This window comes from Neofelis nebulosa, chromosome 9, assembly GCF_028018385.1.
Source record: "Neofelis nebulosa isolate mNeoNeb1 chromosome 9, mNeoNeb1.pri, whole genome shotgun sequence".
NCBI classification, from domain to species: domain Eukaryota; kingdom Metazoa; phylum Chordata; class Mammalia; order Carnivora; family Felidae; genus Neofelis; species Neofelis nebulosa.
The window spans coordinates 18450653-18929101 of NC_080790.1; the positions used below are offsets into that span (position 1 = coordinate 18450653).

A 478449-nucleotide genomic window follows, 5' to 3' on the forward strand; every position below is an offset into this window, starting at 1 on the left:
AAGAACAAGGTGGAACCCTGAGGGAGAACTTTCCCCTAGTCAGGTGTTCCTAAAAGATGTATTGATTCCACCCCAAAAAGGAATTGAAAGTTAAACCGGACCGAAAATTGCATAGTGACTAGAGTTACTTATATGTACTCAGGCTTAGGATAGCTCATTGATAAACTCTACCTAGTTCTTAGTTAATAGCATGAGCGTCCTCAGCCATGTTGTGGTCCTGATCCAGCTTGAGTTGAAGAACTGGTTTGGGAATTTTTATGGATAAATGATCTAAGTCAGGAAACCCAACCAGTAACTGGAGTCACAATAACAAAGCCCCAGTAGGCAGATCTGGTCAACTTAGTTCTCTCCCAGAAGAGGGTCTGAAGAAGGCCCAATCCTGACCAAAATGTCTGGGTTCTTATTACACTGGTCCCAGATCTGAAAAGGGAATGGATATTCCAAGAGAAACCTTACCCCAGCTGTTTTCAGGGTAAGTTAACAAAGGACATTTACTCCCAGGAGATCAGTGGAATGTCTTCAGGTCCCTGGCCCCATGGTTTCTCAGATTTTATGCCCTACCAGGCCTTCCCACCTCCCTGCACCCTCGCTGGTCTTAGAGGACTTAGACCAGTCCTGCCCAACAGAAAAAGAATGCAAACCACATATAATTTTAGCTCTTCTAGCAGTCACACTTTAAAAAGTAAAACAGGCAAAACTAATTTTAATAGTATGTTTTGTTTAACTCCAAATATTCAAGCTATTATCATTGCAACATGTAATCACCACAAAAACCTATTAATAAATGAGACAATTCCCATTCTTTCTCCTGTGCTAAGTCTTTCAATCTCGTGTGTATACTTTACACATATAGCATGCTTCAATTTGGACTAGCCCCATATCATACGGGCAACCACCATATGTGGCTCCCAGCCTCCCTTTCGAACAGGCTGAATGATCTCCTTTAAAGTTCTCCAGGGAGAACTCAGTCAGTTAAACGTCTGGCTTCTGCTCAGGTCAGGATCTCACAGTTCATGGCTTCAAGCCCCGCGTCAGGCTCTGTACGGACAGCTCAGAGCCTGAAGCCTGCTTCCGATTCCATGTTTCCCTCTCTCTGCCCCTTCCCTGCTCTCTCTCTCTCTCTCAAAAATAAACATTAAAAAAAAATGTTTTAAAGTTCTCCATACCCAGCTGGGACGTCCTAGATGAGAACCGAGGCGAAGGCCAGTGTGCCTCACCAGTGAGTCCGGAATGGCCAGAGGAAGCCGGCCCCTGTGCTTGCAGGAGCCCACTGGACAGTCGATTCCGACTCTGCCAGGGCCCAGAGAGTCAGACCTCACTTCTCACCTAGGACCTACTAGCTGAGCTGCCTTTCTGAGTCCCGATGAAACAGTTAAATTCGTTTTTAAAATGATGGAGAGGATGTCTTATTTCTTCATGTGAATTAGGAAAGACTATTTTTAAAATCAAAGAAAAATCTTTAGGGAGAAGCAGCTTCCTCACCAATGACCTACGCATGCACTTTGCACTTACGAGCACTGGCCTCCGGAAGGAAAGCTCATCACATCTCAGGAAGGTGAGTGTCGAGCCCTCTTGCAGCCAACTAGCCATCCACAGGTCGTGGGAGAGCCGCCGGAGAGCAAGGAGATTAAAGCAGGTTCCTAGAGGGGTAAGTGGGGAAACGTGCTTGAGACATTTCTTTGAAAATCGAATCCGGGGTGGACAGGGAGCTCAGAACCTCCTGTACCCACAAGCAGTGACTAGATAATGCACGAAATGACTTAGTGGCCCTGGGATCTCCTCACAGGGCTCAGCAATGCCACCCTTGGCACCTCTGCCTGAAACATAAGGCAGGACAGCCCAGGAGGAGACAGTCATTGCCACACAGAGTAAAGAAAGCACCTAGATGCAGGTTCTAAATAAGGAAAGTCCAGAAAAGAAGACAGAAGGGCGGACAGTGATGGGCAGATGTCCCCTGGTGCCCTCTCAGTGCCAAGCCCAGTGCTCAGGGCTAGGCCTGCAAGAGAAGACATGGGGTTGAGGCAGCAAGTCAGACACAATCCTCTCTTTGGGACTTTTTGGGCCTCTCAAGGCAGGCTGCTAGCCACCGTCTGCCTGACCTCACCACCCATCTCCATGAGGCCAGGAGCCTCTACTAAATGACACAGCCCTGACCTAGCGGAGGGCTGAGCAAACCCTAGGCTTACCAATCGATCCACTTAATCACATGGTCAACAGATGCGTATTAAATACCAAAGTCCCCATCAGTTCCTTTAAAAGATCATTCACTCCCCCAAATAACTGTGTTTTAATTATTGTTTGGGATCCTAAATCTGTAACCCTTCTTTCCCCTTACCCCACTTTTCACTACCTGGGTTGCTAAGCATTTGGGTCATGAACAAAGCTATAGGCACACAGGGGAACGAACTCCTGGAGAGCCGTTGGCCAAGATTTCTGAGCTGTGACACACAAGCTGGGTCTTAAATGTTGGGTGGGAGTTTGCCATGCAGAAAAATGAGAGAGGAACGTCCTAGGCAGAAGATGGCAATAGTTGTAGAGCAAGGGAGTTGAAAGAGGCATCAGAAGGAAGTAATCCAATTGTAAAGACCTTGCATGCTGCCCTAGGCCAGCCCAGGGGACGGACAAACCCTGAGGGTCCCTGGCTTCTTCAGGCTTTTGGGGCACATGGCAGAGTTGGGATGCATTTTTGTCTCCTCCATAATTTCACGTGCAAACATCCAATTCCACCTGACATTTCTTTTTCTAAATAGACACAAAAACAATCCCCAAATTTGACATGCCCAGAGCTTCCTAATATCCCCAAGTCTGTAAGCTCTTACAAACAACAGAAGTGACTTCAACATTTCCCACCAACGCAGCTGTAGAACTTTTAATGTTTACAATCCTGTGTCACCCTGGGTCTGAGATGCTCTTCCAATTAAACCCTGGTTACACTTCTCTTTCCAAGTGCGAGAGAATCCAATTAAAGTTAATGAAAGCAATCAGTCTGCACGTCTCGGGGTGTTCTGCCCCATTTGCAAATACAGGTAATAATACCACTGACCTCATGGAGGGAAAGGAGGCACCATCGTTCTCTGCAAATGAGCCAGACCTGAGCCAACCAGGGAAACCTGGAATTAGAAGGTGGCCCTATTTGGCTTTCCCACAAAGCTCAGGATCTCATTAAGCATTAACTGTGGGAATCTGTCCTTTCAGAAGCTTCAGACTCACTTGGTGGCCATACAGCTGGAGTTTAGCAGTGCCTCCTATAAGCTCACAACACTGGGACACCCCACACTTACTGTTAAGAAGCCATTCACTGCATTACTCTTGATTGTCTATCCATGAGGCAGCTCTTGATCCCAAAGAATGATACCATTAGAGCACCAAAAGCCCCTGAGGTTGAATTTGGCAAATCCTCCGAGTTCACCTGTCATTCTCCAGCCCTTGGTGCTAACTCCGAGAATACCAGACGGACCTCCTGGGTCTCAGCTCAGAGGGTCAGCATAGGACCCTTCAGAAAGCATCAATGTGGCCCAACTCCCCATGCCAGGGAAGCAATGGGGACACACTTTCAGACATGGTTGCCATGAGCATTATTTGTCACCATTCATCCACAAGGGGGCCAGTCCTCCCCCTGCCACTCTTTCTGCCCAATTCAATTGAAAAACCACACACCCATCTCCCAGAGAGAGTGAGCTGTTCCTCACTGTTCTGTATTTATTTTGAAGAGTGACTCACTGGACAGTCATCTCTTGGCAGAATCATGCAATTTTGACCTCAAAGTGATTGTCCCATGGTTTTTGTTTCCTCAGATCACTGCCCTGAGATGTGAGGCTCTGACCCTGGCGCCAGCTGACACCAGTAAATGAGCCCATCCCTATTCTCGGGGAGCTTCAGCTCTGGCTGGGGAAACAAAGCCAATACTTGTGAGCAGTTGGAAAACTGAACAAGGCAGTAAATAATTAAGTGCTACTCAATTACATAATTGATTAATTATAACTAATTGCTACTTAAATGAACTGCTCTAGCCCACATTGATCTTCCTCAGCTCTGACCTCATGGTCTGAACCACTCACTCTGGCACTTCCACATTGTCCAGAACATTCCTCCCATGCCCTCACGGATAAGTCTCTCCTCTCATGACTGGGAGTGTCCCCAAGGCCAGGACCAGGTCTTTTCAAGCTAAGGACAGGCCTTGGTTTCTTCCTCCTCCTTCCCCCAGAGCAGAATCAGCCCATTGAAGCATAAGGCTCTTTGCTTAATGAACACTTGCTGATTAATGTCAAAAATATAAACCAATGTTCACGAAACCCAGCTTCACATGCCTGTGAGTATAAGTGAGGGTCATCATCAGGGCACCTGGGTGGTGCAGTCAGTTAAGCGTCTGATTTCAGCTCAGGTCATGATCTCACTGTTCGTGGGTTGGAGCCCTGTGTCAAGCTCTGTGCTGACAGCTCAGAGCCTGGAGCCTGCTTCAGATTCTGTGTCACCCTCTCTCTCTGTCTCTCCCCAACTCCTGTTCTCTCTCTCTCTCTCTCTCTCAAAAATAAATAAACCAAAAAAAACAAAAAACAAAAAAACCCCAAAACCCTAGGGTCATCATCAATTTTACCTCATTACCTTAGCCCCCTTAGCATGTCCTTAGATACGGCCCATGTGTTTTTCTACTGTTGTTCTTCTAGTCTGTCTTGTTAAGCCACCAAGATGGTGCCCCTATGTCATAATCATGAGTCAGGCCACACTGTCCTGCCAGGATACATCCTTCAGCCACCACTCTGACTACTTATGCACATCCTTCCTTCCCTTATATGTTGTATGATGGATAACATGAAGGAAGGGCAAGCCAGGGAGTTGCCCACCTACCTCTTTCTGCCTCTACTTCCTTCCAGCTCCAGGTCCCTCACTAGGCTCTGAGCAACTTGAGGATTCTTTACTCTTCACTGGGTTCCCATTGCAAGGGACTGTGGTGTCAGCTCCACCTGCCATAACAAAGTACCACAGCCTGGGGGGGCTCACACAACAGCAATTTATGTTCTCATAGTTCTGGAGGCTGAAAGTCTAAGATCAGGATGTCGGCAGAGTTGCTTTCTTCTGAGGCCTTCTTCCTTGGCTTGTAGTTGGCCATCTTGTTGCTGTATCTTCACGTTGGTTTTCCCTCTGTGTGTCTGTCCTAATCTCCTTTTCTTGTGAGGACACCAGTGGGGTGCCTGGGTGGCTCAGTCAGTTGAGCATGGGGCTCTTGATCTCAGCTCAAGTCATGATCTCATGGTTCATGGGTTTAAGCCCAGCAGTGGGCTCCATGCTGACAGCATGGACAGAGTCTGCTTGGAATCCACTCTCTCCCTCTCTCTCTGCCCCCTCCCCCCCCCCACTAGCTTGCTCTCTCTCTCAAAATAAATAAATAAACTTTAAGTGATATTGAATTAGGGCCCACCCCTATGAACTCATTTTACCTTAATTACCTCTTTAAATATTTGATCTCCAAATACTCACTTAGCTCATACTCTGAGCTATTGGAGATTAACACTTCAACATATGAATGGGGGGGGGGTGGTACACAATTCAGCCCATAACAACTGCTAATTGTTGAAGTGCTTAATAAATGCTGTGGGTTTGGGGCATCCAGGTGGCTCAGTCAGTTAAGCATCTGACTTCTGCTCAGGTCATGGTCTCCCCCCTCCCCACCCCCCATCTGTGAGTTCGAGCCCCACATCAGGCTCTGTGCTAACAGCTCAGAACCTGGAGCCTGCTTCGGATTCTGTGTCCCTCTCTCTCTCTGCCCCTCCCTGGCTTGTGCTCTCTCTCTCTCTCTCTCTCTCTCTCTCTCTCTCTCTCAATAATAAACACTAAAAACATTTTTTTTTAAATGTTGTGGGTTTGGTGGAATTGGGGGGGGGGGGGTGAATACAGAAGGACAGATGGCTAGACAGAAAAAGAAAGTGACTGCTAAACAGGTATTTGCTGGGGACAGATCTGGGAACAATGGGCTGGGAAAGCCTGGCCCCTTTCTCCTCCCCAACAGCCTCTCCTCCCTGGAAGCACCTACCTGATAACTCCCCTGCTCCGTGCGCAGCCCCAGGACAGAGACACAGTGTTGGGAAAAGGCTGGAAGCAGTGAGGAGGGATGTGACCCCAAGGTGAACATGTGCCAGAGGGGGGCGGGTGTCCAGCTCTCTTTGGGGGACAGTGAAGACAGCACGGGCCCATGGTTTCCCATGTGTCACTCGGCAATTCTAACTCGACACTGAAATGAAGACTTTGTAAATAACTAACATCTAAAAGGGAGACAAAGCCCTGGAATCAGGGCCTTTTTCTCTTCGTGTTCAGCAGAATCCTTACTGCTGTAGCACAGGAGCTGTACTCCCAGCGGCGGGAGAGGCTGGTAATTACAGTGGGGCCGGAGAGCGCTCAGGGTCAGCAAAACAAAGAGGAGGAAATTGCCTGCACAGATTGGCTCAAATATCAGGTTCAACGAAGAAGAAAACACAATTTGTTCATTTGGAAGGTGACTCTGGTGACGTGAATGCCCTACACCTTGTTGGAATTCAGGGGGAAACAGGGCAGCAACCCAGGGGAGGAGAGGCAGTGTACTGCTTTTGGACCCAGAAACGATTCTGTGGGCCAGGCAAGTGGACCACAGAAGAGATCTCTTGCTGCATTTATGAGTTCAGAGTCCCTGCTCCACAAGTCAGCAGGTCTCTGAGGACTCAAAGCCTTTCTCTAGGGGCAGCATCCTTGGGCATGCTGGGCCTGACCTCCCACAGGCATGAACAAGGGACAGGACCCTTGGATGCAGAGCTGGGGGTGTTCCTAGGGAGGCTCCTTCTCATCAGCAAAGTGGGATGCAGGTGTTAGCTCACAGCTATGTCTGCATCTGTCAACCACCCCAGGACTCTCTTGCAAGTGTGCATTTCCTCCTCCACACAGTGGGACACTGTAAACTTGCAGGAACCCAAAACAGGAAACCAAGAGGGCCCTGAGCACTGTGGACTGTCATCACACTAGGTGGCTTCTGGGTCAGGACACCACCCAATTAGTTCACTCAAGACAGTTGAGGCTTACAAGACAGTTGAGGCTGTGGTCCCAGCATAATCATGAACATCCAAAGTGTCCGTATTGGAGTACTAAGTGAAATAGATACCCTAATTCTCTGGGTACAACAGGTCACAGTCCCACCTCCCCATGCCACTTAGCCACAACACCTCTGAGAGGTCCAAGCTCTGCTTGGAAAAGGCACTCCAGATCATGGGCCTCGACATGGTGCAAGGGGCCTGGCCTCTAAGGAATTACAAATATAGGGCCAACTAGAAGATCAACGTGAGTGTGGGACATCACTCAGCCCCAATTTGTTGTTCAACCAATGGCTCACACTGACCACATTTTGCCATTGTCTCCATGGTCTGTGAGCCCATGAACTCACCAGGCCCCAACCCCAGGCAGGGCTGCTGAATTCCTTGAGAGGAGACCCTCCCCACTCACTCCTCATGCTCCCAAGCACCCTTGCAACAAAGCCCTATCCTCAAACGTAATCCAGACATGCCCCTGCCTCTATATCCTATCTGGGCTAAGACTTAACAGATCCACCTCCAGATAGGAAATGAATAGCTATTTCCAAATTATAACTGGGGTTCCTGTCATCACTGGGGGCTGGCATGAGTAGAAAATAGGAAATGGTTTGTGGATGAAGGGACTAAAGTTGGAACTTAAGGAATAGCGAGGCCTTGATCTGTGAGAAGGGTAAACATGATAGCAGGGAGAGGGGAAAGTGGGGAACCTGGCCAGAGAGACCCCAGGTAATGGGATCTGAGGCCAGGCCCGACCGCATCCCTGAGGAACCCAGGCCACGGCAAGCTCGCTCATAAACTCCCACAGATGATGCCAGCTGCACTATTCCATTTAATGACACTGCCCAGCATTTAATAGACTCTTAAACATAATGCTGCTATTGTGAACAATGCTTCGTTGTCACTAATTAAGTCCCTGAAAATTAAAATAAAAAGCAAAGACTGACCTGCTCACCATCATTCAGTGAAACAGAATGGCTTCATAATCTTTACAAAATAAAACACGGGACATGTTAAGTCACTTCCCGGGAGTTTACAACCAGCCTGGTCAACTAATGGGTTTGTGGGCTCTGCAGACCCAGGGAGGCCCGTGGAATACGCTCCCAGCATCCTTCACGCATTGCGTGACTTCACGGTTTACATTGCTTCCTTTTGCACAGGAACTGTGTGTTTTGGCCTTTAAAATACTGATTTTTATTCTAAATCTAGTTGTGTTTGTGAAAGGGTGCTCAGCAGCATAAGAATGAAGTTTGCTAAAGACACTGTTTCTTTAGACCACCTGGAGAAAGCACTAAGAAGTGGGTAATACCTACCACTTTAGAAATAGAATGAAAACGTAAAGGATTTTTTTTAATCCTGGCAGCTATTTAAAAGATAAACAGTAAATACAAGTGGAATTATACCAACTAACCATATTACTAGCAGTCAATTGCTGTAGAATAAACATTCTTATTTCCAGGGCGTTCTAATATATTCAAAGACATGGAGAATGGCACCAGAAGAATTTATCACTGACATTTGCTAAATTAGATATTCCCGAGTTTGCCTATATGGATGACAACATTTTTAGCACTTCAAGGTCCTTGCAAGAAAAAGTCTCTATAAAAATTCAGGACGGTATTGTTATTATCAACACTTTAAAATTGACTGTGATTGTTATAGCAGTTTTAAAATCAAAGAGACCTAAAAAGAAGGGGAATATTATATGTGTATTCTATACTTGAATTTTTATACATGAGATTTAAAACATAGTATAGTGATGTTTATTTCAGATAAATTCATTTTTACTAAAGACATTTCTTCCAGTGCCAAAGTCAATGCGAAGACCCACCAGCCACACAATATCCCTCAGCAACCTGCCAATTAACCAGGGCACCATGTTTGACAGTTTGGTTCTCAACCTGTTCAACCGTACATTCCATTTTGGCTGCTGTCCTAATTAATGACTAATCTATAAAACAGGGAAAATAATACATACCTCATACAAGCCACATGCATAATTACAATGATTGAATCAGATCACATGTGGTATCAGGCACGGTAAGTGCTTCATAAATGTTTGAATTTTATGTTTCTCTTTATTTTTCCTTGACATTCTGTAAATGTTTATGGTCTTTACTCTTCTGTTTCCAAAGCTTTTTAGAAATAAATAACAAAATTAAGATTTTTTTGTATGATAATGTCTCCTAGTGTGGACATTTTCCAAAAGCTACTGAAGTGGTTCAGAGGTCTGAACTACCACTTGGAGGCTACTGGCCTCCGGTGCCCACCCCACAACAGCTCAGGACCAAACTCCCACTATCTCTGTGGCCCATCCCTGTGCCAGAGGACAATCAGTTAAAGTCTAGAAATGGACTGAATTGCAGTTTTTAAACTATTTTACTAGAAATGAATTTGTACTCCTGCATCATTTTTGTTTCTTTCTCTACTTTGGATTCTCAATATTCCACTGTAGGAACATTCTCGAAATTATGATGGATTCCCCAGCCTCCCCTCAGCAGCATATGTGGGCTTCCTGGTTATCTGTTCCCCAATCTTTCTCTCCCATTCCTCCCCTAATGACCCATCAGCTGGGCTTATCCCCTGCTAAGTCTGTTTACTAAAACTATGTAATATGTTTTTGAAATTACTGAAAACCTCCACAATTCACAAAAAAGTAAATTGCTTAGGGCAAGAGTTACAACTTGCATTTGTTTAAAATCTTCTATAGATGCTGCCATAGTTGGTTCTCAACTAATCATCTTTGAATAGAACTTAATCTGTTTTTGTTTTTGTTTTGTTTTTTCTAATGCAATGCTGCCAACAGATAGTAACAATACTGTGATCTGGGATCCAGGTAGTTTGTTGGTGCCTCGAATCAAGCTTACTTTCTGAAAGATGAGCCTTATGTAGACCATCTCAGCTCCAGCCACAGCTGTCCCTTCCATAGTGCCATATGCAAGCATGAGCCTGGGGCAGGGGGTATGTCACTCCAGCCAATGACATAATCTTCCAACAGTCAAAGATAGCTGTTAAGAAGGGCACACTGGGGTGCTTAGGTGGCTCAGTCAGAGAAGCATCCAACTCCAGCTCAGGTCATGATCTCATGGCTCCAGGTGTTCAAGCCCCATGTCAGGCTCTGTGCTGACAGCTCAGAGCCTGGAGACTGCAGATTCTGTGTCTCCCTCTCTCTGCCCCTCCCCTGCTCATGCTCTGTCTCTCTCTCTCAAAAATAAATAAACATTAAAAAAAAATATTTTAAAAAAAGAAGGGCACACTGAAATTTGTAAACCTAAAATAAAGCTTAAATAAAAACTAAACTTGTTTTTTTTTTTTTGAGAGAGAGAGAGTGCACAAGAAGGAGAGAGGGGAAGAGGGAGAGAGAGAAAGAGACAGAGACAGAGACAGAGAGAGAAGAGAAAACCTTAAGCAGGCTCCACACTCAGCATGGAATCATGACCTTAGCTGATATCAAGAGTTGGAGGTTCAATTGACTGAGCCACTCAGGCACCCCGTTGTTCTTTTCTTTTAACCTTGTTCTTATTTGAAGTTTTATCCCCCAAATTTTTATTGTATTTATACTTCCCATATATATTTGTGTGTGTGTGTGTGTGTGTGTGTGTGTGTATACATATATACATACTAACTGATATTACCCAACACTTTATGGGTACATGGAATCAGCTTATATATCACTTTTTAATGTAACATTCAATATGAGGCACATGGGGCACCTGGGTGGGTCAGTCAGTTAAGCATCCGACTTCAGCTCGGGTCATGATCTCATGGTTTGTGAGTTTGAGCCCCGCATTGGGCTCTGTGCTGTCAGCCCAGAACCTGGAGCCTGCTTCAGATTCTGTGTCTCCTTCTCTCTCTACCCCTCCTCCACTTGTGCTCTGTCTCTCAAAAATAAATAAATGTAAAAAAATTAAAAAAAAAAAAACTATGAGGCACAAACCTGGCCTTATGAAACATGTCACACTGCAGCCGTATCTATCAAAGCCCCATTCAGCTACCATAGCAGGACACCTGGGAATCTGAATCATCAGTTAATGTTCTGGTCTGTGGGTAATTCCCAACCACAATTTACCTTTAACCAGTGCCATAATTTCTTCGACTTTCTTCAGCAGAGGACCCACAATGCATAAAAATAAAGTACTTCATCCTGGTTTTTCTCCTCTAGGGTATGTCTTTATGTGAGGAGACATTATATGCGCAGACCCATGAAAAGTGCCAGGATTAGATTTCTGTGATCGTTTTATGGGTTGAGGCCACATATGCATCCTGAGAGGCCAAACTTTCTCCCGGCAGAAACCTGGGCCCTGGCTGTGTTTATCACAGTGGGTTCTTGTCTTCGACCTCTTCCGTCTTTCATGCTGTGATACTGTCCCACCTGCCAACCAGGCAAGGAATAGGAAATATTCCGTATGCTGTGGGCACCAGCTCCAGAGTGTACCTTTGTAACTTTCATTTATAAACCAGACCTTCCAATAAAAAAGAAACCACAAATTCCAGAAACCTCACCACACGATCATCTCTCTGTAATTTTAACTCTAAGTTATGGCCATTATACTAAAGTAACATGCAATTCATCATAATGAAAAATCAGAATAGGAGAACCAAATATCTCAATTAAGTTTTGTGCATCATACATTATGCCTTGAAGTGCATTTGGAGATCCCCCCAGTCAACCCTCTCATTTTACAAATGAGGACACTAAGGCATGAGACACCAGCCAAGAGTCCCACTCAGTAAGACCTTTACACCTCAGTCCTGCTCTCCAGACACTTCATCACGAGGCCTTCCACCCCACCCTGATGCCAATCACCCCTCCCTGATGCCAATCACCCACTTAATCAAAGCTCTGATGTGCCAAAGTGATTTTTCAAACCTGAGTCTGCCTTCTGTTTTGCCCAACTAACTTCCCACCTCCCTTGATGAGCATACATATGTTAGAATTCTATGGCATTGAGAGTTTTATAAATGAATGGCTTTGTTAGATCCTTCCAAATAGATGCTGGCAAAATAACCATGTGTAACCCTCTATATTGTGCAGCCCTCTGCATTTTACAAAACACTTATATCACTTGATCAAGTAAACAAAATTTTTTTTGTTTAAGGGAGAGAAGAATGGAAAAGACAGAAAGAGTTGAATAACAGCCGGTCCATCAGGAAAAAAAAGAGAAAGAGAGAGATTCAAAACCTGTGGGTGGGACTCAATGAAAACAACACACACATACACGCGCACACACACACACACACACACACACGCACACACACACACAGGAACTGGGTAGCTGAAAAGCCTCCAGTCATTTCCCCATCATGGTCTCACTTTTGAGGAGCCCACGCCTGAGAATATGTCTGAAATAGAAATCACCTGAACTGTCCTCCAGGTACTGACCTCAGACCCATCAGAACCCCCCATGCTGGAGTTTGCAAATCAAGTTCCTGAGGACCCTGCAACACTCCTGGGGGTCTGGCCAGGCAGGGGTGTGTGTTTAGGTAAACAGTGGAGACTCTGATCACAAAAGCTGGAATCCAAGGAGAGGTCTGTTCTGGCCACAAGCCAGATACAGCCTCTTCTTTAAAAAAAAAATTTTAATGTTTATTTTTGACAGAGAGAGAGAGAGAGAGAGAGAGAGAGAGAGAGAGAGAGAGAGAAAGCATGAACATGGGAGGGGCAGAGAAAGAAGGAGACACAGAATCCGAAGCAGGCTCCAGGCTCTGAGCTGTCAGCACACAGCCCGACATGAGGCTCTAACTCACAAACCACGAGATCATGACCTGAGCCAAAGTCAGACATTTAACTGACTGAGCCACCCAGGCACCCCCAGATATAGCCTCTTCTGACACAAATGGATGGGTCCCTCACTCAGAGCACATTAGAGTTCATGTATCCAAAGGTCAAGGTATCTTTTTGTCATTTATGAGGAAAATGTTTATAATGTCAGGGAAAATTGTGACATACAAACTCCCACTATCTAATCACATCAAATTTACATTTCTCCATAATCTCTGGTCTTCCTTATCCACATACACACACGTGTTTTATAGAAGAGTCTAAGTAAAATTATATATCCTTCTTTCTCATGGTATTATTAACTGATTTGTGTTTTTTCCAAATTTCTACAGTTTCCGTGTCATAATGGTCTTGGTTTTTATCATCTTCATAATTTAAGGGGGGAAGAACTGAGATGATCCCTGGATTTATAAATAAAAGGAACATTAGGTGTAAAGCTAATAAGTTGGGTTCACCAGGGAAGAGCTAAGCCAGCCACAGAGGGAAGCCAGGATCTGAGAAGCTAGAGATGACCAGTATGACCAACGTAGCCTCAGGGAGCCAGGGCTATCAAACAACAGCTCAAAGATCGAGAATGTGTGTCTAGCAATACCTGAGAAAGAGGCCCAGCACTGGGGACAGAGACATTTGGTCACCCCTCCTTGAGCTGGGAGTGGTTCATCAGACTCCACCAGGACCCTTGGCTCTAACTCTTTGGTCACCAAGCAGTTTGAGGTGACAACCCATCCTTCAGAAATTCTGTCCAGAGATGGGACTGCCCTGGGTGATGAGCTGAAGAATGCTAGTCTTCACCTAGGAGTCCGCCATGGTAAATGCATGATCTGGTCCCCACTTACACACCAGGCTCACACCGGCATGGTTAGCACATTCATCTCTGAAGGGATGGATCTGGCCACCTCTGTAAAAGCACATGGAACTGAACAGTAGTGACCACATCAAGCTGAGTGACATCAATAAGGCCCTGAGCAAGGGCGAGATGGCATCCCCCGAGGGCTTGGCCTTTTCTCTGTATATAATATATGACACTTCGAGGAGTCATGAAATCAGGATATGGCTACTGTTCTCTTGGACTGGTCAGCTTGCCTCTTCACACACAGCTTTATGCTCTTCTAAATATGACGGACATAAATACCCTTGTACCTTTTGTATTTAAGGGAGTATGAGGATAAATGAAGATTATATTCCCATATCTCAAGGGGGCTTTGCCCGCAAAGCTAAAAAATTCCAGAGTGATGATTCACAGTGTCAGAAGAATCCAGAAGGGAAAACAGAGTTTTCGTTTTTGTCTCAGGGACTCAAACTCTGACACATGGAAGCCATTGAGTTCCATGGGCAGTGTCTATGGTGCCATGGTCTGGCACCACCATCCACACCTGGAATGTTATCCAGCTGAGCTCCTATGTACTACCCCCAGCCTTCAGACAGGGCTGTACTTAACACACAAGGAAGCTTGAGCTGCTCCAGACCCAGATGATGGCATTGTCCCTCTCATCTTCAAACCTCCGTCTGCAATTAAATTTAGACTTGAATTATATATTTCTCCTTCCCTCCAAATAACATTGTCATCCGCAATATGAAATTAGATTGAGGTGAGAGGAATGATTGCTGAGTTGTTTGAATTTTGATCATTAGACTCCAAGAAGAAATGGTAACTCAACTAACTCTTCATCAAAAGTACTATATTTCATTCCAGACAGACTATACCAGAATAAAATGTTCTTGGGCACATTTTTATGGTACATATTCTTAAAACACTGTAAAATTCAAATTTTCTGAAGTATATTTCACCTTTTAATAAGATTAAAACTAATATGGCTGATTGTCTCAAGAAAAAAAGTCATTCTTTTATATATCGGAGGCCAGCAGCCCATGACCAACCTGTCAAAGGTGACCTGTATGGGGATTCGGAGACATGCCAGGGAACTCACACTGCATCGATTTTCCTGACTTGACTCTCAGCATTACTAAGGACTTTGGCTTAGGCTCATTGCTCTGGCTCTTTTTCCTCCTGGCTAACTCACAGAGAATCCCTGAGGACCAAGTCTGTCCACAACTCCCTTGGCTGCAGCCTGAACCATGTATGCTCTGGCCTAAGGCGTGGTTTGGACTGCATGTGCCTCCAATGTAACACATCCAAAAGGGAATGCATCATCTGCACTGTCCCTTCTGCACACGCACACATAACACGTGCACAGCACAAACACATTATGCAACACATACCCACACACTCCTCTTCCTATATTCAATATCCCCACGAATGGTCTCACTATGCTCCTAGGTGCTTGAGCCAAATGTGGAGAATTCTAGACTCCTCCCCCTTCTGTTCCCCAATAGCCATGAACTGTAAGCACTGTCTGTGCTAACCCCTGTAAACCTTATTCTCTACCCCATGGCAAGAGTTCTATTGCAGTATCAGGAGATGCTATAATTACGGGAAAGAGATTCCACAACACCTTAAAATTTTGAGCCATTGAGCAATTATCATGTGTACTATGCTGGGCACTACAGGAAAATTCCTGACTCAAGTAGTTCACAGCCTGCTTAAACATGTGTTGCCTAACCATGATAAAAACAGAGAAGGAAGCAGTGTCATGATAAAGCGACAACCAACTATAATCAACCACCAAATGACTTCCCCCGAGGGGCATAGACTGATGGGGCAGAGTTATCAGGAAGGGCCTTCTAGAAGAAGCAGGAATTTGAGCTGAGCCACCAAGAAAGAGCAGAACTTGAACCTGTGAATTGGTAGGAAGAGTGAGGCAAATTCTTGAGAGCCAGAACCATGGGCTACACAGGGACAGAGGAGAGTTGACTCCATGTTGGAGGTGCCAAGAAATGGGAGAAAACAGGATGAATCAAAATAAGGAGGTAGATGCTTCTGAGCATGGGTCTTGGCAGTTGCGAAGATCAGGAGGATAAAGCAGAAGCTGAAGTTCCCGAAGAAAGGTGAATGAGTGGGGGCATCTTCCCCTTGTTGAGTTCGGAAAAGGCAAAGTAAGTGAGTAGCCAGTTAAACTAGGATTGGAATCAAAACTATTGCCTCTGACTAAAGCCACCTCCTTGGTTGAGGACCCAGTATCTTGTTTTGTCTGCTGCCAGCCTGCCCAGTCTACCAGGGTGAGTGTCAAGGGCATGCAATACTTTTCCCAACCATAGGCCAACTTCTCCCAGGATCCATAAAAGCGTCCACTCAGGGCTCTAAAGTCTATAACCTCCAAGGTCAATGTGTACAACATGGACATATTTGGGGTTAACAGTGAAGAGTTCAGAGTTCAGGAAGAAATTGCCAATAGGAAAACCCTTTATTCATTAACAGGAGGAAAGGGTGCCTCACACAGCCCAAGGAAGCAAAGACCTGAGCCGCACATCCCTTCAGGCTTGGAAACCAACTAAACAGGCCCAGGGCATTCAAATTAGTTCCCAACAGTAGCAGAGGGAAATTAAGAATTCACTTCCTGGGGCCTGGAGGGAGTGAGCCAGTAATAGAGGCCATGCTTATTTTTCAAAAGCAGGTGTTTTCCAACCCACTGGGCAGATAATCCAAGAGGAAGTACTGATGGCCTCCAGGGTCATGCATGCACCTCCAAGCCAAAGAGAAAGCAGCCAAAGGCAGCCAGAGCAAGAGGCTGAAATAAGACAAAAGGAGGGTGGCATGGGGGAGCTCAGACTTGAAATTAGGGTTTCATGATTTTTCCCCTCAGCCTTTGACAACACAGATAGAACCATGGCTGGCACTTGGGATACCTGTATTTTAATCCCTGCTCCGCTCCTTGCTAGTTGTAGTATTCATTGGTCGTCTACCCAATACAGGCTTCAGTACACTTCATTGTAAAACAGAGATTGCCCCCACCCAATCACCACCACTGCAGAAGATTGCTAAAGAATAGAATGAGCCAACAGCCAAGAAAGCAGTTTTTCACTGTGTGGTCCTATGCTCACACAAGGGTGTGTTCTCATTTTGATTGCTCACCATGGACCCAGGCTAGAGAACGGGACAGCTGATCTGGCAGAGTGTGACGCCCTCAAGGAGTTTGTAACCAGACTTGGAAGAGAGGTACATCATCCAGAGACAATCATTCGACTCATTAAATGGTCCCTTCCAGGAACTATGTGTTGCAGAAAAATGGCGGTAGGTGTTAATGAGAGAAGATACTCCCAAAGAGCTTAAACAGGAGCTGGGCTACAAAGATGGAGTAAATTTTGGAAAGATGGAGAAGATGAGAGTGGAAAAGGAAAGGGAGCCTACAAGCATTAGAAACGTAGGCCAAAAGCCCAGCTTTTAGAACTCATTCCTGGCTAATGGGCATGGAAGCATCAAGCTGCCATCTTTTTTATTTATTTAATTTTCTCTATGAGTAAAGTCCAAGAATCTGAAAAAAAAAATATTTTTAAGGTGAGCTCTATGCCCAACATGAGACTTGAACTCATGGCCCTGAGATCAAGAGTTGCATGCTCCACCAACTGAGCAAGCCAGGCGCCCCTGAAAATCTGAAAATTCTAATGAAGGGAAAAAAATTAAAGTTACATATGATTTCATCACTTGGGATAACTGGTATTATTTTATTACATATCTTTAAAGTCTTTTTCAGGTATTCTCCTACAAGATCATCTTTAAGTGACTGCATAAATTCTATTCCAGAAATGTAAAACAGTTAACTCATTCCACTCTTGTTGGGATTTTAAGATTTTTTTTTTTGTTTATTTATTTTGAGAGAGGGGGAGAGACAGAATACTAAGAATACAATGCAGGGCTCGAGCGCACGGCTGTGAGACCACGACCCCACCCGACATCAAGACTCGGACCCTTAACCAACTGAGCCACCCAGGCATCCCTTTAAGATATTTCCAAATCACATATACAATATTTCAAAGTTTGTGATTGGGAATGTGGATTCTAAAGAATGTCTGGATTCAAACTCTGTCTCCATTGTTCATGATCTGGGTTACCTGGGGTAAATTCACCCAAGTGATTAAACTCGTTTCCTATTCTTAAAAACTGGGACCAAAATAGTACCCAGAACATTGAGTTGAAAAAATTGTGGCAAAAGTCACATAATACAGGGGCACCTGGGTGGCTTAGTTGGTTAAGCGTCCGACTTTGGCTCAGGTCATAATCTCGAGGTTCACGTGGTTGAGCCCCCTGTCAGGCTCTGTGCTGACAGCTCAGAGCCTGGAGCCTGCTTCGGATTCTGTGTCTCCCCCTCTCTCTACCCCTCCCTCGCTCACTCTCTCTCTCTCTCTAAAGAATAAATAAACAATAAAATAAACAATACTACTCAGCTATTTTTTTAAATGAGCTACAGATCCATGTAATAACATGGATAAATCTCAAAACAATTACACTGAATGAAAGAAGTCAGACAAAACGGAGGGTACATATAGTATGGCTCCACTTGTACAAAATTCTAGGAAATATAATTTGTAATGACTGAGAGAAGATTGGTGGATGCCTGGACATGAAGGGGCAGGAGGAAACTTTTGGGGGGGTATTGAGTGTGTTCAGTATCATGACTGTTGTGATGGTTTCATTAGTATACATACGTCAGATGTTATCAAATTGTACACTTTAGTGACATCATGCACAGTGTAATGGGTACGGTTTCCTGTGTTAATTATAACTCAATAAAGTTGTAAGCAATATATATATTTTTTAATTTGTGCTAAAATAAATCACCACCACAGGGCACCTGAGTGGCTCAGTCAGTTAAGTATCTGACTTTGGTTCAGGTCATTATCTCATGGTCTATGAGTTTGAGCCCCACGTCAGGCCCTGTGCTGACAGTTCAGAGCCTGGAGCCTGTTTCAGATTCTGTGTCTCCCTCTCTCTCTTCCTCTCCCCTGCTCACTCTCTCTCTCTCTCTCAAAAATAAACATTAAAAAAATTTTTAAATAAATCACCACCAGGAATGGCATGCCTTTCTTTTGTCTCCTCCCTCACTAACACTGAGTATTCCTTTATTTTAAACAGTTTTACCAAACTGATAAACACAATTAAAAGTATCTATCACTTTAGGGGCGCCTGGGTGGCGCAGTCGGTTAAGCGTCCGACTTCAGCCAGGTCACGATCTCGCGGTCCGTGAGTTCGAGCCCCGCGTCAGGCTCTGGGCTGATGGCCCAGAGCCTGGAGCCTGTTTCCGATTCTGTGTCTCCCTCTCTCTCTGCCCCTCCCCCGTTCATGCTCTGTCTCTCTCTGTCCCAAAAATAAATAAAAAACATTGAAAAAAAAAAAATTAAAAAAAAAAAAAGTATCTATCACTTTAAATTATGTCTGTAATTACAAATAAATTATAAAATATTCACTTATCTGTGTGTGTTTGCAGTTCTTTTTTATGAATTATAGTTTATATGCTTTGCTCATATTTTTGGTGTGTTTATCTTTTTTCCTTATTTCTTTCTCATTGTGATTATGTCAAGTATGTCTCTAGAGTTTTCTCACACAAATACGTATATATTTTATTTATTTTTTTTATGTTTTATTTATTCTTGAGAGAGAGACAGAGGATGAGTGAGGGAGGGGCAGAGTGAGAGAGGGACACAGAATCTGAAGAAGGCTCCAGGCTCTGAGCTGCCAGCACAGAGCCTGACACGGGGTTTGAACTCATGAGCCGTGAGATCATGACCTGAGCCGAAGTCGGACGCCCAACCGACTGAGCCACCCAGGTGCCCAATACATATGCATTTTAAAAACAAAAGTAGAATCATCCTTTACATCCTATTTTGTAATCTATGTTTTATACCAACATAATATGATTATCTATCCATGTCGATAAATGTGAAGCTACATTGTAGTTGTAATGGCTAGAACAGCAATTCCTAATGCTGCTCCTTAAATCATATTTCAGTTTCAGAAAATGGAATAAGGCTCTCCCTCATTTCAAAGGGAGTTGAGACTAACTTAACAAATTACTTTTTTTTTTTTTTTTGCTACAGCATCACAGAAACTACGGCAGATTCTTCAGTGAATGACAACTGAGAGTCCTCCTCACCCTGAAAGGAATTTGTATGAAACTGACCTTTGCTAACTTTTTTTACAGTTTTCCTAGAACGGTGCTGATAATGAAATTTTGAGCCCGCCACTCTTCACTTGACCAATTATGAAGAGATCAATTTGTCCCCATTAGCCTCCACTTCATTAGTACCCAAAATGAGGTCCACTCTAGTAAACAGTGAACAACGACCTTTGGCTCAACTAGAGATGTCTCTTTGTCAAGGTCTTAAGAGGAGTAAATCAGCAGCCCTTCCTTAAAGTTCAAAAGGAAATACTTTGATTAAAATTAAAAAGCTTTTCCTCTTAAAGGTCAGGAAAAAAATTGGTGATGTCCTGTGAGAAATACAATTATTATTCAATGCAATGCACATTGCTATGACATTGGGGTTGAGAATTTAAAAGTGACAGTTTAGGAATGAAAAGTTATGGTTTATCCAGTAACAGTAATCTAGCTGCTTGCAAGTTACCTCTGAGTGACACTTAACATCCAGGTTCCAACATCCAATGGGCTGAAAGACTTTGTCAAATTGGGATCAGTGGAATCTTACTTGAAAGTCATCATTCCATTCCCTTTTGGACTGTGCTTCAAACAAGTCAACCATATAAATGAGGAAGTATTCAGTCTGAAGGTCAGACTGACTGACTGACCATGCTGGCTGAGATTTTTGTTTTGAAACCACTAGTCAGAAACAAAGCATCATTTTTGAAAGGAGAAAACCAGCAAGTGGGTTGGAGTCACCAGTTCATGGCAGTCTGGGCATTTCAAAAGGCTTTTCTTCCCCCCTGATGATCAGAAAGGCACTGAGCGTTCAGCAAACACTGGTGCCTCCCCGGAGCCCTACATAATTCTGGGCACTGTCAAGAATGTGAAATTAAGCACACGTGTCTCCATCATCACCTAAGTGGATGAAGAGACAGATCTGTAAACACCTCACTTCCTGACAAGGCCAATGGGGTTGGATGCAACCAGAAAGAAACAAGTTTGGAAAAGAAACCAGTGACCGAGTCTGGCTGGATATGGGACAAGGCTCTTTGCAAGAGATGGCATTTCCACCTGAGGAGAGAAAGAAACATGACAATCCAAGCCTACCCATCTTACTACCTTTGGGTGCATAAAACCAGTGCTGGAAATACCTTTTGTGAAGGAGATTTTAAAATCTCAATGATCTTTAAACTAAACTGAAGGGGGAAAAGTGCATTTCAAGCAGCTAGGCTAACAAGCACTTTTTCCATAAAAGTGATAAAAGCAATTACACCTTAACAGAAAAGCTCTCTGTCTATGGATGTTTCTTCTTCCAACTTAACACTTTATCAAGCCCCATACAAATATTAGATGCTTCCAATAAACTAGGAACATACAGCTCATTTGAGAGTGAAAGGAATCTTCTGCGCAACATGAACTACTGAGAGGAAAAGCGCCGAGCAGCTGGACACCCTTCAGAGCAGGAGCCAAGGTGAGTGGGCAGGTGGGATACAGAGTCGCACTCTAGAAACAGAGCAGCACTCTAGAGAGGTTCCCCACCCTGGATGACAAGCACAGGCACAACACAGAAATCAGGGCCCCAGAGGTTAAGACTGGAGATGTGACACTAACAGGCTGTGGGGAACTCAGGCAGGCCGGTAGATTCAACCACCCAACACATGGGTGCAGTGAGTGTGGCCAGAAAGACCCCTCTGGTCCCCACATAGTGGCCTAAGGTCTGCAAACCCAGGGAAGAGTTCGAGATTACAGAATTAGAAACCCAGCTTGGGAGAGAAAGCTTGGTGGTCAATTTCAGATCCTTTTCTGGGCTCCAAGTTTAGTATGAAGGAGGACAGAACACGATATGAGGGACAGAAGAAAGTCTGGCAACCTCACAGGGAGGCTGTTGCTGCTGGAAAGCTGGCTTTAGTGCTTGAGCTGATTCCTTGAGTCGGGTGTTGGCGCGTGCCCATGCAGATCTGGCAATGCCTGGGCCAAATCTTGTTACTCTGAACTGTCTGCAAGGCCTCCCTATTGGAGGCCCTAGAGTTCACAATGCAAGACACAGGCGGAGAGCTGGCGCCTGTGTACTTAGGATAACTACATTAAAATAATTGCAAGATAATAGATACCTTCCAATCACAGTAATAGAACAAAGGATAACTGGTATCCCCAAAGTAGAGACACAACAAGTGATACAAAACAAATTCAAGATATAATAAGAAAAAAAAAAACCTTTCCGTAAATGAAGAAGTGAATCAACATAATTGAAAGACGATTCCAAGTAGACTCCGTTGTAGGAAATTTGAGACAGAATGAGCACTACCAAGATCAATCCTGGTAAATTACTGAACATAAAAAAAAAAATTGAGAGAATTCCTTAGGCATTTGAGAAGAAGAAACAAAAAAAAATTACTTAAAAGACTAGTGAATAAGGCTAGCCTCATAACTCTTTATAGCAACATTAAAATACGGGGGGAAAACATGGAAAAATATATGTGAGTTTCTAAAGGGAAAAAGTGTGATCCAAAAATTGTAGGCTCAACAAGGTGTTGTTTGAGTATAAAGGTGTCAGACATGCATTCACAGATTTGCAGGAACTCAGGAAATACAGCACTCATTTGTCCCTTAAGTAAAAAATCTTGATGACAAAATCTAGCCGTTTGAGAACAAATAGAATTATGGTCAAAGGACCTGTAATGAGCACTGAACCCCCACATATAAAGGGAAGGTAAATAGTTTTTATATATGTCTGCATATGTATATACAGCTTCACAAATTGGAGAAGTGCTATAAGGGGAATAGATAATATGAGGTATATGGTTAATGATGGCTATCTCTGAAGGCAGAGGCAGTCAAAGGAGAAAGGGAGAGGCAATTTTACTTTTTTTCTCCCATACTCTTAATTGAGGTGTAATTTTCATGTAACAAAATGCATAAATTTTAAGTACACAGTTTGACTAATTTGCACAATTTCTGGCAGAGTTGCAGAATTGCTATCTTATTTTTTCCTTAAATATTTCTAGGTTTCACCATGAAGCCATTTGGACCTACAGTTTATTTGTGGGAATTTCTTTTATCTACAAATTCACGTTTTTTAAATATATTTTTCAGATTATCTGTTTCTTTTGGAATAAACGTTGGTAGTTTGTGTCTTTTGAGGAGTCTGTCCATTTTATCCAAACTGTCAAACTTACGGGCACAAAATGGTTCATAATATTCCTTTATTTATTGTGAAGTTTGTAAAAGCTTATTGGGAGGGCAAATTTCATCTGTCACGCAACGTCCTTCTAGCTGGACTTAGAATAACATTGACATGAGACAGATCAAAAGGAGAAAATCTAATTTAATAGTATAGTGCAGGGAACCCACACAGTCAGGCAGTTAGGCAACAGGCAGCTTACACGGGCTAAGGAGAGGGGTAGGGTCTGAGGATTCAAAAGGAAGACACTTACTACCAGGAAGATGAAAGGATTATGTTTGGAAAACAAAGTTTGCTCTGTTATACAGATAAGTTTCTTAGGAAGAGAGGAACCTATGTGAATAGTTCTCTTCCTGGTACAAGGAAGCAGTTAAGGGGGAGGTGAAGAGATTTTCCTAAATCTCCTGGGTTTTGATTGCTTTTAACTCAAAATAATGTTCATCCCAAAGTGGCCCATCTTGGGGCAGCCTACCATTGGCCTCTGTAATCTTTATGATTTCCTCTCTCATTTCTGATATTGGCAATTTGTATTTTTTTTCTTTTTTTTCTGTTATATATGTTTTGAGGTTTGTCAATTTCATTGACCTTCTCAAAGGGACCATATTTTAGTTTCACTGATTATGCTAATTTTTGTTTTTTCTATTTTACTGGTTTCTGCTCTTCATAATTTCCTTCCTTATACTTACTTTGTGTTTCATTTTTTCCTTTTCTAATTTCTAAGGTGGAAGGTTAGGTCAGGTATCAGCAAATCTTTTTCATAAAGGGGCAGAGAGTATTTTAGGCTTTGAGACTCATATGATCCCTGTTGCAACTCATCAACTCTATTGTTAGAGCACAAAAGCAGCCATAGACAATGCATACGTGAATGAACCTGGCTGTGTTTCAGTAAAACCTTATTTACAAAAATAGACAGTGGTTCAATTTTACACATCTGCCATAGTTTGACAATTCTCAGTTCACATACATCAATTTGAGACTTTTTATCTTTTCTAATATAGGCAGTGCTATAAATTTCCCTCTAAGTACTGTTTTACATGCATCCCACAAATTTTGAGCTGTCATATTTTCATTTTCATTGGAAAATGGAGAAAATTTTGGTAATTGACAATGAATCTGATCTTTACTATTGGCAATCACCACCACCTCTGTGGGCCCAAAGTTAATCCCTACTGTGTTGTTACTAACTGAATGCAGGCCAGGCATGGTAACTTCTACCACTGATATCAAAGCTTATCTACCCTCCCTTCTCTGGACCCTTCCTAGGAGGTAGTGTCGTTTTCCACATTTTTCAAATCCACCAAAACCCCAGGCACCTTTCCAGTCTCCCTTCTCCAATTATGTCTCCTCCACACCTTCAATAAAATAACTTGATCCCTAGGACCAACAATCCCCCATTAGCGAAAAATATTGCAAGTTTACTTATCTCTGAAGATGGTAGATGCGGGAAGGGACCGTATTCATTTAGGTCCCTGAGAAGGGAACATCAAAAGGAGATTAAACATACAAGAGATTGGTTGAAAGAGGGAGCAGGAGAATGAAGGGAGCATCCCCAGATTGTGATGCAGCTCTGACAATTCCAGAAGGAAAGAGGAAAGGAGAGACGATTCAGGGAGGAAGAACCTTGGACTGCAGCACAGTTTTAAGAAAGATTCAGCCAGGTTATTGGAAGTGCTCCAGCCAAATTCATCTGCCATGGTTAGTTGTTGACTGGGAGAAGCCTTCAGGGAGTATGACTTTAATGTTAATGCAGTGGAGGAGCCCATAAAGACCTTAGAAAGAACTTCCAAACTGTCCACAGCATATGAATTCTATCTCCTGTTAGTAAAGGAAGCAGATGGAAAAAAGCAGATTCCTTTATTACTTGTTGGTTTATAGCTGCTGCAATCACCAAGAAGCAGAGTTCATTCCTCTCACCATGAGTCACCAGTGCCAATGGAAGCACACACCATTGAAAGACGTTCCACACCCCAACCATGCTTGCCTTCTGTAGCAATGACACCTGTCAAAACAATACCTGACAGACACAACTTGCCTGTTTATGAACCGCATGAACCACAGAAAAATACGCCTGCTCCCATAAAACAGTCCAATGTTATTATAAAGGCCACTACATGTACTTCTTGGCACTGTGTCAGCAGAATGTGCCTACAATAGTGTGTGCTGAATTTCTTGACTGATGCCCAGTGTAAGAGCCATGGAAGCATTAGAGGATGTGACCAATGAGGTGATGGGTGAGCATAAATTCTGGGCCTGCTTACATGGGAACTCAGATTGGGTGAAAATAAAGCAGATTCAGCTCAATGGACCTTTCAGTCTTCACTGGGGATCAGTGAATCCATAGTAGCAGAGACTAAACCAGCCAGAACACAGGCAACCTTACACAACTTCTTCAGAAGCAGTTTCTCATACACTATAGCAAACCTCCTAGAGACCCACAGATAAAATGCCTCATTGGGTAAACTGAGGCAAAGGAGTAAAACCATAACCAAGCACCATTCTCTCAATACCTCCTCCCCTTCACGAGTAAGCTATGGGGCCACATCGTTGCCCCTTTCAGCAGAACTGTTAGTATCTAGATGCAGCCTCCCATGATCACTGAGGACCTAATAGGTCTTTGTGTCTGGTAATAAACTCTGCCCCTTGATCATTCAAATGCCTCAAAATCAGCTTTCGATCTTTGAAGGCTCTGTAGTTTCCCATCTGTTGCCTGAAGCTGGACTCTCTGAAAGTGAAGGGTGAGGCAATACCTGTTTGCACAGATCAGCCCAGGGCTCTGACCAGCTCCCGGCAGAGGCAAGAGTATAAAACGGAATAAACATTTCCCAGGGACTTTTACCAATGGTATACCTGGGAGGCACTTTAACAAATCACTGGAACCTGCAGAACTGACAGCATGCTATTTTAAAGACTATTTTCCTGTTTATTTAATTCTTTTATTTATGCATCATATGCCTACTGAGGTCCTGCTCTGTGCAAAGCCTCTACCAGTCCTCTGGGATGCAAGGATGAACAAAGAGCTATTTCAATAGTTCAAGGATCTGCTTGGACTTGGGTTAGAGTCATGGAAGATGAAAGGAAGGGATATGGGTGGATTCAAGAGATATTTAAGAAGACTGAGATCCAGTCATCCATGAGCACCTACTGTGTGCCAAGCATAGGGCATTTGTCTTCAGCAAACTACATTCTGCAGGGCTATATGCAACATGAAAATGCAGGCCACTTGTGCCCAAGCAGGAAAGGCTATTCCGTCTTCCTCACTCTCTCCACCTCTCTAGACTATTCTGGAAATGCTCAGCAAGGCTAAGGGAGGGCCTGAAGCCAACACTGTATACAGGAGGAGAACTGCATCTCCTAGAACAGGCTTGCCTTAGGGGTACTCACGGGACAAATGCTGTCCATCACAGGGGCCCACCCTGTGACTCAGCACCACACCCTTTCCCGGGTCCCCACTGGGGACAGAGGGTGGTGGATGTTGCTGGGTCAAGGCAGGGAAGCCAGCAGCTGAGACACTGTCTGCAGGATGTAGTAGAAGGGTGCCCCCCCCACCCTGTGCATGTTCCGTTTATTCCACTGGACTTCACTTACAAAACACAAGTTTAAAGATAATATTACTAAGACTTTCAAGTTGGCTGACACAGAACATTAAACCTCGAGTGCAGGGCTCTTCTGAGCACAGGGCCTTCTACAGCTGCACTGTCCACACACCCACGAAGCCAGGCCCAGAGCCAGCCACTGTGTTAGGCCCTGTGATACAAGAATGAGTCAGATGCAATCCCCAGCCCACCGCTGTGACAGAGCAGAGAACTACAAGACACTTTGGGAACTTAAGGGAGATTTGACAGAGGAGGTGAGGTCTAACTGAAGTATACACTGTAATTGGCTGCTGGAGGAAAGGGGAAATGGAAGGGGGGAAGCTCCCAGCAGAAGGAGCAGCAAGAGCAAAGGTCTAGAAATGAAGCAAAGAGAAAGAAGAGAAAGCAGGTACTTCTGGGGATCTACAGCTGTAACCAAATGAAGAGTAACCAAAATTAAGGGGGAGTAGGGAAAAATGAGACTGGAGAGGGAGTTATAAAGGGCCATGAAAAAGGCCCTCAGGATTTTCAAAAAATTATCCTAAAGGTCAGGGGGGAGCCCTAAAAACTTTCAAGTTGAGAAGTGATCGAGTTCTACTTGTGCTTCAGAAGTCAGGTTCTGGAGAGTACATTGGAGCAGCCTAACTGTAGGAGCGAGAAGCTTAGCTTTGGGCTGGGCCCACGATGCCAGACATGGACACAGTCCAGAAGTAAGTCATGCTAGTCTGCTAGTGAAACTGAGGAGGAGATATATCAATGTAGTATGACCTGAGAAGTTCGCACAGGAGTAAGCAGTGCCATGAAAGCAAAAGCGAAGCACCACAAGTTGGAAGGTCAGGAAGGCATACCTAACCTGCCTCGTGAGAAATGAGCAAATGTTTGCAGGTAAATGGGAGGAGGGTGGGGATAAAGTGGTTTCAGGTAGAGGAAAGGGTCGAGGTGTGGGGATAAGTGTATGCTGTCTTCCAGGGAGCAGCCATTCCACGTGGCTGGAGTGAGGAGTGGAAAGCACCACTGGCCAAAGATGAGGATGGGCAAATGTGCAACTGTCAGAAGCAATGATTTAGGAGATTGGTCTCTGTGCTAAAGATAATAGGAAGCCAAAGACTGAAGCAAATCTCACCCCAGAAGGGCCACTTTGTCAAATGCACAGAAGTGGGATTGCCATTGGGCCAGACTGGATACAAGGAGCCCAGCCGGGAAATGGGTACAATAGTGCAGGTCAAACATCCTGGTAGCCTGAATGAGGAATGTGGCAGTGGGGCTGGGAAGGTATTAAGAGGGTGGCATTGTAGAATCTGGTGGAAAACTGAATAGGTGAGAATCAAGAGAAGGAGGTCACAGAGGATGTCCACATTTTTGGAGACTGTGTGGATAATGGTGACATTCCCTGAGCTAGGAACCACAGGAGAGAAGCACATGGGAGGTGAGGAAAGGAAAAGCTAGTCTTTTCTGTGTTCTGCTCATTAGACATCTAGGTGGGATGCTTGATAGACATGAGATATACAGATCAGGCATCAGGTGAGGATTCTGGGCGTGGCTATGAGGTTGAGTGTTTTCTGCATATCCATGGTGTCCATAGGAGAGTGTGAGTCCTTTCCAGCCATTCTAACCCCCATCAGAGGAACAGCAGCCTCTCTGGGTGAGAAGCGCCATGACCCCTGGTTTCAAGCAGGTACTGGTATCACAGAGCTGAGGGGAGGTTGGACTGCAAGGGCTCAAAATCTCTTCAGTTGAATCTCTAATTCATCAGCCTTTCCCACCTTCTAACATTTATTTTCCTTTACACATCATCAGAAATTTCAATTCAACTTCAGAGTCAGATCCTCTAACACGATGACATCAAAACTACACTTCCTTAAGGACTGTTGCTGTCTCATGCTATCTTCCAAGATCCTCCTCCTCCTCTGGGGGAGCCCTACCTTCTCATGGCACTTTCCTCTTCTTTGTACCCCAAAACTCTGATCTTCCAGCTGCTACCTCCCATCCCCACTAGCCTGCCTGCCCTCCTTTCTGCCTATCCTGGTAATTCCCATCATATATCTCTGTGACTGATGAACAGGGAGTTAATCAGAGTGCAGTCAACTGTACCCTCGAATCATGGACTCATTTTGAGTTGTCTTAATTGAACCATCTCCCTGGAAAGATGAACTGCAGATAACAATCGGGAAGGCTTGTGCAAAGGGTAAAGAGATGGGTCTCCTAAAACTAATATATGTCAAAGTCAGATGACAAGAACCTTAAGTTCACCTAAAATCATTCAGCCCGCCAATCATCACTCAGCAAATGTTTACTTTTGCCCCACACCCTGTTGGGATCTCTAGGAATTCAGGTTTCTGGCTATCTCTGCCCTCAAGCTATTTTTCTGTCTTTGCCTATCTTGAAGACTTGAAAGTTTGAAGACTTTAGGGAAGGATGAGCTTGGAGGTGACTTTTTTGTGACACCAAAGACAGTGATGGGCTGAAAATGTCACCCTGGTATGAAAAGCCTCTCAATGCAGGTTAGCTTCCCCTACTAAAAAGAAGCAAAGGAGGTTGCAGTAGACCCCATCTAGTCATTTTCCAGTTTCTCATGCTTTGCCAGACAGAGCTACATTTCCCAGCCTGCCTTGCAATTGGGTGCATGAGAGTTCTAGCCACTCAATTTCACCAGTGCCAGGTACATTCAGGCCAACGCTCCCCCACATAAGGCACAGCTGGAAAAGGTGTGACCTGCCCAGAGAGTACTTCAAAGAGCAACATCTTTCTCTCACTGGCAAAATCCATGTCTGGGTGAAACCAAGCTCTGCAAAGTCCATTCCCACTGTTTCAAGGAGCAAATGAGCCTATTCTACCTCCCAGATAAAAGAAAATTTACAAAGCAGAGTCTGCAGACAGTAGAGCCAGGGTACATCTTAGTCTTGTTCAGAGTCTCTGATGATTCAAAATCAGAAGGGACACGGGCACCTGGGTGACTCAGTCAGTTAAGTGTCCAACTTTGGCTCCGGTCATAATCTCACGTTCGTGAGTTCGAGCCCCACGTCGGGCTCTGTGCTGACAGTCCGGAGCCTGGAGCCTGCTTCAGATTCTGTGTCTCCCTCTCTCTCTGCCCCTCCCCAGCTCACACTCTGCCTGTCCCTGTGTCTGTCTGTCTGTCTCTCTCTCTCTCTCAAAGATAAATAAAATACATTTACAAAATTATTTTTTAAAAAATCAGAGGGGACAGAGGCAAATTCAACTAAAACTAAATTCTGGCCAGTATTTGCACTCAGAAGGAATAACAGGTGAAGGCAATCAGGTTCTGTTTATCTTCCCATCGCAAGGAAAAATCATTGGTTACCTTCAGCAAGGCTTTGTATCACCATTCTAGATGCCAGTCCCAGAGAATACTAATTTGGCTTGGGCCCCTGCTATGAAATGCAACCCAGCTGATATTCAAACATGCATAAACATTGTCATTTGCTAATAGTGGCTAATGGCTTTAATCATAGAATAAAACAAATCAATAATTAACCTTAGCAGTAGAAGTGCAACTTGGATGCAAAAATAATGAATTCACTAATGGTTCTTGCTGCCATTAGTACATATATGTCAGGGTAAATATGCAGAAACATGCCCATTTCCAAGTAGCTAATCTATTCATAAATTATCAGATTATGACTCCAATTTGGACATGAAGGAGGGCAATAAGTAATACCAAGGTATCTCTAATTTATTAAGAAAACAATAAGCTTACATTGAAACCACTTATTTACCACTGCTACTCACATTATATGTTGGGTCCGTGCCAGAAGCAGGTGGCAGAGAGCAGCAAAGTGACCTCTCTGGCTCAGGGAGCCCATGTCCCAGCTGGGTAGGTAACTACAGCAGTGTGATAAAGGCTCTGACAGAGGGCTGCATGCTGGCAGATGCCTGGCAAAGCCTGGAGAAGGTAGTGATTATAAGAATGACAACTGAGTTACATCTTGAAAGATGAGTGGAGGTTGCCAGATTGACAAAAAGTGAAAGGTCAAAAAATAAAAATAAATAAAAGGAACAGAGCTTCTCTAAGACACTGCAAGTATATCCATGTGGCTACAAAATTAAGGACTTAGAAGGGCACACTGGGTGCTGGAGGGGAAGTTAATAGCAAGCCTGATCACAGAGGCTCTGGGGTATCTTGCTAGGGTTTTTAGGTTGTTGTTGTTGTTTTTCCTAATAGTCAATGAGAGCCACAAAAACCTGATCTATAAGTAATTAGAAATAAGATGTACAAGCACTGAGAATTTTATTCATACGCCTTTTATAGATAGTAGAAATAGGCTTTATTTGAGGAAATGTATGTTTATCTTGTTTGTCTCAAATCATAAGCAGTTTCCCTAAAGGCTCAAATGATTGAACAATTCTCAGGATTTAGAAGTGCTGAGCTGGACAACCCCTATGATAAATGCAGAGATTTCTACCCAAAGGCTAGCCTGGACTTGGATCACATTCAGTTTTATTTACATCTGACTATGATTTGTTTTGTGGTGTTTTGTTTTTAACATAAGATTTGAATAAATCCAAGATCTTTTAAGATAATCTGGCACACTATCTCTCCCTTTTATGAAGGATGATATGGCAGCTATCTTTGTTTACCTACCCAGAGGCCAATCCCCCCTTCTTTCATGCTGGGAGAGCCCTGATTTTGTTGCTGTGTCTACTCCTCCCTCTTCTGACTGGGGTAAATGCTGATTGGCAAAAGCCAATAATGTAGATGGTGCTCTCCTTGCCAGTGATTGGCCCATGACCAAATTCTGGGCCATGATATGTAATATGGGATCTGCTGGGGTGTCTGGGGAAAGTTTTTCTCTCTGATAAAAAGGACTATTCCCTCTCTTGTTCTGTCTCAGTAATTATTAGGAGGCTATCAGTTATTGTAAAGGGAAGCAGCCTGACGACAAAGCAGCCTAAAGATAGCAAAGCAAAACCATGAAAAAAGGTTGAATCTTCCACAATGCAGAGGAGTTACTGAAATGAACCAACTTGAATCCATTCTACCTCCAGGCTTCTTATCTGAGATAATAAATTTTCTTCTCCTTTAGGCCAGTGACCCAGAGCATCCCTGCTACCAAAGGTAGCCTGCAGCAGGCCTAGCTCAGCTAGTATACACCAATGCCCTCATCTTAGTCGTCATGACTGGCACTCATCCTGACAAGTCAGAGCCTGTGCTGATGAATATGTCGTTCACCCTATCTGGGGGACCTGCCAAAATCACATCAAGAGAAAAGAGATTCTTCACATACAAGGGATTCCCAACAAGATTATGGGAGATTTCTCAGCAGAAAACTTGTGGGCCAGGCAGGAGAGGGTAGGGATAATACATCAAAAATATTAAAAGAAGAAAACTATCAACTAAGAACATTACACCCAGCAGGGCTGTCCTTCAGAAATAAAGGATGATAAACTTTCCCAAACAAACAAAAGCTAAGAAATTCATCATCACTACACCTGACTTAAAACAAATGCTAAAGAGATTTCTTCAAGCTGAAAGGAAAGGATGCTAATTAACAATGTGAAAACCTATGAATACGTAAAACTCACCAGTAAAGCTAAATATGTAATCAGAGTCAGACTCCTAATATTACAATGGTGGTGTGTAAATCACTTTCAATGCAAGTTTAAAGTTAAAAAACAAATGTATTAAAAATAGCTACAATAATTTGTTATTGGGTATACAACATAAAAAAAGATGTCAATTATAACATTAATAAACTAAAATGCAAGAAGAAAAGATATAGTTTCTATACGCTATCAAAGTTGTTATCAGCTTAAAATAGGATGTTTTAACTGTAAGATATTTTTTACAGCTCATGTAAACACAAAGGAAAAACCTACAGAAGATATGCAAAAAAAATGATATAAAGGAATCAAAGCGTACCACTATAAAAGTCTTCAAATCACAGACGAAGACCTCAAGAAAGAAAGAAACAAAGGAACAACAAACCTGTGAGAAAGCAATTAACAAAGTAGCAACAGTAAGCTGTTACTTATCAATAGTTACTTTAAATATAAACAGATTAAATTCTCCAATCAAAAGACATAATATCAAAATGGGTTTTTAAAAAAGACCCAATGAGGAGGAGAGGGAAGATGGCGGCGTAGGAGGATGCTGGGCTCACCACGCGTCCTGCTGATCACTTAGATTCCACCTACACCTGCCTAAATAACCCAGAAGACCGCCAGAGGATTAGCAGAACGGAGTCTCCGGAGCCAAGCGCAGACGAGAGGCCCACGGAAGAGGGTAGGAAGGGCGGCTAGGTGGTGCACGCTCCACGGACTGGCGGGAGGGAGCCGGGGCAGAGGGGCAGCCTGCCGGCCAAGCAGAGCCCCTGAGTCTGGCTGGCAAAAGCGGAGGGGCCGGGCAGAGTGTGTTCCGACAGCAAGCGCGACTTAGCGTCTGGGAGGTCATAAGTTAACAGCTCTGCTCAGAAAGCGGGAATGCTGGAGGACAAAGGGAGGGAGAGCTGCTGAGCCCCCGGACAACAGAGCTCAATTTGGTGGGGAACAAAGGCGCTCGCCAGCGCCATCTCCCTCGCCCATCCCCCAGCCAAAATCCCAAAGGGAACCAGTTCCTGCCAGGGAACTTGCTCACTCGGCGCAAACACCCAACTCTGTGCTTCTGCGGAGCCAAACCTCCGGCAGCGGATCTGACTCCCTCCCGCTGCCACAGGGCCCCTCCTGAAGTGGATCACCTAAGGAGAAGCGAGCTAAGCCTGCCCCTCCTGCCCCCGTGCACCTTGCCTACCCACCCCAGCTAATACGCCAGATCCCCAGCACCACAAGCCTGGCAGTGTGCAAGTAGCCCAGATGGGCCACGCCACCCCACAGTGAATCCCGCCCCTAGGAGAGGGGAAGAGAAGGCACACACCAGTCTGCCTGTGGCCCCAGCGGCGGGCTGGGGGCAGACATCAGGTTGGACTGCAGCCCCGCCCACCAACTCCAGTTATACACCACAGAACAGGGGAAGTGCCCTGCAGGTCCTCACCACTCCAGGGACTATCCAAAATGACCAAACGGAAGAATTCCCCTCAGAAGAATCTCCAGGAAATAACAACAGCTAATGAACTGATCAAAAAGATTTAAATAATATAACAGAAAGTGAATTTAGAATAATAGTCTTAAAATTAATCGCTGGGCTTGAAAACAGTATAGAGGACAGCAGAGAATCTCTTGCTACAGAGATCAAGGGACTAAGGAACAGTCACGAGGAGCTGAAAAGCGCTTTAAATGAAATGCAAAACAAAATGGAAACGATGACAGCTCGGATTGAAGAGGCAGAGGAGAGAATAGGTGAACTAGAAGATAAAGTTATGGAAAAAGAGGAAGCTGAGAGAAAGAGAGATTAAAAAATCCAGGAGTATGAGGGGAAAATTAGAGAACTAAGTGATACACTAAAAAGAAATAATATACGCATAATTGGTATCCCAGAGGAGGAAGAGAGAGGGAAAGGTGCTGAAGGGGTACTTGAAGAAATTATAGCTGAGAACTTCCCTGAACTGCGGAAGGAAAAGGCATTGAAATCCAAGAGGCACAGAGAACTCCCTTCAGACGTAACTTGAATCGATCTTCTGCACGACATATCATAGTGAAACTGGCAAAATACAAGGATAAAGAGAAAATTCTGAAAGCAGCAAGGGATAAACGTGCCCTCACATATAAAGGGAGACCTATAAGACTCGTGACTGATCTCTCTTTTGAAACTTGGCAGGCCAGAAAGGATTGGCACGATATCTTCAGTGTGCTAAACAGAAAAAATATGCAGCCAAGAATCCTTTATCCAGCAAGTCTGTCATTTAGAATAGGAGAGATAAAGGTCTTCCCAAACAAACAAAAACTGAAGGAATTTGTCACCACGAAACCAGCCCTACAAGAGATCCTAAGGGGGATCCTGTGAGACAAAGTACCAGAGACATCACTACAAGCATAAAACATACAGACATCAAATGACTCTAAACCCGTATCTTTCTATAATAACAATGAATGTAAATGGATTAAATGCGCTAACCAAAAGACATAGGCTATCAGAATGGATAAAAAAAACAAGACCCATCTATTTGCTGTCTACAAGAGACTCATTTTAGATCTGAGGACACCTTTAGATTGAGAGTGAGGGGATGGAGAACTATTTATCATGCTACTGGAAGCCAAAAGAAAGCTGGAGTAGCCATACTTATATCAGACAAACTAGACTTTAAATTAAAGGCTGTAACAAGAGATGAAGAAGGGCATTATACAATAATTACAGGGTCTATCCATCAGGAAGAGCTAACAATTATAAATGTCTACGCGCCGAACACCGGAGCCCCCAAATATATAAAACAATTACTCATAAACATAAGCAACCTTATTGATAAGAATGTGGTCATTGCAGGGGACTTTAACACCCCACTTACAGAAATGGATAGATCATCTAGACACACGGTCAATAAAGAAACAAGGGCCCTGAATGATACATTGGATCAGATGGACTTGACAGATATATTTAGAACTCTGCATCCCAAAGCAACAGAATATACTTTCTTCTCGAGTGCACATGGAACATTCTCCAAGATAGATCATATACTGGGTCACAAAACAGCCCTTCATAAGTTTACAAGAATTGAAATTATACCATGCATACTTTCAGACCACAATGCTATGAAGCTTGAAATCAACCACAGGAAAAAGTCTGGAAAACCTCCAAAAGCATGGAGGTTAAAGAACACCCTACTAACAAATGAGTGGGTCAACCAGGCAATTAGAGAAGAAATTGAAAAATATATGGAAACAAACGAAAATGAAAATACAACAATCCAAACGCTTTGGGATGCAGCGAAGGCAGTCCTGAGAGGAAAATACATAGCAATCCAGGCCTATCTCAAGAAACAAGAAAAATCCCAAATACAAAATCTAACAGCACACCTAAAGGAAATAGAAGCAGAACAGCAAAGGCAGCCTAAACCCAGCAGAAGAAGATAAATAATAAAGATCAGAGCAGAAATAAACAATATAGAATGTAAAAAAACTGTAGAGCAGATCAACGAAACCAAGAGTTGGTTTTTTGAAAAAATAAACAAAATTGACAAACCTTTAGCCAGGCTTCTCAAAAAGAAAAGGGAGATGACCCAAATAGATAAAATCATGAATGAAAATGGAATTATTACAACCAATCCCTCAGAGATACAAACAATTATCAGGGAATACTATGAAAAATTATATGCCAACTTGGGGCGCCTGGGTGGCTCAGTTGGTTGAGTGGCCGGCTTCCGCTCAGGTCCTGATCTCACGGTCCATGAGGTCGAGCCCCATGTCAGGCTCTGTGCTGGCAGCTCGGAGCCTGGAGCCTGCTTTGGCTTCTCTGTCTCCCTCTCTCTCTCTGCTCCTCCCCTGCTTGTGCTCTGTCTCTCTCTGTCTCTCAAAAATAAATAAATGTTTAAAAAAAAAAAAGAAAGAAAGAAAAATTATATGCCAACAAATTGGACAACCTGGAAGAAATGGACAAATTCCTAAACACCCACACTCTTCCAAAACTCAATCAGGAGGAAATAGAAAGCTTGAACAGACCCATAACCAGCGAAGAAATTGAATCAGTTATCAAAAATCTCCCAACAAATAAGAGTCCAGGACCAGATGGCTTCCCAGGGGAGTTCTACCAGACGTTTAAAGCAGAGATAATACCTATCCTTCTCAAGCTATTCCAAGAAATAGAAAGGGAAGGAAAACTTCCAGACTCATTCTATGAAGCCAGTATTACTTTGATTCCTAAACCAGACAGAGACCCAGTAAAAAAAAGAGAACTACAGGCCAATATCCCTGATGAATATGGATGCAAAAATTCTCAATAAGATACTAGCAAATCGAATTCAACAGCATATAAAAAGAATTATTCACCATGATCAAGTGGGATTCATTCCTGGGATGCAGGGCTGGTTCAACATTCGCAAATCGATCAACGTGATACATCACATTAACAAAAAAAAAGAGAAGAACCATATGATCCTGTCAATCGATGCAGAAAAGGCCTTTGACAAAATCCAGCACCCTTTCTTAATAAAAACCTTGAGAAAGTCGGGATAGAAGGAACATACTTACACATCATAAAAGCCATTTATGAAAAGCCCACAGCTAACATCATCTTCAACGGGGAAAAACTGAGAGCTTTTCCCCTGAGATCAGGAACACGACAGGGATGCCCACTCTCACCGCTGTTGTTTAACATAGTGCTGGAAGTTCTAGCATCAGCAATCAGACAACAAAAGGAAATCAAAGGCATCAAAATTGGCAAAGATGAAGTCAAGCTTTCGCGTTTTGCAGATGACATGATATTATACATGGAAAATCCAATAGACTCCACCAGAAGTCTGCTAGAACTGATACATGAATTCAGCAAAGTTGCAGGATACAAAATCAATGTACAGAAATCAGTTGCATTCTTATACACTAACAATGAAGCAACAGAAAGACAAATAAAGAAACTGATCCCATTCACAATTGCACCAAGAAGCATAAAATATCTAGGAATAAATCTAACCAAAGATGTAAAAGATCTGTATGCTGAAAACTATAGAAAGCTTATGAAGGTAATTGAAGAAGATTTAAAGAAATGGAAAGACATTCCCTGCTCATGGATTGGAAGAATAAATATTGTCAAAATGTCAATACTACCCAAAGCTATCTATACATTCAATGCAATCCCAATCAAAATTGCACCAGCATTCTTCTCGAAACTGGAACAAGCAATCCTAAAATTCATATGGAACCACAAAAGGCCCTGAATAGCCAACGTAATTTTGAAGAAGAAGACCAAAGCAGGAGGCATCACAATCCCAGACTTTAGCCTCTACTACAAAGCTGTCATCATCAAGACAGCATGGTATTGGCACAAAAACAGACACATAGACCAATGGAATAGAATAGAAACCCCAGAACTAGACCCACAAACATATGGCCAACTCATCTTTGACAAAGCAGGAAAGAACATCCAATGGAAAAAAGACAGTCTCTTTAACAAATGGTGCTGGGAGAACTGGACAGCAACATGCAGAAGGTTGAAACTAGACCACTTTCTCACACCATTCACAAAAATAAACTCAAAATGGATAAAGAACCTGAATGTGAGACAGGAAACCATCAAAACCTTAGAGGAGAAAGCAGGAAAAGACCTCTCTGACCTCAGCCGTAGCAATCTCTTACTCGACACATCCCCAAAGGCAAGGGAATTAAAAGCAAAAGTGAATTACTGGGACCTTATGAAGATAAAAAGCTTCTGCACAGCAAAGGAAACAACCAACAAAACTAAAAGGCAACCAACGGAATGGGAAAAGATATTTACAAATGACATATCGGACAAAGGGCTAGTATCCAAAATCTATAAAGAGCTCACCAAACTCCACACCTGAAATAGGAACCCTCTTGCACTGTTGGTGGGAATGCAAATTGGTGCAGCCGCTCTGGAAAGCAGTGTGGAGGTTCCTCAGAAAATTAAAAATAGACCTACCCTATGACCCAGCAATAGCACTGCTAGGAATTTATCCAAGGGATATAGGAGTACTGATGCATAGGGGCACTTGTACCCCAATGTTTATAGCAGCACTCTCAACAATAGCCAAATTATGGAAAGAGCCTAAATGTCCATCAACTGATGAATGGATAAAGAAATTGTGGTTTATATACACAATGGAATACTATGTGGCAATGAGAAAGAATGAAATATGGCCTTTTGTAGCAACGTGGATGGAACTGGAGAGTGTGATGCTAAGTGAAATAAGCCATACAGAGGAAGACAGATACCATATGGTTTCACTCTTATGTGGATCCTGAGAAACTTAACAGAAACCCATGGGGGAGGGGAAGGAAAAAAAAAAAAAGAGGTTAGAGTGGGAGAGAGCCAAAGCATAAGAGACTGTTAAAAACTGAGAACAAACTGAGGGTTGATGGGGGGAGGGAGGGAGAGGAGGGTGGGTGATGGGTATTGAGGAGGGCACCTTTTGGGATGAGCACTGGGTGTTGTATGGAAACCAATTTGACAATAAATTTCATATATTAAATTAATTAATTAATTAATTAAAAAAAGACCCAATGATGTAGTTCCTATAACAGACTCATTTTTAGCTTTAAGGACACACAGGCTAAAAATAAGGGACAGAAAAAGATATTATATTATAAGTAAATGGTAACAACAACAACAAAAAGCAAGGTAGCTATACTTACAGCAGACAAAATAGACTTTAAGCTAAAAATGGTCATAAGAGAGAAAGAAGTTCATTGCATAATGATAAAGGGGAAAATTCATCAAGAAATTACAGCAGTTGTAAATATTTATGTTCCTAATATCAGAATACCTAAATATTTAAAGCAAATGCTAACAGAACTAAAAGAAATAAACAACAATACAGTAACAATAGGGGATTTTAATGTCCCCCATGCAATAATGGATAGATCGTCCATACAGAAAATTAATAAGGTAATAGAGGATTTGAACAACAATATAGACCAAATAGACTTAACAGACACATACAGAACATTCCATCCAATAGCAGCAGAAAACACATTCTTCACAAGTGCACACAGAACATTATCCAGAAGGTATCATGTGCTTTAAGTTACAAAACAAGTCTCAACGAATTCAAGAAGATAGAAATTATCTCCAGGATCTTTTCTGAACATAACAGCATGAAACTAGAAATCAATAACAGAAGGAAAATTGGGAAATTCACAAGCAATGGACATGAAACAACACACTCATGAAAAACTAGCAGATAAAAAAAGAAATCAAAAGGGAAATCAGGAAATATCATGAGATAAATTAAAATGGAAATACAACATACCAAAACTTATGGGATGTAGCAACGGCAATTCTAAGAGGAAAGTCCATAGCTATAAATGCCCACATTAAGAAAAAAGAAATATCTCAAATAAACAACCTAATGTTATACCTCAAGGAACTTTAAAAAGAAAAACAAACTAAGCTCAAAGTTAGCAGAACGAAATAATAAAGATTAGAGCAGAAATAAATCAAATAAAGAACCGAAAACCAATAGAAAAGATCAACACAACTAAGACTTGATTTTTTGAAAGGGTAAACAAAATTGACAAACCTTTATCTAGGCTAACCAAGAAAAAGAAAGTAGGGGCTCAAGTAAATAAAACTGTAAATGAATGACAAGTCATTATAACTAATACCACGGAAATACAAAGGATCATAAGAGACTATTATGAACAATTATATGCCAACAAATTAGACAACCAAGAAGAAATGGATAAATTCCCTGAAACATACAATTTAGCAAGACTAAGTCATGAAGAAATGTAAAATCTCAACAAACTAATAATAAGTAATGAGATTGAACCCATAATCAAAAATCTCCCAACAAGCACAAGTTCAGGACCAGATGATTTCACTGGTCAATTCTACTAAATATTTAAGGAAAACTTGGGGCACCTGGGTGGCTCAGTTGGTTAAGCATTCAACTTTGGCTCAGGTCATGATCTCACAGTTCATGAGTTTGAGCCCTGTGTCAGGCTCTGTGTGGATAGCTCAGAGCCCGGAACCTGCTTTGGATGCTGTGTCTCCCTCTCTCTCTTCCTTTCTCTCTCTCTCTCTCTCTCTCTCTCTCTCTCTCTCTCTCTCTCTCTCTCAAAAATAAATAAACATTTAAAAAGTAAAGAAAAATTAATGCCAATCCTTCTCAAAATCTTTCAAAAAACTGAAAAGGGAGAAATACTCCCAAACTCACTTTACAAGGCCACCATTACTCTGACAACAAAGCTTGATGAGGATATTACAAGAAAAGAAAACTTTAGGTCACTATGCTTGAAGAATATAGATGTGAAAATTCTCAACAAAATACTAGCAAACTGAATTCAGTGTAATGGAATATTATTCAACCGTAAAAAAGTAGGAAAGTCTACCATTGACAACAGTAGCGATGGATCTTAAGAGCATTACACTAAGTGAAATAAGTTAGACAAAGAAAGATAAATACTAGATGATCTCACTTCTAGAGGAAATCTTTAAAAAGCTACCTTATGGAAACAGAAAGTTGATTGGTGTGGCCAAAAGTTAGGAGATGGGGAAAATGGGGAGATGTTGGCCAATGGTAATCTTACTTCCAATGGTAAGATAAATAAGTTCTGGGAATCTAATATATAGCATGATAAATATAGTTAACAATACTATATACTTGAAATTTGTTAGTAGCAACTTACCACAAAAATGGTGGGAGTGGGGGTACAGGTGTGTCAATTAACCTTATATTGTGGTAATCTCTTCAAAAAATATACATATATCAAATCATCATATTTTATACCATAAACTTATACAAAGTCATATGCCAGTTATATTTCAATAAAGCTGGTTGGTGTGTGTGGAGAAAGTGGTTGGAACCAAATCCCAGAAAGCCTAGAATGAGAATACAAAATTTAACTGTATTTGGAAAACACGGAATGCCATTCCAATTTGCAGATCTCCCATGGTTTCCTTGGAGCTGACAGATGACACTTTTGGACTCAATTGTCAGCTCTGGCCCCGACACCCTCTACAAGATGTGACTTGTCATACTGATACTTCTACTCTGTGTCCAATCCAGTGGAACCTAAGGTCTGGTCTGTGTCAGCACCTTATCTCTGCCTCATCTCAGGAGAGGGCAGGAAGATAGGGAGGAAGGTCCTTAGAATCACTGAGAGCCCATAGAGATTGTACACCTAACAGGACAACTGAGAAATGTAGGAGGCCAAAGGGAAAATAACTTGCCCAGGGCCACTCCAGGATAAAAACCAGAACCAGAACTGAAGCCTTCCAATCTCCAGGCCAGGGCTTTGTTCCAAAAGAGTGCTGGTTTTACAAACCTGGTCTTGCAAAATAGCCACCACAATCCTCATGTCATCTACCTCTCGAGGGTCCCATGAGTGTCTACCCATGTATCTATGTGTGTGCATGCACATGCAGGAGAAAGGCATGATGGAAGTAATGAGGGGCGCCTGGGTGGCTCAGTTGGTTAAGCGTCCCACTTCTGCTCAGGTCATGATCTCGCAGTTCGTGGGTTCGAGCCCCACGTCAGGCTCTGTACTGACCACACGGAGCCTGGAGCCTGCTTCAGATTCTGTGTCTCCCTCTCTCTCTACCCCTCCCTCATTCACAGTCTGTCTGTCTGTCTCTCTCTCTCTCTCTCAAAAGTAAATAAACATTAAAAAAAAAGTAATGAGGATTTTCAAAGGACATTTATAGGGACATAGCACAACCATCTCTCCAGCCTGGCAATTTCCCACCTACTCAGAAAGATCATTCATGGGAAGAACTGGAAATATTATAGCCCACTTCTGGGCATAGGGACAACAAAGCCATTCCTACTGAAAAACCAAATAAACAAACAAACAAAAAATAAAACCTCAACTCAAAAGGCAGGTTCCAAAAGTCCTTTCTTTCCTCCTGCAGGTTGTGTCTTTTGTCCCACCACCACCCCACCCCCTAGCACTACCCCAGTGGCCAGTCAGGCAAGGACCAGTGTTTAACAGCTAGCAAGCTAAGGTGAAAATCTGTCATGCCCTTTTCTCCAGTGCCTATGCACTTATTTAAAAGTCATTTCATTAAATTTAAAGCCCCAAGACACTTGTAACTATAATGAAAATCAAAGTCACTTAGGAACCTAAAGTGGAAATGGCTAGAACCTGGTTTGGAGTAAGGTACAAGGATGGGAAGTGGTTACCAAAGCTCAGGTCACTGCCAGTTTGCCCTGGTCATCCCTGCCAGGTGTAGCTGGAAATAAGGACACAAGTCTTTCCATAAGAACCATAGCTTGCAGGCCATCAGCTCACCATGCAGTGAGAGGCACAAATGACAAGGGCTAATTGGACAGTGACAGCCAGCCACTGCTCAGTCTCAGAATTGTGCCTCTCCCTGAACAAGTATTCAGTGTGCGGAGTGTGACCCCTCTCCCCCCAGTTGACTGTAAGTTTCTTAAGCCCACAGGCAGGGAAGGATTCCTCTCTGGGCCCCACTCAGGCCCTGCAGAAGCTTTACCCAGTGCTCAAGACACACAGTTTGCCATGCTTGCTTCATTCCCAGCCATACTTCCTCCTCCTTCCTGTGAACCCAGAGGCTTTGCTTGTGATACCTTTGTCCTGCTGGGATATCACTTTGCTGTATGTACATCTTATCTTAAGTCCAAACCCCTAAAAAATAAGTTAGCCATCCTTACCACTCGCAGATTGCTATACTGGAACATAGAAGCCCCAGACAAATGAATGAACAAAAGAAGCTTTTGTCTAAATTGGGGCTCTGCTTTCTATGCAGTGGTCTTACCAGGCCACCCTTGAGTGTCTTTCATAAGTGGGTATCCAATGAGTGTTTGTCTATTGAAACATTTGCCCAGTCCTTTCTTTCAGAAAGCCACCAGACTGATCACTGTGATCCCCCTGCTCCTAGCCACATAGTCTGCCTAGGAAAATCCAGGACAGGGAAGAGCAAAGCCAGTTAGAGGGCCCCTTGTCTGTAGGAGTCACTGTTTGTCTTTCCAACTGTAAGGAAAGGGAAGAAGTAATGTCTGGTCAGTTCTAAACTAACGTTAGGCAATCAAATTCAGGGGGCCTGTTGTAAGGTCAGAAGTCAGCAAAGCCACATTTCCAAACAAAGTTGGAATACATCTGAAGAAGCAGTGCTTTAAAATCTCAAAAGACGAAAATAGCTGAAGAATGATGTTTGAGGAATTCAGATTTAACTCAGCAAGTGACAGTTCAGCAAGAGGAGCTGTGAGCTGGGCAGTGAGACAAGCTGATGAGCTCATCCTCAGGCCTCCCACAATCTGACCCAACCTACTGCGGGTAAGAGAGGTGGAGGCCCATATTGGCTTCTTAAAAGGTGGAGAGAAATGGATGTGACTCGGCTGACCCCAGGGTCTGGAGCAAAGGCTTACTTGGACATTTAATGCCGCTGGTTCTGGATAAGATGTGGTTTTGAGACAGGGGTGGTGGAGAGGAAGCCAAAAACGAAGGATAGAAATGCAATTTGTAAAATCCTTGAATTGTGATAAAAATCCAATACAGTTGAAATTTCATCCGTTCTAGGAACCATCCCCAGAGTGGAGGAGAAGGGTCTGGGTTTTATCGTATCAAAAAGTCAGCAATAAAGGACTGTCCTGGAGGCAGGGCAGAGCCAAGCTGACATTGCAGCCCAAGATGCATTCCATTTAAGGGCCAGGATTTTAAAGAATGTGCTTTTCAGCCTCTCCCATAAGCTCACACAGGCAGCTGAGGCAGAAGGAGCTGTGTGAGCAACGAGATGTGTTTTTTCTCTTTACCCATAGATGCCTTTCAAGGCATGCTCCCTGACTCCTCCCTCCTGGCACCTACCCCAGACAGAGTGGGCTTGGCTGGAGGGTTGGGAAGGGAACACACTCGGGAAAGGGGAAGAAAAAATGTTTTCAAGTCTAGCTATGCAGTGGACTCGCTGAGTGTCATCTGGTCAGGTTTATGAGTGTGTAAGTCAAGGGGAGAATGCTGTCCTGATCAAAAATCCACAAGTCTGCCCTCTGAAGTGTAAAAAGCTCAAGCCTGAATATTGCTGAAGGTGGCCCGGCACGCATTCATTCATTCACTCATTCATTTATTTAACACATACTTCTCGAAAGCCTTCTCTTTACCCAAATCCATGCAAAGGAAATAGTGTCAGCCCTGAAGCCATGCCTCAAATGATCACAAAGCAACCACTTGTCATGGTTTTCTGGTCATGGGTTACAGTGCTTTGTTAAGTTCTGCTATGGTCTATTCCTGGAGTAAAAGGAGGAGACTGGGTATTGGGAAGACTTGGGAAGACCATGGCCTTATTTTAGTTCTCTCAGCCAATCAATCAATAAATAGAAGTTGAACATTGCCTGTGGGTCTATAAATCAGAATATATTTCTGGTTAAACTGGAAATACGGCATATGAGATTTCACTTTGCAGACATGTGTAACAGGGATGTCCTATTCCAGGATACTGATGATCAAAAAGCCAAAGTCATTTCATACCTTCTGGACACAATAGAATCTTCAGAATAAGTTTATTGGGAAACATTTATTTTTATTGCTGAGTTAAAACTGAACTTTTTCATTATAACAATAGGGGTCCTTTTGCTCTGAGCTTTACAATATTCAGCCACTGAGATGAAAAAAAATCTTCAGGTAATTTGACAAGTGATTTCTGCATTGGTACCAAAATCACATATAAGACCAAAGTCTAAGAAAAGCATTGCAACTAATCAGAATGTCTCAGAAGCTCTTATTCTACAGAAGTATGAAGGACAATGTCCAAAGCATACACATGTTTCCAGTCTCCAAATAAGCTCATAAACATCATTTGCATTTTTTAGAATAATAACAGTTGATATCAATAGCGCTTCTCACACAAAGTTATATGGCTTTTGAGGCAGAAGCTATATAGGTTTTGGCCTTTGCCAAAAGAATTTTGGATACTAAAAGGCACAAACCATGCCTATGAACACATGCATTCACACACATGTAACCAATGTCAATTCTTTGTGAGAACTCTAAGAGTGGCAGAAATTCACAGTATTGGAAATAATATCCAATGCTCTTTGCCTTCAGATAAGTCCCCATCCAAACCAGGCATCAGTCATATTTCCTAAACTATAATGTGAAGATGTTAATAAGTGTGAGATATTAATAGGTGTTAAGATATTAAAATATTAACAGGTGTTCTGCCACAGAAAGGTGGAGTGGCCAACTAAGTTTGGAAAAATGGTAGATTAAACCAAATAAGCTGGCATTCTGTTTGTTGTTTGTTTTTATTGCTGATCAGGAAGGAGCTTTAATGCATCCACACACACTGTGAATTCAAGATAGGAACAGAGTATGATCCATTTTCTAAACTTAATTAACCACATTACCCTTTTGTCAGGGGATACCAGTCTTCTGCGGGAATACTTCTACAGAGGACAATTATCTCTGACTTGGTCATAAATATCTTAAGAATCATCTTGGCCCTGTGGAATTTCCTTTGACCCATCCACATAAAGACAATCTCTCCTCTGTTCCCCCACAGTAGTCTCAATAGAACACAAAGAATCCCAAATATTTTCCTATTTTACATATACCTTATATATTTATATACCCAAAGTTAAATATCCATATATGTAATCTCCTTCAAGGTACAAATTATACATTACTCATCCACGTGTCCTCAAAGTTTGGTCCATGGCTATTACTATTAATCATAGAACCTATGAATGAATGAATGAATGAATGAATGAATGAATGTTACTACTTAAAAATAACTTACTTTACTGAAGTTTCAGGAATATCAGTTTCTTTATTTAAACCACCTCATCTGATATATGGTTAATACTGATCAATTCATTTCTGTTGTAACTGTCATCTGTGACTCAATATACAGATGTGCTCTGAAATAGTCTTTATCAGGTTCTATGCAGCCAAATAATCTTCCTCCTTGTAGTACTCCAAGCCAGCCTTCCCTCCTGTTCCGACTTTCCACTGCTTCCTGTCATACACCCTCCCTCTCAGACAAACAACAAGACTCCACCTTCTCTAAATGTGGCTGGCATTTCCCTGTCCCTGAGCATTTCCTGCCCCATTCTTTCCATCCTCCGTCTTTTGGCAACTGTTCACCCAAAGTCTACTAAAGCCTGGGCATTGCACCAGGCACTGGGTTACAAGGATGAATAGATAGGGTTGCTGCTCTCAAGGACATCACAATGGCCACATACACATGGGGCATGCTGTGACAGAGGTCAGTATGGGCTACTATGTCAGCACAGCAAGGATACTGGAGCAGGATTTCCTGAGAAGGAGCTGTTTAAGCTGGATCATTACTTGAGTTCCATATTACTAGTGAGTACAGCTACCTATCCTCAAAGGCAAGAATCTAGGCTCTGCCCTTTCTCTTCTACTTCCCATTTCTATGTAATAAACATACAGGACTTGGCCACCGAGAACATCAGGCATCCTCATCCATGCATCGAACTGGATGAGTTATACCTAAGACTGTTCCACATATAAGAGCTATCTGAGATTAGAGAAGAAGGAAATTGGAAGGAAGTAGAAAGCAGCTTACCAGGGCAGCCCTCATGGTGTTGGTGTTGGCATCTTACAATTGTTGTCAAACAAGATGGAAGTTACAGCATTGTCACTGTCCACACATGAGCACACTTGGTTGTTGTCCTGGTGGCAAGGTTACATAATTACAAACCTTGGTCTTTTAATCAACGAACCATTTAAGGATCATTTGAAGAAAAAAATAAATGAGTCCTGGATTCATACCTTCCTGTATGATGAAGAAAGCACCAGTTCTAGAACTTGTAAATGTGTGTCAGGGTCTGGGAAGAAACCCCCAGATCAATGGTGCAGTGCTGTGGGAAGAAATGCTTGTGTTCACTAGTCTTAATTTCACAGAGAGAGGCATTGCCTAGAGAACCATAGACACCAGCAACTCTAAATCAGAGAGCCAATCGGCAGAGCCCACCTTGTGAAGACAATTTAAGAATATTACAACCAACATATTTTGCTTGTATTTTCATTTTAATGTATGCACAAGTATCTAAACAAATCTTAAAGAGCTCTTTCAATAAGGGTAAAATTACAATTCTAAGATATAAAGCATTGTGGTCACAGTTTAATTGGCAGTACTTTTTTCCTCAGAGGTACATAAAATAATGGTGCATCTTAAAATCAATAGTGTCTTAGATGCTATGAAATATGGAGGCTACTTGCTTACCCAGTTAACCCACGGAATCCTAACTGTAATTAAGTTTTCTCTTTATGTATCGCTCCAGTTGAGTTGAAAGCTCCTCCAGTCCATTAGCTATCCACCTGAGCTCCAGAAATATGTCAGTGCTCTTTGTGTTCTCTGGAAGAGAACAGCAAAATGTGAAAAACTTTAATATTTAATACTGGCCTGTTATCCTCATTTCTGGTTTCAGGAATTAGATGGGAATGACTTCATTGCTCTGCAGGCAACTGTATTGATGGAATGGGCCTCACTCTGTGCAACAGATGTGCTCCCAGAGAATATGTGCTTAATTTAGATTTTTAAAAATTCAATTGTGCTCCCACAGAAAATCAGTTTGCTTAAGACATCACACACACACACACACACACACACACACACACACACACACAGGCATACACACACACACACACACACACACACAGGCACACATACACAATTTCACTTGAGAATCCTACAAACAAGGATCATAAGACTAGTTGGGAGCAGAGCCCAGGTCTGCATGCTGAGTTTCCTGACTCTGGTGGCCACCCCCACTCTTTTGAAGGATAATTATCTCTTTAGATTTATAAACCCAGAGAAATTGAAAACTCTTTCCACGTTACCTCTTAAACATGGGGCAACATGGTGTCACTAACAAGTATGTAATTCATGTATCTACAAGCCTTTGCTATAGGCTTTTGTGTCAAGAAATAGGAAAGTAAAAACGAGATCCTCAGCCTCGAGGAGGGGATTGCAATTGATGGGATTTTCAAAACGAGAAAATGGTCCAGGTCTAAGGAAATGGTGTTCAGTCACAGTATCCTAAGAGTGTTCACTGGAAGGATTTTCTCCTCCTGTCATTCTGAAATCTTAATGGGTTTGAATTGATTCACTGAGCCATGGCACTGAAAGGGAAGAGAAATGTCAAGGCTCCGTGTTTCTAGTCATGCATTGGGGGGGCCAGAGCAAAACGCACTTCAGAACTTCTAGGTTTGAATGCATTTCCACCATGAAAAATAAATCATTGCTCAAGCCTTTCCAAGCACCTGTAACGTTCCTTCTTGTCCTGGGTCCCTCTCCATGCAGCAGAAGGTGGAGCCTACCTGGTCCCCACTTTCAGGGAGATGACTGTAGGGATGTGGAGGTCATCCCCACACCTAAAGATAAGGGAAAGCCACCTAAGCAGATTTACTATTCCAAGGGGCCTGGGCTGTGGTTGCCATGGAAACAATGTGTCTGATACCATCACACCACAGGCTACGAACACCTTTACTGGGTAGTGGGTAGATGGAGAAAATTGCCAAAGGAATGTACCCAGAGGCCAGTAGGGGTAATAGTGCATCCAGCACACCCTGCAGAAAGCAATAACACCTCCTTACAGCAGTTCAGACCAGCACCTGGAGGTTGTAGGAGACACCTAACTGGAAACGTTCTGCTTCTGGCTGGTATGGCCTGGGTGCTCCCTCACTTCACTACACAAATTGCCACTAGTCTGGAGGCCTCTCTGATTGCCTCTGGGGCTCTCTGTTCAAACTAGGGAAGAACTATAAGCAGGGAATCAGAGAAGAGGGTAGAGGAGGATATCAATAGCATGAGGTGTTACATCACTGAGAATGCACAACAACCCAAAGGAAAATACAAAATGGTGTCATTATCTATTCTAGAATTGAGGTCAATGGACCATCAATTAAATTATGTATGTTAATACAAAGCCAGGTGAGGGCACTCTTCCTATACATCCTTACATACTGTTCTAAGATATTTCCTTCTTTTTCTTTATGCAAGTTTTTATCTAAATAACCACAAGGACCTCAGTGTAGGGAGGAAAACACACCCTGAAGGAGAGGAGAGATGCTAGTGATTTAGTGGGGTAGAGACCACATGTGTGTGGGTGGTTGGGGTGTGGAAACAGTGAGGCATTCTTCCAAGGACTGGGGACATGAGCCTGAGTTCCCACCAATTAAAAAAGATGTCACTTTCCCATCTGCCCCAGAACAGCTGTTGAGCTCACACTGCTGAGCAGTGCTGCTCAAAAACCACCTTCCCAACAAGAGTAGAGAAGTGCAGGCAGAGGGGCAGAACACCAGGCACAAAGAGGTCTAAGCCCCACTCCTTCCCCAAGGAGGAGCTTGTTTAAGCTAGAGTTTCAAGTAGTCCACCCCACTGAGAGCTCTGCTCTAGACTCATCCCTGAACCATACAGATCTCTGAGCCAGAGACATCCCATGTCAATGCTAGCAGAGGAGAACGTGGGGGTCATCACTCACATTTCTGATTTACAGATTACCTGAGGACTGTCCCAAAGCTGGAGAGCTGAGTTCTATTAACTGGTTCCTTGGTCTGAGGCCAAACTATCAGGCACCACTTCCTTCTAACATGTTGGATTTTCCAACATAGAATTATTTATTCATGAAGTTCCTTAGACCTGAATACTATTCAAGCTTATTCATTTTCTTACCTCCCCTAATAATCTATCATTGGAACTATACATTTGATTCCCAATTATAAACTAAGACTTACATCCAGGGCCCTGATATTGTCTTAGAAATGCAGAGTTGAACCCAAAACAAAGCCAATAAAGAAGGCATCTAAAATTCATTGGCACCACCATGCAGTTTGAGTCTTATTTAAAACAACTATTCATTTTAATGACTGTTCAAGTTTATTTTCATAAAAATGTGTTTTACATAAGCCCCAAAGTTTCATATACAATTAATTCCCTTCACAAAGAAGCTGTGTTTCAAATCCAGAATGGTCATGCTGGTCTCCATGACGGTAGGGCTTGTTTCTTTCAAGTTGTAGTTGCCTTTTTAACACTGTAATTAAGCTTGAGGGAAAAAAATCATAATGCAAACCAAATAAATCCTGCCCTTCATACAATTATGTATGGTATGTGGTGAGGAAAAAAAATGATCTAGGCTTTGTTCATCTTAAAATACACTTGGCAGCCACTTCACTTAATAAGCTCCTTTTTCTTTCTGAGAACAAGGAAGTCATGAAGTCCAAGCAATAATGGAGGAACGCTGGCACCCCCAGAGGGAAAGGACAACATCCTACAGCAGAGACCTGCAAACAGGGCTTGGAATGCTACTCTGATCCATCTCCTTCATGATAATTCTATCTCTCTGGATCTTGCTTTCTTTATTGTTTCTGCCTTTGGTGGACCCTAAAATTTACACGATGAGACAAAGCCCAACAGCAAGAAGGTGCAAACCTTGTTCTCCTGCAGTACCCCACAGTCCTCACGGAGTACCAGCCCTCCTGCTGGGTCCAATCTCTCTGACCCTGCCACTCCCTGATCACATAGGACCTGGCATGAGAGGCTGTCCCACTGGACCTCACAGTGTTCTCTCACTGGGGCTTGTACTCCACACACACATAAGCTTCCTCTGAGTCTGCCTTGACTAGTTCCAATCATAAGTGAGCTGCCACCTTTTCTTCTTCCCCTTATGTGTTCATAGGCTGGGGAGCACTGGGAGCACTTCCTCACTGTGGCTGAGGAAGCCACAAAATGGGGCAACCCAGATCTATCCACTTATTCCACCCTCTATCCACTCAGATCTATCCACTTATTCCACCCTCAGTGCTGGCAATCAGAACTTCCAACCTGGACTATTTCAAAGCTTTCCAAGATCCCTACTGTCTTCAAATTCTGTTTCCTCCAACCCAAAGAGCATTGCAATGGGTGTGAATGTTCTAAACAGCCATCCAACTACATCATGCTTCCTGCTCAGCAACCTTCATCAACACTGGGGATCAAAGTGTGGGCAGACCCTCACACTGACTTTCAAGAGTCTGGGTCCCATCTCTTCTTTTAAGTTAGTGTTTCCAACCGCTTCCTTTCTGTACAGTATTCGAGACACACTGGACTACTTACTGATCTCTGCCATCCTTTGATGGCCTCCATGCCTTTGCTGATTTTTTTTTTCTACTTAGAAGGTCAAGACTACCTGTTTAAATCCTACTAGCCATTCAAGGCTTGGTTCCTTACCACCTCCACCCCATTAAGAACTTTCTTCTTCTCCACACGAGCCCCATAAAAGCCTCATGTAGCTCACTGAGAGCTCTTACTTTGTTTCAACAACAAGCAACCAATGCTCCATGCCCCACCTTGCATGTTGGCCCTCTATGAGGATGTCTTACTCAGCATACAGTCCAAATGCTCCTGGAGGGCAGAAGCCACATCCAATCAATCTATTCCTCCTGCTGGGTAAAGTAGCTTGCATTTAATAGACAATTAAATATATATTTGTTGACAGAATAACTGAATGAGACACTTCCCCAGAGTTTTGTTTTATAAAGAAGTTTAGAGGGAGAAGTAAATTTGCATACTATGTTCTGAATTTTGTCTGACACCTTATCACATCAAGATAGGTAGCAATCCTATAAGTCTCAGATTAGATGTCACTTCCTACATTAGGTGAAGTTAGGTTCCTCCTATGTACCATCACACACACTCACACACATGTGCATGCACACACACACACATACACACACACTTGCTCTGAGTGCTGGTACAGGACAGAGGAGGTGGGGAGGTACATTTCCACTCCTGGTTTTTTACTCCATTGGAGGTGAGCTTCCACCAGCATCATACTCCTGGCCTCTCTCTCCACCCCTCATTCACCCATGCTGAGTTTATACTGATTCTTACAAAGGGGAAGAAGGAACCATGACCTAGTTACTTAGGCGCAAGTTCCCTGCAGGAAGCACATCCCATGCCTGCCTGCTCATCCCCTGGGGCTTTCATTGGGATGCAGACTCTCCTGCTGCAAATGGGAGCCTTGGCCTGACCCAGACTTCCGGGACTAATGGACCAGCTGAACAAACCAAGATTCAGTGTCAGGCAGCCCATTTGCCTAAAGGTGTAAGCTATATTCTCTAATAACAGCTTCCTGTGAATCTCAGTGCTGACTTGATTTGCCATCTGCCTTACCCCTTCATCTTGTATCTTGGTTGGCTCAGATCTTGAGTGAGGAAGAGGAGAGTTATCCATTGGACCTTTTAAAACACCAACTTTGTCTTACAATAATTTCTTATTTATCATCAGTGTTCGCTGTGGACCCTCAGCTACGCGAGGACTGGCTCTTCTCTCCTGTTCAACATGTCCAGGGTACCCAGCCATAACCAGTGTGTGTTGAATGCTAAACTCTAGTGGTTAATTTAAAAAAGTTATTATTGACACTATTGAGAAAAATTAGAAGAAAGAGGGAAAGAAAACAGGGACAGAAGGAAGAGGAAAGGGAAGGAGTTCTACAAGAAAGAGACTGGCAAGGAAGAGAAGGCAGGAGGAAAAAAGGGCGTGATGAAAAAGGAAGGATGGAAAGAAGGAAGGGAGGAGGGAGGAAGGGAAGCAAAGAGTAGGAATCAAGGGGGGAACATGGAAAGAGAGACAAGGATAAGCCAAATGGGGGATAAAAAGATAGTTCCAGGGGCGCCTGGGTGGCGCAGTCGGTTAAGCGTCCGACTTCAGCCAGGTCACGATCTCGCGGTCTGTGAGTTTGAGCCCCGCGTCAGGCTCTGGGCTGATGGCTCGGAGCCTGGAGCCTGTTTCCGATTCTGTGTCTCCCTCTCTCTCTGCCCCTCCCCCGTTCATGCTCTGTCTCTCTCTGTCCCAAAAATAAATAAAAAACGTTGAAAAAAAAAATTAAAAAAAAAAAAAAGATAGTTCCAGAACCGGTGCCCTGCAAGCACAGCCAGAGAACCACTGGAATCACAGCAGGTGCCTGCCTCTCTCTGCCCTCCCCTCTTCCCAGCCTCTCAGGGCTTCTGGTCCCACCCACTCCCAACTTCCAGCCATAAAAGGAGCACACACTTCCCAGCCTTTCTCTCCATGAGCTGCTGGGAGGAGGAAATGGAATGGATACAGATGAACACACCTGGCAAGGAGGAGGCAGCACCAAGGGGAGGCCTTATTACTGCTCTAAGGTGGCCACAGGACCCCCAACACTGCCTAAGCAGGCCCCCTCCCCAGAAGCTCAGAGAATGGCCTCTGATAGGCAAATACCACAGGCTCCTCCCACTGCACCCCCCAGCCCCACTCCCACTGCCCTCCCCCTGCCTTCCACCCCTTGCTGCTCAGTTCTCATTATCCTTCTGCTAATCGAGTACAGCTGGGCACTTGATCAAAGCTATTGGTTCTGTAACTCACCCAAACGCATCACAAGCGGAGACTTTTATGACCGTCCCTGGGTATATATCTCTGTGATATATCTCCTCTGTGAGCGTGCTCCGGCTGCCCCTGGAGTCTAGACACATCTCATTTCAAAGGATGTTTGAGAAAAGGAACCTGAGGCCTCTAATAGGTCTTCCTTCCTGCACACCACCCCCTTTCACCCAACGGCCAAAGAGGCACAAACATTTCTCAGAAAATAAGCAGGAAAATTAAGGTTAATCATTTTGTATTTATCTGATCTATAGATGAACTAGTATCACCAGGCAGCACTCATAACTGAATACTTCCTGGGACCCCCAAACAGTGGAGATTTTACAAAGAAATTCTGCTCTATTCATAAGAAACATGTCCTGTTTATACCCAAGTTATGTCACCCACAAAATGACCTTTCAATATTTACACATTCAATGCACATTGATGATGATGATTAACACTGTGTTGTTGTTGTTGTTGTTATTAAAACCTTAAGTTTTCCTCTCTGAGCCTTGGGTAACTTGAATGACACTCCCTATTAGTCTGCTGAGCTGTCATAAAAAGTCCCACAGACCGTGTGGCTTCCACAACACAAATTTAGTTTCTCACAGCCATAGAGTCTGAATGTCTGACATCAAGGTATCAGCAGGCTTGGTTTCTTCTAAGGCCTGTCTCCTTGGCTGGTAGATGGTTGTCTGCCATCTGGGTTGTCTATTCAGACAACCCAGGGTCTTCACATGGTCTTTCCTCTGTGTGTGTCTGAGTCCCAATCTCCTCTTATAAGGACATCAGTCATAGAGGAGTAGGGCTGCCCTAATGACTTCATTTTAACTGTCTCCGAAAAGACCCTGTCTCCAAGTACAGTGACATTCTGAGGTACCGGGGGCTAGGACATCAACATATGAATGGTGGAGGGGGGAATAAAATTCAACCCATAACACATTCTGTCCCAAATTCTCTCCTCAAGCCAGACCATAGTAGTCAAGAGAACAAAGTAAAGACCCAATTCCCAACCTCTACTAAGAACAGGGAAATTGTTAGCGAGCACCCCCAACTTGGGAGCACCCCCAACTGACAGACCCTTCAGGGCAACCTGACTGGAACCAACTCTCCACCCTGTTATTAAGCTGTCCAGTTCTGAGGTACTGAGAAGGGATTGATAGGTGCCACCAGAGATGATAGCTCAGCTTTCCAGGGGGTGTGATGCAATGTGTTAGATCTTCATCTCCCCCCACCAAAGGAAAAGTAAACCCTGGCGGAAATGGCTGTAGTCAGTTAGTTAACTTCCCTGAACCTTGGTCTCTTCATCTGTAAGTTGAAGAGAGAATTGGATCTACTTCATTTAACCATATGAAGATTAAATGAGAATATCTACCTTTTACTTAACACAGTGTCTGGCACACAGTAAGTGCTCAAAACACACTAGCCAGAGTGACAGTGGTGGCAGTGGTGGGAATCAGGGGGCATATTTTATCATCTCCCAGATCTGCTCTAGTGTCCCCGCTTCCCCAGCCTTGGCTGTGCTCTTAACTTCCTTCCCTTACCAACAGATGCCTCTTTCCTCTTCTCTGCCATCCCTCAAAGGCCAGCTCTGGCCCCACCGTCTCCCAGATGGTTTTCTAGAACTCTTTAGCATGCACAAGCTCTTTGCCTCTGGACTTCAACAGCTCAAGCCAACAGTGTTTCCTTTGGCCTTAAGCCCCATCTTGTGCTGCTGACCTGTGTGTTCTTCCTAGCTACCATGGAAGCCACTCAGGTATGAGGACTCCACAGCTCACCTCTTAATAGTGTCCTCAGGGTTGTCTCTCCAACACACCCTACATTTGCAGTCCTCTGTGTCTTTGCTCACATGATGCCTGCCCCTAGGGCACCTTTTGCTACAATGCAACCCACTCCACAAGCCTGGCTAAGGCCTTCCTCGATGTCCTGCATGTAAAGGGAGCTCTTTGGCCTCTGTGCACCCATGGCAACAAACACATGAATTTTACATCCCTTTGTAATCTTTGCTGCCTTCCACTGAATGCCTACTATGTGCCAGGCACTGCATCAGGGGCTTCACCCACATTGGTTCCACATACTATAAATTCATTGACCCCCTATATTCCACAAGTGAGAGAACCAAGATGCCAGGTGAAGTGACTTCTCTCAGTCATGTAGAAAGGAAGGAAAAGAAGTTGTGACTTTCTACATCTGGCTGCAAACACAGATCTTTTATACCACACCAATGATTCTCAAAGGAGTTGAATGAAGCCATAAATTGTGTGGGGTCATATAATGGAATAGTACCCAGCAGTGAAAAAAAGAATATACTACCACTCATGCACCATGAGGCATGAGCAAAGGAACCAGACACAAATCCTAAATGTATGATTGTATTTACGTGAAGTTCAGGAAAAAGCAAAACTCATCTACATTGATAGAAATTAGAATAGTAGTTACTTCTGGGTGACTGGGGGGTGGTGATTCACTTGGAAGGGGCATGAGGGAGACTTTTGGAGGCTGGAAAGACTCCCTATATATCTGGGTGCTATTCATACCAGTGCATATGTATGTAAAAATTCATATACTATATACTATATATGCATGTTACACCTCAATAAAAAATTTTAAAAAACATCTCAGGGAGGACATGTGTAGTTTTTAAAATATATTCAATATTATAATTTCGTATTTGGAAACCAAAAAAAAAAAAACCTACTCTTGCTTTTGAAACACAAAGTTTAAAGGAATTTTCAAGATTTATGTTTCTCCACAGGAGACATATGTTGAAAAGACTGAGCACACTGCACCACACTGTTCACATTCTGCCTCAGATCCTTGTGTACCTCTGGCTCCCCCACTAGACTCAGGGCATCCTTGACGGAAGGCACCATCTTGGTACAGTGACAGCAAACAGCACAGGGACTGCCGGGTGTACAGGAAAGGTTTAGTGAGCGAGTGTTGAATGGGTCCCAGAAACTGACTGGCTGGCCATCCCTGCCTCCTGGAACCCACAACATGCCGAAGCATCAAAGAATTCAGGCCCACGACCGTGCTTCCCAGTCCCGTCCATCATTCAGACACATTTAGCAATTCAGAAAAAAAAGAAAAGAAAACATCTGCTGTGGAAGGTCTTGCTCTGAACAAGGGTGGCTGTTCAGCAGGCCTGGCAGGGCGCTGAGCTGCTGAGGGTCTGACTCCACCCCACTAATCATATAAAATTTCCCCAGCCAATGCCTCTGCCCCCTGTGGGCAGTTTGCTCTGCATGCAGACTCCGGGCACAGAGAAGCTGCTGGAAGTTGCTCTTGCAGGCAATGGCATTTGCTGTTCTTAGAACAAAGCCTTTAATTTGTATGTCAAGAAGCTTAGTGTATTTCACACTGTCGTCCTCATCATGAACTCCCAGGGGAGGAGGGTGAGCATGAACCTTCTTGTATTGAGTGCCTGGCATGTCAAGTCCCCAGTGCAGGTCCTAGCACAGGGTGGGCACATTCAGGTAAGTTCATTTCCTCCTTCCTTGGGAGTTCATGATGAGAAGGACAGTATTCAGCATTGTCAGCCAAGCAAGACGTAGATTTTTCTCGAGAACCCACCCTATGCAATAGGGGTTGTCAAGAAAATGAAGTGTCTTTGGTGGCTGATACTGCCAAACCCCTTGATTAGCTGGGCCATGCTGAGCCCTGGAGAGAAAAATGCAGAAGCTACTTTGCTCTCTTTTAATGTGGCAAAGTGTAAGTCTGTGACACCTTCCTGCAGTCTTTGCTCTGTATCAGATCTCACAAAAGTTCCTGGAAAGTTCCTGCCCAGCTGTCAACTTTGAATTACAAGCAGATGACAAGGCATCCTCAGGTTCAGTGAGGCCCTGGACCCTACAGGCTCTTGCCTTTATCACAAAAATACATCCTCATCTTTGTCAGATTCTGGAACACTCTCAAGATTCCACTCACTGCTTTTGTGTCACTCCTTTGGATAAAGTTGAGAAACTCTAGAAACTGATTATAGGCTTATGAATGTCTAGCCTCTTGGTCATTCTTAATTAGAACCAGGTGGGCAGATTAATTGGCAGGTCCTCTGAATACCACAAGAAGAACCAAATGCAGTCAAATTATCAAGCAATAGAAATAAAGGGAGATAACAGACAAGGAGGTCCTGTCTGGAGTGGCTCCAGAGACTGGCAGAGTAGAACATCTCTTAGAGACATTCTAGTCCATTCCTTGCTCCTTCATGTTTATAGATGCCCCCAAAGAAGGGTACTAGCCAAACTCATCCTCCCAGATACCCCAAAGTGGGAGTGGACCTTGGAGTGGGTCATGTCTTCCTAGGTACCAAAGTCAGGGGTCTTCTCTCTTGCAATGAAGCCATAGTGTTGTTCTCCCAATTAAGTCCCTCACTCCTTCTCTGCTACCCAAGTTTGCAGAATGAGTTATGTGGGCCCTCCACAGGTGAGAGCTGAGTGGGGAGCCCAGCACGAGGCCACTTCTTCCCTCAAGCTCACAGATATTCTACAGAAGTTATCCCATCTGCCGTAAAACCGTAAGGCCATCCAACTAGCAGCTCTCATAATTCTTGGCAATACTTTTCATACGGATGTAAATAAAAATCCCTTTTACATTCATTTATTACCTTTAGGGGGTGCATCTCTAATTATGAGATACACTGAAGATCACAGGGGTAAATTTAGGCAAGTTTTCTGCCCTTGGAATTTCTTAGTCTGGTAGAAGAAACTTATGTTTAATAACAATACAAGGTAGGTGGTGAGAACTATCCCCAGAAAGGGCCCAGGACTCTATGGAGACATAGTTGAAAGACTCAGAAAAAGAGAAACATAGAGTAGGAGAGATGTGTGTTGGGCCTTGAAAGAGAGATCTCTGGATAGATGAGGAAAATAGGAAAATGGGAAGGAACTAGCCTGCCAAGGTGAGAGGGCTCAGGATCAAAACGGGGGAGATGAGAATATATAGGGCACGTTCAGAAAGCAGTAAGTCGATTAATCTCACTAGCCAGAGTAAGTGACAAGGAGAAATGGGAGATAAGACCATTTAAGAAGTGGTCTAATTTAAGAAAAGTCTAAAACTCAGAGGACCTTAATGCCATTTTGGATGCTTAGACTTTTTTCATTAGGCAAAAAGAAGTTATTGAAGAACATGATTAGGGTCAAGGACAGCATGGGGGATTCGGAGTAGCTTGAGTGAACTTTGCCTTCAGAAGAAAGATCTGAAAGTTTAAGAATCAAAGGCAGAAAATGCAGAATCACCATATCAGAGGAAGAAAACTTCTGCTCCCTTTCAAGCTTTCCACAATCCCTATTCACCAACTTTCCCTTCTCTCTTCATATATTCAGATTCCCCCTCTCTTTTGGTTTGTTCTTCACAGAGCACAAAGTGCCAAGTCTATCTCTTACATTTAGAAAATTAAATGTGTACAAACTGCTCCACACACCCTTTTTCTCACAGGCAAGCATCATAAGATGATAGTAAACCTCCTAAAATAGATGAATCTGTGCACACTCCACTTTTAAAACCACAAGGTATTTACAAGATGATCCATTAAGGAGTGGAAATAAAATACAGTACTAGAATCTCAACCTTTATTTATCTAAAAATATGCAAGTAAAATCATGTTTTACTAACCCAGTAGAACTGTGCTGTAATTCAATAGGAAGAGTCAAAAAAATCAATCATATAAAATTCAGGGTAATGTTCTTGGAAGGTTAACAATGGCTGAAAAGAATATCAGCAAATGTCTTAACAGACCCAATAGAAGCAGAAGACAATAGAATATTATTTTTAAAAAACTGAGTAAAAAGTAACTGTCCACTTGGATTTCTATACCTTGCTAAGTTATCACTGAAGAATAAGAGTAAAAGAAACAAAAACAAACAAAACACCTTACCAATAACAGACTTTTGCTGAAAGAATAATTTTCTTCCTCCAAATATAAAGGATGAAAATTAGGGAAATGGAAACAGAAGTCAGAGAAGTGGGAAGTAAGATGAAATGGGGAAATGAATAAACATGTCCATAAGTGTAATAATAACAATATAAATAATAAAAATTAAGATTAATTTGAGGACTATAAAAACAAAGATGGAACCAAAAATACTGGATAAAGGAAATTTATAATAAGGAAAGTTATAATCCCAGTTAAAATTTTATGATGTTTTTGTATTTTTCAGGAGGATGACTGAGCTATTGATTAACTTTGATGTTAGGTAAAGTGTACATGAAATTGTTTGAAGTGACCATTGGAAAAACAGGAAAAGAATATATAACTTCCAAATAAGTAGAAAGGATAAGGAATAATAAAGAAAGTGCTACCTATCCAAAGAAGGCAAGAAAGAAGAGGAGAAATAAATGCAAAGAAAAAAATAGAATACATCCAAATATATCAGTAATGACAAGAAATGAGATGGATGAGATTCAAGCCATTGAAGCCCAGATTGCCAGACTGGATAGAAAAAACGAAACCTAGTTATATGCTATTTACAAGAAACACGCTCAAAAACAAAAGATAGCTATTGTATGTAAGAAGATGGAAAAATGATATACCAGATAAATACCAACCAAAAGAAGTCTGACAAAATGGAATTTCAGGGGAAAGCATTATTGGAGACAAAGATGTTCACAACCCAGTAATACAAAGAATGATATCCCAGGAAGATATCATAATTCCAACATTGTTGACACCTGAGAATACAGTTGCAAAATATATGAAGATTGACAAAACTACCACGTGAAGTTGACAAATCAGCAATGACCATGGGAAATTTTAGCACTTCTCTAGATAATTAATACATTAAAGAGAACAAAAATTACCAAAGATACAGAAAATCTGAACAACATAATTAAAAGCATGATCTAATGGACATCTATAGAGAGAGTTCTCTGGGCACATCCTCTGCCTCTCCCACTCACTCTTCAACCAACTTCTTCCACTCCTAACACTCTTCTCAGTCAACAGCCGTATGACCTCCCAGTTACCAAATTCTTATTATTCTGCTTTTAAAACTATTGATTCCTGAGGCGCCTGGGTGGCTCAGCTGGTTAAACATCCAACTCTTGATTTCAGTTCAGGTCATGCTCTCATGATTTGTGAGATCAAGCCCGTGTCAGGCTCTGCACTGACAGCATTGAGCCTGCTTGAGATTCTCTCTCTCTCTCTCTCTCTCTCTCTCTCTCTCTCTCAATAAATAAACAAACTTTAAAAAACTATTGGTTCCTCTCTTCTTGAAACTCTCTGATAACCACACTTCCAAGACCCTAGATTCCTGTTACTTCTAACTCTCTTTCTGTTTAGTCATCACTGTTTTTGTGTGTTCAGCTTCACCTCCTGGTCTTCTCCAAGGTTCTGTCCTCGTCTCTTTTCATCCCATTCCGTAAGACCTCCCTAACAAACTATTTCATGCTATGGATTTATGTCAGAAATGTAAGTTTAGGAGTCAAGGGTTTAGTTCAGAAGCCAGCAAAGATGCAAGTGCAGCCCACAGGCTCCCTCAGAGAGCCCCCTGGTGAATGCCAGGGCTTGGGGGTATATGGGGGTTAGGAGGCCTGACATGGTGACAGTCTCCCCTCTAAATTCAGAGCAGGGTCAATGTATGTTTCATTCACCTTTACACCTAGCTCAGAGCCTAGCCTGTGGCCAATATTTGATAAATTTGTTACTTGATTGAGCACATACTGTGTTTCGCATGTTCTTTGGAGAGCTCCAGAAATAGTCTGTTGAGGGCTGGAAAGTTATCATCAATCTCTGAGCTTCCTCAAGGGCTCAGACTCAGGCCAGGAGCTATAGCCCAAACAATAGCCAAGATTCTGGTCAGAGGTCAGTCGAAGCCACCTCCAGGGAAGCCGCTCCTTAGAACTACTCTTCCTGCTTTGGAAAAACCAGAGCACTGCCTTAAATCTATTGTCTCCCTGCTATTCCTCCCTGACCCTCTTTTTCTCTCTCCCCATTACAGAAACTTCCCTCCCTACACCATCTACACAGCTGCGAAGATGCCCACAGTCCCTGAGAGAGACAGGACATGGGCACCCTTTGCATCAATGACTGTGGACCAGGGAATGCAGTCTTCTGGCAAAGCAAAGTGGCCATTTTCACAGACATTTCATAAGCACATAAGCCAAACCCCAAGCTGCTAAAAAATCGGTCTCCTGTCCTTCCACATTCCTGCGGCAATAGAAGTTCATTTTCTCATCATATACTGTAAATTACAGGCTGAAAAGGTGGGTCACGTCTGACTTCAGCCTATAAATAGCTGATCTTCCTTTGCTTCCTCAGAAGGGCCATTCTCAACAGTGGCTTAGCTCAATGCATCCCCAGCAGAGGGACAAAAAGGCAAGAACAGAAATCAAATCTCCTTCTCGTGAGCCCAGGGTCAGAACCCAGAGTTTTTCATGCCTCTGAACCAGAGAAGACCCTGCCCAGTGCACATATATTTTTCTATGAGGCAACATCTAGGTAAACCCAGTCTCTTCATCTCTCTTACACACCCCTTCTGCAAATAGCTCCCAGCGCTGCCCAGAATCTTGTAAAATAAAAATCAAAGCTAAGCAAATAATTTAAGGCTCATGTTTAAACCTTTCCCAGGTCTCTGAATTCATTGCCTCTTAAACTGAAAATGACTTTGCCACAGGCTCCTGAAGCCAGTCGAGGACGACAGCAGCCTCCCACCTCACACCAGAGGTATTTTGCTTGGTAAGTGGAACTTCTCACGGGGCATGTGGAAGGCAGTTTTTAACCAATCCACAATAGTATTTATCACCAGCTACATGCCTGACATAAAACAGATGCAAAAGTGAATAACAAATATGAGTTATGTCCTCAAGGAGCACAGAGTCAGGTTGGATCGGCATAACACACTCTGTGAAACAACAGGGAAACAGAAGAAAATTGGGATTAAGTCTTCAGTCCAGTGGAACAGAAGGAGAGCATGACAGGCATGCATGGAAAACAGTCTGTGAGGACTGAAGGCTCCGTGGTAGATGTGGGAACAGAGCTCTGGAGACAGAGATAAAGGGAAACAACCTAGAACCAGGAAAACAGCATGAGCAAAGGCAAGAAAGCAAAATAAAATCATGTTTAAGGAGATGTGTCACATGTAGAAAAAGGCATTGTCAGCATTGTGGACTGAATTGTGTCCCCCCACTTAAATTCATATGCTGAAATTCTAGCACCTCAGAATGTTGGCTGTATTTGGAGATAAGGCCTATAAAAAAGGTGATTAAGGTTGAATGAAGTCATATGAGTGGACTGTAATCCAATATGACTGATGTCTTCATAAGAAGAGGAGATGAGGACATAGCAAGGCACAGACAGACAACCACGTGAGGACACACAGGGAAAGCAGCTGTCTACAAGCTAAGGAGAGGGGCCTCAGAAGGAACCAACTTTGTCAACCCCTTGACCTTATTCCAGCCTCCAGAAGGGTGAGAAAATACATTTCTGTTGTGTGAGACTCCAGGCTGGAGTACTTTGTTATGGCAGCCCTAGCAAACTAATATAGTCAGGTTCTCTTGGAAAGAACTCTCTGGAAGCAGCTGGAGACTATTCCAAGAGTCCAGGCACAAGGCAGAAACTGTGAGAATGGATGTCAGAGAATTAGAACGTAATATAGACCGGTCTTGGCCACTGGCTGCATGCAGGGAAAAAGGAGGGACTGGAGTTTAGGATGTCTTGGAAACGTGAGGAAGAAGGATTCCAGGGAAACAGACTGCCATCTCAATTCCCAGGGCGACCTCCACAGAAACCTGGTGCCCTCTCCCTGCCCCTTCCCAATCCTCAGTGCCTGTGCAGCAGGAGACCCCTTTAGTCTACAGAATGTGCCCAGCGCTCTTGAGCTTGGAACATCTTAGGAGAAAAAACCCTAAATCATAACTTAGCACCTGCTCCAGCACTTCTCTGCCCAGCTCTTAGTAGGAGCCAGGTAGGTAGTCCGAGGAGAAATCCCTCATGGGAAACCAGTCATTAAGAGACTCTGGGAAGCAAAGTGTCGGTCTCGTCCTCCAATCACTAGGGATCCTGGATTCCTCAATCACTCAGTTCCAAGAATCCCAGCCACAGTCACTGACAACTTCAAATCCCAGACACTATAGCTCATGCTGGAACAGGGGAGTCAAGAAATGTACACTGTGACTTCTTGAGGGGAGGTGGCACCTGGGACATCCCTCACCTCCCAAGACACCTGAGCTTGGACTAACGATGGCACACGCTCACACTGTGCAGGCACTAAGTGCTTTTCAGACATCAACATAACTAATTATCCAAATGACCTCATGGTGTGCCAACTATATCCCCCAGTGTAGCTGGGGACCTACCAAAAGGGCTACAGTGAAAAAGAAAATCTCATGGTTGATTTGGACATGGGGCAGCTGAGGATCTCCCTCACTGATGGTTGTACAACCACTGTGGAAAACTGACCAGCATATCTACTAAAGCAGAACATACACATACCTTATGACCCAGCCATTCCATTCCTAGTTATGTGCCCGACAAGAAATGTGTGCATGTGTGCACCAGAAGACATGTACCATAGCAACACTATGGTACTGGCACCTTCCCGTAAATGGGAATTATTAAATAATTAAATGGAAATGAATAATTACAATCACATACAACAATAAGGAAGAATCTCACAAACATGATGCTGAGAAGAAAACTAAACACAAAAGACCACCTATTGTATAATTATATCTCTGTAAAGTTCACAGACAGGCACAACTAGTTAACCTACGGGGTTAGAAGTGAGGTTTGTGGTTATCCTTGGGGCGGGGAATAATATACCTTCTCCTGCTCTGAGGAGGCATGAGGGAGGATTTTGAGGTGCTGAAGACATGCTGGGTACTGGTTTTACAGGCGTGTTCACTCTGTGAAAATCCAATCAGCCATACCCTTGTATTTGTGCACATTTCTATATGTATATCATATTTCAATAAAATTTTTTAAAAACTAAAACCCCAGATGGTATGAAAATGACTCTCTGTAATGGTGAAAACAAGGCACAGAGGATCCAATTTTCCCAAGGCCAGATAGCCAGCACAGGTCAGACTTGAACCCAAGCAGTCTGGCTCTTGAGTCTAGACATAAAGACAATTCTGCGCCTCCTCTTAAGAGAAGAGGGTGTCTTAGCACATGTCCTGCCTTGACTGTCTTGTTCAAGCCCTGTAGAATCTTAAGCACAGTGCTTGGTACTTACAGAGTATCCAGTCTAATGTTTAAAGGGGTCTAAAGGGGTTTCCACAAGCCACAGCATGACTACTATGTAGGAGCCAGACCATAAGGACAGATTACTAAAGATAACTGTATAATGATCATGAACATTAAAAATGGTTCTTTAGACCTGGAAGCCATTCCTCACCCCATTCCATCCCTAAAGACCTGATGGAATGAACAAGCTGAAGCCTGGGTTGCCTCTGGGTTGAATACTTTTGTCAATAGTTGATGATGGACCCTCCTTCCAGGGGTTCTGGAAAACCTATTTCATCCTGGCATTTAGAAAGACATCTCTAGACCTCAGGGGCCAACTCACAGGTCAGGAGGCTGCTTGAAAGATTCAGAACATAGAATATGAGATGTAAAACCAGTAGAAATAAAATTGGACAGTCTTTTCTCTAGAGAAAGGCTGGTGCCTGACTTCAGTCCACGCACTCACACACTCAATCACTGAACAAGCAAGCAGCGTCATGCCCCAGTATATAAAGGTGAAAAAGACACAGCCCACACCTGCCATAGGCTCCCAGTGGTGTAGAGGAATCAGACGTATAAAACAGTGAACCTAACCTCTGTAAGCCTCAGTTGTGACCTCATAGCATGGCTGTGGGAGTTAAATAAGATAAGGCAGAAAAGATTGTCACATAGCAAGCACTTTATCAACCATTATTGTTATTTACAATAGCATGTTGCAGAAGTATTTGTGGGTTTCAGTGAGGATTCAAAGGAGAAAGTGGCCAGTTGAATCAGTGAAAGGTGATCAAGGAAAGCTTCACAGATGTGGCACTCCAGCAGTCCACTTCTTAGTGGGCATTTCAAGGGGACCATTCTGCCTGACTTTCCCCCTCCTCTTCCCTACCCGCTCCAGGCCTCACATGTGCTCATCCTACGAGAAACCAGGGAAACCAGGTCCAAGGATATTCAGGACACCCCAGGCACACAGTCAAGGTTCCAGCCTTAATACGCAGTTTTTCAGTGGGTGCTGGTGTCCCCTGACTTCACTGCCCACTGTCAACTTGCTCTACTCATGTCTCCACGCAGGACCTCATGGCCACCTCCCACTCAGCTCAGGGATCTCCTCTTCTTCTGTGAGGACTGTGACTTTGATTTCTGCTGAGAGGCTGATACTGACCACCCCACGCCCTGAGAGCCCACCTCTGCCTCCACACGCCCCCCATTCACCCCTTCACAGGACCTCACTCCTCACTCGCAGGGTCTCCAAGGCCTGGGGCTGGCTTCTCAGAAGCTTCCCCATGACCCCACAAGTCTTTTTTTTTTTTTAACGTTTATTTATTTTTGAGATAGAGAGAGACAGAGCATGAACAGGGGAAGGGCAGAGAGAGAGGGAGACACAGAATCTGAAACAGGCTCCAGGCTCTGAGCGGTCAGCACAGAGCCGACGCGGGGCTCAAACTCACGGACTGTGAGATCATGACCTGAGCCGAAGTCGGACGCTTAACCGACCAAGCCACCCAGGCGCCCCAACAAGTCTTCATACATGGACATAGCCCGGAGCCTAAGCAGAGCATCTGAGAAGCCTGTCTCCCCACTCCCAATATCCCAGAGAAGAAAAAAGTAGTGCCTGTCAGAAACGTGATAGAACTGTCAAAAGTACATCAAAACAGCTATATACATTGTGATCTCTAAGTCACAGCTCCATTTGTTCTGTGACAGTGTAAAAATAACAAAATTTCCATCAAGATGGAAAATAAAAACGAGAAATCACTTCAACGGTACTTGAAAACAACGTCTAAACAAAAGTCCCACTTTTTCTCCCTGGCAATCTCTCAGTAGTGGCCTCAGTCACGTCTCTCTTCCTCCCAGTCTCCCTCCTTCTCAGCTCAGGCCATTCTTCCTCCTCCACCTGGCCCTTTTCCCCCCACAGGTAGCAAGCAAGAGACAGCAACCATCTGGATCTGAGGACAGTGCCCCAGAGTCGCCCCCACCTCATCTCTGCCAGTGCGAGTTCACAAGATACCAACCCAGGAAGACACCCAGACCCTACAACCATCAGACTGTCATATTCAGGTTGGCCTGAATGAAGACTGTCGGTGAGAGTACTCTTCCAGAAGCCACCAAGAGAAAATTCCCCAGAATTGGGCACTCCACTGTTGGTGCTCATATCTGATACAGCATTGATCATCCCAGGCTGTCTGTTCTCCAGTTAAGACCCATGATTCTTCATCTCTCCTTCCCCTATATCCAGCCCAATGTCTACCCCGGAGGAAAAAGGAGCTCAAGAAATACTTACTGAATGACTGAACAAATGAATAAAAGCTGGCATTAATGCGTGAGTAAATGAAATGGTGATTATAATATTTGTTTGTAACTAATACTTATCTGTATCAAAATAATGCACATACATGATCTGAATAAAACTCACATAGAACTAACACTTGAAAGGGAGACAGCAATTTCCTTCTGCATCTCCCTACATCCACCAGTCCTGATTCAAGAGACTACACCGCCATCTTTTTTACCTGATTTTTCCTGATATGTACCTTCATCTATCTTGATTTGCCAGTCTGTAAAAAGGGAAGGGAAAAGACGCCATGTGACATTTACAGCAAACTCTCATAGGAGAAATCCCAACATCATCCCCTGGTGTTCTGGAGCAAGACTATGCCATCTGCAGCAGGAGAGTATATGCCACTCAAAAACTAGTTTCTGGAGTGACAATGGACCCAGCAGAGACCAGAAATCTGCTCCTGCTGCTGCCAGAAGACCATGTAGCCAGAACCACCCACCATAAACTGGATCCTGTCAGATCCTCCAAGTCCTAAGGTCATATGAGCCCAGCAGCAATCCACAGTAAGATCTAAGTGGTACATCTGGATCTGGGAAGGGCACAAACAGAGCCACAGGCACGAGGAAGCTGCAGGAGCAAATGGCCCGAACGCCTGTCACCCACTACTGTTGCACCGGCACCTCTCCTTCAGCCCACACCCATGGCTACAGGAGGAGACGCTTATAACCTTTGGATGGAAGCAGGAGAAGACTGAGCTCTGTTTACAGATGGGTCAGCTTCATGTGTGGTCGCCAACCCAAAATGGACGGCTACTGTGCTCTACCTTCACTCGGGGTCATCCTCACCCAGAACCCACCTAACCCCCTCTCTCAGGCTCCACACGTTTAGATGGTAGGGAATTCGGGAAAATATCTTTTTTAAATGTGGTAAGATACATATAACATTTACCATTTTAACTACTTTCAATTGTACAGTTCAAAGGGATTGAGGCCATTCACCTAATTGTGGAATCATCACCACTGTCCATCTCCAGAACTTTTTCATCTTCCCCAGCTGAAACCCTACACCCAATTAACACTAACTCTCCATTTCTCCCTTCCCCCACCCCTGGCAACCACCAGGCTACTTTCTGTCTCTGTGAATATGACTACTGTAAATACCTCCTATAAGTGGTATCATACAATATTTTTATGACTGGCTTATTTCAGTTAGCAAAACATCTTCAAGGCTCATCCATGCTATGTCATGTGTCAGAATATCCCTCCTTTTTAAGGCTGAATAACATTGCATCGCATGTATATACCTCATCTTGTTTATCTATTCATCTGTAATGGATATGTAGGTCACTTCCTCCTTTTAGCCATCATGAATAATACTGCTATGAACATGCGTGTACAAATATCTGTTTGAGTCACTGTTTTCATTTCTTTGGGGCATATACCCGGAAGTAGAATTGCTGTATCATGTGGTAATTCTATTTTTAATTTTTTGAGGAACTTTCATACTATTTTCCATAAAGGCTACACCATTTTACATTCCCACCAGTACATAAGGATTCCAATTCTCCACATCCTCACCAACACTTGTGTATATTGTGTATATATATATATATATATGTGTGTGTGTGTGTGTGTATAATATATATAATATATGTATATATATAATATATGTATATATATATATATATATATATATATATATATATATATCACTGTGGTTTTTATTTTCATTTCCCTAATGATTTCCCTAGTGATAGGGAGCATCTTTTCATGTGCTTATTGGCTAAGTATCCTTTTCATTACCAGAAGGACACAAGTTCACCAAATAATGACCAAATGGCCCCATTTCCACTTCAGCACACTCTGTGCAGACAGCCATGATGCACTCATCTTGGAAAGAAACAGGGAGGTATTTAAGGGAGGTGGAGGAAATCTTAACCCCACATGTGCTACAGGCAAACCAAGCCCAGCAAATCATTAGAACCTATCTCTACATCCTCATGGTTGTGAGGCCACCTCAGCTGGCTCAAAATGGTGTTAGTCTGTGAAAGATCAATTTCTCATGATGAAAAAAAACAAAACTGAGGTCAGAAGAGAGGCATGAACAAAGGCTTATATGCAACAGCTGTTGTGTCTCCTTCCCACTCCAGTCAAAAGCAGCCCTCTACCTTTCTCCCAGAAGCTCAGCACAAAATGGGGATTCTCCCACTCCATCATATCCAACACGCAATAATCACTTCCACAGCCAGTAGATTCCATTTGTGACGTGTATCATGCCTCCTTCCTGTCCCCTCAGGCTTGTCCCCTCTCCCCACAGCACATTTGGAGGGATACCATTAGAATTCCAAAGCAGAAACTGGCTCAGTGCTCACTAATCTCATTTCCCCTGCCTAGACCCATGGGAAGACCACATTTTCCAGGCTTCCTTACAGTTACACTGGGGCCAGGTGATATGGGTTGTGGGTAGAAATTATATATAGGATTTTCAATCTCGGCCATGAAACTCCCAAACAATTGCCCACACTCTTCTTCCCCTCAGCTTCAACAGTGGAGGCAGTGTATTGAAAAAGCAACACGACAAAGTGGAAGAAGTCCCTTTTACCTTCATCACTGCCTGAGGCAAAGCTGCCAGAAAAGCCCCTCAATGCACATCAGACAGTGATGTGAGTGAGAAATTACCTTTTTTAGGTCAGCCCACTGAGAGTTGAGGGTGGTGCTCATTTCCACAACATAACACAGTCTATCCTGACAGATACAGATCTTTCCATCTTACCTGGATAAAGCGAGTCCCTGACCAAAATTCCCACCCAGCAGACTTTCGACATTGGCTGGTTCAACTAAGTAGGACTCCACGAACATATGATGTTCTACCACAAAGCTATATTTCACTAAATATCTTCCTGACCTAACTATAAAATGTGAACATGGAAAGTTCAACTCATAGAAACAGAAAATAGAACAGTGGTTGCTAGGCGTTGGGGGGGGCAGGAAATAAGGGGAGATGTCAGTCAAAGGGGGTAAAACTTTCAGAGGAGCCTGGGTGGCTCAATCGGTTAAGTATCCAACTCTTGATTTCGGCTGTGGTCATGATCTCACAGTTCGTGAGATCCAGTGTCAGGCTGTGTGCTGACAGTATGGAGCCTGCTTGGGATTCTCTCCCTCCCTCTCTCTCTCTGCCCCTCCCCACCTCTCTCTCTCTCTCTTTCAAAAGAAATAAACTTAAAAAAAATTTTTTTTTAAGCGTACAAACTTTCAGTTATAAGATGACTAAGTTCTGGGGATCTAATGTACAGTCTGGTGACTACAGATAAAAATACTGTATTATATATTTGACATTTGTTGAGAGAGTAGATCTTTTCTCACCACATATACACACACATACACACAGTAACTATGTGAGGTGATGGGTGTGTTAATTAATTTAATTATGGTAATCATTTCACAATGTATATGTATATATCATGTTGTACACCTCCAATATATACAATTTACCAAAAAGTAGACCACAATAACCACAGAATATAAGTGTTTTATGTTCAGTGGCATTTTACTGATTGAACTGGACACACTCACATATTTACCTAGAAAACAATTCTGATACAGCTGTGTACTACATAGAAAATGTGCACCACCTGACTTCACTATACCAATGGTGGCCACAACCTGTCCCCTTATGAATGTGCTTCCCCAACTGACATTAAAATCAACCCAGGGGCGCCTGGGTGGCTCAGTTGGTTAAGCATCTGACTTTGGCTCAGGTCATGATCTCACCCAGTTCATGGGTTCGAGCCCCGTGCCGGGCTCTGTGCTGACAGCTCAGAGCCTGGAGCCTGTTTCAGATTCTGTGTCTCCCTCTCTCTCTGCCCCTCCCCTGTTTGCCCTCTGTCTCTGTCTCAAGAATAAATAAACATTTAAAAAAATTAAAATCAATCCATCCCCATGGAAATGCAAACAGTTAGAACCAGGCCTCCATGAACTGCTCACATTCAGAGTCTGTCTCCATTCATTTCCAGAATGCAACAGCTTAGCTATAGTGTTAAATTAATGACACACTTTGTAAGCAGAAAAGATCAATTGAAAAATTACTCATAATTTGTGACAAATAATCAAATGAAATTCATCACAAAAAATGCCAAGAACATTTGAAAGACCATGACAAGCTCAGAAACTTGGGTTCAGATGGAGGAGCCACGAGAGGGAGAGGTGAGTGTGGTCTAGAGTGGCCAGAGAAGATGGTGACACAGAGAAGGTGGACTTTGCAAAACAAGTGGTGTGCCACAGTAACAAAAATATAAAGTACGTGCTGTCCCCCTTGTGATGGGGCAGCACGTGGTAAAGCTATAGATCTCAGACACTGGAAAGTTGTAAACCCACATTATGCAACGGCAAAACACAACTATCACTAAGCTTATGGCTTTAAGGGAAATAGTTGGAAAGAGCCAGAACATTACTATGTGCTGGTTGCTCCTCCCCACATTTAACAAGGGATAACAAAAAGATATGAGCTGAGGAAAAATATTGGCTGCTTTGCAAACAAAAAATTAAAAGAAATAGAAGTCAGAAATCAGAACGCACCTGCTATACCCCAAATAGTAAAAGATAAGACTGAGACGTACTTGGGGTGCCTGTGTGGCTCAGTCGGTTAAGTGTCTGACTCTTGGTTTTGGCTCAGGTCGTGATCCCCCAGAGTTGTGAGATGGAACCCTACTTTGGGCTCCATGCTGACAGCACAGAGCCAATTGGGGGTGCTCTCTCTCTCTCTCTCTGCTCCTCCCCAGCTCTCTCTCTCTCTCTCTCTGCTCCTCCCCAGCCCTCTCTCTTTCTCTCTCTCTCTCTCTCAAAATAAATAAATAAACTTAAGGAAAAAAGATTGAAACAAACTTTAGGTCACCAAGTTCCATTAAAATTTCTCAGTTAAGCAAGAAAACTCAATCCTGCAGCATAGAATAAATTAAGGATGCCACTGTCCCACCCACGCCTATTGTTTTGGATGGTCTCAAGGTAGCTGCCATCATGCTGAGAGACAAAAGAATGAAAAAAAATAAGCAAATAAATAAGGCTGGCTTAACAATTATATCTAGCAAGGAACTTTGGGTGAAGTTATGGGCATATGAAACCATAAATAAGCAAGAAGATCAGAAGCCTGTTAAATTTTTGACAAAATTATATTACCAAGAACACTACACTACTGGCCTTAAAAAGTGAGGGGGGGGGGGCTGTGATTATTAAGGAATCCTCAAGCCCCTTCAACTTGTACCAGGAAGAAGCAAGCAAGGAGGGAACCCTCCCCAGTGCCCATCAGCTGTGTTCAGATACAGGGTGATGGGCAGAAAGAAACCTTCCAGAGAATAGAGCGGGGCCATGGGAAGAGTGGACAAGAGAGTTCCTCCCTGAGAGCAGAGTCAGGGCTCATCAAGGGACCTCCCCACAGCTGGCCAGGACTTTCCACAATGGACGGATGTCCACTGGTCTCCACTCCCCACTCTTGTGAACCGTAAAGTTTGCTGTGCAAATGCTGCCTCTGCTCCACTGTTTACACTGGGTGGGGAGGAGGAGGGGCAGATTGCCTGTCTTGGTTCACTGGTTACTAGATCACAATAAGCCTCAGGCAGGCCTAATTGTTCAAATTCCAGAAATTGAACTGGATGCATAGGGAGAGGTGAAGGTGGTCCTAGGGTGAAAAGGGTGTGCACAGACTTCAGGCATCCAAGGGGCAGACTGTGGCAGGGAAAACTAGTTGTCCGTCAAGTTATGCAGCCCCTTCTATGCTGTCAAGTCAGGGACTTCGTTTTCCAGCTCATCCCTTGCATTTAAATATGTCCCCACTCTTTCCAAAGGAATGTGCATAAAAGAGATGTATACCACTCTTAGGCTGGGGGTTTTCAGAAGTGGGTATTTTCATCTCCTCCCTCCCTTTCCCCTTCTGACAGCTGGAAACAGAAGACTCTGAGGCCCCCAGCAATGGTGGAGCGTAAAGACGGAAAATGTCTGGATTCCTGCACTACCGTTTGGAGAAACATCGCCTGCCCACTGGGAGCACCCAAAGTGGACTGTTACATGAGAGAGAAATAAACCTTTACTGTGTTACTAAGGCTTTATTATGTTGAGCCATTGCAGTTGGGACAGTATATGTGAAGAGCTAGAGTTACCCTAACTAAAATGTTAACACACTGTTTGAAGCAGCACTCTAATTTTCGTGTTTATGGCATACTTTCAAATATTAGAATTTTTGCCAGTACACTTGAAGGGACTACATTCCACGCAAATTGTCACACTATTCATTTCAGCACAGTGTCGCTGCATGACTAGATCAATTTACTTGCCCTTCTACATATAAAGGAGACAAAGCACTTATGTTTTGCAATGAACACGTGATCACTCTATGGCACAGATGTGTCATGATGCGATCACTCTGGCAACATATTTTACCATCTGTAAGCGGTGTCACAACACAATATTCCATTCTTGGCCCCACCAGAGTGGGTTACTACAAGTTAATTTTATACCGTGTTCATTGTACTGGCTGCTTGTCTGTAAGGGTTCACAATTCCCTCTCTAGTGTACCAAGGCACACTGATTGAGAACCACTGGCTCAAAGGTTAGAAATACCCAAGCACAACATATTTGAGCCCAAGTATCTCCCATGAGTTTCTCCAAGTCCAGGGAGACAGGGTCTCAAAGAGGAATTTCATCCAGAGTACCTCTAGCTTTCACTTGTATTGGGAGGTATTTCTGTCAAGGTCAACTTTGACATTATGGCTCAAGGTCAAGAGGGACTAAAATTTTTGTTTCTATTTCAAAGTGTTCAGTGTCTTTGGGGTGGAGGAGGGAGAATTCACTGCTATGCTCACAGCCGATATGAAATAGACAGTAGCCTGGTAGTATAAGTGCAAAATTAGCAAGCATTAAAGATGAGTAAAGAATAACTAAATGTAAAAATAACTAATATGCATAGTAAAGTAGAATCAAACCATCCACACAATTCACTACCCAGCTTAAGATGACTTCAGTTTTCCTGGAGACTTGCTCCGAAGTAAAAGTTATTCAAATCAGGAACTTTCTGAAAGACTCAACTCTTGAATGGAAAACATCAAATGGCAGTTTATGGCCCAAGACTCTTTAAACCCCTCTCCTCAAACTCCTTACTCTGGTGTATTCACCAATCCTAACCTATTAAATCATGATTCTTACCTCGCCCTAACCAAGCTTCCGCACTGAAAGATCCATCTTAAGCTAGACTTGAAATTTTTATTAAATATTCCAGCTATGCTCTTCCCCCAGCAAGATGCAACTAACACTGATTCAGCTGGCATTGTCTTGTCATGGGAAGCAATAAACTCAGCTCTGCTTATCTACAGGCTGTGCTGGTGATATTTTGGGATCCAGCATTTGGCAACCCAAACATAGGTCCATCGTGGTCATGTTTCTATAACTAACTCACTGGATATCTATGGGCAGGTGTCTTAATCATTCTGCTCATTCATAATAAATCTAGAAGTGCTAAATAAATACATCCCCCTTAGTTATTCCAGACAAGGCTAAGCATGATCTGCTGTGGCCTGAGGCAAAAATTAAATAAGCAAATAACCCATCAACAACACAGGCATTTGTATCAGAGACCAATCACTAAACCCTTTGAGGATTCTTGTAAACATCATTACAAGACAGACACATGCATCCACTCAGGGCAATTAGGAAACAAAAGTCATTTAAACAGAGAAAGAGTCAAAATTGGGAAGAGGTTTGGAGAAAAGGAAATAAAAAAAAAAGAATTATATTAGGATGAGAAATCTAGAGTATTAGAGCTAGACCAGAAGCAGTTTTTCAACAGCTTTATAAACTGTGCAATCATTTTTCTTCCCCATGGCCAACATACTGAAGCTAATGGTAAAAGCATTAATTTATCATGAGATTTTAAAGATCTCTCTTGTCAGTAATGAAATAAGCACGTGATAGGGTAGCCAGACAGTTATTGTTTATAGGAAGGTTATTATAATAATTAAGATTAATAGCAATTACTTGTGTTTGTGGATTTTTTTTCCTTGGGAAATAACTATAGCCATATTAAATAACTAATTAACATATCTCCATGTCAGGCTACGCATGCATGGATTCACAAGGCCCCCCTTCTTCTCCAGTGTGCCATAACAAAGTAAATAAACAACTAAGCACTGTACAAAAACGAGCTCCCATTTTGAAAGGAAACTTCAGAATTGAACCCGTCACTGGACTGTGGTCAGGGCCTAAAATGGAATCGAGGCTTTCTTCTGGTCACATGCTTTAGGACCTGTTGAGCCCACTGACAGCTGACACAACATAGATTCTGGACCTCACTGACTTTTTGTGTGTTTCTGGTCTGTATAGAAATAAATATATATATCTGGAGTGTTATATATTTTATATAATAACTTGAATAATTTTATCTTCATGCAAAATGGGATTTTTTTTTATTCAGTCACAACACTATAAGAGAAATCTTAAAGCGTTAAGTATTAAAGCCTTAAAGCTATTTTTATTGAACGTTTTCCAGAGCAGCATGAAAATGGATAGGAATGTTTCCTCATATTAGAACCTTTTTTTTTTTTTAATGGATGGGCCTTGCCATTTACACAGCTCGGTGCTGCAGGGGGAGGAGGGGTCATGGAAGTCACCATCCTTACCTAGAAAAGGCAGTCGCTCTCTCCAGGAAACATTTGAGGTCATGTGGCTGGTGTCTTTATGAGGGACAAAGGGGAGGGCAGGGCCACGCATGAGACAGCCGCCTGCCTGGTGCCTGTTGTTGAACAGAAGCAAAACGTGCTGGTAAATGAAGAAAGATGTGGCAGACCTGGGGAGAGGAAACACCTGCTCCCTCCCAAATGGACCCCCGCCCAGCTGAAGCCCCTCGGCTGAATTAGGACCACAGGCCAGAGAAGCACTCAGGCCAAGGGCTGGGCTGTGTCTAAAGGACAGAGACAAACTGGATAGTGAAAATAGACCGGTGTGATCCAGGACAAACGCTGCCCCTCCCTCCCTGGCCATTCAACTTGCCCCCAGGCACCTCCTTTCTAGTTTCACTGCTTCTTACATACCCACACCCCCCCCCACACACACACACATGCATGCTCAGACACACCAACACACACACACGCACACTCACACAATGCACGCGGATACATGCTCACACACCAGTATGCTCACACTCTCACATCGACGCACACACACTCAGCCATCAACTACAAATGTGCACAGACTTCCATTTCTCCCTGTCCCCTCACTTTCAAACTGGTAAATTATATTCATCCTGCAGTAAATGTGTGTTCCTGTGGATGGGAGGAGCAGGGGAGGGAGGCAAGATGAGAAGAAAATAAAAAGTATTTATTGAGCCAGCTCAGAGAGAGTCTCAGTGCTTGGGCTCTGGGCTCAAATAAGATGACCAAGACCCAGCCCCTGATCTTCCAGAAGCCACATCGATTCTGCTGTAAGGGAATCACCTGCTTAGTAAAACAACAGCTAGCACTTTGCAAGTTCTGAGCTGAGGAAGGATCTTGGGAGGGGGCTGGGGAGAGAGACCCACTGCCAGCTCTGCCTGCCTCGGGGAAGCTTCACCCTGCATGCACACCAACCAGCCCAGGAGCTTCTGGCATCCCTGGAGCAGCACACATCCCCTTGGCCTCCCTAAGTTCAACTGAAATGACTCATTCACAAAGTCGCTACTGCACACTGAGAGAATGAAGCCAGTGAACATGGAGGGAGAGAGGGGGAAGTGTCAGGGCACAAAGTTCACACACCCAGGAATCCAACCCATGCCGGCCAACTGCCTCCCAGGGAAAAACGGTCACTCTGAGAGCCACCTAGGGGTCATTCCCTTTGAGGGTCTTGCCTCATAGAATAACCCCCATTCAGGGTGAGACCCATCCCCTATATTCAGGGTATATAGGCTAGTTCCCTGAAGGGCCACAATGGCACAGAGCCTTAGCCCACACCCACCCTGGAGAAATGAGGACTACGTGTGCCCCCATCTGAAACACAGCAAAAGGAAGGTCATGGAGATCACAGGGCTGGGGGGCGGGGGCGGGCAGCAGCTGACATTTGAACCAGTTTGGGGCCCAAGAAGGATTTCTACAGGTGGAGATCAAAAGGAGGGATGGCATGTAAGGGACATATAAAGACTGTGAACAGAGGGATGGAGGTAGAAATGCAGAGGATGTTAACAAGTTTCAGGATCCAAGCAGAAGGGGGAAGTACAAGCATCTGGACAGAAGGCAGGAGGAGCAGGGGTGGGGCAGCTTCTGAAGCCAGAGGAAGTCTGTCATATAACTAAGTACCGAGCCCTCCAGGGTGGTTCTCAGATGCAGATGCCACACCCCTGCTGTTGTAGCTGTGACAGTGGGTAAGGTCATCAGAGAGAGAGTGCAGATGCAGGACAGGAACCAGGGGACAGGACCCTGGAACACTAAGGGATGGGCCAGGGTAGGGGGACGGTGAGCAGGTGAATAAGGAGTCTGAGCTGCAGAGGTAGGAGGAAACACAGCAGTGGAGGAGCTCAGAGACTAGGGAGGGAGAAAGCTCAGCGAGAATGTCACCTGGACATAGCTGGTTCTGGTGTCCCCCTCTAACCCATCCTCCAATCTGCTGTCACATTAATCCTCGAAAATGCAGTTGGGACCACGACATCTGCTTGCTGAGCTTGCCTCAAAAGACTCTCCACTTAGATGGGCTTTAACGTTCTCTGTGAACTGGTTCTTGCAAAAGTCTCCACCCTCACCCTGTAATTCCTCCTCTTAACCTTAAAAAATAAACTACCAGTTAGTTTACCAGCAAAAATGGGTTTATTTGGAAATAGCGAAGAATTGCAACCCAAGACAAGCAAACTATGGCAAAAACCACAGACGAGTCTGCCCAACAAAGGACAGGAGCATTCTTTTATAGGGGCAGGGGCTTGGCAGAACTGTTACAAACAAAAATCCTCTTGGAGTAACTGGGAGTTCAAAGCATAGTGGCTTCTTATTGGCTGGGTTGTGACAGTCTCTCATTGGCTAGCCTTTGCTGAGGGAGGGGGAAGCCTTTATACTACCTGCTGGGATAGTAAAGTCATATCTAAAGTAGTGTGGACTTTCAAGGTCCCTCTCTTCCTGTTGGATTTGCAATTGAGGTCAAGTGATAGGGTGTGAGAGCTCCCCCTGCCAAACATCCAGACTGCACTTCAGTGAAGATTCCCTTTATTAATTTTTGCACACCCACAGAGAAACCCTGCTCCAGCTAGATCATATCCTCACCATTGCCCCTTTCGTCTCATCATTTTTAAAAAATTTTTTTAATGTTCATTTATTTTTGAGAGAGAGACAGAATGTGAGTGGGGGAGGGGCAGAGAGAGAGGGAGACACAGAATCTGTAGTAGGCTCCAGGCTCTGAGCTGTCGACACAGAGCCTGACACAGGGCTCCAACCCACAAACTGCGAGATCATGACCTGAGCCAAAGTCGAACACTTAACCGAGTGAGCCACCCAGGCACCCCATCTTCTTACCATTTTTTATGCATGCTGTTCCACCTTCTAGAAGACTTTTCCTGCCTTGACTATCTTGCCTGCTAGAGAAGTGATTGAACGTGCTCCCTAAGTCTGTTTCATAACGTCAACTATAAATCACCTGGCTGCTTGCTACGACGTGTACCTGAAACCAGTCTTTCCTCCAATCACCGAGAATAGATATTGGCCAGCTGATTGTCTATAGCCATGATATGCAATAGCACACCCTCCTGGACATCTAGAAATGTGTATGTGGGAGTTCACATCCTACAGCTTGGAGAATCTGCATGTTCAACTAAAGCCCCGGAACGGTGGTCCCCCAGCGGCTCGAAAATCCTGTTGGTTTCTGTCTGGTTCTTCACTGTCTTTCCGGTAGAAGAAGGCTACTGGCACATACAGGGGGGCTCTGGCTACCTCCTGGAGAAATCAGAGCACTCCCATAGAGCTCTTGGCGATCTCCCGAAGTGAGGCCCAGTCTCAGAATTAATAAAATGCAAGTATGACTGTGTTGCTCTCGGCTCTGACACAGGCTGGGAATCCTTATCAAACAAACACCAGCCTGGGAGGAGAGGTCACTGTGGATATTCCAGCGCTAACATTCAAACGTTAATAACTTTACCGCGTAGATTAATTTTAAATGTCAGCCAGCGTGGCTGTGTAAAGCTAAGGCGCTCGGGAAAAACGTACATTCTCGGGCTTCCTGACAGCAGCAGCACAGGCCGTGTTTGATCACTAGCGGGGTGGGCAGGATCAGAGGAGAAGAGGGTGTTTCTCTAACAGTCGCTGCCCCTGCAATGCAAACATGACAAATAAACGGCATCGGAACGTGTCGGCTGCCTAGTTTCTCAAGCAGGAAAATGGCCGGACTGACAGTAATGAGATTTCACACAGAACCACAAGGCTGTGTGAGGGCCGAGACCTTGCGCAGGATGCCAGGTGCCCCAGCCCAGACAAATGTGTGCACGTTGGTTAAGAGCCCCTGCAAAATAGCATTTGTAGGAAAGGCGACGGTGATGCACGGCCCATGGGTCCCACACCAGGCAGGAGGCAGAGCTGGGCCCCGCTGCCCGGAAGAGGTCTGGAAGGCCCCAGGAGCCCCAGCCGGGGAAAAGGCTTGAAAGGAAAAGAGAGGCGAGGCAGAGGCTGCCGGAGGAGCACGGAGGAAGGAACAGATGCCGTGCACAAAACCCACCCAGGGCTGCCAGGCTTGCAATTAAAAATTCACATATTTTGGACTGAAATTCTCATATTTTAAGAGAACTTGGGCAAAATCCTCCTCCCATCAATATTAGCAATGCAAAACCGGCAGTCAAGACAGACCCAAATTATCATCCATTTTGCAAAAAGGATGAAAATTGTATAGCGCGGAGTCCAAAATTCTTCAGCGAAAACAATCATTAGAGCGCACCTGGCAGCCCTTGGTCCCGCCCCCACCTCCAGGCTCCAAGGGACACAGGACAAGAGTACCCACCCTCTCCCCACAGAGCCCCGGGCTGCAGATCTGGGACTGTCACAGCGGCCACCAGTCACCAGGGGCTCTCGGGATTCTCTTTGTTTGAAAGGCCACCCGTATTTGGATAAGTGTGCACACTGAATTCGGGGGGCACTAAGCAAGACACAGCGAAAGGGCAAAGGTATAAGGCATGCCAGGAATGCGGGCACAAACACTGTCCCAGGCAGGATGCACCTGGATTGGGCTCCTGGTGTGCAAGCCAACAAGTGGGGTAAGAGAGAGGGAAAGAGAGGGCCCTCATGGAAAACTGTAGGCTCCCAGAATTCAAAGTGAAACCCCCAATGAGCAAAGTCTGGCATAGGGCTGAGCACACATGACAGCCAGTGAGTCTCTGGTGAAAATCTTTGAGGTCCTACCTCCAAAAACTAATGGCAAATGTATCTTGTTGCCTTCTTCTCCGTTGCCTCCAGAGTGATCTTCCACAACTACCGATCTCTTTAGGTCAAGTGGTCACCACTGCAAATGAGACCAACTTTCAGCTCCAGCCAGGCTTCCTGGGGGCTGGTCCAAAGCAGCAGCCACTGCTGGGCAGGCTAGGATACAGAAGGTAGGGAGGAAAGAAGCATGATGGGGAGGAAGTGGTCTCACCAAATAATATATGTGTTTCTACATGTAAATATTATATTTATTAAAGGTCTGTCAATGCAAGTGTAATAAAAATGTAAATGGATGCTGAATTCCAGCAGCACATTGCAAGGGCTAGCGGGAGCCTCAGTTACAGTGCCCAGGATGGGACGGACCTTCGCGATGCTTGCGGAAGCTGATGCAGAAGCAGGGCTCCCAAAGAGTAGCTGAAGAGGCAAGATTGTACAGGGCTTCCAAGGGGGTCTCTAAACATCTTAGGTTCAGACCCGCCTATGGCTTTCTAGCAGTGAGAACTTAGGCAAATCACTTAATCTCTCTGACCTTCAGTGTCCTCACCCCGATAAAATCATAGTATGTACTTCTTAGGTTTGTGGTGAGATTTCAGTGAGGTGATTCACACAATGCATTTAGACCACTGCCCCATGACTCAATAAAGTTCTTTATCATTTTTAGAATTAGGAGACTAAGACCAAGGAGGAGGAAAATCTCATCCAAGGTCACACAGGGAGCTGGTGGCAAAGCTAGAACCACAACTCTGGTCCCCAGATTCTCCCTCCTGACTCCTTCTCCCTTGCTGCAGAGTCTGCAACAGAAACATTACATCAGGAGCCAGAAGACAATAAACCTAATTGGGCCATTAGGACCAGTCACTTCCCTCTACATCGAGCCTTGGGGATGTTACAAGTGATCAATATAATAAATAATGTTGCATAGTCTGGGGCACCTCTCAAGGGAGCATCTTGGAAACCAAGAAGAGAAAAAGATTGAGATCATAGCAAGAGATTCAGAAAGAAAGCAAGACCTCTGAGCACTACTGAGTTTTCCCCTTACCTACCTTGCCTTGCTCTGTTCCAGACACAGTGGGAGGAGGGTCGGGGGAGGAAATGCCAAAGGCCAACAGGTAACCCAGGTGCTTCAGGTCTTGTAGTTCCACGTTTTCATTACCCAATGTACACCTTCCAGTCATGCCACCAATGCACAGACACAGTTCACAGGTAATGATGGCAAGGCTTTAGTGATCTCAGCCACAACCAAAGGCTTCCTTCTCTGAAAGGAGAACCTTAAATTCCTGAGGATATTTCACAGTGCCCAGCCACACCTTCAGTGGCAGCCCTCAACCTCAAGGGCATTCACAGGCTCACCAACATTCAGAAACATGCAGACACATCTGTGCTGGATAAATGTTTCTCTAGTTTCCTAGAATAACTTTGGATTCAAAGGGCATCATTTTGACTTACAAAACCAGGTTGGAGGAAGAAAGGTGTCCTCTGGGAATCCCTAGAAAATCAGTAGGAGCTAACCAACATACCAGAAAATCTGAGATTTCCACACATTTCCCTGGACTTCACTGCAAGCCATGGCCATGACCTAAGGGCACATAGTAAAGGTTCTGAGAAGCTGGGGTCACAGATCCACAAATATCCCCAGTGGACACACAGTCCAGATATTATTGGAAGTAAAATGGTTGAACTGGAACCCTTTGTGTGTTTCATGCTTATGAAGATCTTCACTGGCGTACACGAGAACTTGATATCACAACTATGTCTGCCCAAGGAAGAATATATTGTAAGCTTGGACCTCAATCAGAATGTGGGGTCATTCATCCAGTGAGCACAGAGCATTTAGGTAGGTGTGAGGCATTGCAATATCGAGCCAACAGGCAGACAAGCCACTGTCTGGTACCAAAGAGGGCAGGTCACGGCCATGTGCAGAGGAGACTCAAGGGATGCACAGCTCCTCAGCAATATAACAACAAAGATTTAGTTCATAAAGGACCTCTGAGAAAGTGCAGAAGCAGGGACAGAAAATTTTCTCCAGGTCAAAACCCTGAAATCCAGAGCTGATCGGATGAGAACAGCACAAAACACTCAGGAGGAATGAAGAATGTTAACTAGACCAGAGCAGAGGTTCTTACCTAAGAGAGAAGGAATTGGAATTAGAATTAGTAACCAGACCCAATGTATTATCATTTGTTGTATTAATCATGCTTGTATTTCCTGTCTGGTAACCATTTCTAGATCCTTCCATTACACTCTTCTTGACTCATCTCTATTAATATCTTCATTGAAAGAACTCCTCCACATACTGCTGTTGACAAACATGTGACTTAGGTGAGCCCTGACATCCCTTCAGCATACTGTTCCCAGACAAGCAAAGCCAGGGATGGACCTCCTTAGAGAAAGATAGTTAAGTGAGGGCTCTCTGTCTGAGAGCCCTCCACCACCCACTCACAGGAGCCTGCTGACACATCTATGAGAGAGGATCCCTGCAGACTGAAATCCTCTCCCACATCTTCTCTTGGCTCCCTGCCCCTCCATAGAGTGCCTACTCCCCATGACCACGTGTCTCTGAAATCTCCAGGCCATACCTACTGGAGTAAACGAAGACCTCCCAGGGAAGGGACAAGCCAGGAAGCGAGGAACAAAAGGCAGATCTTTGAAGTGCTGAGTTTCCTTTGTTATTCCCCAGAATATATATATATATATATATATATATGTATATATATACGTGTGTATATATATATATATACACACATATATATACACGTGTGTATATATATATACATATATATACACACATATATATACACGTGTGTATATATATATACATATATATACACACATATATATACACGTGTGTGTATATATATATACACACGTATATATACACATATATATATATATACACATGTGTATATATACGTGTGTGTATATATATATATACACGTGTGTGTATATATATATATACACACGTATATATACACATATATATATATATACACATGTGTATATATATGTGTGTATATATATATACACGTGTGTGTATATATATATATGTGTGTATACACACACACACACACACACACACACACACACACACAAAACAAAACAAAAAACACCTCATCCCTCTGAAATACCATCTCCCCAAAGCACCAGGCAGAGAAGGTCTAGGGCATTTGGTTTCCATGTCTGAGCCAGTCTGTGCCCGTGTGAGTTCCCATCTGAGTTTTTGTTCATACTGTTCTGCCCTGACTGTGGGACCTGTCTGTGCACCGTTTCCATGCCCCAACCTGTGCCCTGGTCTGTGCCTTTCTGCCTTTCTGCTTCACATCTCTGGGTCTGAGCCAGAACTATCCAAGACTGACCAAATCTGTGATCCTTCCCATGACTTTCCAGGTCCAGAGCTGTGTCTGTACCTAATTATTGTCTGCTCCTAAAATTATAATTGATTATACATGTGGTAATTTCTGATTGTAACTGTCTTGGTCAATGTCTCCCACCATTGTGATTATACCTATCTATGGGGGTGATATTCAGAATATTTAATTACTGGTCCAGAACCAGCCAATGAGAACAGATGCCCACCGTGAACAGCATGGCTATACCGAGGCATTCCAGCTGGTCTGTACATAGTTTATTGAGCAGTCTCAATTCGGTGACATAAAATCCTGAAACTGCTGAATTTTTTTTCCATTGCTGCCTTCAACCATGCTCTGTCAAAATCCTTCCCTGTCATTTAATGACATCTCAAGCAGATCTCACTGGTCTCTGGTCACTCTCAGTTATTGGAAGTCTAGTCCAGCCGATAGGGTATACCTGATTTCAACCCAGAGCAGGCAGGCTGCCTGGTGGGGAGAGGGGCACTGACCTGTCTCTCTCAGCTCTCTTCTGGAAATAGAAGTCAGGGAGGGAGGTGGGAGAGATGTCAGATGTCCTCCACCATGACTGGTCACCTGTGGCAGTGAAGAGGTATCCCTGATCTTGCCCCGGCTCCATCTGGCTTCATTGGCTACTGGTTGTGGCTTTATTGCACGTTGGGTAGATGGTGCCCATGGCTTCCTTGGAGCTCCCTTTGGTGCCGTCAGCAGCCCACAGCCCAACTCCTCTTCGGGGCCATCACTGAGCCACACAGCAGCCACATGGGCAGCCCCCGGGGCCTCTGTATTCTAATCCCCCGTGCTCCTGCCCAGAGAGTCACAGGAGTCACTGTGGCCTCTTTTCCTGTCATCAGAAGACCCAAGGCAACAGCCTCCTGTTCTCAGCCCTTCCTTTTAGGCCCTGACTTTAGAAATCTCCACAAGACAAGCAAGCACCAACCCCTACAGCCAGGTAGACCCTGAAACCCCAAGGGTCATGGTCAAACTCTCCCTTGATCTCTCTCACTCCCTCTGCAGCCCTGACCATGGGGGACCAAGACACCAGCACCCCCAAGCCACCCTATGGAGACCTCTCTCAGGGCTCTGGGGGAAGCAGTGGGCAGAAATGAAGCCTGCTTGCCATGAAACCTGCACTACGGTCAACTTGAACAAGCCCCCCTTCTCCCTAACTGGCTCTGTTTATGGAAAAGGAAGCTGGAGACAGGGTTAGGTGAGGCTGTTGGCTGCCAGGATCACAGTTTGCTGGAGAGATACCTGGCCCCCATTGTTCTTTAGAATGTGGGGTCCTCAGCCCCTCTTCCTTAGCTTTGGGCTGAGGTGACAGTACAGGGCAACAGAGAAAACCCTGTTCCCCACCCAGTTCCCTACTACAGTCTTCATCTACTCCTCGGCCTGTATCAGTTCTAATCGTTGTGTCTGTTGCCTGTTGCTGTTCCAGGCTCTCTGTGACCAGGCATCTGGGATTCTGTCTCTTTCTCCATGTCACATGTTTATGACTATGTCTGTCTCTCTGACGAGGGACTCTGTGCCTGCAACCATGGGGGTATCTGCGACCATGTTTCTGTGACAGCTTTTCTGTGCCCTGGCCTGCACCTAGCCTTACTGGGAGGCTCTGCCTCTGAGGTACCTTCTGGGGTCTGTGACTCAGTCTCTGAACCTATGTCTTGTACTTTACACAAACAATATCTCTGTTTCTGGGCTCAGACAGCTGTGACTCTCAGTATTCATATCTATCGTGTCCTTTGCCATGTCATCTCTGTGCTGTGCTGTGCTGTGGCAGTGGCCAACCTCCAAGGCTGGGTGGTTTTCTAGAAGGAAAGGCCTGGAGCAGAACAGTGTGGGAGGCCTGTCTATGGCAGGACTGACCCCATTCCCCCCACATTAGATGTTTAGGGATCTAATACAGTTCTCTCTCCTCAACTACCTTTTCAATCTCCTCCACCCCCTCCACCATCTCCCCAACCCAAAGCAACCCAGCCAAGGGTTGGTTCCCAACCAAGGGAACATGGCTGCCATGTGTGGGTGCATGTGTCTGCATGTAATATGTAGACATATGTGTATATATAGAGGCACATGTTTATTGGGCGACCTTCCCATAGGTTCTGAGCAGGCAAGGGTCCTGTCAGTGCCCCTTTGGAACCCATTGCATGTGCACATCTTGAAGGTGCTCTGTGAATACCTGTCACTATGCAGGGTCTCCGATGACTCTGTACCAGTGGTCCTGGTCAGTTCAAGCCTTTTGGCAGGGACAGTTCACGTGAACAGGAAGGACAGTGATCGGCCATGACACAGTGTGGCAGTGTCCAGGCCAGGATAGGGGTGGAAGGCAGCCCTCTGGCCGTCCAGCACAGAAGGTGCTTCTCTGCCACTTACCTGTCTTGTCTCTAACCACACGGCCCAAGGGGAGAGCATTAGAGAAAGCATCTCCACAAGCTGGTTTCCTGTCCTCTTTCACTGCTTTTTTTTTTAAGAACAGGTAATATGTTCCTTCCCTTCCTTTAGTTTACAAAGATTTCATTCCTAAATGAACTATGAATAATTAAAACTCTACTCCATTTGTTCTCTATTGTTGTTAATTGAAAAAATTAAAGATGTATGTGCTGCAACCCCCGGGGTGGCCCTGGGAGAAGCTGGTGGGAAGCTCGGTTGGCGGGGGCCGGCTGTGCCAGCGCCTCCACGGCCCTCAGCCAGCACCGCTTCTGAACAGGGCACCTGGTCAACCACTGAAAACCCTCCCCTGGCCTGTCCTCACCACTTCCAGCTGAACGTGCTGAGGATATCATGGTATCTCTTTCCTTAATGCACACTTCTCCCTTCCCATGTAAAGCCAAGGGGGTGAACGGAGTGCATTTATCATTTAAAAACCAGGGAAAGCTGTCCTCTTTTCTGTTGAGTGGCTCTAAGGGGGATCTAGGCCCCAAATGCCAGGGTGACCTGCTGATTGTGGCATGTGACATCTTCCAAAGATACCAGATAAAGCCTAAAGTCTGATGGCCGGACTAATCACACCACCCAGCCCTTGCCACCCACAGTAGGCAGGCACAGACCTGCAGCCGAACAAACCAATATCAATGTCTTTCACCTAGAACCTGGGCCCGGTGTGTGCTTGCCTATCCCGATGACCCTCTCCTGTTACTCAGAAGTCCTCCCTATCACTGTCTGCTTAGGCTCATCAGGCCCCCTCACTGCCTGCTTAGCACACGACTGGCACTCACAGTGCTTGTTGAATGAATGAGTTATGTCTATAGTGCTGGGCTAACACCCTGAAGTCCAAAGCAGAATTAAGCATTGTATCAGCCATGACACACTATTATAACAAACAACCCCAAAGTCCAGTGGTCTAACACAGTAAACATCTGCTTCTCAATGACCCCTTGTGCAGTCTGTTGCTCTCCCGAGTGGCTCTTCTGAAGCAGCAAAATTCAGAGCCCCAGGGCCCTTGCCGCACTCCCTGAGAGCTCCTTGGAGTATTCTCCACTTGATGGTGGATAAAGAAAGAGTGGGGGAATGACCTGCCAAGCCTCACCATCCTTCCTGCCCTTTCCTCCCCGAGAGAAGCCCCTCATCGAGACTCCTGAGTCTCTGTCCGCCAGGTCTTCCCCTGCTGGTCTGTTTAGCATGGGTCTCCTCGTCCTGAACAATGACCTCCCATTGTTTCAGGCCCTCTCTGAGGTCTTTCCCAGCATGCTCCATCGTAACAAGCTTCCTTTGACACTAGAGGAGCTACTGGGGCCAAAGCAAGAGGCTCCGAGGGCAGAAACAGGCTGGGGCCCAGGTTGCCCCTCTGGCTGGGGTTCCCAGCCCCTTGGCGCGCGCCCTGTGTCTGGTCAGCAGAAGGGCCTTCTCCAGTCTCCCACTACAAAGGTCTGGCTGATGTGTCTGCCCAGGGGAACAAGCCCCTCGCAGGCAGGCAGGTAACAGGTGAGAACAGTGAACACGGCTGGTTCTCAGAACCACTGCCCAATTTGAGCTCTGTTTCCCTTTCCTTTTAGGCAGTCCCGCGAAAGGAACAGAGACCTCGGATCCAGGAACCCAGGGCAAGCCACATTCTAATGAGCTGCTTCCCTCCTTGGTTTGTGAGCAGCACTTGCTCAAGGTTGTGCCTTGCTGTGAGTTCTGCTTTCTGCATTTCGCTCCCCAATTTTAATGTTCCCCTGATCCAAATTCCCTTACAATAAATAAAAAATAAAAGGAAATGTTTTCGTCGCATACAAACCTACTCACTGCAAGAGGCCTGGGTGGCACATAAACTATGAACGATCCGTTCTCTTCGTTAAAGCTGTCAGTCCTTAATCCCATACTTTCTTCCTCCCCACGGTCTGCCTTGATCGCATGGAAGTAAAACCACAGCCTCCTCTCCCTCGGGAAGCACACTCCCAGAGGTTCAGACACTAATAAGACTCAGCGCCGAAGAATCTCACAGGCATCACAAGTGCTAGAGCCAGCCCAGGGCCTGGAGAAAAACAGGCACCAGGAGACCTAAGGAGCAAGAGTACTGGTCCAGGCAGTTTCCTGCTGGAGCGTGGTTTTCTGTGTGTCTCAGCAGCCCAGGGAGGTACCTTTGAGATGCTCCACGGTAAGTATGGTCCCATGTAAGAGGAGCTGGAGGCAGGTACCCTCCAACCACTGTTCGGGCCCTTGACTCCCTGCACCTGCTTCTGACAAGAGCGTGCACGGCCTGGTGGTGCTGCAGTCAACTGAGCTGTCCGCTGACCCTGCCCACAGCATTTCCTCCACAGAGCTCCCCGTACCTCCCATTCCCATCCCCAGTGCAGGGAGGGGCTGGCTGCATCCCGAAGTACCCCCCTGGCTCTCAGACAGGCAGTGCCATCACCTGCTGCCAGGCTACCCATGGATGGTTGCCACAGTTTGGGATGCAGTGCTGTTTAGGACAGTGCTTGGAGTGTCCCCACCTCCTTCGGGGGACTAAGCTCTATTTTGGCACAATTATCTCTTTTTATTTTTTATTTTTTTTTTTTTAAATTTATTTTTGGGACAAAGAGAGACAGAGCATGAACGGGGGAGGGGCAGAGAGAGAGGGAGACACAGAATCGGAAACAGGCTCCAGGCTCCGAGCCATCAGCCCAGAGCCTGACGCGGGGCTCGAACTCACAGACCGCGAGATCGTGACCTGGCTGAAGTCGGACGCTTAACCGACTGCGCCACCCAGGCGCCCCACAATTATCTCTTTTTAAGTGAGCTCTACACCCAACATGGGGCTCAAACTCATGACCCCAAGATCAAAAGTTGTGAGTCTACTGACTGAGCCAGCCAGGCACCCTTTCAGCTCTACTTTTGTGCCTTTTCAGAGCCAGGCGGAGAGTTAAGAGTTGATTTGGGGAATAATCACTGCCCCATTAGGTGCAAACCCACCAGGCTTGGTTAGTCAACATTGAATCTGAAGTATCTGCAAGTTCTCTTTAATTCAAATACCTACAGAGCAAACGTTTTCTTGTTGGTTTGAATCAGTCATCCACTCACTGATGAGCATGTATGGTGCACCCACCCTGCCAACACAGTGGGGCGGGGATAGCGATGAAGATGCCACCCTATCCTCCAAGAGCTCAGTCTAGGTGAGTGTATCAGATACACACCTGAGAAATGAGATGAAATCAGAGCAACTTAAGGCCAAACGAGACATTTAAGGGAAGAAAGTAAAACTGCAACAAGAGCTACTATTCCTGGAATGCACACCCACTCTGTGTCTCAAAGACACTCTGTGTCTTCACAACTACCTCCTGAAATAGGTATTATTATTAGCCTCATTTGCAATGAGAAAACTCATGCCTGGGAGGTTAAGTGACATTCCTGAGGTCACACAGCCCGTAAATAAGACAGCCAAAATTCAAAGTCCACACTCTATGTATTGCAAAGCCTGTGCTTAAACCCACCATGCAGCCTCAGAGGACATGTATCAGGGCAGAGAAGACTCCACGGCAGACCTGAACTCAACATGATGAAGACTTGATAATCACCCAGCTTTGGAACAGGCTGTGTAAGTGAAGTAAGTCACCTCCCAAAGAGAGCCTCAGAGCCTGGAAGGTCCTCGAGCAAGTGAAAGAAGAATCTGGGCTGACAAGAGGTTGGGCAAATGCATTCCAGATGGGAAATGCTATCATTGCTGGGGAAAGTGGGATTTGGAAGGGATGGAATTTGAGTAGAAAGGTCAGGAAGGTGGTAAATGGGTTGGCCAAGATGCAGACATAGGGATCACAGCTGTGCCTGGGGGAAGTAAGTAAAGCTAATTGGCTGAAGCAAAGACTCTGTGTTGACTAAGCCTCCCCTTGTAATGGGCAAGACCTAGCAGGGCACTGGAGTTGGGTTAAGGGGGTGATTATTGGGAGCGGCCAGGAAGATTTGAAGAGGTGGGACAGGTGGGGAGAAATGAGTGCCACATTCTCAGGAGAGCCATGCCACAAACACAGAACACTAAACTTCTACCTTCAAGAGTGAGGAGCCGGCCATCTGCACCCAAAAACAAGAGGTCAGGCCACCACGGAGTCAGAACTATGAAGGAAGAACGAGGCTGGGGATCCTTAGAAGTGCTTCTGGCTGCAGCATCAATGTCCGAAGTGTCCTTCCTGCAGCCACATGGGTTAAAGGAGCAGGGGGGTTGGGGGCAAACAGTGTTGAGAGTGGTGGGCTCACTTTTCCCCAGGAGCACAGGCCTCACAGCCACAGGGGACAGACTTACCCTAGAAGTGTCCCCCACCCACGGCACAGAAAAGCCCTTGGAGGCTGAAGAGAGAATGAGACCCTGAGACCAGAACGCCCAGACCAGTCCAGAGCACAGTGACATGGCGCCTGTCCCAGAACATCCATCTGGGCAGGGATGCGGAAATTGCAGGCCTGAATCTGCTCTTTGCCATTTTCTGGAAATGGCTTCACTGGTTCACTTGTTTAAAAAAAAAAAAAAGGAAAAGGAAGGAAAGGAAGGAATATGGGCCAATTCTGAGGGCTAATTGCCTTTGCTCTCAACTAGAGCCCATGCTTTTTCCGGCAAACACGCTCTCCTGTTGCTGTGCCGCCAGACCCACTCTCCGTTTCCAATCAGCCCTGAAAATAGCCCTTGATAGAGATAATAGGAAGAACAAAGAGAAATTTAGAGGAGCAGAGAGAGGGAAGAGAAGTCGTGCCTAACTGGCAGCATAGACATTGTTTTCATAAAGACCTTCAGTTGGTCCCTGACTTGTCTCCAACAGCAAGGTGTTAAATAAATCCCAAGAAACAGACTTGGACCGAGACCAAGGGTTGACTTTTTTAGGTCATGGACTCCTTCAAGAATCTGGAAAAACATGGACCCTCTCTCACTAGGAAAATGCACATAAACACATATTCCATATATTAAATCAGGGCTCATAGACTCCCCCAGGAACCCTAACCACAGATCCTGGTTAAGAACCCATAATAGAGACAATGTCTTTTTTTAAGGCTTTATTTCTGTGTGTGTGTGTGTGTGTGTGTGTGTGTGTGCATGCATGTTCACGTATATAAGGAAAAGGCCGAATCGAATTTTTTCAGGCATAGTCTAAGGGATTTTTTTTTCCTAAGAAGATGTTTTAATTTGTTCGATTTGAAATCTTGGAAGCCTTTCTGCAAATAAGTGAGTATGAGGGTCCAAAGAGGGGGGTGTTCTGTGTGAGCCGTGCTCAACAATGACAGACCCAGAGGGAGCCAACACCCAGCCCTGGTACTCTCAGAAGAGCTGGTAACATGAGTGCCTCCCCTGCAGACCTCAGCCAGAGTAAGTCTGCCACCTAAAAAGCTAATAAAGGCCACGGGCTACGGACGGGCTGCTGGAGCCCTGAGCATCATGCCTGGGAAGAATGGTCTATGCCAGGGAATCCCAGACTTTACTGTGGATCCCAAATCCCCTGAGATCTTGTTAAAATGCAGATTCTGATTCAGTAGGTCTGCAATGGGGGTGGAGATCCTGCAGTTCTAGAAAGCTCCCAGGTGATGCTGATGTTGCTTTAAGTAACAGGAGTCTATGCAATTACCTGCTGCTGGCTGAAAGCCTAGCAAAGACCTTGAATATGTGCTCTGGAAGATAGAACACTGTCGGGAGGCCCCAGGACATAAATGTCTCCTGAACCGAGTGTGATGCTACCAGAGTCTATGAGAAGAGTGCTCACAGAACCAAGGGCCGGGCCTTCCTCCTGGGATGCCCAAGGATACCAAATGGTGGGTGTCTCTTTCACCCTTGCATCCACAGCCCAACCAGCCCAGGGCTATGGACAAAGTAGGCATCCTTGAGTAATTGAGAGTCCCATAAACTAGCATGGTCTATTTTCTAGCAGGGCAGGGGGTGTGCCCTCCAGTCCTGGATCTCTAGGAGGTAGAAAGTAAGGCTGAAGGACCATTGCACTCAGAGCTCTGGGCTGCTGTGCATAATGTTGGCCAGTGAGCATTTACCAAGCACCAACTGTGTGATCAATTCCACGCTGGGTTCTGGAAGCAGGAGTAGGAGAAAGGACATGAAAGAATGAGAATGAACTAGAATATCAAACACAGAAGAACTCATAGAAATCTTACAGTCCACTCCTCTCATTTACAGATGGGGACCTGAGGCCCAGAAAGACTTATTCAAGACCAAACAGCTGGTTGACAACAGGGCCAGGACTAGAAGGCAGGGCTTCTGACCTCACGCTTATCTCCACCTTGTCCTGGGGTCTGGCAAAAGTGCACACAGTGGTGCTTAATGTAGGCCGACTGACTGCTGGAGCAGAGTGAGCAAGAAGTACCTGGGAACTCCTGGCCTGATGGAAGTCTCCAGTCTAGCCTGGGGCTTGGGAGTCTTAGCCTGGGCTAAGAGAGCTCAGCTGCCCCATGATACCCAGGACTTGCATTCATCAGAGAGCCCCCTGATTGGAATTAGGGTCAGCTGTGCCCAGACAGGCTTCCTGTCTGGATTCCGAGGTCATCGAGGGCAGCCCTTTGCCTCAGTCCAGCCCTCCAGGCAGCCCCCACTCAGCCTGGCACAGGGCCCAGCACATGCAGGTGGCAGGGAGCATCTGCGAGACGGCCCAAGAGGGCAGCGAGAGGCCTACCTGGAAGCGACACTAACTGGGGGCCTCTCCCAGCCCAGTGCAGACTGTCAGCCTAATAGGCCTGCACTGAGCGCCTGGGGGAAAGTCACTTCCAATCAGGCTGTGATCTGTGGCCAGCAGACAAACACAGGGTGAAGGCAGATCCAGCCTCTAAAGAAAGCCTGCCTGGCCCTCCTGCTCCCACAAACAAGCTCACTCCTGGAGAACAGGGAAACATCAAGACGGGGTTTTCCCCCCAGCCAGCAAACAGGCCTCCCCCCCCCCCTTTTTTTTTTTTTGCCCAAAAGCAACATTAAGAAGAGACTGGCTCCCTTGAGACCCTGAACTACAGATGCTCGGAGCAGGAGAAGATCTTTAGGCAACATGGCCCAGCCTCACACTCCTGGCCTGACCCCAGTGCTCAATGGCCTCAGATCTATGGTCATGGCCTCTGAGTAAACCGGACAGGTCCCTTCTGACAACAGCTGCCAGCTGGTCCCAGGTCACAAGCATCCACCTAACAGGGTGACGTGAGATTCTGCACATGTGAGACCAAGGGAGAGCCATCACCACACTCAGAAACACACACGAGGGCAGGCGTGCAGCCCTAACTATCAACTCAAATTAATTCCACCAATAACTAAGCACCTACTGTGTGCCTCTCGGTATTTTTGGCAGCCCCAGGGCTAAGACAGCTTGCCTGAGCTGGTCTTCTCTCACATTAACTGACACGGAAGGTTCTCTGTCCCACTTTCTACATCCAAAACACACTGCGGGGATTTGGGGATGATGTGGCTAAATTTAAAAGCAAGTATCAGCCTTTTAAAAAAATGTGCAAGAAGCATTTGCAGCTCGTCGGTTTGCCCTCTCCCCCTGGAAACCATCCTCACCACCTCCTCTGGCTCCCAACGTTGAGGCCATGAAAAACAAATCGGCCTCCAGCCCTCATTTCAGACTCAGACCTCTCCAGTCCCTGTGCCGGGACGCTTGCGGGAGTGACTAATTCCCGTCTGAGTCCTGGAGAAGCCTCAGTTCCTCCGATGTTAGTAGTACCTACTGCTTCAGACATGAGATCATCCAGATAAAGCGCCCAGCACAGGGCTGACACAGAGTAGGCCCTCAACAAATGGCAGCTATTACGACCATGGCCCTGATGGAGGGAGCAGAAGGAGGACTCGGGTGCCCAGAGTCCCCTGTCTGTGTCCCCTCTGCTCCTTCCCTCACCAGGCACAGGAGAGGGTCATAATTAACCCGGAGCTAGAGGCCACCAGGTTCCCATGCTCTGTGCTGAAGCAAAGCCACCCTTGTTTCTGGACTCTACTATCCTAAAGAGGGACCACAGAGACAGGATATGTCAACGGACCGTCCTGGGTAGGAGGCCTCGAAACGGGTCCTGAGTGATTTCATCAGGCTGCAAAGGCTGCTGGTGTGCACAGTATGTGCTCTTGGTTCAGTAAAGCACAGCGGAAAATTACTTTGTCAATCACCTCTGAGGGAAGGGGGTCTGGCAGAAGCTTAGGATTTCATTGGTGCTGCCTTTGGAGCCTCATCTTTTGTACAGACTATTTTTAGCATAAATAATGTACACTGTGTTATATTGTCACAACTGACAGATGAGCATTCTCGTGGCACCCACAGACCGCTCGTTCACTTGGGAAAATGTTAGAAAACGTTAAATGAGTTTCTCCCGACCACGGCGCAGAGAGCTGCCACGTACCACGTACCGTGACCTGCACAACAGATGCCTCTCTGCCCTCTGACTCATGTCATAGTTGTTCCGGCCTCTGAACTCTGCAGCCGGGATTCAGACTCAACTCAGGGCAGGTGCCATCTTAATCAAAGCCTCCACCGGGGGGTAGCTGAGCCCAGGGAGTGCAGTTTGACAAAGCATTTTCAAAAATGTATACTGTCGGATAAGAGGTGATGGGATGAGAAGCCCATCATTACTGGGGCCTGAAAAACCACCTGTGATTTTCCATCATCCTGTCTCACAGCCCCAGCGCCCTCCATGGTGTCACCCCAGGGGAGCCACAGCTTGGGTCCAGCTAGAGGGCAAGAAACTCAATGTGCCTATCACACAGGAAGACCTACATCACCCACTTCTCGGGTCCTCCTCAGATTAAGGAACTGTTTGTTTTCTGAGCTGGTTTGACGTTTTGTCTATGCTTCGTCTCGTCCTGCACTCGCTGTGCTCTTCTGACTGTGTCCCTGCTCTGTCGCACCCAGCCCGCTATATTCTGCCCATCACCCCTCTCCCTCTCCTCACCCAGCTAGTCCCGCTCACTCTTTAGGGTTCTGTGGGAATGTCACTTCCATAGCCAGGCCATCTCTGGCCACCCAACTTCAGACAGGTCTCATTTATTTGCTTTCAGAGCACCCTGCATTTCTCCTGCACAGCATGATAACAGTTTGCATTTATTGCTGGTTTGTCTCCCTTGTTTGCGTGCAAGTTCCCCAAGAATTTTGTTTGCCACTATCTGCCCGCACCCAGCACAAGGCCTGGCCCAGAGTCCAGCGCAGAGTAGAGATACATTAAGTAATACTCACTGAGTCGAATGAATGAATGAATGAATGAATGAAGGGATAAATGAATGAATACTAAGAGGGACCCTAAGAATAGTCTAGACTGAAAGCCTCCAGAATTCTTCACATTCTTTAATCCATACATTCCATTCATCCATTAAACAGGGAGAATCTTTTCTCACCTGAAACAAGTGAAATGCACAGCTCTTTGTGGAAAAAGGGAAAAAAAAAACAAAACTGAGCAACTGCAACTGCCTGTCCTTTGGGATGACTGAGGAAGGGCCCAGGGGAGGGAAAGACCCAAAAGTATCTTCCTAGACACTGAGAAAAGTGCAAGCAGATCTACACAAAACCACTTTAAGTTTTGCCTCCCTCAAGAAGTAAGTACTGTACCAAATTCGGGGACTTCCAGTCTGCTATAGACAAATGCTGAGGGGTCCCTTCTCCTGGGAAGGCTCTCCTGACCTCCCCAGCCTGCTGACCTCTCTGCTGCACTCCCTTGCACCTTGATGAGTCACCGCATCTGGCTCCTGGCACTCCCCCCCACCATGCTCCCTGCAGAGGTGGGCTCAGAGCTCTACGCAGCATCACCATGACTGGACCCATGGCTGGGCATGCTCAACAAGGCTCCTTGGTCCATTGCTTCATCATGATTCTAGGAGTAGTATTTTTCAACAGGAAGAGCAGATTAAGAAAGGTACTACAGCATAACATAGTTTCTAGAATAATGATGATGTAGGTACAGATAGAGAAGAAATAGTGAGAGACAGTGCCAGCTGCCTATTCCAGAACAGCTTTGAATCTATCAGGCTGAGCCACCGTGTGTCCCCATTGAGTGCTAGACACAGTGGTGGGTACCGGGTGGTTGGGGGGCGTGCACAGAACAAGCAGGCCCAGGCCCAGTGGTTGACACCAAAGACAGGCGCTCACATTCCTGCAACCTGAGGCGAGCTGTGAAGAGACCAGGCAGGACAGTGGACATGCCTAGCACAAGTTTCTCCAGCAAGTCTGCCCTCAGCACTGACATCTCTAGAACATTCTTCACTCCCTGAGGGTGGAAAAACTACCAAAACAAAAATTACCAAAGAACAGGGTTGCCAGGCATGTGAGCAAGTGGACCTTGGAGGATAGGATTAAGAGAAGAGGCCCCAGGCCACGCCTGTGGGAGACAGGGGACGGCAGCAGAGTGGGAGGGGAAGAGTAGTCCAGAAGCCTTGAGGCAAACCGTTCCTTGTAGAGTCAAGGACCTCAGAGCTTGGTGGGGCCCAGAGATCCACCTCCAGGAGAGAGGGAAAGATAAAACCCGCAGCTATCTCACAAGGCACAGAGATGCAAAAAATACTAATGGGGGAGGTTGGGGGGAGGCCAGGAGAGAGAGAAAGAAAGAAAGAGAGAGAGAGAGAGAGAGAGAGAGAGAGAGAGAGAGAGAGCTGTCTGGGAAAGTTACTGCCCAGATTGTTACTGGCCTCCTATGAGTGGATGCACCCTTGCCCTGCACAGTCCTGCACAGGGCTGCACAGGGCCTGCACTAGCCCTACACAGTCACTAGTCTCTTGTGACAAATCACTAGCAAGAGCTGTGGATGGTCCCTGGTCTTATCCTACTTGCTTGCTACCAAGTTAGCCTACCACAGTGTTCTGGATGTGGGCAGAAGACATGAGACTCCCAGCCAGAAACACAGCCCTGTACTCCACAGGGTCCAGCAAGCAGCATGAGTTTCGCATTTGCCTGCCCAGGTCCCGGGAGAGGGGAGCGTGGAGGGGCCCAGGCAGATGCTGCAGGCACAGTGGGTTTGCTTCATAGCTAAGGGGATCCAAGCTTAGGAAACCTGAACTTTTTAAAATGGGCAACAGACGGGGGCGCCTGGGTGGCGCAGTCGGTTAAGCGTCCGACTTCAGCCAGGTCACGATCTCGCGGTCCGTGAGTTCGAGCCCCGCGTCAGGCTCTGGGCCGATGGCTCGGAGCCTGGAGCCTGTTTCCGATTCTGTGTCTCCCTCTCTCTCTGCCCCTCCCCTGTTCATGCTCTGTCTCTCTCTGTCCCAAAAATAAATAAAAAATGTTGAAAAAAAAAAAAAAAAAATTTTATAAAATGGGCAACAGCCTGTCTGACTTTGGTCCTAGAGGGAGACATTATCTTCATTGTGTTGGACAGTAAAAATACTTGCTACTGCCCATCACCCCAGAGGGAGACACAATCTGTATCTTCTAAGGCTGTTTGCTACACAAATATCCCAGAAGACAGAATCAAGAACAAAGGCCAAGGTGGGCAAAAATGCAAGGAACAGAGGAAGAATTGTCTCGCATCACTCTCAAACTACAGAGAGAGAGAGAGTCCTAGCCCCCCGCGACAGCTCTGGCCTCATCCCTGGGAGAAGCACAGGACAGTGCAGGTGAGCGATGCTTTGTCAAAGGAAAGTCCTTGAACCTGATCTGGAAGCATGGCAGAGACAATCTCACATGGCAGACTGGCTCTTTCTGCGGAATGCCTCCTCCAAATTCCATTCTAAAACATGGATCAGCGAGGGTACAGAGAAGCAAGGAACCATATGTGAGCAAACAGAATTCCCTCTGATCTTCCCCAGGGGAAAAAGACTGTGTAGGGTTTTTTCAGGATTGCCTAGAATCTGAATCACATTGGACGCCATTCTCTGGCCACGGAATGAGCATTCCTTATTGACCCCAATCTCTTTTCACTTTGTCTGTGGCACACCTCCCTCCCTGCCCCCAGTAATGGCATTTCCTAAAGTTATCCAATTAAAGCCTCAAGGATGCTGCCCCCTCCCAGGTTCACACTTGAAAGCCAGAGCGGAAGGGTGCCTGCAAACATGCCTCCCTCCTCACAGCAGACAAGTGGTGAGAAATTTCAATTGAATCATATCTGGCTTATCTTCTGCATTCACTGAGGAGATAACTCATTCACAAATCTTGCACTTAGAAGACAAGTCAGGGACACCTCGGTGGCTCAGTCTGTTGGGCATCTGACTTCAGTTCAGGTCATGATCTCACGGTTCATGAGTTCAAGCCCCACGTTGGACTCTGTGCTGACAGCTCAGAGCCTGGGGCCCGCTTTGAATTCTGTGTCTCCCACTCTCTCTCTCTCTGCCCCTCCTCCATTCATGCTCTTTCTCTGTCTCTGTCTCTCTCTCAAAAATAAATATTTTTTTTAATTAAAAAAAAAAAGAAGAAGACAGGTCAGATGGCCATTTCTCTGACTCCTCTGATCATTTTGCCTTTTCCTACAGGGGCAGGAAGGACCACTCAGGTCACTCTTGGACTTAGAAACTCCCAATCGTAAGTCACAGTCCTGAACCCCACTGTGTCGTTTCTCACAGAATTTATGGCAGTGAGTGCCCATGCCGTGTCACAGGAAACCCATCTGAGCAGACTTCTCCTAGGGTCTCTCTAGAGGTTTCCACGAGCCCCTAATCTTCTCCCCCTCTCCCAGGATCTCTTAAATAAATGTTACATGATCAATTACTGCATTGCCCTATTTAATTGATTTATATGCACTTTATAAAGCTTTATACTGAACAGGAAATACATCTATCATAATACTTGATTGAATTGGAGACAGGAGAAGGGAGAAGGGGAATTAAAATTTATTGAGCACTTATTATGTGCCAGGTAGAGCACAAGGTACTTTGCATACATTACTGACTTTAACCCCCGCACCTGCTGTGAGGGAGGTATTCTTCCCTATTTAGTCAAGGAGGAAACTGGCATCCACAGAGGCTAGGGGACTTGCCCAAGGTTACAAAGCTTCTAGAAGAAGCAGAATTCAATTGTAGCTCTGGTTCCAAGCTAACATATACTTCAGAATTTAACTATCAAGTGTTTCTGGGGCACCTGGGTAGCTCAGTCAGTTGAGTATCTGACTTCAGCTCAGGTCATGATCTCACAGTTTGTGAGTTCGAGCCCCGCATTGGGCTCTGTGCTGACAGCTCAGAACCTGGAGCCTGCTTCCAATTCTGTGTCTCCCTCTCTCTTAGTCCCTCTCCCCCTCATGCTCTGTCTCTTTCTCTCAAAAATAAATAAACGTTAAAAAAATTTTTTTAAAAACTATCAAGCGTTTCTATAAAAAATATGAATAAGGGATATAACCCTTATTATAGTATTGTTTCATTGAGAAAATAAGATTCAATTTACATTCTTTCTTTGTACCACATCTTTTGCTATAACCGAACGTGCCGTGTGCACCATTTCACACTAAGGGGGAGTAAGTGGTGTTGGGAGAGGTGAAGAAGGGTGCTGGGGGATAAGGTAGGCATGTTTACAAAGCTTGAGAGTTCTCTCTCTAAACACTAACACTTTTCAAAAATTTTTTTAGCTATGAAAAAACTTAAGCTATTTCTATTCAGTACCATTGTGGAAGGGAGTAGAGAACATTCATTTATTCCACAGTGTTTGTGGGAGACAACTCACTGTGTGTGGGCCAGGAAGGAAGCAAAAAAACAAGCTGCTCAGAGTCCCTTAGAGCTTGTATTCTGGAAGGTGGAGTGATACTCAAATCTGATACTCAAATCTGCAACCATTAGGTATGACCTTGAGCAGGCAGAACAGACATGGGTCCCAGCGCTGGCAGAGTCCAGGGGAGGGGACAACTGATCTGAGACTCAAGTGGCAAGGAAGACAAGCCCTGTGCCTTCTCTTCAAGACACAGGCTGGGTGCCTTCAATTCAATCACATGTAGCCCCAAGACCAAAGCAAGGCTTGGAGTATTAGTCTGGGTTCTCTAGGCAGATCCAGGGTGATATATATACAGAGAGAGATACATAAAGATAAGGATGGAGATAGAGGTATTATAAAGAATGATAAGAAATTGGCTGCTGAACTCATAGAGGCTAAATGCCAAGATCTGTAAGGTGATGAGCTGGAGACCCAGGAGAGTGTAATGCCACTCCAAGCCCAAGGGCCAGAGAACCAGGAGAGCAGATGGTATACGTTTCGGTCTGAGTCCAAGTCCAAAGATAGGCAAAGGCAAATGTCCCAGTTCAAAGACAGTCAGGAAGAAAAGAGTTCCTCCTACTTCAAGGGAGGGTGAGGCGTTTTGTCCTATTCAGGCCTTCAACTGATTGGATGAGGCCCACCCATGTTGAAGAAGGCAATCTGTTTTACTCAGTCTACTGATGCAAACGTTAATCTCATCCCAAAACCTTCACATGCCCAGAATACACCCAGAATGATGTCCAACCAAATAACAGGACACCCTGCAGTCCATCAAGTTGACACATAAAATTAACCATCATACTTGGGAAAGTATTTACCCCTTTTCTAAATCCAACCAAAGCACTGAGTTCTGTGGGTCTGCGTCTGTTTTGTAGTATTTCTGTCCCTTATTACCAGATTGTTTACTGTCTACCACTGGTAGTCACCATCCCTGCCCATAAAAGGACCTCTCTTCACTTCTAATTCATTCCGGGTTTTAAAACCAGCCTGCTACTCTTGCTGCGGTTTAAGTATCTTGAATGAGTCCAGAGACCTCTGGGTAAAATGCTCGAGATGTAGAGCAACCACTGTGACATCTCTTTTATCCTCTCAGGGGAACCTTATGTTTCTGTGCTGATTCTCAGAACTGTGATATAGATAAGGAAGTTACTAGCTAATATGACGACTTCCTGGATCAGACTGAATCACAAAAAATTGAAATAATTATGTGAGGACAAGTCATAGGCAGGGTCATACTCCCAGCTACCATGACCTCAGGGGGTAATTTGGTATTCAGGAATTACAAAACACAAGAAACGTGAAAACAGGTAGCTAAGTGGAACTGATCCTCCCAGCTTTTTGGTCTGTGGAAAGTATCCTCGAAGAAATAATTTCCCCCTAAAGCCAACAGAATGAGTCTTCACTGTGATTTCTCATGCAATAAGCTAGTCAGGTCCCACCAAAGAGTTTCTAAAAACAAGGGTTTTTTTTTTCCGCGTAAAAGTGATCAGAACGTTCAGTACCTAACACAAAAAAAGTAGCAACCATTCTGTTTGGCACTGTTTTATCAAGTATGAGTGTCAAATGTTTTACAGCTCAAATTAACAACAAGGAGCTATAATTTTTGTGTTTGTTTGTTTAAAAGACCAGCAGAGATTTTTCTTTTTGCTGTTTAAGCTTCATTTAATTCAAGCTCCAATCTGCCCTTCTTTGATTGCATTTCCAAATCCTAAATAAAAGTGATAACTCTTCCTGCCAATTGTAACAAACTGCTGGTGCCAGTTATTGCTTTTTGAAAAAAAAATAAAAAAATAAAATAAATAAAAAACAACAAAAAAAGCAAAGCAAAAAAAAAAAATCTTTTAATACTTAGCTGACAGCTTTATCCAAAAGCGGGGAGAAAACCCTGGCCTTTCAAAACCACCAGATATATTTGTAACAACCTCTTTACTGAGTTCATGTATCTTCTTTATTGTTCTTCATAAACAGGCTATTGGATCTCTCCAGCTTGCAATGTGAAAAATGAAAGAATTTCCTCCCATCCATGCCTCTCTTATCTCATAATTGTTTTGTTCTGAGAGGTAGGGGAGACCCGTATAAATGTCTCTGCTATTTTATTTGTCCTCTCCAAGCCCATTCATGCTTTTCTCCAGGGCTTTTGACTCCTGTTCTGTTTCTGCCTGAACCTCTATCTGCTTACTGTTCTCTGCATCAAACCCTGCGAAAGTGTTTGAGATTTCATTTCAGAGGGTGATGCAAGAGAGATAAGAGTCAAAGGCATTTTACAGCCACTTTCAGCGTGTCTGTGTTGGATACGCTGGAGGTAGAGGCACTTAAGTGGCTGCTCACCTGACATCACAGAGAACACCCTGGTTTGGAGCTGCGACATCCTCACGTTGTGTGAGCACTCAGCTACATGCCTCCTCCGATCTTTCCAGAGGGCCCTGCTGCTGGTTCCTTTGCCTCCTGCTGCTGCAGCTTGCGGGGGCCCCTCCATTTCTCTGAGCTCCATTCTTTCCAACCTCCTCGGAAAGCTGAGGGCCTCCCACAACAAGGATAGCCCTTGTCAAAGACAGACAGTTCTGAGAGCCTGCAGAAGTGGCCTGTAGAGGAGGAGGAGGTGGAATTTTGTGAATGTGGTTAATTGTCCTAAAGAGGGGGGAGATACGCACTTGAGGAAGAGGTCAGGGAACGGAGTCTAAAAGGGGGAGGAACTATTTACTAAAACCTAATTCCTTAATGACATGCAACAGAGCAGGTGCCTCCATCCTGAAGCCCTCTGTGAACAGGCCTGAGTATTGGACTAGTTCCCTGTAAAGACTACCACGAACACTCATTAGTCAGCTTTTCCATGATAAGGCTGTGTAACAAATAATCCCAAAATCTCAGTGGCTTACAACAGGCATTTATTTCTTTTCAGTAATGGGTCTGTGAGTTGGCTGGAGTCATTTGGGCTTGGGCCAGGTCTGCTTTCCCCATGTCTCTTCATCCTGGAACTATGGCTACCCTGGATGTACTTACATCATGGAGTAGGCAGGAGCTCCAGAGGCTAAACAAACATTCAAAGCCTCAGTACACTCCCACTTCTGTGCACCCGGTTACATGGCCATGCCCAAAATGAGTGAGGCAGGTAAATATAAGTATATGCCATCCTAAGGAGGAAGAGAGAGTGAATATTGAGTGAATATTTGTTCAACAAGAATCCAGTCCACCGCAATTACACACACGCAAACACACACACACACACACACACGCACACACACACAAACACACACTTACAGGGCCAGAAACTACTTCAGGAATAGTAGGTATAGGAATAGCTTGCTCTTCCTACCTGCCCTGGGCTGGTTGGAACAGTCCAACAAAAACATTTCAAAATCACATTTATAAAATTTTTAATATTTATTTCTTTTTGAGAGAGAGAGAGCACGTGCGCAGAGGGAGACACAGAATCCAAAGCAGGCTCTAGGCTCTGAGCTGTCAGCACAGAGTCCGACATGGGGCTCAAACCCACAAATCGTGAGATCATGACCTGAGCCGAAGTCAGATGTTCAACTGACTGAACCACCCAGGCTCCTCCAAAATCACATTGATATATGTGGACACTTCAGACTGAAAGCAACTTTAAATGTCATCTAGTCTTATGTCCGCACCAAGGGAAGCTTTTAGTAACACCTCCAGTGAGGAAGAGATCACTGCCTTCCAGGCAACCCACCCTACACACACACTCTTCTTCTACAATGTGTCTGGGATATCTGTGTACAACTCGTAGGTATCCTTAGGGATAGCCTTCCCTTCTCCAAGTGAAAGACCCTAAGTTTACTGTCCTCAAAGTCTATGGTTCCAAGTCACAATTTCCCCTAGGCATGTGCCATTTTGTTAACATGCTACTTATGTTCTAACCTCAGCACTGTGCTCGGAGCTCCAAAGCTACAACATTTGTGTAAGCAGAGTGGGGAAGCCCTCCCCCTCATTCCAAGTAAGGATCAACCAGAAAATGACAGGTCATATGTCTTACTCAGATTGAGCTTAAAGTCACCTAGAGTCAAGACATTCTTACATGTGTTGCTAAACCGTTCATCAATCAACTACTTACGGGGCACTTATTATAAGACTTGCATCCTGCTATGCTGGGGATACAGTGATAAACAAAATTCACATACAAGGTCCCGGCTCTCCTGGAGGCTACCTGGAGAAACAGATAATAAGGAAATAAAGAGGCCAAAAAATAAGAAAATTGAAATACATACTATTAAAAAGAAAAGGCATTGATAACATGAAGAGGGAAAAGGGAAAGCTACTTCAGACAGTGGCCAGGAAGCTTCTCTGAAGAGGTGGATTCCTGAAGCTTGGGGAGAGGGCTGGCCCAGAAGAGAGGGACCCTGAGGAAGCAGCTGGGCGGGAAAGGCCGATGCAAACAGGCCAGGGTGACAGGTGCCTGGTGAGCAGGGAGGGAGGGGCACAGGTCAAAGAGGAGGGGTCAGCAGCTCTGGTCAGCAAGCAGAGAAAGGCGTGATGTGACCCGAACCCTGAGCAGCATCTCCAGCCTCCCGTGTGCATGTTATCTGTGCAGTCCTTTGAGGAGGGGAGGCCTGACGGGAGAACTCTACATTTGCGCCAGCTCAGTTTCTCATCATTAATTGAGGCCAGCCCTTCCACCAACAAGCCAGCTCTCTGTTGCCGCTCCCTGCCACCAACACGGGTCAGGCCAGGAGGAAATGTGATGGTAATGAGGCAAACCACAGAGCCCTCAGGCACATCACCTGAGGTAGAAAAGACATAAGATCTTACAGAAGAAATTTAAGAGCAGGGACATCAGGAGCCATGATTTTCAGGACCAAACAGTACCTCTCGCTAAACAGCCAGCTCAATGGCTGGGGACAGACCCTGGGTGATGAGCAAAGCCAGACCTTCAGGGAAATGCAAGGTGTGCATCCTCACAGGAGGACCCAGAGCCTGTCTGCAATCAGTCAGACGCCCCTGGAGTCTTGTCCAGGAGCAAGAGGACTGTGTGCCCCGCTTCTGTGCTCATGTCGTCGTGACCACCTGCTTGGCAGGCCGCTGCTCTGCTGGGACAGCACTGCTTCCACCTTCTCCGGCAGCCCTCGGCATGGGCCACCGCGTGGGTCTGGCCTATACAGATAGGATGTGTGAGCCCAGAGGCTTACTGAGGAAGTGGAGAGTCCTTCAAGCGCAGCCCAGTGGTCAAAGGGCTTTGGGATCCAGACCCTCGGAGATGAAAGAGAAGCTGTCGGCACAGATAAGACAGAGGAAGTGCTGTGGACAGATTTAGACATCAGGAACTCTCCTCCACATGCACGAAGCTCCTCAGACACACTCGGGGACACCTGCCGATTTCTTACCAATGCAGGAAGCCCTGGGCAGGATTTTTTTCTTTTAGCTCATGGTGTAATTCCTGGGTTTGCATCAGGACACATATATGAGACACATATATATCTACCCCAACAGGCATCTTTTTTTTTTTTTTTTTTTCGGTGACTGACCTCCCTCAAGGAGCAAGGAACTCTGGAGAAGGAAGTAAAGACAGAGATGCACACCTGGGGGCAGACACAGCTCTTGCAGAGGGCAGTGGTACACAATGCACTGTGTCCCCAAGGGACGTCCTGTGCCACCATTTGCCTTTCTTGGTCTCCTCTCCCGCCCAGCCTTAGAGGGACTCTGTCCTTCCTCATGTTCTATCCTTATCCTTCCTAACTTCAGCCTCATGACCATAGCCAAATAACACAAAGACGTCAGCGGTCCGATCCAAATTATTGAGACGGGGGTGTTTCATGCTTATTATCCCCATTTCATTTTTCAGAGGGGAAACATGTTTCCCATCAATGTGTAGAGCATACTCCTATCTTGAAAACCATAGAGTTCGAGCCCTGCGTCAGGCTCTGTGCTGACAGCTCAGAGCCTGGAGCCTGTTTCAGATTCTGTGTCTCCCTCTCGCTGACCCTCCCCTGTTCATGCTCTGTCTCTCTCTGTCTCAAAAATAAATAAAACGTTAAAAAAAATAAAAAAGAAAAGAAAACCATAGATATTAATATAATGGGGGAATGTTTGGACGTGCAGATGTGCGGAGGGGAAAATGTCTGAGAGACGGAGCACAGAGGATTTTTAGGGCTGTGAAAATACCCCATATGACACCGGAATGGCAGATGCCTGTCCCAATCCATAGTATGTACAATAGCAAAGTGAACGCTGATGTAAACCATGGGCTTTGGGTGATAACCATGTGTTGATATGGGTTCATTGATTGCCCAAATGTGCCATTCTAGTAGGGGGTGTTGATAACAGAAGAGGCTATGAACATGTAGGCATAGGAGGTACACGGCAAGGTTCTGTACCTTCTGCTCAATATTGCTGTGAACCTAAAACCTCTCTGGAAAAAAAAAATCTTTCTTTTTCAAAAGGGTATCTATCAGATAGTTTACAGTCACCTGAGTTCATTCATTCCCTCAGCCACTTATGGAGACCTTCTACGCAATACTCCTTACCAGAACAGAGTATCAGAATTTAATTAATTTAACATAAGTGATTTAATTTTCTTTCTTCATTCTCTCTCTCTTTTGGCATATCTGCATTTTCTCATTTTTAAAATGAACATATAATGATAATGAACCAAAGAGAAAGAGCTTCAAAGCAAGCCTCCTCCACCCACCAGCTCCTGCTTCCTTCGCCCCAGCTCTCACAACTCCAGCTAGGCACCCTGCTTGAGAACCTGCAGATTCCCACTGTAGCAGCGGCCCTGGAGTTGGCGCACTGCTCCTGATCCTGGTAGCCCCTCCAAGCTCAGAGGAAGTGCCACCCGGCCTCCCTAGCCCCCCAGGAATCCCCAGGGCTAGGATTTGGGCAGCTGTGCAGGCCCTACCATCTCACTGAGGTATTATGGTTCTCAATTCATGCAGCACTGGAGAGGCAGCAAAGGAGATAAACAGAATTTCTGCTCAATGAGTTGATGATAATAATAAATAAGGTCTTTTCTCCGAAGACTTGAAATCTGTTGTCTCATTTCAATGCACAAAATTAGTCATTTAAAAACTCCTCCCCACAGACTTGGACTAGGTGGGGATTAGTAACCGTTAACCCCATTTTGCAGATGGGGAAACCAGGGCCCAGCAGGAGCTGGGACTCCCAACCAGTGGTAGAGCGGGTGTCCTGACACCCCAGACAGCACCCGGGTTGGAGAGGGTGCTCTCACCGCCTCGGGCTGGCACTGGAGCATGGGACTAGAGAGTCATCGCTGGATCTTCAAGAGCCGGTGCTGAATTCTCCACCTGTCCTTCTAGCTGCTTCCTTCCTCTGACTCTGAGCTCCCTGAGGACCTGTCCTCCCAAGACTGAGCAAACTGAGGACATTTCCTTCGCCTCCCTCACATGGGATGTGCTCAGGACAGGGCCCCCCAAAAGCCCCAATGCTTGGTGATTGATGATGCACGAATCGGCTGAACCCTGGCAGAATAACTTCTCTGGTTCAGGCTCTTCTATTTGCCAGGGAGGCAGAGGCAGCCATGTGGCTCAGAGCAGAGAGAGGACATCTCTCTCCTGCTCTGCCTTTGACTGTCAGAGCTTCCAGCCTCGGGTAACCATGGTAATCACCAGCATTAACCACAGCAGTGACAGGAGCCTCAGCAGGCCAGCTCTGACCCACTCCCACTGCAGATGGCACACCAGCTTCCTGCAACGTGCAGTCCCCGGTTTGCATTCTTGTATCCCTGCTGCCTGTGCCCAAGGACTGCAAAGGATGGTCCCTCTCCCAGACCCAGGGGTCAATGCTGGAGGGGGGAATGGACCCCAAGCCTCCTGCACCCTTCGCAGGGCCTGGGTCAGAAGTTTGGGATGTGGTCCAAAATCTTAGTGACCATGTCGGCAGTGGCCAGGGCCTAGGGCTTATGCTTGGGACACCCTGTTTGGTCCTAGCCCTGCCTCTAAAGGGTAGCAACCATCAGCCAGCCACCGTAGGTAGCCAGCCCAACCTGGACCTGTGGGGACCTCTCATGGCAGGGCTTAGGGGCATCCACAAGCAATCTTCTGCTGCCCTTTACCTAAGGGCCAAGCCAAGAGAGCCACAGCAGAGCTGTTCTTGCCCAAATTTGGGGTCTAACCACCCCCACCGTGCCCATCAGCTCCACCAGCCCCATGTTGAGATACTGGGAGCCAGCTCTCCTGTCTCCAGGTCTCTAACACCACCTACACATCCTGCCAGCCTGGCCTCATCTCATGTCCCCATCCTGCTCTCTCCCATCAGGCACTAAACTACTTTTCCAGGTAGCATAGAGCTGAACCGCTCTCCAGAACCCATGGGCCTGTCCTTTGCAGCTCTGAGGGCCAGACCAGACTCCGCACAGGGAAACAGAAGTGAGGCTCCCTGCGCTTCTCAGGTCTTCAAGTGCTGGGAGTGAAGGACAGCTTCTCTAGGGACCAGCATCCCTGCCCAAGGCCCCAGAGGTTTGCAAGAGGCCAGAGGCTGCATCCCTAGTTCAAGGGCTCTGCGAATGCCTGCCAAACGACGCTAAGGATTCTCGAGTCCGGCTGCTTCTGAGAAACCTTTAAGTGGAAAAGGGCAAACGAGTGAGCTTCCCAGGAACCCCCGAGCCCTGGCTGCCACCCAGGCCGGTCTGCGGGCCTGGGAGCCCAGTGCTGGGGACGGAGAACGACGTGGCACTCCCTCTAGTGGCAAACGTCCCGCACAGAGCCCGGCGTCTCGCCGGCCAGCCTTCCCGGCAGGGCACTCTCCCTCCGGGACCGCGCGCGGCCCGCCCTTCCCCTCCCGGGGGCAGGCGGTGACCCGCTCAGCTGTGGGGAGCAGGGGCCCCTCACCTGTGCCCGAGGAAAGACCTCGCAGCGAGGGAGCCAGTCCGGCCTCAAAGCCACTCCCGCCGGGCGTTCACAGCTCCATCCCCTGACCGGGAGAGGCCACCACGCGGCCCTCAGCCTGGGGCCAGTTCCGGGAAGCTGTGTGACCTGCCCGGGTCGGAGCTCTCTGCAAAACACGCGCCCCTGAGCCGCCGGCCAAGCCAAGCGCTCTCGTCCTTCCGGCGCGAACTGCGCCGGCAGCCCCGCAGGGGCCCCTGAGCAGCGTCTCGGGGTCTCCCGCGGCCTCCAGCCCCCCCTACCGCGGTGGGTTCTTGCGCCCCACCCACGCAGGGACACACAGTCATCTCTGTGTCCCCAGCACCGCGCACGGTAACCGTCTGTGGAAGTCACACGAGAATGAAGAAATAAAACAGTATTTGCTGTGGCGAAAGATGTTTCTCCACACAGAAGCCCCACAATACCCTCCCTGCGGCCAGGGAGTTGCGCTGGGTCTTGACTGCGAGCACCCTTTCCATAACCCCTTGCACCCTGCTCAGCTCCCAGACAGACCTAGCTCCTTGAGGGTGGAAGCCCATGTCTAACTCTCTCTGGTCAGGGTCCCCAGAAGAAGGCTGAGAGAACGTTTAGGTGGGGGAGGGAGGGGAAGGGAGAGGGGGAGGAGCTATTATTCAGGCCCAATCAAAGCTGCCGCCTGTAAGCCCACTCTGATTGGCCTGCTCAGTCATGCGACCCTCAGAGAGCCAGGGGGGCTCTTACTATAATTTTATTAATCAATTTTAACAGCTTTATTGAGATATAATTCACATACCATACAATTCACCATTTAAAGGGCAATTCAATGGTTTTTGCTACATCCAAAGAGCAGGGCATGGACCACCACCACCAATTTTAGAACACTTCCCTTACTCCCCAAATCTTCATTACTCCACCGCCTCTAGCGATCATTCGCCATGGCTTCCAACCATCCAGCCCTAGACAGCCACTCCTCTACTTTCTGTCTGCGTGCATGACCTATTCTGGACGCTTCACATAAATGAAATCGTACAATATGCGTGGTCTTCGGTGACTGGCTTCTTTCACTGAGCATAATGTTTTCAAGGTTCATCCGTGTGGTAGTGTGTATCAGCACTTCATTTCTTTTTATTACCAAATAATATTCCATGGTATGGATAGGCCACGTTTCATTTATCCATTTGTCAGTGGATGGACATTTGGGTTGTTTCCACTTTTAGCTATTACGAATCATTTTATTTTTACAGTAATAAAAAGCAAAACTGCTTGATGCTTTCCCTACTTCCAAAGAGGATATGAGGTCGTTTACCATGAAAATGGCAAAGGGACAATAAAACCTAAGACTATTCACATGGACATTACTATTTAATTTTGAGCTTCCTCTGTGTGTCAGGCAGAGTGCTAGTTACTCTCACAAAACACTAGCTGTATTTAACAGAAGTTTTTTGGCTAATTTTTGCATGACAATTGAGACCCAAATTTAGTAGCCAAGGCAAAAGAAGTCGTACAAGAAAACCATACATTTTGGGGGCGACTGGGTGGCTCAGTCGGTTAAGCATCCTACTATTGGTTTCGGTTCAGGTCATGATCTCATGGCTTTGTGGGTTTGAACCCCACGACAGGCTCTGTGCTGGCAGTATGGAGACTGCTTGGGATTCTTTCTCTCTCCCTCTCTCTCTCTGCCTCTCCCCTACTTGTGGTGTCTCTGTCACTCTCAAAATGAATAAATAAACTTAAAAAAATAAAGAAATGTACATCATGAAATTGTCCCATGGTCATCGCTGCTGGGTTGGAAACAGCTCTCTCATCGACTCTTCTAGAATTAGGAGAGCAGAGTTGCCTTCAGTTTTCAATCAAACATAAAAACTTTTTTTTTTTTGGCCTATTCTTGTTTCTCCCACTGTATACAGTTGACCACTGACATCACTGACATCTAGTTTACAGAGCACTTCCATACGTGATCTCTTTTAATGCAGTGTGGTTACCTGGGCAGTATTACCAGCCCCATCCTGTAGGTCTTTAGTGTTTATGCAACAAATACCTGTTCCAAGTTGAATACTATGCCAGGCCTGGGGTATGTGGTAAACAAGACAGATATGCATTGCCCTCCCCAAACTCATGACCTAGGGAGGGAAACAGACAGTAAACAAGAAGAAAACTAAGCAATTCCAAAAGGTGAAATGCTGTAACACAACCGGGAGGGAGCAATGATGGAGAAGATCAAGGTGGACGGAGAACATACTCACCTGGAGCACTCAGGACAGTCCTCACTACACAGGTAGCTTTTTAGCTATGACCCTAAGAAGGAGCCAGCCACGTGGTCAGAGGGAACATGGTGTTTGCTACAGAGGGGATGGCATGAGCAAGAGCTCTGGGGTGAAAAAGAGGTGGTCCGGGAATGGGGAAAACCATAGCAGCTGGACCGGGGTTTGGGGGGGGGGGGTGGGGAAGGGAAGAGGTACCAGATAGGGTTGCAGAGATAAGCAGGGGCAGATCAGGAATGGCCTTACTAATCAAGACAAGCAACTTGGGTTTTATTCTCAGTACAATAGGGTGAAAAGTTTTGGAAGAGAGTAATGGGACCCAATGTAAGTTTTGAAAAGACTGCTGTGTGCACAATGATTGGCAAGCAAGAGAAGGTGCAAGAAACACTGATGGAAAGTCTTAGTGGACTTCAGGGAAGGGATGCCTGCCACCGACAAGATGACACAAGTCCCACTGTACAGGAGGGAGGAGATTCACATAAATTCTGGAAGCAGAATCAACCGGCCTCTCTGATGAAGGCGTAAAGAAGAGGACTCACAGACGGCTCCCAGATATAGTTTGTGGAACTAGGTAAACGCTAATGCCATCTTCTGACATGGGAAAGAGCTTGAGAAGAAAAGAGTGTGGGGAACCGGCTAGAGCTCAGTTAGAGACGTGGATGGTTTTAGAGGCTTATAACACCCATCTGGAGAAGCTATTGGACAGAGGAGACAGTCCTTCCTAGAGATGCAAATTAGGGACTGTCACAATAGAGGTGGCATTTAAAGGCACTGGGTATGGATGAGATCACCTGGGGAGATCTTTGAAGCTTTTGAAGCATTTCTTTATCCCTGTGCCTCCAGGTGCCAAAACACTAAGCCGATTCTGTCAGTTTTGAGGAGAAAAAAACTCACAGATGATTCTGGACATTTGGTGCTGTGTAAATAAAACAGTTTGATTGAGCAACTTTTTCTGCAGTCAATAACGGGTTTGTTTCCACCTGAGGACATAGAGATACACAAGCCATTCCTATCCCCTGACCAGATGAGAGCAAAGGAGACCGGGACAGCTGGCCAGACTCAAGGTACCAAGTGGGTTGGCTCCCCAACATGAGGGAAAATGTTCCTACCAAGCAGTTAGGTTGCATGTTAATAAATTTCCACTGCAGCAGAAATGATGTTACAATTCAAACATTACCAACCAGCAACGCAGACCAGAATGACATTCTCTGGGTTTTAGGGAAACAGGAGACTGGAGCTCCATGGGTCCATACTGAGTAACAAAAGGAAGGAAGAAGCTTGGATGGTTTTGACCATCCATATTCCCTCCGTCCCGTCCCCCAAAATACACCACCACCATCATCATTGCTCTGCTAATGGAAGTCACTGGTTTTGCCCAATACAAATCTACAGAAACGCTCCCAAGTTTTATTTTTTTTGAAAAATAAGCATTTACTAAAAAATTTGACCATTGAGGAGAAATCTAGATATATTTCTAGATTTCTGAGACACAATCACAATGTTTTCATGATTTTACCAGAAAACCGAGGTGAAAAGAAAAAACCTCTCAAGACTCCCATTCCAGAGGCAAAGACAATTCCAACTTTCACTGTTTACGAACTGAACGCAATGACTCAGGCTTTTCTGTCTGTCACAGGGCCCCTGCCTTGAGGCGGGGTTGTGGGGGCGGGGTGGGGAGTGTGGGCGGCAGACACAGGCTACAGAGGAGGAATTAGCAGAATTTGTTCAGATGTGGCTTTGTCCAATCATTTCTGAATGATGGGGGTGATCCAGGTACAAATGAACTAGTGTCAGTTGGGGTTTAGTTGATGGAGGAAAAGAAAGACACTGTCACTACCCAGTCACCAGTTACTGACCATGACGATGAGTCGAGACCCAAGGTGGACAACACGAGAACAGAGGAGAAGAATACCCAGTCCTCGTCTCGGGGACACCAAAGAGCAAAGGAGGCTAAGACACAGGCAGGTGCAAAGTTAACAGCAAAGCCAGCCTGCATGCACGAAAAAGGCCAAGTCATTCGGAATCTGACATCACAGGAGCTCTTGGGGAGACAGTGCTGTGCAGGGCTATGAGAGCAAGCCACACAGGGCAAGCTGAGAGGATGCTGGAGGACTCGGGAGAGGACAGAGGGTGCACCACCAGCAGTGAATGGGCCCAAGCAAAACTTCAAAGCTGCAAGGTAGGGATCTGTATGGCTGGGGCGGGGGGCGGGGGGGGGGGGGGTGGCTGTGGCAGCAGGGAGACCAGTGTAGATAAGACGCAGAATGGAAAGGTGGGGACCCAGCAGGCAGAGAGATAAGGTAAGCACCAAGGGGAGCAATAGAGGGGAGTACAGGCTTCTGTCCCCAGGGGAGATCCAATCTGATCCGAAGTCATATATATACATTTTCCCAGCCGGTGATCCCACCTGAAACCCCTCAGTAGGCCCAACTGAACTCTATCTGGACTCCACATTCACTCTCCAAAAACACACGGGCCAGCTGGCTTAAAGTTGTAATGCATTTTATTAGAACTCAAACCTACTCTCCTTTGCCAAGCTTCAAATCATATAGACATTTTGGAGGAAAGAGAGAGCAGATTAACAAATTGTCTAGTAAATCCCAAAGTAAAGCCCAAGCCCCCTTTCCCCACTCCGATTTCCTAAGATAACTGATTCTCACAAAGCCATGGCATTCACTGCCCACTATTCATCTTTATTTTCAAAGATCACAAGGGGTATACAAAATTCAGGGTGCAGACTACCTCTGACTCTGTTTGGTGAAAGGTTTGCCCCCAAAATAACAAAAACATGTTATTTTATTAAAAAAAAAAAAATTCAAAGCGTGCATGTTCCAGATTCCCAGTTTGAGTGCACGTAAAGAGAGACTCAGAAATTTAGTAAATGTGAAACCTTATCCATTTGCCAAAATTCTATTCAGAATACTCACCAGCCCAGCTTTTGGCAGACTTCTGGGTTAAGAGGGCTGGGCCCATAGGAAAGCTGAGAGTGAGGAGGTGCCCCATGGCCTGTGGTCACTCACAGGGCTTGGCGGCAGGGCAGGCGGCAGCCGCACGTAGGGGAAGAGGTGGGTGGGTGGGGGGTGCTGGCCTGGCAGGGCTGGAGCTGTAGAGACCTGACCCAAAGAAGGTGACCAAATTACTATGTCCCAAAGACTCATCACTCCGTGCTGATACGGATGTTATAAAGCGTCATGACTTTTTGGAAATGACTCCCAATGTGATTTCATGGATCCAAGTTTTTTTCCTCTTCCCCGCATCCCTCCTGCCAGGCTAGACAATGAAGCTGGTTGCCCAGTGAAGGTGGAAAAAGGCCTCGTAGAAGGTCACAGAGCAGAGAAGCACCTACCTAAAAACTGAAGTAGAACCTCATCCGATGCTAGTGGAGGGGCTGGAAGAGAGAGAAAAAGTGCAGTGAGGGTCAGGCATGAATTTCTGGCTCTCTCTAGTGGTTGGAACCTCTGCGGGCAAAAGAGAAATTGGTAGGGTCAGCTGACAGGTGTGCAGGGAAACCCCAGCAACAGCAGCTTCCTCCTGACTCCCCAGGGCGCATCTCAGGAAAACCAGAGTGCCCACAGATAAACCGTCCTTAGGCAAGGTGTTCCCCGAGGCACAGGGCGGTAAACTAGAAGTGCCTGAGGAGTGGTCCAGGTGGCCCAAGAGAGCACTGCCTCCTCATCTCCCACTGCCCAAGGAGTGTTGCATAAGGAACGGAGAAGCTTCCTCCCTCCAAGCCCCAGGGTCACTGGCCATGCTCTGCCTGAGCCGAGAACACAGACGACAAGTCCCCCCACCCTCAGCAGTGGGCACTTCAGCAGTGGCACTGGTGAAGCCAGAGGCTGCCCCAGGACAGGTGCCCAAGCATGTCAGCCGGAGGCCTAGCAAGCCCATCAAAGCCAGAGATGTGAAGACGTCCTGCGCCCAGGCACCGGGAGATGTCCTCCTGCCTACTTTCCTGGGCAGGAGGAAGAAGAGCAGAAGAGCCCACGTGGAGGGAAGTCACAGACCTGAAGGAGAATATGCAGTTTAATTGCTTTAATGCTGCCTTGGGTGGGCAAGGTTAAAGACTGCTCGTACTGGGGGTGGTATTTGTCTTTTTGTTGTCATTATTCTTTTTCCCCGCCACTGGGAGGAAAGCAAAGATGAGACTGGTTCTGGAGGAAAACATTGTAAAGCCTATGTTTTCCTGCACATGTTAATATTTGGGAGTAGCATGTCAGCCCCTTCACCACCTACAGGGTCTAAAGGGCCCATTATGGACAGGCGCACACGGCAACAAAAATCTCAGGACTGCGCCACCCGGCACAGTCCCAGCTGTGGCGGCACCTCTGTCCCAGTGCGGGTCCAGCTGTGGAAGAAGGACTCTGCCGGCAGCCACAGGCACACGCAGGGGCCCGGCCCTTCCCAGAGCAGCTCGCAAGGGGTGGGGAAGGATGTCCAACACCAGCCAAGCCTTCAGCTCAAGGAGGAGTGAAGTTCCAGGCCGGAAAATAAGAACAGACTCCAGTGTATAATCTGGAGAGACTAGCTCAAGTTTCCACAGGAAAACAGCAGCTCAGTGCGTCGTCCCACATGGGACATTCACAGCAAGATAACTTCAATGGCAGCACCCACCCACTAAGCCAGGCTGGACCCCCAGGGAAACAAAGGCCGCTGATTCCCCAGAAGTGCCAGCCCCCTTGCTCTCCCCTTCCCCAATCTCCCACCGATGCGATAAGATAATGCATTCAAAAGCACATCGTAAACCGCAAAGTGCTATACTAAAGCTGACATAATTATTAATATTAGCACTGGGTTGTTGTTTTTTTTATTCTTTTCAAGGGAGAGAGAGATGCCAGTATTTGTGCATTGATAAATCATAAAAGGCTTCCTGCCTGAGCCTTCTCCCCTTGTTTCTTTGTCTGTGAACTACTCAATCCTACCAAATGAGTCCTTTTATTGGAGATGTTGTTCATCAAGGTGGACAAACAGCTCCTGCCTGTCTCAGTACTGGGGCCACAAGAGGCCTTTTTCTTTTTTTTTTTTTTTTTATTTATTTTTGGGACAGAGAGAGACAGAGCATGAACGGGGGAGGGGCAGAGAGAGAGGGAGACACAGAATCGGAAACAGGCTCCAGGCTCCGAGCCATCAGCCCAGAGCCTGACGCGGGGCTCGAACTCACGGACCGCGAGATCGTGACCTGGCTGAAGTCGGACGCTTAACCGACTGCGCCACCCAGGCGCCCCATGAGAGGCCTTTTTCAATACCTGCCCCGTGGGACTGTGCAGGACCAGAAGACATGCCACCCTTGCACTGATGTGGAAAAGGGGTGAGCGGTGTGACTTTTAAGGAGACTACCACTCATCGCCCCCATGTGAACCTCACCCTGGAGGATTTTCAGTCAGTTTCTTCTCATCTCCTAACCCTGCCGGTGTCCATTCCGAGCTCCAGATGTGTTCAGTGAAACAGTGCTTGGCTGATCAGCTAGTAATTGCTCAACAGCCGATAGGCTCCTCAAATCCATAAATCAGTTCCTGGGCTCAAAGCCCAGCTCTTGGAGGGGAGATGTTAGACTCCAAGGCAGGAGGCCTGAGTTCTGGTTCTTAATGGCCACAAGTTTCATGTGAGACTTTGGAAAAGTCCTCTCCCTGTTTTAGACTATAGTGTCTTCATCTGTAAACTCAAGAAAGGGGATAAAAGAATTTTTGAGGGTGCGAACCCACGCTCTAGGATTCCATCTATCCACCTGCTCGCCTGGACAATGTGAACAAAACAAACCCAGATAAAATAATGTCCAACAATTTAGCAAAAAGAACAGCCCTATTCTTAATGAGATTCCAATGAGGTTAAGACTGATTTTTATTAGATTTTGCAAGTATTTAATGGTATTAGACTATCGTTGGTAGGATGATTAAAAATCGTGAGTGAAATGTAAGTAAATGATTCATTTAAGTCTGGATCTAAAGAAGTAACAGAGCCACCAGAAGGACCAGAGTGTGGCCAAGCAGTGGAGACAAGGGGCTGGCAGGAAAATGGGTCCCGGGCAGCAGGGAATGCACCGTGAGCCTTTCCATCTGCAGCCTCGAGAATGAAAACAAAGAACAAGTGATGAATCCAGGTCTTTGAACCCTGATGATGACCAATACATGTGTATCTCTGACTCACATGGAATCAGAATTTTCAAAACCTTACAACACAATTAATAGTAAATTCACAGTCAGCATATTTTCACTTCGAGTGTTTGATGATTTGAAATGTCCTGCCTTGACTTACTTATTCTGCCCATGCACATACATGCACACACTCCTTAATCACAATAGCACCGGGCCGAGCAGCTTCCCAGACTCTGCCATGGGACGTCACAGCATAATGTTTGGAACATGGCGGGGTGCTCCGTTTCACAAGCGTTAGCAATGATGTGATGATGATGGCAGCGGTGGTGGCCGTGATCACAACGATCACAAGGAAAATAGAGAACATGAATCGGGGAGACCTAGCCTGGATGAGAAATCAGGGAGTCCTTCCCTGAGGGGGTGACGTCTTGACAAGCAAAGAGGAAAGAAAGGCCCCCACCTCCACTTGCAGGCAGACCAGCGTGGCTACAGATTGGCTGCCAGAAGAAACTGCCATGGTGTGATCCTAAGTTTGTCGGGAGCTCCTCCCAGCAGCTGTCTCTATCCACGCTTTGAACTTCACCCCTTCTTATTGAGTGTCTAGCCTCACCTCAACTTTCCAACCTGCATCTCAGCAATGGTGAATGTAGGATCCCCTGGAAACTGCTTTTAGAAATAAATCTTCAGTGTGAGTTTGTTTTCAGGGAATCTGTCTCTTTCTCTAATAGGAACATGTTTAATCATGAGCAACCCCATGAAGTTAGTAGCATCAGAATCCTCACTGAACACATAAAGAGGCTGGATGGGCATGAACTGGATAACAGAGTGCTCTTTTAAAGAAGAGGAAACTGGCACATAGGAAGGCAAAACACCGTGCCCATGTTCATATAACCTCCAGTAATTTGCAGGACTGAGATATAAACCCAAGTCTGTCTCCCAGGACTGGGTGTTACAATAGTGTCTCACTCTCAATACACTTTATTCTAGGGGTATGAGGCTTGCCCACAGAGCTGTGAGCTCTACAAGGTCAAAAACATTACCTGTTTTGTTCATTGCTCTATCCTGTAGCACAGGACTTGGCTAGGGTGTTAGGTAACACCTCACCAAATATTCATTGACTGAATGAAGAAATGAGTGAATGAATTCTGTCTCCTTCAGGAGGTGCTAAAGAAAATGAAGGGGAATGTGTTTCTGTGGTGCTTATACATATATGAAGGAGAAAGATGGCTGAAGCATGGTTTTTAGCAACTCGATTAGGAGAGATTTAAACAAGAAACAGCAAGCCCTTCAAGTATTCATACAGGGTATTCCATAACACTTATTGGTATTCTATATGATCAAAGAGGCTGGGAAGAAAACAGGGGATGGTAAGATACCCTAGAGATGAGTGCAAAGGAAACTACTGTCATCCTTCAGCTGGAGGGACAAAGAAAAGCCAGAGTCACCTGAGCTGGGGGCTGGGGTCACCCAACAGAGGCTGAAAACCACAGTGAGTCAATCATTGAGGAGCTGGGGCCACGACACTTGCAGCCTCTGCCAAGCACTCAATCAACTCAAGGCAAAGGGAAAAGGAGGGAAATGCACAGGCTTCTCCCTTCTTGCCTTCAGTCTCCCTCCAGTGTCTCTCTTTGACGAAACCCAAGGGAAGTCCGCTGACAGGGGAGCCTGGGAAAGCAGCCATGTCAACATCCCATGATACACAGCTGGACAGGGGATGGAGGAAACAGGCTCTGGGGCAGCACAGGGGCTAATCCTAAACCAAAGATTTTAAAACTATCTCTGGGCAGAGGAGAGGTTAATCTTCTTCATAGATTTCTTACAAGATGGCAGACCCAGGAAGAACAGGAGGGAGACATTTGGAACAAGCGTGAGAAGCAACCACCTCTCAGTGTGGAATCCCTGGCTGAGGTAGTTGAAAGATGCAGGTTTGGTGGGGGGTGAAGGAGGGGGGCTAGCTTTGGTGTGAGACGTTTTCTCTCATTCACATGAGGGTGTGGCTTCCCGGGAGGCCCGCTGCCAAGGGTGCCTGTCTGTTCAGGAACACAGCCTCCAGCTCATCCATTCAGCCCCCATGTCCCAGGGAGAATGGCCCCTCAGCCATGAGACTAGTTGACTTAAGGAAGTGAGGTCTGTGGTCTGAGTAAGGATCCACTGTTCTGATCAGTCTAAGTGTCCTACTGTTCCACAAAGGATTCCCCAAACCAAATCATAGAAGACAGATTGACTACCAAGGCTACAAGGACCCTGTGAGCCCCTGCATGATCCTATCCCACTCCCCACCCCTACCTCATACTCTAAATAAAGTAATTGAGGGCCAGGAGTTGAAAGAGGCTTCACCATGGTCATATTGTGATGTAACAACAGAGTCAGAATATCAGCTCAGGTCAGGGTTCACAGAAGGGCCAAAAGAGGCATGATGTATGGTGTGTGTGTGTGTGTGTGTGTGTGTGTGTGTGTGTGTGTAAGTTTGAAATGGAATGCCTCACACCAATATATAGTGAAAGACAGTAAGCTTTATTTCACAAAGAATCAGTGTTAGAGTAAACTGAGTGATCTGATTGAGAATGATCATACTTGGCACATTAATCTGAATTTTAAAATACAAAGTGGTTAATACTTACAAATTATATTCAATACAGCTTTTTTTTAAAGGTTTATTCCTTTTTCAGAGACAGAGAGACAGAGCATGAGAGGGGGAGGGGCAGAGAGAGAGGGAGGCACAGAATCCGAAACAGGCTCCAGGCTCTGAGCTGTCAGCACAGAGCCCAACGCAGAGCGAACTCATGGACGGCGAGATCATGACCTGAGCTGAAGTCGGACGCTTAACCGACTGAGCCACCCAGGAGCCCCCATATTCAATAGAGTTTTATAATTTATTGTTGAAGGTGTTGAAGAAGCCAAAAGACCTTTTCAGCCCCCAGTTGGCGGTGTCTCAAAAAGATGCAAAAGATAGTTAAGGTGCCCTGGCCTTGGGACATGTCCTGGAAACCACTTTTAAAAATAAATCTCTAGGGGGTGCCTGAGTGGCTCAGTCAGTTAAGCTTTCAGCTCGGTTTTGGCTCAGGTCATGATCTCAAGGTTTGTGTGTTCGAGCCCTGTGCTGACACCATGGAGCCTGCTTAGGATTCTCTCCCTCCCTCTCTCTGCCCCTCCCCCACTCACTCTGTCTCTTTCTCAAAATAAATAAACTTTAAAAAGTAAAAAACTAACAAATCTCTAGAGGGGTTTCCAGTAGGCCTTGGCTGCTAAAAGCTGGGACAGACATGCTATTCCTGGTCAGGGTTCCTGTCCCAGTCTTGCCAGGTGGTAACTGCGGTAGAAAGAAGGAGGTGTTAGATGTGCTGGCTCACCTCCACTCTACACTACAGTCTTATCTCAGCTCAGAATGAACTATAGGCCCAGCACCACCAGGCTCACCAAGAACGTGGACAAAAAGCACTTGATCTTGCTTTGAGACAGAAGGACACTTATCAGTTTTATAAGAAGCATTGATAAATTTGCTAATTTAGTGCTACCTTTCAGACTTTGGAGCATATTTATTGGGTAAAAAAGTACAGTGATATTCCTCAAGGGATTTTTGTGGTCAGAAGAGGAAATGTGGTCCTACTAAGAGAAACAGACTTGGAAATGCAGAGCGACACGCCCCGCCGGCAAGTGTCCGTTGAAGAAATCCTGGGAGAACAAAGGGTAGAGGAGCAGACCAGGCTCTGAAGGATCAGGGTCTCTCCATTCCTCAGGCAGATACCCTCAATGAGCATTAAGTCAGTTAGTTGTTCAGAGGCTATTGCTCTTGGGGAGGAGGGGCAGTCACTGAATGAAAATGACATTCTGGCCACCTCACATATTTGACTGGAAACTGTAGAGTTTTGAAAACTCGTTTTTATTTTGATTCTTTCATATGTGCATCATGAAGAAATCATGTGGATTTTTCCCCCTTTTTAATGGCAAAACCATTGTTTAAAAAAAAAAAAGTGGCTGGGGCAGCTGGTGGCTCAGTCGGTTAAGCGTCTGACTTCAGCTCAGGTCATGATCTCACAGTCCGTGAGTTCGAGCCCCACATCGAACTCAAACCCCACTGTCTGTGCTGACAGCTCAGAGCCTGGAGCCTACTTTGGATTCTGTGTCTCCCTCTCTCTCTCTCTGCCCCTCCCCTGCTCAAGCTCTGTCTCTCTCTGTCTCAAAAATAAATAAAAACATTAAAAAAAATTTTTTTTCAAGTGGCATGGGCTCCTTTCACACATCACTGTGGAGCCAGCAACTACTTCTTCATATTACTCTTCTTGTCCCATATTAGCATTACAGGAGACATCCTTTATTATTATTATTATTATTTTGAGAGACAGAAAGAGAGTGCAACAGCCAGCTGAGGAGGGGCAGAGAAAGAGAGAGAATCCTAAACAGGCTCCACAGTGTCAGCACAGAGCCTGATGTGGGGCTCGAACTCACAAACCATGAGATCACGACCTGAATCAAAACCAAGAGTAGGTCGCTCAACTGACTGAGCCACCCAGGTGCCCATTAGGAGACATCCTTCATTTGCTTGTAAATAAAATATGAATCTCAAAATTCAAAAACGAACAAACAATAAATCTCTAGAGTCTTTGACAGAGAGCAACTATAAAAGCTAAATATATTGCATAAAATAGCTGTTAAAAGTCATCAGAGATTAAAAGCAGGCAGGACTTTAGATGCCAAGATTCTGGAGAAAAGGGAAATGCAGTGAGTAAAACCTAAGTTTCCCTCATGTTTTCCCTTCCGGGCATTTGCCAGTTCTCAAGGGGTAGCCAGAACATAGGGAACCCTTATCCTAGAGAAAAAGCCTGTATAGAAATAAGCCAGGCATTCTGTATTTGATTTCCCCTCAAGGAATTTTCTCATTCCTAAGCTTTCCACATGATAGGCAAGCAGCCAAGAAACTAAGCAGTAAACAGCTTCTAAAAGGCTGAAAAACCAGTCAGAGTTTGAGCAGTCTCCAAGTCCTAAGGAGAAAAAATATTGATGTTTAGGGCCCACCAAAGAGAAGACATTGCCATGAATAACCTAGATTTTTATTGAGACAGATGAAGGATTATACCCTAAGAGACAAGACAAGCCAGGCAGAGACCAGCCCTCACAAAGCCTAAAATCCAGCTTCAAAGTATCTCAATTCCTGACAGGATCAAGGTGTTCTGCCTGCTAGGAAAAAAAAAAAAAATTCCTTTCCAAAGGAAGACAAAATTATCCAGACCCTCAGTAATTCTTCATTCTCAATATCCAGCTTTCAATCAAAAATTATACAGCTTGCTAGGAAATAAAACCAAATTAAAAAACAAAAGACTGTAGAAAAACATATAGGTGACCCAGATACTGTAGTTATCAAAGACTATAAACCTAGCATTAATATATTCAAACAAGTAGATGGAAAGATAGAAACCTGGAATCCATTCTAAAAGAAGCAAACAAAAATTCTAGATCTGGGAAATTTGATAACTAAAACTAAGATTCAATAAATAAGCAAGAGATAGGTTTAACAGCAGATTAGACACAACAGAAAAGAGGATTAGTAAATTGGAAAATAGATCAGTAGAAAAATATTCAAATTGAAACAGAAGAAAACAGATTAAACACACATATACATATATATATATATATATATATATATATATATATACACAAAAAGAGGGACAGAGAAAGAAAAAAGAAAGAGGAAAAGAGCATCAAAGATACAGTGAAAACAAAGATATAGTGAAAACAACCCGCATGTGTGGAATTTGAATCCCAGAAGAAAGCAGATGGGCCAGGATCAGTATTTGAAGAGCCAAATACCAAGAATATACAGATTCAAGAAGCATTAACAAACACAAGCACACAAAATCAAACAAAACTGCACAAAGGCACATTATAGTAAAGCTTCAAAAACATAAAGATAAAAAGAAACATCTTAAAATAGTCAGGGGAGAAAAAAATTCAACAGGAGCAGTAATAAGACCCATTGTACACAAACAATAGAAGCCAAAAGACAATAGAATGACAGAGCTAAAAGGCTGTGGAGGGGGAGGAAGTAACTGCCAGTCTAGAATTCTACATCCAGTGGAAATACCCTTAAAAATGAAGACAAATAAAAATGCCAAGCAAATAAAAAATAAGAAAATGCATTATCAATAGATATACATGAAAAGAAATACTAAGGGAAGTTATTCTGATAAAACAATCCCACTTGGAAGAAAAGTAATGCAGAAAGCAATAGAGAGCACCATATGTGGTAAATATAAGAGCAAATCAAAATGAGTATTGACTATTTAAAACAATAAAAATTATAATGTCTTATGGGATTTCAAATGTATAAAGAAGTAAAATACATGACCAAAACAGGAAAAAAGGAACAATGGAGTTGGGTAAATGGTATTAAGGTGTTGTAAGGTCCACATATTGTCCAGGAAGTAGTAAAATTATTAACTGAATAGTAGATTCTGTGAAGGCATATGGTGTATTTATAGCAGAGTTAGGCAAATTATCACCCACATCCAAATCCAGCCCAAAGCCTATTTTAAACAGCTTGGGAGCTAAGAATGGTTTTGCATTTTTATTTTTTAATTTTTTAAGGTTTATTTATTTATTTTGAGAGAGAGAAAGAGAAAGAGCAGACATGTGAGCAGCGGGGGGAGGGGCAGAGAAAGAGAAAGAATCCCAAGCAGGCTCTGCACTGTCAGCGCAGAGCCTGATGTGGAGCCCAAATTCACTCACTCACAAACCATGAGATCATGACCTGAGCCAAAATCAAGAATCAGACGCTTAACCCACCTAATCCCCTAACCCAGCTTTGCTACTCAGGTGCCCTGGTTTTGCATTTTTAAAGAATAGTTGAAGAAGGAGGAGGAGGGAAAGATGAGAGGGGGAGGAGGGAGTCGGAGGCTGTGTACGTCCCTCTACACCTAAAATATTTACCATCTGTCTCTTCACAGAAAAAAAAAAGTATGCCAACCCCTGCCCTAGGGTAACACTAAATAAATAATAAAAGAATTTATAACTAACACACTAATGGAGGAATTAGAATATTGAAAAGCATTTTATTAAAAGAAGGCAGCAGAAAAGAAAACAAGAACAAAAACCAGATAAAGCAAATTTAAAACAAATAATAAGATGATAGGATTAACAGCAAAAAATTTGGGAATTTGTTAAACATAAGTGGACTCAATTATCCAATTACAATGAAAAGACTGTCAGACCAGAAAAACAAGACAAAACAGCAAGACCCAACTATATGTTGCTTATAGAAGACAGACACGTAAATATTGAAAGTCAATATGCCTAGGAAACACTAACCAAAAGAGAGCTGGCTTATCTATACGGTTATCAGACAAAGCAAGAGTTTAAGGCAAGAAGTATTCCCAGAGATAAAGTGAAGCATTTCACAATAACAAAAATTCAATTCAACAGGAAGATTTAATAATACGAAATGTGTATGTATCTGAAAAGAAAACTTAAAACATGCAGAGCTCAGACAGAACTAAAGGGAAAAACAAGTAAATCCAATAGCATAGTTGAAGATTTCAAATCCATTTTCAACAACTGATAGACTAATCAGACAATGAATCAGTCAAGATAAAGGGGACTAGAACCGCCTGATAAACAAACTTGACCTTGTTGACATATGTAAAACACTGAACCCAACAAGAGCAGGATTACATTATTTTTTAAATGTTTATTTATTTACGGGGGTGGGGGGGGAGGAAGGGGCAGAGAGAGAGAAAGAGAGAGAATCCCAGGCAGGTTCCATGATGTCAGTGCAGAGCCTGATGCAGGGCTTGATCCCACAACCCCAGGATCATGACCTGAGCTGAAATCAATAGTCAGACACTCAACCAACTGAGCCACCCAAGCACCCCAGATTACATTATTTTCAAGGGTTCATGGCACATTTAACAAAATAAACCATATTCTGAATAACAAGGCAGATGTCAATAAATTGCAAAGGATTGAAATTAAACAGAGTATCTTGTCCTCTTAATAGAGTGGGAAAAATCCTAGAAATAATATGAAACACCTAAAATCCTCAAATGTTTGGAAATTATTAAACAACACTTCTAAATAACCCATGATTCACAAGCCAAATCAGAAATTAGAAATTCCCATGGAAATTAGAAAATACTCTGAACTGGATAATAATGAAGAAGAAACATGTCAAAAATCTGTATCATAGAGCTTCAACTAAACCTAAGGAACCAATTTAGGCCTTTAAATATATATTTTAGAAAAAAATAATGGTGGAAAATCAGTGATCTAGTGACTACCTCCAGGAGTTAGAAAACAACATCAAATAAGGTAAATTAATTAGAAGGAAAGAAATAATAAAGATATGAGCAAAAATGAAGTAGAAAAAATATAGAATAGAGAAAAATAAACTAAGTCAAAATTGGTTCTTTGAAAAGAATAATAAAATTTACAAATCCCTGGAAAGATTGATCAAGAAAAAAAGAAACACACTATTAATATCACTAATGAAAAAAGGTGTCATCCCTAGAAATTCACACAATCATCAAAGGGGCAATGAGAAAATAACTACAAATAACTTCATGCCAATAATTTTATAATTTAGATGAAATGGACAAATTCTTTTTATAAAATCAAAACCTGAAAATATTGACACAAGAATAATTAGAAAGTCTTAATTATCCTATCCACTAAAACTAAACATTGCATTCCCTTGATTCAGCAATTCTACTCTAATAGATATGCCTACCTAGGTGCACAGAAAAATGTGTAAAAAGTGTTCATAGAGGGGAGCCTGTGTGGCTCAGTCGGTTGAGTGTCTGACTCTTGATCTCAGGTCATGATCTCGTGGTTCATGGAATCAAAGCCCATGTTGGGCTCTGTGCAGACAGCATGGAGCTTGCTTGGGATTCTCTCTCTCCCTCTCTCTCTGTGCCCTCCTTTACTCACTTTCTCTCTCTCTCTCTTTCTCAAAATAAATAAATAATCTTTTTTGTTTTGGTTTTTAGAAATGTTTATAGGGACACTATCCCTAATAGATAAAAACTAGAAAAAAACAAAACTAGAAACTACCCCAATGTCCCTCAATAATAGAAAGGCTAACTATACCATAGTATCGTCATACAATGGAAATACTATATACAACAGTGTAAAAACTAAACTACTGCTATAGGCAACAACATAGATGAATTTCACAGATGCTTATGTTGAGTGAGAAAAGTCAGATACAAAAAGATACATACAGTCCTTCCCCTTATCCTCAGGGGTATGTTCCAAGACCCCCAGTGGAGGCCTGAAACCATGGATAGTATCAAACCTACATGTAATATGTTTGTTTTCCTATACATACATACCTATGACAAAGTTTAATTTATAAATTAGGCACATTAAGGGATTAATAACAATAACTAATAATAAGATATGAGAGTAATAACAATATACTATAATAAAAAGTTATGCGAATGTGGTCTCTCCCTCTCTCTGTTTCTCTCTCTCTCAATAGCTTATTGTACTGGATTCATCCTTCTTGTGATGATATGAGATGAGTAAATGTCCATGTAATGAGATAAAATGAGGGGCACGATGTAGGTGTTATGACGTAGCATTCAGCTGTTATTGACCTTCTAACGGTATGTCAGGAGGATTATCTTCTTCCAGACACCAGTTGACCTTGAGTAACTGAAACCACAGAAATAGAAGCCTCAGAAAGTGAAACCATGGAGAAGAGGGGTCTACTGAACTGTGTGATTCCATTTATATGGCAACACAAATATATTTTTGACAGAAGATAGATGTAGACTACTCTGTCAACAGAGTGTCCCAGTGGAGGGAATGCTGGGCAGGGCACACGGGGACTTTAGGACTGTGTGCAGTGTTCTCTGTCTTGATCAGAGTGTGTTCCCTATGTAAACATTTATCAGGAGGCATCCTTAATATTGTGCACTTCTCTGAATGTATAATGACTTCATATTTTAATCTTACAAATAAATACTAAGTAAGTCTCTGATGCAATTTTGTTTCTGGGCGTTTGTCTCTTTCTAACAAAAATCAGACAGCAGTACAGCGTTTAACCCCAATACACTCTTACAAATAGAACTTGAGAGCATTTTAAGAGCTTCCAACCTAGGATCGTGCCTTTCCTATGCCTTTATTGGAAGAATGATTTCTCTTCTACTTGGGGATAAACCATTCTCTATGTTCAATGGATTCATAGCATAAGGAGGACAGAACGTAAGATTAGAAGAAAAGGGGTTTACCCCATCCAATAATTCCTATTAGAGGGGTCAGCCCATCCAAGCAAAGGTACCTAACAGAAGAGCCAGCAGCCAATTCTGAACCTTCTAACTATTGGGCTTTCAAAAATGGGTACTTACAACAAAACCATCCGGGCATTCATTATTGAGTGTATGTGTCACCCCTAAAGGATCAGAAGACTGCTGAATGGTGCCTTCCATGCCAGAGGGGTGGCCGCTTTTCCAGAGGGATGGGCTTCACCAGACAAGCCCTTCCAAAAATAGGGATTTCTGGGGAGGAAAGAAAATCTCACTGGAAGCAAATTAAAAAGGTAAAAAGATAAAGTTGTTTTTGCCATGGTAACTAAGGTTTGCCCATACCTAGATGTATTTCATTGACTGAAGTGGTTTTGTGGGTGTAAGTGATTTCTGAAGAGCAAATTAAAAAGACTTTTTATAAGTCCCAGTAGACAACAACATAGTATTAGCTAATGGCACTTGCCATCTCTAAAATAATTACTTTTGTAATAATCTGTTTATTAATGAAGTGATCTGCAAAATGGATAATGGTTTCTTAAGATTTCAGGCACAGAAATTCTTCCTTCCACTTCATTTTGCTTTTTTTGCAAAAGTATACCATGAAGTAACTCAAAATTTGCTGACAGATTTTAAGTACAATAATTTCAGAAATGCATGTTCAAGCAGGTTGAATAAACCCATATTTCTTGTATTGTGCCCTTAAATTATTCCCTCTGGTGATGGAAATGTTCTAAAATGGCTTGTGGTGATGGTTGCACATCTCTGTAAATTTACTAAAATTGATTGAATTGCACACTTAAAATGGGTAAATGTTATGGTCTGTAAATTATAACTCAATAGAACTGTTTGGGAGAAAAAAGGAAAAAAACAAAATCGACTGAACATTTAAAAAATTATTTCCTCTGTCTCCACCCTTTTATCATAGGAATGTTGAGTGTTGAGAAGGAAATATTCCAGGGAAAGATGGCAACTATACAAAAGGTAGGTGCAAGTGTGGAGAAAAGAAGATCTAAGAATCCTAGTGGACCACAAGCTAAACAAAGAGCGCAAGTCAGCAACAGAATGTTACTTATAAGAAATCAAGCCTCCTGTTGGGAAATGTTTCACTAAGCGTCAGTGAACACCCAGCCAGTACCAGGCATAAAATAGGTTTTTAGTAAGGGCAGTTTCTGTCCATTCTAGCCCGGTGCATAAACAATTTATTCAAAACCTTTCCTTCTAGACTCTAAGGTGCCCAATCAACACCACCCTTATTGCATAAGCTTGATAAAAGCCAGCATCACACTGCTGTATGAACCGTCTAGAAACCACCTGCCAGGAGGGCCAGCTGGGTCCCAGCAATTGAATAGAACTGGACCCCATGGACTCGGGGCCATTCTGTCCTCTCCAGCCAAACAGCCACGGCTCAGCATCCCAGTCAGTTCACAGGGTCCACCCCCAGCCAAGCCCTTCCTCTACCCTGTGGAATCTCTTGCTGGCAAATAATTCCTGGTGTCATCGGAGACCCCCTCCCCAACATGTGCCCGGGGCCTCTCTCCAGCCAAGCTAGGCTCAGCTCACCCCAACTCAGCTCTGACCCAGGGCCCAGCCTGACACCATCAAGCACAGTGAGAACTGGCTACAGGTGGGGTGCAGACAGTGACGACACACTGTGTTCCTAATGGTCAACTGGGAGTACCCTGGAAGGATGACCAGAGAAAGGCATGACATGCTCATTGCTGCACTCATTGTCCCAGAGCGGCAGCTAGTGGCAGAGCCAGGACTAGAAGCCGGGACCTTTGACTTTGGGTCCAGTCTCTGCCACGAGTTGGTCAGGTGACCTGGCGCACAGCTCTGAGCCTCAGGGTCTCATGTGTAAACAGGGCCACTGGCTTCTCTCTCTCTCAGTTTCACAGTGGGGTGGATGAGGCTGTGGATGTTCAGATGTTGGAAGAAATGTTCCAGCCCAGAAGTCCTGAGCAGGAGAAACCTCCACTGCCCATCGCTGCAGGGACTGAGCTCCAGTGCTGGGGGAAAGCAGGCTTCAACCAGATGCTGCCACTTTTACGTCTGCCCTGGGACCTAAATGCCACCGCCGCAATGCTGCTCCCGCTGCCTTGCTGAATCGCTAGGTTCTTAACCTGCATTTCTGGGAATCTCTTTACACTCTCCCTGACAATGCTGTTACTTTGGGTTAAAAACAAACTTTTACAGCTGTGTAACCTTTAGTCTACAAAGATTGTCAGATCTGAATTCAGAAAATAACACTGTTCCAAACTCCTGTAGCTGAGGAGGCCCAAGGTGACAAAATCCAGGAGGGGGAATTGCTACAGGCTGGGGATGCTGAGGAGAAACCAGGGGAGGCCAGTTAAATTTCAGAGTCGCTGGAAATGTCTGACTTAGGTGACATTTTAGAAAAACAAGCTGCATTAATGTCACCACTAAATTAACACCATTAAATAAAAATGATTATTAGTGCTCAGAATTATGGGCTCTAAGAATGATAATATTACATGCACTGCAGCATCAGGCTGGTAACAATCCCAGCTTTTAGAGTCAGCTCCCAGTTCGAAGCCCAGCCGCACTGTTTTACGGTGGTGCAGTGTGTTACTTAACCCTCCTGCGGCTCTGATTCTCCATCTGTTAAGTGGAACTAATGCCCAAATCTTCAAGACAGTGAGGGATTAAATTAAATGAGACGATATACACAAAACGAGCTTGTGGTCGACACAATGAGAATTCCCCCACCCCCACAGAGATGTCATCGTCCCGTTCTCCCAAACCTGTGGGCATGGTACCTTGCAAGGCAAAAGGAACTTGACAGATGTGATTAAGCTAAGGCCCTTGAGATGGGGAGTTGAATTTAGATTATCTGGGTGAGCCCAAAATAATATAACCACAAGGGTCCTTCAGAGAGGGAAGTAAGAGGATCAAGGTCAGAAGAGATATGATACCAGAAGCAGAGAGAAAGAAGGGTAGACAGAGATTTGAAGACGGTATGCTGACTTTGAAGACGCAGGAAGGGGCCAGAAGCCGAGGAAGGCGGACAGGCTCTTGAAGCCGAAAAAGGCAAGAGAAAGGATCCTCCCCTAGAACTTCCGGAAGGGACATAGCCCTACAGACACTGTGACTTTGGACTTCTGATCTCCAGAACCATTTGTATTGTTTTAAGCCACTAATTTTCTAGTAATTTGTTACAGCGGCAAAAGGAAACTAATACAGAGCTTTTGAGCCCACTTAGCACTGGGCCTGGCACGTTTTAAGTTCTCAAAAAAAAAAAAAAAAATGACAGCCAGTATTAGCAGCTACTAATATTTGGAGGGACTTTTACTTTTTATTTATTTATTTATTTATTTATTTATTTATTTATTTATTCATTTAGTGGTCAAATACCCTTCATTCCTTCCATGATGTCCTGCTGAGGGACTTTCTCTTTCCACTTGGTCATGTCCCTTGACAGGTGCTCCTGTCTCCCGAGCAGCCCATCCCTTGGGACAGCAGCAAGATGGTTGCAGGGAGTCCATGCTCACATGGACCCAAAATCGGCCCAGCAGAGACCCCGTGAAACCTGCATGGGCCCCTCTGCTCCTGTCACCCTTCAGATAACCGCACACAGGACTCAGCTAAGCCCAGAGGCCTCACAGCGAATCTCTGAGTCCATTCTGGGCTTTGAGCAGCTGAACCACACCGCCCATTGGTGCCACATTCCCGTATTTTTCTCTCAAACCGAAGCTACTACATCTTTAGCCCTGAACCCGTGCAGGTAGATTGTTTGGACCCGCATGCTTGATCCTACCATTCGTCTCTTTCATCTCATATCTTGGTGCCCCGGCCTATTCCTTGGGCCTTGTTATGCCAACTAATGTATTCTCCACATGTCACCTGAAGATTGGTTAACTATTCACCAAGTTATCTATGTCTGCATCACCAGTAAAAGTGTCAGATGGAACCACAATTGTGGCCTTTCACTAGAGATTTACTTTCACACAGGTGGATCAGCATCTTTCGGTATGGCCATGAAACAGTTCTAAATTCACCTACTATGCGTACCAGCTAAAGTTACAATTTGCTTTGTCTTGTGCACAAATTTCTCATGAGATTCCTTGACAAATACTGAGCTGAGGTATGCTTTGCCTCTACCCTAACTAATACAATTCCCTGACATAGTAATCTAGCAAGCCTATCACCAAACTGGGAATATCGTTACCTTGTTGTGACTTGCTCTTTAAGAAGCCACATGGGCTTCTAGAGGATTCTCCATTTTTCATGTGCTCACAAATCAACCTTAAATACTCAGCTGAATGACGTGGGTAGGATAGCCCCCCTTTTGTAATGTGCAGAATCATCCCCTCCCCCCATTAAGAAAAGCTACATTTTTTGCTTCTCAAGTGTTCCATTTTCTCTCCCAGTCTCCATGCTTCTTAAAGATTATCAGCAGAGACTCTACAGCGTCAGTGGTGAGTTCTCTACTCCCTGGAGTGTAATTTGTCCCGGCCAAGAGACTTGAGCTCATTTACAGCAGGTTGGCGCTTGTTATAATCTCTTTACTCATCTTGAACTTCAATTTTCTCTTACCACAGTTTTCTTTTTCTTTTTAGTCAGTAGATTGCTCTCCTTGGCAAAGAAGAAAGAGGTAAAATTCTGCTTTCTCACTGCCATTCCAGAATGCAAATAGCATCATGTTACTTGGTCTGCCACTCACGAGTGGTGGGCTCCTCTTTGCCCTACATCAGTGACTCTCAAACTTCTCTGGGGTACTTGTTAAAAAGGCAGATTCTCCAGAGAATTCCTCTGTCAGAAGTCAAGTCAACTGCTGTATTAGTCAGGGTAACACTAGCTGCAAAAACAAACAAACCCCAAAATTTAGAATTGCTCAGGCACAATAGAGTTTTATTTCTTATTCCCATGAAGCTCAAATATTGGTGTTTCAGATCAGTGAGCAACCCTCTCTAAACAATAATGCAGAGACCCAGGGCTTCCTCAGTGTTGTTGCGCTGCCTTCTTCAACATGTGGCTTCCAAGATCCCTGTGCTTACCTTCATCTACATGGAGAGAAGGACAAGGTAATGGAGAACATTCGGGGCAGATATTAATGGGTCAGGTCTGGAAATGGCACGTATTTACTTCCATTCATATTCCATTGACATGAGTGCACCTAACTCTAAAGAAGACTGGGAAATATAGTCTAAATGAAAAGGAGGCTGGGATGTGTAGTCCAACTGCAAAGGAGCCTGGGAAGTGTAGTCTGACTGCAAAGGAAACTGGGAAATGTAGTCTAATCCAGGAAGAAGAGAAAATGGTTAAGGTGAACAATCTGTTGATGTGGACATAGGATTGGGCTTGGGGGAGTCTGCATTTTCAGAAGCCTCCCAGGGGTAGGACCCCACTTAGACCAACACTGCCCTGTGCACCCCCAGTGCAGAGCCTCTCTAGCCCATCTGCACTCTCCACCTTGCTCTAATTTTATGAAACACCAGCAGCTTCTCCGGCCTGCCCTGCTTGCGCACGTCTGTGTTTTTGGCCATTCTTGTTCTCATCTTCCTCCTACTGTTCATTTGGCAAAATCCTGCTCATCCTTCAGGACTCAGCTCAAGTGTAATCTCTTCTGTACAGCCTTCCCTGACCTGCCTGCCCTCAAGTAGCACTGGCAGTATCTCTCCTAATGTCCCTGCTCTACCTGCACTACATCTCATTATGGCACTGATCCTGCTGTATGGCATTTGTTTATAGGAGTGTCTTTCTGTTAGACTGGGAGATCCTCGAAGGCAGAGACCTCTTCTTAATTATTATCTTTGTATCCTCGGCACCTGGCACTTTGCCTGGTACATAGTGATTCTCAGCAAGAGTTTGCTCTACAGAAATGTTTAGTAGGAGACAACTTCCCACAATCACTGGTCGGGTCCTTTCTTGATGTTCTTCTCCTGTCAAATAAGAAAAGCTCTTTTTGTTACCCTTACAATGTTGCTGCCCTCAGTAATTAGACTTCGTAGAGTCTATGTGACTCTACTAAACTGATGCCCCTTCTCTCCTTTGCCAGCTGCACTCGAAGGTGAGGTTCCCAACCGCCACTCTGCTTTCATCAACAGCTGCTCTCGCCTTATCATTTTTCTTCGAGAGCACTTGCAATTATACTGTAAGAATTCTATCAATAAGAATTCTTGAGACATCTTCCCTTTTGGAGTCTCACATCATATTCTCTGATTTTGTGTAGACCTTCAGAAGCCTGAATTACTGAAAACCAGTAAAATACGTCCTACCATGTCCACTTATCCCCTGTGTGGAAATCATGGGGGCTAAGACCATTGCAGTGGTAGTCAGCCTCCAAAATGGCTCCCAGTGATCCTACTTCCTGGTATGCACAGCCTTGTGTCCCTTCTCACACTAAACTTCTGTTGGTCCATATTGCCCATCTGAGATTAAGTTATAAAAGACATGGCAGTTTCTGTCCTGTGTTCTCTCTCTTGCTCACTCGCTCTCATCACTTTCTATTCAAGGAGAAACTGGATGCCAGGTCTTGAGGCAGTCCTATCAAGAAAGCCACATGGCAAGGAGTTGAGGTCTCCAGCCAACAGCCATGCAAGTGAGCTTGGAAGCAAATCCTGCTGCCATAGTGGAGCCTTCAGATAACCGTAGCTTCAGCCTCATGAGAAATCCTGAGCCAGAACCACCCAGTCATGCTGCTCCTGGATTCCTGACCATCAGACACTGGGTAAGATGGTAGATGTTGTGTAAGCTGCTAAGTTTTGGGGAAATGTGTTATGCAGCCATAGATAACTGATACAGTTGGGCTTCTCCCTCTCATTCTAAATTTACCTTCCAGGGTCTTTTCAGTCAGACTTCCCTGCCAGGAGAGGTACACCCAGAGCTTTCCAGGGCCAGGTACCTGCTATATGCCTAGGTCGTGAAAAGGCACAACAGGACATCCAACTTTGATTCTGGTTTTGAAGCATGTGTCCAGAACGAGCCAGCTGTATCTCCCATCTGGCCATGGGTTGCATCAGATTCCATACTGACAACAGGGGCATCTGCCTGTCTCTTTATGTGTCTGCATTAAAATGCTTGGGCTCATGATTCACCAATTTTCATATCCTTTGTTGTAAGGAACACAAGAAACAATTTTAAAAGGAGATTTCAAGACTTGGAACAGTGTCCAGCACATAGTAAGTGCTAAGCTAATATCAGCTATTGTTGATATTTTCATCAGCACTATGTCATTATTTCATATACTGTCACCCCAGCTAACATCTCTGTTGCTTTTGAACAACATGTGCACATCTACAACCACATGTTAATCTTCATTCCCAGGAAAAAGAGCCTTGATTATAATGCTGAGGTCATATCTGCAACCCTTTTAAAACCCTAAGTACAGGGGGGCACCTGGGTGGCTTAGTCGGTTAAGTGACCAACTTCAGCTCAGGTCATGATCTCACTGTTCCCGAGTTCAAGCCCCATGTCAGGTTCTGTGCTGACAGCTCAGAGCCTGGAGCCTGTTTCAGATTCTGTGTCTCCCTCTTTCTCTGCCCCTCCTCTGCTCACGCTCTGTCTCTCTCTCAAAAATAAAAAATAAACATTAAGATATATATATATATGTGTGTGTGTGTGTGTGTGTGTGTGTGTGTGTGTGTGTGTGTATCTGCAGATTGGTATAAAATATTTCAGATCCGAAATATTGTTCTGACTCCCTCCAAGCCCTCCTAGGTTTTTTAACCCACCTCTTCTCATGTTTAAGTTCTGGTTGTTTTCAGTGAAATTTTACATTAGCCAGAACTCTCTGGCTAATTTTGAAATTGACCTAAAGCTACATTGACATTATCAGGGGTTTAGACTTTAGCCAGAAGATACTTGTTGCTTTCTAGGAAAATTCACAGCCACCTAAAGGAAACGTGTCTGATTTGCAGCCCTTTCCCTGAATTGGCAATAAGTAAATCTATAAAGGATTGAAATGTTTTTTTAATGAAATCGTCGGGTAAATATTTTTCAAAGGTTTAGAAGTAGTGAAAAATGTTAACATAACAGGCCTGTAGTGTTACACTTTTCCACGTTTGTCTCCAAAAGTCTAGAGGAGAAACCTTTTATCTCAACAATACTACATTCTTCAATTTATAACAGTCTCTGATTTTTAAGTAGTTTCTATTCAAAACATCTTTTATTACCTGATACAAATGTGCCTTCAGGTAACCTAGCACATGTGCCCTTTTTTTTCCTTAGAGAGCCTAATTGTAGAACCCATTCATCTTGTATGCTTGATGTCTCTAACCCCACCTCCTCCCTTTGGATTCTGTCTGTTCTATTTCTTTCCTAAATGTCTCCTTTTGCCCCATGTTTTAACCTGTAAGTTGCTCAAGACCTGAAAGTAAGTAGGTGACAAGCCTTAAGTAAATAAAAATAAATGAATGTGTTTTTGACCAGTTGGATATGAACAGAATTTCTAATAAATCAGCCACAGATTATGTATCAAAGGGGAAAGCTTCACTTAGGGAAGCCCATACGTCCTTTTGGAATGCAAACTGGCAAGCCCTTCTGTTAAATCATTTTGAATTTTCATATATCATATTTTCTTACAGCAAGATGCACCCGGACCAGATGATGATTGTTATCACTGACTTTGGGCTATATTTAAGGCCCATAGTAAATATTCTGTAGGTACCCTGAGTTCAGGCCCTATTGCTTTTTACTTCCTTGTTGCCTCCAGTTCCCTGAGGACAGAGCCTCTGGGGCCAAAGTGTTGACAATCATGTTTCCACTGGACATGACCTCACAGATCCCTCCTCCTACAAATTCTTCCTCCCAGACCCGCTTCACAGAAAGTGTATGCAGCTTCACAAACATTAGTGGGGAGAAGTGTGAAGATGAAATACAGGGTCACATATTCCAAAATATCTGAAACTATTAGATACATCAAATATCTCAGATTCCAAGAGTATGTGGAGCTTCATTCCCAACACCTCTGTCTTTGGGGAGAAGAGTGAACTTGTCCCCTGGAGGAGGGGCTGCCTTTTGCTTTTGCAAACATGACAGGCAGCCTCAGCTCTGGGGACGTGGAAATAAATAATAACTCCTGAGTCAGAGCCGTGGACCTGACCATGCTCATTAAATAGCTAATGAAAATGGGATTTGCTACCAAAGGCTCTGAATTATGATCCCTCTGCCTCTGACTGTGCTCCCCCCACAGCCCACGTGGACTGTGATGCCCTCTTGGGCAGCCTGAGTCCCGGCAGAGGGCAGAGAGCATGAGGGTCTGTGTCCTGGAGATAGTCAAAGCAGGGCAGTCACCTGCCCTGGACGGTCACTGTCCTGCCTCTGGCCCAATTCAGGGCTTCAAAGTGACCACACTAATGACATGGTCCTAGCCCTAAGTTCTACTGAAAACTCAGAAGGAGATCAAAGACAGTGGCACCAGTGGATTCTGGAGTCAAACAGGGAACAGGCAGGCCCTTTACCTCTTTATTCTCAAAAACAGCTCAAAAATATGTGTACGCAAAGAACTATCAGGATGCATCCTTCTCCCATGTCTCCGGAATTTTCCCTTTAGTGAACCTGCTTCAGTGAGTCAAAGAATACTCTAACACTCCAACAAAACTCTCCTTACAACCTATCCTACCAATCATTTCACTCTCTGAATTTTCTCTGGGTTTTCTTTTTTCACTCTCATGGGGAAAACACTGGCCCCTTCTTAAATATCGAAAAAGGTCAACAATTCACTACCCAATAAACATGTAGGGAGGAACAATTAAATCCATTTCTTTGACCACCTTGTTTGAAGAATCTCTTCATCAATGGGGACAGTTGCTCTCTTAAAACGTCCAAGCAGTGTTTCCTGACAGTTTGGGAGTCAGAACCACCCAGGAAAATTGTTAGTGGCTCTAATTAGCACTCTGCCACCTGCAAAAAAAAAATGGTACTAAAAAAAGGTGCTGAATTCCTGCCATCGAGAATGAAAAAAGAGGAGAGAGAGAGAGATCACTGGCTTTAGTCTGAATCTTAGAATCTAATGGTCCATTGATTTGGGCAGAGAAGGAAAATACACTATCATTTCCACCCAAAGGAAATGACTGTTAACAACAAGTCATGTTGCAGAAACTATCATACCATGAGTCCCCCAGTTGAGGGATCCTACCTCCTCTGCCCTCCCAGGCCCTGCCTTCTGTTCTGGCTGGTCTGTGCTCCTCTGCCTCCCATGAAAACCTCCTCACTCCTCAAGTCCAATCTGAGGCTGACTTCCTCCAGGAAGCCATCCTGACCCTCCCAGCTCTTCCAGGCACCCCCTAGACCCTACAGCACTTATAGTCTTTTCCTCACAACTGATCACTAAGTTATGTTTCTTGATAACAACCACTCTTACCTTAACCTCTGTCAAGAACGAGAACCAAGTATGGTATTCAGCTGCCTCAACCCCTTTTGGGAAACAAACCGTCTCATTACATCTTCCCTGTATTCTGGAGCACCCAATACAGAGCTGAGTGTGCAGGAGGTCCTCAACAAACGGCTGATTGAATGATGAGCATGTGCTTTTGTGACACATCAAAAAGCAGGGTGGCTACAGTGAAAATTCAGCAGCTGTGACTTCTTGCTTCCTGCTTTAATCAACACCATGGGGTTGAAATGCTGGACACACAGTAGGTGCTAAATAGATTTTTATGGGTCGATTAAGCACTGGAGGGCCAATGACTTATATAGGATTTATGAATGCTTTTGATGTCAAATGGGGGTAGTTTAAGTGGAGAATAATGTTAGAAAAACAAAACAGCAAATACAAAATCCCAACCAACAGAAAAGCTGGCTCCTGCTCTGTTTACACCCACTACACTCCTAGAAACAGATGTCCTCTCAGACCTGAGGGTTTCTGATGAGGCGTCCACCCTTCCAAGTGACCTGTGTGTCCAGCAATCAAAGTGATGTTTTTCCCTCTTCTATCTCAGTCCTCTGTATCCCAAGACTGATTTCCAGGTCTGGGTCCAGGACCAGCTGCTGAGAAAGGCAAAATCAGCATCCACTGTGTGCTCCAAGGGAAAATCACCAGGCTAATGACAAAAGAAATTGCATTCATGTGTTGAGTGTGGTGAAGAGAACAGAGGCTTTGGAATCAACCAACCAGGCTCAAATTCCAGCTTGCCCATTTATGGGATATGTGGTTTCAGGAGATCACCTACCCTCTCCGTGACTCAGCTTTTGGGGCTGGTAACACTAACTCCACAGGTTGCTGTGATGACCAACAAGATTTCGTGGGTAGAATATCTGGTAAAACACTTACGATGTAGTAGCCCCCAAATAAATGATCATTTTGTTGCGATTACTATTATAAATGCGAATAAGGAGGGAAGTTTATCTCAGTCACAGTGGGTGCTCGAGGCAGTTCTGATGTGGCTTCCTCTGCTGCCTCTCCGGGGGACAGTAGTAGCCCTTCCAGTGCACAGCCCTGGCCTGACTGATGGCACATATAACAGGGGAATAGATGCTCTAGAACATTCCATTCTACTTCCCTGTGCGCCACAAGTCCACTCCTTCACGTTAGTCCTGATCCCAGAGCCCAGCTTGGGGCATGTCTGTCAGAACAGAGAGGGCTGCCTTTTGAAGCACATTCCACATGGCTGGTCCTGTGCTTCATGGAGAAATTTTGGACCCGGGCAGAAGAAGTTTCCATGCGCAACACCCAACAAATCCCACTTACCATGAAGCGAGATCCTTGCCAACCATGGATTCCATACACTACAGAGCAGGACAGTGAATGACCCAGAACAGATCCCAGACATCAGCAAGATCTATGGAGAAAGATAGGAGTTCCCTTACACTACACAAAGCAGGTCCAGCATGTGTCGCCAAGACCCTGGGGGAATTGGGGCCGATAACACGGACAACGGTGCTGCAGGTGAAATGGAGCTCATGTCTGGGCCTTCAAAGGCAGCTATGTCCAAATTGAACAGTCCCACCAGGGGAGAGCCCCACTGCAGAGGAAGATCTTGGCTTCAGACCCTGGACATCCTTATTTGCATTGAGGCTCTCGGGATGAAAGGAGGGTGGGTTGGAGGGAGGGTAGACAAGCCCTGTGTGATCCTTTCCCATTCTACTGACAAGCTGGCACCCCCAGTGAGCCATTATCTACCTTGAGCCCTGGAGGTGTTGCAACACTCTGGAACTGACATCTTCAGCATCACAGAGACCAAAAGTTGTCTTCTTCTGTGTAGATGGGGATTCAGCAAGGACTCTCTCCTTTGATAAAGTCAGCAGGCAAACCGGGAGAATCCTCATACCTTCACCTAGAAAGATGTAGCTTTGGAAGAGCTCTTGGAGTATTTCCTTCTTTCATTTGAGGATCATTCAAAACTGTCTGTAAGACATTAGGAGTGCCTCAGATCGCCGGAAGTCGACCTACCCCAGACCCTGCGCACCCAGACTACACTTCTATAACGCGTACAGCTGTCCTACATGCCACTGCTCCGGAACGTAGCCGCTGAGGGGATTCCTGCTTTTGCTCGTACGTAGTGAATCATGTGGATCATTTAGAGGGTGGCTTCCTACAACATGAATGAACAAGAACTCACCCTGGGCCTTTGTTCCCCTCTTCTTTGCCTTACATTGCTTGAGGTGTTACCTGTTGTTACCTGTTACCTGTCTTTTAAAAAATCCCAAGTAATGCCTTTTTCTCCATTTTCTTATCTACATTACTCTCCAATCACTTTTTATACACCATTTTAAGAACTTAGCATTCAAGCCACCTCTTCCCCTTCAGGTGTTGTTGAGAACCCTTGGGAAGCTCTCCTTCCCCTACTCCCCCCCCCCCCCCCACTGCTTCCCCTCCCAGGCACCCTCCATCAGGCACTCTCTTGAAGAGACACCGGATTGCCCAGCTGACCTCCTCATCACGGGTGGATTCCTCCCTGCAGTGCCTTGCCTTGTCCCCTCCCCTGTCCTCAGGCTTCACACACCAGAACTTTACTCCACATTTTCTTCTTGCAGGAAATGCAGTTACTCTGACACCAAAGTGCCATCTCCCTGGTGTCCTCATTCCCTTTCGCTGACAGTCCTCCTGCTACCCTCAGTAGATTATTATTATTTATTATTTATCAGCCGCCACACTGTACTCTGCTTCCCACAAGATATTAAAGAAGACACAATCCCTGCACTGAGTTTACAGCCAAGGAGAGCAGAGGCCTGGATTCAGACATCACAGGAGTGAGCCGAGCGCAGGGGATTTGCGGACCGAGTGCTCCCGCGGCCCCAGCGGATGGGGGCGGGGCCCGGCAGAGCCCGCCCCGGGCCGGCTCCTCCCAGTTCCAGCCCAGAAGCCCGCCGCTCCCCGCCTTACCACACCCCTCCCCAATTGCTACCCAGGCCTCAGGCATCCACAGCTTCACTAGGGAGAGCCGGGTGGGGGTGGGGGTGGGGTGGGGTGGGGGGAGGAGGTTGAAATCCACAAACATTACATTTAGACTGCGGGTAGGGGATATATTTCCTCTGAAATTCAAAACCAGACGAGGGGGAGGTAGGGGAGGAGGGAGAGGTCAGGGAATAAAAACCAGAGCTAGAGAGTTACCAGGGAAGGCTGGTGCTGAAATGGAATGTTCTGGCCTAATGGAAAAGTCCGCACTGGGGGCTGCCACGGGCCTCCAGCCAAACCTTTCCTGTTAGAGTTGACGTTAGGATCTGTGTGGACGGCAAGTGTAGACAGAAAGGTGAAGGGGCTGAGAAAGTCGGTGTAGACCGTGAGAGGGGGACGGGTGTGTAGACAAGCAAGGCTGGTGTGGCCTGAGTAAGGGCTGACTAAACAGCGAGGTCGAGTGGATTCGAGTGGGTCAGTGTAAACAGGAAAGTCCGCGTGCACTGAGGAGAGTCGAGTGCACGGACGAGGGGGCCTGTGGTCTGGACGGGCGGGCTGGGCTAGTCGTGGTTCTTCGGAGATTTGAACAATTCCTGCTCCCTTCCGTGGCTGGAGTGTCCTAGGGAGGGCGGAAGCTGAAAGACGATTGGACTTTTCGTTCTCAAACTTTTCCGCCAGTTTCCTCAGGTGTTGAGAGCAGCCGAGGAGCTCGCCTCGGCCGCGTCCACCAACCCGGGGACGGCGGGGCCGGGAGGTCGGGGCCGAGCAGCCGGGACCACGCACGGCGCATCGAACGGGCGCGGCCGCCGAGCCGGGCGCGCCGGGAGCCGCCGCTGGGGGGAGGGAGGAGGGCGGGGGCGGCGGACGGACGCACGGACACACCCGCCGGCACTCCGGCCCGGGCCGGGCGCGCCACTGCCGGGGATCCCTCGGGCCCGGGGAGCAGCGCCGGGTGCCCGGCCGGGGGCGCCCCGCCTCCCCCACCCTCCACCCCCGCCCACTCCGGCGCCCGTGATTGGCTCCGCCCGCCCCTGGCTGCGCGCCGAAGCCCGCCTCCCTCGCAGCTAAAGAAGACGGTACCCGGAGCGGAGCGAGCCAGAAGGGAGCATGGTCCCCGCGCCGCGGCCGCGCCAGCCCCCGCGCCGCCGTCCCCGCCGCCGCGGATCTAGCTGCAGCTCCAGCCCCGGCCCCGGCTCCGCAGCGCCAGCCCGCAGCCCCGGCGGCCGCCGCGCCTGAGCGCAGCCCCCGCCCGGAGCCCGAGCCCCGAGCCCGGAGCAGCCCCAGCCCCGCGGCCGCCGCGGCTGCGGGGAGAGGGCGGGGGCGATGCTGCCGGAGCCGCCGCCGCCGCCGCCGCCTCGGTGAGAGCCGCGCCGCGCCGCGCGTAGCCGCACAGGCTGACAGGCAGAAGGACTGACTTCCCTCTCCCGGGCATCCTCCCTGGGCTGCCGGGAGGCGGCGGCGGCGGAGGAGGAGGAGGAGGAGGAGGAAGAGGAGGAGGAGAAGGAAAAGGGGGAGACGGCGGAGAGCAGGAACGCGAGGAGGTGGACCTGGATCCGTTTCTCCCGGCCAGGACCCGAGCGGCCCCAGCTACCGCTACCCGCCGGCGCCGTCCCCTATCCATCAGCCCTCCTGCGCCCACCCGCGACCCCCGGCTCTCTGCGCGTCGGGCCGGGGCCGGAGCGGCGCGGCCGGAGGTAAGAGCCAGGCTAGGGCGCCAAGGATGCGGCGCCGGGGACCCTGGGTCCTGGAGGCTGCGCGGGGCCGGGCCGGGCTTGGGAGCGGGGCCCGAGAACCCGGAACGCTGGGCTCGGCTCCCGCGGCGGCGGCGGCGGCGGCGGCGGCAGGAGCCTCCCGCGTCTGGACTCGCAAGGCTGCAGGAGCCCTTGCGCCTGCGCTGCTCCAAGGGGGAAAAGAGGGGAAAAAAAAACTTCCTGCCCCCGGGTGTGTATGCGCTGGGGCTGCCCAGGGCCAATGTCGCGATGGTCGGGGGTGCTGGAGGCAAGTGTGACCCCGGCCGCGGCACCCTCCTGGCTGGGCCCGGCAGTGCGCTTTCCTCTCCAGGCCACCTCCCCAGAGCGGCCCAGGGCCCGCGCCGGGCTGGGGGCCAGGAGGAGGCACCGAAGGGCTGGACCCCGGGGGCGGCCGCGCGCCCTGCCCTTTGGGGAGGCGCGCGCTTCTGTGCAGCCGGAAGCCGGGTTGGGGTTTTGCCGATTCGCGTCCGCAGACCCCGCATTTGGGGACCAGGTGTCCTCACTCAATCCGAAGTAACTTTCGAGGTGGAGGAGCTTGAAAAACCATGAGGAGGGAACCCGCACAGACCTTGTTGTGACCCCCCTTCCCTTAACACCTTATGGGTGCCAGCGTGTTTGGGGGGCGCCGAAAAGAGAGCCCACGGGGATGGTGAAGGGACGAGGATGTGGTGTAGGGTGGGGAGGGGTTGTTTATGTGTGGGATAGTGTGGACCCCGAGGTGTGCAATGTGGGAGTGTGGACGCGCGCCCCGACCCCGGCGGGGGTGCAGGGTGGCCGAGGGCTCACGTCCGTGTCTCCGTGGCCTGGAGCGGGCCGAGAGCGCGAGGGTTTTCTGCGGTCGCCGCGCGGGTGCGGGCGCTGGGCAGCGCGGGCCCCGGGCCCCGGGCCCCGAGGGAGGGGCGCACTCGCCCGGGGCCCGAGAGCCGGGGCAGGTCCGAGGCTGCTCCGGGGGCAGGTCGGGTCTGCGTTGGCTGGGGAAGGCGGGGACGCGCTGCCTGCCTGCGTCCAACCGTCACCGAGGAGGGGTGGGCTAAGAGAGCAAGTCTCGGATGCCTGGGTCCACCAGTCGAGAAGCCAGTTGTCTTTCCTGGGCTCTGGAACCCAATCGCAGACGGGGTCAGTTGGCGGGTCCTCTGGCGGGTGTCTGGGGATGCTGATGGGTAAGGAGCCGCCGCCTTTACCATCCCTGCTGCTCTGCAAACGCTCCCCTGCCCTACGGTGCTGGCGCCGCGGCGCGCCCGGGGCGAATCGTGGACGCAGGTATTTATGTAGCATTAGGCGAGACCTCGGCGCTGGAGGGACCGGACCGTTGAGGACGCCTTGCTGCTTCTGCCCGCGAAACTTCCACTTCGTCAGCTCAGGGACAGTCAGGCTCCACTGATGCAGGCTCCAGCCTCTCATCAGCCGAGCTACGCCGGGATTTGGACACCTCTTGCAGTGACAGATCTGTCCTGGTTACAGCTGTATTTACCCTAATTTCAGTCTCTTTAAAGTCATCTGTCTGGTCCCTACAGAGTTCCTCCCCTTGCTGTGTGGTCTTCTGTCCAGCTCAGCCCTAGGAGAGCAGATTTAAGGAATTATTTCGGTTTAGGATGAATGGCAGAATTAATTAGTCCACTTCATTCCTGATGTTTTAAAAAATGATATTGGGGGAGTGTAAAGGTAACTTTTTTCACTCTTAGGGGGATGATGAACAATTTTACAGATTGCTCATCCTGGCACCTGGTGAAATCGTTGCCCTGTAACGCACAGGTGAATACTTTTAAGGGCTGGTTGGTATGCATGTATATGAGTGGTCACATAGTCTAGGTGTTTCTACATGTATGGAGCTGTGTGCCACTGATGAATACAGTCTCTGTCCCATGCATTGTTCTGAGTGCACTTGATTTATCATCCTGCTATAAATAAGGGAATTACTAGCATATGTGTCCTTAAACTCTATATGAATTTAATGACATTTAAATTGGTTTATGGGCTGATGCATTTCACCAATTTTAATAACTTTTCTGTACAAGCATCTTATAACCCATAATTGTGATTAAGAGAAACATTTTCTTCTGTCTCCCCATTTCTACACAGTTAACAGAAATTTATAGGTCTCCAACTTTCATTTGCAAGCAACAATCCAAACGAAATACCTAGAGTTGTACTGAAATTAAAAAAAAAAAATCCTATGGTAGCTATGGTAACAAATAGATTAAGGATTATTGGTTTTCATCTGTATGTGCTTGGGGGGGGGTGGGATCTAGTGTTGTGTCTTTTTAATTATGTTTCTAATGAGTGGTGGTCATACTTCAAGTACTCAGTGTGGGAGATAAGCCAGAGTGAGAATTCAGTTTTGTGAGAGGTTTCTTGGAACAAAGACTGGAGCCCAAGAGAATGACTTCTGCTAACTGCAGCTCCTCATATCCAGCAAGCAAATAGATAAAACCCTTTTTTGTTTTTCAAGTAGATGAGAATTGAGTTAGTCTCTTTAAGATTTAGAAAATGTATTTTTTGTAGAAGCTCTTACCAAAGGAACCTTTAAATCAGCTCCTGTTTTCTAGGAATAAACATGTTAGAAGTGTGGATGTTGGTGTGGATTGAGTGTCAGAGTTGTTATCAACACCTGTCAGTCTAAGTGAGGCGTATCATTAGTCTATTCAAATCTTGCCTATTTCAATATTCATGCATTTCCATGGTGATCCATTCCATTTTTGTTTACTTAGTCAACCTTATAAATCTTTGGCATCAATTTCAGTTCTGCTATCTTTTTTTTCCTTTTATTTATCAATTGATTTGGCCGTATATCATTCCCAGTTTAAACTGGTTCCTTTTTTTTCCTACTAGTTTCCAAAAGTTTACACTATTCCCAGTTATACACAGATATAAAGGGATTAAAAAATTTTAATAGCCTCAGCACCACTGATGCTAGTGTAGTTTTTTAGCATCCCATTTGATATCTGTGTATGCATGGGTATTTTTTTTTTCTTCCAACAGGCTTACCATAAAGCTTTCTTGTTTTATGGCCCCCACATATCAGTACAATCCAGCAGAATTGACTAAAGATTTTCCTTCCTTCCTTCCTTCTTTCCTTCCTTCCTTCCTTCCTTCCTTCCTTCCTTCCTTCCTTCCTTCCTTCCTTCCTTTTTTCCTTCTTCATTTTATTTTTTTCCCTACCCTATTATGGTTTAAGGATTCTTTATGTCTTCAGCTGTATATGCTTAAACAGACTTCTGAACTTTGTATATTGGGCCAGGCCGATCCTTCTAGGATCTTTTCTACTAGTAGCAAAAGACAGACAGCTCCAGAGTGTCAGAGGATTTTTCCAAATACAATATACATTTAGTTATACATATAGTGTCCCTAGGATCATTGTAACATTGTGAGTTCACTCAACAGGCAGCTTTGCTTAAATGCGAGCCATGATTTTGCTCGCCCGCTTTCATTTTGCTTTCTAATGATGCAGTCCCATGCTAATCACACCCTGTATATTTCAGAAATATCAAGGCAAGCATTAGCACGCTACTGACTTATTAGGATCAAGCGAAGTAATTGGAACACTTAAGTTCAAAGTCAGATGGAGAAACGGAATTATAACCAACCTTGTGATTCTATAATCGGTCAACTAAATGCCTACTTGGGGGTAGGGGGAGGAAGAAACACCATAAGTAAGAAATCCAGCCATAGGTTGTGACAGGTGAAGATAAACCAAGGCAGAAACCATGTCAGATGACTGGAGAATAAGAAATCCCTTTGTGGACAGATAAATCACATGGAGACCCAAATTGTTTAGAAACCAGGAGAATATTTGCAGTTTGTGCAGAAGATGGTCATTTGCTATACTCAGGAAATTGAGGGTCATTTCCCAATATGCTACAAAAATTGGATGACCTAATCACTGGAGAGTACTTCATCTGAAGTAAATTTTACCATAGAAATGGTCTGAATAATTTTGGTTAAGAAGGAAAAGTGAGTCAGAATTCTTTATCTGCCTGTTGTATCAAAAATGACCAGAGATCAGGACCGGTCTAAAATCAAATCCTGTGGTTCTTCCTATAACAGCTACACGCTTATTTTCCCAAAGTCCTAGGTCAGGAAGGTAGTCTGTACTTTCTTCAAAGAAATCACTTTGAAAACAGGGAAATTGGAGCTGCAAATGAAGGTGAGGCAAGTTGATCATTAGCAACACAGCTATTCGTGAAATGAACTTAATTGTCTTGGGGCATTTCCACCTTTAGGGTGGGAAGGGGAAGAGTTCTCATTTCCCTTGGGAGAGGATATCTGCATGAAATTCAGACAGTTCATAGATTCTTGGTATTCTGGGGTAGCATGTAGTGATTCAGAAGCTGGAACAGAACAGTTGAGCACTGTTAGGGCAGGGCATCGGGTTTGGGCCAAGAAAGAGTTCAGCTCCCCAGACATTCAAAGGCTGCTATTGGCCCCACAGGTATCAGTTTTTATAATTATTTATAGGGTTTTGAAAATTTTAAACCATTAACTCTTTTAAGGATACACACACACACATATACATAAATATATATAAAAACATATATACTTACATATATACAAATATATATTCTGCCACTTTTCTTTCTTTTTTAAAAAAATTTGGTTAAAAAAACATACCATAAGGTTTACCATCTTTACTTTTTTTTTTTATGTTTATTTTATTATTTTTGAGACAGAGAGAGACAGAGCATGAACGGGGGAGGGGCAGAGAGAGAGGGAGACACAGAATCGGAAGCAGGCTCCAGGCTCTGGGCCATTAGCCCAGAGCCCGACGCGGGGCTCGAACTCACGGACCGCGAGATCGTGACCTGAGCCGAAGTCGGACGCTTAACCGACCGAGCCACCCAGGCGCCCCCCATCTTTACCTTTTAAGTGTTTAGTTCTGTAGTATTAATATCCACATTGTTGTGCAATGGATATCCAGAATGTTCTCATCATGCAAAACTGGAACCTTCTACCCCTTAAACATCTACTGCCCGTTTCCCCGTTTCCCAGTCCCTGGCAACCACCATTCTACTTTCTGTTTCTATAAATTTGACTACTTTAGATACTTCATGTAAGTGGAATCTTCCAATATATGTCTATGGGTGTAGAAATAGTTCTTTGAGATCCTGCTTTCACTTCTTTTGGATATTTACCGAGAGGAAGGATAGCTGTATTCTACCACTTTTTACACTAACATATTACACTGATCTCTTTTTTTTTTTAATTTTTTAATGTTTATTTATTTTTGAGAGAGATGGAGAGACAGAGCATGAGCAGGGGACGGGCAGAGAGAGAGGAAGACACAGAATCCAAAGCAGGCTCCAGGCTCTGAGCTGTCAGCACAGAGAGCTGGGCATTGGGCTCAAACTCACCAACCACAAGATCATGACCTGAGCCCAAGTCGGGTGCTTAACCAACTGAGCCCCCAGTCGCCCCTACACTGATCTTCTCTTTAAGAGACTTGGTGAGAATGCAGACAACAGAATAGAGTCAAATAAAGAATGCAGTAGATGTGACTGAAATTTCTTCCTTCTCTGTGTGTACATTTCCTGGCAAGTCTCTCGAATCTCTTATGTTTAGCTTTTAGGGCTTGTCTGAGTTGCAGCAACATTGCAGAGTGGGTAAAGACAAGGGCTTAGAGTCAAAATTGAAGTCCACTCCCTGCTGCCTCCTAGCTGTGTGACCTTGGAACGATCCTTAATCTCAGTAAGCCTCCATTCTGTCTTTTGAAGATGAAGGGAATCATCGTGGCCAAGATTACCCCAGTCAAACGTGCATCCCAGTGTCTGGCCTAGAGAAATGTTCTCAAAAGGAGAGCTTAGGCGAAGTAGAATTGGCAGCAGCAACCCCTGGAGACCTCAGAAGCCGTAGATACCCATCCTGCTAAACTTGACCATGACTGTTTTCATGGTACACCGCGGTGTGTATATATATTGTACTCTTATGAGTCTCATTATCAGGACTTACTTTGAAAAGCATAGAGATTTGCATCACAATTAAAATGGTTAAAAATATCTTTAAGTGGATTTGATATATGAACTTTTAATTCCATTTTTTAGTATCATAATTTTAGAGTTGACACGGATTTTAGAGGTCAGCTAATTTACCTATTATTCAATCATCAAACCTATAACAAATGCCAATAATATAATAATAATAGCTTCCAGTTATGATTGCCCACTATATTTTAGTACTTTACATATATTATTTCTAATCCCCATATCAGCTCTGCAAGGTAGGGATTATCCACATTTTACAAATGAAGATGAGGCTCAGAAAGGTAATCAGCTGGCCCGAGACCACAAATCTAGCCATGCTGTACAGCTGTTTGAACCCAGATCCGTCAGCTACCACTCTGTTTTGTCTTTTCCATGTGTGTGTATGTGTTTCTGATCCTCTAGACTGGGTCTCAGTGCATTTGCACTACCTCACACTGCCTTTTATTTGCCAGGTACTGTGTTGTCTGTGCTAATTAACATTTTATTTTATGCATTTTTTTTTTTTAGTGTTTGTTTATTTTTGAAAGAGAGAGAGAGACAGAGTGTGAGTAGGGGAGGGGCAGAGAGAGGGAGACACAGAATCCGAAGCAGGCTCCAGGCTCTGAGCTATCAGCACAGAGCCCCAAGCGGGGCTTGAACTCACGAACCAGGAGATCATGATCTGAGCCCAAGTCAGACACTTAACTGACTGAACCACCCAAGCGCCCCTGTGCTACTTAACATTTTAAATAGAATAATTCTGTTAGAAGGAATGTGAGCTTAAATAAGAATATTAACCAGGGCTGACCAACATTCACGGTACTTTTAGATTTGCCCACCTGCTTCCATTTACTCTAGTTCCTGGAATGCTAAAGAGAAAACTTCCAGATGCTTGAATGGCATCTGTTTCTGTCTTAAGACAGTGGAATAAATAAATAGCAAATTGAAGAACAGAAATGATGTACAAAGAATTCAAGATACATCCTTCTGGATGTATCTGCACTAAAGACTGATCTAGGATTTGTTCACTTTTGAATCCCAGTGCCTAACACAGTGCTAGGCACAAAACGTCAGAGTGAAAATGTTTGTCTGCATAAATTTATGACCAGAGAAGGTGTCAGGTAATAGACATCAAAGCCTACTTTTGGATTTTCTTTTTACTCAGTGGCTATGCAGTTATATCTTCATGGTTGTCCATTGTGTGGAATTTTAGATGCTATATTTGGGCACATATCTATTAAATATGCTTGTTGATGAATTCCAACTAATCTAAATGGAATCTTCTAGGATTTATGACTTGAGACTTTGAAGACTAATTTTCTTGGAGCTTCTTCATTCCCATGATAACTTGAATCTATTTGGCACTTTTGAGAGTTGACACAAAGTCCATTCTTTGTATCATATTTGTAAGGTGTTATCCCTACCAGATTTTTTAATTTAAAATAAGCATTGTTTTAAAGAAAAATAGTACAGCTAGAAATTCCTATTTTTTTTATTCTTCAGGTCCGTTTTTTTGGGAGGGAAGGGGGAGATGGGTAGAGGATGTGAATAGAGCTTGGAACAGACACTACAAAGCTATGTCTGCTCCTTACTTTAACTATTCCAAACCTCGTTCAGCTGAGGAAGGCTCCACCAGTTTGAAATTCACCACAAGAAAAGCATGGTTTCGGTGCCTGTGATCAAACCTGTAACTAAGTGACCACACAGGAAGTGCCAGGGAAGGGCTGGACTGCAGAGGGCAACGGGTTGGTGCAGGCCACTCCTGTGCACCTGCCTGTCTAGCTCCACACCTCCCCCATCCTCGCTCCTGGGCTGGTTTCCACCCTAAAGGTAAAATCAGGCGTGAGGCTTTCTTTTTTGTCAAGCCTCCCCGCAAAGCTCTGAGCAGCAGGGTCAGGGCAGAGGCAGTGAGGCAAGAACAGACCAGAGGACTCTTTCTGTCATGTGAAAAAGCAAAACCTAGTCAAAGGCTTAGGCCAAATTAGAGCGCTAACTGTTGCCAGATCGGCCCTGTTTTCCTGTTGGATATTTAGCGACACTGGGAGGTGGCGGGGGACCGTGAAACCGGGGTTTGAATACACTTCCTTTTTTACCTTCTCTTTTTCACCCATCAGCTTTGCGCCTTTGCTCCTGGAGCAAAACTGCAACTGAACTGAGCCTCTGGAGGAACTTTAATGATAGATATTCAGCTGCTGGAGCTTCTAAATGAGTGCAGGCTCAGTAACTATTTACTGAGCAGGCGCAGTGGAAGGACCCACTCCTTTCCCGTGGCATCTCACTCGTTGCTCACCGGCTGACACGGCGGCATTATTCCCATTTTGCAGATGAGTTCTAGAGAGACAGAGCGTTTGCCAGAGGTCAGAGCGACAAACACGGTGCTGGATGGGTTAAGGGGATGAACAAGCCTGGCCTGCCAACAACTGCCAACCTCTGCAAAAGGAAGGGAGCCAATATCCCCTTTCATACAGAATATAAATTGCTTATTAAAATAACACAGTAATTACACATTTAGCCTCATTGCTCACTGATTGCCGTGGCTGGTGTGATAAGTTGAGGTCCAGCTAATTTTCTTTGAAGGCCTGCAATAAACTCAAAGACACAGAGGCCCACCGATATGATTGCAGATATCTTCACACTTAAACGTGCTGCCATCACCATTTGATTCTGAGTTATCTTGAAGGCTTGGGTCTGACTGATCACTTTTCTTCATGGCCAGAGGCTTCTTAAGGGGCGCTGACTTAAACGTACCAGAAGCAAACATCTTAGAATTACATGAGTTCCCATTTACAAAGTGCCTAGAACAGTGCCCAGCATGTCACAAGTGCTGTCTGTGTCTACGGATGGCTTGGGTTCTGCTCCAGATCACATGAACAAATGGTTATTGCTGGGTTCGTCTTGGGCATCATGGTCCCCCAGAGGGCAAGGACCATCTTTGTCTTTCAGCCTCGGACCTTAGCCCATCTTGGGCTATTAGACACCCTGAGACAAGGTCCCAATGAGGAGAACTCCCAGACTAACACAGAAGCTTATGGCTTCTCATGGAGCATATAGAAAGCAGGTACAGTAAGGTCAATGAGTGATCCAGGCCAGGAATTTCCTGGGAAGTTCTGGGAGACAGACCAAAGGAGGAGTAACCTGATCATGAATGCTGCTGTGGAGGTCCATTCAGTTCTGCCTAACCACATGGGTTGGCTACTGCTGCCATTGGCCAGGCTCTCCAAGCCAGGAGAGAGGAGTAGAAAGCAGTGCTACTTTGGGCCTAGTCCTCAGACTGTTACCAGCATGCGACAAGATAAATTGGAAGTTAGCGTTTAGAAACTTCTGTTGCATTTGACATCGCCTTGACAGCCACGAGCATGATTCTGAGGCTTATCCAACAAGGTACAGACAGACCAGTTTGGGCCCGGTCAGACTCCCACATAAGTTGCCCAGAGAGTGCTATGTGGTGTGAGCTGTGGTCTAGCCATACGTGGCAGGACCACAGTATGGTTTTAATGGATTCAGGATACCAACAAAACCCCCAAACCTGGTCCTTCATCACAGATGGGTGTAGAGTGCAGCATGGAAGCCCAAGTATGGTTGTCTTGCCAAATCCTGTGCGGTGATTTTCTAAAGCTCCTGTCTAGAATCCCTCATCGATGAGGACAACTTCTCTACCTTCAGGATAACAAGCAGACTGAATTCTGGCCAGTGCAGCAGTGCTCACCTTGGTGGGGGCACCTGCCTGGTGCGTCCTGTCCAGAATAGGATTGCCATTCTGGGTGGGCTGTAATGAGGGGCACCTGCTCGGGGTTCATGTGCATCCCCTGTCCATCTCCTCGATGCTGAGTGAGAGCGAGCTCATACCCATGTCGATCTTGAGGTCATTTTGTTGCATTTCTGCACAATTTTGACCTCTTGAGATATGGGCAGGTTATTTTCCCATTAATTTAGCTTATTTGGTTGATGTGAAGAAATATAAGATGCCCGTGCTCTGAGTCTGGCTTTCTGAACCCAAAGCAAAGAGCACCACAGAATTTGGGAAGTGTAAGTACCGCATTCGGAAGCTAGGCTGCTGAGACGCGGAGGCTGCGTGCAGCACGTGTGTCTGGCTGATCTTGCTAGCGAAGAGTCTGCTGTAAATAGAGTGCTGTAATCTATTCGGTTCATGCTGTTCCAACCAGCTTTAATCATCAAAACTTGAGTAATATTCAAACTGTGAAAGGAACATACTTCTTGCAGAAGCCTAGGTGTGCCAAGTAAAAGAGCCAGAGCATCTCAATCTACCAATCTATGGCAATGCGTTGCAAAGAAAGAAACACCTGGGTTGCTTCATGAGCCATGGGGAAACTGCTTTTCGCATTAAGATTTAAAATTTCCTCCTTCCCCACCCCGAGAGGAGAACAATTATTTTCATGGGAACTGTGCATCATGGAAGTCACTTTTTTCCTCTCTATGAAGCACTACCTCCCTCGTGACTGGAAGGGACATGTCCTCCCTGGCCCCAGGTATCTGACAGGTCATGTTCTGAGACCCATTGGGGAGAAGGCTGGCCGTGCAGAGATCCATGGATGTGGGCTGTACAACACGGAAGGCGCCCGTAACTGGGACACGCAGGGAAAGTTACAGGTGGCCGTGGAGAGACCAGGAGGGAAGCAGCTGAGGCTTCTGCTTTGCTGACATAGACCACGCAAACCATCATCCTGTGGTGAGGGCTCCGGCCCTAGGTTTCTGGATGACAGCCCTGCCTCTCCCCATGCTTTCTCCCTCACATTCCGGAGTGAGAAGGACATTCCTGCCCTGCTCACGTTCTCACCTACAAATTTAAGCCTTCTCTCCTAGATTCTGCAGAAACCACAAAAAGCTATCTTTGTTGGTGTAGACTCCTAGTGGAGGCTGCAGGGCTGGGGCAGGCACTCACTGAACTGTCAAGTCACAGTTCGAGAGCCAGCTCTAACTGTCAGCTGTTTTTATTTCGGATACGCCTCCCGGGACATCCTGGACTTCAGAAACCTGTTTTGATATCTGGAATAGACACCTGAGCCAGTGATGGTCTCCTCGGTCCTAGGAAAAGGGGGAAGGCAAGTTGCTTATCCTAACTCTTTGCTCCTGTGTTCCATGTGACCCATGGCGGGGGGGTGGGAGGGGGTGAGTTAGGTATAAGGGATGTGAAGTTGACATCTGGGGACTGAGCTTATGACAGTGGGGAGGGCAAGACTGGGTTCTCAGACCTGCGCGGAGTTACCATTAAATCTTATTTACTTTCGACTCAACAGCAAACAGCCTGATTAAATAATGGGCAAAGGGCTTGAAAGGACATTTCTCCAAAGAAGATAGACCAGTGGCTAAATAAGCACATGAAAAGATGTTCAACATCACCGATAATTAGGATAATGCAAATCAAAACCATAATGAAGATACCACTTCACATCCATTAGGAGGACTATTATAAAGCTTTTTTAAAAAACAGAAAACAGCGATTGCTGGTGGAGTTGTGGAAAAATTGGAAACCTTATGCACTGTTGGTGGGAATGCAAAATGGCAGAACCGCTATGGAAACCATGTGGCATTTCCTCAAAAAATTAAACATACAATTCCCGTATGATTCAGCAATTTCTGTGGGTATATACCTAAAAGAAGTGAAAAGCAAGGACTCAAATAGGTAATTTATACACCCATGTTCGTTGCAGCATATTCGCAATAGCCAAAAGATGGAAGCAACCCAGGTGTCCATCAACAGGTGAATGGATACATCAAAGGTGGATTGTACTACATCGGAATATTATGCAGCCTTAAAAGGAAAGGAAATTCTGACATACACTATGACATGGATAGATTTGAAGACCTTGTGCTAAGTGAAATAAGCCAGTCACAAAAGGACAAATATTGTATGAATCCCCATATATGCAGTGCCTAGAGTAGTCAGATCCATATGGACAGAAAGTAGGATGATAGCTGCCGGGGGCTGGGAGGGGAGGGGAATGGGATTTCTTTTTAATGGGTACAGACTTTCAGTTTGGAAAGATGAAAAGGTTCTGGAGATGAATGGTGGGTGTTGGTTGCACAACAATGTGAATATACTTAATGACTATGGACTGTACACTTAAATGGTTAAGATGGTAAATTTTATGTATTTTAGCCACAATAAAAAAAAAAAAAAAAACAGCCTTCTCAAAAAACATATTCCAAACTGGTTCTCCTAATAAATTCTTGAAACAGTTTGCCCGGGCAGTGGGGGGAGGCATGTATTTCAACAGTGCAGCAGCTTTTATTGAGAGCACTTGCTGTGTCCTCAGCCCTGTGGTTTCACATTGTTTTTACTTTTTTTGTTTTTTGAAGTACAATAGTTGAGGCCAATACAATCAAGTCCACAGATCTTAAATGTGCATTTCTGCAAGTGTCAGTAATTGTATATATACCTGCATGGCTACTGTTCGAAACAAGATCTAAAACATTTCCATCACCCCAGAAGGTTCCCTGTGCCCCTCTCCAAGCCATCCCCCTTCTGCTCTCCAACTGCCTTCTGATGTCACTCACCATAGATTAGCTTCGCCTGCTGTTGACTTTTATAGAAACAGAAACATACACTGTGTTCTCTTTCTGTGCCCAGCTGGTTTCACTCTGCATACCGTGTGCCACTTGTCCATGTTGACACGTGTCTCTGTAGGTCATTCTTTATCGTTAAGTAGCATTCCATGGCGGTACCACAGTTTGCCGCCTGTCGTTCTCCTATGGATAGACATCATGTGGCCCCATGTTTGGAGACACCCACCAGCAGGTGAGGATGTTAGTTAGCCAATTGAGGGTGTCTCCACAGGTTGGGGTTACCATACAAGTTCTCCACACTTGGGGTTTTCCAACTTAACCGGCAGCATACCCAGAGTTGAACAGTCTCTAGGTGGTGGCATTTTGGTGATTTACACTAGAAATAAGATGGCCACTGAACTGATTTCTCCCCTGAAGGTACATCACCGGGAAGCTAAATATCAAGAGGCTGCTTGGCAGAAGGTTGGTGGGTGGCCTTAAAAGTCAGTGTCCCTGGGCTGTGACAGTACCATCCCCAGCTCAGGTGGCCACCTGCAGAAGTGACTGGATGCCTGTGGGGCAGAGTGTGGGGGCAGAGCACCCTCTTCTCAGGGCGTGACTGGCGTGTCCAGTTCCCAGCCTGGCCCCTTCCTCTGGTTTGGAGCCTCTGGCCCCGTTAACATGTTCTTTCAGCAGCCACGTTAACACCTTTAGTCTGAGACTGAAGCATCAGCTAGTCTCTCCTTACAGTGACTTTGCCCTCTCTGCTGCCCATTCTCCAGCAAATCTATAGCCTGACTCTGAAGTCAGTGTCTCTTTTTTACATAGTTCTGGACAGTGTCTCCTGTCATGAAGAAGTGAGGCCTTATGCTGAAGAGCCGTGGCCTTCACTGCCAGGTAGATCCGGCCTCAGCATCCCAGCACGGCCTCCTAGAAATGGTGGGATCTTACTTCGTCTCTTGGAACATAGCTACCTCATGTAATGACACTAATAATAGCTTTGCTGCCCTCTGTTCTGCCTGTGTCGGGCTTATAGGAAATTAGGGGTGGGAGGGAAATTCCTGCCTTCCAGGAACTCAGACAGAATTCATCTGTATGAAAGCTCAGTTCCGTTGCTTCCCTAATTTCCACATTCCTGGGCAGTGCCTCATCCCAAGATGCAGACGATGCAAGTGGAGAGTGTGGGGGTACGATCTGAACTGTAGCTCTTTGCTGGAGAGCTGTGGCGACACGGGGTGGGGGGTGGGGAAGGGCAGAGTCACCGGGAAGCCCCGAGGAGCGAGGAGAATTTGGAGGACCTACAAGGGCAGGCATATTTGCTGTGGTCTCCCTCCCTCCACTCTGGAGCCTCAGTCTGTCTATCCCTGGCCCCTGGCCCAGGTCCAAAAGCTCACAAGCCCAATACAGATAACAGATCTGCTCCCCCTGTGAAAAGTAAGCTTGGAAGACCTGACTTGGCTTTGCATAGGAGGTAAAGGAGACACTGCATGGAGTTCACCTCTGAGAGATGTTGGTGGCACGGCTGGGCGTGTATGAGCCTGTGATGCCCGTGAGGGTGGTGGAGTGGAGTATGGAGCCCATCCCAGCAAGTCATGCCTGCCCATGGGTTGGACGGAAGGAAGGAGCTGCTCTTTGAGAGAGCGGAGTCCCTGAAGTGGCTGCAGGAGTAGGAAACGTGCACTGTTGACACAGTGACGCTCAGCGAGTTCCAAGGAGCTGTTCTCTGGCCCGGCCGCAGAGGTCAGCCTCAGTTCCCTTCCCCTCTTCCTTCTCTACAAGGCTTGGCCATCTCCCTGCCCAGTTCAGAGCCTGCCTGCCCTGTATGGCTTCCTTGGGAGAGGCCACCTGCCCATAGGGATTGTCCGTGTGACCGCCTCATAGGAGCCCCAGTTGACCGTGTGCCCCTGTGGGACTGATTGCCTCACCTTTGTTGATTTACCCCTCAGGGCCTAGACCAGCGCTGAGCACTTTGCACAGTTTGAGCAAGTGAGCCCCAGAGAAGGGAAATGACATCTAAGCCTTACCAGTCAGGGGCAGAGCAGGAACTGGAATCCCAAATCCTAGAATGTGGGAAAAGCATCATGAACAGCTTGGGGAGGGGCGGGAGCAACAGGTCTAAGTGAGGGGTTCTTTCCTGTGAATCTAGTGCTATTTCAAGCTCTCCTGGGTGCAAAAGTGCAAACCCCGTGGAGTATTCTCTCTGTGTTGGTTATTGTCATGTGGAAGTAGGGATTATTCCCTAAAATGTGTGGCTCAATAAGGGATCCCTTCACCAGGGTGTGAAATAACCATGCATCCAAATCTGAGCCACAAAGGATGATCTTTGTTCCATGTTTTTTCCTACATACCAGACACACTTTTTTCCAGGACACTAAACTGTGTGTTCATCTTCCATCTCTGGGCTTTGGGGTCTTTAGTGAAAGCCCAGTCTGTATCTGGCTCCCAAGCATTGTCTGTTCCCTCCCAGTTCTCTTCCCTGTCTCTCCCCCAGCCTGGGTTTATGTTTCGCCTCTGCCTAGCTACGAACCTCACAGCCTGGTTTGTCTTGGGGAAAACCTATCCTTGGAGTATGTGTTTGGGCACTGGGGTGGGGTTGGCAAGATGGTGGCATGAAAACTGTTCTTTGCCTTTCTTCTGATCAGGAAACCAAAAAGAAAAATACAACACACTTTTTGGGGGATTGAGAACAAAGTTTCTAAAGTGACTTTACCATGAGTTTGGATATTGAGAGAATTGTTAATTAAGAAGGAAAATTTTGTTAATTAAAGGAAATCAAGCACATGTTATATATGCACTATGATGTCAAGTATTTAAAACCAAAAAGAACATAGATTAAAAAGGCTAAAAGTATACCATAATGTTAACAGTGATCATTTTCCTACTTTAAAATTCTCTGGAGGGGCGCCTGGGTGGCGCAGTCGGTTAAGCGTCCGACTTCAGCCAGGTCACGATCTCGCGGTCCGTGAGTTCGAGCCCCGCGTCAGGCATCTGGGCTGGTGGCTCGGAGCCTGGAGCCTGTTTCGGATTCTGTGTCTCCCTCTCTCTCTGCCCCTCCCCCGTTCATGCTCTGTCTCTCTGTCCCAAAAATAAATAAAAAACGTTGAAAAAAAAATTAAAAATAAATAAATAAATAAATAAATAAATAAAATTCTCTGGAGTTTTAAAATGATCAGCATATTTTTTATAACGGGAAAAATAAAAATTCATCTAACAGGGGGAAAGAAATTTAACTACACTATTAAGGTTAATTTTTGCCACCCACCACCCCTACGGTGAGCAATATTGTGTCCATGCCCACACTAACACTGATGAAAATGTGAAAAAGACAAGCCATAATGTGGAATAAATTTTTCAACAACCAGCTTTATAGGGAGGAAGGAATTGAATCATTTCATATAATTCCATATAACATCTCCCTCACAGCGAATATCAGACTCGCCTTAAGTGAACAATTCTGTCAGGGTTATGTTCCATCCAGTGGCTCCTGCAGGATCCAAGACTGGGGTGGTGGGGGGCAGTGGGGAGAGGGGTGGCTTTCTAAAGGTAGCTGATGAGACAGGCTTCAAACCCTAAAAGCCTGCCTTGTTGAATGTGGTGCCTGCCTTCTCCACTAACTATGCCCCCAAGTGGTCACTTGTACCTGTAAATTGCATCCAGCAAAAAGGTTGCAATTACCAGATCTTGGACCACGGGGTTTACAGTTTGATGATGGTGATGGTGATGATGATGATGACGACGATGCTACATATCCAAAAAGCAGTGAGAAAGGGAAGAAGAAATGCAGTGTGTGTGTGTGTGTGTGTGTGTGTGTGTGTGTGTGTGTGTTTGGAAAGCAAGATAGGGAAGCATTTTCTGAATGTTTACCTTCCCCCACATCCCTCCAGAAAGTGTGTGTGTGTGTGTGTGTGTGTGTGTGTGTGTGTGTGTGTGTGTTTCCAGAAGGGGCGGGGTGACCGTGAGCATAGCCCTCCCAAGAATTCCAGAGACTTTGCTCTCCTTCCTCGGGAGCTCTCCCCAAGTCTTGCACAGCCTGCTTCTCTGCAGCAGCACTTCCGTGATAGTCTCCTTGGCAGTCTTCCAAAGACTGTAAGTGTACAGAGAATTGTGTTTTAATAGAAGGCTTTACCTCTGATACAGATTTAAAATGAGAAAGAAACTTTCTGTTCCTCAGCCAGAGCGAAATGCATTTTGCTTCTTGTGAAATGCTGGTGATTACAAGCTCATCTTACATAATTTTATTATTTTCAATTGCTGCCTGTCAATCTCAGGTGATGGTTTCCTGGGAGCAGAAAGGAGGCAGATTCTGGGTGATGATAAAAAAAAAAGTCACCCAGTCATTAGCACATCGTACAGAAGTTTAGAAAGGAGAATAATTTTCTTTGTGATGGTGCTGTTTAAGATATTCAGAACTTGCATACCTAAGTTAGACATGCAGAAGTGAATTGAGTACTCTTTAATGGCGCTTTAGAAAATGTATTTTCACTTTAACAAAGGGCTGGTGTTTGGGATTAAAAAAAAATCTTCATATCTAATGAAGGAATTCTCTTGAATAGCCACATTTTCAGAAATCTTTGACACTGTCGAGGTGGTCCACAGTCACGCCCACAAGAGGGCATTTTCTCATCAACTACTGGAAAAAACGATTTGTTTCCCAAAGAGAAGCTGAGAGGCCTGGAGGGAGGAGAGTGTTCATCAGAAGCAGGAGATGGAGAAAAGCTTGCAATTGAGTTGTATGTAGGTTTCTACTTACTCTGTCCTGCCAGCGCGCGAGCCAGTGCTACCGGCCCGGAATTCTGCCCACTGTGTTTACTCACCGTGTTGTTAATGTCTTACTCCCAGAATGACTGGGAACCAAAGGAAAACCTTTACAAGAGTCTCCTCCAGATAGGAGATACCACGTGCTAGCATGTAGCTAGGATTAAGTCCTAGAACTGGTATTACCCATCAGTGACTTAAGTACTCAACTTCATTTTCTGTTATTTTAAGACTCTGACCAAAGTCCCCCAGTATAGTGACCCTGCACCTTCTCTACTTCCAAGTCCCTTCCTTTATTTATTGAACGAACATTTATTGGGCACCTATTGTGTGTCAACATTGAGCCTGGCTAAGACCCTATTTTCATGGAACATACATTCTCAATAGGAAAGTTAGCGTAAAAACAAAAACAAATACATACTAAAGTATTATCTAGATAATTGTAAATGGAATGAGGGAAAATGGGAAAAGGGAAGAGGGAGCTAGCTATTCTAGATTGGGTATTCCTCACTTCTCTGAAGAGTAACAACTAATATTCTAGTTTTGTTATATCAGCACCAATACTATTTGGATGGCAAATCTATATCTATATCTGTATCTATATCTATATCTATATCTATATCTCTCTATATCTATATACCTATCTATATATCTATATCTATATCTTCTTTAAACTCCCTTCTTTTTTCCAAATAAGTTATTTCAATGTTTACTATTTTATAGACCATGAAACGATGAAACTGGAGAGAATAGCATGGAGTCACCAGTTATTAGTTTATTAAGTAACACATTAAAATTGCCATCTACTCTTTACCCCATCGTTGCAATGAACAGTGAACGTTTTAACACCGAACCGCAGGAAGGACATAATCCCAGAACACAGGAGAGTTGAATACACTTAAATGTTTTGGAAAATTTGCACCATACTCTTGAGTTTTTTCACTTTCTATGGACTATGGGAACTTCATCGTGGCCTGGTTCCTGCTCATAATAATCATCCACCCTTTCCTCAACCACGAGGACCAAACCACAGAAGATATAGTAATGGCAGCTCTATTGGCACCAGTTCCACAAGCCTGCTCACCTCACAGCCACACATATAAGACATGAATAATGTCTTGCCTGCTCCCCAACCTTGTGCTTCTAGAATACTTGATGGGGGAGTCTGGCCCAAGAGCTGTGATGTCCGTAGAGACCTATGTGACTGTTTTCTGAAGCCAGGAGTCAAAGCTTTACTTTGAAGACATGTTTTGGAAGGGCGGAGCTGTATGGGCTAATCAAGGAGGGCTTCATAGAGGAGGTGAGTCTTCAACTTGACCTGAAAGGGTAGATAGGTGTAAGAAAGAGGGTAATGGGATTATAATGGGTGGTTCATTTTTTTTTTAAGTGAATGTGGAACATTTTTTGGTAACAAAAGCAATGACCAGTGTGTAATATTTTTGAGCATAACAAAGTAAGTAATAATCTCTAAAAGCCTATTGCCTAGAGATGACCACTGTTAATATTTTATCATATTTTCTTCTAGTCTTCTTTTTGTTTGAATTAAAAAAAATTTTTTTTAATGTTTATTTATTTTTGAGAGAGAGAGCGTGTGCAAGTGGAGGGAAAGAGAAAGAGGGAGACACAGAATGTGAAACAGGCTCCAGGCTTGGAGCTGTCAGCACAGAGCCTGATGTGGAGCTCGAATCCACGAACTGTGAGATCATGACCTGAGCGAAGTCAGATGCTCAACCAACTGAGCCACCCAGGCACCCCTTTTGTTTTGCATTTGCACAGTAGCTGGGGCCATGCTGCAGATGAAATTTTGCATCTTGTTTTTTTACGTTAGAACGTTTTCCCATATCCTTAAAATTGATTCTTAAACATCACTTCTTAATGCTCCATGGTATTCAATCATGCCTGCGATCTTGTTTATTCAGCCATTTCCATCAGGTGTATTTTTTTCTACTATAGCACTCTGGTGGGTAGTCTTGTGTATCATTTTGGTTCATAATCTTGGTGTCAGATCTGACAAGGCCCAGCTCTGAGGGTAACATGAAGCCCATCACCCCCAGGGCCTCTGTCCCACGGAGATAATACTACCAGCCTCATGGGGTGGTTATGAGAGATACAGAGAATGTTTTGGATAGAGTTCTAGAAATAGAATTACCAAGGTTTGAGCTCCTAAAAATTATATAACTTGCCAATTATAAGAGTAATGTTCTTTATGGAAATTTTTAACAAAAAGAAAAACCATGGCTAATCTTATCACTAAGACATACAAACAATTAACATTTTAGAATTATTTGTTACTTTTAGCAGAATTGGTGTTATATATATATGTATAATTTTATCTCCTACATTTTTTCCCTCTTAACCCTGTACTGATTTTTTTTTTGTCATTACATATTCAGAAACATGATCTGAAAAGGCTATATTTCATTCCATTCCATTATAGTAATGTGCCATCTTTTATTTAACTAACTTCTTATTGTCAGATATTCAGACAGTTCAGTTACTATTTGCTATAATAAATAACATTGCAATCAGATATTGTTGAACATAAATATCTGTAGACGTTTTGGATTATTTCTTTAGGATTAACTCCTGGAACTGGTATTACCAAATCAAAGGTCAGGGAACACACTGAAGACGTTGATCTGTGTTGCCACATCGTTCCCAGAAAGCCCATGCTGTTTTGCTTTCCCATAAATAGCCCATGAGCACCCATTTTACCCTACTCTTACCTGTTATAATTTTTAAAAATATCTTCGTCTGTTGGATAGGTGAGTCATGGTATCCCATGGTCTCAATCTGTGCTCCCTTAATTACCAGTGGGCTAGAGCATTTGTTTCTATGTTTATTGACATTCCTGTCCTTTGCCTGTTTTTCTATTTATATTCATCTCTTTCTTATTGATTTGTAAGAGCTCTTTATGCATAAGAGGATATTAACCTTTTGTTGTAATGTTAGAAATATATTTCCCAGTGTCATTTTTTTTTTAATTCATTTATGGTTTCTTGGTTGTATAGAAGCCTTTAATTTGCTTGTCCTCCTATTTATAAGCCTTTTTCACTTCGATGTTTATTCTTGTCATTATGCTTCGAAAATCCTTCCCTACCCTGGCTTTCCCTGTCTCTTCATTTAACATTCTCTCCTGTTTGTTTCATGATTTCATTTTACCGATTCAACTTTTTATCCAGTTCTAAGCTATCTCGTTTTAAGACAGAAGATAGGAATTTAACTTTTTTCCTAGTAGTTACATAATTCTTGCAATTTTGTTTATTGGATGATCTTTCTTCCTGCCTGCCCCCCCCCCCCCCCCCCAGTTTGAAATGCTACCTCTCTCATACACTGAATTCTTGCATAGGCTAGGATTTGTTTCCAGGCCACTTCTTCTCTTCCATATTTTTTCCACCTGACTGAATGCTACATCACATCGTTTTAACTATAGAAACTTTTATATGATGTTTAAAAACTGGTAATACAGATCATCTTCATTAATGTTATTTTCCAAAATATTTTTAGCTACTGTCTCTGACACATCTAATAGCCCAGGTGAACTTTAGAATCATTTCTTTCTACCAAGCTAAAAAAAAAAAAAAAAAATCTAGACTTTTTTTTTTCATGCTATCCATATAAATTAGATGATGCCCATAAATTGGTTTATAAAGAATTGACATCCTGACTACAATATTGAGTCTTCTCATTCAGGAACATGCCATTCCTTTGCTCTGTGTGTGTGTTTATTTAAATTTACTTCCATATCTCTCTGTAAACACTCCGTCATATGAGCTCTGCACTGTTCTAGAAACTTCATTCCTAGATGCTACTTATAGTTAGACTAAGTTGTATTTTCTAATAAGTTACTACTGACAAATAAGAAAGCTGTGAGTTCTTATGGGTGGGTTTTGTATCTTGCCAGCTTACTGAGTTTTCTTACAGATAGAACTTTTCCAAGGCTTTCAAAACATGCTAATCATTTTACCAAACATACGTACAACCGGTAGTGTCTGGGGGAGCTTATATTATCATTTTTAAGAATCTTGATTCATTTGGAGGAAAATGGCATCTCATTGTATTTCACATGCCATTTCAGTGAAGTTTCTTCCTGGCTTTAAGTCTGAATCCCGGCAATAGCATTTATTTTTGGCACACAGTCAGCACCCAGCCCCTTCTGCAGCAACAGGCAGCTGTGGGGTCTCTGATGTGCTACGGGGCACCCTCGTCAGGTGGGAGCTTGAGGCCCACGGTCCCGCCTTATGGGGAGGGTGGCTGGGGAACCACAAAGAATGATGGAGGAGCCACCTCTGAACACCTGTCCCAGACTCACTGGGTAGAGTTTGCTGCTGCTGACATTAGGTTTAATTGCACCCAGATGTACACTCACAGCTGGAAAAACCTGAGAGTCAAGAAACAGCTGGACACCACTTGCCATATTGTTGAGCCATGATGCACACTCAAGACTTCCATTCACCACTGCAAAGACAACCCCTCAAAGTGAGCAAAATAGGAAGAGAGGCTGACCAGAAACATAAGCGTAGTATCTAGGCACTTTGTTCTCAGCAGCTGTGCTGGGCTCGCGTTACATTGCCATCTTCCCAAATTAAGGCCTTCTATCAGTTATGGGAAAGGAAGGATTTCTCCCATCCTGATTCTCCCTAGCATATGGCTGTGGTGGGGGCGGAATCTCCCCACATCCCCACACAGACGGCTTGTGAACGTACCGATGCTGTGCGTTTCCTCTGTTGGACGAACGACTCATCTTCTACTCTTTGATTTGTATGCCAGTTTGGGAAGGTTGTTTTTCACCCACTTGAAAATCTTCCTCAGAAGGAATATGTTGCCATCAGCAAGCCCTCTATGTTGTAACTTGTCTCCTATGAAACCAGACTGTAAGGCGATGCGTCTTCCCTCAGTAAAACCAAAACCCATTATTCGTGGTTCAACAAATCTCGGAGGGCCTTCTGTGTGCCAGGCATCGTGTTTGGTGTTGGAGCCTGACAGTGAGCAGAAACATGGCTGGCTCTTTCCCTCAAGGAACTTACGGTCTAGTTGGGGAGACACGATGATCGGAGAGTTCAGACAAAAGCCATACTGTGCTGTTACAGGGAGCCTTGCCTCATCTTGGCCTCAGGAATTTCAAGGAACAGTTGACATGAGTATTTAAAGGGAGGCTGAGCTGGGGCAGGGGAGGGGATGATGCATGGTGGGTGGAGGGCACAGGTGTGCCGTAGCCCCATATCGGAGACAGTACGGCACATTCAAAGAATGGAGAGAAGGTCAGGGAGGCTGAGGTTGAGAAAGCAAGAGGGAGCGTGGTCCCAGAGGAGACCAGAAAATTGGGCAGGGAAAGACCTGTCAGCCATACACAGAATCTTTATCTTTATTGCAAGAACACTGAGTGACTTGGACAGCGTTAAAGCAAGGGAATGGCATTCTGAAATGACGGCAGAGACCACCACTTGGGGGCCTACTGATGAGTACTGAGGAAGAATATGGGGCACAGTTGCAGGACGATTGCCAGAGCCCGGGTGAGTGTTGGTGGCAGCAGTGGAGACTTCCATGACGTTGCAGATGGTGGGAAGTACATATGTTTGAGACACTTAAAACATGGAGTCATCAGGGCTTGGTGGTGGTTTGGGTGTGGGGAAGTAAAGGAGATCCAAGGACTGGGGTACTTCGGGGTCATGGAGTAACCAGCTCACCCAGGAATCTGCTTGGAGTTCGTCAATGGTTGAGGAATTTCAGAGAAGGAATAGAAACAAATCCATGCCATTGTTCTGAGTTTGGGTCCCAAACAGTGTTCATGATTCCTGAACTAGGCCCCAAACAGCTTTTTATTGCATTCCCAGCCCTGTGGTGTGGGGGCGGGGCAGAGGAAAAGGAGGAGAGGAGTCACGAGTTTTGTTGGTGATAAGGCAGTGGGGTCAGCATCACCAGCCTGCGGAGTGTAGCACTGACCAGATCCCAACTGCCCTCCAAAGCTGGAAAGAGGCCACACGTCTGCCCATCACTGCCTTGAGGGAAAAAGGCCTGCAGCCCCCAGAGCTGGGATGAGAGTCAGAGGCAGGTGGAGATTGTTGTGAACCAGAAGCATCTGGGACCCTTCTGAGGACCTGAGCCTGGATGAAAGTGTTTCACGGGTTCTTTCGGGAGGTAATCATCCTGCATCTGGTGAAGGGACAAGGTGGTGGGTACCAGGCCTGGGCCACTGTGTGAGCACATGCCCAGGTCTCTTCTGCTCAAGGGTCAAAGGCAGTGCTGCAGAACTCTTCCTCTGGGTCTGATGAAGCTGACCGGATCCACATGATGCTCCAAGGATGTTCCCAGCCAGAGCGCCCTTTCACAAATGGAGAAATGCAGGCTGTGGGCCTGTCAGGGGAGATGGCTGGTTCGTGCTGGTTCAGGCATCCTTCTCCTTCTGCATCTGACTACTTGACTGTTTCCAAGTCACCTTTAATGTTGCAAACCACTGCTTGTCACCTTGCCAAATTCCTGTACTCTTACTTAAGCGTGATTCACGCACTGGATGTTTTTGACATTTGAAGATTACTTGGTTCTTTGGGCAATTTTCTTGTTTGCCTTCAAGAAAATGTCTGCAGTTCTCCATTTCATTTGGGGAAAGGTGAGGCCCAGGATGCATACGATGAACCGGTTGAACCACAGGGTGTTGAGCCTGGTGAACTGGGGTGGGGCAAAGCTGGAAGGCTTTTGCTACTAAACAGATCAAGGCAACTCCTTGGCCCCACATTAGGGATCATTTGTAAGTCAGAATCATTCATTTACACAATCACAGTGGCTCTGAGTTGATCAAATGAGGCCACCTCCATGCAGAAGCCAACCATGGGACCAGCATGGGAACTTGGCATTCAACGTCCTCAGTTTGTCCCTAGCCCCCTCCCTCTCTTCCTCATAGGTCAAGGTGAGGCTTGGGTGCCCTGCTGTGGGGCAGGCCAGCCTCAGCCAAAGAGGTAGTGAACTGGAGGCAAGTCTCCGGTAAACAGCCAGGTAATTTCACTTCACAAATGATCAGAGAAGAGGCGGCGGCTCTCACAGATGTCTGCAAACCCCATGCCTCAGCCCCTCGGCCCTCCCAGCCATGGTGTTCCTCGGATGGAGTCCACTCCATTAAAGCACCGGAAAACAGGACCCTTGAAGACGGGAGAAAGGATTAGGGATAATTTCATTTCAGAAGAAGAAGGCTGAGGAGGGACTTAATTGTCTCTGAAGGATGCTCCTGAGGAGCACAGAGATGAGCCGTTCTCCATCTCACCGAGAGAGAGGAGACAAAGTGGATCTCAAAGGAGCGAGCAAAGTTTCCGGCTGGCCCCCTGCCTGCAGGGTGCAGGGAGACTGGGCAGGCAGGGTGGGCCGTTCTGGAGGGCCTTGCCAGCAGATGTGTTTGCTCTCAGGATGCTGTGGGACAAGGCGATAGCTCAGTTCTTCCTTCGAAAGAAAATGTTTAAAAAACAAGGAATTAACGGAGACAGTAAGACCATGAGACCTCAGGAGTTGGAGAGCTCTCCGAGGGCTGAGAGAACTGGGCTGCAGGAGGGCTGGAGAGATGAGCCGAACTTTTAAATGCAGAAAACAAGAGGCGAGGAGCAGATAGCAATATGAATAAAGATGAGAAGTGGGGATATTTGGCCTGCATCCTGCAGATGGGGGTGGGGAACTATCTTAGCTGAAGTCCAGAGTTCCTAGAGGGAGAGCAGGAGGCAGAGATGGGGCTGGAGAGGTCGGTTTTAACGTTTTACCACTGGGCAGCAGGGACCCCCTGGTGATGCTTCAGCAAAGGGTGCAACCCGCGGTGAGGCTCCTGGTTCTGGTCTCTAACCCCTTGAGGGTAGGGAAGCAGAATAGCGCAGTCCCCAATTCCACTCTACGGGTCCCTCCCTGCCTGACACAGACTGGTCTGCATCAAAAGAAGAGGATAGATCCTGTGTGGTGAGTTTTTCATAGAACTAAATGCATTTCATGTAAAGTGTTGTCCCTTCTTCTGAGATTATGTACTATCAGTCAAGATGCTAAGGAGGCAACAGAAACCAATTTTGGTTGAGGCAGAAAAGAAGTTTATTAAAAGGTCATAAGGCAGCCCAGCGTCGCCAGGAGAGTGGATGAAGAGCCAGGTTCAGAGACCACACAGCCAGGAATGACAACCAGTTGTGCCCAGATCTGAGCCAGCAAGGACCCCACTGCTGCCCTGTTGGGCCAGACCCCAAGTTTGTCCCGCCAGCACCACCAGCCCCAAACAATGGCTGCTGTTACTGCCGTGACCCTGTATCATCTCCGCTTCCTGGCATCACTGGCTTCTGATTAAAAGTGTGTGTCTGTGGGTCTGATGGGTGGACTGAGGGAGGCTAAGTGTGTTTGCCATTTCTCAGACACAGGATGGAGATCCAGGTGTGACAGCCAAGTGGAATGACAGGAGCTTCTGTGTCTCTTTCTTCCTCAAATGCAGGTGCACGCGTATCTGTGTGCGTGTGTGTGTCAAAAATGTTTTTTCCTTTTGTGAAGCAAAGGTGATCATTGGCCGTTTAAAACATTAGCATTAATTGGACAAAAAAAGAAGTTGGCAACCTATTATTCGTCCCCAGATGTTTTGGAGATTTAGTAGTCTGTGAAACCCACAAAACCAAGAACATGGGTTCTGACAATGCACTCAGGTGACAGACAGCCGTGTCCAAATCCCAGGCCGGCCACTTGCCGAGTGGGTTGGTGCGAGTGACATAAAGATTTCTAGGCCCCATTTTCTTATATGTACAATAAAGGTAATAATCTTCCCTTCTCCAGGTGGGGGTGAGCAGTAAATAAGAACGCATGGGTAAAGTGCATAATTAATGGCCAATAAAGAATTGGTGATACTACTAGGTTGAGGGATCAAAATTGACCTGAACAGCTTTCTAGACACAGATCCAAAATAATCCCGGACACCTGAGAATCTGCTCTCGTGCCTGCTGGAGGTACACCGTCACAGTCATAGGCATCAGAGGACATCCTTAACCCCAGGGTAGCCTCATTTATTTCTTCTCTGCTCACACCTGGCGGCTGGAAGGAGGCTGTTGTGTTGCAGACACTGAAGGAGCCCAGGTTCAGAAGCCCTGGGCCCACAGAGCCCCACTATCACAAACACAGCCAGCCACCCCAGGCCCTACCCTGTGGAGGCATTTGGTATCTCTCTCTCCTTCTGTAGCCTTTGTCAGGATGGACAGGATGGGCTCTCTTGCCCTCTCCAGTGGCTTGCCTCAGTCTCCTCATTTGGCAAAAGTCCAGTCAGCTGGTGGCAGACCCCAGACTCCAGTTCAGGCTTTGTTCATGCAAACATAAGAGGTGCTTGGTAGATTCACAGGGTTAGAAGGACCTCAGTCCTCCACTGCCTGTGAGGTGCACATCACCCTGTCTTTGAGATGTTCCCGACTCTCAGTCAATAACACCCCATAGATCAGTTGTCTATGCATTTATTGAAACTCTTCCTGAGTTTGCTTTTTTTTTTTAATCCACTGTGGTCTGTCAGGAGTCACGAGTGTCTCAGTACATTGCCAGCAATGCACATAGTGACCCTCCTGGCTAGGTTCACTTTTCCTCCCCCTCCCGGGGCTCCATCTCTGTTCTCCCTGTACTTATTCTCCTTGAGTCAGGATCTGAACTCCCAGAAACAGTGGTTCCTAAATCCGTACCTTCAGCACAGCCCCCGTGGCTGACCGTGAGACCCATAAAACCCGGAGCCTCTTCCCTGGATACCTCTTTATTTCATCCCTCTGACCACGGCCCTTCTTCCCCATCCCACCTCCAGATCTCTTCCTTCTTGGTCTTTGTGTCCACCCACCCTGCATGGGATGGAGTGGGCATGGGCTCTGTTAGGACCCCCTTGGGAGGATGTATCCTAAGTCTGGCACTCCCATTTGGGTCTGGGCCTGGGGGCAGGTCCCTTCCACAAGTAACCTATGGCCTGTAGAGGGACTCGGGAAGCTCCGAGGGAGCCAGAAGATCTAATGCTTCAGTTTGGAAATGTTAGACTTCAGCATGATTTAGTGCCCTGACATTTCTGAGCTAGTTTACAGTAATCAGGCATTTGTTAATGTTCACTTTCTCCTCCACGGACTGTTGCTGACACAGGAAGTTTCTTTGTTGATTAGATTTCAGCCTGTGCTAAACAGTAACCAGTGTGGGGTAGTGGGGAAAGCTGAACTCCAGAAGCTACTTTACCTGCTTCTGGACAGGGGACACCTGCACTGTCACTTACTACCTTTGTTAGCAACTTAAACCTCTGAGCCTCAGCTGTTTCACCTGTGAAATAAGGCTAACCATACCCTCCTCTTTAGTGTTGTGATAAAGATTAAAAGGAGAAAGAATGCAGAACACTGTGCTTGATTCATAATATGTGCTTAATAAATATTTATACCGTTTTAATTGTCCCTCAGTACCCATGTTAATCTGGCACGTTGGAACATTTGTTTCCAGATGTGCCTGATGATATGTTTTCAGTGTAAAGGAATAGATCTGAATGGGCTTCCTTCTCTAGGGTTGAAAGACTACCGGCTCTGTCCCCTGCCCTGTCACATTCCACATCAGTATTTTTAGAACCTGGAGCTGCCAACTACAAATACTTGCAAATTGTCCTACTAACTAAATGAAAATGGGTGGAGTCAGGAACCAGGCTTCTAGATTCCCAGGCCAGTATTATTCACCCAAAAAGAAGAGCTTCACTGAAGTGTAATTTGTGATTTGAAATTTTGACCCTGCACATCCTTGAACCTACCTTGGCGCAAGCTCAGTCTTATCTTTCTTCTGGCTTTCTCACATTTTCGCCATGTCTGGAGTGAGGGAACGCCAAGGCTGGGTGAAAACCCCCGTCCTTCCAGGTGCTCCCCTTGTCATGACCTGCTGGGAGGTCTGCTCGCCCACACTTTCTGGGGGAGCCCAGCCTGGGCCCATAGGTGGATCTTTGCCACCCTTGGGACAGGGACCCCCTTCCCTGTCCCTGTCGCGCTGTGCTTGATGAGAGCCAAGAAGCCTGCCCTGGACTTGAGAGCAAGGAGGCTGGCAGTGTCCCGGGAGGGCCCCCAGAGGCCGTTCTTCCTGTGGCTCCAGGGAACAGCCCATCTCCGGGACTCTCTTAGAGCACACAGCTGATTTATGTCCTTTTAATCATTTTGGACTTGGACGTTTTATGTTATTTTCAGGGAGTGTTCTCAATCTCATTCTAAAAATATGTCTTCGTTCTATTCAGAATAGATTTTTAATTGCCCTTTCCCTGAAAAATGTTGAGCAAAATTAGTCTTCAGGATACCGGGGCCTTAGTGAGGAGTCCGGTTTTCTGTTCCGCGCTCGAGGTGGCACATTTGAGCAGAGTTGAAGTGGCTCGGGTTCAGGCTGCACGTCGGGGGGTGAGGGGGCGGCCAGTTTCTGTGCGTTGACGTCTTCTCCTTCACGATGTGCTTGTACCGGCTCCGAGGTCATCTGTGGAGAGGAAAGGATCTGGGGCCCCTCCATCATTCCGGGACCGCGCTCCTCGTCCCAGCTGGCTCTTGACCACCTGGGTGACTTTGTGCAACTCCCTTCTTCTCTGCGAGCCTCAGGGGCCTCCTATGTAACACGTGCTAGGTCAGCACCTTCCCCTTCTGTTCCCCTCACGGGACACGGGCAGAATAAAATACCTTCCCACACGCAGAGAGGCGGGCTACTCGCGGTGACTGGCCTGGCGGCTCTGGCTGCCCCAGGGACCGAGGGGCTGTATGGCCGCACATGGTAGCCATCGCCTCGGCTCACCATCGGGGTGCCCTGGGCCAGATGACCTTGAAGAGGCCCGCCAGCTCTGAATGTGTCCTCTCCTGTCCACTCCTGCCCCCTGACCCTCATGGACTCCCCCACACTATGAAATGAAAAGCCAAGTCAGCTATTCGAAGCTCTCCAGGGTTGGAACAGACCCAGCATTTCGGTTGCCCCTCAATACCCGGCGTCCTGCCTTCCTTGCTGCCCCCCAACTGATGGCGTTACTGCTGCCTCTCGCCCTCTCGGCTCCAAGGTTCAGAGGCTCACTTAGGGGAGGCAGAATCCCAGGGGAACTCAAGACCTGCCAGCCGCAAGGATCAGATCTTCCAGTTGGTGTCCTTGCGCGCAGCGAGGGGGCCTTCACGCATCTTCGTCTCTGGCTCCGCCCACAGAGCCACTGCTGCCCTAGGTCCCGGCCTCGCCTTTCTGATCTTTCTTTTCTTCCTGCAATCTGCTGGTGCAGACTGTGTGCTTTCTGGCGAGAGTTCCACAGGCAGGGCGTCCAGCGGGCCTAGCCAATCGGCCAGAGTGCTTTGTGGCAGCACATCTCCACGGAAAGCCTGTCGCGCTGTGTATTTACTGCCTTTTGGTCTTGGTCGAGGGCCCGTCTGGAGTCCTGTGTCCACCTGTTCCTCCAGGAATGGTTGCAGGGGCCACATCCTCCAGCAGGGTGGCGTGCATAGAACTCCACCTCCGGCCCCCCACCCACCTAAGCCCTAGCCAAGCTTCACATCCCAGCGTAGACTCCGGGCCCCACAAAGCCCGTCCGTTTCACATTCTCCTTCAGTCCTCGGCAAAAACCGTGCAGAGGTGGGCCTGGGCCCTGATTCGAATGCCTTCCTTAGCACGTCCTCACAATAACCCTCTGGGAAGTAGGCAGCCCTGTACTCCCTCGTTACAGAGAGGGAATCAGGCTCCAAGAGGCCCGATGGCTCCCTCAGTAGGACAGCCAAGGTGCGAGTCCACCCTGTGACCCCAACATTCTTTCCATCCTATTCCAGGGCCTCGGAACCCCTAGGGACTTGATGTCTGTTGTACAGTAGACACCTGTTGGGGCCCATTTTGTGCCGTCTCTTGGGGTGGTCTGTGTGGTCGTGATCTCTGCTTGGTCCACTGCTGAAGCGATGTCTGCTTCTCTCCCCAACAGGTTGACACAGGGAGGGCAAAATGGGGGCACCTCAGGGTTTACTGTGCAATGCAGGTGAATGGAGCTCAGATTCTCAGCAGTCGCCGCCTCTGCTCTTGACCCCTGCCTAAGCTGCCTTCTTCCTGGGGGAAGAAGTGACGGATTCCTGGTACACAATACATTCTTCTTGTCCTGAATGTTAGGGAGAAAGTTCTAGATGAGTGTGAGTGTGTGTGTATGTCTTTGTATATCCATGTCTGTCCCTGTGTGTGTCTCTGTATGTTTGTCTCTGTGTGTCTGTGTCTGTGTGTGTCTGTGACACAGTATGTGTATCTGTGTTTGTGTGTGTGTGTTTGTGTGTCTCTGTGTGTACTTTTGTGTCTGAGTGTGTCTTTGTGTATCTGTATCTAGTTCTCTAGGTCTGTGTGTCCGTAAGTATGTGTCATTGTGTGTCTGTTAATGTGTCTGTGTGTCTCTGTGTGTGTCTTTCCATGTCTGTGTGTATGTCTCTGTGTCCGTGTGTGTGTTGTGTGTGCCTCTGTGTGTATGTCTATGTGTCTGTGTGTTTGTATGTTATATGTCTGTGTCTTTGTGTGTTTTGTCTGTGTTGTGTCTCTGTATTTCTAAGTATGTGTTGTATATGTGTCTGTGTGTCTGTGTTTGTGTTTCTTTATGTGTCTGTGTTTGTGTGTTTCTGTGTGTGTGTTGTGTGCATGTGTGTTTCTGTGTTGTGTGTCTTCATGTTTCTGTATGTTGTGCGTGTTGTGTGTCTGTGTGGGGATTGTGTGTCTCTGTGTTGTATGTGTGTCTGTGTTGTATGTGCTATGTGTCTCTGTGTATGTGTGTGTTGTGTGTATGTGTGTCTGTGTGGTGTGTGTATGTCTGTGTGGTGTGTGTGTGTGTCTGGGTGCTGTGTCTATCTGGTGTGTGTCTGCGTGTGTCTATGTGGTGTGTGTGTGTATGTCTGTGTGAGGTATGTGTGTCTGTGTGGTGTGTCTATGTGGTGTGTGCGTCTATGTGGTGTGTGTGTGTGTCTGTGTGGTGTGTGTCTGTGTGTATCTGTGTGGTGTGTGAGTGTGCATGGGGGGTGTGTGTGGTGTGTGTGTCTGCATAGGGTATGTGTGTCTGGTGTGTCTATGTGGTTGTGTGTGTGTCTGTGTGGGGTGTGTGTATGAGATGTGTGTCTGTGTGTCTATGTGTGTGTGTCTGTGTGTGTGTGTGTGTGTGCATGGGGTGTGTGTGTGTGTCTGCGTGGGGTATGTGTGTCTGTGTGGTGTGTCTATGTGGTTGTGTGTGTGTGTGTGTGTCTGTGTGGTATGTGTGTGTGTCTGTATGGTGTTCCTGTGTGTCTGTGTGGTGTGTGTGTGTCTGTGTGGGGTGTGTGTATGAGGTGTGTGTCTGTGTGTCTACGTGTGTGTGTCTGTGTGGGGCGTGTGTGTGTCTGGGTGCTGTGTCTGTGTGTGTCTATGTGGTGTGTGTGTGTATGTCTGTGTGTGGTGTGTGTGTCTGTGTGGTGTGTCTATGTGGTGTGTGTGTGCGTGTCTGTGTGTGTGTCTGTGTGGTGTGTGTGTGTGCATGGGGTATGTGTGTGTCTGTGTGGAGTGTGTGTGTGTCTGGGTGCTGTGTGTGTGGGGTGCTGTGTGTGTGTGTCTGTGTGGGGTGTGTGTCTGTGTGGGGTGTGTGTGTGTGTGTCTGTGTGTGTGTGTGTGTGTGTGTGTGTCTGTGTGGTGTGTCTGTGTGGGGTGTGTGTGTGTCCGGGTGCTGTGTCTGTGTGTGTCTATGTGGTGTGTGTGTGTGTGTGTCTATGTGGGGTGTGTGTGTGTCTGCGTGGGGTATGTGTGTCTGTGTGGTGTGTCTATGTGGTGTGTGTGTGCGTGTCTGTGTGTGTGTGTGTCTGTGTGGTGTGTGTGTGTGCATGGGGTATGTGTGTGTCTGTGTGGAGTGTGTGTGTGTCTGGGTGCTGTGTCTATGTGGTGTGTGTGTGTGTCTGTGGGGTGTGTGTGTGGGGTGCTGTGTGTGTGTCTGGGTGCTGTGTATGGCTGTGTGGGGTGTGTGTGTGTCTGTGTGGTGTGTCTAGGTGGGGTGTGTATGTGTCCGGGTGCTGTGTCTGTGTGTCTATGTGGTGTGTGTGTGCGTGTCTGTGTGTGTGTGTCTGTGTGGTGTGTGTGTGTGTCTGGGTGCTGTGTCTGTGTGTGTCTATGTGGTGTGTGTGTGTCTGTGGGGTGTGTGTGTGGGGTGCTGTGTGTCTGTGGGGTGTGTGTGTGTCTGGGTGGTGTGTCTGGGTGGGGTATGTGTGTGTCCGGGTGCTGTGTCTGTGTGTCTATGTGGTGTGTGTGTGTGTGTGTGTGTGTCTGCATGGGGTGTGTGTGTGTCTGTGTGGTGTGTCTAGGTGGGGTGTGTATGTGTCCGGGTGCTGTGTCTGTGTGTCTATGTGGTGTGTGTGTGTGTGTCTGTGTGTGTGTGTCTGTGTGGTGTGTGTGTGTGTGTGTCTGGGTGCTGTGTCTGTGTGTGTCTATGTGGTGTGTGTGTGTCTGTGGGGTGTGTGTGTGGGGTGCTGTGTGTCTGTGGGGTGTGTGTGTGTCTGGGTGGTGTGTCTGGGTGGGGTGTGTGTGTGGCCGGGTGCTGTGTCTGTGTGTCTATGTGGGGTGTGTGTGTGTGTGTGTGTGTGTCTGCATGGGGTGTGTGTGTGTCTGTGTGGTGTGTGTGTGTGTCTGCGTGGGGTATGTGTGTCTGTGTAGTGTGTCTATGTGGTTTGTGTGTGTGTGTCTGTGGTGTGTGTGTTTGGCTGTATGGTGTTTTTGTGTGTCTGTGTGGTATGTGTGTATGTCTGTGTGGGGTGTGTGTGTGTCTGCGTGGGGTATGTGTGTCTGTGTGGTGTGTGTGTGTGGTATGTGTGTGAGTGTGTCTGTGTCTGTGTGGTGTGTGTGTTTGGCTGTATGGTGTTTCTGTGTGTCTGTGTGGTATGTGTGTATGTCTGTGTGGGGTGTGTGTGTGTCTGCGTGGGTGCTGTGCGTCTGTCCGCGCGTGTCCGCAGGTAGGCAGTCGGCAGGCAGGGGTGCCGCGTGGAGGCCCCGCGGGAGGCCCCGTGCTCCCTCTGGCAGGCCTGTGATTCCCGTTCAGCGCCAGGCCTGTGAGGGATCCAGTCGCCCGCCCACACCTCCGTCGGGAAAATGCCAACAAGCCACTTACGTGCCTGTTTCTTAGAAAATGAAACACTGCAGTCATTCAACAAAAGCAGCCCATGAATGGGTCTTGCGGATTTTTCCTTCGGGCCGGTGGGGACCCGCCTCTGCGAACCCGAACCTAAGGTTCTGCCCCGACTCAGGCCAGCGCCCGGCGGGGCGGCAGAGAGGAGCCCGCTGCGCCGGTGGCCGGTGGTCGGTGGTCGGTGGTGGGTGGTGAGCGGTTCCCCTGGCAGTGAGAGGGGCGTCTGCCCTTCCTTCCGGGTGCCTGGCTGCACCCGACTGAGCCTGGGGGGGGGGGGGGGGGGGACGGGAGGACCGACCAGGGAGGATTCGAGAGGGTTCCACCCTGGGATGGGGGAGTTCTGCATCAAAAACCACGTGTGGGAGCAGGACCCCACGCTGAAGCTGGGGGGCAGGGAACAGCCAAGATATGCCTTTAGAGTGGTGTTTGGGTGGGTCCTGGGATGGGCCCCTCTGAGGGTGGTGCTCACACTCTTCTACCTTCATCCAAGGTAGGCGGCCTCCGGGGTGGAGGGGGGGGGTGCTGGTGTGTGGGGAGGTGTGCAGGGGCTGGGTGTGGAGGAGGTTGCAGGGGTGTGCTGGTGTGGGGGAGGTTGGGGGGGCTGGTGTGGGGGAGGTTGCAGGGGGGTGCTGGTGTGGGGGAGGTGGGGGGGCTGATGGGGAGGTGTGGGGTGGCTGGGGGAGGTGTGGGGTGGCTGGTGTTGGGGGGGAGGCTAGTGTGGGGGAGGTTGCTGGGGGGGGCTGGTGTGGGGGAGGTTGTAAGGGGTGCTGGTGTGGGGGAGGTTGGGGGGCTGGTGTGGGGGAGGGGGGGCTGGTGTGGGGTGGCTAGTGTGGGGGAGGTGTGGGGTGGCTGGTGTTGGTGGGGAGGCTGGTGTGGGGGAGGTTGCTGGGGGGGCTGGTGTGGGGGAGTTTAGGGGGGCTGGTGTGGGGGAGGTTGTGTCGGGGGAGGCTGGTGTGGGGGAGGCGTGCAGGGGCTGGCACTGCTGGGTTCTATCCCCACCCGGCCCCAGCCGCAGGCGCAGCTGAGGGGGAGGCTTTGGCTGGCTTCCACAGGTGGTCCCTGGAGAAGCTCGCGTCCTGCGAAGTGGTTTTCGCCCACCTGCTTATTGTTTCTCTTCTCTCTGGGAAGGTAAAAGCCTGTGTGATTCTCCTAAACTACCGGGCTGGGGCTGGGGGCGGGCAGGCCTCCTGTGGGGCCCCGCTGGCACAGGTGGTGTGTGCTGAGCGAGGAGATACCCCACAGACTGTGTGCCCTCACCTCACCCACAGGCCCCTGTGGGCTGGCTACCGGTGCGGGGTCCCTTCTGTCCGCACAAGGGCCCCTTCGGCCCCTCTGGCGGTGCTCAAGGGCTCTGTTGGCCCTTACATTCAAATCCTTTGTGCTACCTTCTTAAGCAGCTGCAGAGTCACTGCTTTTTCCTCTCAAATTCTCAAGCAGCTTAAAGAAGGCCTCTGGACTCCGGGTCCCTCAATGGAAAATGGCCTCAGGGATTTTGGAGTGTTTGATTCCCCTGCAGCTTGGTGGGTCTCTTACTGGTCATGATGTCAGTCCCCAGAGGCTGAGCCTGGGACAGGGAGGGGGCGTGCGTGGGAACCTCATCCAGCTCTTCACTAATGGGTTGGGGGCAGTGCTGAGTTGGAGCTTATTGCCCTCCTGGGCTGTGGTTTGTGCTCAGGGACTCCGCCGAGCTCCTCCTCCAGCCTGGAGTGTCCTAGGCAGGTAGCCCAAGCACAGCCATGCATCCCCTACCACCACCCTCCCCCATGGCCCAGTCTCCAGCAGGGATGCATAGAAAACAGCCCATCTTTGTCCTGAAGAATCATGGGAACTTTATTACAGACTTCCTCAAAAGGGTTGCCAGGGATCCCACACATCACATCCCCACGAAACATTCCCCAAATCTCTTTGGAGCCTCTTACCTGCTGGAAGTCTCCCAGTCCACACCACTGCTCACACCTCTCCCCTCCCATTCACCACACATCGTGCCTTTACTGTTGTGGCCCTCATGCGGCACTCACCTCCTTCCCAGCCCTCCACCCTTCCCACCCCCACAGGCCTGACTTTCCAGCCCCTCCACACACAGCTCAGTACAGGGCAGTCTGTGTCTTGTGATAAAAGCAGCACCCACCACTCCTCCAGCCCAGGGTGGGTAGAACCAAGAGACTTCTAGCATGAATGCTCGGGACTTACTGTTGTTAAAAGTGGCAGATGCATTTGTTTCTAATTATGGATTTTAAAAGTCAGTAAGTGGCTATTTACATAGTTTGCCCTAAAATGGAACTTTGGCACCTTGGAGTGTGTGTGTGTGTGTGTGTGCGCATGTGTGTGAGTGTGCATGCATGTGTGTGTACATGTATCATGAGAGAAGGCATGCCTGGTGGAGATCAGGCAGCCATGCTCATGACTCAGTCACCAATTGGTTTATCACTCTGGTTCGCTTTCACTGCTCTATACTTTTAAATTGTTTTTATTAATTTGTCATATATGGTTTCATTTATAGCCAAAGTGGATCTCTTTGGCTATAAAAAGTGACAAAGACAGGAAACATAAAGAACATTTATGTTGAGCCACCCCAGGCTAATGAGGAGCCTAAGAATGATAATTCTGCAAATTTGCCTCAAAGGCATTTTTTCTAGATCCATAAGTTGTGCTTATCTGATCCAAGTTCTTATATAGGTCATCTAAATGTCTTCAGTACATTAAGTGAGAGGAAGAGAGAAGGAAATTGGCCGGGGGGGTTGGGATGGGTACAGAAAATACAGAGATAATTTAACTAGCTTGTCTTTTCATTGATTGGAAAAAATGATTACCAGCAATGTGTTATTTTGAAGAACTTACAGCTCTCTCTGAATCCTACTTCACCTTATCATTAAGATAACATGAACATTACAAAAATAATGCAGTTGATTTTTCTTAAGCTCAAAATGTAAGAATTCTAAAGATCAGGTCACAAACAGTTTCCATCTATTTTTGAAGCTGATGCACATAATTAAGTTTCAATTATGTTTTAAATATATGTTGGTCCCAGAACCAAAATGTCGTTTTTTATTTGTCAACAAATCAGTCTTTCCTTGCACAACTAATTTAAAGGAAATGAAATGTTGTGTATAACTTGTTAAATGGAAAAATGTTGAAATGTGTCCTTATATATAATGAACGTTATTAAAAATCGTCTTTTAATGTTCATTTAATATAATCTTTGAATAATATACTCATATAAAATATTTAACTAAAAATCTTTTTTACTGTAAGCCATGCAAAAATGATAAAACGATTTTTTTAATTGTAGGGAGTTTGTGAAATTATAGATTACTGCGGATGAAGTTCATTAGTCAAACACAGGATTGGAAATGCTGATCTAGAGACACAAAACCCAGGAACTCACGGCAGGGAGCATGAGTGAGGGGAGAGAGGCCAGCTGCGGGCCATGAGGCTGAGGAGGGACCAGCCCCGTAGCTCGCGGCTTCTTCTGGGCTCTGGCAAATAACCTGCTCACTTCACACTTGCCAGAGGGCAGCCCCACACCAAAGCCAAAAGCTAGCCAGAGGCAAGGGTACTTTCCATTATTGCCTTTCCCTCTTCTTTCCTGAAATTAAGTCATGGAAAAGAGTGCATCCTTCAGAGATGGAAAACCCAAGCAGACAGCAGGACTGAGCCCCGTTTTTGTAGCCACCGATGAAGGATGTCTCCCCAGCAGCAGCCCCAAAAGGTGCATCCCGAGGCTAATCCTCAGCTAAGCTGCTTTGCTAGCTTGCCTTAGATTAGGCCAGGTGGACAGGATGCAGGTGACGTCATTTCCAAGAACTGGCTGTCACGTGACTTGGCTGGATAATAGCAGCTGCCATGATTCTGTCCCCAAACCATTTGTAAAAAAGCTTGGAGGACCCTGGGGCACTGGTCATCCAAGCCAGTTCTCTTTCTGTTTAGGAGACAAATGGGCGCTCACAGGTGGGAAGAGCTTGCCTGGGGCCTTGTGGTGGTCCTAGAGGGTCTCCTGTGTGCAGGGAATTCTCAAGAGCATATGAGTTCAAGAGTATGCACCATGTAGAGAGTACTACTTACAGGAGGATTGTCCCCTTCTATGCCCTAGGAGATGGCCTTGGGCTCATCTTGGGAAGAGCTCTTGAGGGAGGGGCTGCAGGGACTAAACGGAAGGGGTATGTTCAGGACAGAGGAGTAACTTCAGTAATAGCAGAGACCATTCCACTGTGGTCTGGCTCTGTCGGTATTTTGTGACCCATCCTGCGGGAACATTTATTTGTATCTATTCCAGTTGGTTGACCTGCCACAGCCCATCCTCAAATGTATCAATCCAAGGTGCTATTATTTATGGAATCATTGACTCTCAAGCTCCCCAAGGGCTCCCCTGCCGAGTGACTTCCCAGCCGCTGCTGGGCGTCTCCAGGGGCAGGAGCATGCTGCCCACACGGCTGTCCATTCCTTCAGACACAGCCACCTCCACCGGCTTGTCCCCTGTGGCTCTGGTTCTCTCTGCCCCTTGGGGTCACCCAGCACATGCCATAGGATGGCCTTTTGGATGTGTGCAGACGGGAATGAGACCCTCCCCATTGCTGCAAATGAACTCCAGGGCAGCAACAACACCCCCCTCCCCTGCTCTTCACTCAAACTCTTCACGACCTCTTAGCTTCCCAGTCACCTGTCTCTAAATGGGCTGTAGTTTGTCCACATCCCACAGAAAGCGTGGCCTGAGATCCAAATGCAGTGCTTGGAGCAATAACCAGGACCGCAAAGGGCACGGTTGCCAGCTCTTTGTGCCAGGATCTCAATGAACAGCTGGGCCTAGTTACAGCTGACAGCTCTTCTGGAAGCTTCTGTGTTCCAGTGGGGGCGATGCAGTTTGGCACGGGGGTAGGGTGCACATGAGGGGCAGTAGAATCTAACCTCTGAAAAGGACTGCATGTGTCGTTCAGAAAGAACATTTCTTTGCAAGGCCTGTTTCTGTTCTAACCAGAAAAGTAATGTCACCTTTTTACAGGGGGACACGGACTTGAGGTGTTAAATGACTTATTTAATGATACCCAGGCCTCTTGATCAGGCACTCCACGGGCCAGGTGACCGACTGCCAGAGCACCTCTGAATGTCCCTCCTCTTTCCCAAACCCCAGGACCTAACTGGAGCTCAGGGTCCTTTAAATTTCACAAAAAGGGGCCAGCTAATTACGCAGCAGGATCATCATGCGTGTGGCTCGATCGCGGGTCCTGTCGATCATTCCAAATACTTTCACAGTGTTCTATATTTACACCAAAATGGAGGCAAACATCACAGTATGGCGTTATCACAGGAAATGAATGAATCTGTCAAAAATCACTCTTTACTGAGTAACTCCTTTAACCCGAGTCAGGAAAGTCTATCACAGTGGGAAGCTGTGCTCTGGATGATGTATCCTGATGAAAAGTTGGTACTGGTGCAAATGCCATGTTTAAAACTTCTGGGTATTAATAGTAACTTCGCGTTCTGTGTGAAGTGCAGGGGGGTGGCCTGCCCCGAGTGGCCACATACATGTTTATTAGTTTGTAACCTTCCCCGGCAGCGGTCCATCATCACGGCAAAAAATTGCAACCTGTCAGTGCCTGCGGACAGTCACGTTAAAAATGGCTTTGAGGGAGAGATGGCTCATGCGGTCAGGCATTTTGGTGTCACACTCAATTGGCTAAACATAGTCATTTTGGGTTCTATTATTGACTAATTTGGGTAATTCACCTACTGGGAAATATTTAAAGATAAAAATGTAAAATCCTGTTGGTTCACGAGTAAGGTCTTTGATGTCAGTTTTGTGACATATTTTTAAACACTGGAAGCTATTCTGCAGGAATAGTCTGGCGTGTTGTAGTTAAGTAAAACAATGTGGGGAGCCCATCAGCTGTCTGTCTGCCCATCTTCCTGCGCTCACGGAGGCTCCGATCAGGGCAGCTATTTTATACCTGGGCGGTTCCAGTTTAATAGAGAATGCCATTAACAAGCGTGCCAGAGTGTGTCCCTGTCTGGAGCCTTGATTAGCCATCAGCATGCTCGCGAGCTCGTTTCTTGATTGGTGTGGAAATGTGTCACACCCTGATGAAGCGTGGCAGGCCGTCACCGCTGATGGATTAATGACAGCACCTGCCACCCGGCCTCACCCACAACAGCAGCCATCCAGAGGAGAGTTTGGAGCTGTGTCTGCAGGAGGCCTGGGAGTGGTGAGGTGGGTGGCTTCCAGAAGTCTGCGTGGGCAGAAGTGGAAAGGAACAGAGTCACCTGGGACAGGCTGCTGTGTCTTTTCCTGTCCCCTGCATGTAGCTCTGGGAGCTTGAGGCCCGTGTAGCCCTAGAAATGTTTTTGAGGTGTTTAGGGTCTGACGCGGGCATAGGATTTTTCTAGTTTGACCCAACGTCCATCTGTTTTGCCTGGCATTCCATAATTGCTTTAACCTGTCTTATGAGGGGCATACATGTCCCGTCTCCTCTATGTACCCACACCAACAATGACCACACACCGACTGTGTGCAGCCAGCATTGCCAGAGTGCATCTGGGTTATAATTCTCTTTGGGTCAAGAAGGGCAGCCTTCTCTTCCTCCCACACCCCTCACACATATTATATTATGTTACCTGGGCTGAGATTCACACTCAGTACAAACAGGAACGTGTGGCTGAGTTGGGGTGATGAGACCCCTCTTGCACCCAAACCCAGGAGCTCAGGATACCATGGAGCTTTCACAAGATGCAAGGAATGGTCTGAGGGCTTTGGCTCCCCTAACAGAACTGACCCTCCAAATACTTTTTCGTATTCAGTTTCCAAATGTCCCACTTTCCCCTTAGGGCACCTCTCCAGACAGTCCATGAAAAGCTCTGTGCTCCTTCTCTGAGCCCAGGCTTGAGACAGGCTGGGCTCTGGGTTCTGTCCCTGACTCTGGTGCTAACTAAAGGTATGACCTTGCTTGGGCAAATGTCTTCCCCTCTTTGGGCCTTGGCTTCCCCCTTGTGCACAACAAGGGGCTTGGAACAAACGAGCAGTTCTTTGAGTTAACAATTATGAATATTCACCTCTCCCCAGTGTAAGCCTGCACTTGGGCACATGTGTGCAAGTGCGTGCACACGCGCACACACACACGCTCAGCTGGTCCTGATCCCTCACTGATGAACTGAAGAACTATCCTCCCCATGTGAGCCTCTTCTATGCAGCCCTGGAGTGGTGGCTGCTGGCACGGGGGTCTGGGCCCCCACATGTCCTGGGGGAGGCTGCAGCAGGCAGCCGAGGTGTGCTTCTTGCCAGGTAAACCGCTGTCCGGCCCTGAAGGATAGAGCAGGCTCCAAATGTGGGCTCTCGCTGTCCTATATTATTGGGGTTGTTTGATTTAGAAGTATCATAACTGCCCCTCAACAGTTTAGAAAATAGAGATGAGAAGAAGGAAATCAACAGCTACCACCCTTATTTTGTAAGTTTCCTTCTCATGACTTTTCAAATGGGTATAATTTTTTCATGCTTGTACTAGGCACCTGATACATATTCACTACTTGAGTCTTTGCAACAATCCTTCTGGGGACGAATGAACAGATCCCGTTTTATGAAAGAGAAAACTGGGGTTGAGTGGGTTGTTGAGGGTACTCAGCTGCTAGGATTCAAGTCCCGGCCTTGTGATCCCAGACTCTCCCCCGCCCTCTGTTCTCAAATACCACCCGTGTGAGAATCACCTGGAAGGCTGGTCAGAACACAAATAAGGAGGCCCACCTCGACAGCTCGGATTCAGTTGAGATTCTGCCTCTCTAACAAACTCCCACATGATGCTGCTACTGCTGCTGGCCCGTGAACCACACTTTGAAAACCAGTGTACTGTTCTCTGCTTCTTTACATAGACCTAGTTCCTGGTTTCCTACTCCTTCAGAAAGCACTGCCCTAGGTGGCTGTTTAACTTCGCAAACATCACTTTCTATAGCTGCATGGTATGCTGCGTGTTCTTTAAAAGAAACCTGTTGATTATCTGACGCTTTAGAATTCATAAACCATGCCTTCTTCAGCTCAGAACCCTGGAAAACCCCACACAGTTGCGTCCCTCCCTGAGAAGGGCTCTTGGGGCCCTCAAGCTGGTGCAAAAGTGACAGTACTTTGGGTCATTACATCAGTGCCCAATGCCATTTCCAGTTAGCTAAATCCAACCCATTATTCAAAGCACAATTCAGCCTTCACCTCCACCAGGCAGCCTAACCTTGCATATACCAAACCATAGGGATCTCTTTGCTGAGAATAGTAACATGCTGCTGTGGTTGATGGCCTAGGTTAGAGCCTGGGAATGAATTTTGTCTCTTCTAAAAAGTGACCCTCAGGGGGGCTGGGTGGCTCAGTCGGTTAGGCGGCCGACTTCAGCTCAGGTCATGATCTCACGGTCCATGAGTTCGAGCCCCGCATCAGGCTCTGTGCTGACAGCTCGGAGCCTGGAGCCTGTTTCGGATTCTGTGTCTCCCTCTCTCTGACCCTCCCCTGTTCATGCTCTGTCTCTCCCTGTCTCAAAAATAAATAAAATGTTAAAATTGTTTTTTAAATAAAAAGTGACCCTCAAATCCCAGAGCCACAGACCATCAGCCCTGCAAGTCCCTTGGAGGATGTTTGGTCTGGACTCCTCATTGTATAGATGATGAAACTGAGGCCCAGAGACAAAGAGAATTGTTCCTGGTCACACACAGAACTGTCCCTGTAAAACTCCATTTTGAATTAACTCATTACAACTCTGGATTTGTTTTTTGACCTTACAACCTATTTACAGTTACCTCTTAAAATGACTTCCTAGAGGTGCCTGAGTAGCCTCGTCAGTTAAGCGTCCAACTCTTGATTTCGCCTCAGATCATAATCTCACCATTTGTGAGGTCAAGCCCCAAGTCAGTCTCTATGCTGACAGCACAGAACCTGCTTGGGATTCTCTCTCTCCCTCTCTCTCTGCCCCTCTCCCATGGGCTCATGTGCACACACTCGCATGTGCACACATTCTCTCTCAAAATAAATAAACTTTAAAATAAAATAAAATAAAATAAAATAAAATAAAATAAAATAAAATAAAATAAAATAAAATAAATAAAATAAAATGACTTTCTAGGTACAGACTTGAGAAGCATACAGACTTGAGACAGTGGTTTAGCAGCTATCCCTCCCCACCTGCCATGCAACCTGGGGAGGCTTCTGGAGAACCACTGCCACAGTATTGCCTAAAGGCTTTCTAGCACCTGTGTGGGTAGCTGCTGGAGAAGGCACCAGATTTTGGATTCTGTTCCAAACAGTTACAAGGGGTCCCCTGGAGCCAAGACACCCTTGGATCTTCTGACCCTCTAGGGGCCAGAGTTGGGTTTACAGGTGCCCTGGAGTTTGCAGATGGGTCCTTTATGTAAACGTGTGTGATCTGTGTGCACAGCCCAGGGTGGAGAGCCGCAATGGGGTGAATAATGTGGAAGAAAGCCACAGCTGGTCTTTCTCCGTGGGAGGGAAATATGCCTGGAGGCTTCTGTTTTTATTATCTAACAAGTGTATTTTCTCTGAAGCGGGCACAAAATGGGGTGAGAATAATTACTCCCTGCAGCCCCACCACCACCTCCTCTTGGGGGACCACTACGAAGGGCTCCTGGCTGGTCTTGCCCCCCTTCACCAGCAGCAATTTCTCTGTTGGTGCCATGAATACAGATGGTGGAAGATTGTTCTTCATTTCAAACTGACCCTTTTTCTTATTACAAAAGCAATATATGTTCATTATTTAAAAAATCAGAAAAGAGGAACAAAAAAGAAGTGAATGAAAATACTTCGTTATACCACCTACCCCAAAGATAACCACACTATAAAACTATAGGTATCAATTCCAGATTATCTTTTCTCTTTTTCCTCATTCTTTCATTTAAGGTTTTTATGGATGTATAAACATGCTATTTAGTGTTACAGGGTGTGTTTTTTTTCACCATAAGTGAAATCATGCTTATGCATATCATAACCTGTTGTTTTTTTTTCACTTAGAGTATCTCAGGCACCTTTCCACGTCAATGCTTGAATATCTAACTCATCCTTGTTAAATAGCATTCAATAATTCATAATGCTAAAGCATTGATTTATGCAGTCCTCTTTTGTTGGCTATTTAAATTATTTTCAAACTTTCCTTGTGAACAATGCACACATCTTTGTGTACTGCCCAGTTACCTCATTAGTTCATTGGCTATTTTTTAAATGGTGAACCTTCTTTATTCATCCATTCAAGCAGATATTTACCAAACTCCTGCTAAGGACCAGCCATTGTGCACATGCTGGGGCTACGATATTGCACAGGAGGACCAGATCCCTACCTTTGCACTTCCAGAAAGGGCACGCGGTTCGTAAATAAGAAATAAGTAAATTTTAAAAACCACTGCAGCTTGTGGGAACTGCTCTACTAAACCGACAGGGTGATGTGTTGGAGGGATTGAGGGAGGAGGCCGGGCCGCTTCCGTGGATGGGAGGTCAGAGGAAGACTCTCTGAGGAGGTGTGTTTGAACAAGACCTGCAAGAGAAAAAGCCAGGGCTGAGCAAGATGAACAGGGACTGAGGCAGGAGGAGCTGGTATGGCTGAGGAATGGAAAGGAGCCAGGGGATAACAGGCTGAAGAAGAGGCTGGAGAAGTGGGAGGTACCAGAGCCCTTGGGACCCCATGGGCTGCAGTCACTATGTAGATTTCATTCTGGGAACCATGTGACATGGCGGTGGCAGGGTTGGGGGGAAGAAGGGACAGGAAAGGCATTGAGATTTATTTGGAGCTGGAACCTACAGGGTGTTGAGGAGGATGTAGGGGGATGGGGCAAGGAAAGAGAAAAATCAAAGGAGACTTCTGGGTTCATCCTGAGGAGCCCGGTGCTGCCTCCTTGACGATTTCTGGAGTGAGTGCCCCAACCCGTCCAGGGAAAGCCTCCTTCCCCCTGGCCAGCACCCTCAGCAGGGAGAGTGCCCGTGGGTGTGCCCACATTTGCCTCTTCTGCAAAGTCTCTCTAGCCCCTTGGAGGATGGACATCTATGCTAGTCCTGAGTCTCCAACAGCAGAAGGGTTAGCTCTGTGACAAGAAAATCCTACAAAGCATGTACTTAAATCTCTTTACAAAGCTGCCAGGACACCTGAGTTATGGGGACTAGAGATCCATTAGGATGTTGCCCTGGATCCTGTTGTTCCAAAACTCCCTCCCCTAGGAGGGAGTGTGGGGCTGGGGGAGTGGGGGTGCAGAGTGGAGGCCAGAAGCCATTTGCAGTGCTGTCTTGGGTGCCCGGGCACCCAGAGGATTAGGACAGGGAATAGCCTGCATCCCTGGCAGTAGCTAGGAAGAGAAGGGCGCCGATAGGAGGCACCTCACAGAGGCAAATAGATTCCCAGTCTGATTTCACAAACTAATAATGGGATCTTTTCACACAGTGAAAAATGTCCAGTAAATGTTCTCCGTCTCAGAGGTTGTCTGTGGTGGGGTGTGTGTGAGTGTGTAGTCTTTTAAATAAGCCAGGCCTGTGGCTCATGTTCCAAACTCTGTGCTTTGACAAGGCAACGAGCCATGGTTTTGTTCTGTGGGAGAGCAAGGCTTGTCCACCCCTTGCGGTCAGGTGAGGGCACCAATCAAGAATACAGCCCTAATTGGAACTTCAGGCAGTCGTAACGTATAGTTCTGGAGTGGACTGAACTTCTCCTGATTTTGTGCTTGGGCCTTTTAGACAGGAAGGAAGAAAGAGAGTAATGGAGAGATTGAGATTCCTTCCCCCAGGCCATTTCTGGTGAACCAGTTACTGGGGTTTTATACACATTTTTACAAAAGGACAAATATGTGGGTCAGATGAAGTGGCTTTGCAGGGGGCTGGGTTTTGACATGCTGTAAATAGTTGTCCATAATGGGGTGAGACTGGCTACGCTGAGCCATTACTGTGATTAAATCCCCAGCCTCCTCGGGGCCCATTGGCTACCTACCGGTCAGGCTGTGAGCCGCACACAAATGCTCTGTCGTCATGTGGCCTGTGCCTGTCAAGGCCTGGGGTGGGAGTAGCCGGTGTCCGTGGAAATGGGCTGAGGGAGGATCTGGGAAGCAGAGAGGAAGTCCAGGCTGGGGCTGGCTGAGGGGACTTAGTGGTGTTGTCATAAGCAAGCCCCATCCCCTGCCTTCACATCGTCCCATAGCTCGATGCAGGCCAGTGTGAGGTAGAAGCTGAGTGTGATGGAAGGATGAGGACATGATTAACTCACTGGGGAAAGCACCCCAAAGGTGGCAGCATTTCAGTGTGGCCTTGGGAATGGGGCATGTCAACAGCTATGGCAGAATGGTGAGGTGCCTTCTGGGTAGTGGGAACCGCATGCCCAATGGCATAGAGGCGTGAATGCATGGTGAGCAGTGAAGGCACAGAATGCAAGGTTGGTAGGTGACAGGTATTGGGACACCACACTGGAGACGTAGACTGTGTCATATTTTGAATGATCTTGAAGGCCATCCTTCAGGCTACAGGAGCCCCTGGAGGGTTTTGTGCATATGAGTGAAGGCATCACGTTAGAAAGATGCTTTGTCAAGTAAAGGCGGTGGCTAGGCTGGATGGGAGAGAAGTTACATGCCATTGAGAGACATAGCTTCCAAGGGGACATGACGATCCTTAACAGGACAATCCTAGTGGTCGTGGCAAAGAATCAGCAGGGCTAGGGAATCCTTTTGGGTGACATGGTGAAGGACAAGTCAAGTTCAACTCCCAAGTTTGGGAAATAAGTGGCTGTTGCACATAAATCAATTTTCTACTCCACTAAGTTTATTCATTTAAGTGCCCATACTTAAATTAACTCTTTTTGGAAGAAATCTTTCTAACTAGTGACCACTGAACATCACCCTCTGTGTTTTTAAGCAAAGGAAGTAGAACATAATGTTTTAACCAGTTTGAGGAGACCATTGCTATGAATAGTGTAACTGCCCTCTTTGTCACATGCCTCAAGGCCTGTGGAGGTGTTTGGGACCCTTTGCCCCAGCACTGAATAGCCCCAGGCAATTGTACTTGGCTAGTTCTGGGTCTTCTATTTAAAAAGAAAGAACAAAAGCAATTGCCCCCTCCCTGTTCTTCCCTTCTTTGCTTCCAGCTGTTATTTCTCAGTTGTAGAGTTTTTAAGACATGCATTCTCCCACTATTTCTAATCTTCTACCCACAACTCTTCCTAAAATAAACTACATGGCCATTGTCATGGTTGTTTCCCTTGTTAACTGGCGGGTTCCTTCCATTACTTCTACTTGCATAGGTTTACTGCAGACGACTGAGCTCTGAGTCCACTGGGCTGTTTTCGTTTTCCTTTGGTGTTACCCACAGTGCCTAGCACTGAGCTGAGCACGTTGTCCATACCCCGTAAACATCTATGGATTTAAGAGATGCAAATAGCCTTCTGTTTATTCCCCCCCCCCCCCCATCATCAAAGGAGTCTACCTTTAGTCCCTTGAAAGCTGCAGTTACAAAGCCATGTGGAGAGCCGGTTTTTCTTCCCTTCAGATGTGGTGTTAATTATTTCGCTATTGCCTGCAGCACTGTGGAAGTCTGTGCTTCAGCAGCCTAATAGCACTGCCTTTCCTCATTGTCTGTGGACTTAGGCACCAAGGGCAGCCCAGAGAAAAGCAGATGAGTCGCAGGTGTGGATCTGCTGGGCGGCTCTCATCGCTAGCTGTACAAAGCCACAGGTGTGCATTGAGCGCTGCGAAGCAGGAAGAGGAGCCTTGATGATTTTGAGGGTCTCGGGTCAAGTTAGTTACCTGCAGACCTGAAAATGCTTTGGAGATGCAGCCAGCCTTCCACAGCCATGGGGAAAATGAGAGTGATTTCTGCTGTTTGCTGTTGGGGCACCATTTAAGTCCATGTCTTGCTAGGTCAACGTTTTCATGCCCGGAGCTATAAATTAAAAATATGCCTTAGACTTGGGTGCCATTTCTCTGACTAGAAGCTGGGTCTGTGTATTCCTTTGCGGTTGCTAGGAGCATTGTAGACCAGAAGGAAGGAGAGTGGAGGATGAATGATTTTAAGCATATTTTCCAAGAGGAATGAAACTGTAAACACAAATTCTCACAGACCAGAAAGTAACTGGTTTCCACCCACTGTAGCAAAAGCTCATTGCAAGATCAAGACTCTCTGAAAATCAATCCCCCGCGCTATGGCTCAGCTGGGTCGCTGGCTCAATTGAAATTCCTGGTTCAGCAGAATGTGTGGGCAAGGTATAGTAAGTAGGCCAAGTCTATGCAAACCAGCCTCTGAATTGGTTATTTAAAACAACAGACTTGGGTGACATCAACAGTCATCCTAATCTAGTTCATCTGGGAGCAGCACTTTATACCAGAAACTCATTTAATGCCATGAGATTGAGGTTGGTTTCAGATTGCTATTGCCGTTGTGAAAATTCTTCGGTATTCTGCCCACACCCGCCCCTTTATTTTAACATGGTCCTTCGCATGGATAAATTGGCTTCCCTCTTGCTAGAGAGACGAGGGGAAGAGGCACTGTCTTTTCTGTAGGTGACATGGTTTTATTTTCACAGGTTCAGAAAGAGCTTAATGGAACACAAGCTCTTCTATTGAATTTTTACCGTAAAGAGGGTTGCTGAATTCTAAACCCAAAGTCAACACTTTTGACATATGTTCTCCAGCATTTAATTGGCTTATAGCAAACATCCTGTCTCAGTTTATATCTCACTAGGCAAAAATCCAGACCGAATTTAGTGGCTTAAAAGAACAACAGTCATCATTTGCTTGGGATTCTGTAGTTTGGGCAGGGCCCAGCCAGGACGGTTCATCTCTGCTCTTCCGTGATGTCAGCTAGTGCCTTGACCAAGGTGGCTCATTCACATGGCAAGTAGTTGCTGGCTGTTGGACCAGAGCTCCACTGGGGCTGTTGGCCAGAGCCTCACCTCCTTTCCATGTGCCCTCTCCCTGTGGCTCAGTTGGGTTCTTCACAGCGTCACACTGTGGTGGTTGAGTTCTGAGAGTAAGTATCCTAAGACTGGAAGTTCCCAGAGGACAAACCCCCTGTACAAGCACATATCAAGCTTCTGTTCATATCATGCTTGTTTTATCTCATTGGCTAAAGCCAGTCACATAGTGCAGCAAGGAGCATAATGGCCCCTAAAGATGTCCTCATCCTAATCCCTGAAAACCATGACTATGTTATATTTCACATGGCAATAGAGCTTTTGCAGATATGAAGTTAAGGATCTTGAGATGGAGATTATTCTGGATTATACAGGTGGGCCCAGTGTAATCACAAAGGTCCCTGTGAGTGAAAGAGGTAGACAGGAGAGTCAGTGTCAGAGAAAAATATGTGAGGACAGAAGCAGAGCTTGGAGTAATGCATAGGTTGGCGTTGGAGTCAGAAGAAGGGGCCACAAGCAGAGGAATGCAGGCAGCCACTCAAAGCTGGAAAAGGTTCTGGAATGCTCTTGCTGACACCTTGATTTTAGCCCAGTGAGACTCATTTTGGGCTTCTGACTTCCAGAACCATAAAATAATAAACTTATGTTGTTTTAAGCCACTAAGTTTGGGTAATTTGTTACAGCAGCAATAGGAAACTAATGCATATGGCCAAGCACAGAGTCCATGTGGGACAGGTATGTGCAGAATGATTACAGGAGCTGTGATTCATTGGCAGTCACCTAGGTAGCAGTCTACAATTCGAAACAGGGTACATTCTGAAATAAGTCAGTCAGAAAAAGACAGATATCATATGTTTTCACCCATGTGGAACTTGAGAAACTTAACAGAAGACCATAGGGGAAGGGAAGGGGGAAAAATAATTTCAAACAGAGAGGGAGGCACACCATAAGAGACTCTGAAATACAGAGAACAAACTGAGGGTTGATGGGGGTGGGGAAGAGTAAAAAATGGGTGATGGGCATTGAGGAGGGCACTTGTTGGGATTGAGCACTGGGTATTGTATGTAAGTGATGAACCACGGGAATCTACCCCCAAAACCAAGAGCACAGTGTATATACTGTATGTTAGCCAATTTGACAATAAATTATATTCACAAAAAGGAAGGAAGGAAGGAAGGAAGGAAGGAAGGAAGGAAGGAAGGAAGGAAGGAAGGAAGGGTACGTTTTGCAAACCAGAACTTTCACCAGGAAGTTACCTTGTTCAGAGTTAAGTGCTTTATAATTTTTTCCTGGTCAAGGTGAGCATTTAGTTTTCTATGTTTCAATGTTCCAACCTAAAATCGTCACTGTCACCCCAAATGTGACACCACTTTAGGGCCTTGTGCTGGAACCAATCTAAGATTCTTTTTCCTTTCTCCAAGTTTTATTATGAGAAATTTCAAACATAGAGAAAAGTGGAAAGAAGAATAAAAGGAATTTCTGAACACATACCACTTAGATTCAATCATTTTGATATTCTGACACATAGTTGTGTGCATATTTAGCTAAGGTGTATGTATATATGTTGTTTGTTTGTTTGTTTGTTTGTTTGTTTGTTTTGCTGCACTTTTTGAAAGTTTCAAATACCCAGACCCTTCATCCCTAACTACTTTAGTACATGTGTCCTAACTGTAGGGACATTGTCCTATATTACCTCATTGTTATTATCATGTCTAAGAAAATTAATAATAATTCCCCACTATCATCTAACACCTGTTCTACATTCACATTTCCCCAATGGCCAAAAAAAATTTTATTCATTCATACATTACATTTAGTTGTTAATGTCTTCTATTTTATTCTAGAACAGCCCCTTTTGCCCTTTCATGCCATTGAAGAGACCAGGCTAGTTTTCCTGTAGAATGTCCCACATTCTAGATTTGCCCAGTTATTTCCTTGCAATGGAGTCTGACTTGTTCCTCTGTCCCCTGTATTTCCTATAAATTGGGAGTTAGGTTTAAAGACTTGGCTGGGTTTGGGTTCTACACTTTTGTCAAGAATATACTTCATAAATGGTTCATATGTGGCATCACATACAAAGGTGCATAATGTCAGGTGCCCCTTGGTTAAGTTTAAGTTAAGTTTATTTTTTCTGAATGTTTACTATTTTTGAGAGAGAGAGACAGAGCATGAGTCGGGGAGGGGCAGAGAGAGAGGGACACACAGAATCCAAAGCAGGCTCTAGGCTCTGAGCTGTCCGCACAGAGCTCAATGCGGGGCTCGAACTTGTGAGCCCGTAAACCTCAAAATCAGGATCTGAGGGGCGCCTGGGTGGCTCAGTCGGTTGAGTGTCCAGCTTCAGCTCGGGTCACGATCTCACAGTTTGTGGGTTCGAGCCCCGCGTCAGGCTCTGTGCTGACAGCTCAGAGCCTGGAGCCTGCTTCTGATTCTGTGTCTCCCTCTCTCTCTGCCCCTCCCCTGCTTGTACTCTGTCTCTCTGTCAAAAATAAATATAAAAAATAAAAATCAGGATCTGAGCCAAAGTCAGATGCGTAACCAACAGAGCCACCCAGGTGCTCTGATAAAGTTAAGTTTAATCACTGGGTTTAAAGTGGTGGTAGGTTTCTCCCTCTGTGATTGCAGGTAACCTGTGGGGTGATACTTAAGCACTAGGCAAATATACTGTTTCCAATAACTTTCATTCCTTGAGAACCCTTACCCAAACCAGTTATTTCAGGAGTAGATGGTGATTTTCTGATTCCTTCATTCTTTCTACATTTATTAGGTGAAAGTTTTTGTAAGGAAGACTTCATGTCCCTCTTTGAGTACTTCTTTGCTTTTAGGCATAGTATGTCCCAGACAGACCTTGTATTTTAACTGTTCCAGACCTAGATTCACTCATTTTCGTGGGGCATTCTGGTTCTTTTTAGTCAGGGATTTAAAACAAAGATCTAACCACTAGGGATGCTCATTCTAGGACTGTTTAGTGGATAGAACCAGGGAATATATTTATTTAATACATTTTGTTTTCAAATTGATATTTCTAGTTCAAATTTAATATTCAGACACTTAACCTACTGAGCCACCCAGGTGCCACCATATGAGCAGATTTTATATTCATTCTTATTTCCACGAGTCGCCTAGTGTGTATGCTTTTCTTCACTGTGCTTTGCCCACCTTTCTGCATAGCCCTGACGTGTCTCCATGTAAGCCCACCAAGGCTGTCCTCTCTGGCCCGGGATGCTCCCACCGCACCGTGTGGCTACACTGGAGTGGATTCACCCAGTCCCTGCCAGTGGCCTGTTAAATCGTTGCTGATCTTTTCTTTTGCCAACAATGCCACTATGAGTAATCTCTAGCATGTGTTTTCGTACACCTGAAGGTATGTCTTCAAGTGGAGTGAATGGGTCACAGATAAAAACGTACGTAATGTCATCAGGTATTGCTCAATTCCCCTCTCTGGGGCCATGCCGTCTTCTGTTCCCCTGCTGGTAAGTGGTTCTCCACAGCCTTACCACAAAACATTTGTCAAACTTGTGGATTTTGCCAGTATCGTGAGTAAGAGGTATATTTCAGCTTAGTTTTGACTGATATTTGTGTAATGTTGTGTAGGGTTGAGCATTTTTTTTTTTTTTTTAGGTCTAAAGGCAGTCTCTCTCTCTCTCTGTACACAGTGCACATTTTTTGTTCATTTTTTCTGTCTTGGTCTTTTTCTTCTCAATTTTAAGAACTTTTTCTAATAGTAGAGAAACTAGACCTTTGTCTCTGATGGAAGTTGCAACTGTTTTCCTTTCTTAGTGTTGACATTTGTCTTTTGACATGTATTTTGCCATGCATTTATTTGTTTATATAGACAAATTTATCAATGGTGTATTATCTTTAGATTTTAAGTTAATATTGGAAAGACTTTTCATCCCCCAAGCTATCAAGGGATTCACCCATTTTTCCCCCCCAGGACATGTATAATTTCATTGTCCACTTAGATCATCGAATCCATGCGCAGTTTATTTTGGTGAGTGGTGTCAGATACGGATTTAGTTTTGTTTTTTCAAAAGGCCATGCATCTTTCCCCCACAGGTTTGAGATGCCACCTGAATCACAGGCCAAATTTCCACATGTACTGGGTCTACTCACCAGCTTTTTGTTCTGTTCGCTGATCTGTCAAGCGTGAGATTCATGAAGATCACCTTGACCCACCTCTGAGTGGAGGGATAGTGTGTTTCTGTCATTCCTTGTATAGTCCAGAATCAGCCCAACCCCAGAAGGCAAAAGCTTAAGACAAAGCTCTTAACCTCCGCAGAAAGCAGCTGTGGTCCACATGATCGGACTGTGATTGACATCACAGAAGACTCTCTACAACCCAAATTATACCAACAGCTTTGTAAAGGGCAACAGAGCAGGTCTGAGGAACAGTCAGCACATCTAGTCCTCGGAGGTAGATGCTTTAAAAGTTCTTTCTGGGTCATGCTGGACTATTAGGTACCAGGTACCAATCTATACTATTTGGCTCCCTGTGGAATTGCTTTTGGTGAAGAACACTTCAGTGACAGGTCATGGTGCTGTATTGAGGGATGTTCTGAGAAAGAAACCAGGGAAACTTGAGTGTTCCTGAGCATTCACTGTACCATTCTCTCACTCCTTGTCTTATCTTTCCTATATTTATCCTGACTTCCTGACATGACCTTACTTATTTCTTTTCTTTTGATTTTAATGCATCTTTGGAAGCCGTTTTTGGAGTACAGGGCTATATTTTCGAAGGAGAAGGGAAGGAAGGAAGGAAGGGGAATTACACAGGCCTGATGGCTTTGTACTGCTGAAATATGAAAACAATGTACAATCCTTGATTTCAGGCTAGATTTACTGCATTTTTCAAAGGAACCTCTTCTTTGCCAGGCTTACACAATGTAGAAAAACACCTTTGCTTCCAGGTCAAGCAGTTTCATCCTTTAAATCTTAACCATTTTAGATCGGGGTGGTGGGGGTGCGTGGTTGGGGGGAATGAATGCAGAAGGACTTTAAAAGCTGATGCAGGTTCAGGGGTGCCTAGGTGGCTCAGTAGGTTGAGTGTCTGACCCTTGATTTCAGCTCAGAACATAATCCCAGGGTCATGGGATTGAGCCCTATGTCAGGCTCCTCACTGAACATGGGGCCTGCTTGAGATATTCATATTCTCTCTCTCTCTCTCTCTCTCTCTCTCTCTCTCTCTCTCTCTCTCTCTCTCTTTCCCTCTCTCTCCCTCTCTCTCCCTCTCTCCCTCCCTCCCTCCCTCCCTCTGTCTCTCTCTCCTCCTTTGCCCCTCTCCCTGGCTCACATACATGCGTCCTCTCTCTCTCCCAAATAAAAATAGAAAAAAAATTAAAAATAAAGTAAAAGCTGATACAGTTCAGACAAGTGTTCTAGTGACCAAAGTCAGCTTGAGGCATTGGTTTGACTTCATCAAATACATCTGCACCCCGACTTGCCTTTGCCATCGTGGGCCTGTGCTGGAGTGAATGTTGCATTGCCCTGTGGACCAAAAGCAGAACTTTCTGCTCACATTCATCACCCTGAAGGCAGTGTCTCCGTCACTTCCTGACTCTTCTCATTTGGTCCAGCAGCCCTTTTAACCATGTGGAGAGCATACCACCTCTAGGACGCCATGGCTGCCTTGTTCTTTTCCAGTTCCATTTGTTCCCTTCTCCCCAGCCCTGGGCTCTGCTTGTACCTGAGGTGACTACATTGACCTTGCTTTCCTGCTGATAAATTCGTTTGCACCTTCCTTGCAGGTGTGTGCACAGAACCCCCAGCTAGAATGGCACATCGTGAGTGCCCTGTGTGGTCAGCCCTGTGGTGAGGGAAACAGATGGGTAAGACAGGGACCTCTGCCCTAGAGGGATGCCAAGAAAGACAGCCTGGGCTCTGCAGAGGGCGCGGTGAGTCGTGGTCCTGAGACCGCTCCACGCGGAGGCCTGGAGCTGGAGGTAACATCTCAGAATTTTTTTTTTTTTTTTAATTTAAATTCAAGTTAGTTAACATACAGTGTAGTTCCTGGCTTCTGCAGTAGAACCCAGTGATTTGTCTGTTACATATGACACCCAGGGCTCGTCCCAAATAGTGCCCTCCTCAATGCCCATCACCCATTTAACTCCTGCCACCACAGTGGTTCGTGGATACCAGGGACTGCTGTTTTAGAGCATGCACCTTCCTCCTGGGCTCGGTCCCTCATCATCTTCTTCCCAAAGTGATGGTGCCGCCCTCTTCTCTTCCAGATATGTCTTCATTTGGTGCCTTGTCCTCCTGTTCTCTTAAATGTTTGAAGAGAGCAGTTTTGTTGAAGTCACTGCTTGTTTTATTTTGTTGCATTTGTTACATTTGGTCCAGCACCTTTGCAAATATAAAAAGTCACCCATCAGCCCTCTGTGTCTTCTGAACACTGCCGACTGCCTTGACTGGGACCCTGCTGGCCCTCCGTGGCTGACTGTGTGCCACTCAGTGTTAGCACCTAGGCCATTGTCATGTCATTATGCCTTATGCAAAGGCCCATATCCCTTACTCACAAAACTGACCTAGAAAAAGCTCTGGAAACAAGAAATTATTTGACAGCAAAACCTGACCTAAACTGACGTGAGGAATTTAGATTCCCCATTTCTCCCAGTAAACATAAATATTCGCACTTGTTGCTGCAGAAATACTAATATGTCTGATTCTAGGATGCTGTTGCAAACCCTCTTGGGAATGTCATGAAATGCAATGTTTTCATGTTGAATCCCATAGAAGAGTCGGTCCCAAGGACGTGGACTAAGGGACTGTGGACCTGGATAAAACCAGAGGCTTGAGATGCCTGTAGTTCCACCACATGTGACTGACAAGAAAATTCACACGTGGAAGTGACCCAGGCCACAAAGAGTGCAAGTAAGTGAGGCCCGAGCCTTTGAAAATACCCAGACCCAATCAGGATACCCAGAACTTGCTCAGCCCTGGAAGATCCACAAAACACGCAAGAGCCTAGAAAAAGGTCCTCACATCAGAATGTCACTGGATGTCTTGCAGTCCCCATAATCTGTCAACTCTGGGTGCACTGACACCAACAGTTCTCTAAAACCTAATGATGATAAGATTTTAAATGTTTTCCATATGTCAGGCGCTGCTCTAACTGCCTAATTGGATTATCTGATCAAATCCTTGGGACGATCCTTGGAGGCATAGAAGTATCAGCATCCCTTGGGCCATCTGGATGGCTCAGTCAGTTGAGCATCTGACTTCGGCTCAGGTCATGATCTCATGGCTTGTGAGTTTGAGCCCTGCATCATGCTCTGTCCTGACAGCTCAGAGCCTGGAGCCTGCTTTAGATTCTGTCTCTGTCTGTCTCTGCCCCTTCTCCACTTGCGCTCGCTCTCTCTCTCTCTCTCTCTCTCAAAAATAAATATTAAAAAAAAAAATTTTTTTTGAGTATTGGTATACCTTTACAGGTGGAGAAACTGAGGCCCAGAGAGATTAAGTGTATCTATTATAGTTTAGAAGCTGGAAAATAGACACCTCTATTTAAGGAAAGATTAATAGAGGGATTAGGAGTTTCAAAAAATGATTAGATAGGCAGGATCTTGGCTCAGCTTCCAGGAATGATTCCCGACACAACACTGCAGAACTGGACCACCAGAGTTGTTACTTGCGCAGGTGGAAAGGCTGAGACTCGGTACCCCACTATGGAAACTACAGACCACAGGAACACCCACCTTTGCTGCCACCCAGGGACTGGGAGGGCTCACTGCAACTGCTGGCTTCAGGGTCACATCTGCTATGTGGGTGCTCTGCTTTCCAACACATCCACAAAGTCGGTGACTGGTCTCCTCGCCTCTGCTTGGCAGGAGAATAGCAGAATCTATAGCCATATGGCCCCACCTCATTTCCTTGGCCGCTCAGATCCTATACAAGCACATCTTGGGAGAACCTTAAACCCCTCTATATCCCTGGGCATGCAAAGGAGCATGCCATTTTAGCTTCCTTGACTTTGAAATACAGGAAGACACATTAAGAGTAGGGTTGAATGGATGTTGATAGGGCCAGTTTATGGTTCCATGCAGCAAGTAAGTTCCCACAGATGACACAAGAAGAGGTAGAACCAGGATTTGAAACCAGGCTGGCTGGCTCCAGAGTCTAAGCTCTGTACATTCTGCTGCCTTTCCTAACCCCATGAGCTGATGTCTGGCCTGGCCAGCCCCCATGATCTGTCTTCTCCAAGCTCTCTTCCTTCAGCAGATCCTCAGCTACCTAGTCCATGTATCTCTGTGCCCAAAGGGGCCTCTAGAACTAGACTCAGAATCCTAGATCTCCATCTCCCATGGATTATCTCCATCTACCACGTACTGGGTGGGGGTGTCAGTGACCTGTGGATCCAACAGTGCTGTGCAACAAGCCACCCCAGAATTCAGTGGCTAAAGACAAGGAACATCTAGGATTGCTCATCTAGTCTGTCGGTTGACTGGTTCTTCTGTCTTAGCTGGATGCATCCATGCCTCCGTGGGCAGCTACCGGTCACTTAGGTCGCTCTGTTATCTTGGCTGGGCTTTCTCAGACTAGGGTTTAGCTCACAAATCTCTGGCTGGGTAGGCTTGCCTCTCATCCTCCAGCAAGTCTGGTCAGGATGTTCTTATAGCCCTTGCTGAGGAGTGAGAGAGGAAGTAGAAATACACATGTACTTTTCCTAACCAAGTCATGTGGTCATGCTCAGGGTCACAGTGGGAAAGGTACTAGTCACAGGCCAAAGTCACAGGGCAGAGAGTGTGGAGATAAGGAAGCAGTTAGTTGGGACGATCAACCTTAGGCACAATATTTAACCTCTTAGATGAGTCCACACACCTGGTGCCCTGGAAAGCACTGCTTGGATGGGGGTGTGGAGGGCCAAGCTTTCTGGAACCCTGCAGACTCCAATCTAATGCAGAATTCAGCCCCCAAGTGCTGTCTGGCAAAGTTCTGCATAACTAAATTGTCTGTTCTTTTGGCTGGTTAGGTTCTGTGCTCGAGCCAGGCTCACCAGCTGACTCGAGGACACAGCCATTAACTTGCAGGCCCCTGCATCACGGAGACGGCTTCGCAACAAAGGCGGTCTTTTGACATCTCAAGCTGCACGTCTGCTCTCTCGCCAATTAAAAGGCTCATGTCCTCGATGTGACAAATACCAGGGAAAACAATTCATGATTCAGAACACAAGTGGGGAGAGCACAAGTGAGTTAATCATGAATCAGGCACCGGCCTCGCTGTCCAGCTTTCATCTGGCTTCTCAGTGAGACAGAACACGACTCTCCCAAGACTTCCCAGGTCACGCCGGCCGCTCTGCCCTGGCAAGACGTGCCACCGGGCGGAGATGGTTCGCCGGCCCTGCAGGATCATGTGAAGGGCCAGGCTTGTTTTTCCGTAGCTTAGATTTCGGCAGGCAGATCTTAAGTTTTCTTAATTCATATTTAATAACCTGACAGTGCGGTCCGGCAGTTGTGCTGTGAGGACAGAGCGGAGGCCTGGGTCCTCTGCAGTGTGTCCTTGGGCTTCCCTTCCTTGCAGAACAGGAGGGGCTGCCCCAGCCCCAGGCCTGAGGGTTCAGTTAGCAGCTCCAATACTGGAAGACTCTAAAAACACCCCTTCCTCCCATGTTTTCATTTGGCTGTCTTTGAAGCAAGGTTGAGGTGTCTCCCTAGCCCCCCAGTGAAAGCAGAGTTGTGTATTCTCTGGTTTGCTTCTCAAGAAATTAATTGTAACTAAGTAAAAAAAAAAAAAAAAAGGAAAATTAACGGCTTTATTAAGATAGAATTCATATTCCACACAGTTTGAAGTGTATAATTCAGTGGTTTTTAATATATGCACACATATGTACAATGGTCACCACAGTCAGTATTTTCATCACCCCAAAAGAAATCCACACCCATTAGCACTCATTCCCCATTCCCTTCTTCCCCCAACCCCTGGCAACCACTAATCTACTTTCTGTCTCTGTGCACTTCCTTATTATGGAAACAGCAAATGAATGGAACCATATGTATATATGTGTGGTCTTTAGGGACTGGACTCTTTTTACTTAGCATAAACTAAGTAAGTTTTTGTCTTTGAAGGCAGAGGAGTGGGTTTGAATCCTGACCCCACAGCCAACTGGCTGTGTGGCCTTAGGCAAATGGCTTAAGCTCTCTGTGCCTCAGTTTCTCATCTTAATATGAGGAGTTCTCCAGGGCTCAGTCCCATAAAGTTCACTGGGTTAACACATGTAAAGGCTTTGAGCTATGCCTGGATATGAGTTCTTGCCATCTCTCTTGTCCTGGCCTTCCTTGAGGACCTGCCTAGCTCTTCTTGAGGTGCCCCCGCCTCACTGCGTTCATTCCCTCAGCAAATATTTACTGCGGTTTGCACACTTCTTGCCATAGGGTTGCACCTGTGTCCCAGGGTCTGGGGAACCCTGTATGTATGTGCCTTGCAAGTTCTCACCCACGTCTGCAGCCTCCTGAACCCATCTTCTTTTTCCAAGACAGTCTTAGGGCCCCTCTTTGGGCTTTAAGGTGCAAAATTGTCCTGGGGCCATCACCTGGAGGATACTACCTGGTTTACTCACACTACCACCACCCTTTGTATCCTCAGTGTTTTTACTCTCAAGTTGGGAGAGAGTAAGTATTGTCCCAGCCCCCATTGAAAGGAACCACTCTCCCTTTGTTCGCATTTGCCAAAGTGTGGTAATACATTAATATTATCAACTATACAAATCGTACAAACGTAGTTAGAAAGATCACATAAGAGAAAATATACCCCTCAAATCTGAGGTACTTACTTCCTTTCTTTTGGAGGAGTCTTTCCATCTGCAGGTGAATAGAACTTCATGAGACCAAGGAGGCTCTGTTCAGTAGACTGTGTGAAGACAGAATCGCCCACCCCGGAGCACTAGGTAGCCACCTCATTTGTACTGGGACTGTGTTTTCTTCGTGCATTTTTATGTCTTTCCATGTCTGGTTTTTGTCTCCCCGGAGACACTGTAAACTTCTAAAGAACAAGAGCTGTGTTGTCTCCTTTTATAAAGTGTGTGTTTCACAGAAAATAAGTGAAAGTAAAATTTTTGAAATGTTTCTTATCCATGCCTGTAAGGTTCTCTTACTGACATAAGGGTCCAGCATCTCTGGAAATTGTGTGCGAAACACTCCCTCACCTCACCATTGTCAGGTGATTAATATTATCCAACCGTGGCTTAGTCCTCATGTCTGTTGCCTGTGTCTTTTGCCCCCAGGAGTACCTGAGCTATGTAAGGTGACATAAAATGCAGCAGTGGCCAGCACAGGGCCGAAAGGCAGGATTTCTCTGAAGCTCCAGGATTTTGTTGGCTTACAGGGCATCTCCCATGTGGAGACTTTTCAGAAATACTATTGACAATTAAATTGTGGGGTGTAGCATTTTCCTCCCTGCCATACAGGAACTCTGGAAAAGAACCCATCCTCTAGGAGGAAGGCAAACCATAAGAGACTCTTGAATACAGAGAACAAACTGAGAGTTGATGGTGGGGGAGGGGAAAATGGGTGATGGGCATTGAGGAGGGCACTTGTTGGGATGAGCACTGGGTGTTGTGTGGAAGTGATGAATCATGGGAATCTACTCCCAAAACAGAGAGCGCGCTGTATACACTCTATGTTAGCCAACTGACAATAAATTATATACATATATAGAGAGAGGGAGAGGGAGAGGGAGAGAAGAGAACCCATCCTCTATTCTAGGCCTTTGCTCCATTTCAGACACGGAAATGGAGATACAAGGTGAAGAAGGAGGAAGCATTGGTGTAGTAACCAGGTCATCGTCATGGCCTGAGATGGGGCTGCAAAGGTAATAGAAGTAGCTAGCATTTACTGAATGCTTATTGTGGGCCAGGCCCTGTTCTAAACACTGATGTGTACTGCCATCTCGTCTCCTTACAAAAGTCTGTGAAGAAGAGATGCTCATTCACCAGTAAGGAAACTGGGACGTAGAAAAGACACATGACCTTAAAGCCCCACAGGCAGTAATGGTGGAGCCCGAATTCCAGCCCACGCTGGCCACACCCAACATCACAGAATAATGGCGTTCCCAAATGGCAGTCCTTCTGACTGGAACGGTGCTTCGAGGTGGGCAAAGCCACCACCCCATTTTCTCACCAGTGTCTCGTAAGCATCCTTATAAGGAGCATGTCACGGGGGCCCAAAGCATTATAGGGTCTCGGTCGAGGCCTTGCCAAGGTTCCCCGGCTCCAATCTGCTGCATTTATTGCTTCTTTCTTAAACATTCAAAAGTAAGGGAAGGAACTTCTCATTAAATCTTCACTACAGTTCCATAGCCTTCAAGCAGCAGTGTTCCCAGAAAGTTAAAGAGAGGTGCTCTCTGATTAAGTGGGGGAGGGGGGCTCATAGCATCTCCACCTGAGAGCATCACATGGCACATTTATTGGGTTAATTGTTTTCTAGACTTGGTCTAGCACAGGAAGTCTGTGAATATGAATGGGGGGCAAAATGTTAAAGTTAACATTTTCTTCAATTTGTGAATATAGGCAACGAAACACAGTAGTATTCGTAGGACCCGTGACTTTGTCACAAGCAGGATCACAGATATTTTCATCCTTGCCATACGTATCACAAAGTATCATTGTGCTCATTGCTGCTCTGAAATTATGATAGTTTTAAACATGACACTAGATTTTATTATTTAGTACGTTAATAAAGAAGGACATTTACAGGGCGCCTGGCTGGCTCAGTCGGTTAAGCATCTGACTCTTGGTTTCAGCTCAGGTCATGATCTCATGGTTTTATGAGTTCAAGCCCCACACCGGGCTCTGTGCTGGCAGCTCAGAGCCCGCTTTGGTTTCTCTGTCTCCCACACTTTCTCTCTCTCTCTCTCTCTCTCAAAATAAATGAATAAGCATTTTAAAAACTGGTTACGGGACACCTGGGTGGCTCAGTCTGTTAAGCAGCGTGAACCTCAGCTCAGGTCACGATCCCATCGTGAGTTGCAGCCCTGCATCAGGCTCTCTGCCCTCAGTGCAGAGCCTGCTTCAGATCCACCGTCCCCTTCTCTTTCTGCCCCTCCCTGTCTCTCATGTGCCCCCTCTGTCTCGAAAATAAACATTAATCAAAAAAAGGACATTTACTACTACATTAGCATTTTGCTTTTTTAATATTTTGAAAACTATACTTAAACACAGTTGGTTTCTTTCATCATCCTATGTGCTTTATTTTATACATTCAAAAACATTATTCTGGAAAGGTGTCCACAACCTTCAGCAGGCAGCCAAAGGTGTCCATAGTCCCTGGTTAGCATCCATTCAGTTTCCAGGAAAGCACTTTGGAGGACTCAAAGATGGGAAGTGCAGGAGGAAGGTCTTGCACACACAGGCACGCGTGCACACACATACACACACACACACACACGTGATCCTTGCTGGGAGTGTGGTGTGGGCCTTTCCCTTGGAACTAGAAGCCCCACTGGGTCCTGGTCGCCCCGTGATGCCTCACCAACTCTGCCTCTCCAGGCACCCTGAGAAATGAAAACCAGCGCCCCTGACTTGTAGCAAAGACACTGTTTCAATTAAGCCAGAGAAACACAATTTATTACTAGCATGTTTTCAGTTCCAGGCGATGCCTTGAAAAGGTCAGCTTATATGAATATTTAGAAAAAGCAAGATCATAAAATGAGAGGGACTTGGTATTTTAGGGGTTTTTTTTCCCGTTGATGAAGAAAATTCAGGTTTTCTCTTGCGATTGGCAAGCTGCCACATTTTTGACTCAACCTGCATTTACTCTTTAAAAAGGAAGATGTTTTAGAACAGTGTTTGAGGAGTTTTGTATTGTGAGGAGTCTACAGTGTTTGAAACCAGGACAGCAAGCCCCTAAGCCTGAGACCAATGGGAAGACATCTGGGTGGCCCAGTGGATTGAGCGTCCGGCTTTGGCTCAAGTCATGATCTGGCAGTTCGTGAGTTTGAGCCCCACTTTGGGCCTGCTGCTGTCAGCACAGAGCCCACTTGGGATTCTCTGTGTCCCTCTTTCTTCCCCTCCCCCACTTGTGCATGCGTACGCTCTCTCTCTCAAAAGTAAATAAACATTAAAAATAAATAAATAAACATAAGACCGATGGCTCACTCACTCACCAATGTTCATGGAAGATAGCAAATCACAGAACATGCCTGCTTGCTTCAGCTGATGGCTACTGTTCTCATTAGTTGGCTTTTAACTAGTGAGTCCTCTTTTGAAAAATATCAATTTGATGTAGTCACTTGTTCCTTTAAAACCACCACTGGCTCCCCCTTGCTGGAGGAGAAAATACCAAGTCCTTAACCCCACACCCAGCCCCTTTCCGCTTGGGCCTCCTGAGTTAGCCTCTCCACCCCTCCTCCCCCACCATCCCACTCACACAGTGATGGAGACTCCCTGAATTCTGTTATAGGGCGAGCTCAGTAAAAGAACAAGCTAGTATGTTTATTGTTTATCTCACACGATAATTGTTTTTAAAATAACCTTATTTTTATGCATACTAGCCTCGATTTTATTTAAACCCCCACCTGGGTTTTAAATTGGCCTCTAAGATAGTCTTGATGTCTTACATAACCTTGATACACATTCTTTACAAAATCTGGGGTTCGTTTCTGAAAAGTCAGATTACACACTTTAAAGCAGTTATTTATCCCACTTTATTCTGCTTCCTTTCATAATCCTATCAGAAAACCGAGTAATGACTTACTTATTTCGTTTGTACCGTCACCTGTGATGGGTAGAATGCTCTGCTCAGGGTTTCTCTGTGAGTTTTGCTCTCCCTGTATTCCTGCGTTTTCCTGCAGTCTTCCCTTCCTCCTTGCCCAGGTCTGTTCTGCAGTGAATGTTTTTTTAAATCCATACAACAAAGTGTTTCTGGGTGCCTGCTGCCCACCAGACTCCATGCTAAGTGCCTGGTGTAGGAGTGCATGGCCAGCCACCCCCACTGGTCCCTGGCACCGCATTCCAGACACTTCCACTGAAAGGGAGCTAAGGATTTTATGCCAAGTTTGGCCACTTGTGGAAACAGGAGGCAGGGGCACATTTATTTTTTCCTCACGTCCACACCCTGTGTTCGATCAGCTTGTAGTCTCTGGAGACAAATTCACTGTGAATTAAATAAGACCACCCTGTGGTGCTTCCAGAACAATCTCTTCTCTCTTCTCGGGTCTGGCTCCTCTTGGTGGAGTTGTTGTCTTTGGTCTCTTAAATAATCAATGATTATTTGGTTCTCCCATAAAGTTGGACCACTTATATATAGTCCACGGTCTCTTGTGACTGATATACAGCGCTCTGTAAAAGTTAACTAATACGTTTTATAAATGAGATATATGGTAGTTCAGAGGTACATTTCAGGCCTAGAACAATGTTTGGCAACTGTAAGCTGTTTTAAGTTAAAAGTGTTCGTGGCTTTGCTTGGTGTGGCTGGTTGGTCTACTATTACTGTTATTTATATCATCATCATTGATTTGTCTGTCTTAGTGAAGATCTTTGTTAAAAACAAATAAATGGAAATTCAGTTAATGGAAGATATTTTGGTCATGAATTTTATTCACCTCCCTGTTCAAAAACTTCTTCTGAGGGCAGGCAAGTTTGCCATTGGGTGAAGCTTCAACCCCTTATTTCTACCACAAGATAAAGCATATTGTTGTTAGACACTGAATTGTGTTCCCCACAAAACTGATAGGTTGAAGCCCCTAATCCCACAGTACCTCAGAATGTGACAGTATTTGGAGAGAGGACATTTAAAGAAGTAATTATGGTTAAGTGCGGTCATGTGGGCAGCCCCTAATCCAATCTGACTGGTGTCCTTATCAAATGAGGAAATTTAGACTCACCAGGAATGTGCACACATCAAGGAAAGACTAGGTGAAACACCGCGATAAGGCGGCCTTCTGTAAGCCAAGCAAGAGGCCCCCAGAGTAACCAAAACTGCCGACATCTTGACCTTGAACTTCCAGCCTTCAGAACTGTGAGAACATAAGTTTCTGTTGTGGAATCCCCCAGTCTGTGGTATTTTGTTATGACAGCCCTAGCAGACTGATACAGCCACCAAACCTACTTCAAAGGATTCCTTTTCTGAGCAGACTCTTGCATGATGGGGGACAGGAGCCAGCATCCTCTCCATTTTTGTAAATGGAGAAGCCAAGGCAGAGAAGACTTTGGACCCAGAGCCTTTGATGCAGTGGGGACAGCAGTAGGGGCAGGACTGAGAGGGAACTGCCTCCACGGAACCCCCAGCAGGGTCCCTTTAGTGCCCAAGTGTTCATAGAGCCATGCCAGAGACCTGGGAAGAGGCAGGTAGAAGAGAATGTTCTAGAATTTTTGGAACAGTGCTTTGAGCTTTGCTCAGGAGTGTTCATTTTCTTTTCTGTGGATTTTAACAAAACATCTGAGAACTAAATGTGAAACTCCTTCTCTAGTAAAGCCATGTGATACATGCGTCTAGCACCCATGAGTGAAGAGCCGGAAACATTCTCTGCACCCACTCTGCGGGTTCCTGACTATTTGCACTTTGGTGTAAATGCTCACGTTGCATTTTTTGTTCCTGCCACATTTAACACTTCAGCCTGAATCCAGCTTTATCGCTGCTTTGGGAATTAGCTACCACTTATGAGTATTAAAATTCTGGAGTCTTCCCCCACAAAATGGAAAAAAAAAAAAAAGAAAAGAAAAGAAAAAAAGGATGTGGCTACGTCTTGACTTTGAAATTTTGCCAGGATGGCAGCTCCAGAAGAAGCCTGCATGGAGTCTAGTAACCTATGGGACTGGACAGTGGATGCATCCAGGCTGGTTTGAAATGTGCTGACAGGGCCCAGCCAGGACGGCGCTGGGCAGAGGGAGGAGAGAAGCAGGGTCACTCCAGGTCAGGCGTGCCATAGAAGAAGCAGGCCCAGGCAGAAGGGAGCTGGGTGGCTGCGGTCGGCCTCTCAGGTGTCAGAGGCAGTGCATGCAGCTCGGATCCAGTGCATTCTGAGGCCCGTTCGCCTTTCCCAGGTGTGTGCTGAGACCCTCCCGTGTGCCTCACAGTGTGCCTTCCCGATCCAGGGGTTGGAGCTGGAAGGAATGGTGACAGAGGCAGGTGATGCATAAAGCAGGCCCTGCCCTGAGATAGTGCAAGGTATGGAGGCTGTGACCCTCGTGCAAACACAGGGACCACTGTAGGATGATGTTTGACCAAAGGCTCAACTCAAAATGGGCTCTGAACAAGGAATGGCCAGGTCTTTGGGGGCTGGAGTGACTAAGGTCATCTTTTCCTCTGGGTAGTGATGGCACTGAGCTGCAGGGTCCTGGAGGTTTGGGCTAGGAGGAATGAGAGCTGGGAGTTGACGTCTTCTCTTTTAGTTCTGTCCTTTGGTTTTGTCCCTTCAGGGTATTTGGTGTGGTTCTGGGCTCCTTCCTTACCCAAAGTCCCCACAGTGTGTTTGAAACTTCTTTGGACCCATAGAGTCCCACGTCCCCTGGGTATCCCTGAGGTGGAGGTGGCTCTGGAATTACCTTTTCTTCCTTTAGGGCTGTCACAGGATTGTGACAGGGTCTGGCTGGTGTGGAATGGCCAATGAGAGTTTCCCAGGCTTAGAAGCACCAAGAGCAAAGACCCTGTAGTCAGAGGAAAGGCCCCTTCCTTGCCTGGAGTGACCTGTTGGCAGGATCCAAAGAAAATGTAAGAAATTCTGCTCCTGGAGAAAAGAGCACACAAATACTGGCCCCCACGGGCTCCAGTGCACGTCTGCAGGTGGCCAGCATTGCCCTCGAGGGGCTTGTTTGAGACACTCACTCAGCAGACACTAAGGGATATGTCAGAAGCTCATTTTTTTTTTTTCAGTTTGCCCATTTACTCATTTAACAAATTTGTATTGAATGTCTGCTTTCTGCTAGGCACTAGGTGTTCTGACTAGAGTGGGGATTGGCAGACGTTTTCTGTAGAGTAAATATTTTAGGCTTGGAGAGCCATATTGTCTTTGTTGCAGCTACCCAACTCTCATCGGGTGAAAGCAATCACAGAAAATACATAAATGCATGGGTGTAGCTTTGCTCCAATAAAACTTTATTCACCAAAACAGACAAGGGGCTGGGTTTGGTCCAAAGGCCATAGGTAGCCGACCTCTAGGCTAGAAACACAGAGGTAAACAAAAGTGGACATAGTGTCTGCCTGTTCGGATTTATACTCTAGGCTAAGAAGCCAAGTTAATCATATAATCATAAGCATAAATTATGAACACTGGTGCTTGAAGGAAGATATATTCTCATAACTTTATAAACAGGGATGGGATATAGTCTCAGGTCAAGGAAGTCTTGATGTTTGAGTTGGACTTTGAATCAGCATAACCAGGTGAAGAAAGAGAGGAAACAACACATGGAAAGGCCCTGTGCCAGGAGTATGGAACATTCCAGAAACTGAAAGAAGTCCAGTGTGGTGAAAGTATGGAGGAAAGTGGGGGAAAAGTAAGATGAGGCAGTAACCAGTCCATGCATAACCTTGGAGCCACATGGGGGCTCCAGTCAATCTGAGGCTGATGAGGAAGGCTTCAAGCAGGGGAGAAAAAGAATCAGTTTTGCATTTTGAGAAAAACTCCCTAGCTGCAACATGAGAACAGGTCAGAAAAGAACAAGTGAAGATTCAGGGAGACCAAGAAAGGCCTGTTGCAAGAGAGGCAAGTGGTAATGCAGGTAAAGAGGGGCAGGTAGAGATAAGAGACCTTTGAGGAAGAGCCTGCAGGGCGGCTAGGGGTCAAGTTTGTACATTGAGAGGGTTAGAGGTGCTGCCTACTGAGATCTGAAGCGCTGGGGAAGTTCCCTGGTTTTTCTGTTTTGCTTGGTTTGATTTGGTTTTGGTCAGAGAAAGGGGTGTGACAGCAGTGGGCTGAGGAGGGAATGGCAGATTAAGGGGGCAGACTGAAGGTCAGTCAGTCCCTGAAGAAGTTTCACGGGGATGCGAAGCGGCTGAACAGGACGGATGGTGAGGAAGCCGGAAGGTGATAGGGGGCTGAAATTTTTCTGTAAGATATTGAAATGATGAGAGGCACTTGTTTGCTCAGTGCTCATGCTGTGTGTTTAAGTCACTCATCAAACTCGGTCTCATTCATTTATTCATTATTTGATCCAACATGCCTATCTCATCCTGGGGGGGGGGGGATATTTACTATGTTATGAGCACTAAATTCATTTTATTTCCTTCTTTCCTTTTCAGTGGGCATTTATTGAGTGCTTACGATTTGCCAACTATGTGGCCAGGTCCCAGTGATAGAGAAGGAAGCTATAGCCTATGTGTTCAAGGGGCTTATCGTCTAATGTAGTGGTTATCAACCCAGGGGTAATTTTATCCTCTTTTCTACCTTGGGGAGAGTGGGCAATGTTTGGAGTTATTCTTGATTGTCACAACTTGGGGGCAAGGGAGAAAAGGGATGCTACTGGCATCCAGTGGGTAGAGGCCAGGAATGCTGTCCCTCCTACATTGCATAGGACAGCCCCTTCGACAAAGAATTATCCAGTCCAAAATGTGAATAGAGTAAATGGTGCCTCAGCAAATGTGTGCATATGGTAACTGCAGGAGCTCAGTGGATGGGCACTTAGGCACGCACAGTGGAGCCGGCCAAGCAGAAGATGAGGGACAGACAGGACAGGTGGAGGCAGCACCTGTGGAAAGGCACGAGGGTAGGAGAGAGCATGTGCGTGCTTAGGAGCTCAGAGTGGAGGCACTGTAAGCGGTGGTCACTAGAGTAGGGCTGGGGCCATAGATACCATGCCAAGTGTTTTGGATTTTGTCTGTTCAGTGAGAGACCACTGAAGGATTCCAAATGAGAGCAGACCAGAGTGGTGTCTTAGGAAGATCATTCTGGTGGCAGACGAGGTAAAAAAAAAATCGCTCATGTTTATTGAGAACATACTACGTGTCGGCACGTTTCTGAGTACTTTACTGAATCACCTCATTTGATGTCCCAATAACCCCATGGTGGAAGTGCTTCTTGTTACTGAGGAGACTGAGGCAGAGGAGGCATGAGGCTTGCTCGACATCATATGACCAGTAGGTGGGGGAGCCTACATTGCAAGCAACCACGAAATGTGGTTCTTTCCATCTGCCCTGTGAATCTGGGCTCTGGAACCAGACTCCAGCATCCACAGGGTCTCAATTCATAATTCATATGTTCCAGGGCTTCCTGCTGCTGTTCTAGAAATCCCATACCTGCGGCTTTGAGGAGTGTGGCCTTGAGGTAGCCAGCTTAATCCTGCCTGATTAGGAGTTCTCGTGTAGCTGTTAATTTTTAGGCACTTTGTGGCTGAAATGCCCCATCCAAAGACAAACGCTTGAGGGATGTGTACGCTTCTGGGAACTCATAATCACTCTTTGCTGCCTGGGATGTTAAGTGGAGCCCAGGAAGCTCATGTAATTCCTCCATCAGGACACCCCACCCCATCATCAAATGCACCCCTCCTCCTCTGCCTTTGCTGGGGGGAAGAAGTAGATCTGCACTACTAATCACATTTCAAGTGGGTCTCAGCCCCCAGAGATGCATCGTGAGCCAGCACAGATTCGGCTTTCCCACCTTCTAGGAACAGCGGCCCCTCCTCCCTTCAGGATGGGAGGTCCAGTGGGTGGCCCTGGCCCAGCACCCACAGGCATGAAGGGTGGGAGCCCAGGGGTTGCAGGTAGAAGGGACTGCTCCAGGCCAGAGGGGGGAAGAGATTTTGCAGCTCGGGGAGGCCAAGGTGATAGATAAGTCCTACCTGGCACCTTTCAGCAGCTGCCTCCCATTTGAAAAGAAGACCAGACATACATTTTCATATTTAGACAGGCTTTTCATAAATGTATCTTTTTTTTTTAAGGCAGGAAGTAGCAGGGTTCTGGCAGGTCTTTGGAAATGCAAACTGGTCTGTGATTCGAAGGGAAAACCTCCTAAAGAGAAGTCAGACGTTGCAGTGCCCCAGAATCACCTACAACAGGTAGATTCTTTGAGGCTAGGCCCCAAATTATCCCCGCCTGACAGAGGAAGAGCCTTAAGCTGAACCACTGCCCATGGTATGTCTATGGGAGAACCCGGGTTCAGATTTCTAGATTTTCTTGTGTGTTTTACTTCTTCATCTAAGGATGGCTTGGTAGAACAGAGAGTTACCTAGGCTTCGGTTCTCCCACCCATTCAATGAAGGGATTGTTGAACAAAAGTTCGTGTCCCCAGTGGCTTTGATCTGTAGGTTAAATTAGGCCTTTGCCGGGATGGTGGCCACCCCTCTACCATGCTAAGAAAACTAACTTTACACCCAATTATAAGGTATTCCCCACGTTCCCAAAGAAAAGGTCTCCTAAAAAAGTATTTTTAGCCAGCCTGAATATATGAATTTTTTGGAATTTAGATGCAGACATCTCTAGTGTATAGACCTATTATACACAGACATAAAGGATATTGTTGTAGCATATAGATAACTTACTATTTACTTAAAATATTTAATCAATTGCTTTAGTTACACATCTTTAAAATAACAAAATATATGGGGCGCCTGGGTGGCTCAGTCGGTTAAGTGTCCGACTTCAGCTCAGGTCATGATCTCGTGGTTTGTGGGTTTGAGCCCCGCATCAGGCTCTGTGCTGACAGCTCAGAGCCTGGAGCCTGCTTCAGATTCTGTATCTCCCTCTCTCTCTGCCCCTCCCCTGCTCATACTCTGTCTCTCTCTGTCTCAAAAATTTAAAAAAAAAAAAAAAAAAAAAATTAAAAAAAAAAAAATAGGGGCGCCTGGGTGGCGCAGTCGGTTAAGCGTCCGACTTCAGCCAGGTCACGATCTCGCGGTCCGTGAGTTCGAGACCCGCGTCAGGCTCTGGGCTGATGGCTCGGACCCTGGAGCCTGTTTCCGATTCTGTGTCTCCCTCTCTGTCTCTGCCCCTCCCCCGTTCATGCTCTGTCTCTCTCTGTCCCAAAAATAAATAAAAAACGTTGAAAAAAAATTAAAAAATAAATAAATAAATAAAATAAAATAAAATAAAATAAAATAAAATAAAATAACAAAATATATGACATGCTAACTTTAAAGTATTACCTTTTCCAACGACAAATTTCACACATCCTCATTCCAACCTGTCACCCACGTGCAGTTTCGACCCGAGTGAGTGTTTTGTTCCCGGCGTAATTTTTATCACTAAAGCTGCTTTTTCTGAGTCCTCTGACAGTTTCCAGAGCTCACGATTCTTACTTCCATCCAAGTTTTCAAGAGAAGCCACATTAAGGGATTACACCTTTCTTTAAAATTCTGCCCCAAGCCACAGGTCCCAATTCCTATAAGCTGTGTTGGTTGTTGCTGTTTCCATTTGCCTTACAGATGAATGTTCATCATCTCTTGTAGCAATTAGCTCCATTGTCGGGTGTCTTTTTATTTTTATTTATTTATTTAATTTTTTTTTGGGGGGGGGGTGTCTTTTTTAAGTGACCTTTAAGGGGCACCCGGGTGGGTCAGTCAGTTAAGCATCTGACTTCAGCTCAGGTCATGATCTCACGGTTTGTGATTTCAAGCCCCACATCCAGCTCTGTGCTGACAGCTCAGAGCCTGGAACCTGCTTTGGATTCTGTGTCTCCCTCTCTCTTTGCCCCTCCCCTGCTCACGCTCTCTCTCTCTCTCTCTCTCAAAAATATTAAAAAAATTTTTTTCAGAAAGTGGTCTTTAAGGCATATTTACAACATCTGAACGCTAAAATTATGAAGCCATAATCCCAAGAATAATTACCGCATCTGTTTTTGCTAAATTAGGCGAGAGAGGGCACTGTTAAGACAAGTCCTTTACTTGTTAGAGAATGTACCCATCGATATATTGGGTACCTTGAAGATAAGGCAACACCCTTTTTCTGAGGGCTAATGAGAGATGAAAGGAGAGACGGTCATGTGTTTGGGTGTAAACAAAATTTTTTTCGTTTACCAAGTTCTCCTTTAAAGTCCATCGGCTTGCTGCCTTGCGCATATGAGCATTCTTTACTGGCTGGTCAGCAGCCTGTGTCTGCAAAGGCAGGCAGAGGTCTTGGTTGGAGCAGGATCACGAGGTGGGTCCCGGGATTGCTGGGCCCACCAGGAGCTCCGGCCACCATCTTGCCCCATTTTTCCAAGCACTAGGAGCTGCAAGTCCCCTCTGGCCACCTTTCTGCCAACCTGCCGCTGGGCTTTTCTGTCGTTTTAATGAGCCCAGAGTCGTTCGGAAATATGCACTGTGCTCCACAAAAGGAAATAGTAATATAATCAGAAATGATTATATTCTAGCACTTCAGCACTATTGCTTCTATTAATGTCCATTATCACTATATTACCTGAAACGTGTTTAACAGTTACAGCCACCAATCAAGGTGCCCGTCCTGGAAAATGTGTATTCTCTCCGTCAGCATCGCACTATGTATTGTGCTGTTACTGTTTTAAATTTTTTTTCAGATAATTGGAACCTGCTACTTCATACTTTGAAAGGTAATGTAGCGGGTGAAGCCCTGAGAGGTGCAAAGCCTTTGCTTCCATCAGGGAAATAATGCAATTTCCACACAAAATGATTATAATATTATTCAGTGATTACATGGGAGTGGGGGGTAGTCTGTTTTTGTTAGGTTTTTGAAAGTGGCAAATTGAATTCCATCCAAGTAATCAGAGGTTATGAGTTCCCAACACAGTGTGTGTGCACATGTTGGAAGTTCATGTTCCCAGGATCCTCCCCAGCCCTGCACCCCCAGAGCCTCTGGTGGCCACTTAGGGCAGATCTGAAATGCCAGGAGGTTAGTCCTCTGGCAGCAGCTTTCAGCCGAGGAAAAAGGGGACTTGGTGGAAAACACCCCAGCTGCTCACACCCCAAGTGGGATGCCCCTGAGACTTGCCCCTCTGTGTCCCCCAGAGGTCCCCGGGGAGACTGGCCTCGGTGCCCCCAGCGGTGACCTGCTCACTTAGGGCAATCTGCGTTGACTTCCTTCCCTTACCTGTTCCCACTCGCCCATCTGAGCTTTCTTGAAATCACTCCCCCAAGTGAACCACTTGCCTCGAATCCTTATCTGGGCTCTGCTCCCCAGGGAGAGGCATGCCCTACCTCCCAGCTTTCCCATCCCATTTTCAGGGCACCCAGGGGCTTCTCTGGGTCCTTCTGGCCTATAACCCTTTATGTAGTGGTTCTTGGCAGCATCCAAAAGTCTCAATGTGTTAAAGCATCATCATCTTGAAAAGTGAAAATTCTTAACTTTTTTTTTTTTTTTTTGGTTGGGAAGGTGATGGGTATAATTGATTTCTCCCAGTTCTTCTCTTAATTATTACTACTCCCTTCAAGGGAGACAAGATGATTTAATCCAGGTCATATTTAAAATGCCCATAACCAAGGGGTGCATGGATGGCTCAGTCGGTTAAACGTCTGATTTCGGCTCAGGTCATGATCTCACAGCTTGTGAGTTCCAGCCCCGCATCAGGCCCTGTGCTGACAGTTCAGAGCCTGGAGCTTGCTTTGGATTCTGTGTCTCTTTCTCTCTCTGTTCCCCTCCTGCTCTCTCTCCCTCTCTCAAAAATAAATAAACATTGAAATAAATAAATAATAAAATGCCCATAATCGGGGTTCTCCTTCTGAACACCTATGTATGTCTCTTAGATAATCTATGTGTAATTGTCATAGATTAATTGTCATAGATTTGTTGTCAGTAGCCCTTCCCCATCAAAACAGGCTGCTTGCAGACAGATCACTTAATTTGCTCCTCGATGTTATTTTTCATACACGGTTGCTGCACGGCCGACAGATAGCAGATGATCCTACTACAAACGCATTTGACATGGCATGTGCTGTGGGGATGAGCAAACTCAAGGTCTCCTGCTATGGCAAGTGAGACGTGTCTTCCTGTTAGGCAGAAGAGCGGGGTCCCAGAGACCAAGGCACCCGAACGGGTGCTGTGGCTGCAGTCCCTGCCAGTATTCAGGTGCAAAAGAGAGCCCTCCCTTAACCTGCAGTAACAGAGGCTGTCAGTGTCCTGCCCTGTCCCTGGGGCCCACCTGCTGACAGTTTCCATCTCCTGCCTCTCTCTTTGTGAGGGCAGGCTGGAGGTGTGGGGGGGAATCAATATCCACAAAGCACCCGCCAACCAGTGAGAGGTGGGACGTGATGAATAAATACCTGGCTTCGCTCCTTACCTCTTGGTGAGACGTCTCTAAGATACGTACTACACGCTCACTAAAATGGTCCGGGCAGGATTAAGCCCCAGTTGCCCACACCAGTATCTCACTCACTAACGTATCCTTGGTTGGCTTTTCTTCTGTTCTGCCTGACATCCCTGCTCCCTCGTCCTTAGATCAACACTCCCCCGCCCACCCACCCCGAAGACAATTGTATCCAAATCTGTGTTGTAGGATCGGCTTTGGAAGGGAAACCACACCAGATGCCAGCTTTTCTCCCCCTGCAGGTTCTCTCATCTTTCCGAACCTTAGAGTAAGCCCTGGCAGGGAGCCTTCCTGCAGCTGGGAGCCCTCCCTCCTCTGACCACCTTCAGTCCTAGGAGGCTGGTTAGCTTAGCCCGTAGCATCCACAGCCTTGTGACATCCTGTATGTCTGCACGAGGGTGTGTGACAGGGTAGGTGGCAGCTCTAGCCAGCTTCTAGCTGACCTGGACGTCGGTCTGGGAGGTGATGGTGCTCCAGCCACATCCTGGCTTTGGAGTGAGGATCAGCAGGGTGGAGGATGGGGTGGCCAGACGGAGCCAAGAGTGCACACTCTGGGGGGGTGGGGGGGGGGAACAGTATAGAAACCCTCCCAGTGACTAAGTGAGTGCTGATGGATTATTTGCACCATTTTCGTCTGCTGGGGCACCGGCAAGGCGAACGCATTGTGTTCCAAAGGAGGAATGTTCTCTAGACACAGTAATCATCGCCATGCCAGCTTGTGACAGAGCGAACCACATCAACTTCTAAATTTTCTCAATGGAGTGTGATGTGTGTAATGTGTAATAAAATATAAATAAGCCTTTAAGAAGCATCTATGTGTTTCTTTTTATCAACCTTTAGATGCGTTCAAGCCAACTACAATTTTATATGAATTCTAGATGATATGTAGTATTTTTATTTGCTACTTCATTGCTAAATGTTTCATATAAAACTGAAGAGGGAAAAAATACACAGTCCCACATATAAAAGAAGAAGCAGATGGCTCAATGTGACCGTGGGGGAGAAGCAGTGAATGGAGTGCTCAGAACAGAGGCTCCCCGGCTCCCGGGTGCAGCCCGAGATAGAGTGGAGGGAAGTTCGCATGTGTGGTTACCTGTGTTCCTCAGCCATTTGCTCCCACTGTGTTTTAAGTAGGCCATTAGTATTCAGAAGAATCTACAGGTATCTTTGTTATGGCTTTTTTTTTTAAATCTTTTAAATGTACATATAAATGAGTATGTATTATTTATAGATGTCTTTGGATTTAGAAACATCGAGCTTGAAAAGTAATGCAGCAAGGAATATCTGATTTACTGCTCGCTGGAGAGGAGAGAGGAAGACAGGGGAGCTTTCTTCAGGAAGGAAGACAGGGTTTGATAAGTTGTTTAACCTTTCTAGGGGACTTTCCTGGAAACTTCAGGTCCGGTGAAGCCGCAGAGAGATGATGGGGAGAAGGAGATCAGCGGGTGAACCTTGCCGCCCAGCTTCTCCTGCTCCTCAGCTGTGTGACCTTGAGTTAGTCACTCACCCGCTCTGGCCTTTGCTTTCTTGCCTCTATCCGGACATCGAGCCGTGCCAGGCCGCAGCTCAGGGATTCGTGCATTTGTATTGACTGCTCTGGGCTCTGGCCTGGCTCCTGCGTTGCTGGTTTAGATTGCAGAAGCGCCGTGAGCTCGGTGAGCAATGGTTCCATGTTTTATTTTTTTATTTTTTCAGATGGAACGTGAAGCCATGGTGCGATCAAGCCACTTGCCTGCACACGTTGGTAGAGATCAGGAAAACAGAATTAGCTCCTAATTCTATTTTCAGTTCCTAGGCTGTTTCTATATTGGCCAAGAAAAGCAGAGAACTTAGAGAAATTCCTGGTAATGACTGCTTTCTGCCTGGGTACGGAGAAACATGCCTGTCTGTGGTTTATTTTTAAATGTATAACTCATCATATCTGGGTAAAAAGTACTGTAATCTCCAAAGGCTTTTCTTTCACAATTTTTTTTTTCTCTGAGAGTATAGAAACAGCCTCAGATCTACTCAAATAAAACAGCTTTTTACTGGGTGAGGAAACAGTGGTTTCCAGACGCTGGCCCTATAGGCTGGGGTTCAGAAGAGGTGGAATGAGAGAATCGGAGCAGTAGCAGCAGCTTCCCACAGGCCTGCCGTTTGGTTTACCTGTTGTGGGGGGGGGGGGTGCTGCTGTCTGGGCGGGGGACAGTAAAGGCTGAAGCTGCCCTCTCAGGAAATTCAGGGGCATAGCTGGAGGGGGCAGGGAGTGACAGCTGAGCAGTGTCAGATTGACCCAGGGCTCCTGTATGCATGGTGAGCCCACTGCTTCGACTGCCTTCCAGGAAGATCCCTGCCCATGTGTCTGCCCCTGTGTGCTCACTTCTGTGGAGAGGTGCCAGGAGAGAAAGCACCACCTCGTGTGGTTCCCAGCCCTCCCCCATCATGGCACCATAGGTACTTTAGGGCCATCTCTTCTGTGCTTCAGTTAACAGACATGGAGATAATGATGGTCGCAGCCACCCGTTATATGTGCCATGGGCTATGCTGAGTGCCTTTGACCTCTACACAGGCTGAGCCAGACCCTGAACCGGTCCAGCAGGGACTAGGATGGAAATCCAGAAAGGAAGCTCTGCCCATGCCACGCAGGTCGTAGGGATCCAGACTCAGGAGAAGGGGTTATCAGATCTCTCTGCATCTCCCTGAGCAGACCAGAAACCCACCGAGCCTAAGAACCCAGCCTGTTACTGTGTGAAGTCACTTTTCCCCATCACTTCTTTCTAAAACTGTGGGCAGGGGTGTCAGGGAGGCAGGGGATGCTGTAGGACCCTGTGCACTAGCGGGTGTCGACCAGACTATCATTCCCGACCCTGGCAGTAAGCAGACGCCAGAACCGATGATAATGGTGTTTGGTGACTCCTGCCCCCCAACATGGACGCGGTGGCCCACATAGAGGAGGGTTCCAGTGTCTTCTGATGCGGTTGGCTACTTGAGGGCCAAGGGTGCAGGTCAAAGGCCACCCTGAAGAACTAAAACAAACAGCCTCCCTGTCACTAGGAAGGAGACAGGCCTCAGACAAAAAACTGGAACAGGGGAGGTGGAAAGAAAGAGAGAAACCCTACTTTCTCGGGCTCTGCCTGGAGGTGCAGCCTGGAGGTAGGCTCGTGCCTGAGAGTGAGTTCCTCTGTGGATGATGCCAAGATGGGGGCCACCTCATGGAGCGGGGACCACCTGACCAGGGCCTGCAGAGCCTCATGGGGACAGCTGGGGAACCAACTTGTCTGGGCACATACTGCTTCTCTGATGACTGCCGTCACCCACCAACTGGCCTACTGTTGTGTTTTACTCCAAGACTCTAGACAGGCCTTATTGCAATATGATAGCCTTGCAGGAATGTCAGAACCAACGGGAAAGACCTGCTCACATTTGAGTCAGAGTTTGAGGTGGGTGGCAACGCTGAGGCCAACGTGGTGGAGGTGAGCCTCCATAGATGGCCCAACCCACAGGGAGACCTGGAAGGTGCTGGGAGAGTGTACTCCCTGTCTCTCACCAGGAAGGTGAGGGAAGCCCATTCGTTCTGCAGTCCAGCTTGGCATTCTCGGCAGCCGGCCTCCCTGTCCGTGAATTAGCAATGCCAGTGCCTGTCCTGCTCTCCCGGGGTCCGTGTGGCCATCTAATGATGGCCATCTAATGATGGAGAGAAGATGCGGAAGCACTCCACAGAGCCAGCAGCACAGGCGAATGTGAAGCGTCATCATGAAAAGCTTAAATTTATGGGTCTGAAGGAGAAGCAACATCTGGAAAGGAATTATTGCAATTTAAAGGGAGGATGCAGGCCTGTTTATAAGAGTGAAATCTGGAAGCCGTGTCTGAATTTTTTTTTTTAAGCTGGTTTGTATTCCAGTCATGAAACTGTGGTGTGAACTTCCAGATGTGTGAAGCAAAATTGTAGAAAATGAGTGGAGTCTGGTAGGCATTTTGCTTCCTTCGACAGAGCCTTACTGAGCATGTACTACGTGCCAGGTGCTACACACTGTGCCGACACCTTAAACGGCACCGCAGGCGAGTCAGGCTGTTGGGTCCACTGGCATAAGCCACTTCTCTCCTCATCTTGTGGTCTTCAGAAAACGCAAAGGCCTGGGTGGCTCAGTCGATTAAGCACCCGACTTCGGCTCAGGTCATGATCTCGCAGCTCGTGAGCTCGAACCTCACATCGGGCTCTGTGCTGACAGCTCAGAGCCTGGAGCCTGCTGTGGATTCTGTGTCTCCCTCTCTCTCTGCCCTTCCACTGCTCACACGTGCTCTCTCTCTCTCTCTCTCTCTCAAAAAATAAATAAAAACATTTAAAAAAAAATGCAAAGGCCATGCCAGTCCCAGTTCCGGTGATGAGCCAATCTGTGGTAACGGGAGGTTGAGGAGGCTACATGTGCTGGCCCCAAGTGTTGGGCCGAGTTAGGGGTGTCTTAGTTAATATTGTTGCTGAGGGGTGTGCTGTGCCATGAGAAAATGGGGGGCAGGTTTGCAGGGGACGGGGTTGACTTGAACTTTTTTTCTGTACTGTTTCAGTCCTGGTGTCTGGCAGAGCACTGTCGTGGCATAATTCAGGATCTGATCATGTGGGCACCCCATTTTCCTTCTCTGCCCATTCTCCTTGCCCAAACCAGCCAAAAGGGACCTGGAGATGGGCCATCAGGAAGCCTGTTTGGGTAACACACATGCACTTATCTTGATATTCTGCAGCAGTTTTCCTTAAGAGTGTCTATACTTCCAAGACAAGTTTTCAGTAGGAGAAGGGGTGAAGGCAGGTGGAAGGAGGTCCGGGCAGGGGAGCAGGTGTGTGTCTGGTCACAGAAGGAGAGCTGGGGGTGTCTGGAGGGCAGGTGGCCCAGGCAGTGGAGGCTGGACAACACAGGGCATGGAAAGAGTCTGGACTTGCCTGGGCTCCCCGGGGCCCCTGCCATGGAGGGATTTGGGGCAGGAATGCCGTGACTATTCTGGGGTTGAGCACAATCCCTGTGGCGGCGGCCGGGCTACTCGGGGGCCTGGTGAGAGCTGGGGAGGCCTGGCCCCGGCAGCAGTAGTGGAGATTATAGAGGACAGGTGACTGTGCACGATTAACCACAATGCTGGGGGCGGGGGGCAAGAGAGAGAGGGACGACGTGGGGTTTTAAGGCAGAGGAGGTGGCTGTGCTGGGCCCTGAGATAAGGATCCAGAAGTATAGGGTTTGGAGAAAGTCAGTGAATGCATTCAAGGGGGGAGGGGGTGTTAGTAGATTCCCGGAGTGAAGGAGGCACAAAGACCCTGAGACGCTGTAATGGCTTCTCCTCTGAAGCTCCACCCTACCCGTCAAAATCTTACCCTTAGAATTGAATGTCACTTGTTAGAAAGCATTAAAATGGAATTGAATTGAATTTTTCTCTTGGTGGGGGCAGTGATGATAAAAAAAAAAAAAAGTTGAGAAACACTGAGTTGATAGTAATGGAGAATGAGCTGCTTCAGTGCTGACAGAGGTTTTGTGGCAGACGTGGAGCACAGTCTGTGGCTTCTCTGTTGTGGGAGGGGGTCACTCGGGAACCGGACTGCCACCAGGGCATCTGGGGGCTGCCGAGAAGTGGGCGGGTGGTGGGGGGCAGCAGCCAGTTGGGTCCTAGGGTTGTTCTGGGCTCACCAGGACCAAGAGTGGAATGAGGCCATCTGCTGACACCTGTACTTTTATTCAGCCCAGGGGTGGTGACTGCGGAATGAGCACAAGACAGCTCTAATCTCATCATCGTTTGGGGCTGCAGGGACAAGGCAGCTGAAGCACATAGAGTTCCAATTCTGTCCCCCCCCCCCCCACCTTATGTATTTGCCGTGTAACTTTGGATAGTTATTCTTTTCCACGAGCCTCAGTTTCCCCATCTCTAAAGTAGGAATAAAAATAGTATCCAACTCATAAGCTTTCGAGGAAAGGTGAATCAGAAAATGTGAATGAGCGAGGCTTTGTCAATGCCAAGCATTGTGAAAATTTCATTATCACGTCTCAGGCAGGAGTCATGGCCTCTGAAGATCCTACCTTTCTTTGAAGAACTCACGTCCACACGAAAGCTGGCCAGGCAGCACATCCCTAGCATTGAGAATAAGTAATGGATCTCATCAGTGGCCAATTCTGGCTCCTTAATGGAAAGAGGAAACCTCTGCATTGTGTTGGGTGGGTTTTCGAAAGGCACTCCATCTTTGTGTTTCCGTTCTCTCCTTTAAAAGCAGTGCCTTCCGGACCCCTCAGCCCATGAACTGTCACCAACCTGATGGATAAACCTTTTGCGAGTGTTTATTTTGGGGTTGGCGAGATGCATGCAGGCTTTGGTGAACCCATGGTTGATATTATTAATGGATGGGTGGTTTTCTCTTTCTTCTTAAAAGAAGGAGAATGTGAATGAGTGTTCCCCTTGCAGGATGCATTCAGAGCAGGCATGTGGCGTGGTACTAGGGGCGCCATCGGGTCCTGAGCCTGGGCCGGCAGGAAGGTGGACGTGGGCGCTGGTTTTCTTCTACAGTTTGCAGCCTCTGGTTCCTTCGCTTTTTCCTTCCAAGGAAGAAAAAAATCCTTGCTTCCCGGTTGGCCGAGGGGTGGTGAGCTGCCCAGACGCCCGAGTAATAATTGGGTAGCCTGGTCAAGACCCAGGCAGGGCTAGTCTATGATCCTGCATCAAATAGGAGACTCCCTAATTGGTTTCTCCTCTCTTAAGGGCAGTTTCTCACCAAAAATTGGTACGTTTTATAGGGAAATAAAAAATCCTGGGGCCCTTGTTTGTAATTCTCTTGGCTATCAATTTGGTTCATGTCAGGAACCATCTTTAGTTATAAACTTAGAATGGTCTCAGAATTTTCTTTGGGTTGAAATTTGGAGATCCCGCATCACACAGGCAGTTATTCAACCCAAAGACCCCATCGGAGGGTCAAACTTTCATATTGGCCCTTCGGCCCCATCAAACTCAATTAGCATCTCTTAAGTGCCTTGACAAGGTGGGGACATTCGGACCCCTTTCACAGGCATTGACTTACCACCCACTGTATTTTTAAAACCAAAGTAAAACATCCCTGTCCCATGGCTTTTTAATTTTTTTTTTTCCTAAAGCCTGGAAGCTGCCCTTTGATGATGAAATTAGTGAAAGAGAAAGGGTCAGTTTACCCACAGGTGTCAAGGTCAAGCCCCGAGATACTGCCTTGAGCCCCCCTGGCGATGGAAAACCTTACCTGTCTCCCCAATGCTTCCTGGGTTCATTCTTGAAATTCGTTTCCCCAGGCCACTTTCTTTGGAAATTTAACGTTTCCCAATGTTAACATGGGAACAAAATGATTACTAGAAATCAGTTTCTAGTAATTCATTTTAAAAGCACTTGGGACTGTCATGCATCTCATTAGAGTAGGATGTGCTTAGGTGCATGACTATAGCTTGTAGGCCCCCTAGAAAGAAAAGATGATAAATGGAGGGTCGCTGTGGGTCGGAGATTCAAATATTAAGATAATGTCTGTTCTCTGGATACCTGGGATTTGACTGCAAGGAATAGAGGTTGGGTGAAAGTAGAGCAGGAAGAAGAAATCAGTGAAATCACTGAGACATCAACTAATGCCAAATATGAGCAGAGAACAGCCAGAAACCCCTCAAGGGAGGAGTTTCTGGGTTGGGGCAGGCAAAGATGGCAGCCAGGAGCAGCTGCTTGCCCTGGGCGGTGGGGCAGGCGGGGAAAGCACTGGGACAGTGATCCTGCGGCTGCCACTGCTAATTACGCATCAGTTTCTCTAGTTCTAAGAGTGAGAAATGAAGGTTCATAGAAATTACCTTAGCCAGTGTCACAAAACTAAGGGGGCAGCGTTAGGATTTCGCTTCGGATGCCTGATTCCAAAGTCCTGCTTTCGACTGCCTCTGAGAGCGGATCCTTACAAGGGTCTTAACCGGAAATGGGCATGTTGAAATGAGTGGCTTAAAGAGAGTTGAATGACAGGGCTGTTCATAAGGATGTAGACGCCACTGTGACTGGAGCGCAAAGAGAACGCTCTGTGGGGCCCGCAGCATGCCATCCAGACCCGCTACCCGCACTGAAGGGTCACAGCCAGCCCGTCAAGCCACTGCAAGGAGGAAGGCAAGTAAGGGAATGAACACCCAACCCCCCACAGGTCCCTAGTCTCCTGCTGGCATCTGCATTAGCTGTACCCAACAGGGAGTCATGGGGTCTCAGAGCTCCAGTGATGCCCTCCGTGCAGATCAGGTGAGCCCCATGGGGACAGACAGGATGGAAAGCAGACCTGGGCAAGATGGCCAGCACAGCCTGTAACAATCTACCACAGCAGCTCATGTTAGGATCTCTCCATGAGCATGTTAGGGAAAAGTCCCAAAGAACTCAGCCTCATGCACAGTTTATTGGGGTGGGGGGTGGGGGGGAGCTTCGCTTCAATCATCTCCTCCAGAAGTGGCCTCTGGGGGCCACAGAGGAGGAAAGACCAGGCCATTGTCATCAGAACAAGCTAGGCAGCCCTAGTGGCTTACCTCCCTCCACTGCCCCTCTGAACCCCTGCCTGGCCTGTGCCCTGTTCATCTGGCACACCCTGGAGAGCTGAGCCATCTGGTTTGGAAGGAAGGGAAGCAGATTAAGCTGACAGTTCTGGGAGGTCTGTCTCAAGAGAATGAGAGCTCCTTCCACAGCTGGGTGGCCAGGACTTTGGGCTCTCAGTTAGTTAGTAGCCTTTACAGTGGTCTACAAGGCCCTGCATGATCTAGATACTCACTTCTGGCTGAATGTCCTACTAGACTCTCCCTGCCCACCCACAGTGGGTTCCTTGCTGGCCCAGGAACACAACAGGCATGCCCCCCCTGCCCCCGCCCCAGGACATTTGCACTGGCTCTTCTCTCTGCAGGAACACACAACTCCAGATTCCTGCATGGCCCACTCCCTTATCCCCTTCACGTGAGCTCAAATGCCCTATCTCATAAGTCTTACCCTGACCACCCTCTTTAAACTGCACCCCAGCCCCCCAACACTCATGTTCTGCTCTGCTTCTCTAATATATAGCACTGCCTACCTTTTAATGCACTATGCAATTTCTTAAGCTTAATGTTTATTCTGTGTTTCCACCCACTAGAAGATGAACTCCATGAAGGCAGGAATTTTTTTTCTTTCTGTTTTTGTTCACTTATGTATCCCCGGTGCCTAGACCATTGCCAGACACACAGCAGGCCCTCAATAAATATTTATGGAATGAAGGAATGAAGCAATGAGTGAATGAGTAAGATTCTCATGGATCTAAAACGATCTGACCACTGTCTCGCAGACCTCTCTCTTCACCAGCACATACCTCCAGGGATCTTTCCCAGAAATACATCAATCGTTTATTATCACCAGTACTGTCAATATTTTGTGGCCAAAGCGATTGATTTATCTGAGCACTTCACGTAGGCTTGGTAGGGGAAATGTACTCACGACTTTGGCTCTGTGTCAAAATTAAATGGTGACCTTGGCTTACTTTGCTTCCCCACAGAGGTTATTTCTTAATCGTAGAGAGAACACTCTCTCCTTGGGAAAAATAATATTTTTGCCACCTTCGGCTTGAAAATGGCTATTTGATATGGCTCGCGTGTGTCTCTGTCAGTGGCAGCTGGAAGAGTGCGGGTTGAAAGAGGCTCTGAGAAAGACCCGTCGCATTGTCGGGGAGAAGCTCGTCGCAAGGTGGAATTAGTTTACAATAACTTATTTACCTGTCCAAATCCCTCATATCACATTAAAGCTTTCCCCTGCTATCCGGGACTCTAGAGTGCTAAGAGGAAACAGGAAAATCAATTGATAATGATATATTCAGTTTAGAAAAATATATCGATTCCCAGGTAATGACAGTTGTGCATTTTTGCAGTGGAGGATGCCATTTCTTGTCGTGAAGATGGCTTTCACATATATTACATTTGAAAGAGGGAACTGGGAATAGTCCTGCCTCGCCATAATAGATAGGCTCTTTCTACCAGGTATTAAATCTATATTTAAAAAAAAAAAATTCTCTCCAGGGAACCCATCCTTTGCCTCCTCAAGGTCTTCTTGCCCATTATCTAAAGAAGTAATGATTTGTTTTTGTAATTCTAGAGTTTGTGTCCTATTCTCTTTCCAGCATTAGATTAAAGACCTGAATTTCTTATCTTTCCCCATCTCTGGAGTTGCTTGGTTTGAATCAGATGGAAGGCGATGTCCTTATTCTCCCTCTTATCCACTGTTAATGGTTCCCCTGTGGGGATTAGGGCTTTGTGTGTTTGGGGGATGGGGGAGGGACATCTAGGTTCTGCCCATTGGGGGCCTCCACTGCCTGCTTGGCCCCCCCTTATCTGGGAGTGCCCACGGCCGCCTTTGGGTACAGCCTGTGTGAGATGGTCCACACTTAGAAATTCCACACAGAGACAAGCTTCCACTTAGGGTGGGGACTCTCTAAGATACTGAAATTCCAAAGATCTTTTTGCAAAAGATGATATCTTTTCCCACCCCACCCCCACCCTTTTTCTTCTCTTTCTAGACTGTCTGGCCTCCTGGTGATGCTCACGCTGTGCTAAGTGTCGGTGGCCATCAAGGTTTTTGCATCCTGGGGACGAATCCTGACCTTGCCAGAGACGGACATCGAAAGGTAGGTCTCTGCTCAGCTCGCCTGCAGATAGGAAAGGCATCAGACCTGGGCACTCCCGGTTATGTTCTCGAACACTGATGTTCTAGGGGAAGTGAGGAAATGTAGCTGGCCCTCTCAGCCTTTTGGTCAGGGAGATTTTTACATAGATTCAGGATTAGAACCTAGCAAAGCCCCCGGGTCTCAGTCCTCCTGGGATCAACCTAAGAGCATTGCTATAGCTCTTATGGCTCCCCAGGACGTGGGATCCGGGGGCAGGCAGCGGCCGGGTCATCTTTAAGCTCCTCAACTGTAATGCTTCTTTGGTAGTTTACCTTTTCTTGTTATTAAAGTAGTTGTATTCAATATCATTAAAAGACTGTTCATTGTAAAAATACTTTAAAAGATAGCACCTAAAATTATATAAATTACTTAACACTCATAATGCCGAGAAATCACCACCTTAGTGTCTCTTTCTGGGCTTTCCTTCTCTGCACAACTGTAAAGTGTGCACGCACACATGCACCCACACATGCACACGTAAACGGGATCACACTGTATGTACTGCTTTTGACTTCACAGTAGGAAGCGTACATTTCTGATGTCAGTAAATACAAATCTATAGCACTTTAAAACTCTTCATATCATCTGGATAGAATAATCTATGCGATTTACTTAAGCAGTGCCCTAATGATGGGCATAGAGTGTATTCTTAATATCTCACTCCTACAAAACACAACAAACATTTTTGTACATATATGTTTGCATAGTGGTTTGATTATTTCCTTGGATTAAATTTATGGAGGTCTGGCCTCAAATTTTGACTCAGGATTTTCAAACCTAGATGATAAAAACCAGGTAACCAGGAGAGTTGGGGGGGAACGTGGCCTGCCTGTGAGGGCAGATATCTGATGACAAGAATCTGTAGGATTGCTTGAACACCCAGCCGGCAGGCCAGGAATGAGCCTGCAGGAGGAGGGGAGCCTGGAAATGCAGCTGCCGACATGCACTTACTTACTGTTGCTCAGGAAACAGGAGGATGGGCCTGGAATGAAGGTTGGAGGGGGTCGGCGGGGGGCACCGGGGTTCAGGACAAGTGAGGCTGAGCTGGCCCAGCCTAGCATGTCTGGTGGCGCTTGAGGCTTTAGAAGTCCATGGGCCAAAGCCATCTCTGCATAGCACGTGGTGCCCAGGACTGCTTTGTTCTTAGGTGCCAGGCCTGGTGCCCTCTGATCAGGAGCCTCCGTGGCCTTTACCTGGGGCCAGCTTGTGGCCTGAACCCAGCTTCCGTCTGCAGCAGGGGCCAGAACGGCAGACCGACAAGTTTCCAGCCATGTGCATGTTCCTTTTGGACTCAGAAAAGGTGGGCCTGGGGATGGCCCTCCTCTCCCAGAGCCCTGGCTTAGAGAGAAGCTACCGCAGCTCTAGGGTTGAGTTGTCCGTAGCCGTGGTTGTCAGCAGGCAGCAGGAGGAGGCTCCAGGCTGGGCCTGGATCAGCTGCCAAGATGGAAGAAGCGTCCACTGGGCATCCAGCCCGCCGCCACCCAGCAGCCCAGTGGGGACAACCAGCAGGGGCAGATGGGTTTCTGGCCTCGGGAGCTGGTGGGCTGTTGGCATGCATCTAATGGCACTGCTGAGTGGCCGGACAGCTGTCCTGGTTCGTCGTCCTAGGCCCAAGGGGATGCTTTGCTTCTGTGACTGTCGGGTAAGAGGCAGGGAGTTACCAAACTAGACAGATCTAGTGATGGTGGCATCTTGGATCTGGTGATGGTGGCATTCCCAGCTCCTAGAGGGGGCAGAGGTGGAGATGAGTGTCTGAGAAGAGACTGAGGAGATACTCATCACAGAAGTCAGCTTTCCAAGGATAAGCCTTCACGTTTTAAAATTTTAATGTTTATTTATTTTTGAGAGAGACAGAGTACAAGTGGGGGAGGGGCAGAGAGAGAGGGAGACACAGAATCGGAAGCAGACTCCAGGCTCTGAGCTGTCAGCACAGAGCCTGATGTGGGGCTCGAACCCACAAAATGTGAGATCATGATCTGAGCCGAAGTCAGACGCTTGACTGACAGAGCCACCCAGGCGCCCCTGTATTTAATATTTAAAAAAAAAAAATTTTTTTAATGTTTATTTATTATTGAGAGACAGAGAGACACAGAGTGTGAGCAGGGGAGGGGCAGAGAGAGGAGGAGACACAGAATCCGAAGCAGGTTCCAGGCTCTGGGCTGTCAGCACAGAGCCTGACGTGGGGCTCGAACCCACAAACTGAGAGACCATGACCTGAGCTGAATGAAGTCAGATGCTTAACCGACTGAGCCACCCAGGGACCCCTGCCTTCACGTTTTAGACACTGTGAGTGGGGTGAGGTGAAGGGGATCTAGACACCCAGGGGAATGGGTTTAACGGCCCCTACTTTGAGATCTGCTGTTCCCTCCCACTTACAGGGGAGGGCACATGGTTCTTATTTATCTCAGTCTTCAAGAAGCATGTATGTTAGGAAAGGGAGGGACCTCAATAGGACACCTGGTAGATCAACCCCCGGGCCGGTGTCCCCACTGTGAACTCATGGCCATCTGCCCTACCCTAGCCAGTTCCTGGAGAGGGGGAATCACATCTCATCTCTGTATCCCCTTCCACCACCCCCGCACAGCACCTGCTGGTGCTCTCGGTAAATACATCACTGCACACACAGCCGCACCTGCTCCTGGGAACACCTCAGCCTGTGGCCCGGAGCCAGGTCGTGCTTGTCCCTTTTGCCTCACACGCAGAACTCCATTGATTCCCAAGAAGATAGGAAGTCTCCACAGCCCACCGTGTCCCCTGTGACCAGTGGAAGAAGCTGTCACTTTCCTGTGGAAACTGGGCTGGATCACTGGGCTGTGTATGTCCTGCTGCAGAACGGGGCCTGCTCAGATGCAAAGCAGGGCTGCTCCGTGCCTGTCCGTGACCGAGAGTGTGGTGCCAGAGCCAGCTGGCAGGAGCGAAACCTGATCCCTGCACTGCAGTGGGTGACCCTGGCAGGGGTGGAGCTCAGGGGAGCTAAAGCCGAGGACCCGGTTTATGCAGAACCATAGGCTGAGCCGAGAATGACATCACCAGACACCTAGACCTTGGAGGTGGGGAAAGGCAAGCCCTGACCCCCATCAGTGCTGAGACGCGCCCCTCTGCAGCCTCCCCAGCCTCCATCCCTGGGGCTGTCTTGGCACCTCCCGTCCGGGCCCCTTGTCCCCCTGCATGCCATGCATCCTGAGACGACATTGCAGATGTCTCCAAAGCTAACGGCACTTGGAACTCTTCCATTAGAGGACACTGTGTGCCATGCCCTGGACGTCCGAACTCAAGGCTGCTTCACCCAGCCAAGCCATTCGGAAGGTGCCCTTGCTGACCACACTCCCCGGTCTCTTGCCTTCCCTCACTCGCTTTCTCTCAACAGCCGTGCTTCGTTCCATCCTTCTTTTCCTTCTTATCCATCCCCCTTTGGCTACTGTGTTCCCACCCAAAGACAGACTTGTGGGCAGACATCTCAGGGCTGCCTTCACTAAAACGTACACTGTCACCTGCTTTTCCTTTTTCCTGGCTTCCTCTCCCGGCCCCACCCCTGCCTCCGCAGCCCCCACATCCACCAGGCTTCTGGGCACTCAGCCTCCTGAGGATGTTGTGGAAGCACATCGGCACCCCGGCACAGATCCTTCAGCAGGGTCCCCCCTTTCCCATCACCCCCCAAGCCTTCGGCCTGCCCCGTCCACATAATGACTAGCAGATGACCTACCTGCTACTTCAAGGAGACCCTGAACCTCTTTCTCTTGGCTTGGTGGGCCATGTCACTCCATCTGTGTGGCCACTCCAGCCCCTCTTCCTCTGCCTGTCGGTAAGGGAGGGCGTCAGTGCTACAAGATTTCCCTCAGCTTTCCTTTCTCTGCTTCATCTGTCCCCAGGGCTTCATTCTCAGATGGCATCTCTGTGCCGAGGTCCCAACCACTTCTCCAGAGTCCTGAGAATCAGCCACGACCTGATTCACACCCCAGACTTGGCCTGGTGAACACAGAGCCGCCTCGTTGCTCTCAGCCTTTGGCGGCCAGGCCACTCACCCCTCCCCGGTTGGGCGTCTCTGTCTCCTTTGCCTTGTGTTTCTCATCTTCCTTCCTGGACCACAAGCTTCTTGAGGACAGGGACCATCCTCTTGTCTCCACATCGTGAGATCAGATGATCTTAGTTCCAAAATCACAGGACTGCAGGACAGAGAGACCTCACAGGCAATGGATGGACAGGACCCTGGACCAGGAGGCAGCCACTGGGCTCTCCTCCCAACCCTCGTACTAACTCTGGGGGAGCCCCAGAGAGCTGCCGAGTCTCCATCTGCTCCACTCACACTGAGGGCAAGCCCTGACCTTCCTAGCTCCCAGGAGAAGACCGGCAGGTCTTGCTGGGCCAGCAGTGTCAGCTCTCGGTGACTGCTGGAATCACCCGGAGAGCTTTCAAACATACGGATGCCCAGGTCCTGCCCCCAGACCTTCTAATTTAATTGTCCTTGTGAGAATGGATGTTGGTGTACTTTAAAGCCTTACCAAATTCCTGGACCCTAAGTCCTGAGGAATTGACACAGAGGTTATAGAGATTCAGCAAAACGAAGTTCCTGGATGATATGTACTTTATTTACCCTTTCAGATATTCTAAAATCTACCCCCTGGATCAAGCCATCCAAAACCCAGACACTTGGGCCATCACACTGTCAACCCCATTCATCTCACCCCACCCCAAAATGCTTTCACATGAACCCTCTGGGCTGTTAGAAGTTCTTCTTTTCCTGTAGATCACACTGATGTGCCCATATTTAGGATTTTGTGGCAGTTAATGTTTACCCTGTCACTGTGATCTCTTTGCTGGGACCCTTGGGAGAAATGTCTCTGATTTCAGCACAGACATGTTCTCCTCCTCAGCCTTTCCTGGCACCTGCTATGGAATCACATTGTAACATCCGCTTCTTGTTTGCCTCTTCCAAGGCGAAACAGTGGCTCTCAACTCTGGCTGCATATTAAAATCACCTGGGGACATTTAAAAAATTCCAATATCCAGGCTAGATACACCAGATCAGTTAGATCGAAATCTCTCGGGATGGGACCCAGGCATTAGTATTTTTGTGAGGCTCCTCAGATAATTCGAATGGGAGGCCAAGGTCAGAAGCACTGCCAAGCCTGGAGGCAAATCTGTGACCCACCTGTAACAGACGCATGGAACTTTCTAGATGTGGTTTCAGGGACGCAGCAGCCCCTGCGCCATTTCCTGCGCCTACACTTGTCAGCAGCTCTCCTGCTTTGGATTTACATTGTCTTCTTGCACATATCCCTTTAAGTTAGCTTTTCAGTCCTTCCTGAACTGCGTGAGGTGAAAACAGAATGGAAAGCCTCCTGCTTGTCTCTGGCTGGGCCCTCAGGCCTCCCAGGAGAGAGGGTCACGACCCCTTCCCCATCCAGAGGTGCCTGGTCAGCGCCCTCTGTTCTGGTAATCCCCCAACAGGGACGTGCCTCCGGTCTGCCAAGAGCTGTCTCCAAGGCCATGGAAGAGGCTCGGTCAGTTCGCGGCATCTGTGTGTTGATTGGGACTGGGGCAGAGAGGGGACTCATGGGGGTGGCGTCCCTGTGTCCAGGACACTGGCTCTGTCACCTTTGTTTGCCCTCTCCCTTTTCAAGACTCGGCCCCTTGACAAACAACCCAGTGGGATTATCGGCCAAAGGCAGGAGATGCCCCGAGGTAGAATCTTCCCCCAGTCCCGGATGCGAAGTTGTTCAGGGGGAGCAAATACGCGGAGCGGTTCCCATTAGCCAACGGGGCTGGGGTGGGGCACACACAGCAGTTCACTCTAGCTGCAAACCCTCATTTGGCACCTGGGCTAGAAATAGCTTATCTGCAAACCTCAGAGTTTATTTTTGTGGCCAAGTTTGATTTTCCAAGCGACCTGTCTCCTTCCTTACCTTGAATGTGCCCCAGCGGCCGGGGCTGCTGGGAACAGTTGCTTGTGCCCTCCAGGAGGGCATCTGGCCCAGGGCAGGTGGAGGTTGACACCCAGCTTGCACCTTGCAAGCTTTGCTGTGTACTCTGTAGTGCTCAGAGGGAGGGACGCCTAATTTGCACAGAATTTTAATTTGCACAGAAATCTCATTTGCACACAAATACCGAATAGGCTGGCAGTGGCCCCACCAGAGTCCTGCTCAGGGAGAACTCCATGCGTACATCTGTCCAGTGACCCAGCAGGGGGTTGCTCCTAAACTACTGTGTTCCTGTCCCTTTTTGATGATTTCATGTATTCACAGGTCACTCAAAAGAACTTTTAAGCTTTTGTCTTCGATTGTAAATTCCCTCTCTCTCTTGGTGCTCTGTCTCTCACACATGTGCATACACACAGCATGGCAGTGCAGGGGCACGGGGGCTATGGAGGAATACCCCGTACAGGGAAAAATGAAGGATGTTTCAACATTCATGCATTCCTTTATTTCTTCAAGCCTTTATTGGCAGCAACACTGCATATTGTTCTAGAGCCTGGGTCCAGAGAGTTCAGACAAAAGCCCTGTCCTCCAGGAGCTGGCTGTCCAGTGGGGAAACCAGAAACTGAGTACGTTCTTGCAAGATGTGATAAATGCAACAAGAGGAATTTATACAAAGTGCTCTGGAAGAACTATTCATTTGCCTAACAAATATTTCTTGAGCACCTGCTGCATGCCAGGCATCATTCCAGGCAGTGGGGATACAACAGTGACCATAGGAGACAGAATCCCTGACCCAGAGCTCACATTTGAGGGCATGAGAGTACTCAGCAACTAACTTAGTTCGATCAAAACTACAGGCTTCCAAGAAGAGGTGGCCTTAAACTAGAAATGAAGTGTGTGCACACGCACGCACACTCAGGGACTATTCCAGGCAACGGGAAGAGCTATCGCAAGGGTCTCAAATGTAGAAACACAGGAAAGCTCAGCCTAAGTAGTAAGGGAGACCCATGGGTTGGGAGATGCAGCAAGAAAGGTAACTAGGTCTTGGCCATGGTGGGCATTGAATGCCATGCTAAGCCTCCAAAAATCACCCTTACAGATAACAGAGACATAGCTGAAGGCTCACAGAGCCCTCTCACAGCCAAGCTCCCTATGTACCATCTGACCCCAAAACAGACTCTTTGGCAGCCTGGTGCTCTGGGCAGCCACTACCCCAACTCTAATTTGTTAGAACATCCAAGGCTAAGGCCATAGGACTTCTTTTACCTCCTCCCGCTACCTAGTGCTTTCAGTTTGCATAGCGTTTTCACACAATTCCCTCTACTTGGTCATGAGGGAGACCCTAGGAGGTAGACAGAGAGGAGTTATTGTTGCCATTTATTACACCAAGCAGCAAGCCGAGGCCCAGAGAAGACCAATGCCTTACCCAAGCTCACACAGCCAGTCAAAGCAGAGGGGGGACTAAAATCCTTGTCTCCTGGCTTCTAATCCAGAGGCACCTCAGGCTTTCACGTCAACTGACACTCCTTATATTGAAACCTAAAGAGCTCTGAGCAAGTATTGGCCATGTGCTGGCCTGTCCTCCACAAACATTAGTTGAGCACCTACCACATGTCAAGCCCAGCCTTGAGTGACCATCCTCTGGGCCTCAGTATAGTCCCAAAGCAACCCAGGAGGAAAACCATCCTTCCTCCCACCCACCATGACCCAAGAGGCCTAAAGGCTACAGGCCAGCCAGACCTGTGCTGTCACCCACCAGTGCCAACCTACACAGGTGACAGAATCGCCATCACCAGCTAGAGACCACCCCACTGCCTCCCTGGGTTCTCCCATCCAGGCCACTTGGAGGCATGCTAGGTATAGCTGCCAATACATAGTTCCCTCCGACTTGTAAGCTGGGTGCTGAAGGAGCAGGGGGCTCACGCCTCACTCACAGAGCGACAGTTTGCCTGGGTAAGGCTGATGCAGCCTAGCAACCTTCCGGGTTGAGTCTTTTTTTTTTTTTTTTTTTTGATTTGTAGCAACTCATTTAGATAAAAGCATCTGGTTCATAAGGAAGCAACAACAAAAAATCATTAAAAGCATATTTCTGCTTTTACTAAGTAACCTAGTAACAGCACAGGAGGTAACAATTAACCCGGCCCCCCCTTCTCCAGGTGGGCAGGCCGGTGCTCTGAGTGGGAAATGACAGGACACAGAAGGGGTCTAGCCCGGGTCTCCTCTCAGATCAGCGCTCACAGGGGTGCACGAGGCAGCCCCAGCCAGCCAGCCAGAGAGCCTCGCCCTCCCATTAGTGTGTAGGGGAGGCATCCTGCCTTTCCATCCCAGAATAAGCAGTATGATTATTTATTTAGCACCAGTTCAAGGCTTTCTGAAGTGCACTCAAAGTGCTCTGCCGTCTCGCACAGGGGCACACAGAGCCACACTACTGACTTTGTGAGTCGGGTAAGGTAAATCTGACCCCCGCACCAGCCAGGCTCACTCGCCTCCCATGACCCGCACTCGACCCGCACACGCATGCCCAGCCTATGTTCCCATGCAGACAGACCCTTGTGCTCCTAACCGCCCCTGCACGTATGCATCACACCTGTGGACACTTGTCCTGCAAGCCCAAATATCCCGGAAAAGCCTCTCCCAGCCCCTCCCACCTCCTGGCAAAGAGCTCCCAGCCACCTACTCATGGGAATTTCCTCTCCTCAGATTTCCTGACGCTGTTACTTTCTCTGGCAGCCATTCGCTTCTTCTTGGGTCAAGTGTGGTCCTTTCACCATCCAGTGTGCTTGTGGCTCATCCCCCACCCACTGTGAGCTCTCTAGGTGGGGGGGGGGGGGGGGGGGGGGGAGGACAAGCTCTCTGCAGAGCTGAGCACATCATAAACACCAAAAAGGGACTGATGATAGAAAACGCCAACTCACATGGCCTCTAGCTATGCTCATTTGCTCCTGAGTCCTTCAGCCCCTCTGCTTCCTTTCTATCACAGAACCCTCTCACCTGGCACCTGGATCTTGTCTTGTCTGCCCTGGGAGACAGCTGAGGACAGGGGCTGTGTATCAGTCACTGGGACCCTCCCCAAAGCCTAGTACAAAGGCGGCTCTTGTGTGTTTGCAGGATGATGAGCATGTGTGTTTCACTCAGAAGTATCTCAGTTAACCTATCTCACCTGTGTGCTCAAGGGCTGGCCACAGCTCACAGCGCCTACCTTAGGGAAGTGTGGGAAGTGCACCGACCCTGTCCTTCCAGGCCTGCTGTCCCCTGGGGATACCATACACCCCAGGCCAGACCTCTCCTTCCCTCTGTTCTGGGCACAGTCCACACTCCACAGTCCAGGAGGAAATAGGCCTCCCTGCACCCACCTGGGACCCAGGGTCTCAATATGCTCAATTTCACATTCAAGCCACCGTTAGGAAGGTGTGTCCCATATCCAGAGGGGCCCCACAGCATTACATTCATCCATTTGGGAAACGTTTCTAGTAGGCAACCATCAAGAGCACAGATGGTGGACCCAGACCGCCTGGTCCTAATCCCAGCCCTGCCCCTTACCCGTGTGACCTCCATCACGTTATTGAATCTGCCTATGTGTGCTTCAGTGTCTTCATCTGAAAACCAGGAATTATAATAATACCTATGTCCTCTGATGGTTGTAAGGATTAAATGAGTTAACGTAACACAGCACCTAGAATAGTGCCTAAAACACAGTCCTCTACAAAGGTTTGCTATTATTATTCTCAGGGGCTAGGACTCCAACTGAGTCATGGATTTAATTCAAACTCTCTTCAGGACCAAATGCACTTTCAAGGAAGATATTGGTGTACCCGCCCCCCCCCCCCACCCCCAACTGTCCTCCACCCATCAGTCAGCCTGTGCAGCTTTTCATTGCTAAAAGCACTCAGTCAGCAGGGGACCTCTGCTCCCAGGGAAGTGGCCCTCCCCAATCTGTGGGGATCCCAAGCAGCCACAGAGCTGCATCCTGGTTCTCTGTAGACCCTGGAGCATCCTGCAGCCCCTCTTTGGGGGCAGGGAGAGTCTCTCAGCACCTATCAGAGCCTTGTTTCATTCCCCACGCCCCATACCCATGACCTCCTGAATGGGACCTAAACTCGTGCTTGGCCCACAACTGCCCCAGCAGCCCACACCCACACAGTGGAGAAATGACCACCAGAGACACAGGGCTTGACCCATCCAGGGCTGCCCCTGGCTGGCTCTGGGACCTGGAAGCATGTCCCCATGCTTCTTTGGATCGCAGTTTCTTTATCTGTATCACGAGGGGTTGGAGTTGTGATTGATCCCCAAGGGCCAGTCAGGCTGTCCCTAGGAATGACACTCTGGATGTGGCCGCATGGGGGCTTCTGGGACGCCACCACAATTAGCGTTGTGGCTTCAGAAGGTATGTCAGCGCGTCCTTGGGGCATCTGTCATTAACAATTATGAAGTCATTATCTGGTAAATAATTCATAACCCGGGAGATGGGAAGAGCCGCCAATAAACAAGAATCCACTTAGAAGGAGGCTTGGCAAGGGCTGGGACAGCCATGGTGCTGGTGTGGCTCCATCCGTGCCTCTGGGGTCCGCACTGCCCGGACTTAGCACCTCTCTGCAGCCCTCCCTCCCACCCCCGACCTGAGGCGTCACCCTTCCTCCCGGCTCAGGCAGAATTTAGTGCCTGCTGGAGTAACAACAGGTATCAAGTGATGACCAGGTGCCAAGGACTACGCTGAATGACTGCCGCGCACTTTCTCTCTGAATCCCCCCGAGAGCCCTGTGCCTGTGGCTACTGTCCTCATCCCCCTGTGCAGAGCCGCACACTGAGGTTCAGAGAAGTGAACATCTTACCCAGGGTCTGAGCCAAGATCAGAAAGGAGGGGGCACCTGGGTGGCTCAGTTGGTTGAGCGTTTGACTTTGGCTCAGGTCATGATCTCACGGTTCATGGGTTCAAGCCCCATATCAGGTACTGCAATGACTGGGCGGAGCCTGCTTGAGATTGTCTCTCTCTCTCTCTCTCTCTCTCTCACTCACTGCCCTTCCCTCACTTGTGCTCTCTCTCTCAAAAATAAATAAATAAACTTTTAAAAAAAGAAAAGAAAAGAAAGAAAGCACTGGACTGGGATTCAGGTCGGTTTGATGTGAGAGCTCTCCCCCTTAGCCAGTGTGTCCACTCCCCCCTGCTATGACTTGTGACCTCTCATCACTTTACTCACCTTAATCTCCGTGTGACCTGTTCCCTCCCAGCTGCATTGGGAGTCCCAGAGGCCTGTGTTTGCTCTCTAGTCCTCCACACCAAGGATAAGGCCATGGAGGTGTTCCCTAGAGCCTGCAGACCACAGCCTCGCTGGGCTGGCTGGCTAGTTGAGACTTGGCAGTGGAAGGGGAGCACGAAGGGATGTCTTCAGGACCCTGTATCTGAATTTCCCATCTTCTCCTAGGCCTGGTGCACTTTTCATTTTCCAGAAGACATTACAGCCTTCTGGCCACACTCCCACTGAGAGTTCTATCCTGTGAAAGGAGCTCTTTGCCCAGATGGAGTGAACCCCAGGCCACGTGGGTTGGTCTTGAGGACTGGGGTAGCTCTTCAAGACTTAGCCTCTCCTGTCTATACTCTGACCCCACCAGCAAGGCCAGCAGCCGGCCCTGTGCCTGCAGGACCATTTCAAAGATCTGCCCAGAGGCCCCCCAGCCAGGGAAGGACTCTGGGGGTGTCTCTCTTACTGCTGAGAGTCTCCATTCCATCCTTGGCTTCTTCTACGTAGAGGTCTATCAGCAGCACCCATACAGTCAGCTCCCCTAAGGCCTGGAGTCATGAAAGGTCTTAATTACACTTCTCAGACAACCAGGGCTCCCTTGAGTTGGGAGCATCAAGGAACAGGGTGGGGTTGCTGGATGCTAGGCCCTGTAATTGTTACGCATCTGGAATGTTGCACAAACCACTATGGCCAGGCCGTGTGGTAGAGGAAGCCACAGTGGTTCCCAGGCATGCAAATTTCTCAATAACTGTGGTCACCAGCCCAAGGAGAGGCCCCTTTTAACCTTTTAACCTCTCCTACTGTGGACAACAGGATGGTCAAGACTGGCAGACACAAAGGCCAGGAGGTGGGGTCACTTTGCTGCTGTGTCATAGAACAGCTTGAAGCAACCAGAACCCTTCCATCTTCTTTGACCAGAATTTCCTCATGGGAGGTGCCAGTCCTGCCCTACTGGCCAGTCCCCCACAGTGACAGAAACACATCCCCTGGCCTCTTCCTCAATTCCTTTGCTTCCAGAAATGGGAAAGATTCCACCCAAGCGCATTTCTTGTCTTTGACCGAAGACTTCAGCATGTTGTTCATCAAGGGACTGAGTCTCACAGACTGAGGAGGGCAGACGAGGATGGCACAGCCAGTGCCCTGGACACAGGGACGCCACCCCCATGAGTCCCCTCTCTGCCCCAGTCCCAATCAACACACAGATGCCGCGAACTGACCGAGCCTCTTCCATGGCCTTGGAGACAGCTCTTGGCAGACCGGAGGCACGTCCCTGTTGGGGGATTACCAGAACAGAGGGCGCTGACCAGGCGCCTCTGGATGGGGAAGGGGTCGTGACCCTCTCTCCTGGGAGGCCTGAGGGGGGCAGGAGCTGTGCCAGGGCCCAGCCAGAGACAAGCAGGAGGCTTTCCATTCTGTTTTCACCTCACGCAGTTCAGGAAGGACTGAAAAGCTAACTTAAAGGGATATGTGCAAGAAGACAATGTAAATCCAAAGCAGGAGAGCTGCTGACAAGTGTAGGCGCAGGAAATGGCGCAGGGGCTGCTGCGTCCCTGAAACCACATCTAGAAAGTTCCATGCGTCTGTTACAGGTGGGTCACAGATTTGCCTCCAGGCTTGGCGGTGCTTCTGACCGAGGCCTCCCATTCGAATCGCCCAGGGCTTCTGGTGACTAATGTGAGACCACCTACCGCTTCCTCCACCAAAAAAGAGGGGGACACAACCACCTGTGTTCAGGGCCTTGTTCCTGGGGCTTGCACTTTCTGTCACTCTTGGCAGTTCCAACCTGAGACCCCGCTGTGCTGCTCCCAGTGGGGCTGGGGACGCTCCTGCTGCCAGGCCGCTCCTCAAGCCGTTAGGACAGGATTTTCCATGCCCGCCCCGTTGTGGAGAGATTGACAGAAAACAAAACTATCACTTAGGGAGGGAAGGAGGGGGAGTTTTCAGCCCTGGAAGGCAAAGGCGTGAGAGGAATCGGCTTTTGTCATGAGGCAGAGAGCGTGGCTTGTCCGTGAGCTACAATCCCGACAGCCCCCACGAAATGATGCTGTTACACGTGTGTTCACATGTAATAAGCCCCCCTGTTCCCAGTGAGGAGGTGCTGGGGGCTGCTGAGTTTTGTGCAGAGGAACCCACAGGGCCCGCTGTCCTGTCCTCCTCTTGCTCTGAGCCCTGGGGACGGATCGACCCGACACTGAAGCCCGCGCTCCCAGAGGTCTCCAGGGAAGGAAATTCCATCAGCTCCCAGAGTCCCCATTTCGGTGGCTCCTGCAGGCTTTTCTTCTATCTGACCTAAATCTCCCTTGCTGCAATTTAAGCCCATTTTCCCTTGTTTTGTTTGGAGTGGAAATGGAGAACAGCTAGTCCCCAGCTGCCTCCGAAAGCCGGGTGAGTCACAGTCCCTCGTACCTCCTGCCACACTGAAGCATTCTCAGAAACCTGCCCCGTTGAATCCCTGCCCACGGAGCCTCCGAGAGAACAGCTTTCACATTAATGCAGGAGATGAGGCTCGGGGGTCCCGCTGGCGCAGCACTAAGGTGGCCCCTGGGCCACTGAGAGGAATGCAGGAGATGGCATGTGAATGGATCTGCACCACACGGTGCTCCCTGCAAGGATGCGGTCTGGCCATCCAGACGGGGGGTGGGGCGGGGGGGTGGTCCCTGCAGGAGGTGACAACCCCGTGACGTCCTGAGGCCGGGAGGACTCCCTGGCAAAAAAAAGGAGGCATTTCAGGCAGATGTCAGGGGGATTGTCATTCACTCCAGGTCCCACGTTTGGGTTTTGAAAACTAGTTCTCTTCGTTCTATCCTCCTTTACTCCAGAGCTTACATGGAATCTGGGGTTCCACATCCTCACCCACTCGTTCTGTTTTTAGTGAGCGTCTGACTGCCGGGAAGCCGCCGTGGGCCGGGGAGGGGGGACACACAGCACATGTGTCCTGTGGGCCTTGCTGACGGCCTGTTCATCTCCTGAGCCACTAGGTTTCTGTCTTCATTTTGTGTCTTTTTACCTTTTTACTTCTGGGAACAAAGAACCCCAACTTGTTTCTGCTAAACATGAGCTGTTTTGTGGGCTGTGGAAGCCAGTTCCTGGAAGAGTTGGGCTCGTGGTAAATTAATTAATTAATTAATTAATTTTAAAAATTGGATTAGAAAGTCCGAGTTTAAAAAAGCAACAACGCTGAGTGTCCCTGACCGCACACAGGCAGGCCGCGGTGAATGCAAGAGAAGAATTTTCACTTTGCTTGGGCCCCTGGAATTCAAACCTTCCTACTCTGTGGGTTAAATGGAGAGAAACCGAAACCTTTTTCCCAAGCAGTTATCCAGCTGAAATACTGAGATGTGAGCAAGGTCATTTGACTTTTTTTTTTTCCATTGCTTGGCCAAAAGCCCTGTCCAAACTACTTGGCTTTAACATAAAGGAACCAAAAAAAAAAAAAAAAAAGGGAAAAAAACACATTGATTGCATTTAAATAATGGAATTGCCATTAATATCTTCCATAAAAGATGATTGATTCTGACTTGGATTTATGGGAAGTTGGGGCTTGTAAAAGTAAACAGTCGTTCAATATTAATGATGGTTGATGCACCGCGCCCTGCCCCCCAGGGCTGGTTAAATGCATAGGCTCCCAGTGGCTGGGTCTGGAGGGCAGAGAGGGCAGCCCTGGGCCCAGTTACCCCCTGTGCCAGTCTAGGAAGCCAGCCTCCCGACCCCTCCTTCCCTCCCATGAGATCCTAATGCGAAAATGACTGGGAAGACCAGCAGCTGTCACTTCTGCTCGGTGGAAGCCCACAGCCTCCAATAGGACTGAGGACCCCTGATGGCCTGGAGAGTCTCTCCCTCACCCTGCACACCTTGAGAGCTTCGGTGGGCTTGCTCTGAGCTCCTCTGCAGGTGGGTGGGTGTGTGAGTGGCGGCAGTCTCTAGCTTTGCTACTCTCGTGGCCCAGAGCCCAACAGACTGGCCTTTAGTGCCGGGGGCTCGTGGGCTGCGGGTTTCAGAAGCAGTTTCTCCAGTGATTCTTTTCCTCCTGCTCAGGAAAAGATGGAGGTGAGCCCTGGTCCCTCCAGGAAAGTGGAGGCAGGCCCTATGGCTCTTTCTCCTCAGGAAGGACCAGTGGTTGAGGGTGATGGGGAACACCCATCTGGGTGCCCATAGCTGCCATGCCTGCCAGCGTCCCGCCCAGCTGGGCCATCAGCCCCGCTCCTGACCCTCCCACTCTCAGGTGGCTGCTTTCTTCATCCCCATCGGGCAGCTTGGAACCCTTATTACTGTCTCCCAGCCCTCTAAGCGCTATGGATCCCCTGTCTCTCAGCTGTAAACGGGCAACTCCCAGACCCACCCCCAGGCTCTGTACCACATGGCCCCCTTCCACTCCCCAGGATGCCCCTCAGGGGCCACAAAACCTCACAGAATTTGTTAACTCTCCTCCAGCCCACTCCTCGATTGGTGTTCCTCACCTCCGGGAACGGCCGCACCATCTACCCAGATCCCAAGTCAGAAATGTGGGAGCACCCCCTCCTCTCTCACTCTCCACCCCCACATCCCTGGCTGCTGGTTCTGCCTCCTCACCTCTCCCCCATCCTTCCCTCCATTCCCAGCGTTCTTGACCTGGCTCAGCAGGCCTTCATCAGTTCTAACCCGAATGGCTGGCGTGGTAGCCCTGCCCCATTTCTCTCCCTCACTCCCTCATCGCCCCCTTCCAGTTCCTGCATGCTGGCCCCCAGGATCTTCTCCAGCGGGTGAGCCACACTGGAGTCAGTCCGCCAGTCTCCATGGGGTAGAGTCCAGGCACCTGCCTCTGGAAACCCACACCTCCTCCATGCTGAAAGCACCACCTGTGGTCACGCTCTGGAACTTTATACCTCAGGGCCTTTCCTGTGTTGTTTCCTCCACCTAGAATGCTGTTGCCACCCCCACCCAGGCCTCCTTCCAAGGCAGAAGCAGCCATTCACATTCGTCTCTCCTAACATGCTGTCCACACCTTTAATGCAGGAAATGAAATGAACCTTTGAGGGCCGTCCATGCCAGACATGTTTGGAGCTGCCTGCCCTTCCTGCACCACCTTCTAGAAACGTCTGTCCCCACCCACAACCCCTGCTGCTGACAGCAGGTCATGCAAACCCCTCTTCCACCTTCAGCCTCATTTATTGGACTAGGTGCAGATTCCTGATTCCAAGTGTGCCCTTCCACTGGCCGGCGAGGTGGCACTGGTTGCTCCTGACTAAAACATTGGCTAGACCAGTAAGATCTGTCTTCTGGAGTGGGAACTGAGGGACCACCGGGGCCATGCGCTTTAGCCAAATGGAAGCACAGATGCCAGACAGAGCTTTCCTCCAGGGCTCTGTCCATAGCAAAAGGTCCAGTCTCAAGGGCAGTGATTAGGACAGAAGGAGAAGGGAGATGAGGGAGAAGGTGAGCCGTGAGCAAGAGAGTTTGCTCATCATGGCTGCTCCCTGAAGCTCCTCTTGTTTCTGCCCCTCTGCTGGCTCCCCCGAAACCTCACCATTGCCTCACAACACCCCCCCTCCATGAGCTGGTGTGAGTAAGCCCTCTTTAGTGCAACCAGAACCCTAACTAGAATGACAACCTTGGAATGCCTCGCAAGGACAAATAGAGCCGAGAAGTGGGCCAAGCTATCTCATCTATGGCCACTACCTCCTGCTCAGCACTGGCCACCACCATGCCCCCTCCCATTAGCCGTGATCACTGTCCCCTCCTCTCCCACTCCAGGTTCCTCGAAGACGGGGCTGTGCCTCCTCCCGCTGCCCATCAGGTGCTGGGTGGGTACGACTGAGTTTCCATGCCGCCCTTCTCCGTTAAGGTTATACAGCCTCTCCTTGTCTGCAACAATGCCAGCAGCCTAAGATGCAATGGGCAGTTGGAAGAAATGGTGTCTGAGGTCCTTTCCTGCTCTAAAATCCCACGGCTGTGTCGTCGTCCCCGCCCCACCTGCCGCACAGGAATGACAGAAAGTGGAACATGGCCCATGCTTGGCCCGTTTGCTCCATCCCGCTCTTGCAGATGGGGCTGCCTTTTCACATGATCCCCCGGAGGCCCCCTCGCAGGGGCTCTTCCTCTCACTGCTCGTGGTTGAAGAGGGATTTGTGCCGTGGCCAGGCGGGCCGCAATTTTCAGGCATCCCTGATAGGAGCTTTGCCTAATGAGGATGCAATGCTTACACATATTTTCATTCTTTAAAAAAAAAATCGGCTATTAATTTGTCAGAATTATTCATATTTTACTGATGATATTTTCCATGTATCTAATCAGGGAGCTCATGAATAGAAATGAAACTATTTAAATACAGAGATGGTGTACAATGTAAGATCTTGTTTTCTCAAGCTGTTTCATAATGCAGTGCATACATTTATTTCTTCTAAAAACAGGTTTTTGCAACCATCGAAAAAAGTTTTTTTAATCTTTGATTAGATATGACTCTATTCAGATATGCTAAATCGGTCAGAGCAGCGTGTGTGTGTGTGTGTGTGTGTGTGTGTGTGTGTGTGTGTTTGCACACACGTGTGTGCCTGCCTGTGTGGTCACTTGAAGCATGTCTTCTGGCCTTCTCCCTAGGGACAGGAGACTGTTTTTGGTGAGAAAAGTGGAGAACACATTTGGATCAAATCTTTTGGATGGAAGGATGGCAAAGTAAAAGTACAAATTGAAATTGGACTGAATAATATTCAAGATAATTATTTGTACAGTGTAGCCTCTTAAACTGCTCAAAATTCCAGCAGCACTTACCTACATTGAAAGTGGCTTGGAATCATTAAACAAAGCCAGATATTAAATATACTATTGCTATCTCTCGAAACATTAGCAAGTAATGTAAAACACATGGCATCTACTCAATGGGAAATCTGAGAATACAAATTATAATAGTTGTCTTATAAGACCTCTGGGAAGCTTGAACTGAATTGCTTAATTCCATTAATAACAAACTATTACTCTAGCTATTAAAGCAACATAAGGTAATAGAGATCATGTCGAGAGATTGCACTGAGGCTCTTTCTTCACCTAGCACAAATTTATTCAGGGGCATTGATAGATTTTAATTGACTATGGCAACTGAATAGCAACAAAGGAAATTGAATGTCTTTTGAAAAGCTCCACATTTTGTAGAAGCAAATAGCAACACCAAAATGAGGGTTTGGGGGAGCCGGGAGAGGCGGGGAAGGACGTTGAGGAAAGTCTGTACCAGCAGCTCCTCCACAGAAATGCTGTCCTGTAACCTGAACAAAAAGTTCCTTGGGAGCACGAACACCACAGGCCCAAGCATCGTTTCATCCCCGCGCAGTCCAAGTTGAAACGAAACTCAACCGGGCTGCTGTAAAGACATGTGCTTTGTCATGAATATCCATGGGGCGTGCTTCCAAGATATAGGACTGGAAGGACCTTCGTGCAGGCTCCTGAGTCTTCTCTGGAGAGTTCTGAGAACAGGGGGCCTACTAATAGCTTATCGTGGCTTAGCAGTAGCATCGATGACTCCTCATCATGGTCTGGCAATGGTGTGGGTGACCGACCCCTCATCATGGCTCTGAGCCTTGACGACCACTGAGGCCTCCCTCAGCTCCTGTCTGGTTCCAGATGGATTCTGGTGACCTGTCACCTACTTTTCTCTTCCACGTTTTGGTCCTCTACCCACTACTCATGGTCCCTCTGTCTCTTTTCACACCCTATCGGCATCAGGTGTCTGTCCTGCATCTCATATGGGCCTGGCTTTGTATGAAGTCAGCTTTTATACTATAGTCTGCTCAGGGCGCCTTAGAAAAATACCACAAACCAGGTGCTGAAACAATGGAAACTTTTGTTTCTCACAGTTGTGGAGGCCAGAAGACCCAGACCAGAGTCCAGTCAGGTTCTGGTGAGCACTCTCTTCTCGGCCTGCAGACGACCACCATTTTGCTGTGCCCTCACATGGCTGAGTATGAGGGAGAGAGGGGGCATTTTCTCTGCTGTCTCTTCATATACAAAGACTAATCCTATTGGATCTCATTTATGAACCTTAATACTTCCGTAAAGCCTCTGTTTCCAAGTATAGTCACACTGGGGGTTAGGGCTTTCACATAGGAATTTGGGAGAGACACAGTTCAGTCCATAGCAGTTTTGAAGTTCCCTTTTCATCGTGTTGGGCTAATCTCTCTTCTCCCCCACCCAGCCCCAAGTACCCAAGTGCTGCTTTAGCTCCTCTGTTTGAAGGGAAACTCATTTTTATTTTTATTATTTTAGAGAGAGAGAGAGAACGAGTGGGAGAGGGCCGGAGAGAGAGGGAGACACAGAATCTGAAGCAGGCCCCAGGCTCTGAGCTGTCAGCAAGAGCCTGACGTGGGGCTCAAACTCACAAACCGTGAGATCATGAGCTGAGCCGAAATCAGATGTTCAACCGACTGAGCCACCCAGGCGCCCCAGGGAAACTCATCTTTAAAGGAAACTCTACCCAGACGTGAGAGGATACGTGGTAGCAATTCGAGGAGGTGGTAAGGAGCCTGTGGGCACTACAGGAAGGCAGAGTCACAGGGTGCCCTCCAGTCATGCTCGTTGGGGGATTGGGCCTGGATCGTTGCACTGCCTGGCCCAGAGCACATGATGATGCCGCAGGGGGTTGGGAGGTCGTGTCTTCTGATGTCTGAGCTTCCCACAGGTTTGGGGACAGGTCCTGAACATCGCCTCACTTCAGCCTGTAGGGTTACCTTCTTATTATTTTCTGCCCAGTGTGGCAGCGAGTGTAACGTTCAACTCTGTCGCTTCCACTAGGATTGGGGACACTGTCTCTCACACTGCCTGTCGGTCCCAGCTTCTCTCCACGACATCACAGAGGAGCTTTGGAGGGCTGGCCTGCAGCACACAGTAGCCCCTCTGTGTCCCGCCACCGCGAGGGCACCGGCCCTTCTCGAGTCTCGTCAGAGCCAGGCTCTGGGTGCGACGCCCAGGAAGGGGCTCTGGCTCACGGCGGTGGGTGCCTGCTCGAAGGCACTTGGGAGAATCTAATCCCACCGCGACTGAGGCACACGCATGTGTTTGAAAACCTCCTTGGCAGGCAGGACCTCCTAATTTTTTCCACTTCTTGTGATTAGCGTTGCAGACTAATCCTAGCACCAGACTCAACACCAGCTGTTCTCCCCCCGACTGCTTGTTTTTACTTAGAAGCCAAATCCTGGAGCTGCTGCTGCATGGGCTGGCCGCGCTCCTCCCCGCTGCCAGTCACCTGCCATATGACCCCAGGTGAGCTAGCTCTCAACCCGGCCGCCGCCCGTGTGCTTCACGCTGCCTGGGTGGCACTCCCCTGTCTCAGGGTGAGAGCCACACTCGGTGCCAGAGAGGCCTCCGGCTTACCTGCTAAGACGGTCTGACAGCAGCTGTTCCCAGAGCCAGAATGACCTTAGGATTTTGATTCTGCATTCCAAGACATCAGACATCCTTGGGTGCCATGTGCAATTTTTGGTGTAATGGGACCTATTCAAAACAATACATGCAACATTTAGGTACATGATATCACCTGACAATAGAATGAACACACATGACCCTACCTCTGAACTTAAGAACTAGAATAGTGCCAGACTATTGAGATTACCTGGTTTGCTCAACTTTCCAACTCCCCTAACATTTAGAAAGAGGTCTGCAGAAAGACTCAGGCCTTGGGCCCTCTCTTCTGCCCCTCCCCACCTTGTGGCCACCTGGAGGACAAGGACCTCTGCCCGAGGGGTCCCTCGTTTGCAGTAACAGCACCCCCACCCTTCAGCGGGGCCCCGGCCAGGAAGCAAGGCCTCAGTGGCCTCCAGCCCGGCAGGTGGGCCAGAGCTATGATGTGGAGTCCAGGGAGGGCAACATGGCAAGAGCTCTCTCAGCTTTGTGAACTTCCCCATAGCATCCCCCTTTCCTCCAGTGACTTCCATGGCAGCACTTGGGGGAAGGTTATTTACAGCATGCAGACACAGGAGCTCAGACTTCTGCATCCTTAGAGGCCATCAATTTGCATTTCTATGAGAGTTTCTCACATACCTGGAAGGCCCTAAAAACAAATCAGGGAGTGTGGCATATGGGACATTTGCCCTCCAAACACTCCAGCGTCAGGAAGAATTGTGATTGTCAGAAATATCATATTCCTGTCGAAAGCACATGAAATGAGCTCTGTAAATTGGGAAACATAAGTCACGGTTATATTTGTTCTGCTGCCGTATAAGAATCACGAATGTCTCCTAGAACAGGAAACAAAACCAAACAAAACCATGAGCCCTTTCAGAATGACTTCATGTCCAGCCATAGCCACCTCTACCTGGCCGTGCTGTTTCTCTTGCTATAAAATTCCTGACTCCCTTCATCCTCGCAGGTTTTGGGCCAATTGGTTTCTTTCTTGGCAACTGCGGTTTAGTGAAAACAGGATTAAAGTAAATCACTCTTTTCTCCTCTTTGGCAGCCTCTCCATGGTTTTCCTTCTCCAGTGGCCACCAGCTGTTCTGTTCTCCTTTTCTCTTTTCTCTGCATTCCTCCTTCCCTCACTTGGTTCCGAATTCCTGAATGTGAGGATCACACAGGGAGCCGATGGTTTCCTCGAGTAGAGCGGTGCTCAGCACCCAAGGCAGTGCACCTGCCCCCCTTATCCTATCCCCACCCCTAAAAACATTTGAGTTATACGCGCCTGTGTGGGGGACAGTGAGACAGTGACCCAACCAGAGTGAGCAGAGGTGGCAGAAATAGAATTCTCCTCTGCCTCGAGAGATCAGGCCAGGTGCAAGGTATTAGAGAGGTCTCAGAGAAGGGGAACAAATGGCTGGAGGAATCGGGGAAGGTTTGTTATCCCCCAAGCATCTTTCCACTGGTTCATAAAGCAACATAGGCTGGAGATCTATGGAGAAGTGTGAAAATGCCAGCTGTGGAGAGAGAAGGCTGGCCTGGTGCTGGTGTGTGTCCATGTGTCGTGAGGAGGGCACGAAGCTGGGAGCCCGACTACGGTCAGTAGTGAGGGCCTGGGGCTGTGTCCTGCTCTGAAGTCAAGTCTGTGTTAGGTTAGCACTGAGTAGAAAATATCCAGGGGATGACAGTTGGTCTAAGGACTATAGGAATGGTTGACTCAGGATTGCAAGCCAGAATCCTAGGATGTAATATACTGGCAAAAAACGCAAGATTCTGTGAGCTCTCAGACTCCCAATACTGCCATGATAGTTTTGTTTGTGTGTGTGTTTCTTTGAACACTTGGAAAGCAAGCAAGGATTCCCCTGACAATCAGGAACTCTGGATTTGGGCAGCAGTAAATCTCCTTTCTCTGAAATCCTGGTGTACACTCCATTCTTGCATCTCTGCCTTGGCCTCGGTGCCAAATGGGCTGGGGCTGGAGTGCCGACAAAGTGCCTTGACATCCGAGTGAATGTGGCAAGTCAAAGCAAATGCCGAGCCAGGTAGGGAGCTCCAGGCCTCTGGGTGGAGAGAAGCCCCTCTGGCTGGATTCGGAAAGCATCGAGTGGAAGGAGAATTTGGTCCTGATCTAACATCCAAATCAACACCCAACCACACCATTGCTTTCCTGGCACCTCCATTAGGAGATTCAGGAAAAGTCAGGAACTTTCTGGAATAATACTGTCTGCAGCTGAGAACTTCCTGCAGGCACGGAGATATTCCACACTGTATTGTCTAGTGCTACTGAGCACTTCGAATGTGGCTGCTGTGACTGGGGAACTGAAGTTTTAATTCTGTTCAAGTTAAGTTAATTTCAGTTGAAATAGCCACATGGGTTAGCGGCCACAGTACTATTAGCAGCATGACTCTGAAAGCCCCAGAGCAGAGCCTGGGTGAGGCTGCCCCAAGCCTCCCAAGACTCCAGAAGATCTTGTCCCTTTCTAAGCCTCAAAGTGGCTGAGCATACAGAGCTCTCAGACAGAAGTCATCCTGAAAATCAGAATGGGCTGGACGCTTATGGAGGTGCCAGCCACCAGGCATGTTCCCTCAGTAGTCAGAAGAACTGTGCTAGGCATAGGAAAAGATCCTCCAGTTTCCCCCAAAGCCTTTTTCCCTCTTGCTGCACAAAGTTTCCTCTGCTCAGGCTGTCTGAGGAAATGGTTTTTCAAGGCTTTGTTATTATTACTTTTTTTCTTTGGCATATTCCCCGAAGCTATACCTGGGTTCCCACATTCCATTTGATTTCTGGCTGTTCCAATTCACTCCTGGCCAGGGTGGTGGGGTTTTCCACAGACCGGTTTAGAGCTGCCCCCCATGTCTCTCTTCCTTGGGGTGTTTGGAGAGGAGATCAAGGGCTGGTCACCACCACTGGCAGGAAATGGGCAGGTGGGGGCCATTTGGTGGCCATTGCACTGAGAATGCCTGTCTTCTTTGCATGTAAGTTAAGAATGTCTAGAGAGATACTTATTTTCTTGCTCCAGATCTGCCAGGTCCAAGCAGTGGCTAGATTTGGGGTGCTTTGGTGAAGTGTCCTGGCTCTGGAGTTACTGGTGGAGAAGTCAGATCCCTGCCTGCTTACAACAGTCTGACTTCCCAGAGCAGGCACGGATGCTAGGGAGGAAGGGGCCAGTCAGAACCCAGGATGAGGAGAAACAGACCCTCGACCTTTGGAAAGCTGGAAGCAGCATCTGGTCTGCCCCTCCCCCCATCAGCCTCCCAGGTAGTAAATCCCGCGGGGAGGGGAGGTCGAGTAGGACAGCGCTTGGAGATCCAGAATCTCCCAGACCCGCGTGTAGACTCGGGAAATAATAGAAGGTTAGGGAAATGGCTCAAGAGTCTGTGTTTATGGCACATCTTTTCTCCCTGGGCTGCTTGGGATTCTAAAACCTTAATCTTGGGCTTCATTTTCTAGAGATAGAACACTTGTCCACTGGCTGAGAAGGGTAGAAACAGATGAGCAGGGGGGTGATGGCCTTTCCTAGGGTAGAAGGCTTAATGGTTCATTTAAGAGCATTGGCTTTGGGTTCAGTTAGCATTGTAAGAATAATTAATTTATATGGGAACTCTCTTTAAACCCACGGATATGCACGGGTGCCACCTGTCCACCAGCAAGGGAACAGTGAATGTTATCATCTCTGCCCTAAAGGAGAGACTCTTCCCAGTGTGGTCTGGGTGGAGGAACAAGCTGTTCGGACAGTGTTAGCAAGGAAGAATGCCGGGTGGTGCAGTCATGCCAGACACAGAGTCCAGGAAGGCTTTGTGGAAGCGAGAGAAACTGGAGCTGGGGCTCTACATGAGTAGCAGACTTGAGATATCTGAAAAGAGTCAGAGGGCTCTTCAATAATGGAGGCAGGAAGAAGAAACAGGTAAGAGATGGGAAGCCATGGAGAAAGTTTCATTATAATGAAACTCCGGTCATTGGAGTATATGCTTGCGATGTTTAAACCTTATGAATTGGCAGACCATCTACAATCATTTGTCAGATGCTGGTTTGTGGTTCTAGAGACCCCCCTGACCATCACCCACCGCCCCCCAGGCCAGAAAGGTGGAGAAATAGACAAGATTCTGATGGCGGTGACATGATTTGTATGTGATGGCCAATCAACTGTGACTCTGAAGCCACTTTTAACGCATTTTTCCCTGATTTAAAACGGTTTTGGAAGTTGATTTCTAGGTTTATAAAAAACCCCGTCTATTTTGAGTTTGGAAACATAATTAATTATTTCCTAGAAAAGAGTTTTAAAACCTGATTACTTTCCCCAACTCCACATCTCCTTGAGGCTATTTAAAAAAAAAAAAATCAGACTTCAAATCACGCACATGGAGCGAGTAGCTTTTTCGAGTTCAGTTGACGAGGTTGCACTTTGACATGCTTTTCAAGATTTGAATATTTTTATAAATCATGATTATGCTACTGTTTAATGAGAACAAAAGTGGAAATAGCATCTGCTTGTCTGCCGCAGAGCCTCTCCCGGCCTGTGTGTGCTGTCTGGAAAAGTTGTGGCCCAGTCTGGAGAGCTGATGAGTGTCTTGATTAGCTGAAATTGCTTCCTGCGGTAGTTCGGGGGCGTCGGTGCTGTGATGAACTGGGTCATTTCAGGGATCCGGGACGCGGGAGCTGCTCTGAGACACAGAGTAGCTGACAGTCTAGCTCAAGTCAGAAACCCACAGCATGGACACATGGGCCAACTTCCCCTCCAATCGAGACTGGGACCTTGAGGGTACATGCTTTGCTAGACGGTGAGCTTCTCCGGGGCAGGGGTAGCGGCCGATACAGGTTGAAATTAATCTAACTGGGATTCAGGGTCGTGACTACCGTTTATGGGGCAAGAGGGGATACAGACACAGGCAGATTCACTGAGGGTGGGGAATGGAGATAGGGCAAGACAGCAGCATGGGCATGGAAGGGAGCCTAATTCCACTATCATTCAGCCCAATCATCGGTGTTCAGGTTGAAGAAACTAAGTCAGCCAAAGCTTAAATATGGTGCTCTTTGTTTTCTGAGTTTTTGAACGTTGAGACATGTTAGTTTTCTTTCAAAATAGTGAAACTAAAAATGTTTTTGATTTTTAAACTGTTGCCATTTTTATCTGGAAAGCTCATCTTTCCAGAACTCCTTACCACCACCACCCTGACGCTCCTCTCTAAATAACGTGTGTAGTGTGACTTCTGTGCAAGGAAATGCCTAGATCCTAGGTGGACAGTTCAATCAGTTATGCACTGGCACATGCAACCGTCAGTGCAATCCACATCCCTATGGGGGGGGGGGGGGAAACAAACATTTCCATCAGAAAGTTCCAGAAAGTTCTTCACGCCCTTTCTCAGTCAACCCCCTCCTCCAAAAGCAGCCACTGAATGGTTTGTTTTTAACGGTGCATTTTAAGTCAGTGTTTTTAATTTAAAACATCACCTGCATTTTGAAACTGAAAGGTCTGCTGCTGACTCCTGGGAACCCCTGAGTGGCGAGGCCCCGGGGGGCGTTCTCTGGAGTTTGCCCAGCCCCCTGGCTCACACTTGGAGGTCGTCTGAAGTCTCATCGGCTGCACACCTCCGCACCTGGAGCCTCAGACGTTTGCAATACCTTGAGAACAATGGGTAGCAAGAAAATTCATTCTGTGCTTTTTCTAGGACTGCTTGCCTGCAATTGTGCCTGCTGAGCGGGAGGACTCCAGATTAGAGAGAGAGAGAGAAAGAGAGAGACAGAGAGAGAAAGAGAGAGAGGCCTGCTTTCCCAGCCTGCATAATCAGCATCGAACATATTTCTGCCCCAACAAAGAGAACAGTGTGTTCCTGAGATGCTGCTCTGCGGCTTAGAGGCTCACTGGTGGGCGGTTCTCCTGGGAGAGAGTCAGATGATCCAACAGCAGCCCCCAAGCCCACCCCACCCCCTTTTTTTGCCCCAGACTCTCTGGTTCCTGAGGAGGGGGCCACACACATGGGGCCTAGCAGAGGGCAGTGATGGCTCTGCCTCTGTGCCCCCTTTATCCCTCTGACCCTCCCCAAATAAAATTCCCGCGAGCACACCTGTCTGCCCGGTTGAGTCACACTACTGTGGCCACTTTGCCTCTGGAGATGTGGCGTGTGTCTTACTCCACGACGCCAAAGGCAACTCTCCCTTCTTACAGGAGCTGTCGGGGGTTCCCAGCCGAACTCCCTCATCTGTCACTGCATCAGTAGCAGCACTGTGCTAGGCACATGGACATTTCCAGATAGAAGCAGCCAGAAGACAGAACAAATACTGGGCTGAGGTGTGGCCCAAACCCCTTCTAGGTCCGGTCTCTCCCTGTGACTTCCTACAGTTGACTCCATTGGTTTGGTCACTAACACTCCATTAGGACTCAAGTCTTTTGAGGGTGGCCAAGATTGGAAAAATGACTTTTTTTTTTCCACCTCTTACCTATACTTGTATTTTCCTCTTTAATCATAAGGATTTAAATCCGGAAAAATAACCTAAGAATGCGTGTGCCTTGTTTGAATGTCACAGTCAGGCCCTTTGTAAAGTCACCCCGAGGCAAGAGAAGTAAAGATGTAAATCATTAAGATACTAAGATGCACGGGCCTGCAGCAGGTGAGGACAAATCCAAGCCGGAAGGGGCTCCCTGTGTACCGGCACACCCAGCCCTGGACTGGGATGCCTCTGTGGTCACTCTGACCACTGACAGATCACTCCCTGGCCTGTGCCCTAGCCGCCCCATCTGAGGGAAGGTCAGGCTAAATGTCTAAAGTCACTTCAGCATGACCCTCTGTGGCTCTCTAATACCTTTGATATCACCGGTCATTTGGGTGTCTGCCATGATCACTGCCAATTACACTGGTGAACATTTCATAGGTGTTTAGAGACCCAGACCGGAAAATACAGAAAAGGCCATGGGTAGAGCTGTCACATCGATGGCGGATGGTTCGTGCGGATGGCTCGTACAATGGCCCCACTAGCCAAGCTCAGACTGTGCAGCCTTACTTCTCCACAATGCAGGAAGCAAAAGGAGCCTTGCAGGCCCATGGCCATGAAGCACCTTCACTTTGTTTTATAGGAGCTGCCTCATCTGTGCTCTGGCCCCCACCCAGACTCTCAGGAATAAAGTAAGACCACAGGCGAGAAATGAGGGCCTTGACCCCGAGAGGCAGCTGCTGTGAGGGAGGAAGAAGAGGCAGGCAGAGCTCAGGGCACAGCACAAAGGCCTCCAGTCCTCACGCACATGAGTCCTGTTCACATTGCTTTCTGTGTTTCAGTGAAGAGTAGGCCAGCCCTCGAGGCCATATAAATTATAAAATGCTTCCATGTGCCCGAATCCTTCCCCCTCCTCCACTGGGAGCCTCTGGTTTCAGCCCGAAGGAGGCCACTGGACTGGGAACATCTCAGAAAAGCACTCTCTGAACCACCCAGTGAGGTCTGCAAGAGCAGGGGTCAAGCTGTATTCTTCTGGATGCTCCCTTAGGGCCTCAGGGCCAGGGGGGCCTCGGGAGACCCTGGAGGTTTCCCCTGTGACAGTGCAGAAGCTTCATCCATGACAGCTCAGGCTCATAATGGCTCTTCCTGAGAACAATTCCAGGTCATGAAGGGAAGGGAATATATGTTCCATACATTCTGTTTGGGGCCAAATTTACAATACATTTCAAAAGTGTTTTTCACCAAAAAAAAAATTTTTTTTTTTAATTAATATTTGGTTACTTGCTTAAAGTAACAAATGTCAGTTCCCTGGAAAATTCACTCATTTGGAAAAAGGTCGGAGAGTAGGTGATAGCCCACCAGCCTGAGCTTTCCAGAACGGGGGCTGCTGGTGAATGAATGGCAGGTGTGGGGCCATCCACACTGGTGTCCCACTGCTCACTGAGGGGGATGGGGTGCTAGGGTTCCTGCTTCAGTCCTACTGCAGCTATATGCACGAACTCAACTCTGTGTATCCCACTGGGAAGCATGCCCTCTGGAGCCACATGGGCAGCTCCTAGGGTATCCAAGGAACTGGAAACAAGGAGAGGTTGGGGGCCAGGCTCAGGGACTTCCCTGAAATGGGTCATAGCTCCTACTGCAGCTGCAACTAGAGGGGGAATGGGCACAAGCTGGGCCAGAAGAATGGGCCGGGCCACAGTTTTCACCTGGTTCTGGTGCCAGGGTTGGGCACTGATTCAGCCCATAGTTCTGGTGCTTCCTGGGGGAGGCCTGCCCTCTGGCTGGCACATGCTGAGCACAAGGCTGGGGGCTGTGGCCAGGCAGCTGTGTCATTGAGGCTCCCAGCCTGTGGTCTAAAGCCCTGCCAGTAGGTGTGCCCCTGGAGCCTCCCCCAGATCCCGCAGGCGGCCATCTCAAACATCCACTGGTGGGCACGGGCTGGCTTTGATCTGCTGACCTGTCCCCATGGGGCAGTCTTTTTCAGAAGGTCCTTCTGCCTTTAATCTTCCAACAGGGAACAAACACCCTTAGTCTCTCTCCTCTGTTCTGCCAGACTGCTTAGTCCTCTGTCATGCTGGACTTTTATACACCATTTTTGAAAGTTCTGCACTCATCCAGATGTGTTCACCCTATCCCTCACTTTCACAGTGGAGAAACCGAGGCCCAGGAACTGATGGGAGAACTGGAGTGGAGAGCTCTGTGATGGGGGGTGTCAGAGGAGACTAGCCTTGTCCTAGCAGGTTGGTCCCTGAGTGTCCCCAGGCCCCGGTGACTGCTCCCCACCCCCACCACACAGGGGTGCTGTGTGCTGGGAGGCTCTCTTCTGGCAGGGGTAAGATGAGGCCGTGATGGGCACTGGCTCAGCCACTCAGGTGCTCCTTACAGCTCTCTCCCCTCCTGCAGGGTTTATGCCACACCCTTGCATTCAGAACCCACTGTGCTGGCCGTGCTCTGTCCACACTTGGTTTCATCCCTCCACCCCTTTTGGTGAACGCTTCATTTGCATTGTCCGGGTGACCCTTGGGACACCCTGCACTCTTACTTGGGTGCCACCTTGCATGTTCTGTCCCACCCCTACCCCCCAAATAAGTTCTCAAAACCGCAGTCTGCTCCCCCAGCCCCATCATCCAGGAGGGGGGTTCCCCCAACATCCCCCTAGCACCTTCTACACACAGAAGTTCCTACTGGGTCAATATGGGTGATGAGAAGAGGCATTTTCAAGGGTAGTTGGTGCACGGCTCCTCCCAGCTCCCGACCTGTTTGGGAGGAGAGGCTGGGGACACAGACTGGTATGGGCTGCCAAGCTGGCGTCATCGACACCTTCCCAGCCTCATCCTGGAGGATGGGCTTCAGAGGACCCTGACCCAGTTTGGGAGCCACCTCCTGGCCCCAGAGGTCTCTGAAGAGGACGTTCTGTCTGCCACTGCCAATGTCAGGCAGGTCCTGGCCAAGCTAATGAGGTCAGCTCCCCTCCTCACGCAGCCGGGCCGCTGACCACAGGACCGCAGACCACAGGTAGGGGATCCGGCTTCATTCCTCAGCCTCGCGCCAGCGTCTGCAGCCACCAGCGCACTTTGCTGGCGCATACCCGGAACCTTTCATCTTCTCTGTTAAGAAAATGATGAGAAACAGGCAAACTTCCCCAGGAGTGGCGGGCATTGTGCAGATGTACTCCAGATGGGCGAGACTGGGAGCCCTTTCCAGCCCCTGCTGGTTCATTTTCCAACAGGCTGGGCAGCTGGCCTTGTTCACAGGTCGTTCGTTAGCAAACGAACTGCTTATCTCATGTCCTGACTGATCCTTCCCCACGTGTCTCATGCAGATGCCTCACCCCATTGCGTTGGCCATGAAATTCTGCCTTCCTTAGCAAAATCAGTTCCTGGCCCTCCCAAGTGGTGAAGAGTCTCAACCTGACCCTTATCCCCTGAGAGTTACCTCTCCTGTAAGCCTTGTCCTAGGTCAAGGACAAGGACTCCAGCTGCTCTCTGGCCTAAGTATGGGTATTCAGCGCCATCATAGTCCTCCCTGTGGCCACTGGGATCAAGCTAGAACATTTAAAGCGGCTTCACCCATGGCCGTAGGAGCGCACTAGGAGGTAAAGACAAAGAGTGTCATTACGTTGCTAGACCACCTGGCTCTCCAGCACCTGCCTCTCCTCCAGGAATCACCAGCTCCTTTCCTGGGTCCAGCTCAGTGGCAGACACCATCACGGCACTGAGCTCAAGCCTGAACAGCCAGACTCCTCAGAGGACCCAAGGGAGCAGGTGATGTGGAAGCAGAGCTCCCTCCAGGCCCACTGGGTCGGGCCACTACAGGGTGGAGCAGAAGTCTCTCTGGGAGCTGCACAAGGAAGGGAGGATGCTGAGTTTATGCCGGAGAACCTCCCAGACTCACGTCCTTCAGATTCTTTTTATACAATGCAGAAAAACCTTGTCTGAAGCCAGAATGGGGCTGACCCTGGGGTTGGGAGCAAGGTCATGGCTGCATCGCCCATGGGCTGCCTGTCGATGCCCTGTGCAGGGCTACATGGTGCGTCCTTGCCCCTGCTGTGTGTACACTCCTGAAATCCTGTGAGCACCACAGCCATCAGGATCCTAGAACACAAGGGGCAGGAAAACAGCAAAGACTTGAAGAACATTTAAGACAAAAAATAAACCCGCGAGGGAGAAGTGTCTGTTGCAGAGACCATTCGGTATGTTCTGACCTGCCAGATAATAGGATTACACGTTCCTTATCTCTGCCACCAACTAACTCGGGGCCAGCCCCAGTCTAAGCAGTGGGACAGTGGGACCTACGTCCTTCCTCTCCTGCTCCACATCCTTAACTATGCACAGCAACTTGCTTTTTGGGATCCAAAATCCCCAGAGACTCAGCTTCCCGACCTTGTAGAGCCTCTGGGAAGAGGTGACATTTTTTAGTCCAGATTTTCAACGTCTGCTCTTGTGTGTGTCTTCACCCATTTCTTGGTTCAGGAAACCCAGACTGACGTGTGTCTCTGCTCAGAGGGACCGGCCTGATTCGAGCCTGGCCTTTGGAAATTCACCCAGGGCAACCCATTTGCTCCTGCAATATTATTTGTCCACTGGTCCATCAGACCCTTCTCTCAGCTCCCCAGCAGGGGTCTGGGCCAAACCCCTGGGGCCTGATGCTGAGCACAGGGAGGGAGGGGAGAGTGGCAGGCACCAGGGAGACTGATCATTGTTGCTGTGTAACTGACCACCCCAAACCTAGATTTATAGCCAACCGTTAAATTAAGAGAGTCTGAGTGAGGACTCCAGACCAGGCACGGCAGGGAGAGCTTGTCTGCAATGTCTAGGACCTCAGCTGGGGACACTCACAGGCTGGCGACTCAACTACCCAGCCTGGGATCATCCAGAGTCATCTCCTGTCCCATGGCTGGCATGGACCCTTGCTGCCCACAGGAACACCTGCATACATCCTGTCTTCTCTGGGCCTGCGTTTCCTCACACTGTGGTGGCCTCAAGGGGGATAAATTTCTGATATGGAAGCTCAGGGCTGGGGGGGAAGGATGTGTCCCAAATAACAGGTGGAAGCCACATTGCCTTTGATGACCTTAGCCTTGAAAGGCACACCTTGTCACTTCTGCTCTGTTCTGTTGGTTACAAGCAAATCACAAGTCCTCTTGGATTCAAGAAGAGGGAAGTTAGACTCTTCCTCCTGATGGGGGAGGGACCGGGTTTTAGAAGAGTGTGAGATCATAGTCTGCTGAAGCATCCCTGCTGTGGGTCCCTCCACTTTGCAGATAAAAACCCAAAGCCTTGAAATGGTGCCTTGTTCCAAGCAGATTCCTGAGGCCTGCCCCATTTGGGATTCCCACCTGGGGTTCCATGGCCCAGCGACTTCGTACAAGCAATTCAGTAAACCAGTTTCCTGTGACAATGGCTTTTTTTGTGGGGACATTTAACATAAAGCAAAAGTTAGCTTCTATGTATCAGTGAAAGCAGAGACTGGAGCTAGACCTCTGGTTCCAAGGGCTGGTGCTGCCCCTTGCTGTGTGACATTGGGCAAATTACTGAAGTTCTCTGTGCCTCTGTTCCCTCGTCTATAAAACAGGGGTAATAAAAATGGTACTGCCTGCATTTGTCAGCTCAGGCTGCCATAGCAAAATACCAGACTGAGTGTCTTAAACAAGAGAGATTTATTTGCTCACAGTTCTAAAGGCTGGAAGTCTGAGACCAAGGTGCCAGCCTGACCGGTTGCTGGTGAGGGCCCTCTTCTTGGCTCAGAGATGGCTGCCTTCCGTCCTCCCACGGCATCCTCACCTGGCTGTCTGGTGTCTCTTCTTATAAAGACACTAATCCTTTCATTTCCTTGCAGGAGAGCCCCACCCTCATGACCTCATCTAAACCTAATCACCTCCCAAAGTCCCCACCTCCACATCCCATCACATTTGGGGTTAGGACGTCAACACATGAATGGGGTGGGGGGGGGGGCGCCCATTTCAGTGCACTTAAGGGCTTCTGTGAGGATCGCATGAGTTACTGCTTGGCACGTGCCTAGAATGCTGCCCAGCCCATGGCAACCGCTACAAAATAAAAAATCAGGTGAGGAGCTCAGGGCAGGGAGCAGCTACTCTGCTGTCCGGAAGGCTGTGGCTTGTGGAGTCCTAGAGACGTGGGGTAATTTCTGCCTCTGTGTCTCAAGGACTCACATCTTTGATGAGAACGGCAGATGATGGCCACATAGGCCGGGAAGTGCCGTGTAGGGTGATGGGTCTGGCCGCTGCGTCCAGGGTCTTGCACTGGATTGCAGTATGGAAATTTTCCCTTCCCTCTTCTTTGCGCATGTATGGTTTTTTCGAGTTCATAACTTATTCTCCTCCCTGGATTTCGGAGAGTGGGGGAGAGGAGCCAAAGATGTCTTTAATTAAATATTGCCACTCCCTCCTCCTTAAGGTCATTTACAGTCAATAAGGGGAAGGAGAAATATCTCTTTTGAAGGCCTCACAAATGAAAAAAAAAAACAAAAAAAACCCCGAACTCCTGAATGCAAAACCATTCTTATTTAGCCCGCATCCTTCCTTCGGTTGTGATTTAATATGTGCATGGAGCTATATAGAAATACAAAGCAGCTTGGGAAAAAGTCTCAGCCCTAAGAATCTTACAGTATTAAAACTCGAGTAATCCCACACAAGAGAAAAATTCAGCAAAACCTGAGCTTGGCCCCTGCAAACTGGTGTGCTCCACCCCCTGCGACCCCGGGGGCTGTGGGACGTCCCCGGAGAGCGTGCGCAGGCTGCTTTTGACAGCTGAATTTTATTAACTGTTTTTTCATTACTCCTGATGGGTCTGGCAATGAACTCTTATCAGTGTATTGTGGCGAGTACAAGTCAATTAATTTCTTTTAAATAACTTCAACTGAAATCCTATTTGATTTATATTCCAAAAATGATTTCCATTCCATTCCTTCCTGAGATTATAGTCCCGGTTGAGTTAATCACACTGGCTGCACAGACACCCATACCCCAGGGAGAAAACAGGATCAAGGAGAGAAGGAAATGAGAAGAAGGTGGATCTGAGCATTCTAAAGACCCTTTATTCAGTGCGAGGCCATGTGCTCGGTGACAGGAGAGCTCGTTTAAATCTCGCCTGCAGAAAAGCTTATTTCTAGTCGTGGTGGCGAGGAATGAATTGAGAAACACACAAGATGTCCAGAAGGTGGAGGAGTCCTTACCAAGAAGCATGACCAGTGGCCACTGTGGCTGCTGAGGTTTGGTGGTGAGCCACCCCCTCATATGGCATGCAGAGTTAACTGTAGTTTCTGGGGGTGGGGTCCTAGAAGTCCCTTCTCTAGCACTGCCCTGGTGGTGAGCACAAAGCTTTATATGGCCCACGGTGTGGGGCCACCCCAGGCCTGGTAGGTTTGGCAGGCACTATGAGCAGAGCCCCAGCGAGCTTTGTGGCTGCCTTGCCCATCTCCCAGACAGAGGCAGACACAAGCAGAGATGCCACCTTCCCAAGGTCTGCCCACAGAGTCCCTCTTTGTCCCTAGCCAGGCCTTCCAGGTGATAATGCCCGGATTATCTGGGAGTCCGGGTGGCAGTCACACCCTCTCAGAGGAGGCATGAGCTGGTGGCATCTAGCCCCAGAGGGCAGAGCTTAGTGCACGGCGGGTGACAGCGACGAGAAGCTAGAGCTCCGGGGGGAGGGTGGCCTCTGCCGTGTGGGAAAAGCACTGTGCCCAGACGCCAGGATGCTGAGCCGGGCCTGGCAGGCTGCTGGGTGACAACAGGTCACAGCCCAGGGGTAGGAATACCCAGCAAAGAATTCAAGGCAGTGAAAAAGTTTGGCAAAGATAAGTTTAGACAAAAAAAAAAAAAAATGTATTTGCAAAATATCTGCTGTGGATGCAGCACTCATTTGCTGGGACTGCCGTGACAAAGCAGCACTGGCTGGTGGCTTCAACAATGGAACTCTATTTTCTCATAGTTCTGGAGGCTAAAAGTCAGAGGTCAAGGGGTCAGTAGGGTCGGTTTCTTCAGAGGGCCACGAGGGAGGGCTCTGTTCCAGGCCTTTCTCCTGGGCTTGGAGATGACCATCTTCTCCCTGAACCTTCACATCATCTTCCAGATTCCCTCTTCTTCTTTTTTAAGATTTATTTATTTTTGAGAGAGAGAGCACAGGTGGGGAAGAGGCAGAGAGAGGGGGACACAGAGGATCCAAAGCAGGCTCTGCACTGACAGTAGCGAGCCCAATGCGGGGCTCACACCCACGAACTGTGAGATCATGACCTGAGCTGAAGTCAGATGCTCAACTGACTGAGCCACCCAGGTGCGCCAAGATTCCCTCTTTTTATAAGGACACCTGTTGTATTGAATTAGGGCCCACCCTAATGACCTCATTATAATTAATTACCCTTGTAAAGACCCTACCTCCAAATAGGGTTACTATCTGAGCCATTGGGGGTTAGAACATCAACATACGAATTTGCTAGAGGGACACAGTTCAACCCACACGGATGGGAGACAAGCTAGCAGGTTTCTCAAAACATGAACGTGAGGCTGCCAACATCTGGGGCACTTAATAAAAGTGTGAAATCCTGAGCCACGCATCACATCCACTGAATCAAAACCTCTTGGGGCGTGGCTCGTGACTTGGTATTTAAATAAACTAAATTAGTTCCCCAGGTGATGCTGGTGCCTCTGAAGTTCTGCTGTGTGGTAGAGAGGCAGAGGGGTAGCCATGGGGATGACACACGTTCAAGGAGCTTCAAGAAACAAGACCTATATGAACACAGAGCACAGAAGACCATATGCAATTGAGTGACCAATCAGACAACACAGACCGAAGTGCCACGGTAACTTGGAAAAGGAAGGGGGTCCCAGGAAGTAGGAAGCGGGTGATGTTCCTCACACCTCCCTCTGCACAGAAACAATTCAAGGCCGAGGATTAGAAATACGGAAGGACAGGGATGTTTGAAGATGTGAGGCTCTGTATAAAACCTTATCTTGGTGTTCAGAATATCTTTGAGCAGCGTATCGCCTTTGTCTTTATCAAAAAGCAGATTTTTGCTTTTTTCTAGAATTCCCGTTGGTGGTCTCAGAATGTGATATGGGTGCCTGACACATCGACACTCAGCAGAAGTCTGCTGACTCGAAGGTTTGGGATCTTCTGTGTGGTTTGTGGCTGTGGTGGCTTCATCTCTTAGGAGGGAGATGTGCGGCCGAGAGGAGGCTCGGCCGCCAAACAGCAGACAGGACAGGTGTGGGCACTTCTGGCGACTCCTGACTCCAACAGGTGCTAGTGTCGATATTGTTGTTTTAACTGACATTCACCCCATCTATCTCCCTATGCCCAAAATAATCCCAGCCAACCGAGACTTGACAGGAGACCACACGGCAACAAAACCGTAAGTCTCTCAGCGGGAAAGAATGCACATGGAAACAGGTGGGAAACACAGTGAGGCCCGTGGACTTGGGAGCTGTGTTCACATTACTGGCTGGGTGAGCTCGGCAAATTACTCTCCTTCTCTGTGCATCCGTTTCCTTATCTGTAAGATGGAGAGAATAACAATTCCTATGGCAGAGTTGTGTGTTGAGCATTAAATAAGTTAATCACGAAAGGAGTTTACAAATAGTGCCTGGAATGTAAGTCTGCAGTAAATGTTAGTGATCGATATATTTTTTTCCAACTGGGTGAGTGATGTTCTGAGAATTCACTTCAAACAAGAGATCATGGCTGTTCTCTAGGGACTGGCAGGCCACTAACATGCGTTCTCCTTATCATGATCTGGATAGCTCAGTGAGTTTTTCTGCTCTCTGCTCCAAGCTAAGGCGAGAGAGCTTGCCACCGCACCCCCCCCCCCCCCGCCCCGCCAAATGGAAATGAAGCGTCAGCCAGGGCAGGGTCTTGGCCTTCCTGCGAGGGGGAGGCTGAATATGTGCATGTGTGTTTGTGTGTGTGTGCATGCGTGCACACACATATGTGTGTACTCCTTCAGTCCCAAGGGTACTACGTGTTGGTTAAAGAGTGTCTCTTCTAGCTCCTAGAGATTCTGGAGCAAACAGCCTTTTGCCATTTGTGCAGTGGGAACTCTGTTTCCTGTGAGGCCACGTGCCTGATACACATGCACACTATTCTCTCTGCTTCCCTCAGAACCAAGTCTAGTTGCACAGGCACAGGCCATGGGGTATGGCCAAGGTGGTTTGGTGTCATTTATCCTTGGGGGGTGGGGGAGCTCCACATCCAATGGTCCCCATGAGGGCAGAGGGCAGTACCCCTGCCTTCCTGGGAGCATGCATCTCCTCAAAGGCTCTCACTGTCCCACCTCTGGGAGTGAGTTCTCCCCTGTGCCTCTGCTTTCAAATCATGGCAAAATGGTGGATTTGAAGAGAGGCAGAGAAAGATCAAAGAGGCAGAGCACATTGACTCCTATTTGGGGATTAACTCTCTAATCCAATTTTTTTTTTTTTCCTGCTAACAATCGTATAGAAACCCACTAGAGACAATTAACAAAAGCAGAGCTCCCTGGTTGAATCAGGGGTGACCTCCTCCCGGAGCCCCTGAAATTCCCACATGGAATCCTAAGATGTCTGTAAGGTCAGTTGGAAGACTTGCTCCAAACTGGGTGGGCATTCTTGTTGCTTTCTCAGCCCAGGCCCCACTGCCAGCCTCTGTTCCTGACGGTGTCCGTTGCACCTTCCCAGCAGAGTGGACAGGACAGGGTCCAGGAGAGAAGAGACTGATCCTGCCAGACCTGGGCCGGTTTCCTTTTGGATAATCATTGCAGATTTCTTGGCCCAAAGGCACTGTCTGAACTTGACTTTTCTGTACTCCCCTAGTATCTGAGTACCAGAGCTAACTGAGGCCTGAGCCGGGAAGCTGAACAGCTTGATGTGTTAATCCGGACTGTCACTTGGCCCACTCTGGTTACTAGTCTCCTCCTCCGTCCCACGTCACTCAGGGGACAGGAGGACAGTGGGAGGGATCGGAAGTGCTGGGCATCAGGAAGTGAGGATGAGCCTCACGCAGGACCCACCAACGATGCCCGGGCTTTGGCAGGGGAGCCTTCAAACTCCAAATGGCTCTGTCTCTAGACTTCCACATCAGCCTACAGCCACCCCAATTTTTCTATTATTATTATTTTAACACCACATTGGCCCTATTTTTAAAAATCTGCTGCACTTGAGCAATTTTTTCTGACGTCAGCTGGCTGCCGGCAACTCTGCTTGAAAACAAGAATAACCAAATCTTCTAAGGAGTAATGCTGAACCTGCTTCAAACGCAATAAATCACAAAAACCATTGTTTACGATAAGTGGTATCTGATTGCTGTTAGAACCTGTGTTTATTGCTTTTGTGCATTATGGTCTCTTGTAATTTGGACAGCCAGAAATTGTATTCCTTTATGCAGTGAGTAGGAAGGGTTTGTAAGGAGGGAGGCATCTGTAATTATGCTGCCAGGGAGTGGGGCTGGGGAGCCTCCGAGGAGCCTGGAATGCAATTGCTGGTTTTTCATCTGAGGAGCTATATGCATCAGGCTTCCCACTTTTCCTGTTCTTGGAACCCTCCAGGCTCCTTTGGAGACCTGGGCAGAGGAGGACCAGCAGGAGGGGCCTTGGAGCCATGGTTCCTGGGATCAGAGAGCCCTTAAGTGGCCTCTGGGACCAGAGCACAGGATGGTGGACAGCCACAGCCTCTCAGGAAGCTGCGCAGATGGTTTTCCCTGGAAATTGCTTTAGACGCCCCGGTAGGTTTGCTTCCCTCCATCTTACTCATCCTGACAAGCGTCCTTGGCTTCCTTGGGGAGGGCCGACAGCAGGGGTCCAAGGACAGCCAGTGGCAGAATTTCTGGCGCCTCTATCTGCAAAACTGAGGAAGAAGCTACTTGGCCACAAAGCCTGGATCTTGACACATAAGGTACACAGATATCATCAGTCAGTGAGGTGCGGTTGGAAAGAGGGGCCGCGTCTGGGGCATGATGGGCAAACTCTGATTCTCATAACTCAAACATCTGGACTCAGGGAAGAGGGTTGAGTTTCATTTTCATTGAAATAGACCACACTCCATCTGTCCCCGCTGCGTTCACTTCTGTCGGGTCCCCGACCTGGAAGTCTCCATCCTGCCTACCTCACCTGGGCAGAGCCCACGCGGCCTTTCTGCTGCTCTGCTTCTCTCAGCGTCGTCCCCAAACTTATTCCTCCTCCAGTGTTCCGAATCCCAGGAGAGTGTCACCACCCCTCAGTCTTTCCAGCCTGAAAACTGGGGTTCTTCCCAGATACTTCTGTCTCCCTCCACCCCATTGCTAGCCCAGCACACAGAAGGCACTCATTATTGCACTCAGTGGCCACTCAACTGCCAAGTCTTACCAAAACCACCTCCTGACTGTTCCCCATGTGCCTTCCTCCCCATCTCTGCCATCACTGCCCTAGACCGGGCCTTGGCTGTTCTTGACAGGACCCCCCGCCAGACCCCGACACTCTGGGACCTGGCTAGTGTTCGGGACCATGTCATGGCCACTGCCTCCGCCCCCCGCCCCACCAGCTCTCCCAGGCCCCTCTCACCTGTTTTGCTATACTTACCCCAAGCTCCTCTCAATTCCTGAACATTCCGTACAGCTTCCTAACTCTGTTTCCATTACTAAGGTCGTTTCTCTGTCTAGAATACCCTTCCTCTCTTCTTCACCTGGCATGCCCACTTTGCAGGTGGTACAGCACTATCTCCTCCAGGAAAGCTCTTCCAGCCGAGCCTGCAGGCCTTGGGGCCTCTGTCCCTGTTCCCACAGCTCCCTGTGTTCTGTGGAACTCTTACCAACCATGAACTTCCCCCCGCAAAGGCGGGAACGCTGTCTTCCTTTATTCAACATGGCCAGCGCCCAGCCTAGCACCCGGCCCATAGGAGATGTTCCATGAACGTGGATGGACATCAGACTTGCACTATAGCTCAAAGAGCATGTGGAGGGCAGAGAATTCATTTAGGCCCAAACTCCACATGATAGTGTGAGAGAGCAAGTTCACAGACTGCTCTCCAGTGATACCACACCTCTGCACAGTCAGGGACAAGGTCCTTGCATAGCACCAGGCCGTCCTGTCTGCCCTGAGGGCCTGAGCACTCACTTGGGACAAAGACTCAGCCTGAGGAGTTCCAGCCCCAATGGTAACTGAGCACAGAGCAGGTGGTCCTCAGTGGAAGCTCCATGAGTGAACAAGTGAGGAAGCCTGGCCTTAGCTGGTGGCCGACATTTATCCCCCACAAGGGATGGGACTAGCAAAGCATGCTTTATTGGAGGGTTAAGTAATCAATGGCGATTCTCAAGCAATGAGTGCTGGTCAGACTGTCTGAGCCCTGACCTTAATAGAAACTGACCTGGACGACAGGGTCCCTGGTGCCCTATAGTGCCTGAAGGGACTCTCTGAGTCTCCTCGATTTGGCTTCAGGGTATCATATGGATCCCTCCTCCCCTGTCCAGCCTGGCTATCAGAGGAGTAGAGGAAGTGGGGAGAGAAGCCAAGGCAGGGTCTCACTTCCAGAAGACTCTCTGGGGCCATGTGTACCTACTGAGCTGATCAGAAGCAGCTGGTCAGACAGCACTCTGCATGCAGCCCAGCAATTGCACTGATCAAAGCCAACTGTTATGGTTTCCAGATTTGTTGATTTAAACACTCAACCAGACTCCTCTTAATTTACACACACACACACACATACACACACACACACACACACACGCACGCGCGCACACGCACACCCATGCATGAGAATGCTAAACTGGCCAAACTCAATGCCAGCACCAAGAAACAAAAGAAGCCCATTCCCTCTCCTCCTCCTCCCACCCACTTTGCAGACCTTCCAGGGGCAATGCACATAATTTGGGCTTTTGTGCCACGACTCAGCAAGCTAGATTCTGATATTGGCCTTCGTGGTCTAGCCATGCAGCCCCACGACCCTCAATGGCTTTGTCTGTACAGGGAAGAATGATCTGAGTTACCAACAGCCGACTTCCTGGCAGATATTTTGGGATTTGAGCTGCTCACTAGCAAGGGTCTGGGAAGTAGCCGCTCAGGCCAGTTAGCTAATCAGCAAATGCACAGGACCCTGGTCTGGGCTTGGTCTGTGCCCTGGGGAGGCGAAGGTAGAATTAGAGCACAGAACCCCTGCTTCCAAAGCCTTCATGGGCTGGCCTGAGGTGGAGTAGCAGTGCCCAGGGCACAGAACTGAGTCTCCCCCACTTATGTGCGTCTGTGCCGGCTGCTCTGAGGACGGTAGACAATGGGGCTTCAGGGAAGGGGAGGCAGAGGGGCCTGGGCCAGGCTGATGACTGACGAGCCTCTGTCTGGCCCCTTAGCTGCCTCGTGGAGTAGAGGCCACAGAGTCCACTCTTCCAGTCCAGGGGCCTGCCATCTGTGAACTTCTTTTTTTCTTAAAACTTAGAAATATAAGCAATTTGACAGAAAAATTTTTTTAAAAGAACCCAATTAATATAAAATTTGAAATGATCAGCCTTTGCAGAGTCTCTTTTCATCTTTTTAACATGCAGACATGGGGGGATACCAGACTCTTATGGTTTCCGTTTCTCTCGTGACGGGATTCCTCCTCCGTGTCTCCCTCCACGCTAGGTGGCTGGACAGCTGTTCGAGGGGCCCTGTTACCTGGGCTGAGTTTTGCTCACTAGCTCCCACCCTTAGCAAAGTGCTTTAGTGCACCAACTTCTTGCCTCAAATACACTTGGCTTTCTGCTCTTTGAGCTTTGCAAGGTTAATGATATGGGAGAGGGACGTAGGTGTTTCTGTTTCCACCAGCTACAAGTCACTTTCTACCTCTGGTGCCTCAGTTTTCTCATCTACAAAATGGGCATGATAATACCTATTGCAGACGGCTCTTGTGATGGGTAAATGAGATAATGTGCAGCTCATAATAAATGCTCAAAAAAGGGTGGGATAGGAGTAGTAATTATAGTGAATCCTACCGCAATGGTTATTATTAATTATCACTGGGAAGCAGACAGGTGTGGTGAGCTGGGGACTTATGTTGCCAGCATAACACTAGCTTTCAGGAGCATCCAGTTGACTAGTGCAGCCTCAGTCTTCAGGCCAGCAGGTCCCTTCCTCTGGGCCCTGGGGGATCTAGAGTAGAAGATCTTTGTTCACATCACCCTGCCTCTTCAAGATTTGCATGAAATATTCGGGGGAGGGGGGTTCACTAAGACATATTTTTCTTACTTGGAAGTAAAGGGAAGAAGAGCTGAAGTCCACCTGGTTGACTCATGAGTGAAGTGTTGGTCCTCTAGAGAGAGGTGAGCATTCAGGCCGCTAGGATGGGGACTCAGAGCCCCTCCCTTCTCCTGCCCCCATATCATGCATCCAGGGACTGTCCCCCAAAAAGAGTGGCTCTGGATGGTGAATGGAGCCCAAACTCCCAGACCAGGTCAAGAAGCAGCCAAAGTGCCCCACCCCCTTTGGACAATCAATGCTTTCTTGTTATTAGTGACTCCCCGGGCGTAGGGACGGGGCCTGGTCTGTGCGCCCAGTGAGGGCCAGAGCTGCCAGGCAGGAGCTCGTTTCCGGGAGTCCTGCACCCAGCACCCTGAGAGGCACTTCCAGGCCCAGGGCTGTTTCGAGGCCCTTAAGGCAGGCAGCCTGTGCTAGGAGGCTGCACTGGAAGCCACAGCCTCCAGGTGGGGATGGGCCTCCCTGGGGAAACTGACCCTGTGCCATGTTCCTCCCTTGCTGTCATCCTCGCCTGGCCACTCCACAGTTCTCCATCCAGGACACTTTTTCTAGCCAGCTCCAGCCATCACCTCCTCAGATTTTGGGTTACCCAGGGCTCTGGCTCCCTGCCCTCTTCCTCCACCCCTCCTCCTCCTCCTGGACATTCTCACCTGCTAACTGAGCCCCAGAATATGCCTTCTGTGTTATCTGTTGACTCCCTGCTGGCCAGTGTACCATGGCCTCTAGACAGCTGCTACAGCACCCAGCCAGGCCAGGCCGGCCCCAGGTCAGGACTGGGCTCTGACCCAGGACTGGTGTCACCCTGCCTGAGGGCTGTCAGCAGGGAGGGTGTCAGCATAAACCACCTTCCCACCCAGGAGGGAAGCCAGGTAAGGGAGACTCAGGGAGAGCAGAATGGGATTGAAGACTTCCCCGCCTCATTGAGGAGGATCGGGGCCGCTCCATGGGAGGGTACAGCCCTTGGTCAGACTGCAGCCCAGGCAGAGCCAGATCCCCCTGGATATGGGGTCCTGGGTATGGGGTGAGCATTGTGTTCATTTTCTCAGGCTTGGCCTCTGCAGTTTCCCGGGATTCAGGGCAAGTGCCTGAGCCTCCCAGGACCTCAGTTTGCTAATCTGTGCAATGGGAGGGCTGGAGGGAGAGGAGCCTTTGCAGGAACCTTTCAGTCTGACCTTCTGTGATTCATTGACTACTTAAAAACAAAGCCTTAATGCTGGACTGGACTGGACTGGGCAGTGGGGAGAAAGAGAACAAAGCATGCCTTGTTTGCTTGTATTGGAATCCAAGGAGTGGACTCACTGGGATTTCCCACCCCTGGCCAGAAGTCAAGACTAGACCACTGCCCTGACTCCTGTCTCCTGGGTCCCAAGACTGTGAGACCACGAAAACTCACTGGGAAGGGTAGATACCAGTGATTAATTACACAAGTCTTTTTTCAGCGGACTATTTACATACCCCAGCTCTTTAAGGGGAAGCAACTTCTACATTATAGCACATAAAAGTTTTCCCGTGCTTTAAGGCTATTTTTTCATACATTTTTCTTAGGACAACACAAATCCTCATTATAGATATTTCTGTATTTTAGCAAAAGGAACCACACTCATAGTAATGAGATCCCTGAATAAAGTTCAGTTCATTTTCATCTCTTTCCTCCCCGAATATTATTGCTGGAAATGTTACATTATCATAAACCAGAGTTCAGGTTGCATCTAGGGTTTTAACAATTGTCATTTTTCTCTGGATACAAATTCGGATTACTGCCCACATTTTATGAAGACCCTCTCCCTCACTCTGGTGTTTTATTTGTAGGTACTTTTTTTCTTTGCTGGGTTCACAGCCCAGACGATGAGAACTAGGAGGGTTTATGATGGAGAGTTCCTGTGTTCTCTGTGTCTCTTCTCTACCAGCCATCTGAGGCAAGGAGCCTGGGCAGGGGTGTATGTGGGAGGTAATGTGGGAGGGGCTGATACAGGGGGCTCCCCCAACTGGCAATCCAGAGGTCTCTGGACCCAAGGCCTCCTGTGTGGGCACTGCCTGCTGTGTAGGAGAGCCCTCAGAGGTGAGGCTCATGTTCTGGAAGCTTCTAGGTAGACTTCCTTCCCTTCAACCATACCACAAACCACTGGCAGGACTGATGCTTGGACTTCACAAGTGGGTCAGGGTCAAGGGCCTTCTCTCTGGCACCCTGAAGCTGTAGGTACAGCCTGCCTTTCGGCCTGTTTGCTGGCATGACGGCCAGCTGGAAGTCGGGAGTCGGGAGCTCCTCGCCTGTTCAGGCCCAGTGGCTGTCCCTCTCCACCTCCTCTGTGGTGTCTGCAAATACCTCCCTGTGGACTTTCTGTGAAGCCCCACCCTCCCTGCCCCTCTACCTGGTGTGGGGACTGAGAAACTGGCTTTGGACTCAGATAAATCTGTATTTGAATCCCACTTATGAGCTGTGTAACCTTAGGGAAGTGTCTTCTTCACTCCTGTGTAAGGTTCTTCACCTGTAAAGTAGAGTTTTATAGTAACTACAGCCAAGTTGGGAGGATGAAGTTAGATCAGATATATTAAGTACCTTAACTAGTGCCTGGTACCCGCGGGTGTCCCGTAGGTGATGGGGGCGCCGCACCTTCATTCCCAGCCACACTGCCTCCAGCTTCTCCTCTGGGTTTTCTTCTCTGTCACCTTGACCCCCAGTAGAGCCCTAACTCTCTTTTATTTGAAACGTTTTGGGTAAATCCTCCCGAGGGGACTACTCACCCACTCCCCTCTTCCACAGCAGTGTTCATCCAGGGGACCACTCTCTGTATGACACGGGCACTGTCCACCGAGCGCTTTATGGACAGCCTCATTCCCGCAGCGGGATCCCCATTTCCTAGGAGGAAACAGAGAGGTTCAAAAAGTTCAAGCCGATTGCTCAAGGACACACAAAAGATAAATGTCAGAGCCAGGACACAAGGCTTTGTTGAATTCCAAAGCCTGTCCTCCTACCCAGTCTGCAGCCTTAAGAGTGTCACTTGGTGGGGCACCTGGGTGGCTCAGTCAGTTAAGCGTCCAACTTCAGCTCAGGTCATGATCTCACAGTTCGTGGGTTCGAGCCCCACCTCAGGTTCTGTGCTGATAGCTCAGAGCCTGGAGTCTGCTTCAGATTCTGTGTCTCCCTCTCTGTCTTCACCTCCCTGCTCCAAAATAAATAAACATTAAAAAAAATTTTTTTTAAGTATCATTTGTTATGCAGCAATGCTTTGATGCCCAGGGGTCCTGTGAGGGTAGTTAGGATGTTTGACCCTGAACTGAAACCCAAAAGTTGCTGTGCTTGCTGAGGCTATCGTGCTTTTCATGGTCTCTCTGCATCTTTTCTCATCCTCATCCATTAAACTTGCCGCAGTCATGTCTCACCTGAAGCAGCAGCACCCCCTTGCCTACCTTGGACCTACTTGGTACAACTGTGCGCGGAGGAAGCATTCGTAGGTGACCAGCAAAGGCACTGGGGCTTTCCGGTGAACCAGGGGCTTCTTCACGGTGATCCCATCCAGGTTGCTTATTCTAAGGCTCTGATCGCTTCTGGACTGTGGCTGTGTCTGGGATAAAGGAGAGGTAGTTCTTCCTTTATTTCCAGGCGGATTGAAATGTTTTGCCTTTTGAAATCTGATAAGGAAAAAAGATGCTTTTTTTCAAGGTTGGGTCGGCATCCAAGTGGGATGGGAAGATGAGGCAGGCCTTCCGGGGTTCTCTTCCCACAGAGCTGGGTGCCCCAAGGGGACCCAAGGACTTGGAACGCGAGAGGAGACACCCAGGTCTCCTCCAACCCCAGCCCTAGGTCCACACTGCAATTTTATTCCTTCCTCCAGTGTTGGCTCTCTCTAGATGGTGCCGCATCACCAACCATCTCCAGGGGCCAAGCTGCACACCTGTAAAATGGGGATGTGGCTGACCCCCCACCCCCACAGAGTTTGCACAGAGTAAACTCTGCCCCAAATATGTGAGCACTCACTGTATGAGCCTGATTTTGTGGTTGCTTGCCCCAATCACAATCCCCAAAAAACTGCCCCCATGGACAGGTGTTAGAGCAGTAGAACAGAGTGTTAGGTCCTGTGCACCTGCCCCTCAGGGGTGGTTATGGACCCTGGGGGAGGGCGGGAGGTTCCAGATCCTCAGATGGGAGAGGGAGGGCAGAGGCATATTGAACTGCCTGGCATTCTAACTTCCAAAGATTCCTTTCCCAGCCCCAATGTGCATTTTGTTCAGCAAACCCTGAACCGGGAAACCTCACCACCCGGATGCCAATGAGTAAATAGCATAGCGTGTCTGGGGCGGGCCAGGGGCAGAGGGCGCTCATTCCATGAGGAAAGCAAAAGAGGGCGCAGAGGTATTCCCCCAGAGTGAGTTTTTCAAATTCCTCTTGGGATCCTTCTTCCATTCTAAGGCAAAAAACATAAATGCTAAACTGGGGTTCTTGCCAGCGCTGATAAGGAAAACCTGCGAATCCAGGAGTCTCATTAAGAAAATCCTAAAATTTTAGTCTTATCACTGCTGCAAGATAATACAGTAAGTATGTTCATTCTAACCTCCCTCGGCTCCCCACCCCCTGAAATCTCTCTTAGCTACGGCTGGCAGGGTGAACGGCTGCCCCAGCGCCAGCCCGAGGTGCTGTCTGATTGGGATTTGTCCCCTTGCCTCGGCCGTATGGAGTGAATCTCTGATCTGAGTGGACAGGGCCACCCCCAGCTGCTGCCGCAGTCACTCAGCTCCACAGACACCGCCTGAATCCCTACTGCGTGCAGGGCCGACGGTGGGGGCTGTGGAAGGGCCCAATTCATCTCCTGGCGAGAGCCAATGAGATGAGGAGGGAGCACTGATTTATAGGCCAAGCTGCCGGCCGACCTTGTCCCCAGCAAAGGCTCATTGCAACAGGCTTCTCATCCAAGTGATTATTTGCTGTTTGTACCGCTTGGGCTTGGCAGCGACCCTACAATTCTTGCTGGCAGAGAGGAAACAGGAACCTTGAAGTAAGTGCTTCTCTCACAAAGAGACGATTCACGGAGGAAGGCTTGTGCGTCCCTTGGGACTGGCCTAGGCACCTCCAGCCCTGCCCTGTCACCACAATGACTTTTTCCCTCGTGCTTTCCTCTCCCCAACCCCCTCCCCACCTGGGGTTTCTTTGGCTCCCCAGGACACCTCCGTGAGGTGGGTAGGGTAGACCCAAGTATTCCCATCTCTCAGAGAAGGAAGCTGATGCCGGAGAGGTGAGGGGACTTGCTCAGTGCCATGCTCGCGAGCACCAGAGCCCGCCCCAGGAACGCTGGCTCCTCGTCTGAATCTCTCCAAGACACCAACCCGCCAGCTGGCCGGGAGGGCAGAAGACAGCGCGGTGGCACGGGCACCAGCCAGGCAGGCCTGGGCTCCGTGCAGAAGCTGGTGCTCAGAGGGGCCGAGGAAGGCCGGGAGATGCTGCGTCCCCGGGGACTCGTAAGAGGTGCCGCGCTGATAGATGATAGATGTTCACAGCTAACGGGTGGGTGGCTTACGGGCGCACTTGGGCCAGGGTGGCCGCGCTGCTGGCAGGCTGGTGGGCCAGGCATCACATTTCAGCAACATGATCCGGGCAAGGCACGGTGCGAGTGAGGGGGGAGCGTGCGGCCGGGGGGCCGTGGTCTTCTACTCAGGGAGGAGCTGGGGGCCGGGGCCGGGGCCGGGGCCGGGGCAGCGGCATCGAGGAGCTCTCTGGTTCTCTGTTCTGTTTCTTTGCTGGCCATGCCAGCTTTTTCAGCACATGCAATGCTATGTGTCCCTCCCAAGACCCAGCACACATCCCATGTTTAAAAGTCAGGGTTTCTGAGGGAGTTCGCCAGGAGAGGAGCACATGTGCTGTGAAAATGTTCCAGGAAAACAAAAGCCTCCCAGTTTCCTTGCCTCTCAGCAATAGAATTGGAAAGGCATTTTCCAAGTATATGTGTATTGGGGAACTGGGAGGGGGTGGGGAGTACGGGCAGGGTGGGAGGCAATTTATATTTGCCAGGGATCTTATTTGAAAGTAATTTTGCTTCCCTATAATTTTTTATTCAAACCCTCTTAGACTTCGGTTCTTGGCTGGGTGACCGCGATCTGCAAAATTTGTTGACATCCTGGCCCATAAGAATACATACTGTAACTTTTAATGAGTGGGATTTGTTTTTGAAACATTTCCCTGAGTCAGTGTAGCACCCAGGTGCAGCCACAGACCTGGTCCCCAGGAAAGGAGGCCAAAGGCACCACTTAAGGGTGCCGGGAGCTAAGTGTTCCCGTCTAGACACGGAGGAGGGAGGAGGAAGCCAGAGGAAACTGGCACTCTGAGAAGTGGAGAAGGCCCAGCCTGCCCCTGAGAGAGAAGAACTCTCCCTTTGTTCCGCTGCCCACTGCCTGTTCCTGAGCTTGGTCCCGCAGGAGGGCAGAGGAGACTTCTGGGGCTTGGCCCGGAGAATTCCTTTCTTTTCTTGCTTCCTCCTATGCCACGTGGCTTCAGATCATGACATTTCTGTTCGATGCTGTCAGTGCCTTGGTTTGAGGAGAATGTCTGTGTACCCAGGTCCCTTGGCCAAAAAGAGATGGTGCCTGGAGCCTGCTGGCATCTGCTGTCTCCCTACCCTTCCCATGTGACAGCAGACAAGGAAGGGTGCCTAACCCAAGGTGGTGGGGCAGAGCTAAGCAGGAGGTGATGCTGGCCAGGCCCAGTCCTTGGCTGTGTGTCTGGCTGAGGCCCAGCTTCATCCCTGTCCAGGAAGGGTGAGGTACAGAACCAGCTGTGACTTGCCTCACTCCTCTGAAGCTCAGTGACCCAACAGCCGTGAGTTCCAGCTCCTGCCCCTACCCACAGGGGAGCCTGCAGAGTCAGGGCCCTCCAGCTATTTTTAGAAAGCTATCAGGTGCACAGGATACCAGTTGCCTTTTTCCACCTGCTTGGGGTCATTACAGGGATCCTGTGTCTCTGCCACAGGCCCTGCCTGTCTAGCCTAAGAGTCTCGCTGAGGCAGGAACAGCCACGGCACTCCTTCCCAATGTCACCCAGCCATCTCCCTAGCCCTGCCTGGCCGTGACAAGTGAGTTGCTGAGATCCTTGGCCCATGGTCGTTTTGTCCTTGGAAGTACGAATGTTGGACACTAACGCTTGCCTTCCTCTGCTTCCTTGAGAGGAAGTTTTCAAAGTCAGAGCGTAAGTCAGGTCAGGAAGAATCTTGACTTGGGAGCCCGCCATGAGGAGTATTGGTTCATTGAGCAGTAAGTTCTGGAGTCTTTGCTCTACCAGGAAGTTGCATAGCGCGTGCAGTCAAGCAGGGACATGCCTGTGTGTGCCGTGGAGCTCATTACCAACAGATGCGGTGGGGTGTGGGCTTTCGGAGAAAGCTTTGTTCAGAGGTAGTGCATCAGGGAGGGTATGATCAGAGAAGGCAGGGGGGAAGGTGTCACAGGTAGAGGGAACCTCCTAAGCTATGCTCTCAGGCTGGGAGTGTACAAGCCCTGGATGTGACTAGGAACCACGAGGAGACAGCGAGGCTGGCACAGGGGGCTCTGCCGGGGCAGCAGGAGAAGAGTCTGGGGAGGGCAAGAGGTAGCACCATCTGGGAAAAAGCCTTGAATGCCAGGTGAGGTGTTTGGACGGAATCTGGTGGACCAGAGCCACCGAGGGTCAGAGCAGGGAGAGACGGGGAAGTGTGAAGAGGGTGGGGGCCAGCTCTGCTCCCTGCCACAGGTCTTGTGGGTCTTCCCACAGTGGCAGCCACAGCTTCGGGGCAACATCTTCACGGCCCCACCCTCCAACGCCATCCGCAAGGCCAGAGAGTATGGCGAGCTCTTGGTGGCTCCCAAGAGCCCATTGTTGACATCTCCTCCCAGCTCCATGCTCACCGACATCCTGTCGGTAGCTCACAATCGAAGTGGGAGTGTTTATGCAACAGAGACTGGCAGAGGCTATAAATCGGGATCTAGCTGTTTTGTTTTGTCCCCCCCCACCCCACCACCACCATCACCCCCAGAGCCAGCTGGTGACCATTTACCTGCACAGCACTGGGCAATGGTGGCCCCTGAAGGAATTCACTGTGGGGAGTAAGAATGGGATCAGCAGTGACCACACCAAACTGGGAGGATGCACCTGTGCACACGTGTGGTGCCCCTTTCCCTATGCAGGAGGCCGAGGACAGGGGCAGGGACAGAACCTCTGCCAGGACAGGTGAGCAGTCATGTCATTTGTTGGCCAATTCTGAAACCAGACTCCTTACCATGTCCCGCAAGTCGTGGGACACCCCTCACCCAGAAGACACATGCTCTCCCTGCCTTTCTGCTTCCTCGCCTGCACAAGCTCTGCCCCGGCTCCACTGAACGACTTTCACTCCTCAAAAGCAACCTGCTTCTCCTCCCTGCAGGCGTAGCATGTGCAGTCCCTCCCTGGGGAATCCCCCTCTGCTCACCCCACCGTGAGGCTTCCGTAGCCCCTGCCGGCTCTGGGCACTGAAACGCTGGGCCCGGGGCCTGGCACTTAGGGTGCGCTCAATAAATACACGCCTGGCGGTAGCTTTCCTGCTGCGTGCTGTCAGAGCGTGAGAGCCAGGATGGGGAGGAATGCCTTTTCTGGGGTGGGCCGAGGAGCCTGCCAGCAGAGAAAGCATTTGAGCAAGGCTTTCTTTCTTAACAGTGAGTGTGGTTAGTCTTCACTACATGGTGAAAGCAGCAAGGTCTGTTCAACGCTTCAGAGTCACAAAGCCCATAGAATCCTCCCAACAACCGTGCAAGCGGAGCAGGACTACTTTTAGAGAGGAGGAAACTCGGGCCAACTGGTAGACCCCAGGGCTTGGCCCTGGCTCCTGGGACCCTACATCTCGGGCTTGCTTCCCAAACCGAGGGCTTCGGATCAGACGTCAGGAGCCCAGCCTCCTCCAGGAGATCAGGGTACAAGGCCTGACTCCAGAGATAGGCCTGCAAACCCCCGCCCCACCACCCCTCAAGGTCTGGCCTTCTAAAGGTGGACACTAGTGGTAGCAATGACTATACTGTCACATTTGTTGCTCTTTTGGGAAAAGAAAAAACCTGGCTTCTTAGAGCTGTTGTATTTTATTTTTCTGTAAAGAGGAAATTAATTTTAGTCTTTCTTTTTGGTTTAAAATGTTGTTCTTTGCTTTTTCCGCCCTACAATTTAAAAGGAAACATTTGTCTGTTGAGAAAAGAAATGATAATTATAGACTAAAAATTGTTTCTATTCTGATTTGAAAAAGTGACAAAAAAAATTCCATTGCACAGATGGGGCCCTGCTGACGGAGGGTGTTTAACAATGAAGCTCCGGGCCGGTTCGGGGCTCAGAGTGGCATTCCAGGTGGTCTGGGGTAGGGGCTCTTTACAAGATGGTAGTTAGTAGTCACTGTGAGGTCTGGATACCGCGCCCTCCAAGTGGTTCACCAGCAAGAGGAAGGAGAGGTGACTACACGCCTGTGGATCCACGCCTGTGGATCGCGTGACCCCTGTTAGGTGAGCTGTGTGGACAAGGCCAGGCGCTCCCTCGCACGGCCCCTGAGCTCCAGAGCCACCCAGCTTTATTCCCTTGGCCGACTAGTTTCCTTTTCAGCTTCACCAAATTACAATTCCTCCAAGTCCTTTGATCAATAAAGCAGGAAACTGATTAGACTGTGAAATGAAACTAATAATGCCACGCTATTAACCCTTGATCAATGGGGAAAGAGCACAAAGTGAAGGCTATTTCCTAAATCCATATTACCCTTTGGGTACATGTATTTACTTTCCGGAAAAACTCCTAGGAGCACTCCGCGTTCCCCAGATGCCTTTCTCTGCCACAAACGTGGCATGATTGGCAATGTAGTACCACCTGCACGTGTCATGGGAGGCCAAGATAGGTCAGGGAGAGCTGAGTCTGCAAGCTGACTGTGATAGGGTCGCCCCCTGTGTCTTGGGGTAGCGGAGGGTGATGGCCTCAGTGCTCCGGCTGCACGTGTGACCCCCACAGTCCTCCGCCTGCTGAACTGAACTGACCTTCTGGCCTGTGGCACTGGTCACAATACAACAAGGGCTCACTTGTCACACTGTCAGGGACCATGTCTTAGGCGTGGCCAAGACCTTGAGAGGACGTGGCTTGTCACTCGCCAAAGAGGTGAGCATGGACGAGGCTGGACCTCAGACATAAGCATCAAAACCAGTTTGGCCACAGCACTTTCCTCCTTTCAGCTCTTTTCCATTTGCTCTGCGCTGCATAATCTCAGCCCTACAGGGCAGGAAGGCAGGTGTGATTACCCCCATTTGAGGGATGCACACACTGAGTCTGAATGATTGAAGCTGTATGGTCATACAGCTAAAGAAGATAGGAGCCCAGCTCTAGAACCCTGGCCCAGAGCCCTCTGGTTGCCCAAGTTCCCTCCAACGGGCTGTTCTGGAATTAACAAAGTCTTTTTCCTCCCCTGGCCTCGCACTGAACAGGAGGAGCTAGCCCACCCTTCCCACAGGCCCTCCCATGGCTTGTCCTCCATGGGGACCTGTCAGCTCCATCACCGTGGAATGTTGCCAAGGATCAGACCCCCCTCTCTAAAAGTGGTGATGGTATTTAATAACTAATTACTCTAATGATCCTGCAGAAATGCTGGAGACCTGTTTTAGGAGAGATGTCAATTAGAGCCATCTGCACGGTGAATAAAGGAGCCCTACCCCAGCTGTACTGTTGAAACATGTTAGCGTTTTCCTACCAGCGGCCATATGGTACTTAACGAAAGTGAATTGTTCACACTGCACAACCCGCGCCTCCTGATGAATACCAGCATTTTGTTTTGGAAAATAGTTCTTCAATCGTGTGGAATATTTTTCAATGCAATAAGTAGCAAGTTGGAAGCCGGCAAGCCCTTGAATGCAAAAAGACTTCCTTCACCTCAAGATGTTCTTACTCCATCCCAGCCCATCCCCTGCCCCCCGCCGGCTGCCAAGCCCAGCCCCACCCTGGCTACCGCATCCCACCTGTGCCCAGTCCTTTGCATCTGTCTCTGAATCTGCTCAACATTGCCGAGGCCACACAGGGTTCTTGCCCCACCCCACCTTAGTGTTTTTGATTTGTGTGAAATTAAAAGCAGGAGGTTCAAAGCTATGTAGGGTGAGAGCCCTGAGCTCCATCTGGAAGGCAAAAGTCCTCCAAGAGTTGAAAAGTAGTGCAAGGTGTTTAATTGGGTGTGCGGCTTCAGGGAAGGGTTGACTTTCTTCTTGTGTCTGTTCTTTTTAACAAGTGCAAATCTCAAGTCGATATCGGAACACTCAGCAAGGTGCAGGTGGAGTATTTCTGGGGCTCAGCAGAAGCCCCAGGGCTTGTCACCAGCACAAAGCCACCAATCAGTAGCGACCAAAAGTCATGGCCACCTGGTGGTCACTCCCTGACCTATGTCCAGACAGCTGGGGCCTCAGGGCGCAGCTGCCCTGTGGGTTCCATTAACTGCGGACAGATATGTTTCAGAAGCAGCTCAGTGCCAAGATGGGGCCCTTGTTGTGCCGAGGAGAGCTGGCATTCATGCTCCAATAGTTATGCCCCAGCCATCCATTCACTGCCAACTCGTGCTGGGCAAGGGGACCCTCTTGGGTCTCTGTGACCTCAGTGAGCTGAAGGCTATGCTGTCAGGGCCACCAGGAGGACACTATTTTATTATAGTCTGCTCCTGGACCAATAGGATTTCCCTTCCTGGCACTGTCTATTCTGGAACTTTCCGTAGAAGCGAAGTCACTTATTAAAGCTTAATAAAAGGCAAGATTGACTGCCGTTAGTGATACAGAGGATCTGCTGCAAGTCCTGATGCCCGAGATGTTCTTCACAAATCCGTGGTCCCGTAAATCTCACTTATTTCCAATTCAGCAGCAGCTGATCCCAAGTTACAATAATGATCCTAAGTTCAGCTGAACATGTCCTTAAAGGAAATCCTTCTGGGTGAAAAATAGCAGAAATTGTGCTCACATCTGTCCCTGATCAGCAGACTGCGTGAATGCTTTCCACATCTATGCCCTGGATATTTGCCCATTCTCGTTGGTACCCGGTCCCTGACAGACACGTGTCTGAAAGAGCCGCTTTTCGGTCACTCCCAGGTGGCCATTTGGACAAGGCGACCAAGGTTGAGGGCTCCCTGTATCTGCCATGCTCACGAAAGGCGCCCAGAGCATCTCAGATAAGTCACCAGCCTTTCCGTTAGACCAACTTCAGAATGGCGCTCGAAGACTGGCACTACCCTGCTGCCCTCCTCACGCCATGTGGGTACATGCCTGACAGTTACCCTAAAGAGTTAACTTTTCTTCATTTGGGGGGATGGGACGGGGTGGGAGAAGGCTGGGGCCAGTTTGACATATGCTGCCTGGTCTGAATGTGAATGCTGTGCTCAGACACCGAATTTGATGAATTGCATTATAAAATTTAAAAACAAATTTAAAACTCTATTAACTCCCTGTAATGGCCTCCTCCTGGAGTACACAGACAGCAACGGCTCACTGGCAAGGAGAAGAAATACTCTGGTTTGCAGTGTGCTTCACTTGTGAAAGAACGGAGACGGGCGGGCGCCCCCTGCACCCTGCACCGCCCCCTGCTCCTGGGTCAAGAGCGAGGCCCCTGCAAACAGGCCATCACGGGACTCACGTCACCAAAGTTATACTGTGTCTGGCTGCTCTGTTAGAACCTAAATTCCTCTTTCTTTCGCAGCTAAAACACTTCTTTCAAGACTGAACCATGGGAGTAATGAGCTTGCAAGATGTGGCTGAAGCCTGGGGGGGCGGGGCGGGAGCTCATCCACACTAGAGGCCTGTGGTTTGTGGGTCAGCATACGGGTGTCAAGCGGGAGGAGGTACGTCCCCAGTGTCATCTCCTAGCCCTCTGCACTGTGAGAAGGGTCAGGGCAGGAAAGTTTGCCATTTGCTTCTGGCCTCTGCAAATCAAGGAGCATTCTGGGAAGGAGTGGTATTGGCCTGACTCCAGACTACCAACTGGAGAGAGATGAACTTTTGTGGAGAAAGGAGACAGCCCCTCAGCTGTGTGTGCACACTGGCAGAGACAGGGAGCTCAGCTGGCAGTGAGGCGTCCTGGCGGAGGGGTAGGGGGCAGGGGAGAGCTCCCCTGTGTCTCAGAAACCCCAAGCTGAGAGTACCGGGCGCTGTGTGGGCTGGTATTTGGGGAGCTCGTGAAGTTGCCTGCCACCCAGTAGGGTGTCCGTTTGAGAGGCAGCTCTCCACATAAAGTGGTTTGGAGATATTTGGGGAGGAAAAAGGGTGGTATACATATACAGCAGGCCTGAGTGACCAAAGGCAGTGGAGAGCCTATGTGTGTATGTGAGAGTGTGCAGGGTGAGCGAGAGTGAGTGTGTGTGTGTGTGTGTGTGTTTGCAGATCTGTGTGTGTAAAAGTAAGCTGTGCCTCGTAATGTAGCTGCCTGTTGGCCATTCCTGGGACTGCAGGGCTAATGTGGACTCTGGACCCAGGGATGCCTGTCTTACTGAGAGTGCCCTTCTAGGCTGGTGTTCTACTCACCTTGGGGAGGAGGCTGGACAGTCTGAGCTGGGGTGCTAAAGAGATTCGTGGCATTTGGTGTTAAGGAATATTCGAGCCCCTCCCAGGAGTTACATGGCTGATGCAGCACAAGGAGCTCCTGATCTCCGACACAGTTCTGTGTCACCTCTAGGGAGCCCCTTGACCCTGGCTAGCAGATAGAAGCCAGGCAGAGCAGAAGCTTCCAGAAAGCTCCTCCTGTCTCAGCTCCAGGTGGGCTGGGGCATTTGGGGTAAACAGAAGGGAGATGGCATTTGTAATAGTTTGAGGACTCCCTCCTCTCTCAGGACTAACAGCATAAGTAAAAATTCAGGGCATCTGTAGCAATGAAGAGAGGAGGATTTCGTTCAGAAGGTCCACTGCTGGGTAGTCATGCTAACTACAGGCCATCCCTGCTGCCAACTTTCTGAGCCTGCTTGGGGTCATTTTGTACAAACAAGACCACTTTTAGGAAAAGTAATTTTACTAATTAGCCCCCATTATTTTAAATAAGATTTTCCTATGACATTAAAAGCACAGAGATATATGTGTGCATAATGCAGAGTTTACAGATCTCCTTTTGTGAATGCAGTCTCGCTCCTGCTGTTTTAATTATATGAACCAAGCGAGGAAGCCCCAAGCTCTGAAATTCTGCCGTTGTTCGAATGTCTTTCTGGACAGTCTTGGACCCTTTCCCGCCTCTCCTCAGTGCAGGAGGCTGCAGCTTCAGTTTTAGTGCATTTCTTCCCAAAGCACAGTAAGCAGCAGAACATGGGCTTTGGAAACGTCCAGAACCAGGGCTGAATCCAGGGGCAATGCTCTGTGAACCTGGGAAGTCACTTAGCCACATTGTACCTCCTATGACTTCCCTTGTAGGGTACTTGTCATCATTATTTTATTTTTGTTAAACCAAATCAGGAATGTGAAACACCTAGCCCAATGCCTACTACATAATAGGCATTCAATAAATGATGGCTCTCATTATGTCTCAGTGCCTTTGTTGACACAGTGTCCTCCTGGCCTGGAATTTTCTCCTCTTCCTTGCCTTCTGTTGAAGTCCTGGGCATGCCTTAAAGGGCTAGCCTGAACGCCCCTGCCTCTGGAAAGCCTTGCAGGGGGCCTCAGCCAGAATGAGGTACATCTCTGCAGTCGCACAAGATTCAGACTTGGGTTCCAGCCCAGATGTCATTCTTCTTCCTGTTTTCTGCTCCAGTGTCCCCCTACCTGTCATGGCAGCACCCAGTCCCATGCCAGGCAGAGCATGTGCTTGAGACAAGCTTGTAGGGTGAATGGGACCTGAGTGAAACTGGGGTCCCACCGTCTGTCCTGGGCTCCAGTGATGCCAAATTTCCCTTGCCAGACCACTGAGGGTGGCTAATGAGCTGCAAAATTAGAAAGAAAAAAAAAAGCCTGCCTTTTGTGGTGACTCAAAACCGAGGACATCTCGGGTTTCATAGCCTCGAACCCCCAACAGGCTTTTTATAAGCCCCCTAACCCTGTTGATGCTGCAGTGATATCGACTGGCTCTTAAAGAAGCTGCGAAAACGCAGTTTGGCACGAAGGAATATTCTGGGTGGATGAAAATGGGCTGCGTCTTGATTGGGGTGGAGGTTATGCAGGTACATACATTGGTCATAACTTGTCAAACTGCACACTTAAGATCTGAGCAGTTACTTTATGGAAATTGCATCTCCATAAAATTAGTTAATTAACAACAAAAAAGTGCAGCCTGCCCTGGCCAACCATATTCCAGTCATCCTGTCCTCTTCTTCCACTTTGGGTGAGGTGACATTGAGAAGCATGGCTAAAGCCAGCACGCCACAGGATTGCTCCAGGAGAAGAGGGGCAGAGCAGCCTCTGCGCTGGTGGAACTATAACCCTTTCAACCCTGAGCATGGTCTGGGTGCATTGGTGTCCCCCCATTCTCTCCCCTGTGCCCACACCCTAGCCTGCCTTTCAAGAGCTGCCCACCACCAGCTCTCAGCTCAGCCACAAGCTGGAGGCCACGTTTCACCAGGGGGCAGAAGGTTCACATTAATGCAAGCCCCAAGGCTCCTCCAATATTTGTGTGCCTGTGTTCATAGCATTATTCACAATAAGCAAACTGTGGAAGCAACTCCAGGGGCCATCGATGGATGGATGGATGGATGGATAGATGGATAGATGGATAGATGGGTGGATGGATAAAAAAAATGTGGTGTGTGTGTGTGTGTGTGCGTATATATGTATACGTGTATATATACATATGTGTGTATATATGTATACATATATACGTATATATGTGTATATATGTATACATATATACGTATATATATGTGTATATATGTATGCATATATATGTACACATGCACACACACATACAATGAAATATTATTCAGCCTTAAAAAGGAAGGAACTATTACAGTCATGGGTAGATACTACAACATAGATGAGCCTTGAAGACATTGTACTGAATGAAATAAGCCAGACACAAAAGGACACATACTGTATGACTGCACTTGTATGAGGTACCTGGAGGAGTCAAATTCAGAGAGACAGAAAGTAGAAGGGTGGTTGCTATGGGCTGGCAGAGGGAAGAATAGGGAGTCAGCGTTTAATGAGTGCAGAGCTGAAGACGAAAAGCATCTGGGGATGAATAGCAGTGATGGTTACACAACCTTCTGAATGTCCTCAATGCCATTGAAGTATATACTTAAAATGACTAAAATGGTCACTTTTATAGTCGATGTTATATCACAATAAAAAAATATTTTAAGAAAAAGAACCAAAAACAAAAACAAAAAAACAAACCTTAAGTCCTAAGCCCGCCACCTGGCCCCCATAAATTTTGACATCTCATATTCCAGAGGCCAGATTTGGCTGAAGATTTGGCTTCTGGTACTGAAAACCAGGATATAGAAAACCCAGACCGTGTCTGACTGTCTACCCCTTTCTTAAGATCAGAGTGCAGGCCCTTTCAGAGTGACAAATGTCTTTCCTCCATGCAGGGTCCTTTTGTCACGACAGACACACTCACACCCCTGGTTTAACTTGATTTTCTCATGTTGACTCTCTCAGGCAACGTGCAGCCTCAACCTGACAGCTTTTCCTTTATTGCTGGAAACTCCCAGCATTGTAATTGGGGTGACCCCATCCTCAAGACCCATGGGGGCCCCAGCCGCAGAAATTAGAGCACGCTCTGTAGAAGGGGCCTGGCTGTCAGGGTGGGTTGGCTCTTGGTCTATAATGCAGAGTGACACTCAGTACTTGTCACAGCAGGGAGCCAGGCTCCCAGACAGGCACATGGCTGAGGCCTTAAGGAGGCCAACTGTCCCACCTCTGCCTTGGGACCAGATTGGCTTTGCCCCTGAATGTCATAACACTGCACCTGTCAGCATCTCAAACTCACAGCTAACACTTTGCACACTCGGAGGACAGGATGTCTTGGCACAGCGGCATTCCACAAGGGGCTGCTGGCCTTTTTGTTTGCAAAACAAACCTGGAATGTGGAATCCTGATATCTCTCCATAAAGGTCTGTTGCATTCAAGCCTTGAGGGGAACCCAGAGAGGATCCATCGAGAAGTCCTGAGCCCGTGCTGTGGAAAGAAATTACATACTGTTTGCTCTAGGGTTGATATCAATAACTACATACCACACACTGTAAACCAGGATGGCGACATTCTGAGATAAACTTCTGGTTTCTCCTCACACCTAACAAATAGTGAAAAACAGAACACTAACACTACAGACACACACACACACACACACACACACACACACACACCTCCAGCAGATTGAGAGGAGGCATCCTGTTTAACCACTCATGACCAATATTATGTCAGCTGCATTAGTGCTTGGAATGCAGAATTGTTTTAACTATAAAATATCCCAGGATTCATCTGTTGGCAGATTTAGAGCACAGAACCACAAGGACTAAAGGAAGCAGGAGGCCCCTTCTGGGTATTTGGGGAGGGATAGTCCATGGGCTCTTTGCTAAGATTCCGGGCGTTTGGGGGTTGACCACCTCCAGGAAGCTGCATGTTGAACGGAGCTGGAGAGGCGGGTCTTGGGCCAGCCCTGCACCTCCATATACACCAGCCCAGAAGGAAGGGCTGGAGTCTAATGACAATCACTTGGTCTGATATTCTGGGCTGCTGGAGGCTGTGGAGTGTGTCCAGAGGATGTCAGGATTCATGCCCAGCCTTCATGAGGGGAGGAAATGCTTCTGAAATCCCACAGTGATTTGACCCTGAGGAGAGAGGAGGCTCTGGTCTGCAAAAGAAAGTGGCTCTTTCAGCACTGAATGTACCTACAGATCTCGTTTTGAGGGTTAGCACGTGGGGACATCATTGAACCCACTGGGCTGGACCCCATTCAGCGTTTGGGAAAACAGAGGCCAGAAAAAAAGAAGGGTATATCTAACCTCACCCCACAGTGGGTGCAGAATTAGGGCTGGGGCTCAACTCGTCCTGACAGCCAGCACGGGGGCCACTCTGAGCACCTCAGTGGCCTCTGAACTGAGTAGGGCAGTGCCTCTCAGTGCGCACCCAGGTCACCTGAGGATCTGTCAGATTACAGACTCTCATTCAGGAGGCTGGGGTGGGGCCTGGGATTCTGCATTTCTGACAAGCTCTCAAGGGACCACTCTCAAGGGAAACAAAGCTGCCTGAAGTCAGCGTCACCGGCAAGGAGGCCAGATGGTCTCAGTGCAGAGCTGGAATTTGTAATTCTACATCAGATCCACTTGGCTCCATTCTTGTTCTGTTTTAATTTTACCGAGATGTCTAAAAGCTTTTGGCCTAGTCCCCCAACAAGGGATTGGTTATCTGTTGCCCTTGGTCAACTTCCCCGCCGCCCAGACATCCAATGCTCCCTGGCATGCAGGACGCTAAATCATGCCCAGAAGGTGCATCCCAGACACCAGGAGGAGTGTGCCTGTGGCCTTATGGGGCTGAGCGTGAGAAATGATCTCTGTTTGTGGGGATACTTCATAGAATATGTCACTCTGTTAGTTTTCTGGGCTATAGCTTGACTAACTCTAGCGTATGGCATCTGTCCTCGGCATTTGTGATGATGTGACAATGTGTGCCATTGATCTTTTTTTAGAATAAGAGGTCCTGGGTGGCAAGACTGTCAGGGCCTCGCTTTTTCCACCAGTTCTCACTTAATCTGGGAACTTCTCCTACCCAGAGCCTATATTGAGAAAAGACAGGAAAGCATCTCTGAGGAGCTGGCAGAGCAAATAGGCATCACCAAGTGTGTGCACCCAGAGTCCGTTCTTTCTTCATCATCCATCCTTGGGGCTTTAATTCACAAATGTTCTTTAAAAAAAAAAAAAATACAAATTGACTCTGAGATTGATTACCTGGATTCTGAATTCAGAGCAAATTTTGCAAGCACTCGATCTGGCAAGAGTAAGGAGGGAGTTGGAAAGGTAACAGACGCGAGCAGTGTTCGGTGGGAGCTAATGGGAAATGAAGCGGCCGCAAAGCTCTCACATTCGGCGCGCACGGGTGGCAAGCACCGCAGCCTGGGCTGGGCTGGGCTGGGCTGGGTGGCGTGGACCTGCTCCATGAGCCGGGCTTCTCTGCAGGACGCTGCTCTGTGGCCCGGTGTCTCTATTGTGTTAAATTCTGTTCAGCATGTTGGGAAGCATGCGGCGTGTTTGAAGACATTTGTCTTTAAAATGGCTAAAATGCTTTGTTCTTGTTTAAGATTGGATATTTAAAGGAATCAATTTCAGTTATCTCAAACATACGTCTGTAGGTAAGAAAAATGAGCCTTTCACTGATAATCCCAGCACACTGGGACGATCCCGTACAATGCATTTCTACCTCCTTCGGTTACTTCCTGCATCTCTCCCTTGTTCTCCTTTTCCAGCATCTTACTGCAAATCTTCTCCACGGTCCTAGCCTTGCTATACGTTTGTCTTTCTGCAGTGTGACCGGTTACACCCTAAACCCCAGTGGCTCCAAAACCTTGTGTCTCCAGCCTCCAACACTCTAGTGAATGAGCTCCATCCTGACGCTGTCCCACCTCAGATTCTGTACATCCAAAACCAAAACCCTCCACTTCCCTTGCTCACCTGCACCCTCTCCTGCCTGCATTTCTCGTTTCAGTGAACCATCACACCAGCCCCCAGTCCTGCGAGTTGGCTCCGGTGCCTCCTCCTTTCGTGATTGCTCGTATCTGCCTCCTTCCTGTCTCTTCTGCCACCGTCAGACCCTTGTCAGTCCTCCTCAGGCTACTTGCGTCTGTGTCCCTAGGAATCTCCCCGTTTCCAGTTGTGCATCCTCCAATCTGCCTCTGTCATGCCTGCCCCCGCCTCCTCAGAAGAGCCCCCCTGTTCTTCACACTTCCTTCCCAGGGGCCTTTGTTCACACCTGCAACGTCCAGTACAGTAGCCACCAGCCGCATGTACTATTTAAATTAATTCGAATTAAATATAGATCTTCCTCGACATATAGCTGGGGTACGTCTTGATAAACCCATCATAAGTTGACAATATCACTAGGTTGAAAATGCATTTAAGGGGCCCCTGGGTGGCTCAGTCAGTTAAGTGTCCAACTCTTGATTTCGGCTCAGGTCATGACCTCACAGTTCATGAGTTCAAGCCCCACATCAGGCTCTGCACTGTCAGATTGGGATTCTCTCTCTCTCTCTCTCTCTCTCTCTCTCTCTCTCTCTCTCTGCCCCTCCCACACACTCTCTCCCTCAAAATAAATAAATAAACTTAAAAAAAATGAATTTAGTACACCTAAGCTATTGAACATCAGAGCTCAGCCTAGCCTGCCTCACACGTGCTCAGAACACTTCCATTAGCCTACGGTTGGGCAAAATCATCTAACACAAGCCTATTTTATAATGAAGTGTCCAGTATCTCGCGTAACGTATTGAATTGAGTGCTATACCGAGCGCGAAGACCAGAATGGCATATCGGTCGTTTACCCTCGTGATGACGTGGCTGCCTGGGAGCCATGGCTGCCGCCACTGGCCAGCATCGCAGGACAGTATCTGCGTATCGCTGGCCTAGGGAAAGATCCACATTCAAAATTCAAAGCGTGGTTTCTACTGAATGCACATCACTTCCGCACCATCATAAAGTCAACAAATCGTAAATTGAACCATCATACATGGGGAACGGTCTGAGAAATGAAAAATTCAGTTCCTTGCTCACATTAGCCAGTTTTGGAGTCCTCAGCAGCCATGCGTGGCTAGAGGCTACCGTACTGGGTAGTGCAGAATTATAGAACATTCCCGTCATCACAGAAAATTCTGTTAGGCAGCTCTGGCCCAGCTTTTCTTTCATGTTGGGTATCTTTCTTTCCCTCTCCCTCTCTGAATCGTTCCTGTTCCTCAGAAAGGCACAAACAAGTTTCCTTACATCCCAGACTTCACCTTAAGAGGCATGAAACTTAGTTCTTCTGCTAGTGTCTTAGAACATTCTAGAACTCTGGTGAATGCAGCAGACAGGAACCCAACTCGGGCTAATTTAAGCCAAAAAGAGCATGTGTTAGCTCTTGTAACAGAAAGTTTCGGCAACAGCTTCCGCCATAGCTAGACCCAGGAGTTCCTAGAATATCAGAACTCTTGTCAGGCTCTCATCTCTGCTTCCCTCTCTGGCTGGCTTCATTCTCTGCACTGCAGATTGCTTCCTCCTCACAACCAGGGAAGATGGCCAGGAGCAGCTCCAGCTTACGGCACCCATACTGTTCATGATTCTGAGGGAAGAGAGACCTTTGTTTATGAGTTCTTCTATCAGACCTAAGGGATTTGGGTCTGTCTGAGCCAAGAAACTTGAATGAGTAATTATGGCCAGGGGATAGAGCACACTGATTTGCTTGGCTAGGTCATGTGCTCACCCCAGGGGTGGGTCAGAATGCCCAAACCATATCTAATGGGCCGCACATACATGGGAAGAAGCAATTCCATTGTCGGAGCAGGGAATGGGTATCAGCACAAATTTCACTGTTGAATTCAGCCCACACCTTTCTTTCTCACCTTCTTCATTCGACAGTAATCTTCCTGATGCCTGGCAAGGTATCTGAACGGATGCTTAACAAATAGTTGATGCACTAATGGGCGGAGAAATGAATCAAAGAGTGGGCGGATGGATGGGTGGGTGAGTGGAGGGGTGAATGGATGGACAGAAGGAAGGGTACCCCTGGGCCTAGCTAACACCACGGGGGCGCTGTGGGGAAGGTGAGGAGAGAAGACCAGGTCTCAGAACTCAAGGAGCTCCCGTGCACGCTGGCCAGAAGCACCACTTACTGTCTGATGGTCTAAGATCCCCCTGAGGATCGGTCCAGCCCTGCCAGACAGTGGGCCCCTTGAGCGAGCCCTCGGACGGACTCCTCCCCGCAGACGCTGGCACGGTGCTGCATGCTGGCCAGAGCTGCCTGGTGGGCTGGAAGTCTGGCAGCAGCTCTGTGCATCTTTTGTTTTCTCAGGACAGTAAGACGAGCTGACCGGCATGCAGGGCAATTCCAGGTGTCTGAGGCAGCTACTCTCCCTGGATTCCTGGTCTCAGACACAGTATGCTCACCATTCTTACTCCAGCCCCTCACAATTGAAAACGTGGTTTTTGTTTTTGTTTTTTAAGTCCAAGCCAAAATCCCACATAATTAGTGCTCCCAGTGGATGGCAACAGGGCCGGTGCCTTCTTGTGTGAGAGGATGTGTGGGTTTTGGTCCACAGTCCAGCTCCTGGGAACCAGTAGGTGTGACTCCCATCCAGGAGCTCTTGTTTCTGGCCGCGGCCGCGGTGGCACGGCTGCTGGAACTGTCTAGTAAACTGAAGAATTAATCCTGGGAAGTAATTGGCACCCCAGGGAGTGGTTAGAGCACAGGCAGAGTGCTGTCGTCCCCAGTGTGGGTGGCACGCCGGTGGCCTTGGGAAGCAGTGTTAATGAGACTAAAGGGCTCACCCAGGCAACCAGGGCGGTGTGGTGCTCTGTTTTGCTCTGTTTTAATTTTCCATCCCTTTAATCTGGTGTTTAAAATAGCCTCTCAGAATTTGGCAATCATACTTCTTCCCTGGCAAGTTCGTGCTTTCCCATCCTTTCTTCCTTCGAATCTTCTGTGCACATGTTCATTAAGGAGCAGAAATTCACGAGGCATCTAGAGGACTTATTCCAGCCTCAACAGAGCTGCCTGTCTGGAAGCCGCATGCCCAGGACGCTCCCGCAGCAGAGAGAACCCGTCTGAACGGGGATTAGCCGCTGGCTGGATCCAGGTCTGTCGGGGGTGGGGGAGGCACTCTCCCCCCTGCCCGTCTCTTGTTCTGCTTCCAGATGGCACGTGCACTCAGGGGCGGCCCAAGCTCAGGGTCTGACTATTTGGGGATTTGCTGAGTCTCCTGCTTTCTGGAGCTGACCTTTTCTGCAAAGCACGTGCCATCCACAGGGCTTGTCGGGCATTTGAAGAAGACAATCCCCGGAGAGCCAGCAGCCGGCCTCTGCCCTTCCTGCATTCACTCTCTATGATGGAGGCAGAGGGGGACCATCCCGCAGGGACAGTCTCCTGCCTGGGTCCGCAGGGATTCAGCCTCTGTGTAACTCAGCCCCCCTGGGAGCTGAAGCTACAAGATGGGCTCAGAACAGCTGCCATTCACCTGAGACACCCAAGGCGGGGAAATCAGGTCTCGCCAGCACACAACTCAGGCTTCGCTGGATTCAGGCCCTTGGTGACCTCAGGAAAGTGACCTTCACCTCTCTGAACCTCTGCTTCTCCATCTGTGAAAGACTGTGTTAGTCAATGCAGGCTAACTGTCAAGCACGCAACCCCAGAATGTAGTGGCTTAATCCAATAAAAGGTTGTTTCTTTCCCAAGTCACCAGTTAAAGGGAGTCAATGGGTCTGCTCTGTGACCCCAACGGGAACCAACGCTCCTTCCTTGGTACCTGGACCTCATCATCTCCCGCCGGGAACAGAGAAAGAGAAGGTGGAGAAGGCAGCCCTGCTGTAACCATGTAGACCTGGAGGGATCCATGTGTTTGCACACACTGGCAAAAACTAGTCACGCGGCCCCAGCTAGAATGGAGAGGGGGACTGGGCAGTGTTATCCCGCTGTGGTCCCCAAGGAAGAGGGGGATACAGACATGGGGAGCACCAGTGGCCTCTGCCAGAGAGACAACAATGAAATGTCCCTCCCGAGTCTGCCCGTGAGCGCTAAATGTCAAAGGCAGATGTTCTTTAAGCACCGTGCCTGGCCCTGGAGACAAGTAGTGTTAGTTTTCTTCTCTTTCCTCTACTGGTTATTCCCTTGAGGTTTATGCAAATAGCAGACCAAGGCAAGAAATTAAATATATGTCCCTCACCTCCGAAGCTACTTATTTCCTTGTTTCCTCGCAGTGTAACATTTCATCAGCCCTTCCAGATGGGGAAAGAGCAGACAGATTAAAAGTCAGATAGTGCCTAGGAGTCTGCTTCATCGGTTTCGGGGACGGCTGGAGCTTCAAAGCTATTTGGTATTTCCACTGCCGAAAGGCCTCCTCGGGAGCAGTTGTGTTTTAATAAATGGCTGCCTGAGTAATTTTCCTCGAAGGAATTGCATCGTAGATGTGTCTGCTCCTGGGGGAGTGCTGGCTGTTCCCTCTGAGTGCTCCCGGTGCTGGTGCATTATGAACAGGATGCTTGGGGCTGTTAGGAGCCCGTCACGTGTACCCACCCCGCGCTCATGAGGTTCCCCCTACACCCACCCGGCAGACTTACAGGGCTCTGTGGGGGGCGATGGACAGGGAGAGGGGTTGGGAGCCTGGCTTTGTGAGGGAGGTGTGTGTGAGGGAGGCGTTTTGTCCAGCCAGCCTAAACTGCCCCTTCCCCATGTCCACAGGCAATAGGAACCACTTCAAGACACAGGGCAGATTCGTTCCCTTAACATGCCTTGAGTAACTTTGTCCCCATTAGGTGTGGGCAGCCTGGTGGGTGGAGCAGTGTAAGAGCGGGGACAGCAATAGTCCTCAACCCAGGGTATCTCTGTATGTGAGGAAGAGGACAGCACAAGGCCACACTGACATGGGGTTACGGCATTCATTCATTCATTCATTATTTACTGAGCACCTACATGAGGCCAAGCACTGTCGGTGCCAGTGGACAGAACTGGTGGTCCAAGAGTGTGGCAACTAAGAGCCACACTGCCTGGGTTTGGGTCCCAGTTCTACCACTCCCTAGCTGGATGACTTCGGGCAAGTTGTTTGACCTTCCTGTGCCTCAGTGTCCTTATCTGAAAAGTGGAGAGCGAGCCATCATAATAGCTGAGTGTTATGTGGATTGAATGAATCGATACTTATAAAGCACTACCTTTACAGAACTTCCATTTCAGTGTGAAAGAGACAAGGGAAATCTAAGTAAACTGTGTAGTCTAATAGAGGGAATAAGAGCTATGAAAAAATAAATCAAGGGAAGAGCTTGTCATTTTAAAATAAGATGACCAGAGAAAGTCACTGAGAAGGTGACATTTAAGAAGAGAGCTGAAGGAAATGAGAGCATTAGCCATGTGGAGAACTGGGGAAGGGTGGAGCAGGCAGAGGGAGCAGCATGTGCAAAGGTCCTGAGGTGGAAGGGGCCTAGGCTGCTGGACAAGCTGCAAGGAAGCCAGTGTGCTGGGGGCTGAGTTGTTGAAGGAGAGACAGAGTAAGAGAGGCAAGTGGTGGCCTTGTGGACCTTATAAGGATTTGGCTTTTTTTCAAGGTGACATGGGAGCCATTTGCAGGCATTTGATTGAAGAGTGAGATGGTCTGACCTGCATTTTATCAGAGTCTCTCTGGCTGTTGCATGGAGAATACACTAAATGAGGGCAAGGAAGTTTGGAGACTCCAACAGAAACCCAGGTGACAGATACTGGAAGCTTATGCCAGGGTGGCCAGGATGGAAATGGAGAGACGTGGCTAGAGTCAAGAGGTCAAGGTGGCTGGACCTATGAAAAGCATCGTGAGTTTGAGGCGAAGGCCCACAGGGCCAGGGCCGTCAGGGAGTCCAGGCCTGGAAGGGAAGTGGGAGGAGCACTGGCCTTAAAACCAGATCTAAAAGGTCAGGTGTGGGGAGTGGTGCGGGCACCACCTCATGCCCATACAAGCAGAGGGGGTGTTGGCATCTCTGTCTCTGGCTTCATGATGAGCTCACCATGCACTTCCCACAGGTGGGAAGCCCTGGAGGCCACGGGGTGGGCATGCCCTACATGCTGCACCTGTGCCCAGTCATTTCCTGGGTGGCCAGGGAAGGGGTGCCAGGCCAGTTCACTTCTCTGGCATGAGGAATACTGAGCTCCTTTCATTCTGGCCCCGGAAGTCCACCCTGATGGTGCCAGGCTGGCTTCTGACACCAGAGTTCCCCAGCCCCAGGCAGGAACTCCCTTCCTACCCGCCCACCACCACCCCCACACACATCCAAGCCCAGGCCTCTGTAGCATCTTTTGTTGACCCCCAGACATTGGGGTGTCAGCCCTGCTCTGGTTGCCTGCTGTGGGCTGGTCCCTTGTAAATGGACTGCTTGTACCCGCAGCCTGGGCTGAGCTGAGCTGAGAACAGATGGGCATCTCGCCCCCCTCTCCTGGGGCTGCTGCAGCTGAGATCTGGCCTGCACACAGCTGTCCGGCACCCATTCAGGGGCCCTGACTCCGTCATCCCCAATTGTCCTCAGCCTGCCCACTCCCTTGTCCTCAGTAGACCCTGGGGCTGAGCCCTGTGCAGCCAGCGTCTACACAAATGTGACTGTGGGCCAAGGATATGAGTGAATGGATGTAAGTAGGGTTTCCATCCAGACAACCAGTGGGAAGGAGCCAGTGCCGTGTTTTCAGAGTTTAGTGGGTGATCAGGCACATGAACTCCGCACAGCAAGGGCTAGAAGGCAGTGTGGCCAAGGGATGAGGTAGCAGAGTAACCTGGCATCATCTGGAAGGCTTCCTGGAGGAGGCGAGAACTGAGCTGGAGAAAGATTGAATTGTCTGTAGCAGGATGTTAAATTAAACTGTTCCTGTTGTCTTGAAGACTCGGACAAGGCTCAAGGCTGAGCATGAAAGGCGCCTAGTATTCCCCCACATTAAAAACAGGAACTGGAGAGCCCCAGTCCCCCTCCATTCCTCGCCCACCCATAAGTCTTGAGATGACTACAGGAGAATGCCCCTGAGCAGAGTTATAGTAGGAGTGCTGAGGCTTTTCTCTTCCTCCTGGGGAGGTGCCCCCTCCACACCCCCCAATCAATTCAAGATAATCCTCCTGGTGCTGCGCTGAGCCTGGAGCCCTGGGGAGGGTATACCCTGTGTTCCCTTGAGCTGGGGATGCTGACACTATGCCTGACTCTGCAGGATCAGAGTTGACCTTGACCATGGGAGGCCAAGGTAATGTCATAGTCACACTTCCAGAGTAGCTGCCAGGGTGCAAGTCACTGGCGCTCTGCAAGAAGCATCCTCACGTGGCCCGGAAGCCACCACGGTGCCCACAGGCAGAAGAGCCAGTATCGGGTTGCAGACACATGGAGGCCACTCTTCAGGGTGCTGGTGCTCCAGCCGCACCTTGCCCTTGTCCTCTCAGCCTCCCTCATGGCCACTCTGGGGAAGCCAGAAGCCAGTTCCTGAGCGGGAAGGAGGAGGCAGGGTCTGGAGAGCGTCACACATTCCTGCCCTGCTACCTACCAGCTTCTGAGCTCTGGCCATAAAGAGGGGGGAGCCATGAATCCAAAATCCCAGGTTTCAGGGAAAGCTCGGACTTGGCCGTGGAGAGAAGCAAGGATGGGATTGTTCTCAGAGTTGACTTTGCCAGTGACTCGCTGTGTGGCCACATAGGTCACTTAAACCTGTAAGCTACTTAAACCTCCCCCTGATTCGCTTTGGTAGAAGTACCATCACCACAGGCGTCTTGTGAGGATTAGAAGAGCTGGTGTGTGGATGGCAGACACACGGTAAGTGCTCAGAATGTGACAGTTCTTGGTTGTAGCAGTCCTAGCAGCGGCAGTAATAATAACAGAAGTAATACCCCAAGGTGCCCCCCAACACACACACACACACACACACACACACACACACACACAAAGAAAGCTGTTTGGGTCCAACAGGGTACGTTTGAAGGGAAGGAGTGGGAGAGAAAGAAATCTGTTTGCTGCTGATATCCCACTGAGTTCAGCCTGTTCAATAAACCCGCTATGCAACTTTCATTTCGTGGGATCTATAATGAGAAGAGAGCCTTGTTGAGTGCCGGCGGAGGCCTGGGTCGGCTCTCCCCGCTGTCTGCGTGCTCCAGGAGGGCTTCCAGGAAGCAGTGGCACAGAGCGGAGATGCTCTGTAGGAGAAGAACACGGTGTGAAGACGTTTGTGCCTGGTCACGTCCTTCTTGCTCACAGCCCCGCCCTCGGGACAGTTCGGCTCAGTAAATGTCAGAGGGGCCCCCGCAATATTCCCAGTCTGGAGCGGACCCTGGGACAGTGAGAGAGGAAGAGGCAGGCTCTGCCTTCAGAATGTGGTTGAAAGGGCGCTGCAGGGTCAAGAGGAGGAGAACTCAGCCCACCAGGCACTCTGTCTTCCCCTACAGCCTATCAGGACCTACCAGGTCCTTCCGGGGACCTGATAGGGCTGCACCTCCCCTACCCACTTAACGTTAGACGTGGACGTGTGGCCTGCTTTGGCCAGTGACATGAGAGCAGAAAGGATGCCTTTTCGCTTTGCCACAGTGCCCAGCAGAGCCCGGTGTAAGCATGGGTCCTGGGGAAGGATGGCCTGGCACAGGGCCCCAGCTGACCAGCTGTAAGTGTGCAGCAGGAGCAAAAATCACACGTAGTTTAAGCCCCAGAGATCTGGGGCCATCATCGTAGCATAACCCACCTCTCCAGACTGATGCAACCATAATTATTTCTCAAGCGGCCCAACCAGAAAAGTGGCCTTGAGAGAATGTCTTCTGAACCGTGGGCCTCCTCTTTTGTTGGAGCCCCCTTGCCCTGGGAATGGCAGGTCTGCATTCTAGTTCCATCTCCGCCCTAATGCCCTGTGCCTCAGCTCCTGCTAGGGTCCGAGAGAGTGGCTGATCCCAGAGCTGCTGTGAGAGCCTAGCACGGTGGGGATGGGGCGGCCTTCAGGGACCTGGGAGTTAGGGGACAGCCAGCGGGCATGCTGTATTCACCAGCTTCCCAGCTTTGGGCCCTGGGGATCACAGGGAAGGGCAAAAGCAGAGTCAGGTGTAGGGCAAACCCACGACAGTCCTGGGGGAGATGCCAGAGGGGCACATGGTAGTCCTTGCCACTGGTGTGCATGGGGCCAGTGGTCCCAAGCTGCCCAGTAGGGGTGGAAGCGACGGCCTGGAAGCCGAGTATCCCTGCTTGGTTAATCTAAAAATAAACAGAAAGGCAACAAAAATCTATGTTTCAATTACTGCACACAAGCTGTTCAAACAGCCAGTTCTGCACTGGAGATGTGAACTTGTCAACAGAGGCTGCCTCGTTTGCATGCTTGGGTGGTGATAAAACACACAACCTCGCAACAGGCTGCCCTCTGGTCTGGGTGTTTTGTGTGTTGTGTTTTTTTTAATTAAATTAAATTAGAAACACGGACATAGAATAAAGACAGGACAAATCTGAAGCAAGTACATCTAGACAGGGTAGCAGCTCCCAAAACAAAGGCCAAAGGGGCTCTGAGACAGAGAGGTCAGCAGAACAAGCCTGGCCCTTGGTAGAGAGGTCAGGAAGAGAGTGGCCAAGACGAGGGCTCAGTGGTCAGCACCAGGGGACAAAACCTTCTCCCAGGTGGCCCCAAACACTCCTCCCCTCCCCTGCTGATCCCAGGGGGAATCCCCAGTGAGCAGTGTGGGCTTTTGTGGCATCCCTCTCTGTTGAGAGGTGCTCCACAGCCCTCATCTGGGGTGAGCTCAGCAGGCCAGATGCATGGCGGGCAAAGCCGGCATTTCCTTCCTTGGCCTCACCACATGTATTTCCTCACCCACATGCCCGCCCTCACAGTGTCCCAGCTCAAGTACAGTCTGTTCTCTGTAATGAATGGAGCCCCAGGAAGCTGAGCTACCTCAGGCTCCAGGGCCACCCTGATCTACCCTGCCGGCGGCAGCCTAGACAAGCCACTCCCTCCCCTGAGCGCTGGTGGGTTCATGCTTTCCTATTTCCTGATGGTGTGCTCACCTCCTGAGCAGCTCACTCTCCCTGACAGCAGGAGCCAGGCCCGTCCTCACCCGCTTGCACAGACCCAGACATGGGGGTGGGGAGAGGTGGTCAGTAAATTTGATGCAGTTTGACAAGAAAAGGACAGAACGCATCTTCACCCAAGTTGCTTGCCTAGGGTGTTGCTTGGGAGGCAAAAGGAGGCACGCAGTCCTGACTCGTGGGAGCAGAGGTGGTCGGGACTTGGTGGTCCCCCGGGGAGGCATTCCGGATAAGCAGAAGCCCTCCAGGTCCCAGCACAGGTGGAGAGGAAGAAGCAGTGTGCTTGCCGGAGAAGGTTCCACAAATCCCGCCTGCTGACGAGGCTGTCGGTTCCACACTGGCTCTGGGCAGGGATTTTAACGTCCCCAGACCTCGGAGCAATTCCGCAGCCATCAGATGCTACTTACTCAGGGAAAAAAAAAAAAGCGTGGTGGAGTCTCTCCCAAGGAAGATAATATCCTGTCACAGTCAGTATGATCTGCTGGCCATGTGACGGCCATTCCCTAATGTTTCCAAATAGACTTTTGAATAGACTCTTGTCTAGAAGAAAGCAAATTGCAAGAGCATTTTTGGCAGCCAAATAGAGAGAACGCATCAGTCTCTCTTCTTTGCAACTCTTGCTGCCGGGTCTGGCTCCAGGCACCGAGTGGGATTTATTCATCAGCTCGGGTCACTGATGAACACCATTTGCCGCGAAGAGAGATCTCGTTGAATTAGTCAATTCTGCAAGATTCGGAATAATCAGGCGTGCCTGCGAGACGGCAGAAGGCCTGCTTGGAGAAGGGAGGTGACTGGGAAGTCCAGCTCCCAGGGGTGGAGTCGTGTGTCTGCAGGGCCGTGGGAAAGCAGGCTCCAGATTTTAGTGATTCCACCCTCCGCAGAGCCCCCAAGAACAAGGAGTCAGAGGAACAAAGATGGCTCCTGGTAATGATAACTCTGGCTAATCCCCCTCTAAACGATCAAACCATACCCACCCGCCATAGCAGCCTCATCGATCCTGATGTTTACGAGCCCCTAATTTACACACACCTCCCTTCTTCCCTCAGTTTATGCTGATATTATGTTGCCAACTGTCATTTCCAATATCTTTTTTATTTTTCATTATCACCATTATAATGATTTACACCAGTAGCAATAGCACAAATGCCTAGTCAATTAGTCCCATGAGAAAAGTCTCTGAATCATGTGCGCCTCTTCGAAAAAAAATCACTACATCAAAACCCACAGCCAGATTTCTCAAAGCAAAGGTGCACATGGGAAGGGAGGGAAATGAGAGGCTTGTTCTTTTAATATTGTTCAGCTGAAACGGGCACTGGATCCCACCTTCCCAAGGCAGGGAGATTGCTTTTTACGTGAGAAATTGTGCCCAGAAAAGGAATCGGTGGCATTTTTCCTGAAACCTATCATCAGAAAAGCATTTTGAAACATTTGTCTTTTTAGGTCATGTATTAAGCCCTGTAATTATGGAATATGGCTTTTCCCCAAAATACCTCTGCCCCCCAGCACCTTCCAAGGACCGTGGTGCAGTAGTGAGCACTGCCGAGTTCAGGAGGCCTGGGTCCTAGGGCCGACTACGGGCCTGTTAAGAGGCAGATCAGGGATGCCTGGATGGTTGGCTCAGTTGGTTTAGCATCTGACTTCGGCTCTGGTCATGATCTCATGGTTCATGGGTTCAAGCCCCGCATCTGGCTCTGTGCTGACAGCTCAGAGCCTGGAGCCTGCTTCGGATTCTGTGTCTTCCTCTCTCTCTCTCTCTCTCTCTCTCTCTCTCTCTCTCAAAAATAAATACACGTTAAAAATAATAATAATTATAATAAAGAGGCAGATCTTAGGCCAGCACGTCTCAGGCTGTCACCTGCAGCTGAGCACCCCCTCCCCAGGGGGGATACTGTCAAAAAGGCAGATTCCTACTCAGTAGTGCTGGGGTGGGGCCTGCGATTCTGTACCCCAGCAAGCACCTGGACAACGCCGCAGACCCACAGACCATGTCTGGGTTATGGGGCGTAAGCCACTATCCCAGCCCTCGTCTTCTCTTCTTTCTCCTCACTCATGAAATGCAGGCTCGGTGCATCCCTGCCACCGGGATGTTGTGAGAAGCAAATGATGTGGTGGCTTTTGAAACATCTAGTGAAGGGTGAGAGCGGTGACACTGAAAGGCCGTATAGTTGTTGCTGTGACCACTGCTGGACCTTTCGTGCAAGGGCCCCTCCCTGCCCTCCCCTGAGGCCAGTCCACCCCCGGGTCTCAGGTCTGCAGAGTTGTGTCCCCCTCAAAGCTCTGGATGGGCCAAGGCCTGGGAAATACAGGCAGGAGTAGCTAGCTGTGGCAAAAGCACATGCCCAGTCTTCCTTTAAAGATAAAGATGACACCCTAAAGCCCTCTGTTATGGAGATTGATGCCACCTGGGGAGAGGAAGCAGAGGTCAGAAGTCACTGCTTTGGCTTCTAATCTGAGCTGTCACATCCCTGACTCCTTCTCTCCACAACCCGGAGCACCTGGTAAAGGCTGCTTGTGGGTCCAGACCTTGCAGCTCAAACAGGTCTTGGTGGAACCTGCCAGCGGCTAAGCCAGAAGGCTGGGACGAGCCACTCCAGCCTGGAACCTGGGCTGGACAGTCTCCACACTTGCCCTACTGAGTGAATGACTGATGGTGGTGGCAAGAGGCGGGGAGGGGGGGTGGGGTTCACGTGAAGACCCTCATGGCTGGGCAAGGCAAGACAGGAGGGAAAGGCCCCTTCAGAGCAGAAGGGGAAGGGTGATAGTAATGACTTTCCTGCCCACTGCGGCTTTGGTATTTTTTTTTTAATTTTTTTTTTCAACGTTTTTTATTTATTTTTGGGACAGAGAGAGACAGAGCATGAACGGGGGAGGGGCAGAGAGAGAGGGAGACACAGAATCGGAAACAGGCTCCAGGCTCCGAGCCATCAGCCCAGAGCCTGACGCGGGGCTCGAACTCACGGACCGCGAGATCGTGACCTGGCTGGAGTCGGACGCTTAACCGACTGCGCCACCCAGGCGCCCCATAAGAGAAAAAAACAAATGATAAAACCATACCTCAGGTCACTCTTCCTACAGAGGACCAGGGAGAGGCTGCTGTGAGCCTGTGAATGCTCCAGACTTTCCTTAGCTTCTGAGCTGGTCCAGAAGACTTGGAACGGGGCTTGGACCCAGGTTGTCACCTCTGTGTGCACCCACTAGCTGCACATTTCATATCCACCTGGAGGTGCTGAACACCTGCATGCCCCCGAGGAATACCTCCCCCTTAGGGGCAGGGCCAGGACCAGGGTGAGGTGAATGAGATAAATGTGAGGAGGCCTCACTTCTGGGGCTGAACAAGTGCAAGGTGGACCCTGACACAGGCTTCCTTGCATTTTTCACCCCAGGCACCTCTCCCCTCCACCCTCAGCACCTTTGTCTCCTGCGGTGTGTTCTCAACTAGAAAGAACTTACCATGTTGGTCCAGGAGCCCAGCCTGTGCCCGGCCAGCCACATGGAGGATATGAAGGTGGCGGGGGTGGGGTGCGGCGAGGGGGTCCTGCCTTTAGGGAGCATGGCCTTGCAGGAGCAGCACTCACATGGGGGACAGAACATGCCAGTCCATCACTGGGTCACAGGCCTGCCTCTGTGAGCTCCTAGAAGACAGGGCTGCTCAGAGAACGCCTGCAGCCTCAGCCAGAAGCAAGTCTTCTGAGTTAGTGGGGGCTCAGCAGGGATGGGGGTCAGTGGGAGTTGAAGCAACCCCAGGAAGCAGGGAAGCATTTTCCGAGGGGGCACCCCAGCTCCCACTAGCCTCTGTGCCAAGTCATGGCCAAACCAGCTTCTCTAGAAGCACCTGGAGTATTCCTTTGTGTTGCATTTGCCAAGATAGTGTTTCAGCTGCTATTTATTATTTTGCTTCAGAAGAAAGGCTAAAAGATGCAGAGAGGGAAAAGAAAATAAGAAAGATGGGCATGGCCTGTTCCAACCAACTTGGCAGCACGTCTCCCCCAAATGAGGCAATCATACATTTTCCAATCGGGCTGGACAGGCCGTGGCTCATTCCTCAGCTCCCTGTCTGGAGGCAGTGCGGGCTCCCCTACCTTCTGTGGATTAATCACGCCTTCAGGGCTCGCACAGCCGGCGCCCGCTGCTGCACGTGCCTTCCTGACATGAACCAGGGGAGGGTCATTAGCCACCTGTGATCCTGGCTACAGCATGTGCACACGGGCATGTCAATGTCTCCAGAGCACATCGGGGGTGTCCCTGATGTAGAGGGCCACCATCCTGATGCGTGTTCAGGGGTGCGCAGTGTGCTTGTCCATGTGGCCAGCACCGTGGGCTCCTGGACAGTGGCCCCTATGCCCCAGCCTGGCGTGGATAATGCTAACAATGATGGCACACGCAACTCTTAATTATTTACTCATGAATAATTCATGTTGAGGTGATCTGTGGGGCATGGCTACTGATCTGGGGCCCAGCAAGTATCCAGGAGACCAAAATACAGACGCAGCCTAGGCACTGGGGCTGAGCCTGGGTGTCGGCTGAATCTCCTCCTCCAGGCCATCCTCAAGCCCCAGATGGCCCAGGCCTTCCATAAGCTTGGGCCTGAGCCCGTCATGGTACCCTGAGCTGCAGGGAGAAGGCTATCTGACCAGGCAGGCCTTGGGGTTCCTGATACAAGATCCCCCAGGTCACAGGTATTCAGCTGAGGATGACCTTTCCCACCAAGTCTGTTCTCTCCCAGGGGTCCTGGGTGACAGAGCACCCTACCAGTTCCCATCCACCTAGCACAGGGGTCTCAGGGAGTCCATGGCCATGCGTTTCAGAGAGCAGACCACACACAACTTCATAGTTGACAGTCTCCTTTGTCTTCATCCTGGAAAACTGCCTCCTGTTGGCCTACCTTTTTCCACCCCGTAGCTTTAGGGTCTGATCATGGCCCAGTGATCAGGCTCTTTGCCTGGTGCAGAGGGCTCATGGTGTTCAGGTTGGATTCTCTCTTGGTGCTGGGGGCAGTACAATTGTCCACCCCCACTTTCCAGAGGAACAACCTGAGGCATCCTTGAGTTCCCAGAGCTAGTTAGGGGTAGTGCTGGGGTTCAGACTCAGCTCTCTTGACCCCCTACTTGGCTTCCTTTCCACTGCCTGGGGACACAGGTCTGAGTCCTGGAGTGGTCACTGAGGGCTCTGGGCTTGCAGAGCAGACAGGACAGTCTCCAGAACTCAGAACAGGGCAGGGAGTATAGGCCCCCTTGCAGAGGCACTCTGAAACCCAACAACTCAATGACCTGGAACAACTCAGGTTTCAGGATCTGAAACCTGACCAGGTGGCCGGAGAGGTGCCTGAACACCTGGGGCCTGGTCAGATCTCAGGATCTGACTGGAGCATAAGCAGAAGAGGGTTCAGCTCCATGGGGTTTCCAGAGCCTGAACTGAGCCTTAAACCAGGAACTTACTGGGGTGGAGCCCCTATCTCCTGGCAGGGAAGGATGCCTACGCTAGGTTCCATAGCCCCGGACCATTTCTTATGGGACTCCAAAGTACTGACGAAAAAGGCTTTCATTTCACATTACTTTTCCTATCATCATAGAGGCAACCTAAGCATGTCACAGAAAATGTAAAAACAAAATAAACAACACCTAAGGCTTTGGATCCAATTCTTAGACGGTTTGCTCCAAGCAGATGACTCCTCCTTTTCAGAGGCTGCGCAACACTGAGAAAAGGGCAGTTGCGGTTCAGCGTAGAGGCTGGGCACATTTCAGATCTGGGAGTCGGGAGCACAGGAAGGGGTCCGGGGACAGGCAGCAGGCAAAGTTTCCGGATCAGAGCTAGAAGTGCACCTGACAGTCAGAGGCATGGCCGCTGCTCAGACTCCCCTCCGTCCCTCAGTAAAGGGCCCCGTGCCAGCCTCTACCAGCTCGCCAGCAGCCTGCCAGGAAAAGGTGCTCACCTTGACAGGGAAGCACTTGTGTGTGTTTTGTCTGTAATTGCTTGACCGGTCTCGTCTGAGACGCCCTGTCCGCGTGGGGCCCCCTCCCGCCCCAGCGAGCACTTCCCGCTGCCTCCCCCACCACCACCCAGGGTGCACGTGTGGGCACACCGAACCTTTTTGACACGCTGGCTCTGTGCCCAGCAGGAATTACTAAAGTTGCCACCTCTGGAGCTGGCACTCTGCCGTCTCACCCAGGGTAAACTGTGCAACACATTTCTTTCATTCCGTTTGCAAGGGGAAATTAAATTGAGGAAAGAAGTCTAACCCAAACCTGGCATGCAAAGACTTGACCTTTGTTTTGAATACACTTAATGAGGCTGAAACCAAACTGCATGGCCTCCAGCTGCCTGAGTCTCCATTCAGAGCCTGGAAAAGATGGGCAGCTGGAGGAGGTGGGGGGAGGGGCGGGTGCTGGGACCACGAGTACAATGGAGCCACAGTGTCCTACAGCAGGTAGTCCCCGAGGCAGCGAGCTGGCTGGATCTACTGACCTCGGAGATGTCCTTGGGCTTAAGGAGGCTCCACTGACCCGCTCCCTAGCATGCTCTGCCCACCTGTGGGCCCTTCCCCCTCTCCATCCTCACCAGCTGGAAGGAGATGATTTCCTTGACAATATGTGAGGTTGTATTGTTTTGTGGGAACGTAAGGGCTGTCTTAGTGGATCCGTCAGGCAAGGCTAGGCTTCGGTAACAAAATAACCCCGCCATCTCAGCACCTTAACACAGTGAAGATGTATGTCCCAATCTTTCCAAGTCCGAGGCTAGTGGGGCAATACCTTCCACCAATAGCTGCATCTCCGAGGTTGCCAGAGCAGGTGAAGGGAACTGAGGTTAATATAAGATGCTCTTAGAGGACAGGGTCTGGAAATGTTCTCCATCACTTCCCCTCTCATTCTATCTGCCTGAATTCAGACGTGGGATTCCCAACTTAACTGCAAGGGAGGCATGGGGAGGTCTTCCTGGGTGGTCGGAGAGAGGACACAGTGTGGGGAGCTTTGCAGCATCATCTCTGCCACACTTACGATCCAACCTAGGGAAATCGTGGCCCTGAGGTGCTGATAATTAGGAAGAGCCTTGCAGGCGAATGTTGGGAAACAAGAGTCTAAGCTGTGGGGCCTGGCTAACCCTGGATATGCAGAGGTTCTGTTCTCCTTCTGAGCCATCCTCAGAGGCTCCAGGTCTGACTTACCCGGGAGATAGGACATTTCCTTACCCTGATACCTGCATGGAATTTCCAGTCAGAAGACTCAAGTTTTTTGTGTCTGAGCTTCTCACCTTCACACAAATGCATTCATCTCTTCTGGAAATATTAAGCGATTAAGAAAAAATAAGCATTTGTTTGTTCATTTAGCAAATGTGTACTGAATACCCTTCTATGCCAGACATTGTGTTAGGTGCAAAGATTACAAAGACAATAAACCTGGGACTGTTCTCAAGGTAGCAAATATACCACAGCCATTGATGCTGGGAATGGGGTGGGTGCCAGGTACCCGGGGTGGGGCTAGAAGAGGACTTCTTGCCTGATCTGGAGGAGGTGGGTCAAGGCAGCCCCCTAGAAGAATCAGAGCCTGAACTGAGTCCCAACACACTTGTGGGGTTTGGCCATGGGAAGAGTGGGAATCCATTCCTGGCAAAGGAGCAACATTGACTTGGACCCCAAGCGGAGAGAGAACTGATGCCTTCAGAAACCAGAAAGGTGTTTGGAATGGTGGGGCATCGCCTCTGGGGTGGGAAGGGTGAATGGTGATGCTGGAATCCTCAGGTGTCTCCTGGGCCACACTGAGAGGTCTGGACGTTATTCTGAAGGATAGGATTTAAAGCAGCAGAGTAAAGTATGGTGATCGGATTTGTGCTTTAAAAAAACCACATGGGCCATTGGGTGGAGAATGGGTAAGAAGGGCAAGACCAGAACAGGGACACTGGTGGAGATAATCTTTGTGAGTCGGGTGGTGGATGTGCAGAGGGAGAGGGGGCAGATTTGAGAAGCAGCGGGGGTCATAGAATCAAAGACCTCACTGTTGAACATGTGGATGGATATGGGGAAATGGGGGTGGTTTTCCCTGTGAGAGGGAATCCCCGAGAATGAGTGGGCAGAAGAACAATGAGTTAATTCTGGGACCTATGGTGTTGAGGTACCTGTGGGGCAACCATGTACTGCTATACTTCAGACTCTAGAACAGTAGGTATGGAGCTTAGGACGGACAGGGAGCTGGAAATGTAGCCTTGAGGGTCATCAGGAAAGAGATGACAGTTGACAAGATTGTCCAGGGAGAGTGTGTAGGGTGGGACAAGACGCAGGGGAAATGGGGACCCCCAAGAATGAGCTGAGAAACAGGAGCTTGCCAAGGAGACTACTAAGGAATAGCAGAGACATAAGAGGAAAACAAGGAGAGAGCATGATGATGCCTTGGAAGCCACAGAGAAGAGGTTTCTAGAAGGAGGGAGAGAGAGATCAGCCATGCCAAATGTGAGAGGGGTCGAGAGAGACAAGGTGTGAGTGTCCCGTGGGATTGAACACACAGGTCACTCATGACCTCGGTGAGAACAACTCCCAAGGACTGGCCAGAGCAAAAGCCACATCAGAACAGGTCACAGTGTGGGCAGGAGGGGAAAAAGTGATGAGAGCTATTTAAACAACTCTCTTAAGAGTAGTCTGTGAGGGGGTGGTCAAAGGGGCATTCATTTTTATGAATCATTTTTTATTATGTAATATTGGACAGGTGAAACAGTAATGTGGTGGCAGCAGTTAAGCCAGGAAGCATAACGATAAAATAAACAATGAGCCCCATGTCCGTTTTAAGAGGTCACAGTCAGCTCTGCTTCGGTGCGCCCCTTGTGTCTGGCAGAGGGCACAGCGCCCAGGGAGGGCACAGTGGCTGCCAGGGGCCCCCAACCACCCAAGCAGAACAAAGGTAGCAGGTCACGAGGGTTGGGCCCGGGCTCTGGCTCTGTGGCACTAGAAGCTGGCAACTAGACCTGCTGTGCAAAGACCACAGTAGAGTCAGGTACAAATTTTTTAAATAGGGCAGCCAGTCCATCCACTAGCCAGTCACTCCAGAGCCCCCCACCATGACCCAGCTGGATTTGCAGGATAGGAAAATGAGCCAGGAGCTCTCCCTGACCCCCAGGAGCTCACACCCCAGACAGGAAGTGGTTGCAGAGCAGGCCAAATCACACCTGAGCAGTGACCGGAGCTGAGGATGTGATGTGAAAGGCAGACACCCGCCCTCCCCAGGCCGCCACCTGTGCCCTGACTCTGCTGTCACCTCTCCCCTCTGCCTCAGCCTTGCTGCCACCTCTCTGGCCGAGTCAGCCTCCCCAGTATCTTTCCATCCTTGGTGACTGAGGGTGACAGCGGGTCCGGGCCAGTCAAGGAACCAGGCAACTCACTGTAATTCTGAGCAAAACCCAGTTCTCATACCGCAGGGGGCCCTGCAAGCATCCCCGGGTGTCTAGGTCTCCATGACAACACAGAGGGCCTGCCGTTCAGATAGCCACGAAAGTCGCCTAGGGGAGGTTATAAAGAACTCTGAACACCCAGGGGCTTCACCCCTTTCCAGACTAGAGCCCTACATGGAGCTACAGTCCGAAGGCCAGAGATCCTGGCCACCTTCTCCCTTCCTCTGACCTCAAGGGAGTGACTTATTCTCAACCAGCTCCCTGATCCATACACTGGGGATGAGCCATGCCCGGCTGGCTCATGGGCTCCAGGGAGGATAATATGAGGTTTATGGAAAGGGCCTTGTCCACTATGAAGTGAGCCTACAGGTATGGCCGCTCTCCCCGTCATAGGGTTGGGGGAAGCGTGGCCTGCCTGAGGAGCCCACGGGACCTTGTTTTCATGATGGGGATGGTGGGATAAAATCCCAACCACAATTCAGATGAGCACACACACGTTGCTCTGGGGGAGTGTGACACTGCAGAACAAAAAGCATTTCTCTAAATTTTGTGTTAATGCTTATTTATTTTTGAGAGAGAGAGAGAAAGAAAGAGTGTGAGCAAGAGCAGGGCAGAGAGAAAGGGAGACACAGAATCTGAAGCAGGCTCCAGGCTCCGAGCTGTCAGCGCAGAACCTGACACGGGGCTCGAACCCACGAACCATGAGATTATGACCTGAGCCGACATCGTACGCTCAACCATCTGAGCCACCCGGGTGCCCCTGAATCAAAAAGCTAAACTGACACTGGGTTCAAATCTTGTCTACTACACTTTTGCCACGTGATCCTGGACAAATCCTTTGTTCCCCACTCTGTGACGTGGGGCTAGCGATCCATGCGTTGTGGGCTTGCTGTGAATAGGAAATGAGCTATCGTTGGAAAGCCCTTTTTTGCGCACAGAGCAGATGCTTCCTCGATGCTGACGGCGTCCCGGCCAGGCTGCTGTGTGACTAAACCGCCCTCCTCTCCGCTCTGTGCCAGCAGGTCCGGCCTCTGTTCCCCTGTGAGGAGCAGCCACGGCCCAGCAAGATGTCCCGGCACCACAGCCGCTTCGAACGAGACTACCGCGTGGGCTGGGACCGCCGAGAGTGGAGCGCCAACGGTACGCATGGGACCACCAGCATCTGCAGCGCCACCGCGGGGGCCGGTGGCGGCTCAGCCAGTAGCCTCAGCGCCCGGCCCGGCCTCTTGCCGCTGCCCGTGGTGCCGTCCCGGCTGCCCACGCCCGCCACCGCCCCAGCTCCCTGCACTACCGGCAGCGGTGAGGCCATCACCAGCCTCGTGGCCAGCTCTGCCTCCGCCGTCACCACCAAGGTAAGCCCGGCGTCCCCTCCGAGCAGGAGCCGAGCAGAGGGTCGTGGCTTCCCCTGAAGGTCTGTGCACCAGTCACCACCTTCTCCAGAGCATTGGCGTCCCTGGGGCTGGGCCAGCCGACGGTTCAAGTGAAAGCTCACATGATTTTGTTTGCCGTAAAGTCTCTCTCTGTGACTAACTTGTAAGACAAGCAGGTGGTGAGGCCATTTGTTGTCTTATGCCATGTTGACAAAGTGCTTTTTAATTTGTGTAGGGACAGTGAACTCCAAGTTGGCAATAAAGATTCCCTAAATAGGTGACTTTAGACCATGTAAGTCCCCCCGCTTCGGGGGCACCAGTGACTTAGGTTTGCAAGAAGGTAGTCACCAGCAGTAAGGCATAAACGGTCATAAATCTACTACTTGGTAACTACTCTGCTGAGAATTCTCCCATCCACTGTGCCTTCCAAGCCTCAGGTAACCCCGTGGATCGCTACTTTTGTCCCCACCTGATGGTTGGGGATACTGAGATACACCAAGTCTGTGAGAGCTGGTCCGAGGCTGGACCTTCACTGGGGCCCAGGCCTTGGGCCCCAGCAGTCAGCTTCAGGGGCATCATCTCCAGGCCATTCCCTCTCTTCTGGAGGTGGCTCCAGCCTTGGGAATGACCGCAGAAACCAGGCTGCATTACTGACTGAGATACTGAAATGAAAATGTCACCAAGTCTCATGCCTGGCTTCAGGCTGAGCTGGTCCCCCTCACGCTGCTCAGAGCCCCTCAGGATCCAGGACCTTCCAGGGACCAGGACCCGCACCGGTGGCAGGAAGCCTGTTTATGGCCATCCTGCTTCCTTGGAGGATCAGGGGCTCTGCAGGCCGCCTTTGCCTCGGCCAGCCATTCACAGCCGCCTCCCAGGAGCCAGCGTGTGCGTGCGTGCGTGCGTGCATGTGTGTGTGTGTGTGTGTGTGTGTGTGTGTGTGTCTAGTGTTTTCTTCCCTGCTTTCATAAAAGTTGCGGGAGAAGTTAAAGGCGGGGGAGGCCCGGCGCAGCCATTGTGAGGTGGCCGTGGCGTTGGAAAGCTGCACTCCAGGTGTGCTGTGCCTTTGTCTCTGTGATTTTCAAATCTCCCTTTCAGCCCTGCTTCCCATTAATAACTGAGCGCTGCCGGCCCAGAGCCCAGTGGAGGCCCGAGACAATGGAGCTATTGGAGGCCAGCTCGGAGCACACTGACATCTTGCTGCAGTGCCTTATTGATTTTATTTTCCTGTTATGAAAACACCTCCCCACTGAGATGGGGAGGGAAGGAATGTTGGATGCAGGAGAGGAGATAGAGAGTTATTTGGGCACGACGCCCCCAGACCAGCCAAACGCATTCCTTCCCTGGGCACCAACCCCCAGAACTTCCCCAATGCAGCGACCTCTGCCCGGTGGAGCCAGTCGGCTGCCCCGCCAGCCACATCTGGCGGCCACTCAGAAGGCCAGCTGTTGGCCATCTGGACAATGGCAGCTTCTGGAGCTGACCACTGGGGGCTCCGGGTCGGGAGAGAGAAACTGGACCTGGGAGCCCGCTTGACGATTTCTGCCCTCTCTGGATGGAGGCCTTTTTATGGATGCTGTCAGGCTGCACCAGGGACAGGGGGTTGGCCCTCCAGGCAAGGGAGCTGGAGGGGACTCAGTGGTGAGGGCCTCTCACACAGGGCTGCCCCGCCCACACAGCTCCTGCTTTGCTCCCAAACAGCTTGATATTCACCATCCCTGACTGGCAGGGCCCCAAACCACAGCACATGGGAGGAGAGGAACCCAGCCTCTGATGGAAAACAGCAACTGGGGGAGCTGGGGAGCATTGCATTGATAGGGGAGGGGGCCAAAAGTTCATGCCCGTGGGACAGCCAGCTCCTTGGCACATGTCCCCTCTGTTACCATCTCCAGCCCTGCTCCAGACCTGCAAGGGCTTGTCCGGTCAAAGAAAGGTACCTGCTTACATCCGGGATTTTTCGAGGTGCTCAGGAGAATGGGGTGTGCAGCAGAAAAGGAAGACAGCAGCCAGCGGCAGCTTCTGTCCAGAACGCTGTCACTGAATTTGGGCCATGGCGGTGCCTCTCTGCCATCTGGCCAAGCTGCTACCCGCCCCCCCAGACGCCTGTCTCCCTGCCTATTTGTCTAACCCCATGCTAGCACCACATCAACTGACAGGCAGGCCCAAACTGGGGTATCTGTGGTTTCCCTGGTCAGCAAGCTGCATCTTTACCGAGTAGCCAAGGGCTAGCACTTGCCCTCGGCAAACACATAGGTCAGGATATGACAAGTCTGTGGCCTGGACACTGTGACTGAGTGACCCGAGAATGTCTCTCCCATTGAGGTTATTGGCAGAGACAGCTTAGTGTTGTGGATAAAGACAGACTGGGGAGCCAGGGTGCCCAGGTTTGAATTCTGCCCTATCTCTTGTTAGCTGAGCAACCCTGAACGAGTTACTTAACCTCTCTGTGCCTTGCTCCTATAAAATGGGAACAGGTAGTGTTACCTGCCTGCCAGAGTTGTGAAGATCGTGTGAGTTAAAATACATATAAAGTGCTCAGAACAGAGCCGAGTGGTACATGGTAAATCTTGTATAGGGGTTGTTACCACAGCCGCCGTTGTCACTATCACCCAGGTAAAGCCTAGGGGACAAGGACATGCCCCTGGAAGGAAGAGGGATCATTTCCAACCTCACCAAGAGAAAAAAGTAGGTCTTCAGTTAAGAAACAGGAGGTAGGCCCCACACAGGCGGGGAAAGCACCTTGTGTTTCTGAGTGGTTACCATTCACACCAATCTGTGACATGGAGGCATGACATGACCAAGGGGACACGGCAGCAAGAAGAGCTAGAGGGAGGACATCTAGGGGGCCCCACACTAACCCTGAAGCCAGCATTGCCCGGTAAGCCTGACAGACAGTGGAGTGAAGGGATTTTAAAGCTTTTTCAGCCATGGGACCCCTTCCTCCAAGGAAAGCCCAGTGTGTACCCAGGGCCAAGACCCTACTCTGGTGGAAGGTGGCTGAGGGAGGGGGCTGCGTGGAAGCCAGGCGCAGCGCCCTGTGTTCCTGCTGCCCTGGAGTGTGGTGATGGCTGCTTGAACATACCAGCATGCCTTCCTCAGTGAAGGGTCTGGCACCACGAGCGGGCCAGGGTCACACCCAAGGACTCAGGGAAAGGCCCCCAAGGTGACTCTCGGGGACAAGTGTCAGTGCTGCCAGGCCTTAGCGTCCCCCCAGGCTGGGCATGGAGCAGGTGTCACATCTCTCTGGGGGCTGGGGGCCACCAGTGGCATCCGATGCCATTGCCACTGATGCAGAGACGGCCTGTCCCCTCTCTTGCCCCTAGTCCCGTGGGCCTGCTCACCCTCTCACTCTCAGTGCTAGGACTGCATCTTCCAGGCCATGGGAGGACCGTCCCAGCTCCCCAGGGTAGGGACGGCTGGCTGTGTGCCCTAGGGCTGGTTAGTGAGGTGATGACAATTCTTTCTGTCACCGCTGCCTTAGGCCTGAGTTGAGTTTTATGTTTCTTCGTTTTTCTGTGACCTGAGGATTTCTAGCTGGTCTTTGATGAAAGGCCAGTTGGACAAGCACAGATTCCGGGCCATTGAGGTAGGGGAGGGCATGACCAAATGACACACACACAGACACACACACACACACACACACGCCCGCAAGTCCCCAGAGCCTCAGAGGAACACAGTGACCGTGCCCTCCGGCCTCTCTATTTTGCCTGTCAGAAGAATGAGGCTCAGAGAAAACAAGACTTGCCAAGGGCCCCCAGTGAGTGAGAAATGGACCACCTGGGCTGCCTCCTTTCCCCAGGCCGCCTGGCACAGCGCGTTCTCCATGGTAACCGTTACTGTGGCATTGTTACGGTAACTTTTCCCATCCCTCCATCCACCTCCTCGACAGCAGATACCAATGTGCAAGAAAATGGGCATATTTACTTTTTGGGTTAGGTAGGAAAATTTAGCCTGATGATTTTGTCGACTCTCCATCGTACAGCTAGTGAGGGCTTCAAGCTGTCGAACCATGGCAGAACTGGGTTTGAATCTGACCTCTGCCTCCCAGGAGATGAGTATGTCTCTGAACCTCAGTTTCTTTGTCTATAAAATGGGAACAATCATAGGGTCTTCCTCGCAAAGATGGTGTGGGGATTGGTTAAGTCATTTTAAAAAGCTAAATCAGAGATTGGGTCAGACAAGTATCTGTCCTATTCGGGTAAACCCGGCTCCCAGGCAGTTGGTGCTGGCAGGACCCTCTCTGGACCGTCCCCTCCCCCTGACTGTGGCGGCATGAGGTTACCGGGAGCTTGGACAGCCCTGTTCCTGGCCCACCGCTGCCACTCTGGGCTGCAGGGTGGTCAAGCCCCCTGCGGCGGGGGCAGGAAGGCGGAGCTGAGAAGCTGGACCATGACTCCCGGGCCAGGCCTGTTCGTGGGGCAGAAAGGAAACTCCACTGTCCTGCAGTTGCTGCTGCATGAAATTTAAATTATTCTCAGCAAACCTGCCTGACAGATGAAACAGAAAAGGGACGGCTTCATAAAATGCAATTTCGTTCTTGAAAGAACGGACCTTGCAGAATCCTGGCTGATGCCTGTGAAATGTGTTGGGGGCTTTTTTTCCTTGTGGTCAGGAGCACTCGTGCTGAAACATTCCCATCGTTCCATGGAGCTAAGCCCTTGAAAATAAATCTGGGCTGGGAAGAGAGAGACATAGCCTGTGTCAGAGGCCTGAGGAAAACCTAAAGGGGCCGTGAGGTCTGTAGGCTCCATCCTCTGAGCGCCAAACACCCAGATTTTTTACATTTATGAGCCACCACTTTTAGGGTGGATATATGTCATCAGAGAGACGGCCCCGGCAACAGCGTCTTCCTCGTACCCTCTAAACTCTCTGGAGAGATGCCCTGCGTGGGGGAGATGATCTGGGATTTCTGTGGGGAATCATGTGAATGACCTCAAAGCTCTGCCTGGCGGGCCCCTCCCCTCGTGTGGCTCCGGTGTCCACAAATGGATAAGGATGCTTTTGCACAGCTACAGAATGAGAAGCAGACCACCCTCTACTCTTGTATTCACACTGGTTGGGAGAATCCCTCCAGTCCCCTTTGTGGTGAATTTCCAGACTGTGCGTGATTTTATCCAGAAGCCTGTTCTTGCTCCGTGAATGAGAATTTGTGATTTCCCTCGTGATAAATTATCAGGCACTGATCACGCGTCGTGAGGCAGCTTGTGCATGTTCGTGCCGAGCTGATGGGTTTTGCCTGCACTTTGAGGTGCCGCCACGGTTTGGATTGTATCTTCATTGACTTCAAACCCATCTGTCAGTCATGAAATGTGTACAGTTGAAAAATGCCCTGATTTCCAAAGCATCCATTTCAAAACCTACAGTCCAGGGAGGGCGGACCGGAGTGGCTTGAACTCAAATTTGTGACTAAAGGGGCAAAAAAGAAGGGAGAACACTCTGCATTCTACCGCATTTGTAAGGGGTAAACCACCTAGGTTAGCTTTTGCTACAGAACAATCATTCAAAAACTTGGTGGCTTAAACCTTCACAGTTCTGTGAGCTGGCTGTCCGTTCTGGTCTGGGCCGACTCTCTCATTTGTATGCGGTCAGCTGCAGGTTGGCTCAGGGTGGCTGGTCGGGGTTGGCCTCACCCACACATCTGTGCTTCGCAGCCCATCAGCCAGGGAGTCTCAGTCCCCCTCCGTGTGGCCTGCCATCCTCTATCCAGCTAGCTGGGGCTTGTCCACGTGGTGGACTCAGGCTTCCAAGAGCAGCAAGGGGGCAAGACTCCGTGCACGAGGGCTTTTGAAAGCTCTGCTTGAGGCACGTTTGCTGAAATCCCGCTAGCGCAAGAAGTCTCACGGCCAAGCCAGATTCCAGGAGTGGGCAGAGAGACCCTGGCTCTCGACAGCACCGCGTTGCAAAGGGGCAGACACATAAGGATGGGAAGCATTTGTGGTCATTTCTGCAACATACCTCCAGGCTTTCCAGCACACTTGCTCAAAGCCACGGCTCACATGCCTTAGGCAGAAAGGACAGGTCAATCTGTTACTCTCCTCTACATGGCCTGGTGCAGGAAATCAATATGGGACCTGCATAATGTAAACACACTGGGGCTACACACATCCCATCCACACCAAGAGCTGCCTAGTGAGGTCTGAAAGAAGGGCCCAACAAGGATTGTGTTGCCAGAGAGAAGGAGGGGCAGCTGGCCGCCAGGGAACCTCACAGGGTGCATTTACCTTAAGAACCCATGGCTGGCCGGGACTTGGCCCTCACGTGATCCCGTCACTGCCCCAAAGTTGGTGGGACTGGGGCATAGCCGTTCCCAGGATATTCTCACAGATAGAGGCTGACCTGTGACTAAGAATGTTAAAAAACCACCCCGAGGAGACCACCTTCATGGGTTTTGACCAGTGAATTTCTCCCTGTGAGAATCCGCATGGGAAACAGATTCTCAACAGAAGACTTTCTGACGAGCCTGAAATCAGGAAAGGGAGCCAGTTATGTGGTGCAAATGTTCAGGAGCCGAAAATTGGACAGCCCCACGGCTCTTTCTCCCTAATAGGCTAAATCCCATGCAATTTCCCAAAAAGCCCTTGGAAAGGCCTCTTCTTAAATTAAATTAGGTTTTCTGCGAACAGCGTCATTCAAGATGAACATAAATCTACTTCTTATTCACTTTTAATGGTTTTCCCTGTTTTACTTAATTACTCATGTTGCAATTAAACATTTTTTTTCATAGCAAAAGGACAGTATTTTAGCTACATTATGGGTTAAATAGGCTTTGGAGAACTAGCCTGGGAGTCTCATCACCGTTTATAACATTGTTTTTTATAGGGAAAGTATGTTCCAAAATCTAAACAGCCAAATTACAAATGAACTTTCAGAACCCAACCCATTTGTTAACTGGGAACTGTCTGCAATGCTAAAAATAACTCAGGGAAATAAACATAAAAACGAGAGCTCAACACCCCTTGGTATCATTTGTTCCCCATCAGCATCTGAAGCTCTCGTTCAATTTCAGGCAGGAGGATTTTCTCCAAACCCAGACTGACCCTGTCCCCATGTTACTCACTTCCATGACACAGGCCACCAAATTGGCTTGAGCCCTCCCAAAGCATAATGCCATCGAGAAGAGTCACTGCAAAGTCCCCGCAGAGCTAAACTGATGTAACGTGACAGATTATCAATCAGTTTCAGCGCCCCGTTCGCTGCCCTGAAATGAAGGCTCAGGAGAACTCTGTGCTTCTCTGGCTACCTTCTCCACTAGTCATGTTCATTTGCATCCTGAATTTGCCTCTGTAGAACCCGTAGGCAAGAAACCTCATTTTCCTCTGGAAAATAAGGGCCCTACGCACTCAGCAGAGCATCAGCATACATTCAGAGGCTGCTGGCACATATATTGACGGGGTGGGAGCCCTGTGGTCCCAGCCTCCTCTCTCCTGCCTCTTACTGGAGATGGATGAACACATCGGACCCTCTGGCACCACGAGAGAAGTCCTTGGGGCTGGACAAGGTGCACACTGATAGCAGAGGGCCAGTGGTCAGCACCTCCCTGCCTGGACTTAAACTCCTGGCTGCTGGCTGCCATGGTCCCTTAAGGAAAACACTCTTTAGTACCCACATGGGGTTCTCATTAGGTCTACTTCTTTTTTTTTTTTTTTTTTTACATTTATGATTTGTGCTCTAGTTTTTTATTTATTTTTATTTTATTTATTTAACTTACATCCAACTTAGCATATAGTGCAACAATGATTTCAGGAGTAGATTCCTTAATGCCTCTTACCCATTTAGCCCCTTCCCCCTCCCACCACCCCTCCAGTAACCCTCTGTTCTCCATATTTAAGAGTCTCTTATGTTTTGCCTGCCTCCCTGTTTTTATATTATTTTTGCTTCCCTTCCCTTGTGTTCTAACTGTTCTGTTTCTTAAATTTCTCATATGAGTGAAATCATATGACATTTGTCTTCCTCTATTTCACTTAGCATAATACCCTCCAGTCCCATCCACATGGTTGCAAATGGCAAGGTTTCATCCTTTTTGATTGCTGAGTAATACTCCATTGTGTGTGTGGGTGTGTATATATATATATATATATATATATATATATACACACCCACACACCACCTCTTCTTTATCCATTCATCCATTGTTGGACATCTGGGCTCTTTCCATACTTTGGCTATCATCGATAGTGCTGCTATAAACATTGGGCTGCATGTGCCCCTTTGAAACAGCACACCTGTATCCCTTGGGTAAATACCTAGTAGTGCAATTGCTGGGTTGCAGAGTAGTTCTATTTTCAATTTTTTGAGGAACCTCCATACAGTTTTCCAGAGTGGCTGCAGCAGTTTGCATTCCCACCAGCAGTGCAAAAGAGACCCTCTTTCTCCACATCCTCGCCAATATCTGTTGTTGCCTGAGTTGTTAATGTTAGCCATTCTGACAGGTGTGAGGTGGTATCTCATTGTGGTTTTGATTTGTATTTCCCTGATGATGCGTGATGTTGAGCATTTTTTCATGTGTCAGTTAGCCATCTGGATGTCTTCTTCGGAGAAGTGTCATTAGACCTACTTTTGAGCCAAGGCATTTTGGTTAAGCTTGCTGTCCCTACCCCCTACTCCTATCCTCTTTCACCCTTAGAAGCCACAAGGGCTTCCCCATAGGCCACTCCTTGGGCTGTCAGAAAGCAAGGCTCCTCACCTGCCCAGACAGAGCAGGGGTGCTAGAGGGAGTCCCGCACACCTGGAGTGGGGAGGAATCAAAGCCCAAGGGACTCCCCATGGCCAAGAGGCTGATCTTGAGGAACCGAGGAGAGTTGAAAGGATCCCAATCACTCATCCTTTTGGAGTTGACCTCTTTATTTTAAAAACCCGGATTTAAATGACTGAGGGTAAGCTGAAATAGAAGGACAGACTCATGAGGCCAGCTTCATGGACAGCCATCCTAGGCCAGTCTGCTTCCAGCTGGCTGTCAGGTGTAGACCAGGGGACTCCCATGCTGAGACCTCTGTCTCTAGTCAAGAGAAGATTTACCCAGCTCTGCCCGGTGCACCAGGCCCCAGCTCTAACTCTTCTGTGATCCTCTTTGCGATTCTAGAACAGCATCTGCCTTGAGGTTACCTTGGGGGAGCTCCTCTGGCAGCACAGACAGCTTCTGAACACAGGGTAGCCTTTTTCTAGGTTAAAAGAAACCCAACTCCACACCACAGTGGCACTGAACATGATTTCAGATTCTTGACCTGCTACTTAAAGAATTCCTTCATCAGGTTAGAAGTGGCCCTAAGGCTGGAAGGTAGGGTAGAGGGGGAGGAATAAGGAGGTAGAATGGCCAAGCCTGCAAGTGAACAGATAGCTGTCATCGTGCCAGCGCAGGACGTGGAGAACCTCGCCAGGCCTGTCAGAATGACCTTCGAGGTCTGTAAGGGTGTTGCTGGCTGTCTACCTGATGTCCATTTTCTTTCCCTCTTCCTTCCTACCAGAACCTCAGTTCTGGTCAGGTATCTACCACCTCTCATGCTTTGGGGAAATTGAACCCTAGGCCCTACTGGAATTGTGATGGTTCTAAGCCAGGTGTTGGTGATCCCCTTCCCCCTGGTCATCATGGGTTTAGGAAGGGTCATGTGACCCACTTATAGCCATGGAACATGAGAGTAATACTGTCCAGAGGCTTTGGGGAAAGTTTCTTTCCTTCTAAAGAGTCACAAGAAGAAGGCCATCTTTCTTCCTCTCTATTGCCATATCTGGACATGATGCCTTGAACCATCATGCTACAGACCTGAGGATGAAACCAACATGGGATAGAAATAGAATAGACAGAATAGAAAAACACAAGAGAATTCCGGATATATGGAACCAGAGCCCTAATGTTGCATTGCTGTCTGCCTCTGGGCTTCTTGATATGTGAGCTAATACATTTCACAGTTGAATAAAAAATAAACAAAGCACAACTGCCTCCATTGCACGGATGGCTTCCTGATGACAGCATGGGTGCCTTCATCCATCTCCCAGACCTCACCTGGCACATTGACTTGCCAAAAACAGCCGCAGTGACCTTTGTGAGTGCCCTCTACCTGTTATTCATTCATTTCAGCACTCCCTGCTATCTACAGGGGTTCTGCTATCCATTGCTTCCCTAAATGCCAACACCGGGACATAGACTACTATCGCCACACTCCTGTGTTTTCGTGGGGCCGTGTTTCCGGCTGAGGGAAATCCACCAACACACTGAGTGCCTGAACCATGGGTCACTTGAGAGTTCACCCCTGCCACCTACTTCAGCCACAATTCCCAGACATATAAAGAATTCTCATGCCCCGGGGCCTTTGCACTTGCCACTCACTCTTGCCCACCCAGAAAACACTCCTGTTCATCCAACAAGTGACCGCCCAAATGTTGCCACCTCTGGATGGAAAAACAATTGCTATTATTTCTCGTGTTCCCATAACACTTCTGTTTATGTCCTTATGTAATGCCTAAACTATATGTACTTATTCACTTATGCATTTGTATCTTTTTTAGGCAGTGAACTCCATAGAATAGGCTTCATATGATGCCGAGCATATAGAGGTTCTCAGTAAGTGTGTAAGGACAGAATGAATGAATTTTACATATAATTCTTTACTCATTTATTTAGCCCCTATTGCTGGGGTCGATGGAGGATGAATGCCTTTGACATCTCTACAAAGGGGCGGATCAGCGTTCAAACAATGAGTAATTTCAGTGGATGCCCATGATGCGGATGATGAAGACAGGACCCGCATGAACCAGAAGGAAGCCTTCATGGGCTTGTGGATGGGACCAGATAATGAAGCCTGGATGGCAGGACAGATTTAACATATCAAGGCCTTTGCCCTGAGTCCTGTGCCCCTTCCCATGTCTCCCTAAGTGTTTGGTCTTACAGGATCACAAATATTAGCATGTATTCAGCATTAGTACTTTTTCTCCATTGATTAGTATTTTCTTGGGACTCGTTACCATTCGCCTGTAATTCTCAGCAGCTTTTTACATTTGGTTATTTCATTTAAGGTGCTCGCAGAGTAATTATTTTCTTCCAGGCGCTCTTCTAACCACCTTCCCAACCTTAACTTGTATAGTCCTCGGAGGTAGCTGCTGTTACCACCATTAGAGTTGAGAAAGAAAGGCTGAGGGAATTGGCTGAGCTCACTCAGCAGGCTGGGCCGCATCCCTCCCTGGGCAGTCTAGCTGCAGAGCCGGGCAAGGAGCTCTGGATGGGCCACGCCCAGAACCACGTTCGGTGAGATTTGTTGAATGAGCAGCTCGCTGAACATCTTGCTGTGAACATCTTTCCCCGGTGTTCACCACGTCTCCTGAAGAGATAGCTGCAGGCTCCCCACTGGAACAGTTTTGTTCAGCAATCTGAAACAACCACCAATGCTAAGACCAAAGCACGTGTGGGATTTCGTGGCCCAGCCCCAAACCTCCTAGAGGCCTGGCCACAGTTCTGTTCATTTAATTCTCTCTGGTCAGCTGACCTTTCCTTGCCATCCAAGCCATGTGTGCGGTCAGACTCGGCTCAGCTTCAGGACATTGGGGATGGTTGAGTCTTGAGGCCAAGCAGGGTTTCTTGTTTTGGTCTGGGACACAGTACACGGCTGCTGTCTACTTTAGGGTTTTTTTTGGCTGCTTCCAGGCTACTTTGGCTTGTTCTGTTCCAGGAGGGCATTCTAGGCCGTCACAACTGCCCACAGGTACGACCCTGGTGGGCTTGGGGCAAAACCCAAGTAAAAGGGGTCAGCTCCTTCATCTTGGTAGATTTCCACCTGGGCTGGGGAATGGGGATACCGGAGAATCGTGGGCTGACCCCTGATGTCAGACGGGCTTGAAGCAGCCATGACTTGTCCCTGTCTTCTCTGTGACCTCAGCACTGCTCTAGGGGAACAGAGAGGAGAACGAAAACGCGACTATTTATTATGGGTTTCATTACTAGCAGGGGCAGGCTGGGGTCAAGAGACCGGGGTCAAGGCCCATGTCCACACGTCACTGTCTGGGTGACCTCAACGCGGGCACTCAAGGTTTCGAGATGCAGTTCCCTTACCTGTAAGCTGCTTCCAGGCAGGCCCCTTCCCTGGGCTGTGCTGAGGTCAGAGACAGAAAGTAGGTTAGAGGTCACCAGGGGCTGAGTGGAGGGGCCGAGGTGGGTTGCTACTGCTGAATGGGCACAGGGTTTCTGTTGGGGGGATTAAAAAGTTTTGGAAATGAACAGTGGCCATGGCTGTAAGGCATTGGGAATGTAACAAACACCGCTGAATCGTACACTTAAAAATGGTAAAAATGGCAAATTGCATATCACACGTATTTTACAATGAGAAGAAATTAAAAATAAATAAATGCCCCACCGTCAAAAGAGAGAGGAGATATCCCTGTAAATTCAGGCAGAGCTGAGGCACCAAGTAATTTCCCATAAAAGAGAAAAAGGATTGCCTATCACAGTGGCCAGCACAGAGGTCAAATGCACACCGGCAGGGGCTTGGTGAGAATGTGAGGAGGAAGTCCTAAGAAGTGGGCGGGGGAGGGGCTGCCTGGGGGGTCGCGGGGTTGGTGTCACTGAGGGATGCCCACCATGGTGCACGCGGCAGCCTGACTGCCTCGGGAAGGTTCTCAGCTCTGCCACGAACTCTTCTCCCATCTGCAGCAGCCCCGCGGGCTCTGGGGCAGCCCCACAGCTAGGTTCCTACCAGGCACAGTGGGAAGGCCAGGCGCTTGATGGGGAGGGCTCCTGGCAGGTGCAGGAGCCACTGGTGGGCGCATGTGTGCTCGTTTTCTCTGGCATCCCCAGGAGCCGGGGCTGTGGGTAAAGCCTCTTCTGGGCTGTGCTCAGTGGCAGTTATAAATCTCACCAGCAGCCAGGGTACTCCAGGCTAGAGACGTGGAGCCCCCCCTGCACAGGTGTGCACGCTAACCCTGTGCTCTCAGAGGCCATTTGAGGAAGCGACTTAGAGCCACCTGCCAGCCGAGACCCGACCCACGTCCTGGGGCTTGCCACCACCACCCCCGTCAGCATCACCAACACTAGGGCTTACCGAGTCCTCACTGTGAGCCAGCCAGGGCTCGGAGTGACTTTGCCTGCCCTAGCCCCCGGCGTCCCGTGAGTGTACGAGGCAGGTGCCATGAACGTCCTCCTCAGGGCTCAGTGAGGCGAAGCGGTGCCCAGGCACGCGCCCCCCAGCCCCAGGCAGGGGAGGACGCTCGCTTCCTCCTCACGATGCTGCCGTAGCGTGGGGCACAGGCCTGCCGCGGGCCAAAGAGGAGCGGGATCCTGAGAAGAAGGCCGTGGAGGAGGAAGGGTCGGAGCCTCTGCAGCTGCCGCTGACTGAGCTCCAGGGCCTCGCCAACCGTCCTCCTGGCACGGGAGCCTCGCCCCGGCCGGGAGCGGAGCAGACAGACTCCGTGCCGCCGTCACCTCCCACATCAGGAATCTGCTGAGGGTGTGATTTTATTCCCCCACGATATTAGGCTGAGGAGAGGATATTGGGCAAAATATATTGTCCCCATAATTCATATTAATGGGAATTCAATGGTGGTAACTTGTCATCTGCTAGATTAGGAGGGAATATTGTGTTCGAAAGGCATTAAAAAGGCGTTATGAATTGGGTTCCATTGCATCACATCATGTTCCTTGTAAATAATTGAGGAAGAAACTGGTGCTCAGAATTCGGGATTATCCATTTTTGAGATCCCAGCAGTTCCCTCACCAGGCTGATGGGGCCCCATTGATCCGACAGCTCACACGGCTGGGGGGAAGGTCTGCACCTGGCAGGTCCAAACGTTTCCGGAAGATGAGCATTACGCTTCCAAACACGTTCTTCCTCCCAGAAGAAATTAGTAACTGCCACCTCCAGCACTAGACTCTAGGTTGTTTCTTGAAGAATCTTTCCAAGTCCAGACAGTCTGTGTCCCTTGCAGGGGGGCTCTGGTGGCATCACTGAGTCAGCAGCAGCCATGCCACCACCACTCACGCCCACCTCTGGTTCCCTTGGCGGCGAAGTCTGGAGCACCGGTGCACCCACATTCAGGCAGCGGGTCAGGCATCAACAGCTTCGGGCTTCATGGAACGAGCCTTGGTTGGAAACACCCATCTCCAGTGGGCTTCTCGGTCCTGCTCTGCCACCTGAAGGTCCCATCACCTGCTGTGGTGCCGTGCCTCCCCTTTACCTCAGACCCCTGGTGTCTCCTGGTCCTATGAAAGATAAATAGGGCTTCCTGGCTGGGACCCAGTTCTGTGTTTTGTTGCCAAAGCCAAGAATTTGACTCAGAACAGAGTAGGGGAGGAAGCTCCAAGTCTTTGCCCCACGTGTGGATATGGGCAGAGCCAGTGAACCCTCGTCCCGAGTCTCTGGCATGAACTGTTCAGAAGGCCCGACACCTGACCCTGCCCTGTCTGGGGACTCCGGGGGCCGAAGAAATTCTGTGACCACTGCCAACCTTGTGGGCGGTTCTGAGGCAGCTGGTCAGTAGAGGTGTTGTTTCACGATTTCAAATATGACCGGTCAGAAAGCGGGGCAGGGGTGACTGGAGAGGGGGGGTAAGGGCCTGCAGTGTGAGGGGGCAGTCACAGCCAAAGGTTTGGTGGTTTTGAGGAGGGCAAAAGTGATCATTGGTTGGCCAACCACAGTCAGTGATCAGTCATGCTAGGGAAACCCATTGCACATCAGATGTAAGTATTTCACATACATCCCGGCCTGCACAGTGACGGCACTGGGAGCCCAGACTCCAGGTTTGAACTGCCAAGTTCAAATCCTGATTCTTCTACCTTCTAGCTGTGTGACCTTTAGCAAGTTACTTCCCCTCTCAGAGCCTGGCTTCCTCCTCTATGAAACGGGATAATAGAACTATCTATTAATTGGGTTGTGGGGGAGATTAAATAAATTAATATCCCAAAGCACTTCCAGCAGTTTCTGGTGTCTAGGAGACGCTCTGTAAGCATGATCTATTGCTATTATTACCTGGCCTTCATTGTGCAGCCTTCTCCTCTGTATCTGTTTCCCTCCTTGCAGAATGTGGGTCCTTGAGACATAAGATCCTGTCTCAGGCTTCATATTGGGAGAACCTCACACTTGCCTGCTATGTGCTTAGGAAATAAGTGTTGACTTATCCAATTGTATTGTGGGTAGAAAACGGTGTAGTCATGGAAATCACTTGCTTTACTTAAAAAAAAAAAATAGCTGTGCACTCTGGGTGGCTCAGTCGGTTAAGCATTTGACTTCGGCTCAGGTCATGATCTCATGGTTTGTGGGTTTGAGCCCCGCATCAGGTTCTGTGCTGACAGCTCAAAGCCTGCAGCCCACTTTGGATTCTGTGTCTCCCTCTCTCTCTGACCCTCCCCTGCTCGTTCTCTCTCTCTCTCTCTCTCTCTCTCTCTCTCTGAAAAATAAATAAACATTTAAAAATTTTAGAAAATAGTATGCACTTCTGAAAATCACATTCCCCTTTTCATGGTCAAATATTCTCATTTCAGAGAAGTTCCATGATGGCTTCTTGTCCTTTGTGTGGCATCTCAGTGATCGGAGTCAATAGCCCACAAAGACATTAAATATGTATTTGAAATGCATGTAGCTCCTCACTGATTAAAAGGATCCCAAAGTAAGGCATTTTGCAAAGCAATTACAATGCCTCCTTGAAAGGAAAATCATCTCCTCTATTTGATGATCTCAAATCCAGAGCCGGTGCCTTGAACAGCCCTGGGCTCCAAGCCACATTCTGTTTGTTGGTGTTTATAGTGATAGTTGTGTTGTTGTACTTCTTTTATTTTGTTTTTGCTTTTTAAAGCACTTGTGGAGGTCCAGGCACCACTCCAAGAGCTTTACATGTTTTGTCTCAGTTCTTACAATAGCCCCGTGTAGTAAGCCTGCAATTATCCCCATTTTGCACATGAGGAAACTGAGTCCCAGGGAGCCTGGGGAGTTTGCTCAGCATGCCAGCTCCTATGTAGTAGAAGTGGGATTTGAACCCTGCCTTTTCTTACTTCAAAGCCCAAGCTTCTCGCTCCCGAGTCTTTTAGCCAGATGCCTGCCATGAGATACCTCCTGGGAGCCTCAAATATAAAGTGCCCAGAATTAACCTCCCTGTCCTCAGCCTCAGACCTGCTCCTCTCCTGCACGCCTGGCTCAGGGCCGGCCCCCCACCTGCCCAGTTGCACAGCCACCTGGAGTCTCCTCTCCTTCCCCATCCCTGTCGCTGCCACCAGGTCCACCTTCAGGACACCATCAGATCTCACCTAGAGGACACAGACAGCCTCCCTGCCCATCTCCCCCCTACATCTGCTCTCCCTCCCATCCATTCTCCCCATCGCTGCAAATCTGACCTTGTCACACCACTGCTTATGTACAGGACTCATATATGAATTTGGGAGACTCCAGGTAAAAACTCTAGCCCATCACTGGGCAAACAGGAAGTGCTCAGAAAATCCTGGGGTTGTGGGCGACAATATATGCAACGTGAATTTTGTTTTATAGATAAATTCCTGGGGGCTGATTTTTTTAAAGAACTGGATGCTCATCTGAAAAAATACAAAGTTTGCCCGTTTAGACGATGACATCTCACTGGTTTCTACCATGGTCCCCCGAGGTTGTGAGACACCTCTTGTCTGTGGCACAGCCTGTAGAAACGACTGGCCTTTTAGTGTCCTTCTAGTCCTCGTGACCCCATCCAGCATTTTGCACATCGCTCAGATGCTCTCTCATTTATTCATGCAGCAAATGTCTACATTTTGTTTACTGAGAAGGTTCTGATGGCCCAGCTGGTTCGGCAGGGCCTTCTGTGAGCACAGCTTCCCTCTCGGAGAATAACCCTCCCCGCCTGGGCACCCCGTTTGTGACGAATGACAGCGGACCTTACAACGCAGCCACACACACCCCACTCAGCACTGTGGCTGTGTGTTTGTACCTAAGTTCTGGAGTGCACCCTACAAGTTCAGCCTTTGAAAAACTCTCCCAAGACACAAGCACTCAATACGTGGGTTGAGTTCTTTTTTTTTTAATTTTTTTTCAACGTTTTTTATTTATTTTTGGGACAGAGAGAGACAGAGCATAAACGGGGGAGGGGCAGAGAGAGAGGGAGACACAGAATCGGAAACAGGCTCCAGGCTCCAAGCCATCAGCCCAGAGCCTGACGCGGGGCTCGAACTCACGGACCGCGAGATCGTGACCTGGCTGAAGTCGGACGCTTAACCGACTGCGCCACCCAGGCGCCCCTACGTGGGTTGAGTTCTGATGAACTTAAAGGTAGTTTGCTGGCCCCCTGCATTTCCTTCGGATGCCATGCCCGAGTCAGGAAAGCAGAGGTCTCGCTCAAAGTGAACACCACGGCCCCCAAGCTCCCACCTCCAGTGCCTCCCAACTACAGTAGCTGGATCATCAGGACAAGCCACAAACGAGGAAGAAAAATCTTTTTAGACTGGAAAAATAGGGCTGCTGCTGTTTTATGGTGGTGTGGTTTATGGTTTTCAAACATTTTAATTAGTTTCATTTTTAATATAAATGCACCCTGATGTTTTGTGCAGGAAGGGCACAGTTCTTAAAATCTCAGAAATAAAGTAGGGAAATGACAGATTGGCTATTAAAGCGTCATACTCAGATGTGTTATTATTATTATTGTTATTTAACATTGCTGAGCCCCAACGCTGAGCCAGGAGGGATAGTGCAGGGTGGAGGTGGAAAGGTCTAGAGGTGCCTACAATTCAGGGTGGCGTGTTGGGGGGCTCAAGGGGGGCTGGCAGCTGCTTTCTCAGCTACCAGAGGCTGCCCTGCCCCACAGAGACTTCTGAGGCTGCCGGTCACTAATGTGGACTGAGGACACGGTTGCGAGGTCTGGGTTCTGTGCCCCAACCCCATACTACGATCATTTGTTAACTTGCTAAGATTTCCCAGCACCTCCAGCCCTCCAAGGCAGAGATTTGAGCTATCTTTTTTAAGACAGGACTCCTCCAAAGAAACCCATCTCTTCTTTAAAACATTTGACTCCATGGGGCGCCTGGGTTAAGCTCAGTCAGTTAAGGGTCCAACTCTTGATTTCCGCTTAGGTCAAGTTCGTGGGTTCAAGCCCCACACTGGGCTCCGTGCTGTCAATGCAGAGCCTGCTTGGGATTCTCTCTCTCTCTCCCTCTCTCTCCGCCCCTCCCCTACTCCTGCTCTCTCAAAATAAATAAATAAACTTTTACAAAATAAAATAAAACATGCGAATCGATGAGAAAGCATGGTTAGACAGGCAGGATTTTATTTCAGGGACACTCCATTTAGTGGGTTAAATAGTGCCCCCTCCCAAAATATAGGTCTACCCAGAACCTCCAAATGTGACCTTGTTTGGAAATAGGGTCTTTGCAGATGTAACTAAGGTAAGGTTCTCAAGGCGAGATCTTCCTGGATCAGAGTGGCCCTCAGTCCAATGACAAGGAGGATCCTTTTAAGAGAAAGCAGAGGGAAGGTTGACACACAGAGATCAGAGTGACACAGCCACAAACCAGGACCACTCGTGGCCACCAGAAGCTGGCAGAGATTAAGAAAGGACTCTTCCCTAGAGCCTTCAGAGAAAGCATGGCCTGCCGGCCCCTTGATTTTGGATTCCTGGCCTCCAGAACTGAGAGAGAATAAATTCCTTTCATTTAAGCCCCCGGTCTGTGGTAATTTGTGGCGGTGTCCTTGGGAACTACCGCGCTCCACGAAAGTATCTCATCCTAGCACCTCCTTAAAGAAGACCGCCTGAGTGGGGCTGGGTTTTCTCAAAGGACGCTCTCGATGCTCTTGAGTTTAATCCAGGAGCAGGATGGCCTGCTGACCTCTCTGCTGAGTTGAAATGAAATGCCGTCACACCTTTCTCCTCCATGTCAAAAAATGTTTCCACAAGCTTTCTAATGACCACATGCCTGCTTCCCGGGACGTGTGGACTCCAATTTGGAAAAGTTCCAGAGGGCAAGTAAAGCCAGAAGCCAGGTGCTCCCATGTCCCTCTCCCACCCTACAGCAGCGGTCCCACCGCTGGGAGGGACCTGGTGCATCGCTTAACACGTGTTGGGTGTCTGCAGACAGAGACACGGGCATATGAATTTAGGGTGAGACTTCCACTGTGGCTGGAGTCGGAAAATGGGAATGGACAGATTCTGCTAGTTATTCCTCTTGCAGAAGGCTCTTGATCAAACGCAGAGAGCTATCAAGGAAATTCTTTACATCCAACAACCACACAAGACAAATAAAAGCTCTGAGCCCTAACTGCTCCCCTCCTCTCGCTGACTTTAATTCGGAAGGAAATTCTCTTTGCTGCCATCTCTGCTCCTCTTTATGTCACTGTAAATGAAAGGAGAAGAGTGTTCTGGAGCATGGCCTTGGCCACACCTCACCTTCAAAGATGGCATGTGGCATGATTGGTGGCAGGCCATTTTACAAGAGCTCCAAGGTGAGTGTCGTGCTGAGAAGACTCCTACAAACCCACACACCCACCAACACAGAACTACCCGAGTGGAAGCCAAGGCTTACGAGCCTATTTCAGGAGACAAGAGATCCCCAGGCCGGCTCGAGTCGGCCAGGCGGGTCTGTGTAATGTCTCCTCCCCAGCTGCTCCCCTGAGCCCGGGTATGAAATTAGCTTGCAACCCAAGTGTGTACCCAGCTGTTGCTGGCAGCCCAAAGCCCACCCTGGGGCAGGCGTCGGTGCTGCTCAGAGGATATTTATTCTTTAACCACTTAGGAATTGGAAGCAGAGCTGTGTATGGTGCTCCTGGAGAAAGGCACACTCCTCCCAGATTTACCCTTTGGGGATTAAAACGGCAGAAACTCTGGGAGCAGAGAATCTACATTTGGGAAGTATTGACTCTGCCCAGGGGCGTTCAGGCTGGTAACTTATTTTTTTTTTCTTTTTCTTTTTTAATTTTCTTTTTTATTTTTTTTAAATTTACATCCAACTTAGCATATAGTGCAACAATGATCTCAGGAGTAGATTCCTTAGTGCCCCTTACCCCTTTAAGCCCATCCCCCCTCCCACCACCCCTCCAGTAACCCTCTGTTTGTTCTCCATATTTATGAATCTCTTCTGTTTTGTCCCCCTCCCTGGTTTTATATCATTTTTGTTTCCCTTCCCTTATGTTCATCTGTTTTGTCTCTTAAAGTCCACATATGAGTGAAGTCATAGGATTTTTGTCTTTCTCTGACTGACTAATTTCACTTAGCATAACACCCTCCAGTTCCATCCACGTAGTTGCAAATGGCAAAATTTCATTCTTTTTGATTGCTTAGTAATACTCCATTGTATATATATACCACATCTTCTTTATCCATTCATCCATCAATGGACATTTGGGCTCTTTCCATACTTTGGCTATTGTTGATAGTGCTTCTATAAACACTGGGATGCATGTGTCCCTTCGAAACAGCACACCTGTATCCCTTGGATAAATGCCTAGTAGTGCAATTGCTGGGTCGTAGGGTAGTTCTATTTTTAGTTTTCTGAGGAACCTCCATACTGTTCTCCAGAGTGGCTGCACCAGCTTGCATTCCCACAGGCTGGTAACTTCTGTCTTAGAAGTGATCTAACAACTTGGGTTTAATTTCTTTGGAGAAACATATGAACTGTTTGACCTAATCACATCCTTCCAAGCCTTTGGCTACACTGTAACCCCAAGGTGGCAGTGCTGGAGCAAGTCCTTGGGCACAGAGACTGGGGGATGACTGTGGGGAGCAGAGAAAGTCCAGGGCAACACCACTTGGTGTAGACACTTGGCTTCAAACAAGGGAGATAAAGTGGAAGGCTCAGACCGTGGTACCTACTAGACCCCCACAGTAGGAACTGCCACGCAAGTGGGGTAGATGCATAGAGACTCCAAGGGGCCCTCAACAAGGCCAAACAAATGATGGATGTGTTCGGTTGGCCTCGCCTGCAGGAGACTGCTCCCAGGAAACAGTGCCTTTAAAGGCCGGGGTGGTTCTCACAAGCTCTCAGCAACATGGCAGGTGAAATCGGTATAGGAAAGGAGATAGATTACAGGAGGTGGAATCCGTTACTGAAAGATTCTTGGAGTCTAGCGGTGATAGCTGAAGCTCACTGCTAACCGAGAGATTTATGTGACAAGATTATCGATGGTATTAAGCACATTTAGAAGAGAGGATTATACCTACTTCTGGGTCAGTTCCGTGCCACCAGGCCCTGGTCTGGGCAGCGTGTTAACAGATGGACTCCTGGCTGCATGAAGGTGAAGCTAAATATTTGCACAGTCACAGGAGAGGGGGGCGGTGGGACACAGACGATGAGTTTAATGCTTGGTGGCTACGTTCAGATGTAAGGCGAGGATCCACTCGGGGTCTCTACGAAATCCAGGAAGACTCCATTTCTACCTCCTCCCTTCCCTCCCTGCCCCCAGCGGCCTCCCCAGACCTTTGTTAGGTGACCTTCCTCCCCAAGAGGAGGGGACCCACACGTACCTGCAAACAGAAGGGTACGGTCGGAGGGCATCAAGGGATGGCAGGAAGGAGACTTCTCTTCTGGGAAGAGCAGACTCTTCTCAAGAGGAGGAAAAGCACTGTCATTGCTCTGCCACAGGAGAGCTGAAAAGTAGACCAGGCAAAGCTCTGGAGGACATGCTGCTGGGAGTGGTTCTCCGTGGCCTTTCAGAGGGTGGCTGTGATGTGGCCTGGCGGGCCCCTCTTGTCTCCGACGCTTAAGCCCAACTGGGAGCCGACACTGAGCAGAAGGAGGCCGAGTGGCAAGCTCTGGTCAGGCTTTACCATCTAGCGATACCCCCCCAGCCCCTGACTCAGGGATTGTTGTGCAACCCTTGAAGTTGTGAGCAGAGCTAACTTTCAATGTGACCTCGGAAAATGCTACTTTCTGAGAATCGTGGTAACATAACTGTAAGCATAGAATTCACCATTTTCTTTTTTATTTTTTTTTAATGTTTTTATTTATTTTTGAAAGAGAGAGAGACAGGGTGAGAGTGAGGAAGGAACAGAGAGAGAGAGGGGGGAGACATAGAATGTAAAGCAGGCTCCGAGCTGTCGGCACACAACCCAACACGGGGCCCGAACTCATGAACTGGGAGATCATGACCTGAGCTGAAGTCAGACACTTAACCCACTGAGCCACCCAGATGCCCCAACATTCACCATTTTCAAGTGCGCAGTTCAGCGGCCTTTCGTACCCTCACGAGGTTTCTCAACCATCGCCACTGTGCAGTTCCAGAACATTTTCATCACCTTAAAAGGAAACCCAGACCCACTCCACAGTCACTCCCCGTGCCCTGCTCCCTGAAAGCGTTACTCTTTTAAAGTAAGCGTGATAGAGTGCCCTCATGGAATGCTGTCTTTGCCAACGTGGAGGGAAGAAGGAGGGCCAGGGTGAGGGTCATCGGCCCCTCCTGGAGAGGCCGTGCCCCACTGCCTGAGCATGTGGCAGGCTGCATTTCAGTTGTCTGAACTCTTCCTCCCTGCCCCGCCCCCCCCAACGCTCTGCCAGCGCCTTGTTCCCTCTGTGACCTCAGCCCCTAGCATAACGGCACGCACTTAAAAAGCTTCAGCCACATTTGTCGGACAGAAGGACATAAAAACCAGTAATTCAGTAGCTGATACGCTACTTCTCATTGTTTGGGGACATACTCTTTGTCCTCGAGTTGTCACACTTGTGAACCCAGCACAGAAAGAAGCCAAACCCAGAGTAGGAAGAAAAGGGCCTTCATGTCATTGCTTTTAATTAGATGCCCTGCTAAATTGCAGCAATTTTGTACTGTGGTTCCCTCCATGTGTCTAGGAGCTCTGAAGAAGCTCTCAAACCAAGAAAACCACGAGTTCATTTTATTCTTTCCTCCTTATTTTCTTGCAAAGGCCAATTTACTTTTTTTAGACATTTTTGCTTTTTTGCCCATGCCATTCGTTGGGATTTGTGTATATAACAATGCTCCTTTCACAAAGGGGGTTAGTGTGGTGGGGTGGAATCCCCGGGCCCCCACTAATCACTTTTGATGGAGTAGGACTTGGAGAATCAATTATTTTGCCTCGTAGTCTGCAGAAAGTCACTGTTCCCTCGCCTGCTTACATGGAAATAGAAGCCACCGGGAGAGCTGTTCCCTGCCCCCTCCTCTGCAGCCGCCCTGGCCGCCAGAGTCCCCACTCTGCTCCCTGGCAGGACCTGGAAAGATCAAAGGGACAGATGACAGTGCTTGGCGCCCATTTGTCACTCTATTGGAGGGAACCAATTGCAGTGTTAACAGTCAGGCTTGGTCCCGTGTTTCATGAATATTTTAGAATGTTTGCTGGCAGAATTCTAACTGTTCTGTGTCCTCCTCGGTGTACGTGTCACCCATATTCCAGAGCTTAATGGGGGCTTTGGCGGAAGGAAGCACCTCTTCTCCATTAGTCTCCTTTATTATCCTAAAACATGCCGGCTAAGCTGTTCCGTGTCCAGGGTCTAAAGTCCCCTGTGGTCCTTCTCATTCTTGCTGCACACCAAATCCCAACACAAGGACAGGAAAACTGGCTTGGGTTTTATCGACCCAAAATTTAGGGGCTAGAGAAGAAAAAGCTTGTGCACTGGCCCCCTCGTGACATTTCTCTCATGTGTCGTCGGTCCGCTCTGCAGCGCTTTGTTTCTGAAAAGCCCTCTCCCCTGCCCTCCGCCCACCCCAACCCACCCTGTCCCCCGGACCCCATCTGTGGCCCACGTCCTTGGTCGTTCTCCACGGAAACCTCTGACGATTCTGACATCCTAATCCCTGCCATGCAGTTTGGGCTTGACCTGTCCCCTCTGTACATTTCCTGACGATCCAGTAACAAGGTCTGCTCCACCTCTTTGCCTGCCCATCACTTAGCCTGGCATGAAGCTGGACACCCGTGGGCCTCAGAGAGGAGGCCATGTTGGTAGGAGGCCACGTGGGGCCCAGGCCTCTCCCTTTCCCGGTGGGAAGGCACACTGACCCGCCAGGCAAGGAGGCAGCATCCTGGGGCCTCAGCACCCCCTCGTCACCTTCAGCTCGCCCCGTCCCGCCAGCTCCGAAGGGTGCTCCCATCACAGGACTTCCCAGGCTTCCCTAGGGCACCATGCCTTGGAGACAGATGCTCCGGCCACAGGCGAGTCTGTTTTCCCATGTCTGCGGTTTTTCTCCATGCTATCATAGAGGTACCTCTGGGCTCCTCACTCCCCGTGATATTTGTGACCAGTCCTGCCTCAGCTCCCTAGGGACAGAGGCTGTCGTCACAGAGCTGTTTTTAGGAAGGACAGGGCAACAGACTTGATCCTTTGCCGAGCAGTCACATGGAACACAAATGAGACTGTGTGTGCCCAGTGTCTCCATAAATGTTGAAATGGAGAAAGGCTGTGAATCCCACGTACCTGACCGGCTTCCTTTGCCTGGCTCCACCTTTACATGTCTCTGTCTCACACCAGGGGGCCAGCCACATGCACCGGTCAGGCTCCGAGTGGCCAGGGTGGGAGCAGCCTGGGGCCTGGGGACTAGTCACCGGAGATGTTTGCTGAGGGCAGCTGGGTGCCCGGCCTGGGCCCAGTCCTCAGCGGGACTCTGCACTGGGCCCAGCGGGGGTGAGGCCAGTGTGGACCCTACCCATAGTGGACAAGCCAGCCAGCCAGCCAGCCAGCTATGCAACGTACAGAGCGTGAGAGAGCCTGCAAGGGAGCACACAGCCACTGGGCTGGGGGCCATGGTCCCCATCACCCTCAGATCTCTTGGTACACCTGAGTAAGGTGTAGTTGGGGGAGGGGGGTTGGGGGGAGGTATTAGGTAGAGTGAGGGGTTGGGTTGTGTATTCACATCTTTTGGGAATGTGGAATTTGGATTTTCCTTGGACCCAGGATTCTGATAAAACACTGAACACACACTCGAGCTCCAGTAACACTGAGGCCTGTTAAGTGGGGAGCCAGAAAGACCCCCTCGCTGGAATGGCAGGGGAGGCTCCTGGGAGCCAGGCCTGGACATGCAGATTTGTGCTGCGGGGAAACAAGCCCCAGAGGTCAGGGGGCCTGGGGTCGGCCCTGCACGCCCCACCATTCTCCCTCTGAGAATCACCCAACCAATGGGTCATTCGCCTGACACTGACTGATGCCAGAGCAGTGTGGGCGGGCGTGGCAGGGTCTGAGCGGGGCATGCGTGCCCGGAGCCTGCCCGAGGGGCCCACGTCCCGTGCGGTGCTTCTCGGAGCGTGACCTGAGGACTTCCTGCTCAGAACCCCCCCTGAGGTGCCTGCTAACGGGCAGGTTCCCAGATGCCACCTCTCCCCCAGCCAGTGTTTATTGACTCTGAATCCCTAGGGCTGCAGCCTACATTTCCATTTTTACCAAGCTCTCCCCCAAGACATTTTATGATTGTTCCAGGCTGTCCCAGCGGGACACTGGAAGCAATCGTACAGGGCCCAGCCAGGCACCCCTGCGTTCCCCGGGAGGAGCCACGTCACGCAAACCCGCTTCATCTTTGCGTCATGCACAGACTGAGTCCAAAGATGGAGGCTTCCAGACACCGGTCCTCCTGGCCCTACCCTGCCTGCCGGTGACACGTCGCCCCGTAACCTTCATTCATGTGTCTGTCTCCTGCCACACATGTGCTCCTCCAGGCCCAGCATCTGTCTTACTCATCCTTCTCTCCCTTGTGCCCAGTGGGCTTTGATACATGGAAGGTGCTCAATAAATGTCTGCTCACTTCATGTAATCTGCTGCATTGAGGCAGGAAAGGGCCTACTGGCCTGTGGGCCCCTTTCCTTGGACCCGGTGAGCAGGAATGGACAGAGGGTCTGGCCTGCCATCTGAAGACCCTCTACCTCCCCCGCTGAAGGAAATATTGATTCTGCTGTTTGTTTTGCAAGGAAGCTGTCCCCACTGGGACAGCCAGATCTAGTGCAAGTGAAATGGAAACTGGGAAGGAGGCAGCCGGTCTATTAATAGGGCGGCCCGGGCGTGTCCAGGAGGAGGAGAGGCCCTGCGGCCGTGGGCCGTGAGCCCTGGGGGATTATTCTGGAATCCTGCTGGCCCACCCACCCGTCTCAGCGCTGTTCCTCTTCGTGTTGCTGCAGATAGAGATGGGAAACCCAGCAGTGTCAATCGGGTCACCTTTTAAGCAGAAGCCAAGTTGAGCAGCTGTGGCCCACGACTCCCGAGAAGAGCCCCTAAAACCCCTATTGGACACAGCACAAGGGTCAGCAGACAGACGGCACATCTGGGACCTGCAGGGAAACAAGCTTTTCCTTTCTGCTTCAGAGGAAAATTTGAGTTGAGCAAAGCAGGGCGAACCCAGCAGCCATCTGGATGCTACACAGTCTAGACGCTAAATCCAGTACCCCAGTTACCCGGAACAGCTCTCAGAGAAGCCTTCCCAAATATTAGGTCTTGATGGCTTTTAAAAGGGGTGTCAGTGTCTGCAGTGCAAGGCAGATAAGACTGCCATGTACAGCTGCACAAGCTGTGCACTGAACAACAGTGAACTTCCATTCTGGGTTCTGTATTGTAATAACTTGCAAGGGCACACAGCTGGCATCTTGGGAGAGCCCAGCTGGCTGCTCTGAAGGAGGCTGTTTAAATACCAAGAAATGGAGCAGCTAGCTGGAAAGCCCAGTGTTCAAACCCCTCACTTGACAGACAAAAACAGAGGCCTAGAGAGGGAAGGAACATATCACACAGCATCTGTAGCGGATCTAAGCGTATGGCTGAGCCTCTTAGTTCCCAGGCTTCTCCTGCCTCTTGTCACCTTTTCCATAGCTTCCTCTTATATTTTACCTCCCCTGGTACCAGTGAGGGATGCAGCCTCAAAGAAAGATCACATTCTGGAGTTTTCTGCTTCTCTCCAAGCAGCTTTCTAAACTGTGATTTTTCTGGAAGGCCTTAGACTAGGCTGTCCCTTCTGCCTGCTCTGTTTGTTCAGGCTTTGGCACATATGTTTAGTCCATTTCACGCTCCCCCTCCAGCTCTCCCCACATTGTTTCCTTTAGGTTTTGGGTTTTATTTTTTGCATCTGCACTGCCCCCCCCCCTCCAAAGTATGTGGAAGTTAATGTTCAAGACCTTAAAACTCAGGGAGGCTCCAGAATACTAAATCCCATCCAACTCCAGGCGACCTGCCTAGTCTCTACATTCCTCTCCAGGCTTGTGTGAGGCCCACGGGGGGCCAAGCGTATGCTGAGATCACCACCCACAGGGAGGCTGCATTTCAGTCTCTAGACTACAGGGGCAGCACTTGAAATGCAAGCTGCCTAGAACCCAGGGTCCCAGGTAGCCCTTGCGGGACCTGACACTTTCAGTGCCCAGACCCAGAGCTGGGCTCTGGAAGTTCCACTCTGAGTTAGTAGCAAACCCGCTACTAACTTTATTCAGTGGAGGTGGGGGTGGGGCCAGCCAAAGGACATTCACTTCTTCATCCATTCACTAGATAAACAAATGGGTTTTTTTTTTAATTTTTGTAAATGTTTATTTACTTATTTTGAGAGAGAGAGAGAGAGCCTGAGTGTGGGAGGGGCAGGGAGAGAGAGAAGGAGAGATAGAATCACAAGCAGGCTCCGTCCGCACTGTCAGCACTGAGCCCAATGTGGGGTTGGATCTCACGAACCATGAAATTATGACCTGAGCCCAAATCAAGAGTTGGACACTTAACGACCCGAGCCACCCAGGAGCCCCTAAATAAACAAATGTCTCTTTAGCACCTACCGTGTGCCTAATCAAAACAAACACCCCTGACTTTATGGAGCTTACATGCTAATGGATGGAGACAGATAATAAAATAAGTATATGTTAAGTGGTGTCCTGTGTCCCAAAGAAATAAGGCAGAGAAGGAAGTGAGATCGTGCCAGGGTAGAAAGTGGCGTGTGCCTGTTTGGGCCACCTCTGAACAGAGACCTGGAGAAGCTGGGGAGCCATGTGAGTCTCTGGGATGACACAATGCAGGGGCCCTGAAGGAGGACTGTGCCTGGCTTTGCAAGGAGCTGTAGGAGGCTGGCGCCCCAGGGGCATCTGAACTGGACCCCTCTGGCCGTGTTGGGGAGTGGACTAAAAAGGGCGAGGGCAGAGCCCGCACACAGTTTGGAGGCTCCCACATCCCCTCCCATCTCCAGACCAGCCCTCTGTCTGGACTCCCAGTCGACCAGCTGCTCCGTGGGAACAGCCTAAGGTACCCATGGGCCCCTCAGACTCACTTCATCTTCCAAACAGCCCTTTGGAATCTGAGCCCCCTGCCAGCTTTCCTGACTCAGATGCCCACGTCCAGCCCTGGTGTCACCCCTGACTGCTCCCTAAGCCCCCTCAGCCAAAAGCTAATCATCACTAACTCTACTCCTAAATTCTCTCCATCATCTAGCCCCTCCTCTCCACCACCCCCCCCCCATGGCATGGTGCCAGTCAAGGTCCTCACCCAGACTCCCCTGGATCACTGAAAAGCCTTCCAAGTGGACCTCCCAGCCTCCTGTCCCTGTCCCCCAGTCTGTCCTCCCTGTCCTCCAGAGATCCCTCCTCCTTGAGGATGGCACTGGCCCTCCTCACGGCCCATCTGCGGATCCACACCCTTCCACCCTGCCGGCTACCACCTGGCTCTGTCACGTCAGCTCAGCTTTGCGCCTACTCCTTCTGTCGCCCCTTCTGACCAAGGAACGTTCACCTGTCACTCAAAACCTGGCTGTATCATCTTCTCCTTAAAGTCTTTGCTGCCAACCCCTCCCAACCCCACAGTGTCTGGCATACATAGGTCCTTGGGGAGTGCTGAATAGGAAATGAAGATTCTTGATTGCCCCCCAAACTCCTTCCTTTGGCACCTGCCATTTTAGCCTCTGAGCTGTCCTTGGGCCCACTGGGCTGGGAGCACGGAGGGCTTTCAGTAAACGTTTGGTGAATGAGTGGGCATTTTTTGAGTCAGCCTGTGCCTACTCACTGCTGTGGAAAGACAGGCATCAAGGAAGGCCCCTGGGGAGGGGTCCCATCCTCATCAGGGGAAAGTGGGCCCAGCTGGCCTGTGACAGCTGTGGGCTTTGTAAAAGGGGACACAGCTAGGGGCTCAGGAGGGCATTAGAAACCCAGGGCACTGGCTACACAATGGCAGCTCCAGGGAAGGGGTGGGAGGGGTGGTCTCTTTAGTTCCAGGGGAATCGATCCCCAGGTTAAGCCCCAAGCTACCCATGCAAAGCTCCAGGTCACTTCGGCCCAAAGACCCAGGAGACGGCCTCCTGGAGCTGTTGCTGGCATCCCAGGGCAGCTACACAGGCACATTCTGACATGGGGGACAGGGCAGGGGCTGCCCCAGAGGAAGCCTATGTTCCACATGGCAGCAGGCCCACAGCATCTTGGAGAGCACAGAGATCTGTTCAGGCCCTGCCAGGCCTGAGGCAGTCCAGGTTTGTCCTGAGGTCAGCCCCTGCTTTGGGGCCACTTAAGCTTTTTAGCAGGACTAATCAGTCCCCTTTCTAGAATGGACAGGGATATGGCTTTTCTGCCCAAAAGAGAGAGGAGAACAGAGAGCTCACAGTGCCCTCGCTGCTTCTCAGGGACAGTCAAGAGGAGAAGACTTTACAAATGTATTGGGAGCAAAGGAACCATCTTCTGGCCCCAAAAGGGTGTGGGGGCTCCCTGACCTCCTGCGGGTGAGCTGGTAACACACGCCTCTGGGACTCTGGTCCAGGAGCTTAATGCCCTACCTGGAAGCCTTTTATGGGAGACTTCCAGCACGTGGCTTCGTGGGTTTTTAAGGCTTTTTCCCCCCTACTTGTTGGTCCTCTCAGGAGCTTTATCTTTGTGCCCATGGCAGAATCACGCAGAAACAAACAAGCAGGAGTGGAAGGGAATCTTGACACCCTGGCTAAATTGGAGCAGACCTGGCTTTCCTGTGTGAGGTGCTCCCCAAGCTCAGGGAAGCTTGTCCGGTGGCTTGTTGATGGTTCAGCAAGCTCTTATGTCTGAGATTCAAAAGCAGAGAAAAGCAGTCATTTATCCTAGTGCTTTGTTTACAAAAGCTGGATGGTTTGGGGCCATGTGGACACTGGGGGGCTTGGGTTGGATTTTCCCCATCTTTTCCGCTGGGATGAGCAGGGGGTTGAATCAGAATAGCGAACATGGGGTCTCCATCAAATAGACCCACAGGTCTTCTACTCTCCCTGAGGTCCAGTCTTCCCAGGATGCCAGTGATTCTGGGTGCCTTGGGAAAACAGAGGGTGTGGGTCCCTCCTTCCCATGGTGGCCTCTCCCATGACTCCTTTGGGGCAGTGGTGGGGGCGGGAGGGGTTGTGGGAGGACATCAGACCCCCCAGAGGATGTGCAGTCAGGACCAGGGTGGTCTAGTGAGCCTGCCCACATCTGCTGACCCTCTGGTACCTAACACCCACACTCTGAAACACAGTGTCTACATCTAGGAAAGGCCTCCCTTGGGCCCATTCTTCCAGGTTAAACATCTCAGCCTGCAGTAGCTTGGAAGCAGTGAATTCTAAGGGAGGGCCCCCATTCGAAGCATCAGGGGTGCAAGAAATCTGCACACACCCGAGGCCAGGTCTCCTGATGAAGTGCCTATTGTCCTCAAGCTTTCCTTTCTGTCTCCCTACTCCCCACCGCACAAGAGCACCAGCCTGAGAGCGGGATTCCAACCTCACATACTGTGAGCTCCTGTGCCTCAGTTTCCCTGCCTATCAAGGTGGAAAACCCAGCCCTGCCCTGCCCTGCCCACCCCACAAGGTAGCTGTGAATCTGAAATGGGAGCCAGGATATGGCAGGCCTTGGAGGAGGGTGGGGGGGTACCCACCCAGTGATTGTGCAGCAATGGTCCAAAGATTCTGGTTTTTCTGCCTGGCCCGTTGCCCTGGGGTTTCTGGGGCTGCCCTATCAGAGGAGCCCGGAGAGCTAAAGGCTTCATGGAACATGCAGTGATTTCACAGTGAAGCCGGGTGCCAGGCTGCCAGGGTGTCGGGGGCGGCATGAACCATCTGGAACTGATCGTGTTTTCCCGAAGTCAGAGGCCATGTGCAGACTTCCTGCCTGGCTTCTCTGGGCCCTGGAGTGGATCCCACCTGAACCCGAGACACCAGGGACATTTCATTCCCCCGGATGATTTGTGGCCCAAACCTTGGGAGCCCAACCCCCCACCCCCACCTCCACCCCCACCCCCACCAGAGCCATTCTTTGCTGGTTTCTCTTCAGCATCTCTCTGTAAACACATTACAAATTGCCTTCCGGTTTGAGTTCCCCACCTCGGCTGCAATTTTCTGGCCTCCCCTGATTTCAGCCTCCAGGATTGAAATTCTTTCTCCTGGTCTCCATGAGGAATTGGTGAAACAGAAAAAGCAGGAAATTAATGTCCCAGCCTCAAGGCTCCACACAGCATTAGATGGAATTAAAGTAGAATAATGAGTCAATACACACACAACTCTGTTGTTCTTTGATTTTCCTTTCAAAATTCATGTAGTGAACGCTTCCTCTGTCCCACACCATCTTAGGCTGGGAGACTCAATAGCGTCCTGAATGAATTTACATACCAAATGGGTTTTAATTTTATATTTTCGCTTAAGGTCAGGACATTTATTTATTATCATTATTTATGACTGAAGCACGATGGTTTTAATTATTTTAGTGTTCCTCCTACAAAGCGGGATCACTGCTAGCTACGGAACATTTTCCGTTTCCGCTCACATAAATAATATAGTTTTTAATTTCATGAAGATTTAGTATTCATCTGCTTTGTAAATTAAAGTCATCGTTTACCACAACAGAGACGGAGTGTTCAGAACATCCTGGTGGACTTTCTCAGTGCGCCTTTCGGTAATCACTTTTCCCAACTTCAGTCTTCTGATGCAGGTACCCAGAAAGAAGGCCCCGCCAACGGGCCGGGAAGGGAAGAGGAAGCTGGGTGTGGAAAGGGGGCAGTGCAGGGAGGGGAGATGAACCCCTTGTCTCATGAAGCATCGCTTGCTTTTCTGTATACCGTGCCCTTTGTTCCCCCACAGAACCCGTCCGAGGCCAGTGGTTTGGCCTCCTCTGTGCAGATAAGAAAACTGGGGTCCTTGCACATTAACTTGCCCGAGGCCACTTACATCCAAACAGCAAGTTCAGGTCCAAATATGTCCGACTCCAAAGCTCAGCTCCTTTCCCTCCCTCCCACCCTCTTGGTACCAGGACCGGGGAAGGTAGTCAGGCATCAGTACCCAGGCCTGGGTGGAGGCTGGCAGAGGCCACAGCCAGCATGAATGACGGCAGAAATCCAGAGCAGGAAGGAACCGGCAGGATGAGTGGAGGGCAGCGGCCACTGGCCAGGCCAAGGGCAGGGCTGGTATCTCCGAGCGGAGGGGGGAGAAGCATCCTGACTATCGGGGACAAAGGTCCCCAGTCGTGCCCAGGGACAGAATACCACACACAGCCAGGAGACAGTCTGGCTGCCCTGGGGTCACCAGATCTTGCGGAATCCCCCTGCCCCGTGCCTCCCATCCCTCCCACTTTTTCTGTCCACTTAGATCCTCATCCCTTTCAAGAAGGCTGCCAGGTCAGTAAGTGATGAGCTCCCATAGATTATGATTCCTTGTCTGTAAATCACTCTCCCCTCCTCCCCGTGGCCATCCCTGCCATCTCTGGGCAGACGGCAGCCGTTCCCAGAAGGCAGCCCATGATCATCAGGAGCCATTTTCACACTTCCCATTGTTTGTCACGAGGACACCATTCCATGGCACCACTTTTGCTGCCAGCGTAGCCTCTGGAATGAACAGGCTGTTTGGGGTTGCCATGGAGAAGCCGGGCCCTTTGGTGGTTGGAGCTGCGCTATGCGTAACAGAAGGCCCTCGCCCACCTCGCAGGGCAGGGCACGGCAGGGCATGGCAGCAGCCTCACACCCTGGGACCCTCCCTGGGTGGTCAGTGCCCTCAGCTGGGAGCCAGCCAGCCACATCCCCGTCCCTTCGGGCTCTTAGCAGGTTAAAAACATATTAATTTCAATGATGCCAGCTTCATTCTGCAGGGGTTTTCTTTCATTCTCCTCCGGGCTCCAGCTACAGATCAGCTCCTGCAAGACTCCATCTCCAAGCACAGATCTTGCCATCCTGGTGGCTGTGTCCCCGGGGAGAGGAAAGAGCCCGTTTCATAACCAGACAGAGTCGCTCGGACACTCGCTATGATTAATCAGGGGCCGTGCCACACCGTCCTTACGCACAACATGGCTTAAATGTAAGCAGAAAATAGAGCTCACACTGAGTCATCCTTCTCCATGACGGAAGATGAGATTTTGTTAGCAGGAATACTGGGTGTTAGGAGAAGTCCCCTGTCGGAGCAGCAATGTACCTCTCAGTGTGTCTTTAATTCCTCTCCTGTGAACATCTCCCTCTAAATAAGGGAGCCAGAAAGGCTCTGATGTTAGGGTAGAGCCATCTCTTACCCAGAATGGCAAAATCCTTGTCTCCATCTCAGACACAGGCTCCCCCAGGAGGACATAAATAAATAACAGATTCCTGGTGCATACTTTACCCATTTTTCAGATTTTCTTCCTTCTTACTCACGGCCCCAACTTAAGTGGTATTTCTGGATTGGTACCAGCCAGATAGGTGCCTGGGGAAGGCAGGAAATCTCAGGGCTGCGTTTAGAATCAAATAGAGCTGATGGCGAGGACTCTTCCCACTGAAAGGGGAAATAAAACCGCTTTCAGAGCAGTATCTCTTGCTGTTTTATATAGGGGGCCTACTTTGGTTAGGTGGGCTCCCACTGAAATCCAGACCCATACATTAAAACGACATTTTTAGGGGAGGCTTCCTTTTTAAAAAGATGCAATTAGGCCATGTGTTTACCATTTCCCCTGTTTTATAGAGGAGGAGGTGGAAGCCTGGAGATTGGGGAACCTGCCTGAGGTCACATAGCTGGGAAGAGACAGAACCTCCTATTCCAAAATCTGCATGCTGGTCTGTTCAGAGACCTGTCTTTTCTGAGGGTCTGCGCAGGTCCCAGCCTCCAACGGAGGTATTGCTCAACCGGCACCTGCCTTTGGGGACCCTCAGTCCGGCAGCAGAGGCGGAACGAGGCAAGGAGAAGGTCAGGACCGAGGTAAGGCCACCGTACTCAGGGTTCTGGCTACATCAGACATGGCAGCCACCTGAAGAAGGCTGGGGCCCGATGGGTTTGGGTGGGCAGACTGGGAAGGGCAGCGGGTGACTCATAAGTCACCAGCCTGGCAGGAGCAGGCAGGACCAGCAGAGAACGGGCAGAATGAGGCAAAGAGAGAAGGAGCAGTGGCTCAAATGCCTGGATGATAGTTTGCTCTTGACCTCACGGGATGCCACCCTAGGGGAAAATGGTCCTAGAAATGAGATCCAAAGCCCTGGACCTCCTCCAGGCTCTGCCACAAACCTGCCATGTGTCCTCTCACCTGTCCCTAACACAAATGTCTGTAAGGTCCCCTCTGGCCCTGACATGCTGCCAATCCAGGACAGGAGATGGAGAGCCCGTGCAGGTTCTTCTTTTTTTTTTTTTTTTTTAACTTTTTTTAAATGTTTATTTACTTGGTTTTGAGAGAGAGATAGAGAGCGAGCAGGGGAGGGACAGAGAGAGGGAGACAGAATCCCAAGCAGGCTCCGTGCCGTCAGCACAGAGCCCGATGTGGGGCTTGAACCCATGAACCATGAGATCATGACCTGAGCTGAAATGAAGAGTTGGATGCCTAACCAACTGAGCCACCCAGGCGCCCCCCGTGCATGTTCTTCTAAAGAGAGGAGACAAGAGGCTCCCACCGCCTCTGGGTTCGGTGCCAGGAGTGAGGCTCCCTTCTGATGCAGGGAGCCATCACCTCTGCAGGAATTGGAGGCATCGTGGAATCAGCTGGGTGGCTCTGCAGGGCACAGGGGAAATGGCATCCTGTCACGGGGACAATGACAACCCGACTGAGCACACTGAAGGCTGAGAAAAAGAGCAAAGGCAATGATGGTTGGCCTTCACTGAATCCTTACTGTCTGCCAGGCATGAGTAAGTGCCTTGCATATGTTTAGCATCAGATCCTATGGGGCAGGTGTTATTACCCCATTTTAAGATGAAACACTGAGGTTTAGGGAAGTTCATGGGCTAAAATCATTTGCAAATTAAGTGGCCTTCTGAAGATTTGACCTCAGGTTCGTCTGACTCCAGGACAGAGTTCCAGAGTTTTACATCCTTGTATTTGCCTCAGGCAAAAAAAATGCAGATTCAGGTGGTGTTCGTCAGACAGCTTACACACACATGTGCACACGCATATACAAGGCTATGCATGGGCACACACAGCCCTGTCCTGTCTGCAGCCACATTTCCTGATGCACAGCTCCCCCTGCAGCCACAGATGGCTGTGTGGGGGCAACCACTGCAGTCACAGAAAGAGCTGACTGGCCCTCTCCAAGGATGGATCACAGACTCACGAGCACAGCAGGGTCTGCAACAGGGAAGACTCCCAGAGCGCCCGCGTACGGCCCTGGGGCAGCCCAAGGGAAGGCTTCAGAGGGGGCCTTTGTCCATGATTGGGAGTCTTCACCATGCTGGCTCCCTGGGCTGGCCTCCCCACCACCTAACCCCCGCCCGGTACTGGCCCAAAGAGCCAGATTACTCAAAATGGCCCAAACTGAAATTAGGCTTGAGGGTACGGAACTGCAGTGCCCCTGCCTGCCAGATCTCAGGGGCAGCCTCTCCAGACCCAGAAGGCTGGGAAATGGGGGCAGGCATGAGAAAGCCAGACCTTGCATGGAGCCCCGTGGGAGCTGCCATTGCTCAAGCCAGTTTGCCTGGGGAAGGGTCACAGAAACCCCCAGATTCCTATCCTAGCATTCTTTCCTATTTAAGGAGTGTTTATAACTTAAGCAACTACACTGGGGCAGGCAGGGACAAGAGAAGTAGGGAATGTTACACTGCTCAGAGAACGGAGGAGGAAAAAAGTATCACACAGAATTTTCTGAAGCTGGTACAAGGACACTAGCTGAGTTTTGAGCTGTGCGTTCGAGGCATGTGTATGCCCCTGGCCTCTTACAATGTCTTGGTCCCCGTTTCCTCATCTGTTAAGTGGGAGGAAATGCAATACCAGTGAAAACCTCACAGGTAGTTGTAGAAAATGTCAAGGAGTTTCCCGAATGGGGAAGCCAGGGCTTCTCCCGTGGAAGGAAATGTGAGTTTCTTTAGCCAGCTTTTCAATTACCATCAACTTCTAAAGTAGTGAAATATCTTTAAGTATTTTTATTTTTCAATATTTATTTATTTTTGGGAGAGCACAAGCAGGGGAGGGGCAGAAAGAGGAGACAGAGGATCCAAAGAGGGCTCTGCACTGACAGCAGTGAGCCCGACGTGGGGCTGGTACTCATGACCTGAGCTGAAGTTGGACGCTTAACCAACTGAGCCACCCAGGAGCCCCTCTAAAAGTGTTTTTAGTGTATGTTATATGATATACACATTTAATGCATAAAATAGAAATATTTGTATACTTACATATATAAACATGTTTGTACGTGTGTGCACACGTGTAAATATACACCGACACATACACATATGTATTTTGGGTAAGTGAGAACAAAAGGAAGTCTAAATGAGAATACTGGTACTCGGTCTTAACAGTACCCACAATTTTTTTTCCTCTAGTATTTTCTGCTGTGGACAGGAAATGTGTATAATACTTTTTGTAATTAAAAGAAAAGGGGGGGAAATCAGCCCAGCCTCTTTGCAGGTGCCACTGGGGGTCATGTCCCTTCATGCTTCCTTTCACGTGTTGGTGACACAGAGCTCCTGTGGATGCAGCCCGGCTTTCGCCATCACACCTCCTTCCTTCAGGTGTCCCCAGCAGTCCTGACCCTCCCACGTATGTGCCACTTGAGGGGATATGCCACATGAACCACAAGGTGTCTTCACATTTTCAGTGTGGACCCAGGGTAAGCGTAAAGAGGGAATTTGTCCCCGCATATTAGCTGGAACGTAGCCCGAGCTGGAGATCAGTGACACTGAAATAATTGGAGGTAAGAGCTGTGAGACCATTAAGATAAATTTTTGACATAAAAATGTAGGCTGGTTCATAAAAGGTTGCAGTGACAATAGGTTATAGTGACAGCTTTTCAACAACTGTATCAGCCTCCAGATGGAAGGGAATTCAGCATAATGAATTATGGACAATCTGGACAACACAGCATCCTTTTATGGGCAGAGATCTAAGAGAAGAATAAAGTTATTCAGACTGGCCCATATTAAATAACAAGTTGTTGAAACATGGCATGGAGAAAGAGTGAAAGGGTAGAGGTGCTAAAGACACAGCACCAAGGCCAGAAGGCCTTGGCCTTCCAGCCTGGCACCAGGCACTCATGGCGCCAACCATGGTCTAATGAGCATCTTTGCCCACGGGATCCCAAGCTGCATGGGCATGCTTGTCTGGCAGGGCTTCCTTTGAAGGCAGCAATGTTCCTCCACTGGCTCAGTTTTTGCTCAGTTTTGCCCTTTTGGTGGAATTGCCTGCATTGACTCCTGGATGAGGCATGTGGAACCTTCTTACATGGGATATTCTCTGGGTGGGAGATTCAGCCAGAAAGAAGGGAGCTCAGGGAAGGGTGGGCTCCATCAGACTGGGAGAGGGGAAAAGGCCTGGCTGTCAAGGGACCCTCCCTGCCAGAGTCTGCCCTTGGCGTCTGATCACGATCTTGTCCAAGTCACAGAGCACAAGAGGCCACCTTCATCCCTGCCCACCTTCTCTTGCCAGAGAATAATAACAGCTACAATGTCAGTCATCACTTATTGAATCCCTGCCGTGCCTCTGACACTGTGTAGAGCACCATGCTTCATTTCATTTCCTCCTCACCACAACCCTATGACATAAGTATTGTTATTCCCATTTCACAGATAGGAAAACTAAAGCCTGTGGAAGTTCATCTACAGCTGGCTAACACTCAAACTGTTTGGAGTTTAAATTTGGACACCCCACCACCACCAAGTCTGGGCTCCCAACCACTGCACTACATTGTACCAACTTGTAAACGTTTGAAAACTGAACAAAAAGCATCGTCAAAGAGGGAAAAGAGCTTGTGAATGCCTTCCAGGGCTCTTGAGGGCTCAGCAAGCGGGGACACAGGATTTGCTTGGCTGAAAAAATTCACACACATTTTAAATGGGCTTTGGTTGGGCAGAAAGTCCTTGATAGTAAAATGTCTGAGTTCAGTGATTTCACTCTGGACGTGTGAATTTATATTACTAATTTGCTAATGGCAGTTAAATGAGATAAAGTAATTTATGTGGCTGAAAGGGAGCAAAAGTCCACACTGGAACAGGTGTGTATATTACGCCTCCACTTTCTGTGGTTTGTCACAGGAAAGCATGGGCAGGTTTGGGGTCTTATGAAACCAAACATGTGCTTATGAATGATGTCCTCTGTGGTCTCTGCCCTCAGATAAGGACAGAACCTTTAGGAAACACCTCAGTCCCCAGGGAATACGAGGCCAAGCCAGGGTCTAAGAGAGCTGAGCTGAGTTACCCAACTGTCTGTTGATTTCCTTCCAGATGCTACAGTTCTGGAATAAGAACAAATTCCTCTCGGCAAGACCACTGGAGTGGGGGCGGTGGGGGGGGGGGGGGATGTACTTTAGCTCTGAGATGCCCAGGGAAGAAGATCAGTGCACCTATGTCTTGGTTAGTTCTGGCTGCTGTAACAAAGATGACATAGATTGGGTGGCTCGTAAACAGTAGAGATCTATCTCTGACAGTTTTGGGGGCTGAAATTCCAAGACCAGGGCGCCAGCCTGGGAGGGTCCTGCGGAGGGCCCTCTTCTGTCTTGCAGACTGCCGGCTTCCTGTTGTGTCTTCACATGGTGGAAAGAGCTCTAGAGAGCTCTCTGGGGTCTCCTTTATCAGGGCACTAATCCCACTTAATGAGGGCTCCATACTCATGACCAGATCACCTCCCAAAGGCCCCACCTCCTAATGCCATCATATTTAAGGGTTAGGATTTCAACATATGACTTTGGAGGAACACAAACATTCAGTCCATAGCAACGTCCCCCCTGAATAGTGCATCCATCTTTGGTTGGTAGGTTTCCTGGCCAGCACACCACGTGATCTTGCCTGATGCCTTTTCTATATCGTTTCCAGGGGTTTTCACCCAATATCCTAGCATGTCATTTGTTAATGCCCCAACCTCTTCACACACCACACCATATGCACACCTGAGCCTTCCCAGTGTCAGGTACGAGTGAGGCCCAGTTAACAGCTGCTGCTCCCATGTCATGCAGTGAAGGATGCTTTAGGGTCCTTGGTCCAGAGGGGGCCAAATGGCCAGGCTGAGGCAGGGTAGAAGGAACGGAGTCCAGCGGCCATGGCAGTGACAGCCCTGGAGGAACTCACTCACCCAGGGTAGAGGTAACAGCCAAGGTCCCTCTTCTGCACCGTCAACAAGCATAGGATTTCCCACTGCCCTGGGGCTTCGGAGGCCTGCCAGGGCACCCGGAGCTCATGGTCTCTTCACCCCTACAAACAAGGGAATGGCCCTGCCGGACAGTGACATTGTCCCTGTGCCTCCTGGAACATCTCCTGAGTCATCTGTGCCCTTCCCCCCAGCCACAGAGCCCGTCCAAGGCAAGCATATTGTGTTACTCTTTCTCCTTGGGCTTTTCTTAGTAACAGCACTGGCTGTGGCCGCTGCACAGGGGCCTCCTGGAGACATTCTGTCCTGGTCAGCCCCAGGGCTGAGTCAGCATGTGCACCTCATCCGGGAAGCCTCCTCCTCACCCTGCCGGGGGCCCCTGGCTGAGGTCAGTGGGGTGCCTTTGGGAAGCCACGAAGGGGGTCAGGAAAGCCATGGCAGGGGCAAACAAGCAGGTGACTGTTCCTCCCAGCTTTGGCAGCTGTTCTAAGTGAAAATGCTTGTTCAAAATCAGGTTCTCTCCCCCAAGGATCTGATTCTTGGGCGGGAGGGAATGACTCAGAGGTGTGCAATGCCAGATCTCAGGTGCTCCGGGGCCTGGCCCCTGGGGGCTGTATCCCATCGGCTCAGAGACATCAGAAAGTAGGAGAGGGTGTGCCCATCCTGGGCCACCTTGGACTTGCCAGTGATTCTGCGGCTCGTGGACCCCTCTGATTTCTCAGGAAACGACATCATGGCACTTGCCAATCGGCAAGTAAGATACTGAATATGGAGTGAGCAGAGTTCTATGCCAAGCTCGGTGGTGGGCAGTCTGAGGGGAGGTCACAGGTCAGGACAGTGCCTCTTCTCGGGGTAGGTCAAGGTCGGGGCAGTGATCCCCACTCCAGGGCAAGCAAGGGCTTAGGAAAGCAGGTGGTGGTCAGAGGCAGAGGTGGGCAGAATTCCCAGGACCTGAAACAATGGAGAATTTCCAGCCTGTGGGAGTTCTGGGGACTACTGTTCTGCTCTTACATGCCTGAGGGGGATTTGGGCCAGAAGAGTCACCCAGCAGGATTGGCCAGACCCCCACCTCCAATCAACAGTCAAGGAGTGCCCTGGGCTAGGCTTTGAGGCTGAACAGAGGGAGTCCAGACATGGGTGTGTGCCCCAAAGAGGGCGGCCTCCGGCTGGCCCTGAGCTGTGTCTCAAGACAAAAATCAGGGATTCTAGAGCTGGTGGAGCCTCAAGGCCTCCCACCCAGCACTCATTTACAGGTGGGCTCTAAGGCATTTGTAAGAAGAATCTCCCCTGGGTGGTTTTCCAAAAGAGGGAGATGGAAGAGGGGTGGCCAAGGAAAAAGAATGTCTTCTGACCAGTGCTGGATCCAGGAAAGTCAAATGAACACATCTGAGCCCAGCCCTACTCCCCTCCCTGGGCCTCACTACCATTTTTCTGGCTCCGGGGAGCAGCTGCCCAACCATGGAGCCCTGGTAGAGTTGTTACCAGAGGCCCGGATGGGGCTGCAGAGGGAAAAGGAGTCTGTGCTCGGCTCATCACGGAGCTCAGTGCAGGAACAGATCTTGTGGGGCAGCCCCTGGTCACCCGACCCTGCTCCATCTTCTCCTGGGGGACTGTGCCCAGAGGAAGCGACTGGATTTGTGGTGAGGTGGCCACAGCACCATGAAGACAGTTACATGGGCTCAGGCGTGGGTGCCCGGTGGACAGTCTTATTGTGGGCCTGGTCGTCAGCACCCAGGGACTGGGGCAGCCCCAGCGGGGCCTCTGTTGCCATCCAGCATGAGACATCTGGACCCAGGACCACCGGACAGCTGGAAGATCATTTCTCCTCTCCATAACTGAGGCAGTTGCTGCTGGTTACAAGGCCTGCTGATAAGTGGTCCCATTGGGACGCGGGTGTCACCAGAGGAAAGAGTTGACAATGATGAAAGTGGCAGATTTCCTGGGAGATAGTGTCCCTTCCAGGCAGCAGCAGGAGCCCTGGAGGTGGACCACTGAGAGCTTTACCTTCTGGTTCTGACACCGATCATGCCCTGAGGACTCGGGCCCCTGGAGCACAGGGTGGCCATCTGCAAAATGGAAAGACCAGGTCACTTCAGGTCATTTGAGTTCATCACATATTTATATACATAAGAGCAAGAGCGGGCACGAGTTCAGAAAGGAGAACTTAAAATATGTATGAATTCCACCCCACCGCTCTGAAGCTAGAGAGGACCTCTTCCTTGAAGCCTGTCTCCTTCCCTTCCTCTCCGAGCCTCCTCTACGCTGCCCCTTGGATGGCCATTGGCACGAGGTCTCCATCCTGACTGGTGCCTCAGCCCCCACCCAGGACTGCAGCCATGGCATGGTGGGCGGTTATCCTCCAGCCATTTGTGGGCCCAGGGCCAGGCCTCTCTGATGGTGAGGCAGGAAGGGGACTGAGACCATGAGCTGAGAGTGACACCCTGGACTCAGACCTGACCCAGACTGACCTGACCTGTTTACTCAATAAGACCAGTGTAAGTGCCCAACCACTTAGAGAACAGTATAGCCCTGTTTCTTGTAGGTGACCTCTAGGCTGTGCTTTCACCCCCGGGGGACCCACCAGGCTTCAGAACATGGTCCTGGCTCCCCAGGGACTGCCGCCCTAGTGAAGGACTTGGAGGAAGCCCTCACCCTACATCTTCTCCCCATTTTTGTTGAGATATAAAGTAAATTCTGGTTGTGTTTTCAGAACATGTAGATCCTTACTGATTCAGTGTCCTTGTAAATCGACACATCTCGTAAGCCCCTGGGCCTGAAAAAAAGAGGAACCAGAATACAAGCAAAAAAGTTATCCAGAACTCTCCTTCTCAGGTATTTCAGCACTCGGAAATTCTACCAAGTCTTTAGGAACTGGGGGAACTTTTCCCGAAGGACAAGTTAGAGTATACAGAGGGTGAGGGTCAGGGTCAACCTGTGAGTGTGTGTTTTTGTGCATGGTGTGTGTGTGAGACAGTATGTGTGTAGTATTGTGAGAGTGTGTGTGTGAGTTTGTATGTGAGAGAGTATGTGTGTAGTGTGGGTGGGTGTGTGTGGTGTCTGCATGTGAGAGTGTGTGTGGTGTGGGTGTGAGAGAATCTGTGTATGGTGTGTGTGTGGGAGAGAGAGAGAAAGAGTGGGAGGGGTGTGGTGTGTGTGACAGAGAATGTGTGTGGTGTGTGTGAAAGAGTATGTGTGTTGTGTGTGTGTGAGAATGTGTGTCTGTGTGTGTATTGTGAGAGTGTGTGTGGAGTATGTACATGTAAGACAGAGTATGTGGTATATGTGTGAGACTGTGGTGTGTGTGTGAAAGGAAGGGAGGAGAGAGAGAGAGATTCCAGAACATTCTTTAGACACTCAGGAAGGTGGCACAGGCAGAGGCTGTGCTTCAGCTGCAAAGCCAGGCCTTGCACACAGTAGGTTCTCAGGAAGGCTGGAGGCCTTTTCCCCGGGCAGCCTCTACTTCGAGGTGCAGAGGTCTCTGTGGCCTCATTTGTTTAGGACTCCCCTGTGGGACTGCCCTTACTGTGACTTGCTCCATCACTGCCTTTCCATTAGCTGATTTTCCATTCCCTCTAGCTTCCAGATCTAAGGCACCATGTTAAGCGTTGCCTGAAAGCATCTTAAGGGATCTGCCCAAACTTCTGTGTTCAGCCTGACCAATTTAACAATTAAAGGTTCACTTTATGAAATTTCTTTTGTTATAAAACACAATTAGCAGTTTTAACCCCCTGAGGGAACAAATCATTCCCTGCATGGTGTGAATTGATTTTATCCATTTTTCTTTTAAAGCTAAACCAAAGGAAGAGCAGAGGGGCAGGGGAGAGTCCTTTATGGGGGTCTGGGCACCTGGGGAGCCGGCACTTTTGGGGCATGTCAGGGAGGGAGGGAAGGAGCCGGGGACTTGCTGAGTGGCAGACACTGTCCCGGACCCTAGGGGCCAAGCTGTAGTGAAGGCAGCACCACCTACAGACAGGAGGTGTGACTCAGCAGTCAGCCAATGGGCCAGTCGCCCAGAGAACGTGAAGAGGCAGAAATGGGAGGGGGGAGGACTTGGAGGAGGGTCATTGCGACCCCAGGAAAGAGGCTCTTCCTGCTGGCCCATGCTGGGGGCAACAAGACAGATGGGGTGGGATAGAGAAATGATTGAAAAATGCAAGGGGAATGCAGAAAGAGAGGTGGAGACTTCCAGTGATCCATTTTGGTTTTTTAGTCTTGGACCAAAGGGGAAAGTTATTTTTAACTGAATAGCTAAAATCAAATCCTATCCAATTATACATAGACTTGGTATTTCATTCTTTAAAGGGCCCCGAACTTGCTTCTTCTGTAAGCGAGGCTCTGTCATAGTGTGAACTGTGGTTCCCCCAGCATATCCGTTTGATCAGCTTAAATCCTCACTGGCTCTCTCTTTCGAAGCGCCCTGAACTGACTCGGGATGGGGAGGGCAGAGCAGTGAGTCTCGAGGCCATCAGGAGAGGTCATCCATAGTTAGCCAGAAATGTCACCTCTTGGTGTCCACACAAACACAGCAATATCCGTCTCCATTCCCGCTGTGGTGGGGGAGCAGTGCATACACATAATTTGGGAGATGTTACCACATCCAGAAGGGAGGAAAGCTATATCTGTAAACATTTTAAATGGCAGGATCTTCTGTGAAGTTGTAGTCTTTTATTTGTTTCCTCCTAAACATATCTTGAGTTTGCTGTCTGCACCAGGAGCGCCCATGCCCCCGTGAGTTCTCAGGCGCACTGCCCTGCTTCACAGCTGAACGTTTCAGTTTTGTGTACATCCCGCCTCCCCAGCACAACTGTGGGCTCCTTGGAGGCAGGGCCCAGGCTTCTTCCTCTTTGTCTTATCTTCAATGCCTGCAATATCATAGGAGCTCAGAAAGTGTTTGTTGTTTTGTGTTTATTCAAAGTTAGAGCTATAATTCACAAAATACACACTGCACATTTACTCTGGTAAATTCTTCCTTTAATTGAAATGCATTCATTTGGAGAAAGCGATGCTGATAGGAACCAGATAACCAGAGAACTGATGAATTTCTAAGTTCTGTGGGCCCCTCAGGATGGAAATTACAATATGGAGCATTTAGATACCAAACCCGTTGGGGGAGGCACTGAGGATTATCCATTCTCACACAGGGCACTCGTTACAAACCCCAACTCTTATTAATTAAAAATTCTAAATCACGCAATTGTTTTTTGCTGGCAATACTTTTATGCACTGTTTTATTTATCACCATTAATAATAACGATAATGGTGACAATAATAATAAAACTACTATGTGATTAAGGTGCAGATAAGCAATTAGGAAACAAAATATTTACGGGTTTTCGCGAGCCTTGTGTGGGGAACAGGAATAGAATAATTACGAGGAGGTTTGTATAGGAGCTGGTTCCAGAAGAGTCTTGGACCAGCAGGTGAGGTCAATCACAGGGTTCTCTTTCATCTATGATTCTGTTAACCTGTTCTCCTGAAACCATGTCGTCATTCATTTGACAAATATGTATTAAGAGACCCTACTCTCCAGGCCTGGGAGTGGTGACAACAGATACCCAGTGATACAGCAAGGTGAAACAGAGTTGGCAATGGCGGTGATTGGTACTAGGAGCTACCTTGAGACCTATAGGATGAGGTGGAAATATCCAGGTGACAGTGGGGCAGTAAAAGAAAAATAGTTCCCTGGAGAGTCCCAGTGATAGGAAAAAGCTTGGTCCTTTGGAGGATGGACAGCAGTTCCATCCTTCCACTGAGGGGGATAGCACTCAGCCATGAGCTGGAGAGGTCAGTATGGCCCACATCCTGAGGGCAGTGGGGAGCCACTTAAGGGTCTATGGGAACAGTGATTCGTTGTGCACTTCACAATGTTCTCTCTGGCTGCACTGTGGGGTGATGAGACAGGAAGCAGGGACACCGGTGTGGAGCCAGATGTAGAAATTCACAGTGATGGTGACCATGTATCAGGAATAGTGATGGGGAAAAGAGAAACGGGAGGGTTTGAGAAATTCAGGGCAGGTGATAGTAACAATGACAAGTGTTTAACGAGCTCTCACTACGTGCCAGACCCTGTAGTAGGCACTTTACGTGTTTGTTTGGTATAAGAGGTAGTGTTTATTATCCCCCATTTTATGAGTGAGGAAACAGACATAAAGAAGTTAAATAATTGGCCCAAGACTGCATCACTGATCTAAGCAACAGATGTGAACCAGATTCCTGTTTAGATTTGAACCCATACCCCTGTGTGATGCCAGAGTTGCACGGCCTCACCACTATATCCAGTGGCTTGCTGACAGGAGGTCCGTCACCCAGGTAGGAAGGGTGGATTGAGCAGATGAGTGTTGGTGTGACAAGTGCGTCCGGCAGTCCCTCGGGGCTCACATGGTGCCAGAAACAGCAGGGAACCCTCGTCCTCTGGTTGGCCTTCTCCCTGCCACCAAGTCCTTTCTCCCAGTCTTAGAATTACAGGCCCTTCGAGTGGGTGTTGGGGTAGGGGTGGGGTGGGCGTGGGATGGGGTACGTCCTCACTCTGCATTTGCTGGACCGGGTAGGCCCATGGCCTGGCCTGTGCTCCTAACCTGACTCCTGCTGCCCATCCAGGGCTGAATGCACAAATGCACCCTGATGTGTCTGCACTGGTGTGGTGTGGACACAGCTCCTTACCTTGTCACCATCTGAGCGAGCTTGTGTAGAGAATCTGCTACTCTCTGAGCAGCTTAATGGACGTTTTCTTCATTTTTTACCTGGAATAAAGTCCACCTCACATTGGTGCTGTGGTGGGCAGGGTAAAGAACGAGCCACATGGAATGACAAAAGCTTAAAAACACAGGCATCTTCCTGATCTTCCGCTTCCCTGTGAGCCCTCTGTTCACCTTAGCCCCCTGGGGCTTGTGTGGCTTCTGAACCCAAAATACTCAGTGTCATCAGTTTTCTGACAGGCAGGTCTCTCCTTGTCCCCACTTCAGCCCTGTCCTTGGTTCTGGCATAGGAAAGTAGCTCTGTGCATTGGCAGGTGCCCTAAAATGCTACTCAGAAGCCCTGGGTCTTGACTGTCTCAACTCACTGCAAAAACTTGGCCCAAGTCCCCTTACTTTCTGGACCTCATATGCCTCTACAAACCTAGAAATGCAGATTCTTGCTTGTTGAGTAAATCTTCATGGCTGTAGAGTCAGATAACAGAGTCACGCATTCATTCACCAACTACGTGCCAAGCACAGTTTCAAGTGCTTTGGATAGAGCAGTAAACATACAGACAAAGATTACTGCCCTCATGGAGCTTACTTTCCTGGGAATGAGAAAACAACAAGAAAAAAAGTAGTAAAAAAATGTAATATGTTAAATAGTAGTAAATGCTAGTGTGTTCCATGTTTAAAATAGTTGACTAGGAACTTCTGACCAATCGTTCTGTTGAACACAACTAGAAAATCAGGTAATAAGTCTTGAAGGCACTAGAGAGCCAAGAAGATAGTGAAGACTTGCCACATCAAAGTCTGGAGAACAGAGGTCCATGCACGTGAGCTGAGCATCTTGGGCTGGTTTTTTCCCAGGACTGTTTGCCTGCTCTGAAGGGACGGCTGAGAGCTGAGCAAGACTTTTGACAGCCACATGGGTCCAGACGACCAGGACTGGAGTCCAGAATCTGCCAAGAGAGCAATGGGAATCAGTGACTCCTTCACTTGCTTTGGTTTGGGACCTTATAGGCACCCTGGGCCTCTCAGCTTCAAATTGAATTAAAGTGATCTCGGATTGCTAGTGCACCCGGGTGCCCATGAGAAGAAAACAAATAATCTTGGAAGGAAGATAACAGCATCTTAGGCCTCAAATTATTTTTAAAAGTAAAGTGCAAAGACAGAACCTTGCACACAATAAAAAGAACAAACAGACACAAGGAGACAACATGAACAAATACCACTAGAAACAACAACAAAAAAATAGAAACAGAGGCCTACAGTCGCTTCAGATATATTAGAGTTGTTGGAAACAAACTTTAAAATTACTATACCTTACCAAGATCAAATCTTTTTGTTAAAAGACAAAATGAGGGTTTTCAACGCAGAACCAGAAACTATTTATTTTTTTAAGTCCAAGTATAAATAACTGCATAATACCCCAAATTAAGAGCTCAATAATGACTTTAAAAATTGACTAAAAGATTGGCTAGAAAAAATATCCCACACTGAGTACAGAGACACAAGAGAAAAATACCAAAAGAAAAAAAAAAGGTAAGAGACATTGAAGTTTTGGTGAAAAGGTTTAGCATATATATGATTGGAATTCCAGAGAAAGAGAGGGGAGGGGAGAGAACATGGACCAGAAGCAATTGTTTAAGAGATAATGGCTGGTGGAGAAAGAAGAACAAATAAACCCAAAACCAGCAGAAGGAATGAAATAACAGATTAGAGCAGAAATAACTGATATAGAAACTAAAAAAACAAGAGCACAGATCAATGAAACCAGGAGCTGTTTCTTTGAAAAGATCAAAAAAGCTGATAAGCCTCTAGCCAGACTCATAAAGAGGGAGAGAGACAGAGACAGAGAGGACTCAAATAAGCAAAATCACAAATGAAGGGGAGAAATAACAACAGACACCACAGAAATACAAATTATTGTAAGAGAATATGATGAAAAATTATGTGCCAACAAATTGGACAACCTAGAAGAGAAGGACACATTCCTAGAAATGTATACCTCCCCAAACTGAAACAGGAAAAAATAAAAAATTTGAAAAGACTGATTATCAGCAATGAAATTGAATCAGTAATCAAAAAATTCCAACAAACAAAAGTCCAGGACCACACAGCTTCATAGGTGAATTCTACCAAACGTTTAAAGAACAGTTGAGGGGCACCTGGGTAACTCGGTTGGTTAAGCCTCTGACTTCAGATCAGATCATGATCTCGCAGTTCATGGGTTCAAGCCCTGCATTGGGCTCTTTGCTGATGGCCAAGAGCCTGGAGCCTGCTTCAGATTCTGTGTCTCCCTCTCTCTCTATCTGCCCCTGCCCTGCTCACACTCTGTCTCTCTCTTAAAAATAAATAAACATAAAAAAATTTCTAAAGAAGAGTTGATACCTATTCTTCTCAAACTTACCCCAAAGAATAGAAGAGGATGGAAAACTTCCAAATTCATTCTATGAGGCCAGTATTTCCCTGATACCAAAACCAGATAAAGACACCACAAACAAAGAAAACTACAGGCCAATATCTCTGATGAACATAGATAGAAAAATCCTCAATAAAATATTAGCAAACCGAATCCAACAACCAATTAAAAAAAATCATTCACTATGACCAAGAAGGATTTATTCCCAGGATGCAAGGGTGGTTCAATATTTGCAAATCAATCAACATGATATGATACATCAACAAGAGGAAGGATAAAAATCATAGGATCATTTTAATAAATGCAGAAAAAGCATTTGACAAAGTACAATATCCATTCATGATATAAACCCTCAACAAAGTAGGTTTAGAGGAAACATACCTCAACATAATAAAGGCCTTATATGAAAAACCCACAGCTAACATCATACTCACAATGGGGGGAAACTGAGAGCTTTTCTCCTAAGGTCAGGAACTAGACAAGGATGTCCACACTCTCATCACTTCTATTTAACATAGTACTGGAAGTCCTACCAACAGCAGTAAGACAAGAAAAAGAAATAAAAGGCATCCGAACTGGTAAGAAAGAAGTAAAACTTTCACTATTTGCATACAACAAAGTGTCTAACACGACACTCTGTATGAAAAACCCTAAAGACTCCACCAAAAAACTACTAGAACTGATAATGAATTCACTAAAGTTACAGTATACAAAATCAATGTACAGAAATCCATTGCATTTCTATACACTAATATTGAAGCAGCATAAAGAGAAATTTAATTTAAAAAAAAAAAAGCCCCATTTACATTTGTACCAAAAATAATAGGGGCACCAGGCAGGCTCAGTCAGCATGCAACTCGTGGTCACAGGGTCATGAGTTCAAGCTCCACATATGATGTAGAGTTTAGTTAAAATTCTTTTTAAAATCTAATAAAAGCAACAATAATAATAAAATACCTAGGAATAAACTTAACCAAAGAGGTGAGAGACCTGTACTCTGAAAACTATAAAACACTGATGAAAGAAATTAAAGATGATACAAAGAAATAAAACATTCCAAGTTCACAGATTGGAAGAACAAATATTCTTAAAATGTCTATACTATCCAAAGGAATCTACACATTTATAATGCAATCCTTATCAAAATACTAACAGCATTTTTCACAGAACTAGAACGAGGAATCCTAAAATTTGTATGAAACCACAAAAACCCCAAATAGCCAAAACAATCTTGAAAACAAAAACAAGGGGCACCTGGGTGGCTCAGTCATTAAGCATCCAACTCTTAATATTGGCTCAGGTCATGATCTGTTAGTTGTGAGATCGAGCCCCACATTGGGTTCTGTGCTGAGTATGGAGCCTACTTGGGGTTCTCTCTCTCTCTCTCTCTCTCTCTGTCCCTCCCCCACTTGTTCTGTCTCTCAACATCAATAAATAAATATTAAAAAAGAAAAAGAAAACTGGAGATGTAATTCCAGATTTCAAGTTATTTACGAAACTGTAGTAATCAAAAAAGTATGGTACTGGCATAAAAAATAGACACATATATCAATGGAAAATAATAGAAAGCCTAGAAATAAACCCACAATTATATGGGTTATTAATTACATGTCAATTAATCTTTGACAAAGGAGACAATGGAAAAAAGACAGTCTTTTTGACAAATGGTGTTGGGAAAACTGGACAGCTATATGCAAAAGATTAGAACTGGACCACTTTCTTATACCATATATAAAAATAGGGCCTAAATGTGAGACCTGAAATCATAAAAATCCTAGAAGAGTAATTTCTCTGATATTTACTGCAGCAACATCTTTCTAGATATGTCCTCTGAGGCAAAGGAAACGAAAGCAAAAATAAACTATTGGGACTACATCAAAATTAAAATCCTCTGCACAGCAAAGGAAACAATCAACAAAACTAAATGACAACCTACAGAATGGAAGAAGATATTTGAAACTGACATATCTGATAAAGGGTTACTATCCAAAATATATAAAGAATTTATAAACCCAACACCAAAAATCCCAATAATCCAATTTGAAAAAAGGGGATGAGAAATGAACAGACATTTCTCCAAAGAAGACCTCCATATGGCCAACAGACACATGAAAAGATGCTCAACATCATCCATCAGGGAAATACAAATCAAAACCTCAAGGAGGCATCAATTTACACCTGTCAGAATGGCTAAAATCAAAAACTCAAGAAACAAGTGTTTGCAAAGAGGTGGTGAAAAAGGAACACTCATGCTCTGTTGATAGGAATGCAAACTGTCACAGCCACTGTGGAAGACAGTATGGAGGTTCCTCAAAGAAATTAAAATAGAACTACCCTACAATCCAGTAATCACACTATTGGATATTTACCCAAAGAATATGAAAACACTAATTTGAAGGGATATATGCTCCCCTGTGTTTATTGCAGCATTATTTATAATAGCCAAACTATAGAAGCAGCCCAAGAGTCCACTAATAGATGAATGGACAAAGAAGATGTGGTATATATACACTATGGATTATTACTCAGCCATAAAAAAGATGAAATCTTGCGATCCACAACAACATGGATAGATCTGGAAAGTATAATGCTAAGTGAAATAAGCCAGTCAGAGGAAGACAAATACTGTATGATTTCACTCATGAGTGGAATTTAAGAAACAAAACAAATCAACAAAGGAAAAAAAGAAAGAGAGACAAACCAAAAAACAGACTCTTAACTATAGAGAACAAACTGATGGTTACCAGAAAGGTGGGGGGGGGGGGGGGGGGGGAGGGGCGGGAATGGGTGAAATAGATGAAGGGAATTAAGCACACAGTTACCTTGATGAGTACTGAGTAATATATGGAACTGTTGCATCACTACATTGTACACCTAAAACTAATATAACACTGTATGTTAGCTACACAAGAATTAAAATTTTAAAGGATAAAAAATAGATAATGGCTGAGAACATTCCCAAACTATTGAAAAGACATTGTCACAGATACAAAGATCACTACAAACTCCAAGCAGGATAAAGAAAAAGAAGTCCACTGAGGCACTCATAGTAAAACTGTGGAAACAGAAGACAAAGAAAAAATTCTAAAAATCAAGAAAGGAAGACTACTTTCAAGGTACAGTAATTAACAGGTAACTTTGGAAGTCAGAGAACAATGGAATATATCTTTAAAGTGCTGAAAGAAACTGCCAGCTTAGAATTTTATACCCAGTGAAAATACCCTTCAAGAACAAAGGTGACTTTTTTTTTTAGTGTCCAAACAAAACCTGAGATAATTTGTCCCCAGAAAAATGCACATTACAGAATATACTACAGCATGTTCTTCAAGCAGAAGGAAATTAATTCAAAATTAAAGGTTGGAGTTTCAGGTATTAATGAAAAGTAGCAAAAAAAAAAAGTAAAAAAATGTATATCTAAATGAATATTGGCTTATAAAACAATAAAAGATACTCTCATACAGACCTTAACACATATAGGGAAATCAAATAGATGCAAAACTGGCAAGGGACGGGGGAATGGAGCTAAATTATTTTAAGAGCATTGAATTGGCAAGGAAGAGAGTATAAGTATCAATTGATATTAGCCTTTAGTCAAGGATGCAGATGATAACATCTATGGATATTACAATGAAATAATACAAAACACTTAATCCAAAAGAAAGCAAAGGGAAAACTTGTTCTACATGGTGAGACCAGTAGAAACCATTTTGTTAAATGATAAATTTAAACCTAAATACATCAAATATATATGTTCCAACTAAAGATCAACCATTTCAAATTGAATGTGAGAATTCTTATTATATGCTTTTTATAAAAAACACATTAAAGGATAAAAGATGTAGAAAGATTAAAAGTTAAAAGAAGGAAAAAGAGGGATACCTGGGTGGTTCAGTCGGTTGGGCACCCTACTTAGGCTCAGGTCATGATCTCATGGTTTGTGGGTTCGAACCCCGTGTCAGACTCTGTGCCAACAGCTCAGGGCCTGGAGCCTGCTTGGGATTCTGTGTCTCCATCTCTCTCTGCCCCTCCCCTGCTTTTGCTCTGTCTCTCTCTCTCCCTCCCTCTCAAAAATAAGTAAACATTAAAAAAAAATTTTAAGAAGGAAAAAAAAGATAAACCATGCAAAGAGCAGGTGTAGCGACACCAATACCAGACTGAGTAGACTTTAAGACAAAAAGCAATACTAGAGTTAAATGACATAATGTAAAAACAAAACCTCAGCTCACCCGGAAGATACAACTGTATGCACCTAAGGACAAAGGCTCAAAATGTATACGGCCAAAATTGATAGAACTACAAGGAAAAGAAAAAATGGAAAATCATACAACCCCAATGGGAGATTTTTAACCCATTTTCTAAAAAACAGAAAGAACAAGCAGACCCCTCCCCCCCAAAAAAGGTAAGAGTATAGAAGATTTGATGCAATTAATAAATATGACTTAGGGACACCTGGGTGGCTCAGTCGATTGAGCATTCGACTTCAGCTTAGGTCATGACCTTGCAGTTTGTGAGTTCAAGCGCGGTTCGTGAGTTCTGTCAGCACAGAGCCTGCTTTGGATCCTCTGTCCCCCTCTCTCTGCCCCTCCCTGGCTTGCACTCTCTCAAAAATAAATAAATGCTTAAAAAATAAATAAATAAACAAATATGACTTAATGGACAGGTATAGAATACTGTCACAAGAGAAAACTGTCTCTAGAGAATACACATTCTTTTGAGTCACACACATAATATTTATGAGTACAATGGAGAAAAATAAATAAGAGGTGTTGGGTGTGCAAACAACAGGGTCAGGAAGAAGCACCTGACCAGAGACCCTAAAGAGAGAAGGGGGGTGACACAGATGCCTGCAGGAAGGGCTCGGGCTGGAGGCTGCATGTGCGGCCCATTCAGGAAACAGCAAGAGGCCCACGTGGATGTAGCAGAGCACCAGTGGGGAGGACGTAGGCTGTATGGTTCCCACAGGGCCGTGGCACCCACAACCTGGATGTGGCTGATGGGAATTTGGGCCTGCAGCTCCCTCCAGACTGAGGTCAGCACCGCCTCCACCAAAACAAAGCTCCTCCAGAATTCTACCCAGGACATCAGGTTTATTTCTGTCCATGTCTGCTGAGCCCTCTGGGCTCCCATCAGCTCTGGAATTACACCCCTTCCATAGCTCAGCCCCTGCCCCATGTCCCATCTGGCCAACATCTCAGGGAAGCCACTGAACCTGGTGTTCACAGAACATGCACTGGGGCTCTGCAGCACACCAGTCTTCCCCAGGTACTTTATGTGATCCTCACAAGCATGGAAGTGGGCATTGTTATTATTCCCATTTGATGAGGAGAAAATGGTCTCTGAGTCTTTTGCTCTTTGCAAACTTAGCCTCCTCACCAATGCTCACGTTACCCTCCATTTGAATTGTCACCAGGTTCTGCTGGTGACCCAACTTCCAGGGGTCTCTGCTCTTCCTCCTACCCTGTACTTATTTCTGCTTATGTGTGGGCTCCGAGAACAAGGTGGGACCCTCAGGCAATACCACTTTCTCCCCCTTGTGGCTCTCTATCCTTTCCCAGGGCAGATTCCAGCACCCAGCCCCACCTTCCTCTGCAAGTCTCATCCTCATCCTGGCAATGCCAAGGGCAGCCCCAGCCTCTGGTCTAGGGAAGGTAGAGAGCCTCTCTCTCCCTCTCCTCCATCCAGCTCTCCAGGCCCAAAGTCCCCCTCTCTGGGGGACATGTGGCCCACACTGCTTAGTTTCTCACCTGTCACCCAAGGCTTCCTACTGACCTCTACTCTTGCTACATATGAGTCTTATCTTTCTAACCAGCCTGAGGCTTTCTGATGGCTTCTCTTCCCATCTCCCAAGGAGGAAGAGAAGAATACTGTTCAGGATTCTGAGGTTGGGTGAGGTTCTAGCTCCATTGTTGAACACCTTCATCTCAGCCCTTAGCACTGGCCAGCATTTTATAGTTTATAATGTGTTCACTGACCTTCCTCTATCTGTGCCTCACAAGAACTCTCTTCCCTGATGCTCAAGCCAGAAACCATAGTCATTGTCAACTCTCATATCCCAGGAAATCCAATGGGCTCTCCCTTCAATGAGATCCCAAATCCAACTACTTCACACTGCCTCCACTGCCGCCATCTTGTCCAGACTGCCATCTTGTCCAGGCCACCTTCTTTCTCACTGGGCCATTGGTATTGCCTCCTAACTAGTCTTCCAGATTCTAGTCTTCCCACCCACAGTCAGTTGTCCACACATCACCCAGAATGAATTTTTTTTAATTTTTTTAATTCCAGTATAGTTAACATACAGTGTTATATTCGTTTCAGGTATGCAGTATAGTGATTCAACACCCTATATATTACTCGGTGCTTATCATGATAAGTGTACTCTCAGAGTGATTCTTTTAATTTTTTTAAAGTTTATTCATTTATTTTGAGAGAGAGAGAGAACAAGTAGGGGAGGAGCAGAGAAAGAGAGGGAGAGAGAGCCCCGACACAGGGCTCGATCCCATGAACCGTGAGATCATGACCCAAGCCAAAATCAAGAGTCAGACACTTAACTGACTGAGCCATAAGGCATCCCAGAGTGATTCTTTCAAAACATAAATCTGACCATGTCATTTTCTACTCAAAATCTTTCAGTGGTTCTCTGTCTCACTCAAAAATAGCCAAGCCCCTTCCCTTGACTACAAGATTTGACCCCGGCTACTCCTCCGTATTCATCTACCATCCCCAGTCTTTCTCACTGTGCCTCAGCCTCCCTGGTGTTTTGACTGTCCTTCTCACATAGTGAGGATGTGTCCACCACTTGAACACTGTCGTGAGTCCAGGCGTCTTCAGATGAAGGCTCAGTGCTCAGCCCAAAGGCATGTCATCAGGAAGGCCTTACCTGACCACTAGGTCTGAAGTCACGTCCTGGTAGGGTCTCAACGAAAGGCACACTCCAAGAGGGGCAATGGGAGACTGCTTAATGAAGGGTGAGCTTACCAAAGTGTTCTTCTGTTCAGGGAAGGCGAAGTGCCGCAGGGCAGACAACGGGAAGAAGCTGGTACTTTCTGCCAGAAGCCGCAAGAGAGGAGGGTGTGGTTGTCAGAATGCAGAGACAGAGCTGTACTGTTGGAGGGGAAGTGCCTGGGAGCCGTGGCCTTGGGTGGAGGGAAGCAGTTACCACCCACATCAGCCCCAAGGGGAGAGCCGGAGTAAATACCCGCCCTCCCATCTCCTGTGCCTGGAGCCAGAGGGCAAGGGAGCCTGCTGAAGTCCTCAGACCCCACCTTCCAGCGCACAGAACAGGCCCAAGAAGCGAGGGGTGGACCTGGAGAGATGAAACCACATACCCAGTCCTGCATCCATTACTTGGAAGCCCCTGCCCTGCTTCGTATTTCTTAAGAGTGCTCATCACTACCCAACAACTTAGTGTGCATTAAATCCTCCTGTTTTATTTTGCTCTCAACCCCACTAGATCCCTGATGGTGGGATGGGGTCCTGGTCAGGGTTTATTTGTTTTCCATTCCTATCTCCCAGGGATCTAGAACGATGCTGGTCTGTGGCAGGAGCCTAAATATTTGGTGAATAAGTGACTGAATGAGGCTGCTGTTATTATCCCATTTTTTTTTGTTTATTTTTGAGAGGGAGAGACAGAGTGTGACCAGGGGAGGGGCAGAGAGAGAGGGAGACACAGAACCCGAAGGAGGCTCCAGGCTCTGAGCTGTCAGCACAGAGCCCAACACGGGGTCCAAACTCACAGACTATGAGATCATGACCTGAGCTGAAGTCGGACTCAACCATCTGAACCACCCAGGAGCCCCTATTATCCCATTTTAAAATTGGAAAGACCAAGACTTAATATCCCTCGGGGTCCCTGGAGGAAGTGGCAGGAGCCACACCCAGGTCTTCTGAGCGTCAAGGTATGTTCCTTTCCCCACACTACCAAGCAACGAGATACAACTGCCAGAGAGGGTTATGTGGTGCTTTGGGTACCACTCTGGGTACAGGGGGCTCCAGAGCATCCCTCCAGGCCCTTCCGTATCTGTGGGCTTTGCTTAACACCTCTAGCACTGTGTGGGTTTATTCAGAGCATGTTTTAAAATCCTGTTCCACCTTAATAAAATTAGCACAAAAGTCAAAGTATTTTTTCCAGTGCTTCGTGTTTGCCACTAATAATGCTTTTATCCTGGCGGTCCTTGCTTAGAGAGGATGCTCACCCCTTCCCCCAATCCTGCTCTCGATTTCGGAGCCATTAGGAGCTTGCAGAGCTCAGTGAGGTCAGCATACTTTCAGACAAGGCCATGCTCATGGCCCAAAGCCAAGAGCCCACGTGCCCAGCGGCCTCTCTCTAATGCGTCCTGCTCTGAAGGGGCATCACGCCAGAGAGGAGGTCCTGGGCTCTGTGGCACCAGGCTTCATCTGACAGGGTGCACCCAGTGCCTGGACACTGCAGAGCACCTGACAAGTGCACTGGGCAGGAAGGATAGCTGCTGATACTTCACCTTGCATGGGCCACCTGCCCCCCACTTCCCGGCTGTCTGGAGAAAACCCATTATTCCAGTCTAGGTAGCTTCACACCCACAGGCGCCGGCAGGCTCCGCATTTGCAGCCAGACGATTATGCACCTGGCTAATGTGTAGATGTGGCTGGCGCTGAGGGTCTTGGATGAAAATGAAGTGGCCACATCAGTCTGGTTCAGCTGCACGGGTCTTCAGCAGAGAAATGTCACTGTCCCCCTATTGGGCAGTAAGCCTTTCTGTCCCGTCAGCAAACATTCTCACCCCTGCTCCAGGACCTGCAAGACCTACCTCTGCTTCTCTTTTGGGAACCAGGCTCACTATGGCCTCTGGTCTTCCAGGCCTTGATTCCTCCTGGTGAGGGATCCCAAGGCCGGTCCCCTCAGACTCATGAGAATGACATCACTGGGGCTGTGGGTCCCAGTGGGGAGTGTAGACCCCTCAGGCCCATCTGCCATGGGTTTGACATCCATCATTTTTGCCACCCCATGAACTGTAAGACTGACACTGCCCCCACAGAAAACAGGAAATAGGTTGGGAGAAGTCCAGTGACCTGTCCAAGGACACAGAGTGTCGGGCGGGGGGAGTTGGTTCTGTGGTTTGCACTAAGTCTGGGGGTCTCCGGCTCTGTTCCCAGGGTCGCCAGGCCTCCCCAGGGGTGGCATGTCCCCGAGCTTCCCCCCAGTGGCCAGGCAGGCTCCCCCACTGACCCTCAGCTCCAAGGAGCACCCTGCTTCCTTTTCTGCCAGCTTCTACTCCTCCACTGAGCCCCAAAGAGAGTCCACACCCAGCCTGGGTTTAACTTATTCTGGGAGGGAGCCTCATAGCTCTCATTTTATCTAATCTCCCCTTTCTTAAACTGGGAGGAGGCGGGAAAGATGGGAAGAGGCGAACGGAGCGCGGCTAGTCAGAGCGAGGCATTTGCTGGGAATCTAAATGTCGCCCTGGCCACGCTCCCCATCCTGCTGAATAAAGAAAATAGAGGTGCCTCCAGGCCTTTTTTAAATCAAGATTTTATTAAAAAGAAACATAGTTCCAATCACCAAGCAAACAATTCTCTACGACATTTTCTAGAATAATGAGAATAATACAACCTCTCTCATCTTGGAGGGACCCAGTCTGCGTGAGGCCCAGGCTGAGGGTTTGGCATCCATCATTTTTGCCACCCCATGAACTGTAAGACTGACACTGTCCCACAGAAAACAGGAAATAGGTTGGGAGAAGTCTGGCGACCTGTCCAAGAACACGGGGGGGGGGGGGGGGGGCGGGGGGGGGATTGGTTCTGTAGTTTGCACTAAGTCTGGGGGTCTCTGGCTCTGTTCCCAGGGTCGCTCATGATGGATCCCCACCCAGACCAAGGCAGGCAGAGGACGGGAGAGCCTCCTTGGGCATCAGCTAATGTAGATGCTGGTCTGCCTTCTGGATCTAAGGGAGAGCCACAGGGGGATCCCTACGTTTAGTCTCTGTTTTCCATTTCTCTCTGGATTAGCACTGTGACATATCACGGCGTGTTTGCCCAGCCCAGTTTGAATTGTAAGCTGGTGAAATAGAAATATCTTTGTGAAAATATGAACACACTTTTATTTACCAAAGGTAAACGAAACCTTTTACTGGTTTGAAGGTTTCCATTTTTCTGCCTCTCGTCTCCTCCTCTCAGCTTGCTTTGATTGCCCATAGCATTAACCTTCAGAAAGAAGCAAGAGTAAACAACCTGGCAAATCCAAGTATCTGATTTCCCGGCCGCATCCCCCTCAGGCAAGGCAGCAGCAAGTGCCGCAGCCCCTCGTGGAAGTCACCCAAACGGAGGCCTGGGTGGGCCCGCCGCCCACCCCACACTTGTCCCCCGTCCTCTAGGAGAAGGGAGTTCCTTGCTGGCTTTTGGTCCTCGTGAAGCTCGCATACATAACAGCTCACTGAGCTTTCCCTCTGTCTGGCTGCCTTGGCAAGGCTCAGCCAGAGCTTTGTGCTCTCGGCTCTGCGATGGGAAGAAAAGGAAGGAAAATTCATTCCATGCTGGAGGAACTGTCCGTATTATTTTCAGAGATGTTGTGTTAATAGGGGGAGGCTGTTTTTTGGAAAATACCCCCTTTGAGGACTGTGACTCTTTTTCAGGTTATAGAAAAGGGGATTAGGCAAACACTTGGAAAATCAGCAGCCTCCTTTCTTGGGACCGCCAACAGTGGGTGGCCAGACTACGGCGCACATCCAGCAGGCTTGCGGAATACGAAGTGGCTGCGGTTACCTCGCTAATCAGCCCCCAGTCTGGATAATATCAGCTGTACTAAAGGTTACAGCTTTTTCTGTGATATATTGCTTCTTCAGAGAGTATTAAAGATGTTTTGAATCTGTTTTTTAAGAATCTTGAAACCACCAGTGGAACATTTTTGATGTTGTGGGTAATGCATGAAGCAGCAGCTTGGGAAGGCCGGGCCAGGAGAAGGCCCCAAGGGGGGCGGAGGCACAGAGGACACTGCCCGTTAGAGTCTGAACAGTTAAGCAAGCTAGGCAGAGCATATGCTGAGACCGGGGAGCAGTTGTAGCTGGGAAGCGGCTTATTTATTTTATTTGCTGGTGGGGGGGAGGGGAGAAGAGGCAGACCCTTCCTCTCCTGGGAGTGGGCAGTATTTACTGGCAAGGCAGAGCCAGTGGAAAAGTTCTGTAAGCATGGAAGGAATTCTCAAGCCCTGCTTAGTATTCTTATTGTTTTGGTTTTGCGTGTGTGTGTGCGTGTGTGTGTGTGTGTGCGCGCGTGTGTGTGTGTTTCCCTGCCTGGACTCTTCCTACCCAGAGCACAGATTCATATAAAAATTACAACAAGCAGTGATGTAGTTGTGGAAGTTGTAGGAGATGGTGGAATAGTTAATTTTATGCATCAACTGGGCTGGGTCAAGGGAGGCCAAGATATTTGGCCAGATAGTGTTCCGGATGTGTCTGTGAGGGTGTTTCTGGCTGAGATTAACCTTTGAATCAGTGGAATGAATAAAGCAGATTGCTCTCCCTAATGTCGGTGGGTCTTATATAATCAGTTGAAGTTCTAAATAGAACAGAAAGGCTAACCCTCTCATGGATAAGAAGGAACTACTCCTCCTGCCTGACAGCTTGAGCTGGAACATTGGTTTTTTTCCCGCCTTCATACTTGAACTGAAACATTGCCTCTTCTTGGGCCTTGAGCCTGCCAGCTTTTGGACTAGATCTTACACCATTGGTTCTCCTGGGTTTCCGGCTTGCCAACTGCAGATCTTGGGACTTCTCAGCTTCCATAATCACATGAGCCAATTCCTTGTAATAAATCTCTTCATATATATATCTCCCATTGGTTCCGTTTCTCTCGAGAACCCTGAAAATACAGATGGCGTTAATAAGTCAGGGACTGAAGTATTACAATCTTTCCTGAATCCATAATCTGACCAAATTAGCTACGTTTTCTACAGGGTTGCTGAATCCCCAAACTGTTCAAAATATGGTCAGTGGCTCTAGAAAGCTCTCTGGTCATACCTCTCTGCTGAGAAAATCAGAGGCCACAAATGGACATGAGCAGAGGGAGATGGGCCTAGCGCCAGCCTCTCCCACCCACCTCTCTCACCTGGTACCTCCTGGCTCCTCCCACTCAGAATGGCCCTTGGAAGAGCAAAGGACTCAGGTCCAGCACCACATCCCCTCTCCCAGCTTGGTCTGTTTCTAGGCCCAGGATCCTGCTGAGCTCCTGAAAACAAAACCTGCCATCACCTGAATGCTGTATATGCCCTCTCACTGTGATTGGGACCCAGGTCCCTGGAGGAGTACCTCCCACACCCTCAGAAATGCTTTGGTGAAAAAACCAGAAAACTGGCCACCTTGGACAGCTGCCCTCTCCGAGGTGGACGTCAGCCACAGAGAGGTCCCGACTTCTTCTTGCCTGCACAGCCTCTGTTTTTGCCCAGGCAGTGGGGCCCTGGGGCTGGCAGGAAGGGCAGGGAGGGGCCACAGGGCACAGACCTGATCCTGAACTGAGAGGAGCTGAGATTCCTGCCTGAGAGATTGGGTAGCACCTGGCATCCACACACAAAGTCCAGCTTTCTATGGGTGTTCCTTTATGGGGTCCATATGGGGTGAGGGCTCCAGCTGGTACAGATTTACAGCCCACCTAGGCACTGTTACCAAGAAAATAATCCTAGGCTTTGAAGCTCAGTGGTTAACTACACAGGTTTTCTGATCAAATCCAGCTTCATAGCCCAATTCCACTTTGTTAGCTGTGCAGCTTTGAATGAATTAAGTAACCTTTCTGAAGCTCACCTAGTGAACCTAGTTATGAGGAGTAGATTAAATTAGATAATAAAAAGCTTAGCTCAGTACTTAATAGAGTTAATGCTCAATAAAATTTTGTGATCGTTTTCTTATTTAGATCATCAGCACTTTTTACCGGATATATCAATACCCACAAGCTGACACATGACTTTAGAGCCTGGGCAATAACATTACCCTGTCCGTGAAAATGATGCCAAAATGAGTCTGAGTGATCTACCAGAGCATTTCAACTAGGAAGAACCCAAGAGAAACCATATGAAGTCACCATTTCATTTGTGCTCTCACTCATTCGTTCGACAAACACTTATTATGCCAACTATGTCCCAGCCCAGGACCTCAAGGAACTCAAAGCCTGGAGGAAGAAGCAGGCAATAGTGGGAGGAGTCCCAAAGGATCAGCCCTGAGTCCTGTCACAGCCCAGAGGAGGAAGATACAGCCCAGACTTGAGCATAGGGAGTGGTCAGGGAAGGCTTCCTGGAGAAGTAACACCTGTGCTGAAGTTTAAGTTCCAGCTCTGCAAGCAAAGAGGTGGTGGCAGAGCACTCCAGTGAGAACTGGAGGTACAAAGGCAGAAAGACAAGAAAAGAATGGGTGGGGGTGGAGAGGGAAGGTTCAAGAGCGTGTGAGGAGCATGGTGTGGCATGAAGCTAGAAACCAGACCAGGGCCTGGTCCCCAGGGGAGTCACGGGCTGCGTGCAGGGCTCAAGCTTTGCCCTAGAGCCCCTGAGGAGCTTGAAACAGGAGTGTCATGGCCAGGTTAGCTTTTTTTTAAAAAACCTGGGGGCCTGCTAGTCTGCCTGCCTTGGAAAGTCACAACCTGGGATGTAGTAGTGATTCCTCCCCTATAAAAACATCACCCATGAGACCCTTCAAGTCAGGGCGTGCCCAAACTTTTAATGCAGATTCAGTACCTATGTCCCAGACAAGTGGCAGATCTCCCTTCCAGGGTGTGTTGTATCCACACAACTCCTGAAACAGAATGCTACGGGCACCAGTGACAGTCACAACAAAGTTTATTACAATGAGAGGCAAGGCCAACCGATCGGGACCGACACTCTTGACCAGAGTGCGGTCTCGAACAGCCGGGGTACAGAGTTTTTATAGCCAACCACATCATCTTATCATCATCACCTGGGGACAGAACAAAGAAATAGTTCCCAGATTGGGGTGGAAACTGTTCAGACATGCCCTTGCCGCAATCCAATCAAACACTAAACCAGTTGATTTTCCTTAAACTTTTGTTCCCTTGATTGACAGGACAAGGCTGTTATCTCTTAATCTACAGTGTTAAAGCTGTTATTTCTTAAGGTTACAGGTTAGCCCTACACTACAACTTAACCCTTACAGGTGCCCACTTGTCCTTATGCAATAAAGATGCAATTTTGATAAGTGAGATGTATGAGCCAGAGCTCTCCAAAGAGACAGAACCCATAGGATGCATAGAGAGAGAATATTTGTTTTATAGAATTGGCTCAGGTGATTATGAAAGCTGGCAAGGTTGGGCCATCAGGCTAGAGATCCCGGGAAAAGTCAGTGTTACAGTTCAAGTCCAAAGTCTGTCTGCTGGTAAAATTTCCTCTTGATCAGGGGAGGTCAATCTTTTGTTCTATTTAGGCTTCAACTGATTGGATTAGGCCCACCCACATTAGGAAGGGCAATCTGCTTTTTCAAAGTCCACTGATATAAATGTTAATCTCAGGGGCGCCTGGATAGCTCAGTCAGCTAAGCATCCAACTCTTGATTTTGGCTCAGGTCATGATCTCCTAGTTGGTGAGATTGAGCCTTACATCAGGCTGTGTGCTTACAGTGCGAAGCCTGTTTGGGATTCTTTCCACCCCACCCCACCCACCTCTCTCTGTGCCCCTCCCCCACTCATTCTCTCCCTCTCTCTCTCTCTCTCTCTCAAAAATAAATAAACTTTAAATAAATAAATAAATGTTAATCTCCATACACCTGAAATTAATATTACACTGTATGTTAACTAACTGGAGTTTAACTTAAAACGTTAAAAATAAATTTTAAAATATGTTAATCTGCCCCCAGATGCCCTCACTGAAACATCCAGAGTGATGTATGACCACATACCTGGGCACCATGGCCTAGCCAAGCAGACAAGGAAAGTTCACCATCACAGGCATCACTCCAGGTGGAGGTGTCCCTTTGTCAGGGCACATGGCTCATGCAAGCAGAGAAGGACACTGCACAACCACATATATACAGTGGCTTGGCCAAACCTGCTGTGTCCATGGCCCTCTGCCTTCTGACCTCCTGCGTGCTTCCTGTCCCTGAACCACACCTGAACCTGGCTGCCAGGAGACCGAGCAGCCGGACCGGACATTCACCCGGCAGCTGCAGCTATCAGCTGAGGAGAGGTGGCCTCTCAACTGCAGATGGCAGGTTGCAGCCAGAGCCCCTGTTCCTGGATCCCCAGACTCAGTGACTGTTCGTTCCTCTGCTCCTTCCCTGCTAGAAGGGAAAGGAAAACGTGAATGAAATGTTTTAAAGTAATGGGTCTGTGATAGTCTCTGCAGCAGGGGGGCCCTGAGCCTGATGTGTCACACTTGGGGACATCTCTGGGCTGACCTAAGAACCAGGGCTCGCTTCTCCAGCGGTGATAAGTGGCTGGTTCCGGGCTGGTTCTCCAGTGGCTGGCGAAATATTTTGAAGGCAGTGGGTGCTCCAAGAGCACCCCTCCTAGAGGGGTCTGAGGCCTCAAAGTGACCGGGGGCGGGGAGGGGGCAGGGGGAAGAAATGGGTTAAGGGGATGGGTCCACTTGTGCAGGCCTTGGTGTGCACTCTTCTAACATCTCAGTGACAGGAACTCTGACACTGATTTTAGAAACCTGGGTCCCAGTGGCATGGAGGTGGACATGGTCTGTGATGACAGAAGAGATTAGGGTCTAAAAATATGAACTGACTGCCGAGATGCGGAACGCACAGGGGAAGCTGCCTCCCCTTTGGCAAAAAATCAATGCCTGATGTCAGGACTCCCTATTGACAGCTTGATTAGAAAGGACTCAAAACAAACTTCGCCCTGGAATTGTACCAGGAAGAGAGAAATCGAGTCCTTTCTGGGACCTAGGTAAAGCCAACAACTGCATAAAATTCAGCCTGCCTTGCCCCACACTCTCAGAGCATCATTGAGAAACTTCCTTATTATTAAGACTTAATTTGAAAAAAAAATAAAAATAAAAATAAAAAAAGACTTAATTCGTACCTCAAACCTTTACTGAGCACCTACTATGCCCTGGACCCTTTCTTGGAGGCAAAGCAAAGTCTTCCACTTCAAAGGAATTCACAGTGCAGTGAGGGAGGGGTGAGCAAATAGAAACACACGGGGCTCCATCCTCGTGGGTGTGTTAGGAGACCAGCGGCGATACATGTGGCCCAGCGGGGACAAGGAGCTTGTTCAGGGAAGGCTTCTCGGGAGAGCATGCCTGAGCTGAGTCTTCAAGGATAAGACGGAGTGAGCCTTGAGGAAGGGGAGCCCCATGGACACACTGGGGCCAATGCCTGGAGACGTGAAGCTGCAAACCGCGTGTGAGGCAATCCTGGGGAGGAGGAAGGGCCAGACTAGGAGTGACGAGAGATGGGGCCCAGGAGGCCAGCAACGCTTTGAGAACCACATCAAGGAGTTGGGACGTGACCCTTAGACTATGAGGCTGGAGGGTTTGGGAGGGAAGAGTGACACAGTCATACTTGCGTTTTAGGGGAAAACGGGGCGGCAACACAAAGAACAGATTGGGGTGCATCCCATGGGTGACCCGGAGGCTGGGTGGAAGGCAGATTAAGGAGCAGGGTGGTCAAGGCTGCTGGAGAGCTACCGAGGAGGGGCCGATAAAGCCCAGTCCCCGCTCCTGCCTGGGTAACAGCGGGTGATGGGACCACCGTACAACAGAGGGGGCAGATCTGGGGAGGACAGGCTGCGTTGGAGGTGCAGGTGAAACAGCCCAGTCAAGATGTCTGCTAAGCATTTGAACATGTGGGGTCATGGGGTCTGGAATTTAAAGGTGATGAAGATTTGGCAACTGGGCAGTAATTAAGTCCAGAAGGGCAAACAGGATCCTATACAGGTATAGGGGAGGAAGGCGTGAGAATACTATAGCACCCTGAGAAACACCAGCTCTTAGAGAGAAGGCCAACCCCACAGAGATGAGTGTGTAAGCAGAGGCCGTTGTGTGCCGTGTGTGATGAGACACCCACACGGGCAAACCTGCATGGGAAGCCAGGTCCCCATTATGGGACCAGCGCTCAGAGAGCAAGCAGGATGTCTTAAACGGTTGCACCGCCTGGCATCTCAAGACACACATTTAAGGGACAGCCGAGACCCTCTGTTATTTTCCAACAGCCTGTTTTTCAAATGAGGAGAGAAGGGTCTTGTCTGGGCTACCCAGAGAGCTGAAGAAGAGACAGCAGCAGGGGGTGCCTGGGGGGCTCAGTCGGTTGGGCAACCAACTTCACTCAGGTCATGATCTCACAGATCGTGAGTTCGAGCCCCGCATCGGGCTCTGTGCTGACAGCTCGGAGCCTGGAGCCTGCTTCAGATTCTGTGTCTCCCTCTCTCTCTGACCCTCCCCCACTCACGTTCTCTCTCTCTCTCTCTCTCTCTCTCTCTCTCTCTCTTTCAAGAGTAAGTAAACATTTTTTTTAAAAAACTTTTTTTAAAGAAAGAAAGAAACAGCAGCGGGTGCCTGGAGCAAATGGGCAGAGAGGAGCATGCTGGCCCCTGGTGCAAATAGGACAGGCTCCTCCAGGCCACGGAATGGACAGACGGAGAATTCGAAGATGCTGAGCCCTCCAGGAGAACAAGAGGGGATGTCAGTAGGTTTTAAAATAGAAGTAGCCGCCAAAATAGCGTGTGCCAGAGAGCCTCCCCTCCTCACTTTGGGACGCTTACCAGATAAGCTGCCTGATGCGCATTTGTGAGGAACAGGCCCTGGGAGGGGGCGAGAAGGAATGAAATATACCCTCCTCCCCTTCATCCCAGGGCTTCCACAGCCTGCTGCCACCGCACAACAAAGTCTCTTTCTGGTGGTTAAATGCAGCCCACCTTATCCAGGGCCCTGGAATAGGGGTGGCCACAGCACATCCCACGAGGCTAAAGTCTCTGCAGATTCCGGGGGTGGGAGAGGGGACCAGATGGAAGCAAAGGGGGAGATATGGCGAACACAGTGCATGCCAACTGGTGTCTCCTTGTACCCTTGCGTGTGAACATGTGGGAGGGTGCATGTTTTATCTAGCTCAGGCTGTCATAACTAAGTACCATGACCTGGGTGGCTTACGAACAGCAGAAATTTCTCTCCCACAGTTCTGGGGGCTGGAAGGCTGAGGTCAGGATGCCAGCACGGTCAGGCTCTCGTGAGAGCCCCTTTCAGGCTGCAGACTGCTGACTTACCCTTGTTCCCTCACACAGGGAGCAGAAAGGGACCGAGAGTTCTCTCCTGTCTTCTCATAAGGACACGGATCCCTTTCATGAGGGCTCCACCTTTGAGACCTAGTCACCTCCCATCACATGGGGGTTAGGAGTCCTGGGGGCACAAATAATCAGTCCAGAGCAGTGTGTGAGGACATGTGTGATCACGGAGCGCTGGGGAACGTTTATCCTGCGTGAGAGCTTGTGTGCATAAATGTGTCTAAGAGCAGGACCCGTGGGAGAGAGTCCCATCCAAAAGACAGGCCCACAGCAGTTCCCTGTGGTGAGCACCTCTTGTGCCAGGAGTCAGCTAGGCACTTTTGATACGCTTTCTTACTTCTACCTCTTACAAAACGCCTGGGAAGGAGGGTCTGTAATTCTCATCCCGCATGAGGGAAAGCTGAGGCTCAGAGATGTGGAATCCTTGCCTGGGGCACTCCAGTAATGACTCAGACCCCTCACTCTCAATGCCCTGCTGTTCTGATCCCCAAAGGCATCATGTCCCCCATGCCCAGAATGCCACATTACCCATCCTTCCACCCCCACACTCCTTCCCCTGCCACTCAGGACTCAGCCTCTCCTCCAGGCAGCTTTCCCGGGCCCACGGGGCTGGGGTGGGTGCCCCCCTCTGTCAAAGCACTTGATGTCCCCAGGTTGCACCTGTTTCCTCGCCTGCCTCCACCAGCCTGAGCTGCTAGAGGGCAGAACCCTTGTGCTGCTCAACACACACAGGATGGACAAACGGCAGGACGCGTTGCTCAGGACCCCAGACCTGGCCGTCTGCTGCTCTCAGAGCCTCGGGCACCCTGCCTCTACAGCGGGGCTTCTCCCGTCAGCCCTAACTCCAGCCTATGGCGTCCCCTGCCTGGAATGCCTCGTCCATCTTGCAGGGCACAGCTTCAGGCCTGCCTCCTTGTCCCTCCACTCGGCAGGCCTTTATGGATCCTGAGTGCCAGGCCAGAAGCTGGCTGTCTGCATGGGTAAGAACAAAACCGCTTCCGCACATAGCACCCATGTGTGTTAGGCCTGCTTCTAAGTCCCTAGCACATATTAATTCATAACTCCTATCGTTAGGTTCTAGAACTGTCTCCATCTTAGGAGAAAGGAAATGATGGCACAGAGAGGTCCATTAGCTTGGCCACTTATAAGTGGCGGGATTTGCATTTGGACCAGGCAGCCTGGCTCTCGCCACCACCCACAATGAGAGGTGCCATCCTGCCCTCCTTCAGGGGCTCTGGCAGGTGAGGCAGGCTGCTGTGGTTGTCAGGAGGCAGCCGGGGTCAGTCACAGCAGGGGAGGAAGAGTCCCACCCACATCTTGGGCCTTAGACAGGACGTCAGAGGTAGAGGTAGTCTGGTATGTGCTGGAACGTCCATCCTTCCCTCCCTGGAGAACTAGCTGTTGCCAGGTTCAGCAGGCCTGCCCTGCGGTGCTCAGAGGCCTTATGACCCCTTATGTCCCCTGTGATGGGCACAGGCCCTGGGAGCCCGGCACCCAGGTTCATACAGCGTGGCTGGGGGTCGATGCACTGCCTGGGGACAATATGTTTGCCTGCCCCTTGTAAAGGGAACGGCTCTGTTTTCTCCCTCCTGTAATTGTTACCATCTGTTTCCCTCCATCGTGTTTGTTGATGTTTTCTTGTTTTAAAACTGAAATGAGTCAGATTGGAAGCTGATTTAGGAAAAAGTGTCTGGGAGGGAAGCTCAAAGTGGCCATGGGGGACTCCGTGTTTCAGAGCTGTGGAAGAAAAAAAAAGATTCTGTGGGGCAAGAAGGGAGAGTCTGCTAGCGTCTCCTGCCCCATGGGGGCCGGCATCCCCCCGAAGCCCGAGCAGGCTGGGGCTGTACAGAAGGCGTGTGTGTGGGCCTGGTGTGTCAGTAGGCGAGTGTGTGTGTGCACGCTTGTGCATCTTCAAGAACGTGCACACATGTGTAACCCCGTGTGTTGTCCAGGAATGGGGTTGTAGAATGCACACACTGTGGGTGGTTGGAGTCTTGTGTTCACAAGGACATAGATGCGGAAGGGGAGAGCTACAGTCTGGCTGTGACCAAGGTCCAGGTCACCGCTCTCAACTTATGTATGTGACCTCATGTGGATCTCTAAACTACCCCCCTGCCTGAGCAGTAGAAGTTATGATGCCAGAGCTGACCCTGGGTGAAGACGTGGGAGGAGACAGCCTTATGTGTGGGTATTTACAGAAGTGAAAAGCCCCCAGGGGTGACTCTTGTGGGCAGAAACTGGTGTTGAGGGTGGGCAGCATGTGGCTTTCCGGAACATCCTTCTCTGGGGCGCTTCTGACCCAGATGCTGTGTTGCCCTGCCTGCCTCACCCCAACCCCAGAGCTAAGCTTAGGGTTTGTCTGTAGGGCCAGGAGGCTTCACATCCTGCTGAGGACCACCTGCTGAGGGTGAGAACTGGCCTCCCCGAGCTGCCATTCTATCAGGAATTTTAAGTTAGTGACTCATGGTTCTTCCTTCCTATTCCCATCCACCAGTCACCCTAGGCTCTTGGTTCCTAATTATTGTTATTTAAGCCAAAGAAGATGCCCTGTGACTCTGCCCCTGGCTATCTGGGTCTACAAGCCCATCACAGCTCTAAGACCTTGACCTGCAATTCCAGTGAGCTAATAGTAATAATAGCTGCCATTTGCTGAAAGCTGTGTGCCCTTTGATTTGCCCCAGCTTCTGTGCTAGGGCCCTGGAAATAGAGGACATCCACTCCTCACCAAAATTGGTCTTTGGAAGCAGGATTATCAGGCCGGCTTTATAGGTGAAGAAGCAGGGACTCTGAGGGGTGAACTGATTTGTGCAAGGTCATAGGGTAAGTTAGAGGTCTGGAGCAGGCCTTGAACTCAGAGCCCTGATCATTCTGGAGAGGGGAGGCACTTCAGGAGACCTGTGTGCTGTCAGCCAGACGATGCAATGTGTGGCGTCCAGGCTGGCTGGGTTTCCCCTAGAAATTCTTGGATCCTGTTTCTACCCTTGCACCTTTCATTCCAAGCTTCTCCTTCCTGGGAAGCCACCTGGCGTGTGCTCAGCCTAACTGCATAAGGCTCGGCGTGCAACTCACTCCACTTACTGTGATATTTAGGAGCAAGCAAAGGAAACTTCTCGTGTCTGCATATTTAAGCGCTTTTATTAAGTGGAACAAGCTATTTCTGAACACAAGAGTGGCCAACAGCCTTAGAGGAAATTAAAATGAACCATGACAATGGAAAATTGCACAGGGGCACGGCGGATTCTCCGGAGATAAATACGACAAGCCTTTCAACAGCATTCAGGAAAGACTAGAGATCATGGAGATTATGTTGTGAGAGAAAAAAGCAAACCATCCGAAAATTAGAGCTCAGGCTGGTGGGCAGACCCGCCATATGCTGGTCAGGCCCTTGCACGTCCCTCTATTAAATACCCCCCAGTTCTGGTGGACGAGGTGGAGCCCAAAAACAGCAGGCAGACAGAGCTTCACTAGGTTCGGACAGCATTTTCTGAACACCCATTGTGTGCAGGCTATGTAAGTGCAATCAACAGAATTGTGTCCCCCTAGAATTCGTATGCGGTACAAACCTAACCTCCATCGTGATGGTATTTGGAGATGGGGACTCTGAGAGAAAACTAGATTTAGATGAGATCATGAGGGTGGGGCCCCCACAAAGGGATTAGTGGCTTTATAAGAAGAGAGGCTAGAATTTTCTCTCTCTCTCTCTGCCAATGAGCCCCAGCACACAATGGATGAAGCTGTGGTAGCCAGGCAGCACAGCATGGCAGAGAGGAGGCCTCTCTCAACAGTGAAGGGAAGGAAGCCTGGGACCAGGCAGTCTGGGCCCCTGCTGAGGAAGGGGCGTCAGCAGAGGGGGCTTGTCTGGACCCCTCTCCCTGACCCAGGGATCCAGAGCAAGTGGCCACAGGCCCTGCATGCCATCTCTCAGCCGGCTCCATGGTGAGCCAGGTCTAAGCCCCCCAGCATACAGTATTGTGGTTGTCCCACTGCTCTGTGACCCACCACCCTGCTCCTCCTCCAGTGCCACTCCTGAGGACCAGAAACCTATCTTCCCCAAGAGGGCCGCTTCCCTGTGTCTCTTTCCCTCTTGCACCTGGACCTGCAGTGATTTGGATAGAATCTGTCTGCCCAGCAAACTTTCTGAAGAGACAGACTGGTGCTGAATGATGCCATTTCTTTAAAAAAAAAAAAAAAAAAATCACTCAAACCACCTCAATCCTGAACTAAGGGATCCGAGCTGGACTGTGGCCAGAGGGCACTCCTCTCCCTCAGGACCCTGCCTGGCTGCACATCGTTCTCATGACAGCGAGCCTGTGGAGGCAGAAAGCAGAGAGACAGAGGACCAGGGAGCTGGGAGGATGTTAACTGAGTCCCTCATTGTGTGCTTCTGGAACATTCCACCACAGAGCTGGTCAGTCCCGTACTGAGTCAGAAGCCAGGCTCCAGTCCTGAGGCACACGCTCGGGTGGACTTGCTTCGGTGAGTCTTGAAGTCCCGGCAGTAAAGCTATCTTAGCTCCTTCGGCTCTGCCACCCGCCTGAGGAGCTGCCTCACAGGGACATTTGTGCTGCGTTGTTTGTTGCATTGTCCTGCCTGACCTTGGGGTGACCCTGCCACAATCCCCTCTCTTGTTAAGGCTCTAATGAGGTCGCTAAAGACGTCTCTGTGTCAGGACCGCCTTGCCGAGCTCTCAGTTAACTTCGTGCTCAGAGAGTCGGCTGTGTGAGTCACACGGCACAGGGCTTTAGAACTTAGAACTGTCCCCTCTCACTGGCAGGCCTTTGTCTGTGGGAAAAAATAAGGAATGCTCCGCTGAGGCCCGAGACTCGAAGGGTAGACTGCAGGAGTTTTAAAAGGAGTGTTAGGTGTTTGCTGAAGAAAGGACCCTGAGGAAGAGTTGCAGACAGCCAGCCAGTACTTATTTTGGGGTTCTTCTGGCTCTGAGGTGAGTCCTGCACTCAAGGAGGGCTTGGTTAATCCTAGAATGCCTTCTACGGAGGGCCTGGCAGGGCCTCAAGAGGCAGAGAGGCCAGTCCGGTCCCCGGCCAAGGTGCACGAAAGAGCCCTCTGCATCCCCAGGGGTAGTCGGGAACTGTCTCCGGAAGTCCCGGGAGCCTGGCTCAGGCCTCTGAGGGCCAGGCCGGATCAACACACGGTTCAGTAAGGTAACCGCACGTACCTCCACATCGACTGCTGGCTCAGCTGCCCTTCACACAGGACTTTTCTCAGCAGATCCACTGAGGATTTCAAGTCTGAGAATGACAAAGCCTCCAAAATGGCTAGCATCTGATGTGCATCTGAGTCTGGAGTTGACCCTGGGGAGGATGGGTGTGTCACGGGCTCTGAGGCTGGGAGGTTGAGGGGTGGTTCCCGAGTGTCGCTGCCTGCAGGGCTGGCATTGGGAAATGTCCCATCAAAGGCCAGAGCCAGGCTGCTCCTGCCATGCCTCCCTTCCCGCCCACTTTGGTGTTAAGAATGAAGACAGGTCGCCTTGCTCCAGAGGGAGCTGCGTCGCCACCAATGCCAAGGTGAGCGGGGACACGCGGGGCGGCTGGGCCTCTGAGCGGGCCACGCGGGTTACGGCTGTCGGGGGGACGATGAAAGGCCCATCCCAGCTCTGCGAGCAGGTGCCCCTCGTTCTCCTCCTCGTCCTCGTCTGTCCGTCTGGGCCACTCGCTCCATCACATCACAGGCGTCTGCTGAGGGCCCGGCCTGCCCTGCACCTTTCAGCAGAATGAAAGGGAAACTGATATCACAGGGAACTGAAGCACAGGAAAGGGCCTCTTTCTTTTCAAAGACTTTCATTTGTGATGGGCTTTTTTTTTTCTAGGTGATCTTATTTCAAAGCCCCTTTGAAAATTTTGTGGGTTTTGTAATGGATGAAAAGTAACTTGGAAATGGGACTAAGAAGTTTTCAGTTGAAAGTTGTTAGAGGCAAGTTGAAAGCTCTGAGTTATAAGGTTCTGCCAGATTTATCATGTCTTTTGTCCACAAGGCCCATCCGTGGGGTGGGGGCGGGGGGGCCGGAGGAAGGGGCTGGGGGCCTAGACAGGGCACGTGAGAGAGCACAGCCCCAACACGAGCGCCAGCCGCGGCTGCTTTACGTCCGCGAGGGCAGCCGTCTGAGCTGCACTTTTAGCAGGAATGTCTCCAAGGTATAGACTTTGATGTGGGAAAAGGAAAAAAGCAAATGTACTCCCAGAATACTATAGGAAGCTGGGTTCTATCAGAAACGAGGGCCACCGTGCAGATGCTTCCTATCTGAAAGATAATTGTGACTGAAGCTAAGGCCCAAACAGACCTGAGAGAGGGGGCCTGGCCTGAGCCCTGGGGCATGTCCATGTCAGAGAACTGACCAGAGAAGAAATGATCAGCACAGAAGAGGTTTAGGTAGAAAACCAGGAAAAGCATTGTCACAGAAAGGGAAGGAAAGGGAGTTTCGAGAAGGAGGAAGGTGGAGAAAGGACGGCCGCACTGAAGTGTAGAGGTCGACAGAGGTAAGCAGGAAAGCCAAGGCATCCGGAATCCCACGGAGGGGAGGACCATGAAAGAACACGGATGGATGCTGGAATGGCAGGTGAAGTGGTCAGACATCGAGTTTTCAGTCCCCATGTTGGAGAGCCAAGGCCTGATGACCAGAGGGAGGGAAGAGAGAGCTGGGGACAGAAGGGACGTGACGGTGGACCCTGCAGCACACTTTGGAGAGGAGAGGTGTCTGTACCACCCCAGCTCTGACACTGAAGAACTGGCCCCAGTGGAGAGTGTCAAGACAACACTGGCAGGGGTTGGGGGAACACGTCAGTGGTAGCTTAGGGTCTAGGGAGTCTGAGGCAGCAGGAGACATGAGGGAAGCCCAGCGTGCTGTCAGGGTCAGAGCAGGAGGCTCAGCTGGGCTGGACACAGAGGGGTAAGGGGAGGCCATGGCTGGTACTCAGAGCACAGGGGAAGGGTCTAAGTGTTACCCCAAAAGGGTACTGCAGATGAAGCCTTGATATGGCTAAACCAGTTTGTGGGGCTGTCAGCTACAGCAGGAGGGGGCTGGGGCCGGGTGGTCTGGAACATTCCACCCATCCCAGATCACTTCGGAGGCTCTAAGGATAGAATAGACATGAGTCACTGTACCGAGTCGGCCTACTCTAGCTATTGCGGAACTTCTCCGGGTCCTATCACTCTCTTCTGTAAAATAAAGGTGAAAACACCTTGTGGAAAGAAATCTTACCGTGCCCATGCCTGGCATGTAGGAGGCTCTCGATAAACGTGAGCCGTGAGGATAGAGGCAGTCCAGGCAGCAATAGCTCATCTGTGCCTGGCATGTGTTTATGGCTGAGCTGGTTGGGTCCCTGTGGTGACCCGTGAGACAGAAGGCACAGGAAGTGGTCAGTGGTTGCAGGTGACCCTCGGGGCCGGGCACAAAGCCTGGAATCACAAGGCCACATTAGAGACTGGCCACTGGCCTCCAGTCCTATCCCCAGCAACCCAGCACATGGCTGCCCTCACCAAGCTGTCCCCTGGGGTCACTCCTTACCATGGTGTCTTACCCCTCCCCCAACACACCCTCTCCCCACCACCCGGGATCCTGGCAGGAACACTTCCCCCCTCCCCCCCAGAGACATCATCATATTCTGTAATATGATTGGAATCTGAATATATATTTAAAATGACAAGATTGAAATTAAAATTTAAATAAAGAATTACTTTTCTGTAAGTTGCTCCGAAAGCAGTAATTTAGCAGCAAATTGATAGAGAAAGGTAAGCACTGGTCCTTTAAACCATCATGCAGTTTCCGGCATTCGAGCCAGAAGTGTCTCAATTTAACACATCATTGGTTAGTATTATTAGAAATTTCAGCGGTCTCCGGAGCACATTATGGTGGTGCTCTGAAGGGGAGGCCGAGGGCGCCGGCCGGGGTCCAGGGGGCCAGAGAGGGCAGCCTCATTCATGAGAGCAGGAGGGGCTCCGGAGAGCGTCCCCTAGCCCCAAGTGGGGATTTGACTGTGATTATTCTCGTATGTAGTTCAGTAGCAATCATGAAATGAAGAACTGAGAGACCCATAAATGTCATTTGCTCTTCCCAGAGGCCACAGATTTATAGCTTTAGCATCTGACAAAATGTCCTTCTGACCCCTTGAAACCTAGGCTGGGACCAGGGGTCCATAAAGACAGTGTCACCAAGTAGCCGGCTCCCATGAGGCACATGAGCAGGACCTCAAAATCTGTCCCATTCAGGACTCGCCTGGCAGTTTCCAGCCCCTAAGTTTCCCCACATTCGGGCACAGAGGCCTGCAAACTTGAATATCAAGACTGTCATCGCTTGCCAGAGTGGGGTCGGTGGAACTCCTACATCACCTGATACGCTTGTTAAACCACCACCTTTAGGGGCCCCCTGTCCCAGACCTACCGAATCAAAAGCTCTGGGATGGGTCCAGAAACCCGCATTCCTAACCCACACACGCGCTCACATTGGAGAACCCCTATGTTAGACGTGGTCAACGCTCTACTTGTGTGATCTTGGAACCAGTCCTCTTGCTGACAACCTGCTGGTCCTAGAATGCCAACAGTCTAGCTAGAAATGCATGAGCTATAGTCTAAAAACCCCAGATGCCAAAATGGCTTCTTCCCCAAACTGGATTTCCAACATCGGAACACCATTCTTCAAGTAAAACTTGCCTTCATAGGGCCTCACCTTTGTGATGCAAGAGCCCCAGGGAGTCAGTCCCCACAGGTGGACGCAACACCATGCAGAGCCTCAGTGCCCTGCGGGGGGATGGATGCCTGAAAAGGAAGTGAAACACCCAGTCCTTGCAGCGAGTGGCCTGCCCTGCCGTGTGCAGTCCTAGAGCCACTGTGATTCCCCATGGCGGCCCAGGGCCTGGTGATCAGAGGTGCATCTTCACTTCTGCTGGGAGCCGTGTGGGAACCGACTCCTGCCCCGAGCATCCTCCAGAGTAAGAAGGGAAAGGAGATGACAGCTTCCACGGCTGATGCTGTGCCTGGGACACCAGAGCCTCCATCATCTGTGTGCTCCCAAATCCGTGGGTCTCTGCCACCAGCCTCTGCGGAGCATGGAGCCGTGCTGGCTTCCTCACGTTGCCCAGCTTCCGGACGGGGAACCTCAACCCAGAGTGTCTGAGCAGCAGGGCACACACCTGGAAATGGAGCTGCAAGGGAAGCTGCTGACAGAGCAAGTCTTCCAGCTCCCACCTCAAGATGGGGGGTGTGGCAGAGGTGCCGGGCAGCCGGACAAGACGCCAGAGGCCCGCTGAGGGGCTCAGGCCAGGTCCGCAGTGCTTCGGCAGAAGGGGGCCCCCAAAATCCAGACCAGTGGTTCTCAGGGAGCCACACCAGAGCTTGTCTTTTCCAAATCAGGAAATTATGGGGAGTCATGAGGCAAAACGAGGCTGTAGGTCAAGCTCAGAGCACAGTCAGCCCCAGGTTGCCCACCCTGTTGTCCTCCCCGTGGCTTGTCGGTTTCACCCAAGGCCCCCTCTCCCCACCACCCAGCCTGGGGTGTGCCTGGGGAGAGGCTACCCCAGCTTTAGCTTCAGCATGTATGGAATTACAGTCCCCACTGTAGTCTTGCTGGGAGCATCCTCTCTAGAACACAGAGGATACATATGCGTATGTATGTCAACAGCAACACACAGATGACTTTTTGGTCTTTTGCTATTTTGCAATATACACAGTAGACTGTGTATGTTTCCACACACCCCCACCCCCACCGCCCTGCAGTGGCTTTAAACGATGGTTCATAGTATCTCACAAATTTGTGCACAGAAACTCTGACAGGTCTTGGCCGGACCATCTGCTGCTTCCGTGGTGTTGACTAGAGTCACGTGGTGGTATTCCTCTGACTAGGGGATCCGAGAGACCCAGGAAGAGGCTGAGAATCCCTTAAAAGGCTTGGCCCCCAGCTGGCATAGTGTCATAGCATCTTGGGTGTGTTCCTTGCGGCCACTCTCCCAGCCTATGTCGTCCTCATGGGTCCCTGGTGCAGACCTACCCCATCCTGCTGGTGTAGATGTCTCGAGGGCAGGAGCTAAGCTTGGCTATCACTCTAGGCCAGGAGCACCAGTGGACACTGGTGAGATGAGGGCTGGGGGACTCCAGGCTCCCTGGAGGGGAGGAGGCTCGCTGCTGTGAGGGAAGGGGCCAGCTGTGCTCAGTGACGCTCAGCAGAAGGCCGTCCCCGCCAGCCCCATCAGCACCACACAAGTGACAAGAATGTCAAGGCTCGCAGGTTCCAGTCTGCAGGAGATGGACATGGGCGGTGGCATTGTCAGTCCCCCCAGAGGAGGCCACTTGAACCCCGAAGTGGACTCTGGAGCCTGACTCTGTCAAATGTATCCAGGCTGGAAACATGCTAGTTGCTGTAAGGTCCTTGGTAGCGACTTTGGCCTGAATCCATCTCCCTTAGTGAATCTGCCTGGCTTTTGTGGCGCAGTGCCAGCTCCCTTCCTCCGGGAAGCACTCCCTGACTTCCAGAGTCCATTGATTCACCCTCTTCTGACCTCTTCAGGCGCAGAGAGGAAGGGGCTGAGCCCTGGCTTCTCCAGGCAATCCCCCAGCCCCACAGAGGGAGGCACCAACCTCAGTACTTGCACCCCACTCAGGCACGTGGGAGGGAGCCAGGGGAGGCAGGCACTAGGCCTCCGAGCAGCCCGTGGCAGCATTCAAGGCAATGACATTGGGGGGCCCAACACACAAGGCCCCACAGTCTGGAACCTCATCTCCCCAGTAAGGGGAACTCATTGATTCACGTGTCCCAAGTGCACGGAGCCCTTTCACATCTCTGTTCCGTGATGTGGCTCGCTCTTCTGGAGCACACTCCGTGCACTCACGTAGCCCTTGCAACAGTACCGGATGCTCCTATTATTGGCCAACACCGTAGCTCAGAGACACAGCCTCTTCATTCACTCCCTGGGCCCCACGACAGGCCGAGCGCTGTGCCGGGTGCGTGTTCTCGCGGAGCTGGCTCGCCAGTACAGGATCAGTACACCTCACCCCGCAAGGCAGTGTGCAGAGACTGCGACTGTCGTGTGCACAACACGTGGGTCCAAGAACAAGCGGGCATGTGAGGGCCCCGGCCGAGCTCCATCCCATCATCTTTCAAATCTTCCTGACCACCTGGGATGCTGCTCACTTACATGGCACCTTTGTGCAAAGTAGAAAAAGGTACTTCCTCTGGGTGGACAAACAAGCAGAAAGTAGCCCCTCTGGGCGGTCACAGCCTCGTGGGTGAACCGCCTGGTGAGCCCATGGTGCCCCCAACCCCCTCTACCAAGCATCTTTGCATTGTGCACTCCTTCCCCTAAACAGAGCAGAGCCCCCGGGGGCGGCTCTGTGGCGATGTGTAACTGGTTCTCCCCAAGCCAGCAGAGCACAACCCAGGGGCCCTGTGAGTCTTGTCGCAGGGTGGAAGTTCCCAGCCCCCGGACCAGCAGGTGCCTCAGCCCGTGCTGCCGCCTCACAGAGAGCTTCCTCCATAAAGCATCGGGGTCTTTAGTGTTCTTCAGTCGCTGAAAGAAGCAGGATGCTGTCAGCTGCCGTAAAAATGTGACCTTTGAAAATTTACAAGAGCTCGGGGTTTAAAAGCTGCTGCGTTAATGATGCATCCTATTAGCATCTCATTAGAGGGAAGCAGAGAGAAGCCTGCCCAGCCCGGTGATGGGCAGGCAGGGCCACTCCACAGCACCAGGCAGGAGGAGGGCTCTCCTCATCTGCCTCTCTCTGCCCAGTGTCATCATATCAGGGAGCAGAAGCATGGCCAGGAACACTGGCAAAAGGCCAGATGTCTGGGTGGCTTTGCTGATAACCCAGATGATGCAGTGGGAGGGGGCTCCCTCAGCCCTGCCTTCCTCCCCTGGCCTGAGCTGTTCTCCTGGGGGGGCAGGGGGAGTTCTGTGGCATTCTTGTGCTGGCAACCCCCTGGCAAGAAGGGGAACTTGGGCAGCCTGCTCAGGGTGGGAGAGACCTGGAAAGCCTTTAGTGGAGTCACGGACCTTTGGGGACTCTGGACCAAGGGAGAAAGTCTTAACAGGAGCTGAGTTCAGAGCTGGAGCCATGGACCTGCACACGATGCCCCAGAAGACTCCAGAATCTGGGGACTATGTGTTTACTTTGGGCCTGGAGCCCCTTGCAGGAGGAAGGGCTCTGGCCTGGCCAAGCTGACTCACATCCCCGGCTACAACATTCCTCCCTGACCTGGGCGCCCAGGCGCCTGGCAAAGTGCACAAGCGTGTCCAGTTTTTTTTCTGGAGGGAGTAGAGAAAGGAATGTTCATTTCATTGTTTTAAAGAAATAAATAGAAGTTTCTGAGCTGTGACTTGCTCATAGCTTCAGAAGTTGCTTGGGCCGATTAGAATGAGTGGCCTTATTTATCTTTCTTGAAGGAAAAAGAGAGACCCTGTTTTCCTTCTCACAGCAGAACGGCTTTCTTGTACATAAGAATTTGCTTGTACTATTCATGACAGACACAGCAGGCCTGTTGGGCCCTTACCAAGTTATCTGCCCCGACCCGGCCACTCGGGGCGCCCCCCTGCACCCGGCTTCCTTCTGGAGGCTAACGGGGTGCAGTTTGCACAGCTGAGGGCTGTGCTCCCCAGGCAGCAGCCACCTGAGGGCAGGGCTGAGCCTCAGTCATCATGTCCCCTGGGGCCTGGGGCTGGGCCTGGCAGGAAGCAGGGGCTGAGTCTCAGTCATCTCATCTCCAGGGCCTTGGGCGAGCACTGAGCAGCGGCCCAGTGCTTGTTTACTGAACACACCAACTAACCAGCAAATGCACAAGTGAACGACCTGGCAGGAGTGTCTTAGAGCCAAGGGACTAAGCCCTTGAAAAAGTGTGCGGTTTTTCAAGTCCAGGACCCCACCCCCAATTTTAGGGCAGAAACAGGAACTCCTGAAGTTTTAGAGTTCAGAATCTGGTTACCCACTCTGGAGGAGGAGACCCCCACCCCGTCTCCTGGTGGCAATGTCTGATGTAAGGGCCCCGGACCAGAACCTCCAAGTTTCCAGAGCCCTTCCCTACCCTGTCAAAGCACCAGGTTGGGGGCACGGATTCTGATTCAGCAGGGAAGAAATGGCAAGGGTGGGAGGACCCTGAAAACCACACCTACCTCTGGCCTGAGAAGCCTCCGGGAACCACATCCCCTGCCCACCTGCCAGGGTGCAGCAGAGAGGGGCTGCAGCGCCCCCTACTGGCAGGTCGGGTCTCTGCATTGTCAGTGAAGGAGGGTGCCCCAGGAGGCTGGAGTGTCACCACTCAAACTTCACCCCTACCCAGGGCCCTGAATAGGACAAGGCACAGGCTCCTTCCCTTTCGGATGCCGCCGGTTACAGGAAGCCACCTCTGCACCTCTGAGCCCCCTAGCACCCAGGGGAACCTGGGAATGCAGAGGAGGCTTGCAGACAGGGCACACTGGAAAGCTGTTTAGAGAAGCCACACTTCTGTTCCATGAGTTCCTGATGGAACTCCCCCCCCTCCCTTCCCCCCCTCCACCCCCACCCCCGCCATCACAGCCAACCCCAACCAAGCTCCCGTCTGTCCCACAGACAGAAATGGGGCAGGGCCTCTGAGAAGGAAACTTGTCCATTGAATTGTTCTTTCCTCAGGAGATTCACTCTTTCCCTTTGTTTCCTGCTCTGTTCACAGAAGCAAAGCTTCTGAAATGCAGGCCAGAGATAAAGTGCAGCCTAATGCAATTAGCTCAGTGCAGCCTACAGGTCCTAATGGGATACGGCTCCTCCCAGCCCCAAGCAGGTGCTGTTTGTCCTAGGCATTGTGCATCAAAGACCCAATAAGTGCTGTCAGCCATGGCCATCCCCTCCATCCGCCCGTGCCGGCTGTTCCAGCTGCTCAGAGAGGCCCAGTGAGGGCGATGCCCCCCCCCCCCCCCCACCGCTGGGACAATGGGTCAGCTTCTGTGAGAAGTCACGAAGACCACGGCCTTCCCCAAAGAGAAGCCCACAGATGCCCCTCGTGGCCTCTTGGAGCTTCTGTGACTGTCCCTGGTGCACAGCTATCTCTGCCCCCCACCCCACCACATCCTTCACCCCAAACCTGGTTGGGCTCTGGCTGCACTCCGGGGAACTGCAAAAATTTCCAGAAACCACCTCTGCTGAGACTCACACCCCCACACACACCCCAGTTATCCCAGTCCCAGGCTTTCCAACTTGCTTTTGGATTTCTTCCCCTCCTCCCCCTCCTGCACCCCCCTTCCCCTCCTCCACCTCACCCTCCTGCTCCTCCCTCTCCTCCTCCCCTCCTGCTCCTCCTTCCCCTCCTCCTCCTTCTCTTCCTTCTCCCACTCCTCCCCTCCTGCTCCTTCTTCTCCTCCTCCTCCTCCTCCTCTCCCCTCCCCCTTCCCCTCCCCCTACTCCCCCTTCCCCTTTCCTCCATCTCCTCCCCCTTTTGCTCTTCCTCTTCCTCCTCCTCCTCCTCTTTCTCTTCCCTCTTCTCCTCCTCCTCCTTCTTCTCCTTCTTCTTGTCCTCCTTCCCCTCCTACCCCTCCTCCCTGTCACCCTCCCCCTCTTCCCCTCTCCCTTCTCCCCCTCCTCCTCCTTCTCCTCCTCCTCCTTCTCCTCCCCCTCCCCTCCCCCTTCTCCTCCCCCTCTCCTCCACCTTCTTGCCCTCTTCCCCCCCTCCTCCCCTTCCCTCTTCTCCCTTTTCCTCCAACTTCCCCCCTCCCTCCTCCTCCTGCTCTTGCTCCTCCTCCTTCTCCTTCTTCTTTTCTGGCTTATTACAACAGCCATGGCCCTGGTAGAAAATTTGGCAAATACAGAAAGGTATAGACAAGAGAATAGAAGTTACCCATGTTCCTGTCACCAAGAATAACACCTCTGCTAACATTTTGTTTTTTTCTCTCCTGCACATATTGCTTTACATATGAGCTTATATTTGTGTCACTTTATGTCCTGCTTTTCTCATTTAACATGATAGTGTAAGCATTTTGCCATCTCATTATGCATTTTAGTAAACATGATTTTTAATGACTATATAATATTCCATCAAGGCAGTAGCTCAGAGACCAATGCAGTGCTAATGTTTGTCTTCAGCCTGGGGTTCATTTTCTCATTAATCTAAATATCTAAATTAGAGAATGAGATCCTGAAACGGAGAGCCTGTCTCCTTCTCACAACAAAGAGGGTCCCAGGGAAGATGCTCCCTGCTCCGAGCTGTCCTCCCATGAGCCTCAGTCCCCACCCCACCCCCCACGCCTCCTCCATGGACTGGCATATTGGGGGGCCCAGTGGCTGATATGGGGCCCAATGGTGGTGCTTTGGAAAGCCGTCCTCTCACATGTCAGAAGGCCAAGACACGTGGTGGCACTGAGCCTAGACTGAGGACACAGCTGGTATTCAGCACATGCCCATAAATGTTGCAGTTTATTAACAATCCAATGGCCTGGGGGACTTCACATCTCACAGCACAGAACGCTTTCCTTTATGATAGTTCAGGTGGACTGGGTGGTCACAGAGGGTGTCAGCTGGTGGGGGCGGGGGGGGCACTGGATTGGGTGTTCCTGGGGGCGGGAGTTTACCCAAAGTGCCTGCATATCCCAGGTGGCCCTGGGTGTGGCCTTGTGGCTCAGGCAGCAGGAGTAGTGCTCAGGGGACGGGCCCCCAGGGCAGCAGCCCACGCCAGGCCATGCTCATCCCCCTGCTCTGCTTCTCCCCAGGCTCCCGGCATCTCCAAAGCGGATAGTCAGTCCCAGGGACTCACGACCAGCATCCGGTGGGGGCAGACGCCCATCAATCAGTCCACGCCCTGGGACACTGATGAGCCGCCCTCCAAACAGATGAGGGAGAGCGACAATCCAGGTGTGTACTTGGCCGGCAGCCAGAGACTCCCACGTGGAGGCTGGGAGCGGGGTGTGGAGGCTTCCTGGATGTTGTGACTCCTCAGCAGGCCCTGGCCCATGGGCCTGCGGCAGCCCACACCTGCATGGGGGTCGGGACGCTGTACAGCCTGGGCAGTAGCTGCGTCTCTGCCGCTTTCTCTGCTACTCGAGAAAGCTTTGGGGAGGCTGAGGAAGTAAGACTGACATCCCAGGAGCGACTTTGAATCTGCTTTGTGTTATTTTGAATAGTCATTCCCAAACCTCAGGACTCTGATTCGCCCACTTCTCCAGTCACACCTTCCAGGGAGGCTTTGCCTTGCCAATGGTTACGTGAGAAGTGGGATGCTCCACCCCCCCTGGGGCCGGGGGCTCCCCACCTCCTACGTCCCCCCAAGCCTTCTTTGGTCAGCCCTGACCATGACAAAAGCCTTCCCTGTTATCTCCCATCGGTCCCAGACCTCCCCTTAGGATACACAGGACACATCCGTGTTCACCCCACAGCCCTACAGATATCTGACACCCACCCATCCCCCCTCCAAGTCTTCTGCGGGATAAACACCCTTGGCCCTTCAGCCACACTCCAGAGCCCGTGGCGGCCAGTTCCTTTGCCCTCCAGAGAATGACCTCTCCCTCTGCCTCCATCGGTGCCAGAGCCCCACGCAAAGAACCCACACGTGCTATGACCTGCACCCCTTCATTCAGCCCCTCCACTTTGACCACTGCAGTCTTAGATCACCTCTGATTTGCTGCTAGCCACAGACATGTGCTGTCACCAGTCAGACCCCAAGACTGTCGAGGCAGTAACCCTGACCCCTGTCCATCTTCTCTCAGTCTACCTTAGGCAGAGGGGTATGGGGACTCAAGGGCAAGTCCCTGTCAGTATCTTCCCATATGACTCTTGATTCCAGCTTTTATTGCTGACCTGTGCCTAACCTTCCCAGTATGCCACCTGCAGAGTTGGTGCTGATATCTTCCCTATCATCATCCAAATCATTGGTAAAAGTGATGAGCAGGACTCGGTCCACATCACTAGAGACCTCCTTCCGGTCCCCAGCATCCTCTGAGCCAATCACCTGCTCATAAGTCACTCACCACCATGGCCCAGCATCTCATACCTTCACCAGAGTTGTCAGAGAAGTCACGAGCTGTGTTCCGAAGCTCTGGTGCCTTGTTCCAGGCTCCGTGGCTAATCCTGGAGAGAAGGGACCTTAGGATGGCATGCCTTGTCCTTAAGACAGCAGCCTAGCTCACAGTGATACCGTCTTCAGGCTTGGGGACAATCCCCCTTCGCAGCCTGTTCTAGAATCTTGCTGGCACTGCTTCACCAACATTTTCCAGTTTCTAGTTTTCTGTCAGAGAGCTCCCAGCTCCCCTTCTAGCCTCTGGAACTAGGGGTCCTGAGTGGCTCCCTGTCCCCCACTCTCTTCCTCAGACTCCCTGCCCCCAGTCTACACTGCCACTCCAGTGGCATCATGAAAACCAAGGTGGCATTTGGGTGATGGAGACCTAACCCCACACTCATTCGGTCAGAGGTGACCCAGACTGCCCTCCCTTGTCACAGTATCTTCTGGCTTCACTCACAAGCCCACTTGGGTCACCTCAATGTCTGCGCAGCTCAGGGGAACCTGGCCCTGCTCTGCCTGACCTGGGCACAGCCGGTGTCGAATCTTGTATCAAGTCTCAGGACGTGTGTCTGGACCCCCTTGTTCAGTCAAAATATCTTTAAGGGCCAAAATGCATTTCTGTTGTTTCCCCCAGGGTTGGCCATGCAGAGGCTGCTTAGGAGAAAGCCTGGTCCCCCAGCAAGGCAGTGGAAAACAGCCGCTGCCAGCCTTCCCCTACTGCCCCCACCTCCTGCTCCCCCTTCCTGCACCACAGGGCTCTTGCACAGCTCCAGGCTCTGGTGTTCTCGCCTTGCACAGGAAACACCTACTATCTTCACAATCTAGCTTTCTCCCCACCTCCTCCAGACAGCTATTCTCCAGAAAGGAAGGAAAAACACCAACATTTATGGAACATTTAACACATACCAGCCACTCTGCTAGGTTTTTTTTTCCCCCAAATACATTTCCCTCATTCAATTTTTCCCAGGAGACCTCTGAGGTAGGTGTTGCTGGTTCCATTTGACAGATGGGAAGAATGAGGCTCAGAGAAGAAAAGCAACTTGCCCAGGGCTCCTGGCTAATGAATGGCAGAGCCAAAGATTTGAACCGAGAATTCTTTGAAGGACTCTGCTTTTTTCTCTCTGTGTTTTTGCCTCTGTGTAGATTGTGCTCCCCCTCTGAGCCTCCACGACCATCTGCTCATGTACCCCAATGCTACCGTAATCACAGATTTTTCATCTGGGGGGTCCTGGATGCAGGTGTCTTGTCCACCTCGGTGACCTTACCACCCAGCCCAGGGCCTGGGACAGTCGGTGTTTATCGAGTGAATGTGTATCCGGCAGATGACCTCTCTTCTGTCTCCCTTGCAGGCACAGGGCCATGGGTGACCACGGTGGCCGCCGGGAACCAGCCTGCCCTGATCGCACACTCCTATGGAGTGGCCCAGCCTCCTACCTTCAGCCCGGCTGTGAACGTCCAGGCCCCAGTCATTGGGGTGACCCCCTCACTGCCTCCCCACGTGGGGCCCCAGCTCCCGCTGATGCCAGGCCACTACTCGCTCCCACAGCCACCCTCTCAGCCACTGAGTAGCGTGGTGGTCAACATGCCGGCCCAGGCCCTGTACGCCAGCCCACAGCCCCTGGCCATGTCCACACTGCCTGGCGTGGGGCAGGTGGCCCGTCCGGGACCCACTGCCGTGGGCAACGGCCACATGGCAGGGCCCCTGCTGCCTCCACCAGCACCAGCCCAGCCGTCTGCCACCCTCCCCAGCGGTGCCCCTGCCACCAATGGGCCCCCCACGACTGACTCGGCCCATGGGCTGCAGATGCTGCGGACAATTGGCGTGGGGAAGTATGAGTTCACCGACCCTGGGCACCCCAAAGGTAAGTCCCACTGCTCACATGCTCCCGTGTGCCCACACCTGTGCCTCCCTGAGTGGTCACCACGACACAGCGCAGACAGGAGTGTGTTCCTGGCATCCTGAGCTCTCCAGCAGATCCCTCACTGGCCTCACCCAACCCAGAAGCAGTAGTGGGGCCTCCCCTTGCCCAAGACAGTCCGGCCTCAGACAGAGGAGGCAGAGGGGAAAGTGGAGGAGGGAAGGACAAGCTAGGCGAGGACATGTGGGCGGGCAAGGAGAGGGAGGGAGGGGAGAGCCTGCCAAGTCCAGGGTCCTTCTGCCTCTAGCCCAAGCCTTAGGCCATTCTCACCTTTCACCCCAAAGCCAGGCCAAGTGTGGAATGAGCAGGAATCATCTGCTCCTCTTAGGGTTCCATGGAACAGTCTTTTGTGGGGCATTTTCCACCCATGAGAACAGTCAGGATGTGAACTGTGTCCTTCCCTAGAAAGGCGCCCTGTGTGCTGTGCCATTGGATGAGAGCAGCTCCCTAGATGTTAGGTGAAAGGAATGTCTCCCCAAGAGACACTCACAGACCATCCTGAGCCACTTGGATTATTTTGTTTCAAGGACTCAAGGGTGGCTCTGTGAGGGTCCGGGAAAGAGCACCTCCTGTTTTCAAGGCAGATCTTTGAGAACAGAGCCTGCAGATGAGCCCCCAGCCATAGGGTTACAACAAAGAGCATCGCTCCTGACGTCTGACCGAGGGATCTATCTATCCAGCCGGAATGCGGAAGGGGGCAGGAGGACCGGGGGCCACAGATGTTAGGCTGGTGGGGTGCATCTGCCCCAGACTTGCTCACTATCCCTTAGAGCTCCAGACAGCCAGGCCCCTCTCTTGCTGAGTGGGGAGGGGAGGCAGCCAGGCCTGGACCCAGTTGCAGGCAAGAGGGCATATGGTGGGCAGTCTCCCTGCTGGGGCACACAGGCCTCTTAGAAAGGGGACAGTAGATGGTTCTAGGAAGTGTGGACCTTTGGGCACAACCTCTCATTCTCCTTGCTAACAGCTCCTGGAGGTAGCCTGGCAGGGGTCCCTGCCTCTTCGCAGAGAACGACTCCCACTAGCCCTTCTTTCCTGCCTGCTCTCATGCATCTCTCTCTTTATCCTTTTGAGCAATTTTCAGACCTCGTCAAGCATCCCAACAACAAAGCCGTGTCTAGATCTCCATTGGGTTTAATTCCCAATCTGATTGCGCCCCAACTGCCTTTGTTTTGGAAATCAGCACTAGTTTTAAATGACAAAATTATAGAAAATTACATCTAAATTCTGGTAAACCCTTGCTTTGTTTAAGATCTTTAAAAAAAAATTGACTAAATTGATTTTTTGTTTGAATTGTTTTGGTTAAGCTCTCTCTCCCTTTAAAAAGAAAAAAAAAAAACTTACTCCCAGTTTGTATGCTTCCAGCTCTGATACATTGAGAACTGGGTATCCCGGCTGCTCCTGCCAAAGCCTAAGGCACTGGGTGGGCTTCCCTCCCCCAACCACGGGGGCATTGCCGCCACCCCCAGAGGCCTCCTAGGGCTGATGAAAGGTCTTGGCAATTTGCCAAGTTTCAGACATGCATCCAGGAAAAGGACTTATTCTGGGCTGAAAGGTAACTGGCCCCGTTGGGTCTGAAGTCCACGGTTTGGGGCTCAGCACAGAACTGGGATCTGCCTCCCCAAAGTTGCCAGGCACAGGTGCATCCATCATCAGGCACCTGAACCCATAAGATCAGGAAGTTACAGGTGGTAGAGACAGGCCCCTGCTGGCCCCTGTGCACACTGGGCCAGCTGGCCATTTGCAGAACCACACCTGTAACATCTTTTTGGGGCCAGAGGGCATGAAGCATCCTCTGTGGTGAACCCAAGCCCACAGACAGGAAGGAAGAAGAGAGACGGCCCCCAATGGGGTTCGCTCTGCCAGCCCCTCTAGGGCAGATTCAGTGCTAGTTGAGAGCCAGGCGCGGGGTAATCCTAGAAGGTGTCCACAGCCCTGCCTTCCGGTAGACCAGTGAGACCCGCCTCGCCCACTCCGGCTCTAGCCGACAACAACCGGTGACCCATCTGTCACGCTGATTTCCATAGTTCACCAGTGAGATGGTGGTTTCCCCAGAAATTACATTCAACTCACTTCTCTATTTACGGCCCTCATCAGCTGACTTATCCCCTTATATCTGTGGCGAAGAAAGACAATGAAGCATGAACGTACAAATGTCTCCAAACACAAGCCTGGGTGGGTTGTTCGGTTTTTTTTTTGTTTGTTTTTTTAAGTAATTTCTCTTTTCATTTCTAATCTTAAAAGCCTTTATTGCTAAAGCTATAATTTGTCTGTCAGATCTAATGTCAAACTGCATATTTTTTAAAATAAGAAACCAGAATTTTGAAACCAAATCTTTGAAACTTGCCATGTGAGAATCATATTCCTGACAAGACCATGTGGGTTTGGATTTGGGTCACTTTTAATTTTGCCCCTAGGGATTTTACATCTCCAAAACTCAATTGATTTCACACTCCTAAATGACAGACAGCTGGCTCCAAGTGGGAACCAGGAGGCACTGCATGATGACATCAACACTAGTCAGAGCTCCACTTAAGAAAAAAAAAAAAAAAAAGAACTTTCCTTTTCTCCTGTTCTCTGTTTGAAAGCTTGCCCGGCATTATAATAAGATTCACCATGGAGCTCCTTGAGATCTAGCTCATTAAAGTCCCGCGATTTTTCCTCTATTGTTTGACATGACAACCTGGCCTCTCACGGGGTTGAGTAATTATGGAGAGATCCCCTCCATGAGGAACAGGTCTCGCCAGCCAGAGGGATGGGCCACCGGTATTTTTAGACTTCATTAGTGCCCTGATTTAAAATTTCACATTTTGTTTCTTATAATTATCTTCCAATCGACTGAGCTGAAATTTCTGTTGGGGCTATGTTAGTCTGCCTTCCCAAAAAGGGCGTTGGGACTTTAATTTAAAACTTAACCAATTGAAAAATAAAGGTGGTGCAGAAATGCCTTTTGATTTGCAATAGGTCAAGCGATTGTCTCTCATCTGTGACTAGAGAAGCTAGCTTGCATGCAGTTCGCGTTAATGAGTGTTATTTAAATGCATTGAGCACATATAGATTTTCTTAGGAAACTTATAAGATAAATCTTTCTTTCTCTAAGAACAATTTGGGGGTGGGAACAATCCATAGGATTTCATTCTTTAAAAAAAAAAAGATTATGTATTGAAAACTAATTAAAATAGATTTCATGTGTGCAAAGTGATAAGGGAGGAAAAAAGAATTAGTTCCATTTGAATTCTGTTATAAAATACCTGAGGCCTTGTCTGGTTGGATTGGAAACCATGAACCAATCCAAAGGCAGAGCTGGTGGCCGACGCCAGGCCTTGTGAGATGAGCGAAGTCTGATGTCACTGCACGTGAGCCCAGCTGTGTCAGAGCACAGGTACAATCTATTGGTGTCATTTTTTTCCATCCACTATCTTTTTCCACAAAGGGTTCTTGGTGGCTAACAGGGTAGCCAGAGACCTTTTAAAGCCCCAGACTAGCGGTGAGCTGAGCTGCAGAAAGGTGATTATATTTCTTACCTGCATGTCCAAGGAGAGAGAAGCAAGGTTGCACCTGTTCTTACCTGCTTCTGAACCAAAAAACAAAATCCAGGTTGACCTGAAATGGTGAGGCTTGTCTCATCTGACCTTCGATTTTGTAGGCCTAGGGTGAGGGGCCACGAGGGTTCCCAAGGCCAGGCAGCTATGTTGTGGGGCGTGCACAGCCCCTTCCTGTGGTTTCACACCTCTTCCCTTCTCATCCTTGCCCCTGAGCCCGCACTCTGTGGAGCTCTGTCTCTATGCTGCCTTCTGCTTGGACAGCAGCCACCCTGTCTCCATGAGTGGCAAAGACAGGATCTGGTAAAGATACTTTGAGGCATAGTGTACAGCTGTGTGACGGGGACAAGTCTCCTAACCTCTCTGAGCCTCCTTTTCCTCATCTTTAAAATGGGATGGGAGTACCATCTTCACCAGATATAGAGGAAGATTGAATGAGATCATGGACATGAACATACATCGTACTTTGCCCTCTTAACTCTGAAAACCATCGTTCCTGTCAACACTGAGCCCGGGTCTAGAGAGAAGCTAGTGAAGGGCTGGGAATCAGAGCCCCCTCCCCAGCGCGGAGGAGATGGGAGAAACCCAAGCTTGTTCATCCGGTTGGCAGCCCCTGGTGGAGCAGCTCCGTGGGACCACGGTGTCCCCATTCCTGAAAGGGAGTGGATGCGTCACCTTCCTGGCAGGAGGATTCTGGCCTGCTCTCCCCAGTGTAGAGCCCAGCACAGACCCTACCCTCTGACATGCCAGGGCACACTGCTCAGTACACATTCTAGAAGCAGCTGGGAATTCATGATAAAGCTGTTTGCCCACGCATGGTTAGCACAGAGGCACAAAATGTCCAAACTGAAATCATCTTCCCACAGGCCTGCTCTTCCTGTGCCTCCGTCTCAGAAATGACATCATGAGTCCATCCAGGAGTTCAAAGTCAAAGCCCATGGTTGTCCTTGACCTGCCCTTAACCCCCTTATGCACCGAGTCTAAAAACACCTTTGATTCTGCCGCCTCTGCATCTATCGTCTCTCTATCCCCACCACCACTCCCCTTTCAGGCCACCATCACCTCTGGTTGCACTGGCGGCCTCCCGGCCCCAAGTGCATCCCCTCCCAGCCAGGTCCAAGGTCCAGCCAGCGTGGTCTTTGCAAAACGCAAGTCCGGTCCTGTCACTCCCCGCCAAATGCCTCCAACAGCCCCTGTTCCTTTCAGGACAGTGCCCGACCCTTCACTTGGTGCCTCAGGGTCCGGCCCCTTGCCCCCTCTACCTTCATCTCTGCCGTTCCGCTCACAGGCTGCCCCAAAGTCACTCTAAGCCCAGGGTTGTCTCCCTTCCAGCTGTGCTCTGGGCTTGGCCGCGTGCCTGCAACAGTTACCCTGCTCCTGCATCATTCTGCCAGCTAGACTGCCAGGCACTGGGGTGGGGGCCGCAAGAATCCCTCCCATTCCCGTTCCACCCCCAGTATCCCAGCCGGTGCCTGGTGCCGAGAGACGCTTAAGAAGGGTTAGATGAAAGAAGGCACAGAGCACTGGGCTGCAAGTCAGCACTGAGGTTCTGACTTCTCACCAGCTGCCTCCTCCCTCTGTGTGGTGAATGCAGGTTGGTTACCCCAGCACACAGGAAAGTGCCGCTGTGAGAGTTCATTCTGCAACCGGTCACTGCCCCCATACCTGTCCCACACTGCTGGGAACGTAAGACCATCTATTTCAAAGTTCCTCCTGTGCCCCAGCACCTCCACCCAGATGCTTGCCCCAGAGCAAATGCGATCTGAAACTCTGCCTCAGTTTCCTCATCTATAAAAGGGGATAATAATAGAACATCCTTCTTGAAGTTGTTGTGAGGATTGAGTTATTTTACATAAAGCCCTTGTGAATAGCGCCTAGCATGTCGTAATCACTGTGAAAGTCTTTGCTACTATTATCTTCACTACTGGTGCCAGGACCACTCTTCAGTGCTGTGGCCTTTTAGGCGCCCAGGGTAACGTGAGAAAGCCAAAGACCAGGTTGCCTTGGGAGTCTTGGGAGATTGCGTCAACACCGTGATGTCTGAAGCACCTAGTTCCTAGGGGTCCACTTTGGACAGAAGAAACTGCCTTCCCGCGATGTAACATTTTACAGCCCTCCACATTGCCATAACAACCAGAAGGAACCCGGCTGTTGCTGACACCTTCCCCCTAATTCCAGGAGCTGTCTGTCTTCTGAGGGCTTCTCCTGTCTGCCCTCAGGGGATCTCAGCATCCTGTGAGACTCAGCTTGATATCAGGGTGCCAGACTCCCAGCATGGGTCCTCCTCCAGGGCCAGATCAGTAGGTGGGACAAACAGAATTATGTCCTCCCGCAGACCAACCAAGGAGGGATGCAAGGGAGGGAGTGGGTTATGAGCACGTGGCTAGCAGCGTGGAGGGTGGCCAGGAGCCTGGGTTCTGCACCAGACTGCTCGGGTAGAATTCCAATTCCACTACCACTAACCCACAGTGAAACTGTGCTAGAACACTGGTGTCTCTGAGCCTCAGTTTCCTTATCGGTAACATGGAGATAATCATAGTGCCATCTTCACAGACGTGTTTTAAGGACTTAATAATGTATGCAAAGTCTTAACACAGTGCCTGGCACATAGTAAACCCACATTTATGCTAGCTGTTGTTATTACCAGCACTACTGTAAAGAATCCTGGAGGAGAAACATTGTCTGGCACACCTTTAGCTCAGGCCCGCCATTGTTTCTAAAGCAAGGTTGCTCAAAATAATCTCCCAGATCTGATTGACATGACCCTCAACCCAATTTTTCCCCTTTCTAGGCTGCCCCCCACCCCAACACACACACCCTCACTCAAAACTTATGTGTCTCAGAGCCTGTGGAATTTGACACTTTGTCTACACGAGGTCTTTCCTCCTCGCTTGGGCAGTACCTGCCCCAGCCCTGCCTCAGAAAGCCCTCCTCCCCTTCACAGGGCTCCATCCTCCTGAGGTTTGTTAATCATTAATTGGAAGGTTGTCCAGGGCTTAACTGTTGTGTTAACGGATCATTTGATGATGAGTGAACCAGGCAAGCAGAAAGATGCAGCAAAGGCCGCTAGACCACCCAGAAACCATGTCATTCTTGGAGCAGGAGGTGACCCCAGGACCCCAGCCTCTGTGCAATCCTCTCAGAGACGCTCTGCTCAACAGGACACAGTTAGAGCAAGGTGCATGGGGGCCCCCTCCTCACTGAGCTGAGTACACAGAGCTGGAAATAGCATATGGACTTTCAGCCCCAAATCTCTGCTGAGCATCTTTGAGATCGGAAATCCTGCCCTGGCCCTAACTGTTGACAGGCAGGGACAGCAGAGTCAAGACACCATGGGAATTAGAGGGCTCTTCAGATTAGAGCAAAGGGAGGGAACATTTCCTTTCCAGGGGCTTCAGGAAATGGCAGTGACCCACAGTAGGAAACCAGCTACCCCAGTCGCAAGCCCACGCAGATACCAGCAGGGATGACCACTATGTTCTAGATCACTGACATGAAGAAGCCCCTGAGGGGCTTGAGTCATGTCACCTCCTTCCCTGCTGCACCACCAAGCATTTATTGAGCAAGTAATGTGTATAGTATTAGTCACCAACTGTGCGAGAGCCACACTTAGCTTCTCCCACTCAAAAGATAATATGGAATGTGCTAGCTCCATGCCCCATATCGATCTCTGCTCCTACTGAACATGAGGCCCTGTGGGGATGCCTACTGTGTTCCATCCAGACACTGTGGCAGGTGCTGGGAGGGATGGCGGTCTCCCCGGAGAAGGCTGCATCCCCACTTGCAGAGTCCAGGGGGAGCCAGCAGTAAAAACCATAGGGGCTGGAAAAGAGAGGTCAGTGTAGACTGGGCCTTCAAAGGCAGTCAGAATGATGGAGGGGAGGAGACAGAAGGGAAGTAGTTCTACAGAGGCCACATCTTAGGGAAGAATGTTTAAGTGTCAGTGACACAGAATTATGATTTCTCAAGAAATCGTATGATTTCTGTCATAGAGCGACACACACACACAGACACTTCTAATCAAATGGTTCATCGGGCCTGTCCTGATTTGATACAGGTTCAGCTAGTGATTTAAACTTAAGGACCCAAGTCTAGTCCCTGACCCCTTGGTCCCCAAAGTTTAGGAAGCCTGGACTTTCCTCCAGCTTCTCTGCTTTACTTGCCCAGTTAGTGATGGCTGGATAAGGATCCCTGATCTTGGGCAAGAGTCCATTTTGTCAGCCATTTGGGTCTTGCAAGTTCAACTCATTCTGGTGAAGGTCAAGTCATTCTGGTCTTAGAAGGCCACTTTGGCCTTGTAAAGTGAAGACCCCCCCTTGGCCTTCAGGGGCTGTGATCCAGGTAGGAAACCCTTGAGGGCCATTAACACCTGACTGGGAAATCATGGTGTGCCTCGAGGTCCAGAAATTCTTTGTAAACCTTTCTCTCTCCTATCAAGACAGGTTAGTGGCAAGTTTCCTGTTGCCTAATCACTGTGCAAACATCTAATATGTGCTGTCTTTGCTAGGAAAGGCATGTCCTGTCAGGCTGATCCTTAACATTTTTCAGTTTTTTAGGTTGGGAATGAGTTTTCAAAGGAGGAGTGCTTGGCAAAGCTATGGCACACCTGCCGTCTGTCCCCACGTGATGGGGAGGGCATAGCACCCCAAACCATACACACAAAACATGGCGGAACACTGGCTTTGGTTGAAATTACCTTACATTCAAGAGCACACTTACTATCCTAGAAACATAAAAGGTCAAAATAACAGAAGCATGTGAGGAACAGAAAACATTGTGTACATTGCTTAAAGAAAAATAATGGCCAGAAGTTTGCTATCTGTTGAAATGGTTGCCATTGCCTATTTTCATAGTGTAACTCTCTTTCTTTAAAATAATGTGTCTTAAAGGGAAGCCCAAGTGTTCATCAGTACATCACCAAGAAAATGCCCTGTTTTACTTTCTAGCTCTCCCAGGAGCCTTTTGGATGACCTAGCACAGCGTCGTGAACTTTCTGGTTTTGCCCACTGGCCTCTCACTGCCTTTTCCTCCTCTCTTCCAAGTGACTTCTCAATGTTGCCATTGCTCTGCGTCTCAGACCCACATCTACACACATCCCAGGCAAACACACATCTGTTTTTCACCACTTCCTGTGGGACCAACATCATGGGCTATATATTAGTGTGTCAGGGCTTCCATAAGAGAACACCACACACTGGACAACTTAAACAACAGACATCTGTTTCCTCACAGTTCTGGAGGCTGGAAGTCCAAGATCAGGCTGCCAGCAAGGTGGGTTTCTGGTGGGGCATCTCTCCTTGGCTTATAGATGGCCATCTTCTTGCTGTGACATGGCCTTTCCCTGGACAAGCACTCCTGGTGTCTCTTCCTTGTCTTATATGGATTAGAGTCATATTGGATTAGAGTCCCACCCTCATGACCTCATTTAACTTCTTAGAGGCCCTATCTCCAAATACAGTCTCTTTGGGAGTAGGGCTTCGAAATACGAATGGTGAGGGGTGGGGGGCACAATTCAGTCCATAACAGGGTACATGTCAGTCTGGTTGGCAAATGGAGTTAGAGTTTGTCCTTGTCATCTTCTTTCTGGACACTGTCTCCTCCCCAGTCAAACCACACTCCCAGAGCCATTGCCTACATGGTACCACTTATGACTTGCCCCCCACCCTCATATGTACGTGGGTGTCTGGTCCCTACTCTTCCTCGCATTCATGCCTGGTGGAGCTGCTGGCACGAGCACTGTGCTCCTGTGGGATGTACCGCTCTGATCACAGCAGCCTGGCAACGTGTGCCCCATGGGCGTGACCCAGAGCAGCTTGGCCCAATGGGTCCTGTCTCCATGTGGCTTTTGGTTTGCAGGGACAGAGAAGGTTTCCAGGTAAAGAACTCCTAGCACCAGATGAAGTAATTACACAGGACACTTGAGTGGGGATGGTTTCACAGGGGATTTTTCTAGAGACAGTTTCCTGGGGCAGTGTGAAATCTTAGTGACACCTCTGAACCTCAGTTCCCTACCTGCAAAATGGGGGAGGTCCTAAATAATCTTTAAGGCACTATCCCACTCTCATATTCATGGTAGTGGTATGAAGGGGTGTGAGGAGGTGGAGGGGGGGATGAGTTATTGTTCAGGAGTAAATTCTCACCAACAGAGAAGGTGAGGAGTTGCTCGGGAGAGCACAGCTGGGGAGTGGGAGCGGCAATCAGTGCCAGCAGATGCAGCCTTGTCTTTCGGAAGGACGTGGAGTGGATGTTTTATATTCATTGTACATTCACTCTGCATTTATGTAACCCTTGCAGCTGCCCTAGGAGGTGGATTCACAGAGGGAAAACCAAGGCTCAGATAAGACGCTTGCCCAGATGTAAGTGGCAGAGGGGGAACGGGGGTCAGGATGAAAACCTCCTGCCTGTGACACCCATTCCCCTCCCACTACACCACACCTTCTAGCTTCCCTAGCTTGTCACTTAGCATGTCTGGGCTAAAGATGGGTCACAGTGGCTGTCTTACATCTCCTAGGATCACGTGTCTGATATTTCTCAACATAAATTGGTGACTCTTGGCTTCTTTCCTCATCTCTAAAAGTACCGTGTGACAGACGGACTTAATGAGTGAGTGAGTGGACTTAATTCCTCAAGTAAACCCGTGAGGGACTTTGGACCCTCGGAAGGGACTTCAGACAGGGCTTCGGCCACCACGGATGCCACTGGAGCTTGGGATCGGGCAGCCCCGGAGATTCTTTGCTGCCGCAGCATCTCCCACACCTTATACAAAGTATTGCCAATGCAACAAAGTTAATGGAGCCAGCCATCCTATGAAGGAGCCAATTCCGTGCAAAAATGATATATCTTTGAAGTTAATGAGGTCTATTAGTTGAGCTTATGCCCTTTTAAATGAACACAATTCTTGAAATCCACCAAACAGCAGCACGGCCACTTCAAAGTAGTTAACTGACTGACGCCTGGTACCCCTGTCACCGATGCCCGAGGAGCCACCAGGGCAGAGCCCTGGGAACTGGCTTCTGACATCTAGACAGCCTTCAGCTCCTTAGGAGCTCAGCAGATGTCATGCCTGGCCAACCATTCTTGTCCTTTGCAAAGTCCCCAGATCAGCCTAGTACAGCCATGGGGACTGGACAACCCCGTAGTGCTCAAGGGAGAAAGTGATAAAATGCAACCACAAATCTCGAATAGTATTCACCCCAGCCCGCAGCTTTCGACCCAGCCTCAGGATTAGCTGGAAGAGGTGCACACGAACACAGCTCGGCCGTCAGCCCTTCACAGGTGGCCCCTGCACGGGTGGAAGTGCGGCTGGGTGGTCCCTGGGCTTGGGGAAGGTGAGCAGACACGGTTTCTAGGAAGCCTAGACCTGGAACTGGCTGAGCAGAAACACAAGTCTGCAGTCAGCCTGACTGAGATTGAACAGGGACCTTCACGCCATGGCCCCTGGGCCCCCTGAATATGCTCCACCGATGCTCTGCCCAATTTCAGTCTCCTCCCCAGTTAACACTGCTCACAGTTGCTGAAGAACACAAAGTGGTATTTGTTGTGCCCACAGAACATCTGCTGAAGGCAAAACTTGTGTTCATAGCTCTTCACTTCAAAAGACTTGCCGTGTTATAAAAAGAAAGGGACCATCTGTCCCTCTTCTGGACCCCGGCACCTCTTGGAAAAGATTTCTGTGCAAGAAGGCAGTGAGAAGTCAGCGCTGACTTCAGGGAACTATTCTGAGGCCGGAAAAGAATGGTGCCTCCCTGCCGAGAGGAAGTTGAGGTGGCAGATGGGAGCCGGCTCTGTGGAGGCCACGAGATGGCAGAGGCTGGCGGGAAAGAAACGGCTGTGGGACTGGGGAGGTGCTCCAGTTGTGCAAAGAACCAACCAGAGGAAGAGGGAAGTGAGGGCGGGTGAAGGGGAAAGACCAAGAGGCACTGGGGCCCCCAGTAGAAGGGGCGGACAATGGCATTGCCAGTTTAGACGTATCTGTCTCACAAAGACATTTGCGTTCCTCCGCCCAGCTAGACTGGCCTCTCTTAGCCAAAAAGCCCTTTAAGACAGTTGTGCATGGAGACTGCCTCAGGCACAATGGTGCCCTTCCAGTGGCTGATAATTGAGGTGTTCTTCCAGAGCGTGTGGAGGTCCGGTGTGAGGCCCCTCTCAGCACCAAGACAGAAAAGTCACCTGAGCAGCCAGGAGAAGCTGAATGGGCATCAAGGTGGAGCCCAGGTGAGCCCAGGTGGGACCCTCAGTGGAGAGGCATTCCCCTGGCCTCCTGGCCACACTCTCCCAGGCTGGGCCCCCCCTCGCTGCAACTCCCCAGCAGGCTCTTCCTTCCTTGGCCTCCATGCTGGCTGCTCCAGTTCTGTGGTTCTGAAACAGTCTTGATCCTTCCGTCTTCCGGATCCTTCCACACACATCCTGGAAAATGTTGGGTTTCTACCAGAATCCAAGCAGATTCCAGACAGCCTTGGTTGGAGAAACTCTAAGCTTGAAACTTATTTTGTTTCAGATCAAAACGTGCTTCTCTTCCGAGCTTCTGTCCTGGGGTGGACATGGGGCGGGGGGAGGTGCTGGAGGTTCTGAAGTGGGGTGCTCTGAGGACACCCCCCTTGCTCCCATTCCCTGCGTGTATCTGGTGGGAGGGAATGAATTGAGAGATTTGCCTCTGTCCCAGGGAGGGTTTGCAAGTTTTCATCCACAGTCTTAAACGTACGGAATTGCCCCCACTTGACTGCATGCATTGAGATTCTGAGGACGGAGGCAGTTCCTGGAGTAGCATAGTCAAGGCTCCCAGAATCCTAAAAGGTCACACTCCTTTTATTCTTGCTTCTTTTCACTTCTCTTCTGTTCCTATTGATTTCTTTGGGCCCATAAGAAAACACAGTAGGCAAAGCCTGCTACTTCCATTGAAATAAAATATTCTGCAGTCAAACCACACACCATAAAGAAATAATTGCAGTCTGTATATATTGCTAATGGACATCTCTCAGCAATTCCCTGTCTCATAAGCTTTAAACACAGACATTAGTATAAATATGCAGAAACCCCCATTCGGGCAAATTACTCTGCATTTCTGAACAGAAGGAAGATTAACCATGTGCTGATATCTTTGAAGGAGCTCAGCAGAGCAGGAAAAATTCACTGGTCCTCTCTGGGAGGGAGCTCAGGACTCCATGAGGCCTAGAGGACTGAGCTAGAGGCCCGGCTGGCATCTTCTCCTCCCTTAGGCCTGGGACTCCCCTGGAGCATGAAGGACTTGGCCTTGGTAGGAGGGGACTGGCCTCCACTCTGGCCAGATCAGCCTCATCTGAGCTGGTTGGCCAGTTGGGTGTCCTGCTTCCAGAACCTTCCAAGCTCCCAAGGCTCTGATAGGCACAGGAACAGTGAAGTTGAAGCATCCCCCTTTCCCTCCCTCCTTCTCCCTCCCTCCCTCCCCCTCCTCCCCCCCCCCCCCCCCACCACCACCTCTCATCTGCCTGACAAAAGCCCTCAGGGATCATCAGGCCTCTGAAGTAAATGACCATGAGAAGCCCTGGGGAGAAGTAGCATCACCATCTGAACTAGACCCTACAATCTACCTTTCTTTGGCCCCCCTTGTCTCAGTCCTCCTCCCCTAACCTGCTTCCCCTCATTGAGGGTCCCACACTCCCCACCAAGACCCACACAGGGGTAAGAGTCTCTATCTCCTGGACCCAACAGCCTGTGCCACTAGGGCATAACCCCAGCCGGAGCTTCAAAGGTCTTAATTAGGAAAGCCCCTTCCTTTCAGGAATCAGCCCTGACCCCCTGTCACCAGGGTGGGGAAGATGCCCCAGTCAGCACAGTTTGCTGAGCCCAGTGGGGGTGGGGGGTGACAGGGTCTGGCCTTCACTGCCTGCTGATCGGACAGGAGGCAGCAGTCAGGGGAGGGCTCTGCACAAACCTCGTAAGAGTCCCCTCCATGTGCTCAGCACAGGCCACCATGTCCCCTTTATAGACAGAGCTCCAGGCTTGGTTTTCCTGGGGCTGGAGAGGCCAGGCGAGCAGGGGAAGGTGGGCCAGCAGGCCCCCCAGGAGACTGCTGAGTTGTTGCAGGCCTGCCTTGTTGTCTGACGTGGGAGGTGAGTTATGAGCTAGTCAGGAATCACCATGGGGCAAGGGAGCCGGATTGCAAAGGTCTTCTGGTTATTTATTTTGTGCTTGCCTGCCTTTCCCACAGTGGAATTGAAAGCAGAGGAGAGCACTCAACATTTGCATTCTGCGGGAAGGCACTTGGGTTTCTCAGAACTGAGCTACAGCCTCATGGTACCTCTGGCAATAAAGTCAGGACAGGACAGTCAGAGAGCCTGGCACGAGGCCCTCTCAGCCCCCAGACCACCTGTGAGGCTGGGGTTTCTGTAACACCCCAGTTTTCAAGTCAGTACTCTGGGGCACCAGCCTCAGCCAGGAACAGAGGAGCTCAGGAAGATCAGATCCTCTCCTCAGCTCACCCCAGCATGCGTGCAGACTTCACTCACCCGTCTCACCAGCGAGCATCTTGATGGTCTATTTTCATGTCTGTCTCCCCCACTCGACTGGGAATGACTTTAGAACACCCCCGCCGCTGGCCAATTTAGCAACTTTCTGTGAAATTTTAAAAGATACCCTTTTCTCAAGACCCTTGCTTGCCATCTACCAGAAAACTGTCACAATAACAAAAGAAATCTTGATGAGTGTGAGGTGAATGGCGCCCCCTGGAGTTGTGCAATATGAGAAGCTGGAAAGTGACTTATTGAGGGTATATACATTCCAGACGCTCTTAGAAGTGTGGCCCATGCACTGACACATGTAATCCTCACAAGAGCCGTGGGGAGCAGCCTCAGTTCTAACCACCCTTCTACAGATGAGACACTTGGGCTCAGAAACATGATGTAACTTTCCCGTGTTTACCCAGCTGATCAGGGACAGTGTCGGGATGGACACTGGGCCATCTGGCCCTGGAGCCTTGCCCTTGGCCATATACGCACTGTAATATCCTCAGTCCCAGGTTCTGGGTCCGGCCCTGAGGATGCCCAGCAAGGCTGTGTTTGCTGTAATGGCACAGAAAGGGCCTGGCTTCCAGCCCAGTTCAGCCACCCTCCTGCCACCCCCCACTCCCACCACCATACACACACACACACACACACACACACACACACACACACTGATTCTCTACCTCCTCGTTTAGACAATGAGGAGCTGGATGCAGAAGCTCCAAAGGTTCAAGGACACGGAGTCCCCACAGAGGCCGCTGGAGGTGGCCATGCAGCCAGACTTGATGCCCTCGCACAGACCCAAGCTGTGCCCACTGCTGGAAAGCCCCAGCCCCCGCAGGGACTTCGGGCCTGTCAGCTCATCTTCTCAGACTCACCCCACCTGACTGGCCTCCAGGGCCCTCACGTGATCTTCCCACCTGATTAGCCTCTACATGGTCTCAGTTCTACCACCCACCCTCTGCTCGGCCCCTCGGAGCCCCCACCTCAGCTCTTCCTGCCTGCACGCCTACCCTCTCGCGGCCACTCTCCACTCTGCTGTCAAAGTAAATTTTCTAAGGCACCGTGTGACCAGGCCCTCCCTTAGTCAAAATCCTTCAATGGTCCTCATTTCTCACAAAGCTCCCTCACCTGTCACTCAAGGCTGCTGACCCCTCCAGCCTCTTCCACCCTCCCACCCCACAGGCCTGCTCCTTAGGCCCCCTGCCCAACAACACACTCACTTCAGCTTCTGCACGTTACTCACAATGCCCCACCCCTCTTCAGACCTGCCTTTAGCAGGTTCCTCCTCCAGAAAACTTTCCCAGAACACCCACACCACATGGAACCCCAAGGGTCAAGTGGCAGCCTAGTGCTGACATGACTGTTCTCTCCTATGACTCACTCTTCTTCCCAAGCAGGGGACTCCAGGGCCAGAGTCTAGGCCAGAGCCCAGCCAGGTGGGGGCCCAGCAGCAAACAGTCCCCTGAGTGGAAGAACAGGTACAGAAGTCACATCTAACTCCACCCAAGGTGTGGCTCTGGTCAGCCCCAGCTCCTGGCCCCCTCCTCCCTCAGCCAACACTGGCCTCTCTCTCTTCTGATTCCCAAAGGTGCTCGCACCTGGGCTGAGGTAGCTTGTCCTCCTTGGGGAAAGTGAGGTGTGACCCCATCAGGGTTGCCCAGGGCCATCCCCGGAACCCCCTGCAGCTGCCACACAGAAACCAGAGAGCCCTCCTAAGTACAGGAGACAGTAATGCAAGTGCCCTTCAGAGTTCCAGAAAAGTGCAACATGCCATCCCAGCAAGAGCTAGTTCTCACAGCCAAAAAGGGGAGAGGGGCTCAGGTAACTGGTGTCCTCCCAGCCCCCAGCCCACGGGAATCCAGCTCCTCCTCTGGGGACGGGAGGCAGTTGGGGACAGATCAGGTGTCCAGCCAGCCTCTGACCTGGTCAGTAAGGGGAGAAGCCCAAGCTCTGAATGTTCCATTCATCCAGGAGACCCTCCTGAGCAGACTCCAACTATAGCCCAGCCCCCAGACAGGCAGGCAGCGCCTGCGCACATGTGCACAGCCCCCCTCTGCTTTTGCCAGGGGGCCGCTTCCCTGCCCTGCTAAGGTCTATTTGGGGCTTGGCTTGGAGCCCTCATAGCACTGGGGCAGGAAGAATAAGAGGGTATAATCCCCCTCCCAGGATGAGGTCACTGACCTACAAGGACTTGGCCTTACTATTCAGGAGGAGAAATACCCCCCCTGCCCAGCCCCCACTGACCCTTGTCCTGCGAAGGAGCTCCAAAAAACAAAAGCAACCCCCCAGCACAAGAGGAACAAGGGAAGAGAGATGATGAGTCAGGAGGCCTGAGGCTCTGAATAGCCATTTGCTGGGAGCTTTGGGACCTAGTGCAGCAGTCAAATGCGTGACTGAGGACACCTCTGCAGGACTGACCAGCCCTCATGAGTCAGCTAAACCATGCCTGCCTTTGAGAAGGGGGAGACAAGCAGGTCACCAAACATCCTCCAGAACCAGTGCTCCACCGGGCAAGGCTTGTGGTCTTTCTTGTTTGTCAATGTATCCCCAGTGCCTGGCACACTGTATGTGCTCAATAAATACTGGCTGAACGTATGAGTGAATGAATGAATGGGTGAATGACTATAGCTGTAAGTACTCAATGCTGCCCACAGTACTGAAGTGTAAACCACACAGTGTTATGGGGCATAGAACAGGGAGTGCGGGAATCCAAGGAGATGAGACATCTTGAGCAAGGACATAGAAGCGGCTACACAGTTAGGACATCTTTAGGCAAAAGCCATCCCTCAGAAAGCGGTCTACTTTCAGTCATCAGCTTCTATGATTTTGTATAACTTCATTCACATGTTCAGCCCTTTGTCACATTCTCTCCTGTCCAGACACTTTTGCAGGGCTTAACCTTATTATCTTCTTGCTGCCCACTGAGGGCAGGTAACTCATTTTTTGATGGATCCTCATGCTATGCAGGGCCATGTCATGCTCCTGGGCAATGAGCAGGATTCCCCTTTCTCCTGAGAGGTTTTTGTGATCTCAGGAGCTTTAGCCATATAAGCCCTTGGCCATTTGTGGCCTTGGCAATTTCTAGGTTGCCCAGGATGGTACAACCACTGGTCTGTGGCCATTGAGTTCACCAGCCCCACCTGGGGTCTGAGCCCCTCCTGCCTTCCCTCCCTTCCTGAAAGCCTGAGGTCCTCTTACCATCTCAAGACCAGAGCCCAGGCCCCAAGCTGGCTCCAGACCCTGGGCTTTGCCTTGGCTCCTTCCACCCTGCTGGGGCCTCACCCCAGCTCATCTCTGCCAGCCAGCCCTCCAGCTTGCCTTCTGAGCCAGTCCTACCCAGCCCCAACTTGCTGGTATCTCCTTCCTCTGTCTACATCATGATCCTGTATGATGCTCCTTGGACCCTGGGCTTCACCTTCCCAAGTGACCTCAAACTCTTCTAGGCTCCTGGGCCTGCTCTGCTTTGAGGAAGGGTGCTAGGACAAGTAGGAAGCACCAAACTACGGTGGTTTAAAACTATAAAAGCAGGGCTTTGAATTAAGCAGAGCTTGATTCAAGCCTTGCTGCCTCCACTCTGGCCAGGGACAAGTTACTCTCCCCAAACCTCATTTTCTTCATCTGTAAAATGGGGACCTTCTGTCCTAGGGTTGCCTCGGGGATAAAATGAGATAATGGAATCGGTGGGTATCAGAGGGGGAGGCAGGATGCACGCACCCAGGGTGGGGCTTTACAAAGTCCCGGTGCTTCCTCCTCTTCCTTCTCCTCCCGCCACCCACTCTCCCAACAGAAGGAGACAGGGGAGGGGCCCCTGGGCTGCCACGACAGGTATGGTGTCAGAAAGACGGCTAAGGGTGGCTGATGTAATTAAAGTGCCCCTTGGCCCAGCACCTGGCACGTGGGAAGCAACGCAGAAAGGCGCCAGTTTCTTCTGTCCATTGGGTTTTAACGCTGGGTTTCTACTCCTCGCCGGCCTTCAAGCCCAGCCCACACCCCAAACCGGGCGGGTGACTCCAGCTCCCGCTGACTGCCTGGGAGGGCCAGGGCGCTCCGCCCCGGAGAGTCCCCGCCCCCAGTGACGTATAGGGCCCGCCCCCCGCGCGGCGGCACGTGCCGCGGGGAAGGGAGGGGCCGCCGGAGGTTCCCGGGCGCGCTGCGGTGGTGGCGCGTCTGCGAGCGCCTATTTGCATATGCGCAGGTTGGATATTTATAACTTCTCTAGAGCCAGTTCCAAGTTATTGATGTCTTAAAGTGACTTTAATCTGAGCCTTCTTTTCTTCAAATGGGCTTTTGATTTCCGGAGTGATATTATACATGGCTGTAAGCTATTGACTGAGCGATCGCCCTTGTGTTCTCAATGTGCTGATGCTGAAAATCTGCGATATAAATAAACTTCCTCTGGTAGAATCATTATAAAGCACAAGCAGCAGAAATTTATGGAAAGAACAGATTAAATGCTTAGACTTAAATTCTTCAGTGTGCTGCTTGCCCTAAACTGCTGTGTCTGGAGTTTGGGCTGCTGATTCAGGTGGAAAAAATCAAACGGACACATCGCTTGTCGGTGCATTTTTACTATGATCTATTGTGTTGCCAAAAGAGAAACCTCAAAAGCTGCCATTGATAATCCTGGTTAAAACTTGGAGCATAAATTATTAAGACATGTAGTTTCTTTTCGGAGTGGTTGGGGACTGGGGCGTGCAGCACAGTAAAGAAATATAACATCAATATGTGCTTATGCATTGTAATGTGGGACATTTTTATGCCCTTAATAAAACATTCCGCCTACAACTATGTTTATGAAAGCAACAGATAGGAAGATCCATAATGCCACTTAATAGAGTTAATCACCTCCCACCGGAATGGTTTAAAAGGCTTTTTATTGCATGTTGAAAAGCTCTGACCATAATTAATACTCTACACACTGTCAGGTGCCAATCAGAAGGCTGGAAGCAGCAGAGGGAACTTTCTAGCACTCTGGGGCTGGGAGGGTTCTCAGGACTTGGTCCAGTTGTCTGAGCTCCAGGGTTTTAAATCAGGAATCTAGCCTTTGCATCAAACATTGGGCTCTGTCTGGGCTTTTAGGTTCTAAATGTTAAGCTCTGGGCTCTAGATGTAAATTCTGAGTTTGTTCCGGGCTCTAGATCTAAGCTCTGGATTGGTTCTAGGCTCTCAAATCTAGGCTCTGGGTTGCGAACCCCAGGTCCACAGGTCCTGAGTGAGTTAGTCCCACAGTAAGTACATCTATACCCAGAGCCAGGAGAGGGGGCAGGGCTGCTTCCTAACAATGTTGGTTGGTTTAGTTTGCTGTCAGCTTGGCAGATCCAGCTGACCACAGAAATTTATCCTGTATACTTTCCTTTCACCTCTGACCTTTCCAGCCATTTTTCGACAAAGAGGAGGGAAGCCTCAGAATGCCCATGGCTAGGCTTCCCTAGGGTCAGCATGTGGACAAAGGCTGGTCCCTCCAGACAACAGCCTGACATGGAACAGACCCAGACTCAGTGGCCAGGCCCACAGCCAACCAGCCACAGAGTCTCCAGGGCTAATCACTCCCCCTTTCCTCCAAAGGAGAAGTCTTTATCTCCTTTGTCCCTTATCACACAGCTGCTGAGTGACTGGAGCCACAGGGAATCTCCCAAACAGCCTGGAAAAGCTGAGGAGGTGAAGGGTCAGACTGAAATAATTAAAGAATAAAATCACCCTTTAGAAGCTCAATTCAAGCCTGCAAGAGTGAAGCAGGCAGCAGGGAGATAGTGCTCTCCAGGGACTGGGCCTCTGTCACATGCCCGGGCGGCAATTCTGGGGAGGCTGGTAGTTGAGCTGGAGCCAGTTTGTACTCTGGCGGAGATTTTTCTGAGTGTGAAAGCACTTTTTCCTCCTGGAAAGTTGGGCCAACAAGAACTAAGAATGACCCCTGAGGGCGCTGAGTGGGGAGGGTGGGTGGCCAGTGAGGCCAAGCCCTCTATCCCAATACGTGGTGGACTTCTCTCCACTAAACCGGATTCCAGGACTCATTAGGGCTTGGATGGGTGGGTTCTCACCAGTGGCTCAAAGCTTTTTGTACTTGATGGAGAGGTTGCTGTAACAGCTTTGTTTAGATGGAATCATACCTGAACTGATTCCCAGCACCCAACCGGAATACCAGTCACTGGGTTTCCTTAATGATCTGAAAGGATTGATACCCCTCTGCCACGTTCTTACCACCAGCACCACCCAAAGAGAGATCTGTGCTCAACTGAATTGGCCTTTCAACTAGGAGACATTTCCCAATGTGGGCTGCACACTGGTTCCATGGGGGACGGTGTCTACAGCTGCCCTCCCAGAGGTGAGCTCCCTCAGGGGGACAGGCCATGCCTTTCCCACCTCACACTGTACTGAGGACAGCTGTATGTTGCGGAGGAAATGTTCGGTCGGTCAGCCAACAGAAATGTATCAAGCACCTACCATGTGTAACTGCTAAAACTCTCTACCCTCCTAGAGCTCACACTCTGGCTCCCCAAAGCCTCCCAAATGGTCTGGCCTCTACCTTCTGGATGCAGCAACTACAGAAAGAGGAAACTGAGTGTGACCTTTGCGGGGCTGACCACAGCAGACTGAGCCAGGATCCCCAGTGCCAGGGCCGGGTTCCCAGATGTATCTTCACATCCCAGCCCCCCTTGGGGAACTCCTTCCACCCCATGTAGCCACCGGAGGTGTATGCTCAGTCCAGGAGGACACCGTGGGGAGCGTTAAGGTTTCAGCTCCTCTTGGTGCTTCTCAGGGAGCAGAGGCAGAGGCCAGAGATTTGCAGGACTGGCTCATCCTTGAGGCAATGAAGCCAGGGTGTCCTGAAGTTCCAGAGGCCATGACTGTTCCACAGGGGCCTGGAGAAGAGGTTGCAAACTAGGGCTGGGGCAGTTAGCATTTTTGAGGGAACGTGGGTGTTCATGCCAAGCTCTATCTTGACTAGGCAAGTTTTCTTCTGAGGTCCCGCGTCTCCCACTGGGTTTATGTAAATGAGCCATAGGACCCACTCAGGCGAACAGCACACACCATGCACCCTGTCTGAGTGGGGGTGATTGCCCAGCCACGTGCCAGCCTACCCAGCCTGGCCCGGAACTGAAGGCAGCCCAGCTAGGCCCTCGGAGATCAGAGCTGTCCTCCAGCAGCTATCAGGCCCCTGGCAAGCCCCTACTCTCTCTGCCCACAGGCCTGGTGGCCTTGAAGCACCCACTGGGCAGCTGCTCCTGGCCCCTCCCTGGCCTGTGGACTTGAGTCCTGAGGCCTGAGTGCATAGGCAAGGGGGTTTGGGTGCACAGAGCTGGGCTCAGTGTGCAGCTCCCTGAGGGACTTTTGGGATGAGTTTGCTAATAGAGATGTCTGTTCTGGGAGGTCGTGATATCACCTGTCATTAACCTGGGCATCCTGCCCAGGGTTCTCACCAAGAAATCGTAGGCAGCTGCTTGCAGGCTCGTGAGTGATTTGCAAGGACCACAAGCATATTTGCATAAACATATGTATGGAGTGTGTATTTATTTGCATTCATTTGCATAAATTGCTGGCTCTTTGAGCTGTTGTTCCTTAATTTTATTTTATTTTTTTCAGTAAATTTATTTGAGCTCTGAGCACAGATCTGGACACTTCAGGAATGAGAACAAAAAAGGCAAAAAACAACAACAGCACTGGGGCATAAGATGAGAAATTCTCAAACTTAGCTGCACATTAAAATTTTCTAGGGAGGTTTTAGAAATCCTGGTGACTAGATTGTCCCCCATAGTGTTGGATATAACCTCTGGGGATAGGGCAGAAATATAAGGTATTTTTAAAATATACGTTTTTTAAAGTTTATTTATTTTGAGAGAGAGAGGGTGGGGGGGGGGGGCAGAGAGAGAGGGAGAGAGAGAGAATCCCAAGCAGGCTTTGCACTATCAGTGCAGAGCCCACTGCGGGGCTGAAACCCGTGAACCTCAAGATCATGATCTGAGCCAAAATCAAGAGTCAGATGCTTAACCGACTGAGCCATCCAGGCAACCCGTATATAAGGGTCTCTTTTGAATGCTTAGGGTGAGTACACAGGTTGGGAACTGATGCCTTAGGACAGGACCCGTGTCAGATCAAAGCAGCCTCAACCTCCAGCTGGAGACACTGGGCACCTCCCTCACCTCCCACATATACTAACACCTTAAGTGCGGTGAGGCATGTGACGTGCCAGGGAGGCAAAACAGGCTTCCGGTAAAATGTCTCTGTGCCCTTCTTCGTCAACACCATCCCTGTACTATGTCATCCCATGCAGAACTAGAGCATCTGGAGACCTGACTGCTCCCCCTGGCCCGGCCTCCCGGGTCACCCTGGACTCCACCTGGAGCTCTGGCCAGCCCCTAGGAGATGTGAGGGCTTCAGGGGGTACCCAGGGTCTGTTCTGTCTGAGGCACAGGGTTCTCTGTCCTTCCAATGACTTCCAGAGGCTGGAAAGTAAGCACTTATGAGAAGGAGGCCATGTGTTCTGGGGCAAGCCCGCCAGACCCCATCCACGTCCCTCTCTTCCTCTCTCAGGGTTGGGGAGAAGGCCAAGTCCTAGGGTTTGCAGGCTTTCCCCTCCCTGATGGGCGCTGCCTGGGCAAAGAGAAATGCTGGAGGTGTGGAAATGCCTAACGTCCTTCAGTGTGGTTGCCTCCCAGGGTTCTGCCACTCTCCAGCCTCTTGCTGTCCCTGCTTCATGCCATCACTCCACCCGTCCACCCATCCCAGCACCCTCTTGAGTCTCCGGTCCCTGCATCTGTGACTTTGCTTCTGCCATCGCTCTGGGGACAGCCCTTCCTCCACAGCTGTTGGCTCAAATCCTGTCCATTCAGGACCCAGCTCAGTGCCTCGTGTTCCACAGCACCTTCTCCCATCCAGCAACTATTCATTCATTCCCTCCATCGCTATGCCAACCACTGGGGTACAGAGACCAGCCAGATCCAGGCTCTGCATTTGAGAACTTTTCTGAGCAGTGATCAAAGTCCACTGTGTTCCGCTCCCCAGTGCCTCTCAGGGAAATGAGAAGCCCTGTCTCCTGCTGCTGTAGAGATGTACCCCATTAATACGTACTGCTCGGGGTAGACAATATAGGCCTGCTAACAGGAGACAGGCACAGCCACATCTTGGCCTGCAGAGGTGAGCAAGGAGGGTAGTGTTGGTTTCACAACCTCAGGGGGCAGGTGGGAATAGAGGGAGCAACTTCTGATGGCAGTCAGGGTGGCCCAGCCCAGTCCTCTCCTAGATCCACCTTTGCTGGAACACATGGGGTCATTCCTGGAGCCTCTGGGAGCCCTGTGGTTTGGTTTGCAGACCCTTCCCAACCCCAGGTCAGCTGTGCTGGGGAAAGCCTTCCCACCTGCCCCAGGCCCTGGTTGCAGTCCCCTGGGGTCTGTAGCTACCCACCCGGACCCTCTCATTCCATTGAGATTCTCACCTCCACCCACAAGAGGCAATACTCACCCCAAGTGGGAGCCAGAGTGGCCACCGCAGTAGACTTGTAGAAGCTCCAGGGAGCCTGGAGATGGCTTCTGTTCCTAAAAGGAGCTGTGGCACCCAACGGACCCCAGTATTTACCACCAAGACAGAGTTGGGCAGGAGGGCCACAGCGCACAGGTACAGGGACAGCTCCTGAGTCAAGTCCAGCATTGCCTTCCCCAGCCCTGGGTCTGGAGCTGGAGGCTGGAGCTGGGGCCAAGGAGGACTCTCCTCCAGATTTTGTGCCATCACAGAGGACTGTAGACCCATCTGGCGGCATCTGTGGGCCACCCCAGGACAGGTTCCGTGGGCACCCAAGGCTGCACAAGGCTCTGGGAATCAGGGAGGTGAAAGGTGGCATCTCTACCACCTCAGAGCTCTCAGTCTAACCGGAGACAGGATTCACAGGCAAGGATCACAGACCTAGGATGGAGGGATTAGCAAGGGAGAGGCCTGAGCTGGCAAACAGGAGATGAAGTTGAAGGGGCATGGGTAGGAAGGATGTCAGAGGCCACCTGTTGACCCTTCCAGGAACCTCCTGGGACCAGGCCTGGGGTGCCTCCCCCACAAGCTGGTGGGTGCCAAGGACATTGCCAGTCAGTAAGACAGGCAGATGTGCAGGCCACCATGACGGGTAGACGGGGTTACCAGCAGTGGACCAGGGGCTGGCTCCTCCCCAGTGGTCATGGTTTCTTGGCAGGTGGCCAAAGACACCTAGGCTGGCTTTAAGGCAGACCTGACTCTCCAACTCTGTGCCAGGGCCTGAAGCTGGCACCTGGTCCCCTGGAGGACAAACCCCACTTTCTTCTTTTTTTGCTTATTTTCTAATTTTCCTACAATGGTCATGGTGATTGCTTGTATTAAAGACCATTAGCAATATGAAAAACTGCAATGACTCCTAGGCTCTCACCTCTCCTGAAATGACAGGAGGCAATGTGTTGCCCCAGACCTGACACTGGCCAGGCCCGGCAGGAGGGGTGGGCACAGATGGAGACCCTGGGGCAAACAGCCATGGAGGGACACCCCTTCCCAGAGACTGGAGGGCACAAGTGTGGTCCCTATGCCCTACAAACACACACACGCAGGGCTGCACACGCTCCTCCCCCACGTCCTCACCCCAGGGACTCTCTGGCTATGAACTCCCTTCTCCTGTGATGTATTCTAAGTGCTCTGAGTTGCCATTAGCCCCTGGCATCTGGGGTTTCCGTGTCATTTCCCTCTTTACCTGGGTAACCGAACTGATTGTACTCCCAGCTCTGGTTCACTAATTCTTGCAAATCCTTTGAAACTATTGATTTATTTGCTGGGACTATACTCTCAGGATCCTTGGGAAACACTGGCTTTTGCTAAAGCAGGTCGAGGAGGGCTGTGTTTCCCCTACTTCTTGTATCTCTCTACTGCCTGCCCCCCATCTCCTCCTCCCAGTACCTCCTGCCACCCCTTCTCTTTGCCATCCTGTCCCTTCCTGGGGCAGGTGGCTGACTTTACCAAAGCCCTAGCTGACTGGACCTTTCAGGGATTAAGTCTTTAGGACGCTCGCAACAAAGCAAGGTTCTGTGGAACAATGCCCATGAGAATTGAGACTTCGAGGTTGTGTCTTGTTGCTGGGATCTTCGCCTTTATTTGAGATACCATTTCCTCCTCTGGGTTCTTGTTGCTCTTCTATTTTCCTGGGTCTGCAGTGATGGGTGCAGAAGTTCTGGGGTCCCTCACTCGGGCTCTTCCCCCGCGCTATCCACACAGACAGCTATCTCACCCAGGCTTTGCAGGAACCCGGTGGAAGGCAGCTCAGCCAGGGCCTCTGGATGGAAAGAGTATGGGGGTGGTCGTGATGGCCAGTCAAGGGGAAAGAGCCCAGCCCCTCTGGAAATCCCGGGCAGTGAAGGAGCGAAGCAGGGCTCCCTATGGGCCTCCCCTGCCACAGCCACCCACGACCACCCACTGGCCAGGAAAGGAGGGTAGCGAGCACTCTCCACTTTCACCCCAGATGAAGAAACCAGATAAGCGTGATGACGAATTTTCAGGCTCTGCACCTAGAGCCCCTTCTTCTCCACCTGGGGGGCTGGGCTGTGTTGGAGGGTGTGGTGGTGACTGTCGGTTCCCTGACTGCCTTAGCTGAGCTCTGTCTTCTAGGCAGAGATACCTAGAGTTTATACCTGTCTGAGGGCACACACAGCACGGCTCCATTCAGCATACATCTTTATTCAATTCTCTGGCAGGGGCCAGCCACAGATTTGCATATGTATTTGGAAATCTGACGTCTTGCCCCTAAAATAGTGAGTGGTAAAATAGAAAGCTATAAAATGGTAACAGCCAAGGATAGACCACAGGCTGGTTGGTGGCTTCTCATCAGAGAAGGGCCTCTGTACTCACAGCCTGCGAGGCAAAGCCTGGGGACCCATCAGTTTGAGGGGCACTTCCACGATGCTGCAGGGGAGAGAGGCAGCAACCAGCACCTGTTTTCTGAATGCCTTGCCCTGGGCCAAGTGGGAGGCTGGCTGCGGGGGGTGAGGGTGGGGAGCTCAAGACAGACACAGTGCTCAGAAAATCCTTCCCTCCACCCCAGCCCTACGTGGACTCTCAAAGACCTCCCCATTGGAGCTCAGAGACCCTTCCACGGTTTTCCAGGCTAAAGGCCAGGCCTCACCCTCACTGCTCACCTGCCTGACCCCAGCAGCCCCTGGGGGCAGGGTCTCGCTTTCTCCAGATGTTTGCTCTCCATCCATCCCACCTCTTTATACTCCAGGTGAACTGGGTGACTTTTCTGAATTTTTCTCAAAGGCCTGCAATCTATAGCCTGTCATGGGGACCTCTGCCTGCACTCCAGCCTCAGCTCTGCCCCCACCCTGGCTCCGGCTGTACCTTACTGCCCATCACCTCTGGAGTGTGCTGATGTGCAACTTGGGCCTCTGCACAGGCAGACTGCTAACAAAAATGCCCTCCTGTCCACCTTTAACAAGTCCCACTCACATCCCAAGACCAAGCCAAGTCCCCTATCCCTGCGGGCCTTCCCTCCTCCACTCCCACCCTGTGCTCCCCCAGTGCTCCAAGCAGGCTTTGCTACAAGGAGTGTCTGTCACCCTGCGTATGACACAATGTAACACAGATGCATTCCGTGTCTGCACTACTCAGGGTGGTGAGACACCAAACACACACTACAGCTCTGAGAATTAAACAGAACAGGCATTAATCTGAGGCTGGGAATTGGGGCAGCACCGGAAGATCCGTCCCGGGATCAGGATGCTTGGGACCCTGCACTGGCAGTCTCCCTCCCCCGGGGGGCTCAAGCACCACTGCGCCGTCGGCCCCGCCAGTTCACCACAGCCACCATAGTCATCCCGGCTGGCTCTGCATGCCACACTGGAACGTCACAGTCCAGGCGTTAGCATCAGACAGGCCGAGCCCAGGTCTCATGTCTACATGCCAGCTGCCAGGAAGCTGCCTCTGCTGGACTCATGCACAGGACCCAGTTCCCCGCACATCTTGGGTTCTCCTCAACAGAAGGGGGTTCCCGTGCCAAGCAGCCAAAATGACCTCTGTCTACTGCAGCATCTACCTCCCCCATCAGACTGTGAGCAACTTGAGGATGGAAGCTGGTCTTCTATTCATAGTCCGGGTCCTGACACATAGTAGGTAAACGTAACTGTGTATTTGACTATGAACTAGTAAATTAAGATGAATACCCTTTGTCACGTGCATTTAGTTCTCCACCGGTGACAAAGCTAGTGGTCACCCAACACCCCCTGCACTTCCTGGTCATCTCACTCAGCACCCCCCACCAAGGCCCCTCATCTCTCCCTCCTCAGAAGGCCTTCAGCACCACCACTGACCATTTATATAGCACCTGTGTCCCCACTGAGCTGCACTGTCCTCTGGGACAGGGACTGTCTCACTCATCTATTGCCCCGACTCGTCTTTAGCTCCCTCCTCCACCCCAGCTCCTGGCCCAGTGCCCTGTACCTTGTAAATTCAGAAAAAGGGCATCAGGATGGGTTGGAATGGCAGAGAGGAAGGGCCTGATGATGTAGAAAGGCCAGGGGTGGGGGCAGAGTGTGGGGGGGTGGGGGTGGGGCCATTGGTGGTTGACTCTGAGCAGACTTTTTTGAGTGTAAGAGACAAACCTGTCTCACCCTATCTCATAAAATTCATGAATGGCCCCCAGTCTCCTGTGGGTTAAATACCACAATGGGTTTGTTTCTTTCACCATCTACTACGGGCCTGCCTCTTATACTACACACACACACACACACACACACACACTCATATATGTACATACATGCTCATATACAACCACATGTTCACACATACTATATGTTCGTGTCCACATGCTTACATATATCACACACTCAAACATACACATACATGTGCATATGGTTCACACCCTGCCCCTCCAACCCACCTGGTGGGCTGCTACACATCTTTCCAGTATTTTCTTAAAGACCACCCCCCACACCCAAGCCTCCCTGAGTTCCACTGAGCCAGCCAACAGTCCTTCCTCTGAGCTTCCTCTACCCGGTGCTTGCCCCACACTTGGCATCACAGTCAGTTAGTGCATCCCCTGTTAAAGCTCCTCTGGTCTGTGATCATTTCCATTCACATGTGTCCCGGGGACCCCACCCCCAGCCCCGTGCCCTGTCCACCTGTTGAATGAGTAAACAAGTGGGTCAGACAGACACAATGTGTCTGAAGCCCCCAGAGTCTGCCTATGAAAAGGGATGTCCATGCCTCAGCCTTATTCAGCTATGGACTTAATTGCCTGCTCCAGAGCACCCCCAACCTCTCTAGCGCCCTCTCCACTTTGTGCCCTGACCCCTCGACACCTGGAGCTCTCCGAGGTGCTGAACATGGTTCTCTCACTTGGCCCATCTGTCCTGGCCTCTGGATTCTAGTCCTTCTAGCCAAGAGCCACCACGACCTTCCATAAATCTACCCTCCAATGGAAAAGAAGCAAAGTCTCTAAATATGCTATAGGCAGAACACTATTTCACAAAGGCACAACACATTATGAGAGCACAGAGGGAGGGGTAAGCTCCCCTTCCCCATCCCAGACAACAGATTCAACTCTCTCCCTGGGGCCAGACACAAGTCTCATCCTCACCTGGTCCTGAGAACCAAGGCCTCTCAGGGCACCCACCTCCCTGGTGCCAACTTCTAGCCACTGGGGCGGGGGGGGGGGGCTCTGGCTTCACAGAGGGACTGTATGGCCACCTTCCCTCCAAGTCTCTGACCTCCTGGCTTTTCCTTGCCCATCTGCTATGGCTTCCCTGGCATTTGCAAACCCCACCTTCAGGCTTCTGTTCCGCACGAAGCTCTTCAGGGTCCTGACTTGACTTGCCTGGGTGCTTAATTAACTGCACATTCCCCCATCCTGGCTCCAGTACATCTGCCTAGAGTCCTGGCTCCTGCAGAGCCTTCTGAACATCGGTCTTGACCTCATTTCTTACCTGACTCTCCTAAGCTCTGGACTTCCCGTGGGGTCTCTCAGCCCTGACCCTCTATGACATGTTCATCATGTTCAGAGTATTCCCATCATCCCCTAGGCCTTCATCCTCAAAGCAGGAGCCAGGTGAAAGCTACCTTTCTGGAGGCAGGAAGGACTAATGCCTGCCAGTGTCCACCTGACTAGGGCACTTCCTCCAACTGCAGCCTCGGGGTTTGCCCACTGACCCCTGCTCAGCCAGGGGTTGGTCCTCACCTGTGCAGTTTTATGAGGGTTTTTTTTTTCTCATTTTAAGGAGAAAAACTTAAATGACTTTTATAACATCTTGGAGGGCCTGAGAATGCTCCAACTGGAAGGTAACTCTCAGTTCTGCCCAACAAATTCATATCAAGCACCCTCTAGTTCATAGCCCTGGGGCAGGGGCTGTAGGGACGGAAAGGCCCCTCGGTGCCAAATTTCACCGCTTGAGAAATAGGTCTTGTCTCCCAGCATTGGACAACTTGGAAAAGGCAGGCTGGTGAGAGGCAGTGACTGTTCTTAGGGCTTTATCCCTTTCTGGTAAATGGCTGGAATTTCCATTTGGACAACAAGATAACCAGAAGGTCTCCTCCCTATAACTCTAGGTCAGGCAAGAAGTCTGAGACTTTCACACCTCTCTTCTCTAGAAGGCCCCATTTCTAGGGAGGGCTTGCCTATATGTAAGGCTATTAGGCCCTGGGCTGGGGCTGGTGTGACTCCCTGGTAAAGGAACGCCCCTCCAACTCGGGTCGGGTGTGTGGTCTGCAGGTGGTTTTCTCCTGTCCAAGAGGCTGGAGCCCAGCTGGCCCTCAAGGTCGATTCTGAGCTGTTCTTTGGAAAAGGAGATGTGTATATGTGATCAGTCAGGGAATGAGGGAGGAAGAAGGACAGCATTCAGCTTGGGAGCCTGTCAGCAACGGGTTTGCTCTGTTTGTGTAAAGCCACCACTTGTCCCCATAGTATCTGAACATGCTGGGCTCCTTCACTCCTGGATGAATTATCCTCTGGGCATGCATGGCACAATCTTTGCTGGGCTTTCTCAGTATATTTCACAACTGCTCTGAGTTTATAATTTTTTTAAGTCCTTTATCAAATATGTGTCATAAATACCATTGGAATCAGGAGCATTTATCACATAGCTGGGTTCTTTCTTGAGCTCTGAAAAAAATTATTTGACTGTACAACCTTTCTCGGGGCTCTGATTTAATGGACTTCTCTGCTGCAAAGCCACTGAAATGCGTTGCCTTTTAATATTTGACACCTCTTCTTCTTTATTACCACCTCAGACAGCCCTTCTAGTCCAGCTGGAATGAGCCCATTAGTCTCTGACAAATAACTCGTGTATTTGATAAAAAATATGCAAAAGCTTGGCTGCAGTGTCATCTCCAGGCTTGGTTCTGTTTGCAGCCTCCCTCTTCTCTAAACAAAGCATCGGGGCCAGGCTGACCCTCCCCAGTGTCCCCTTTCTCTTGGATGCCACTTGCTGCCAGGTCCACAGAGTCAGTTTATCCCACCACTTATAACGGGCTTTGAGATGGGGTATTTAGAGATGTCCATCACTGAGTGTTAAGAATTAGCCTCACAGCGGCACTGTTCATAGTAACCAAAAGGTGGAAGCCATCCACGTGTCTACTGACAAATAAATGAACAGATAAGCAAACTGTGGTACACACACATAACGGAATTGCATTCAGCTTTAAAAAGGAAGGAAATTCTGACACATGCTACAACGTGGATGAAACTTGAGGGTATTATATGAAGTTAAATAAGCTAGCCACAAAAAGGCAAATACTGCATGATTCCCCTCATATGAGGTACCTAGAGTAGTCAAATTCGTAGAGACAGAAAGTATCATGGTCACTGCCAAGAGCTGGGGAAGAGGGGCATGGGAAGTGGTTATTGAATGGGTACAGAGTTTCAGTTTTGCAAGATGAAGCATTCTAGAGATTGACTGCACAGCACCATAAACGTGCTTAACACTACCGACCTGTACACTTAAAATAGTTACAATGGTAAATTTTACTGCAATTAAAAAAAAAAAAAGAATTATCTTCAAATTCCACCAGTAGAGGAGAAACCGACACAGAAGTTTTATGAGCACTTGAGTTCCATCATTTATTCATGCTTTCTGGATCAGTTGGCTCTTGCTGTGTAACAAACACTTCTAAGATTTAGTGGCTTAAAACAACAACCATTGATTTAAATTATGATTCTGGTCTGCAGTTTGGGCTAGGCTCAGCTGATCTAGGTGAGGCTCAGCCAATTTTGGTGGGAGCTGGCGAGTGTGAATGGCTCCTCTCTGCTCCACATGGCCTTTTATCCTCCAAAAGACTCACTCAGGCTTGTTCATGTGGTAGTGGCAGGGGTCCCAAGAGAGTGAGCAAAAACAAGCAAAGTTTTTGAGGCTCTGGTTCACACTCACATAATGTCCTTGCAACCACATTCTCTGGTCAAAGCAAGTCACAAGGCCCATCAAAATTCAGAGGGTGGGGAGACGAACTCCACCCCTTGATGGGAGGGGAGGCAAAGAATTTTTGCCATCTACCACACAAGTTGTATGGTTGTGCCATGGCCCCAGGATAAATGTTGAAGATAAACATATAAATAAGTTACAGTCTAATGCGGGAGACATACACGTAAATAAATAATTACAATGTACAGCGTGCTCTAAAGAAGTAAGCACAGGATGCTTTGGGAGCATGGAGGAGGGCAGAGGGCAGCGGGATGTGGGAGAAGAAGGGGAAAGAGGCAGACACCTGGGACACAGTAACACCTTAACTGGTATTGCAGGTCAAAATGATCATTAGCCAGAAGAAGGGAGGAAGAGAGATTGAGGCGGAGGGCCCCGAGAAGGGTGAAGGCTGGCAGGGGACATGCCTGGGGTACAAGAAAGCTTCAGTGAGGAGTAGAGGAGGCGGGCCATGTCACAGATGGCCTTGAAGACTTTATTTAAGCCGGATGGATGGCCAGGTTGCTGAGTGGAGGGGGCTTAGGGCCGGCAACAGCCAAGACATCCTCGGGGGCTGCTGCCCTAACCCAGGTGAAAGAGGGTAGTGGCTCAGACACCCAGGTGTTCCTGAGGCCAGGAGAGAATCAACAGCAGAGATTTATAGGCAGTGAAAGAGTCAGGGTGGAGAAGAGAGGAATCAGCAGGAAGATTCAGTGTCCCCTGGGCCTGTGCTTTCTGCCCAGCAATCTGAACAGCCAGGAGTTCCCCACTGAGGGGCCAAGGCCAAGGGCACAGCGCAGCCACTATGTGGCCAGGCAAGGGCATGGGGTCCTGCAGGCACAGCTGGGGCATCCCACCCAAAACCCAGGAGACCGGAAAAGAGTTCGCTGTTATCGGCCAACAAGGAAGGACCTGAGGTCAAGGCTTCCCCTCCTCCACGAGCTTGAGGCAGCCAGATTCTGCAGGGTGCTGGGGTGCTGTAGGGTCTACCCCGAAGGCCCAGCCCCTGCCAGGCTCTGCCCCAATGCCCACAAACTGTCCAAACTGGGCACAGCGTTGCTGGTCAGAAAGCTTCCCCAGGACCCCACATTCTTCCAAGACCCTCGTACATTAAGTGGTTGTCCTTGGCCGAGACACAGGGTAGGTGGGAGGGCAGCTTGTGCCTGGAGCCGGTGCTGGCTTCCTCCCATGGATCCTGGGTCATGATGTCCTGAAACATCCTCTCTCTGCCTGGGCACTCAGCCGGCAGCAATAAGCACACACTGCCTGATCAATACTTTGAATGCACTTGGGGACCCGCTGTGAAAAGGAATCCCCTGGTGAGCACTTTCATAAATTGAAAAATTTTTCTGAAACTGAGTAATCCTGCCCAGCTATTAAATCCAGATTTCCGCAAAGTGAGAGTAGAAAGTGCTTACATTTCGACGGTGACCTGGATCTCCGAGCACCTCCCAGATGCGTCCAGGATTCCCGGAGGCGGCAGGCGGTACCTGCCAGCACTGGGGCTGCACTTGCAATCTTTGCTGGGACCTTGGTTTGAAGTCAGAGCTTTCAAAAACAATCAGAATGCTCTGGGCCCAGGAGGCGTGGTATTTTGTAACCACTGTGTTTTCCTGGCCCCCTGGGCATGGTTAACTCAGCAGGCGCATGGCTGCATCTGTCACTCACAGCAATGTGACAACCAACGGGGAGGCAAGAGCAGGTGCTTCTAGGTGCATGAAGGAACTGAGCACCTAAAGCTGGGGCAATGTGCCCAGGGTCACACAGCCAATTAGTGACAAAGCCGGAATGAGAACCAGGACCCAGAACTCCAGCCCAGAACTCTCTAACCCCCACACAACTTCACTCAAAAAGGTGACGTCACCCACCAGGCTCATGTTTCAGGAATGAATTCAGTTGGTGGCTCTTCTTGGAGCCGATGTGTGACCATGGCAAGCAGGTCAGCCTCAGGCCCGCCCGACCCTGCAGGCTCCCCCACCATCGTGTCCTTGAGCGAGCAACAAGCTGGGGCTGCGGGTCCCACAGCCTTGCCGCCTGCACCTCTCCCGGATGTGTCCCACAGGCCCTCACCCCAACCCCAAACTGAAGTCACCATCCCCTCCCTTCCTGGTGTCCCTCCAGAAGCCTGGAAGTGGCCCTCGTGCTGGCTGCCTCCCTTCCCCTCCAGCACTGACCCCTCCCCCCCCCCCATGTTTCACAGCCTAAATACTTGTCTTTCTTTGTCCTTCTGTCCCCATTGTAGTTCAGGCTTTTGTCACTTCTCACTTAGATCATGGAGTGATCACCACCATCAGCAAAAACATCATGCCTGCCTCCCCTTGGGCATTTACTATGTGCCAGGCCCACAGCTAACCATGGACTAGCTCATTTAACCTTCAACAAAGGTAGAAACTGAGGCTTCAGACACATTCCCAAGGTCATACAGTTGATAGAAGGCAGAGTTCAGGTTCTCCCCGGGGCCTGGCTGAGGCTTCCCCTCGCCCCCACCTGCCTCTGGGCGTCCACTGGTACTCCCTGTCCCACCTCTAACGCGGCTGCCAGAACGATTTGTCTGGCACCCAGGTCTAAGCCCGTCCCTCCCCTGAACAGAATCCCATGGCTCCCTGGTGCCCACGAAACTGAGCTGCCGCCCTCTCACAAGGTTCTTGAAGTCTGACCCCACCTGCCGACCTATCACGTCCCTTTGTTCCCAATCTGCCCACAGGTGCCCTGCACACCCTCCACCTAGTGCTTCAGGCCCTGCTGGTCTCCCTTGTCCAGGTCTGAGCACACCCACGGGAGCCTTCCAGAGGCCCCAGCCAGAGGGCCCACACACACCCATGCAGGTACCCTGCAGCTCCGCCTGATGTGGGGTTGGTGGTGGTCAGTGAGTTGGCATTGCCCACACAACTTAGACCCCCTTTCTCACTGTCTGCCTTGGTCTTCAGCAGAACCAGAGCCCGGTATGTGCTCACAAAGAAGGGCTTGCCTGACACCAAGGCCCACAAGCCCCTGAGCTCAAGCTCAGGGATTTTCACCAGGCTCTGGAAAAGAGTGGGAGCCTCTGTCCCCATTTTGCAGATGTGGAGACATAGGCTTGTCCAAGGACATACGGGTGTCAGGGACAGAGCTGGGCTCGGGAGCGCATCTTGACAGACAGCCAATGCTGGCCCATGTGGACAGAAATGACTGGTTACTCTGCAGCAGGGCATTTTGGAAAGTAATTCCAGAACACCAGCCAGGGTGCAGCATAGACCTGGAGGGCTCAGGGTGGTGGTAGGGGACTTGGAATCAGGGCTCAGTTCTGCAGACCACCCTCTTGTATTCATCTGCCAAAGAACATAACCCTTCCTGACAACAGTCTGTGTCATTCTGGCCCAAGAATCTGGGCCTCTGATGTCCAGCAACCAGCAGCTAGAGGGTCCAGGGGGCAGGCAGGCAAGGCAAGGACAGTGGGAGTGTTGATCGTCTGAAGGCCCTAACTTTTGCAAGGGAAAGAGTTTCTCTAAACTAATCAGGGTAGCCATCGGGCTCTCTTCCTTACCCTGCTGAGCCTTGAGGTGGGTCTAGGAGACATCCCCAGGTTTGGAGCCCACAGGCCCGGGACACTCTCTGAACCAACCCCAGGTGGCCAAGACACCAGGCAAAGGTAGGTGTGCGTCAGGGTGGGAAGGCCCCAGAGGCCACTTTGGGACCTGCTGGGGCTGTAAGCCAGGCTCCCCCACGCCGAAGCCCCAGCTGAGGGTGGGCACCCTGAGAGAACAGCCCAGGAAACGGGAGGAGGCGCACACAGGTCCTACCTCTTGCCGGCCTTCCCCAACAGTTCCGGAAGTGTGCAATGGAAGGAAGTGCTCTCCAGGCCCCCATTCCACTCCTCCCTTCTTGGGGCCCCTCTCTAAGAAGCTCACCCCATGCCTTGACTTGAGCGTTTAACATAAAGGATGCTGTTTTTGCAGGTTTTGTGGTTTTTATTCCTTTGGACCATATCCAGCCCATCTTACATCACAATGCCATGCTTTACTTGATATCAGATACATCAGCACTCATTGGCATTTGGAGAACTCGTTCTGTAGTTTTATAACAGTTTTTAGTTGTCTGTGATAATGTATTCTCTGTTTCCAATTGTCAGTATGGGAATCTTTTCCCCCAGCCTTTCAATTTCTGGGTTTGATTTTTTTTTTTCTGTATTGTTTCGGTTTGTTTTTATTTATTTCTTTGTTTGTTTTCTTTCCTTTTTTTTTCCTTTGCTTTTGAAAGTTGTTGTTCCTTTGGTTATGTAGCCCCTCCCAATTGCTGCTTGTTTACACATCGTTTGTGACTTCTTTTGACTGTCAGTGTTGAGCCAGTCTTGCCAAGAAACAGTATCAAGTATTTTCCTATTTCTCTACTTCTTGAAAGAAAAAATTTTAATTAAAAAAAAAAAAACTCTTAATGGGAACCTGGCCCTGTCTGTCTTCTCTGTTCTGCAGAAATGTTGAAGGAATTGAACCAGCAGCGCAGAGCGAAAGCGTTTACAGACCTGAAAATTGTTGTTGAAGGCAGAGAGTTTGAAGTCCACCAAAATGTTCTAGCTTCCTGCAGCTTGTATTTCAAGGACCTGATTCAAAGGTTTGCCTTCCTTCCAGCTGTGGTCGGGTCTGTTCCTTTGTAGGACGCTTTTGTGTCGCTTTTCTCCTCCCCTCTCTTGCAGGTTCCTGAAGCGTGACTCCCTGTCACAGAGCCAGTAGCCATCTCTCCCCCTCCTCCCCCTCCTCCCGAGTGCCCTCTCACACACAGCCTCAGAGCAGCCACTGCCCCCGGCCTGCCCCACGCAGCTTTGCTGGTCACCGGGGGCCACTGTCAGCAGTAGACGACACCCCGGCCCTGCCCCGAGGATCCCGAGTTCTCAGTGGCTCACAAGCCCTCCCTGAGATTAGGAGGACTGTAGACTCCACGTAGGCTCCACTTTAAGGGACCACTGCACACTGTCCCCACTGGTCGAGCACGGGGTCCCAGGCACCGTCATCACTGCTGTCGATAGTGAACTTAACGCCAGGAAAGCACATCGACCAGACCGTCCCCCGCTGAGGAGTACAAGGTGCCATTTTCCACAGCTCGAGTCGGGGAGAAGAGGCTTGTAGCCAAATCCTCATTCACTCTGCATGCCTTGATACTTGTACACTGAGCCTAAACCGGCGTTGTCTGAGCACAGACCACGTGTGTCCTAAACACGGTCTCTCTCAGCCTTTGCTCCCCTGCCCTCTGCCCTCTGCCCTCTGCCCTCTGCCCTGGCTCTTTCTACCTGAATGAGTTTTAATGGTGCATGAGCATCTTTTTTTTTTTTTCTTCCATTTTGTTGATTTTTTTAATTTGTCTGCTTCATACCCTCGCAAACGAGTCAGGGGCCACCTTCTAGCTCCTTAGTGAGGGAGAGCAGCCGAGGGGGCCGGCCCAGGGTAACGCTCCTGTCTCTCTCACCCATCAGCAGATTAATGCCGCTGCTCATTTTGCCTTGCAGCCTCTCCGGGGCGGACGCTGAGCCGGGACTGGGCTCAGAGTGAGAGGACAGGACCTCTGCTTGCTTCCCAATGCTGTGTTTGGACTTGCCAACTAACCCCAGAGTGACTGTGTTTTGTTTCAGGATGGCACACTGGCTGGCACCTCCTTTCCAATCTGTTGTGTCCTTTCACTTAGAGCTGAGCTGCCCGGCGTGCAAGCCCCGCCCAGCCACACTGGCCCCAGCCATGCAGGACGGGGCAGGCTCTTTGTGATTTCCAGTCTCATGGACAGCTTGGGTCTCCCGCCCCCGGTGCTTGGGTTCTCACTATCCAAGCACAGGGGTCAGGGGCATGAGCTCTGGGGTAAAGGGGCACGTTCAGTGGCTTCTTCAGGCCAAGGGAGGTCTTTGTGCTGCCATTCTTGGCAAATTCTGGTACTGGCAGTGACCAGCATCCTAGGGCCTTGGTCCCTGCTACAGACCAGCCGGAGAGCACAGAGCGGGCAGGATGCAGGGGCAGGTTGGTATTAAGTGATGGCCCAGCCTGGGCTAGAATGATGCGGGCAAGAGGAGTACAAGAGCCATTTGAATGTCTTCAGAGACCTTACATGCAAAGCCAAACTTGTACACAGCAGAGAAAAGGACACCACTAGGTGGGAACCCAAAGTAGTGAAGCCTTCTTAGTCCAAAAAGAAAGAGGAAGAACATTCCAGGCAAGGGGTGGGTTGCTTGGAATGGTCTGGAATACAAGGAATATTCTAGAATGTTCTAGAATGCTCCAGACAGGGGATGGGTTCCTGAAATGAAAAGCTGGGACAGAGACTGTCATGAGCAGTGTGGAGGGGAATATAGCCTTCGCAGAGATGGGTGTGAGCTGGGGTGAGATAGGCAGGCAAGCCCTGACCCCTGGGGCTAGGGCCCTGGGCTTGGTCTGAGGATGTGGGGGTCATCAGGAGCAGGGGATGCTCACCTGAAGATGAAAGAACTTGGAATGTGCCTCGGTGACCCTAAGCGGAACTGATGGGTGCTAGAGCCAAGAGGCAGTCACTGGAAGGGAGAGGGCACCCCACTGGGAGCTAGGAGACCTGGGTTGTACACCTGACTCTGCCACTTGTCCTATGACCCCAGGCAAGTCACGTCCTCTCTCTCAGGCCTCGAGATTTCTCATCTGTAAAACAGGAAGTTGGTTCAAATGACATCCAGGTTTCCTTCCAGCTCTGACATCCCAAGGTGGCGGTAAGGGGATGGGCATGGCCGGGCCTGCAAAGGCTTCCCGTGTGCAAGCCCTAGGATGTGAGAATGGTGAGATCACAGGGTGGAAGGTGGGTCCATGGACCAATGTCAGGGAAGAGCTGAGGGAGTGATGAATTAAGCAGCTGAAGGACATCCAAGTAGACACATCTGGTAGGCAGCCACATAGAAGGGTCTGAATCCAGACAGGTTGAGGCCCGGGGAGATTCCTTCGGCATACAGGAGGGCACTCAGGGAGGAGGGAAGGCCGGAGCCAAGCCCAGAGACCCCCTGTGGTTGAAGGTCACAATGCTAATTTGCAGCCATTTCAACCTTTTACTTCCCTCAACTTGACCTTGGTGCACAACACCATTTCTGCCCATGGCTGCAAAAAGAGTCCTCTTGTGGGGAGGAAAGTGGACTCGCTATGGAAAGATGATTTCCTTTCTGGCCGTGTAAAATTCTGGAGAAGCTCACAGTCTCGCGGTCAGGGGACGGTTGACATCAGGCCATTTCAGTCTGTGACCCTGGAGACTTGGTGTATATCAGCCAGGACGGCTCAGCGAGAGAAATGGGGCCCTGCCCACTGAGCCCGAAGCAGGGGCTTCCCTCTCAGGCGTCTGCACTACAGAAACAGAGGGAGTGGGCACAGTCTGTTTGTGGAACATGGTGTCCTGGTCCTTACCTTTATGAGGGTCTCAGTGAGCACTGTCAAGGGCGGGTGGCTGTCCCAGGACCCGCAGACCCAGAGGCTCAGGCTGGACTCCTTTCCACCTCCGTCCTGGGGCCAGTAATGTGTTCACCACTCCAGCCCCAGCAAGGACACCGTCCCAGCCCCCAGCCTCGACCCCGGTGTGGACAACCTCACCCGGGGCCACAGGACAGACCTTAGGGAAACCAAGTCATTCGGTACTTTTCGCTCAGCTAACAAGCAGGAGCCCTTCCTGGGTGCCAGGTCTGGCCGGAAACGCTAGATGAGATGAGTCTCTGCCTTGAGGAGGCCCACAGCCTGCCAGGGGGAGCCTGTAAAGAAGTGTGAACAGGAGAGCAGACTGAGCACACAAATGGGGTTTAGCGGCTCACAGGCAAAGCACCTAACTGTGGTAGAAGAGGTGTTCAGGGACAGCCCCCAGGGAGTGGTGGCATCTGGTGTGGGTTTTAAACAAAGAAGGGAATTGGCCGGGCTGGTGAGTAGGACAGAGCCACTGCTGGCAGAGGAGGGAGAGAGTGAGGCCGGTGCCGGAGGTGGAGCCGGCTCGCAAGGCTTTGCAGGAAGCCCGGAGGGGCCACGGTCAGATCTGTGTTTCATAAGGATAACAATCAGTGAGCGGGAGAGCAGGATCTCAGTGTCCTCTCCTGACCAGCTCAGCTGCCCGTGAGCCCCGGGGCCAGGCAGATGTCCTGCCCGGAGCCCCCGTTCTCCAGGCCCCAGGCCGACTCCCCACCTTTGTCCACGTGTTCTTTCCTCACATGTGCACGTACCTTTAGTGTGGCTGCAACGGCTTCTTTCCACTAGTCTTCCCTGATTGAATTTCAAACTCCTTTTTCCTCTGACGAGGACAAGACCCAGCCCAGAAGGAGACTTGTAGAAATGTCTAATGTCATCCTGAAAATCCTCCCACTAACCCTGAGAAGCAGGTGCCATTAGTATCCCCATTTTACAGATGAAGAAATTGAGGCCCAGAGAATTTTAAGTAAGCAAGCAGGTCCGGGATTGGAATCAAGGTCTGACTCCAAAGCTCATGATTTTACCACCCGTTCGCTAACCTGGAGAAGAACAAAAATGTAGTCTTTATTTGTGCATGAAGTCTATAAGGAAAGAAAGTGAAACTTAGGGTTGACCGTGTAGTCAGATGGGCAAGGAAAAAGGATGGAGAGCCTGTGTGTGTGTGTGTGTGTGTGCGCGCGCGTGTGTGTACGCGTGTGTGTGTGCTAGAAACACTTGTAAACTGGACATCAGATCTGCCCAAGAGAAGACACAATCCCCACCTAAAACAGGTACCTAAGTTGCAGACACTTGGCCTCATCCAAGAGGAGGCCGTATCCTCTGGAGTGAGGAGCACTGGAGGAGACTCCGGGAGGCCATAAGGAAGCTCGGAGCAAAGCTTGTGCTGAGATCCCCGGGCCTGACTCGCCATCCCTTTGTTGCCCCATCTGAGTCCCTGCGACAATCAGGGGTGAAAACACGGCAGGAAGGGGAGCTGCGGCTTTGCCTTTGGATAATGTGAGGGATAGACTGCTGCGTGACCACCACACCTCTCCACCCAGGCTGGTGGGGGACCCCAGCAGGACTGAGTGGGCTGAGCCCCAGGTTTCAGGGACTTTGAGCCGACTAGAGCTAGTGGGGTTCTGTGGTTGCAATCTCCCAAGTCCAGAGTCGCTTCTCAACCCTGCTGAGCAAGACCTGGGTCTGCCCTGGACTTTTGGGGGAGCCTACAAAGAAGTCCCTTCACTTATCCCCAGGAGCCAAGGAGCCCTTAGGGTCCACTTGTGCCATGAGAGGCATTGGCTGCACCCCTTTGCCGGGTAGGCTGTGGGCCCCATCACAGAGGACAGGGGGCTGTCCTTAGAGATAGCAGAGGGAATGCCCTCCCTGCCAGTACTTCCGAACACGACCACAGCCTGGGTGTGGGAGAAAATGTCAAGCCCCAGAGAAACTTGCCCCCTCATCATACCAAATAGGACAGAGACCTGGCATTCTGCCTTCTAGCTGAAACCCTCATCTCACAAAGTCTGTTGGAGCCAATGACTCATTCGAACTATATTCTCTTTTCATATTAAATAAAAACAGATGGTGACATTGATTTGTCCAAGGTGCTTTTCACAAGCCCCATGTATAGGCTCTGGGCTTCTCCATCTTTCTCACCAGGGGAAGCTAAAGGGATCTACCTGAGTGGCATAGAGTCCAGATGTAGGGGAGCCCAACAGACTTTAACACAGTAGTCAGGCCATATGCTGCCTTTCCCCTCCTTCCCTGTGGGGTTGGGCATTTGTGGGTGGCAGTCTGCCCCCTTTCCTGGCAGAACAGAGAGGTGTGGCCAGAAGACCACATAATAAGACGAGAGATTCACAGATCTCGAAGCCCAGCAGAAAAATTTAAGTCAGACCCATCGCCAAATCACCACGGGTGGGCCAGGGCTCACCCAGTGAGACTAGAGTATGCCGTGTCTGTGCCCTGGAGCAGGAACATGCCTGAGCTCCTATGCATGCAGTGGGATGGAAATCACATTGGAGGAGCAGGGTCATCCTCCTGAGCAGTCAGGATGCCATCCTCAGTCACCACTGCTCCATGACATCCCCCACCCACCACTGCCCCATGTGTCCCTCCCATTCTAGATCTAAGTTGCAAAATGAAAGCATATGATCACTGAGGTGTGTGAGGAGTAACAAAGGAGTGCCCTAAAATCTAGGGAGGGCAGTTCTTATCCAGGAGAGCAAATTGCTGATGGTGGGATCTCAAACCATCTCATATTTGGGATGAGGCATTCCTGGCATGTCCACAGATCCAGGCCTGCCAAGCAGAGGGTGTGTCCCATACCTGAGGAGAAGGTGAGCCCAGGGAGTTTGGGTCTTCTGGCAGAACCCATGGGTCCAGTGTGGACGGGGCAACACCAACCTGCCCCACACTCCCACCCCCAGTGTTAGGTTCATGGCCCAACCTGACAAGGCTACCACTGCTCATTCCTGCCCTGCCCCATCTCCTTCCAAGGCCATGTCATGACCCAGACTACCCAGCAGCTTTCAGTACTCCATGTGGCTGAGTGGAGCAGGAGGCTTGGACCCCAAGAGCCAGCTTAGGACAGGGACAGAATGGCCATCTGTGGAGGACACAGCTTCCCACTGGTGACCAATGGCCACCCAAAAGAAGCAATGCCTCCCAGAGGATCCCTACTTATAGGGAAGAGGCCTAGGGATCACTGAGGTCTAGTCCCAAGACAGTCTGATGGTCAGCAATGGAAAGTGACCACCGGCTTCCCTTGGCCCCATGAACACCCATGTGGACAATGAACATGTATGTGCAGATGAGCTACATAAGGCCTCACTGCCTGGGGCCTCACCTATAGATCTTGAGCTCAGCCAGCCAACAAAGCCTCCAGCCATTCCCCAAATGTCCTTTGCCCAGCAGCCCCCTGCTTTCCACAGGGGGCCTCAAAGGGGGCCTGAAGGAACAGCTATAGCCATGCATTATAGGGACAGTGGTTCTTGCCAACCCTGGACGGCACCTGCCATGGTCAACATCCCATGTGCCTCCTCACATTGTCCCTGTACTCCTTGGCCATGTGGGCACCACTCTGTCCCCAGGACCCTCTCCCTGGCTGAGAATCTGGGTGGGACAAGCATCTCTCAGAAGCACAGCCATGCATGTCCCATCGGACTCATCACTCAGGGCCGTGGACTCCCCTGATGTTCCACCTGCCCAACACCCCTCCCCACAGGGTGATGCTGAGGGTTCTCAGGGTCACATGTCACATGGACTTCAGTGTGTGTGTGTGTGTGTGTGTGTGTGTGTGTATACACAGCTGAAGTCCACCCCAGCTCTTCACTGAACTGGAGCTTGTCTCCTGGGTGGACAGGAGGGCTGGCCTGAGGTGGGCACAGCAGTGGCTGGGGACCTTGGGAGAATGTGAGCAGCCCGACTTTGGCCCCATAAGCCCTGCCCTGTCTGTGGCCCAGCAGGACCTTTGCAGAGCATGAAATGTGTGAAGAGGAATGGCCAGGCAGTGGTGTGTAGGAATGAAGGCAGAGGCAGCAAAGACTGAGTAAGAGGTTGACCAGATGGCCCCTGAGGCCTGGGGTGTTAGATTTCTGTGGTTTCAAGTGATCACATAATGAACTAGTTTTATACTGAACAAAGTTACCCAAGCATGAAAATCTATCCCGACAGCAGAGGACTCGGTGTGTTAAGTCACTTGAAAAGGCACACACACTGTGTATGTCTCTGGGTTTGAGAAGAGTCTCTGCCAGCACCGTTCCCTGTCAGCTTTCCCTCCAGGCCTGGAGGCAGGGCTCCGCAGGCCTCCATCAGATGAGCCATTCCGTGGGGAGGGCCCAGCGTGGCACCCTGGGAAGGGTGGCAGGATCACAGCTACATCTGTTCCCTGCCCCATCGTATCGGTGTTTTAAAAGCGCTTGGTGGCCAGGCTTAACTGGAGAGAATGTGGCTCTCGTGGTCGCATTTCAGAGTCTTGCAGGGAAGGTGTTTTCCAGCCTCTGTCACATAAACTTTCCATGGGACTTCAGATGCCATCCAGTTCAACCCTCTTGTTTTGCAGAAGAGGAGCCTGAGGGCCAGAGAGGCAAGGTGGCGGCCTGTCAGTGACGGGGCGGGGGCACGCAGGTCCTCTAGCTCCCTGCCCACACAGGAGTCAGCCTCCCTCTGGGGCTAGCCTGCTTACTTCCGGACGCCTCCACTCCCTGGCTGCCAGCCACGGGGGCACCCAAGGGACCAGTCACGAGAGTCTCACCCCAGCCTCCTCAGGACTGGGGGGGAACACAGAGATCATTTCCCAGCCACGTGGCAGAACCCGGCCTCGGGCAGGACCAGGCTCCGTGCAGGAAGCAGGACCGGTCAGAGTGGCCGTGGTGGGGCACCAAGCCAATCATCTCTGAAAAACCTGCCTCCTGACTCTTAACGCTCTGGGTGTCTTTCCTCCTGGTCACTTCTGTGGCGCTGTTATTTTTGCCTCATCTTATCTGTTTCCTTCCAGGTGCAGCTTTAGGGCGCGGCTGCCAGGCCTTAGGAGCCTTTGCAATGGTTTTGTATTTCTGTAGACACCAGATATAAACATATTTATATATTTGTGTCCCTCCCCTGCTCCCCCCAGTTCACAAGCCCGACGCACACTCTACACGCAGGCCACTCTGACCTCTGACCCCGTGTTCCATGTGGCAGGAGGGCCCCACCCCGGGCCAGGTCCCAGGTCATGGCTGCTGGCTGTCTGTGGCGGAAGTCCTTGGTTGTTCCCCTTCCCCTCCCCCCCCAGCTCTAACCATTCTGTCCGTCTATCTTGTCTCGTCCTCAGTTTCAAAGCAATGTCATGAAGGGCTTCCTTTCCATGCCTAAAAAAGGAAACAATATGTTTTTGGAAATAGGTGGGGTTGGACTCAGGGTTCCGGGACGGCTTGGGGCGATCGAGGGACGGCTCAGGATCGGCTGTGTTCACGGCCGGTTGGGGGCCTCAGTCACACCAGGGGCTCTCCCACTGGAGGCGGCCGGGCCCTGGACCCGCCAGCCTTGTTTGGCCGAGACGCCCGGAGCCGGAGCCGGCAGTGGGGCAGAATCGTATTGTTTCCCTTTGAGGCCAGTCCTGGTCCTCGTCCCCATCCACAGCTCATGCTTTTTGATTTGCATCTTTTTTTGCATGGACATGCCAAGTAGTGATAAGCAGGGTTTTCTGTTCTTTTGGGCGTCTCTGGTCAGACTCTTCTCTTTCAGATCCCGTGTAAGGTCGTTAGGTTCAGGCGCGTCATTGCCGTGTCCCTTGAGTCCTAAAATGAAGGGCGTGACCGAGGCGTGCAGGGAGATCTAGCCCTGTGAGGAGGCGGCGCTGTGGCCGCGGGGTGGCAGGTAAGAACACCCTGGTCTCTGTGCCTAGGTCGGTGCAAGACGGCAGCCAGTGTGGCCGGGAGAAGCTGGAGCTCGTCCTGTCCAACCTGCAGGCCGATGTCCTTGAACTGCTCCTGGAGTTTGTCTACACGGGCTCCCTGGTCATCGACTCGGCCAATGCCAAGACGCTGCTGGAGGCCGCCAGCAAGTTCCAGTTCCACACCTTCTGCAAAGTCTGTGTGTCCTTTCTCGGTGAGCCTGGGGGGTGGGGAGAGCATGGGTCGCCTGGAAGGAATAGCACGGGTGGGCAAAAAATTTGTAAGCAGTGAGGATTCAGAGGGAAAGTCTGTGTGTCCACCTCAGGGTGGAGCTGGATTTCACAAGGCAGCTTGAAGATGAAAATTCAGATAACTGCACCCCCTGGCACAGACCTGGACGCGTCCAGGCTAGAATCGCCGATAGCCAGATCTCGGGAGAGCCTGCCAGACTGATGCCCGGTCTAGAGGCCAGGTTGGGTGAGGCTGAGGCCCATGGGAAGTGGCGGGTGGGCATATGAGTGGTGTTACTGCTGGTGTGATTCTAAAATGGGAGCCTGTCACAGTTATAGAAGACACTGGAAGCCTCAGCGTGGCCCTTGCCCCCAGCCCAGGCCCAAGCTCTAAGGCTCACAGGCAGTGAGGATGCCTCCAAGCCCGGTACTGACACTCCATATCTCATGCTCTCGGTCCTTCTGCTGGGACCTGCGGGAGCAGAGGGAGGTCCCAGGACAGGAAGCATGTGACAGGGCAGAGGAAAACCCGGAAGGTACACCCACAGCTCCAGGGATACCGGAAATGGTCTTGTGGGGACCCTGGCTGCTAAAGGCAGGTCACAAGGACATGGACTTGGAGAGGGATCCAGAGTGTCAGGCGATAGGAATGGAGGGCCACCCTTCCAGGGCCCTGTGGTCAGTGGTCCTGTGCTCTTGCCCCCAGAGAAGCAGCTGACGGCCAGCAACTGCCTGGGGGTCCTGGCCATGGCTGAGGCCATGCAGTGCAGCGAGCTCTACCACATGGCCAAGGCCTTCGCGCTGCAGATCTTCCCTGAGGTGGCGGCCCAGGAGGAGATCCTCAGCATCTCCAAGGACGACTTCATCGCCTACATCTCCAATGACAGCCTCAACACGAAGGCCGAGGAACTAGTATATGAGACCGTCATCAAGTGGATCAAGAAGGACCCCGTGGCCCGTGCACAGGTAGTCCCCTACCCCACCCACCCCTTCTCCCTGTGTCAGGGACATAGTGCAGGGATGGCGTCTGGAGCAAGGGTGCAGGAAGGTGGAAGAGGCAGGACAGCCTGGTCAGACCATCCGCGGGGTGTACGGGAGCCCCGAGGCCCGGGCAGGGGGAGGCTGGGACTGCCACTGTGGGCAGCAGAGAAGCAAAGGGAGGGATGAGAGATGAGGGGTCAGCTGCCAGAGGGTTGGAAGGGCTGTGTCCCACCTGAAGGAGACTCAAGCCAACGAGCGGCTGCAGGGCCCTACAGGGCAAGGTTGGTGCCCCAGGGCCCCTGTGAGCTCAGACTGGGCAGGAGGAGACCCCTCCCCCAATGCTCCAGTTATGGAGAGGGTGGAGGGCACCTGGACCAAACAGAAACCACGCCGGAGATGGGAAACCACTGCACGCATCACAGGAGGGAAGTCCCTCGGAGGGGACAGCTGGGGAAATCGGAGCCAGGGTCTAGGGCAGAAGGAGAGGAGGGCAGGGTCCCCGGAAGGATTCCAGGATCCCCGGAATCAGAATTCGATCACAACCCAACAGGATCCTTGGGCCAGAAAGCACGTGCTGAAGGCCTTGCTCAGAATGGGACTGCCTTGGTTCTCACATCTGAGCACCCCCCACCCCCAGGAATTAGTATGGACACAGGTAGTTCTCAGGAGAGCTCAGAGTCCACCTGGAAAGCAGCACAGGAGGCCAGGGCCCACAACACTCTGAGGCAGCTGAGTGATAGAAGACAAGGGAACTTCATTGCGTGTGGAGCGGGAAGCGACACAAGGGAGGGAGGGGTGGGCCAGGCGCTGGCATCAGTAGCACGGGGCCCTCCACCCTGGCCCAGCCCCTGAGCCCAGGAGAAGGGCGTGCTCTGGTCGGATGGGGAGGAGGCAAGATTCATTTCTGGAGAAGGCCGTCAGGTTGGGCAGCTATAATAGAGACTGCCCAATGCACTAAGACCCCCAAATCTGTCTCCAGCCCAGACCTCCGAGTGTCTACTGCACACCTGTGGCCAATGTCCCTCAAGCCCCTCTAATTCGTAAACCCCCAAAGCTACACACCTTCTTGTGTTGCTTCCTTCCATTCCACCCATTACCCAAAACAGAAGGCTAGATACCTCCCACACCTTCCACATCCATTGGGCCACACACTGCTGTCTCTTCGTCTCCTCACTCCCTCAGGAGAGGACCGACTTTCTCTCCCCATTCAGGACCCAAATCTCACCAGCATCACTGCAGTCGTCTCCCATGCGATTGCCCTGCTCCAGTCTTCCCCACTCCAAACTCATTCTGACCCTGCCGCCTGAGCGAGCGGTCTTCCTAAAGGACACGTTGGATCGTTTAATTTCTTTGTTTAAAGCCCCCGTGAGCTCGTCATCGACTCTGCAGGAAACACCACTCGGGCCTTGGCAAGGGAAGCATAGGGGTGGTCAGGCTCTGGCCTCCACTAACTTCTCCAGTCCCCTCTCCCCTGGCCACCACACCCGCCGCAACAAAGAACGTTTGCACCTGACAAGAATAAGCTCCAGAGAATTCCCCACATGTGCCGATCTCCCCACCGTTCCCATGCCTCTGTGTGTGATTTTGGCGTCCTCCCTCCTCTCTGCCTGAGGCCTGCAGAAATCTGAGATCCTTCCACACCCAGCTCAGGCGTCATCCACTCCTGCACTCCCAGACCCCCTAACTGTACTCCTCCCTGGAGCCCCACTAGTGCCTTTTATGTAATGGATCCTCCCCCCCCCCCATTTTACTGTGTACACCTGAAAGTCAGACACTGGGTCTTCCTGGGCTTTGCACCCCCAATAAGGAGGGTCACCAATGATTTGTTGGATGAAACTAAAGCTGAGCAGTGAGCAAAAGGTTTGCCAGGCAAGAGGGATTTGAGTCAGTCCACGAAAAGCCTTTAACGCAGGTGAGAGGGGCCAGGGGCCAGGTGCCGTTGAAGGGGTTTGTTGGCACTGGGGAGATGCAGGTTCTGACGGGGGTGACTGGCAAGCTTCACGGTCACCGTCAGCCTTCCCGGGCCGCCGCACCTGTTTTTGACTTCCTGCCCCACGTGCGCCTCACCAGGGATCAGGATGCTGGTTTCAGCCCCCCTGCAGCCTGGGGTGAAGCAGACGCCCGTGAGCTGGGCAGAGGCAGGAACAAGGTGCCGAAGAGGCAGACGGACGGTTCGCCCCAGAGTCAGCCGTGGCACATCCACCTCCCCCGTTCCTCTCCTCTGGCTGGTGGGAGCCCCCGCTCTCACCGTCTAGGCTGGGCTGAGCAGTGTCTACACTCTCAAGCCAAATACACACTGGAGTGCCCCCTGTACAGTACCACACCCCTCCTTCCTGTCTTCCCAGTCCAACTCGGCAGGGGTGGCTCCGTCCGTGTAACCTCGGTCGATCCCGTGTCTCCCCCACCCTGCAGTACGCCGCAGAGCTCCTGGCCGTGGTCCGCCTCCCCTTCATCCACCCCAGCTATCTGCTCAACGTGGTTGACAACGAGGAGCTGATCAAGTCGTCAGAAGCGTGTCGGGACCTGGTCAACGAGGCCAAACGCTACCACATGCTGCCCCACGCCCGCCAGGAGATGCAGACACCCCGAACCCGGCCCCGCCTCTCCGCAGGTACCGAGGGACATGCCCCGAACTCCCCAAATGCAGGTGCCATAGGGTCAGCCCCACTCTGGGTGGTCCCCTCCAGAGGCACCAGGCGCAGAGGCTAACAGCGTGGGGATGTGTCCGAAGGCCGTGCATCTGTATCCCTGCAGGTGTGGCTGAGGTCATCGTCTTGGTTGGGGGCCGTCAGATGGTGGGGATGACCCAGCGCTCACTGGTGGCCGTCACCTGCTGGAACCCACAGAACAACAAGTGGTACCCCCTCGCCTCACTGCCCTTCTATGACCGAGAGTTCTTCAGCGTAGTGAGTGCCGGGGACAACATCTACCTCTCAGGTGAGGCCCCCCCCAGGGCTGGCTTGGGGACCAAGCAGGGACTTCCTAAGGGCTCCCCTCCCCACACCAGGGCTAAGGAAAGCCGAGGCCCGGAAGCCTCTACTTTGCAGGTGAAGTCTTCTCTTCCTGCCCCGGGGGCCGGGCCTGCCTGGCCGTGGGCCCCGCCTCACTCCCTGCCCGCTCTCTGGACCTCCCGTACTGCTCACAGGTGGGATGGAATCAGGGGTGACGCTGGCTGATGTCTGGTGCTACATGTCCCTGCTCGATAACTGGAACCTCGTCTCCAGAATGACGGTCCCCCGCTGCCGGCACAACAGCCTTGTCTACGATGGGAAGATTTACACCCTCGGGGGACTTGGCGTGGCGGGCAACGTGGACCACGTGGAGAGGTAATAAGGCCACAGTCACGAAAGCTAAAATCACTTTGCTCCTCCACCCCAGCACCAACCCGGCCGAGGCCGACTGGAGACGGGACATTTAGAGGGCGATAGTCCCAGGCTCTTCAAACACGGCAAAGGGAGAGGACCGAGGGTGGTGAGAGGGAAGCAGGAATGATGACGGCTGGCCCAGCCGCTGAGATGGGGCACTCTTGTCCCGTTCAGGGGTCAGACAAGCTGGAGGCATAGTGGTGCAAAGGCACAGGATGGGCGCGGCTGGCCTGACCGGGCAGCTAGGAGGCGCACTGGCACTGGAAGTCCCAGCCCAGAGCGGCGCTGAGACATGGGGCAAAGCTGCAAGCAATGGCTCAAATGTGTGCCACATCAGTGGCTGTGACTCCAGGTCCCTGCCGAGCGGGAGGTACCACACCAGGGACCCCCTTCCTCCCTCTTTCCCACACATCCCAGGAAACCTGCTTGCCACACGGGGAACAGTCACTGCATGCAGGTCTGGCCAACCGTCTGGAATTCCCTAGAATACAAAGTAATGGGCTGGAGAGCCATGCGTGTAAGCCTGCCCTCTGCTGGAAATCCCAGGCTGGCTTCCTCACGGAGGCCCATTTAAAACTGGCCACGCGTAGTGTAGGGATCCGGCGGAGGCAGAAGGGGCATAGGCTGGAGGTGGGCACTTCGCAGGGTGCAAAGACCATCTTTTCCTTTGAGCTGGAGCCCATCCTTGCAGAGGACGGACACTGTGGGGAGAAGCTACAGAAAGAGTTCAGGAAGGCTCATGAGTCAGCAGCAGAGGAGGCCTCAGTGCAGTCCTGCCCTGTGAGAAACTAGTGCCCAGAGAGCCACAAGTCAGACTGAGCTCCTCCCCAAGGACCGGCCCAGGAGGTCACAGCTCCGGTCCCCAGAGCTCTTTTTCCACATCCTTCCCACGTGCTTGCCCACCACCCTTGGCCCACGTCATCAGCTGTCACAGAATGCACATCTTCCCGTGCGGCAGCTTTCTGCCTGTGGACCCTCATGTACCCCTCAATTTGTATTCTTTCCCTCAGTGGCTAATTGGACACTTGACAAATGTTACAGCAAAGATAGTTTCAGAGTGAGACGAGCTCTGGATATTCACTGTGGGCTTTTAACTCCCCCAAGTGGAGCCAGAGATGGCTCAGTAACAACATCTAATTGTCATATTGATTTGGAGATAATAGGGAATCCCTGTGTGGTTATGAGGATATTAATACTGCTGTTGAACCCGGGTCACCCCTGATGCTGACAGCCTTCAGTGGGACCCACTGCACGGCCATCACGTCCCAAGCCTTCCAGAAGCACCAGCTCCCAACCATTTGTCATCCAATAATAAACACATGAAAAAGGAGACATTTTCTATGTAGGAGTAAACTGAGCTAGACCTGTCATCCTGTCTTGCTTTTGTCAGCTATTTTTAATCTCCTAAGATGCTGATTACTCATTTTGCAAACTTATACTTGTTGATAAATACAGGGATTTGTTCAAGGATCAAATGCACGAAGAGGGGGGACAGGATCCGCTCCCCCTGGGCTCAAGAGCAATTCTCCAAGGCCTGGAAGCAGCCTGTACTGGCCTTCCCTGGGGGCTGGGCCTTCGTTCCACTGTGAAATACCCGCCCGCTCGAGCACAGTGTGAGCAAACCACCCCGGGAACTTTAGGAGATGGGGAGCCCCCCAGGACAACAGGGTGCCCAGAGCCCTTCCTCAGCCCTCTGGTAGACCTCTGGGTGGTATGCATACCAATGGGGTGGAGGACACAGGCAGAGGAGACGCGCACTGCTTCCCGAGGAACGGAACGTAGCTGGAGCCCCTTTGGGCAAGGAATTTCTGTGCCACATGGTGGCGATGAGAACTCAGGGTGACAAGAAGGTCAGGGTAATGGGGACGCTTTGTTCCCCAGAAAGCGCTAATGGTACAAATTGCTCTTATATTGATAATGAATGAGATATATGGTACATTATAATTATATTACATTACTGTATTACAGGAATAGAGCAAGATTATATAATTATAGATTAAAACAACAGTGCCATAGACAAACCTGTATTATATCATTATATAAATAACTGGGTCTAATACTTCATAGCAATATATCGCACTAGCTGTGGTTACCGGATAAATGATAGCAGAGTGCCTCACTCCACAGGGTCATTTGCATGTCATTAGCATATCCTTCTCAAGCAGGAAGCTGACAGATTGAGCTGACGGAGGGCTTGTGGCTTGGCAATCAGCCACCTGGAATAACAAACTCTCGGGAAATTCGCATTTGGCGGAATGTGCCATTATACCGAAAGCCTGAAGACAGCCACATAATCTTCCACTGTCACCCAGCTCTTCTGCAGGAGCTCTTTGGATCTCTGCCATATTGGCTTAAAAAACAGATATCTGAACTTCTGACACTGTCCAAAAAGACACTTACTGCATTGCCTATTAAGCCACATATCATTCGACTGGGGCTTAACTGAATCAGCGCCTGCTGCCCTGTAAGGTACTTCAGCCACTTCTCAAACCCGGAGTCTTCCCAGGCACAGAGCTGGACGTCCCATCCCTGTCCCCTCATCCCTGTCTCAGAGCCAGGAGCACTGGCTAAGAGAGGCCATCTTCTGGATCACTAAGCTGTGACCGTGTTATGGCCCGTGTCCCAGGGAGGCTGCTGGGAAAAAGTGGGCCCTGTGTGCTTCCCAGGAAAGGTGTGCTGGGAAAAACCCAGCCCACAGCAGAGGCCCCACCTTGGGTCCGGAACACGCAAAAGAGCCATGTGGTGAGCGGTAGATGGGCCACCAAGTGGAAGGTCCAGAGTGAATGCTGGTGAGACCAGCCCTCTAGGAACAATTAACAGAGACGCCGAGAACTGAGATCCAAGCTGTCCAGGAAGACCTCAGATACCCCAGTTCCTTGGCTGATCTGCTCCATCCCCAATCTCTCCCCATCAGCTGCTTCCTGTCACTTTTGTCCCTGCCTTGTCCGGTACTCGCACTCTATCACTTCTCCATGTTCTTACTTTGCCACTTTGTCCTGTAGTACACGTGTCACAGATCTGTTCAGCCCTGACTCGTCCCCTTCTCCACGCCTACCCCCGGGGGCTGAACACTGGTGGAGAAAATCCCACCGTCCAGTAGATTGGCCCCATGACAAAGTGAAGTCGTCCAACGAACACTGGGTCCTTCATGCTGGAGGGTCCTGTCAGCGGTTTCTCTCACTCTCAAGAGCGTGTGGTTCTCGTCTCCTCCTCCCCGATCAAGGCTCTGAGCCCACAGACTCCAATACTCCTGCCGGCACTGACTCCTACTTCACAGAGAAGGTGGAGCCCTCAATCAACAACTCTCTGGTGTCCCTGCCGTCACTTCTGCATATGTACTGATGCTCACACCATCCTTGCCTTCCTCTCTCCCGCCCACACGGACACCACTTCCCTCTCCACTCTGGACCCTACCTGCATCTCCCCACCAGGAGCCTCCTTTGATCAGCCCTCCCCTCTCTTTCATATATATTTAATCTTTTTCTTATCCATTTGGCCTCCTTCCTGTCGGCACATAAACACAAGTAAGCCCTTCCCCCTAAAATTAAAACAAAACCCGTGGTATGCCGTAACTCATTCATACTGGCTCCCAAGAGGTGACTACTACCTTCATAGGAATTCTGCAAGCCAGTTGTTAGCTACAGGTGTTATTAAAAATAAAATCATATAAACTTAGAACTAAATAAGTTACACTAAAAACAAAGGAAATCCATACTCAAAACTCATCACTGCTTTTTTTTTTTTTAACTATATTTTGCACTGTCTATGCTGTGGAGGTGATATGTCCACTGTGTCTGTATATGGGTATATGGTGGATATTCTGACTGGCAGTGTCCTCTTCCTAATGCCACATTCAGCCATGAGCCATCGGTAGCTTGAAATCAGCCAAGATGAGAGGATTTACATCACAGAAATCAGCAAGTGCTTACATATCAGGACTCTTTTCCCCTAGCAAGCTTGTTTTTAACATTTCTCAGCATACCACCGACAAAAGCCATCTCTTAGCTCCACATGCCTTCTTAGGTCCCACCTTCTCTGCCCCTTTCCCAGCTAAGTTTCATCCAAGAGAAGTCTCCCCGTCGTGTCCACTGCCTCCCTCTCATTCACTTCGTGATTCACAACTAGCTCTTGACGAGAGCGCCGGGAACCCGTCTGGGACTCCTTTGACCTCCTGCCATATCCCCCACCCGTGGAGCTGTGTGCCCCCTGTGCTGCCGCCACTTCCCCGAGGACCCCCTCAGCTCCCCTCTTAGAGGCCAGCATTTCCTCAGAGTGCCCTCTGCTCCTCAGTCTCACTCTTGCCTACGCAGCCCCTGTAAGCTCCTCTCCCTTCAGTTTCTAGCTCTGTGCCAACAGCGATCCCACGGCTGCACATCTAGGCCACAGATCCGTATATCCAATGGCCCACTGCACATCCCCGGTCTGTTACCCACAGATGCCTTAAACTCCCCATGAATAAAACAGAAATCATCACTCTCCTCCAAACTCCCCAACCTCGATTCCCTGTCCCCCGGGTAGCACCCCCTCCATCCGACTTCCCAAGCCAGAGACCCTGAGTCATCCTAGGCGACTCCACCTTCCTTAACGGCAACATCAGTTCATGACTGAACCCTGTCAGGTCACCTCTCCTGTTCCCACCTCCTCTCATCCTTCCCTGGTCCAGCCCACTGCTTCCCCAGCTTCCAGCCCAGAGCCTGGGTAGACAGGAGATGCTCAGTGCAAAACCGTCCGACAAAAGGGTAGGAATGAGCTGGATAGAAAGGGATACAGGGGCCTAGAAGCTGGGGAGCTCTGTGTGAGCAGAAGAATGGAGACCAGAATCTGCACAGAGGCAAGAAAGAGCCCACTGGGGTTCAGGAGGAAGGCTGAGAGGGCTAGTTTGGGCCAGAACCTAGGTGATCTCAGGCTCTGCCAGTGATGCCAAGGGCAGGAAGCAAATACTGGTGCCCCTCCCCGGCAATGTCCACTGCCTTGGTTGTCGTCCCTGCTCTGAGCAAGGCCCATCTTTGACACGGGGCTCTTTTTCTCCTCTCTCGACAGGTACGATACCATTACCAATCAATGGGAGGCTGTGGCCCCTCTGCCCAAGGCCGTGCACTCCGCAGCAGCCACAGTGTGTGGCGGCAAGATCTACGTGTTTGGTGGTGTGAACGAGGCAGGCAGAGCCGCAGGCGTCCTACAGTCTTATGTTCCACAGACCAACACATGGAGCTTTATCGAGTCCCCAATGATTGGTAAGAACCAGCTTTCTCCTCAGTCTGGGGCCAGTGCAGCATCCCCACCTCACTGTTTTATTTGTCTCAATATCTTAAGCCCAGAGGTCGAGCTAAGGCTGCAGACCCATGGCTGGGGGCTGGGAGGGGGAGGCAAACCCCCAGCCCAGGTGTAGGTGCTGATCCCACTACCTGGACAGAGGGTGAGCTAGTCTGTGTGCCAGATGCCTGCTGGCCCCGGGCCTTGTCCTGGGGTTAACCAGCGACACTGGAAGTCCTTCCAGAGCCCTTCCTCTGGAGGGCCTGCTGGCAAAGGAAAGGGTGGGGAGGGAGAGGCCAAGAAGAGATGCCCTGACCTGCCAGCCCTGCTCTTCTCACAGACAACAAGTACGCTCCCGCCGTCACCCTCAACGGCTTCGTTTTCATCCTGGGCGGGGCTTATGCCAGAGCCACCACCATCTACGACCCTGAGAAAGGGAACATTAAGGCAGGCCCAAACATGAATCACTCTCGCCAGTTCTGCAGGTGAGGGGCGGCAGTAACTCGGCTAGGGTTGGGGAGGCAGAGGGCAGGGAGGGAGAGACGTCGGGAGAGGTTTGAGCACAATAGTGATTGCCCGCCATTCGATGACCAAAGCAATTCCCAGGCCCAGAGAGGCAGCCCCCTCCAACCATAGGTATGGATGTTAGTGCCAGGGCAGAGTGGGAAGCACCCAAGGGCAGCCCATGGCCCACAGGCCCAACCCTGTGGCTCCAGCTGACCCATCTCAAAGCCAGAAATGGAGGGCTTCCTACAGGCACCAGCCCCATGTCCCTCGAGGCCACACCTCCTGGGTGCTGTGAAGATAGCTCTCCCCCAGGACCACCTGGCACATCCATCACAGACAGGAGGCGGTGCCAGGCCAGAGCCATGCGATTCCCTGCATGGGACAAGTGGCTTTTCAAGGAATGCTCTCAACCAGGGAGCTGTACAAGGCACAGCTGACTGGGCAGAAACCCACACGGCCCAGCCCCCACAGGAAGAGAGGGGTCACTGTCAGAGTGTGCTTGGTTCCCAATCTGCCTGGTCCCATGGCCCAGAAAAATTAATTAACTTGGGCAGTGAGACAGCAGAGCCTAATCTTATAGCCCCATCCTTTCCTGGGCTAAGAGGAACAAGGTATGAAAAGGGGTCCCAGAAACCCCATTTTCAACATTTCCATAGCAGATCTTTCCCTAAGATATCTTGTGCCCATGCAGAGGTAATCACCAAATCCTCAGTGCTGGTGTAGCAAAGCTAGAAAAGTTGTAACCGACAACTAATGTGTCAGATGACCTTGGACAAGTGACTTCCACTCTCTAGGGAAGTTCTCCTATTTATGAAACAGGAGGTTGGACGAGATAACTGCTAAGTTCCTATTAGCTTGGAGATTCGACAGTTCTCGAGCCTTTCTCCAAATGGTGGCAGTGCACAAGGCCACTCTGACCACACTGTCGGAAATAAAGACAACTGGAGTTTGAGCACGGCTTATGGGGAGGATGCCTGTGCCTCATCTGAGACCAAAAGTGGGCACAGAAAGACTTAATGCCTGTGAGGAGCTATAACCTGGGTCTTGCAAGAGAAGCAGGGTAAAGATGGGCCACAAAGGGGAGAAATGTGAGGGGCCCAGGTGGCAAGGAACCACAGGGGATAAGGCTGGAAACTTCAGGTAAGATGTCTGGACTGACATGTTCTGTCCCAGGCTCAGAACTTCAGAAAGAGGTGGAGACTTTGAAAGGTATCTGTTCGGCTTCAGGGAACAGTCAAGAACACATGGCCAGCAGCTGAAAGGAGGGAGAAAGCAGGGCTGGGGACGCGGACACAGCTGTACATGTGACAGGGTGGCTGAACCACACAGTAAGACAGTAGTACGTGCAGACAGGAGCAGGATGCGGTGTTCTCACAATGGGAACAGCTGACTGAGGCGACAGCACCAAGGCAGCATAGCCTCTTACAGGAAGCTGGCCCAGGCTGCCGTGGTAACAACCCTACAGAGGGTGCACCGGCCCTCGCGGTCGTGGGTGGGCAGCAGCATCGGGTCACTCGCGTTAGGCAATCATAGCAGGAAGCTCTGGCTATGAGCGCCTTGGCAAGGGCGAAATTCTCAGTCAAGTAGTCAATGTTCAGCTATGGCTTAGCTCCTAATTATCCTGTCTGCTATCATGCAGACGCATGTTCTCGTCCCGATTTGAGCAGTACGAAGTCTCTGTGTGGACAAGACAAGCTGCTCAGCAGACACTCGGCGAACTGATTTGAGGGCCGTACACAATCATGGCTGTTCTCCTAGCTGTCTTTAGGCCGTCTGGCAGGTCCTGGGATGCCCAGCATATGTGTCACTCACAACACGGAGGGTCGTGTGAGCACGCTACCCATCCTGTAGACGGGCCCTACAGGAAAGGTGTTTTTCTTATACCAGCTTGGGTCACAGGGCAGAGAGTCTTGCACAAGGTGGGAGAGGCAGCTTGCACCAGGACAGGGTATTAAGAATCCATCTCCAGGTCCAAGGTGGAAGCTAAATGGCTAATTCTCTGCCCACCCCCCCACCCCCCACTTTCCCCAACAGCGCCGTGGTGCTTGATGGCAAGATTTATGCAACTGGCGGCATTGTTAGCAGTGAGGGGCCTGCCCTGGGCAACATGGAAGCCTATGAGCCCGCGACCAACACGTGGACCCTACTCCCCCACATGCCCTGCCCTGTGTTCAGACACGGCTGCGTTGTGATAAAGAAATATATTCAAAGCGGCTGACATCGGCAGAAAGCCCACGTCGAGTCTGGACAAGTCTGGTGAGGCAGATGCTACTCACGGTGATCAATGTTCAGCAACACCAATAAGAGGCCGATAGACACAATCGAAGAAATCACTGCGCTAAACATTTTGAATACTCTCTACATTGAATGTAGAAAATCATCCTCGCCTTTGGGGGAAACGGGGGCATAGCGCTCGGAGCAGCAGGAACCACGACCATCCGAGGAGCTGGGCCGAGGGCTGGGGGGGGCTCCTGCAAAGGCACTTGCTCTGAACGGAGGCGCTCACTCTGCCCGGTGCAATAGAGTTTCACATATTTTTTCAACTGGGAGAGAGAAGCTGATTTTTCCTTCCTGCAGAGCAAGCTTGATCCCTACACAACCATAGATCAGTTATCCTATGACAATATTAGGTGTCAGGCTCTCTTGTAATAAGATCAAAGTGTCCTTATCACTTTGATTCCTACTTTTGTTTTTAACCAATCTACACTTTTCAGTGGCCGAGAGAAGAGAAGGGACAATACTGTGCTGCACAAGGCCTAGGAGGTCCCTGCTGGTTCCTGCTGGGCTGAGGACGAGTCCAGCTGCCCATGCAGAGCCAGATGTGGCTGGAGCCACAGCGCAGGGAGCAGCCTAGGGACAGCTGGGAGAACCTTTGTCCTTCATGGGTTTCTCTACCTTGTTTTTGCTGGAGGACAGGTGACCGTGCTAGCTTTCTCTTGTCCGATATGAATTATTTAGATTTCCAAGGCATTTTCTTGATAAACAAAAAGGCTATTTTTAAGTACTGAGAGAAGGAGGAGGCCATGAGAGGGATAATGCAGGAATTCCCAAAGCTCTTCGCAGGTAGTGCCAGAGTGGGGCATTTGCTCTAATTTTTTCTACGTGCAGAATAGAGGATCTCTCCTGGGTGGGGGTGAATACCCCCGTTTTATTTTTTAAAAAATGTAACTCCCAGACAGCCCCATTAAGAGCTGTGCCTCATGGAGGCATTGTCAAAGAAGATTCTGTTCTAGAAGGAAACCAGTTCTGGCTCATGACACCAGTCCAGCTCCCTCCATGAGGTCAAGCTGAGGACCCAGGCCGGGTAGGAAGGGAGGAAGGGAGGGAGGGAGAATAAATGTCTACAAAGCACAGGAGACTATTTTTGATATTTATAGCTATATATTAAGGCACCTGCCACAAGAGCTCTCAGGATAGGGACAGCCTTCGTAGACGAGCCATGACAGCCACGGCCTGAGGGGCATGAGCAGAATCACTCCTCCTGTAGCATTTTAACCAGAGAAGGGGGAGCCAGGAGGGAGGTCACACCGTGGCTCATGAGAGAAAGGCCTTCCTGCCAGTCCTCAGACCCTCAAACCTCACGTGGTGACCAGTTTCCATTCCAGGGCAAGAAGAAAGCCGCCACCACTGCGCTTGTTTAGTTGAAGTTGGTACCAAATACGCATTCGCCATTTTTATATCTGGGAAGTCAACTTGCCATCATTTCATAATAAAAACCATTTCTAAGGAGAAAAGGACAGGACAGGACGTGCTTTCCATCTTTCGGTATTTGATGACACAAAATTCCAGTTCTAATGTCGGGCATCAACTTCTAGCACTACAAGTGTGGCTCCCACTTGGACAAGATACCGAGCTTCGTTTATGCAGTTTTTACTATTATTTATTCTTTTAAAAAGTAATAAGCACAAAACTACATACGTTGTATGTCATTTAAAGTATTTATGTCAAACAGGGTGCAAGTGTGAACCCAAGGACCGGAGCACAAATCTCTAACTGCCTGGGGCAGGGCCGATGTTAGCGTTGGCGTGCGTCTGCCTCCAAAGGAGGCGTTAGTGGTCAGCGAGACTCAACACAGACGACATTGAAATTCCGCTTCTCTCCTCATCTATCACACTGGAGCAACACTGGCTATTTCTGTGAATGATACAAAACAGGGTTCTCTGTAATGGTATTGTACATAGTATATGTTTATTGTTAAGTTCTTGTTATATTATAATAAATATATTTATAGATCTAGACTCAGAAGCCAGTGGAATGCCTTTGTGCGCATTGATGGCCACAGTGATGAGGAAGTCCATGCAGGCCTGCTCCTGCTCTCACACATCAGCTGTCTGGGCTCTCTCGGAGCCTTTAGTACAGGTCTTGATGATTAGAAAGGACAGGATTCCTTGGCAAGGGAACCTGCAGACCGACTGTGCTCTACTAAGGATATCCACACGAGGCTTGCCTGGGGGCAAGGGATGACTGCTCACTCTCTTGCAGGGAAAGAAGTTGAACAGAGTAGTAGGAGAAGGTAGATTCACCAGCATTTCATCCAGGCAAAGAGCCCCACGCCCTTAACCTCCAGATCTCACGAAGACCTGGCATCTTCTTGCGAGAAAACATGTGAAGAAGGTGGATGAGGGTAGGTGTTAGTGGGAGTTCTTCAGGGAACTTGGGTAGGGCCTATATTGGTAGAACACACACTTGCCAAATAGGTATCTGCAATGGTATCTTCAGAAACACCAGTCCTAGAGGAAAAGACGGAAGATGTGTAGAAGATTCCAGTCACGAAGAGCTGAAATTATAACCTGTTATAAAAACCAAGCAATAGTCTAGTGAGCTCCTTCCTTCTCTACTTAATTTCCCTATATCAAGGAAAACATGTTCTCTGGGCCTATGAAGAGTCTGTTTACTCTTACCATAAAAGATATGTGTAAAAGAAAAAAAAAAGACACATGTTATTAGAAGCCCATGTAACTATGGGAGGAGTCTCCCCTGTTGAACTCAAGGTACTACCATCAGACCTGGCAAGACTCAGGCACAGAAGAGATGGACCGCATTGTGTGTGTGTGTGTGTGTGTGTGCGCGCGCGCGCAAATTTAAAAGAATCATAGCCAAAATAAGGAAACAGTCAGGAAAAATATTTGCAATCCATATGACAAGGGATTAATATCTTTACTGACGAGCCTACATAATTCAATAAGAAAACATTAAGTGATTCCAATTGTTTAACAGATCATTGACCTTACAAGAGGAAACATTGCTAGTAAATATAAGACAGGTTGGTAGTTATCAAAGAATGAAACTTAGACAATGAGGTACCATTTTCACCTACTAAATTAGCTTCCCTAATCTAAAAATAAAAGGGGGAGAGGTGCTGGGAGAGCTCTAAATGCTGATAAGGAGCAGTGAAACTCACTAGTGCCAAGGGTTCTATGAACTGAAATGGCTTCTAGAAAGCAATGTGGCAGGTGGCATGTATCAAGAGCCTAAAAAGTATCTGACCCAGTAAATCCACTTCTGTGCATCCATCAGGAAATGTCCTACAATAACTACCTCCCACCTACTGACACTAACTTTATGCCAGACACTGTGCTAAGCACTTAGCGCATTGAATCCTTACAATTCTACAAGATAGCCACCAAAGACAGGCAGCATTATAAACCACACTGTAAGATTCATATTTGTATATGACGGTGATTATGTAAGATATGTACAAAGGTATATAAGCTATAAAGATACATAAAATATGTATATAAAAATAGCCAGATGTGCAGTCATGAAACTATTAGTTGTACTGATGCAATTATGGGCTGTTTTCCTTCTCTCTTTTCCAAAATGTATATAAAGAGATGTTACTTTTATAATAAAGATACAGATATAGATATTTTAATGGGGAACCGGGGACAGAAAGTAATCTTTCCCCCATGTTTTAGTCTGAGAAATTCTCGATTATTTCCTGTTTTGGCCACCATAAGCAATGGAAAAGTTAGAGTTTAGAATAAAGAAACAAATAATTACAGACAAGAAAATTGCCAGTAATAATCAAGATTGGTTTTTTCAAACCTAAAGGCTAGGAGTGAAGGGATTATATCTTTCAGGGCATGAAGATTTTCATGAAGCAAATGAACTTCACATTCTTGGAAGGTCAAGAAAAAAAAAAGGACAGTAATAAAGAAGGAAACATTCCAGTTCGACATAAGGATGAATGGATGAGTGCTAAAAATCTGGAATGGGTTACCAAGATCCTTGTGAAGGGCTTCTCTAATCTCAATACTATATTTGTGTAGCCTAACTGCATACATTATTTTATTCTCTCAACTACCCTAAACATCATAGGGCATCATCTTCATTCTTCAAGAGGAAATAATCTTAGAAAAGCGACCTGAATGCACTAACAGTCCTGCCACACCCCAAGTACTCTCCATACATTATCATATCTATTCTTCCTAACAATCCTGCAGGTGGCTATCCCTGCTCCACAGGCTCCAGACGTGAAACAGAGTCCGGTCTAAGGCACATTGGCATTCAAACCCCACTCAGTGAAACTCCAGAGAGCCTGTGCTACATCACATGGCCTTGTCAAGGCTGCCTGGACTTACATAGCTCCTATGACTCTAAGACTAAGGCTCCTTCCTTTTCCCCAAGCCATCTCCGAAATCTGTACTAAGAAAAGGAATTCTGTTAATACGATAGACATGCCGCTCTGTGTTAGACATGGCCTTGTTGAGAAGCAAATTTCCCTATGCCTTGCGAGAATGTCCGCACAGGAAATGGTTCTGGGGGAAGGAAAGAGCCCACTAAAAGCAGGTATCAGACCATCCACTGCTGCCTCATTTGAAATTCCTGTGAGCCTTCACGCTGCAATAAACTCTCAAGGGGTTCCTAATGTTCTTGCTGACCACAACCCAGGGCCTGAGAGAGGAAAGGAAAGGGAGGAACAGCATTCGTACTTAGGCTGCACCACCCTCAGCTACAAAGGGCATATCATGACCTTGGCATCCAAGAAGTAGGTTCAACTGTTCTCCCACCTGGGTCAAGGGTCTGAAATGTGGAGCCGACTCTAAGAGTCTGCCTTTATCACGTGATGGCAAGAATGAGACCATCCAAGAACCTGTGTTTACCTTCCCAAATTTATAATCCACGTGCTCTGTTATCCTCTAACATTTGGCAGATCACTTGAGTGTCTTTCCTCGTGAAAGATGAGGACAGCCTTTGAGTAGATCATACTAGGTCGATAAGACTATGTTCTCAGCAGGCAAGGGCCATACCCTCTTACCTTCCCCCACAGGGCACTTCACCATGATGAGTAGTGACAGATTACTCAAACTCTACTGGCAGCAAGAAAAATGTTTTGAGTTATGAAAACTATAAAGGCAAGGCTATGATTCTGCATAATGTTTTGGCCATCCCTGTTGTCTATAGATGACTAAAGAAGCAACAGCTTTTGTTAAAGCATTTTTATTTACCATGTGTATAGAACTCCTTCGTTCTTGGTGAAACTAGCCACTGCTAGTGCAAACCTGTGCACCATGGGATCCATCAGCCTTTCTGCTTAGGGCTTCAGCCTGGGGACTTTGCATCCCTGCAGGTAAAAGTCAGTCTTTGAGACTCTACATTTCACCCCTCCACTCTCCAGTACCTCTCCATTGCCACTGCCTTATTTTTAAGCCCTCATGACTTCTTGCCTTAGTCGTTGCTATAGCCTCTTTCTTCCGGTTATTTTTTTAAATATCAACTTTATTGACATATAATTCACATACGGTAAAACTCATCCTTTTAAAGTATACAATCCAGTGGCTTTTAGTATATGCAGAGTTGAGCTACCATCACCCCTACTCAACTGGAGAACATTTTCATCATCGCAAAAAGAAACCTGAATCCACTAGTAGTCACTCTCCACTTTCCCCACTGCCAGTGCATGGTTACCACTAATCTACTTCCTGTTCTTAGGAATTTGCCTATTATGGACACGTCATATAGATGGAATCATACAATACGTGGTCTCTTGTCTCTGGCTTCTTTCACTCAGCATAGTGTTCTCAAGATTCACGTATGTTGTAGTGTAGATCATTCCTTTTTATGGCCAACACTCCACTGAACAGGTATATTAAGTGGATATACATAAAAACAGATACATCTGGGGGCACCTGGCCAGCTCAGTTGGTAGAGCATGTGACTCTTGATCTCAGGGTCATGAGTTCAAGTCCTACATTGGGCAGAGAGGTTACTTTTTAAAAAACTGTTTTTAATGTTTATCCATTCATTAGCTGATAGATGTTTGAGTTGCTTCCACATTTTAACCATTAAGAATTATGCTGCTATAAACTTTTGTATACTGTTCAAGATTTTGAGATTAAATAAATTTGGGAAATGCTAGGTAAAACAAGGTTAAACAGGCTTCTACTATAGTACTTCTCAGGGTCAAAAACAGACTAACATTCATTCCAATTTTACTACAAAGGATACACAGGCAATGTTTTCCAAACTTATGTGGCAACAAATTGCCCCCCATGCCCTAGAAAACTTCTCTTTGATATAAGCTCAAATAGTCACATGGGATTCTGGAGTCAATACATCTGACCCTCATCTTTGAGAGAAGCACAAGAGCAAGTAAAGGTAATATTGTGAAAGATTCAGAAGCAAATTCTGATTTAGAATTCTCAATATGTTTCTTAAATTGATACATTTTTGTATGTTAGCAGATCAGTATCCTTTGAAGTCAACAAATCCTTTTTCTGAATACAGCAAAATATGTTTCCCCACAATTTTCTAAGTGCCAAAAGGATTTCAGCATCTCTTATACTGTAATATAAAAAGACTGAAATAGGGGTGCCTGGGTGGATCAGTTAGTTAAGCAGACAACTTCAGCCCAAGTCATGATGTCACGGTCCGTGAGTTCAAGCCCTGCATCCAGCTCTGTGCCGAAAGCTCAGAGCCTGGAACCGGCTTCAGATTCTGTGTCTCCCTCTCTCTCTGCCCCTCCCCAACTCGTGCTCTCTCTCAAAAATAATTAAAAAAACTTTTTTTTTTAAAGACCAAAATAAACAGTTACACTATAACCACTCTACACAACTAAAATACCCAACCCACTATATTCAGTGATAGTTGCAAATGCATGACCTGACAATTCCTGGGAAAGATTCTCAGGCATTTGTACTTTATTAATTTATTTATTTTGAACAACATGACAATCCTCTCAACAAGGGGACTGTATCTATCAGAGATCAGGGAACAGAAAAATCACTTGTTCAAACAACACTGAAATTTTCTAATTCCGCTATTCTCATTAAAACTAATAAAACAAAAATATGATTTAATATTTGTGTTTAGATTAACATTTGTGGTAACAGTGAGATAAATTTTCATCTAATTCCAGTATAAAACTTCAGCATCTGGGAGAAAAAAAGTGCTTTTTGATGATCTTTTGCTTTTTTGATTCTGTGTATATACATTTAAGTTCAAACAATGTGGAAATGAGTGTAAAGAAATATTCCAAAGATGTGAAACTGATTTTTTATAGTGTGATAGGCAATTACTCCTTTCTTTGCTACCAACTCCATTTTAAACATAATCTTATTAAAGAAATTTCCTTATTAAACCGTGGTAAACTACAGAACTGACAGCTTACTGAGGTTTCCTTTAAATATGTGAAGTAATTTGAGACTTCCCACCACAAATACATTTCAGTAATATAATAAGTACAATGTTACTTGTGGATTGTCACATTTCTTTTTAAAGGGATATTCTGTTGTGAAGTCTTGTTAAACTACTTTGCCCTCATGAAAATGCTAAAATAGAAATTTGTAATTAATTTCCAACACTTTCCCAAGGAACTTTATGCTATAAGCAAAGTAACTATATGCACTGTTTATAAATAATGCTATCTCACATCAAAATTAACTTTGCTTTGTTGCCATAATGAGAACGTTAGGAAAGCTCTAAGCTCTGTGTAGATAGCCACAGACACATGATTCAGATTATTCATGTGTTTTTTACTAATAGTTCCACAAGTTTTTTAAGCCTGTGGTTTTACATGTGGCTCTCAAAGAGTAATGCCTACTGATTTACCATTTGTTGAGAAACTGGAAATTCCAGAGCGTTTGATAACCTACAAGGATGAAATTTTTGAAGCTGCACCTGACACTGGACCCTTTTTTTAAACCTGTATCTGTTCTACCTAAGACATTTTAAACTCTAGCTCTGACAAAATTCTCCGTCTAGCACATTCACATGGTTCCCCTTCTATATTTGCTCTTTAGTTTCATTACAGATGTTCAGTTCCTAGATTCTTTCCATTGTCTCCCAAGTTAGCAGTCCTACTCTGGTTACCCTGGTTTCATGTCCATTCATACCCAGGAATGGAATGCCTCTTCCAAAAGTTATCTCAAGGACCTAACATTCTGGTCCTTCAATCAGACCAACAAGGCAAAACTACAATCCTAACTGTAATCCCAATCTAACTATCAGCCTCCTCTGAGGCTTTATTTGGGGTAATACTACAAGGAGATAAAAACCCACATTTACATAGGCTGGTGCCATGACTCATACATGGTGCCCACACCTTTTTCTCATTGTTCCTGAGGCTCCTTCCTATTTCCACCAGCGACTACTGCAGACCTTCACTTTCCCCCTTGTTTCCTAATTAGAACCCCTCACTCTTGGGGCACAGGGTGGCTCAGTAGGTTGAACGTCCAACATCAGCTTAGGTCATGATCTCGTGGTCTGTGAGTTCGAGCCCTGCATCAGTCTCTGTGCTGACAGCTCAGAGCCTGGAGCCTGCTTCAGATTCTGTGTCTCCCTCTCTCTCTATCTGCCCTGCTCACACTCTGTCTCTCTCAAAAATAAACAGTAAAAAAAAAAAAAAAAAAAAAAAGAATCCCTCTCTCTTGGCAGAAGAGCATCCCTTTGCAAAAAAACAACTGAGGTGGAGGATGGTAACAAAGGCAGTACAGTTTTTTTTAATCTTCCTGAATAGCCCATTGACAACAGGGAAACCACAATGAAAAATTCACAGACTCATGAATAACATCTAAAATAAAACTAAGTAACAAGGAATCTCTGGAACCCCCAATCCCAAGTGGGTAGGATCAAACCACTAACATCTGTGAGAACGTGGTCCATATGTGAAGAGGAGAACCATGGGCATCTAATGGAATTAAGAACCCCCACAGGCGTTCACTGGAGAGCTGGGGGCAGAACTAAGAGCACCTGAGCCTAGAAGCCTTGCAGTCCTCAGGTGAGGGCAAGGTTCTGTGCACACATGAGCCTTGTGAATCCTCAAAAACAATATGCCAAAGCCCCCTTTCGGGACCACACCCCATAGAGACAAAGCTACTAGGGACAGAGTCTAAACTGAACAACACAGGGACCAAAGAAAGAGAGACCCAGATAAAAGTAGGAGACAGAACCAAGTCAAGAGATTTCAGAGAGTAAGCAGCCCTATATTTAACATTTCACCGGGGCACCTGAGTGGCTCAGTCAGTTAAGAGTCTGACTTTGGCTCAGGTCATGATCTCATATTTCATGAGTTTGAGCCCCGCAGTGGGTTCCGTGCTGACAGCTTGGAGCCTGGACCCTGCTCTTGATTCTGTGTCTCCCTCTCTCTGTTCTTCCCCCGCTCACACTCTGTCTCTCTTTCTCAGAAATAAAGATTAAAAAAAAATTTTTTTTAAACACTTCACAAAAATAACAGAAGAGAGAGCTCTAGCGCTGTGAAATTCAGGCTTCCTTCTAAAAGTTCAAGGAAATTTCATATAAAAGTGAGCAACAAACAGATTGAGGGGAAATCTCATATAAATATATTACAAGAAAAGAAACTTTAAAAGGAGAAGGCTACCCCCTAAAGGCAATAAGAGCCCTCCAGAAAGACATGCCTAAAAAATACATGAAAACTATGACCTATTTCAAAACAAGCAAAAGGACACAAAACAATAACAGAAAAATGAAAAGGAAAAAAAAAAACAATATAAACCTGAATTAGAAAAACTCACAAAGGATATGAAATAACTCAGGAAGAATGAGAGTGCTTGCTTCAACAGCACACACACTAAAACTGGAACAATACAAAGATCAGAATTAGAAAAAAAGATCACATTAGAAATGTATACTAAAGTAGAAAGAACATAAAAGTTAACAACGACAACAACAACAACAACAACAAACCCAGTAGGTAATGCCTTAAGACAAACAGAAGGGGGAAAAAGGCAGGAAATTTTTTTAAGTTAACAAAGAAATGAAAGAATTTCTGGTTCTGGTTACGATTCAGTGAGCACACCCCACTCTCTCCCCCACTGATGACAACCACAAGTCCTGGACAAAAGACATAAGCAATTACCTATGGATTCTGAAAACCACATAAAGCAGGTGAACTGGGTAGGAAACACAACACTCATACAATGACCCGCACAGTGGTGAATTTCCAGGTTTCCTTTTTATCTTCTGTATTTCTCAGCTTACACTCTAGGGCAGCCAGGATCTCAGAAGGAACACGCTCTCTCTAGACTCTCCAGACCTAAACCCAGCTGAGCCTCAGTGATAAATTGTCCTCATGGCACCAATGACGATGATAACAGGCAAATCCCTAAAGCTTCTTTTCTCTCTTTCCATCTAGACCACCAGGAAAGGGGACTCTTGGGAACCCAAGAGTGTGGGAGAAGATGTCAAAGAGGAGGGAGCAGAAGAATGAGGCCCTTTAAATTCCTGTGTGAAATCCTGAGTTGCACATGCGTAGAAATGACCCAGATCAACAGAGCAAAGGCCACATCCAACCCATGATGGGGACCACCCCCAGAGCCCCCTAGACTGGCCCCTGGGTGGTGCACATGTGGAGCTGTATCATTTTCCCACTGCTGCTGTAAAAAACTACCGTAAACTTAGTGAATTAGGACAACACAAATGTACTATCTTATGGTTCTGGAGGCCAGAAGTAAAAAAATGGGTCTTAATGTGCTAAAATCAAGGTGTCAAGAGACCTGTGTTCCTTCCTGGAGCTCTAGGGAAGAATCTTTTTTCCTTGATTCTTCCAGCTTCTAGAGGCTTCCTGTATGCCATGGTTTGTGGCCCTTTCCTCCATCTTCAGAGAATGTCACTCCAACCTCTGCTTGGTCATCACATCTCCTTTTCCTGACTCTGATTGTCCTGCCTCCCTCTTATAAGTACCCTTGTGATGACACTGGGCCCACTCATATAATCCAGAATAATCGCCCCATCTGATAATCCTTAATCATATCTACAAAATCCCTCTTACCAACAGATATATTAAAATGGTATACCAAACCATATTTAAATAATCCAAAAGACTTCAAAAAAGGAGAAAAAGAAGAGTAAAAAAGAGGGACAAACAGAAAAGATAAAAAGTTAAATCCAAACCACCTCACACTCATTAGGATGGTTGCTATCAAAAATGCAGAAAATATCAAGCATTGATGAGGATAGGGAGGAATCAGAACCACTCTGAATTGTTGGTGGGAATGTTTTTACATGGCGCAACACGTTTTTACATGGTGCAAACATGACAGAATACAGTATGGCAGTTCTTTAAAAAATTAAAAATAGAATTACTATATGACCCAGCAATTCCACTTCTGGGCATATACCCAAAAGAACTGAAAGCAGGGACTCAAAGAGATGCTTGTATACCCACATTCATCACATTATTCACAATAACCAGAAGGTGGAAGCAACCCAAGTGCCCACCAATCGATTAATGTATTTTTAAAACGCAATATACACATACAATGGAATAGTATTCAACTTCAGAAATAAAGGAAATTCTGGCTGAGTGAAATAAACCAGTCACAAAGAACAAATACAGTCTGATTCTACTTTTTATTTTTAATTTTTTAATGTTAATTTTTTTTGAGGGGTGGGGGGAGGAGCAGAGAGAGAGGGAGATACAGAATCTGAAGGAGGCTACAGGCTCTGAGCTGTCAGCACAAAGCCCATTGTGGGGCTCAAACCCACGAACTGCAAGATCATGACCTGAGCGAAGTCCAACATTTAACCTACTGAGCCACCCAGGTGCCCCGTCTGATTCTACTTATATGAAGTATAAGTTTTCCAAGATAAAAAAGGTTCTGGAGATGAATAGCGGTGATTGATGGTTGCACAATAATGTGAATGTACTGAATACCACTAGTTGTATACCTAAAAATGGTTAAGATGGTAAATTATGTATATTTTACCACAATTTTTAAAAATTACATTAAATGGGGGTGCCTGGATGGCTCAGTTGGTCAAACATCTGACTCTAGATTTTGGCTTAGGTCATGATCTCATAGTGCATGAGTTGAGCCCCAAGTCAGGCTCTGTGCTAATAGCATAGAGCCTGCTTAGGATTCTCTCTCTCCCTTTCTCTCTGCTCCTCCCCTGCTCACACACACTCTGTCTCAAAAATAAACTTAATGGGGTGCCTGGGTGGCTCAGTCGGTTGGGCGGCCGACTTCAGCTCAGGTCATGATCTCATGGTTCATGAGCTCAAGCTCCACGTCGGGCTCTGTGCTGACAGCTCGGAGCCTGGAGCCTGCTTCGGAATCTGTGACTCCCCCTCTCTCTGTCCCCTCCCCAGCTCATGTTCTGTCTCTGTCTCTCAAAAAATAAATAAACTTTAAAAAAACATTTAAAAAATAAACTTAAAAAAATTACGTTAAATGTAAATAATCTAAATACCCCAATTTAAAAACAGAGATTAGGAGATGGAAAAAAAAAAAAACTAGAAAGACCCAGGTTTCTAAAAGAAACCTACTTGAAATATAAAAGTATACAGAAATTAAAAGTATACATAATAATGTACAGAAATTTAAAAGTAAAATGATAGTTGGGGCACCCCTGGGTGAGTCAGTCAGTTAAGTGTCTGACCAGTTCAAGTCATGATCTCGGGGTTCATGAGTTCGAACCCCACATGGGGCTCTCTGCTGTCAGCACAGTGCCTGCTTCGGATCCTCGGTCTCTCTCTCTCTCTCTCTCTCTCTCTCTCTCTCTCTCTCTCTCTCTCTCTGCTCTTCCCCCACTTGTTCTTGCTCTCTCTCAAAAAAAAAATGAAAAAAAAAAGTGATAGAGACACAGTTAAGAGAATAGAAAAGATAAGCCACAGACTGGGAGGAAATATGTGCAAAATACACCTCTGATAAAGGACTATGATTCAAATTATACAAAGAACTCTTAAAACTCAACAATACAGGGGCGTCTGGCTGGCTCAGTCAGTAGAACATGCAACTCTCAATCTCAGGGTTGTGAGTTCAAGCTCCATGTTCAGTACAGAGACTACTTAAAAATAAAACTTAGGGATGCCTGGGTCGTTCAGCTGGTGAAGGGTGTGACTTCAGCTCAGGCCATGATCTCACGGTTCGTGGGTTCAAGCCCCACACCAGGCTCTGGGCTGAGATTTCAGAGCCTGGAGCCTCCTTCGTTTCTCTCTGCCCCTCTCCTGCTCTCACTCTGTCTCTGTCTCTCCCAAAAATAAATAAAACATTTAAAAAACTTAAAAATAAATAAATAAAATAAAATGTTAAGGTGCAGCTGGGTGGCAGTTGGTTAAGCGTCCAGCCTCAGCTCAGGTCATGATCTCATGGTTCATGAGTTCAAACCCGGCACTGAGCTCTGTGCTGACAGCTCAGGGTCCCAAGCCTGCTTCAGATTCTGTGTCTCCTTCTCTCTCTGCCCCTCCCCGACTCAGGCCGTCTGTCTCTCTCTCTCCTCTCAAAAATAAACATTAAAAAATATATATTATACACACAAGATTTAAACCAACATCTTCCATATAAAGACAGCAAATAAGCATATGAAAAGATGCTCAACACCACATCATTAGAGAATTGCAAATTAGAACAATGAGACACTACCACACACCTATTAGGCCAAAATCCAAACACTGACGATATCAAGTTCTGGTGAGAAGATGGAACATCAGGCACTCACTCTCATTTGTTGCTGGTGTGAATGTAAAATAGTACAGCCGTTTAGGAAGACAGTTGGGCTGTTTCTTACAAAACTAAACATACTCTTTCCATATAATCCAGCAATTATGATATTTGGTATTTACCCAATGAGTTGCCAACTTATGTACACAAAAAAACCTGCACATGAATATTTATAGCAGCCTTATTCAAAATTGCCAAAAGTCGGAAGCAACCAAGATGTCCTTCAATAGACAAATGGGTAACAGACTGTAGTACATCCATACAATGGAATGTTATTGTGTTAAAAAGAAATGAGCTATCAAACCATAAAAAGACACCAGGGAACTTTAAATACATGTTGCTGAGTAAAAAACACCAAACTGGAAAGGCTACATCCTACATGATTCTCACTCCATGACATTCTGGAAAAGGCAAAACTATGGAGACAGTAAAATGATCAGTGACTGTAGGGGGTGTGGAGGGGGGGTGCCTGGGTGGCTCAAGTCAGTTTAAGGGTCTCTTGATTTCAGCTCAGGTCATGATCTCACAGTTTGTGGGAGTGAACCCTGTGTTAAACTGCGCTGACAACACAGAGCCTGCTTGGGATTCGGTCTCTCCCTCTCACTCTGCCCCTTCTCTGCTCATGTGCATGCTCTCCCTCTCACTCTCAAACTAAATAAAAACTTAAAAAACAATGTTTAAAAAAAAAAAGATCAGTGGTTGCCAGGGAAGGGAGCAAGGGATGATCAGGGGGAGACAGGAGGCTTTCAGGGCTCAGTGAAATGGTTCCTAATGATGCTGCATGATGGATATATGTCATACATTTGTCAGAACCCAGAGAATGTACAATAGAAAGAATCAGCCCTAATGTAAACTATGGATTTTAGTTAATAATAATGTATCAATATTTGCTCATAAATTATAATAAATATACCATAGTGATGTAGAAGATGGTAATAATTGGGGAAACTGGTGAAGAGGGGGCAGGTAAAGAGATATAAGGGAACTCTGTCCTTTATGCTGCTTTTCTACAAACCTAAAACTGCAACAAAACAAAAAGTCAATTTTTTTTAAAAAAGCAATGTGCAAAGGAGTATCTATAATAACTTCCCTTTTGTGTAAGAATAAGGGGGGCAGAGGATAAGAGAATGTGTAACTTTATTTTAGCAAAAGAAACACCAGACAGATAAAAAAGAAACTAATGAGATTAGTGGTGGAAGGGATGGGGGCAATGACACTTTTCTGGATCTAACTATTTTGAATAGTTATGACTTTTATAAGTATGTTAATGTCTTACACACTCTAACAAATAAGGATGGGAGGGAACTTAAAACTGAATGCAAACAAGAAAACAACAGAATCTAACCCTTTTTTTTTTTGAGAGGGAGAGAGAGCACTCATGAGTGGAGTTTGGGAAGTGAGAATAAGAATCTTAAGTAGGATCCATGCCCAGTGGGGATCCCAACGCAGGGCTTGATCTCACGAATCACGACCATGAGATCAGGACCTGAGCTGAAATCAAGTCAGATGCTTAACCAACTGAGCCACCCAGGTGCCCCAGAATCTAATTTATATTTTATTTCAAAAAATAATATAAGCAGGGTAAATGGGGGTAGAGGTAGAGATTAACCCAAGTAACTTCTGAACATAGTATTTAGACTATATGCCCTCATACTAAAGACAAAAGCACTATAAACATAATATTTAGCAGGGTTTTTTTTCCCCAGTGGTATGAGTTAACTCTGGTTTAACTACTTTTTATGTAATTAAGGATTTAGAAAATAAACATATTCAGAATAAAGGGAGCCATATTTCTTGCTGAACAAGGTTTTATGTATGGAAAGATGAAAAGCTAGGACATAAGAAAGTAAAGTTATGGGAAAGGACAGACCACACAAACACTAATTAAAAAAACAACTAAAGTAGTTCTATTAATAACAAAGAAGACTATGAACAAGGACAATTACTAGGGACAAAGAAGAATATTACATAATGATAAAACGTTCAATTCACCAAGAAGACATAACAATCCCAAATGTGTATGCAACTAAACAAAAGAGCATCAATATAGGAAGCAAAAACTGACACAACTGAAAGGAGAAACAGACAAATCCACAGTTATTGTTGGAGAGTTCAATACTCCTTAGTAATTGATAGTAGACAGAACACCAGCAAGAATACGGAAGACTTAACAACACAAGCAACCAATGTGACCTAACATTATAGAACCCTCCACCCAACAACACAATACACACCTTGTTTAAGGTTGATACAAAATATTAACCAAGCACCCACCTGGCTCGGTAGGTAAAGCGTGTGACCCTTGATCTCAGGGTTGTGAGTTCAAGCTCCACGTTGGGTGCAGAGTTTACTAACTAAATGAACAGCTAAATTTTTTTTTTTAATTTTTTTTAACGTTTTATTTATTTTTGAGACAGAGAGAGACAGAGCATGAACGGGGGAGGGGCAGAGAGAGAGGGAGACACAGAATCCGAAGCAGGCTCCAGGCTCTGAGCCATCAGCCCAGAGCCCGACGCGGGGCTCAAACTCACAGACCGCGAGATCGTGACCTGAGCTGAAGTCGGACGCTTAACCGACTGAGCCACCCAGGCGCCCCACAGCTAAAATTTTTAACTTAATCAAGATAGATCATACTCAAGGTAACAAATCAAAATAGACTTAAAAGAATTAAAATCATACACAGTATGTTTTTTGACAACAGAATTAAATGAGAAATCAACACAAAATCTAGGAAACCCCAAATACTTGAAAATTCAATAATACAAATTTAAATAATCTAGGAGTCAAAGAGGAAGTTTTAAGATAAAGTAGAACATATTTTTAAATGAATGAAAAGGAAAAATACAACATATCAAAATGTTTGGGATGCAGCTAAAACATTGCTTGTAAGTTTTTAACAGTAAATCTTCATATTAAAAAAGAAAAATGTCTCAAACCAATAATCTAAACTTCCTGTTTAAGAAACTAAGCATAAACCAAACGGAAGGAATTAACTTAGGAATGTAAATCAGGAAACTGAAAATGAAAAAAGTAGGAAAAAGTCCATGAAACCAAACATTAGTTTTTTAAAAGATGAATAAAAGTAGACTAACCAAGAAAAAAAAGGAAGCCACAAATTGTTAATTTCAGATACAAAAAAAGGGATATCACTACAGACACAGCAGAGTTTAAAAGTGAACAAAGACTGAGGCACCTGGGAGGCTCAGTCAATTAATCATCCAACTCTTAATTTCGGCTCATATCATGATCCCAGCGTCATGGGATTGAGCCTCATGTCAGGCTCCACACTGAGCATCGAGCCTGCTTCAGATATTCTCTCTCTCTCTCTCTCTCTCTCTCTCTCTCTCTCTCTCTCTCTCTCTCTTCCTCTGCCCCCTCCCCTGCTCACACTGGCACACTTTTTCTTTAGAAAAAAAAAAATCATAAAAGCTAATAAAGACTAGTAGAGTTGTGTCAAAAGGACTCCAGAACCAACTTGAAAAGGCTCCCCACAGGCCATAGATGGGAAGAACATTTTAGCAGCAATATGCATACTAATGACAATGCACTAAACTATACCAAATATGTTTAAAGCTATGAATTCATAATGATGCAAAGAAAACTAATTCATCAGTTTTGAATAGGAAGATCATTCATTTTTAAAACTAGTTAATAGTTTAAACTGGGTGGCTCAGTTGGTTGGGAGACTGACTCTTGATTTCGGCTCAGGTCATGATCTCAAGGTTTGCGTTTGAGCCTTGCATCAGGCTCCGCACTATGACAGTGTAGAGACTGCTTGAGATTCATATTCATTCTCTCTCTCTCTCTCTCTCTCTCTCTCTCTCTCTCTCTCTCTCCCCCACCTCACTCTCTCTCTGCCCCTCCCATGCATGCTTTCTCTCAAAATACATAAACTTAAAAAATTTTTTTAAATAACTAAAACTATTAAAGATAAAGAATCAAGTATTAATCATACCTACAGAACAGACAACACAATCACAAATGAGTAAGGAGCGATTTCATTGGAACTCACCGTTTTGCAAACTTTCATGAATTAAGATATCTAAGCATTTAGTATCAATCACTGCTAACATCACAAAAATAAATAAATTACCAGACACTATGTGCCTAACAAAAGAACACACTCTTACTTACGAAGTAGTCTTGCAAAAAGTAGTAGAACCAGAGTCTGATTAATGATTAAGCCTCTAGATCAGTGCTGCCCAATAGAAACATAACATAAGCCATATACATATTTAAGTTTTCTAGTAAACACATTACACAGAGTAAAATGAACTAGATGGAAATTATGTTTTAATAAATTGAACCCAAATATCCAAAATACCATTTCAGTATACAGTCAATATAAAATACTAATGATATTTTATATTATTTTTATAATAAATCTTTAAAGTAAGTGTGCATTTTACACTTACAGCACTTCTCAATTTGGACTAGCCACATTTCAAGTGCTCAATAGACACTTGTGGCTAGTGGCTACCATATTAGGCAGCACAACTGAAGATCCAAGTACCAGTTCATGGGAAACACAAAGAACAAATTACATTAGCCTCACCATAGATATTCAATCAGCAAAATCCAGACTCTGGGAAATTCAACAGGTGGAAACCTGGTTTCTTCATCAAATTCGTGACAAGGAAAAAAGACTGAGGAGGAATCTGTAGGTTGAGATTCAAAGGACAAAAGAGTAAAAAAGGAAACACTTAAATGTGGAGTTTAGAAATGCCCACATCTGCTAAAACTGTAAGAAAAACAAAAACCTCATTGCCATAAATGTTAAGATATTGGTTAACACTGCGAGAGATAAAGAGGGTTTTAACTGGAATGGAACACAAAGAGAGTTTCTGGATTGGCTGATGATTTCTTTTACCTGGGTGATGGTTATATCTTGTAATAGTTCATGATAAGCTATACATTTATTTCTCAGCAGTTTTCCATATCTGTGTTTATGTTTTATAATAACAAGGTATAAATTTAATAAATAGCTACGTATTTGATGGGAAAAGTTTGATGTGATTAAATTCTTAAACTTGACAATTGTCTCATCCCATCCCCAAACTTACCACCTCCACCTGTAGGCCTGGTTTCTGGTCTTCAAGAATTAAATATCCTCACTCCTGTTCAAGACCAAAACTCTCACCAATGTTCCTGACTTTATCCCCTCCAGTCTTTTCTGATCTTAATCCATTAATTACCACTCTTCTCCATGTCTACAATCTCTACAGTTCTATGGAGGCAGTATAGGATATTGGTAAATAACTGGCCTATTGTGTCAGAACCCCAGGGTTCAAATTCTGATTCTGCTCTTTTACCAGTTGTCAGCCATGTGACAATCTCTCTGTGGTTAACTCTCCTCTTTAGGAAAATGAGGAAAAGAGTATCTACTTTATAGGGTTACTGTGAGGAATAAATGAGTTAATACATGAAACCCTTAGAAGACGGCCTGGAATCCAGTACGTCTTCAATAAACGTTAGCTGCTGTCACCTTCAGTATATAAACATGCTCAGTCTTCATTTTTATCAAAATCCTTTCTTCAATTCTGTGTACCTCTCTAGCTATGCCCTGACTCCTTCCCTTTTTCCTGAGAACAAAAAAGATCACCAAATTGTCATATCTACTGTCAAGGTTTCAGTACATATTTAATTAGCCTCCACTAGAACATTTGATATTATTCATTTTGAACATAAAATCTTCTCTTGAGTTCTGTGATACTACTCGTGGCTGTCTTGCTTTTGACAAGTTATGATCAGTCTGCTTTGTAAGACTTCCTCTACCACTGGTTAAACACTACTGTTCCTCTATGTACCATTTTCATTCTGCTTCAAAGAACCACCGACATGGCTTGATGCACACTTGTGGTTAAAACGACACTCAGGGCAGCTGACCCCAAAAGTCTCTAATTCTGAACTCTCCCATGCTTCAGATATATTTAAGACACTATAGATATTATATTGTATGTTAAGATATTAAGATGTATATCTTAAGGTCTGCTGGACCTGGATGTCAAAATGTCCAACGCTGCATTCACTCCCGATTTGCTACTCTCTCCTGTCCATTCTCAGTTAATGGTGCTACTAATCTACCTGAATACCAGGCAGAAATCTAAGAACAATTTGGGGCTCCTCTTTTATCCTCATCCCCCAAATCCAATCACTTAGTTCTAATGATTTTACCCCTTCGTTTTCTAAGAGAAACTACCCCTTTCTCACCATCCTTACCACAAATTCCCTCGTTCAGGCCTGCAGCGTTTCTCACCTTGAACACAAGAAAGGCATACAAAGTCCTTGTTAACTTCAAACACTACTCTTTGCTTTAGAACACAGCAAACTAGATGTGCCCATAGTGGTATGAACCTAACATGTTTGCCTCTGTTTCTATGTCTTTGTTTTACTGTTCCCTCTGCCTGGAATGCTCTTCCAAATTTGTTACTACATTCCTTCATTTTCTGAGATGCTATTAAGGTATCACATCCACCAGAAAACCTTCTCAAGAATTCCTATGTAGGTTAAGTTCCCTTCCTCTATGATCTAATAGCATCTCAGCTACATCATTATCACTGCACTTACCTAAATTAAAAAAAATTTTTTTTTCTCTTAATATATCTTTTTCTACAGAGTAGTTACTTCCAAAGGCAGAAACTGCTTTCCTTAGCTTTGTAACCTCAGTGCCTGGCACATACCTAGCAAACGGTAGGTAGTCAACATATCTTGTTGAAAGAAAATAGTTATTTTCCACATTCTTATCAAATAATTATTTCTGAAACTTGATTTTCACCATGTCATGGTGCTGTTCAAAAACATTCAAGGATTGTCACATGGTATTTAGGCTGGTCCTCCAGAACAAAGCCGCAAACTACTTACACTGCTTTATCTTCCACCGTACTTCCATATATATATATATATATATATAATATATATATAATATATATAATATATATAATAAATAATATATATAAATATATAATATTTAATTCTAAACTACTCAGTCTTTCAAACTAACTTTTTGACCTCTACCTCCCAAAACTATTATAACTTACTAAAGTGTTGGCCTTGAGACTCCTGGGTGGCTCAGTTGGTTAAGCGTCCAACTTTGGCTCACGTCACAATCTCATGTTTGTGGGTTCTAGCCTCACATTGGGCTATGCACTGATGGCTTGGAGCCTGGAGCCTGCTTCACATTCTGTGTGTTCTGTCTTCCCCTCCCCTGCCTGTGCTCTGTCTCTCTCTCTCTCAAAAATAAATAATAAACTTTTTTAAAAACTAAAATAAAATGTTGGCCTTTTAAATTCAATACTTACTTAGCAACTCATTAGCAATTACTCCACAATGCTGCATGACATTAAAAACATGTTATCAAGGGGGTGCCTGGCTCAGTCCATAGAGCATACAACTCTTAATCTCAGGGTTTTGAGTTCAAGCTCTGCATTGGGCATAGGTAGAGCTTACTTTTTCACATAGATAGAAACAAAACAAAACAAAACAATGTTGTCATAGATATCTGAATGGAATGGTCACACTCCTAACTTCCATATCTTCAGTAGATGAGTAGCAGGGGAAAGGCCCAAAACACTTTTTAACTTATAAAGACACTTTATATATATATATATATGTGTGTGTGTGTGTGTGTGTGTGTGTGTGTGTGTGTATTTGTGTATATATATATATATATATATATGAATAGCACTAAATTTTTTTCTGCTTTACTCACCTTTTTTTCCTCCAGTCTAGTCCTCCTTCATCTTTCTTGGCTTGAAAGTCATCAGGAACAAGTAAAAAAGGATTAACTAGTATAGGACTTCTTTCCCTGGAGTTATGCTTCTTCTGTTAATCAAAATGCTAACTCGAAAAAATTCTAGACCACCAGGTTTCCAGAAAGAAACAGAAATTACAGTAAGAAAATTAGAGTGTCTTCTGGCTTTTGGAGTGTGGGCTTTCAGACCTGCCATATTAGCATTAATGGTAGGACCATTAACCCAAGTGGTCTTATGTAGAACAGTCATTTCTGTTTTTGGAACAAGAGGTGTTGTCAGGAACACAGTTGGCATTAAGAGAAGTCAAACTAAGAAGAAAGCTTGACTCCATCACCTCCAAACACTTTAAAGATAATTGTTGCTCCTAAAGGGATAAAAGCTCTCAGTACAAAATCTTCCAAAGAACACTTTAATTCCCTCTGAGTTCTTGGATCTAAAATACTGGCCTAATGAAAGGAAAATGAGGTTAAGAGGGCAAAGGTGGGAGCAAACAAAAGGAGTACATATGTATATTCAAAAATCTCAAAATCATTTGTAAAAATAATCTACAAAGGCATTTCTGCTAAGAGATTTCAACTGAGATAACCAAACTGCAAAATTTCAGGGTCATTTCTTAAAAGAATAGAGAATGACACTGAAGTAGCCAACATTTATTTGACTTTGTATGTATCATTTCTAATCTATACAACTTTGTCAGGTGATCTGGCTGCATGGTTTCTTGGGAATCCCCAGTGTTACTATCTTTAGCTTTATTCCCTGTTGGGCTTATGGTATTTTCCAGAGAAAGCCCTGCTACTCTCCCATCTGGATATTCTTGTGCAATGCTTTGAAAGCAGTTTTTTAGTCATCCACTCTTTAATATGAGCAGATAGCAAAGAATTATCAAACACTTAAGAAAAAGCTGCAATACTAAACAGTGGCCAAAACAAACAGGAAAGGCAACTTGGAGGAAAGAGTCTATGCAGGGAGAAGAAAAACCAAGAAAAAAAAATTATTAATATCCTCAAGAGAGATTAATGAGTGACTTTACAATCATTAAACAAGAACAAAATGATACTTTAAAAAAATCAAGAAAAAATAGCTCTGAAAAAATTAAACACACAAATAAAAACTGGGAAGGAAGCAGAATTTAGAGAACAGTCTAGGAGGGTCAATATCTAAAGAACAGTGATTGTAGAAATGGAGAACAAAGAAAACAAGGTGAGCAAATCATAAAGAAATAACTCGGGAAAATTTCCCAGAACTGAAGGATATGAATTTCCAGAGTGGAGAGGCCCACTAGCACAGACACCTACCCAGACATATCTATGACATTCTAGAATATTAGGGTACAAGTGAAGATCCTAAAAGCTTTAGGAAGGAAAACAAAATCAAGAAAATGTACCAAGAATCAGAATAGCATTGGACTACCCAACAGCAACACGGGATATAAACGTCACTAAGAAAAAGGTGAAGGGTGGTGTAGAGGGAGATTCCAGGAAAACGGCTATGTAAGACCTTTTCTACACACCAATGAAAAAAGACTGGAATGCTCCTGGACAAACTTTCTCAAGATGATGAAATGCTAGAATACTTTATATTTTTTAAGATATTAAATAGAGAGTTTGGGGTCGCCTGGGTGGCTCAGTCGATTAAGCGGCAGACTTCGGCTCAGGTCATGATCTCGCAGCTCGTAAGTTGAAGCCCCGCGTTGGGCTCTGGGCTGACAGTTCAGAACCTGGAGCCTGCTTCAGATTCTGTGTCTCCCTCTCTCTCTGACCCTCCCCCACTCGCACTCTTTCTCTCTTAAAAATAAATAAAGGTTAAACAATTTTTAAATAGAGTTGGATTTCTGGGGACGAATTTTAGGGACAAAATAGTTGTTAATAATAAAAAATTAGGCAAATAACAAAAAAAAGTGTACAGGAAAGGAAACCAATCATACTCTCCCCTAAAAATCTCAGCTGTCAATAGCTTTTACATAGTCACAATCATATACATACCAAACAATGATCTAACAAAAACTAAAACTAACTGGGCAGGTGAGAAAGCAGGAAGTGTGGGTGTGTTGGGGGACAGGTGTGACTATTGTCTTCCATGGTGGGAAATCAAGATCTTGGCAAAAACTGGAAAATAAAAAAGTAGCCATGTAAGAATATTATTTAGAAACACAGAGATGCATACCAAAATAATTAGTTAAGGGTGTTGAAAACAATTGGCTGTGGGAAGAATATTCCTTTTTGGGGGAGGGAGGGGAAATCAGGGGATAACTGGTTTTTATAACAAGCCTTCTAGAATTAATTTATTCTTTAAACCACATACATGCATTTCCAAATTAAAACTATGTACATTTTTAAAGATGCAAAATAATTCCATTGATGTACATTTAAGAAACCCCCAAACCATTTTTATGGATACATACAAATAGTAATAATTACAGTAATAATGATTAAAACATACTGAACACACTATGTGCCTGGGACTGTTCTAAGTGCATTACCATGTGTTTGCTGATTCAAATTCATAATCCTCATAATAATCACCATGGGCTTGGTGCTATCACCACCCCTCTTTGTACGGATAAACTGATGTGCAGAGAGGTGAAGTAACTTGCTTCATGTTACACAGCCAATAAAGGGACATGCCTAGGATTCAGACTGAGTCTGGCTTCAACACCCACACTATTACCTTCTCAAATAATGCATTAAAAACAGGAAAGATGTTCATTCAAGTGATCAGAGTGGCTCCCCCTGGAGAAGAAGAAAAGGAATGGGACTGGGGAGTGGTAGGAAGGGGACTTCAATGCCATCTAGAATTTTTTTCATTAAATAAAAGAACTGCAACAATTATGAAAAACTGTTAACATTTAATTCCGGATGATGGGAACATGCATGTTTTATTACTCTCTGCAGTATTCTACAACTTAAAGATGTTTACTAATAGGGGAGAAAAACCTGAGCAAGGACAAATGAATTTATCATTCATCTTAATGATACATTGATGAAGAATTCAAGCTCTGAAACCACAAAAGATAGAATCCCAGCTAACACTAATTAGATTTGTAACCTTGAGCAAGTTGCTCAGCCATTATATTCCAGTACCCCCTTCTGTCAAATGGAACCAACAACAGTACTTACCTCACAGATACTGTGATAATTAAATGGTTTATTCTTAAAATAGTACCTACCAGTCACTCAGATGTTTTTACTGCTACTAGTATTACTACTGTACTCATTATCACCTAAGCATCGGCCACTATGAGATAACATCTTGTTTACTCTTTGCCCATTAGACTATCAACCCCCAAAGAACCGGGACCTTGCTGTCCTGTCCTCAGCTGTAAGTCTAAATCCAAGAACTGTGCTTGGCCAGCGGCATGGCTCAAATAATTTTGTTATATAAAGGCTGACTTTTGGTGATTAGGAACCGCTTGTATTTTCCCCTGCTGCCGTCATGCTATTTTATTTTATTCTTCAGTATATGCTTCTGTTGTTCCTTCTGCCTGGAAAGGCTTTCCTACCTTGATGCCTCAGCTCAGGCATCAGTTTTCCTGGGAAGGCTTTCTTGAGGTTGGGCTGCGCACTCCTCCTCTGTACACCACGTACCTTACCTTACACATAACTCAATTGCAACATGTGCCACAGTATACTGAATATGCTTGTGCATCTGTCTACTCCGACAAGAGGCAGTGAAGTAGCAATTAGCCTTGGACAAATTACGTCTCAGCTTACCTGGCTTGTAAGATGGGGATAATAGTAACACCTGCCTCAAAAGGTTCTCAAAAAATTACGAAAAATTACAAATTTGCATTTGTAAAGCACTCGGAACAATCCCTAGTGTCTAGTAAATATGAGAATGTTAAATCATACGGTAAAAATCCTGTTGAAGACAGACACAATGTCTTTGCCCATGTTTGCATTCTCCTATATTGGTGACCATTACAACTAGTCCAGACAAAAGCATTAGTGCCCAGACTAGGTCAGCTATGATAAAGATGGAGAAAGGGTGATGAGCAGGAGGCATGTTTAGAGTGATAAAGATCAACAGAACATGCTGCATGATTAGAAGGAGATGCACCATAAAGAAGATAAAACTTAGAATGACAGGTTTTGGATCCTTGATGGATACGGCTCTATTCACTAAGACGGGGAATAGAAGAAAGTAAAGAGGAAAAGGAAGAGTTACTGGCAAGTTTTTAACAAAATGCTTTTATTCAATGTTTAAAGAGAGAATTCCTTTTAGAAATAACTTGAACCTGATCAACAAAAGGCAAATCATGTCAGAAATATGACACATTACATCTAAAAGAATTTAAGCTTGGGGCGCCTGGGTGGCTCAGTCAGTTGGGCATCCAACTTCGGGTTCAAGCCCCACATCGGGCTCGCTGTTGTCAGCACAGAGCCCACTTCGAATCCTCTGTTCCCCTCTCTCTTTGCCCCTCCCCCCACTCGCTCTCTCTCAAAAATAATAAACATTTTTTTAAAAAAGCATGAAAAGAATTTAAGCTCCATGAAGACACGGACTTTTTCTGCTTTGTTTGCTGCTTTAGTTTGAGCACCTGCAACCATGCCTGGCACATTGTAGGCACTCACTATGTCAATTAAACCAAAAAGAAAGAAGCATCTCCCATGAGCCCAGCACTATTTTAAATTCCTACAGGGAAAGCAGAAGAAATGTGATACTTCCTTTCCCACATGAATATATTACTGTTTTGCATAATATTAGTAATTCACTGTATTATGCAGTACAAAATACAGCTAAGTTCTGAGAAGGAATGATACAGTAAGGGAGATGTATTGGTGGAGAATCTAAGCCTAGCCCTGAAATATGACCAGTATTTCAATAAGTTGAAAATAAAGATACTCCAGGGTGAGTGGTATAAATGTCATACAAACACAATATGATGTAATATGAAGGATCACAAGAAAACTAAGAACAGTTTTGGTAGAGTGGGGCTAGACTCTAAAACAGCCAGAAAGAAACAAAAGGCAAATAAAATGCCAACTCTCTGAAGACTTTCATTTTCCCCATTCCTAAACAGAATTAATTGGTTCCCTTCTTATAACTCTGAACACTGTTTGTGTTCCTTCTGTTACAACCCTTATCCCACTGAATCATTACTACTGGTATATGCACTAGCCTCCCCTAGAGTACTACAAGCTACTTAAAGACAGAATGTGTCTAGCATAGTGCCTGGGACATAACAGACATGACTGTGCAGGTCTGAGAGGGAATTTATTTTTTAAAAATTTTTTTTTCAACTTTTATTTATTTTTGGGACAGAGAGAGACAGAGCATGAACGGGGGAGGGACAGAGAGAGAGGGAGACACAGAACGGAAACAGGCTCCAGGCTCTGAGCCATCAGCCCAGAGCCTGACGCGGGGCTCGAACTCACGGACCGTGAGATCGTGACCTGGCTGAAGTTGGACGCTTAACCGACTGCGCCACCCAGGCGCCCCGAGAGGGAATTTATTTTTAAAAAGATAGCCAACAGAGAACTTTGCAGGTGCTAGGGAATAGGGATAACATGAAATAAATTTTTAAAGATTAGTCTCTCACTTTACTGTAGTTTTGAGTCCAACAGAAACTAAAACTGGATAAATAAGCCCAAATTCTCTCCAGAGCTCTAAAAACTTGACTGACACTCAAAGGCACTGATAAGTTACTTTTGTATAAACATTTGGCTAGGGGCACCTGAGTGGCTCAGTGACACCGAAGTGTCTGACTTCGTCTCAGGTCATGATCTCGCAGTTCATGGGTTCAAGCCCTGCGTTGGGCTCTGTGCTGACAGCTCAGAGCCTGGAGTCAGCTTCAGATTCTGTATCTCCCTCTCTCTCTGCCCCTCCCTCACTCACGCTCTCTCTCTCTCAAAAAAAATTTTTTTTAATTTATAAATATTTGGCTAAAATTTTTAAAAATCTGTTTCCCAGGTTAATTATTACTATCAGTCTTTTGCTATACACAGATGATTAAAAATAAAAATTAATACAATCTGCAAA

At 48.5% G+C, this 478449-nt stretch overlaps 1 protein-coding gene, 3 long non-coding RNA genes and 1 pseudogene across 7 annotated transcripts; 3 read left to right on the plus strand and 2 right to left on the minus strand.

The window, feature by feature from the left end:
• The first annotated feature begins 46286 nt into the window (after positions 1 to 46286).
• Positions 46287 to 52156, plus strand: LOC131484446 (uncharacterized). Its single transcript, XR_009248255.1, has 3 exons — positions 46287 to 46373; positions 50233 to 50455; positions 51939 to 52156. It is a non-coding gene; the product is annotated as an uncharacterized LOC131484446 (long non-coding RNA).
• Positions 52157 to 101463: 49307 nt separating this feature from the next.
• LOC131486170 (uncharacterized) lies at positions 101464 to 108677 on the minus strand. Of its 2 annotated transcripts, XR_009249217.1 has the most exons (4): positions 108391 to 108677; positions 103662 to 103754; positions 102587 to 102717; positions 101464 to 102168 (listed from the first exon to the last, which is right to left on the minus strand). It is a non-coding gene; the product is annotated as an uncharacterized LOC131486170 (long non-coding RNA). The 2 variants fall into 2 exon arrangements; XR_009249216.1 differs by lacking the exon at positions 101464 to 102168 and having other exon boundaries at positions 102455 to 102717.
• Positions 108678 to 120137: 11460 nt separating this feature from the next.
• Positions 120138 to 120513, plus strand: LOC131486171 (U6 snRNA-associated Sm-like protein LSm1; annotated as a pseudogene).
• A 20874-nt stretch (positions 120514 to 141387) lies between these two features.
• Positions 141388 to 453055, plus strand: KLHL29 (kelch like family member 29). 3 transcript variants are annotated; one of them, XM_058682644.1, is made up of 14 exons: positions 141388 to 141981; positions 225805 to 225912; positions 308056 to 308388; positions 390609 to 390750; positions 393244 to 393756; positions 429660 to 429798; positions 438493 to 438695; positions 439418 to 439677; positions 442105 to 442303; positions 442447 to 442629; positions 442838 to 443018; positions 448098 to 448291; positions 448651 to 448795; positions 450852 to 453055. In XM_058682644.1, the coding sequence occupies exons 3-14, from the start codon at positions 308104 to 308106 to the stop codon at positions 451033 to 451035; spliced, it is 2628 nt and encodes an 875-aa protein (XP_058538627.1). In that variant the 5' UTR covers positions 141388 to 141981; positions 225805 to 225912; positions 308056 to 308103; the 3' UTR covers positions 451036 to 453055. The 3 variants fall into 3 exon arrangements, with proteins under 3 accessions (XP_058538627.1, XP_058538626.1, XP_058538628.1); XM_058682643.1 differs by having other exon boundaries at positions 308059 to 308388; XM_058682645.1 differs by lacking the exon at positions 448651 to 448795 and having other exon boundaries at positions 308059 to 308388.
• LOC131484448 (uncharacterized) lies at positions 452737 to 471607 on the minus strand. Its single transcript, XR_009248256.1, has 2 exons — positions 469275 to 471607; positions 452737 to 453547 (listed from the first exon to the last, which is right to left on the minus strand). It is a non-coding gene; the product is annotated as an uncharacterized LOC131484448 (long non-coding RNA).
• Positions 471608 to 478449: the final 6842 nt, after the last annotated feature.

Excerpts from the sequence above, each read along its gene's own strand:
- KLHL29 (XM_058682644.1), top strand. The coding sequence starts at position 308,104 with ATGTCCCGGCACCACAGCCGCTTCGAACGAGACTACCGCGTGGGCTGG. Across the intron at positions 439,678-442,104 it reads ACCCCGTGGCCCGTGCACAG|TACGCCGCAGAGCTCCTGGC; the intron begins GTAGTCCCCTAC and ends CCCACCCTGCAG. Across the intron at positions 448,292-448,650 it reads TATCGAGTCCCCAATGATTG|ACAACAAGTACGCTCCCGCC; the intron begins GTAAGAACCAGC and ends CTCTTCTCACAG.